This window comes from Eschrichtius robustus, chromosome 9 (assembly GCF_028021215.1).
Source record: "Eschrichtius robustus isolate mEscRob2 chromosome 9, mEscRob2.pri, whole genome shotgun sequence".
In the NCBI taxonomy this organism is placed as follows: Eukaryota; Metazoa; Chordata; class Mammalia; order Artiodactyla; family Eschrichtiidae; genus Eschrichtius; species Eschrichtius robustus.
In genome coordinates this window covers 119,625,261-120,201,976 of record NC_090832.1, presented here as the reverse complement: position 1 = coordinate 120,201,976, position 576,716 = coordinate 119,625,261, and the positions used below count along the sequence as shown (strand labels likewise).

General features: G+C 39.1%; 2 protein-coding genes and 1 non-coding gene across 6 annotated transcripts; 2 read left to right on the top strand and 1 right to left on the bottom strand.

Annotated features, from left to right (window-relative positions):
* The first annotated feature begins 151,383 nt into the window (after nt 1-151,383).
* LOC137769740 (U6 spliceosomal RNA) lies at nt 151,384-151,490 on the top strand. Its single transcript, XR_011075057.1, has one exon. It is a non-coding gene; the product is annotated as a U6 spliceosomal RNA (small nuclear RNA).
* Nucleotides 151,491-321,510: 170,020 nt separating this feature from the next.
* On the top strand, nt 321,511-422,121 carry IMPG1 (interphotoreceptor matrix proteoglycan 1). The gene is made up of 17 exons (XM_068550862.1): nt 321,511-321,583; nt 325,666-325,899; nt 331,582-331,748; nt 332,017-332,045; nt 334,459-334,523; nt 335,122-335,225; nt 337,466-337,618; nt 344,375-344,433; nt 347,563-347,583; nt 348,923-349,170; nt 350,598-350,674; nt 351,648-351,730; nt 390,677-391,205; nt 393,848-394,067; nt 412,166-412,331; nt 420,398-420,470; nt 422,044-422,121. Exons 1-17 carry the CDS (start codon nt 321,511-321,513, stop codon nt 422,119-422,121), a joined length of 2,379 nt encoding a protein of 792 aa, XP_068406963.1.
* Nucleotides 422,122-426,590: 4,469 nt separating this feature from the next.
* MYO6 (myosin VI) lies at nt 426,591-564,763 on the bottom strand. 4 transcript variants are annotated; one of them, XM_068551648.1, is made up of 36 exons: nt 564,538-564,763; nt 510,119-510,262; nt 504,828-504,897; nt 499,242-499,315; nt 495,663-495,792; nt 493,598-493,703; nt 492,355-492,410; nt 489,649-489,746; nt 489,170-489,334; nt 482,680-482,760; nt 479,515-479,695; nt 474,397-474,541; nt 473,077-473,234; nt 471,609-471,700; nt 469,022-469,094; nt 467,213-467,340; nt 465,383-465,478; nt 464,915-465,088; nt 461,456-461,494; nt 459,608-459,701; nt 454,731-454,861; nt 454,566-454,643; nt 452,630-452,759; nt 450,820-450,910; nt 449,959-450,109; nt 448,259-448,467; nt 447,515-447,593; nt 446,518-446,678; nt 444,183-444,221; nt 443,756-443,785; nt 440,974-441,012; nt 436,796-436,899; nt 435,212-435,343; nt 428,971-429,204; nt 428,196-428,440; nt 426,591-427,691 (listed from the first exon to the last, which is right to left on the bottom strand). In XM_068551648.1, the coding sequence occupies exons 2-35, from the start codon at nt 510,233-510,235 to the stop codon at nt 428,241-428,243; spliced, it is 3,885 nt and encodes a 1,294-aa protein (XP_068407749.1). In that variant the 5' UTR covers nt 510,236-510,262; nt 564,538-564,763; the 3' UTR covers nt 426,591-427,691; nt 428,196-428,240. The 4 variants fall into 4 exon arrangements, with proteins under 4 accessions (XP_068407749.1, XP_068407748.1, XP_068407750.1 ...); XM_068551647.1 differs by having other exon boundaries at nt 426,591-428,440; XM_068551649.1 differs by having other exon boundaries at nt 426,591-428,440; nt 444,183-444,209.
* Between the last annotated feature and the right edge of the window lie 11,953 nt (nt 564,764-576,716).

The following is a 576,716-nucleotide window of genomic DNA, read 5'->3' as shown; positions in this document are numbered from 1 at the left end:
TGGCTTTCTAAATCCTCCATTATCAACAGGGACTCTAGAAAGGGCAGATTCTATTTGTTTAAAGTGTCCCTTATTATATCACGCATCAAGTCTGGCATGTCTCTTAATAATAGACCCTGCTTAAATGACCTCAATAGAAGTTAGTACATGTCAGTTTCTCTATGCCTCAATTTCTTTATAACAAAAAAGGGAATTACAGTTCAATAGACATGTCACAAGTATGTTCTGAAAGCTAACAAGCAAATGTGGCTGAGTTCTTTTTTTTTTTTTAATTTTATTTATTTATTCTTTGGCTGCTTTTGGTCTTCGTTGCTGCGCGCAGGCTTTCTCTAGTTGCGGCGAGCGAGGGCTACTCTTTGTTGCGGTGTGTGGGCTTCTCATTGAGGTGACTTCTCTTGTTGTGGAGCACAGGCTTTAGGTGCACGGGCTTCAGTAGTTGTGGCACGTGGGCTCAGTAGTTTTGGCTCGCGGGCTCTAGGCGCAGGCTCAGTAGTTGTTGTGCACGGGCTTAGTTGCTCCGCGGCATGTGGGATCTTCCCAGACCAGGGCTCAAACCCGTGTCCCCTGCGTTGGCAGGCAGATTCTTAACCACTGGACCACCAGGGAAGTGAGTGGCTGAGTTCTTTAGGTAACAGGCATTGTAGATTGTAGAAATTATTATTTGATTTTGACACTCTTCCCAAGGTACTGCCTTTGTGTTTCTCTCTAAAGAAAATGCAATCTGTTCCCAGGAGGGAAGCTTCTTACCTGTTCAGTACTCAATGGTACAGGATGAATATCACAACTCTCCAAATTATATTTTCTCTCACTTCTAACAATTTATGAATTTTATAAGTCAATGTCTTAAGTAGTCTCTCAGCAGGTCTGGGTTTTGCAATTCACCAAGGTTCTATTGAAATACCTTCTCTCCCCATTATTTAATTTTTATTAAAATAAATTCTTATAATCATTTTACTAATTTGAATTTAATAAGTATGTGGAAATTACTTAACATCCACTAATATAACTTTTTGGTATTAATTTTATTCAGGACTTGACAAAATACCTGATGCAAAAATAAGCTTTGTTTTGTTTTGTTTTTCACATTTGCAGTTTGAGATAAGTGCCATATGGAGGGGAAAATGGTAAAATTAAGAAAAGCCGAGGCTAAAGGGATAAACTACAGGTTGTTCTCAATTTTGCCTTGAGTTACACTTGAAATGTAGCCAAATAACAATCTCCTCTAATACATAAAATTATGAAGAAATCGCATGCAAGAGTTGCCTCCTAGGCCTTGCTTAGAAGCATTCTTTTTCTACCTAAAATGCTTCCATGCCCAAACTCCTGTTTTGAAGGATTTCCTTTATGTTGGGACTAGAATCATTATACCTTAAAATAAAGATTTATAGGATGTATTCTTCTTGAAATTGGCCTAAAGAGAAAAATCTAGATTAATTGTGTGTTCCGTTTCATCAAACAATTAAATTTTTATTATTCATGTTTTTTTTGTTCCCCTGCTACTGTCAGAAAGTCTAACACTTAATGTACCATTAAAATAAACAAATTCCTCAAGGGCCTGCTCTATATCTTTTACCTTCCTAAATCATTTTCATATTCTTATCTAGTTTTACTGTATTTCGTTAAGTTTGAAAAGCACATTGAAGGCACGTTTTCCCATTTTAATATCTCTGAAACAAGAATGGGTCTTACACTCAAGGGCATCCTGCATATTCCCTGGTTGCACTCAACATCCATTCTCCATCCACTGGAACTTCTCTCTGGCTTGAGGTCTGGCCAGGGTGTGCTGTACCCTCTGGGTTTTCTCATCCTCTGGCTTCTGGTAGGTCCTGTGGGGGGATGCTGCAGCAGTAGATCAGAGGAAAGAAGTCAGAGAATGTGTTCCCTCAGCTCCCTATTGGCAGGCTTTGGTACAGCAACTGTGCTCCTCCACCTAAGACGGTGGCTCTTGTCCGGCTGCTACCCTCCCATGGCATGCAGCTGCAACAACAGCTTGTTCCCCCAAGCCCTTCCAAGTGAGGTTTGCCAGTCTTCCAGTTGTTGCTAGATCCTGGTTCCTTTGCAGTCCCTTATCCTTCCCACCCCCTTTAAATTGCCCTTTTGTTTAATTTCGTTTTCTTTTTGAGTGTGTCATTTCCTTCCTGATGAGATAATCCAACAATTTTTCCCAGAAGTGGCCTGAGGAAACAGCCATCACAAAGGAATTCTGGGATTTGGTAACACACGCCAATGATCACGTTTGCTGGGGGAAATAAGACACTGGTGAACTGTGGCAGGCACTGGCATCAAGATTGCTCCATGTGTCACTAGTAATGGTAGGGATGGAGAGCAAGGAGAGGCAAGGCATTGGAAGATTAAGGGGCTGATATAAGGCTGCTATGGTGACAATGGTGATTACAAGATTGCAGGGTGAGATGGCTGCTCTGATTGCCCTTAAGAAAATACACACATAAAAAAGTCGTTATTGAAAGTCATGAGTTCAAAATTATAGGTACAAGTGGAAAATCAGAAAAATGATATCAGTTTTAAAGGAATATAATATTGCCTGTAACAGCAAATCACTTATGAATGAGAATCAAGTTCAGGTATTAATAAAAAGAGTTGCAGATTTACAACCTCAATTTTCAATGCCACTTATGCTCAAAAAACATCCTTGCTAGTGAAAGAAGTCCCTCTTCCCCCATCTAAAAGAAAATCATACATTGATTTCACTCGGAGAATTTGTCTCATAAAGTCATACAAAATCTCCTCTGGAGCCTCCCTTACCACCTCCTTGCCTTTGGGTCCATAAATAGAATTAAAACACAGAATATCCCAGAAGATTGACAAGATGTGTTCTTTGAAGATACAGCTTATAGCCCAAATTGGTAGGATATTGTCAACTTGTAAGTATGGAAATTCAGAGAATGTGTAGCTCAACATATTAAAACTAGGAGGAAAAAATATACTGGCCCAAATGTATTTGAGTACATTTACCTAGGATTCAGAATTTAATGTGTTGGCTCAAGCACCTTAGACTTGGGTCAACAATCTGACGGGTTGGTTAACTGAAACCTGTACTCAAGAGCACCTACATTTGACTGAGATGCCAGAACTCCCTGGCATACTGAGAAGGAAGTTCTAGGGTCCAGGGAGCGAAGTGGAGTCATTATGTACAATCTAATCAACCATTTCTTAACCACATCTTCTAGGGGGGCCCATAGGACACTCACCTCACTAAGACATAAATTATTATTGAGGACCCACCAGCATTCTTCAAAACTTTGCAAGCTAGAGGTGAGGGGGGATGGGTGCACAGTGATAATGATTTCCCTGTTATGAACAAAAATAATAGGATCCCAGAGTGTAGGTGCAAGATAGCAACAGTCACCACCAGAATCAAAGGAGCTGATTGAGGCCACATAGGGGTTGAAAGAGCAGTGATTAGGGCAGTTTGAACGCAAGGTTCTGTGACAACGGCTACTTGATCATAGTGTCCCTAAGGAGAAAATAAATGACCAGACTAGCAAGCCTAAGACGCTTCTTGATTAAATGAGTGGAAAATTCTAGATTTAGCAGACAACAATGTAAGTTCAGATACAGTAGTAGGGATTCATGGGGTCTTCTCCAGGTCACAAGTCTGAAGCCCCTTCAATGAAAGGGAGGTCATGTCTATTTGATGAAGGACTCTGCAGTACATATTTTTGAATCTTCTCAGAAGCTTTCTCCTGAGGTACTGTCAGCTATTTGTCAAGGTGTCTGTGCATTAGAGGAAGGAAAATATCCATACTTTCTAAGGGACATTAGATATTGGCTCAGAACTCCTGCCAGGCTCCAGACACAACAAAATGCCATTATAGACAATTGGTCAAAGCGGGGCTGATGGAAGTTAGTGACAGATAGAGCTTTGGCCTTAGTTCTTCTCATAACAGGTTCAGTGGAACTACAGAACTCTCCTGTAGTTATTTCCCCAAGCCCAGAATTCATAGTAAGAATAGGTTGAGAGGTTCTATGGAATCTCTTGCAAACCCTAATGGGGACCCATGGTACAAATCCGTAAGGTCTTAGAATGAGGCTATGCGATATTCTGCCCATACTTGTTCTCCACTTAAAAAGTAGTTTTGGTGGCAACTCAGTATTTGATCCTAACACATCAGATAACTATGCCACCTAAACTCCCGTCTGGACTGCGTGTTACTGATCCATCAAATCATAGCATATAACGTGCAGGGAAGCATCCCATTGTATGGCATCTGGCCCCAGCTGCTCCAGAATGCAAAATTAAACTTCACAAGTAGTTATGGCCACCTGGGGAGTTTCCTAGAACAGAGGAAGAAAGATGCAGGCCAGGTATACAGAAGGGTCTGCAAGGTAACATGGAACCAGTTGGAAGTAAAGAGTTGCTGCATTAACTCCCCAGTTAGGGTGGCCATGGAATACAGCAATAAAATAGTATGCTCCTAGTTGGGTGAATTCCACATAGGATATTTGGTTGTTTATTTTACAGCATGGAAATTATGGCCTGAGGCAGGAAGCTACACCCATTCAGAGTCCCTAACCCATTGGTCAAGGACTTATATAGAAGAATATTTGAAGATGAGTGTGATAGCACAAAGAGTTGATGGTCAAATCAGATTTATACAAATCATAGATAATAAGATATTACTCAGTACCAACATTTGCATATAATTCAGTGGATACTCAGTAGGCACAGGCAGGGATAAAAGTTCTTCATCTATTTAACAGCCTAGTTTAAACATCGCAAGTGCCAAAACTGCCAAATGCAAAGGACACGGCTAGGTTCCCGTTATGGCATCATTCCAAGTCAAACCCACCAGACACTCTGATTGCACTGAATACCTTCCACCATGGAGAGGGTCTCAATTTGTCTTCATAGAAAGAAATACATATTTCATATTTATACTTACCTCCTCGGCCTACAAAATTTCTGAGAGCAACATCATTTTCAGATTTACATAATTGCTTGATAGACTACACTAATACTGTCTCTAACCAAAAAATTTATTTTACAGTGAAGAAGGTATACAATGGGCTTATGACTGATGTATTCACTGGTCTTATATGTATACCAACACCAGAAGCAGCTGGATTGATAGAATGATGGAATGGCCTATCGAAGTCTCAGTTATTTGTCATCCGGGGCCACACGGAGAAGTTGAGACATGGTCCAATAGAATAGGGAAAATGACTTAAGTCAGCAACCAACATATGACATTATTCCCCCAAAGCCAGAATGCATGGGTTTGGGAATCAAGGAATGGAGGTCAGAATGTCCCGTCCCACTGAAGGAATTCTTTATTCTTCTCCTCTCAGCCTTGGGCTCAGTGGATTTGGAGTACTTATTTCTCAAGAGAGAAATGCTTCCACCAAGAAGCAGAATCATGGGTCCATTAAATTGGAACTGACAGCGTATGTCGAAAATTATTTCTATTGTTGTTGTGACAAATCATCACAAGTTTAGTGTCTTAACACAAATTAATCATCTTGCAGTTCTGTAGGTTAGAAGTGCAACATGGGTCTCGTGGTACTAAAATCAAGATGCCAGCAGGGCAGCATTCCTTTGTAGAGGCTCTAAGGGAGAATTCCTGTCCTTGACTTTTACCATTTCTGGAGGCTACATATATCCCTTCACTCATGGTCCCCTTCCTCCATCTTCAAGGCCAGCAATGTGACTTCTCTCTAGCCATTCTTCTGTAGTCACATCTCCCTCTATCTCCCTTTTTCTGCCTCCCTCTTCCACGTTTAAGGACACTTGTGATTACACTGAGCTCACATAGATAATCCAGGATAATCTTCCTATTTTAGAGTCAGTTTATTCACAGTCTTAAAATGCAACCTGAATTCCCCTTCACCACGTAAGGTAACATATTCACAGATTCCAGGGATTAGGACACAGACATCTTTGGAGTGATATTATTCTGCCAATCACAATGTACTTTGGTTACTTAGGGCTCCTCATGGTGCTAAAACAATTGGCAGAAAATAATGTCACTTTACTAGAAATGGTGATTTATCCTTATTGTCAAAGGGAAATTGCACCGTAGCTATTTCTGAAGTCCAAAGGATTCACTAGGTCACCTTGTAAACTTCCATGCGCAGTGGAAAATGGAGAACTGCAGCAACCAATAAATATAGGGCTACTGAGGACTTGTGTCCTCTGGGAATAAAGTTTCCTTCATCCCACCAGATTAAAGATACAACCAGTCAACATGCCGGTGGAGGGTAAGAGAAATACAGAATGGGTCATGGAAGAGAAAAGCTATTTATCAACTTAGCTTTGAGATCAACTATATAAGAGGGGACTACAGTAGCTATGTTTCATGTAAATTAATTATGTTCCCTCTTTTTTCTTCTATCATATCTGAATGGCACAGTTGGTCCTAATATTTTAATTTAAGTAAAAGGTAATATTAAGACTATAGTGATGTTGTTTTGTAATGAGACAAACGAGTTTTCCCTTTGTTAGATAAGAATGAAAAATGATGGGCAAAAGGAGTAGATATTCCCCATTCGTTCTCTATAACCACTTTCCGCTTTCCTCCAACCTACTCTGAAAGGTGATATCTATGAGCTGCCTCATCCAGGCTCTCTGGAGTCTGGCATCTGTTTGAGTTCACACAACAAGAAAGCACCAGCAGGAGAGAAGAGGGCAGGAGGAGACACAGGACAGAGTACTTACTGCCTAATTCCTCCCTGACAAGTATAGGGCAGTGACTGCATTTCTCTCACTATGGTTACCCATTCCAATAAAACTCTGCAAACTCTCTACACGGTGTGTCTTGCTGTGGGTTCTAATAACTGCTCCTCTTGCCGCTTCAAGCACAGGGATGGGAATGGATCTCAGCTGCTGTGACTCCCTTTGTGTTTCAGCATCCCTTGTTACTTTCCTTACCCTGCCAACCCCTTTGGAAACAGCGCCTTCATTAAACTCTTTTTAGTTACTCTCGTAGCATAACATCTGTTTCCTGCCTGAACCCTAATTGAGACATATGAAAAGTACATCTTTTTAATGATGCAAGCCAACTCACATCTACCTATCCTTCTGTCTATTTTATTGCCCTTTCTCTCTTTCTTTTTCTGTTTATTGACTTTTCTTTTGCTCTAGCTCTTGTTCTCTTTCCACTATCTCCAGGTAACACAACAGAAATAATAGGTCACAAGTCTTTTGATTTTGCATAAAATATATAAAAGTAAAAATTATGCTTTATACGTAAGATGTGGAATACAGTGATTAAGAAAGGGGCTTTAGAATTATCTATACTAATATGTGTCTGAGTCCTCACTTACCATCATGAAGCAAGGTTATTTGAATTCCAGTGCTGGTCAAGAGGTAATAAATCTACCAAGGCCTGTCTCTATCAATGATTACAACTAAAACCCCTGAACAAAATGCTAAAAGCAACGAAATGAGGACTCTGAAAAATTAACAATAATGGGCAGATAGAGGAAGGGGGTAAATGTTGAAGAACAATCTATAACGGGGCTAAATCTCTGGGCTTTTTTCCTCTTTTGTCTTGGCTTTAAGCCACAGAGAGTCCCATTGCAAAACTGTGCAGTGGGGCATGAACAGCCAAAATCCTGAGAGAAACCTTGTCTTTCTGGCCAGAGGATCAGGATAGGAGGTCCCTGTGAGCTAGAGTGTATGAGGAGGAAGTCCCACTTTTTTTTTCCTTTTGCGCTGCCCCAAAGGCAATCTCATTCATGGAGTGATCCAGTGGTGGTGGTGGTGGTGGCACAGGCACCAGAACCCTGAGAGGAAATCTAGAAAAAGAGGATTTGGGGACTGAAGAATGTGGAAGGCATCTCTGTCAACTTTTTCTCTCTCTCATTTCTTTCACTGGTTTGCCCAAAAGGGACCCAGGCCGAACTGTGAGACAGCACGAGTGGCTGGATCTCTGAGAGAAGTATCATGTTCCTAGATCGATTCACCCAGAAGAAACAACAATCATAAATGGGTAGATATACCAAAAAAAAAAAAAAAATTCAACAAAATTCAACATCTATACATAATGAAAACTGTCAGTAGAATAGAAATAGATGGCAACTTCCTCAACCTAATATTCTTTCCTTTGATTCTTTGTCCTTTTTTCAGTTGACTGTAGCTATTTTCAGACCAAATATGTGCAATAATGAAAGCTACTTTTCGTTCAGCGTGTACTAGCAGAGACTGCTTAAATGCCTTATGTACATTTGTGAATTTAATTCTAAGGTAATTCATCATATGTATGCATGCAGATGTGTTTGTGTGTGGGGGTGTGAGAGTGTATATGGTGTATTTTTTTTCATTGAATTGCCTTCACACCATTGTCATTTGCATATGTTTAAACTCATCAAATTGTATATGCTAAATATGCACAGTGCATTGTATATCAATTTTACTCCATAAAGCTGTTATAAGAAAGAATAGAGAATTCAGAGTTAGCTGTCAAGGTGAATGAAGAAGGGGAAATGGTATTGAAAACAGATGTGCACAAGTCACCTCAACATTTTAACCACTTGGGGTGTGGGTGTAATGGCCTGTCTTCTTTCTGAATAAAACAGAAACAAAGGGAATCAAAGCCTCCCTACTCTCTCAGCAGAAAGCTTCTGAGAAGCCAAAAAACAAAACAAAATACACTTAAGATTGTGTGAAGTGAAGGGTTAGCTATCAGTAAGGTTATCTCAATATGCCTTGGGGAATTACCAAATTTCCAAGTATACACTAATATAATTTCCCTCATTCTTTACAGTCAACCCTGAGTAAAATTGGCAAAATCAATTTTAATGAAAAATCCTGTAACAATCCAAGACAAGTAGGATTTAAACCACTCTTTTTCACTGTCAGGGAAAAAAAAAAAAAACAGAGTCATTCTAAGCAACTGATCTGAACATAACCACCGCTCACCCTTTTGTGTTTAAGTATCAGTCCAGCCACAATCATTGTTTTCACAAATCCAGCCACATACTGGTATTCTTAAGATAAATTTTAACCTACTCCCCCGTATTTAACATAAGGGTGACAAATTTATCATTCACCTCTGCAACTTGATTACATAGCACAATGCCTGAGAGATAATAATTAGTGAATATTTATAAAATAAAGAATGAATTACGGTGTTTGCTTTGCATATCTAAAGTATTTTCCATCTATAATAATAAGAATGCTAACTGCTCAATATAGAGTGCTTACTATGAGCCAGGCACTGTTCTAAACAGTTATGTGATATTAACTCATTTAATCCTTACAATTACGCTATGACATTAACACTATTATCTCTTTTTTTTCCATATAAAAGAGTACCTGCAAATGCTTAAACAAATAGCCATTTATTTTTACTTCATCATCGAGAGTAAAGACAGAAATAGTTTATATCCCACCCACTTCTTTGGTAAGTATCCCTGAAGGACAAAAAAAAATATGGACTTGATATTTCTCCTGCAGCACCACTTTAATTCCCCGCTTCCTCTCTACTCAGTAGCTAGAGATACTATTAGACCCACAGTCCTAAGGCGGTCATCCTTTCACCAGGAATCATTTATGTAAAAGCTGTTTCCAGTGCACCAATCATAACACTGGGACATAGTAAACCAATTCGTTGTTGGAGTTGCCAAGTTCAGATATGTGTAGGGGAATGTTTAAATGGGATTTTAGAAACAAATGAGTTGTTTCCAAATCATCTATAGAAATACCGAAAGTATTAACATGCTTAATTCTCTATGCAGTATATAGATATGTTTCACATTCTTACTGCAGCCTCTCTTTTCTCACCCCAAGGACTTAAGTTTGACCTGTGATCTTGCTTCTGGTCGACTTCTCTCACTATGGCATCCTCTTCCTCTTATTCACCATTTGTTCTTTATCTAATGCAACGGCTGTTGTACTTTCAAAATCATCCCAATGTTAAAAGGCTGTGCAAGGATTTTCTATACTTAACTACAGAAAACTTCTACTGTACTCATCTGTCACACTTACATATGTTTGCATCTTTTACACTTCCTGTTTTTACATGGCACAATCTGTCCATTGCCAGAAATTTATTGACTTCTAAAAGAGAAGCAATTTCTGAACTGCTGAGATTTGGGGGTTGTTTGTTACCACAGCATAAGGCTCGTCCTTTATTGACAACTATAGAATTTACCTACAGAGGAGGATGAAAGGGTCAGAAAAATAAAATGGAGAAACTGATCTTTTGATCGGTTCTAAGATCAATTCTGATCAGTTCTTCTAAGCAACTGATCTTCAGTATGTCTCGAATCTAATAAAGCATTTGATAAAATAGTATGAAGTCTGAGATTTGCTTTAATATATTTTAGGGAAAAAAGCTTAAATAGATAAAACAAGTGTGCCAAAATATTGATAATTGTTAAAGCCAGTCGATTTTTCCCACTTTTAAATATATATGAAAAATTTTATAAAGCAAAATTTGAGGTAAATTTCCCCAAAGACATGACTAAAGTATAATTGATATGAAGGAAATTGTAATATACCTATGACGATTGGCATGAAATAATGATTCTTATAATAATGGATATAAAATACCTTGAAAAATAAGATTTTTCAGGATTATTTTGCTACTGAGAGATGTACTACAAAGCACATACAATCCCTTTGTCTTCCTACTGACCTAGATAAAATATACCTCAACATCATTTATCAATTGATTTTATAATTATTACTTTGACATCTTGATATTGTGAATGGGTAGCTATTCTAGTCACTGGTAAGGTTCATTCTATCTTTTTAAATGAATATATTGATGCAGTTTCACAGTCAATGCCCTGACTTTGAAATAAGAAAGGTTAGAATGGTCAACAAATATTTATTAAGACCCCATATGTAACCTATTTGAGATGCAACTATGAACAAGACTGAGTTATATGCCCTTAAAGAACATTCCAATGTTTTGCCTTCTGAGTTTTTCTGCAAACTTGAGGAAATTGTTTAATTTTGTTGGGGCTCAGTTTCTTGTCCAAAAAATGAGGTTAATCCTCGCTAACTTGTAGAACTGTTGTAGAAATTAAATGTGATATAGTGTATTAGTAAAGATTCTCCAGAGAAGAGATTTATCATAGGAGTTGGCCCATGGGGTAATGGAAGCTGAGAAGTCCCATGATCTGCCCTCTGCAAGCTGGAGAACCAGGAAAGCCAAAGGTGCAATTTGGTTTGAATCCAAAGGCCTGAGAATCGGGTGGAGGGGATGGGGCAATGGTGTACGTAAGTCCAGGTCTGAATCTGAAAGGTGAAGGCCAAAAGCACATTTGTCCAAGAGCAGGAAAAGTACCAGCTCAAGCAGAGAGAAAATTCACCTGTCCTCTGCCTTTCTGTTCTATTCAGTCCCTCAAAGGATTGAATGATGTCCCCTCGAAGTGGTGAGGGTGATCTTCTTTACCTTTGAATCTGTCTATTGATTCAAATTTTTTTCTAGAGACACTATCACAGATACAGCAAGAAAAATGATGTCTTACCAGCTGCCTGGCATCCCCAGTAGACATTTAAATTAACCATCACATACACTATTGTTGCTGAAACTCGGCCTCTGTTCACCGGTGCCAAACAGAAACGTGGAGACAGGGTTTTGCGTGAAGTAGAAAAGAGTAGCCTTTATTGCTTTGCCAGGCAAAGGGAGCCACAGTGGGCTATCGCCCTCAAGACCGTGTGTCCCGTCCTGGAGGGGGTAGTGAGGAGTCTTTATAGTGTTCTAGGAGCAGGGCGTGATCAGCTCGTGGACATTCTTCTGATTGGTCGGTGGTGAGGTAATCGGGAGTCATTATCACCAACCTTCTAGTTCCAACAAGTCTGGGGTCTACGTGCTTGTGGGCAGCATACAGTTAACTTCTTCCACCTGGTGAGGGTTTCAGTATCTGCAAAACAGCTCAAAGGACATGATTCAGAATATTATCTATAATCCTTAAGGAAGAACTAAAGGTCCTAGACTTTGTTTAATGGCTAAAGTATTATTATTTTGTCTTGCTTGACTGTTTTCCTTTCTTTCTGCATTTTCTCACTTCTCTGATTAAATTTATTCTTTGACTAAAGTTTGTCTACAGACAAAAGGCAGGTGGACATGGGTGGAGGTCTATTCTGGGAAGGCCTCAAAGGGTCCTGCTCGGTTACAGTATGAAGCACATAATGGAGTCTAGAACATACCGAAACTATTTTTATTTTCTGGTTTATAGATAATGGATTTGTAGGTTTTGTCAGCATGAAGAAGCATTTCAAATCTTTCTACTTTTTACTGAATTCACAAAATAAAGTTTCTGATCCAACAAAGTTGAGAAGGTATGTTGTTTTCATACAATGCCTACGTTTATGAGACTTTGCCTAAAGTAGATACATAGTTACTATTTATTAATTTTTTAAGTAAAAGTTCTAAGAGAATGCATTGTAAACATCAATTAGAATTCATCTTCATGCTCAAACATTAACATCCTGGGTTTCTGAGCAAGTAATTAGATTCTTTTGTGAATTTATCCAGTTAGAATAAGAGTGACTGTAAGCTTTACGTTAATTAAATTAGTATATTATTTAGGCTACATTCTCAGGGGAAAGTTCGCTATTTAAAAACTAGATGAATGCTTCCCTTTTCATTGGTTTGAAACTGTTGAGGAATTTATTTGGTGTTTGAATATACATACTTTTTTTTTTACTACATTATTTATTTTTTTGTTTTGAATTACATTGCCTTTTCTTTTTTTTTTAACATCTTTATTGGCGTATAATTGTTTTACAGTGGTGTGTTAGTTTCTGCTTTATAACATAGTGAATTAGCTATACATTTACATATATCCCCATATCTCCTCCCTCTTGCGTCTCTACACTTGTCTTCCTTTTACCATTCATTTCTGTTGACAGGTTCAGAATACCTTTTTCTCAAAAATGTTTCAGATGAACAGTGCCAAAAATATGGGTGAACACTAAAATAATAGCTAACCAAAGGTTTCTTTAAATGTTGTCAAATGTGTAGATATTTGGATGCATCCAAATGATTCATTAAGTCTTCAGACAGTCTCATTTAACTCATTTTAATTAAATCTCATTTTATTTTAAGTAAAGTAGCTCTATGATCTTTCTAGATTACCACAAAAAGGGTATTGTATTTTGCTGGTCAAGCCAAAGTAATCTGTTATTTATGAAATGATGGTCTGATACTGTTGTGAGTCAGGAAAGATAGGGACAAGGCCAGCGTCCTCATGCATAGGCATTAGGCAGAAAGCAGAGCCTTGTTTTGCACTTAATGAGACCATGACATACAGAGGAGTGGCATCTAACACAGAAACTCGGTAGCATCTGAACAAGAAACTCTGACCATGAAAACCACGGAGCACGGGCAATAATAATGTACAAGTTGCTGATGACCCTGTACAATCTTCCACGTGTGGCGCTGGACTAATAAGGGAAAATGTAAGGGAAAACAACTCTTAGAGCACGCGTACAGTGGCTTCAGGACCAGAAGATGATGCAACCAGGTGCAATCCAGGCCACACCTCAACCCTCCCCTCAGTGAATATTCCACCCTTAATCAAAAAGACCCCCATCCATTCAAAGGGCTAAAAATAAGATAAAAGGGGGATCGACAACCCTGCGGCACTCTCCCCACTCTCAGGGATGCCTGCACTCTTCTCTGTGTGTGTCTTTTCGCTTTTGCCTCAATGAACTGCTTCTTTGCTCTCTTTGCTCCTCAGCCTCTGTGTGTGTGTGTGTGTGTGTGTGTGTGTGTGTGTGTGTTTCCCTTTGTGTTTTGTGTTCTTCGCCCAAAGTCTGTTGGACAAGTTGAACAAGAACCTGGACTTCTGGTAAACTTTTTCTGGTAACTTTAACTGGGTTGAAACCTAAATGACATCTTTATGGTTTTCTATAGCCATAGTACAGATAGATGCACGGATCAAATTCTACTCTTTACTATGAAATTAAAAAAGAAATATGTGTTTCAATGTCTGACCATTACCTGCAGAAATAAAGTTTCAGAAATACTTGTACATTAGCACAAAGATTTATTTTAAGATACTCATTGAAGCAGTGCTAACAACTGTGGAAATTTTATAACAATCTAAATATCCCTTAGCAGGTGAGAGGTTAAATAAACTGTAATATATCCATCTTACAGAATATACATAGAAGCCTCTATTTTAACCATCTCTAAGCTAATAAATATATGCTGGTATGTATCAAACAATAGCTTCTTAACCCTACTCACCACCAAAGGATGACTTTTATTGTCCCTCACATTTGAGTTTCAGAACAAACAGATTTTCAAACCCTTCCAGATCCTTTATTGTTTATAAGCTTATATACTACATGAAATATAAGTTGTTAGAGTCATTACAAAATATGAGAAATCTGTATGTAATGCTAGGAAAACAGTGTCAACGCACAAATTTTAATGAAAATAGAAAGTTGCAGGATGATATATTATTACACAATTTATCCAAGAAAATAGTTATACACACATATGTGAATGTGTATGTAAATACACAGAAATTAACTGTAAGTATGCTTATCGAACTGCTAATCACGCTTGTCTCTAGGTGAGGTAATGGATGATTGATGAGGAGTGGGATAAGGAAAAGGGACTAGGGATGCTTTCATCTTTCTCATTATATATTGTTTTATTGTTTTAATTCATTACAATGATTACTTATATAATGAAAAGAGAGAAAGAGAGGATATGAATTTAAAAGAAACACGTGCATAACAAAACAGAACTAGAAACAGAAAAAGAGACGATGCGGTCTTGGCTGGGATCAGTAACAGGTCGGGTTAGCACACTTGTATATGGGAAATGCTTAGGAGCTATAATCTTAATTGAAATGGAAGTCTGAAGCTCTTTCGCAGAATAATGTGCAAGAGACTGAAAAATAGCCTAGGTTTCATGTGAAAAATCAGGAGACTGAAATTACGAAGAGAGCTAGAGTGAGGCTTTTTTTGAAGAGTAACAAAAATGGGGAAAGAAACGAAGAAAAGTACAGAGTAACTGAAGAGGTCTTATGTGAAGAGCCGTTACCTGGAGGCTAGGCATGGTTGAGTGACGGGAGTGTTGTTATGGAGAAGTTAGTGCAAACCATCCATTGCTATGGCTTCATTCTCCAGGTGGACCATAAAATGGGCGAGGTGGGGGGAAGAGGGCTGAGGGGTGCCTGCTTTGTTACACCCAGCTTGGTTTTAGTCTCCAGTCTATTTGCTTGTAAAGAATTGCCCGTTGGAATGTGTCGTATGGAGGAAAACTGACCCAGTGACACTTTTCTCTCAAAACCTCTTTGAGCCTCTAGTTTTCCACTTACAAAATATGGAAAACAAGACCTACCTCACAGTGTATTCTGAGTGTCACAGGATACAATGTATATGAAAGTATAGCAAGTTACAAAGTGCCACACAAAGTTTATATGTTATTTAAAGGGGAAAAAAATAAAGTTCTATGGATGTCAATATAAAATCTGGTAGAAATCTGAAAACCATGGGCTCTAAGTGCAACGTGAAGCCCTATATAAATTTCCCTCCTTAGGCTTGCAAATTAATTTTTTTTTACAATATGTGAAACAAAACCAAATAGAATAGTTGAAAACCTGTAGTAGTGATTCTGTTGGACTTAAATTAGCCCTCTCCTTTTTCATTACTGAAGATTTTCTCTTTTCAATTAGAAAAAGATATGCATAACACAAATCAATTATGGATTTACCCTTGATTATATATCCAAAAATTTTCTTCACAGCATACTCTCTTAATTTCCTTATTCTAATGCTCTTTACATTATAAGGGATTTACTAGCACTTCTTTGATATTAAATATCATAATATTTAACTAAAAACAGGATAAAAATAAGATCACTTCATTAGAGAGAATTTTTCAAAAGGAAAATCTGCTTTTTGGAAAATCCTTGTCTCATTTTTGTGCCAAGGATGATGTGAAAGATTAAAAGTGCACACACTAAAATGCCCCTCAAAATATTTTCAGTTTCAGCATCATTAAATGAAGTAAAAATCAAAGTAACAAAGTCTTCACATCAATTATTTACTCCTTTTTAAAAAAATATGATTCCAAAACATAGTTTATCAGGTATCATTTTGTCTCATAACAACATCTATCAAATGTTTACTATTCCAGGAACTGTGTTTTCTACCATCCTGTGGATTATATCATTTAATCTTTCAATGCTCCTACAAAATAAATTCTATTTTTATCCCTACTTTATAAGTTTAATAAAAACCTGTCATAAAAGGCAATTTGGCAGCATCTATAAAAATATTAAAAATGGTGTTTATCCCTTAGCCCAGAGATTCTACTAATGGCATTTTATTCTAGAAATATATATACATACTCACATATGATATTATGATATGAAGCATGTAGGGAGTTACTCATTGCAGCTCTGTTTGCAATTAGAAACAATCCAGGTTTCCATCAACAACAAAATAGTAAAATAAATCATAACTCTATTTCAATTACCTAATGCTGTTTAAAAACCTACTCCAAACTTAGTGAGTTAAAACAACAACAATCATTTATTTTTCACATGAGTCTGCAGTTTGGGTGGGGATCAGTAACCACAGGCTATCCCTACTCCGTGCAACATGGGCTGAAGTCACGTGACTGGGGGCCGGACTAGCCACTTTCACGTCGACTTATTGACAACACCTGGCAGGTAGGAGCTGCCTGTCAGCCAGGAGCTCAGGTGGGGCTGTGTGCCAGGGGTCATGATGGCGCCTCTTTACCCAGATTGCCTGTTTCCTCACAACATGGCAGCTGAGTCCAAGAACAAGCATCTCACAGGAACCAGAAGGAAGCTAAATCTTCCTTTATACCTCGCCTCCAAAGTCCACGGTATCACTTCCACCTAAGACCCTAAGACACCAATCCTCCCCAATTTAAGGGGAGGTATAATCGGTCACATTTCCTAAGATACAGTAAGAAAAAATTAGATTTTTGATTTTCTACCCTTTCGTATTGTTTTGATTCTTGAATTGTGTGAATGTATGGCATGTGTGTATGTGTACGTATGTGTGTGTATGTGTGTGTGTATGTGTTTCCAGAGACACTTAGAGAAGTTAAGTAACCTACATATGCACACCCAGGTAGCAAGTCACAGAGTTGGGAATTAAAGACTGGTATATCTAACTTTGAAATGTAAGCTCTTACCCACGTTGTGATCCTGCCTCCCTCTCTGGGATCAAATCCACTCTCGAGATCAGGGCAGCTATTCTGCACGATAAGTCCCTGACACACTGGACTACGTCCCTCCTTCCCTGTAGAGAACGATTGTGAGCTAGCTCTCAGCACATTCCTGATTCCCATATATCTGCCTGATGCCTGCACTCCTTCACACTGAATGCAACAGACTGCTTTGATAATATGACATTTTATTAGTTTAAAAAATAGAGAGAGAAAAATGATGCCTAAGAAGAAATACTTTTACATTTCCAGGATTTTCAGTAGCTAAATAAGATTTTCTTCGAAGATCACATGTAAGAAAAATGAGCAATGTCTACTTTATATATCTCATTGGGACTGTCTGAAAATCCCACAATCTGCAACAAAGTTCGTTGTCAGTATTATTTGTTTTTCAGAGAGAGCATCCCTTTATATTTAGAAACATCAAACATCAAAAATCAAAAGCAGTCTCATAAGGTAAACAAATTGCTAACCACTAATGCTTGGAATGTTGTCTCTCCACCAAATCCCACCCATTGGTGTTCTTATGGTATGAAGAAAACATGGAAGAGAATGACTTCCTGCCTTGGACAGGCCACGTTACTACCACGGACTTTGAATTTTAGAAGGTAACATGGACTAAGGCAGGAAAAAGAACGAGATGAATGGTGAAATTAACTAGCACCCTCCTCCCAGCCACCTTTCTGCCCTTCTTGGGGCTCTTTGGACCATGATGAGCTGTGTGAAACAGGTTTGCGCAGTGGTGTGATCTGGTGCATTTATTTGTGCTTCAGTGCATTGGGTCAAGCCACATGTTATAGTGTGTTGGGGGGAAATGGGGGGTGACCACTGAATTTAGAGTCAGAAGACTTGAGTTCAAGTTTTAATTATACCACTGAGAATAATAACACACTTGTCCTGCTTATTTCACCAGGTTGATATAAGGCTCAAAAGTACTTTGTAAACTGAATGACAATAAGGCTTTGTTATTATGAAATTAAGGAAAACAAGTCAAGCAGCAGCTGACTTCATGGGGTTACATGGCTTGCATCAGAACTTTACCATAGTAGGAATGAAATAACCAATGTTTCTTTTTTACAAAGGGAAAAAGAGAACAATTCAATTTCCATGATGATTGCATCTTAGATTAATCAATTTTTGCTTTAAAAACTGCTCTAAAATGGAGTCAAGTAAAAGAAATGCTAGTGATAACCATAAGGTGTCTATACACATTGTTATTATTGTTGCCATTATTAGTGTTTCCCCAAAATGGTCAATTTGGGGGAAATTGAAAACAAACAAAAGAAAAAATAAAATAAAATGGAGACACTTGTTTTTTGTGTTTTAATTATTTTATTCCTTAGTGCATGAGGTCAGCCCTCTTCTTCAAGTCTGTCTTGGATATAAACTTAGAGGAAGAGAAGGATCTAGTAGCTCTTTAAGTGAGAGAGATGACTTAGTCTTAATAAGAGAAACTGTCCATGCAACCCAAGTTTCCTGTTTCCCTAAAAAGTTGCCAAGAGACAACAATAACATAATATAACCCTAACATCCATCCAACCCTAAAAGAGAACAAAAAGGATGACCTGGAACACCCATTTTTATTATGGAGAGGTTGAGCTAACATTTTTATTTATCTCTGTGTGGGGAATAGGAGCCTTTGGACACCATTAGAATCTAAGTTAGCTTAATTTAATCTCCTAGGAAAAAAACTATAAAAACTAAGACAGTATATGTGACAGTCTTATTGAATTAATTTAAAAGATTCCAGATATCTTGGGTGCCGCATACTCATAAATCATTGACTAAGTCTTTAAACGGCATATATATTAATAAATGCACTTCAACAAGAAAAAAAGAGTGCTACTCAATTTAAAAGAAACGAAGTGAGGATTAAGCTAATGTGATTCAACACTTAGGCACTCAAATTATCAGAAAATTGCTTCAGGTTTTCCATTAAGAAATGATCAGACATTTATTCTGTTTAGCATAAATGGCCTTATCACGGCTGATATAAATCACTATTTCCATACAGTTTCTATTTGACCAAATCCACAAATGAATTGCAATTTGTTTACCAACTAATCACAGAAGTTTTCAAAATCTTGACTGGCACACCTTAAAAGGACCCTGCAGTGGAACTGCATGAGCTACTCCTAGTAGGAAACAAACAGAATTTATGATTTTACTGCCTTGGTCTACTTCAGCTGAAAATGATCCGGGGGAGGAAAGCGCAGACAGGCAAACAGTCAGAGGTTCAGACAAAAACATGAGGAAGAACGTAAGTGTAAGCAGAAGCCTTTGTTGGAAATGCCGTTGGAGTAGCTTTTATTTCTCTCTTTTCACAATGGTGTTTTATATCACATGTGGGGTATCTGTTAAGAATAATGGATCCTCCTAGTAGAATGCTGACAGCTCTTCTGAGGAGACTGCCCTCCTTGAGTGGTTGAATTTAATAAATAGAACCAAACCTATAGAGACAGCATAGGTCTCTGCAAAATAAATCTCTTGAACGGTATTATAGACATAAAAAGGGGCAATGGGGCTTCCGTGGTGGCTCAGTGGTTAAGAATCCGCCTGCCAATGCAGGGGACACGGGTTCGAGCCCTGGTCCGGGAAGATCCCACATGCCGCGGAGCAACTAAGCCCATGCGCTGCAACTACTGAGCCTGCACTCTAGGGCCCGTGAGCCACAACTACTGAAGCCCGCGTGCTGCAACTACTGAAGCCCGTGTGCCTAGAGCCCGTGCTCCACAACAGGAGAAGCCACTGCAATGAGAAGCCCGTGCACCGCAACGAAGAGTAGCCCCCGCTCTCTGCAACTAGAGAAAGCCCGCGCGCAGCAAAGAAGATCCAACGCAGCCAAAATAAATTAATTAATTAATTTAAACAAAAAAGGGGGATGAAGAGAATTATAGAGCTCAGATCCTTTTTGCATTTCCATCTTAAGGAGAAATCCCTACATATGCAGTCTATACTGGGAGACACACTGGGCCACATCCATTCATTTTAATTTGTATTATATGTTTAATGATGTAATTTCAGACTTAAATAAAGCAATATTTTTCAGTACTGAAAACAGGTATTTGTTCATAAGCCATGTAGAAAACACTCTACAAACATGTCCACTTTGAGAAAAAGACTGATATTTATAACAGGGATATGAATGTAATTTTATTTGGCAGATAGACAACAGTCATCAACCCCCTGATGTAGGGGTATCTTGCCACCTACACAACTTACTTCCTCTGAAATACTTTGTGCTGTGCTGCGAGGCAAGCGTCTTCAAGCTGAGCTCTTTAAATGACAAAGGCAGAAAATAAAGTCTTTATTTCTGATGTATTATTATGAATGCCACCATAAAATCCACAAGAACCAAAAAAGCAGCTTTTAGGGAATGTATTGTTGAAGTTTTCTTCTTTTCAACTCAAGTACTTAAAGAAACCTTCCTGAACAGATGGACGGCTACAGGCAGGAAAATAACATATATTTGAAACAGCACACCACATTGTGCATGTCAGGAGGGTTCAACAGGCTAAATTAATATATGATGGTTTTCTCTTCCCCCTCCTTGTTTAACACCTGCTGTGATGAGTTTGAAGTCTGAGTGTTTCTAGCTTTCAGTATTAGAACATGGTAAGCTTAAACAATAAATATTGGCTTCTCCCCTGCTTTACAGAGAATGTCTATGCATTTTGTTGATACCCTGCCATGGTCTCCACCAGTTGGGTACAGAGGAACCCAACCAGCCACAGCAAATGGGAGGTTTAAACTACTGTCTTGAAAAAAAAAATATTATGTTCCTAAAAGGCAAAATTATTTACTGAGGTTCTCCACCTGCCAAGTATTGAAATAGTAAATTGTAAGTATTCTCCCCAGATGCTATAAATTCAAAGCATCTTTGAAAATCACTGTTTGATATTTCCTTACACCTACAAATATAGACACTGTTGAAACCACAAGGAGAAGCTCCTCCCCATTTTGTTAATTAATTAATTTGTTTTCAAGCACAGTTGGCTTCATAACTCTGAATTTTTCAACTAACTGGTTAAATGTTTAATTTTGTAAGTAAACAGGCATATGAGATTTTCATTTTTTAAAGCCAGTTTCTATCATTGCAACTAGAATATTCAGGATCATTATGAGCACAGATATTGATCAGTGTCATGAAAAAAACCCAAAAAACTGGGACCAGTGTCCATAAACTAGAGTTGAAGTCTTAGAAAATTCACAAATTGATGTCAACTTCAATATCTGCTTTCTTCCAGTAATATCACCAAATCAGGATTGGTGATAACCACAGGATTTCTGCCCCCACCATTTCAGTGCCACTGCTCTTGTCAAGTTCACCAGTTACTTCCATGCTGCCAAACTTAGTGATAACTATACTGTCTTCATCTCAGTGCAGAAGACATCCAGCAGGGTTTACCGTTCCCGTCACCAGCCCCATCTTCTCTAGGACCACACCCTACAGGTTTTCCTCCTTCCTACTGGACATTTCTCTCTCTCTGTCTGTCTCTCTCTGTCTCTCTCTCTCTGTCTCTCTCTCTGTGTCTCTCTCTGTCTCTCTCTCTCTCTCTCTCTCTATATATATATATATATATATACTACAGCTTCTTTATCCATTCATCTGTTGATGGACACTTAGGTTGCTTCCATATCTTGGCTACTGTAGATAAAGCTGCTATGAACATTGGGGTGCATATATCTTTTCCAGTTAGTGTTTTTAGCTTTTTTGAATACATACCCAGGAGTGGAATTGCTGGGTCATGTGGTAGTTCTATTTTTAGTCTTTTTGAGAAACCTTCATACTGGTACTTTACATTACCACCAACAGTGTGCAAGGGTCCCATTTTCTCCACACCCTCTCCAGTGTTTGTTATTTGTAGACTTTTTGATGTTAGCCGTTCTGACAAGTGTGAGGTGATACCTCATTGTGATTTTAATTTGCATTTCCCTGACGATTAATGATGCTGAGACTCTTTTCATGTACCTGTTGCCCATCTGCACTTACTCTTTGGAAAAATGTCTATTCAGTTCAAATGATATGACCAATAAGGGGTTAATATCCATCATAGGTAAACAGCTCATACAACTCAACATCAAAAAAACAAATAACCCTATTAAAAAGTGAGTAGAATATGACTTTTGTTTTATCGTCTCTGTGGATGCTGTCTGAGAATAGAGACTATAGGAGAGCAAGAAAACAAGAGAGGTTGTTTAAGAGGTTACCACGTTTCTGCCTTATAGGCCTTTGTAAATATTTTTAAAAGGTAAGATGTGCACCCAGCCCATGGCAGGTCCCTTCCCTGCTCCTGTGAAGAAGCTCTGAGTTAGGCAGCATCAAAATGACGGCATGGGCATCGAAATGGTGAAAGATTCCCCAGTCCAATAATTAGCTGCAGGATACAATTTGTTTTTTAAGGAAAAGGAAAGAAGAAAAGTAAAAAGAGAGAGAGATTGATTCAGTATACTAATATTACAGGCCTGAAAGGAATTCTCAAATGAACATCTTCAAAAATGAAAAAAAAAACGCAATTTTGAATTTTTTTTTAGAAAAACAATTTACAGTATCTCAACTATGTAGACATGCACTTAAAACATTGCCACATCTAAAATGTGTGCTTAAAATAGCACCACAAAATACATTTTTGCATTGCAAATTTTACCCAACTGTATTTTGTTTACCTGAACAATATTATCATATATATTTGCCATTAAGTAAACCTAAATTTTTGCTAGTTCTTGTGAAGGGGAAGAGCACAACCTTTTAATCAGGATACACTCTCCTAAGAAAGGTATTGAAGTAAGATTTTGTAGAAGTGACTAAGCTTTACTTATTTACCAGCTTGGCACTGATGTAATCCATTTCAGGTAAGGGGCATGTTGACAAAGGGAGAAGATGGTCATTAATTTGGAAATCAGTTATCTTGAAAGCATTCAAGGAAAGGGAAACAGAAACCAATATGAAAGAACGAGAAGTGAACATAATGAAATGAGAAAAGGCTTATATATTAATTTTTCATAAAAAAAAATAACAAACACAGTGCCATAAAAGTAAGCTCCTATCATTGAATAGTCACAAAATAAGTACATTTTGGTGATCTGTTTTTAACTACCTATAGCCATGTATCTCAAATTTCTTTTTTAATTTAGAAAGCTTCTGTAACCAAAGAAGATTCCATATTCACCCTGTAAAAGGCTAAGTGGAAATACTTACAGTAATAAGTATAATAACAAAAATAAATAGAATATATTATATAAATAACATAATTAGTTAGGTTCTCACCCTCCCACTAAAACTAGAAGATAAGGGTGCTAGCTTCTTGAAGTCTCTTCTTTTTAATTTGTATTTGTCCTTACAGCAACTGAAAGCACCCTAGGCAAATTTACCTGTAGAGAAATTGTTAGTACCTGGAAATATAGGCACAAACTAGATAAAGTAGAAAATACTGTACAAACAGTAATTCAATTGAGTGTCAAACTACTATATTTTCCCTAGCTGAAGAGCTGATTGATCTTTATTAATAAATTATTTTTCTATTTCTAGCTCAAAGCTTTTCCTTTAATAGTTGAAGAATAAAAGTCTTTATTTAAAATTTATAAACATACATCTTTTCTGTCTTTCCTCTTCTACCTGTAAAATTTAGGCCAATTCAGAAAACTACCTCATCTTTGAGATCATCTTTCTAATTCTTTAAAATGGAGATTTAAAACCAAAACTTTGCCAAAACACTGTTGTTTTTCTTCTTCGGACTTGGGCATTCTGGTTAGAAGGAGGAAGAGGAGGAGGAGGAGGGAGAGGAGGGAAAGGGGGAGGAGGAGGAGGAGAGGAGAAGAATGCAGCAAATTAAGGGGAAAAAATTGAGCCAAGATCATAATTTGGTGAGCAGTTGGAAATGCCAATTGAAACTTTCTTGTCATTATGTCTGGTTGAAGCAGAATACAATCAGTGATAGAAAAAATTCTTACCCACATTCCCATTTGCCTGATCCCCATTTCTCACATCATAATTATCAGGTACCAGACCTTCCATCTCCTTCTATTCTTCTCTCAGTGTCATTATAGGGCTACTGAGGGCCTAGGTCTCTCTCTGCCTACATCCTCCCCTTTAGTTTTCTCTTTTCTCTCTCATTGCTTTCTCTCTGCAGGCTCAGTTTTAACAGAAACTCAACCCCCAGGCAGACGCAGTCAATTAGCAAGTGATAAGAAGATACCACCCTCAAAAAAAAAAAAAGAAAAGAAAAGAAAAAGAAAGACTAAATCATATTTGAAAGCATCTGAAAGCAGTGAGGAGGAGATGTATGGAAATGTAATACTTTGGTCCAGTTTTTCTCTGTGTATTTAATCATTTCAATGTCCTTACTTAACCTCTGCTATTATCCCAAGTAGATTAACCTCCATTATCTGTTCTCAGGAGCCAGGAGAGAGAGTGAATAAGGAGAGAGTTGAGTGCATCAGTGCAGCAGAGAGTGAAAGAGCTGCCCATTTCACCAGTCTTATGGTAGGACTGAGGAAGGAGACAGATAGGCCTCAGGTTAACCTGCTGCAGCCAGTTTCATACTGACCCTTTGAGATAAAATATCAACAGGAACAATACACCCTGATCAGATGGAAGATAAAGCAACCCACCACAGCCTCCTCGTTCTTGTGGTCGAGAGGATTTCCCAGCCCAACACTTGCCCAGAAGGGGTCTCAAGTCATCCTCTAGAACACTGGCCACGTTGTAATATTATTATAATACCATTAGCATTGCAGTTTTGACCACCGCCCCACCGTGGGTTTTGCTTAGGTGCCCACAGGAAAGATTCAAAAGGTGGCTGGTGGAAGCCCAAATAAGGAATTGCAGATGACATGCTTGTAGGGGAGGGGAAGGGGAGTCACCCTCATCTAAACCCCAGAAAACTAACCCCATATTAACAACCTAAGCTATCCCTATAAAGTGCAACTCACTCCACAAGTGTGCCTGTGTGTGCTCGCACCCATACTGTGCTTACAATAAACTCTGTGCCTGCTTTGCAATCTTGCTCTCTTTGTCAAATTCTTTCTTCAGAGAAAACAAGGACTGAGATCCTTTCGCTCAGAAAACAGGACCACAGCTCTCATCATCTGGGCACTTAGTCTAAAAGAATGGGATCATTCAGTTTCATGTTTATTTCATGCATCACTGATCTCTCCTCTTGTTTATAAAAAAGAGTTCAATATCATGGAAGCAACCTAAATGCCCATCGACAGACGAATGGATAAAGAAGTTGTGGTACATATATACAATGGAATATTACTCAGCCATAAAAAGGAACGAAATTGAGTCATTTGTTGAGACGTGGATGGATCTAGAGACTGTCATACAGAGTGAAGTCAGTCAGAAAGAGAAAAACAAATATCGTATATTAACACATGTATGTGGAACCTAGAAAAATGGTACAGATGAACCTGTTTGCAGGGCAGAAGTTGAGACACAGATGTAGAGAACAAACGTATGGACACCAAGGGTGGGAAACCTGGTGGGGTGGGGATGGTGGTGTGCTGAACTGGGTGATTGGAATTGACATGTATATACTGATGTGTATAAAATTGATGACTAATAAGAACCTGCAGTATAAAAAAACAAACAAACAAACAACAAAAAAAAAAACAACTAATACTAAACTTTCTTTGGGTTATTTGTATGGAAATATGTTAATATAAATATTTCAGACATTACACGATATTTCGAAAAATCTTATATGTGCTGATATAATGTTATAAGTCATAATTCTAGTTATTACTTTAAAATGTATATCTCAGAAATAACTAAATTTCCTTGTCAATTGCAAAAAAAAAAAAAAAAGAAGAGTTCAAAAGATGATGGACTTTAAGTAGCTAATATTGCTTTTTTCAATATTTTCATTAGACTGCAGGTATATCTGTATTATCTTTAAAGGCCAGGTTTCAAATTAATGCAGAGGTGTCAAACTGGTGACCCATGGGCTGCATATGGCTGTTGCACGAGTTTTCTCTGGCAGACACAGTGTTTTTATAAAAACTGAATTAAAGTCCCTTCAGGAAGTGCACACAACCATGTTCTCTCCAGCCCCCATCCTTCCCTATTATTTTGCACTCAGCCTGACTCACACATTAGTTTATCTGTCTGGCTCTTAGAGATATTTCAGATAGAACCCTCACAGTCCTTCAATGATGATTTGGATGCACCAAGAAAGGAAATTTGAAATCATAATATGTTTCTATCTGTTAAACATCAACTTATTTGCACAGACAGAACTTTTCAGGTTTCCATGTTCCATATACTTCATCTCAGTTTACCAGATGGTCAAAGAGCTAATGATTTCTGTTTCTAACTCAGTTTCATTATAATTTAACTTCTCTTTGTTTTCTACACAGAAAGGTAGCCAACTATCACTTTTTCTCTGTCTTCAAAATAAGGGATAATTATTAATGATGTCCTTTGAGATTGAAATATATATTTAAGAATTACATACACATTGATAAGTTCCTTTGACCTATTAATCAGATAGTTCAATTTGCATATTCATGGCTATCTTGTGGTATATTTTAGCAATCAGCATATAGAACTGATAAAAATATTTCCATATGGAGCTGAGAACAATGCTTGAACCTCTTTCAGGTTCTTCCGTCTGTTCACTTCACATACCTATGCCACTTCATCCCTGAACACTGTAGGGGCAGGAGAATGTTCCCTTCTTTTCTTCTAGGTCCTTTGGCTGGTCTAATAATCAAATTGGTATAAGATAGATTAACAGGAGAAAAACAGAAGTTTGATAACATGTATACTCCCTGCATACGTGGGAGTGACCCAGTAAAACTGAGTAGCTCCCCTAAATGGCACAGCCCTCACTTAATACTATCTTCAGCTAAAGACAACAGAAGATATTGGGGGTGGGGAGTCAGGTGTGGGAGGCTACCAGGAAAAGCATAGTAAAAGAGGTTAAGGTTGTTAAGCATATTTAAGTCTGTTGCCTTCTGCATTGAGAGTGTTACCGAATTGGTCAACCAGACCTACACCAGGGTCCTAGCCCAGGCAGAGACCTCTTGTCTCAGGCAAGGAGGTTCTTTTTCTGATCAGATTCACACAGCCAATAACAAAATCTCTGCTGCGACTGGCACAGCTCAAGCTTTATTAAATGGCCAAAGAACAGAGAAGCCAGAATTTAGTTTACAAATCAACTTCTCAACCCAATTTGGATGGAGACACCAAATATATAGGAGGGTCAAGGTAAAAGGGAGGGATTTGGAAAGAGTGGGAGGAATATTCATGAGTTAACCAAGAACAGGGGTGTGGTTTGGACCTGGAACTGATGCAGCTCTCCTTTTCAGTCCTTGTGTGGTTTTTTCCAGTTGTTGTTATGGCAATCATCATCTGTCATGGCGCTGGTGGGTGTGTCATTTAGCTAATGCTTTATAATGAGCGTATAATGAGTCTCACAGCCTACTGGAAGTCAGATCTTCCACCATCTTGGGCCTAGTTGGTTCTAAGTGGTTCTTGTTATATTCTCTTTGCAGCTTCCTCCTGAAACTTAGATAAGAGTAATTTCGTTTCTATTCAAGGGAGGGGCAGGGGTATGATTTTGAGGCAACAGCCTGGGTAACAATAGGATATCCTAGAGATAAGGTCATCTCCCTCTTCCTGGTACAGCGAGGGAGACACCCTTACAAATATTTTTCTTATATATGTTAAGTGTCTCATACAAAAGGGTAACTTCTGCTCAGTTTTCAGAACTTCCCCTATGTCTGCAGTTTCTTAAAAACAATCAGCCTAAAATAATCCTTATGCCAATAAACATATTTTAGGGTGGCAAAGTCTGCTCCCCTGTAAAACCCTCAAGGGTTTGGTTCTCAAAATAAACCAGTTTATTTTCATCTCCTTCATGCGTTTTTTTCATCCTCACATCCAGTGTCTTCATTCTGCCTAAAATGAATTTTATTCTCCATTTCACAAATTCATATTCTTCTATCTCAAGCGCAACTCGATTTTTTCCCTATAATGTTGTCCCTGAATAATGTTATCTTCAGGGTAATTGCTTCTTATTGTGACTTTAAGATCCTAAATTATTAAACATTTTGTATATTTTATTTTGAAACAATCCCCCAGACATTTTCTATATTTGTCATACATTCTGAATTAGATTTTAAGTTCCATGAGGACAATAGAGCTATATATCTTCTATTCTTTTATAGTGTTAAAAAAAATCAAAGTTGAACTTAGAAATTAGAAGATCTAATTGGCTTTATTAGGGTGATCCATAAATCCAGCAGCATCCTATCTAGCAGCTGGAAGGACTCTCTGAGGGGCTGTACAAACGGGAGGCTTTTATAGGAAGACTGGTGAAGCAAGGGACAAGAAGAAGCGGAAGAAAAAGACAAGGAAAAAACTAAAGAAAAGAAAGGATTATTTTTAGGCCAGGACTTCTTTTGAGGGAGTAGAGACAGGGTTTTATCATGCAGAGTGCCTCTCCTTCCTCTGGGGGATGGGCTGGTTGATTAAGATTACATTTCTGGTGATGGTCCAAAGTATAAGTAGGTTAGGTATTAAATCTAGGTTTGGCACCATGGGCACAAGTGACATCATTATGGGCCTGTGGTTTCTTCTCTTTAACAATAGCCACCTGTAGTTACTCTAATTATTAAAGTATTCTAAAAGAATTGCATATTTCATATTTTCTTTCCTCCTACCCCATAAACCATCAACATGTTCCACTTATTCCAACTTTTCAGTCTCTTAGTTTCCTAAACTGCATAATAAGGGCGTACAAAAAAAAAAAAAAAAAAAAAAGGCATACAAATCTTTTGTTCCATATTCTGATTTGTAGTTTAGAAAAGATAACTGCTACGCATCCTTAACTAAAAACCCACCGACCGTGCTGGAGTTATGCAACACTTGCTTGGTTGGATGCCAGCACATGGATGAGGTCACTTAAACTAATGGTCAAGTCACAGGGAAGAGTTAGAAACCATAAGCATTCTTTCTGAGTAGTACTTCTGTTTGGCTGGAGCCAAAAGAAGGAGTGAAGTGAGGGAGTAGAGCCAGCGTGCTCCCCCCACCTCCACTTCTCTCCATGGGGCAGATGTCATAAACTACCCCTGTTTTTCATCCTGGAACAGTTGTGGCAGATCTTGCAGACCATAACTCCTTTCCTTTCATGAAGCTGTTTGTAAGTGGTAAGATCCAGCTTCAGCTGTAACTCAGGGGGCAGGCAGAAGAATGCATTATTCTTTTGGAGGGTCATGTTTCTGTGTTCTTGCTGATTGTATTGACAGGAGAAGAATAGTTAGAACTGTAGCTAGGTATATACTCTCCAGGTCAATTGAAAAGAGTTCTTGCTATTGGAGTTTAGGACCCAAGACACTTAACAATAAGTATTACCATATATTCCTAAGCCATTATTCCTTGTAAGTTCAGCTTCCTCAGTAACCTCATTGGTATGGATAACTGTGGTGTGTGGCAGGATTTATTGATTCCTGTCTCTTTGGGCCATAATACCAACAAAAAATCCAAATTTTTATTGTCAGCATATTTAGACCAAATACAGTACTATTTGTATCACACTTACTGTATATTTATTGAAAGTTATATAACTTAATGAAGGTATATATTTTAGGGTATTTCAGAGTATATATTTGAGAGTGCAAACTTTATAAAGAGCATTAGACAAAGAATATAAGTTTATGTGATACCCCAGGGATTGTGTCTGATTAGAAAGAAAATAGAGGCACATTAATGAAAGGAGAAATTTCTAGATAATGATGGGGGAACAAAGCTATATTGTAGATTCTTTCTCTGGAAACTATTTTTTTTTAAAGCAAGAAAAATATTTACCATTTGTTAAAACAGAAATGGCAGGCCCCAAATAGAGTCATGTGTGCCAAAATCAAGACTTAATACCTAACCTAGTTGCAGTTACAACCTTACCAGGAATGTAATCCTAACCGGTCAGTGTGGAATTTTCTCATTAGTACCAATGAGGCAATGTGTCACATGGGCCCTCTCTATCCCCACTGAAGGAAGATGAGGTAACTCACCTAAAAAGACCCTTTTGTCCCCAAAGAGAGATGACCTAATCTGAAATTTTGTTTGTTTCTTTATTACTTCTTTGCCCTGCCTCTGAAAACCTTTCCCTTTCTGTAGACCTTTGCAGTTCCCCTCTACTCAATAGATGGGAAGCTGTCTGGTCCATGAATCATGCAGCAAAGGCAATTAGATCTTTAAAATTTACTCAGGTGAATTTTGTATTTTAACACCATCAACAAGCAACCGTATAAAGAGCTACAACATAATCTGAAACACATCTAGTCAAAAGATAAAGACAAAAGTTGCTATAAAACTCTGAACCCAATCCTATTCCTGAGAAGAGAGTCAACCAACTCTAAGAATTTTCACTAAATACAAAAATCTGTGGAAAAACTAAATGTTTGTCATCACTAATATGTCCAAACTCAAAGAAAAACAGAGTAAACCATGCAGTTTTTAACTTAGTCCCACTTCCAAGAATGAGTCAAACAATCCTCATTAGTGAATTCTCACTAATATGTGAAAATCTGAAGAGAAACTGAGGGGAAATAGCAATTGTTACTGGGAAAGACAAGTATATGAGGAAACTGAAGAGCTGGAGTCTGGTGTTTATATCCTCAGTTATGAACCAGCTCCAACAAAGCAGAGTAAACATATGGCAGTAAATTTAACAAATATCACATGAGAGGCAGTGTTTTTCAAAGGACTGCACAGAGTTTCCACTGAGTTCTTCTCTCCCTTCCCCCTCCCTAAGTCTTTATGAGACAGAATACTTTTTTTTTTTTTTTTTTAATGTGGGATCTTCCCGGACCAGGGCTCGAACCCGTGTCCCCTGCATTAGCAGGTGGATTCTTAACCACTGCACCACCAGGGAAGCCCAAGACAGAATACTTTTGAAACCAATAGAAATATATTGATGTTTGGACAGAGGTAACCCAGTTGACTTAAGTACATGATGAGACACATGGCAGAACAACTATGCAATAAAACCACAAGCAAAAAAAAAAAAAACAAAAATTGTTTAATTGCTTGCTAAAAACAAAGAACTCAGACCAGAAGAAGCAAAAAGCAGAGGAGATGAAACCAAAAAATGAAAAAAAAAAAGATGCGATTGTGAAAATGAAGGACACGAGTAAAATACCAGAACAATATCATTATCAGACTAAGTTAGATTTAGCTAGGCAGACCTGAAAAGCAAATTAATGACAACGAAAAGAATAGAGGGTTTTTCTGACAACCAAAGTAAATGGAGAGGAAACCATAAAAGTAAAGCAATTAGAGAAAACAATAAAGAGAACAAAGACAATATGACATAAATATAACTTTCCCTAAGATAGAAAGTCCAACAAACGATTAATTGTACTCCAACATTAAAAAATACTTTGCAGATACCTGGGAATAACTAAAACTGTTTATGAAAATATATATGATTTCCAGGAAAAATTAAGAAAAAATAATTGAAATTATAAATATTCTGGATAAGTTATTAAACTTCAAAAATAAAAAGTATTTTAAACATTCAAATTGAAAAGAGGGGAGAATAAATCAGGCTGGCTTCAAGCTTCTCCAAATTAATATCTGTTTGTAAGAGAAATTTTTTTAAATGTCTCCAAAGTCGTCAGGACATAGAATTATGACCTAATAATATTATAAGCAATCAGAGATGCCAAAGGTTCTTCACTTATAACATGATACGTTGTATTAGATCCTTATTGCTGCCATAACAAATTATCACAAACTTGATGACTTTAAACGACACAAATATATTCTCCAAAATTAGTCCGAAGTCCAAAATTAGTCTTATGCGCCTGAAATCAAGGTGTTGTGTATAGTATGATTTCAAATCTACTTGTTTATGAGAAAAAAGAAGTTGTTTTGAAGAGTGAAGTTGTTTTGATCTAAGAATGAAGTTGTTTTTATAAGTAAAGTTGTTTTGATACAAAAGGGAAATTGTGTCAGGATGTCATCACCCACATCTGTGGTTGCTGAGAAGCACTCAGTAAGCTTCTGAGAGGCACCACTTGGGGCTTACCAGTAAGAACACAATGAGAAGCAACTATGGCGAGGGGACATTTAGGGTATAAACACCCAGAGCTTGTGGGGACTGTTCAAGAGTGTTTGGTCCGGGCAAGGTGACCCTCTGCTGATCTAAATAGCTCTCCAAAGACTTTGGGGCATCAGCTCCTGCCTGGAAAGTGACTCTGTTTGGCAGTGGTGAAAACCATGCAGTGGCCTCCAGAAGATCATCTTGCATGCCCTACGTCTTCATTCCCTCGAATCGTGCTCTAGCAACAGGGAACTTTTGTTCTTATGCTGGCAGCTGGACATGAACTCATGGTTGACTAAACTGACTCTCCCATGAACCAACTGGTAGAAGGGTACACCTTGAACTAAATTTGGACTTTATTCCTTTCATCTCCCCTTGCCTGGAACAATAGTGTAATTAATCTATCATTGGTTTGGAGTAGGGTATTTCTTTACTGGGTTATTATGGAACATTATCCTGTATGCTATTGGCTTGTGAAATTAAATAAGTCCTGCAGTGAACCTGTGTTAAATAAAATATTGGCAAAAATAATCTCAGTCTCTGAGCATAATTTGCCCCAAAACAAAACACAAGGTGTCAGCCTGGATGTTCCTTTTGGAGGTTCCAAAGAAGAATTCAGTCCTTGCTTCCTTCAGCTTCTAGAGGCTTCTGGCATTCCTTGGCTGGTGGCTACATCACTTCAATCTTTTCTCTCTTCACATTATCTTCTCCTTCACTGTAATTCTACTGCCTCCCTCTTATAAGGACACTTGTGATTCCGTTGGACCCACCTAGATAATCCAGGGTAACCAAATCTCAAGATCTTTGATTTAGTCACATATGTAAATTCTCTTTTGCCATATAAGGTAACATATTGCTATAGACTGAATACTTGTGTCCCCCAAAATTCATATGTTGAAACTTAATTCCCAATATGATATTATTTGTAGGTGGGGCCTTTGGGAGATGATTAGGTCATAAGGGCAGAACACTCATGAATGGGATTAGTGCCTTTATAAAAGAGGCCCCAAAGAGCTGCATCTCCCCTTCCAACATGTGAGGTTATAGCCAGAAGATGGTCATCTATTAACCAGGAAGTGGGCTCTCACCGAATCTGCTAGTGCCTTGATCTTGGACTTCCCAACCTCTAGAAACGTGAGGAAAAAATTTCCCTTTTTCTTTTCATTTTTAAGCCACCCAGTCTACAGTATTTTGTTATAGCAGCCAGAACAGACTAAGATACATATTCATAGGTTCTAGGAATTAAGATGTAGACATATCTTAGGAGGGTCAACATTCAGCCTATCATGAATTTTCTCAACATATAAGAATTAAAATCAAGTGAATTAAAAGACTAGTCAAAATAATGTCCCCAGAACTTGAAGCTGTTTTAAAGAGATGAGCAGAAATTCATTCATTAGCAATTTAAACACAAAATTAAAACTAATCAACCATATGGTGACACAGCATTTTATAAATGTTACAAACCTTGATAAAGTTAAAAAAAAACTATAGCTATGAATTATGAGATGGTGGTAAGGAGTAGTAAAATGTTATGTTCAACTATTAGAATCTATTAATATAGTATGCAATTAAAAAGCATGATTAAAAATAATGAGACAAATCCTATGTTTAAAAATATTTTATTGACCTTAGTACTTTTAAGAAACAATATCACTCATGAAAAAAAAAACATTTATCTGTTGTCACTTTAAAATCTATGTCTGGTAAATGTGCTTTCAATATACTACAGTGATTCTCTAAAGCTGAAAAGTAGTTATATAGTTCTTGAACAACAGCAATAACAACAAAATCAATGGCGTCAAAAGAGAGTTTAGCTACATTCTTTACTAAGAAGTTTAAACAATCACAGAACAAGCAACGTAAAATACCCGTTTGTTTTTTTATCTTTGTTGCAATATGTTATTTCTTCTGCACCCTGTTTTACCCCTGCTTCTTAGATTATTTCTGGCAAGATTCAGATTTTTGCAAGTAGTCCACTAAAATGTCTGTATTATTTCTCCAATTTTGTCACCTACTGGGCAAACCCTCACAAAAATATTCCCATCTGAAAAACATGCATTTTAGAAATCTTCAAATCAAGCACTAATTTATCTCAATTTAATACAATTTATGTGATTATATATATATACATATATATAGCAATTGAGTAATATCAATTAATTTATTCAAAGTTACTTTTCTGATCACATGTATGTCTTAATTATTCAGTTGTTTTTCATACCCAAAATAATACGTAGTAGTTTTTAGTTAAAGTGTCTGTATAAATGTTTGCCATAATATTCAAATTTTGCTACAGTTCCTGCCAAATGGAAAAGTTCCCATAATCATAAAGTTGTTTGGCTAATCCATTGGTGTTAGACATTACATCACTAAGAACTGAATCGTATTCACTACCACATGGCGTTATTTTTTCTCATTTACATATAGTTTCTGTTCTGCAGCACTGATAATTATAGATTTTAAAAATCAGATTATAATTCTGAACACTTAATATTATTGTTTAATGTGCATTTCTCTTCCTTCATGTTTACCTGAAATACATGAAAAACCTGCCACTCTTTGATACATTGTTTTCTACCTCCAAAGAGTTTGAAATACAGACAAAATACAGAATCCTTTGAAATTGAATGAAGTAACCAGATTCTAGTCATTTTTCTTCCATTTGAAATATTCACATAATATTCATTTCCAAAACTTCCTACTTTTTGGAAAGTTAGAATTTCTGACTTGAGATCAATACCTTTCAAAAAGAGAGTAATTTAAGAGGCAATTTATATAGTCATATACTTAGATTTGCAAAAGCTATATTTAGTTTAATGGATTCTCTAAGATTTTTTTTTCTTGTCTTTTAGTTTTTGGTAAAAAGTATCAGTTATGCTTGATAATTATGAGTATATTTCACTGAAACTAAAGCATTTCTCTTCTTTCCCTGGCATTCTATATTTTCTTCCAAAATATTTCTATGATATAAATAATTTTCTTTTTTTTTTTTCTAATGTCTTTCCATCTTCCATTTTTCTGCTGATTATGATACTTTTATTATTTTATTATTTTCTTTCTGGAACTTTCAAAATTTGTGGCATTTAAAATAACCACATGGTAGGAATATGTCACTACATTTTAACAGCAGTTAATATATGTTAACAATAAAAGTGTCATTAAAAAAACTGCAATAGGGCTTCCCTGGTGGCGCAGTGGTTGGGAACCCGCCTGCCGGTGCAGGGGACACGGGTTCGAGCCCCGGTCCGGGAGGATCCCACATGCCGCGGAGCAACTGGCCCGTGCGCCACAACTACTGAAGCCTGTGCCCTAGATACCACAAGCCACAAGTACTGAGCCCGTGTGCCACAACCGCCGAAGCCCACGAGCCTGGAGCCTGTGCTCCACGACAGGAGAAGCCCCTGCAATGAGAAGCCTGTGCACTGCAGCCAGGAGTGGCCCCCGCTCGCCACAACTGGAGAGAGCCTGTGTGCAGCAATGGAGACCCAATGTAGCCAAAAATAAATAAATAAATAAAAATTAAAAAAAAAAACTGCAATAATGCAATCAGTAGATAATTCCATATTGCTTAGTAATCAATGAAATATCTATCTTGTGGATTATTAGTGGCAAATAGTTATTATTACATTGTTTCATAAATGCCACTTATAATATTAATAATTACCAATTGGAAACTGATTTCAATAGTTTTGGGAGTCATTTGGGATATCATCTCTAAAGACAGAATCTGTGTGAACATTTTCACTTTTCAGTATTTTCATATTTTATAAACCATATTTCCATATGCTGCTTAAGTTTCATTAGTATTCTGGATATATTCATAATTTTACTAATTTAATAGTTATTGACCATTTGTCCAACAAATATTTATTAGGCATCTACCATATGCCAGGGCACTATTCTAAGTCATATTATATTCACTACATCAGCGCCACTAATTTGAACATTATTTTATGTTAACCTTTGACTTGAGAAAATGATAAGGAACATCAAAGTTAGATCATATTAATTTCATTACTTTGCACTTTTTCTATATATCTGTAAAGATTACAAGCCTTAAAGAGAAGAGTGTTGTCTGTCAACTTTTAAATATTTTACATCCTGTCCGGCATGATGCCAGCCCACAATACAAGGATCACATCACGATGAAGGCAGGAGGGTCAGGAACAATTAGCAACATTTGCCATGTATGAGCTTTGGCCAGGTAAGGCTGCTGTAATCATCTCAGGGGTTAGAGTAACAAAGGTTTATTTCTTGCTCAGGTTACATATCAGTTGCAGCTCTGCTATGGCTGAGATTCTGTTCAATAGATCTTCTTCATTCTGAGATTTAGCCTGAAAGAAAAACCACATTCTGAAATGTGCTGAGATGTGAAAAGGAGCATGAGGGCCATTGAAGCGCACAAAGGCTGTTAAATTTTCTACTTTGGTATACAATCAATGGAGTGCAAGTACACTCCTGGCTTGGGAGACATTGTATGTCATATGGTGATGAGCAGGGAGGTATAATCCTCTTACAGGGAAGGAGTGAGCAACAAAGCATATCTACCACACTACACATTTGTCACCCCAAACTAATCAATTATTTCTTTAATAATAGTAACAACAAAAATGATCATTAGCGGGCTTCCCTGGTGGCGCAGTGGTTGAGCATCTGCCTGCTAATGCAGGGGACACGGGTTCGAGCCCTGGTCTGGGAAGATCCCACATGCCGCGGAGCAACTAGGCCCGTGAGCCACAGCTGCTGAGCCTGCGCGTCTGGAGCCTGTGCTCGGCAACGGGAGAGGCCGCGACAGTGAAAGGCCCGCGCACCGCGGTGAAGAGTGGCCCCCGCTCGCCGCAGCTGGAGAAAGCCCTCGCACAGAAACGAAGACCCAACACAGCCATAAATAAATAAATAAATAAATAAATAATAATTAAAGGTGCTAATAATTAAAAAAAAAAGATCATTATTATTACTACTACTATTACTACTGCTGCTGCTACTACTACTATAAAAACCCTGGGATCCAGATGTAAACTGCTGCCTCAAAGTACCATGCCTGATTTTAAACCTCTTGAACACAGAGTTACTATTGCTCCTTTAGATGTACCTTCTGTTTGACTTAATTATACTTGTAACAAGTTGTCAAGGCTGAACCGAAATGGACATATGGGCTTATCAGTTACCAACCTTGTGTGTAAGTGAATAGATGATGTAACCTAGAAAAGGATATTCTTGCTACTTGCAATGAACAGCATATTAGTATTGAGAGTACCTAAAGAACTCCTGCAAACCAATAAACAAAGCACTGACAACCTGACTGAAGAATAGGCAAACAAGAAGATTTCATAGAAGAGGAAACACACATAGCCAATTAATATATGAAGAGTTGTTCAACATCATTAGTGATCAGGGAATTACAAAGCAAGACTACACTTAGATGAATTTTTACACTCATTTGGCAAAAACTTTAAAAATCTGACAATATCACGAGGATGTATATACATTTGCTCTTACATCTTGTTGGTAGGAGGTTTAAATTTCTGCAATAAATTTTGCGAATGTTTTGGTAATATCTCCGAATATTAAGTACTCACATACCCTATGACACAAAAGAATCTATAAGCATATTTCCAAGAGAAAACTTTGCCAGCATACAATAGGAAACCTGTGCACAATATTGTTTGTTTGTGTCTTCTTTCTTTTCTCTCTTGATCAATAATGACAGAGGTTTGTTTCTCTATTAGATTTTTTTCAAAAAAGCATCTACTTTGTTGGCTGTGTTGAACATCTCTTTTGTATCCTCTCGTTTCTATTTTATTGATTTCTGCTCTTATTTTGTTCATTTACTTCTTTCAAATTTTTGGCCTTATGTTTTTCTCTTGCTATATTCTTATGTAAATACTTAGCTTTTTAATTAGGAGCTTTTTGTTTACTAACAAATATATTTAGAGCTCTAACTTAAAATTATACTATGGCATCTTGTAAGTTTCGCCATGTGTGTTTTCACTGGCATGCAGTTCTTGGATTATTTTATTACTTTCAATATTTTTCTTTTTTTAAAAACAGTAAAAAAAAAAAAAACAGTGTTATTTTGGCAGAGAACATATATCACACATACCTTAATTTATGGCCACAATATAAGTAGCTTAGAAGTTAATGACAGGAAAAGAATCTTAAAATGTACATTATGAGTTTGTGTGTTTGTGTGTGTGTGTGTGTGTGCACACGCGCATGCATGTGCATGAGCTGAGGGACAGAGAGAGAGAGAGAGAGGGAAAGAGAGAGGGAGAGAGATTGCGCTAACTCTGGATTATCAATTGTTTTACACTGATATGTCAATTCTTAGACCTTTTCTGTGTTTTCTCAGTGCTTTGACTGTATCTGTTACATAAGGCTGAAGACATACTGTTTACGTAAAGAGACTTGCTCTCTTTGGAAGCACTGAGAATTGCCCAGTTTACAGTCCATTACTCCTTGCATATTAGCATACACTGATTAGTCTTTATTTTTTTTCCTTAATTTTTTCTGTATAATTTTTCTTGTGTCATTAAGCAAATCTATTTGTACCAGTGAAGTGTGTGAAACTTTGAAAGTACTCAATAAACATTTGTGAAAGAAATGAATTAATCAATGAGGTATAATTGAGCCACCCATACATTATTAGTCCACTATCAATGAAAATAAATTAGTTTTTACATAGTGGTAACTTGTATTTCCCTAATTTGTTCAGTTTCTTAGCATTTTAGCACTTTATTGGTCAGCTTGCTCCTGCACTTCCAAATTGTGTCCAAATTTTGCTTTTCAGGACCACGGCAAGTACTGTTTAACCTGTAAATCCACAATATATATTCCTGAGCTCAAAATTGCATGAGGCAATTTTTTCAAAAACTAGCAATCTAAAAAATACAGCTATATTTATGAAATGATAATATGAATACAAATTTTAGTTTTAATTACTAATCTGACTGTAACTAGATAGTATTTTTAGAGAAGTCATCGGTATTAGGATAAGACTGACTGGTCTACTTTTTCAGGTTCGTTTCTTAGGCTAATGAGTTACCCTTTACTAAATTAAGTATATACAGAATGCTGCAAAGATTTTCCATCCTAAAGGAGTAAAACTAAATACTTAACCAGAAAAACTTATTTGTATAGTTTGCTTGTAGATATTGTTTGCTAAAATCAAAATAAAATTCTACTCTAAGGTAGCATATGAGACTCCTAAGTTTACTCTTATTTCTGTCATTATCAACTGAGCCAGATATGCAGGTAGCTTTGCAGTAGCAACAACAGACTTCATGAATCTAAGAACAGCTTGCCAGCCATATTTTTAATCTATGATACAGGAACAGTACTTATTTAATTTCAAATTAGGTATATATTTCCGTAAGTGCAAAACTGCATATACAAAACTGTTATAGACTAGGCATCTGAAATAATGCAGAGGGATTTGAGACATGCAAAATAGAATACCAATCTTTCTCAAAGTTTTAAAACCAGGAATTAACAATTTAAACAGTTTTCAGTCCCTAGGGTAACAGTTTTGGGTTTGAAATGTAAAAACTGAAATTATTTTAGGTACCAGACAGACCAATACAACATAAGAACCTTATTAAGAGCAGTCACAAGGAAAAATGGTCATCACCGCAGCTGCAGGACAGCAAGTTGCTTACTCATGGTTGATTAGAATGGTACTGTGATATGACAGTTTGAAAAGCCTCTCTCCTATTTCATGTTCTCCAAACTGGTCAATTGTAAGATTATTGAATCAGAAAGAAACAGCTGACAGGCAGAAAAGAAAGTTCACAAGCAAAAATAGGCATATCAATAATTTGTGATGAATTTAATGACAACATTTATATCTATCTTTCTACTTCTTTCAAACTTAATAATATGTATTGCTATACATGAATAATTAATAAGGTCAGGTCTTTATGGAGAAGGAAGATCTCATTTAATTCTTAAAAACCCTTCAAGAGATGTCAAATTAGCTCTTGCTATTCAAAATCTCACCATCCATTCACCATGATGATCTGCAAAAAATTTTACCAAAAATTCACTATCAAAATCAAAACATTCCTGAACAAAACTACATGTGCGTATCAGCAGACATCTAAATTGGGTGCTTCTTCTTATGAGAGAACTTGGATCATATTGCAGTTCTAACCCTGCTGTTCTCCTGATGCGACTATGACGTGTTTTTTAAACTTATTATCTATAGTTGCTATTGTCTTCTCTACCTTTTACTTAGAGGTTTATGCTGACATGGATTGTTACTTGTTTTTGTCAGGTAGGGGAAGGCACTACCAACAGACTTCAACTTAGTCATTTTCTTTTCTATATTTAACATATTGTTTCACTGCATGGTTGCTTTGGAGTACTAGCTCCTTGCAGTGGAAAAAGAAAACTCAGAGTCACATTGTCTACTCCAATGACTTTATTACTTTTCAAGTAATTAGATATTTTGTATTTTCAGTGCTTGATGTTATCCAGAAGTCATTTGTGGACTGTAATTTAGGTATTTAAGAATGTGGCTTGGAACCCATCATGATTTTCCCAATAAAAATAATGGAATATAGGCTCCTGCTCTCTGAAAATCTACAATAAAACACTTCTTGTAGGAATGAAAAAGATTTGGCTAATACGAGATACCTATAGTATCATTATAAAAAATTTGCAGGTAAGGAAATAGACCTCCATGTTAGTTCTTTTATTTATTGAACAAATAACTGTGTGTCAGATACTGACGATACAGTAGTGAATAAACAATTATACTTGCCCTCATTCTAAAGAATCCTAGGGAATAAAAGACAATTAGCAAAATAAGTAAATTAGGCTGTATGTTAAGAGATGACATGGAGAAAAACAAAGCAGAGAAGAGTAACAGGGAGTGAGTGGGGAGTGTATGTGGTTGGTCATGAGAGTTTTCATTGTTAAATCATTCTGAACAAAGTGCTACATTAAATGTAGACCATTTTTCTCTGATTCTTGCCAGTTCTGAAGTGCTCACTGTCTGGACAAATTGAGAGACAGTCCGTTCTAGGAAGAATAAATGGAAGCTTGAAGGTTTTTCTGAGAAATCTGAGTCAGTTGGACTTGTGGATATAACTTTAGGAAGAAGATCCAGGTTTGCCTCAGTGGGTTAATCTTAGGGGCAGTAACTGGAGCAGAATGGCCACGAATGAGCTGAATAAATCAGCCACTAGATAGAGTGACAAACAGAGATGAATAGGAATATTTAGTAAGTAAGAAATAAATCTACATCCTCTTGGACACAGAGTTCCTGAACTAGTCTGCTACATTTAGGAGCTACGGTATGCCACAAGGATAAATCTCCTAAATGAAGAGAGCACTATTAATTTCAACAATTATTATTATTATTCCTCTAATGACAAGTATTGCTCCCCACAGCATTTCTCCTCTGGCACAGGTCTTCAACTATATTTAAAAGGAAATAGCAATGCAGTCACACTGCAGCTCTCACAGGAGCTCCTGGAGCAGGAGTTTCTCTAGGGAATCTCTCAGTGACAAACACACGACTGCGTTTTGTCTTGCTGAAATGAACTGATCTGGCTGTTTTTCTCTCCTTGGGGCATGGTTGAGATGCTCTGTGGTCCATAGGCACTAGATGTACTTTGCCCATTAGGATCAGAGCTGCAGGTAGAGAGGTCATTGCAACCACTATTTGAAGGTTGGATTAAAAACACCCTACCATATGTTACAAATCTCGCCCTCCAAATTCATGTTGGATTTTCCTCTTCTCAGTTTAGTCCAATTTGTGTTGAGGCCTCTCTAATCAATTTTATGTCTGTTCTTCTGTTACATTTTTGTTTTCTTGCAAGCATGTGCATGCTCTGTCTTATTGAGAAATCCAAGCTAATGAGAAATTATGATTATCTAGTAGAAAAACATTATAGGAAAAGTTCAGTAATTGGTGGACTAGCCTTTGCTATTTCAACATATTACCTTTTTCTCCATATCCCGTCCACTTTCAGAGGTAACAGATTAATCTACCACATCAACCTTGAAATATTAAATGTGGTTAAAAATTTATAATAGCTAAAGATAAACATATGCTTATGAGTAGAGAATAAGTAATAGTTCATTCCTGTAGAGGATAAAAGTGGGAGTTGGTAGGCTCTGTAAGCTGTCCTGGATCCAAATCCCAGCAGAATTACTTTCTAACTCTGAGACAGTGTAAGTCACTTAACTTCTAGCCCTACTCTCCTACTCAGTAAAAATGCATATACACCACCTCATAAGGTTATTGTTAGGCATGAATTTAAAACTACCTGGAATGTAGTATTATGAAATGCCCATTTTTGTATGTAAAAAAAATCTTAAAATACTGGGAATTTCAAGCTAATAAACACTTAATTAGCATCTCTCTTAATTTTCAAGAAAGCTTTATAGAGCTCTTTCTTGGAAAATAAAATAAACCCTATTAAGAGTCTACAGTTGAAGAGCAATTAGCAGTATATACAAATATAAGGAGTCCAGACCCGGCCACTGACAGGAAATCCATATCTGGGCAAATGTCACACGTCTCTGAAGCCAAGGAGATCATCTCTTGGATAATGCTTAATAAGCCAGGATAAATGAACAAATGATTATAACTGAAACTGTAAATGAAGATATAGCTTTATAAGTAAATGTGATAAGTAGTCTTTGCTTCTGGACAATAGTCATGAATCATAACATAGCACTAAATAACACTAATTTACATTAACTGTTTCAATGACTTTAGTAATAGTGACATGGCAACTTTCTCACCAAAAAAAAAAAAAAAAAAAAGCTCAAGGAGGCACATCTCCACTTTCAGATCCTGGGAGGACTCTTGAGATGTACTTTTAAATTTTTTTTGAGGTATAATTGGCATATAACATTATATTAGCTTCATCTGAGATGTGCTTTTGCTGGGTCACCCATATAAAATTCAATGCATTGCAAAAATTTGGTCTGCCATTGATCTTTAGATTAAAAACAGAAAAAAATATTGAGATATACATAGTAATAGTTACAGAATACTAACAATTATAACAGTATAAAAATAAGAATGGGGCACTACAACTTGTAACTTTAAATTAAACTTGAATTTGAGAATATATGTTGTTTCTGTTACAGAAGACTATGGAACAAATTACCCCCAAATTGGGGAGCTTAAAACGACAATTTGTTATCATCTCTTGGGATTCTTTGGGTTGACCAGGTTACGCTGGTGTTCTCACTTGGCATCTCTCATGCAGTTTTACACCCTTAGAGTCTGGGGTTGGTGTTATCAGAAGGTTCACTTGGAATGTTCATCCACAATGACCTCTTCACTCACATGCCTGATGCCTCCTTAATCTTCCACGTAGCTTCCCTCTGCAGCCTGAATTTTTTATAAGGGAGCCCAGAGCTCCAAGAGGTAGGAGGCAGAAACTGCTCGTCTTCTCAGAGGTTAGGTCTGGAACTGAAGCACCATCACTATTGCAATATTCTCTTGATCAATATAGGTATGCCACATGGAGAATCCTAAAGATGCTACCAGAAAACTACTAGAGCTAATCAATGAATTTGGTAAAGTAGCAGGATACAAAATGAATGCACAGAAATCTCTTGCATTCCTATACACTAATGATGAAAAATCTGAAAGAGAAATTAAGGAAACACTCCCATTTACCACTGCAACAAAAAGAATAAAATCCTAGGAATAAACCTACCTAAGGAGACAGAAGACCTGTATGCAGAAAACTATAAGACACTGATGAAAGAAATTAAAGATCATACAAACAGATGGAGAGATATACCATGTTCTTGGATTGGAAGAATCAACATTGTGAAAATGACTATACTACCCAAAGCAGTCTATAGATTCAGTGCAATCCCTGTCAAACTACCAATGGCATTTTTCACAGAACTAGAACAAAAAATTTCACAATTTGTATGGAAACACAAAAGACCCCAAGTAGCCAAAGCAATCTTGAGAAAGAAAAACGGAGCTGGAGGAATCAGGCTCCCTGACTTCAGACTCTACTACAAAGCTACAGTAATCAAGACAATGTGGTACTGGCACAAAAACAGAAATATAGATCAATGGAACAGGATAGAAAGCCCAGAGACAAACCCATGCACATATGGTCACCTTATCTTTGATAAAGGAGGTAAGAATATACAATGGAGAAAAGACAGCCTCTTCAATAAGTGGTGCTGGGAAAACTGGACAGCTACATGTAAAAGAATGAAATTATAACATTCCCTAACACCATACACAAAAATAAACTCAAAATGGATTAAAGACCTAAATGTAAGGGCAGACGCTATAAAACTCTTAGAGGAAAACCTAGGCAGAACACTCTATGACATAAATCACAGCAAGATCCTTTTTGACCCACCTTCTAGAGAAATGGAAATAAAAACAAAAATAAACAAATGGGACCTAATGAAACTTAAAAGCTCTTTCACAGCAAAGGAAACCATAAACAAGACAAAAAGACAACTCTCAGAATGGGAAAAAATATTTGCAAACGAAGCAACTGACAAAGGATTAATCTCCAAAATATACAAGCAGCTCATGTAGCTCAATATCAAAAAAACAAACACCCCAATCCAAAAATGGGCAGAAGACTTAAACAGACATTTCTCCAAAGAAGATATACAGATTGCTAACAAACACATGAAAGGATGCTCAACATCACTAATCATTAGAGAAATGCAAATCAAGACTATAATGAAGTATCACCTCACACCAGTCAGAATGTCCATCAACAAAAAAATCTAGAAACAATAAATGCTGGAGAGGGTGTGGAGAAAAGGGAACCCTCTTGCACTGTTGGTGGAAATGTAAAATGATACGGCCACTATGGAGAACAGTATGGAGGTTCCTTAAAAAACTACAAATAGAACTACCATACGACCCAGCAATCCCACTACTGGGCATATACCCTGAGAAAACCATAATTCAAAAAGAGTCATGTACCAAAATGTTCATTGCAGCTCTATTTACAATAGCCAGGATATGGAAGCAACCTAAGCGTCCATCGACAGATGAATGGATAAAGAAGTTTTGTCACATATATACAATGGAATATTACTCAGCCATAAAAAGAAACGAAATTGAGTTATTTGTAGTGAGGTGGATGGACCTAGAGGCTGTCATGCAGAGTGAAGTAAGCCAGAAAGAAAAAACAAATACCATATGTTAACACATATATATAGAATCTAAAAAAAAAAAAAAAAAAAAAAAATGGTTCTGAAGATCCTAGGGGCAGGACAGGAGTAAAGATGCAGACATAGAGAATGGACTTGAGGACAAGGGGAGGGGGAAGGGTAAGCTGGGACAAAGTGAGAGAGCGGCATGGACATATATATACTACCAAATGTAAAACAGATAGCTAGTGGGAAGCAGCCGCATAGCACAGGGAGATCAGCTCGGTGCTTTGTGTCCACCTAGAGGGGTGGGATAGGGAGGGTGGGAGGGAGATGCAAGAGGGAGGAGATATGGGGATATATGTATACGTATAGCGGATTCACTTTGTTATACAGCAGAAACTAACACACCTTTGTAAAGCAGTTATACTCCAATAAAGATATTAAATAAATAAATAAATGGGATTATTATGTGTTCCCTGGTGGAAGCATTTTTTATCTTGAGAACTTATCCCTCTAGACCAGCAAAAGTTCAAAGTTGCAGAGATGGGAAGAAAAAGTAGTTTATTATTAAGTAGTTTATTAAGTTATTCTACAAGTAGTTTATTAAGTATAATAGTGAAAGGAGCCATTCACATTTCCACCCTGGGGAAGGAGTAAAGCAGTTGGCTTGTGATCAGTTTCTCTGTTGATTGCAGGAATCAAAAGAGGATACCTCAGGGAAAGAAAGAAGACAGGTAATGTTGTCTAATTAACTCAAAAGCAAGCTGATATCTGGTTCTTTTTAGTAAATAAATTAATGACATTGGCTAAGAAGAGAATATCTGTTGAATACTTTTAGCAGGATATCCCTGCCTCTGGTTTAGAATTGCTTATGGTACATCAAGTTATGAATTTGTGAGTCATGGCTTCCTAAAAATGACACAAAAGCCTTAGTACTATATGGGATGGAAAAAGAAGATATTACCTACCCTGTGTTAGCTGCCCTGCCAATCTCATTAGAAATATCATCTCTTTCTCTAGGCCAGAGAGAGTATGCCTGTCGCTAGAAGGAATGACCTGGGGAGCCACATGGAATATAACAGACCTCTCATGCTTCACCTGTGCCTTTTGATTGCTTGTAACCTTGAAATTCTTAGTAAAGCATTTCACTGGGTAAGATCTCTGATTAGTGTGAGTCTGATTCGATAACTCAATCCTTTTTGTTGGTTCACATCCCTTGATTCTTGAACCCATATATTATGGTCACGGGAGAAAGACCACCATAGATTGGCTACTAATTCAAAGATATCCTAAAACCAACACATAGGTCTACATAACCAAGTTTGTTTTCAGAGTGGGAAGCTATTTATAGACATTTTCTAACTGAAACAGAATTAAATTTGTAATATATTAAACTGGAAGATGGAGAACTAGTAAAACTCAATTCTCATCCTACTTCACCTGAAATTAATGTAAAAAAAAAAAAAAATAGGAGAAGCACAGCATATCTTCTGGCCAGGAAGAATAGCTGACAGCAAGTGTTATGCCCTAGAACTTGACTGCTCAAATCTTTGGGGATTATTTTATATGAAGCCTGACTAAAAATAAAGACCCCAAGATTACTGAGGCAAAACCAAATGGCAGGTATATAGATTTTGATAAATGGTCACCTGTCACCCATTGATTCTTTCCAGGAGCAATACCTGGGTTAGGTCACAGGTCTGTTGATATGTTCAAGTATCCCTCAGGGTAATATCTGCTTCTTATTAGTGAAGGGATAGCTCACTGGAGTAATGAATAAGTTGACTGATTTAGCAATCACATCATGTATGAACATGAAGAACTATAGCTTAATCAGATCCATTGATTTTTAAAAAATAATCAGTTAGATTTCCACTGAGAAATATTCATAAAAAATGTTCCTAGTATTGTATTTGGTTAATCATAGGGATATATATTGACACTGACCTCTGTTTTTCTCAGGCAGTGGCTTTCACCTACACTACACATATCTGACTGGAGAAAGCTAGAGGAAGATTGTGTTACAGGTGTAGCAGTACTCATCCTGACAGGGAGATTTGTCATACTGAAATCAATGTTGTTTGTAGATCTTGAATGATTAGCTCTCTACTAATACTCAGGGATTCAAGAGAAGAAAACAAATCAACAGTACTTATATTGTCACTGACTCTATTGTCAAATCCATGGCAGGGAAGTACAATTCTCCATCATATAAAGAAGAAAATATCCAAAGGATCTGAGTGTGTCTTAGTCAAGGTTTAGGACAAGAAACAAACCCTTATACTTTAATGCAAGAAGAGATTTAGTCAGGCAATTAGGTACCTAAACACTGAAAGGGCCTGAGGAGCAGATTCTAGGGGAGATTTCTGTTAAAACAACATGGAATTGATGCCCTAAAGTTACCACCACACAGAAATTTAAAACAAGAATACACAACATCAGCCATGAATCCCTTTTATACCCAGAAGGAAAAACTGAAACTTGAAACTAGGCTCCAGAGTTTAGAACGTAAGAGCAAGAACCCTCATCGCTACTACCATTGCTTCCTGATACACTGAAATCTAGAGATAGGCACTGTGTTGTTTTGCAAGCAGGCCACACATTTCCAGGGACTTCCAGGTAGGTGTAAGTCAAGGACATCGGGCATGTGGTCTCTACGTCACACCTGGCTTCCAAACACCATATGAATGCATCTAAATGGCAGAAATTAATGCCCAAAATAAACCTAGTTGCAGAAAAAATAAATGTGGGAAAGATAGTTTTTGCCTTTCCAAATTTTCCAACCAGTAAAACTTAGAATGGAGGTTGTATTGGACAACCCCAAGTGATCAAAAAATAGCCTAGAATGTTAGGAGTTTTATGTATAAATGATAGAATGATAAGCAGTTTTCTAAAAAAGAAAAACAATAATATTATCATGTATCTGATAACTCAAGTCACAGGTTCACAGGCAGTTATCATTTGCCTGGGTGCCTCAATAAACAGATACATAGAAAAATAAAATAAACAGAAAAAAACAGATCCAACAATTTCACCTGCCTGAATACAATTTCATCCTACTTATCTGTGAAAAATTCATCACAGCAGACTAAAAAGACTTAGCACATTTCATACTACTGCTCTACTAGCCAATGTGGTACTTTATGGGCTTCTAGCAAACTTATTATCTTTGTCATGTTTTTAATATCTGCTATTTTTATAAATATGCCTTTTTCATTAATAATACTGGGTATTCTTGTGTTTTGTTTTTTTGATTAATCTTACCAGAAGTTATTTTATTAGATTTTTTTTTTAAAGAATTAGCCTTAGCTTTATTTTCCCTAAGATTTCTTTGTTTTCTATTCATTAATTTCTTGTATTTAAAATTGCCTGCTCAAACAATCTAAATGCCCATCGACAGACGAATGGATAAAGAAGATGTGGTACATATGTACAATGGAATATTACTCAGCCATAAAAGGAACGAAATTGGGTCATTTGTAGAGACGTGGATGGGTCTAGAGACTGTCATACAGAGTGAAGTCAGAAAGAGAAAAACAAATATGGTATATCAACACATATATGTGGAATCTAGAAAAATGGTACAGATGAACTGGTTTGCAAGGCAGAAATAGAGACACAGACGTAGAGAACAAATGTATGGACACCAAGGGGGGAAAGCAGTGGGGGGGGGGATGAATTGGGAGATTGGGATTCACATATATACACTAATATGTATAAAATAGATAACTAATAAGAACTTGCTGTATAAAAAAATAAAATAAAATAAAATTGCCTGCTCATTATCTTGCTTTGGTTCATTCTATTCTTCCTTTCCTAAGTTCTTAAACTGTTGTTTTTGGCCCCATTTTTCAGTCTCAATTCCTCTTTAACAGGAAAATAATGCAATATTATTAATATGCCTTTAATTCTATAAATTGTCCCTTTATATATTTTTTTATTTAATTTTTTACTTTTGATAAGTAAATTTTTTTACTATTATTTTTCAATATGAAATATTTTCTAATTTCCTTTTTTATTTTTCTTTGACCCATAATTATCTGAATTATACCTTTTACATATTATGCCTTTTAAATATTTTAAAGGCATAATTTATGAGAATATATTTTTGTAATAGGTTTTTGTAATAGATTTTTAATGTGCATAAAACTTCATTTCTATGCCTTAAAAATGGCGATGTATTGGTGATTTAATATAGTTTAATCTATAATTGTATTTTGATGAATGTGGCTGTGTATAATACCTACATTCTTTAATTCTTTCAGATTATTTTACAGCCTAGGATGTGGTCAATTTTTCTAAAATTTTTAGAAAATCCACAAAGCTTATTTATTCTTTAGTTTTGGAGTACATGGTTTTTATATATGCCTATTAGATCAAATCTATTTGTGGAGCTGTCTGAATCTTCTTAAATCCTTCCTGTTTTATCTTCATAATTTGACCTAATTCTTTCTAAGAGAAGTGTATTACAATCTCCCACTATCATGGTAGGTCTTTCTATTACATACATTTTTGTTTTATGTATTTTAAAGTTATATCATTGGGCACATGTAAATTGAAACTCTCTTCAATTCAAAACTATCTTCAATTCAATGTACTGAATCTTTTTAAAAAAGTACAGTGCCCCTCTTCTCCCCTTTAAAGATTTCTGCCTTAAAATCTATTTTGTACAGTATTAATGTGATTACAAGAGCTTTATTAGGTTGGTTTATCCTTGATATGGGTTTTCCATTCTTTTACGTCCAGCCAGCTTTTCACTGCCCTTATGTTCTAGCCATGTCTCTTATAGAAACTATTCGTTTAATTGATTTTTGACAATCGCTTATCTTTTATTAGGAGAGTTGAAATCACTTACAATGATTACGAATTTTATATATTTCCATTCACTTCTATCACCTAATTTTGTCCCTTTTTTTTCTTTACTCTTTAACAATCCTCTTGCCTTACTTGGATTGACTTTTGCTTTCTCACATTTCATTATTCTATTTTCTGTCAGTGATCATCCAAGATATTTTTACAGACACATTTAACTCTGAATAAAGTTCAGTGATGATCAGCACCTTTGCCCTCTTCCTGAAAAAATATAAAGCAGGTTAGAATGTTCAAACTAATATAACTGCACTCTCAACTTATATGACGTTTTCTAGGATTTCAATTCTAGCTTGATTTTAACCCTACAAATTCCATATGTTTATTATTTTTATCCAAGTAGTGTTTCTTCAATTTACTCACCAATTTTCATTTTATATGTTGACATTTCCTTCTTGTACCCCAGACCTATTTCCTGCAATTATTTTCCTTTTCCCTGAAGTACACCCTGAAAGATGAAAAGTTCCTGTAGTGAGAGGAGCTTTGTGAGAGGGACGGTTGGCAATGGCATCTCTCCATATGTACTGTCTGACAATGCCTTTGTTCCAGTGTCTTTATTGAAAGGTATTCTGAATTTACATTTATGACTTATTACCATCTCTCAGCACAGAAAAATATTATTACCACTGTCTTTCAGCTTCCATTGTTTTGGGGGCATTAACAGTCAATATTTAAGTAATCAGTCTTTTTTCTCTGGTTGGGTTTAAGATCTTTCTTTTGTCTCCTGGATCCTTCCGTTTTACTACAGTTTGTCTAGGTGTGGATTTTTTTCTTTTTCATTATCCTGCTTGAGATGTGTGGGCTTTTCTGATTCTGGGCGTTTGTGTCTTTAGTAAATTCTGAGGGAAAAATTCAGCTATTGTCTCACGTAATGTAAGTCTTTACCTCTTATTGTCTCCTGGAATGCTTTGACGCTGGACGCCTCTAATCTTTATGTGTTCTAACCTCACTTTCACTTTTTCCATTTCTTTCTTTTGTAGTTTTCTTATGAATAATTTCCTCTGCACTTTGATTTCATCAATTACATCTTTAATTCTGTAATAATTTGCTTTTGTTTCCATTACTATACTATTGTGATTTCCAGAAATCCCATTAATTTAGTTTAAATCTACCAGGTGAATTTGGGGAGGCTCATTCCTTAATGATACTCTCAATTCCGTCTTTTATTCTTTCAACACAGTACCTGCATTTATTTTGTTTATCTCATCATTCCAGTACCTCTTATCTCTGTAGGGGTCTGATTCTGCAGCTGGTTATTTCTGCTGAATCTTGCTCATGGTGGATTGTTTCTTCATATAAAAATGTACCACATTTTATTTATCCTTCTCCCTTTTGATGAGCATTTAATTTGTTTACAATTCATCCCTGTTGATATCTCCTTAGGCAGACGTGCTAATCTCTGGCAGATACTCAGAATTGAAATTGCTCGTCAGAGGGTTTACACTGTTATTTTACAGCCTCTCAAATTGCTGCAGCCATTTCATCCCCACTAGCAGTGTGGGAGAACAGTTATTTTCAAAGAAACCTCATCAATACCTGATATTTTCAGAATTTTACATTTTTTATCAATCCTATGGGTTACATAGCTATTTTTCAGTTGGCACTTCTCTAAATCACAATGTTATTACACACCTTTTCAAATGGTTATGGCAAGAAATTGTTTTGTTATAACTTTTGTCGGTTTCTCTAAAAAACAAGTGTTTATTAGTTGGATAGCATATCGTTTTGTACTGCAGTTTCTAGTGAAAACTCATATTTGGCACTGTTCATTTGAAAGAGGTCTATATTCCTGTGTTCCAGGCACAGACATAGCAATGTTGAAATGTTTTTGCACACAAAACATTTATTAAGAATTTACTTGCAAAGAAACCCTCCTCTCTCAACCTTCCCTCTCCCCAAATCTCTACTCCTTATAACAACTTTGTTTCTGAAGTAGCACCTGGGAATAATATCACAGTAGGTGGCAGGAAAAATAATTTGCACACATATGCTTCTTGAGTGCCATGTGACAAACAAGACTCTACACATAATAAGATTTTATTTTTTAAAGTTATATAGTGGCTTGAGTAAAGAGAAATAGACTTTAGATGAGTTTAGTCTTTAGCTATTTTCTCTTTTTAGAAACTAAAGTTAATATCCTGAATTGTAGGCATTAAGGAACCATCTATCTTGCTGATGCCATAACAGAAGATCTGAAAGTGCAGATGTCAAAACTCAAGGTATTACTTATTTCCAGTATTACACCAGGTCTTAAAATGGATATCATGATTGCCTCAAAGATTTTGGAAACGAACAAAAAACAATCCCAAAGCAACAGTCAGCCAGCCCTACAAAAATTAACATAGCCACAAACTAATCAGCTCTACTGTGAACTGTCAGCATTATTTTCAGGTAAGATTGCTGAGAAATATCTGATTATTCCAAATGCCTGCACCTTTTCAATGATTTACATAGTCATTCTGATAGAAACGTGCTTCAGCAGAATCTAAGAACTACAAGTATTAAAAACACTAAAGAAATTATGTGAGGGCTCTCTTTGCCTAACAAACTGAAATTATATATGAGCAGAGCTATTCACTTTGACACCTAATAAAACTAAAAGCTAACATTAGGCTAAAAGCCAATTTGAACTTGTTTCCATAACCAGAATAACCATTAATAAATTTATTAATCATCAAGGGCTTGTTTATAGGTCTATTGTGAAGCATAATTATTTGCTAGCTTAAATAAAACTCTGTGCTTTGACTACTACTATTATTACGCTAATATATTTAGTAAGGCTGAATATCTCTCAGAAATATAGAAAACACAATTTTGTAGATGCCTGTGAAATTCAAGGACTTTAGGTGTGATTCGATAAGCAACAATAGTTGTCATAAACAAAGGAGACATCAGTTCAAAAAATAAATTACTACACTTGACAATTAGGTAAAATCAAATGTCTAATAAAATGTTTAAGAATTGTTAACCCATGCATGTTCCTGAGTCATGGTCATTGAATTTCCATTCATTCGATAAGCTGTAGAAATTCCACATATGTGTTCGGTGAAGGTGAATAAACTCCTAAACTGTGACATGTAGTGTGTACCTGTGTCCAGAAGCTGTGATGCTGCAGAGGGCAGTCAGGAAATGCCGTTGCTAGGGAACAGATGTCTCCTAACTGCAGCCAGCCATTTTGAAAGAGCCACTGGAAGACTATGAGAAAGTATGTCAAGAATGTAAAAAATATAACCAGTATTCAATCTTTCTACAAAAATGAAGCCATTACTTGATAACCAGCTGAATCAGATAACCAGATGAATTTTCAGTTTAAGAAGCATTTTTAAACCATCTCTGATTTGATTCTTATAACATCAGGCAACAAGACAGATATTATTATTATTCTCATTCTACAAATGAGGAAACCATGGCCCAGAGAAGCCACACACCTCTCAGGTTATAGGCACACAATGCAAACTCAGGTCTTTGGTACTGATGTCCGGTTCTTTCTTTCTATTATACATTTTCTCAAGTATATGACTTTTACCATAAGACAAGCAGATATTCCAAAATAGCAATTCCATCATGACTGGCAAGTCCAGTTTGACATGGAAGGAGATTAGGGAAAAGCATCCTAACGAGCCTCACCAGTTGTTCCTTCAAATGTAAAAAATAATGAATGGACAAGAGCCCAAAACAGAGAAATAACCACTGTAGCATAGAAGTAATTTGAATGTTTATCATACCTGCACACTCACACTAACCCTTCAACAACTCTATTTTATGAACAAATAAACTGAAGCTCATCAAAAGGAATCAGTGGTGCTCTGCCACCGGTAAGTGACAGAGCTGAGGTTCCAACTGTCTAATATCAAAGCTAATGCTCTTTTCAAAATACCACATGACATAACAGAACTTGACGCATATAATAAAATAGTCAGATCTTTCCAGATAGCAAGAGACATGTTACATGTGAACTGCAGTGATACAGCATTGAAAATCAGTACTCACACTGCGTTATCTACACAGACTTTAATTTATATCAATAGGTAGCAACTACTAATTTTGTATGACACACGTATTTACATGTACTAAAGTTAATTTTGTCCATTTTTATTTTTTGCAAATAAATATTTTCTTAGGTTCACACACGTTCAAATATTCATGTTATTCTACTAAAGTTAATAAATCTATCTTACAGTTTTGAAAGAGAATCTGGAGATTTAAGCAAAAGTGTTGACTCTAATATAACCATTTTGTGGACTTTACTATATAGTTAAATTAATACATTTGTATATAACTCAATCTTTTGCAGATCATTGTGGGATAGGAAATATGATATAAATAATGTTTTAAGAAAATAAATATTTTCTATGAATATCTGTTCCCTAATTTGTAGGCTAAATTTGAAATGTACATCCATGTTGTTTTCTTAAATAAATCACAACGTAATTTCATGTCAAGAGATTTGTTTAGTAAGAAAAAGAGATAATAATAGCTAATATTTATTAGGCACCAGACACTGTGCTAGGCATGTTACATGTACATCTTTACATTTAAATTTCAAAATGTCTCTAGGCCACTAGAACTATTATTTGTCCCATTTGACAGACTTACAAATGATAAATAATCAAGTTCACATTGCTAGTAAATGGAACAATCAGAACTTAAACTCATTCTAACTCCTGAATTATTACTTTCAACCACCATGAATCATGCTTCCCATGGAGTACCTAGAAAGATTATACAGTGAAAGAGATAATTATAAACTTTTCTATACTCCTTGCCAAGATATAATATTTCCCATAGATTTCACAAAAGGTATTATCTTTCCTAAGCTATAACTGGCATTATGAGATACGTTATTAATAAATACAATTCAATACCTATTTATTTGGCAAAAATATATATTTTTTCCTGCCACAGAACACAATTCCACTTCATTCTAACATATTTTACATTTTCTGCGGCAATACTCTAAACTGCAAGAAGTTTAAACACACAGCAGGAAACTGCTTAGGAAAGACAAAGAAATCCATTCAATATAGATTTAATTATAAAAGCATTTAGCTGCACTGGTGGCGATCATTACATGGTAGTTCACACAGCATTAAATGGAGAGCCTGTTAGGAAAGACAGATTACTCGGAACTGAAAGCCATTTACGTGTCCCTAAATTGTTAGGCATCTTACGTGTCTCACATGGTTATTTCTTAAAAGTCAAAGGCCAGGCCTGTTCAAAATCCCTCAGCCCGACCTCAAATTTTTCTTGGAAGTAAGTTGGAATAATCACATACTTCCAAATTAAATATTTTTGTTGAACTAAGTTAAATATGTTCTAGAAGAGTATAATATTCAATGATGAGGAATTAATAATGCACATTACTAAAAAATGACTACTTGCATCTCTAATAGTTAGATCATTTTATATTCTACAGCTCTCACTAATTTAATTGAAAGAAGTAATTTAAGTTATATAACTACTTTAAAAGAAAAGCCATTTAAACTTTATAATATACACACCACATCACACTATTTTAATTCCATTAGTGGTAGGATACAAGTCCTCAGGGATGTGCTTATAGAAGAAACAAGACAGTACAATCAGTGGATCAAGGTTTGTCACTGAAAATGACTTTAACACATATAAGAAATGTGATCACAAGACTTGGAGTCAAACCAAGTTTATGAGAGAGACCCAAGTGTCAAACCATGATGACCAAATATCAGCATGAAGATCAGAAATTAAGAAACAGGACAGTAAACCAAAAGTCAAGGCAAGAGTAAGAAGGAGAGAAATCTGAGAAATAAATCTGAGTTGGGGAACCTAACGTTTAGTGCTATCTCTCATTTCCTTTTCTGCTTTCACTCAAATAGCATCACAAAAATATCTTTCTATGAATATTGCAGTTTGGGAGCCATAATATGCAAATACTAGTCTTACCTCTTTCTTGTATAAATTGTCTGACATCCTTGCCAAATAACCCATGATAATATCTTTAAAATATTTACCAATCTATTTCAGGTGATAAACATGTCCCCAATAAACTGAATATTTCAATATCCGTAAATAAGCAAAAGAAAACATCTCACACATGTGACCAGTTACATTTGCACATCAATCTCAAAATAAACAATGATGAAATTAAAGTGCATGCACCCTTCATCTGGCTCAGTTTTATATAGTTACCTTGTGAGATATTTCTGAAAACTGGGTCACTTTTGAACAAATAAAACATATTCAAAATGTGAGGTGTAATAAGTGCTTAGTAAATATTTGTAGAATAAATGAATTAATGTTGCCCTCGGATTCTTCATTCTGAGGGGTGTGTGTATGTGTGTGTGTGTGTGTAAGGGAAGCTTACATAGCATTTCGCTTGTTTTCTTAACAGTAATCTTCCTTATTCGCATTTAATGTTTTTACACGTCTTTCTCTAGTAATACCACATATGCATATATGTGGTATCAAGATGTTTTGAAGTATTCAAAATACACTTATGTTTCTGCTAGGGGACAGATGCCGCTTGAGTCTATATATCCATGTAATAACTTTTATAAATTCTTCCCATTTAAACAGCCAATACTATTAATAATTTAACCTTTTCTCAGTGATTGATTTTTCACCTTTAGCAACATCAATAAATGCAAGACTTCAAGCCTCGAGGGCCTGCCTTCCAGGGTTCTCAAGTTGGGGATGACAGATTTTTTTTTTTTTTATATTAAACAACCACAGAAAAACTTTTAATGTATTTTGTCTCAATTATATGGTATTTTTTCTGTTCTCTATCCATCTGCAGAATGCTAAATATTCCAACTTTGGATTTGTCTTCATCTACACCTGGCAGCCCATTTTACCTTTCTAAACTACTGTGTCTGGTCTGCTTCAATTAGTAATTTTGTGCAAGATTAGAGTAAATAATTAGATTCTGAATGAAGGCCTAGAATTAAATATTTAGCTAATTGTACCTTCATTTTTAAAAACTACTTACTGCTGTTCTGTATTATTTGGAGTTGCCAGATAGCTGTGTGTGTGTGTGTGTGTGTGTGTGTGTGTGTGTGTGTGATATTTTACTACTTTAAGTATGGCCAAGATTGGGAAGACACATTGTCATCTTTGGGGACATGTATTATGTACAAAGTTTACTCCTCTGCTGTTTTTTTTGCCTGTTGCTCCCATTCCCACTTCGTCTGCTCTGGTGACTGGTAGGTTTGACCAGGGAATGCACTGGAAGACAGCTGAAGAAAGGGAAAGCCAGGGTATTTCTTGCAACCCCCAGCCCTGCTTTAAGTGGCATTTTTTTTTTGCAGCTGCATCTCCCTTAATATTCTAGCTTCCACTGAATATCCACTCTGTCCATGGGTCTAGCGCCTCCTAGCTTCTGGGTTCTGCAAGCACATCTCTTCTCTGCATTTCCCAGACCTAGGGGTGGTACCAGTGGTATGAGCTTCCTCTTGTTGCTAATCCCTGGGTTGCCTCACCAACCCCTTTTGGCTCTACAACCCCTCCATTACCTGGGTAATCCCCTGCATTAAACCCCTTCTAGTTGAAATGCCTGGAGTGAACACCTGCATGGACCTTCCCTGCAACAACCCATCTGCTTGCTGTGCTCATCTTCCTCAGTCCTTGAGGAAACCACCACTTAGTGCCTGTAGAATAATAATTTGCAGGGAGAAAAGACTTTTTAGAAAGTCTGGAGTTACTCACAATGAAAAGTACCAGCCTATTGTAACAATTTTAAAGTCAAGGTAAAATCTCAGCTCTTAGTGAAAAAAGTGAACGAATGACCTAAAATAGTAACTGTTGCAAAACAGGTTGTATTTTCAACAATGATTGTACTCAAAAACTAGTCTTTACAATAAATATTTTATAAAAATTAAATACCAGATATCCATGTGTTTCCATGAGTATTAAAACAAGATAGTCTTTATATTGCTCATAAACAATTATAAGCAGAATGATAATTCTTGGTACACGTTCAGGTACCATAATCAATTTCTTACCCTCTATGTCACAGCTTTTTTTTTTTTTTTTTTTTTTCATTTTTATTTTTGGCTGTGTTGGGTCTTCGTTTCTGTGCGAGGGCTTTCTCCAGTTGCGGCGAGCGGGGGCCACTCTTCATCGCGGTGCGCGGGCCTCTCACTATCGTCGCTTCTCTTGTTGCGGAGCACAGGCTCCAGACGCGCAGGCTCAGCAGTTGTGGCTCACGGGCCCAGTTGTTCCGCGGCATGTGGGATCTTCCCAGACCAGGGCTCGAACCCGTGTCCCCTGCATTGGCAGGCAGACTCTCAACCACAGCGCCACCAGGGAAGCCCCTTCAATATCTTATAAAAGGCCAGAGTCATCCTCTTAACAAGTTTGAAATCCATTTTATTCTATTTTTAATAAAAATTGCCTTTCTCGAACTGTAAAATGATTACGAGTTAATTGTAATGACTGGGGCCATAAGAAGAACACAAAGAAGAGAGTGAAACTAATCTGGACTGGACAAAGCCACGGCAGCATTTCAGTTACAGAAGTCGTAGCTGGACTGTGTCAGGAGACGTTATCTTTGAAATTGTATTGATGGAGAGAAGACAAAAAGTGGGATGAGGTTGGGGGGTGAGTGTTACCGCTGGCCCTGCCCATACGATTCAAAAGGGACCCCTTCCATGTCTCACTCTCTGGAGCTTGGGTATCCCTGCTCCATACCAAGTGGGCACCTTCGCAGGGCAGACATCACATGGCTGTGCTGGCGCTCCAGGGGCACCCCCTCGGGGGCTTCTCAGAGAAGTGGGGGACTAGAGTGTTAGAAGGTGGTGTCAAAGGTACAAGGGCGCCCTGACGTTGGAAAGTGCAAAGCATGGACAAGTTCCCGTTATGAGAGCTAAGAGAAAATGGAGGAGAAGGAGAGTAAAGCTACGGACAAAGAAGAGAAGTGGGTGTAGGTACCAGGAGGAGGAGAGGTACGACGTGCTAGAAGGAGGCACAGCCTAAGAGCTGCTTCCTTCCTCAATACTTCCCGGGACTGGAGCACAAGTCCTTAGGCAGCTGTGTGACAGCCCCGATTGTCCTTGAAGTACCTTGAGTGAGGTACTTCTTCTTGCCACAAAATGGGATTCGCAATGTTTTTACATATAGTAAAGATCATAAACCTTAAGTCTGGACCTCAATTATTAGTGACAACGTGAAAAATCCTTATAAACTTTATACAAGTCATTATACAAGTGATGCTAAATCATCAGCAGCTCCCCTGAAGCTTTCCTCCTGCCATCTCCCAGCCATTACCTCCTCCCAAGGTTAACTGATATGTCTACCAAACATGTTACTTTTGCTTGTGTGGTTCTTTGGAGCGATGGAACCATACAGTGTGTGCTCTTGTCTGTCTGACTCACTCAGGATGAATCACCCAGATTCCTCCGTGCTTTAAATGTAGCAGCACTTTGTCCTTTCTCCTTGTTGTGTAGTATTCTGTTGTGTGAATATACCACAGTGTGTGCATTCTCTCCCAATTTATTAACTATACAATCATCCCTCAGTATCCAGGTTCCAGGTCGCCCACAGATACCAAACTCCATGGATACTAGAGTCCCTTATATAAATGATACATCGATAGTATTTGTGCATGACCTATGCACATCCTCCCATATACTGTAAATCATCTCTAGATTACATATTCAGTAAGTCCCCTGCATACGAACATTCAAGTTGAGAACTTTCAAAGAAGGGAAGATGCGTTTGCATGTCCACTCACGTAAGTTAGTTCCCGTGTCTGGTGTACATTGTCACGTGCGTGCATCCTCTACAAGGGGTTGTGTTTTTGTGTACATTACTGTACAGTACTGTATAGAGTACAGTAATACTGTATCTTTATTTCCAGCCCAGGATGTCTGGAAGCAAACATAAAGGCAGTGGTGATGTAGCTGGTACTGCTAAGAAGCCTCAGGTATTGGAGGCCCAGAGAAAGGCTGAAGAGAGACAAAAGGAAGGAGTACCTGAAGAACCAAACAGATTCACGACTCAGGAAATGGCAAGGGGGTTTTCTTTATGTGAGGAGGCACCGTTAGTTTTTGAGGCACAGGACCCGAACGTGGAACGGTACACGAAGGTTGCAGCAGCCGTTCAGAATGCAATCCAGTGCTACCGTGTCATTTATGATGAGAAAAAAAGAGCTACTACCCAGACATCACTGGATCACTTTCTCAAGATGGTAGATAGAATTGAATCCAGCAAGGAACCAGAACCTGTGCCATCAGCGTCAGGCGTGAGTGAAATTGCAGCCTGCCCTCCGTCTCCTATTGCTGATAATCCTTCAGCTCTACCATCTCCCACCTCCTCTCCCTCCTCCAGTCAGTAACTCTTCTTGCCTGTTCACTCGATGCCAGCCCCTGGATGCCAGCTGTTGTACTGTACTACTGTACTTTTCAAGGTACTGTACTGCAAGGTTAAAAATGTTTTCTTTATTTTTAGTTTGTTTTTTATGTATTATTTGTGTGAAAAGTATTATAAACCTATTACAGTACAGTACTATATAGCCGATTGTGTTAGTTGGGTACCTAGGCTAACTTTGCTGGACTTACAAACAAATTGGACTGACGAACGCATTCTCAGAATGGAACTGGTTCGTATGTAGGGGACTTACTGTAATACCTAATACAATGTAAATACTACAAAAATAGTTGTACAATGTAAATGCTACGTAAATAGTTGCCAGTGCCTGGCAAATTCAAGCTTTTCTTTTTGGAAATTTCTGGAATTTTAAAAATTATTTTCAAACTGCTCTTGGTTGAATCCTCAGGTACATTACCCGCGGATACAGAAGGCCAACTCTATAAGGAGCCAAAGGCTTACGCCTGAACATTTTATGTTGCTTAGCAGCTATTCAAACCATCCTAGCAGCCAAGTTCACGTGTCCTGTCATTGCTACCCTTACTGTCACGGGTCCACAGCTGCTAAAATGGTGTAAGAAGGTCAGACAGTCCCTGCTTCCACACAGCACACCCTTCCCTTCAGACCCCACTCCTCCATGTTACAGCACCTCTCCTCTATATTGGAACCTGCCTGCAGAGCCTTTAAGAATATAGATCCAATAAAACCAGGAAAGACGCTGCAGACTATCTCTTCCATCTCCTCCTCTGCAGCTAAGCAACGCCGAAAAAAAAGAGAATCCTGGGTGGAGATTCTGGATCTCCTATGTGTTGTGATTATCAAAAGCTCTTATTCCTTCAAATGAGTTATCCAGAATTTCTTTCAGATTATTGCACATTACACAGCTCTACGAAGAAAGGGAAGTGTGTGACGATGCCTACAGTCTATACCATTGTGCTCTCATCTATACGATACTGGGGAAAAAAATGTCTCAAACTTGTAGGGGAGAGCTGGCACATCCTTTATTTTCAGAGCTGGTGAAGATGTTACCCCTATTTTTTATTACTTTTTGTTATTTTGGTGAGTTTCTAGGAGAGGGTTCAAACCTTGTTCCTCTGTCTCCATTTTTTCTGGAAGCTAAAATTTATTTTAAACTTCAATATGTAAACCAGAATCACAGTTGAGTTGGAAAATAAATAATAATAATCAAGTTATTAATAATCAAGTCACAATTTTCTTAGAACAAAGTCCACAACCCTTCAGAGGAGACTCTTAAACTGTCTCTAATTTTTATACACACAAGAAAATAACAAGATAACCAAACGTAGTTCTCCTTTGCTCACTTGACCATGAAGCCCTCGCCTCCTAATTAACACGTTTCTCCGTTTAGAGATCAAATTGAGATTACTCCTATTCTCGTACATTGAAAATAAAACATAGAAGGTCAACATTTTAAGCTAATTATTAAAGTAAATACACTGATGAATTGGGAGTTTTGATTTGTGGGGGGGAGTTGATGGAACAGATAAGCGAAAGTACTCAAAACCTGACAGGGAAATGGAGACCGGTTTTCCACGTCCACCACCATTGCCCCAAAAACTGGAATATAGGTTCAGCACGAAAGTTGGGATAAATAAAGGCAAACTTTCTTTCATGTAATTTTTTTTCCCAAAGCAAGAGTGGCTCAATGTGGCCTCTCTTTCTTTCCCAAGTCTCAATAAAAATCAAATGTAAAACCAGATTAGAATTCCAAAGAAAGAATGGTTTTATAACTCACTGGAAGGGATGTAAGATTTCCTCCTCCATAAAAGTTCTAAATTAAAGAATCTCAAAGCCATACTGCAGATAAACCTCTCACATATTTTTAATGATCCATGAAGTTATCAAATAAGTTATCGGGTAAGTAGAGTTTTTTATTAATGTGGTTAACGGACTAGATAGAAATTTTTCTTCTGTGTCATACTTTGCCTCTTCAGGATACAAATCTTAAGTCCAATTTGCCTTGCTAGATACATTTAGACCACATACATGTCTTAACTTTATAAAGTAATATAGAGAGCTTTCACACTGTTGCCTTTTTCTCCCAATTCAAAATCTTCTTATCTAAAGCTAAAAATACTCAAGGTATTTGTTCATATTTTACTGCATTCTGTACACTCCAGAAGTTTTCATTATGTAACTCTAAAATGCTGCAGTGTATATCTATCTAGGGAGCTAGAAATAATTATATATTTTGAACACAGTGTATGCAAACATAATGATAATTACAGGTCTGCACTGGCTTTCCAATGAAGCAATCTATAGTGATAGTAGACATTACAAGCAGGAAAGAGTTAAAAGGTAAAAACTCATAAATGCTTGTTTGCTTTTGTCTCAACCACAGAAGCTGTGGGAACAGCAATCTGTCATAAAACCTTAGCTTAATTTCGAAACGTTTTCTGAAGCAAGAAGAGATGGCAGTGTTTTGAAAGGGGAAAATAAAATTTTGAAAATTCCAGAAATAGAAATCCTCTATCTTCCAGAAGCTGTTTCCTTAGTAGAGTCATGGTAGAAGCAAGAGATAGACTGCTTGCCACTCCAAGAATACTATCATGAGAACATACGAATCTGCCCTCCTATCACTCAGACAAAAGCAGAGCAGATCTGAAGTAACTAGGAAGAGTCTGCAATTACTCATCTCACCTCATCTCACTTCAGTAAAGTCCAGGGGAATGATAACTTCTTTCTCTACTACAGAAAGTACAAATCCCATAGAATCTTGATTAGCTAGTTGGGTCATGTGACTCACCCTCGGCCAGGTTCCAGAGGGTTGTGTTGACCCTCTCCTTTCTAGAATCCATGGAGTAGGGGAAGAGCATTTCCCCAAAGGAAAGAGTGCTGCCATCTCCAGAAGATGGGCAAGAACTTCCGGTCAAACCAAAACCAAGTGATGCTCTCCACATATGACAAGGGAGATATGAGCACCGCTGGAAGGAAATAGAAACAAACAAGATTCGACTCACTTCTCATCTGCACTTACATATTTTAAATATTTAACAATTTTAGTGATTATTTAAATTATAAAGATAAAGAGAATAAAATGCATTTTATAACCACTTAAGGAAGTTTTCAGAAAAAAAAGAAGATGTCTTTCAGAATGCTCTTCCAGGTGAATCCAGCGTTTCTCAGCCCTGGGTGGGGAGGTTTCAAAGGACAATTATTACAGAGGGCGAGCATTGGATCCGTTATCAACGTGAATTGTCCTTGAAGACACTGCATGTAATGAGCCATAGTTTAATAACTAAAGCACTGATCAGTGAGCAGTCTGGGCATGGAATGGGTAGGATATGCAGGCCATGCAGGACCAAGCCAGAACCAAAAGGGAATTCTGCTTCGTATCACATCTACCCACTAAGCCGTACCCAGATTCTAGGGCAGCTGTTTTCAAAATATTTTGTAGCTACATGCTCTATTCACTTTTTTTTTTGTTAATGAAATTTACTCAGAAGTTCAATATACATAAATAAAAGTGAAGCTCTTTGGATCGAGTGTGGAGAGGAGGGAAGCGCTTTTCCGCTCATCCAGCCCCAACTTCCTCCTGCCACCAGCCCCAAAGCACCTGCTTGGAGCTGGGGCTTCAAGGAAGCCAGCTGGAAATCCACTGTCCCAGTGCACAGTCAGAGTCAGCTTAAAAACAGAGGAAGGAGCAGGACCTATAGACGTTAAAATCGTTGCTCTGCTCTCTGTCAACTTGCACTCTGATGATATGATTTTAAGAGTAATTTTTAAATGTGGACAATTTCAGTAGCCACAGTTCCCTCAAACACTAAACATGTCATGACAAAACAAGCAGAGAAGCAAATCAATATGGGAGACTTCAGAACAAAGCTCAGACTATCTGGAGAAATTTCCGTTGTTATCGATGGATAGGTTATTGTGGAAGATTTAGATGCGCCGAAGCTCAGTCCCTAAAACTTACTCTTTCGAGGGACCCAGCTCTCCAGTGACGTAGCCACAGTCCAGGGCCTACAGTGATTTGGAAATCTCTGCAGAGAGAATGCCAGCAAACCGTTTAAGGAGGTTAATTAAAGAACTGGAAAGCAAATTTCCCATTTGGAAGTATCTTTTAACTGAATTGATTGCAGAATAAGATTTCAAATAGCTTTCTGGGGGAAAAAAACCAACTTGTTGAATTTGAATTAAAATAGTTGGAACACACTTATCATAGTGCAATATGTCCCAGAATAACCACAGAGATTATTATGTGTACTCCTAAAAATACAGGCAGCAACTGCTTTTCTCACACGGATACGGTTAGAGAATGAAAAGTATATAGAAAAGCAGCTTTCTTAGCCATGTGTAATGCCTACGAACCATGTAAAGTCTAGTAACTTGAAAAGGGCTTTACAAAAGCTGTTACAATGCTTCAGAATATACAAGGCAGTCAATTTAATACTCTAATAACCCTAAAGCAATTGGAGATATCATCTAATCCACCCTTTCCTTTTAAAGAAAAATTTTACTGTCCCATGAAATAGTCACCTGCTCTGCTGAAAATATTACCATGAGAAAATCGAGGAATGTATGACAAAGGACTCAGATGATTTCATTCATCCATTTAGTAAACAGATATCAGGCAATGCCAGCATCTGTCCTGGGCATTAGGGATGCACAGTGAATAAGATACAATCTCCATGAAGAATGTACAGTCTAGTGGGCAAAAGAGTAAAGAGCTAACTTCAGCCTAATGTATGTATTCCGAGAAGCAGTTAAAACATATCTTTGGAAACATGAAGCTGGCACTTAATGACTCCAGAAGAGGACATTCAAGGAAGGATTTACCATCTAAACGGAGACCTGTCCACAAGTTTGCCAGGTGAGAAGGTGGTTGAAGGCTGTTCCAGTGAGAGGGGACCAAACATGCAAAACCCTAAGGACAAAAGAGGAAGTGGCTTATTAGAGGCTCAGAAGTAGTTTGGTGTGGTTCTAGTGGGGAGCAGGCTGGTGAAATAAGCAGAACCTAGATAACGAAAGGCATTGAATATTATGTTGGGGATTTAGGGCGTTATCATGCAAGCAGTGAGGAAGCAATAAGGTTTGTAAGCAGAAAATGTATTTAATCAGATCCGAGTATAAGAAAGGTTTCTCTAACTGGGAATGGAGAACAGCTTGAAGGTGGGTAACACCAGATGCAAGGAGAGCAGTGAAGGGGCTGTTGTAGTATTTTCTCAGTGACAGGATTCAGAATTCAGTTCAGAGCAAACGAAGATGGCAGTTGTGAGGACAGAGAAAACTTCCCTAATTCAATTGCTCTTTTAGAAGCAGAACAGATCCGATTTCACAACACACAGTAAATGGAGAGTCAGACGAAGGAACTGGGATGCCTGCTGGATTTTTGGTCTTGGGACTGGGTGTCCTTAGAGGGGGAACACAGAAGGAGCGAGACTGAATTAAAGATGATAAATTCCGTTTTTAATGTTGAATTTGGGGTTCCTATGACTCACTCAGTGGAGAATTTTTATTCTTATATTTATCCTGTCTTATTGAACTCAGCTACATTATATGAAGTGGGGCAGGGGGAAGGAAAGATTATATAGTGAAGGCAAACAGTGATGAAAAAAGAGGGTAATTGGAAAACAAAACACTAAACCAGAAATGGAAAAGAGACACTTCTTGGTGAAATATAATTACATAATCATAATAAGTGCTGTTATTAGTTGTCTAAATTTACAAGATCAAAGAAACAAGCAGCATCTGAATTGACCATTTGCAAAGCTTCACTGCTGGCACAGTGTACATACGAAGAAGTCAATGAATACACGGGTTCTCCAAGGACCTTTGGGAGGGGATTTTACACAGGATCATAGAAAGTGATGTCAGGCTGTTTACCGAGGATAGGATTGCTTATCTGGACATGATTGGCCTTAGTGTCTACATTCACATTCACATCTTTAGGACACAGTGTACATGAAAAGTCATCCTTAAACACATTTCGGGTTGCATATGCTAGGACTGCTTGCCTGGAGTTCTTAAGCAAAGCAAGGTACAGGCTGTGAAAGACCATGGTTATTTGCCACAAAACTCTTCCTTGGTCTAATTTTTTGCTCAACAATCAACTTATGAACAGAATGCATATAATACTAGTCTTGGGTTCAATGAACATTTTCTTCCATATAATATGTAGTATTATATGTCATAGGTAATTGTTATCAATCTTAACAAAGTAAAAATTAAAGTACAAATAGAAGCTACAATAGGGAAGTGCTGAAAGGAAGTGAGAGGTACAAATATCCATATTTTATAAACTAGGGGAAAAAAATTACTGTTTATAGTTGGCAGAACAAAACATAAGGCATGAGAATATTATTAATGTTACAAATGTAAGAATTTAGTAAAAAAAAATACAACTGTGTTGGAATGAAGGAAGATTGCTCAGTTATAAGTGGGCTAAGTCCCCATCTATCTTAACAAGAGATTAATAGAAAATATCTAAAAACTGACAATCAAGAGAGTCCATTTTATTCACATTATTTGCAGAAATGCAGGTAATCTCCAGGGGAAAGAACTGTGAGTGGTAGTGATGGGTCAGTGAGCTATTGTTTTTGTTTAAGTCCTCTGATTTGTCAACCATAGGTGAGTATCACCTTGCCAAAAGTTTAAAAATTTAAAGATATATAGAAAGGATGTATGCTATGTCACCTGAAAGATTAAAAATGACTCCCAGTTTGACTACAGCCATAACAATGGCATTAATATGTGTGAACAAAGAATGTGTCAATCAGAAAAAAAATACATGTTGAATGTGCACATGTGTGCATGTAACGATGTAAAGAGAATAGCAAGCCTCTACCAACAGACACAGGGAAGAGTGATTTGACTTAAATTAACTGCAAAACTTTCCTTAAGATCACATGCACTGTTATGGTCTGAATGTTTGTATCCCCTCAAAAATTCATATGTTAAAATCTTAACCCCCAAATTGATGGTATCAGGAGATGAGGCCTTAGGGAAGTGATTAGGACATGAGGGCAGAGCCCTCACAAATGGAATTAGTGCCCTTATCAAAAAAGCCTGAGAAAGCTTCCTTGCCCCTTCCACCATGTTAGGTTACAGTGAGAAGCCAGCTCTCTCACTGTGGGCCTCACCAGAGACCAAATCTGCCAGCGCCATGGTATTGGACCTCCCAACCTCCAGAACTGTTAGAAATAAATTGTTGTTTACAAGCCACCAAGTCTGTGGTGTTTGGCAGCCAAACAAACTAAACACACTCCATGTTCTCATTCCGTACTCAGCAAGCAACCTTGTGTTTATAATCAGACTTGTCACTGCAGCTAGCCTGTAGGGAGAGAAACCTTTTCACACCATCTCAAGTATTCCAGTCTGTGTAGAGTTTTATTTTACTATAAATTAATAATTGGGCATTCAGAATTATACCTAAGTCTCTGGAGAACCTAGTTATTCTATGTGAACGTCTTTTAGTCTGTTAAACTCTGTGAGACTAAGAAAAACCATGGCCTGGGAGACTAAAAATAAGGTTTTGGACAGCGTTTAACTCATCATGGACCTCCTGCTAGACAACCACTGGGCGTCTTCTGGGAATTCCTGGGCTTTGCAACACCTGTCTTTCTGCCTTCAATGGTTTGACTAGGCCTCCCTTTGGTTAGATCAGTACACATCTTTGCTTTCCTCCAACTTCCTTGATGTCTATAATGCTGCGAGTCATTCATTTTTTAATAGTGCACACAGAATTAGTGCTCTAAGAAACAGGCAACAGTTCTTGGGTCACAATCTCAGTCCTTTGGATTTGCTTTTAACGTTTGAGAAAAAGCTGAAGAGGAAAACATAACCAGACACAAAGTCAAGTGTGGCATATCTGAGACTGGAGAAAGCGGGCCCCTCCAGGGCAAACCTTTTACTCAGAAGGTCCTGTAATCAGAGGCAGATTTGCTGTTAAGCTAATGGAGCTTAACTTCAAGGCAGCTCACTTAGAGGAGGCCCTTGCAAGGCCCTAGGGGATTCCTTCGCAATGTGTTCATAGAATCACTGGTTTCTCTAAAACTTTCAAAAGTGAGAGACTTTAATACAACTGGTTAGGCTGCTGTCTCTTTCCTCTCGACTTCCTCTCCATCACAAATCCCCTGGAGTGAGGTGGTAATGGAGGAGCCACAGGCATTTTAGAATCTGGCGAAGGGAAAGTTGAGGTGGGGATATATTTACTTGGGTTTAATATGTTTACATTTCACAGTTTTTTCCACATATAGTTCAATTGTTGTTGATTCACCGGGCATCACTGAAATGAATGTATATATCCAGAGATCATATCGTGATACGAACAGGCCCTATGATTCCCAGCACAGGACATTTGTAAGTAGGAAAGGAGAAATAAGGTTTGAAATGTACGGAGCAAGAAGAGGATGGGGAAAATTCTTCTAATTATCAGACATGTAACTGTAAGGAGAGTTCTCATTGACACCAATCAAAATGGAAGTTCTATTCCTTCAGGAATATTCTCAATAATGCAGCATACATCATTGTCAGCACAATATAATGTTTTAGAGCAATCTCTCAAAATGAAAATGTATTAGAATTCCTATGTTTGTGGTGCACATACCAGAGCAGCAATACAAATAGTAAGTATAGCTTATTGTAATATCTCATGTTGAATGCATCCCAGCTCTCAGTTATGAAAAACAAACTTTAATCAGCGACGGTAGAAAAACAGCTTAATTATCTTCTGTAGTTGTTATAGTGAATATTACAAAATCATTTGTCAGAGAACGAGATAATGAAAGAGCTTTCAACTAAATATATGGGGAACAGTATTGTGGGGTTTGTGAGGCAGTTCATTACTAAATGTATTAGAGTAAGTTCGCTTCTAGATTTTCAAACATTCATAGGCTATGTAAGTTTTTAAAATTTTGTGGGGTTGTTTCTTATCCTATATAAATGTTCACATTCGTATCTAACTTTGTGGTTTAAACTTTTTATTCCTTTTATTAAAGAGGACCTCCCCCCTGCCCCAAATTGTATAATCCTCAGGCAAGACAAAGCTGAGCTCCAACCCTTCATGTAATATCAAACTTAAAGTAGTCTCTTAAAATACAAAGTAAAAGATAAAGGGCACTCTGTGCACAAGTTATTACCAGCCCTTACATGTCATGTGCACAGAGAAGGTTGTTTCCAGGGAATAAAAAAAATGTAGAAATATTCAGTTTAAATGTCTTGACAATTATACCAACACAAGTTTCAATCAGTTGCACCTAATTTTCCCTAACTTCCTCTTCTAGGTTACCTTTTTCAAAGACAGTTTGTTTATTAAAGGAAAGATGCCAAGAAAAAAATCTATTTGGATGTTCTCTAAAATTCCAGACACTTTTACAAGGTAAAAAATACCTTGTAAAAAAAACTTAAGGCATGTTGCTCATTTGAAGGTTGTCAGTGGTATTACAACAAAAGAAGTCCCATTTGGGAACAAGTCAGGTAGCTGTCCTAAATGATTTCCAAAATCATAAAAAATGAATGCGACCATCAAAGTAGAAATGGATAATAAGTTGCACTCCAGTTCTGCATTTATGAAAATCAGGAAAGCACAAACTGAGATAGCAAGTAATGTTTATTCTCTCCAGGTAGAAGCCCAAATTATACAATAAAATTTAATAACAAATATAACCGTCAGGACTATAATACTAAAATGTAACAATCTTTGGCATGTCTCTGTGAAGGGCTTATCATCCAAATAAAATGCAAAGAGAAAGCATATAGGCTCCTACTGGAACAAAAAGAAAGAAGGGAGAAATGAAAGCTAGTTCAGTCATAAGCAGAAAAGTAGGAAGTGATGGAGAGACAGGAGGCATGACGGAGTGAAAGAAGGAAGGAGGGCAGCTTAATGGAGGACCCGTGGGTGCCCAGCCATGAATTAAGTGTTTTATATCCTTGGACATTACTTAACAGTCACAAACCCTGAGTGGTAATTATTATAATAACCATTTTACAGAATAAAAAATTTAAGCAAAGAGAATAAAATCACTGTCTGAGAACACATAGCTGTAAGAGATGAAGCCTGAGTTCACAACCAGATCTGTCTGACTCAAGTCCACACTCTTTTCATTCTCAAGGTCCAGATGTCAAGGATGGCACTGGAAGCATAACTTCTATTTGCACATGGTTGGTTGGCTAGACTTGGCAACAACAACAAATATACTATTGCTAATGCAGCACATACATTTAGTGCTTACTATGTGTGAGACAGAATTCTAAGCACCTGACATATATTGCTTTATTTAACCTTAACAACTGTGTATGGAAAGTACAATACTATTAATTCCATTTGACCAAAGGGGACATTTTAGCATGGAATTCTGCTCCCTAGGCTTCTTCCTTACCTTACCCCCACTGGATGATCTGAACTAAATGATATTAAGGGTGCCAGTGAGATTCTTTACCTGTTGTGGCAATGATGGAGGTGAGGGAGGAGATTAAAACATATCAGAAGAAGGAAGATAAATCTCCAAGAGCCATAGAGACCCTCTTTTTATATTTTCTTCTCTTTAGCATTGTAAAATCAGTATTGATTGTAATATAAATGCAAACTCTTTGAAGTGATTAAAGAGTACATTTCCTGCCACACCCACTGTAATCCCACTTGCAAGCAGTTAGATTGATGCACATAAACATACATACTAAACTAGAGCTCATGCACTTAAGTTGGCTTCATGATACATGGTGCTATTTTATAAATAGTAGTCCATACTGTGTATGTACCATAATTCATTTAAGCAGAACTAAAAGGATTTAAATCTATTCAAGCTTCGTGTATCAACAAAAGAAACTACCCTTATGTTTCTGTAGAAACATATCACAGGGTTCCTCTAGCTCCATCACCCTTCCCTACTCTTCGTAGATGCTTAGAGCTCTACTGTGTCAGCAGATCTCTTAACGGACCTCTACAAAACTGACTCCCCAGATTAGCCAACACTCTATTTCCCCAGTGAAATATAGCCGATGATGACTGAAGTTCACTAAGTACTCAAAGCTGCCAAACTGCTTTCTATTGGGTCTCTTCTGCGTCCACCAGTTTCCAAGAGTCAGTTGTGTTTCTACCCAGATAAGTTTATGCCAGTTTTACATGCTATTCTAATTATATTCTAATTATAAATTAAAGAAATCTGAGTACAAATATAGTTGTTTATATGAAAGTGAAATTAAATTTTTTTAACTTAATAAAGGTGAGTCGCTAAAATAAAAGTGCTATGAAATTAGATACAAAAGAAAACTATAAAAATTGGTGGGAAATTTACAAAGCTCTACCAGGATTGTGCACTCAGATTGCTTTGCACATGCCTTTAAATTTTTATTTTAGGGGCTTACCTGGTGGCACAGTGGTTGAGAATCTGCCTGCCAATGCAGGGGACACGGGTTCGGGCCTTGGTCTGGGAAGATCCCACATGCCGCGGAGCAACTAGGCCCGTGAGCCACAATTACTGAGCCTGTGCTTCGCAACAAGAGAGGCCGCGATAGTGAGAGGCCCGCGCACCGCGATGAAGAGTGGCCCCCGCTTGCCGCAACTAGAGAAAGTCCTCGCACAGAAACGAAGACCCAATACAAGCCATAAATAAATAAACAAATAAATAAAAATTAAAAGAAAAAAAAAGAAAACATACATGAAAAAAGTTTTTAAAAAAATTTTTATTTTAGTACTGGAAATGCATGTACATACTACAGAAAAATATTGTCCTTGAAAGGACAAAGTTGATTTCTTCCCTAGTCACAGTAAAGAGCTAAAGAGGTGTGGGAATATTTGTCTACTCTACAAGGAATGCTTAAAAGGTGAACCTTATTTTAGAATATATATAACTGACACAATTTTAAAAGAGGAAGCATCACATTAGTTAATATGCACCTTATCTCCTTACCTCCTTACCTCCCTGCCAAAACATGTGAAAGGAAGTAAGTATTTAGGAAATATTATCCTTTTACTGAGTATATCTTGAAGAGTAATGAGAAAAAATGATAGATTTTAAGCTTTAATTGAAAAAATGGAGAAACAATTAGAAAAATAAATATAAATAAATATTCAATGCAAAGATGTAAATATATATGCTGTCAAAATGTCAGTGATGCAATTTATGTGAAATGTCTTTAAAAATGTAAAGCAACATAGAAGTATAATGTATGTAGATGATAAATGAATTCTTTTTCAGAATTGAAATAACAAGAAAGTTTCTGTGATCTTTGTTAGAAAAAGGCTACATGCATACAAAGAAATAACAGTCTTTCCAGGGAAAAACAAATGGTTTAAGAAGGTAGAACTAATACTGTAAAGGATGTTTACATCTATTTTTAAAAATTATTTGTTTATTTATTTATTTGTCTGCACAGGATCTTAGTTGCGACATGCGAGATCTTTAGTTGTGTTGCGGCCCCTTGCATTGGGAACACGGAGTCTTAACGCTGGACCACCAGGGAAGTCCCTACATCTATTTTTTTTTTAATTGGAGTATAGTTGCTTTACAATATTGTGTTGGTTTATACTGTACCGCAAAGTGAATCGGCTATATTTATTAGACAATATAGAAACAGAATAGTTTATCATGTGCAAGTGTAATTTATCCAGGAGATGTAGAGTTAGTTTAATTTTTAAAAATCAATGTAATTCTACCAAATGACCCAGGAATCCCACTCCTGGGCATATACCCGGAGAAAACCATAATTCGAAAAGATACGTGCACCCCAGTGCTCATTGCAGCACTATTTACAATAGCCAGGACATGGAAGCAACCTAAGTGTCCATCAACAGAAGAATGGATAAAGGAGATGTGGTACATGTATACAACGGAATATGACTCAGTCATAAAAAAGAACAAAATAATGTCATTTGCCGCAACTTGGATGGACCTAGAGATTGTCATACTGAGTGAACTAAGTCAGATACAGAAAGACAAATATCATATGATATCGCTTATATGTGGAATCTAAAAAAAGGGGTACAAATGAACTTATTCACAAGAACAGAAATAGAGTCACTGATGTAGAAAACAAACTTATGGTTACCAGGGGATGGGTGGAGGGAGGGATAAATTGGGAGACTGGGATTGATTTATACACACTACTGTATATGGTAGTGAAACTAATAGGTTACTAATAATAACCTGCTGTATAGCACAGGGAACTCTACTCAATACTCTGTAATGGCCTATATGGGAAAATAATTTTTTAAAAAAAGAGTGGATATATGTATATGTATAACTGATTCACTTTGCTGTTCACCTGGAACTAACACAACATTGTAAATCAACTGTACTCCAATAAAAAATTTTTAAAATCAAGAAAAGATGAAATAAAGCAAAGTGCCTATAATGTTTCCTCAATAAATTCTATTCTTTCTGCTCCAAAAAAAAAAAAAAAAATTAGGTAGAATTTTTCTAATAGCCATTCCAAGCTTTATAAATCTTAGGAAAAACTTAAACACAGACATCCATTTGTCCTAAATCAATACTACCAATAACATAGAGAATAAAACAATAAGTAGCAATCCTGAATCTTAATATAAATTGTTATTTAAAATATTTAGAAAACATTTACAAATTTCATAATAATCAACACTTAATCATTTGCTTATTAGAGAGAGACCCCTAAGTATAGAATATAAATTAAATAAGTTTACAGCCCAGTACCAGCCCAGCTCTTGTTGCATAGAACAGAAGCTATTCTTTTAATTGAAATTTTATAAAATACAAAACAACTTTAACAACCCCTGACTTTAACAACCCCTCCATATATTCATCAACATTCTGATCTTTAAAGGAGACAAAACAGGCGAGCAAATAAATTTAGTTTTTAGCAAGGCATGTTGTCTGGACAGGTAATAAATCATTTGCGAATATAAAATTTCATTAAAAATGGATCTCTGCTTAGATAAATATGCCCAATAACATTGGCTTTTCTAGTCAACCCAGTAAGACAAAGATAAGTTATCTGATGTATCACGGTATAAATACTGGAAAGAAAGAAACAATGTTATTATTTGTAGAAAATCCTGCTGGAAGAACTGATTAATGCAACATGTCGGGGTACAATTTGACAATATGGGGAAAAAACTTACCTTTGATGCAATCATTTTAGCGCAAGAAATTTACTTAAAGTAGATAACTAGAGAAGTGAGCAAATATTTGTGTGAAAGATGTTTATCATAGCTTTATTTCTTTGGTTAAGAAAAAAATAGAAACACCCTTTATGGCCCAAACCATAGAATTAGTTGAATAATACCTATAAAATGAGATGGGAGATATAATATAATCAGTTATGTGGACTTAATTCATCTGAATACAAATCGGCTGGAAAAAGTAGTTGGCCATGGGTGTTGAGCACCTTCTGGTACATCCTTTCTCAGTGAGCTCAGTTACAAGTCTAACCTCCTCTGCCCTGAGACTGTTTGGGAATCTAGACACATGGGCAGTAAAGTAGGTCAAGGCGACCACAGCATGAAACCATGAGACTGCTCAGGTGGGGCTTGTTTATTGCGTACTACAAAAGATGCTGAGCCCTTAGCCCCGGTTCCTGAGATAAGGTGCAAACTACTGTGTGTAGAGCTTGCATCCAAGCCACTGAGTCACCCCCTGAGACTTGGGGTCAGGGAAACTGGCGTTATCATGCTAAATCTCCTGCTGTTTGCTGTGCCGTGAGTAATGAACTGTCTTGTTCAGACTCACTGAGAATCTTAGTCTACCTTCGGCACCTCTGTTACGAGTGTTGAGATTTTTCCTTAACCAACTCCTTGCTTCTTCATCTGCCAATTCTGTGTCACTTCACTTCTTTGTGTTCTGCTTTCTGTTCCTCAAACATAGGGCAATAATAATGCATATTTTCTAGACATATTTGAAGATTAAGTGAGATAATACATGTAAAGCACTTAGAACAGTGCCTGGCACATAGAAGTGTCCAAAAAGTATTTAGCAATCATTATCATTATTATCAACATCATCCCCATTATCATTAGAATGATACAATATATTTACTAAATACCAGAAGCTGTGTTATATTTGCTAAATAAAACAGCAAGTTATAAAACTCTGTGCACAAATGGGGAAAATGTAAACAATTGTTGAATCTGAGTAAAGAGTATACTGAAGTTCTTTGTGCTAATCTAGCAAATTACATGTAAGTTTAAAATTAAATCAACATAAAGTTACCTAAAAATCCAGTGAGTACAATCAATACCAGTATGAATTTATCTATATATAATGCATTTATATATGTGTATGTGTGTGTGTGTGTAAACACACAGACATCCTATGCACACTTATAAACACACATAGAAAAAATAAATAAAATGTCTCATTGATCAAAAGCAATTGCCCTCCCCGATGTGATTTGGTACAACTTTCTTTTTTTGCATTATCTCATTATTTTCCAAATTTCTAAATAGACGTAAATCATGCTTAAAATAGAAAAAAAGAGCGTCTTATTAAAAAAGGAAATTAACAACTCTTTTTAAGGCAAGTTTTGCATAAATAAAGGCTTCAAAATACAACTCAGCCCCTATGTCTTTATATCAATATTTAAATGAAGAAATTTAAATGAGGTATTTCAAATAATGTTCATTATTTGAGTAAGTTGGGAAATTAGGCATTCAGAAACCCATGAAGTTAACGACTGAATAAATACATTACTGTGCATGAAGTTTTGGGTTCCAACTCAGTTTGGACTCCCAGAAAGTTTACCACACCCCCCGAGCCTTAAATAACCATAGAAGTGAAGGAGCTGGTGCCTTTGAACCAACCGCCAGACTACTTCATCAGATGAACGCATGTTCAAGTTACATAGGGCGATTCTAATTATAAATTAACACATTGATCAGAGGAAAAGATCTGGCACTGAGTGGGAAGATCAGAATATGTGAAATTCCAGTACTGCCTGCTCAAAACAAAGGAGAATGAAAGAATCATCAGGAGTGAAGAAAGAAGAATAAAGCTTGAGTTGGCAGAATCTCAACAATCAAATTTAGGTTCCAAAGGAGTCTTCGTTGCCTGGTTCAGTTTCCTGACCCACAGCACAGATCTCAAAGGGCTCCCTGGAGTGAGGAGAATAATCTCTTTGAGGAAAACTTTGCCAAAAGTTTGTTTTCTTCAAATGAGAAGGCTAATAAAGATGATTGTCATTCTCCCAAGTAATGCAGAAAGTACCAATATTCACATGTTTCTGCTGAAAAATTCATATTATTCAATAGACAATAAAAGCACACTCTAACATATGAATATATTTGACATTTTTAACCTTTGGACTTTTTTCCATATTCATCTATTCTATCTACTCTTGGATATGACAACTGAATAAATGTTTAACAGAACTTCAGAGAGTGAACTTTTCCTAAATAAAAAAGGTATTAATTATAAAAGTAATTCTGATAAACAAGAAAAAGCTTCCTACATAGAGTGACAGATGAAAAAGTAAGCACTACTTTAATTCCAAATGTCCCAAAGAGAATGCAGTATTGGGTCATAGCAAGAGAGATATATCACTACAGATGCTTTCACTACAAATAATGAAATATCAAGAGAAAAAAATGCTGCCCCAAGAAGTAAAATTCCTCGTCTCTCATAACAATAAATGCCCAAGTAGGTGGTTCCAAGGTTGGCTACTTCAGTATCTCAGTGTAGAGAGAACTCTACATGGACCCACATTAATTGCTACTTTCCCAAGCAACACAACCCCAGACAACATCCAGAGGCTGGAAGGATCAACTTACAGTCTTGGGTTCCTTTACCAGAGGCCCCCAGTATACATCCCATTACATCTCACTGACTGAGGTTTTATCCCCTTTCCACACCTAATCCAATCACTGCAAAGAGGGAAGGAATTACTGTGACTGGCTTAGACATTCAACCCCTGGGGTGCCCAATAATGAGAAAAAAATGGAGATTCTGCTGACAAAGAATACTCGTGGGAGAGGCACAGGAGAGTTCCAGACAGTGTAAGACAAAAGCCAGATTCTTTACCATAATATATGAGGCCAGCCCATCTTTTTAGCCCTTCAACTCCATTCCTCTGCAAACCCTATACTCTTCCGCTGCAGCTTTACCTGCTGTTTCCTGAAGAGGCCAAACATACTCATTTCATCTTGAAAATTTGCTCCCATCCTTATATGGCATGTCTCCTCACTTTCTTCCAATTATAATTATTTTTGTCTCCCAAAGCCTAGTTCAAAAGCAACCTCATCTTATCTCCCATAGAAGAAAGCACACCTCCTTTCTCTAGCCTTCTGTAGTTTGGAACTTCTCTATCTGGTACCTTGCCTTTCTGCTTTGCATCAATCTAACGTCGCTGACTCCACTGGAATAAAAGCCTCTTCAAAACAGAAATGGTGTCATCTTCATCTTTTACATTGACTCTGGTGCTTTCAATGTAAAAGTGATTTAATAAGCACCTGTAGAATTCATCTAAAATGTCATCTTTTTTAGAAACACTCAGTAAAATTCCTCAACAGGGCCCTGACTGTCATTCTCAATTTCTTTTAAGAATCTAGGAGATAGGTCACCTTGAAACTAATTTCAGAGTAAATTCAAACTAGATTGTTAAGATTTAATGGCATCTTTTGGTTGTCTATTTTTAGAGAAACACACTTACATTTTTAAAACATCTAGAGGATGTACAATATTACTCTACCTCACATGAATCTTCGGGATATTTCTGCTAAGAAGCATAAAAAGAGATCTTAAACAACTCATTAGATCCTGCTCTGACTCTGCCCTTTTCCATTTATCAAGTCTTATTTTTTGTCTTCTTTGTGTTTATTCTAACAATCTCTCCCCTCATTTAATAATACAACTTTCAAAATAAGGATGAATTAAATCAAATATTACAAATTCAAACAGATAATATAGAACAAACATTTACATCTCTCCAAATGAGAATCTTATTTTAAAAGATATCCGGAAAGGAGACACCATAAAAATCACCTTGGTAAGTCATGTTTAACATTTCCTAATCAGGTAACTTTTATTTTGATCTGGTCTAAATCTTTTGTCCTGCATCTTGAACCCCCCTCAAACTTACTCTGTTTGTAATAGAGATAATACTAGACTCTTTGTATCTATGTTAACCATGACTAAGGATTGTTTGGGTTTTTGTGTTGGTTTGGTCACCCAGCATCTAAATATTCTGGCTTGTCTGTGAAATTCTCAAACGTACGAATCTTAACAGAAGTAGAGTGTATCTATCTTTCCCCATAGGAGCAAAAAAAGTCAGATCCTCTTAACCTTAAACCCCTTCCAGATAGCATATAGGCTTGTAACATAGACTGGAACAGTGATTCAGCCACTAGTGATACAGGAGAGATTCCATCCTTGAATGGCAACAGTGGCACTGGGGCCATCGCTGTTACCAGTGTCCATGGGAGGTCTTGTAAGCTCTGGTGTCCAGTGTTCAGAATTACCAGCAGCAGGGTCCTGTGTCATAAGACTGGCCCTGGTGGTCTGGCCTCTTCTTCATTCCTGCCTGTTTCCCAAGACTGTTTCTCCAGTATTCTCAGAATTTGTGTGAGTTTCCCAATCTCCATTCAAACTTCTCTTATGCGTCAGTCTCTGTTACTTGCAGATAAGAACCATAGCCTGTATTTTATGTAACACTGCAAATGTCAATGCTCATATTTGTCTGGTACTTAGTCTCAAATAACTTTTTCTTTTTTAAATTTATTTATTTTTGGCTGTGTTGGGTTTTCGTTGCTGTGCGCAGGCTTTCTCTAGTTGCAGCGAGCAGGGGCTACTCTTTGTTGTGGTGCGCGGGCTTCTCATTGTGGTGGCTTCTCTTGTTGTGGAGCACAGGCTCTAGGTGCACGGGCTTCAGTAGTTGCGGCACGCGGGCTCAGTAGTTGTGTGCACAGGCTTAGTTGCTCCGCGGCATGTGGGATCTTCCCAGACCAGGGCTCGAACCCGTGTCCCCTGCATTGGCAGGTGGATTCTTAACCACTGTGCCACCAGGGAAGTCTTTAAATTACTTCTAATCATTATTTTATTTGTATGTGAAAATTCAAAAAGTTAGTGTTTTAGTTCTTCATTTTGGTCATCTTTTTATTTCTGATTTATGAGTTTAGAGGAAAAAGTTTTGAGGATGAACTTTGTGTAACTCTTTTCTACATTCCTTTAAAGTCTGAAATTCAGAAATGGATATAGAACTCGTGTGAAGTCCTGTGAATGCTACTGATATGGTAAAGTTATCACTGACCTTTAAACATTCCATAGAAACCAAGCAGGTACATGTTTTCCATGCGTGAAAGGCCAACTGATTTTCTCTTGACCAGCTTTTCAACAAGGATGGCTTTACATTTCCTGAATAATAATAAATCTCAAAAATGGGCAAGACACATTATTTTGTTCTAAATGTTCTATTAATACGTACATCTTTGCGTGCAGGAGTTTATGTTTTTGTATACCGCGTGGACAATGTGAAGTCTTTACTTTTTGACCTTCTGCCTGAAGCACCTCAAAGAGCAACAAATATCCAAGAAAATCAGTGTGTTTTGAATTCAGTGGAACCCTGGAACTTTAAAAGACCCCGGCTGCTGTCCTCAGAATAAGAACCTTTCTGAAATGGTCAGAACCAAGAATTTTGATACATCACGATTATACGCAAATTAACATTTCATTGGTCCTATCAAAATTATATGAGAAAACAAACTCATAAATTCTGATAGATAATTGTCCACCCGGGCTACCTCTCATGTCCAGGGGGCTGTCTCTCAGTGGTCATACTGCTGCTTCTCCTCTTGCCTCCCCCATCACACCCCACCCCACCTCACCCATCTCCCCTTCATTGCCTGCTCTGTGGCTTGAGAGACTGATTTCAGATGGCATCTCCTGGGCCCTCTTGCTGGCCAGCTTCATTCAGGCCAAGGGAAATGATGAGCAAATCAGAGGGCCAGAGGGGAGAGAGGCTGTGGTACTCTGCCCTGTTCTTCTCTGCTCTAGAAGCCAACCTCTTAAAATATCCCCTTTCCTCCATGACTACAGCTCCCACTGGGTCTCCTCTCCTCCATGGTTCTAGCTTTCATTGGACTCCAATAACTCCACTTTCCTTCCTTGTCCTGTTGGCACTAAGGGTGAGGCAGACGTTTCCTTTTGCTCTCTGTGGGTACCTCACCAGCCCCTGATCATTCTCTTAACTGTGACCCACACCTGGGTAAGTAGTCCCTTAATTAAGTCTCTCCACTTGAACCACCCGGGGTATAGTCTATATTCTATCAAAATCCTAACAGCTTACAGGATGTAACAGCTTACGTGATGTATTTAACATAAACCAAGGCCTTTTTTATCATCCTTTCAGCCCAAGAACCTGTCTGTTTAGCATCCTGCATCCATTCTTTAGAGAAGGACTCATGGATGCAAAGCTCAGGAAGGCATGATAAACTCAGAATGCTCATTTATTAAAATATAATAATAAATATTGTCAGGAGGGTTGGAAGCCTGCGTCTTCCTGCCAGCTTGCCTTTTTACTGTAGCATTTGCATGAAAAACCAACAGAGAGTGGGGCTTCCCTGGTGGCGCAGTGGTTAAGAATCTGCCTGCCAATGCAGGGGACACGGGTTCGAGCCCTGGTCTGGGAAGATCCCACATGCCGCGGAGCGACTAGGCCCGTGAGCCACAGCTACTGAGCCTGCGCGTCTGGAGCCTGTGCTCTGCAACAAGAGAGGCCGCGACAGTGAGAGGCCCGCGCACCGCAATGAAGGGTGGCCCCCGCTTGCCGCAACTAGAGAAAGCCCTCGCACAGAAACGAAGACCCAACACAGACAAAAATAAATAAATAAATTAATTAATTAATTAATTAAAGAAACGTTCAAAAAAAAAAAAAACCAACAGAGAGTCAAAATATTCAAAAATGGACTTGGTTAGTCTAGATTCAGACTGAGGGTAGTTAATTATATTACTCAAATATTTTATGATTTCGAACTAACACAGCCTGGGGCCTCTTCCATTGCCTTTATGACGTCTCCCGAGACACAACAGGCCAGGAGAGCAAGTTCTCTGAAGAGTGCCTCAGGCTGCACTGCTAAGGTTTATCACCCTGATTCTTTCACTGAGTTTTTAAGGCAACAAATGTGTCCCCCACCTCACCCAGACTCTTTCCACATCCACAGTTCTGATAGGTACATTTCTTCTTTAGATTTTTTTTCATTTATATAGTCAAATCATATATGATTAAGGACTATTATATCTCGATAAAATGCCTTTCATTCATTCATGCTTTTCATAAGTATATGCTGAGAGTCTTCTCTGTGTCTGAATATACCTTGAAGAATAAATGTACTCTCTCCCCCATTATGTAGTGGTTTCTTATTTTAACTGTCAGAAAATACACCCTTATCCTTCATTCCAAGTTCTTTGGGGACACCACACAGTATTCCCCAACTACTGAAAATACAATTTCCTACATAAAGATCAAAGAAGAATCTAACCAGATAGAAGGGCAATACCAAAGGAAACCGAGAAAAATTTGGCAGAACCATTTTGAGCATTCCAGATATTCTGAATTTAATGAACAACAACAAGAAGCTATATTTGCTAATAATTTTGTTAGGTAGTTAGACATTAGCAGCAAGGAGGGGACAGTGGTGAAAAAAAAACAAGAAGAAATCGAGTCACACACCCAACCATCTGGGGACCCTCCCAGACATCAGCAGCAAGGAGGTGACAGTGGCGAGAAAAACAAGAAGAAATCGAGTCACACACCCAGCCGTCTGGGGACTCTCCCCTGACTCCACCTAGAATGGGCAAAACTAGGGTCGTGGGGTGGGCAGCTTATCCTGGTAAAGAGGGGCACAGTAACACGAAGGGACTTCCCTGGGCTGCGCATGCCCAGACTAGACAGGTGTATACTCTATAGTAAACCCAAACTCATTATACCATCATTATAATAAAATCTGCATATGGTTTTTGCTTCCCCCCGGCGCCCCCCCCCCCCGCAGTGGGCGTTTCTTAGCGATTCAAGGGTGAGAGCATGCGCAGCTGTAAACTTGTTCCATACCTCGGGACTGTCAATCAAATAATGATCCCCCGTCACTCACCCCCGCCTCCCTGAAAAATGCTCCTTAAGAGCGCCCTTAAGCCTGTATAGGAGTGCTGCTTTCAATTCCCAGAAACAGCCCAGGTATCTCTCTGAGATTATACATTTGCTTCCATAAACTTTGCCTTGGGCTTACTTCACTTCACTGAAACAACCTGCTCTCAGAAACAGCCCTCTCTCTCTCTTTCTCTCTCTCTCTCTCTCTCTCTCTCTGAGAGTGTACCTATGCTTAAATAAACTTTGCTTGGTGCTTAAGCTTAACGTGGTAGTTCGCAATTCTTTGCTTACTCTCATGGAACCAAGATTGCTGGTCCAGCCTTCCGTTGACCTCCTCGGTTGAAGCTATTTTATTACAACGCACGTCCACCCAGTGACAATTTGACCAAATTAAGACATTATTTTTTTAGTTTATTTTTTTGAAGTATAGTTGATTTACAATGTTGCATTAATTTCTGCTGTACAGCAAAGTGATTCAGCTATACATGTATATACATTCTTTTACATATTCTATTCCGTTATGGTTTATCTCGGGATACTGAATATAGTTCCCTGTGCTATACAGTAGGACCTTGTTATCCATTCTATATATAATAGTTCCCATCTGCTAACCCCAAACTCTCACTCCATCTCTCCCCCATCCCCGCCCCATGGCAATCACAAGTCTGTTCTCTATGTCTGTGGGTCTGTTTCTGTTTCGTAGATAAGTTCATTTGTGTAAGACATTATTTTTTAACTTGTGGTCTCCCATTTAACTGTCAAATGTGTATGTACTGGTTGTCATTAGAAATCAGTCCACATCAAACTGTGAACTAGTAAATCTGAATTCCTCATCTCCATCTTCGTCGAACCATCTACAAAGGAACCGTCCTCCTTCAGTATGCCATGCCTCGACATCCACATACACACTCAGCCAGTACTTTTGACTATTCTCTTAAAATAGGCTTTACCAGCTTACATGCTTCTACTTTTGCTCCTCTGTAATGCTCTCCTCACTAAGCAGTAAAAATAAAAACTTTAAAATGTAAATCAGATTATGCCACTCCCTGGGTTTGAACTCCAGATCTGTCATTTTCTAGCTGTGTGACCATCAGCAACTTCCTTTACTTTTCCATGCCTCCGTTTCCGTTTCCTCATCTATAAAGTAGGGATATTCATAGTACTTCCCTCACAGGATTATTCTGAACATTAAGTGAGTGAATCCATGTGAAATATTTAGATAGATTCCTGACATTAGCAAGCTAGCCATTATTTTTGATTTACCAAAGTGGCTTTTTCCATATTTTCTATACTATCCTAACTGAGGCAGCTGCTAGGATATTTTATGCTTATTGCCTCAGGGAAAGAATGACATCAAGGAAATGAGGATTTTGAAACTCTTGGCAGAGGCATTTGTTTTGAAAAAACAAAAAGACATTTTGAGTTTCAAAGCTTTCAAGGCATAAAGTTTGTACTACTGTAAACATATAATTTGTTATGTATGTAATGTCTCAGAGAACATTGAGAGGTGGCCGCAAGCCTCGTCCCCAACTGCTAGGCTAAGTCCAGGGAGGGAAAAACACAACTCTGGGCATATTGGGGAAATCTGAGAATAATAAGGGATCCTATGTTCTTATCTCTGAACAGGGCCTGAGACAGTTGCAAGACCCCGGTTTTGTGAGCCCAGCATGGTCTAGGAGTAAGGGAGGGGAAGAGGCTGCCTCTAAACAGAAGAGAACTAGAAGATGTCCAAAAGTTCACCTGGTCCCTAGACTACCCCAAGAGAGCAACCAAATGTGTCCTGTGTCTCCAAAAAGGACACAGACTGAGCAGGGAGAGTTGGCATGTATAGAGTCCCTATGGTTGAGGTGAGGCACAAAAAGAAGCAGTCAGCATGAGTCATAACCAAGGACCAGATGGAAAAGAATGATGTTTCAACAGAGGCCAGCATGGAGAGATGGAGCTGCTCACACCAGCCCTGCTCCCAAATCCCCTTGGCGCATTATGAGAAACCCTCCCAGGATAACGGGTTACATTTAGTTGAAGGGGTCTCAAACATTCAGTGCAGCGGTAGAAATTTAAAACTATCTACATTCTTAATGCCTTTCCGTTGCAAGCTTCTTTCACCTACGAGGGCTGCATGACCAGGTTCCCGCCTCCCTCTCTAATCTTGTCTCACACCATTTTTCTCCTGTCAGAACATTCTAGCCACACTAGCCTCCCTTCTCTTTTTTTTTTTTTTTTGAAAATTTAATATTTTAATTAATCTAAAGTATACAAAAGGTTACAATTTCATCACATAATCAGTATAAAATATTTTACTTAGGTATTTTACTTTTTTCATACTAATTCTTTTTTTTAATTAATTAATTTATTTATAGTTTTATTTTTGGCTGTGTTGGGTCTTCGTTGCTGCACTTGGGCTTTCTCTAGTTGTGGCGAGTGGGGGCTACTCTCCGTTGCGGTGCGCGGGCTTCTCATTGCGGTGGCTTCTCTTGTTGCGGAGCATGGGCTCTAGGCGCGTGGGTTTCAGTAGTTGCGGCGTGTGGTCTCAGTAGTTGTGGCTCGCATAGCCTCCCTTCTCTTTTGGGAACGGGGCAAGTCCTATCCCATATTAAAGCATTTGCAGTTGGTTTTTCCCAGTGCTCTTAAAATGTCTAGGTCATTCTAAGCTTCTGGTATCACTGAAAATGTCTTCTCAGAGAAGCTTTTTCTGACTTAAAGTGGACTTCCCCTTGTGTTCTCCATATCATCAGATTAATTTCATCCATGGTACTTAACACAACCAAAATTACCTTATTTATTTACTTATTATTTATATACTTTTCTTTTTCTAATCTTTATGAGAGCTAGAACCTTTCTGTCTGGCTCTTTGCAATGTCCTCAGCATCTCGCCTAGAGTATCTATCCTAGCCTAGAACAGATGCTCAATAAATATTTGTTAAATGAGCAAGTGAATGCTTTCCTTCACCCAGTCACAGCGGGGAAGTTCACACTATAGTAATAGTGAACTTTAGAAGAGTGAATTTCTTCCCTTTTCATTTAAAAAATAGTGAATTTTTTCATTTTCATTTAAAAAGTATTTTTGAAAAGAAATTTTAAAGGATATTTTCTTTTTTTAATTTTTTTTTATTGTGGTAAAAGTCACATAATATAAAACATACTATTTTAACCATATTTAATTGTACAGTTCAGTGGCACTAACTACATTCACATTGTTGTGCAACTCTCACCGTCATCCAGCTGCCGAATTTTTCACTGAAGGATATTTTCTATCCCAAATATATAAATTGCATATGCGTCCAAGGACACCCCAAGACCATCTTCAGGTTCAGTGATTCACTAGAAGCAATCAGAGAACTCAGCAAAGCCATTATATTCATGGTTAGTTTATTCCAGAAAAAAAAAAATCCACAGATTAAAAACCATCAATGAGAAAAGGCATTTAAGGCAGGGTCCAGGAAAGATCACGTGCAAGCTTCTAATTGTCCTCTCCCAGGGGAATTATGCGACAGTGCTTAATTCTCCCAGTAAAGCTGTGTGACAGTACACAGTAACTACTGCCAACCAGGGAAGCTCACATGAGCATGCAGGGTTTTCACTGGGGGTTAGTCATGTCGGTGTGGCTAAATGCCAAAGGTCAAGCTGATACCATGTGGCTCAAGGCCCGGCCATATATCACATCCTTAGCACTGAGCGGATGGGCCATCAGCTGTGGCCCAAGGCTCCCAGATAAACAAAGACATTCTGTTTAGGTCTTTATTCCAAGAGCTTAGAAGTTTCCTCCAGGAGCCTGGCAAATACCAAGCCTTTCTTTGGAATATGCAGGAGTTGAACCTCCCATGTGTGCCAGGTTAATTCTTTACTGCATACAATAATAGATCTTTAGTCATTAAGGCAACTGGGGATACTGAGAGGTAGATAGCACAGATGAGACCCTTTTCCAAATCCCCAAAATCAAACCTAGTAAGAGAATAATAAGAAATTACTGGCTGTGTGTGTGTGTGTGTGTGTGTGTGTATGTTAGCACAGGACGTAGTGATGAACGTATCATTAGAATGACCCTGAAGGAGAAAATCTGAACCTCCCTCTGAGGAATAGAATATCTTGGAATGGCTCTAAAGTTCCTGCCAGGAAGAGAATTTCCTCCATATAGAGCAAGAAGAGCTTAGATATAGCAGTCACCTATTTGAGATTTTCCCTTGAGAAGTAAATTATCCAGAGGATTCTAGAAGGCAATTGGTTAACACAAGTTCACATCTATTATTTCAATGCAGCAAGATATCTACTGAGATGGACAGAGTCCCAGGAGAGAACAAAAGTGAAGGCAGGAGGGGAGGATCAATAAAATCAATCATCTCACATAATCTTGAAAGCCAGTGGGACTGCACACGTCCACATTCAATCAAAAAAGGAAGGCAGAAACAGGGACAACTTAGTTCAACTTCTTAGAATTGTGGTTACTTTCATTTTCCTCTTTCAAATTCCTCAGAACTTAGCAGAGAGACCTGTAAGGCAGAAATGGCTTATATATTTAGTTTTTGTGAGCTGAAAGAGAGTTCCTGAAGAAATTATGTCCTATTTGTCTGCAGTTCTTAGAAAGGAACCCCAGGAGATAATGTAGGTGGTGATAACTGCAATTAAGAGAGAAAAATAAATCGAATCTCTGAAGGCCTAAGGTTCATGGGCCCATAACTTGCAACCTTAAAGTAGTACATGCTGTTGAGGAAAAGGAATCCCTTGTGATTCCTTCCTACACACTTACATACACTGCTTTGCACCAAGAACATGTGAACACAATCCAAAATAAATCTCTGTTGCTTCAGAATTCTGTTAATTTATATTCAATCTCAGCCCAAAAGAATTTGACACAAGTTGTTTTTAATAATATGACAAATGTAGAAGATTCTAGATAAAACATCTGCATGAGGCAATGGTACAACATAGAAGACTCATTTTGAGACATGTTTCGACAGATTTCAAGAACCCTAGATGAGCATTCACTACCTCCAGTGTGGATGAATTCTGGGACTCAAGGTGATAGTGAAACAGAGCAGGACCCAGTGGGGCTCCTGGGCACAAAAGCTTTTCTGTGTCCCTCACTTCTTGATTACAGGAAACAGGCTTCACTCAGCCTCCATGACCTTCCCTGAGTTCCAACTGGGTGAGTTCAAACAGATGCTAATTAGGGAAGGGAGGGGATGGTGAGACCAGGCAGGAGCAGTCAAGAAACAATAATGCAGCCTTGGGGCTGGGTCCTGGTTCCCCCTCAAGGGATACACAGAACAGTATCTTTGAGCTGTTTTGCAGGTACTGAAACCCCCATCAGGTAGGAAAAGTTAACTGTATGCTGCCCACAAGCAAGTAGACCCCAGATCTGTTGGAACCAGAAGGTTGATGACGTTGACTCCCACTTACCTCACCATCAACCAATCAGAAAAATGTCCACGAGCTGATCATGCCCTCTTTGAACCATTACTATAAAACTCTTCACTATCCCCTCCAGGTCAGGACACACAGTTTTGAGGGCATGAGCCCACTGTAGCCCCCTTTGCCTGGCAAAGTAGTAAAGCTATTCCTTTCTACTTCACCCCAAACTCTGTCTCTGAGATTTAATTTGGTGTCGGGGTACAGAGGCTGGATTCAGCTTCACTATCTGGATACCCCTCTGTATGAATTACACGAACTAGTGGACTCACTGCAAAAACAAAAATAATCATAATGCACCAACCACATTATCCCAAAAGAGAATGTTTTATGTTGTCTATTAACAAGATATTCTATTTTTATACTGTTTATGTATTAGCAATGTATTATATTGTTTTAAAGATAAAGTAGTAAAAATTATCCCATTTATTTGGCATTTTCCTAGTAATATTCCAGATGGTCAGGTCTGAGAAGTTTACTCAGGGATTATTCTGAGCAACTGTGAATCCATGCTGTTTGGTGCACCCTCAGAAGGTAGCCAGAGAAGTAGTCAACACCTTGGTTGATAGATGTACAATCACTGGAAGATCTTTGGCCTAATCAGAGAGCTCAAATATCTCTTGATTCTTAATCTTATTAAAAATCTTCATTAAAAAGCAGACAAAAATTCATTATATTTGCATATGCAGCCTTGCATAGTGTCATGAGAAAGGAATCAATATCAGAAGCAAAATAAATTAGAAAATCATTTTAAAGCACTTACTGGTCATGGAATATAAAGCCTCGGTAGGTCATTATATTTATCACAGTTCTCTGAACAGTTTAACCACACCACAAGCCGAAAAATGAGGAGAAGATGAGTGGGCTGTCATAGATAGAAATCTTCCATAGTCTTTACTTCCAAAGAGCTCCTTAAGGGCTTGTTTTCTTAAAGAGACAAAGGCAAATGTTCTGAAGATTGTTAGTGTCACAGGTGATATGAGAAAAACTAACTTCTTTTGTTGTACTAATGTTACTGATCAAGAAAGAACAAACTTGGGCTGACCTATGATGCCCCTGCACAGATAATGGCAGAAGAACTGAGGCTAGATCTACATTAATTTGAGGGCAAAAAAGTCGTGACCTGAAATTCGACTACCAACCAAGCTGATATTGATGTTCAAAGGCAAAAGAAAGATATTCTGGGATATTCAAGACTTCAGACAGTGCACAACTCACATGCCCTTCCTACAATAAAAACCATTTCAAAATATTTCCTCGTAGAGGGTGGTTAGTCAAATAAAAGAACTCAAGTGAAGAAGCTGTTGCCCTTTTTTAAAAATTCCTAATCAAAAAGAAAAATAAGAAAAAAGAAATAAAAATTAAAAAGCAAAGTTCCCAATAGTTACATGTGAAAAGAGTGTCCTTTTAGAAAGCCCAGGATGATCAAAAAAAAATTATTTGAATAGACAGCTCACTAAAATAGCCAGTTTAAAAAACATACATAGATATTCCCACACCTTTCTTTTACAGCTGAAATAACAAATTTTAAAAATCACAGACATAAATTACCATTCCCAAAACAAGAACAGATACCTGGGAATAATAGAACAAGATCACGGGACCTATATGTAGAAAACTACCAAAGTTATCAAGAAATGTAAATGCTAACTTGAAACAGAGAACTACCCCTGTTTCTAAATGGAAAGGCTGAAGGAAATACAGATGAAGATGAAATGAGAATGAGAATGAAAAGCTATTTTAAGTGTAACACTGTAAGGAAAAAATTGCAAAGGAAAGCACTAGAACATATAATAGTATTAAAAAGTTTAATATCTGTATACCCAAAAGCAAAATAAAAGCTATGCATCAATCTGGGAATAATACTTGCAATCTATATGACAGGCAGATGGGTAATGCTCATTAATATCCAAAGAGCGCATACAATTCAATATAAAAATGCACTTTCCAATAGAATAATGGGTAAAAGCATCAACAGACCATCCACAACAAGTGAAAATAAGTGACAAATATAAAAAATTTTCAAACATATTGGTTTTGGGGGGACAAATTTTAAGTTAAAGCTCTTCTCTTTTTTGTGAGTCTCCTCATCCCTCTTTCAACAAGGATGAGGTAAATTCTAAAACTCATACTGCGTTCCCAAGGAAGGGAAGTACAGCTCCAAGAGTACCACAATCACAGGAATTGATCTTCCAAAAGGTTAAAATGTTCATCACATATGGAAACCATGTCTTTTCTACTTTCTTTCTTTTCAGTTGATGAGAGTGCCATACTACATCCACATGATAAAGAGAACCAGTACTCTCTCTCTCTCTCTCCCCTCTGTGTGTGTGTGTGTGTGTGTGTGTGTGTGTGTGTGTGTGTGTCCCAATTTGGACACACTTTATTCTCTGGCTAAAATATATATGGCTTGAGGTCCACTTCCCCAGTAGGATATAAAAATGCATGATGTTTTAGATACATATTTATTGGATAGACAGATAATGTGACATTTAGCTAAGGGAGAGGAATGCTTAGATAGCAAGATGCATAAAAAACATATGTAGATAGAATGGCTGATTGATTAAATGGTTGACATCAAAAAGTCTCAAACGGCCTACATTAAAATGCCAACAATGCCATGTTTCTGCTTGATGCTGTTATTCCTCCATCGTTCTAGTTGTGTTTCACATGTGGATCCTCTTCTACATCCCACAGTTGTTCCCGTCTCATAATTATTTCATTAAAATGATTATTTGTATGCAGAGCACGGTGTTAGTTGCATCTGCTTTTCTTAAATTGCCTTCAATATATCTAGGAAAGTCTGTAACTCTACAATAATAGCTACTGTTTATCAAACATTTACTATATTGCAATAATTAAGCCACTTGTTTTAAATAATGAACTCATTTATTTATTACAGCTACTAAGATAGGTACTGTTATTATTTTTATGCAAATGAGTGAACTGAGGCTCAGAGACATTAAACAACTCTAGGTTAGAAGAATGGAGACAGAATTTGAGTCAAGGTGTTTCTGAATCCAAAGTGTATGCAGTGTTTAACCTCCACAGTACCCTCAGTATAACCCAAATCTCTCACATCCTCAGCTTGGGGTACAAAACAAGGTCACTGACTTTTAACAATAAAATGAATATGACTTCAAGCTCCATTGGCCACTCTGAGAAAAAACTTCTTGAATTCCTGAGGCGTGACTTCCCAGGAAGTGTGTGTCTCTTTATATCCTTAGGTCCTAATTGAACTCCTGTCTTTAACACAGGCCACTGAAAGGGCTCCCTCAGCCTGTACACAGCAGGTTTCTGAGAGACTCTCAAAGCACAGCTGCCACTACCATCAAAACAATGGAGAGCCAATGGCCAAAGGGTCAGTACTGATAGCTGATGAGTCACCCCAGGGGAAACTGGAATCTTTATCTCACTCCTCTGATGCCCTTTCTCTTTCTACATCAACTCCACTATGGTTCAGTGGAGACACCCATTCCCCTCAGTGTGAAATTCAGCAATGAGCACCTCTTGCCACAAATAGCTTCAGATACCAGCATTCTGTTAGATACTGATAACCAACCATTAATCCCAATGCAGGCCACGGAGAAACCCCTGAGCAAGAGAATGGAGGAATTTAGGAATGGCTGAAGTTAAGGAAGAGCATTTGTTTTTATTTTTAATTGATGAAATTTCATTTTTGTCTCTTTTTTGAAACATTTTAAGTTCCCATAGACTTAAAACACTGTACAAAACTCCAAGGGTTTTGGCAATTGTCCCCCAGTTTTTCCAGAATATACAATTCTCTGTAATTCTCCCTGGATAAATCTGTGCTCAGAAATTTCAAAAAAAAAAAATCCTTTAGATAAAGGAGACCATAAGTATTCACAGAGCCTATGTTTGAGTAATTAGGATAATTATGTTCAGACTAGTTGTTCTTACATGTAAGGGAATATCATCTATCTCTCAAACTACAATATACTTCAAGTACCTTATTTTTTTATATTTATTATAATAAGTTTTAACTATTCTGATTATAAAAGTAAGACATGGTCCACATAAAAAATATGGAAAACAGAGAAAAGCATAAAACTTGAAAATTATTCATGCTCTTACTCCTTAAAGATTGCAACTCAAAGTTTTTATTTATTTCTATCCTGTCTGTAAGGTTACCCACCACTAATACTCAGATATTTTCAGGCTTCTTCACTAAACTGTTAGGATAAAGTAGGGTAGGGGAGTCAGGATCTTATTCCCAAGAATATTTGAAGAGCTTCTCGGGAATAACGTACCCTGAGGGAGGAGGAAACCACAACCAACTAGACCTCCCAACAGAGCCAGCAGTCAGCAGAGAGGGACACCAGGTCTGGCCTGGAGGCGGCCACTCAGGTGTGTCTTATGACCCAGCTCCAGGGGAATCTCAGGGAGCAGAATGTTACAGATGAGTTACTGAAGACTACCGTCTCCAAGACCTCAGGGAGGTACTGAGGATGCAAGGCTGTTCTCCTCTGATCACTTTCTAGCTGATGGCAATACAGTAAGGATGGGGGACATTCCCCTCACTTCAGCAAAAAACAGGTCTGGCTTTGGCATATAACTTTGGGAGTCAGGATTCCAGCTCACTGAACAGCATTCATACCTCAAAAACTCTAATATATCAGCAGCACAGGAGACTCGAGAAAGTAAAAAGGGGAGTTTGGAGTAGCAGCAGGGCTCCATTTGAGAAAAGAGGAAAGAAACAGGAAAATATAGATTGGTACTGTCAATAAGAGTCCATTTGCACTCACATGCTTGTGCAGACCGTCCAAAACACTTGATGTCTATTGATATATAGTAAGGAAAAAAAAAAGATATTTATTCTCCTTTTAGAAAGAAAGCCAATGAGCCATTTTGCTAATAGAAAGGCAGCCCCAGAGCATGCTCCTGAAGACAAAGAAATAAAACCAAACCAAGAGGAAGTTAAATTGTATTGCATTACAAAGAATCTGGAGTTTCCTAAACAAATTTGTAGGAAAAGAACGAAGGTGTCCAGAAAAGGGTAAAGATGAAGGAGGTCTAGAGAGAAGAGCTAAGAAGTTGGCAGAAGCAACTGCCCAAAGTGAAGGAACAGTCTGTGATATTGGTTCCCAGCCTTTTTGGCACCAGGGACCAGTTTCATGGAAGACAATTTTTCCATGGAAGAGGGGTGGGGAGGATGGTTTGGGGAGGATTCAAGCGCATTACATTTATTGTGCACTTTATTTCTATTATTATTACATTGTAATATATAATGAAATAATTATACAACTCACCATAATGTTGACAGGAGGCAGAGCTGAGGTGGTAATGTGAGAGATGGGGAGCGGCTGTAAATACCGATGAAACTTCGCTTGCTCGTCCACTGCTCACCTCCTGCCGGGCAGCCCAGTTCCTAACAGGCCACGGACCAGTACCAGTCCTTGGCCCAGGGGTTGGGGACCCCTGGTCTATGAGAAATGCCTCGTGGAAGAAATGGCTAAGGGACTTTGAGAAGAGGGGTGCTATCCTGCGATTTCAGGTTGAGAACTTGATGTGCTAAAGCCCTTCTCCACTGCCCTCAAACATTCAATACAAGTGGTCTGCCACACACAACTGCCCTGTGTACATGTTGCTCAGGAGAAATTAAAGTATGTTCCACATTTTGTTAGAGTGAAAGGAAGGACAGCAGGTGGCAAGGCATTAGGAGTCTGTAGAAATAGGATTTGAAGAGGAAGCAACCGTGCGAATATAAACTTTTAGGAAGTAGAAGAAAATTATAAATTACCATATGATATTATCATAAATATATATTTATATGTAAATATATAACATTGGAGAAATGCTGGGGGGTTTTTTACTTAAAGTATATCAACATGTTTTTAAGTACTCTTCTACCTTTTATTTTTAATGCTACAAAGAATTTCATAATAATAATACAAATGTGAATTTAACTGCTTTTGCTTTTGTTTGTTTATTTTTAGCTATCTCTTTTTTGTGAGATGTGGATTATTTCCTGTCGTGAAGATAAGAGAAAGTTTACTTTTTCTCTGGATGAGTCCAGCTAGCAAACACAAATGGCCTATATTCCCTTCCATCCAGCTGATAAAAACTCTCCAGAGTTTTGCTTCCAGAGCTGAGCTCAGACTGAGTTGTAGCCTCTCTCCCCTATTGCAGTGGTCTTGAAAAAAGTCTTCCGTGCCCGTTTACCTTTGTCCAGTGCAATTTTTGCTTTCACCTTCCATAAAGCCAGCCAGAAAAGCAGAATATTCATACGTGTTATAATAGTATTATTAATTGCTGTTGAAATAAACTAATTTAATTAGACAGTTTCTTAAAATTCTATTTTATTTCTTTCACCTAACATAAATTTACAAAGTACCCCCAGTGTTATGGCTTTTTAAATTTTTTTAACTTCGTAAATATCGAATTACTATAGGCCCTTACACAAAGGATGTAATTTCTCTAATTCTCTGCTTCCAAACTTGTAAAATGAGACTTGTTATATTGTTACTAAGATCCCCATAGATCTACTAGTCTGGGGTCCAATTCCTTCTTTACAAAATTCCAAATCACTAGACAATCTGTTCTACTACATCGATTAGCTCGTACGCAATTGGGAAAGAGGAATGTCAGTATAATACGGCAGTAATCTAGTTCTTATGTAATTTCTTCTAGGCAAGGGGAACCAGAAAAGCAGGAGTAGAAATAAAACCTTCAGCAGTGAAGGATAAAGCCCTCACCCCTTGTCTGTTCAGGCACAGAACTTCTTTCAGCAACGTTTTCATAAAGTTAAAATAAGACCTCCCCAGAGAGGAACACCCTAGCCTCCTATGACTTATCGCCTTGACAGTCTGCACCCCCTACAGCACACACCTTCAAAGGACCCCAATGCTTCAGATCTCTACTTTCATCTACCTGCCAGCCTCTTGCTAATTAAGGAGTTACCAGAATTTCCACTGGATTTTTTCTGTACATTTTACGATCCTCTGGGACAGCCTCTAGCTATACTGAACTGCCTGCCTGAGTAGTCTGCTGTCTCCCAAGGTATCAGTGCCAATTCGGTTAGTGCTCTTGTCACAAAGTTGTACTAGTGTGAATGGTCACCCCTCACCCTCACTCCATTTTCTCCATTAAGTCCTGTTAATTTTAGCACACAATTTTGCAAAACACCAGATTTTTGGTCTTTGGCTTTTTACCAAACACAGAACCTTTGTACTATTAAACATAATTCCTCTCAACCTACCAAAAACTGAAAAAATATGGTAATAAGGCCCCATGCATTGCTCACCTATTTATCCAAAAGTTATTGTAAGTAGCTGCAATGTGCCAGGCACCGTGCACATCTCTTTTACTGTCCTGTTTGAAACCACCTGAAGGTTTTTCATCTCCAATAATGATAGAAATATTTTTAGGTACTTTGACATTAAGATTTTCCATTCAAATATCCTTTACATGCATCAAGCCCCATTCCTAAAGATGGAGAGTGTTCTTGTTTCACAAATTCCATTTATTTTGTGACTTTGGCTGAGAGCTGTAACTCAGATGTCCTCTCACTGGTGTTTCATTATTTTCCCTACTTCACTTTCATCAGTCAGGCTCTCAGGATGGGGACTGGCCCCAACAAGACAATCTCTATCAACCCCTACCTGGCAGCTCACTTCACAGCTGCTGGCTCTCTTACCTCCACATCCTTGGGCTTTATTTCACAGCCTAGGCTTCACTCAATAAAACTAGACCACACTTGGCTTTTCATCTTCCTGGAGGTAATTTATAACAGAGCCCCTAAAACAAAGCTAACCTGAATGAAATACACATACACATACCTCACACTAATTTTATTATAAACCAAACATTTCTCTATCAATTAGGGGAAAAGGGCCCATCTGATGCAGGACTTCAAAAGCTAATATTTCAAATACGAAAGAAAAAAAATTTTTTTCAGTTCCTTCAATTTACTGAGCCTCACATAATTAATATGTGAATTTCAGACTTTCAAATATATGGCTTGCTTTTAAAAGCAATGGTTAAGACACAAATAATATTGAAAGGTAATCAAAACCTTATGCTAATTCATAGCAGGATGATAAAGGTAAATATATATTTAGAGTATGTATGTATGAAAGCACACAGAGATAGGCATTAATATATATGACAGTACAAACTGGAATACTAAAATCAACTTCCCTCCCAACCCAAACCACACACACAGAATGGGGAGAAGTACGAATCTTTGCTACAAAACAATTTTAATCAATGATTTACACATATTATTACTGCAAGCATTACTTTAATGTTTCTTTCAAGGTACTTGTGTAGCAAAGACAATGGCTTGTAGGAGGCATGTGACTCAGCTGGAACCCAAGGGGCACAATTATCAAGCAAGGGACTCAATTACTACATAATAATGTGAGCACTGATTGCGTTGTAGAGAGGCAGCCTTTCACTTTACCGTATAGTTAAGAAAATATGTTCTCCCTCCTTAAGTTTTAAAATATACTGTCTCAGGAAGTTAGAGCATGTTTTTCAGAAGTGTCTCATTTTTGTGTATCTCTGAATCTTCTGGATGAGTGAAATAATTAAGGTGTGTATACTCAACTTACCCTGAGCGGGGCTCGTAACAGCGACCGTATGGAAGGCTGCTGGACCAGAGGCGAAGCACAGGTCACTCCCCAGCCCTGGCCCACTGAACAAGACTTTGCATATCAATTGTTACTGCAGGCTGTCCCTCTAGAGCTTCACAGGATGTGAGTTTAGACCACTGGTTCTCCACCCCTGATGCACAATAAAATCACCTGGATGTTTTAAAATAAAATCATCTGGGCACATTTAGAAAATGACTGGGCCTTATCCCAAAACAGAAAAATCAGAATGCCTAGGAGTCAAGCAATTGTAAATCGATTCATTCCTACTTCAGCGAATGAACTGCCATCCGAGAAAAAAGGGTTAGGGTTAGGGTTGGGGTTGGGGTTGGGGTTGGGGTTGGGGTTGGGGTTGGGGTTGGGGTTGGGGTTGGGGTTAGGGTTAGGGTTAGGGTTAGGGCTAGGGCTAGGGCTAGGGCTAGGGCTAGGGCTAGGGTTAGGGTTAGGGTTAGGGTTAGGGCTAGGGCTACGGCTAGGGCTAGGGTTAGGGTTAGGGCTAGGGCTAGGGTTAGGGTTAGGGCTAGGGCTAGGGCTAGGGTTCGGGTTCGGGTTGGGGCTGGGGCTGGGGCTGGGGCTGGGGTTGGGGTTGGGGTTAGGGCTAGGGTTAGGGCTAGGGCTAGGGCTAGGGCTAGGGCTAGGGTTAGGGTTAGGGTTAGGGTTAGATGATGGGGATGAGGGTGAGGATAGCGAGGCCGTGAGGAGTGGTGGGAAGTGCACAGCAGAGATCAAGAACTCCTCTGCACTTTCACAGAGAGGCCCAGGCAGGAAGCAAGAAGCGTAATTAAAAAACAGGCCATTTACAAGAATCTGTTGCTTGAAGACCTCAACTCCCCTATCCTATGGCAAATATCATAGTATTTTCTATCGCTGCACAGCAAATTACCCCAAACTTAGCTGCATCCAACACCCATTCATCACCTCACAGTTATGCGGGGCAGAAGTCCAGGCACACGGTGGCTCGTGTCATGGTAGTTTCCTCAGGGTCTCCCGGGCTGAAATCAACGTACAAGGCAGGCTGCATTCCTTCCTGGATCATGGGATCCTTTTCCAAGTCGAAGTCGTTGTTGGTAGATTCAGTTTATTATCGTTGGTGGATGAAGTTCCCTATTTTCTTGCTGGTTGTCAGTCGGGGGCAACTCTCAGCTCCAAGAGTCCACTCGCTACGTCCTGCCCTGGAGCCCTCACCGCTACATTGCAGTTTGCTCCTTCCAGACCAGCGGGATCATCTCTGCTGCCTTAGATAGCTCAGACTTCTTTTCAAGGGCTCAATGGATTAGGTTAGGCCCACCCAGGGTCATTTCATTTTTTGATGAACTCAGAGTCAGCTGATGAGGACCCTCAATTATATTTGGAAAGTCTCTTCTGAGATTGAAGGTAATGTAATGACAGTGATACCCCGTCGCATTCACCAGTTCTGCTCATACTCAGGGGAACTATTACACAGGCACGTACACCAGAGAGCAGCCAACTGGACCTCGGGGCCTCTTAAAATTGCCAGAACTTTGGAAGAGTTACTAGCTTTACCTCCATCTCCTCAACTGGAAAATTGGAATAATAATAACACTTCTTTTAGGGTTGTTTTGATAATTAAGTAAGTTAGTGGATATGAAACTTTTAAAACAGAGACTGGCACATAGTAATTCACCAAATAAATAGGAGCTGTGTTTTATCCCAACCATTCAGGAAACCCTGACACTCCCACTCAGCTATGTATGGTGATGTGGATACGACAATTAAGGGACATGAGGCCAACCTATATTCACCCCTCGTTTAGCACCCACTCAGAGAAAGCAGCATTCTGCTGAGGACATTCTAACCTGAAAATGACCTCTTTCCTTGTGAATGATCAGCAATAAAATCACGAGTAGTCCGAGGTGATGCTAAAAACAGCAGAACACCAAGAATTTCCCTGGCCCAAAAGCTTCTCTCTAAACACCTAAGATTGCCCAGCACCACCATCCCATGCTACAAAGATGGCCATTCACCTCCCAGACAATGGTGTTTCACCTGTGCATTACCCAACAATATACTGCTGCATTTGGCTGTAAACACCCGGACACAATAAAAAATTTGCGTTCAAGGTATTATAAGCAGAGCAGAGTCCCAAGGAGTTCTGTGACTCTATCTTGAAGACGCAACTTACGTAAACAGAAGAAGGCAGAACACCTCATTCTGGCCATTGAACACCTGCTCACTCTATTGTTTTGTGTAAGCTGGTCATTTAAAATGACGTATTTTATCAATACTTGCAAACCCAAAACAAAAATGCAATTGGTCATCCAGGAAATCAATGCTGCACAGTCGATACAAGCAAAGCATGATAGAAAGCCAAGACAGCAAGACCATAGCATTTTATATTCTCTGCATTTTTAAATGTCTAAGTCACTTCTAAGGGAACATTCAGTGAGAAATGAGGTAAATTTTGTAGAATGCTTTTATGAAAAACAGAAATCTTTTCAATCAGCCACATTTCCCCAGTTTTAATGGGCTTCTAACATTCTCCCCCAGGACTTAACCCCTGGCTGGGGTTATATAATAGCTCATGGCTTTTCTATTTCCATTAGCTCTCAGCTAATGACACACGGATTCTTCGGTCTGGGAGTACGTTTGCTTGAAGCCTGTCATCGCCTCCTATGAGTAAGGGTATAATTAAAGGAAAGACAGTAACCCTACCTGGTATATTTGATACATGGGTGCTAGACAATTAAGCACATCAGGATTTAACATATTATAAGCTTCCAAGAGTCTAAAAACTTCAGAAATTCAAATTGTTTTGATAGAAGAAACCCAAAAGGACACACAGAAGAAATATTCTGCTCTCACCACTTTTATTATTCTGTATCTATACATTTAACACATTTGTATCAAGCCTTTACATGTACTAACTATTCTGGCCTTGAGATACAACATGACACAAAAGATAGTTTCCTTGATCTTTGTTCTATTGGAGTGAACAAGGAGGAAAGGGGGAGAAATGTGGTCAAAGAGTGGCTAGAGGCCTGAACACAGGCAAACATTGGACGATTTCAAGCAGGAAAGTTATGCGATTGGATTCTTGTTTCATTTATGAGAGTTTTGCTGGTAATTGCCAGGGTTCTCACCGGTGTGGGAGGACAGAACTGAGAGAAGATGAACACAGTAGTAATATGTGAAGCACATGATAATTCATCTTCAGAATTCTGCTAACTTTCCTCCCTGTCTAGATTGAGGCTGGAACACTGCATACTTCCTCCGGAATGTAGATGAAAACCTCAGCTCCAATCACTGACCAGTGCTTTTTTATTCTAAGTTATCTCAAGATCTGAATGGGCCATAACACCCAAATAAAGAAGGTGGCAGAAAATAATACAGGTCAAATCTCAGAGAATAGTCAAATAATTAGCTAATTAGTTTTCTGATTGGTAAAACTAAACTTCTCTTTTTCATTACAATAAGTTTGGGAGACTTCAGAGTCATTGTCATGACCTTCACCCTGTAATATTTATGGACAACAGGAGAACACGTTTTCTACTTGTTCACAATAACAGCGTGTTTTTTTGTTGCCATTGTCGTTCTTGTTCTTAACTTCAAAATGTGATACACATAAGGAAAAGAGCTTGAATTGTCCTAACTAAACACATTCATGAAACCACTGCTCAGATTACAAAGCCCCAGAGGCCCCCTCCCACTCACTACTTCAGTTGCTATCCCTGCTCCTGCCCCCACCCCCCGTAGCGGGGTAACCATTATAAATTCATTATGCCTATTTCTATATTTTATATAAATGTGACAATACAGTATGCTTCCTTCTATGCCTGGCTTCTTTCATTCGATATTATGTTTCAGATTTACCCATATTACTGTGTAGTTGTAGCCCAATCATTCTTACTTATGGTAGTTTCCCGTTGGAGCTACACTAGTTGGTGTCATTAGGTGAAAAGAAAGAAAAAAGAAATGTATTTACACATATACACACACACACACACTCTTCAGCTGGGTATATACCTAGCAGTAAAACTGCCAAGCCATAGAGTATGTGTATTTTAAGCTTTAATAGATACTACCAACTAGTTCTCCAAAGAGATTACACCAGTTTACACCAGCAGTGTGTGAGGGTTTCTGGCATTCCACACCCTGGAAAGGTCTAGTTTTGTTTTTTCATCTGGTTCTACTTTAGAGATAATGAAACAGATTATGAAATACTTTAGGAATATGTAATCAATCAAAATTCGTGTTTCACCTCTCCCATAAGTAGTGTATTTCTTTATGGAAATCATTTGTATCTTCAGTCATACATGTTACAGAAATGAGAAAGGCATGAGATGATTGTTTGGGGCTGACATCACGCTGCCACCATCACTAGTGTCCGGGGCACTTACTATGAGTGAGTCACTCTGCTCTACATGTCGTAGCTCCTGTTGTAAGGACAACAGAATGGCAACCAGAACCTAAGCACCTGATGATTTGATTCTCCGGCCGATAACAAAATCTTTTCCAGAGTATTGTTTTCATACATACTTCTTACTAAAATACTGAATTTGGTCAACTGTTACATTGCAATCAAGCCCGATTTTGTTTAAAAACCATCTCCTAACAGTTCAGAGTAGGCATGTTTTAATCAGTAAAGAAACACACCGATTACAAAATTATAGTTTGGGGGACATTTTGTCTTAAGTCATCTGGCCTATTAAAGAGTTCCATCCTTCTACAGGTTCACAAATAGATGCAACCTTAAGAGCACTTCATGAAATAATTGTATTCGATGAGTATAAGGAATAGCTTACTAAGAAAACTACACACTCACACTGAGAATTTAGCATCTAATCTATGCTGAATCATTGTGCCAGGTTTACTGGAACAGTCAGCCATTAAGAGAGGTATAGCACCAACACCAGCTCTTCCAAAATGCTCACGAGTGACTCAAAGTCATGACCTGTGGGTGGCAGCTGCTTCTCCTGTCTTGGTCAACTAGCTCAGTGATTAATATGGTATATTATTCATGTATTTGTCAAGGAAAGGTAGAATATTCAATAGGACAAAGTCAATTAACGTCATGTTTAATCATTTCCAAGTAAGGGAATTACATGTATTCACCTTCCTCCACTTACTCAATCATGCTTTATCTTCTCAATTTCTAGCTAAAAATATATTTTTCAGAACAATGCAATTGTTTAGAAAACAGAGACTGGGGTACTACAGTCCTTTATTCAAGAGAAAACACTACTAAATTTTCAATGAGATTAAGAATGGTGATACGAAAAATATGATTTTTTCTGGGAGACAGTAGGTAGCAAGCATGTGTTATTTTAATGTGTGTTGTACACATATTCCGTATTATGTATTGCAAAGAGTGCCCGAAATTTACAAAACTCTGGTACGTCACTTGGACACTTTTTGAAATGCAAGAGTCTCAATCCGTTCATTATCTTGTCTACCTCCCAGGGTTTATTACTGTGGTGGTAGTAGTCGTGGTTAGCTTAAGTCATGTAGAATATTCTGAAAATTAAATATCATAATCAGTCATTAGGGAGGAAAACATTGTACTTGGTATCTGGAGAATGCTGGAATTTCATTTGGCTCTTCAGTATTTATCATGTTTTTACTCTTCTTGTAAGATGGGTGCTTCTGTAACAAGTCAGGCAAAACAGGAGTTCCATGTGCAATTTGCACTGGCCCGTGGACTTGGTTTTCACAACTGCCAACCCTTAATTATCCCAGCACATACCTAAGGGTCTGCTCTGTACTTCCTCCACTCGTTCAGATTCTCTTTCAAAAATTGTTTAAGCCACAATGAAATAAGTATTTTAAGACTCCAGTATCGCAGTATTTAACTTAAAAGAAATTTAAGAGGGTTTTGGTTCAGTTGTCTGCTGAGAACTCACTTCCCTGATAGGACAAAGAATTAGGCAATTTAGCACTGTGGCTAAAAGCCCAGGTGTTGAGGGCAGATTCTGGGACTGAGTCCGAGCTCTCCAACTAACGAGCCTCCGGATTTGGGGCGAGCTCAGGAAGCTGGCAGAGCCGGGCTCCTCACCTCTAAAATTTGGATAACAATATTTACCTCCAGGATGTTTCATAAGTGAAGAACATGAGAAAACACGCATTTAGCCCTTAGCTGTTATCTAACCTCTCACCAAATGATAGCTATTATCGCTGTTTGTTCATCTTTAGGAAGAGTGGCACCTCAGGGGGAAAAATCTTTATTGCCAGGATCTGGAAAAAAAGATCCCTCCTCCAAAAGCAGCTGCCAGGAAACAAAACTAGTAGAACTGCACACCTCAGCCAGAAAATGGAGTTCTTAATCTTGGTGTCCCTAGCCAGCCCTCAGAAAGTGGCGATAAAATGGAAAATGGTCTTAAAAGTGATTAAATTTCTGATGTCTAGTCTGAACAGCCCACCCGAGTGGAAAGGGTACTGAAGTGAGAGAGCCTGGCAACCCAGATGGCACCACAGCCGGCTCTGCCTCTGGAAAGTTCTGCATCTTGGCCAGTCAATCACCTGCTGGGCCCCCATAGCCACCTGGGGCAAAAGAGAAAGCCAGTGACATCAGGGGTGTTCAAACTTCCGGAAGTCAGGAGAATCCTTTCTCAGCCGTTGTCTTACCGAGAATAACAAGTATAAACAGAGCTGGTCTCGGCCGTGACTGTGCCCTCCCCAGTCTGTCCTCCGCCCTCACGTGGCCCCCCCAGGGGGCTCCTCCGGGACAGTCTGAAACCACCCGACCGGACAATTAAGCTACTCCTGGCTGAAATGTTCAATTCTGATGTTGCCCTTCTTACCAGTGTAACTTGGCTCTTGGCATGGGATTTTTCTGAATCAAAATGGGAAAAGAACAGTGTTTTGGAATTAGACCCGAGTTTGAATCCCTCCAACTTTTTAGCTTTGTGACCTTGGCAAGTAACCTAACATCTTCCGAGCTTCTAGGTTCTTACCTGTAAAATGGGTCTGGGGGGAGTTAGATTAGCCCAAGACAGTCCTGGCACAAGCAGGGGACAGTGTGTGAGCGCTGGTTTCTCTTCCCTCGGCCAACCTCTCTACCCCTCTTTTCCCCTCTCCAGTCCTCTGGAAAGGATTTAGAAACCACCTGCCAGACTATGTTCTGAAAACATTCTTTAATAGGTGTTTCCTCCCAAAAGAATCTCTTCGTCACATAAGTTTGAGAATCACCAGATTAAACAAGGCTAATTGATTAAGCAAGGATTAACCTTGCTTAATCTGGCGGTCCTGAGTTATTTTATTTTGCGCTTTGAGATCTGGTATCTGGAAACACAATAGGAACCCTGCACTTGGGGCAGCACAGGTTATTGTCAGACCAGGGAGATGGAGCCCTGTCCCTGGCAAAGGGCTGCAACTTGCCCCTCAGGGAGGCTTCTGAACCACTGGCCCTTTCCTCAAACGAGGCAGCTTTCAAACTGAGGTCAGTACTTTGACGGCAGCAGGAGACCCACTGGGGCACCTGAACGCCCACCTTTCCCTCCAGCCAAAGCAGCTTAGCTTATTGTATGTCGTATCATATATTTGACTTCCTCAAAGGATGGCATTTGAACAAAGGATTCTGTGCCCCTGAAATGGAAAGCCACTGGTTGAACCGCCACGCCACCCTCAGACCTCCTCTGTCTGTGTCCTGCTGCACTTTTATCTGAGAGGTGTGAGTGCGGTTCCAAGGACAGAAGCAAACAACTGAGACATTTTTACAAGGATTGTTGTTACCCTGTACTGGAAGTTTCCTGAACAGTCAGTAGGGTGAGGATATTCCAATGCCTTCCTCCCAATATAATTGCTATATTTGTACAGTATGTTGGAAGGATTGTCACAAACATTTTTCTCATTTGCTCCTCCTCAAAAAACTATGGCAAAAATAAGAAGCTATTATAATTTCTACTAAAGCCAGGGCGAAGAGAAATTAAGTATTTCACTAGAAACAGGAAGCTGATTAGTGGAAGAAAAGAAATATAAATCTAGGAGTCCTGATTCTTTCCACTGCACCTTGACCCCTCTAGATAACTTTTTTTTTTCTTTAAACCTGGCTATCCAAAGACAATCTGAAGTTTAATTAAATAAGTGTAAGATTAAAAATCCGTCTCACTTAAACCTCTCAGAAAATTAATAATACTTACTATCTGTAGCATTTAGTGCTGTAAGCCTCTCAGGATCTTCCCTTGGCAAACATAAACTTCTGAATAAGCACTCCATGGATAGACAGTACCAGCCCTGGTGCTCTGAGAGGGAACAGCTCACTCTGAGGGAGTTCCCACCCAGCACCCCTCTCTCTGACAGGCGTTCCTGGCATCTCTTCCCCTGAGGGTGTTCCCTCTCTCTGATGGGGGTTCCCAGCATCCCTCTCTTACATCGTGTTCTCAGGATCCCTCTCTTTGTTAAATAACTTTATTTTGATGAAGGACAAAGGTCCTGGACAAAGCAGAACGAGATAAAAAATTTCCTTATATTTTTCTCACAAATAAACTTTACTATTACATTTCACCATAAATATACTTATGGATAGATAGATATCTGTATATGTACAGAAAACTTTTATCAGAGAACTGAAATTCACTTATGCATTCCACATTTTAAAAGTAATTATTTTGCTTCACCTCTTCAGAAACCTGGGTAGGAATGCTTTTAAGCACAAACAATTCAGGATCATTTTTTTTAGGCTTAATTATGAATTTTTAAATTAGGCTTCATTACTCATGACCCCTTCAGACCAGATATTCAGAAACAATTCGGGAAATATCGCTATGAGTAGGGACACAGGAACCATCTTCCTAAGTGAAAACTGTTGAAGGAAACTGAAAGTTGCCAAGAATGAACTGAGCCCTTTGGCAGGATTGCTTATTATGCTATTTCATGTACGGGATGGGCCTTTATTCCTGAGGAGAACACATTACTGTAGGCATGAATCTCTGTAGGATCTAAAGCCCATCGGCTTTTTGAAGATGCCTTGAAGAAGTCAGGGAGTGAATACTTTGGGGGACTGTACAACCTCACACACTTAGAAATAGGATGCGCCTTCAGGAGTCAAGTATCTAATTAGCAGATTCTTGGGCTCTCCCATGTGAAGTGGAAAACTTTCCCCTGAGAGTGACTACTGTCTATGGGCCCTGTAAATTGAAACAATTACTCTGCTTTTAAGATGACAAATCAACTTAATTTGCAGAAACAGAGGGATTCACACATACATTTTATAATTCTCTTCTTTTCAGGATGCTCTGAAAGCAAACATTTTACATGCTCTGTAACCTATTTTTTTTTTTTTTTGGCCACCCCACACGCCTTGCAGGATCTTAGTTCCCTGACCAGGGATAGAATCTGGGCCCGTGCAGTGAAAGCTCCGACACCTAACCACTGGACCACCAGGGAATTCCCGTCTGTAACCTATTTTTAATCTTCTTTACTTTTATCTAATCTATAAATTAGAATAACAAATAACTTTAAAATGAAGAATGAAATAAAATAGACAAGTTCTAAGTTCTATAAGCTTTTCTCTGTGGTGATTTGTCACAATGTGTAGCAGAATATGTAAAATAACAATATTATCTTATAATTTCAGTGTTTTCCCTACCTGTAACTTTCTATCTTAAAACTAAACCTCTGGGGAGCACAGCCCCAAAACGCAACTCTAAGTAGTCAAAAACGGTAACAATTTATTTCATTTATTGACACATTCATTCTTTCAATCATCAAAAATAATTATGTTTTATACTGTAGGCCATGCACTCGGCCAAGCACTGAGAATAAAATGATTAGCAAAAAGGATCTCTATTGTCATGAAGTTTATGGTCAAGTGCATAGGCTTTCCCTCTCGACCTATTTATTTTTATTTTACATACAATTCTAACAGCCCAATATATTTAAGGGCCTCACCTACATCACAATAGAAATATCACGTCACAAAGGGAAAAGGCTACCTGAAGAGGTAATGAGAGCAGGGAGAGAGGAAGAACTAGCCAGAAAGGAGAGAGGAAACTTAATAAGATTCATTCATTCAACAAATACTTATTGAGTATCTAGTATGTGCCAATACTGGTCCAGGAACTGGAGACAATCACTGAACAAAAAGTCGAAAAATCTCGCCTGGTTCTTATAGGGCTTACCTTCTAGTGGCAAGCAGACAAACATCGGAAGGCACAAGAAGCTGAGGAGATTTAGTATCAGGTAAAGATGTGCAAAAAATAATGACTGCTAACCATTTTCTAAAACCACATACCAGACACTGTTCCAAGCATTTTCCCTATAAAAATTCATTGAATCCATACAACACTCTTCTGAGATGTGAACCATTATATATACCCATTTAACAGAAGAGGAAATTGAGGCATTTCTACAGAGGTGAACTTTTGCAGAAGCGTACATACAACAAATGTGTGGTTGTCCTGGTTGAAGCAGCAGTGAGTGGCCTGTTCACCCCCACCTCCACCTCACACTCCTAGTTGCCCTTAGAGATTCTTCAAAAAATGGGACCCCTAGGCTCTGCAGAAAATAATTTGAAAATCACTGACTTCTGAAAGCTTATTTCTTGTGAGGCTGAATAGGCGATATAGCACCTGCTCATTCTATTCTAAAGAGCTAATGGGTATTTTAGAGATATCCTTTCATCTTCTCCCTTCATCTTCCTAGGAAGTGAGAAGTTGAAAGAAAGGTATACCGATTTTATAAATGGACTTAAAGAGCCACAAAGAAGTAGTGGCTAACACTGTTTTTTACCAGCTACTATGAGACTCATTGGCTCATAGAACTGGGAAAGTTCTATTCTTTCCTCCGAGTACCAACAGGACCTAAGTCCTCCATTTAGATAAAAACAGATACTCTAGAGAAGGTCATTTCACAAATATCCCAGTAATGTTTTTCACTTGGGATTTTTAACCTTTACAAGTATTTAGTGAATATTTATTATATGAACCTCTCACCAAATTAGAAGTTGAGACCACACAGAGGCCTATGGTCTGTAATATTGAGGTTAAAATATAGTTGAGGAGAAAGAATATAGATGCTATTTTTGATATATTTTATATCCAAAGCAGGGTGTCTGTGTGGAGGGGTAAATTGATGGGTCAATGGATGAATAGGTGAAAAACAGAAGGAAGGATGTACAGATGGATGCATGGAAGGATGTACAGATGGATGCATGGAAGGATGGATGCATGGAAGGATGGAAGGATGGGTGGTGGATGGTTGCATGCATGCATGGAGGGACGGATGGATAGATGCATGGGTGGATGGATGGGTAGATGCATGAAAGGATGGATAGATGGATGGGTGGAGAAGAATGGATGAGTGGATGGGTCACAGGTTGATTAATAGATGGAGTGAAGGTGAAAGGATACATATAGATAGACAAACTGACTACTAAATAAATAGTAAAGATATGAGTGCTGCTTAGGCACAAATCAGCATAGTTGTCACTGAGGCTGATTAAATAGCGTTTACTATTAAGTGTTTAAGAATGCAAAAAACAGGTTATGAACAATTTAGAAAAGTTTTTGTTTGTCTAATGCTAAAAGAATGATTTCTTAAATGTCTCTAGAATAACCATCAAAGAAAATCATTATTCATAAATCCAACTTCAATAAATAATTACTTAAGAAAGTGGGTTGAAGTTGAGTCTTTAAAACTAGATACCTTGGAAAAGTGGAAAGGAAGACATTCCCAACAGGAAGAAGGAAGTAATGCAGAGGAGGGAATATAGCATGTTCATAGGCAGGAAATAAATCCGTGTGTATGATGTGGAAGTTACGCACCGGGAACAGGTGAGAGATGAGGTTGGCAGAGAAGCAGGCACCAGAATACAGAGCACCTCACACACTGGATGCGGTGTTTATTTCTCCCCCAGATACTAAGGAGACCCTGCAGGCTTGGGGGTTTGTTTGCTTGATTTAAGTTTTAAAAGTAATATATGCCAATTGCTGTCTTGGAAAAATTACTCCATATGATAAAGACCTGATTAATGAAGGGAGAGAAAGTCTATATTTGCTAACAAAGACCACACCAGCTCTTCTGTTCAAATATCCCTTTGGAAATGTCTTCAGTGACCAAGCAACCTGAGATAGGCTCACCCCAATATGTACCCCACTAACTCGCAATCCTTTCACTTTGCTTTATTTATCTCTATAGCACTTATATTTATCTGATATGAACATCTATACTTAATTTTTACTTGTTTATTTTCTGTTTCCCACTAGAATATATGCTTCAAGAGGGCAGGAAATTGAATTTGCTCACTGATTCATTTCTAGTGTATAGGATAGTGCCTGGCATTCAGGAAACATTTGTTTCAGAAAGAATGAGTTTAACCAATAAGGAGTCATTTATCAAAAATCCACAAATCTGTATATTCAGTTATAGTGCATGTATTAATTTATAAATCATCAAATGTTCTCTTAGAAACTACACCCTTAGTTAATTATTTAGCATACCTTTGAAATATTAATATTTATGGATTGGCTCACAAAGCAACTGGATAGAATCATTAAATAGCCAACAAGTGTCTGTGGTAACAAGTTGTTGAACTGATAGAAAACTCACTTTAGCTCTTTTACTTGATACAGTGCTGCCTTAGATTCTAGAGGAAAATGTAAATTAAAACTTAAATGCAGCAACTAAAAATTGTGTTTTCAAGAAATAATTTAAAAAATGTGGAATTGTATTTATAATACAATATTGTTTATGATACAAAATGAAACAACAGACACAAGACACCTGTTTATGCAGTATGATCTCTATTTTAGTGTGAAACAAATATATATGTATGTGTCTGTGCACGTGTGTGTATGTAATAAATAGTAAGAAAAAATAACTAAAAATACATCAAACCATGATTTATCTCTGGGTATTTTATTTTGGATATTTCCTTTCTTCTTTAGAATTGTATGATTTATAAAATTTTTATAAAAACATATTGCATTAATACTACTTTTTAAATGAGACAAAACTATTTTAAGTGAGAAAAAAATTCAAAGCAAGTTAAATAATGTCATATTTTGACAAAATATACAAAGCTAAGCTAATTACAGAATATGAAATTCAGTAATTAATAATTTTAAACATCTTTGCTATAAAAAGTACTAAGAAATAACAGAGGATTATATAAATAAGCAATGACCTTTAAATCCACAAAACTCAAATCTCAGACCTGGGAAGGAAAAGAAGGATCACAGAATCTGGATTGTAAATCGGCAGAAAGCGAAAGGAAAAGAGCCACACAATGGCCTCTCTCAGAGCTAGCAAGATTTGGATGAACTTCGTATTAAATGGAAACCTGCCTCCAACTCTGCCTCATCTAGGTTTCCCACATAGAAGAACAAATTTGCTCACAGAGACAGAGGTAATAAACCAAAAAGTCCATCCAACTCATTTAAACTTAGTCTTTTGGTTCTGGTATATTATGGAAATATTCTTCCTCAAGAAGAATAATTTAAACATCTACAATAAAGGTAGCTTCATTCTTATATACATCTTTAAATATTCTGGCCACACATTCACTTTTTATTGTAGAGAAGGATCACATCAGATTTTGGCCAAATATAATACTCAGGAAGAACCAATCCTCCAAGGGGAGTGGCTTTAGGTATCAGGTTTACTCACTGGTATTAGTTTCATGACACGTTTCCTGGGGTGCCACTGCATTGATCTGGATTAGTAAACGTCAAATTCCAGACCATCTAAACTCACATTGAAATTAATGACATCCCTATGTGCATTATTTTTATCATTCTACGAGCAAACAAGTATATTTATATATATATATATAGAGAGAGAGAGAGAGAGAGAGCATAAAATACAGCAAAAAATAAAGCCATCGTAGTCCGTCAAAAATTTGAAGAACCGTTTGGCTTACCAAGGCACTGGCGCTGGCTTCCAATAACAAATCCAATTTAGCTCAGTCTCTGGTGGCTAGTCATGTAATTGAGTATAATTTGTCACAATTGGCCATTCTGACTAGAGAACCATTTAGGATTGAACTAGTATAAACACTGAAAACCTCTTGTCACGTTCCAGTTAAAAATAGAAAAGACGTCACATGGCAATCTGCCCTACCCCAAAAAGAATCTACTGAACTATAACATTTTTCCCTGTTTCCTTATTTACACTGAATGTTCCTATTGCCGAAACAGCGCTATTTGCATAAAGTTCTGACCCCTTTCCATAGAGATAATATTCACATTTAACTCTTCAGTGTCACGTGGCCTGAAATTCAGCACTTACGTAGCATCTTTCGCCTGAAGATTTTTTCCAAAGTGTTTGAAATAAAAATTTGGACAAGTTGATCGTCTCCACATTGATGCCATTTGACTACATAAATCTCTTGACTCTGACGTTTCCAAATGTACTAAACAGAATACAGTTTCCCTCGGTATCTGCAGAGGGATTGGTTCCAGACCCCTTCAGACGCCACAATCCAGGCATGCTCAAGTCCTTTATATAAAATGGTCATTTTATTTACATATCACCTATGCACACCCTCCCACATACTTTAAATCATCTTTAGATTACTTATAATACCTAATGCAATGCCAATGCTATGTAAATAGTTGCCTGCACGTGGCAAATTCAAGTTTTGCTTTTGGAACTTTCTAGAATTTTTTTTTAATATTTACCATCTGCAGTTGGTTGAATCCACAGATACAGAACCCGAGGATATGGAGGCCCGACTGTATATGAAAATGAAGGATGAAAGCACCCACGTATTTCTTGGTCAGAGAAAAAAATATATCATGATATTTACTGTAAAGGCATTATACAGCTAAGGGGGTTAACTAAAGTAAAAACAAACTTTGGACAAGGATGGTAGCTCCACATCATTGAGGGCATTGTTACAAGTCATTAAATGTTAGGAAAAAACAACAGTAAGACTTCAGACACAGTTTTTCCCAATCATCATGGCTGAGGACATCGTTAACACTGTGACATTCTGTACTGGAACAACCTCTTGGAATACATGACTTGATAATATACAAGTAACAATAACAGTAATAATAATGGTAATAATAATAATAATAACAATGTGTTAGCATTCTCTAGTTCTACCTATGTGCCAGGCCCTATCGAAAGCGCTTTGCAAACATTCAATTTATAAACAAAACCCTATCCACAACCCCACAAGGCTGGTGCTGTTATTTTTTAGTTTGATTGATGAGATTGGGGTTTAGGGAGAGCACTTGCAAGAATGCAAATCCAGGTCTCTCTGATTCGAAACCTTAAGCTCCTAAGCATTAGATATTCTATTTTAAAATGTTAAGGAATAATCATTTAGGAAATCTTTGCATGTAAATTAAAAGAATTTTAAATTATTTAAATTATAAAAGGTTTTTATGATTTTTTATCACAGTATAGTTAATTTACAATGTTGTGTTAGTTTCAAGGGTACAGCAAAGTGATTCAGTTATACATATATATATTCTCTTTCAGCTTCTTTCCCATTATATGTTATTACAAGATATTGAGTATAGTTCCCTGTACTATACAGTAGGTCCTTGTTGTTTATCTATATTATATATAGTAGTGTGTATATGTTAATCCCAAACTCCTAATTTCTCTGTCCCCCCTACCCTGATCCTCTTTGGTAACCGTAAGCTTGTTTTCTATGTCTGTGAGTCTATTTGTTTTGTAAATAAGTTAATTTGTGTCATTTTTTATATTCCACATATAAGTGATATGATACTTGTCTTTCTCTTTCTGACTTACTTCACTTAGTATGATAATTTCCAGGTACATCCATGTTGCTGCAAATGACATTATTTCATTCTTTTTTATGGCTGAGTAATATTTCATTGCATATATGTATCTTCTTCATCCATTAATCTATCAACGGACACTTAGATTGCTTCCATGTCTTGGCTATTGTAAATAGTGATATGAACATTGGGGCCCACATATCTTTCTGAATTAGAGTTTTCTCTGGATATATGCCAATGAGTGAGATTGCAGTATCATACGGTAACTCTATATTTAGTTTTTTAAGGACCCTCCATACTGTTCTCCATAGTGGCTGTGTCAATATACATACACACCAACAGTGAAGGAGGGGTCTTTTTTCTCCATCATTTATATTTGTAGACTTTTTAACGATGGCCATTCTGACTGATGTGAGGTGATGTGTCATTGTAGTTTTGATTATAAAATTACAAAAGATTTTAAATTAAATTTTCTAAGTTTTTGCATACACCCTTAACTAAAAAATTCATATTATTTTTTCAAAATGTATATACAATACTTTTTTATTTCTCTTGTTGAATGAAACTTCTAAAGTGGATTCTTCTCCTTGAGGATTTGTTCACTCCTTCCCTTGTTTACACCTGGTAGTGGAAAGAGAAGAGTGTCGAGAATGCAAAGGCTTGAGCTTTAGTCCCAACTATGCTACTAACAAGCTGTATAACTTTGGGGAAGTCACTCCACTTCCTGGAAACAGTCTTCACGTTTGTAGGAAGAGAAGGTTGGACTAAAGATCTTTTTGTTTCTTTCACATTTCTAAGATTTTATGTTTTCAAGGATATTTAGCTACTTATTTTTCACTATATTTTATTTTTGTGTGATGCTTCTTAGGTTTTTTGATTATGTGATCAATATAGAAACCTGCACTATTTTTGGACTGTTCTGTTTTAAATATGTATGAGTAGATTTATTCACTGACTCTATTCTTGCCATGGCTTTGCCTCATTGATACAGAGACCAGGGTTTGGCCAGTGTGGCAGAGAATGTTATTATGATTTTTGCTGATTTAAATAAATTATGATTCAGATTCCCGAACTTTCAGCTCACATCCATTTCAATTTCATATAATGGAAACTCCAAAATATAGTGCCTTATAGACGTTTATTCCTGTATCACATAAAAACAGGTCCACAGTTTTGCCATCCAGATATAGCAATTCCAAGTAGCACAAAGAATCCAGGCCAGACTCTTATCCAGGCTCTACCATGCTCTAATTGTGAAGATCAGAGGAAAACATTCACTCCCGAGACTTTCTACCTTCTAGAAAGAGAAGCTTTCTCATTTTGAAAAATAATGGCTTCCAGTAAACTTGTACTTAGGTCTAGAGACTTGGTTGGATTCAAGAAAAGTTTTCTGGCAAAAAAATTTCAAAGGCGATTTTGCGTATTTCATATTAAATCATATCAGGAGGCACATAATGTCAGGTTGTTCCTTATTAGTGAGGAGGAAAACAAAATATTCCAGCTATCTGATTTTTTTTATTAAAAAGCCTTAGAATCACCCAATAATTTCTATTAGCATGTAATTGGCCACCTCTAGCTATTAGGAAGATGAAAAACATGGTGTTTTACCTGAGCACATTCTTCCCTGGAAAAGTCAGGAATCTGTTACTATTTTATTTTATTATTACATATATTTTTTTAATTTATTTTGGCTGCTTTGGGTCTGTTGCTGCGTGAGGGCTTTCTCTAGTTGCGGTGAGCGGGGACTACTCTTCATTGCTGTGCGCGGGCTTCTCATTGCGGTGGCTTCTCTTGTTGCAGAGCTTGGGCTCTAGGCACGCGGGCTTCAGTAGTTGTGGCATGTGAGCTCAGTAGTTGTGGCTCACGGGCTCTAGAGTGCAGGCTCAGTAGTTGTGGCTCAGGGGCTTAGTTGCTCCACGACATGTGGGATCTTCCCGGACCAGGGCTTGAACCTGTGTTCCCTGCGTTGGCAGGCGGATTCTTAACCACTGGGCCACCAGGGAAGCCCGGGAATCTGTTACTATTTTAAAAGATGAAAATGGCCACTGAGTAGGTAACTAGAAGCCTCAAATATACTGGTAAACACTGGTGTCACAGAAAACAGAAGCACTGGTAACACTAAATGTTCAATAGTTATTCTTCCTGTTAGAATAGGAAGAATATTCAATATTCAATATTCAACAGAATATTCTTCCTGTTAGAATTCTAGTCTGTTAGAATATTTTCTGTTTTATTAGGTGCATATCACAAGCCTGATGCTTCATATCTTTCTTCAGCAAATCATTTTAAGAAACTATAAGGATAATATTCTTTTAATTCTTATTATATTTGTCACAATTAATGAGCTACTATTAACACACACAGTATATTCAAAGTACCATATATTTGATGTAAAATTTGAAATCTATCTTTCCCAAGATACAAAACACCTATATAATGACCTTAAAATGAAACAAAGAAAATATTTAGGGTGTTATTGTTTCTAGAATATAATCTGACCCGCCACTTTAATTTGGTTTAATAAATTTGTGCCTTAAGAATGAAGAAATATAATGAGAATAGAGATGGTCTTTTAAATTTTTCATTGTTATGCTAATACAATACCTTTATAAAACCTAAACGTCTTGAAACAACACATTTTAAAAAAATTGTGGTAAAATACACAAAACAGAAAATTTATCATTTCAACCATTTTAAAGTGGACAGTTCAGTGATATTACGTCAACAAATTTTTAAAACTTTCAGATGGCACCTGAATAAAATATGTGTTGTCCATTGGTGATTTTAATATATCTGGTATATAACTAAAGTCACCACAAAACTTTTTCTGGGAAATTGGCAGATCATAAACATAAAAAATTTATTTTGCTTTATATTAAAAAAAAAAAAGAAGAAATAAACCTTAAAAATCTGTAAGAAAAAACTTTTAATGAATGACCTTCCGACTGTATTTATTAGAACTGGATCAAATCAGAACTGAAAGTCCCAGATCAATCCTGTCTGCCTAATACCCCATTTGTGTGTTTGTTTCAACAAAGAGTAGAATTTGCAATAAAAATCATAGCTCTTCTTATTCATTACAGCATAAACTGGAAGAAAAGTTTCAAACCTCAGAAAATGCTCCTAATTAGGCAGGGCCAGCTTCCAACTGAAATTAGTATTCTAAGTTTTCACTTGGTACAGCTGCTTCTGGTTTAAAAATAGACCACAGATAATCTTTCACATTTTCTGTATAATCTCCAACCAACCAATGAAGAGAAAAATCAGGAACTCAGATTTATAATCATGATGTACATACATTTGCTTTCCAGACTGTGTTTTTCTCACTACATTTTAAATTCTTATCTGATAGCATTATCAGAATATTCTACAGATAGTCCATGTTTACCATGCTTTCTTTATTTCACTCCTAAAATACTAAGCAGAGAATTTAAAAACATATTTGAAGTCATCTAAATAAAAACTTTGTATATTATGTTTTTTAATTTTCAACCAAATATTTCAGCTTAATTCACCCCTAAGTGTATAGATCAAATAAAATGCTTATATTGCCTAATTATGAAAAGATTTCTTAATTAATATATATGGTGCCTTTTAATAGCACATAGTATTTATTTAAACTGAATATTAATTAAATACCTAATATCGATTTAGGACTGAGAATACACAACTATATATAATATGCAATCTCTGCGCAGTCTATTAAGGGACATAGATATGTATCAACAATTAAATACCATTTGATAGCTATATTTGATAGAATTGTTATCTAATACAAACATCCTTACTATACAGAATCTTCACCCATGAAACAAAAAGTGACCCAGAGTTTCCATCCAGTGTAAGTTGTCTTAAAAGACTTGGTTTTTGAAATTGAACTGAAAGGTATAAAGAAGTCCTGCACTATAGCAAAATGCAAGGAAATTTGTCATTTTATTGTATCTATCTTTCCAAATTACTCAATTTGAAAAGTTTATATATGTCAGTGGTCTCAAGACAATAAAGAAAACTTCTCTTTTACATTACATTCCATCAAGACAGAAAGTTATATTCTATTCTTCTAAAATGCGCTTTTACTTTAAAAGGGAAAGTGTTACATCCCTTTACAATGAACATCCAAAAAAATGTGCTTTAATAATTCTTTTTTTAAACGATTTCACCCACACTGATGCAGAACGCCATCCCAGTACACCACATCACACTGCACTTATGAGTGCAATTTTCCATAATAATGAGCATCAACTGCTGACGGCTAAGGAAGAGGACAACCAGGACTCCCCAGGCTGCAAATAAAACTTAAAACTTTCATAACGTATTTTTTTCCTTGAAAATTAAAGGATTTCTTTTAAGTCTTAAGATCAATAATGAGATGTCAATTTTCAGAGCTTCCTGGATCTAATGAGAGATAGATCAGTGTTCCTGCTAGAGTAGGTGAATTCTCATCACACCACAGCAAATTCTATGAATTGAGCTATTACAGTTTGATTCCTTCCATCTGAAGTTTAAACATCATTGGGCATGGAAACATAGTTCACACTTTGTTTTTCTGGTTGACAAAAGGGAAGATTGACTGCTATCGCGTTACACCAATAGAATTTATCAATAACTACCAACAGTGGTACTCAGGGGACCAGAGACAGGGAGCTTTCATACTTGGTTGGGGAGGGGGGAGTATGGTACCTTCTAGAAACCAGTGACCCAGCTCAGCAGGTGCCACTCAAGACTCACTCTCCTTCCGTTCACAATGCTGTTCCCTCACACATATACATGACTTTCTCATCTTCACCCTAGAGCTAACACTAACAATTTCCTTGGGAATTCTCAGGAAAGAAAAATCTACCATTTATTAAGCAATACATTTTTGGCAAACACTATGCATTAGGTCTGCATATACAGTATTTCATTGAAACTGAACAACACTACATTGAAAAATGGGGATATTGGGCTCCATTGTGACAAGCCAAGAATTCCAGCCCAAATCTGTCCAGAGCCAAAGCCTGTTCTCTGGCCATCCTCTGGCACTCAGAATGTATAAGGATACTTGAGACCACTGTCAACCACTTATAAGAGCGGTAGACACAGCAAGGGTGCTTCCCTTTTACCATCGTAGAACGGAACTGGTCATGTTAGCTGTTCTCACTGAACTTACCAGACTGTAAACTTAAAGTGATTCAAACATACCTAATCTCTCCCATACTTGGCTTAGAAACAGAAACCTGTGATGACCCTTCATTACTACAGAGCTACCAGAAGTATGTATGAAATGTTTGGATTTGAAGCACTTTTGCAAAAAAGACACAATACTTTGTCTAAGTCAGGGCTATCTAAATCCTTACCAGATGAATATACGAAAGTGTAATATATGTTATCAACTGACAAGCATAAGGGCTTTCCTGGAGCTATGTTTTGCAATAATTCTGCATTTCTCTCCTTGTAACAATGTCTTTGAGAGCCAGCAGTGGTAGAGCATAAATAATTTTGAAATGTGGGTAATGGAGGAAAATCTGCAATGCATTTCAAAGAAATACATGAGTTTGAATCTGTCAGAAAATTAATCCAACAAGCTGTAATACTATGTGAGAACAAAAAATACTCAGGTTTTATTTGTGCAAGGTGAGTTGAAGTCTATCCATGAATAACCTCATATTATACTGGTTGCACAGACTTTACTTTTGAACATATTTGGTTCTTGTGACTTTCAAGTAGTGAAAACCAATGAAAATCATCTACTCAAAGAACAAAAAATAGTTTGTCAACTACTTATAGCAAATAGAGCTCCAATGAAGAATGACCCCTTCTTCATGTGTATGTGGTCTCACTCAGCCACTTCATAGCACTTTGCACAAGATAAATTACAGGTTAAAAAAAAAAAGTTTGTCACACCATGCTCTTGAGTGGGCATTGTGGGGAAATTATTGCAAAAACTATGACAGACCATCTGCAAAAGCAGTTTGGAGCCTGTAAAATTTGCTATGAATGTTACTACCATCATTACTGTCCTAGGAACTTGGTGATAAAATATTTTGACTTCTGCCAAAGAGGTCAGAAAAGGAAAACCAGGTCCAACATCACAGAACTGTGGCCTTTGAGAAACAAATAAAAGCTGAAACTTTTATCATCCGTGCAGGGCCAAAAGAGCCGATTTTTTTTTTTACGCCAAAGCTTTGGATCAAAGCGAACATTTGAGTCAGTTTCACAAATGGGTGGGACCTAAAATAGTGGCCTCGAGTGAAAATCAGTCTCATTAGCTACGTGAAGGTGAGTCCTGTTCTCCATCCACTGCAAACCCAGGGCTCAGTGCTACAGCCAAAACCAGCCCAGCTCCCCAAACAAGGCTGTTTGTATGTCTGAAGGGCAAAGAATGAATCAGATGATGTCCATAAAAACGGATTTTGAAAAACTAATATATTGGTCTACCCTTTTTATTTCAAGGGATAAGTGCTTTAGAATGCTTTCTTTTCAAATGCATCCAGGACCCTGTACATAAATTCCTTGAGCTTCCACATAGAGACAAATTATTTCCTGGAACAATTTGTGGGCAAGTTGTTTACTGGAATTCAACCTGCGACTCATATTTCCAGCTTCATGTTCCCCTGAATGGCAGCTGAAAATATTATATTATGCTAGTGTGTGTCCATAAATGATGTATTGGGGAAGAAGTATGTGATGTTAGAAAAGGCAGAGACTGCTGAGATATTTTCAAAATCAGTGTCACAAGTATCAAAGGTTTATTGAAGGTCTTGGTTTCCTTTCTTCTGGCTGATGTTTTCTATAGGACAATAAGACAACAAAAATCCCGAGATGTGCTGAAGAATATGCAGAGAGGCATTTTCGGGAAGGGGGATACAAACAAATTGGACATTTGAAATTTACAGAGAAACGTGAACTGTTCAAGATGACACAGAACAGGGATGGCATGTAGGAAGGAAATCCTTGCTAATTATCAGTTGTGCCTCAGTTGGTGTTTTGTCTCATCATAATGATGCAAGTATTTACCAACCTCTAGAAGGTAGAAAAGCAATATATCTGGGAGCTTTCCTTACAATAAAAACAAAATGTTAACAGCTACAACAAGTTTAGTAACTAGAATGTGCCACACTGTGTCAGGCACTCAGCATATATATACCCTTAATTATTAGTCTATTCTCAAAATTACTCTGTGAGATAGGCATTTGTATTCCCATTTTACTCATGATGGATTGAGAGACAAGAATAAGTAACTTGTCAAAGATCTTGTATGAGACAGACAAGATTCAAAGCAGAATCTTTTCTCACTCAAAAACTAGGGTTATTCCATTATGCTCCATTGTCTGAAAATAAATATTTCAAGAGTTAACACCAGATGAACCTCAGCAAATACAGAAATAAGGCCAGTTTGCTGGATTGATATTTGCTAAATACCGCTTTTTATTAAAGTCTCTGTTTTTTTTTTTTTTTTGAAACTTTCAGTACTTTTGCAAGTGAGCTTTCACTAAACCCACCCCAAAACCTAGGAGAATTAATGTGTTTAAGTTGAGTCACTGTGTTAAAAGGTGTCATTATTCTGTCCTTTTCTGTCTAAATAATCCTCCTGAAGGGTTGCCCAAGGATCTCAGACACATTCCTAACAGACTCTCCTGTCCAATAGCACTGCAACACCAGGAAACCATACGGCTGTTAGGGGTAGAAAACGGGTTAGGTTAATTCCAGACCTAAGAAAGGATTACCTTCCTTGAAGCCCACCTGTGAGGGAGCCTGCTGTATTTATAGATGACATTTGTCAACATGGGCAACTGCTTCTATGAGTTACTGACTCAACTGCTGAATGAAAAGAGATATCTCCCATTTTCATGATCACTGCTGAAACTTAACATACTCACTTATTAGAGATGTAATACATCTCTTAGGCAGTCTCTGATTGCACCTTTGAAAGATAGCAAAGGAAGGCAAGAGACAGTGCTTCTCTCATACCCAGTGAGAGGGGAGTATGTGCAGGGAACTCTTGCTTACAGAAGAAAAAATATGTTCATTTTAGAAAATGTATAAATTCACTGAAATATGAAATAACTCAACAAAGGACCTATTTTGGTCCATTTCTTCACTATCATTTTGAGGCTTACCCACTTCCTTTAAAGTCTTTATTCTTTGAATATGTATTCTTTAATTAGAATCATTTGGAATGTATCTATCATGATTTTATTTTTAGGTAATACTCCACTGTGGGGATTTTAACACTTCATTAAATATTAAATATCTATGATATTACACCATGCATGTTAACATAACTCACTGAATCATTCCCTTGTTGTTAGGCATTATTTCCACTATTCAAACAGAATGATAATAAGCATTTTCATATAAATCTTTGATACATCCCTGATTATTTCCTTAGAATATGTTCTGAGGTCACAGAAGTGAAATTAATAGGTCAACGGGTGTATTATTTAAATAAGTCTGACACATATTGACAAAATGATTTCCTGAGAAGTTGTACCCAGTTATATTTATGAATTGTCATTTCATGACATCCTTATCAAATTTGGAGCCTTTTAAAGTGAAGCTTTCCCCAAGAGGTAAGGCATTCCTGGAACAAATTAATTTCTACATACTGTGCTCATTAGCTTCATGAATGAAAAAGTCACAAATATTTATGCCATCACTCAACTCAAAGGCAGGTTCTGTCTCTCTGTGTGCAGTGTTTTCCAGCACAATGCTTACCATATTGTTAAGTGTTTAATAAATATTTGTTAAAAGTAATGAATGAATGAATAATCTAATTCTCCCAACCTTGAACTTGGATATGCCAGCCAATGTGTGTTTTACAAAGCGCTCTAACCAATATGTAACTCATTAGATTGTCACAAGTACCTAGTGGGGAGATACTATGACTCCAGTTTTAGAGATGAGAAAAATGAAGGTCATTCAAGTTCCAGGATTTGCTTAAAGTCATAACTAGTAAATGACAACACTGAACACTGTCCCGGAGTGTACACTTGGTTTCTGGCGGTTTCCTCTATGCTACAGCCAAGGGTGACAGGCCAAAGGGATTCATGAATGCAAAGACTGCTCCACACCAACTAAGTGAAACCCAAACAATCACCCAATATGTTGAGTTTTCTAGAAAGCACTACTGGATAATAAGACAATTGTTTCTTCCTTTTAAATAAGTATAATGTATTTAACAAACTCAGTTTTATGTTTGTAAGAAGTGCAAATGAGTATTAAACCTAGGTATAGTCCTCAGTTTTTTATGGGAATAACAATGGTTATTGTAATGTTATTGATATAGTAAATAGATTTACTATCTATTGAGGACCAAGTAATAAACACTATGTCATTAAAGCCTGCCAAACACTATATAAGTTAAGCGTTACTCTCATTCTTGCACGGAAAGGTAAGTTATCAAGTCCATATCATACATCAGTAGTTCTCACACTCTAGTGTGTGCCAGTATCACCTGGAGGGCTTGTTAGAAAGAAGATTGCTGGATTCTGCCCTGCATGTTTCTGATTTAGGAAGTCTGGGCTGGGGCCTGAGAATGTGTGTGACTCAGGTTCCCTGGTCATGCAGCAGGTCCAGGGATGCCACTTTGAGACCCACTGGCTTTCCTCCAGTAAATGGCAGAGCTAGGAACTGAACTTGGCCTGACTTCAAAAGTCATGCATGTTACTAGCATTATCCTAAGTAGATTCTAATGTAAGACTTTGAATTAAAATGTTCTCCGTCTTAATTTGGCCTTTGAGACTTGTATATAAATTAAGAAAAGAAGGGTTAAGAAATTCACATTTGAATTCTAAGAAATAGAATTAAACTGAATTAATCAACTCTCAGTGAGAATTAAATTAGCCACCACCTGCCCACTTTACCTCTCCTATTTCATGCAACAATATTTTAAAGCTAAAAGTAACCTTAGATCTCATTTGGTTGAATTCTTTCATTCTACAGATGACTGAGTTGAAGCCCAGAAAGTTTAAGTTCTTAAGATGCTTCAGTGGTCCCTCTACTATACCGGTCAAATACACACACTTCAAGGAAGTTTAAAATATTCTCTCTTCCACTACACCGTAGAGTTTACCACTTCCTTCTCTGCTGCGATTGCTTCTTATCTTTTTAAAAAAAAATTTTTATTGAAGTATAGTTGATTTATAATATCATGTAAGTTTCAGGTATACAGCACAGTGATTCAGTTATATACATATACATGTATATATATTCTTTTTCAGATTCTTTTCCCTTATAGGTTATTACATAATACTGAGTATAGTTCCCTGTGCTGTAAAGTAGGTCCTTGTTGGTTTTTTATTTTATGTATAGTAGTATGTATATGTTAATCCCAATTGCTTCTTATCTTGTTATAAGTGCAACAGAAGTCTTTATGTGATTGATATTATCACCCATATTTTAACTTACTGGTTTATATTTTTGTCTCCTCTTCTGGACTAGAATCACCTGAAAACCAAGTATTACATTTACATACCCTCTGTAGAAAATGCTTGTTGAATTAAATAAAATTGAATGGGATATCATTTTGTTTTCCTCTTTACTGCTATAGCCATTTCTCCCATCATGCTTAGCTTGCTTCTAAAATGCAATCACTCGTAAATACTTTTTACCTTTTTTAGTGTTACTTAAAAGGTCATTAAGTAATTTCATAATAATTATTAACAAATAATAATAAAATAATAAATGAATAATAGTTAAAGTAATCAATAATTAAAGTTAATAAGTACTGATTAAATAATTTAACTAATATATGACATTAAATAATTTAAGAGCATTATTTTTAGGATGATTGTTCTCCATGATATTTAAGGTATCAAAAAGCATTTTACATACATACAATATGTGTGTGTACATATAGATGTATATGTACATATCATGAAAATCTTTTACGTCTCTTCTCTTTCAGATATGTCCATCTCCCACTTTCTAGGGAACATGATTAAAAATCAGTCCATTTGGTTAACGGAAAAAAAATAAATTATTTGGAGAAAGTACAGTGACAGAGTTATGGCAGGCATAACTTCAAGTTCTTAATTATGATCTTTGACTCCTTTAGTCTAATTCAAAAGAAATAATGACTTAGATCACGCAGATTAGACAAAGGGGTTCCACCCAACTATTGCAGTGAAATCAGCAGAAAAGAAAACCCTGTCGATGCTTCTTACTGAATTAATGCAAAAGCTAATATTAAAGCACACAGTGGGAGAGGGGAGGAATGGCTGAATCACGGGTCTCTGACATTCCTGACATCTTTTGTACAATATGGTGTCATACCTAATCCTTTCTTAAAAATGTCCGGACCAGAGGAGTTTTACAACCCATATGTTCAGTGCTATCCGAGAGTTGATATTAATAGATATATAACAACATCCCTTAGAGAAGGAGTGCATTTCAATAATAATAGAAATGCAACAACAATAATGATAGTATCAGCAACCCTTTAGAGGGCAGTTTTCACATGCCAAGCACTTTGCAAACATTTTCTAAATCCAGCCTTGGAAAAAATCCTGAAAGGCAGACATAAGCGTAACCATGTTACAAATGCAAAAAGAGGCTCAGGGAGTTGAGGTGATCCATTTGTGGTCACAGAACTGGGTGTGAGTCTAGACTGTTTGATTCCAAACCATGCTATTCATTTAAACTGTAACTTACTCCATTAGAAGTACAAAGAGACATCTATATTTCAGTGGAAAGAGGATACTTCAGAGGTACAATACCACGCACACCTCTCTTGGATATTCTTTTTTTTTTTTTTTCACATCTTTATTGAAGTATAATTGCTTTACAATGGTGTGTTAGTTTCTGCTTTATAACAAGGTGAATCAGCTATACATATACATATATCCCCACATCTCCTCCCTGTTGCGTCTCCCTCCCACCCTCCCTATCCCACCCCTCTAGGTGGTCACAAAGCACCGAGCTGATCTCCCTGTGCTATGCAGCTGCTTCCCACTAGCTATCGGTTTTACATTTGGTAGTGTATATATGTCCATGCCTCTCTCTCACTTCATCCCAGCTTACCCTTCCCCTTCCCCATGCTCAAGTCCATTCTCTACGTCTGCGTCTTTATTCCTGTCCTGCCCCTAGGATCTTCAGAACCTTTTTTTTTTTTTAGATCCCATACATATGTGTTAGCATACGGTATTTGTTTTTCTCTTTCTGACTTACTTCACTCTGTATGACAGACTCTAGGTCCATCCACCTCACTACAAATAACTCAATTTCATTTCTTTTTACGGCTGAGTAATATGCCATTGTATATATGTGCCACATCTTCTTTATCCATTCATCTGTCAATGGACACGTAGGTTGCTTCCATGTCCTGGCTATTGTAAATAGAGCTACAATGAACATTGTGGTACATGACTCTTTTTGAATTATGGTTTCTCAGGGTATATGCCCAAGAGTGGGATTGCTGGGTCGTATGGTAGTTCTATTTTTAGTTTTTTAAGGAAACTCCATACTGTTCTCCATAGTGGCTGTATCCATTTACATTCCCACCAACAGTGCAAGAGGGTTCCCTTTTCTCCACACCCTCTCCAGCATTTATTGTTTCTAGATTTTTTTAATGATGGCCATTCTGACTGGTGTGAGGTGATACCTCATTGTAGTTTTGATTTGCATTTCTCTTATACTTAGTGATGTTGAGCATCCTTTCGTGTGTTTGTTGGCAATCTGTGTATCTTCTTTGGAGAAATGTCTATTTTGGTCTTCTGCCCATTTTAAGATTGGGTTGTTTGTTTTTTTGATATTGAGCTGCATGAGCTCCTTGTATATTCTGGAGATTAATCCTTTGTCAGTTGCTTCATTTGCAAATATTTTCTCCCATTCTGAGGGCTGTCTTTTTGTCTTGTTTATGGTTTCTTTGCTGTGCAAACTTTTAAGTTTCATTAGGTCCCATTTGTTTATTTTTGGTTTTTGGTTTTTTGTTTTTTGTTTTTTAAATGTATGTCTGTATTATTTTAAATTTTTATTTATTTATTTATTTATTTTTGGCTGTGTTGGGTCTTCGTTTCTGTGCGAGGGCTTTCTCTAGTTGTGGCAAGCGGGGGTCACTCTTCATCATGGTGCGCGGGTCTCTCACTATCGTGGCCTCTCTTGTGCGGAGCACAGGCTCCAGTCACGCAGGCTCAGTAGTTGTGGCTCACGGGCCTAGTTGCTCCGTGGCATGTGGGATCCTCCCAGACCAGGGCTCGAACCCGTGTCCCCTGCATTGGCAGGCAGATTCTCAACCACTGCGCCACCAGGGAAGCCCCTAGTTTTATTTATTTCCATTTCTCTAGGAGGTGGGTCAGAAAGGATCTTGCTGTGATTTATGTCATAGAGTGTTCTGCCTGTGTTTTCCTCTACAAGTTTTATAGTGCCTGGCCTTACATTTAGGTCTTTAATCCATTTGGAGTTCATTTTTGTGTATGGTGTTAGGGAGTGTTCTAATTTCATTCTTTAATATGTAGCTGTCCAGTTTTCCCAGCACCACTTATTGAAGAGGTTGTCTTTTTCCATTATATATTCTTGCCTCTTTTATCAAAGATAAGGTGACCATATGTGTGTGGGTTTATCTCTGGGCTTTCTATCCTGTTCCATTGATCTATACGTCTGTTTTTGTGCCAGTACCATACTGTCTTGATTACTGTAGCTTTGTAGTATAGTCTGAAGTCTGGGAGCCTGATTCCTCCAGCTCCATTTTTCTTTCTTTCTTACATTGCTTTGGCTATTCGGGGTCTTATGTGTTTCCATACAAATTGTGAAATTTTCTGTTCTAGTTCTGTGAAAAATTCCAGTGGTAGTTTGATAGGGATTGCATTGAATCTGTAGATTGTTATGGGTCGTATAGTCATTTTCACAGTGAAACAAAAAACTGACAGACAGAACTCTAGGACAAATGGTAAAAGCAAAATTATACAGACAAAATCACACAAAGAAGCATACATACACACACTCACAAAAAGAGAAAAAGGAAGAAATACATATATATTTAAAAAAATAAAGGAAGAGAGCAACCAAATCAGTAAACAAATCTACCAATGATTATAAGCTCTAAATACTAAACTAAAATAAACATAAAACCAGAAACAAATTAAGTGCAGAAAGCAAACCCCAAGTCTACAGTTGCTTCCATAGTCCACTGCCTCAATTTTCGGATGATTCGTTGTCTATTCAGGTATTTTCCACAGACGCAGGGTACATCAAGTTGATTGTGGAGATTTAAGCCACTGCTCCTGAGGCTGCTGGGAGAGATTTCCCTTTCTCTTCTTTGTTCGCACAGCTCCCTGGGTTCAGCTTTAGATTTGGCCCTGCCTCTGTGTGTAGGTCTCCTGAGAGCATCTGTTCCCGCCCAGACAGGACGGGGTTAAAGCAGCGACTGATTAGGGGGCTCTGGCTCACTCAGGCCAGGGGGAGGGAGGGGTATGGAATGCGGGGCGAGCCTGCAGCGGCAGAGGTTGGTGTGACGTTGCAACAGCCTGAGGCGCGCCGTGTGTTCTCCCGGGGAAGTTGTCCCTGGATCACAGGACTCTGGCAGTGGCGGGCTGCACAGGCTCCCAGGAGGGGAGGTGTGGATAGTGACCTGTGCTTGCACACAGGCCTCTTGGCTGCAGCAGCAGCCTTAGCATTTCATGCCCATCTGTGGTGTCCACACTGATAGCCGCGGCTCACGCCCATCTCTGGAGCTCATTTAGGCGGCGCTCTGAATCCCCTCTCCTCACGTACCCTGAAACAGTGGTCTCTTCCCTCTTAAGCCGGTCCAGACTTTTTCCTGGACTCCCCCACCCCCCCCCCACCGCTAGCTGTGGCACGCTAGCCCCTTCCTGCTGTGTTCACGCCGCCAACCCCAGTCCTCTCCCTGGGATCCGACCTCCGAAGCCCAAGCCTCAGCTCCCAGCCCCGCCCGCCCCGGCAGGTGAGCAGACAAGCCTCTGGGGCTGGTGAGTGCTGCTCGGCACCGAGCCTCTGTGCAGGAGTCTCTCCACTTTGCCCTCCGCACCCCTGTTGCTGCGCTCTCCTCCGTGGCTCCGAAGCTTCCCCCCTCTGCCACCCACAGTCTCTGCCCGCGAAGGGCCTTCCTAGTGTGTGGAAACCTTTCCTCCTTCACAGCTCCCTCCCAGAGGTGCAGGTCCCGTCCCTTTTCTTTTGTCTCTGTTTTTTGTTTTTTCTATTGCCCTACCCAGGTACGTGGGGAGTTTCTTGCCTTTTGGGAGGTCTGCATTACGTATGTGTTCTGTAGGAGTTGTTCCACATGTAGATGTATTTTTTATGTATTTGTGGGGAGGAAGGTGATCTCCATATCTTACTCCTCTGCCATCTTGAAGGTCCCTCTTCTTATTAGCTTTTGTAAGCTGTTTTTTTCTAGGTTATCCATTTCATCAAAATACATTGTCACTAAGTTGTTCACAGTATCCTCTTATCATTTTACTGTGTGTTGGATCTGTAGCAATGAGCATTCCTAACAGTTATTTGTGCATTCTTTATTTTTTCTGACCAAGTCTCTCAGAGAATTTATTAACTATAGTTGGTGCTCTTTATTGTTTATATGTTTTCTATATCCATAATTTCTGCTCCTAAATCTAATTTTCTTCTTTCTATTCTCTTTGGAGTCTTGTCATGGATGCTATGCTCATTGATTTTTTTCTAGCTTTTAAAAAACTTCTAATATATGCATTTAAGGCCATAAATTTTCCTCTAAGTGCAGCTTTACTGGTATCCCACAAATTTTTATATAAAGTGGTTTCATTATCATTCAGGTCAAAGTATTTCTAATCCCCACTGTATTTTTTCTTTGATCCATGGGTTGTTTATACATGTATCTCTTATTTCAAAGCACATGGTGATATTATAGTTATCTTTTTTGCTATTAACTTCTAATATAGATGCATTATGGTAAAACATCATATTCTGTGTGTCTTCAATCCTTTCAAATGTGTTGAGACTTACCTTATGGCACAAAATATGATCAATTTTTGTCACTCTTCCATGTGTACTTGTAAAGAATGCACATTCTGCAGTTTGAGAGGAGCACTGTTATACATATATTTATTAGGTCAAGGTTGCTAATGGTGTTGTTCAAGTCTTCTCTACCCAATCACTGTGCCCTAGCCCATGAGACTCTTGAAAGCTCCACTCTCAGCCAGCCAGTCAGAGCTGACAAATGCCCCCATCAAGGAGGGAGTGGTTGAGGGGAGCAAAGTTAAACAGTAAGTTCACTGCCCGAAGTCCATGTTTTCCTCCATCCTGGCCCCATAATCCTTCACTCTCTTGTTAGCACTCTGATAACTTCCAGTACATTTTTTGTGTGTCCAGATGTTTTAGCTAAATTCAGTGAGATATTTTATTTGAAATGCTAGTCTGCCCTCACCAAGAACACAGCCTATTTGTTCTCTCTCTTCCCCTGGAATGTGAGGTCTATAAGACCAATGACTGTATCACTATTGTGACTCCAGTGCTTAGAAGAATGCATAGAGTAGGTGCCTAATAAGTATATGTTGAATGAAAGATTAAATACATACTTCCACTACAACACTACAAATGATTCTTCTTGGTTCAGCAACTTTCCAAACACTTTTTTCCAGAAAGAAAGCCTTTCAGAGGCCCAACTTTTTGGCTGGCTACTGCAGATCTTTAAGCTCTACATCTAGAATAATTGGATAGTTACCCTTTCTAATCATGTCTGTAAAAGCCCCAGGAGTGTTTAATTCATTGACCATTATAAAATGTTTTATCATCTTCAAATTTAAGGTTAGAAAGTACCAAGTGATATGCTTAATTAAAAGAACTTTTTAATTCCACATGGGCTTAAGATTAATGTGACTGCACAAAAAGTAGAAGCAATAGGGACTCTCCACGTGAGAAAATGACATTAATTATTGTGTTTGGGTTGACAAGTCTTTCATCTGATAAATTCTGTGAGTGCGAAGACATTTGAAATGTCTGTTTATTCCCAGTTATTTCCCCAGGGAGTTTCAAAAGATTTCTCCACGCAAGATAACTTTTGCCTTCATTTAAAACACAGTTCAGGTATTAATATACAATTTATACAAAGAAAAAAACACAGATGGCATAAACTTATTCAAGGTCATAAAAGTAAGTCATTAACTTTTGAACCCATGGCCCTATCTCTCGACTGGGTTCTGGGCCATTATATAAATGGTCGAGTTTTAAATTGTTAGAAGGACATTTGAAAGACCAATAAAAATCAAAGAAGATTCTAACTTTGAAAAACAAGTGAAATAAGATTTGTAGGTAAGTGGGTATCAACCTCCTGGGAAATCTCCTAGAAATGAATCATCTCAAAATTTTTTCACACTTGTTCAAGCCTTGTTCTTCTATTGCTTTCCTTCTATCCCTTTCTAGGAGTTAAAAGGACAGGCTAAGGGGTGAGGGGCATCTACTCTGCTCTCTGTGGACAGCCCCACTGCTGACTGACCTAGTGCCATGGAAGCCCTTCATCTCGGCCAGTGATTAGTGGTTTGAGGATCCCTAAAATTGGATGTCTACAGTTGGGTATTCAAAGATGGCAAGGCATTTTACATGTCCAATGAATTACAAACTTCACTGGCTTTAATTAGATCAGAAAAGGTTAACTGTCCAGAAATCCTAGATGAAGAGCTAAAAGAGGTGAAGTAGCCAGCCAAAAAGTGTAGTCTTCAAGGATCTAGGTCCCCAAAGCTAGATCTCATGCAGGCTGCTCAGCTGAGCTAACTTAAGAGGGTGGATATATTCTATTCACTGTGAACCTCCTGGACCTAGGCTGACCCTGGCACATATTAGGAGTATCACACTGGCAAGTGGCAAGTTGTAGAAAGCCTGGATCATTTAACCCAAATAATTAAAGTATATTGGTGCCTGGTAACAATCAGTGGACTTTGTTATTAGTATTATCATTGTGAACGCAAGAATTCTGTGTATTTGATACTTTTCAATCCATTGCAGTCATTAATGCTTTTTCAATTTAAAATGCCATCATGATGGACCTGGAGATTATCATACTAAGCAGAGTAAGTCAGAAACAGAAAGACAAATAGCATATGATATCACTTATATGTGGAATCTAAAATATGACACAAATGAACTTATCTATGAAACAGAAACTGACTCATAGACATAGAGAACAGACTTGTGGTTGCCAAGGTGGGGGGTCAGGTACTCAAGTCTGGGACTAGCAGATACAAACTATTATATATAGGATGGATAAACAACAAGGTCTTAGTGTATAGCACGGGGAACTATATTCAATATCTTGTAATAAACCATAATGGAAAAGATTATGAAAAAGAATATATATATGTGTGTGTGTGTATAACTGAACCACTCTGCTATACGCCAGAAACTAACACAACATTGTAAATCCTGCTTACTCCACATACTTGCCAACATGTGACACTTGAAACTTTGACAGTATTCTTTATCTTCTTAATTTTAGCTATTCTGTGAGGTGTTCAGCGGGAATTTACTGGAGTTTTAATTTGCATTTTCCTGCTAACTAATGAAGTTGGGCACATTTTCCTATGTTCGTTTCCCATTTAGATATCATCTTTTCTTACATTTGCTAGTTAAGTGAATTCATTGCAGGGAGGGCCTTTGGGTTAGCATTCATACGGGGTACAACATTCTCACATCCTGGGTCCACTTTGAGAGGTCTATCTATCTCTTCCCCAAACCTCCTTATTCCTCTCCTTCAATTGTGTGTCTTTTAACTTCCGGACCATTCAGCTAACCTAATTGCCACATCCTGTGAATTGGGACCGATGCCTCCAGGTGTCTCTCTTTCTAGAAAACATGGAGAAAGTTTGAGTTTCTACCTACTAGGAATTGTTGCTTCTCCACTGTCCTGCAGACCACACCTGAGGGGATGCAATGCTTCGCCAGGGCACCTTGGACTGATTCACCTCAAACAACCTCACGCAGCCAAAGCTGTGGGCTACAGAAGTAGGCACACTAGGAGTGTGAGTCAACTCTGCATGTATCTTGTTTATGCCTCAAGATCTGCTCAGATCTAACGCCATATTTCTGCTCAATCTGATAAAGGGATCCTACTGGGCATGCTCCAACTTTATAGCTTGATATATATCAACCTATGGGCAACTTTTGTTGCATGATCACCCAGTGAACAGTAAGACTTTTGGTCTCTCCCAGAGCCTAGTAGCAAAGCAAGAGCTCTTTCTCAAAAGGAGAGGAGCTGCTTGCTGAAGAGGATCTGATTTTTCTCTGAAGTCCTAGAGACTACTGCTATTATTTTTCTAATTGGAATTTAGCACAGCTACATAAAATTCTGATTTTCCCAGACACTTCAGACACCATTGGGTCTTAAGGGCTGACCAACCAACTAAAAACCCACAGAAAGGATCCAGTGAAAGGCCTACAGCCATAAGTCTTGACAATAAACTCAACATCTTATACCTCTGACAAGACTGACAGAGGGCAGTACTCTTACAACTACAGTCACTATTGTGTCTAGATAATAGATTTGGTTAGTGGTACCTAACAAAATCTATTTCTGGTTGTGGGTGTGTCTCTGACACCCACACCCAGAATGGACTCTGCACAGGCCCTGCTTCTTCACATCACTAGCTTTGGACCTAAAGTTCTGCGGCAGGGGTCTTGATTGGCAGAGCCTAGACCCAATGTCCAAGCCGTAGCTGAGAGGGAGACTGAGAAAGCAAATACCTAGCTTTTTTCAGACATTTCTGAACATAAGAAGGGGATTCAAACTCTGAGCAGTCAAAATGAAAATAAAAGTCCTCTTCATTAAGCATTGAATAGATGTTTGTTGATCTGAATTAAACTAACCCCGCTCCTATCCTTTCACATCACGGTAAAATGAGAGAAAGCGCGAGCCAACGTTTAACAGCTGGTCCCACAGCACAGAGACGCCTGGGAATTTGACCCTGAATTTACTCCTTGCAACACTGCTCTCCAGAATATAGTGAGTTAAGATAAATATATGATTTAACTGTATGCCATTCTCTAATAAACAGATTGCACCTTGTTAAGAAAATAAATCATAGGTTCCTTAAAAAACTAAAAATAGAACTACCATATGATTCTACAATCTCACTCCTGGGCATATTTCTGAAGAAAACTCTAATTTGAGAAGATACATGCACCCCAATGTTCACTGCAGCACTATTTACAATAGCCAGGACATGGAAGCAACCTAAGTGTCCATCAACAGATGAATGGATAAAGAAGATGTGGTATATATACACAATGGAATACTACCCAGCCATAAAAAAGAATGAAGTAATGCCATGTGCAGCAACATGGATGGATTTAGAGATTGTCATACTGCAAGAAGTAAGTCAGACGGAGAAAGACAAGTATCAGATGATATCACTTATGTGTGAATCTAAAAAAATGATACAAGTGAACTTATTCACAAAACAGAAATAGACTCACAGACATAGAAAACATACTTAAGGTTACCAAAAGGGAAAGAGGAGGGAGGGATAAATTAGGAGTTTGGGATTAATAGATACACACTACTATATATAAAATAGATAAACAACAAGGACTTAATTTATAACACAGGGAACTATAACACAGGGTTATTAATATCTTATAATAACCTATAATGGAAAAGAATCTGAAAAAGAATATATATATGTAAATACATATATACATATATATATAACTGAATCACTCTACTGTACACCTGAAACTAACACAACATTGTAAATCAACTATACGTCAATAAAAAAAAATAAATTATCTCTTTGAATAGATGATTGAACTTCCTGTTACAAAAATCTTGGAATTCTGTATCAGTTAGTGCTATTTATGTTGTAAAATATCAAAAATCAAATGAGCTTAATAAAGTGAATCTATAACCAGAAGTAGTTCTTAGTTCAGGCAGATTGATTGTCCAGTTCAAAAAAACGTTGCCTAGGATCCAATTTATCTTTATTTCTGTGCACTGCCTTCTACAGTCTCAGTTTCCTGTACGGGCATTACACATACCCACCGACCCCTCCCACCAACACACACACACACACACACACACACACACACACACACAGACTCTATCTGTAGTGGTAGCCAAATAGATGTCTTAGTTATAAACCTGAGAGACTCACACGCATATTTTAGTAAATGTTGTAGAAGAAAGTGGAAGCTTCTCTTTTCCAGAAAAACTTAGCAAATATCTCCTCACATCTTAAAGCTTTTGATTGGTTTATGTGTCCATCTCTGAACCCAGTATTATGACTGGGAAACTGGGATGACCAGCTTAATTTAAGATTATCAAAACCCAACCTTGAAACCAGGAATAGGTAAATCAACCCCCCCCCCCCAAAACTAACGGAGAATGAAAAAGAATGGTTCCATCAAAAGAAACATCTTAGAAAGGCAGGGAACTGTAGGTATAAAAAGAAGGAAATAGGTATGAGAAGACACATAATAAAAGCCCAACATGGATTGGTTTGAATTTTCTGTGTAATTGCAGCTACCCCCTTTTTGGAGTGACTAAGAACTATGCAGTCCATTAAACACTATTACTACTATGCCGTTTTTAAAGGATTAAATGTTTTTTCAGTGATGGAATCCATTCATTGTTCCTAAGTGATCATCTTTCTCAAATGTTCATATGCTAACTGTTGTATGTCAATCCAGAAACTCAAGAGTGGATGTTTCTATTTGACTCTGCACTGATGATATTAAACACTGCTGTTAGGGACACCAGGGAGTGTCATATACAGACTCACAAGCTTTACCTGTGTCTTTAGGCACCATGCCCTTTGACTATTCTTTAGATCAGAATTCCTCAAGATGTTTCCAGTGCTAAGAATGATCTCCAAAATTATTGTGAAAATCATCTCTCTAGTTCAAACATCCCAAATTGAGGGCCCTGAAAATCATGATCACTTGGGGACTTCTGTCTCTAAAAATGTCTTGAACTTGTGGATTTTCACGTCCCAATAAGTGACACCACCTTGTGCAGTGTATCTGCTTCTTTCTTTCTCCAAGAGTTCCCTTGAAACATCAAAATCAACCCCTGAACTGTCACAGCAGCTTAAGAAGTCTGTCCTTCTACAGTACAATTATATTTCATGAAAAACCAATAGTATGCTAAACTATTTTTAAAACACAACTAAATTTTGCAGCACCAGTTGACACTGACTTATTGTAGCTAAGCTCACTGTCTCTGGCCCCCAACTAAGTAACTGGGAATAATGCATTTTTTATCTACCGGTGACAACCTTTGAATTGGAGGCAGCCTAGGAAGGAGGGGAAGGAGACAGGTACGTCACTTGGTGCAGAAGCAGGCAGCAGGACATTTGGCTTCCTCTGTACCTGGGCTCTAAAAGAACACCAGGCAAGCTGCCAACTTTCATTCTGACGCCCCGGAGGCAAAATACATGCTGGGATCGCACTGCCACTTCCAAGAGAGCCATTTTTGCCTTTGTGGACGCCCTATCTGGAAGTCCACGGCTTAGAGTTGCTGGCTTTCTTCACTGCCCATCTTACTCAGCAAACCCGGGAGGAGAGAGTGCTAGGAAAGCATTTTCATGTATTCACTTTTCACATCCTGTCATTTGCCATGACCTCAGGGAGAGAGTACGTGGCATCTGTCAAAGCAGCAGAGACAACCTGTCTGGGGACCTTTTATTCAGGTTGCTTTCTAATTTGGGATGGCAGCAATCTGTAGGAATAGCTCTGGCAAGTGTGGAGGAGAAGAAAACCAGAGGCTCTCTGCCTTTGTAGCCATGTTATTTCTGATGATGCTGAATTATATTGAGAATTAATACTTTGAAGTTGAACCATACTTGTCTAATTGTATCGCCCCCTGAGAAGTAAATGTCTTTTGTAAAGTAGCAAAATAGACCAAGTGTTTCCTTTAAAAGTCTTCCCTTTTATATATCTAGTTGTTTACCAAACCACAGAGATTCTTATATTTTTACATTACTATTCATCATTAGAACATTAGAGAAAATATTTGTATCACTTCCAAACCTCAAAATAACTTTTATTATCCCATACATTTTGGCCTTTCACAATGTGTTAACAGAATTTACATCATAATCATGGTGTAAATCACTGTAATCTTAGAGTAAATAATATTTTATGTTCTCCCTGATTCCATAGAACATTATTTAATAAACATTATCCCAACTTGTCTGTACGTAATAGAAATCATTTTATATTATTCCATTGAATTGGTGAACAATATTTCATTAAACAATTCTTCTATTGTTGGACATTTAAGTTGTTCCAAATTATACTATAAATAAAGCTGCAATTAACATCTTGTGGCAGGGAAATTTGGGGGGAAAAAAAGACTTGTTTTTCTAATTACAAAAGCAACATGTGTTGCTCATTGCCTAAAACATGGAAAACAAAGTAAAACCTAAAAACCAAAAAAATTATCTGTAGACTCACTACCCAGAAATAACTATTTTCACTTCGGTGCTGTCTTTCCAGCTTTTTTCCTCCACGCATTTAAGGAATTTTTTCAATGTGATATTATATATAGTACTTTGTATCCTTTCCCTTCACAGTAAATCATGTGTATTTCTCTATGTAATTACATATTCATAAAGTCTGATAGGCTTCAGCTTTATAAACAGTCATATGTGAGTCTGAATCAAATTTCCATAATTTACCAGATATGTCGCTTTCAGGTGTTGTATAATACCTCCAGGCATTAGGTTGTTATGAAATTTTGAAGTATATTTAAGTGCATTAAGTGGTACGTATTAAATACAGGAGTCCCCTCTTACCTGGGGGTATATGGTCCAAGACCCCCCAGTGATGTCAGAAACTGCAGATAGCACTGAACCCCAACTATACTATGCTATTTTCTACACATACCTACACCTGTGATAAAGTTTAATTTACATATTAAACAGTAAAGGAGTAATGACAATAGCTAGTAATAAAATAGAACAATTATAACAATATGCTATAATAAAAGATATGTGAATGTGGTCTCTTTCTCTCTCTCGAAATATCTTATTGAACAAATTTAATACCTTCTCCGTCTTAACAAAGCACAAATCACGCACCGTGGCCATAACTTTTGCAGTTTGAGGTGCAACAACAAAACTAGCACTAATTTCTTTTTCCTTCTTCACAATTTCAAGAATAGAAGACTTATTCTTACCGCAGATCTTAGCAACCTGAGCATAAAATTGTTTTTCTTGCCTTATTAAGTGGAGAACTTTTACCTTTTCACTTAAAGGAAGCCCTATATGGTTTCTCTTTGGCTTATCCGAAATGCCAGCATCGTTACTCTTGCGAGTTGGGGTCACTATTTAGTAAAATCAGGGTCACTTAAACACAAGCACTGTGATACCACAACAGTGGATCTGATAACTGAGATGGCTATTAAGTGACTAACATATGGACAAAGGGATGATTCACGTCCCGGGAGGGGTGGCGCAGGATGGTGCGAGAGTTCATCCTGCTTCTCAGAATGGTATGCAATTTAAACTTAGGAATTATTTCTGGAATCTTCCATTTAATGTTACAATTATTATTACTATTAGTATTATCCATGATTTTAATTGCTCCATCTAATTTTATTGTATAGAGAGCATAATTAACTCATCCCTAATTATTGAATATTTAAGTAATTCCCACTTTTTCAGTGTTATAAAGAAAAAGACCATAAACATCTTCGTATGACTAACGATGCATGTATCCCTCTCATTCCTTAGCATAAATACATAGGAACATAATTGCTGTGTCAAAGGATACAATTGTTTTTGGATTGTTTAATGCATGTGGCAAAATCAGTCCAGAAAATTTGCACTAATTTATACTCCTGCACACAACTCACTGCCCTTCCAATTTGTTTGCAAGAAAAACTGATTGATATAAGGAAAGATAAAAATATATGAGCCAAGTTTTCACAAAAAACCTCTGTATAACTGAGGATGGAACTGATATAATTTGATAAGTGCAACCAATGATGTACTTCTTTCATTCAAATTTTCGTGTGCTATTACTGCCACTAAATTGAGTTTGAAAATCAACTGTCTTAGAAGAAGGTCTTCAAATCACAGCATCCAGAGTGTCAAGCTAGGGCTTTTAAGAAGTAATGAAGCATATTCCAATCACATTACTTTAAAAATGTATTACTAACACTTTTGTAAGAACAAATGTTTGAGCACATAACAAACCAAGACTCAAGAAGGTAACAAATATTCCTGATAATATGGTTGCTGATATTAAAGACAACCCATCTCACATTTCAAGAATCTATATTGTAATTTAATAATGTAAGATATTATATTGCTTCTCAAATATTCACATATCACAGGATAGATATTTGACACTTTTTACTTAAATGCACAAAACCAACAGCCTAACAAATTCCCAAATGTCTCATTATACAAAAGCTATACTATATCATTCAATAGAATAAAAGAGTTGCATTCAATTCCTTACATTTCTGAATATCATTATTGGGTCTCTGTCATCGCAAAAGCTTACACTGTACAGGAAATGTTTTAGTATCTTTTATTAAGAGATTCCTTCATGAAAACTTTAAAAAAGGAAACTTGAGATTAGGTAGTCTACAGAGATTACTCAAACAGCCCCAAATTAAGACACTTGATTGATTTTATAAATATTGGGTTGAAACTTACCATAAAGTCCCTGAATGAACAAAACGCTTTGACTGCCAGACACTTACAGAGTCCATGAACTGTCAGACAAGTGTATCTCCTGAACTCTCAAGGAGAAAATCCTTCTCCTAATGACCAATGGCTAATGACATTAAAAAGATAGCACCTGTCTTAGCAAACTATGCAGTCATTTAAAATGAATTAGTAAAGTCCCATAAAGATTTTAAGCCTTGATATCTGGAAGGGTGATCTTTCTACAGTTCAGGCTAAGACAGTAATGACATCACCCTGCAACCCTCTACTCTCTGCAGGCTGCCACCTTGCAGATGTGAATCCATCTGTTGCAAAGTGAATTAGAAAAGAGTGTGGTTGAATCAGCAAAAATTTATCACCCCCCTTCAGAAAAGTGAACTGTTTTGCCGGACTGGACTGTTCTGCTGTTTTAGTTTTCATTTTATGACATACTCAAATTCTCAGATTTGCTTTCATATCTGTGTCCCTACTTAGGATACAAAATGATAAGTTAAACATTCTCTGCTCTCTACTATCTGTGTTATCTTGAATAAGTTTCTCAATCTCTCTGCACCTTAGTTTTCTCATTTGTAAAATAGGAATCAGAATACATTTCTTGTAGCATTGCTTTAGAGATTTCTAAAGATCTAGATCAAAGTTATAGCACAGTATCTGGCACATAATACACCGCTCAGTAAATCATAACCATTATCATTAATTTCAGTGTTTTATAACTGATATTGATCGTTAGATTGTAATAATACACGCTTAAGATTTTTTTCTAACAGACGTTAGGTGCACCAAGCAATTGGTGAGCAAATAAGATGTTGGCTTAACAAAAATAGTGCCATTGTTAAATAATACTTTATGCAGTTCAGATGAAAAAAATATCTATTTAAAACTAACTCAGTTCTAGACATGCATGCACAGCAAGTAGTAAAAAAAAAAAAAAAAAATCTAAGAAACATGCTGTTTCTGAGTTGCCTAAGTGGCAACCCCGCAGTAGTCAATTTCACATCAACAGAAGCTAATAGTCCAAGGCAGAGATGGGTTCAAGCCCATTTGCGTTCCGTGGACCACCACCCCGCACTGTAGGTCACGCTGTTTGAAAGCTGACCTTGATGGCAAGCAGAGTGTCACCAGAGCTTACAGCCTACTCTGCTCTTTGTATTAAACGCTCACTAAACTCAAGCCTCATGCACTCAACAAGATGAAATGCAAGGTTTAAAAAAATCAAAACCAAATAAGGTATGCAAAAGTTGATGGCAAACACTGAAAATGACCAAAAAACAACAGAACACATAAATTAAAAGCCTCTAATAATCAAAAATAATGTTTTACATATTGAGGTAAAATTTCTACCCCACTAACTGCTCAAAAAACTACTGGGTATTCAATTTTAACTCCTTTTTTTTCTACCTTTTTTCTCTCTCCTCTGACCTATTCTACACACCATGTCCAAGCTTACCAAACATTAGTTAACATATCAATTAAAAGTTGTCAGTGATTTTTCCATAATTCACAGGATGAAGTCTTCAATTCTCAGTCTGACCCCTCCCTAACTCTGTGATTTCACGTCCTGCCCACCTCTGCCTGCGCTTACCCTGTATTTAAGCTTGACTGCTTCTTGTACGTCAAATATCTGCCATATCCTCTCTCTCCTTTGCCTGCCTTACCGCTTTCCGTTCTTTTCCATTATTGTCTAAATATCTTACCTTTCCCTCCAGATTCAATCCAAAATCAAACCTCAGAGCTCAGCTGTTAATGGTAAATGAGTAGATTCAGAAATAAATGAGGGTTGCAAGACTATGGGACTAGGGTTGCCCTTTGATTCTTCAAGAGAACTCCAGGTTTTCATGGGAAAGCTCGTGCTCACTTGATTTTAATGTGCAAGGAGATAATGCTCTGACAAACGAACTGCTGTGCTTTGCATTCTCAGTAATTTCTGACAGAATGGCTTCACTCTGCCCATCCTTCCATCACTGCCCACGGCCCCACCCCCATGCAGGTGCCCACAGAAAAGGTGCTCCTCTCATACCCACACCCCCCTTTTACACTCTAGAAGCACCAACTGATGGAGGGAAGAAGCAAAACCCAAACTGACCGAGATGAAACATCCACTAATCCGAAGACTACAAGCTCAAAATATAAATGACATCCGGTTACTGAAAAGTTAAGCTTATTGCTCAGCTGAGTTTTGCGTCTGTGGATGTACCTGTCCCACGTATGCAAATGAGACCAGCACGGCGTGATCTTCCCAACAATCCTACTGCCCCATGATTCCTCTTTCCTCCAAAATAACTGAGAGTGTGTTGTTGTGAGCAGTTACTGAAGGCAATTTCTGCTTTTATCTCTTTGGGGGCCTCTTCCTCTATAAGACCATTCCTCAAGTTTCTGGAGGGGCCACATCTCTGTTCCACCATCCAGCCCCAATGCAGAACACTCCAGAGTTAAGTCCTTTGTATTCTGCTGAGAATTATAATTAGGGAAAAGGACTAACGGCATGAGAGGGAAGCAGGGAGCGTAGGTAGGTACACTGTTGCCAAGGTTGAACTAAATACTCATTTTGAACAAGGGGCCGTAACTTTCATCATATTCTTAGAGGAATCTAAACCACTCAGCACCCGTGAAGACCCTAGAGTCACGGCCCAAGGCTCTCCCCCCACTGCCTGCCAGGGTATATGGAAAATGCTTCCTTGGAAATTAAGTTCCTGCTGCGTGAGTGTAACATAGCCCTTTTGCAGAACATCAGCAGGTTTAGCCTAAATCAAGGAATTTTGCAGCCCAGGGATTCATTGATAAATTCCATGGGAGTACAGTTCTATTAGGAAAGGTTTTATATTTGCAACAAAAAACCTAGGATATGAAGATGGGAAGAAAGGTTTGTCTTTCCATAGGCTAACTTCTGTCCTGTTTCCTGCCAACACTTAATTGTGAAGGAATGAATCCCATCATAAGAGTCCCTCCCACACTATGGTGTTACATTCCCAGCTGTCTCCCTAGAGCTTAGGAATTCCATTTTTTAAAAACACCTCTCTTCCCTGGAGTGATGATCTGTGCTGTGTTCTGTATGCTAGTGTGATGCCTTGCATCACCTATTCCTTTATTTTTGTGTTTATCATCTAATACATAAGACAGAGTGGGACGTCAGGCTTGGGGTCATGCTGAGAAGTCCCACTGTGAAAGGGGACTTTCATCCACTAGCATTCAAAGCGTTGTTTTTTGGTGTTGACACAAGGCAGCCCTGGTGTTCATAGGTCCAGGGGGCTTTGATAAATGGCTTCACATAAATCTGCTACTTCCATTTAAAGAAATAGTGCATTTTTTAATCTTCAGAAAAAGGAACTGTTCCCTGTGATGTGTCATTCAAATAGCCAGAGGCGTCTGGAGTTTCTAACAGCCGGAACACAAAGGAAAGTGCACCCCCCCACCATGATGCCACTGACACATTTTAACTCAAGCCAGAAGTTCCCTGTGGTTTGCTGAAAAGTAACCTAGTACCACCCAACAACACTTAGTAATTAACAAAACATTGTAAATAAACTATACTTCAACTAAAAATTTTTTTTAATTTTAAAAAAAGAAAAAAAAGGCAATAAATAAAACAGATTTTAATAAAATCCGTCAACCAAAAAGAAAGAGAGAGAAAGGGAGGGAGGGAGGGAAGGAAGGAAGGAAGGAAGGAAGGAAGGAAGGAAGGAAGGAAGGAAGGAAGGAAGGAAGGAAGGAAGGAAGGGAGGAAGGAAGGGAGAAAGAAGGGAAGAAAGAAAGGAAGAAAAAAAGGAAGGCAGCCCTCCAGGGTCAGTTAATGTCATGAACCAACCACAGATGAGTTGCCAAGTTTTTCTGTATTCTCCTAATATTTTTCTACCCTCTTTTTAGCCTTTCCTATAAACAGATAGATCGTGTTAAGCGAACCTGTATTTTTTAATTCTGGGGCAACCATAATTGCTACTTTAATGTCTCAGTGCCACACTCCTTATTAAGACATGTGATGGCTTAATGCAGTGTTTTATTTCTGCATTTCAATATTCTTTACCTTAACTGTTAATCATCAAAATTTGAAAACAGACGAAAAGAAACAATCTCCAGACCATCCTGTATCATGACTTAAGTCTAACTTTGGCTATTTTTAACTTTCAAAAAATGGGTGTTCACAGAGAAAATGATAAGGAACGCATTTCTGAGGTGACGGCAGTGCAGACGCTCTTGGTACCAGGCTCACGGCTTCCCATGCTTTACTGAATTTATCCTTCACAACACCCCTGAGTCAGGTGCTATTACTATTCCAGTTTTAAAGCAGAAGAGAACTGAAGCTCTGGAGAGATTAATGACTGTGACCAATGTCACACAGCTAGAAAGATGAAGCAGGGATTTGGCCCCAGCTACAGGGTGTCAGAGTCCACAGCTGGATCACCACACAGAACTGCCTTACAACGTGCCACCACTGAAGAGGGACACCCAGTAAACCCTGCTCCTAGACTGAAGAAGCCCAAAACTGCTGATTAAGGAAGGGAATTTGATTCCCTAAGTTAATGTTGTCAAGATTGAGTTCTTATTCCCCAGACCATGTACTCCAAAGACCTAACTTCAATGAAGAGATAAAACTGGGCAAGCCAATGTCCTAGCTTTCATATATCTCACTTAATCTTCAAAATGAAATTTCAGGTGGATTTTGTTATCTACATTGTCATAAAAGAAAAAAAAAAAAAGAGACTCAGGTAAGTTACGCAACTTACCCCTGGACTCACAGATAATAGAGAATAGAGCTAGCTCCAAAGATCATTCTATCAGATGGACCCACATTGGTTTGGGGCCAATTAGAAGCAGCGGAAACCATGGTAATCAGATAGATTCTTGTTCTAGGATTCTATCCAGTTCCAGTGCTGTAACAGCCCAAACGGCAGAGAATGGTGGTGGGTTACAAGTTCTGATGATCCCCTGCAATGGGATCCTCATCCAACACACTTCCCACCCCATTCCTAGTGGTTTACGCTATTATGAGTTCCATTATACACACGCGCGCACACACACACACACACACACACACATCCTTCCAGAGATTTTTCCTTTTTTATGCTCATACAAGCACTACAGGATTTGCTGAGAATTTTGGCATGTAACCAAACTGGGTTCTTGCCACAAACATTAAGAACAATTACTTATGGCCACAGAAAACAATTGGAAGCTGGCAACTAAAGTGAAGTAAAACACGACAAACTCTTTTTGTGTCCCTAGAAGAAATTGCACATTTTAAATGATTCACTTATCTAACTTTGCATTCCACATGGATAATATCAGCGCCAGCCTAAGACCAAAACCTTTATGGATTAAAATTTTTTGGTAGTGATATAAAAGTTGTTCAATATCTCAACTGGTAGTGAAAACCTTCAAAGGTCATCCTTACCACTTTGTACATCTCACCAATTTGCACACATCAAAAACCTAGTGGGCATCTTTGATAGCTCCTTACCCTTTGTCCTTATACAAGTCCTTGCCCACGTGAAACCCTGCATTTAGAAACTTCACATTGATGGGGAGGGGGAAGGGTAAGCTGGGACGAAGTGAGAGAGTGGCATGGACTTATATATACTACCAAGTGTAAAATCGATAGCTAGTGGGAAGCAGCCGCATAGCACAGGGAGATCAGCTCATGCTTTGTGACCACCTAGAGGGGTGAGATAGGGAGGGTGGGAGGGAGACGCAAGAGGAAGGAGATATGGGGATATATGTATATGTATAGCTGATTCACCTTGTTATGAAGCAGAAACTAACACACCATTGTAAAGCAACTGTACTCCAATAAAGATGTTAAAAAAAAAAAGAAACTTCACATTGAAAACAGAGAACATACCAACTAAAAAGGACCTTTATAATAGTTCCAAAAATTGTTCGTATATTATATGCAAAGAAACCCACAAAAATTCCAAAAATTATAACCAATACAAACTCTATTCTCTGATCACAATGCACTAACTCCACAAATGAAAGAAAAAAACAGGTAAAAAAAAAAAACCTGTCAGGATAAGTGAAAGCTCTATCTTCCTAACTCTTTAGTTTAAGAAAAAAATTGCAAGAACTAAAAATAACAATGATGAAAATATCACATATTTGAGCCTATAGAACACAGCAAAATTTGTAATGCTCAGTATCAAATAAGAGTGAACATAAGTGAATTAACCATTTCATCTCAAGAAGCTAGAAAAAAATTAAAAATAACTTAAGGAAAGCAGAAAGAAGAAATTGATAAAAAACATCAGAAATTTATAAATTATAAATCAGGAAACCAGTAGAACTAATAAATAGTTGTTTCTTAAAAATAAAATAATGAACTAAAATAAATAAGCCACTTGCATAATTAATTGAAAAAAAGAGACAGGGACAGAGAAATCACAAATATACAAAAATTAAAAATATAATGGGGAAAAGTATAAACAGGAAATTAATCATTAAAAAACAAACTATATCTAGCATAACATACACTGTTCTAGCAGAACTTAATAGTCATTAATGAAATATTAATATGTTCTAGTCATTCAAGTGTATAATTATCACTGCAAATTAAAGATTCTGTTTCTTAGATACAATTCCTAATGAATCTAATAAATGAACTCCTGAAAGACCAACATATAGGTGCTTATGAATAATAAGCATTTCAGAAGGAATAAGATTTTCTCATAAATCTATCCCTGAGAAAAAGTCAGAAGCTCATACAATTTCCATAAAGTATCTTATGTTCTGCATTAAGTTCAGTTAGATGTCAAGAACTGTGAAGAGTCTGAGATTTTTCCAGCTTATAAGCTAACAAGTTAGCCTGCTGCAGTTTCCTTGATGATGGCAGAAGACATGAGATTCCCAGGTCAGAGACAAAGGACTGTATTCCTCATGGCACCCAGGCAGCATGAGCTCCATGTTTGCACTGTTTCTCCTCAGCCTCTAACTCCCAAGGCGGCAGGAGTTAGAGGGGGAGTCCAAATGCATGCTGCTCACCCCAGGGGTCTGAGTCACAGCTGAGAAACTCTGAGCTTAGTCAAACCTACCTAATCTTTGTCTCAGAGGAAGACATTATCTTTATTGTCCTGGACAGACAGCAAATCCGCCTCTGCCCCAGAGGGAGATACTATCTCTATCCTCCAAGACTGTTCACTATAAAAACATCTTTGAAAAGTTAGCCCAGAATAAAAGTTTTCAATGCTTCTGCTCATAAGACATGTAGAAATGTGAGAGACCCATAGCAAATTATCTCCCAACAGACAGCACATGCAATGCATAAAGTACTAATTTCAATAAGGTCAAGTACAAACGCAGAAATGCATGTAATTCTTATAACCAGGCAATACCCTACAGCTAGAATGTCAACATTCATAAATTGTCAGGTATGGTTCTCACATGTGTATCAGTTAACTCATTCCGAGTAAAAATTCAGCCCAAAACTCAGTGGCTAAACACAGTGGTTTATTATCCCTCATAAGTCCCTAGGTTGCCTAAATGGTTCTTCTGCATGTTTTACCTGGTTCACTCACAGGGCTGCATTCGGCTGGAGGTCTGATTCTGCTGGAATGTCCAAGATGGCCTCACTCATATCTAGCAGTTAGGTAGGTATCTGCTGGCTGCTAGGTAGGACATGTCTATTTTCCTTCTTTTGGCCACTTACCTCTAATAGGCAAGATAAGCTTCCTTCTATAAAAGTCTGTGGGCAGCATTCCAAGAGGGAGCAAGGCCTTGCACAGTGTCATTTTAGCCACATTTCGTCAGTAAGGGCAAGTCACAAAGTCAGCCTAGATTTAAGGAGTGAGAAAATAGTTTTGTCCTCATGATAAAGGAGCTGTAAAGAATCTGTGACCATATTTTTAATCTACCACAACATGACTCCTAGATATTTGGGATTTATTGACTGGAGTAATCATGCAAAACAATGCCCAGCTGAACACTGAAGAAATGTAATACAACCAGGCTCTGATGAACCAAGAAGTTTCACACTAAAAACTACAACATTAAAACCTTAACTCCACATAATATTAATCAGAAAGAAAAGTCAGCATAATAAAAAGTTTGGGCCATTCTGGTTAAATATAATTAAACCATTTCCTCTACGGAAGAAGTTTTCAATCTTAATTAAGCAGAGAACCCTTATTTGTTGTTGAAATCTCTCACTGGCACAGTGTTCCAAAAACACGCACTGGGAAAGCTGATATAATGACAAATGTGAACTTCAGAGTCTAACAGACCTGGTTTGGAATTGAAGCATCACCACAACAAGCTTTTGACTTAGAAGAAGTTGCTTAACTTCTCTGAACTTTAGGTTCCCAAAGCAAAAATTCAAGGTTCATTGTACAGACTGAATGTAATCATGTATGTATTAGAACAACCTGTGAAACAGGTAGTGGATAATACTGAAAAAATACTACTTCTTTTTTGCTACTTTAAAATTGGCTCATTTATTCATCTATGTCCCAGTATCTAGATATAGAGGAATTTATTATTCTACTTAGTGATAAAAGATATAAATTTGGGTTACCAATCTAGGGGCATTAGTAAATTACTATCTGCCTTTGTATATTATACATAAGAATTCTCATCTCTCCTAAATAATGGGTCTGTCATTCTGCTATGTGCATATATAAACTATTCCCTAAAATTGGCAGAAGAAAATGATAGAACTATCCTTAAAAGGTCCCTCATAGCTTACAATGCTAGCTGTTATCTTTTTAAACTTAATATTATCTATTGGAGTATATTACATGAGTTTGAAAAAAAAAAAAACTTGGAAAGCAAAGGAGAAGAGAAAGATCTAAGGAGACAGAGGATGAATCTCTGAGGATGAGAAAAACGATGGAGACATCTGGGAAGGGGCAGAAAAATAAATAATAAATAAAATGATTTGAGAGCAGGTAATTTTCCTGCCCAACATTCTGGCAGAGCAGACAGCGTGATACAATTGAGAACCCGAAAGCAGCCACTGAGGGCCCTTGGGGAGCCCTGACAGTGGTGATGATGGTGGATTACAGTGCAAGTTGACAAAAGACTGGAGAGGAGAGCAGGAGGGAAGGGTGGCTCCCCATGGACAGGAGGGAAAGGGCTTCCTGTCAGGCAGCAAGATTGGGGGCACTGCTGTTTGAAAGGACTAGCTCTAATCCTTGTTTGCCCCATCTTGATAAACTGCCCCCAGTGCGCCCCCTGGAGAGAACCAAAGTCAGCACAGAGGTGAATTCTGCACAGCTGGAAAAGTGCAAGGTCTGAAATACAAGGTCTCCGGCAGGTAAGAATGGGCATTCAAAGCTGACAGTTACCCAAGGATTTGCGATGCCTATTCTTTTCACTGAAATTTTAATAAGTGAGTTATATGACATTAATTCTCTCAAAATACATTCACGGCAAGAAAAGCTACCGATTCCATGTTATAAATCTTCCAATGCATTCTAGAATATCCCTTATTTGAAATGATCCACACAAAGAAATTATCTGAGAATTTACTTTTTAAAATGCATTGGTTTAAGAATTAAGGAAGTTATTTAGATATAAAATTTTAAAATAGCTCAGAAAATAGCATAGTTAATCTTTGATAAATTTTTATTTTTTTAAATCTTTCCTTCATGCTTTTATATCCATTTGAAGAAAGAGTTATATCTGTGTCCTTTATACTTAGATATATTCTGGAAATAAGTTTTAAAAGTTTCTCCAAAGTTCATTTTTTTCACTTTAGAAACCCTTCCATTAACACATTAGAGAACAAATAAAATGAGAAAGTCAGCTGAGCAGCAAATTCTGTATTTATAACATACCACATAATTTTCATTAAATACTTATTATAAGAGCAACATGAGAATATAATATGTTTGATGATGGAATCTAGGTATTTTTGTTATGAGATCCTGTGTGGTTATAAGTATATCTATGTCCTCCATTAGTGATCAGATAATTCAAAAACTGATGCAGAAGTGAGAAATTCTGAGGAGTAATTGAAAGGTTGATTAAATCAATATTTAAAGAATAAACCAACTGAAGGGACAATTCATCCTCAAGGATTATGTTCCTGACACATCACCACCAACAGAGTATGAATCTTGGTCCTACTTGTGGCCAGAAAGTTCCAGATGGAGGGATGCAGCCTTTGGACACATTGTCCCATTTCACAATGAAATCTCAGGCCTCATGAGAAAAGAGTGTAACCACCTGAAGTGACCAGGCACAGCTCACAACTAAGCTTCAAGCTACTCATTATTTGGAGTAATTATATCATACCATTATTATATAAACAAGATGATCATGTAGCCTGTGGCTTTGACTGTAAGAATGAGGAATATAGCAAATAAGGGGGGAAATGACATCATGATTTGAATAATATGAAATAGATCTCCTAAAACTCATCCAGTAGACTATGACTCATACAGGGAGGGAGAAAGTAGAAAGCTTTAAATATTGGCAATTTTAATATGTAAGTCTCAATCATATATTCCTGAATCTTGGGTATTAATCTATTTGACACCCAAATTAGATTTCATTCTATAATTACCTTAGACATACCCACCAGTTCTATCTCCAACTCCTCATCCTCCAAACCATCGGAACCTTTCAGCCCCTCACCATTCAGGTAAGGAAAATCTAACTGGTCATCCTAAGGAAAAGTGGGCTCCTCACTGGGGCGGAGTGTCCAGTACTACTGAGAGGTACCCAGGAAACTTTGCCATGAAGCCATCCAGAGTAAGACCTCAAGACTGTTTCAGGATCCATTTAGTTGGTTATTGTTCCATCTCACATAACCTGCATTTAGGAAAGACTCTCTCTCATTCTTATTTTGGAAAATTCCCTCTGTCCCCAATGTCCCTCCTCCTGCCTTTACATTTCCAGACAAAGTAACTGCAGCACTTCCGGTCACCATTTCCACCCTTATTTCTCTCTGGCAGGCTAATAATCCCAGGAGTTTGTTAAAAAATAAACCAAAGAATATGGAAAAAACAGAATGGTTATATATCATAAATGGAAATGAGTCCTTAAATATCACATGAAACTGTGTGACACCTTTCAAAGTGTTGAAAAAGTTGCTAAAACCCCAAGCACTAGAAACAATGTCTTCACTAATTTTGTTCCATCATATTACCCTTTACTTAAATTGATTCAGTCAGTTACTGTGTACCGGTCAGGCACACGGCTGAGTGTTGCAAGATGTGGCAGGTAGAAAGAAGAAGAACCTATAAAACATACTGTGCAGTTGATAGGACCTGTACATTACTATCCATATCTCAAGGAAGAATATAAATTCCAAATCCACTGGACACAGAGGGCCTTTGCTGGGTACTTGGGTGAGCGGGTGCTGGGATGCAGAAGAAACATAAGATATAGTGATATAATACTATACAAGCCCTCTGACACACCACAATCTACTTAAGGATGTGAAATATTTTGAGGAACATATAATTTAAAAGAAACGGTAAAACAACAAAAGCTATATGGTTATGTGCTTCCTTCTTCCCAGCGCAAACTTGCCCTGCTCCTCCCCCTCTAAACCCATCTGGAGCCCCTTTTCCATGGTTAACAAACTGCCTCTCTCCTTACATTCTGCACGTACACACTTCAGGCTTCCCCCAAACCTCTGAACTGGAGGCCAGTTATTCCCCCAGGCCCTTCAAAGCCAGGAAGTGAGGTAGACATTGCCCTTGAAATCTATGTTATTTATAAACTGTACAAGGCGGGTTTCCATGCTTTCCCCGTCCAGCATCAACTGGAACTGAAATACACTGAGAATCTTGAGAGTTAGTCGTGGGGACTTGACATGAGACGTCCTTGGACTCAAGGGTGGGTTGACACTGGGTATCATGTACAGACAAATGGTAGGATGAGGAAAACCAGAGAGAAAGCAGAGACAGACACAGAAAAAAATGAGAGGAACCTTTAATGTATCCTTGGAAAGATGGACACAAAGAAGCTCAGCTCCTGAGAAGCCATCTACATCCCCCAATGGCCCTACTTTGTTTCTAGTGTCTGAACATTAAACAGCCACATATCAAACTAGTTTAAACTGTATTGCTTGTTTTCTCCGAAGGGTCATAGCCGGAACATAGACCATTACCTCACTGCATTTATAAAAATCCTGTCTATTTTGAGCCTCACTAGTCAATGCCTGCTCCCAACATTGATTTCTTCTAAAAACCTGATTACTCCTGCTAACGCATAGAGACTTTGACATGTCACCCTGACCTTCCCCCAGTACTGCAACCATCCTAGGTAACTTCAATATCCATGTTGATAACTGTGATGGTTAAGTTTTATACATCGACTTGACTGGGCTAAGGGATGTCCAGAGAGTTGGTAAAACATGATTTCTGGGTGTGTCTGAGGGTGTTTTCAGAAGAGATTAGCATTTGAATCAGTAGACTGAGTAAAGGAGATCCACTCTCATCAATTTGGGCATCATCCAATTCTTTGAGGGCAGCCAAGGAAGGGTGAGCCCTCTCCTTCTCTCTCTCTCTCTCAGTCTCCATCCCTCCCCGCCCACTCTCCTTGAGCTGGACACCATCTTCTCCTGCTCTCAGACATTGGAGCTCCTCCTTTTTCTCAGGCCTTCAGGCTCCAGGACTTACACCAGCAGCCCTAACCCCACATTTCCCTCCCATCTCAGGAATTATACAACCAGCTTTCCTGGTTCTGCAGCTTGCAGATAAGACATGGTGGGACTTCTCACAGCCTCCATAATCATGTGAACCTATTCCCATAACACATCTCCTCTTATATTGATTGTTTCTCTGGAGAACCCTGACTAATACAGTAGCCCATCCCACAGTCTAACTGCTTACGCATTTGTTCTCCTTCATTCCCATAACTCAGCCACCCTCATCGTGACCGCATCCCAGCATGGCCACCACTGGAATCTGCTCTAAATCCACCTTTCCCTGTCTGCACAGTCCTCTCTGGGAAAAACTCCATTCACGACAAATTCAGTGGGCACCTTTCCGCCCATGTCTCACTTGGCCTTGCTACACAAGTGGCATCACTGGCCACCTTTAATTCCTTGACGTACTTCTGTCTCCAAGCTTCTCTGACACTGTGACTTCTTGAGCTTCCTCTTCCTTCTCTGGCTGATTTTTTTCTGAGTCACGTTTATGGCTTGGCTTCCTCTTCATGTTCTACCCCTACCTGTGTATGCTCCTCAGGGCTCTGTCCTCTGCCTGGGAAGAATGTGCAGAGAAAGGAGAGAAGCAGGCTATCCCATTTAATGCGCTTACTATCTTTATGACAATGACTCCCCAAATCTGTAGCCCAGATCCATATGTTTAATAGACATTTCTGCTCTATGTCCTTAGAGAGCTCAAATTCGATGCATTCAAAACCAAACTCATCTTACTTCCACATCTGCTTTTTCTCTTTCAGTTACTTCAGTCAGAAACATGGCATCCTTCTTAAATTTTCCTTCTCTCTTCCCTGCTGCGTCCAATCCATCACTGACCCCGGCTCTTCCTAGCTCCTAAGTATCTCTGGACTGAACTTCTTCATGCTTTCCATTCTCTCTGCCACCTCTGTAGTTCAGATGAAGCCAAACACAACAAGAATTAAACAAATCTGAAGCTGATGTAATGTCCTTTATTTTTATTTAAACATATATATGCAGTGATATTAAAATAATCAGTGCTCGCTTCGGCAGCAGATATACTAAAATTGGAACGATACAGAGAATATTAGCATGGCCCCTGCGCAAGGATGACACGCAAATTCGTGAAGCGTTCCATATTTTAAAAAAAAAAAATCAAATAATATATTTAGATTCAAAATGTTTGTTTCCAAGGATCTTGAAAAAAGACTTGATATTTCAATTTAAACATGACCTCATTCCATTTGTGTGAATTGCATTGTTAGAAGATAGTCAAGCACACTCTTAAATAGTTGTATAAGCTATATTTCACCACTGTATGCATGTTATAGAATAAAGCTATTATACACCTCTAAAATGATAGACTGCTTTGGAAAAAGAGTGCAGCTATACTGCAAAAGCACTCAAGCTCTCTCAAATAATATGTTATCACAATTTCTTAAGGAAATAATGCCAGAGAGACAAGAGGCTCCAGCTCCTCAGATTGCATGGCCCCATGCAAACATATAAATCCCAAACCTTACATGGTCAGGACTACTTTCTTCACTATTTTCCATTTTAACTTCTAAGCCTGATGTAAAGGCTGATTCTAAATATTTCTAAAATATCAATCATACTAGAAACCTAAAAGAATGAGTGTATGAAAGAAAATAAATTATTTGTTAAAAAATTCTTTGAATTTTAGAATTCTTTTGTAGGACAACTGAGATAACAAGACTTTTTCTTCATAGTCATGGCATTAAAGACTTGGTATTGACTATATACCATCACTATCATGTTTGATTCTTACACCTATAAGAAGGAAGCTGGGCTTGCTCTTCCCACATTAAATGAGAAAATTGGAACACCTGGCGTATTCTGCCTTTAGAGTTCCTAGGAAGGTTGATGTGCCCTTGCCCTGTAGCTAGATAACTACTGACTCCAACATCAATTTAGTCCAATGAGCTCTACACTGTTATTTGCTGCAGTTTTATGCATTATGACTAATTTCACCAGTATATATTCCAAAAATTTCACTCATTCTGTGAAGCAGAATTTCTACCAGAAGGCCTTGGGGAAGCACATTCACCACAGCTCCAAAGCATTCCTGCAAACTGCTTAACCATTGACCAGTGACTGCAAAGTGCACAGCTGCAGAGAACATATTGTTTTACATGAAGGCACCAGGGATTTCACAATAAATGCCAAGTTTAATTTGAATACTGGAAACAAGAAGTTCATGGCTAACCTAAGACATGATCTGACAGTCAGATCTGTCCATCAACCTATAGGATACCTCCTAAAGACACGCAAGGGCCAACTTACATTACCTGGCCCAAAGCTAGGAATTTTCTCAATGAAAAACAATGGCTTTAGCAAATACTTCAAGCCCTTGCTTCTTTGCTTATACAAATCAATCTTACTCTGTGTATGATTTAAATAATTCTTTGGTCCTGGACTTCTATAATCTTGACTTGATTAATACACATACAAATATACTGAGTCCCACTCAGTCAAATTAAATTAATGCTATGAAATTAATGCTACGAAATCACAGCAAAGTCTGGCATCTATGTCTAGGTGCCTAGAACTCTCACTTTCCCTCTTCAATAAATATTTTTGGATAGGAATATTGATTCCAGAACCAACATCTACTTGGTTTCAGTATGCCCATGGCTTAGACCTGCCACCATATAACGTTATGTTATATGCCTTTCTTGAAAAACCACCTTGTCAAATACATTTCAAAAATGCCTGACATGTGGCCCTGGCAAATTCTAGGTGTCACATGACATTCTGTGTCTGAGTGATAGGGCATAATTCACAATATGTCTCTTACTCATTTCCAAGTCAGTTCTGTTGAATGATGGGGAAAAGAGTGTTATATGTTTTAGATAGTATTTTTCTTCCTTAAAACTATCACAGAAGCTTCTCTCAGAGCAAACAAGGGCCAAGTGTCACTGAGAACCAGTGTCTATTAACAAGCGTGTAAAAGTTGATCAGTCCTAGCTCTTCTCGTTAAGAGCCAGCAAGTCACAAAACTGTTCATTTAACATGTGTCCACCTCCAGAACCATTAAGTTTGCCTCAAACATCTAACTTCCCCTCTATTTCACGTGGCTCAAAAGCAAAATCGGCACAAAATCTCTCATTCACCACTGGAGATTAACTTCCAACAGTGTCGTTTGAGTACATATACGCATATGAATGGTTTGCCGTTGTTTCAGAAAATGAAGAAGGGAAGACTGGAAGAGAAATTGGTTCCAAATACTTAGAATGAGCCTGAAAATTGCATTCCTGAAAGCCTTTTTTCAATTTAAAGAGAAATAACGAAACAAGCATTTACAGAGAAAATAGCACAAAGAACCATTAGCAAAAGAAGCAAGCTCTTTCAGGGAATAAATCAGGGAATAAATCAGACCAAGCTGATAGCTTTTCAGTGAAATTATAACACTGATGAATAAAGAAAGAAGTTATCTTATATGCTGTGGATATATGTAAGAAAAGAATGATTCTCTACTGCTCAAGTATTCTAACCACATAAACAATGGAACAATAACAAGCAATTCAGTCTTTTGATCGACAAGGTCAATATCGGTCAATGAAATCCTCCTAAAGTTTTGGGGTGTTTTTAATTAATTCTTATTGGAGAATAGTTGCTTTACAATATTGTGTTAGTTTCTGCTGTACAGCAAAGTGAATCAGTTATACATATACTATATCCACTCTTTTTTAGGTTCCCTTCCTATTTAGGTCACTACAGAGCACTGAGTACAGTTCCCTGTGCTATACAGTAGGCTGTCATTAGTTATCTATTTTATATATAGCTGTGTATATATGTCAATCCCAACTCCCAATTCATACCACCCCCCCTTCCCCCCTTGGTAACCATAAGTTTTTTTTCTACATCTGTGGCTCTTTTCTGCTTTGCAAATAAGTTCATCTGTACCATTTTTCTAGATTCCACATATAAGCAATATTATACGATATTTGTTTTCTCTTTCTGACTTACACTCTGTATGACAATCTCTAGGTCCATCCATGTTGCTGCAAATGGCATTATTTCGTTCCTTTTTTTTTTTCCCCCAAGGGAGTTGAAACCTTTATTTTTTTCTCTCAAAAAAATTTTATCAATTACCAAACATGAGCCATGCCTCCTATTCCCATGAAGTGCAGAGAACAGGAAGGGAAAAAAAGTCATCGACAGATGGGGTGTCAATTAGTGAGGGATGAGACCAGCCATTGCCCTTTCAAAAATACATTTTCTTCTTGGCTGTAAATTCTACAGTGCAAGACCAGGCACTGGGATGAGGGCTGTCTCTTAATTAATTCTTTATAGAGCCAAATTAATCTTCCTCTAAAACATGAAATGAGAACAAGAGGAAATATATGTATATTGTATATATGTATCACATCTTCTTTATTCATTCCTCTGTCAATGGACATTTAGGTTGCTTCCATGTCCTGGCTATTGTAAACAGTGCTGCAATGAACATCCTAAAGTTTTAACAAGGAAGCACTGGTACTAGTAATTTCTTAATTCAAGTAAACATTACTATTTCTAGTCTGAAAATGAGAGTATACCACATACTGAGATATTTCTAATTCACTATTTAGGAAACCTATCTATAATATTCCCAAAAGCAGAATATAGTAATGCATTCATTTAGTTGTAAGATACTTATACAATTTAACAAAATAATAGCTTAGAAAGCCATAACTTATCATTGGAAGACAGGTTTAGAGTGAGAAAAAACTGTTTTCAACATTAATAAGAATGAGAAGATACTAGAAAGTGTTAGCACTATAGTCTTAGTAAACAGCAATCAACAATTTATTTATGGTATATGAAGTTACTTAAAATAAGTTACTTCAGAAAAAAATTTGACAATATTCAACATCCATTTATGATGAAACCTCTCAACAAAGTGGGTATAGAGGGAACATATCTAAACATAATAAAAGCCATATATGACAAGCCCACAGCTAACATCACATTCAACAGTGAAAAGCTGAAAGCGTTTCCTCTAAGATCAGTAACAAGACAAGGATGTCCATTCTCACCACTTTTATTGAACATGGTATTGGAAGTCCTAGCCACAGCAATTAGGTAAGAAAAAGAAATAAGTCATCCAAATTGGAAAGGAAGAGGTGAAACTGTCACTTGTCATGTCACAGAAGAAATTATATACATATATACATAAAACCCTAAAGATACCACCAAAACCTGTTAGAACTAATAAATGAATTCAGTAAAGTTGCAGGATACAAAAATCAGTACGCAAAAGTCTGCTGCTATTCTATACACTGATAATTAACTATAACAAAGAGAAACTAAGAAAATCATCCCATTTAAAACTGCAAAAAGAACAAAATACCAAGGAATAAATTTAACCAAGGAGATGAAAGACCTGTACACTGAAAACTATAACACTGATGAAAGAAATTGAAAAAGACACAAATAAATGAATGGAAAAATATTACCTGCTCATGGATTGGAAGAATTAATATTTTTTAAATGTCCATAACACCCAAAGCAATCTACAGATTCAATGCAATCCCTATTGTTGGGGCCCAGGGCAGGCCACCCCCAAAATATGCCTCAATGGCATATTGATTATTTCGAATTAAAGTTATTTAAGAAACAACTGATGCAAGAAGGACACATCAATCCCTCCTTTCTGTCTTCCTGAAAGCAGGAAATAAATTTCCCATGCGAAAGGTGCCCTCTAGTGACAAAGAAAGACATCTTTGTCACCAGAGATAAGGAATTCAGGGCCAAGAAGCCTGTATAAACAAACCTTGTTACTTCTTTACTAATTCAGTACCCAAGCCCAAACTTTGCTTAAATTCCTTACTAATTAAGCGCCCAAACCTAAGTTTCTTTGTCCTGTCAAATCCTCACAAATTTATTATTTCTCTGTGTAAAAAGGTATAAATGTTGCCTGCTTGTGGTTGTACTCTGAGCATCATTTTCTGGTCTTCTGTGCACACAAAATTAAATTGGCTTTTTTCCTATTAATCTGATGTGTCAATTTTATTAGTAGTCCAGGCACAAGAACTAAAGAGGGGTAGAGGAAGAAATTTCCCCCTCCCCAACACTATCAAAATTCCAAAGGCACTTTTCACAGAAATTGAACAAGCAGTCTTAAAATAGCCAAAACAACCTTGAGAAAAAAGAACACAGCTGGAGACATCATGCTCCTGATTTCAAACTATAATACAAAGCTACAGTAATCAAAATGGTATGGTAATGGCATAAAAACAGACACAGAGATCGATGGAACAGAATAAACAGCCCAGAAATAAACCCACCCATGTATGGTCAATTAATTTACAACAAAGAAGCCAAGAATATACAATGGGGAAAGGACAGTCTCTTCAGCAAACAGTGTTGGGAAAACTAGACAGCTACATGCAAAAGAATGAAAGAGAACCATTATTTTATACACAAAAATTTAAATTAAGATGAATTAAAGACTTGAATGTAAGACCCAAAACCATACAATTCCTAGAAGAAAACATAAGTGGTAAGTTTTGAATTTGACACCAAAAACAAAGGCAACAGAAGCAAAAATCAACAAGAGGAACTATATCAAACTAAAAAGCTTCTGCATAGCAAAGGAAACCATCAACAAAATGAAAAAGCAACCACCTGAATGAAAGATAATATTTGCAAATCATACATCTGATAAGGGGTTAATATCCAAAATATATAAAGAATGCATAAAACTCAATAAGAATAAAAAACAAATAAATCAATTAAAAATGGGCAGAAGATCTGAATAGACATTTTTCCAAAGAAGACCTACCGATGGCCAACAGGTACATGAAAAGGTATACAACATCACTAATCATCAGGGGAATGCAAATCAAAAACACTATGAGATATCACTTCACTCCTGTTAGAATGACTATGATCTAAAAGATAAGAAATAAGTTTTGGCAAAGATGTGAAAAGGGAAAGCTTGTGCACTGTTGGTAGGAATGTAATTGGTGCAATTGGGAATGTAATTGTGGAAAACACTACGGAAGTTCCTCAAGAAATTAAAAATAGAAGTACCATATGATCCAGCAATTCCACTTCTTGGTATTTATTTGAAGGAAATGAAAACACTAACTCAGAAAGATATATGAACCCCCATGTTTACTGCAGCATTATTTACAATAGCCAAGATATGGAAACAACCTAAATTTCCATGGATGGATGAATGGATAAAGAAGTTGCGACGTATACAGAAATATTCACCCACAAAATAGAAGGAAATCTTGCCGTTTGCGACAAGATGAATGGATCTTGAGGGCATAATGCTAAGTGAAATAAGTCAGCCAGAGAAAGAGAAATGCCATACGATGGTTGCCAGAGGCATGGTGGGGGGGCGGGGGTAAAATGGATGAAGGGGGTCAAAAGGTACAAACTTCCAGTCATAAAATAAATGTCATGGGAATGTAATAAAAAGCATGGTGACTGTAGTTAATAACAGTGTACTGTATATTTGAAAGTTGCTAAGAGAGTAGATCTTTAAAGTTCTCATCACCAGGAAAAAAGTGTACAACTACTTGTGGTGATGGATGTTAACTAGACTTATTGTTGTAATCATTTTACAATATATACAAATATCAAATCATTATAGTTACCAAAAGGGAAAGGGGGGAGGGACAAATTAGGAGTCTGGCATTAAAATATACACACTATTATACATAAAGTAGATAACCAATAAGGACCTATTGTATAGCACAGGGAGCTATACTCAACTTGTAATAACCTATAATGGAAAAGAATACAAAAAAAAGAATATATATACATATATATATATATATATATATATATATATATATATATATATATATCTGAATCACTTTGTACACCTGAAACTAACACATTGTGAATCAACTATATTTCAATACAAATTTAAAAAAATTTTAAATATCAAATCATTATGTTGTACATCTGAAAATAATATATGTCAATTATAGCTCAATTTTTTAAAAAGAGAAAAAAAAAAATTTAGAATCCTTGTCTTTCAAGTGATAACATTAAAGTGACAGACAGCACCAAAAAAAAAAAAAGAAAAAAGATAAGAAGCTTTCAGAAGATATGCCAAAAGGAAACATGTACCAGAATATTTGTGAAACTTCTTGAATTGCAAATGAAAACTGGAGATAAACTAAATGTATATGAAGAGGGGAATCTCATATTAAAATGTGGTATAGTCAGTGAAATACCATACAGATAAATAAAGAGGATTAAACAAATCCACATGAGTACATCTTAAGAAAAGCAAATTGTTGGACTGTTGAATTAAAAAACAAACACCCAGTTGCAAGGTGATATAAGATGATTCCTTTAAAAAACACACACACAGAGTTAACCATATATTTTTCATGGGTGCATTCATACTTACATAGTAGGGTAAAACATGCCACATGAGAAGTTCAGAACACATTTACCTAAGAGTTCAGTGATTCTTAGAGGAGGACAGCTTGAGTGCAAGGACTACTACGCTCCAGATAGCTGGGATGGGGGAGGGGAGTGCTGCCACACGCGGAAGCCATGAACCTGGGCTGGGGGGAGGCCAGCTTGTAGGAGCATGGGGTCATTAGTCTGCCTGTTGACAGGTGGGAACACAGGGAAATGAGGATTGCAAAGGGAGATCTGTGAACTGACTGTGGGAGACCTTCATCAGATCAGGCAGTCTTACCTCACCTACAGACAACTGGGAACAATTGACATTGTTCAGGGAGGTACCGACACAGTTTGAGTCATTTTGGGAAGACTGGCCTGGGAACTGTGTGCATGATGGATTAAGATAAGAAATTTTAGAGGCAAGTGCCATTAAAAAGCTGTTGCAACAGCCCATGTATTAAATAATAAGGGTCCTGAATTCAAATGTTCTTAATCAGAGTGGAAAGGAAGGTACAGGTGAAAGCATTATCACAAAGAAAGACTTGGCAAAACTTAGTGACTGAGAAGAAGAGGGAGGCTGAATGTTTGTGTTCCCCCAAAATTCATATGTTGGAGCTCTAATCCTCAAAACCCCCTCATATTTGGAGATGGGGGTCTTTGGAAGGTAATTAGGGTAAGATGAGATCATGAGGGTAGGGCTGTCATGATGGCATCAGTGCCCTTATAATGAGAGGTCTTTCTCTCTCTCCCCCTGCACACAAAAAGAAGTCCTGTGAACATACAGCAAGATGGCTGGTAGCCACCTATAAGCCAAGAGAAGAAGCCTCATAATGAAACCTGCCTTGCCAGGACCTTGATCTTGGATTTCCCAGCCTCCAGAACTGTGAGAAATAAAAATCTGTTGTTTAAATCACCCAGTCTTGATATTTTTTATGGCAGCCTGAGCTGAGTAAGACAGGAGAGGTCAAAGATAAAACTCAGATTTTCAATCTGTATTCATGGGGATAATGACTGATAAACAGGAAGGTAAGAAGAGGACCTAGTTTGGGGAGAGACCAATCTAAATCCACAAAATTTAGGTCAACTTCAGCTGCCCCTATGATATGTAGATCAAATGGAGCTATAGGTCTCGTACATAATAAAAACAAATATAATTAAGAATAAAACGATAGCGCATGGGTATGTCTCTGTAGGATGATCACACAATGTTTTTACTTTTGAGACAACAGGATTAACAAAGCTGTAAGAATGTAAAAAATCATTTGAAACTCTCTGCTACTGGTTTATGTTTGAGTATGTGATTCTATTTATTCTTCTCTAATGACGTTGGTAATAGGTTTGCCAAACAATTTTACTGCCAGGGTTTGAAATATTATATTCAAGTTGTTTTGATTTTTATTATGTCTTATTATGATGTGACAGTGGCACATAAGAGGAAAACCATTTAATACCCATTCCGACCAAGAATAAGGTTTTTCCACTACCAAACTTAAAATTATAAAACAATCATAGGAGGTTTTTTTTTTAAGTAATCACCCATGTATCAATCTGATATAACACCAAATCTTCCGGACTGATTTTTTTTTTCTCTTGCTGGGTTTGTGTTGTTTAGGCTGGTTCCCAAATGATGGATGGACGGTTACCCAATAGTGGTCCATGTAAAAATTAGCCTCCTAGTATCAACAAGACCACACCTGCGCATGAGCTTTAATAATTTAGAATTAAGAATTTGGAATAAATAATTAATTTTCTCTTGTTGGCTTTCATTGGGGTTTTATCAAAATCAACACCATTTTCTCCATTCAGTCCGATGAGGATATTAGTAGAGATAAGCTGAAACAAATCATTTTTTTTTTCTCCTCAAAAAAAAAGTTCAAAGAACAAAAATTCATGTCATCAAAATCAACAAGAGGCTGAAATAGTCTTTTTTTAAGTTAAAAGAAAAAGGAAAAAAAGGACAAACCAACTTGTATAGATTTCATGAAACATTCAGTGGAATGTGATTCAGCATAAATCAGTAGAAAGCCTGCTATGTAACTAGGCTGCCGTCATCCAAAGCAGCCGCAGGTAATTAAAAATTCCAGTATTTCAAGAGCACAGTATTAATTTGGGTAACTCCAGAAGCTGACTCTGAGACAAGTGCAAGCATTTCATTTGGAAGGCGATTCTAGGTGCCAGGTGAAGTGAGACAAGGGCATCGGAATCATGTGGCAGGCTTGTTGAAGTACAGATGACTGTGTCCCAGCCCCAGAGCTTCCCATGCAGTAGGTCTGGGTTAGCTCTGAAAGTCTGCATTACTAAGGAATTCCCAGGTGATGCTGTTATAGATACAGCGACCACACTTTGATAACAACAGCTTTAAAACAGTCTGGGCAGCAACTCTTAGGAGAAGCCTTCTCTGATGCCCTGTATTTTCCCCTGTATTTCACTCTGGTAGTACCTTGCATTTCTCTCCATCTTAGCGCACTTACCACTCTGTATTATAACATTCTCTTTCCTGTTCCGTCTCCCTGAATAAACAGGGAGATTGAGATTCTTGAGTGCAATAAAAAACAAAAAAACTGTCTTTCATCTCTGTTATTCAGAGATTAGCATAAAATAGGCATTCCACAAATACTGGATAAGGAAAGGAAAGGAAAGTCACAGGCAAGTGGGAGAGGAGAAAAGAGTGGGAAAAGAGAAGGAAAGAGAGGTGGGGAGAATAGAAACCACGCTAAGGGCTTTAAATCCTTGATTAGCTCACTGTCTTAAGTTCTTCAGAAACCAGCCACTGAGTCGAGGACTGAATGCATCGAGTTTATTTGGGAGGGGCAAGGAAACCCACATTGACTGGAGCGGGTACAGGAAGGAAAGGGAAGGCAAACAATTACGGATGCATTATTAAGGCGGCAAGCACCATGGGTGAGGAGAAGCTATTGGAAACTGTGTAAAGTGCATGCCTCACAGCCAAGGCTGGGGGAACTAAAGTGAATTTACCCTCACATCCTTCAGTAATTGGATGCTCACAAGAGTACAGGAATTCCCAGCACCTTCAGTTGGCTGTGCAAAGGTCCTGGATTTTGGAAGTCAGGCTGGCATGCGCAGAAACGGTAAAGGGATCCCAGGAGATATGAGTGAAAAAACTGACAGCATCTGCTACACTCAGAGACCAAAGAGAAATTTCCATTATGGTACATCCATCCAAGAAAAAAAAAGAAGCTGGGTTGGAATGTGGAAACTTGGCATGTTCTGGTGCATCAATTAACAAATTTTAGGCATTTCTATTAGAAGAACTTATTTTACAATGGCAGGAAGCAATCCAAGGCAAATTTAAGGAGAGACACCATCATTAAAAAAAAATCTATACCTAAGCCTCACCAATATCAAGCTTTCTTAGAGACAATTTCCTGACTCAATTATCCTGAGGGAAATGAGTGTGTAAAACAGACAAAAGAGGAATCTCTGTTAAATGGCTCATGGAGAGGTCTGGAGAGGCCAAGATTCTTTCTGATTCCTTGTGGTCCTTAGCTAGTAACTGATAAGCAAAAAAAAAAAAGCAACCCCCTGCAGTATCCTCTCTCAAAGAATGGCTAATCAAGGTGACTGTAAAGAAATCTATGAAAGTATTCACCTGGCACTTATTAAGCAAAAATATGTCCTTATAAACTCTTGACACAAGCCATACTGTTGTAGGAAAATGGGGCAGGAGAGGATGGTTACATCCCAGGTCTCAGGTGAGTTCCTAGGACAGGCTGCCAAGTGAAGTTCCTTGGCTTCTTGCAGGAAAGAATTTAAGAGCGAGCCATAGTAAAGTGAAAGCAGGTATACTGAAAGAGATACACATTCCATATGCAGAATGCAGTCTGCCTCAAAAGGCAAGAGCAGCCCTGAAATATGGGGTGGTTGGTTTTTACGGGCTGGGTAATTTCATAGGCTAATGAGTGAGAGGATTATTCCAACTACTTTGCAGAAGGGGCAGAGATTTCCAGGAACTGGGCCATCACCCACTTTTTGGCCTTTTATGGTTGGCCTTGAAACTGTCATGGTACCTGCGGGTGTGTCATTTAGCATATGCTAATGTATTATAATGAGGCTCAAGGTCCACTGGAAGTCGAATTGCCCGCCATCTTGGACCTAGTTGGTTCTAACCAGTTTTTGTCATATCCTCAATGGCTATGTCATTCTTTTAAAGGTTGTGCCCTGCCTCCTTCCCTCCTGTCTCAATATGAGTATACCGTTGTTGGTAAAGCTACATTTTCTCCTAAATTGAAAGCACATAAATCCAAAATAATTACCTATGTATCCATGTACACTTTTTTCATTTCAGACTATTTGCAGTCATTTCTAAACCTAGTTAATAAAATCACCTTCACGTGGAGTTTAACTTACGATTCATTAAGCACTCAGTAAATGCCATTATGAGCGAAGCCCAGGGCTAAGCTTTGTGACACAAAGAAGGAAACACAGTCCTTGTTCTCAAGAAATGTATGATCTAGTAGAAAAATTAAGATTGCTAAGTGCCATCACAGAAAATAAGCTGTGGAAAGTCAAAGAGGGGAAAGCTTACTTCACGTGACAGAAGATAGGACCTCCTGAAGCAGGTGGCATTTGAACAAAGCTGTAAACACTTGCAGGATTGGAAAATGTGGAGGGGAAATAGCATTCCACGGATACAAAACAGCACAGAGACATGGTGGTAACATAACCCAGATGATTTATAGACATGAACATAGAGTTCAACTTGGATGGAGCATGTTGTGTATACAGAGGAAAGAAAATTAGAGACAGAAACAGGTTTGTAGTAAGCAGTGAAAAGTCTAGAGCTTTGCCGTCTAATGGGGTAGCCATTACCCACACATAGCATTGAGCCCTTGAAATGCAGCTCAGATCACATTTCAAAGACTTAGTAGAAAAACGGAATGTAAAATATTAATAATTTTGTACTGATGACATGTTGAAACAGTAATTTAATAAAATATTGGGTTAAAAATATATCACTTTCTTTTAACTTTTTTAATGGAACTAGGACAAAGTTTTAAGTTATGCGGTGCAAATTGTATTCTATTGGAAAATGCTGTTCTAGAGCAATAGCTAGAATGCTTGTACTTTTTTCCATAAGAAGTTGGGGACCTTAGGACAAAAAGTGAATGACTGGGTGATGTAATTAGATGTCTGCTTCAAAATGATCTGAAGAGAGCAGATATCCCTTGATTTAAAAGGGAAGGACTAGGGCAGAAAGAAGAAAGAAAAACCAAGACACGAGATGCAACGAAGTAAGTGGTAGGTGGGTGTGCAGAGAAGGAGATGGGGTAAGTGATGCTGGGAAGGTAGCGTTGGCAGTATTTGGCCGCGGTCAGAAAATGCGTGCAGGAAAGTGTAGAAGTCAAGCACCACGCCAAATTACTGGAAGAAGTAGTTGGAATAAGTGTGATGATGTTAACAGCGAGGGGGAATTGATTAAAAGAAAAAAGGATGGGTTCAGCTTGAGACATAATGAGATTTAGGTCCACGGGACATACATTGTGTCCACGGTGGAGTACCCGAGCAGACAGTTAGAAATGTGTGAGAACAGATTCTCCTACAACTTGGGAGATTTTCAAAAACCATAAAAAAGAAGGGAAAAAACACTATCAAAACCACTATAAGATTGTCATATGTCACCAGGCAATGGTGTCTTTACAAGTTCAAACTACAGAGAAGCATAAAATAAGGAAAAACGTGTCCTTCATTTAGCCACTATTTATTGAGCTCCATTAAGGGTGAGACATTGCACAGCACGTGAAGAGGTGGACATGTCCTGAGAGCATTCACGGTCACAGAGCTTTTTTTCTCAGGGAAATCGAAAATGTCACGAAATGATGAAGCTGGTATGAAAACGTGTTAAACATTTTAGCCATAAAGATTACCACCTCAAATAGAAACAAAGCCTGAGGCAGAGTGGGATAAAGAATAGTACTATTTTCCTTTCATTGTGCAACTGGTTTTAGTACGAAACAAGACTAGCCTTAACACTTTTGTGCATTCTGCATCGTTAAACATCTATTGTTTTTAATGTTGATATTCAGGAACCACTTCTTTCCAGTGGAAACAAAATCTGCTCTGTGCTCTATGTGAGGTCACGTCTCTAATTTTAAAATATCGTTTCCATGATCAAAGATACCTAAAGGATTCTCCTTACAGCTGAGAAGACTACACCTTGCAAACTGGAAGCAATATATATCCATTTACTAGTGAGACAAATGAAAACACCACATCAGATTCTCAAAGCATCAGCTGGAATTGCATCATGAGCCAGATGCAGTTGCACGGGGCTTGGTCAGAGGCACTCTAACACCCATAAACAGGACATTTTGGTACATTTGGGGGCAGGGAAATAAGAACACTGAAGCCTTAAGAAATCATTACTTTATCCTCAAAGTCTGACCCCTGAGTTAAGGGAATAGAGAACACACACATTTTTCAAACAGAGAGGTGGCAGAGAGCGGCCACAGTTTAAGAAACCGAATGGCTATAAACAGAAACTGTAATCACATCTGACAGAGCAAGTAGGGTCTGCACAATATCAGCATTGAGCTCCATCACTTTCATCAACTGAGGGTGAACCCACAGTTTTTCCAGATCTGTACTGGTGGTTCTGGCAGAGCACGATGTAAAATTCCTTAGGAAAAGAAGACACAAGTCTAAAAAAGTCCAAGTGTGATGATTTCTGACTACTGACAAATTATATAATCTCCTTAACTCACTTCCTTCCAAAAACAGAATAGAAAAGATAGATGTAGGCCCAAGATCCTGCTTTGTCAGAATCCCGATGAAAGGTTCTAGGATATAGTCATGGCATTGGGGAGAGAAGCTGATGGCAGTTCTTTAAGCTTATAATTAACCCTAAAAGAACAAAATATGATTGAATGATCATTCTAATAACAGAAGAATAAATGATGATACAGTGACAGATCAGACAAAGGAGTTCTTTCTCAGAGGAAAAATATTACAGTAATTTCCATTTTAATTTGAGCTGAACTATTATTTGATAAAACCCTATAGAACCTTAAAGAATATTAATTCAAATCTTTTAAACTGTCAGTGAAATACACTATAACTTTTTTTTCCTCCTCATTACTTCAGAAGTCCTAACAGTAGAATAAAGATGTAGCCCCCATTACTGGAAATAACATTTTGTGTGACCCTAATAGTGATTATGGAAAATCAAGGCCTTGATCTTCTTCTCATTCCTCGTTTAAATGATGGCATGGTCAATCCCATTTCCCACTGTAACATTTGTTTAAGTTTAATTACTGTACAATTAGAAAGCCATCTTTTTACATTAAATGCAAGACATTAATTTAAAAAGAAATAAAATGTCTATATCCCATGCTCCCTACATACCAGCTAGGTGAAAGTCCCATAGAATGAAGAGAATTTAATCTTGATATTAAAATAGGCTTTTTTTGGAGGGAGATAGCTAACCTTTACTGATCTGGTACTGAATGCCAAGCACTGGCTGAAGTGCTATACATAGATTATGTCATTTAATTCTCACTCTACCTTATGAGATCCTAGAACAGGCATGTCAGGGATGGAAATGTGGAGACCCAAGAGAAGTCTACTCGCCACCACAGACCCCGACTTCCCAACCCACCTATGCACGCCCCCCAGGTTGTTGTTCCTCCACCTTTGAGGGTTGCTTGGCTGGCTGCTACGACATAGGCTACTATTGCCCTGACATCCTGGCAGAAGAGAGAATACAGGCTTAAGGGGCAACAGTAAACATGTATCATAGAGACTCCCCCGGAGAGGAAAGTACACTCTATATGTGCTGCTTCTGTATTTATTTCACTCGAGTAAAAAACATTTTTAGGGATTTTTCTTTCCTGTTGCTCATCATTTTCCCTATGAAAAATAAGCAGAAAATGGTAAGAATGTAGCAGAAATGTTTTACAAGGATAGCAGGGCAGAGCAAATGCTGTGGTTAATTGCAAAGTCAGAGGCAACAAGGAATAGAGTCTAGGAAAGCTGAACCAGAAATGATTACAAGTAACAGAAACCAAGTTGAAGGAGTTTAAGCAGACAAGGGAGTAGGAGATTGCTGGAGATTCTTAGGAAATACAAGAACAAGTGGAACATACTGACCTTGGAAAGGTCAGAATTAGAAAAACTCTGATTACAGGAGTTCCTTTAGAAATCTGTTAGTGATGGCACATGAAAAACTCGTGAAAAGAGCTAACATCACTAATTATTAGGGAAATGCAAAATCAAAACCCCAAAGAGATACCACTTCACACCCAGCAGGATGATGACTATTTTTTCTAAAAGAAAAGAACTAGTGTTGGTGAGGACGTGGAGAAATGGGAGCCCTCTGCATTACTGGTGGGAATGTAAAGGTTCAGCTGCTGTGGAAAACAGTAAGTATGTCAATCCCTCAAAAACTTAAGACAGAATTACCATATGATCTAGCAATTCCTCTTCTGGGTACATACCCACAAAATTGAAAGCAGAGACATGTTCACAGCGTCACTATTCACAATCGCCAAAAGGTAGAAACAACTCAAATGTTCACACATGGGTGAGTGGATAAACAAAATATGGTATATACGTATAATGCAATACTATCCAGCCTTAAAAAGAAAGAAAATCTTGACACATGCTACAACATGCATGAACCTCGAAGACATTATGCTAAGTGAAATAAGCCAAAAAGAGTGTATAAAAAAGTACAATATATTGTATGCAGTACTGGAGTAGTCAGATTCATAGGGACAGAAAGTAGAAGAATGGTTGCCAGGGTCTGGGGGAGGGGCAGTGGGGAGTTATGGTCAATGGGGACAATTTCAGTTTGGGAAGATGAAAAAGTTCTGGAGATGCATAGTGGTCATGGCTGAACAATAATGGGAACGTGAGACAGGCTGGGACCTGGGACCTGCGACCCTTTGCTGCAGAGCTGCAGTGCTTGCACCCGGACACACCTCACCTCAAGCAACAAAATACGAAGAAACTAGAAGGGACTAAAAATAACTGCGTGCATGCGCAGTTGGGGCAAATTAGGAACAAGATACACAAAGACCAAAAACCCAACTGCCACTTCTGAGGTGTCGGGAGCCAAAACAGGTACTGCGCATGGCCCCCTGCACACAGCACCATCAAAGGGGTGGGCAAAACACCCAAGCCACCCCTCCAGCCCGACCCCTGGACCTGCCCCTACCCTCACCCCATAAAAGGGACCAGCTTGCCGCCCCCCTCAGAGAGTGAGCAAGGGCACCTGTTCCTTGTTTCTGCTCCCTCCTGGGGCAGCACGAGTCCCAGTAAAGCCTTGCCCGAATTTCTTGCCTGGCGTCTCATCAATTTCTATTGATTAAGGAGGCCAAGAACCCTGGTCAGTAACATACGTACTTAATGCCATTAAACTGCACATCCTAAAATGTTTTTTATTTTAAAAAAGATCACTAGATCTGGATCTGGAGCTGATCACTGAAGTGTTATCAGTTGCCAAAAGAGCGATTTCAGCAGAGATGCAAGATGAAAGCCAGGCTGCGAAGACCTAGGGTTCCGACAAGGGTGAGCAGGGGGGTGGTGAACAAGTGTGCTCACAGAGGGCAGGTAGGGCCCTGGGCCGTGGTGGTCAGATGGGAGAATAAACTGGAAATAAATGACTGAATGAAAGTGAAGTTTCTGCCTTCAGATTAACAAAACGAACCCTGCAGCTAAGGTCCAACAACTGATGTTTTGTGTTCAGCAAATAGTGAGTATGTAAACTACTTAAGAGCAGCTCATATACCTGTTGTATCCAGGGTATTCCATCCTGACCTTCTAATTGTCTCAGGAGGAAAACACTTCATGGGATTAAACAAGTCAATTAGGGGCCATTCAGCCATGTCTTTTATTGTGGTTTCTGTGGTTTTATTCCTAGAGATAATTGTCGGTTTGGCTAAGCGAGACTACTAAGAGAAGGCATAGAACATTATCATCTAAAATTCTAAAGTAAAAAAACAAAATGAGACAAAGTAGAGGAAAAAAAGGAGAAACAAACATTCAGGTATTTACATTTTGGCAGTCTTTTGACAGGTAACAGCTAATAAATGATATTTAATCTGTTCCAGATTTAATAATTTCCTTTTGAAACTAATTGTGCTTTTATTTCGTCTTTCTGGAAAAGTAAAAAATTAAGAGAAGTGCAGCTACTTGTTATATCACTGCACAGAAATTTCTCTATAAAAGAACGCCTTTTTTATTGAAGTATAGTTGATTTACAATGTTGTGTTAGTTTCAGGTGTACAGCAAAGTGAGTCAGTTATACATACATATATATCTGTATTTTTTTTCAGATTCTTTTCCCTTATAGGTTATTACAAAATATTGAGTATAATTCCCTGTGCTATACAGCAGGTCCTGGTTTATTATCTATTTTGCATATAGTAGCGTGTATATGTTAATCCCAAACTCCTAACTTATCCCTCCCTGCCCTTTCCCCTTTGGCAACCATAAGTTGCCAAACTTATCAGTAGGGAGAGTATCATGTTACTTCATTCTCAACGTTGTTCATCCCGCCAGGGGTGCTACAGTGTAGGAGTTAATCACTCAGGCTTCACAGCCACACTCTGTGGGTTTGGAACCCACCTGTGACAGTACCTGCCACTTAACCTCCCGGTGCAAACTACGAACAATGACGACGAGGATGATGATGGTAATGGTGGTGATGACGATAAACCTACCTTACAAGTTTGTTGTCAAGATTAGACACCATAAGGTATATAAAGTGTTTATAATGGTGCCTGGCACATGGAAAGTGGTATAAAATTGTTACCATTGTATCTTCTTGTGACTGCACGTTCTGAAATCTGAAAATAATGTTAGCAGGTAGGAGAGAAAATGGTACCTTTTTATTACCTCCTGCTGAGACCAGTTTTTCTTGCGTCACATGGCTGTCTTTGGAAACACGCACGCCAACTGTTCTCCCAAAGAGTAGTCTCACGCCAGCCCAGCAACCCTCCCCTCCCTGTCTTGCCAGCCTGCTTCATTTGATAGATGCGGGATTCTCTCTGCTGCTTCTGATAGCATTCAGCAGCGTCTTTAATTATTGTACAACTATATACATGAATGAACACACAGATATGCTAGAATGACATGACCATGTGAGTAAACCCAGAGAAATTAAATAATTGCATATAGCAAATAAAATCACTGCTGCCAAAATGAACTACTTATGTCAAAAAGAAGAGGAGAATCGAAGCAGGAATTCTTATAAAAATTACATTGTTCAGCACTAAAATATTTATTATACATTGTTTATTGATAGACATATAGTAAAAAGTGAGTAGATGAATATACGCCAAACTCATGCTAGTGGTTGCTTCTGAGATAAGGGTAAGAGAAATGTGATTGGAGCATGTGGTCAAAAGAAACTTCACCTGTATCTGGCACTCTTTTTCTAACTGTAAAGTGTGTATAATAATAGTATGTACCTCATAAGATCATTGTATTAAATGAACTAACATAGTAAAGTGTTATAGTAATACATATATTTTCAATACCCAGGTATTTTCCAATAAAATGTGTATTATAATGTTACCTTGAAATAAAATTCTCTGCTTGTATAATTTGTAATGAATAAATGAAAGGCATTTATTTGAAATATTATTTCTAAATACACTATTTCACTCTTCCAACCTCTCATATTTTAACTATATTTGCTCAGTTTTATGTTTATAACAGATATATTGATTAGAAGTAGATGAAAATATATATTCTAAAGAAGCTTATTTCAGTGTTGTAATAATTTAGAATCCTAGTCTATCAGTAAATATATGAAAATATTATTTGCATTTCTTAGTTATAATTTAGACATGTGTTTAATCAAATGAAGGCATTTTTTTTCAGGTTAATTTTTAAGCTTAAATTTAAGCCTAATCAAGCAATGGTATAAATAAAATGAAAAAAAATAAAATAAAATATTTTTTAATGTAAAGTATGTTTAAAATATTAATATTCTACTAATGTGTTAGCTATTAGGCACTGATCACTCATATTTTGTGCATTTTTAAAATTATATTTATTATTTTTGTGGTCAATGTTTTCATGTATCCTAAATGTCAATGTCCTTATAACTTTTAAACAAGGAATCATCAAAACATAAAATGAAAATAATTTTTTAATTTATTTTGTTGAAATATAGTTTATTTACAGTGTTGTGCTAATTTTTGCTGTACAGCAAAGTGATTCAGTTATACATATATACACATTCTTTTTCATATTCTTCTCCATTATGGTTTATCAGAGGATATTGAATATATTTCCTTGTGCTATACAGTAGGACCTTGTTGTTATCCATTCTATATATAATAGTTTGTTTCTGCTAATCCCAAACTCCCAGGCCATCCCTCCCCCTTGGCCACCACAAGTCTGTTCTCTATGTCTGTGAGTCTGTTTCTGTTTTGTAAATAAGTTCATTTGTATCATATTTTAGATTCTACATATAAGTGATATCATATGGTATTTGTCTTTCTCTGTCTGACTTACTCCCCTTAGTATGATAATCTCTAGGTCCATCCATGTTGCTGCAAATGGCATTATTAAAATGAAAATAATTTAATGATACACTGGAAGAGAACAACCTTGTTTGGAAACTAGCATAAAAAAATCAGTGAGTCATTAGGTAGAAAGAACCACACAGCAAACCTCAGAGGGTGGGTCTACTCATTGCTGTATCCCCACTGTCAAGAGCAGTGGCTGGCATACAGTGGGCATTTAATAAATAGTTGCCTGCGTTTTGAATGAATGAAAGAATTATTAACCTCTAAAGCTATTATCAAGAAGAAAGCTCTGGGGCTTCCCTGGTGGCGCAGTGGTTGAGAATCTGCCTGTCAATGCAGGGGACACGGGTTTGAGCCCTGGTCTGGGAAGATCCCACATGCCGCAGAGCAACTAGGCCCGTGAGCCACAACTACTGAGCTTGCGCGTCTGGAGCCTGTGCTCCGCGACAAGAGAGGCCGTGACAGTGAGAGGCCCCCGCACCGCGATGAAGAGTGGCCCCCACTTGCCGCAACTAGAGAAAGCCCTCGCACAGAAACGAAGACCCAACACAGCCAAAAATAAATGGATAAATAAATAAATAATAAAAATAAGGAATTCCTTTTAAAAAAAAAAAAAGAAGAAAGCTCTGGATTTTGTAAAAGAGGTCAACAGTCTGAGAAGGGTTCTCAACTCGGGGAGGAGCAACCTACTTACAGGTATTTGGAAATATGGTATGCGGTTGGCTTGTCAGGATGACCGTGCTATGGACAGTTAGTAGCTGGGGGCCAGGGATGCAAAATTCTCTGCAATGTGGAGAGAGGTGGAGAGGACACCAGCAGGACAGTCCAGCACAATAAAGAGCTTTTCCACCCAAAATGCAGGCAGCAGTCCATCAAGAATTACTGGAAGCAGAACTGGGGTGGAAGGGATAAAAGAAGCAGAAACAAACAAACCAGAAGACCAGAAGGTAGGAGCAGGACTTGGGCATCTTTTATAGTGCTCAGGATTTCTCTGCTAAGAGTGGGGAAGGAACTGTTTTGAAAACTAAGCTGGCCTAAAAATGCCTAAAAATATTTAAACCAGAGCTTCTGGGATACAGGCACTAGCCATAGAAGCTACACCAAGCATTTACTTTTTATAATAAGTAAAAGAATATGGAATAATTATAAGGTAGAATGCAAATTTACTTTAAATTAAGATAAGAGATTCAAAGCAATTTCATGTTTGTGGCAAGCATCTGGGGCATGTTCCCAGAGCTCGATATACACCCACCTCCACACCATCAGTGGGTGGTACTTTGGTGGAAACTCTACCTCAGGCCCTGAGTGGTGAACAGTTCATCAGAGACAAATATCAGTACTAAGTATGGAACGCTATGGGGGAAGAACCAGGAGACGAGCAAGCAGAAAAACAGCATCTAAAGGAAGGTGAAGATGTTCAGGAGAATACAACAAAGACACGTTTCAAGGTATAAAATACACAAAGTACGTAAAACAACATTAAGGCCATGTTTATTTCACTTATTAAGTACTTATTGAACATTTCCATGTGCATCAGGCATCGTGTTGGGCCCTAGGGATAGAGATGAACAAAAGACATGGCCTGGCCCTCATGAAGCTTATAGCTTCCAGAAGAGGAAGACATTAAACAAATAAACAATAATTGAAACTCACAGAGCACTTAGAGAGAAGATAGCAAAGGGATCTATTTTAGACAGAAATGTGAAGAAGGACTTCCCTAAAGAAGATATCTTCTGTAGTTCTGAACAATGATCAAGAATGAGGTGATCTATGCAGACATGCATTCAGGGAGAGAGCTCATCCTATATCCAGGCTCATGGCAGAACAGTTTCTCACATTCCTGGAGCAGCAACAAGGGAAACGTGGGTGCTGTCTTGGTGAGCTGGGAGGAGAGACATGATATAAGGTTGAGGACAGGCTGGGGACAGACTCCTTCAGCCTCCTATAGGAATTTGGGTTTCACTGTAATCAAACTAGGAAACCCCTGGAGGGCTTTCATCAGACATGAGTCAAGTTTCGTCTTAAGAAGATCACTGCCTACAATATGAGGAAGAATTAGAGAGGGGACAAGACAAGTGGTGGGGAGACCATTGAGGAAGCTAGTGCAAGGGTCGAGGTGAGGGATGATGGTGGCTTGGTCAAGAGTGACAGCAACAGAAATAGGAGATACAGATGGATATGAAACACAGAGTTGGTCATGAATTGGATGCAGAGTGAGCAATTGCAAGGGTGACAGAAGCTGCCATCTTCCAAGTGGGCAGGTTGGAGGAAGAAGAATTTCAGGAGAGGTTGATCAAAGACTCAGTTTTGGGCTTGTTCACCAGCAGTATCTGAGAGCCATCCTAATGGAGATGTCTGATAATCAAATCTCTAACTCTGAAGTGAGCTCTGGATCAGGGTGTGAGTTTGAGAGTTCCAGGCACACATATAGAGTCTATAAAGACATGGCATTCGTTAGGATCACCTAGGAAAAGTGTGTTTGTCTCAGTCCATGGAAAACACACTATTATGATCCCATGGGAGAATAATTTCATTTTCAATACTTTTTCCATTATATTTCTCTTGGTAACCATTTTTTCTGGTCTTTGTTCTGATAGACTAAAGTGTAAAAAAAACCCAAACAAACAGAAGAGACTAAATGTTGTGGCTCTGTGTGCTTCACATTTTAATGACTGATTCCATCTCAAAATGTAGTAATAATTGCTTTTTGTTCATGTGCTTCCTGTATTATTTGTGAGTTGAGTAAAGTAGTCACTAACAAATGTTTTTCAGAAGCTCACTGTGAATCTATAACATACAGTACGTTAGTGTGGGAAGCATTTGCAGTCTACTTGCACGTCTATGTTTCCATAATTCAAACCCTGCCGGCCCCAGCATAACCTACGAGGTAAAATCTAAACCCCAGTCTGCATATTCTTCCAATCCTTCCCTTGCCAAACCCACCTAACAGGGCATGATTTAGCAGTAAGTTCTTATACTGCTTCCCACTGCTCTGCCTTTGCCCATGCTTTCCCTATGCCTAGGCAAAATGAAAATGCATTGCTCCTTGTTCAAAAATTAGGACTTTCAAGACAGTGACAACATGGTATTGAACCAAGTGCAGGGTCCCTCTGAAGCCCTGTGAAATTGCACAGATTTGCAGGCCCATGAAGCCAGCCCTGGCCTGTTTCCTGCCCTGGGAATAATAATAGTATCTGCCTCATAAGGTTGGTATGGGGATTAAATGAGGCAATACATGAACAATTAAAGAGTAGCTGGTACATAGGAAACATGATGTAAGTGTGAGCTATATAGATATATTCAACAACAAAAGATACTCCAAGGGACTCTCATGTCATTTTTGAGTTAGAAAGAGTCATGTCTTCCAAATCTTAATTTTATAACATAAGTATAATTTAAAAAAAGAATGCAAGAAAAGTTTTCATGCTGCGCATCTTTTATTCTTTACTCTCCTTGCATTGAAACCTTCTCCTGGTACAACTCAGCACTCAACACTTCCAGGTCATTCCCTCTTTGGTAACTCAAGGGAAGGGAAAGGTGTAAAGGTAGCATCTATATTTCAACTTCTTCAGGAACTCCTGGAGTACCTAAAATTCACTGGTCAAACCTTGTTCCTGGAAAGAGGTTTGGCAAAAAGAGGTCTTTGAGAAAAGACTAATGGAAAGCAACCCAGACCCAATAAAATGGAATCTTCTCATCTCTGTCAAACTTGGAGGAGAGGAATCAAAGGAGGAAAAATCTGCAACACTGAGCTATGGCCCCAAGGCCATTTTTGTCCCTGGTCTGCCTTTTTTGTGGAGTAAAAAGTACTCGAAATTGGAATACAATATTGGAATTCATCATGTCCAAGTTGATTTTTAAAAATATCTTCTGTTTAGATGTGACACTTAACTACATTGGGAAAATTTTAGGATTAAAACAGAACAACCAATTTGCTAAAGAAAGAAGGTGGCTGGAGTCTTATCACTCAAAGTCCTTAATTTCTTAGAAGCAGAAAAATGATTTCAAGTATTCTGTCAATGGATCTTTACAAAGGAACAGCATTTCTTGCTGAATTTACATGAAAAATAGTGTAGGCATTTCCCCTTTCCCAGACATCTTCTTTATATCCTAAAAAGGAAAAAATGACCAAAAATAGTAGCAATCATCATAATCATAGTAATAGTGATTTTCTTCCAAGAAGCTTAAAATACTTCTTAAACAGCATTTCATAATGAAAAGAAAGTAAATGGACTATTCAGCTACTGGCATTACCACCATTATTTGGACAAGGTAATAACATCTGTAGTGAATTTTAAAATAGCTGAGTCAGACATCTAAGAAATATAAAATGGCACAGGCATTTCTTTTATTTTGAACTCTGAACTTCATTTTCTCTATAAAAACACCTGTGTGATTGAGTTATGATAGCTCATAATGTCAATTACACCAGCATGAGCTTAAGACAATATAACAATTTATAAAATGAGTGGCCAAATGGGAAATGTCACATCAATCCATCAGTCTGGTTCATGACTCATATATGAAGCAGATATTTCAATATTGGCATCCATGACAAGCCCCATAGCAGTTCTCCACGCAAATTAGATTATTTGGGAGTAAACATTTAGGCAGTAGCGTAGGTTTTATTAGTCAGTTCTTACTAGTGAATTTAGTCCATCACTATGGATGTTGAAGGCCTTTCCCTTTCGTGTATAGGTAGGAATGATGTCATCTGCCTGAGGTTCTATTAGCACGTTGTCACATTGTCACTAATCCCTGTCAACTAAGTATTTGTTCCTCAAATGTAGAATTTTCGTACAATTATTTGAAAGTTCTCTTTTGCTGCATAATAAATTACCTTAAAAGGTAGCAACTTAAAATAGCAAGCACAGAACTTCTGAAGATGAGAAATATGGGAGCAGGTCTCCATGAGGTTGCAACCAAGCTACTATCCAGGGCCACAGTCATCTCAGAAGTCTGTTGTTACTGAAGGATTCACTCCCAAGCTTGCTCCTGTGGTTGTTGGCGGGTCCCGGTTCCGCCTTAGTAATTGACTGGAGGCGTCAGTTCTTCTCCATAGGACTTCTCACTCCATGGCAGCTGGCTTCCCCTCTTCCCGACTTTGCGGCCCGCCCTCCTCACACAGTGAGATATCCAAAGGAGAGAAGGCACAAGCAAGAGAAGACTTTCAAGATGGAAGTTGCAGAATTTTTTAACCTAATATCATAAGTGACATACCATCACTTCTTCCATATGGGTCACATAGACCAACCCTGGTACAATGTGGGAGGGAACCACACAAGTAAGTGAACATCAGGAAGGAGGGACCATTAGGAGGCTGGCCAGGAGAGGGGGCAAACTGTGACTTCAATAAAGGTCAGGTTGACATTGAGGGGTCTCTAAGATATTTAAGGGGACATGTCAAGGAAACAGTTGGGGTGGGGGGCAGTTCTAACAAATGAGAACAGGTCAAGAAAACATCCTAATTTAAGTGTGCTTCAATGATAATCACAGCTCATGATTCATATTTATTATCAACAACACTGAGATTAAAGTTGATCTACCTTCACTTCATTTTACACTACCAATATTATTTCTTTTTTCATTGAAGTATAGTTGATTTGCAATGTTGTGTTAGTTTCAGGTGTGCAGCAAAGTGATTCAGTTATACATATTATGTATATATATATTTTTTCATATAATCTTGTTCTGATGTATGCATTTTGAAGACTGTATATACTTATTAAAATTTAGGAAAATCTTCCACTCTATAACTAATAATTAAGACTAATCTATATAATTAAATGAACTATTAATTCATTCTGGTAACAACACTTTACTTAGTGGATTAAGGAATATTTATAAAGGATAAAATCAGAACACATAAAATTCATTTTCCATTTATCCTACACCACTGTGAAGTTTGAGATCATCAGGCAAAAACAACCCAACATTCCCCTACCTGACTCAAATCTTCTCTATTACCTTCCATTTCAGAGGGAAAAAAAAAAGGATAATCCCTCCAATCGTGCCGTGTATGCCACCTGGCCCAACCTTCTCTAAGAACTTGCCCTTGAAGGATTTTCCCACCTCTCACTTCTCAGATCACATCCTCTCAAAGGACTCGTCCCGCAGTTTATAAATACATGCACATGCCCTCTTCTTAAACAACAACCTTTCCATATTTTTGCTACTTTTTTCTTCAAGTACAATCTTATCTGCTTCCTTCCTTTTTCTGCCAAACTTTCCAAAAACATACACTAGCAAATTCCTATATTTTTCATTTACCGAAATCCAATATATATTCTCATCTGCTGTACTAAAACTGTTCTCCCAAAGCCATCAGTGACCTCATAGCCATCAACTCCACTGTCTTCTTCTCACTTTCAACTTTCTCTGCAGCACTCAATTGTGTCAACAGTCTGCTTGCATCAAAACTCCCACTTTTGGTTCACTATAGGCATTTCTGCTCCCATGCCCCCTCTCTCTTCTTTGTGGATACTCCGTCTCCTAACACCAACTGACTCCTTTGTCAGTTTCATCCAGGCTCATGATTTCAATACCAGCTGGATGTTGATAATTCCTATCTATGCATAGCTCTTATTTATCTCTCAAGGTCAGTCCCACTGCTTCAACTACAACCCCACATTTTTTACTGAACTAAATACGTTTCCTTCGTGGGGACACCATCCTCCTGAGCCCTAGGCTGAAAACATTTTCACAGCCTTAACACCTCACTCTCCCTCGATTGCCCACATGTAATCAATATTCATTCTGCCTTCATAACAGCTTTAATATCCATTCCGTCCTCCTTTTTCTCACCACCACTATCTTACTTTAGGCCCCTGTGAGTCCTCATTTGGAACACTGGTGAAGGCTCCAAATTGTCTCTATTTCTCTCCCTCCACATTCTGTTTTATACACGCTGCCAGAATCTTCTAGCACCCTAGAAAGCCTTCAATGACCCCCTATTATGAAATGAAGTCCAAACTCCTTATTCTGACATTTTATTCTCTCCATTAACTTATATGTACTTAGATGCCACGTTGTTTACCAGTCTTACAAAAATCAACCTTCTTGATTTGGTTTCTGCTTTTGCTTAAACTCAGTGATTCAAGGTTCATTATCAATAAAGTAGCAGTTTGGCCTCTGATTAATGATCAAATAGTTCATCTGTTAAAGAAAAAAATTCATGACACTTGTTAAAGACCAGTGAGGCAGACTTTATTCAGGGGGACTATCGTGATAGATATAGGGACAGAGGAGTTTTGCAGCAGGGAAGAGAGATTGGACTCAACCCCAAATACAATAAGGAAACGTGGGAATTAATAGCCAGGAACTATAAAGGAGCAGGGTGGCAGTCAGTGGATGGAAAATTACTATTGGGAAACATGGCGGTTGGCGGGGATTCTGGCTAAACCAACCTAGCAGGATTCTTGCTGAAGGCAGGCCTGGGCTATCACACAGCACCTGGGGGTGGTGGAGAATGAGGAACTTGAGCAGATATTGAGAGTGATTGGATACCAAGGGTGGGGGACCCTGGCTACACTGACAAAGCAGGATTGTTCTTAAAATTAACAAGGCAGAAACAGACATGGAAGCCCAAAGTCAGGGCCTGATTGAGAAGAGTTCAGAAGAGTCTGAGAAGAGTTTGGTCAAGGAGAAGGTCTCGGTCAGTCTTAGCTGAGTCAAATACTAACAACCTTCAAAAATGATCCCCATGTCTTGTTTTTCGAAGATCAAGAAATGTTTTCAATTAAAGCTCTTCCATTGGCAAGTTTAATTATTCTTTCCTGCAAGAGAACTGGCCTCTTATCACACACTCGAGTGCAAAGCTTTGCTCTGTGTCTTTGTCTAGTTGGAAGGGTAATAATTCAACCATGTACCTAATTTGAAATGCACCATTTTCCTAGTTTTCTAATGAAAATAAAATCTTAACTGATATGAAAAACTGTGCCATTGAGACATACTTCTGTGCTCACAAAGACAATTAGCTAATAACAAAATATTGCTTATTTATTTGGTAATAATATTTCCTGATTTAATCTATGAACTTAGAGGTAAAATTATTGATAATTAAAGTACCAATGTTTATAAGCCAGAAATCCACCAAAAATATATAAATTCTAATTCTCCAGAATGTTGGCTAATTCCAAATGAGTCAGTATCAGATACCATACTGAAATTTAAAAACATTGTAAACAGCAAATTTGACAAGAACACAAATCACTCCAAGGAAAATGTTCTCCTTTTCTGCCTGATATTAGACTAAAACAGAGGAAGGTGAGTGAACTGAACCATCGGTCTCACAGACCACTTTCTCACACTCCACGGGACGATTCTTTCAGGCTCTCCAGAGTATTTTCAGCTCCACCAGCCCTGTCTTGGTCCTCACATTCCTGGCTCTAAGCCTGAGCCTAGCAGTGGTGGGTACAGAGCTGCTTTCTTAGTACAGCTGTTCCTAATATGATTCAGTTGGGCATGGAGGAAACACTTTGCCTTCGTAACCAAAAGAAGTCTTTCTTTGACCCCAATTCTTAACACTGAGCAATTTTTTTGCTTCCTAATATTTGTAAACTTTACAAATCACATGTAGTATGTGGACCTGAAAAGAAATATTTTACCATTACACTTTGACAAGCATTGGTGGGTCACCCAGTAAGGGTCTGTCGAGAAAACACTGACCGTGGAGCCGGAAGACCCAGCGTGAATCCCGGCGCTGCCACTTTTCAGCTCAGTGACCAGCATGTCACATGCCTTCTTTGATCTTCAGTTTCCTCAGGTGTAAAACAGAGGCAACCACTCTCTCAGGCAAGAGCTCTGATGCCAGTAAAAAGTGAGACACTACATGAGACAACCTTTTTGTGAAAACCGTAAAGCAATACACAAATGTAAGGCATATTTTTTTCGGAGGTCTCAGAAAATCTCTCCGTATCAAACCAGGCTCCTCACGTCACATTCACATCTTCTGGAAACTCATACTTCTCAGGTTGAAAAAACATCTAGCTCTGTGTGTCTCTGTACAAAACTGAAAAGCAAATGCACTTTGATTGACTAATAGCTGTATAACTTTGAAGAAAACTGAGCTAAGGTAGGACTTAGGTAATATTAAGGTGAAACTGAGCGATATTAGAAGCAAGAAGTTCTGCTAGGTTTCAGCTTAAGGAGACAAAAATACGAAATAAAAATACATATTTCTCTCAAAATCCCTACAGAAGTTACATTTATTGGTGTCAGCAGACACGTCTAAAACTCATAGATCACTTAAGGACCAGCTATAATCTTCTTGGAGAAAAAGAAAACTTTCATTTCTTTCTCTCCAAATCATCTCTTCTCTCATATGGCAACATCCTTCCTGAATTAGAAAGCCAATGGTGCATTCCTTTTTTGCCTATAATTAATATACCTCTCTCTATATTTTTCTTAAATCCAACCACATCCACTTATAGTGATGTGGCTAAGTTTGCAGACGAGAGAGATCTAGTTTATATTTACATATCCATCATAAATAGAAAGCATGGCACATGCATATGTCTGATTAATTGAAGCTAATCAAATATCTAGTCATTCGATACAGGAATACACCGGAAAGCACTGGTTGGCAATAACGGCTAAAATCTTAACACTTGAAGGAAAGGACTCACTGTTGGACTATCATTACAGAAGACGTTAGAAGCAGGACTAATCTTAACGAAAAGATGAAATTAAACTTTCCCTCCAGCTCTTCCACTTTTATGTCTTTCTTCCCCTACAGCAGTTTCATACTATTCTCTGTCCAGATAATATAGTAACACACAAACACACACACACACACACACACACACACTTAAAAACACACTCCCCTATCATGACCCTTGTTAAATGCCATAAAAATTTGTCCACCTCCTTTCAAACACAGCTGCTTTAACACCACTTAACTAACTGCTGCTTATTGCAATGCCCACACAAGTATAAAAGGTAAATATAATATTAATATCATTAACATTTTAAACATTTACGCATATATAAATTAAATATATTAAATAACTTTTATATTTTTATAATTAAATATATTAATTATATATTAAATAACTTTTAAATCTAAAATGTCAACTCTCTGGTAGTGGCTTTTATGGATTGTGAGAGTCTAAGTGCAAAAGAGATATATAATGATAAAAAGATAGACAGACAGACAGACAGATACAGACTGCTGGACAGATGACAGCCAAGCAGCCAGAAATTAACTGCATATATGTCTGTGTATGTTTCTACATATATCTGTTCCTATTTGGAGGAGGAAACCCTCTGTATCACACTACTTTAGAATTTTATTTTATTTATATTTTTTTATACAGCAGGTTCTTATTGGTTATCCATTTTATACATATTAGTGTATATATGCCAATCCCAATCTCCCAATTCATCCCACCACCACCACCCATTCCCTGCCCCACTTTCCCCCCCTTGGTGTCCATACGTTTGTTCTCTACATCTGTGTCTCTATTTCTGCCTTGCAAACCAGTTCACCTGTACCATTTTTCTAGATTCCACATATATGCGTTAATATACGATATTTTTTTTCTCTGTCTGACTTACTTCACTCAGTATGACAGTCTTTAGGTCCATCCACATTTCTACAAATGAACCAATTTCATTCCTTTTTATGGCTCAGTAATATTCCATTGTATATATGTACCACATCTTCTTTATCCATTCATCTGTCAATGGGCATTGAGGTTGCTTCCATGACCTGGCTATTGTAAATAGTGCTGCAATGAACATGGGGGTGCAGGTGTCTTTTTGAATTATGGTTTTCTCTGGGTATATGTCCAGGTCATGGGATTGCTGGGTCATATGGTAATTCTATTTTTAGTTTTTTAAGGAACCTCCATACTGCTCTCCATAGTGGCTGTATCAATGTACATTCCCACCAACAGTGCAAGAGGGTTCCCTTTTCTCCACACCCTCTCCAGCATTTGTTGTTTGTAGATTTTTTGGTGATGCCCGTCCTAACCAGTGTGAGGTGATACCTCATTGTAGTTTTGATTTGCATTTCTCTAATAATTAGTGATGTTGGGCAGCTTTTCATGTGCCTCTTGGCCATCTGTATGTCTTCTTTGGAGAAATGCCTATTTAGGTCTTCTGCCCATTTTTAGATTGGGTTGTTTGTTTTTTTAATATTGAGCTGCATGAGCTGTTTATATATTTTGGAGGTTAACCCTTTGCCCACTGATTAGTTTGCAAACATTTTCTCCCATTTTGAGTGTTGTCTTTTCATGTTTATAGTTTCCTTTGCAGTGCAAAAGCTTTTAAGTTTCATTAGGCCCCATTTGTTTATTTTTGGTTTTATTTCCATTTCTCTAGGCGGTGGGTCAAAAAAGATCTTGCGGTGATTTATGTCAAAGAGTGTTCTTCCTATGCTTTCCTCTAAGAGTTTTATAGTGTCCGGTCTTACATTTAGGTCTTTAATCCATTTTGAGTTTATTTTTGTGTATGGTGTTAGGGAGTGTTCTAATTTCATTTTTTTACATGTAGCTGTCCAGTTTTCCCAGCACCACTTATTGAAGAGGCTGCCTTTTCTCCACTGTATATCCTTGCCTCCTTTGTCATAGATCAGTTGACCATAGGTATGTGGGTTTATCTCTGGGCTTTCTATCCTGTTCCATTGATCTATATTTTGTGCCAGTACCATACTGTCTTGATTACTGTAGCTTTGTAGTACAGTCTGAAGTCAGGGAGCCTGATTCCTCCAGCTCCGTTTTTCTTTCTCAAGATTGCTTTGGCTAATGGGGTTTTTTGTGTTTCCATACAAATCTTAAGATTTTTTGTTCTAGTTCTATAAAAAATACCATTGGCAATATAATAGGAATTGCATTGAATCTGTAGATTGCTTTGGGTATAACAGTCATTTTCATAATATTGATTCTTCCAATTCAAGAACATGGTATATCTCTCCATCTGTTTGTGTCATCTTTGATGTCTTTCATCAGTGTCCTATAGTTTTCTGAGTATGGGTCTTTTACCTCCTTAGGTAGGTTTATTCCTATTATTTTATTCTTTTTGTTGCGATGGTGAATGGGATTGTTTCCTTAATTTCTCTCTCTGATCTTTCATTGTTAGTGTATAGGAATGCAAGAGATTTCTGTGCATTAATTTTGTATCCTGCAACTTTACCAAATTCATTGATTAGCTCTAGTAGTTTTCTGGTGGCATCTTTAGGATTTTCTATGTATAGTATCATGTCATCTGCAAACAGTGACAGTTTTACTTCTTCTTTTCCAATTTGGATTGCTTTTATTTCTTTTTCTCCTCTGATTGCCGTAGCTAGGACTTCCAAAACTATGTTGAATAATAGTGGCGAGGGTGGACATCCTTGTCTTGTTCCTGATCTTAGAGGAAATGCTTTCAGTTTTTCACCATTGAGAATGATGTTTGCTATGGGTTTGTCATATATGGCCTTTATTATGTTGAGGTAAGTTCCCTCTATGCCCACTTTCTGGAGAGTTTTTATCATAAATCAATGTTGAATTTTGTCAAAAGCTTTTTCTGCATCTATTGAGATGATCATATGGTTTTTCTTCTTTAATTTGTTAATATGGTGTATCACATTGATTGATTTGCATATATTGAAGAATCCTTGCATCCCTGGGATAAATCCCACTTGACCATGATGTAGGATCCTTTTAATGTGTTGTTGGATTCTGTTTGCTAGTATTTTGTTGAGGAATTTTGCATCTATATTCATCAGTGATATTGGTCTGTAATTTTCTTTTTTTGTAGTATCTTTTTCTGATTTTGGTATCAGGGCAATGGTGGCCTTGTAGAATGAGTTTTCGAGTATTCCTTCCTCTGCAAATTTTTGGAAGAGTTTTAGAAGGATGGGTGTTATCTCTTCTCTAAATGTTTGATAGAATTAACCTGTGAAGCCCTCTGATCCTGGACTTTTGTTTGTTGGAAGATTTTTAATCAGTTTCAATTTCAGTACTTGTGACTGGTCTGCTCATATTTTCTATTTCTTCCTGGTTCAGTCTTGGAAGATTATACCTTTCTAAGAATTTGTCCATTTCTTTCAGGTTGTCCATTTTATTGGCATAGAATTGCTTGCAGTAGTCTCTTATGATGCTTTGCATTTCTGCGGTGTCCATTGTAAATTCTCCTTTTTTAATTTCTAATTTTATTGATTTGAGTCCTCTCCCTCTTTTTCTTGATGAGTCTGGCTAAAGGTTTCTCAATTTTGTTTATCTTCTCAAAGAACCAGCTTTTAGTGTTATTGATCTTTCCTATTGTTTTCTTTGTTTCTATTTCATTTATTTCTGCTCTGATCTTTATGATTTCTTTCCTTCTGCTAACTTTGGGTTTTGTTTGTTCTTCTTTCTCTAGTTCCTTTAGGTGTAAGGTTAGGTTGTTTATTTGAGATTTTTCTTGTTTCTTGAGGTAGGATTGTATTGCTATAAACTTCCATCTGAGAGATGCTTTTGCTGCATCCCATAGGTTTTGGATCATCGTGTTTTCATTGTCATTTGTCTCTAGGTATTTTCTGATTTCCTCTGTGATTTCTTCAGTGATCTCTTGGTTATTTAGTAAGATATTGTTTAGTCTCCACGTGTGTGCTTTTTACATTATTTCCCTCTAATTGATTTCTAATCTCATAGCGTTGTGGTCAGAAAAGACGCTTGATATGACTTCAATTTTCTTAAATTTACCGAGGCTTGATTTGTCACCCAAGACATGATCTATCCTGGAGAATGTTCCGTGTGCACTTGAGAAGAAAGTGTAATCTGCTGTTTTCGGATGGCATGTCCTATAAATATCAATTAAGTCTATCTGGTCAATTGTGTCATTTAAAGCTTCTGTTTCCTTATTAATTTTCTGTTTGGATGATCTGTCCATTGGTGTAAGTGAGGTGTTAAAGTCTCCCACTATTATTGTGTTACTACTGTCAATTTCCTCTTTTAGAGCTGTTAGCATTTGCCTTATATATTGAGGTGCTCCTATGTTGGGTGCATATATATTTATAATTATTATATCTTCTTCTTGGATTGATCCTTGATCATTATGTAGTGTCCTTCCTTGTCTCTTGTAACAGTCTTTATTTTAAAGTCTATTTTATCTGATATGAGTATTGCTACTCCAGCTTTCTTGTGATTTCCATTTGCATGGAATATCTTTCCACCCCCTCACCTTCAGTCTGTATGTGTCCCTAGGTCTGAAGTGAGTCTCCTGTAGACAGTATATATATGTGTCTTGGTTTTGTATCCATTCAGCAAGCCTGTGTCTTTTGGTTGGAGCATTTAATCCATTCACATTTAAGGTAGTTATCGATATGTATGTTCCAATTACCATTTTCTTAATTGTTTTGGGTTTGTTTTTGTAGGTCCTTTTCTTCTGTTGTGTTTCCCACTTAGAGGAGTTCCTTTAGCATTTGTTGTGGAGCTGGTTTGGTGGTGCTGAATTCTCTTAGCTTTTGTTTGTCTGTAAAGTTTTTGATTTCTCCGTCAAATCTGAATGAGATCCTTGCCGGGTACGGTAATCTTGGTTGTAGGTTCTTCCCTTTCATCACTTTAAATATATCATGCCACTCCCTTCTGGCTTGTAGAGTTTCTGCTGAGAAATCAGCTGGTAGCCTTATGGGGGTTCCCTTGTATGTTATTTGTCGTTTTCCCTTGTTGCTTTTAATAATTTTTCTTTGTCTTTAATTTTTGTCAATTTGATTATTATTGTGTCTCAGGGTGTTTCTCCTTGGGTTTATCCTGCCTGGGACTCTCTGCACTTCCTGGACTTGGGTCACTATTTCCTTTCCCATGTTAGGGAAGTTTTTGACTATAATCTCTTCAAATATTTTCTTGGGTCCTTTCTCTCTCTCTTCTCCTCCTGGGATCCCTATAATGCAAATGTTCATGTGTTTAATGTTTTCCAGAGGTCTTTTAGGCTGTCTTCCTTTCTTTTCATTCTTTTTTCTTTATTCTTTTCTGTGGCCGTGAATTCCACCATTCTGTCTTTCAGGTCACTTATCCATTCTTCTGCCTCAGTTATTCTGCTATTGACTCCTTCTAGTGTATTTTTCATTTCAGTTATTGTATTGTTCATCTCTGTTTGTTCTTTAATTCTTCTAGGTGTTTGTTCTTTAATTCTTCTAGGTCTTTGTTAAACATTTCTTGCATCTTCTCGACCTTTGCTTCCATTCTTTTTCTGAGGTCCTGGATCATCTTCATTCTCATTATTCTGAATTCTTTTTCTGGAAGGTTGCCTATCTCCACTTCATTTAGTTGTTTTTCTGGGGTTTTATCTCGTTCCTTCATCTGGTACATAGTCCTTTGCCTTTTCATTTTGTCTATCTTTCTGTGAATGTGGTTTTCGTTCCACAGGCTGCAGGACTGTAGCTCTTCTTTCTTCTTCTGTCTGCCCTCTGGTGGATGAGGCTATCTAAGAGGCTTGTGCAAGCTTCCTGATGGGAGGGACTGGTGGTGGGTAGAGCTGGGTGTTGCTCTGGTGGGCAGAGCTCAGTAACACTTTAATCCACTTGTCTGCTGATGGGTGGGGCTGAGTTTCCTCCCTGTTGGTTGTTTGGCCTGAGGCGACCCAGCACTGGCGCCTACAAGCCCTTTGGTGGGGCTAATGGCAGACTCCAGGAGGGCTCATGCCAAGGAGTACTTCCCAGAACTTCTGCTGCCAGTGTCCTTGTCCTCCCAGTGAGCCACCACTGCCCCCCGCTTCTGCAGGAGACCCTCCAATGCTAGCAGATAGGTCTGATTCAGTCTCCTATGGGGTCACTGCTCCTTCCCCCTGGGTCCTGATGCGCACACTACTTTGTGTGCGCCCTCCAAGAGTGGAGTCTCTGTTTCCCCCAGACCTGTCAAAGTGCTGCAGTCAAATCCCGCTAGCTTTCAAAGTCTGATTCTCTGGGAATTCCTCCTCTCATTGCCAGACCCCCAGGTTGGGAAGCCTAACGTGGGGCTCAGAACCTTCACTCCAGTGGGTGGACTTCTGTGGTATAATTGTTCTCCAGTTTGTGAGTCACCCACCCAGCAGTTATGGGATTTGATTTTATTGTGATTGCGCCCCTCCTACCATCTCATTGTGTCTTCTCCTTTGTCTTTGGATGTGGGGTATCTCTTTTTGGTGAGTTCCAGTGTCTTCCTGTCAATGATTGTTCAGCAGTTAGTTGTGATTCTGGTGCTCTCGCAAGAGGGAGTGAGCACACGTCCTTCTACTTCACCACCTTGAACCCTATCACGCTACTTTAGATGACGTTCTAGTTTGCTGTATGTGAGGTCAGCCATGAGATGAAACAATCATTTTCTCCCTGAACCAAATAAAACATCAAACAATGGACAAGACCTTTGCAAAATGCTTCTTACCTTGCAAACTGGTGTCTTTTTTAATCTTAGGTAAAAACGATTTCTAAAATTGGTTTTGGATCCTCAAATTGCTCATGATTGTAGCACTCCTTATTGTGAAGCCTCTTTCTGAGGTCTTTGTATCTATGACAGTTTTTCAAAAAAACCTATTCTTTCCATTTTCTGAAAAAAGTTACTTGCTTCAAGAAACTCTCCTTTAGGGTTCTCTTTCAAAGATTATTCAATTGAGAAAACAGCTATAATATTGAGACCTACGTATAGAGAATTACATTACTACATTTGTGTTAATCCTGTATTTATGTTTTATGCAATCCTTGAAATCAAGGAAGTAAGTATAATCCCAGTTCTATGATGAAGGAAAGCATATGTACAACTTAAACTGTCAGAGCTAAATATAATGTACGACTAACAGACCACTCATAGAAGCATCTGACACACACAGTTAGGAATCACGAGTCCTTTTTTCCACTCCTCCCTGTTACTTAGCAAAACAACCATTCTGGATGTCAATTTCCTCCTAGCGATACTAATATTTGCCCTGCCTTTCTCAGAGGGCCATGTTCAGAATCAAATGAGATAATATATTTTAAAACACTGTATTGCTTTATTATTACTATTTAGGCAAAGAGCACTATAAGTTGTTTTTGGCTTTTCAGGAAAACAAGCTCCCAGACTTTATCATTAACTTCCAGAACTAAATATTTTTTTATAACTTAAGTTGTTTTACTATCTGGTAGAAATGCCAAATCACTGATTTGGGGCATAAAGACCTTGGTAAGGATAGGATTGGTTAAGTAATGGCTTCAGATCCTGTAAGTTTTAAGGCACAGATTTTAGGGACAGTGGAGGACTGTAGGTGGTTGAAGACCATCAGATGAAGTCCAGGAAGCTTAGGCAGCCCTAAGAGGTCAGCACAATATGGCTTCACCTCTCCACTCCCTCATCATCTCTTAACACCCTAACGGCACGTATGCAGGTAAATACTCATGTCCACTCCCTCCCCAACCCCAAATGCAATTCTTTCTCTACCGATTCAAGTTCTACCCAAGGTCACTCTAAAGATCTCTGCCTTCCTTGACAACTTCTATAGCTATTCCAAACCAATGCCCCTGAACAACACTTGAAGTACTTTTTTGCATCCCTCCCTCATTTTTGCTTTTGTTGCTGATTGTTTGATGAATACATGTCTAGTTTCCACCTTTAAAGTATAAGGTCCTGATAAAGGGATAAACTTGAAAGTATGGACAACCTTCAGAACAACTGTAGGAAAAAGCAATTAATAGCATAACCAACAAAAGATGGAGGTAAACATAAGAGTTTATACTGCCATCCTCATAGACCCTCAAAATTTTCATAGTGTTGTTTTATTAGAGTGGATGACAATTTTGTTCTATTTGCTATGGAGGACACACCTTACAGTGAGATTGAGTTTCCATTCTCCAATGCTATACTTAGACAATTTAGTCTCTACTTTCTTGAAAATGCAACAAGTCTCAGAACAGAAAGACCAATTGTTCCCATTAAGACTGTCACCAAGGCATATATCCACATCATTAAAGACAAAAAAGCAGGTTTGAGACTATTATAGCTTAATTTATACCAAGTGTAGGTGTTGATAATATTTCTGAATATCTTTAGCTATTAGTCATTCACTTCTTCCACTTGAAATCTTCATCTTTTGAAAGTCAAGGAGAAATGAGGAAAATAAGTAGAAAGTTTCACCAAATGTTAACCATTCCTCCCAACTTCATCACAATTCCAGGGCTGGTCAAATTTTAGAAGGTTGTGAAGAGACCACTAACAAATACAGACCTTTGACTTACAAGAAAAAAAAAAAATATGCACAGAGATTGATCATGTTTCTCAATTGTACTTCCTAAGTCTTTTTGAAGAAAAGTATTATGAAATGAAATTAAATACAATACAAAATCAAGATATAAATACTCTGTGTCTATGTATATCACTTAAAAGGCATTTTATATTTTATAGATTTTATAATTTTCCACAATTTAATATATTTTAGTTCTTATCTGTTGGAGCAGACTAAAGGTAAACTAGAACTCTGGTAAAAAGTGCCAAGGAGAAGTGCCAGGAGGCTAAACTTTGTAATATTGAGAAATAATTACAATACTTTATAGAAACTGCTGTGATATACCCGGTGTTGAGGCCAAGTTGAGTGTTTTAGAAATTGTGAAAGTAGGCTTGACTTTATTTGGACTGACAATTACCATCCCCCTAAGAAAGTTCTCTGAGGGCCTTCAACTGAGATTGCACCACCCACAATACTCCAACTTCATCTGACACAAATATGCTTGTGTACAAGTTTCCTCACCTGACTCCCTCCTCCACCTGACCTAAATTCCCTCTTGGCCTCAGATTCTTATGTTCATGCTTATTCAGGTTTGGAGATTCAGCTAATAGCTTTTCTTCCTCGTTGAGCTTCTCCAAGTCTGCTTTCGTGACCTACATCTACCCTTTATCTGACCTGTGTTCAGCTCCTCCCATTTTAGCATGAACATCTCATAGGAGACACACTCTACTACCCACCTCATGTTATGGCAATAGCCCAGTTTTATCACCATGAGAATCAGTGTTATGAAAGAATGATGTACTAGCATGCCTTGAAAAAAGAAGGAACAACTGTATTGTGCAACATAAGACCACAAGTTTTGAAGGGTTTTGAATTCTAACTAATTGAAAAATGTCCAAAAAATTTGAAGATTCAAGATAGCTTCCTTAAGAACAAACATTCTTTTTTTTTTTTTTTTTTTAATTTGCTGCAATTTATGTCAAAGAGTTTTTTTTTTTTTTTTATGGCTGTGTTGGGTCTTCGTTTCTGTGCGAGGGCTTTCTCTAGTTGTGGCAAGCGGGGGCCACTCTTCATCGCGGTGCACGGGCCTCTCACTATCGCGGCCTCTCTTGTTGTGGAGCACAGGCTCCAGACGCGCAGGCTCAGTAATTATGGCTCACGGGCCCAGTTGCTTCGAGGCATGTGAGATCTTCCCAGACCAGGGCTCAAACCCGTGTCCCCTGCATTGGCAGGCAGACTCTCAACCACTGCACCACCAGGGAAGCCCAGAACAAACATTCTTGACCCAACAGAATCCTAAGACTTCCCTTCTGCTCATGCATTCCCTCCAAGAACTGCCCTCAACTTATTTGACTTGGCCTTATGAGTAGAACACATGTAACTTCCTTAAGCAATCCAATTTTATAATACTTTTTGTAAATGTAAATGTCAATTTCCCTTCTGTTTCTATTTTCTCACCAGAATCATAATTTTGGTATCACATGAGTTCAATATACCTTTACCTTTTCTCTCCCTCTATCACCCAGCTATTTGAACATAGTGAATGCCAAAATAAGTTCTGAAAGATAACAGAATATACCATCATCTAATACCATATGAAATGTAATCTGAAAAAAATTTTACTTTTTAGGCTTCCAATTGTTATAAGTAAATTGGTCTTCACTCTACCAATGTAACACTTCAGATAATATATGTATTAGACGATTCATAGCTCCTCATTTCTTGTAACTCTCTTCCCTCAGCCAAGAAATTCCTCCATCTCATGATTACATTAAATCCTGTGTATTCTTCAAACTTCAGCAAAAGAGTGATCCCCCAAAAGGAGCCTTCCCAACACCACCAAACTTCCCTGGTCTCCTGTTCTCTCTCAGGGTCTTTGTTCCTTCATGTTGTCTTCTGTTCATCATAACAAAACCCACCCTCACCCCCAGACCTCACCCCTACAAAAACATACCTGTTCTGCAATGCACTCCCTCAAAACTCTGCCAGGTAACTGAAGATAATATAATGAAATCAGATGTTTTATCTAGAACAGAGTCAACTCAATCACTAATAGGCTTTATCATTGTGAAGTTAGATTGAGTGAGCTCAACAGCAGTCTGCGTTGCTTTCAACTACAAATGGATTAATCATGGGAAATTTTTAGACACAACGCATGAAATTTTTAAGCACAAGATGCACAGGAGGATATTTTAGGGTAAAAGGGGACTTTGTAACTCCTTAAGTGAGCCATTCATAGATGTTATCAATGCCAACACTATCTTTCCAGCAACTTGTAGCCAACAAAAGCTAGGCTCTGAAATCTAAATCCAAACAGGAATCAAGATAAACATAGAATTCAGAAAATCTATTCTAACTCTTGAAGATCCTCTTTTGAATCTTCAACATATTTTTCAACTTATTACTACTATTTATCAGTCCTTAGAAAGAATATTAGCTTTATTACACCTCAACTAATTGAATCAGTCTAAGCTTACTCTTATAGGTGGGGTGCTTTTAAGAATGTTACATAAGCCCCGTAAGTATTAAAAGCTCTTTCTTCATTTCCTTTATACCTGAACATAATCTGGGTTCATCTCCTTCCACACAGTACCTCCTGAAATAAGTCTGATCCCTGCCATTTCAGTTAGCTTCGCAAAGATAAAAAGTTTATGTGTGCTGAAAACTGTAAGACATTGATGAAAGAAATTGAAGAAGACACAAATAAATGGAAAGATACTGCATGTTCATAGATTGGAAGAATTAATTGTTCAAATGTCCATACTACCCAAAGCCATCTATAGACTCAAAGCAATCCTTATCAAAATTCCAATGCCATTTTTCACAGAAATAGAAAAAAATCCTTGAAAATTTTTGGAACCACAAAAGATCCCAAATAGCCAAAGCAATACTGAGAAAGAGCTGTAGACATCACACTTCCTGATTTCAAGCTATACTACAACACTATAGTAATCAAAACAGTATGGTACTCTCTGCTCTGGGTACCCCCTCCTCAGGGTCAAAGGGTAAGGGTGAGTTGATATAAAACTCAATAGAAATTTTAACTGCTTAAGGGAGGTGTGTTAGCCAGGCTTCTCCAGAGAAACAGAGCCAACAGAATGTGTATATATACAGAGAGATTTATTTCAAGGAATTGGCTCATGCAATTGTTGAGGTCTGGGGAGTCCAAAATCTGCTGCAGTAGGCTAGCAGGCTGGAGACTCAGGGAAGAGTTGCAATTTGAATCCAAAGACAGTCTGCTGGCAAAATTCCTATGTGCTCAGGGTAGGTCAGTCTTCGTTCTATTAAGGCCTTCAACTGATTGGATAGGCCCATCCACATTATGGAGGGCAATCTGCATTATTCAAATTCCACCAATTTAAATGTTAATCTCAGCCAAAAAGCACCTTCACATCCAGAATAATGTTTGAACAGATATCTGAGCACTGTGGCCCAGCTAAATTGACATATAATTTTAACCATCTCTGGTGGAATTTGAGAGTCACAGAGATTTGCCTCACTTTCAATCTGGAGCGCTAGCAAAAAACATCCTCACCTGAGAATATACAAGTTGGTGGGTAAACTCTGGGGAGACAGTGGAAGAGATGAGAAAGCTGAAACTAAACAAGAAGTACTGAGTTACATTAACTTGGAAGATTTGTGTTATTCATGTTTAAATACAGATCCACAGAAGTTAATTTCAATTATAAGTAATAATATTTTTTAAGTTTACCAGAAAACAAAGTATATAGAAACACACACATAGACCAATGGAACAGAATCCAGAGCCCAGAAATAAATCCACACATACATGGTCAACTAACATTTGACAAAGAATACTCAATGAGGAAAGGATAATCTCCTCAATAAATGGTGTCAGAAAAACTGGATATCCACATGCAAAAGAATGAAAATGGACCCTTATCTTACATCACTCACAAAAATTAACTCAAAGTCGATTAAAGACTTCAATGTAGGAGCTGAAACTATAAAACTCCTAGGAGAAAACATAGGGAAAAAGACCTTGACATTGATCTTGGCAACAATTTTTTGGACATGACACCAAAAGCACAGGCAAGAAAAGCAAGAATAAACAATTGGGACTACATCAAACCAAAAAGCTTCTGCACAGCAAAAGAAGCAATCAACAAAATAGAAAGGGAAAAAACATTTTCAAATCATGTATCTTGTAACAGGTTAATATTCAAAATATACAAGGAACTCATACAACTTAATAGCAAAACTACAAACAGTCTGACTTTTAAATGGCAAAGTACCTGAATAGAGACTTTTCCAAAGAAGACATACAAATGGTCAACAGGTACATGAAAAGTTGCTTAACATGACTAACCATAAGGGAAATGCAAATCAAAACCACAATGAGGGGCTTCACTGGTGGCACAGTGGTTAAGAATCCGCCTGCTAATGCAGGGCACACTGGTTCGAGCCCTGGTCCAGGAAGATCCCACATGCCGCGGAGCAACTAAGCCCATGTGCCACAACTACTGAGCCTGTGTGACGCAACTACTGAAGCTCACGTGCCTAGAGCCTGCGCTCCGCAACAAGAGAAGCCACCGCAATGAGAAGCCCACCCACCACAAGGAAGAGTAGCCCCCGCTCGCCGCAACTAGAGAAAGCCCGGGCGCAGCAAAAAAGAGCCAACGCAGCCAAAAATAAATAAGTAAATAAGATAAATTAAAAAAAAAAAAAACCACAATGAGTTATCATCTCACACCTGTCAGAATGGCCATCAGCAAAAAGACAAGAGATAAGTGTCGGTGAGGATGCGGAGCTTTTCAACAGTGAACACTTTTGCGCTGTTGGTAGGAATGTAAACTGGTGCATCCACTATGGCAAATGTTATGGAGGTTACTAAAAGAATTAAAAATAGAACTACTATATGATCCAGCACTCCCACCTCTGGGAATAATCTGAAGGAAATAAAATCAGTATCTTGGAGAGATAACTGCACTCCCATATTCACTGCATCATTATTTACAATAGACAAGACATGGAGACAACCTAAGTGTCTGTCAATGAATGAATGAAGAAAATGTGGTATATATATATATATGTATATATATGTGTGCGTGTGTGTATATATATATATATACACACATACTGGAATTATATACATATATATATATATATATACACACACACACTGGTATTTTATATATATATACACACTGGAATATTATTCATCCCTAGAAAGGAAGGATATCCTGCCATTTGTGACAAGATGGATGAACCTCAAGGGCACTATGCTAAGTGAAATAAGTCAGCCAGAGAAAGACAAATACTATATGATCTCACTTATATCTAGAATCTAAAACCTAAACTCAGAAACGGAGTGGTTGCCAGAGGTGGGGAGGTGGGAGAAGTGGATGAAGGTGGTCAAAAGGTACAAATTTCCAGTTACCAGATGTATAAATTCTGGGGACTGATGTACAGCATGATGATTATGGTCAACAATACTATTTTGTATACTTGAAAGCTACTGAGAGAGCATGTCTTAAAAGTTCTCACCCCACTCACACCAGAAAAAGGTAGTGTGAGTGATGGATGTGTTAACTAACCTTAGTGTGGTAATCATTTTGCAATATATAGAACATTCAATTACCTTGTTGGACATATTAAAATTACCCAGTGTAATATGTCAATTACAGCTCAATAAGGCTGTGTGTGTGTGTGTGTATGTGTATGTGTGTGAATTCTCCAGCCGTAGGCATTTCTCCTACAAAAACACATAATTTGCAAAAAGCCAACCAGGTAATAGTATAGTATATAAAACATAGCAAAAAAACTAGGAAATGGCCATCCCAGCTATCTTTGTAGACACATGACAGAATAAATGATAATATTTTGCACTATGGTTAATCTTGCAGACTGCCTCAAACCCTCTCTGAGGTTTAAATCCTAAATAACAGTGCAGTATGATTTTCACTAAATAAAATAAAAATTAAAATATTTGGCTTTTTGTGATGATCCCATTATCAACCTAGGAATTAGAAATTAGATAGTCATACATAATGAATATTAGAGAAGCATAAATAAATTGGCATGGCCTACCATAAATGTGAAATTGTTTAAACCTTCCTAAAGCTATTCCTAACTAGCAACAGCGTTTTGCATGAGTGACATCTAGGGGCTTAAAAGGATTAACAGCAAAACGGTCTTCACCTAAACTCCTTAAATTTTCCCATTTGCATCTGAGTAATTGACATATACACAGTTCAACACCTAGTATAGAATCTATACCACTTAAAAATTAATGTCCTGTTATCTAAAATGCCATTACCTAACACCACGTTTTTTTTAAACTATTGCAATATTGTATGAGTTCCACTGATTGAAGACTTAAGAACCAAAGAATGAATACTAGAGATAAAAGTTTCCGTTTTCTTAAAATTAGCAAACTTCAAGAAAAGAATATAGGCCTCCCTGTTCTTTAATCTCCTCCCATTGTCCTCAATAGATTTCATTCTATAATCCCTTCATAGAAATGTTAGAATCCTTTTTTCTTACCTTAATTCTCTGGTAAAGCTTTTGTTGTAGCTCTATGATCTAGGAACAATGCATCAGATATTAGAGGAAAGTAAGTTTCCACCTGAGGTAGTTGGATGGAAAAAGAGGTTAAGGGCTATATTATCTCCCTATACCTACACGGCACTCATGTGATGTGCAGCAGTTCCCCCTTATCTTTGAGGGATACTTTCTAAGACCCCCCAGTGGATGCCTGAAATCTCAGATAGTACCTAACCCTTATATACTATCCTTGTCCCTATGCATACATACCTATGATAAAGTTTAATTTGTAACTTAGACCCATCTTAACTAAGTGTGTATCATGCACTGTAGCCATAACTTTTGCAGTTTGAGGTGCAACAGCAAAACTAACAGGAATTTCTTTTTCCTTGTTCACAATTTCACAGGTAGAAGATTCATTCTTACCCTAGATCTTAGCAACTTCAGCAATTTTTTTTCTTTCCTCATTAAGTCAAGAACTGTCACCCTTCACTTAAAGGAAGCACTTTACAGCTTCCCTTTGGCAGATCCGAATTGCCAACATCACTCCTCTTGGGCTTTGCGGCCATTATTCAGTAAAATAAGGGTTACTTGAACAAAAGTACTGCGATAACTCACAGACCATTTGATAACTGAGAAAGCTACTGAGGGACTAAAAGGCAGAATACGCTGGACAAAGGGATGGTTCATATCCTGGAGAGTTGGAGTGGGACAGCGTGAGATTCCAATTACGCTACTCAGAATGGCGCGCAAGTTAAAACTTATGAATTGCTTATCTCTGGAATTTTCCATTTAATATTTTCAGACCGTGGTTGACCACAGGTAACTGAAACCAGTTTTGAAAGCAAACCTGCAGATGGGGTGGGGAGACTACCGTATTTATTTGTTGAAAGTGTTTAGAGTAGTTTGAGATTGTAAAAACCCACTCGTACATTAAATGTGTTTCATTCAAGCGTATTTATATAATTTTCTATATCCAAGTGTTGAAATCTACTTTTAGAATTTTGACGACTTCATAAAACAATACTTTTAGACTTCTTGCTGCTTGTATTTTTATATTTGGTTATTAACTAAATGGTAAATAAAACTATTTCAGAATGTTTTATTAGCTTTGATATTATGTAAAATAAAGCCTTTGGTATTCTCCTTGCCCTTCCTTACTATGAATTAAATAGGATATTCCAGGTATCTCAAAAAATAACGCTACCTTTTTCTTTTCTTAAACACAAACCCCAGAAGCTTTTTTTAAAATTCACTGTCAAGATTGCTCTTTATATTGCAAGAAGACACTGGGGTTTTTTCTAATTATTTAATTAAAGGTCTTGGCCTCCCCTCAATTGTCAGTACCACATACACCATACCTTGAGTTTGGATGCACATTTACCTAGAAAATGGCTGTCCAAGGCCATGTTCCCCTTCAGAGACTCAATCTATTTGGAAGGGAAATTTCTAGGTCAGGAGTAAGTGTGTATGAAGGAAAGTTGATATCAGAAACTTTAATCACCTAGTCCTGTAGGATTGCTATAACCCTACCAGAAACTAGCCCCCTAAATATTCAGATAGCTCTTCTTCATTTTCCTTTACCCCTGGACATAGTTTGGATCCATCTCCTTCCACAGAGTTTCCGGTTATCTTCTAGTCAAGTCCTAACGACATGACTCTCCGGAGGAACCACTGTACTGAGAGAACGCACCTCAAGGCTGCAGCAGCCGCACAGCAGGGATAGAAAATCCAATTCTTATGATCAAAGTACGAACCAACACATTGTAAGGAGGTGGGGTAGAGTCATTTGCTAAATCATCAATTTTACATTATTTGTACAATTCACATTAAAACAAGTTAAATACGACAAAGTGTGGAAATATGGGAGACTTGGATCTGGCGCGTGGTAGGGTTACAATAATTACTTGTTGAATGAGTAAATGAAACGTAAAGCAACGTAGTCACCGAAGAGGGTTCTACATACAACACAAAACAAGAAAGAGCGGGAGATGTCCACTCTCTCCATCCCACTAGCAAGTCAAACCCCCCTCCACGTATCGCCTTATTTTCCTACCCTCCCTTACGACCAATTTTATTGAGCTGTCTACACTCGTTGTCACTGCTTCACCGCCTCCCATTCATTTTATACCTTCTTTTTTAGTCTGAGGCCGTCTTCCTCTAGGCCCCAGACTGACACGAGATGACCACAGGGGAACAGAAATGGCGGCAGGGCAGCTGTGGGGCGATAGGGCCTGGAACATGACAAACATACCTGGAGTCTCTCTCCACCTTCCCGAGACGGCTCCAAGGACAACCCGCCCCGCTGAGCGGAGGCGTGGCCTGCCGCAGACCATGTGAGCTTCTCTAATTGGCGGCTGAATAAGACTGACAGCAAGATCTCAGGCCGATCCGCAAGCGAAAGCCAATGGGAAGGAACCACTGTGCGCTCTCAGTGCTGAGAAAACAAACCTCGGTTCAGCAGGTGCACTAGGACCCAGATCCAGGGCGGGAAGAGGAGGGGACGCGCACGCCCGGCACCTGAGACCCCTCACTGGAGGCCAGCAAGGGCCGGAGGGCAGCAGGCTCCGCCCCTAATGCTTCGAGGTTAAATCGCGCTGTGATATTGGTAATCAGGGGCCCTCCTGCCCCCAGATACAGCAGGGAGGAGAGAAGGAAAAAGAGAAGCAGAGAAACCCTGAAAGCTTGAGTGTTTACTCAAAAGAGGCTGATGTAACCCGGACAGAACTGAGGAAACCAGGACCATTATCTTTATAAAGCAAGACTGGTCACTTTCGCCACACAAAACAGGGCTCGGGAACAGGCTGAGTTCACTCGCAGAGAAATACAGTTATAAGTCTGCATATCTGAGTTGTAACTGTGAATTTAAAACTTATTACATTTGAAAATGGAGAGACGAGAACCCAGAGAAATCTATATTTAGCACCTTCCCCTGCCAGATGGATCTCCGCAGAGACTGAGCAATTTAAGCTCATGTGGCCGACAACAATTTCCCCTCCACAAATGACAAACAGATGTGACACCATTTCCTAATTCTGCAGAAGGGAAATTGAAATGCAAAAAAAGTTTAATGATTAACCTATCTAAATTCTGTGGTCCTAAATACCCAATTTATCAGTCACAGAAATACAATCTCGACTTTTTTTTCCGACTAGTACCAGTCTAGGGGGGGCTAGGAAACAGAGGGTGAGGGCCTGAGCGCTTGGTCCATGAAAGTTAAGGTCAGGGAAAGAAGACAGCTAGGCCTTCAGTGAGAGCACAATTGAAATTACTGTTTTGAATCTGAGTTTTATGTTGCTTTTATTAAATTAGGAGCACTCGCTCTCTCTCTCTCTCTCTCTCTCTCTCTCTCTGATAATTGTTTTAATCACTCAAGAGGTATTTATTGAGGACCTATTTCTGATCAATTCAGTTTACTCCAATTAAGTGTTGGCTGGGAATTAGCCATGTAGCTGCCATTGCGCTAAATTCTGGAGACATTGTGAGCTGGACCAACACTGTCCCCACCTCCCTGGCCTAAGGCAGTGGGGAGGAGGCTTTAAAGAGGTTATGATGGCTGTGATAAGTGTTAGACAACATAAAGTATAAGGTGCCATGGGGAGCACAAAATAAGAGAGTCTAATCTGGACTAGCCTTACCCTAGTAAGGGTCTTCATAGGCTTTTACTTACAGAAAATAGATACAAATTCATTTTTATTTGAGGTTAAAACTAGAATGCCAGTTTTTTCAAGGATGACATTTTAAAATCAGACAGCATAGAGAACTGAAGTAATTTATAAAAAGTATAGATTGGGATTTGAACATTCGTTGAACACTACCCCTTGTTCAACATTTGAATTCCCTCATTAGTATTGTTTCCTGAAGCATTATTTTTATATACATAATATTATACATATACACCATATTTTATATCCCACCAATCACTCTTTGAAAGACAGTGAATCCAAAGCCACTTTATTATATAAACAACATAAATTAATTTTGTACATTGTATATTATGACAGGCACAGTATTATTATGTTTTCATTTGTAATGAGTTTTAAGACCTAAAACTACAACATGGATTGTGCCAATGTTGAGAATGAATTCACTGAAGAAAATTTTACTCTATTTTTAAAACCCTAAAATCTACCTAGTCTAGAACTCTTAGCCACAGAATTTGGCTACATGATGGCTACTTCAATTATTGGGAATTATAAAAATTATTTGGCACTAATAAATACTTTAGTTTTGCAATAAATGAGAGCGCATGTGATATTACTGACATCATAAGATTATTCTCACTCATTTGCATTCTGGTATGCTTTCATGAGAAAGATAAAGAGCTGACGTTATGACTAGCATATTGGTAATGGCACTGGGAGTGGCCCCATGGGAGTGTCAGACATGGGGATAGCAAGCGTGTCCTACAGATTAAAATGTTGAGGACCTCTGTTCTAACTACTATTGGGCCTCCCTGTCAAGGACTCTAGCCCCTGACCTCGGATATTTCCAGGAACAGAAAACATCTCTACCATGAGTCTGTTTTACTGAAGGTTCTCGTTCTGTAGGTGAACCGAAGTTCCACAAGGCAGACCAATCCCAGGAGCGGTGCACCACTAGCGAGATGAAGCCTTAACATGCAGTGTAAAGGAGGAAAAACAGCAGTTCCATCCTTGTGTATGTGTTGGGAAGGAGTAGGGAAGCTTTAGGAAAATGTCACTCTAAGATTTTCTTTCTAAGGTGAGTTAAAATAAGCCTGTGAGACAGTCACAGAGAATTAAATTCCGTTTATGCAGGTTGTAATGCACTCAGGCATTGCTAAAACATGGGGCTAAATATATAGTTCTGTATAGTTCTGAAATGGTCATGTTTATAATTACTAAGAATTTTAATTATTAAACCTTATTATCTAATAACCTTATTATTAAACCTTTATCTATTATAGGTTTAATTATTAAACCTATAATAGATAAAAGAATAAACATTATGAAATTAATATAATCAAGTCTATCAATTGGACCTTTTAATATCATTTTAATTATGACATTCTTTAGCCAACCAATGTTATACTGAAATTCTTATTTTCTTTTCTTAGATTTCCATTAGTTGCAGTGAAGGCTAAGCTACTTCACTAACACTAACAAAGAAAGACAAAAATGCAATGGCTCAACCAAGATAGAAGGTTCTTTCTTCTTCCTGTAGTAATTAAGCACAGAAAGGCGGACTCTGCTACAGATGGGCTCAAACAAGTGGAGTGGCCCCTCCATCCTATGAATTCTAAGAGTCCATTTACTTCCCATTCCATTGGTGATAACTTAGCCACCTGAGCATTCATACCTACAAGGGGGGCTCATCTCTGTTACCTCTTGCTCGGCAGCCATGTGCCCAGCCAGCCACAATTGGTAGCCTACACCACAATACTTTTGGGTCAATTTCTTTATTATTTTAGAATTTTAAGACCCTCTTCCTTCATCGTTATCTGGTCCTCTGGATATACAATGACACAGGATGTAAAGGTAGTGACACTGACATGGCTGTTTAATCCATGCAAACAGTTTAGGGACATTGTACCTGGTCTACAGTAGAGTTCGTAAAGAAAGAATCAAGGAGTGCTACTCTAAATTTACTCTATGCATCTGCCTTTTTTATTGATAAATATTCTGGAATTTTGTCAAGAATGACTATACTTGTAAAGGTATTGGTTAATAACTGGAATAGCAGCTAGGTACACTTTATTCAGCAAACATGTCAGGAAACAAGTCAACTAATTAAAGCTATGCTCATGTAATGGATTTTTTTTTTTAAGATTTTCTTAATGTGGACCATTTTTAAAGTCTTTATTGAATTTGTTACAATATTGTTTCTGTGTTATGTTCTGGTTTTTCGGCCGTGAGGCAAGTGGGATCTTAGCCCCTCAACCGAGGATCAAACCCGCACCCCCTGCATTGGAAGGCGAAGTCTTAACCGCTGGACCGCCTGGGAAGTCCCCATGTAATGGATTTTAGATCTGATTTTAACTGAGATTTGGGATCTAATTTGCAGAAACCCAAGTAACATTATGAAGGCTGCATGGACTTAAAGATATTACCCAATTAAACAGTTAAAATAAAGGTCTGGCATATACTTCCTGACTACTTTTAATGGTAGATTTGATTGGATTTGATTAATTGGGAAATTTGAGATTTCTGATATCCTTAACTGGTTATTTTTATCTTTTGAGGATTTGGAGGACTGATAAATGAGATAAAAATTAGACCACATGGGCCACTGATGAAAATAAAATTGGGTTTTAAATTATTGATGGACCTCCAAAATGTAATTGTTGTAGCAAAGTCTATTTTATATGGTCATGTGTGTTGTGCTGTGTATCCAAGTCAGTCTAAAGAAATAAAACTCTATATCAGAGACCCTCAAGTGTTTGGTCTTAAGACCCTTTTAAACTCTTAAAAATTAAAGATCCCAGAGAGTTTTTGTTTATGTGGATTCTGTCTAATGATATTTACTGTCTCAGAAAGTAAAACTGAGAAATTTTCAAATATTTATTTATTTATTTATTATTAAACATTTTTACTTAATTCAATTATTTATTTTAATATTATATAAAGAATTATTAAATGTTTACTTATTTTAAATAACAATAAATATTAAAATAGCCATATTTTCCAAAACAAAAAAAATTATGAGAAGAATGACATTGTTGTATATTTTTTCAAAACTTTTTAACGGGGGCTTCCCTGGTGGCACAGTGGTTGAGAATCTGCCTGCCAGTGCAGGGGACACGGGTTCCAGCCCCGGTCTGGGAAGATCCCACATGCCACGGAGCGACTAGGCCCGTGAGCCACAGCTGCTGAGCCTGCGCGTCTGGAGCCTGCGCTCCGCAACAAGAGAGGCCGCGATAGTGAGAGGCCTGCGCACTGCGATGAAGAGTGGCCCCCGCTTGCCACAACTAGAGAAAGCCCTCGCACAGAAACGAAGACCCAACACAGCCATAAATTAATTAATTAATTAATTAATTTTTAAAAAAAACCTTTTAATGTCTTAACAGAAGGCAACTGAACTCTCAGGTCAGCTTCCGCATTCGATCTGTTGTTGAAGGTTGTTACTTGCATTGACGTGGATGAAGAAAATTCAGCCTTGCAGAGATAGGTAGGTGGAAAAGGAAGAGTCGTATGGACCTCCTGAAAGGATCTCAGTGACTCCCAGGGGTCCTTCAACCACCCTTTGAGAACCACTGCTCTACACAGCACCTGGCCTGGGATCTAGATCTTTACACCCATCTCTTTAAAGGAACCCAAGATTCCCTTGACCAGGAAAGAGCAGTCCTGAATCCTCTGTGAGGGAAGAGGCCAAGCCTCAACCATACTGGGGCCCTTCTCTCTAGCTTGAAAAGGAGTTTTTAAATGGCTGCTAGAGAATACTCTGAGACTGTTCTAAAGCAAAAAGAAAGTACTGAAGGATGAGCAATAGGACAAAATAAAGGGAAATCAGAAAAGAAGAAGTGGGTGACTTCCCTGGTGGTGCAGTGGTTAAGAATACGCCTGCCAATGCAGAGGACACGGGTTCGAGCCCTGGTCCGTGAAGATTCTACATGCCATGGAGCAACTAAGCCCACGTGCCACAACTACTGAAGCCAGCGCTCCTAGAGCCCATGCTCCACAACAAAGAGAAGCCACTGCAATGAGAAGCCCGTGCAACGCAACAAAGAGCAGCCCCCGCTCGCCACAACTAGAGAAAGCCCGCGCGCAGCAACGAAGACCCAACACAGCCAAAAATAATAAATAAATAAATTTTAAAATAAAAAAAAAAAGTGCGAAAACTTAAGGTTAAACATGAGTGGAGTTTGTTGAATGAATATGGTAGTTTAAGGATAAGAGAATGAGAGAGATAACAAGTAAAATCTGTCATTCACATGTGTCCCAAATTTTCTGAACAATTCTTCACATTTGAAAATATGTATATATACTTCCTCCAAACATAAATATCCCAAGAAAAAATTTTCCATCCCCTCTTGCTGCTTAAGTCATGATAGGTGTTTAAATCCCACCATCAGATGTACCTGTGCATGACTTTAATTCAGCACTAAATTACAGGAAGGGATGGGAACAGAGCTTGCCATGGATGTGGATTACAGGCACGTCAGTGGTGTTCTGAAGTCCCTGGCCATGGAAGAAGCCCTGATTCAGCATCTTACTGAGCATGACAGGCATGGCATGCTTCTGGAACTGGCAAGTAGAGTGGTACGTTCATAACTGGAAGCTCTGGTCTTTGCAGGGCTAGAAGATGGTGCTGTCAGTCTCAGAAACTCAATCTGTATCAAGCAGGCTTCCAACAGGAAACAGTCGATATGCTCAGAAACGTTTAACTGAAGAGATTAATGAAATGACTGATACAGAGGCATGAGAGAATTTAAAGGAACAAAATAAGATGTTTAAGCAGCCAGGGAGTAACCACCATTAGGTTTGAAGGGACAAAAAAGGTAATGGTAAAGGAGCCTGGGAAAGGTATGGCCAGGGAGGAGGGGCCACCTGACAGAAGATACAGCCTTAAAGAAATGCAGCCGCTGCCAGAACACAGCACGGCAGAGAAAAATAAGGAGGAATAAATGCCTAACTTCTCTCTTCCTCTGAACTCTGATCTTCTGCTTGATGCTCCTATTGGCCGGACCCAACCAGAAGCCAGGGTGCAAAAAGGCCAGCTAATGCAATCCATGGAGGTCCGTGTCCTAGGGTACAGCAGGGCAAAGAATGCAGAAGGGGTAGGGCCAGGTAGACAGCTAGCAGGGAATAACCATCACATAGCCTCTAGTCTATTTATTCATCTTGAGCTTTTTGTGTTCCTTAATAAATCTACTTAAATTACTAGAGTGGATTCTGTTGTCTACAACTTAAAAACCAGGTCTGTATGTCGTTTGTATTTGAAGGTGAAAGACCCTTAAGGAAATGAGATGGATTGTCTTACCTAGTTGGGTTTGAAGGCAATAAAGATGAAGCTAACATTAGAGGAAATGGTACACCACTAATCCTTGGCATGGGGTGCAGTAGCAAATATTACCTAAAGTAGCACTGAGGTAACTTGCGATAGAGTCACTTGCCTTCCGGCAAGTATTTGGCAGATGAAATGGCTTCTCTGAAAACTCATTAAGAGGGGCACAAAAAAACACAGGAGCTAGAAATCAGACTAATTGCTTCTAAATGCACAGAACTTTGAAAAAATTAAGTAATAAGTTGAAGGTTTTAAATTCTCAACTCCAAGCCTGGTCAAAGATTCAAATACTTTTTGAAATATGTAGATAAAGAAAAGCACTGGTTATCTCTGAGAAATGCAGTAGTACCTGTCCTTCGTAGGCCAAGGAGAAGGATGAAACACGCTGCCTTTGAAACTGGCTCCTTGATCTCAACAAATAGAATGGGATACTGGCAGAGGCCAAAAAAGAGCCCCAAAGCCACTGGAACAAGATGCATGTGGTTAGTGTGACAGTCAACAGGACTGGTGTGCAATACACATAGTTTATCCTATAGAAATCTTTGGTATTATCATAATAATTATAAGGTCTCTGGAAGCAAAATAAATGGGTAGTTAATATCCTACTTGATTGTTATTATTAAAAAGGTTAAATCTGATGAATTATGCCAGATTTGAGTCACCACAATAAACAGCCTAACCCATTTCCTAGATCTGAATCAGTTTCCAGAGCCACTTGATTACAGAGAAGAATGGGTGACTTGATGAAGGACCCCATGACAGCATCACAGTAGTTCCTAAGGATGAGATTTTTAAAAGTGATTCAACTTTATTAAAATGTGGAGAAAGTATTATTCTTCTAGCAGTTGGAACAAGAAATTCCCTTAAGCAGAAATTCACTTTTGTGGAGAAAAGTCTTTAAATCATAGGGTGAGAATCTCTGCAAAGCCTGGCTATCTGCTGATGCAAAGATTTGGGACAAAGAGGAATTTGTCCAAAAGAAAGAAGGAAAGAAAAAATGATGGAAGTGGCAAAGAGAGGTAAAGAGAGAGCCAAAGAGTTGGTGAGAGGCTTCTTTGTGGAAAGTGGTAAAGATTGATACCCAGTTTGATGTGGAATAAAATAGGCAACATGTAACAAAAAAAATCTTTCAGAGGTGGAGAGGACAGACCATATGGGTAAAACCTAGGAAGTTTCTGGCATTTTGGAAGGCCTGGGCCCTCCACAAGCCATGGTATTAATAGTTCAAGTCAACTTTATGCATCTTGAGTCAGAGAGGTCACAGCTGGCAACTGGCTTATCAACAAGAATGCATAACTAATAACCATTATGCCTGAATATTGCAAAGGAAAACCAAATCCTGTAAAAGATCACTCTTTAACCCTCTATCCGTAACACTTAGTGATTAGAGGGATAACTAGATTTCCTGTTCCAGTTCCTATTTCTTGGACCTATTTGTCATGATCCCACCCCTCCTTCTCCAGGAATTCTGCTCAGTGTTTTCTTGGGCGCCTCCAGAACCCACCTTTTAATTGCCCTCTGTCTCATGCCTTTGATGTCAGCCATGCTTTCGAGGAAGGGGTTGGAATGGTCAAAGTAATCACCTCCACTCCCATAGCACCACCACTGTTTTCTTCTTTCTCCAATTCTAAAACTCACCAGCTTCCTTCTCTTTCTGGAGTTTCAGTCACGAAGTCCTAGATGGAATTTAGCCAAGATTTAATGTCCCATGGTACTTGGCTATTCCATGAATGGAGATCCCAGAGTCTGGGGACTGACAAGTCCCCAGGGACAACTACAAGACCTGAAACTGAGGGTAGCATTGAGTGTGGAGGGCCCACAATGAGGGAGAAGTCAAATGATGAAAGAATGAGGGGATGGAGAGTTCCAGGGGACTATCTAGGAAAAAGAATCACAGAAGGGAGCCCAAGGATAACAGATACAGCACTCTTCACGTTTTACAGAGACTAAGGCCAATTATAACTAAAGGAACCATGTTTCCTTTTCTTCTCTATGATGTTCATGGTAAAAATTCTGCAGAAATTAAAAGATGTTTGAGTTTTCATTTTAAAAGCAAGGAAAATCTAGAAAACCTGTGTTATGTCCATAGTGGCTCTTGACACAAATTAATCACAGTGGTGGCTTAAAAGAAATCAAAATGGGTTACATGCCTGGGGAGCTGTGAGAAGGAAAGGAGGGGAGAAAAAGGAGGTGACGGACAGTCAATTTAGGAAATCAACTGACCCTAAGATCTTAATGGGCAGAAAACCCTGTGATCTTAGCTTTCGATGCCCTGTGCCGTTAAGAGGCACCTGTCGATTCATAAATATGGCCATGGCCAACAATTGTAGGACATGGATCCAAGCACCTAGCTCTGCTACTTGGGGCTCACGGCGAGTTACACAAGCATAACTAGTTTTAGTTTTCTTGTTCAAAAAATAAAAATAACAATACCTACCTCCCAGAATCTAATGAAATAACTTGTGTAAAAGAGCCTTGTCAACCCCATTAACTTACACCTGTATAGTACTTCCCGGCTAGAGGGCAGCCTGCTCCAGTGGGCAGCGCTGGCATTTGCAGTCATCCCCATGTGGATTTGCCATTATTAGCTGTGCGATCTGTCATAGACTGCTTTGCTTCTCCCAACATTGAGTTCCTCCTGTCTGCAGCTAGGATTTCACAGCCTTCGTCAACATAGAGTTGTGGGTCAGAACCATTAGTACTTACAATAGTATCTAGCACCTAGATACTCAGTTAGTTCCCTTCCCTAGACCGGATGAATGGCCTTGAAAACATCCCAGTAAATGACCTGAGGGAGCCTGCAACTGGCTTTTTCTACCTTGCATAGAGCCCTGGACATCATAAATATTTTTCCCCTGTGAATTACCACATCTGAGTTAAAATACGTGATGCATTAGTTAAAATAACTCATCTTGCATTAGAATTCACATGCAGTTTGAAGTTCAGGGTCAGGATATTGTATTATAATCCACACACAGCTTTGCTCTTGAATTTAATGGCAAAAAAGAATGAAAATGTAGACCAAAACATGATGCTGTAGGAAAAAAAATAATTTTTGAAAAGGGTTTAATAATAGGCTCCCAGTTTCTTTCTCTGTGTTACTTTCCTGTTACTTAACTACAGCTATATATGCAAGAATTACAGACAGGCAGACTCCCCAAAATCACATTTAAATTACCCTAGATTCTTTGCTTTTTTATTCTTGAATCCCTCTCACCTCTTTTTTCAGAGACGCTGCCTTTCTTTCCTGTGGCAGAACCTCTTGCTTCAAAGGAAACTCATTTGCCATGGCTGTGGACAGCCCCATGAAAGCAATGACTCTTTCCTTCTTCTGCAATCCTCCATTTCCTCAGCTCACACTGAGACCTGCACCAAGTTATGGAAAGTGATCTTTCCCAGGGGAGTTCAACCTGAATTCATCTCGAAGTCCTGACTGTGTGCTGGCTGTTGGATGCTGTACATTTCTAATTTTCATCTTCCTTCTTTAAAACTGAAGATTCTTTGCATTATTACAGAGATAAGGAAGTTGAAACAGGAAGCATGTAATGCAGGTGAGACACTGAGATCTCTGGCTCAGTTCTGGTTTCCTCTATGCGTCATATGTGTCTTTGGGACAAATGCCTGGACACAGAATTTTTTCTTCCTAAAGACTCTCTAAACAGTTCTGCTATTAATCACCAGTCGGTTTCTTAAAATAACTTGGCATAGCTAAAAGTAGCAGAGTAAGGAAGTTTTAACATATGGTGAAGTTCTCCAACAGCAATTGTGGGATTACAGTTTAACAGCCACAAATCTGTGTGCACATCTATTAAATGTGTCTTGAGACGTGAGGGGGAGGAAAGCCCCAAACACTGCTGATGGCAACCACGCCCAAATTCCCATTCCAGGGATCTGCAGAATGTGAGTGTTTAACACAGGCTTGTGAAGGATGATTAAAATAGTTTCTGATGCTGTGCCTGCAAGAATATAGACTAAGCTTTTTTCTCTAATAGCAATTTAATTCCATATCCCTACCTTTTCTCCTAAGCTGACCTAGGAAGAAAGGCCTGTCAGAAAGTCAATTCCAGGACTTACAAGAAACTGGGTGGGTTTTTTTAAAATTTTCTCTCTAGAATATTTAAGGGCATCTCATCAAGCCACAAAATGTAAAAGAAATTAATTCTCTAACCTATCGTTACTGCTAAAAAGAAAGAGACAAGAGGAAAATTCAACTATAATGAAAGTTTCAATTATTTCAATTACAGTACATCTCTTTTCAAAATGAACATTCTTTTACATCAGACATCTGCAACTTAGTGCTAATTTGCTCCCCAAAATAGCATAAATTATAATACTTTAACCAAAAAAAAGGTAAAATACATTCACAAATTATTTAATGGTATTTATAAGTGTAAGAATTATAAACATACCTGATTGGTAAAGTTTTGTCTTTATAGTTTATTCAGTTATTGCCAAGGACAGCATGTAATTATACATATATATTCTATATATGTAGTGCGTGTGTGCATGTGTATATCTGTACTGTCCACATATGCAGATAAATTGCTCTCTCCTCACAGTCATAAATACCCAAAGAAAAACATTTTATTTATTATCATGTCTTTGCCTTCTGAATCTCCATGAATGTCCACAAGCATGGAAGATCCAAAGAAGTAATTCACTGACTTTTTCTCTTACTTCGGTCCATCTAGTCTGTATCTAAGCATATGTAATTCCAGTAAGGGAAATAGTAATTCTTTCCATGGACCTTACATTTGGCGAGAAGGATTAAATCTGCTTCTCAAATCAAGACAAGTTACCGCACAGTAAGCCTGTCTTACTGTCCCCAGGCAGTGTGGGTGTAACTAGTTTTCAATGACAGACAGGAATGGGCTCGTGAAAGTGATCTTCAAGAAATCCGAAATGGGATGAGCAGAATGGAACTTGGGCAGTGCAGGAGCTCGCTCCTACTGGAGACCTGACTGGTAAATACTTAGGACTTAGGAATTAATACTTAATTTCCTAGAACAAAAGTATTTTTAATTAAAATGCAAAAGAGTCATGATATTTTACCTCCACATACAAAGATTCATTAAACTATCACTAACAAAATAGTAATCATTACTATTACTGTTGAGTACCTGTTATAAGGTACTTTTTAGCACATTGCTACTCTACCCTATGAGTCAGAAATTATTACCATTTTACAGCAGCAAAACTGAGAGGCCTAGGGAGTTTAACGTACCTAAAGTTTCAGAACTTGTAAGATCCCAAGCTTGGATTAGAACCCTCTCTCTGACTCCAAAGTTCATTCGGTGAACCACTGATATTTTACTGCCTCTTGTGCATTCACGGGTCCCATGCACTCACAAATATAACCGTTTCTTTTTACCAGCTTAAAACCTTCAGAACTGTGTGCTGAGCTAATCGCAATAATTATTGACAGGCTGTTTAAATTGATGGCCTTTGAGAGTTTATGCTAAATTGAGTTGTTGGTTTTAATTCATCCATCAACTAAATATTTGTATCAAAATTGCCACGATAGTCAATATCTGCAAACTCCTTCCTTATATAGTGATACTATGGTCCAGAATCTTCCCTGCCTTTCACATCTCCTCAACATTCTGCAATGAAATTTCAGTTTAGTACCAATTGCTGCACATACTTTAAAAATTCCTTTTAAGTGTTACCTTTGATCCAAAATAATAGAGCAAGTCACAAAACCCACACTTTCCTGTTGGTTTCTATATCTAAAAATTGAATTCTATGATTGAATGTGGAAAATAAATCTGATCCTACAATCCATACATCAATTTTGTCCCCATCTTTATCAGTAAGAGTAATATTTAGAATGAAAACAAAATGTTCTTAGAAATAATGCCAAGACATAGCGGATAGAATTCCACAACAGCAATTGATAGGAAAATATCATTTACTTTCTGAATCTGGCAAATCAAATAGTGCCTGGCATGTTGAAGATGTCTTACAAATGTTAGAGAAGGAAAAGCTTAAACCTTGGGGAAGTCACCGGAAGTTCAACCTTATAATAATCACATTGTGAGAAGAGAGATGCCCCAGGATTTCAGGGATGTTCTTAAGCCGTGGGCAGACGTCCTATTGGTTCACAAACTATTTGTTAGCAGTTCGCCTAAATCCTGAGTTCTCTTGAAATTGAGAGACCCTTACCCTGCCCACTTATTTTCAAGTAATTCCAATAGGAGTATGTTATTAGATGATTTTTAAGGATGAATAAGAGAGTTTCCAGGGCGATCAGCAACTACTCTTTAGCTCAGAGTCATTCCTTATACCTTCAAGAATAACGTAATTTAGCTCAACTTCATTTTTGGTGAGAAATAATTAGTTATCTCACATATGCAAGAAAAAATTGCATTAAAAACTCAATTACTTTGCTCAATTGAGATTACCTCTTTAGGTGGAACGGGTCATTACCATAAAAATGCGTACTCCACACAGAAGCTTCTCAGATATTATGAGAAAATATATTTATTTCATTAATAAGGAGGTGAATTTGAAACCTTATGATGTCTACTTAGATTACCCTGCATTTCTCCTGATCCCAATGTAAGTTTCCACTGTTCACTGATTTCCCACAAGAAATTACACATGCAGTTTGCTGAGGAATAGTGCTTTTTTTTTTTTTTTTTTTTTTTTGTACATTAGAACACGTTAACAGTTTATACTAGATTATTTCTAAGGTCCCTTCCAGGGCTAAGTTTTAATGACCTTATGCTTATATTCCATGCATTTTTATATTTATACCAAATTAGTGCACAAAAAAGCTCTGTACATCATGTCATTTATTTATGCTTTCTTCTAAAATTTCCATATCTCATATGATGGCAATATTCCATTTTGTCCTTTTTCCAACCAGTGTGACAATGAGTCTTATGTTAATGACACCTGTTCTTAAATAATTATCCTCATAAACAATGGTCTTATCTTCCTGCTCAGCAAATGCACTGCTACATCTGTGAAATCGCAACTGTTGCCATGACAACAGAGGTGGCCAACAAGGAGAAGAGGCAAAGCTTTTGTGTAACATCAAGTAGAAACAGCATGTAATTTCTTAAAGTTGTTAGTCAAATTAGCGTTCGTGATCCGTTTCTAAAAAAGAGAAAGAAACGCGTAACTTTCCCAATTTTGTTCTCTCTTATAGGTTAAATGGCTCTAGGAAAATATCTCTGCGTAAGATAAAATAATTCCAGTCAAATTCAATTTTTGTAAGCTTAATTGGCCTAAGTCACCTGGCCTGACCGTATGTATAAAATAGAATTGATGCAACACTGGTGCTATTGCTTAGTAAAACCAGACCAACCCAAATTACCCTCTGTTAACCAGGGCCTAGTTTCACCCACTTTGTTAACATTTCTGGGGTGGTAGGAAGGGAGGATTTGATGTAGGCGTGTTTTTCTATCTGTCAGCACGTACTGCCCTCCGAATTAGAGCACAGCGCGGCTGCAGGGAGAACTGAAAAGATTGATGCAGAGGCCTCGCACGGCACACAGACAAGGGCCCTTGGCTGTGCAGCTGAAGTAGCTTTTCTGCAGTTGCTTTTTCCTCACGCTGCCTCTTAGATCCCCAAGGATTTCAGAGCCTCTGATAAGAAAACAGATAAGACTCAAGGCCAGAGTCTATGTAAAACTGACAACAAGCTCTCTGAAGGAATGTGGGCTGACACAAATGAATAAATCTAAAATACAAATCAAAGCCAGGGACGTGTCATTGAACACTGGCATCCCTCCAGGATGAATTGTGAGAAGCAGCAGAAATGTTTGACACACTTGAAGTCAGTGTGTTAAGAGAAAAGACGCGAGAGGGAGGGGATATGGGGATATACGTGTACATGAAGCTGATTCACTTTGTTGTACAGCAGAAACTAACACAACACTGTAAAGCAATTATACTCCAATAAAGATGTGAAAAAAAAAAGAGTAAACACAACAGCGCGTGCCAAACTGAGTAACGTAATTTGGGAAGAGACAGGAGTGAAGGAAACTCATAGGTTACACAACTCAGGGCCTTCCCAGAATACAAGTAATTTTCGCCAGACACAAACAATCCCAAAGTCCCAACGCCGAAGTTATAAGGATTACCACGGGTAAACATTGGTTTTCCTCGCCCTGGGGATAGTAGGAACGAGGCAGTTAGTGTCGGGCGCTATTGTTGCTCCTGCAGACCTGTTGTCCCACCATGATTAACTAGCTTTTATTTCTCTGCGGACATCCTGTGTTTTTTTTGTGCTCAGATTTACAGTTGGATTGCACCCAAGGTCCCACCCTGAGCCCTAACAAGCCAGAGAGAAACATACAACCTTGCAGCCGTACGGAGTCCCCTGGGAGTGAACCTATCTCAGGAGAGAAAAACTGCCCCAGGTGCAAAGATCCCAGGTCATAGGAAAGGAGGTAAGTTCTGAAGACATTCTGGAGTCTGTCACTCTAATCGGCCTCCAGATTCCCGGGAACTCCTGTCTACTCTGCTAAGCTCCTCCTCCTCACTAGGCTGGGCTCTGAGGATACAGAGCAGGATGAAACTGTGGGTGAACAATTAAAACTGAACCTGTAGCACAGAAACCAGGAATTAGAGAGCAAGCTACTACAAGTAGGCTCAGTGTGTGAGGAGCTACGGGACTCTGTAAGAGCACTGCACAGGCAGATCTACCCTCGGGGAGGCAAGGGAAGCTTCTCTGGGGAAGAGACAATTAAACTGAGATGTAATCAGGCAGGAGCCAGGGGCCAAGGATGGGAAGATGAAATTGTGCCAAGGCCCTGAAAGGTTCCATGTGATGCACTCAACTCCAGTAAATCCAAAATGGGGGTCGACAGGCATTGCACTGTGTGGCTCTTCTATCTTGTTTTTAAGGATATAGACTAGTATATCCTAAGGGTAATGAAGCCATCGAAAAGTTTTAAGCAGAGGAGATAAATGGTCCGAGACGTAAATGAAAATGGAAACAATGCAGCTCTATTTACAATAGCCAGGACATGGAAGCAACCTAAGTGTCCATCATAGGATGAATGGATAAAGAAGATGTGGCACATATATACAATGGAATATTACTCAGCCATAAAAAGAAACAAAATTCAGTTATGTGTAGTGAGGTGGATGGACCTAGAGTCTGTCATACAGAGTGAAGTAAGCCAGAAAGAGAAAAACAAATACCGTATGCTAACACATATATATGGAATCTAAGGAAAAAAAAAAAAAAGTCATGAAGAACCTAGTGGCAAGACGGGAATAAAGACACAGACCTACTAGAGAATGGACTTGAGGATATGGGGAGGGGGAAGGGTAAGATGTGACAAAGTGAGAGAGTGGCATGGACATATATACACTACCAAACGTAAAATAGATAGCTAGTGGGAAGCAACCGCATAGCACAGGGAGATCAGCTCGGTGCTTTGTGACCACCTAGAGGGGTGGGATAGGGAGGGTGGGAGGGAGGGGGATGCAAGAGGGAAGAGATATGGGAACATATGTATATGTACAACTGATTCACTTTGTTATAAAGCAGAAACTAACACACCATTGTAAAGCAATTATACTCCAATAAAGATGTTTAAAAAAAAAAAAAAGTCTTAAACAAAAAAAAATGGAAAAAACTGTTTTTGGTAAACCCTGCAACATACCACTACACAAGCAAGGTGGTTTGGGTAACTCCCCAACAGGTTAGGACACAAGAGGGGAAGGGTTGTCTTTTTCCTGCTTTGCGATCCACAGGGTCCGTGCAGCCTGGGGTCCCGGAGGACTCAGCGCATCCCCACCTCGCGGGGCGGGGGGAGTGTGGGAGCGTGCGAGACGCTGATGCCAGAAGAACAAGGGCTGGGCAGACTGCACCGCCTTGTCAGATGGGGCTGCTCGTCTCTTTCCCCCGGTTTGTCTCAACCAAATACAACCCCAAATCTTGTTCAGGCAGCATTTGCAAACATTGTTAAGTTTGATGGAAATTTGGGGGCAACATAGACGCCACGCATAAAACAGCATAAAACAGTAAACATCCCTTTTCTTCAAAGCCCTCTAGCGCCCTCACCCCTGGGGAAAAAAAAAAAAAAAACGCTCAGGCTTCAGCCTCCTGCCCTTTAGAATATTCACTCCACTGGGGATTTTTATCTGATGACCAATGAATCTCCAGTACCTAGTGCCCGCCCATGTCAGGCAAGCAAATATTTGTCCATTCAAGCAATGAGCCTCCAGGCTCCTGTTTCCTGGATTCCCTTCCAAAAACTCCACTTTCTCACTTCCTTATGCAGAATAATTTACATTCCACCTCCTACTCTTTTCCAGAGCTGCCCTTACACACCCAAAGATTCATTAATGTGCTCTGACAGAGGTTCTCACGCCCCGCCCCTCACTGCAGGGGGGAGCTGGCAAAGCCTGGGTTCCAGGCGTCTCTACCCCTAAGTCTCTGCAAAATAGTCCACCTGGGATTAAAATAGCCTGCTTTCCAACCAGCTACCCACAGGTTATAGAAAAAAAAAAGTTTTCTCTTTAGAGTAGTTAGAATAACCTGTGTGGAAATTATACTTCCTAATTTCACTTACATGAAATAATATTAATGAAAATATCCAAACTGAAAATGAAATTCATTAAAATGAAAGTTCATTTTAAAAAACTTCAGTTTTGCGTTACATTAAGTTTTTAAAAGAAGTATACTGCCTATTTTATAAAATAACATGACATAGTGATTAGACCTTGTCCAAGGAGACTCCTTTTTTTCTACATATTTATTTTGTGTTCTTTTTTCCATTTTCCTCTGAATACACATGCTCGTTGTAGAACACTATATATACACACGTTATACACACACACATATATATACACACAAAAATTAAATCAATCATTATTCTTTCCTAAAATTCCTTTTTTATGCATTTTCTATCCATTGTTGAAATGATACTATGTACACAAAACTGTGTCCTGATGCCTTGAGCCTCTTGCATGCTAGGAGTCTACTAACTAAAAAATATTTACAATACATTAAATCAAGTGCCAAGATTATGATACAAATAATGTGGGTTGTAGAGTGAAGAAAACAAAGAAATCACTGGGATAGTTTTTCAAAAGAGCTGTGACTTCGACATGAAGGAGAAGGGAAGGACATTTAGAGAGAGGGAAACTTGAGCAGGAAGTGGTTCTCTGAAAATGAGGAGGGCAGGCATCTGGGCGAAGCAAGCGATTCATACTGAAGAGAAGGGTAAGGGTCACGTGAGAAGGATGTTGGAGATACGGTCTGGGTAGCTCTAGGACAAGGCATGCTGAAGAGCAGCCAGGTCTAGATGTATCAGCAATTTCACTTGTGGAATAGGAAGAAATATTGTCTTCTTGGAGGAATCAAAAGAAGTCTGTGTGGTTGAAGAGCTGTGAGCAAGGGGAAAGGTGGTCCAGGATGAACTGGAGAGATGGGCCAGGTACAGACTAGGCAGTGCCTTGAGGCCCATAATAAGGAGTTTGAATTCCAAGTTTGGTTTGGAGATCTTTGGTAACTATGGACAAAGTAAGCCGCTCCACAGACAGAGAATTTGTCTGTGTTATTTTATGCAGAAAAGTGGTCTCACTTAGTAGATATTTGTGTATCTGTACTGGTTTAGGACACTCTGTCTTTTTTGATCAAGATTATTTTCTAAAGCTCATCGGAAATAAACAACAAATGCAGTGGCTTTGCCTCTAGAAGCACTCTTGAGATACCCAGTGCCCACCCATGAGCAAATTCTCTCTGAGTTAAGACCTAAGAACATGAGGAGGTAATTTATAAGACAGACGTGTTGGAGGTATCAAAATGAGTAGGAAAGCCAAATCTTAAAAATCCTCTATTTAACATTTCTATCTAGAAACAACAATGCCAGTAGAAACTTTTGAAGGCTCTTACCTTGAAAATAGTAACAAGTCCTAGACAAAAAAATTTTTATACTGTATTACTTCATAAAATGTTAGCCCATATCCAACTTGCATTGTTACTTTGTTTTTAAAGCTAAGCTATTGGGGAGGGGACGTTACTGTGTAGTTAATAAAGGACCATAATATGATCAAAAGATATCAGTAAGAGAGTCAAAAGGCAAGCCACAGAGTGGGAGATAGTCATAATATATGCATCTACCAAAAGACTGATACCCAAAATATGGAAAAAATGCTACAAAGCAATAAAGAAAAAGACAATCTAATTTTTAAATGAGCAGAGTTGAACAGGCATTTCAAAAACTATATTCCGCTGGCCAATAAGCTAATTTTAAAATGGTCGACATCATTATTTATCAGGGAAAAGAAAATTGAGACCAAAGCCTTATCAGAATGGCTAAGATTAAAGAGGCTGACAATTCCAAGAATTGAGCAGGATAAGGAAAACTGGAACTCTTGTTACTGCTGGAGGGAGTGTAAATTTGTGCAGCCACTTTGGAAAGCTGGCAGAATTTACTAAAGCCAAACAGAGACCCGCTCTATCACACAGCAATTCTATTTCCAGGTGTATATTCTAGGGTGATAAATTCACGCATTTACCAAAAGACGTGTACAAGCAAAGAGGCTAACCATGGTGTTCCCTTTCCCAAAATAACTTGCTCGTTGAGAACAGTTACATTTATACACCACGGGGATTAAATCAAACCTCAACAGAGCAAAGATGTCACCCCAGCAGCACTTCTGGGTGTATATCCAGATGAAATCAGTATCTCAAAAAAACGTCTTTACTCCCATGCTCACTGCAGAATTATTCACAGTAGTCAAAATATGAGAACAGTGGAAGGGTCCATCAAAGGATGAATGGATAAAGAAAATGTGGTATATAGATTCAACAGAACAGTATTCGGCCATAAGAAATTAAGGAAATTCTTCCATTTACAACAACGTGGATGAAACTTGAAGGCATTATGCTAAGTGAAATAAGTTCTGCAGAGAAAGACACATCCTGCGTAATCTCACAGGTGCAATATGAAAAAAAAAATTTGAACAAAGAGCCAAATGCTGTTGCCAGGGGCTGGGTGGTGGTGGAAATGGGCAGACGTTGCTCAAAGGGTACAAACTTTAATTTGTAAGACGGATCAGTTCTGAAGATCTAACGTACAGCTAGGTGACTATAGTTAATAATATTGTATTGTATACTTGAAACTTGCTAAGAGAATAGATCTTAAGTGTGTTCACCATATACACACACAAAAATGGTAACTGTGTGAGGTGATAGATGATTTCATTAACTTGATTATGGTAATCATTTCACATTATATACACATATCAAATCATTTAAATACATACCATTTTATTGATCACCTATAACTGAATAAAGCTGGGGAAAATAAACATTTTTAATTTAAAAAGATATTAAAGGATTAAAAATCACAAAAATAACCATTATTTCTGAGTGGTAGGATTTTGGGTGATTTTTATTTTCATTAAGCTTTCTGTATTTTTTCAAAATTTCTTCAGTGAACATACATCATTGTAATAAAGTACTTTTTCACTATCAAAGCATGTCATTAAAATGCATACTATTTACTTGTTGTTTCTGTTCTTTGTATTCTGACTGAAAAAAAAAACCTATGAATCCTTTACAAGAATTATATGTGAGACCTTTTTATCATATGTACACAGATTATTTCTCAGGTAAATTATTGCTTAAATATTAGCTATTTCACCAAAATCTTGCCCCAGCAGATAATGAGCATCCCAGCTGAGAAAAGCATATAACACTTCTTCACAGCTTTAGTCATTACCTTAATTAATTATCAACAATGCTCAGTTGCAATACTAATGCTTTCTTAAAGTAATCCAGTTTCAAGAAGAAACCACTACCATTTACATCACTATATGATCGTTAATAATCCAGTGCTTTGTAAAAATTTTAATGTGTTATAAATTAGGAAACGTGAATTCATTAAATGTCCCAGATTCCCATGGACCAATAAAATTAGCATGCCATTTTTGTCCATCCAGGAGACCAATGCAGAAAAGCACTACAAGAGACAGCAAGGCAGTATTACAAACCAAAGTGCTAATCCCATCAGTAAAGTTTAATCTTTATGTTTTCATTCATATGGGTTTATGACAATGTTACTTTTGTTCACGGTGTCTCTTCAATATAGTGCAGAGAAGAGATAGGAATTTTTGTTTGTTTGCGTTCTGCTTTGCTTTATCTGGTTTGTTGGTTCCCACTTTACATCACATGCAATGAAGTGGAAGCCAGTCTGTGGTCCCACCGCCTTCACCTGAAGACGGCTGTTGCATGGTGATTATTAAGGGGTAAAATTGGTCCTAGGGAAAAGTTCACCGTTCCCTTAACTATTGCTTTCTTAAGCTCAATTACAGCTGGTACTAAGCAACACAATGTGTACCAGAATAGACTTTTCTGGCCCTAAGAGGCTGTTGTTCAGGCTGTCCACAAGCCCCTGATTGACTGGTTCACAGTCCTGACTGGAATACTCATCATGCTGCCCAGGACTCAGCAGGGAAGGAAGGGGAGGCAAGGAAATTAGCTCAGAACTTTTAACAAGTCTCAAGAAATGGGAAGACTGCATTACAACTTAGAGGAGATTTAAGCCATAAACAGAAAAGCTTTGAAAATCGCACACAAAAATGCAGCACAACTATGATCTATATAAATGTCTTGTGCTCTGTCCCGTCTGAACTCTTGCACAGAAGTGGACACGGCAGACAGATATAGTTGGAAAAAATCCCAAAGGGCTACTCAATACCTTATGTTGAAAGAAGTATACTATCACTAGTGGATTAAAGACTAAGACTCAAACCCAGAATGGGTCAGAGACTGACCTTGGGTCAACCCAAGCAGTCTCTCAAGCCTTGCCTTCTGTCCATGACCTCTCCTCTCTGGCTCTGGTATGAGTCCCACATTCACATTTCTGCGAGCGGAGTCTCTTTTTTTTTTGACATATTCACAAAATCTTTATAGAAAGTATTAATACTCAAAAAAAGAAAAAAGACAGGAGCTAAATACAGAGATGAAATGTACAAAACAAATGGGCAAGCAAACTAAAAGTTCTGGAAAGTATTTTTACTTCAGATTAAAAAATGAACAGTTCCCACACTGTTCATTGCCAGATACCCGATATTCATGAATACAATGCTGGTCATTTGAGGAAATGTACACACCTCAATTTCTCCTTCATGCTTTTTCTTTTAGAAAGATACTGTTTACCAAAAAGAAACTTCAGCAGTACATGAAAAATGATTTTCCCAATAAATTTATAAAAATTTAAGATTCCCAATGGAATCGAGGTCATCTTCTTCCACCATCACTTTAATATAATCACATGCTTATTGGAACACACAACTCTGTACCCTAAAAGTTCATTTACTTTCAACTATGAGTGTGACTCCCAAAAAAAAAAAAAGATTGGGATTGATTTATACACACTAATATGTATAAAATAGATAACTAATAAGAACCTGCTGTATAAAAAATAAATTACATAAAATTCAAAAATTCAAGAAAAATTAAAAATAGTATTTGCACATTCATAAAAAAAAACCCTGCAGTGTGGTAAATGCAACATGGATTTCTGCAAGTGTTAAGTGTCTGAAATAGGCAGCTAATACTGGATTTAATATTATTTTATAAATAATTGTCCCACAGCAGTAAACATAAATCTACACATTCACAGTAGTCCTAGAAAAGAAATACTGTGATTAGGCACAATATGTTATGACAAACTAGTTTCAAAAAACAAAAACTCAAGGGACTTCCCTGGTGACGCAGTGGTTAAGAATCCGCCTGCCAATGCAGGGGACGCAGGTTCAAGCCCTGGTCTGGGAAGATCCCACATGCCACAGAGCAACTAAGCCCGCGAGCCACAACTACTGAGCCCACACGCCTAGAGCCCATGCTCCGCAACAAAGAGAAGCCACCGCAATGAGAAGCCCACGCACTGCATGGAAGAGCAGCCCCCGCTCACTGCAACTAGAGAAAGCCCGCGCGCAGCAACAAAGACCCAACACAGCCAAAAATAAATTAAATAAATAAATAAAACAAAAACTCAATATCTTGATTAAAAAATGTGACTATAAAATATTGCCCAAAAAAATCACATTTAAAATCTTCCACAGTTTACACAAATATTATGAATTTCCAGTTTTGGAAAAAATTTTTCCATTGTGAATTAAAATATCTATACAAACATATTGAAAGCTATTAATTTCAATGATGATATCAGTTTTGGTTTTAGTTTAGCATTATTTTCTTTATAAAAAAGTTGCAGTAAGTGTACATTAATGGTCTGATTGGCTTCAATATTTCATAAATGTATATAAAAGAAATTCTTAAAAGTCAACATGCTTAACTACTGTGGGAGACAATAATTATAAACAGCTTTAATTAAATCATACTTATGCAAAACTATTTTCTTATACTCCACTTTGTGCTTTTGGTATTGTTGATCTTTAAAAATTAAATGGTCTTTGACAATGGATCTATTTTGTATTGCTTGTTAAGACAAAATATTTCTTATATTTCTTCTCCTTTCATGGGATTGTTATCTTTAATTAAAACTTTTTTAAACATGGGCTTGTTTCAATCATACTGTGAATTTTGGTTGTGGTCAGCTTTGAGTGCAAGTGAGATGTATAATTCTGTTATTCATCACATGTTGAGTTTGAAACTCAGTTGGAAATATTGAATAGAATGTGACATCTCTGAAAATGCTTTCTCTCAAGGTGAATGCTCTTAAGCTTAGCATCAGTGTGTGCAACTCTGTTAATTATGGCCATTTCTGGGATGATTCTTTCATATATATACATATGAGACCAGAGCCTCTTGAACCCAACTCTCCCAGTCAATCTCAGCTCCATCAGTGACTCATCGTGTGGCCTCCAGTAAATTATTTAATCTCTGTGAGCCTCAGTTTCCTCACGTGTGAACTGAAAACAATAATTGTACCTCCCTCTTAGGGTTCTTGGGAGGATTAAGTGTGCACACAGGATGGTACACAGTAAACAGTCATTAAATACAGTGTAGGTGATACTACTCATTCCACCCCTACCTCTACATAAGCTAAACGCCTGAGAAAGGAACTGGAGATGTTTGCTTGACCTTCTTTGCCCTAGTAAAATTCAGACTGAAATATGACTGAATGTCAAATACAAATGAAAGTGTGCAGGAATGTAACCTTATTTTATTTTAGCTAAAAATCCCTTCAAATCAGTCTTTTTCAGGTACATACTTAAATCAATGAAAGTTCAAAGTGTCTTTCAGTTCTGTTTCTCCCCACCAGCCTCCATACATAATTTGGTGATTGCCTCTACATGTTGGAGACAAAACAGTTCTCTTTACTCCTTATGGGTTCCTCTTGTGATATAATTTTTCAAATCCTACCCATCTTTAGCAGTCCATCCTGAACAGAACTTCTGTCATCAATCTTTTCTGGCTACAACAGTCAACTTTGCACCTTGAGTTTCCTCAACTTCTATGGCACTTATATAGTCTGAATGTCACTTGATTCTACTGTCTCAGATTGTTGCATATTTTAAAATTTAAAACAGTTACATTTTAAAACAAAAACTGAAATTAAGTCACTTGGGAATTGTATCAGTACTTTTAATTATGTTACTTAAACCATGGGGAAAACACTCAGAAATATATTCTGATTTCCTCAAATCCCACAGGTATAAGTTGTTGTAAAATTTTAGCTCTTAAATAAGAGTTAAATAATTCACTAAATAGTGAATGCATTCTATGTGCCATACTATAGACTAAGTGCTTTTCATATCTTGTTTAATTCAAACCCCATGGGTTTGGGTAGTGGAGAGGTAGATTAAGAAAGATGGTAAAATAGATAGCTAGTGGGAAGCAGCCGCATAGCACAGGGAGATCAGCTCGGTGCTTTGTGACCACCTAGAGGGGTGGGATAGGGAGGGTGGGAGGGAGACGCAAGAGGGAGGATATATGGGGATATATGTATACGTATAGCTGATCCACTTTGTTATAAAGCAGAAACTAACACACCATTGTAAAGCAATTATACTCTAATAAAGATGTTTAAAAAAAAAAAAAAGATGAGAAAGGGAATTATCATTTGTGGAGCCAAACATTATGGGTTTTGTTCATGTTATTAACTGAATTCTCCTAACAACCTTTGATGGAGACACTAAATTCTCCCCTTTATAGATGTGAAAACTGAAGGTAAATGGGTTTAAACAACAGATCCAAGGTCATGTAATTAGCAAATGTCAAGCCCAAAGTCGGAATCCAATGATTTCTGACTCAAGCACCTGTGGACTAAGCCCTGCTTCATTCTCTGACTGGCTTGTGACCTTGGGAAAGCGAGTGAAACCTGCCAGACCTCACTGGAAAGGAACTACTAAAACCACAAGCTAACACTTATTGAACATGTACTTTGTTCATGAGCTGTGGTAAGTGATTGATGGGAATTATTTCACTTTCTCCTCAGAACAAATCCACAAGGCACTTATTATTATCCCTGCTTTACAGATAAGGAAAGAGAGGCAAAGTGAGTGATGGAACTTGCCCAGACCACACAGCTAGTGTGGTTGAACTGGACTTCTCATCCCACTTTCCTCTCCACCAGGTACTACACTGCCTCCAGGGACTGGAAAGATCTGTCGTAAACACTGAACCTGGTATTAGAAGCACCAGGTGAAAGAACATAAATGAAATGCCTAGCACAAAAATGTCAGCTTTGCTTACAAAATCGTAGGTAATACCAACTAATGTACTAAAGGACAAAACTCAGCTCTAAAAAATCCTTGACAGGCTATAAGTGTTGGCCAAATTAACATGATGAAATTTTACAGGATAACAGCCTGGCCTATAATTAAATTTTAAAAATCAAATGTACCGGTTCTGAAGGGAGCAGGTCTGGTTAGCAGCTGGTACATAGAAGGATTTTAGTAGATTTCAAGCTCCAGTATAAGACAATACCGTAATATAGCAAATCCCCCCAAAAAAGTCAAAGTAATCTTAGGCTACATTAATAGAAATTCAGTGTCCAAACAAGGTAGACCATAGCAGGACTGAATTTGTACTGTTTGAATCACGTCCAGAGCACCGGGGTTCACTCAGGGAGTCACATTTTAGAGAAAATGATGACAGAAGGGAGAAGAGAACTCAGAAATCTGCCACATTGGACCCTGAAGTTATGACACTGTACCATAAAACTCACACTAATGATCATTAAATATTTGAGAGATTTATATTCTAGATGGCCCTTTAAAGCAAAATAAGAATCATGGTTGGAAGATACAGGGAAGAATGGTCCAGTTCAGTATAAGGACAATTATAAGAAACAAAGATACGTAAAATTGTACGAACTTTCTTATGAATGTGAGTGTTCCCTGTCATTGCAGGTGTCCAAGCAAAAGGTCAACCATCACTTGTCAGAAATATTACGCCGGCGATCCAGGCAAGAGACAAGGGCTCAGAATACATGGACTTGATACACCCCTTCCGGTTTTGTAATACCATGTGTGCACAGGAGTAGGGAGAGGATTTTAATCTGACAAAAGGTACACACTCTGCTTGCTTAAATTATTTTAGACAGCACATTAATTGCATAGTGCTATCTATACTCAAAAGTGGCTTAAAACTCAAAACGTTTTCTACACATCAAAATAATGTGTTTTCTAATAAGTTAAGTTTAAAATGCAGTTTAAATCCATCCTACAAGTTTAACACTTTTATAGGTTATACAATCTACTAAGTAATTTACCATTTTGTGTGGCAAACCATATATAGGCTTCCTTTCGTTCTCACTCTACATTTTTTTTAGGGGATTGAGCTGACAAACTCCCCTCCCCACAAGATTTGAAATAACAACTATTACTAGCCCAGACCACTTTTCTGAGCTCCATATCTGTATCATCCTATAGATATTTCCATTTAAAGGGCCAACAGGTATCTCAAAAAATTATTCTACAACTAAGCTCTTAATGGCTAGATCCCACCCACAGTCAATCTAGTCTTCCTCCAATTTTCCAAGTCTCAGTAAACCGTACTATCGTCCCCAAATTTGTTTATGCCAGAAAGCTTGGAGCCTTCCAGGAAAGTTCCTTTTCCCTATGTCCCATAACTTGCCTATAACCAAGTAGTAACTATTCTCAAAAGCATTCCTCCTCCACTTCTCTCCATGGCTTCTGCCCACATTCCAGGCATTCCAGCCTCATTTCACACCTGAACTACTGCAAACCCTCAGAACTAGGGTTTGCCTTAACTGTTGTATCCTAATTGTACTGTCACTGTTACAATAGCTTGTCTTCTGATTATTTTCCATTTCTATGTAGTCAATCATTGAATACAATGTGATAGATATTTGTCAGTGGTCTTTTAACATCTGAAGGTGGAGGGGCAGGATTTCATACATGGAAAGAAATTCTCTCTGCTATTTTCTATATTTTGATTAATATTTAATTTATTAAATTTATATATTTTTAAACATTGCTTTACTTAACACCATAAGATAAATTGAAAGATTTTATTTCTGAACTTTTAGCTAAAAATAGAAACCTCAATTTCACTTGTTCTTTGAATCATGCACAATAATTTATAAGTTTAACAAATTAAATCCTTTTAAAACATTTAATACCACTTACATACATAATTAATCAAACCCTCTTAGACAATTCAAATCATAATTACCCACTCAATATACCTGACTCTCTAAAATGTATTAAACACAAAAAGGCAGACTTACAAACTGAACAAAAAACATTTTCTTAGAACATCACTTTTGTAAGTCTAAGTCAGACATTGTTTTAATAGATCAAATTTTATTACACATTTCAAAAATCTTAAAAAACCAAACTAGAATCTTTTGGGTTAAAAATGTGAAAACATACATCTATGTGTCCTCTCTCCTGAAACACTACTAAAACCCAGAGTAAAAGGCACTTTTTAAACAAAGAAATACACCTCATCTCAGACTTCCAACCTCCAGAAATACGAGAAATCAATTTCAGTTGTTTCTAAGCCACCTAGTCTATGGTATTTTGTTACAGCAGCCTATAAACTAGGACAACAGCCACAAGTATACTACAGAGCACAGCAACAGAATTCTGGAAGTTAAAAAGCCTGAAGTCAAGAAAGGTAGATACCAAGTCAGTAATAAGGAAAAAGCTAAGAATCAACCCAATTAACAGCAGAGACCCTCCAAACGTTTCAGGAAGAGGCAGACCCAGGCACTTCTGGTAGAGGGGGCTTCATGGTGGAGGTGGAGGTAGAGGGCTAAAATAAGGAAGATTGTTTGAAAGGACATGTATATTTTTAAATCTCCTGCCCCCATCCTAATCCAGATAGAAAGTTTATTTTTGGAGAAAGAAAACAGAAGGCCTCTGGACTGCTGAAGAGTGGAAACAGTTGAGGGCTTAGTTATTATATCTACACAGGGGAAAATAATGAACCAGGCACACCAATATAAATGCAGAGATTCCCAACAGCCTTGCCCCACTGAGCTCTCAGAAGTCTGACAGCCACACCTTTACCCTCCAAACAAGTGATTAGAAGGTTCTTTCCTGGGAATCTGACCAGCCCAAGAGGAGCTGAGGATTCTAGGGAACTTTTCTAAGAAGCAGCCTACACTAAAGCAGTAGTGTACAACTGGCAGCAATTGCTCCACCCCCAGGGGAAATGTAGCATTATCTGGGCACATGTTTATGGCACAACAAGAGGGACTGTTATTAGCATCTAGCAGGTAGAGGTCAGGGAGGCTGCTATATGTCCTACAAGGCTCAGGATAGCCCCACCCCTTAGGATAAAAAGACAGCTATCCCTAATTGTAAGTAGTGCTGAGGTTGAGAAATCCCACCCTAGAGAGAAGTTCAAAGTTCACAAGTACTGACAATGCATCAAAGTTACCACTAAGATTTTTGTTCCCCATTCTTAACTGTGAGAAGGGAACCAAGAATGATCAGACATCTGAGGAAGACTTATAGCTTGGAAGATAAGAAAACAGCATCAAAACAAAAGAAATTGAGACCATGGAGGGAGGATAAAACTTCAAAAATATATTATTCATCTTGAAGAAATGAGAGAAAATACTGACTCTATAAAAATGTAGAGAATACAATAAAACAGTCTTTGGAAACAAAATTCATTACAGTAAAAATTTTAAAATATCAGTGAAGGATTACAAGATAAAATTGCACAAATCTCCCAGAAAGTAAGCAACAAGACAAAGAAATGGAAACCAGAAAGAAAATAAAACAGAAGAGAATTAGTTCATGAAATGCAACACCCATATAATACATGCTCAAAAGAGAGAGAAGAGAAAGTAGAAGGAAGAAAATTATTTAAGAAATATTACAAGGAATTTCAGCAGAAAAAAAGAACGTGAGTTTCCAGATTGAAAGGTTATACCAAATGCCCAGCTTACCGGTTTTAAACAGCAACTATGGAAGCTAGAATTTGGTGGGATGATGCCTTTAAATTATAAAAAGAAACTTCTCTACCCAGCCAAAATATTAGCTAGTTTTGATGGTATTTTTAAAGATATTTAAGACATAAAATGTATTTTAAAGTGTACATCACCACAGACATATATACCAATGAAATAGAATGGGAAGGCCACAAATAAAACCTCACATACACAGTCAAATAATTTTTGACAAGGATGCCAAGATCATTCAACAAAGGACACTTTTTTCAACAAGTGCTGTTGGGGAAAATGTATAACTACATGAGGAAAAAAACGAAGTTGCACTCTTACCTTACATAATATGAAAAATTAACTCAAAATGGATCAAAAACCTACAATAAAACATAAACCTATAAAACTCTTAGAAGAGAATATGGGGGAAAGATTTATGACATTGCATATGACAGTGATTTCTTAGATATGACACCAAAAGTATAGGGAACGAAAGTAAAAATAGATAAATTGGACTAAATAAAATTTAAACTTCTGTGCCTCAAAGCGTGCAATTAACAGAGTGAAAAGGCAACCTAAAATATTAGAAAATATTTGCAAATCACTGATCCAATAAGGGGTTAATATACAGAATATACAAAGAACTCCTATAACTCAACAATAGCAAAAGAAACAAGCCTACTTTAAAATGGGCAAAGGACATGAATACATATTTCTCCAAAGAAGATATACAAATGGCCAACTAGCCTATGAAAAGATGTTCAACATCACTAATCATTAGGGATATCAAAACCACAATGAGATACCACCTCATATCCATTAGGATGGCTACAGCAACAGCAACAAAATCCAGAAAACGCCAGTAAAATGGACAACCTAGGATAAGTATAAATTCCTACAAATCTCCCAGACTGAATCAAGAAGAAATACAAAATATGAACAGACCTATTACCGGCAATGAAATATAATCAGTATTTTTAAAAACTCCCAGCAAACAAAATTCCAACACCAGATGGGTTACCAAGCAGTTAAAAACGAGTTAACACCTATCTTTCTCAAATTATTCCAAAATATTGAACAGAAAGGAATGCTTCTGAACTCATGCTGAGCCCAGCAATACCCTGATACTAAAAGCAGACAAAGACACCACAAAAAAAGAAAATTGCTGGCCAATATCACTGATGAACATAGATTCAAATATCCTCAACAAAATACTAGCAAACCAAATTCAACAGTACATTAAAAGGATCATACAACATGATCACGGGGGATTTATCCCAGGGATACAAGAAAGGTTCAATATCTGCAAATCAATCCACATGATACATATGTTAACAAATTAAAGAATAAAAATTACATTATCATCTCAATAGATGCAGAAAAACCTTTTGACAAAATTCAACATCATTTTTGCTAAAACTCTCAGCAAAGTGGGTATAGAGGGAACACACCTCACCATAATAAAGGCCATATACGACAAACCTACAGCCAACATCATACTCAACTTTGAAAAGCTGAAAGCATTTTCTCTAAGATCAGGAACAAGAAAAGGATGCCCACCCTCACCAATTTTATTCAATATAGTATTGGAAGTATTATTATAAAATGCTTATAATATGTAATATAATATAAAATACATAATAAAATACTATATATATGATATATAATGGTATTATTAATATCTATAACTTATATATAATATTTTATATATAATATTATATATTATTTATTATATACTATATATATTACATTATATGTATTATATTTAATATATAATATATGTATATATAATAATATTAATAATATTATATATTATAATGTTATTATATATTGTGTTATAATACATATAATGTATAATATATTTTATATATGTTATATGTTTATATTTTATATAAAATATATTATATAATATTTTATAGAAAATATGTAATATATGCTATAATTATACAATTTATTATATAATTATATAAGTAATTAATGTTATCTATAATATAATTAATCATAATAATGTGATAAAACATTATATATTGTATTAATACCTATATTCCATATAATATTAATGTATAATATTTTATATATTATTTAGAATTATATATAATGCATTATATGTACTATATATTATGTCATTATATAATATATATTAAATACTATCTGATATGTATTATATAATATATATCATATATAATATGGTATATGTTATAAAATATGTACTATGTAATATAACATATATTATATAGTACATTATGTTTATATGTTATATGTAACAGGATATATTTTATAATATATTATACAGGATACGAACTATATCATATATATGATATATAATATATGATTTAACATATGATATATATGATATAATATATAATAATATATAATATAAGATATATTTAATAACTTATAATGCATATTATATAATATAATTAACTATTAATTATTAATAGTTAATATTATTAATGAGTCATTAATTTTACTAATTATTAATACTCTGTAATTATTAATTAGTATTATATAATTCTATGTAGATAATATATAATAATTTATATATCGCTATATATGTACCTATATATATATAATGGCTCATTACTCAGCCATAAAAAATGAAATCTTGCCATTTATGACAACATGGATGGACCTGGAGGGTAATATGCTAAGGGACATAAGTCAGACAGAGGAAGACAAATACCTATGTTTTAACTTATATGTGTATTCTAAAATACAAAACAAATGAACAAATAGAACAGAAACAGACTTCTAGATATAGACTAGTTACAGGTGGTTTCCAGAGGGGAGGGGGATGGAAGGATGAGTGAAATAGTTAAGAAGTACAAATTTGCAGTTACAAAATACATGAGTCACAAGGATGAAATGTATGGTGTGGATAATATATCAATAATAATGTAATATCTCTGTATGGTGACAAAGATGGTCAATAGGTACAAACAATAAGTACAATACGATTAATATAATTAACACTGTTGTATGTTATAAATGCATATTAAGAATTCTGAACACACTCAAAAGTATTTGTTCTTTTTCCTTTATTTTCTATCTATACGAGATGATCGACGTTCACTAAACTTATTGTGATCATCATTTCATGATGTATGTGAGTCCTCATTATGCTGTACCCTTTAAACTTCTACAATGCTGTATGTCAATTATATCTCAATAAAAACAGAAGAAAAAAAAGAAAAAAGCTATACGAATATTTTGAAACAATTAGGGAAATTTGATTATGCACTTGATATTACATAGTATTAATATACCAATTTTAAATTTGGGGTGTATGATAATGGTATTTTGGTTATGTAAGAAATTATTGTGTTCTTAGGAGATACTGCTGATGCTATTAGAATTAAAGTGTCATGATAACTGCAACTTTTAAATTATTTTAAAAGAATATCTAATACACAGATATAGCAAATGTGTAACAATGTTATCCAAAAAAATTAAATAAATTAAATTTGAAATGTACTTCCCTTTCCGTATTTCTTAAAAGGCTCTTCTTCCCTTTACTTGGAAATCATCCAAGGGGCCAAGCAGGAGACAGGGATGAGGAAGCACCCAATTTGTACCCTGGAGCAGAAAGGAAATAAAGACACTGTTAGAACAGCTGCCAAAATTTGAATGAGGTATGTGGATTCGATACTACTTATGTGTCAACAGTGATTTCCTTGTTTGAATGGTTATATTGAAAGTTACATAGGAGGATACCCTTGTTTTTTTGGAAAAACATACCAAATGATTTGAAGATCATAGGGCATCATATCTGCAATTGGTCTCAAATGGTCCAGAAAAACATAATGATTTTGGGGCTTCCCTGGTGGTGCAGTGGTTGAGAATCTGCCTGCCAATGCAGGGGACACGGGTTCCAGACCTGGTCTGGGAAGATCCCACATGCCGCGAAGCGACTGGGCCCGTGAGCCACAACTACTGAGCCTGCGCGTCTGGAGCCTGTGCTCCGCAACGAGAGGGGCCGCGATAGTGAGAGGCCCGCGCACTGCGATGAAGAGTGGCCCCCACTTGCCGCAACTAGAGAAAGCCCTCGCACAGAAATGAAGACCCAACACAGTCATAAATAAATAAAATTAAAAATAATAATAATAATAATGATTTTGGTTATATTTACCTTCTTTGATGAAGTGTCTGTTCATTTTGCCTATTTTTTGTACTGGGATGATTGCTTTCCTATGGAGTTTGGGGAGTTCATAATATATTCAGCATACAAGTGTTTATCGGAAAGGTGATATGTAAATATTTTCCCTCTGTGACTTGTATTTTCACCCTCTTGACAGTATCTTTAAAGAAGCAAAGGTCTTAATTTTAATGAAGTCCAACTTGGCAATTTTTTCTAAAAAAAAGAGATTATGTTTTTGATTCTGTACCTAAAAGTATTTGGCCTAATCCAAGGCACAAAGGTTTTCCCTTATGTTTTATAGTTCTAGGTTTTACAATTTATCATCCATTTTGAAATAATTTTATTTATTTTTATTTTGTATCCCTCCCCCTCAACCAGCTTTCCCCCCTGGTAACCATAAATGTCCTACATCTGTGACTCTATTTCTGTTTTGTATATAAATTCATTTGAGAGGCATGGATCAAAGTCCTTTTTTGGTATATAGAGATATACAATAATTCCAGTAACATTTGTTTAAAAGACAATCCTTTCTCTACTGAATTAGCTTTGAACCTTTGTCAAAAATCAATTATCTGTATGTATGGGTCTAATTCTGGGCACTCTATTCCATTTCATTGACCTACTTGTTTATCTTTATACTGGTACCACAGGGTCTTGATTGTTATAGCTTTATAACAACTCTAGAAATCAGGTAGTCATCCAAGTTTGTCCTTCTTTTTGAAAATCGACTTGGCTATTCTAGATCCCTTTCATTTCCATATGAATTTTAAAATCAGTTTATCAATTTCCACAGGGGAAAAAACAAACTCTGCCAGGATTTTTATAGGGATGGCATTGAATCTAGAGGGCAATTCAGGGAAATCTGACATCTTCACACTATTTGAATGTTCTGCTCAGTATATCTATTTAGTTACTCAGTTTCACTCAGCAATGTTTGTAGTTGTACTACAGCTATTGTACAAATTTCTCAGATTTATTCCTTTTTATATTTTACATTATTATAGATGACATTTTTCATTTAAACTTCCAATTGTTCATTTTAGCATTTTTTTTAACAAATGTTTTATTTTTTTTTTAATTAATTAATTTATTTATTTTTGGCTGTGTTGGGTCTTTGTTTCTGTGCGAGGGCTTTCTCCAGTTGCGGCGAGTGCGGGCCACTCTTCATCGCGGTGCACGGGCCTCTCACTATCGCGGCCTCTCTTGTTGCGGAGCACAGGCTCCAGACGCGCAGGCTCAGTAGTTGTGGCTCACGGGCCCAGCTGCTCCGCGGCATGTGGGATCTTCCCGGACCAGGGCTCGAACCCGTGTCCCCTGCATTGGCAGGCAGATTCTCAACCACTGTGCCACCAGGGAAGCCCCATTTTAGCATTTATTAAATATGATTAACTTTTACATGTTTACTATGTATTCTGCATACTTGCTAAACTCACATATTAGTCCTGGTAGCTTTTTTTGTAGATATCTTAGGATTTTCTTCTCAAGTTATCCTGTTGTCTATGCATAGAGACAGTATTTTCCCTTTCAAATCTGTATGCCTTTTCTTTCTTTTATTTCCCTAGCTAAAACCTCTAGCAGACTGTTGAATGGAATGGTAAAAATGGATATTCTTATCTTATTCTTGTTTTTTAGGGGTAGAGTATTCAGTCTGTCACCATTAGTGTGATATTAAGCTTTAGGTTTTTCATAAATGCCCTTTATCTGGTTAAGTTCCCTTTTATTTCAACTTTACTGAAAATTTGATTAGGAATGAATGTTATATATTATCAAATGCCTTTTCGGCATGTATTCAGATGATCATATGATTTTTTTTCTATTTATATGGTGGATTACATCTATTAACTTTCAAATGTTAAACTAACCTTGCATTTTCAGGATAAATCCTGCTTGGTCATGATTTATCATCCTTTTCCTATTTGTTGTATTATATTTACTAAAAAAATCAAAACTTTTATGTCTAAGTTCATGATAGATATTGGTCTACAGTTTTCTGTTTTTGTAATGCCTTTGTCTAGTTTTGGTATCAGGGTAATGCTGGCCTCATAAAATGAGTTGGAAGTATTCCCTTCTTTTCAACTTTCTGAAAGAGCTTTATAGAATTGGCATTAGTTCTTCATGAAATATTTGGTAGAGTTTATCAGTAAAGCCATTTTTGTGACTGTAATGTGTGTGGGTGTGAGTGTGTGTAAGATTTTAACGACAAATTCAATTTCTTTAATAGACATAGAGGGCTTTTAAAATCATCTATTTCTTCTGGAGTGAGCTTTGATGGTTTGCATTTTTCAAGGAATTTGTCCATTTCATCTAAGTTAATTCAGTAGAATAAAGTTGTTCATAATATTCCCTTTTAACCTTGCAATAGCTACAGAATCTATAGTAATGTTCTTTTTCTTATTCCTGACATTAGTGACCGTGTCTTTTCTCTTTTTTTCCTGGTCACTCAGCAAAAGGTTTGTCAGTTTTATTAATCATCTCAAATATTTAGTTTTTTTATTTACGAATTTTATCTACTAATTTTGTTTCTATTTTATTGATTTCCATTCTGAACTTCATCATTTCTTGATCATTTTCTTTATTGTGCTTAGCTTTTGGTTCCATTTTCTCTTCTTTTTCTAGGTTCTTAAGGTGGAAACTGAAGTCATTGATTTATGACCTTTCTTCTTCAACAACTGAGTTTTTAGTGCTATCAATTTCCTTTTAAGTACTGTGTTAGCTGCATCTGACAAATTTTGATATATATTATTTTTATTTAGTTAAAAAATGTTCATTTTTCTATTTATTATTTGCCTCATAGATTATTTAGGAGTGTGTATTTTACTTTCCTAATATGTTAGGAACTTTCCAGATATATTTCAGTTAATAATTTCTTATTTATTTCCATTATTGAACATCTCTCAAGGCAATAAACTGAGGCAATTTTAGGGTTCACCTTGTTTCTTGTCACTCAGGGACCACTCTCTTTCATTGTGCAATGTACAATACCTTGAAAAATGTTGATTTCCATATTATATTTAGGTTAGTTGTTATAAGCAAGAGAGTAAATTCTGTCCATGTAACTCCATGTTACCAGAGCAAAAGTTTCCCCAGTATACACCTGAGCTCATATTTTTAAAAGACTGGATTAGCTGTTAATGGACTTTCATTCTTCCAAACACATTCTAGAATTTACTGGGTTATTTTTTTTTAAGAAGTATGACTCAGATATCAATTGAGATTGTATTGAATTATATATTAATTTTAAGAAAATTGATACTTTTGTAATATTAGGTAATCTTATGAAAGATCATGGATTTACATTTATTCCGATTCTCTTCCATGTCTATGATCTATGCATTTAAGATGCATTTTAATATTTTCTCCATGGAAGTCTTGGTCAGATTAATTCACAAGCATTTTATAGTTTCTATTATTGAGAATGGATATTGCTGGTGCGAGAAATGCTACTGATTTTTGCAGACTGATCATACATCCAGCAAACTTTCTGACCTTTTTTAATAATTCTAGGAGTTTATTGATTTGGTTGGTTCTTCTGGGTAGATGATTATATAATCTACATATTATAATTATACCTTCCTTTCTAATGCTTATATCCCTTATTTTCTATGGTAACATTCAAGATTTTGGGGCTAAAATAAATGCATGTAGGTGCATGCATCCTTTGAAATTATGGTTTTCTCTGGATATATGCCTAGGAGTGGTATTGCTGGGTCATATGGTAGCTCTGTTTTTAAGAGGGACCTCCATACTGTTCTCCATAGATGCTGTACCAAATTACATTCCCACCAACAGTGTAGGAGGGTTTCCTTTTCTCCACACCCTCTCCAGCATTTATTGTTTGTAGAGTTTTTGATGATGGCCATTCTGATCAGTGTGAGGTGATACCTCACTGTAGTTTTGATTTGCATTTCTCTAATGATTAGTGATGTTGAGCATCTCGATGTTCATTGCAGCACTATTTACAATAGCCAGAACACGGAAGCAACTTAAATGTCCACTGACAGAGGAATGGATAAAGAAGATGTGGTACATATATACAATGAAATAACAGCCATAAAAAAGGAATGAAATAGTGCTATTTGCAGAGACATGGATGGACCCAGAGATTGTCATACAGAGTGAGGTAAGTCAGAAAGAGAAAAATATTGTATAATATCGCTTGTATGTGGAATCTAGAAAAATGGTACAGATGAATTTATTTGCAAAGCAGAAGTAGAGTCACAGATGTAGAGAACAAACTTATGGTTACCAAGGGGGGAAGGGAGGGGTGGGATGAATTGGGAGATTGGGACTGACATATATACACTACTATGTATAAATAGATAACTAATGAGAACCTACTGTATAGCACAGGGAACTCTACTCAATGCTCTGTGGTGACCTAAATGGGAAGGAAATCCAAAAAAGAGTGGATATATGTATACATATGACTGATTCACTTTGCTGTACAGCAATAAACTAACAACACTGTAAAGCAACTATACTCCAATAAAAATTAATTTTAAAAAGATTATATTCATAAAAGTCTGTTAATAGATTACTATGAAGTGGGTGAGATGCTCAGGACAGGGCAGTTTAGCTCTTGTATCATGATATTTTGTATATTCTGTTTTCATAAAATTAAACTGAGACTTTACAATGTGAAAAAAAAGAAAACAAAAGAAAGTAAAGTTTCCCCTAAATATAATGTTTGTATCAAGTCCTTACCAAGTAAAGAAGTTCTTTTCTAGTCTTCATTTGCTAAGAGATTTTATAACAAATATGAATTGAATCTAATCAAACGGTTTTACACCAATTGAGATAATCCTATCATTTTTCTTCTTTAGTTCAATAATTATAAATTTTATAGCAGACTTCTTGTGTTGAGCCATCCTTGCCTTTATGGGATAAACCTCACTTAAAACTGATATACTACTTTTCATAATACACTAGTGGATTTGGTTAGGTAATATTTTATGTAAGATTTTTGCAACTACATTCATAAGTTAATATTTTTTTGTCTTGCCCACATCTGGTTTTGCTGTCAAGATTACACTGGCTCCAAATAGTAAGATGTGAAGATTTTACTCTTTACTATATTCTGGTATAACTTCTGAACAATAAAACAGAAATCAATCATCAAAATTTGATGCAAACTCACCTGTAACGCTGTCTGGGATAAATTTTGAAGAGGAAGAAATGCATATACTTGAATTAACACTTAAGTAAATGGATGGCAGATGGTGGAGCCAAGTTTCTCACTGTTGGAGTGGGAGGTTACAACCAAGCAAGGGAAGAAGTCTAGCATGATTCATGTAGTAAAATAAATATCAATGAGTCCATACTACTATAAATAAATGATTCAATTAATTAAGAGAAAGAATCAAATATCCTGTGCAGAATTCCAAATAATTTATGTAAATACTCCACCCCTCAAGGAGGTAGAGCGTAACTCTCAATGACATAAGTGTGGACAGTGCATAGTGACTTACTTCCAAAGGGTACAGAATGGAAAGGAAAGGGAAAAGAGTAATACACAGTGAGAAAACCTGAAAGAAAACTACTTCAGCCAGGTGACCAAGGTCAACACCAACACTGAAGTCATATTGATAGTATGCACCTGAATGATGAAATGAGAATGGTACTTTACCTCTGCGGTCTTCCTTCCCAAAACCTATAACCACACTCTAATCGTGAGGAAAATATCAGGCAAATACTTACTGAGGGACTAAAGAACTAAATGATCTTTAATCTTTAGTCTTGAGCCCACATGTCTGTTTTTTACCTTTTCTTTATGGGTCATATTTTTACCTTCTACAAAACACCTGACCAGCACTCCTCAAAACTGTTAAGGCTGTCAAAAACAAGGAAAGGCTTAGAAATTCTGACAACTAAAAGATGTCTAAGGAGGTATAGCATCTAAAATGTAATGTGGTATATTGAATGGGATCCTGGACTAGAAAAAGGACATTAGGTAAAAGATAAAGTAATCTGCATAAACTATGGACTTCAGTCAACATAAATAAATCAATACTGGTTCACTAGTTGGAATAAATGCACCATATTAATGTACTGTACTGTAATATACACACTAATATGTTTCCCAATAGGGAAAACTGGGTGTGGCATATATGGGAACTCTCTGCACTCTCTTTGCAACTTTTCCGCAAATCTAAAATTATTCTGATAACCTAAAATCTAAAAAATAAAAATTTATTAATAATAAAACAAAACGACTAGAAACACACAGTTAAAGACACTCAGAAGCATGCAGTGCGAATACTGAAATGACTGTTCATATTGAATGGCCAGGTAAATGCTAAGAGTTGCAATAATAGATAGAGCCATAAGAAATCACTCCATTCATTCCTTTTCTCTAAGACAGTATCAAATGTTGTTATCGCCTATATTTTAAAGAACTCAATAGAAGACCCAAAGCTTTCATCAGTTGATCATTACAATTTTTAAGTTCCTTTACTGTTCCTCCCAAAATTCTTCCTTACAATCTAATTAAATTCATTATACTACAATTTCAGCTCATCTTCCTTTTGATTTTTCTTGGTAAAGATATAAATGTGGAGTACCATACTTCGAGTAAATGCTATACAAGTACTTAAAGACAATTATGAAAATGACCTTTAGTCTTGAGGTCAAGTAACTTCTGTACTTTTACCTTTTCCCTCACAGGTCATATTTTCTGTCTTTAATAATCTTTATGATTTTTTTAACCTCTTTTATTAGAAAGTCTCAACAGTGAAAAAGAACACACTATTTAGCAAACTTTCAGTGTTATAATGGCATTACTAAATTTCATCATTCAGATTTGCCCTTTTCTTAAGCTAGACTCAGACTTCTGCAGTTGAAAAAATGCCAAAATTTGCCCTAAGTAACAGGAATTATATTATTGAAATAATATCTTTCTCCAAAATAATACTGTGCAAACTGAAACATCACTATAAGTTTTCCAAAACCAAGTATATAGCATTCAAAATGCATATTTTGACCTACCTTAGTACATGGTCCATAATTAGGTTATTACAGGCAATGCAGACTTCAATAAATAATAAAGAAACTAACCTCATAAAATAATTACTTTTCAAAAATTCTGGCCTGTTCCTTTCTACAAGTAGACTCAATGACCTCTCCTTTTTATAACTGCTTATGTTAGGCAAGATATGTCTGACAATGAATTATAATATTATAAGAGTCAATCCAGATAAACTGATCTGAAAAAAGAATCATTTTATCTTCCTAAAACTACCTATTATTTTTTTATCTTCACCTCATGAAGTTAATTTGACTTATTTATCTGTAAAACTACCAGAGTCCTACCAATGCTCAGGAAGAAAATGCCAATATGCTAATTTCTTGCATGGCTTCATCTATCCCAATTTCTACATCTTTTACATTTAAATTTTCATAACTTTTTTGTAGCTAATGTGTTCCTCCATTAAACTCATCATACCTGTTACAAACCGAGAATATAATAAAATTCATAAAAATATGACCTATAAATCAATTCATATGTTTTATTTTAACTGTGTTACACGGGTTAATCCCAGTGTGGAAGCACCAGATCCATAGTTTCAGCTGGTCACACTTTCTCATCAGTTCCTCACCATCTCAAATACACTATGATTCCTCATTTACATGGGACTAATCTAAGTAGCAAGAAGATGAAAATCCTTGCTCACATCTGATGAAAGTCCCTGTTTCTTTCCAGTTTTCATATCTTCTTTCCCATTTTCTACCTATGCTCTGGAAATTCTCTTCTCCCATAAGATTCCCTCTGTAACAGACGTATTCTGCCTGATTCATATTCCTCAGCTTTTGTCATTCTCACTTCCTCGCAAGCCCCCCGTAACTCTGCCTGAGGAATGTCTCTGTCTGCAGAAGCTTGTCTCGATGGGAAGGACAGAAATGCCGGGAAGTTAATGCCTTCAAGAGCAGCCCTTCATCAGTGATGGACAGCAGTTAGTGAGTAAATACCCCAGGCTTGTTTGTCACTCTGGTGGACAACGCAGATATGTTCCACACGGTGTTTAAGAGGTCTACACTGGCATTGAGCTCTAGGTGCCCACAGCAGCAATCTGCTTATTAATGCACTTATTGGTTTCTTCCTTTTCTAAGCGTGTTCCCTGGGATCACCTCTCAAGTAAAACTATTTATACTCAAATCCTTGTTTCAAGGTCCAATCTGAAAAGACATGATCTCTAGGTAAATATTTATTTTTCTTTTCCATTCTCACACCAAATACAGAGAAGTTGAATCCCCTTATTGACAGTTTTAACTACGTTTGAATTAAAACTTAAATTATAATCATGTAACTAAAAAGCTTTGCTTGATTTCCATAAGATGTATACATTTAAAATTATTGTAGAACTATGTTATCAGATTCAAAATAGTTTGAGCTAAACTTTGCAATCATGTTACTAACTCCTATCATCAGACATGAGTTTTCGGATTTCATAAACATACACAGTAATACTTTCCTATTCAAAGCATGAAATATCTTTTAAAGTATGTGTTCATTCTTTACCACATGGGACATGATGTCACGTGTAACCATTTCATGGCTTCTGTGATATCTAGTCTGACCTTCATGAACCGGTATGCTAATTTTCTCCATTGCCAACAAAATGGACAGTCATTAGAACTGCAAGTAGTCTGATAAAATACTAAAGTTTAGTGAAATATTTTAAATTAAAGACGAGCTTTCTTTAAACAATTTTGAATACACATATGGTAATGTGACCGTCCATGTGTGCTCTTGCTTTGGGACTGACAAATGTTAGGAGGGACAGAATAGGGATGGTCAAGATTCTCAGTTCAGGAGGCCCCTACCAGCTTCCATGCCCACAAAAAGAAAGTCAAAGCTGACACCAAGGAACCGGCAAAATTGTATTTTTATGAGAGAATTTAGGTGGAGACTGGAGAAAAGTCTCTCTTTCATTTACTCTAGGCCTTTGATGTTTTTCCAAATAATTGGTATAGTTTTGAGCAATAAGAGTTCATCCTCATTTAATAGCCAAAGGTATCCAGTAAGACGAATTGCTGCTTCTCGCCACTCACACTGAGAGATTACTCTCTGGGATAATTTACAAGTACACTCATAGCACCAACCAGAGCTTCTAGAGAAATATTAAGGGAAGTGGTGTTTGCTCCCTATTAAATTTCTAAAAGAATGAGGAGAGAGGGAACTGTCATTTGGAGAAAAGACAAATAGTGATGTTCTCGCCATCAACTTCTTTTCTACGTGAGTTATGCTTAATAAAATAGCTTTTTAAAAATATTAGCATTCTTAGGGACAGAAATATAAAAATGCAGAGGGTTAGAATGTTCCTCTTAGGAAGGGCCCTAACACAGCAGAGTACTGACACTTCAAAGTGCCGAAGAAGCAGAAGAGACAATGGGTCCTGAGCAAGCCACTCTATGAACCAGCCATCAATCACCTAGGACTTTCTCCTCTCTCTCCCTGAATGGCATCTCCATGCAGATCTAGGTGCCGTCACACATTCTAAATTAGCCCCCTGCAATGCAACACCATTGCAAAGCGAACTTAGAAATCAGGTTGCAAGGAGTACTTACATGTCAACATGTGGTTATACAGAAAACTGGTCACAGAGCTTTTTAATCTCATTAAGACAAGAGTAAACACTGAGGCTAGGTTGGCTTAAAAATGTAATTTGTATTACCATACACTTGGCAATTAGCAGCCACAAGCATAATTTAACCACAATAGCCCAAAGAGGTCAAACTGGGAAAGAGAAACCCTAGCTAATCGGAGCAGAAGAGAAGCTATCCACAGAAATATAGACCGGTACAAATTGTGCCTCTGTAGCAGAGAACAAACCTGACTCCGTATTGAATCTATTCCTTTAGCTCTAACCCTTGTGCTCTGCTGCCTGTGCTTAGTCATGCTGGCTCTGCGCCTTTGTGAAGGAATGTTGCCTATAATCTGAAATATACAGGCCCATTCTCAAGGCTCTGACCTTTAAAGGTATAACACTTTTCCATGCATACAGTGATAAAAAGTTGCAGAGCAGAGAAGAACATTTGTCTTGTTGGAGGTTTACAGGAACATTGTAACCAGACCTACTTGGACAGCTGCAAGAACAAAGGATTCCAGCACCAGGAAGTTTGTAACAACAAGCCACACCCCCTCCCCTTTTAGTGTAAAAGAAGCCTGAATTCTAACCCTGGTAAGATGGTTCTTTGGGACACTAGTCCCCCATCTTCTTGGTCCGCTGGCTTTACGAATAAAGTTGACATTCCTTGACCCAACAATTCATCTGTCAATTTGTCTGTGGGAAGCAGTACGAGCTCCACTCAGTAACACCTCCTCAGGCCCATTCTGAAGCTGGCACGACCATTCTTTTTCCAAGTCTACTGTCTATTTTCTTCACGTAAAATGCATCAGGAGAAATCTTTTTATTTTTTTTCACAACTTTATTGGAGTATAATTGCTTTACAATGGTGTGTTAGTTTCTGCTTTATAACAAAGTGAATCGGCTATACATATACATATATCCCCATTTCTTCTCCCTCTTGCGTCTCCCTCCCTCCCACCCTCCCTATCCCACCCCTCTAGGTGGTCACAAAGCACCGAGCTGATCTCCCTGTGCTATGCGGCTGCTTCCCACTAGCTATCTATTTTACGTTTGGTAGTGTATATATGTCCATGCCATTCTCTCACCTCGTCCCAGCTTACCCTTCCCTCTCCCCGTGTCCTCAAGTCCATTCTCTACGTCTGCGTCTGTATTTGCATCAGGAGAAATCTTGATCAATGAATGATTTATTACATTAATAGAACATTATAAAATACACGTTAACACAGTTTACAGCTGGAACATGACTATAATATTAAAATTAGTGTCCACCTATGATTTCCATTATGTGTAAGAGACAAGAAACTAACTCAGGGGAAAAAGAAAAAATTTGATCCTGAGCTCAATGAACTCTTTCTAATTTCAATTTCACATAGTAAATGACCATGACAGCAACTAACCCTCTTCCTCTAGGCTACCCTGAATGTCTTGTGACAGGAGAGGGGAAAAAAAATCAATTAGTATTGTTATCATTTAAATGATGATTTATGATGTATTACAATATTCATGAAGGAAAATCATGCTTCGAAAATCGTTTGAGGTACCCAAAGTATGGGTGATGCAAGTCTGTCTTCTGCCTTTCAGTGAATGTATTGACTACAAATGATATTTACCTAGACTAAGACACCAAGTATCCAGTGAACTTTAATTTCTCCAACAGAATGTACACCGGCTAAAAATTTAATCAAACATGTGTGATGCACTGTGATGAGAGAGGTAAATGTCTCCTATCATTTTCCCTATGCCAGGTCCCCACATCTTGCCTGATATTATCTTTAGGTTCCTTTATTCCCTCAGGAAAGCATATCCTGACTCCCAAGTCTGCATGAAGTATCCCTACATGTGATTCCGTCATATAAAAAAACCTGCACTTATATTACAGCTCGTATCTCCATGCACCCTAAATTCCTGTTTACTGTCTAGAATCCCCACTGGCCAGCGCACTTTGGGAATTTGGGGACCATGTCAAGCTCATTGCCTTCTCTATCCTCGGCATCTCCCAAAGTGCCTGGCACTCAGTAGGTATTGCACAAATGTTCAAGCAAAATCTGTCTCAGTGGATCCATAGTCACATTTTAATTATTAACCTTTGATTATCCACCAAGTCATTTTTGTTGGATCAAATTTGTTAAAAGTTAACAGTCAGTCATATATACCAGCATGTGTTTGGGTCACTTCTTTACACCATTATTTATTGTCATTAGGATAGTCATGGTAAGTTTAATTTAAGACAAATCACAAATGATGAGGAAAATAAAATCTACTGCCAGAAGAAAACTCGTAACTAGCCCCCATCCTACCTGGACCCCAGTTTTTGCATTGCTCCAACTCAAGTCCTTCAATTCTAGTAGTGCAGGAGTCTCTGGTATGCAGTTCAGCCTAATTAGCTTCTACAGTGTCCTGTGGGATAACCCCACCATCACCAAAGGCCAGAGTGATTACAGCCCTCAGATTTCTCACAGCCTGAAACAGAACATATAAATAGATCATTGAAATGCAATATGACATTGTAAATGAGTTTTTAAAAGGAGGCACAGTATATACAAAAGACAGAAGTAGAGAGCCAGAAGTGATTACATCTGCCTATGGCAGTGAGGAAGGCTTCTGAAAAGAAATAACACTTAAGCAGTGTTTTTAATTAAATGAAAATTTTGTTGATGTTTAACCTATGTGTGCATATGTGTATATATGAATATAAATATATATAGTATATATATATGTATATACGTTGAGTATATATACATTGAATATGTACGTATACATAGAACATATATGTGTGTGTGTGTATGTGTGTGTGTGTGTGTATATATATATATATATATATATATATATATTCAACAGGAAAAGAAGAGGGAAATGGCATAGCATCCAGAGAGACAAGGGTATTCAGAACTGCCATGACATATAACAGGTTGCTGCAAGTAGTTTAGGATCTCAGAGGATAACGTGTGGGAGAGGATCCCAAGAGATGTGCCCAGGGAAGCAGCCAAGGCTTGAGATGCTGTCCTAAGTGCTGATACTTATGTGTTGTAAGCAGAAAAGTAAAACAATTCAGCAGTATTTATCCCCTTAGAAACAGCACTCTAGCTGACAAACCTAGAGAATGAATTTGAGTGTTGTGAGAAGAGAGGCGGGGGACCAGCTAAGACGCTGCTGCAAAAAAGCAGGCAGTGCTGATGGACCAAGATGGTACTTTTGTGTCATTGCTCTCCTCTAATCAGTAACAATCGTTAGAAGGTACCCATATTACATGTTTCTCTAAGCCAAACTACAACTGCTAACCCTAGGGAAATGCAGAGGTGGACTCCTGTTCCAAGGGGCGGGGGAGGGGAGCACCAGGGGAGGGAAGAACAGGACATTTTTTTCTCCTACAGAATTCTTTTTCCCCTTAGAGGTACCATTTGACATTAACTATAAGATGTCACTCTATGGTACTGAGTGTCTTTGTTCAAGGTAAGCTTGTGAGACTCCCTCCATCTCAACACCTCCTTCCCTAGAGCACCTCTATAGTACAGAGGACCAAATGAGATGCTGTTTTAATTAAACTGTTTCAATTAAAAGATCAAAAACTTGTTCAATCACTGCAGACAATTCAACAAGGACTGATTTAAAAAGGGAAACCCAGTAAGGATTTTCATAATCTGCCTTGTACTGCATGAGAATGAGAATCCTGTTTTGGAACAATCTGAAGTGACTTGCACACAACATTTGTTCATTAAGATGATGATAAATTAAAATAAACTGTAAGAACTAATTTAGAATCCTCATATCTCACTCTCTAAGAAAATCAACTGACTCACACAAATACAGTCACCTGATCTTTGACAAAGGAGTAAAGGCAATGCAATGGAGAAAATATTGTCCTCTTAACAAATGGTGCTGAAACAGCTGTAAAAAATGAACCTAGACACAGAACTTACACCCCTCACAAAAATTAATTCAAAATGGGTCACAGACCTAAATGTAAAACACAAAACAATAAAACTCCTAGAGGATAACACAGGAAAAAACCTAGATTGCATATGGCAATGACTTTTTAGATACAACACCAAAGGATACCTACCACAGAAGAGAAAGATCAACAAACTGCACTTTGTGAAAATTAAAAATTCTGTACGTCAAAAGCCAATCTACTAAGAGAATGAAAAGACAAGCTACAGATGGGGAGAAATATTTGCAAAAGACTATTATCCAAAATACACAAAGGACTCTTTAAAACTCAACAGTAAGAAAAACAAACAACCAGATTAAGAGATGGGTCAAAAACCTTAACAGACACCTCACCAAAGAAGATATACAGATGGCAGATAAACATATGAACAGATGGTCCACATCATATGTCAGCAAGGAAACGCAAATTAAAACAACAGTGAGATGCCACTACACACCTCTTAGAACGGCCAAAATCTACAACACTGACAACACCAAGTGCCGGTGAAGATGTGAAGCAACAGGAACGCTCATTCATTACTTATGGGAAGGCAAAGTGGTACAGCCACTTCGGAAGGCAGATTTGCAGTTTCTTATAAAACTACACATATTCTTACCATACTATCCAGCAATCCCACTCCTTGGTATTTACCCAAAGGAGTTGAAAACTTATGTTCGCAAAAAAATCTGCACACGGATGTTTATAGCAGCCTTATTTTTCATAATTTGCCAAAACTTGGAAGAAATCAAAATGTCCTTCCGTAGGTGAATGGTTAAATAAACTGTACTGCATCCAGACAACAGAATGTAATTCAGTGCAAAAAAGAAATGAGCTATCAAGTCATGAAAAGACATGGAAGAAATTTAAATGCATATTACTAAGTGAAAGGAAGCAATCTGAAAAGGATACGTACTGCATGAGTCCAACTATAGGACATTCTGGAAAGCGCAAAACTATAGACAGTAAAAAGATCAGTGATTGCCATGGGCTGGAAGAAAGGATGGATAAATAGGTGAAGCATAGAGGATCTGGGGGGCAGTGAAATCAACACTGCTTGACACTGTAGTGATGGATACATGTCCTTATATTTTTGTCCAAACCCATAGAATATACAACACCAAGCATGAACCCTAATGTAAACTATTATGCTGGGTGATGTTAATGTGTCAATGTAAGTTCATCAGTTGTACCACTCTGGTAGAGGATGTTGATAATGGGGGAGTTTATGAATGTGTGAGGACAAGGGATATGGGGGGGAAATCTCTGTTCCTTCACCACAATTTTGCTGTCAACCTAAAACTGCTCTGAAAAGTAAAGCCTATTAAAAAAAAAAAAAACCTAAAGACTTCCTAATAAGCCAGATCCACACAGAAACTACTATACACTCCAGTCTCGTTTCTGTTCTATTTTATCATATACTGTGTTTATTCAATGGAATTATGATACAATTAAAATATCATTATCTATTTTAAAAAATGCTACTGAGAATTTACATGTTATTTCACCAAGTTGTTAACCATTTCAAAGTTGACTTGTTCGAAATTATTTTGCTTTCTTATATTTGAGTTGCAGCTTTAAGGACAACCACCCTAATTTTCAATTAATCAACAATTATTAAGTACTACAGGGCACAACACTAGGAAATGTGGGGTCTCAAAGAGCAATAAGACCTAGTTCTTGTCCTGGATAGCTGATGAGATATTTGGCAAACAAAGAAAGCCAACATGACAGTCCACCAATGTTTCTTGAATATTAATCTAAACTGAAAATGAGTTAAGAAACAACCAATGATGGGCTACAATGTAGTAAATGATTAATTTCCACATGGTTGAATTAGACAACAATTGTGTTCAGAGAGTGTGAGCAATAGGGATGGAGTGATTCATCCATAAGCATTGGTGTATAATAGAAAACTCTGATTTGTCACTTTTATAACCCCAAGTCATATGCAATGCTTCTTTAAAATATACAAATACAATTCTAATTTCTATTTTCTGCTTAAGAGACCAGTACTTGTTTGCAGTTTAGTATTTGTGGCTCACATGTAGTCTGTGTCCTCTCCAGACTGTATGGTCCCCACCCCACAAGAGGCAGTCTGGGAGGTGAGCCTTCAACTAGAGCCCACCCTCTTGGCCACATAGGGCCTTGGGCCATGCTCACAGTCTGACCATCTGCCCACTTCCTCTTTCCATCTGGCTTCCTTTGATTCCCCATACAGCAATGCTTGGGGGAAAAAAAAAAGCATTGATTGATCTAAGTATACCAATTCTAATCTCCAGAGCTAAAAGCAATTTTAGTTAAAGCAATACGACCAAATGTCCCTAGAAGAAATACCAACCCAAAGGAATTGCAGGCCTAGCAAAACCCTTTTCTAGCCCTGGTTGACAGATCTCACCAATTAAGCAACACTCCCTACCATAAAAGTACTACATAAATATAGGAACTGCACATTAACTGCCATAGAATATGAGTCATGTTCTCGTCTTGAGGTCTTTTCTCCAGTTTGTACTACCACACTGTTTTGTTTGTTTGTTTAATTTATGTTATTGAAGTATTGATTTATAACATGTTAATTTCTGCTGTATGTATACTACCACGTTGTTAACTCACATGTAAGCTCCATAACTCCACTGCTTGCTATTTTCTTCCTCTTGGTTCTATCAGTTTTACAATTTTAATTACCTTGTATGGCCTCTCTTTCATTCTTTCACTCTTCAATATATAACTTCTATGCCTCAAAATGATAAGTAAATATCTTAATCCTCAAGGACATCCAACAATAAAAAATCACTCAAGTGTGTACAGTCTTTGTACCATTGGGTAATATAAGGTTATGTATACATAATTATCTTGCCTTCTGCAAATTTTCAACACAATTTTCAAAGTTCTTGAATAGACTCAACTGTAATTGCACCTGTATGTTCCCTAAATATATGGAAACACTTTTTCCAAGGTGTTCAATATATTGAAATCAAAATCCATGGCTCAGCAGTAACAATCATCCGTTCGAGCACTAAACTAGGGATTTTATATATATTATCTCTTTTAATCTATGTAACAACCCTGGGAAGTAACCATTCTTATTTCTATGTTACCAAATTAAAAATGAAGCATCAGGAAGTTTATGTTCCCCCTTCCCCCAAGGTCTCGTGCAAAAATTTGGTTGGTTCTGGGTCCACCACAGGTCTCTCTGCCCCCAAGCATACATCCTTCTCACTCTTCTACTGCTAGGCTTCTCTCCCTCCGGCAAGGCGACGGTGTGCCATCACACTGGCATATCAACCTGGCAATAAACTTTGGATTTTCCATGATATTCTAGAATTTTTCCTCAGAAAAATGTACTTAAGAAATGCATATAATTGGGCAAGTCTAACAGAAACTGATGGAAAATGAAACAACCTCTCAAAATGAATATTTGCAAGTTTCTGAAAATTCATCGATTTTGATCTAACTTTTGGTTCCTTTAGGATTTATGGAAGGCAGACTGCACAGTGTTTAGGGAAATCAAGTTACAGTCAGCTGTACCATCTGGGTCTCCATTCAAGCTCACCCACTCCCAGTGTGTATACCCCAAGCAAGAAACAACTATTCAGAGCTTATTTTCGAGGCTGTAAAATGACTAGTGCTGCCTTGAGGGTTACATAAAATAACAATGCCTGAGACATAGCAAGTACACAATAAAAAAAAGTCCCTGCTGATGATTATCATGATTCCTGCAGCATAGAAATGCATCTTTGTAAGTAGAAACTTCATCATTTCACTCAGCTACCTAAATCTTTGAAGGTGAAGTTCTAATTTCGTAGTGTGTCAGGTAAGACCTGTCAGAATATAGCCACTGCTTCCTCATCAGTGCCATCTCTCGGCTTTCCACGCTCTTGTGTATTTTGTGCCAAATGTGGGCTATGGTCACAAGTTCCTTCTTATCTCTTATGCATTCTGCTTGGACCCTACACATCCTTCAGCCCTCGGGTCAAGCATTAACCCCTCCAGTATGGTTTTCTTAGCCCGTGTTCCACCTACACCCCACTCAATTCAGATTTGCTTTCCCTCCTCTTCTCCCATCATACCCCATGCAAGCCTGCAGCATGGTAATGATTCCCTGGGGTTATAAGTGCTGTTGACTTGAGTACCTCCTCCATTAAAATTAAAAGTTCAATGTTGACTGATTACAAAGTGCACTCTTCATCCTATAGGCAATTCCCCCCTGAAATTGAGACTGATTATCACCAATTTTGCTTACACTTTGGCTACTAAATAGACATTAGATTGTAAATACATTTAAAATGCAGTAATTGCTTTCATTCTTTTAAAAAACACAACTTCAGGGGACTTCCCCAGCGGTCCAGTGGTTAAGAGTCTGTCTTCTAATGCAGGGGGCGTGGGCTCGATCTGTGGTTGGGGAACTAAGATCCCACATGCCGCACCGTGCGGCCAAAAATTTTTTAAAAAACATGAATAAATAAGTAAAATAGAGTAAATAACAAGAAAAACGTATCCATTATATAAACAAATAAATAAATAAAATTTAAAAAAAAAACTTCAGACATTAGAAAGAAAGGAACCAAGAAAAAAGCTTTACATGAATATTATCAAAAAAGTTTTCACTATTTTGTTTTCAATGTTAAGTGTGGAAAACTTCTAAAACTTTTTTATCAAAATGGAAAATGAGCATGGGACACCAGAACTAGCTCTAATTACATAAATGTTAAGAAATCTGTTTTATTCTCTAAAGCACAGTTTCACTTATTCATTTTTCTATTAACTGCTGTGCATAGGATACATTGTTCTTTCTCAAAATAGTTGCTGGCAATTTCCAAAGACATAATTTCTTGTAGAGTGATGAACTAAGTAGTATAGAGGTGGTATAATATTGGGCTCTAAGTTTTTTCCTCAAGGACATTATTTTTTTAATGTCCACTATCAGGTGAAATGGAAATTTTTAGAATATTTGATGGAATGGCTTAAATTCCACAGAAAAATCTATAATTAACTGTTCCATTCAATTACTTTCATTAATAACAAAAACAATTGACCACTAAAGTTTGGGCAGTGAAAGGTATAAAGATCCATCAGTGAAGCAAATCATTAAACTTGAGTAGAAGGGAAATGATATATCTGTTAATTTTAGCATCTTCTCTTAAATACTCCAGGATATTTTTCTGGTAACAATAGAACAAACACTGAGTAAGAGATCTTCTTCTTGTGATATGAATTTCCATGGAGCCTGTTGGAGAATTTTCCCATACTAAGCATTAACAGGCTTTTCCAGAAAAGAAAACAAAAGAAAAAACAAACAAAAAAATAGTTCAAGCAACTCGGAAATGTATGATAATGATGATATTGATTTTTTTCAATCTGTCACTATATCCATTTCTATTTCCACCCTAAAGCTAACTGTCATCACAGCTTGCCTGTTGAAACTACCTTCTCCGATAGATTGCACACTACAGCCCAACTGACCTTTTCACTATGCAGCGCCTCCCCACTCCAACTTCATCCTCAAAAAACTCTCAGTGGCTTTTCATCACTGTGAATAAAGACCAAAATTCTTAACTTAACCTGTCATTGTATTGTTTACCCCTGCTGCTCTTTCTCCAAGTTCATCTGACAGTTACTCCCCACACTTTACATCCTCCAGCCAAACTGGCCTTTTTGTAGTCTTTCCAAATTCTCTTGGCTCTCTCCCAGCACCAATTCCAAGTGGTCATGAAACTGCCACATTGGATCAGATGTGCTGTGTATGACTGGTGGAGATGAGAGAAGGAGGAGGGGAGCTGAATCTTAATGATCATAATGAATATGAGGAGCCATCACTGTAGATTAGATTGAGAGAAATCAGTCATTGTGAGCTGAACGGGGAATTCTAAAGGTAACCACTAGACGATGTTAGATTTAAGAAATGTATGCCAGCTGGCTGCAGCAGCCCCATGTGACTGCTACAGTCCCAAGTGTCTTCCAAACCACCAGGCTCCTGGTGGGCCCCCAAGAACCCAGGCTCCCAGCATATCCCAGCACCTGCCAGCTGCCATGTCCCCAGGTGGTTTCTGTGGAACCAGGATCCCTGTCCACCCCATCACTGGCCAACATTCAAGACCCTGGCCCCCAGCGGTCTCCCACAAACCCAGGCTCCGAGCCCACTCTGTTGCTGAATGCTTCCATGGCACCAGACTCCTGGCAGGCTACCCCAAACCCAGGCTATGCGAACCCCCTGAATCCCAATTCTGGCTAGCTCCTGCAGACCAAGCCATCTCCTGTGGTCTCAGGCTTTCGGTAAGCCTTCAAGAACTCAAGCTCCAGGTGGGCGACTATGAACCCAGGCTCCTGGCCAGAGTAACTACTGCAGGAAACCAAAAGAGAGCAGCAATAGCTATACTTATACCAGAAGAAAAAAAGGTCTTTAAGTCAGAAACTGTAACAAGAGACAAATAACATCATTATATAATGGTAAAGGGATCCATTCATCAGGAGGATATAACAATAGTCAATACATATGCCCCCAACATCAGAGTACCTAAATATATTAAGTCGATACTAACAGATCTAAAGAGATAAATAGACAAAATACAATAATAGTAGGGAACTTTAATGCCCCACTTTCAACAAAAACTTCACAAAAAGAAAAGCCCAGGCACAGATGGTTTCACTGATGAATTCCACCAAATATTTAAGGAAGAATTAATGCCAATCCTTCTCAAACTCTTCCAAAGAGGGAACACTCCCAAGCTCATTTTATGAGGTCAGAATTACCCTATTACCAAAGCCAGATAAGGCACTATAAGAAAAGAAACTACAGGCCAATAACTCTGATGAACATAGATCTCAACAAAATACTAGCAAACTGAATTCAACAGCACATTAAAAGGATCATATACCATGGTCAAGTGGGATTTATCCTTGGGGTGCAAGGATGGTTCAACAAATGCAAATCAATAAATGCAGTAAGCCACATTAATAGAATGATTAAAATCATATGATCATATCAAAAGATGCAGAAAAAGTGTGTAAGTTCAACATCCTTTCATGATTAAAAACTCTCAACAAATTGTGTATAAAGAAAATATACCTCAACATCATAGAGACCATGTACGGCAAACCCACAACTAACATCACACTCAATGATGAAAGGTTAAAAGCTTTTCTGCTAAGATAAAGAACAAGACCAGTACCCACTCACCACTCCTATTCAACACAGTACTGGAAGTCTTAGCCGGAGCAATCAGGCAAGAGAAAAAAAAAGGGCATTCAAATTGGAAAGGAAGAAGTAAGATTGTCTCTGTTTGCAGATGATATCATCTTGTAAAATTTTAAAGACTTCCCCAAAAAAATTGTTGGAACTAATAAATTTAGTAAAGTTGCAGGACAAAATAAATCAACATATGAAAATCAGTAAAATTTGTATATACTAAAAATTATTTGAAACAGAAATAAAGAAAACAATCAAAAATAATAAAATGCTTAAGAATAAATTTAACTAAGGAGGTAAAAATCTGTACACTGAAAACTACTAGACATTGATGAAAGAAACTGAAGAAGACACAAATAAATGGAAAGATATCCCATATTAATGGATCAGAAGAATTAATATTGTTAAAATGACCACACTACCCAAAGTGATCTATAGATTCAATGTAATCTCTATCAAGATTCTAGTGGAATTTTCACAGAAATAGAAAAACAATCATAAATTTGTATGGAAACACAAAAAAAAACCCTGAATAGTCAAAGCAGTGCTAAGAAATAAGAACCAAGTTGGAGCCATCACACTTCCTGATTTCAAACTTTTATTACAAAGCTACAGTAATCAAAATCATAGTATTGGCATAAAACAGACACATAAATTAGTAGAACAAAATCAAGAGCCCAGAAATAAACCTACTCACATACAGTCAAATAATATTTGGCAAGTTAGCCAAGAATGCTCAGTGGGGAAAGAATAGTCTCTTCAAATAATGGTATTGGGATAAACATTTTAAAAAATAAACACGCACAAAAAAAAATACTGGTACTGGAAAAATTGGATATTCACATGCAAAATAATTAAACTGGGCCCCTATCTTACAATACTTACAGAAATTAACTCAAAATGGATTAAAAACTTAAATGTAAGACCTGAAAATAAAAATACTAGAAGAAAACACAGCAGAAAAGCTCCTTGATATTTGTCTTGGCAATGATTTTTTTGGATATGACACCAAAAGTGCAAGCAACAAAAGCAAAAATTAGTAAGTGGGACTACATTAAACTGAAAAGTTTCTGTACAGCAAAAGAAATAATCAAATAGAAAAGGCATCCTGCCAAATGGGAGAAAATATTTGCAAACCATGTATCTGATATGGAGCTAATATCCAAAATATATTAGGAACTCACATTTCAATAGTAGAAAAACAAACAATCCAATTTAGAAATGGCCAGAGGACTTGAATAGCCATAATTCAAAGGAAGACACACAAATGGCCAATAGGTACATGAAAAAAGTTATTCAACAACACTAATCATCAGAGAAATGGAAATCAAACAGCAATGAGATATCACCACATCTGTTTAAAATGGCATTATCAAAAGACAAGAGATAACAAGTGTTGAGGATGTGAAGAAGAGGGAACCCTTGTGCACTGTTAGTGGGAGTGTAAATCTATATAGCCACTATGGAAAATATTATGGAGTTTCCACAAATAATTAAAAATATAACTACCATATGATCCAGCAATCTTATTCTGGATATGTATCTGAAGGAAATGAAATCACTATCTCAAATAGCTATCTGCATCCCCTTGTTCATTACAGCATTATTCACAATTTCCAAGACATGAAAACAATGTGTCCATCTACAGATGAATGGATAAAGAAGATGTGGTATGTACAATACCTATCTATCTATCTATATATATATATAGAGAGAGAGAGAGAGACATAGATATAATGGAATATCATTCCATTATTATTCCATAAAAAAGAAGGAAATCCTGCCATTTGCAACAACATAGATAGACTTAAGGGCATAATGCTAAGGGATATAAGTCAGACAAAGAGAGACAAATACTGCATGATCGCACTTATACATGGAATCTAAAAACTCCAAACTCATAAAAATAGAAAGTAGAATGGTGGTTGCTAGGGCTGGGGTTTGGGGAAATGAGGAGATGTTGGCTGAAGTACAGAAACTTCCAGCTATAAGATTAATCCATTCTGAGGCTCTAAGGTACAGTGTGTTGACTATAATTAACAATAATGCATTAAATACTTGAAAGTTGTTAAGAGAGTAGATCTTAAATATCACTACACACTCACACACATACAAAAAGGTAATTGTGTAAGGAGATGGAGGTGTTAACTAACCGTATTGTTGTAATCATTTCACAATATATATATATATATGTGTATGTGTGTGTATCAAATCACACATTGTCATATGACATATAACTCACATGTTACATGTCCATAATATCTCAATAAACCTGAGGAAAAACATGTATCCTCCCTGACATCACCTGTCATGGCTTATAGTTTAAAAGTCAGAATGGGATCTAAAGCACATTGATTCACTCTGCCCCATGCGCCCTAACCCAACGTGAGCATAGCAGGATCACTGTCAGAAAATAAGAAAATATGTCATAAAGTCCATGTAGGGCCAATACAACAAGGGATGGGGTGAAGTCGTTCAGAGTGGAATTCGAGCTGCTGAGAATATTACTGCATTTCCCAGGAGGAGTACTTGGCAAATTTCACAGCAGATGATGTGGTGTCTGTGGATCTAACCGAGAGTGAAAAATGTTCAACACAGACCCAGCCCCGGAAGTCACTCTTCCTGCCAAAAGGAATTGAACTCCTGGGGCTCCTTTCATCAAGACAGGAGGAGAGCAGAGAGCTCCAGAGCAGAAAGCAGTCGGAGAGGAGGCCAAGGTATGTTTCTAAGCACTTGCTTATCAACTGAGGTTTGTTTTTTTTTTTAATTTATCTTTATTTATTTATGGCTGTGTTGGGTCTTCGTTTCTGTGTGAGGGCTTTCTCTAGTTGCGGCGAGCAGGGGCCAGTCTTCATCACGGTGCGCAGGCCTCTCACTATCGTGGCCTCTCTTGTTGCGGGGCACAGGCTCCAGACGCGCAGGCTCAGTAGTTGTGGCTTACGGGCCTAGTCGCTCCGCGGCATGTGGGATCTTCCCAGACCAGGGCTCGAACCCGTGTCCCCTGCATCAGCAGGCAGACTCTGAACCACTGTGCCACCAGGGAAGTCCCTCAACTGAGGTTTTTGATGTAAAAGGTCATTAGATCAATTTTGTAAGTACAAGCCATATTTCTTAATGAAATAGATGAGACAAGAATAGAAAAATGAGTGAGTGCATTGTGCATCACAATGATGAAAATACTTTCTCATGAACTCACTTTTGTTTCATTAATATATGTACATATATTTGTGTAACGGATCACAATGTAAAATGTGTTTCTTAGTGTGAATCACAATGAGAACTGTTGGAAAAATACTGTTCTGGCAAACAAAGAGAGAACAAAGGCCATTAGTAATTATTAGCACACATTTTAGAAAATGCTTCCTTACAAAAACCTCTTATAGGGACTTCCCTGGTGGCGCAGTGGTTAACAATCCTCCTGCCAATGCAGGGGACACAGGTTTGATCCCTGGTCCAGGAAGATGTCACATGCCGCGGAGCAACTAACCCCGTGCGCCACAACTACTGAGCCTGAGCTCTAGAGTCTGCGAGCCACAACTACTGAGCCCGTGTGCCATAACTACTGAAGCCTGCGCGCCTAGAGCCTGTGCTCCACAGCAAGAGAAGACACCGCAATAAGAAGCCCGCACACTGCAAAGAAGAGTAGCCCCTGCTTGCTGCAACTAGAGAAAGCCCGCGTGCAGCAACAAAGACCCAATGCAGCCAAAAATAAATAAATTTATTTTTTAAAAAACTCATATAAAGACGAAGTATTTAAAGTAAACTTGAGAGCCTGAGTCCTGGTCAAACTTTTATTTACTATGTTAATAAAAAAGCACCTGAATTTTTAATACAGGGTCTAAGAGCTGGTGTTATTACTATCACTGTGGTTGAGGCAAGAGCAATCATCTCTGGAATCACTGTGCTGTTTTTTCCAGAAAGATGAGAATGGCAAAGTATGGGAAAGCTGAGATAAAGGAGGTGGGTAAATTGCATATGGAACTCAATGCATAACCACTGTAATTTGAAGAGTAACTACAAGAAGGGAAATTAGCACATGGACTCAGATTACAAATGCGTCAACGTAGGACAAAGCAAAGATTTCTGAGGATTACTGTTTCATTAGTTAACATCATATATTTGTAATGGTGAACATGTACTCAAAATATAAGTAGCTTGAAATTGGCTTTACCAATCTTAAAATTTGACCGCAAGTGTCCCACATATGCAGATTTAATTTTTTAAATCCAGAACTTGGACTGCATCATTAAAATATTTATACATAATATTGAAGAGTATACATTAAAAATGCTTCCACAGTAATGGCTGAATTACTACTGTCCCATTCATCATGATTGAAAGCTTCCTACCTATTTACTTTGTGTCTTATACACATAAACTTTTTAGTGAAATATGAAAGAAAGCATTTTTAAACAGAAAAAAAAGCAAAAGTGAGAAAGACAGAAAGAGAGAAAGAAAGAAAGAAAGAAAGAAAGAAAGAAAGAAAGAAAGAAAGAAAGAAAGAAAGAAAGAAAGAAGAGAGAGAGAGAGAGAGAGAGAGAAAGAAAGAAAGAAAGAAAGAAAGAAAGAAAGAAAGAAAGAAAGAAAGAAAGAAAGAAAGAAAGAAAGAAAGAAAGAAAGAAAGAAAGAAAGAAAGAAAGAGAAAGAAAGAGAGAAAGAGAGAAAGAGAAAGAAAGAAAGAGAAAGAAAGGAAGAAGAAAGGAAGAAAGAAATGGAAGGAAGGAAGGGAGGAAGGAAGGAAGGAAGGAAGGAAGGAAGGGTGGGAGGGAGGAAAATAGAAAGAAAGAAAGAAGAAACCATAAGCAATTACGTACTAGGAACTGATTATTTTTCCCAATTTCCCTGAAAGGGCTCTGATACAGCAAAGCGGCAACTTGGTTCAAAAATGGCACATGTTAGAAACTGTATGGAATATAGGAAGAATTCAGAACATCTTGGTGGTGCAAGAAAAAAATAATCAAAAATGGACTTGAATAGGCTAAAAGCTGGGGTACTGGGTTTAACGTTTCCTTAGGAAAGGGGGCTTGGAATCACACTGCAATGGAAAAGCTGTGCTTAAATCAACTACATAAACACAGTTCTCACTGTTAATTCAAGCATCCTCCACTCGGCTTTCCTATCGTCTCCATAAACTCCTCAGTTAAAAACATCCCTCCAAATATAGCCATAGTTCAAGAGCTAAAGTGAAAAGATCCATCCTGACTCTCACAGTCAAAATCCAGATACACCATCAGAGTCGACAAACCAGGCACTGAGCCGAAGTTACAGAAACTCTGCCTAGCCAGGCATATTTGGGCATAGGTGTGCTACCCAAGTCACACATGCAAGAAAACGCAAGCAAATTTGGTTATCCACCAGAAAATTCAAGCCATAAGCCACAGAAAGTCAGGAAAATAGCTCAGAAAATTGAAGCCATAAGCCACAGAAAGTCAGGAAAATAAGTAATATGCCTGTGTTTTATCACCATCATTTCAGATGTCACACACAATCATTCACACATCTTCAAAAGTGAAGTTTTGAAGTTTTAGAACTTTATGCAGTTCCCAAAACATCTCCTATTAGAGTTCTGCCTTTATGTTCCTTCTGATCATAATTTGAGTGAATTGGGTTATCACTTTGCAGAGGGACTTGAATTCTCACAGATAAGGCCCATAAAACACCTTGGATTTTCACATAAATTAGAACATCTGCATCTGCTGCCCTCTATTCTAGGCAAGAATTTTTCTTTTCACTGTGTTCTATACTTTCAACCTATTTAAAAATCAAACTATTTTCTTATCTTCCTATTTTGCAACAGATTTTGTCTACATGAAGCCAAAAATGACTGAAATTCTGAGCCTCCACCAAGATTTTACCAAAGTTTCATCTGTAGATGACCTACAAACACACACTTCCTACTCAGGAGTGGGTCAGACTTCTACACAATTAGGAAATTCAATGAAAAAAAAAAAACAAAACAGAGGACAACTGGCGATTTAGCTTCGTACAAAAAAAATTAAGCCGCCTTTTTCAACACTTGATTCTTGTGGTGTCCTACAAATGAAAGTTTTATCTGATACTGATCGTATTCTTTGTATCTCACTGATAAAAATGCTTCTTCCTTTTCAATTTTATGTCATTCCTTCCTCAATAAAGTTCACATTTCTAGAACTGTCTAGCTCAAAAACAATTTTTCGCTTTTCTTATTATCATATTTCCTTAACAGATTCTCTTCCTATACTATCTATACCTGGAAAACTAATAATGAACTGGAAGTTTCTTGAGTAAAAGATTATTTTTATTTTTGTATAGCCTAAATAGCATCCAACCCCACATAGTAGACACTCAGAAAATATTGGATGCAAGAATAAATTAATTAATTGAAACTAACACTTTGGATTTGATAAAATATGACTTCATATTCCTATAAACTCCTAAACACTCTGTAGGAAAATTTTCAGGTTTTTTTCTCTAAAATCCATTGGATCATCTCACATGGATTTAGATTTACCCGACTCCCCATTATTCTGTCTCCCTTGTTTAGGAATGATGCTCATGATTATAGTAAACTTTCTATTATCTGTTCCAATGAAGCAATGCAAAGGTATGAATATAACCAGAATACAAGTTCTGATTTTGAAAAGATTCACTTTTCTGAATTGCCTCCCTTGGGCTAATATTAAAATGTACTTGCATTAATTTGAAAAAGACTGTTAAGGTAAGTTTCAAAGAAGTGTGCTGGATTTTAGGGGAGAGGTCAATCCAGGATGAAAATTTACTGGTACTTCTCAAAGTGAGAGAAAAAATTCACATAACTACATATGGAATGTATAAATACCAAATATCACCTGCATGTTCACCTTCAAAAACTCACCCATTGGGCTTCCCTGGTGGCACAGTGGTTGAGAATCTGCCTGCCAATGCGGGGGACACGGGTCCGAGCCCTGGTCTGGGAGGATCCCACATGCCGCGGAGCAACTGGGCCCTTGAGCCACAACTGCTGAGCCTGCGCGTCTGGAGCCTGCGCTCCGCAACAAGAGAGGCCGCGATAGTGAGAGGCCCGTGCACCGCGATGAAGAGTGGCCCCCGCTCGCCGCAACTAGAGAAAGCCCTCGCACAGAAACGAAGACCCAACACAGCCAAAAATAAGTAAATAAATAAACAACAACAACAAAAAAACCAAAATGGGTCTTTTAAAAAAAAAAAAAACTCACCCATTAATAGAGTCAGCAAGTTTGTATTTTTGCTGCAAATTAGCTGTCGGTAAATGTTGAAACATTCTTGGACACGTATTTGCACTGGGGCTACATGTCGTGAACAGATTAGTGGTTCCTATCAGATGGTCCAGGCTTCAAAAGGCTTTGTTTCTTTACTCTGTTTCCCTGTGGCATCGCTGAGATAAACGGTCTACGTGATTATTCACGGTTAGAAGAATCCGCTTGTTCAGTGAGGTTTGTAGATGAAGCAACGGAGCCAATCTTTTACTAGATTTTCATGTGCCATCTATTTCTCTTCATCAGATGTTTATTTTATACTGTTATATGCAAGTTTATAGCCTCCATTAAACAGCTTTTATTTCAAAACCTTGGGTGAGAAACTTCAAAACATGCATAGTGGATATCTGCCTTTTTGATTGCACAAAACTAGCAAAGAAAGTATTGTTAATTTCATCTATTACCCTGAAATTATAAAAATGTCAATGGACATTGAAAAAGAAATACAATCAAACTTCATTATGCTGCTGGAAATGGGAAAGCACAATAGATGTCTCTATTTACAATTGAAATCAATAAAGTCCAGAAATTTTTAAGTGACCATGAGCAATTTAGTAGCTACCTAGAAAAATAGACCCAAAATACAGAATAAGCACTCTAATTCCTAATTTCCTTTTATAGAAAACCACCACCAATTACAGTTTTTATCAAAAATGTAACTTTATCTTGAAAATTTTTTATCGAAGACCCACAGTGTGTAAGAACCTTTTGAGTTGCCACTTATTTATACTAAATGCAATTGAAAATTATGACTGTTTTTAAATTTTTATATCCTCTCAGAGACTGTATATAGCCTGTGGATATTGTTATATACAGTCTATACAAAAATAAAAATAATCCATCATTCGAGAACCTTGACAAATAATTATTATCATTCAGAATGCAAAACGAGTTAATATGCCAAATTTTTTAAGGATTAAGTTAAGTAGTGTGCTTTTTGTTATTTGATGGCCCTGAGCTCTGGGCAGATTTTCTGTGATAAAAGAAAATATGGCTTCAAAACTCTTCTTCTTAATGAGTTAGTTAAGTAACTGATTAATTAATCTAGCTTTTGAAAGACCTTTGTGCTATTGTTTTTGTTTTGTGTTATTGGACCTAAGATAAAAAGTTTGATTTGCCTTGAGCAAATCAGGTTTGTATCTGATACACGGACAGTACCTAAACAAAAGTAGGGACTTAGAAAATACTGTTGCTCTGTGTAGAATTTCTACAAATTCTAGGAATATTGTTATAATTATCTTAGCTTGGGAAAAAGGAAAATGAGAGTCTTCGCAAATATTCTGACTTTCAATAGTTTGTTTTCAGATTCTAATTTACTAAACATTTTCTCCCGTCACACAATGATACCACTGAGCCAATAATATTTAGACTTCACTTTTCTGAATGAGTGCAAAGAATAATAAGCTGGTGATAAATAATCAACTACTTCTAATAGATCAATCTTAGGGGAGATGAAACAATGAGGAGGAGATCTGCTTCTGACGAACAGGAGGAAACACTATCACAGGACAGAGCCCAGGGGAAAGAATAACCTTACTTGATTGACATGTCCTTCCTGTTCAGACAACAGCCTGAGACCTGAGCCCAGTCACGATTCAAGAGGAGCCACATCCATCTCAAGAAAGCAGCCATAAGGGGCTTCCCTGGTGGCGCAGTGGTTGAGAGTCCGCCTGCCAACGCAGGGGACACGGGTTCGAGCCCTGGTCTGGGAAGATCCCACATGCTGCGGAGCAACTGGGCCCGGGAGCCACAACTACTGAGCCTGCGCGTCTGGAGGCTGTGCTCCACAACAAGAGAGGCCGCGACGGTGAGAGGCCCGCGCACCGCGATGAAGAGTGGCCCCCACTCGCCGCAACTGGAGAAATCCCTCGCACAGAAACGAAGACCCAACACACCCAAAAATAAATTTTTTTAAATAATTAATTAATTAATTTAAAAAAACTATATATATATATATAGTAATCAGAAAGCTCATTTTGACAACTACCTGTAGGTGATTTTGGAGAAGAGTAAAATAGACCACTTTCTCCTTCTTTAGTTATCTAGTTAATTGAGAAGCCATCTAGAGCAACCTTCTAGGGAAATGAATATTTTAAATGAGAAATCAAGTCAAATCCAGTATAATTACTAAGAAAACAACTCAAAGTGGGTGCCCCACTTGCAGATTCATGGTTAATTATACTCTTAAGAATTAAATGACTTAATCCACATAGAGTACTTAGAGAAATGAGTGCATAATAAATGTGTGCAGTTAGTATTAATAATACTGGTTAACATTTCTGTCCCATATTATAGGATACCCTCAAGCTTATCAGCTCATTCAATCTTTACAGTAACCTTAAGAGATAACTAATACTTTTTACATTTTATGGGTTAAAAAAAAGTCTTATCAAATTAAGTAACATAAATCCCACCATGTCACTCCCCAGCACACACGTTAAATTGTTTCATCTTTCATCTTTGGGATAAAGTTCAGTCCCTTTAGCATGGCGCAAAAGGCATTTCATGATCTGACCCCTTGATTTCCCCAGGGTAACTCCTGATGTGGTCCTGCACAGACCCTTCACCAAGCCTTTTCCTCCAATATATCAGCTCCATTCATTTGCATCGGAATGAAACACCTTCCCTCTAGGCTAACTCATGTCCACCTGGCCAACTTCTACTCATTTATCAAGACTCAGCTCAAGCACTGTGTGTCCTAAAAGGAGCCATCCTTGATTGTTCCTTCCCCACCTTCTCTAGAGACAGGTTGCTTCCTTCTGTGCTCATCTTGTCACAAATGTATCACATGACTTTAAGCCTGGCCTGCCCCCTAACGCTCCATATATCTAGTTCTTATTTACCTCTATATTCCCAGCATTTTGAACACCATCTGACACAAGATAGGTGCTCTCTCTACGGAGGTAGAATGAAAGGGAAAAAAAAAAGAATGAGTAAATGAAAGAATGTGCGCAAGTCATAAGCAGTAGACCGACACTGAAACCCGAGATTTCTGAATCTAAGTTCTTTACGAAACAGACATTTGTACAGTATCCCTACTATTTTCTAAGTTTGCCACTAAACACTAGAGATACAGAGTTGAAAAGGGCATGATTCACACCCTGAAAAGCAAATATACACATGCTATCGTGCCTTAAGAAGGCCAATTATTATAAAGCTATTAGACATCTCATTTGAAATATTATCTTCCTGGATCTATGAAATTGCTCAGAGTTCCTTGCACACAGGAGGAGGAGACAAAGGAGCTGGGCTTTGTCCTTCTGTCTTAGGCGTCAAGCTGCACACCTGATGGTGACATCCTGAACTTTTCTTCAGCTTAGCAAAACCATTAGACGGGAAAAGATACACAAAAGAAAATTGCAGTTTTTACAGAATACATAATTAACCATAATTATTTCCAAGCTCCTTTGATTCTGTAGAACTTGATTGTGCAGGCAAAGGTTCTGAATGATCCTGGATCTAAATTTTAAAAAGTGCCGTTTAGATGGTCATCATATAATAGAACAGTGTATGAAGTCACAGAAATTGATTGTGATTTGCAGCGATGTTCTTTATGTCATCAGTCTAATCCAGCAACTGTTTAAATTTTTTGCATAATGAAAAATATATTTTATTTGAAGTCATTTATGAATTAAACATAAAATACTGGAACTAAAAGCTATTGAAAGAGAGCAAAACCGAACACACAATCTTTCTTCTTGCTGAGGGTCAGTTTCAAAATTACGATTAATTCTGACAGAAGCTCCACTCTGCGATTGGAAGCGTGATTGAGTTAGAAGGGATCGTTTATGTCGAGGAGTGCAGTATTTGCATATTCATAGGGAACATGCCTCCTGGGAGTAAAGAGAAAGATGCCATCAGGGCTGTCAGCTGAAAAATACCTCCTCAAAGGCTGGCATGACAGTGCCTTCCCCCAGGTCTGAAATAACTCACCACTACAGTTTACCTTTCAAACGCAGGGACAGGCCCTTTGGAAGATGGTTGTCAAATGCACTTGGGTTAATTGAAGAGAACTCCCTGGTGTTCTCTTATATAAAAGGGAATAAAAAGTTTGGAGAAATACAAGAAAGGGTTCAGTAAGAAAGATAACAAAAAGAGAAAGCAATTTCAATTTTATTTAAGATCTGCCCTGCCACTAAAAAGAATGCCACCTTTCTCGGGCTTCCCTGGTGGCGCAGTGGTTGAGAATCTGCCTGCCACTTCAGGGGATACGGGTTCGAGCCCTGGTCTGGGAAGATCCCACATGCCGCGGAGCAGGTGGGCCCGTGAGCCACAACTACTGAGCCTGCGCGTCTGGAGCCTGTGCTCCGCAACAAGAGAGGCCGCGATAGTGAGAGGCCCGCGCACCGCGATGAAGAGTGGCCCCCGCTTGCCGCAACTAGAGAAAGCCCTCGCACAGAAACGAAGACCCAACACAGCCATAAATAAATAAATAAGTAAAAAATTTAAAAAAAAAAATGCCACCTTTCTCAATCTTCTATTTTAAGTGCCTCTAGAAATGGAGAATAAATCTTCCATTATGAGCTTATTTTATATGTCTTTTTCTAGTTATAATAAAAGTTTTCTTCTACTCAGTCTATACAAGGGGTCCCCAACCCCCGGGCCACAGCCGGTTAGGAACCGGGCCACACAGCAGGTGAACGGCGAGCAAGCAAAGCTTCACCTGCCGTTCCCCATCGCTCGCATTATGGCCTGAACCATCCTCCCCCCACCTGTCAGTGGACAATTGTCTTCCAGGAAACCGGTCCCTGGTGCCAAAAAGGTTGGGGACAACTGGTGTACACTACATCATAAGAATATTGCACTTCTCCACATGTTGCCGTGAAAGTGCTTCAAGCTCATTTTAAGGATTTATATTAGTCCAGGAACCATGTCTAATTTTAATTAACATTAAGTGCCTGCTATATATACAAGGCACTGTCTGCTAGGAGCAGTGAAAAATATAAAGATCAACAATGGGAGGGAGAGATTAAGAGAAGGAAGAAGAGGAAGAAAGAACATTCAATGTGGGCTTGGGATGTGTATTAAGATAATGCTGAATTCAGTGGCTTAATCCAATTAAAATGTATTTCTCACTTACAGAAGTCTAGTGTGTGTGTGTTCCTGGTCTGCCAAAAGCTTTCCTCCATGGGATGATTCAGTGATCCAGGCACTTTCCATCTTTGGCTCTACCATCCCCTAGTGCCAGACAGAAAAGAAAAGGTAGAGAAAGCAAACTCACTTCTCAGCTGCATTACATCAAAAGCAACACACATCACTTCCACTTACCTTCCATTGGTAAGAGCTTATATATAAGCTTCATATAGTTGATTCTACTTTAGATGGAAGACGGACTGAGAAATGGAATCCCAGCCTAGGCAGCCGCTTCCTGCTGATACTAGAAGCAGGAATCCTTGGTGAGGCAGCTAAACATCCCTGTCTCAGAAGGGATATAGCATCAAGGGTTCAAATTTCAACATTCACGTTAATTTTTTTTTAATTCTATGTAAATAAAGTGGTTAAAAATATGGGTCCTGATCTGAAGGCAGGACAGTAGGTTAGACACAGAGCCACATCCTCAGTGGGCGCTTAGACAGTTTTTCCTGAGTCATCTGATTATTTTTAAAAAAACAAACATTTCATACAGTACCCCAAACAAGAGTTGCTGGAAAATACGCATCTGTCTCCGTGTGTATATTTATCACTAAATAAGGTCTAGAGTAGAATGACCTATAACAAGATATTAACATAGTCATATCCAGGTACTAGAGTTAGGATATTTTATTCTTTTCTTTTTAGGCTTGTGTATTTTTAAATCTATCTACAGTGAAAATGTGTTACATTCTCAATGAAGAATAAATTTTAAATACTTTCAAAGTAAACACGAATCAATGTTTTGATATTCAGGGATTTGAAGAAGTGGTTTTTAATTTTTTCTTTTTTCAAAACCATACAAGTTTATTCACATCAGTGTTGTCTATTAGATCACAGAAGTAAATTGCTTTTTACGTTAATCGAATTTTTATCATTTGTTCAGACTGATTTCCGGTTCTCTCTTGGACCCATCATACAGCTCCCTCCCATAGGACACTACCCACTATCCCCACCAATTGCACAGAATAATAATAATAACAACAACAATATTGGGCATTTATGATATGCCAGACACTTAATCACTTTACATGTGATATCCCACTTAGTACCTCCCATCTGGTGAAATAAGTGCTATTGTTACCCCATTTATACATAGGCAAAATTGGTCTTGGAGAAGTATACTACTCACCCAACCTCTCACAGCTGGTCAGTAGCTAAAGTGACTATGAACCCAGGCAGAGCCCATGCATTCAAACACTATATTACTCTCCCTTCAGAAAAAACTGTATGTTATCTAATAAAAACTTATATGTGCAAATTAGTTTATTATAATATTCAGGGCACCTTTACAAACATTATTGCATTAGCCCTTTACAATGGCATGGGAATTCTCACCATCATTTTCCAGGTAAGGTGACTGAAAGTCAAATGCTAAAGTGTCCAAAGCTAAAGAAGGTTGCATCAGTATGTATCCATCCAGAGAAACAGCAAACATGCTCATTATTTCAATTGAAGGTGATTTGGTACAAGGAATTGATTACCGAAGTGTTAAAAGGGCTAGAGGAGAAAAAGGGAGAAGATGTTTAGTAATGGCAGGGAACCACTACCATCACTAGAGCTGAAAAAAACAGAAAAGAAAGTGCTGTTATCATGAGCCAATAGGCGCTGCACTGCAGGGCAGAAGTGCAGGACCCCACCTGACTCCTGACAGCTCTGCCGAAGCTTCTGGACTGGTTGCTTTTGCTGGTAAGTTCCACAGTCTCTTGCTACTGCTTCTGCAGCTGCTGAAGCCAGAAGCAGAAAAAAATACGGCTTCTCTCTTTCTCCCGTCTTAAGATCTTATACAAGTTGTTCCATTGGCTAAGTTTAAGGGCCTCAAGGACATGGTTTTTAGACTTCCAGCCATGTGCAATACAGAGAATACAAAATGGCAAGTGTGAAGCTGAGAGCCAAGAGGTAGATAACTGACACAGTGGCAGAAACAGAACTGAACTCAGACCTTCTGACTTAGAATCAGTTATTTTCATTCAATGTATATTTATGCAACTACTCTTGAGTCAGGCACTGTGACAGCTACCAGAAGTTACCATTGCAAACTAGGTCATGGCCTCGTGGGGATTACAGTGTTATAGAAATGAACATGGGAACTCTTTCCAGTACATTCCATCCTCTGGTCAGAGCTGAGGCCTCTTTTACAGGTGCAAGAGTTTGCTGGATTTTTGCTGTGTCAACTTGATTAATCTGGGAACCATGTTTAACAGTGTTTCCTAATATGTATATTTCTGAGTTCGAGTTGGATAAAAGAGGAACTTGCACGAGATTGGGAGGCAGAAGCAAAACAGAACTGTTACTGTCAGAAGTCTTTGTGGTAAGATACTATTAAGGACAGATGAAGTGCCTGGTGGGTCTCAACTCTCCTCCACTCTACGGCCTTCCCAATCATTGGTTCTACCACCACCTAACATCTGGCTGCGTGGAAGCAGTTAATTATGCAGCAGCTGACTCCCATGGGTCATTCCCTGAACTGCCCCTTCACCCCATTTCAGCAGCTGGATGTGCTTGCTTCGCAGACTTCCCTGCATGCCCCAGTTTGTCCACTCATGCTGGTCAATCAGGCAGATGAGTTAGTGACTCTTCCTCTAACCCTGGGACTTTCACTTCCCAGTCCCCCAACAGCCGTGCATGGTCTAATGTTAAAGAAATCTCTTATCTCATAAACTCAAAGTGGCCCTACTATCTCAACTGATAACATAGAGTCCCTTTGGTATTTTCAAAAACAAGCTGTCTTTCAAAATCCTGGAAAGAACTGCTACATGCTACCTACTAAATCATTTCTTATGCATGGTTCATGATGATTTGTCTGAGACCTATCTACATCTCCACAAATTCCTCTCCCAATCATTAGCTTAATATTCTGATCTGGCTATAAAATTCAAAGTCTAATTATATCACTGACATTAAATTAATAAATAATTCAGCAAAATGCTTCTGACAGGTCTCCTAGGAGTACCAAGTGGCTGACCAAAAAGATAACCAAACGATGATCTGAAATGCCTCTTTCTGTAAAACAAGTTTCTTTCCCTTATTGCTTATGGGAGTTGGATTTTTCTCCCTTCCCTGGTATAATGCTTAATACCCTGCACTAAAATGCTAACATCACAAGTCTTCTCAACTTCCTTACAAGTAATTAACTGTCCTGTTGACTGTGTATTGGAAACAGAGTATCAACTACCTTTTCTTCTGGTGCCATAATAATTGCCAAAGAAGATAACATAGATTCAGCAAAAGCCAACTAATCAATAAAAATCAGGGGCTGACTTCCTGATCTTCAAGAAAAAGGGAATAAGGGGTTTGGAAAAATAATCATGTGTTCTCTTCTGTGAGTCACTAAACCCTTGTGTCATTTTCTTCTACGATTTCAGTGACACTGATAGAAAATGTCATCATCCAAACTATTTGAAGTGTTGACCAATGGAGATAGAGCTAATAGAAAGAGTTTTTGACAACAGCGCAAGAAAAGTTTTGAAATCCCACATCAGCTTATACTCACATTTAGTTAATTGTAGTGAATACATTAACATAAAATACAAACCCAGGATGAACTAGGAGCTCTGGGGGATTTGGATAGCCAGAAGCAAGGACTCAAGTCAGAATCCCAGAGAGTGAGCTGCAAAGATAAACTACAGGGATGGTTGTCTCATTGAAATCTCTATGCAGTTGTTGGTTTGAAACTTCAGGAGCTTCCCAAGTGAAATCTGAAACTGGCCCCCATACGTGGAGGGCAAGGAGAGACCAAAGAAAGAGGCAGACCACACCAGATTGGTACATGGCAAGTTTAGTAAGGAAGGGAACTTACATAGGAGGCTTGTCTTGGGCATTTGAAAGACAAACAGATCTCCACACCTGCTTGTCAGAATCTTAAAAGTTTACATAGAGGCCTTAACGGGGTTCAGTCACGCATACCACCCAGATAGTCTCAATAACACATTGTTCTCTCAAGGCTGCCTGGGGGTGGCTTCCACTGTGGGAACAGTGTGCAGAACACACATTTCAAGGACAGGGGAAGGGGTGAAGAGCTTCTGACTGCCTGAGTCCAGCTAATGGGTCAACTGATGGCCACGTCCTCTCGATGACCTCCTGCAACAATAACACTGGGCAAGCAAGGCAACATGTGGGGGTGGACCGTGGCAGAATGAGTTGGGGAATAGGGGAAGAGAGGGAAAGAGAGTCTGCCCATGTTGGTTGGCAGAGTGCGTTTGTTCAAGGTAGCCTTGGTGCTGGTTAGTGTGCCACAAGCAGGAAGCAAGAGCAGCAAGGTGATGCCTTCAAGCGGCTCTGAAGAGAAATACGAAAAAGAAGCCAGAGGAAGAAAAACAACAGAAGACATAAGGACCTAAGAGCACATGCCCAACATTTTTAAAGATAAGAGAGACCATACTTTGTTCCCCGTGGAGACTATATCGGAGAAGTGAATTAGAATAACTGATATTGCAAGAATTCGAACGCTTAGCAAGAAAACAGTTTCGAGAGCGCGTACATAAAATGTTCTCTGGACATGTCATTCGTCTTTCTGTTAGCCAACTAGGGTTGAAAACCAGAATCCTCTGTGGAGCTTTTCAAGCTACAATTACCAGGGCCCCATCTCCAGAAAATGCCTGGGTCCCGAGGACCGAGCTTAGGATGGCATCACCCACCAATCAGTCAGCCACTTTTGAGCGAGAAATAAAACTTCCAGCATGTCTGAGTATAACATTTGGAAGTTACTCGCTAAGTAGCTAGTTACTTAACCATACACATGACCGAGGAATATATAGTTAGAAGGAAACTAAGAGTCCAATTTTAGGAACTCTCTGACCCGCAGGCCTCTTATCCCTCCTTAGAATATTCATCCTCTGCCACTGACCCATAGCCCCGCCACCATCTAGGACGCGTCAGCCGCTGGGGAGGCTTGTCGTACGTTCTCCCCTAGTTGACAGGGCCAAAGAGCCATCAGCTGATACAGGCAACCCTACACATCATCATATTCAGCTCATTTTACACTTTTTACTTTGACAGTCTGTTCAGAGGGCTTTAACATCTGGGCTCATCCCAGCCTCGGCAGGCGTCTGATCCAGCTTCAGCAATGCAAAGCAGCCCATCTAGTCATCTAGCAGGCACTGTCCCCCTACCAACAACTTCATTAGAAAGCCCTATAATCTCTACGAGGAACCACATTATAAAAATCCAAGGGCCAAATCTGATGGTCTCACACACACACACACGCTTTTCTGATGTGAGGCTGTGCTTAATTTGGGGGCAGGTAAAAAAAATGAAGACGTGTCAGAGAAAAAGCATCCATAGCAAATCACAGTCTTTTCCTTGGACTGTAAAACGACGGCTGACAGAACAAAAGACCTTCTCTCTGTGCTTCCTGACCCTCCCTGTCACGCTATTCTATGCTGCACACTGCAGATCCAGAGAATCTGAATACCGAGGAGGGGTGTATTGGGATTAAAGAAGAAGCAGTCACTTTCAACCAGTGATCAAGAGTGTCCATATAACAGGGCTTCCCTGGTGGCGCAGTGGTTGAGAATCTGCCTGCCAATGCAGGGGACACGGGTTTGAGCCCTGGTCTGGGAAGATCCCACTTGCCGCGGAGCAGCTGGGCCCGTGAGCCACAACTACTGAGCCTGCGCGTCTGGAGCCTGTGCTCTGCAACAAGAGAGGCTGCGATAGTGAGAGGCCCGCGCACCGCGATGAAGAGTGGCCCCCGCTCGCCGCAACTAGAGAAAGCCCTCGCATAGAAACGAAGACCCAACACAGCTAAAAAAAATAATAAATAAATAAATAAATAAATTTATTTAAAAAAAAAAAAAAAAGAGTGTCCATATAACAAATAACTAATAATATGGATCCCCTCCATTATCTGATGGAAAAAAAATCATGGAGAAGACACCTGAGGTCTTGAACAGAAAATAAGTTATTCTTCAAAATTTAGGTCACTTGTAGGCAGAGCACGTCAACCTCCCTGGAAAGAAGTAGGTACTGGGGATTTCAGAAGAGCACCCTGCCAAATTTCAAGATAACAGTTTTTTTTTTTTCTTTCTGGAAACATTCAGAGCTGACAGGATCAAGGACCATGCAGCTGTTTGCCTTTTATAAATTCACATTGAATGTGTCTCCAGTTTCTGATTTGTTAACTCTGACAGGGTTTGACAAGCCTGGTGAATACGGCGCAGCTGACCAATTTCTTGAGATGGGAGAATTTAGAGGCTATTTCCGTTAACATGCCCAAGAAAAAGGGCTGCTGGGAGAAGTCAGCCAGCTCTGTGGGCCGAGAGCACATAGGAGTTGATGAGAATGAAATTGGATGGGCGTGGGACTAAACACTGGACGCCAGGAATAGAAAACGGAAGCTTGTAAAGAGATCACATTCAGGTAAATAAAAAAACTTTTAAAAAATGGGCAGCGTGGCAGATGTGAGGGGAGTCAACTGAATGAGTTTCTCAGTTATGGGGGGGAACAGGGTCACTATGTATTAGAACCCAAGTGAACTGCACAAATGAATTCAAGCCGAGGAAGGTGGGAAATTAAGACAGTGGAAAGGTTGTTAATAAAGTGATTTCCTGCTAGGATGTGGGTCCCAGCATTACACACTGTGCTCTATGGGATCTCAAGCCTCACCCAAGACGCTGTTCAATTTTTCTCCAGGTAAACAAGGGAGGTTTGCAATAGGACTTCTACCAGTTTGAGGATTTTCTTTTTTTCCAGTAAGGCTGCATTTTTCTGGAGTGAGGGAGTAAATTAGGTTCCCTGATCTCAAGGCATTTTGGATCCTAGGACTGGGGTGCAGAGCCCCCAGTGCTGAAACTCCAGATAGAGATAACTCCAGCTCTAACTAGTTAGTATCTTTTTATTACTTCATGTTTTCCAGGACATACCAATCCAGGGAAAAGCCCAAGGGGAGAGCAATAGGCAGAGAGAAAAAGAGCCATCGGAACTCACAATCCCCCATCCCCAGAGCCGACCTGCTGGTACCCCGCTCCCGTCAAATTCTCCACCCACATGTCTGAGCAGCCCCAGCGGCATCAAACGGGTATCAAAGGGTCTCTCATGGGAGAGGGCGGCGTATCCTCTCGGCCGTCCGCGGCATCTTCCATTTCCTCTTCTCTTAATCCATGCTGCCTGCCCCAGAATCGTGTTATTGGAGGCACCTCTGCTGCTCTGCTCACCAAAAGCAGGGTCACAGCTGTGGGTGCCCTCGCACCCATGCACATGCTACCTGCCCAGGTGCTGACAGCGTGAACCTGCTGACTGTGTTGTCACCAGGTCTGCCATCCCTGCCAGGGCTAGCTGCTCCCACTGTAAATGCCCTGTAACTAGTGTCGACGCAGCTGATATTTTATTTATAGTTCCTGTAGTTTTCACTTGAGCATAATTGGAGCTCTCTCAGGCCAGAGCTCAAGCCAAGGAGGCTGCAGTCAGGGTACAACCTGAATGGTAACATTCACCGTCATCAAAATCCCTCCTCCTTTCAGACACTAGTGGACAGTCCTTTTGGCAAAGTTTATGTCTTGATATTCTCTTTCCTTAGATTGAGTTCTCTCCAAAGAGGTTTCTCCTTTCCTATAGTGAATGAGGTAGACCTGTCCCTCCAGACCTGTAGACATGCGTCGTCCTGTCTGAATCCAGGGCACTGCTGGGTCACCACAATTCATTCACTTATTCATTCAACAAACATTCTTGAGCACCTGTCTACCAGAGACTCTACGAAATGCTAGGGATGCAGTGGTGAAAAAGACCAATACAACCCCTGTCTTCATAAAGCTCTCATTGTAGGAGGGAAAATAAAACAAACTAATCATAAAATAAACTGGGATGAGTATGATATAATTGCAAAAGAGCTGGCTATATAAAAACATGAGGAAATTTTTGAATCTATGTTCAGATCTATTTGAAGAGAAGAAAATCAATTTGCTCAAGTTTATCCTGGAAGTAGGTCAACATAATAAAAGGTTCCAAAGATTATGACCTTCTCAAAAAAATTTTGGAGGAACATTCAAAACTACCTGGATGTTTGTCCAGCACAGTCGTAGGAAATTGAATTAGAGATCCCTCCCTAGGTGGAGTTTCACAATTATTTCCTTCCCTGTCTGTGATACAGGGCACTCAGGATAACTGTGGATTTCAGAGCACAAATGGCCTGCAGAGGTTCCGAATTGTCTTAGAAATAAGATAACAGCATTGGTCCATCTCATTCGGAATTGTCTTTGAGGTTGGTCTTGTAGTTCCCCCATAGAGTTAATTTGGCCAGTGGCTCTCCTAAATTTCCTGTGTAGAAAAATCGCAAAGACAAGGGCATCTAAAGATGTCCATGAAACCACTGCAGTTTCCACTTTTACTGCCATCTACATGGTCACCTCCACTTTCAAATTGATGTTCCAGGGCGGGTGGCCTCTGAGAGATGAAGGGCAGGGCAGTAGATGGGAAGGTAGAGGATCCTCCGTGCTCCCTGGTCAATGAAGTGCCGAGAATCTTAAAAAATAATAATAAGGATTTTTAAAAGGAAAAAAAAAAAAAAAACCTAGTGCTTCACAGGCCCTAACAATTCCAACTACCTGCAAGGGTGAAACAGAGCAAACAATAGTCCCAGGCCTTGTTAGGCCGGAGCAGGTCCTCATCCCCACCGCCCTGGCCCAAGTGCACAAAACTATTTGCAGCATCTCAGGCACAGCTGCCGTGGTCCAGTGCCCAGGCTGGCGAAAGGTCCGGAACCAGGCATAACGGCAGCGGTGATGACCAGATATGTCAGCCACAAGAGTGGAAACTGCAGTGAGAGCCGTATTGTTACGTCCCGTGAGGGAAGTATTGCCAGGGGAGCAGCAGGGTCCAGGCGCAAGCAGCAGAAAAGTAGCCAAGCAAAGGCGATGCTTCACCTCCAAGACAGTGTGGGTGTCCTTTCACGATCTTTTTTTTGAGAGCAGAAAGTACTGATGGAGAACGGGGCTTCCAGAAAGCTGGTGCGGTTGACCTAGTATTGTGACTCTATCGAACCTTGGTGCTGGAGAGACACTCGTGATGCTTGTAGAGATTAAGATGAGGATATCAGTCTTCAGAGCCAGCAAGGAGTTCTGGGATGGATGAATAGGAATAAAAGCACCCTCCACATGTATATTCTTTGAGACAAGTGAGCTCATCCTATCTGTGCCCTTCACACGCCAATTTCTCATTCCCCGTCCATAAATAAACGAGTGGCAGCATGATGCTGTTACCACAGAGCCTCCAGCCTTGTCCTCCTGAGATCCCTCACCCCCTTGGGCTAACGAACGCTCCAAGCCCCTGGCCTCCGATCCTGAATCCCACCTCTCTCAGCCGTCACCCCAGACGCCTACCTGGCTTGTACCTCCCGCGCCCCCCCCTGCCCTTTATCCCTCAGTTGGGGTGGCTTCTTTCAGTCGAAAGTTTTTAATAGCTACTCAGTATCTCCAGCTGATTTCCTCTAGAAGCCCCTGGCCTACGGTGTGGAGCCCAGAAAGACACTCAAGACTGTTGCTCCTCCACAAATATTCATTTTGCCTCATCATGTGAAAGGTCAAGCTTGCTATTAGAGTTTCAGTGATACAGTCCATTTGATGTCTGCCCTCTAAGACTTTATGATATCTCACAATCACCTACGGAGTTTAAAATTCTCATATCACAAGTTGTCCAGTAGCTTAGTTATGGGTTTAGGAACTTAACAAAATAAATATGTTTAATGTATGCCTTGAGTTGGAGCTTCTAACCGTGAGAAAGATAAAGTCCACTGATAAGGCATGAACTAGTCAAATATATTCTGATCTGAGAGGGGGGGCAACTTCATGGACCTGTGACCAGTGCAGCTCATAGGGCCTTGTGCTTGCTTTAATGCTCTGGTATCACTGCCTTGAAATTCTTAATAATTTTTGAACAAGGGCCCCTGCATTTTCATTTTGCCCTGAGCTCCACGAGTTAAGTAGTTGGTCCTGCTTGAGAGGGTCATGGTCATGTAGCCCTCACATTCACGGAAATTCCAATTCAGCAGAATTGGCAGGAAGCTTCCAAACAGAATTCAAATAAAATCACAGAGAAGACAAGAATCAATTCACATCAACGATTGAATTATCCTAAGAGATTCGAAACAAGAAGAAAATCAGCCATCCAATGTATCTCACAGGCAGGGCAAAGTCTTCTCTGCTATAAGCCCTTTCATCTGTTCTTACTTTATGCTTTTAATCTCTCAGCTAAGGAAACTCTCAGAGTTTCCACAAAAGGAGGTCTAGAGTAGTCGGGGGAATACCAAGGAAGAGTTAGATTTTGACATCCTCTTTGTTTACATGGGTGAATGTGGCGTTTATAGAGAGAATATGTTGATTTGGAGAATAAAGAAGTTTTTCCAAGCAAGAGAGCCAGAGTTGGCAGGGCACGTGCTAAGGTCAAGTGCAGTGCAAGGGTGTGTTTGGGGTAGCACCAAGAATGTGGTTGGATGGCGACTGAATGAAAGAGGAAACTTCCAGGGATATTTGAAAGCAGGACTTCAAAGGGTGGGTAACAGAAAACCTAGGTAGATTCTCGAGCAAGAGAATAAAGTAACATGGGTGGTTTTCTCTGAAGACTTGTTGGACATATTTTTGCCTTTTGGTCTGGGGTGGGAAAATATGAAGAGAAACAGCCAACTGGGAGAATGCTTCAATCATTCACAAAAATGGCGGTAAGCAGTGAAATTAAAGGAAGAAAATAAGATGTGTTTTCTAAAAAAAATACAAAATTGTCACCAGAATTTTGGTGATCAGTGGGGAATCCAGATTAAAATAGAAAAAGAGAAGCTAGCACAAAGCCCTGGGCAGGGTTTGCATTCAGCACCTGTGGAAAGTATTGAAACCAGGAAACACGTACAAGAAGAACGGTGACAGACAGAAGAACCAAGAGGTGGAAAATGTCTAGAACATTCTATTTTGACAGATGTTTTTAGGATATTCAGTAAGTAGAAAGATAACTAAGTCAAGATAACTAAGTCAAGGTAATATGTGATTTTAAAACTGTCCCAGATTTAATACATTAATTTTTAAGGGTACCATAGCAGTTTATTTTTATTTTATAGTTTTACATTTTATTCCATGATGTAAAGCTCATGAGGGCTGAGACAAGAATTCTTCTCACCATTATACTCCCAGCACCTAGCATAATGTGGTGAGAAATCAACCCCCTTCATAATAAAAGAAGCTCATATCATATCTTCCGAAAGTAAAGATCTCAAAGAACAAGAAAATTTCTTGTCTTACTCCTCTTGACAAATGCTATAACCTCTTTAAAGATCCTAGATATCTTACTGGACAAACGCTAGTGACCTTTTCCAATGTTGCCATCAAATGCTGTCAAAGAGCCTTTTTGAAGCACCATGGGACTACAAGGTCCACTTAGCATTCCTCCCCCCGCCCGCTAAGCATCTTGATATATCATCTTACCTACTTAAGGGCCATGAAGATGGCATCTCCCCTGCTGACCATAAAGCAAAATCGTGGAGGCGATATTGGCTATCTTCAGGTACCGAAGAAACAGGGACATTTTTTCATGTTAAGGAACTAGGTGTGATGGGCTTCTTCCTGCAACAGATGTATCAACAAGGAAGACTTGTTTATGATTTTGGGGACAAGTGCTGTGGGATATAAAAAAAGAAAATTTTGAAGAGTGAATGACGGTGATTCACCCTCTACATTATGACACCTGGATAGTCATCCATCCACGAATATCATTGGCATTGACTTTGCTCTGTCTAAAGCATGAGAAGAAATGGGCTTGTCTATAGTTGGGCTACAGATATTCTGACTGCTAAAATCATAATAATGAAAGGGCAGAGCAAGAAGATAAAATAAAACCTAAAGTATGTGATTTTAACTTTAAAAAAAGAAACATAAAAACATCCCATAAAACACACTTTATGGGGGCTTCCCTGGTGGTGCAGTGGTTGAGAATCTGTCTGCTAATGCAGGGGACACGGGTTCGAGCCCTGGTCTGGGAGGATCCCACATGCCGCGGAGCAACTAGGCCCGTGAGCCACAATTACTGTGCCTGCGCGTCTGGAGCCTGTGCTCCGCCACAACAGAGGCCACGATAGTGAGAGGCCCGCGCACCGCGATGAAGAGTGGCCCCCGCTTGCCTCAACTAGAGAAAGCCCTCGCACAGAAACGAAGACCCAACACAGCCAAAAATAAATTAATTAATTTAAAAAAAAAAAAAAACACACTTTATGAGTTGAAAATTATGGGAAAGGCAAAGAGAATCAAGGATATGGGAATGATTGAAATTATTAGAAGGAAGCAAATTATATTTTAAAAAAGACTGCAGAGAAGGGGAAATCTTCAGAGGAAATAACCAAAGAAAGCCAGAATAAAAGTGCTCATCCAGAAAACTGCCACATTTTTCTTGTGTTTCATTTCCAAAAATGTTCATAGCTAAAAAGTCAATTAAACAATACCTCTGGAGCCTTTGTGAGCACTGGCTAAACCAGTACGATGTGCATAGGTCACTGGAGTGCATGTAGCATGCAAGTGAAGAAGAACACCACAGGCAGGAAAACAGATGCAAAATACAAAAGACCCAAGAACATCTCTCCAAGGTACAATGAGGGGAGAAAAACTCATAAACTCTCCTGCAGATACAGGGGGGAAAGCAATGAACTGTACATAGACGAGGATGTGATTTAAATTATGTGGTGTCATGCTGGATAAACTGATAAAGGACCTTCATCTCCGCAACAAAAGCCCAAGGTTAACAGCGACAAACTCCCCCAACTGTTGCCCAGCAATAATGTGAAAAAAAAAAGATGACTTTGGACAGAAGCTGTTCAGAGGCTACTCTCTGCACCTGGAGAAATTCAATAGAACCAGGTGAAAGAAATCAGATACAAATCTGTCCAAAGGAGAGGGGAAAAGCTCTTAGACAGACAGATGGTATTTTTTAAATTATGATGAAACCAGCTTCAGGGAAAATCGTTGACAGGGAAGTGAGGCAAGAAAATAAGCATCCATTAACATGATGGGCCTCAGAGCCCAGGTACAATGTAATGAGTCCAGAATGTACAGTAGATTTCCAAGGAGCCACTAATATACCCCCAACCCCCCAAAAAGTCTGGCCTCCCAGAGTTGCCAAGAAAAATAAAAGAGATCATCATTCATCTGCTTCCAAATGACTTCTTCAAGCCTAGAAATTTCCCTGGAAAACTTACAACCAGGAAAGCAATCTCAATGGGCAAAGAGAACGTGCCCTCTGCCTAGACCTCAACTTTGGCAGAGAAATTGCCCCAGGCAGACTCAGGTTGGAAAAAGAGAAAACGTGGCATGAAATCTGCCTTTGATTCTCAAAGCACACTGACTTTAAGAGGAAAATAATATCTGATATTTATGTTACAACCACCAAGAAGTGCACAGATATGACAGAGATTAAGGAATATGCAATGTCCCGGTTTGAGTCTGAGAGTTTTTTCATAATCTATGTATAAACTGTAGAGACGTCCTACTCCCACTAAGCACAGCCTTCTTCTCCTAAAGCAACTCTGTACCCTCTGCATCCGTTGTGTGTGTGTATTATTGTGTGGGGTTGGGGGAGAGACAGAGAGGCAGGAAGAGAGACAAAGAGACAGAAAGATCAACAGAGAGACAGATAGAGAGAGAAAGTCAGAGAGACAGAATGAGAAGCAGCATACAGAATGAGGGAAGGGCATAAGGAGAGTATCTCCTAAATGGGTACCCTTTCCCCAAGGTCGCATCATTTCCTTTACATCCCAAATCAGCCAGTACCAATCACCTTGCCCACAGGAGTTCTGGTTAATAGAGGTCTGTGCTGGAACTCTAGGTCTGAGTAGAGACAGTCAACCCAATTAGCTGGAAAGGACAGAACAAAAGAGTAGCCTTTTTCAGGTGCCTATTGTCAACTTAAAGAAAAACACACAACGTATGAGTTGTGAGTCTGTTTTATTCAGGGTCTTACTGAGGACTAGTGCCCAGGAGACAGCGCCTCAGCCCTGAGGAATTGCTCCAAAGAGGTAGGGGAGAGGCCAGTTTATATATGAAATTTTTTTGGCTGGGAAATACATGCAGTCAAACAGACATCTTGGAAAAATGCTAATCACAAAGAACAAATACGTCCAGTTAACAATTTTAGTGCTTTTCTACTTATGGGAAGATACAAGAATCTAGGGTCATTGACATTCTTCCTGAGATATGCGTCTAACTATGTAAGGGCCTGTTTATCCAAAGCAGAGGGCCTCAGCCTGTTTTTCATCCTGAATTTCTCTAGGTTGCACTGTGGGTGGGCAACTGCAGTGGGTTGTGACTTAACCCTTGCAGAACGGGGTGGTGAGCAGAGCTATTTTGTTCTTCTTTGTTTATACCACCTTTCAATATCATTCTGATGCTTCCTATAGTAATAACAAAGAGAGCAAGTTTGAAAGACAATTCTTCCTTGAGTTCACTGCCAATTCTATTTCTACTGTGAATGAAAAATATTTCCTGACATATCCATAAACAAAGGTTGTTGCAGCCATCAAGCCATCACATTACAGCCGCCCTGACGGTGAGCCCTGAGGGAACTCAGGGTGGAGGCAGAATGCCCCCCCCCATTTAGCAGTCAGCTGCTGCAGGCACCCCAACGGTGCACCCTGAGGAGACTCAGGATGAGAAAGCACAGGATACTGGCCCCAGACAGCTGAGATGCATATCAAAGGAATGATTTCAGTGAGCCCAGACTCTTGTATCTTCCCGTATACAGAAAAGCTCTAAATTCCTCAACTTGAGATGTCTGGTTTTCTTTTATTAATAGTAATCTTTTGATGTTCCAACTAGCTGGCCTTTGTTGCAAAAACTCCTGTGCATCCTGGCTCCCCCCTTTGCCTCTTCAGAGCAGTCTCTCAGAGTTATCTGAGGTGCTGTGTCCCAGGCCCAAGTCCTCATTTTTGTCCACCAAATAAAACACAACTCTCAACTTTTACGTTGTGCATTTTTTTCAGTCGACGCTACTTAACTTTCATATGATTAATAAATAAGCCCATCATTTTCACAAACCACATGCCCCGCCACTGCTCCCTTTCCTCCCCGTCTAGCCACTCTTCGTCTTCCTTCTTCTTTGCCCCGCCACAGTTCTTTCATCCTTGCTTCTCTTTATCCCATGTTCTTTCTGCTCATTATTTTTTCTAATTTTCCTCTTCTCTCTCTCCATCTATCTTTCCCTACTTTGAACTCCTTTTGCCAAGTTCCTTCCTTCATTCCATCCTACCTTAACCTCCTTTCTCCTTTCCCTTCAACTCATCATATTGATTCTCCGGAAAGCTGCTGACATTTGGATTCAAGGTTTTTTAATACAGTAAAATCTCTGTAATTCATCATAATTGGGAGTTTATTTAACTTAACGGAAACTTTGAGGAAGAGAACTTTTCTTAAAGAAACTAAGTTTCAAAATACTCCAGGACAAAGCAATGAAAGCGCTGTCACAGGAAGGCAAGCTCTGAAAGCACTTTAACCGATAACATATTTATAATTAGCACATCCATTGTTTGAATACAAATGTTTCAGCTGAAGGCCTTCACTCTCAATCAACATAAGATTCCCCTTGTTTACTCTATTAATTTACTTAGCAACCCCCTTTTCAGAGATGCAGGTTAAACGAAGCTTCCAACAAAGCTATATGTCCCAGCAGATGGCCTGTAGAAACAGCCTTGTTGGTCTAGTCAAAACAAATTTTGCACAACAAACACTTGAGGTTCCATGGCCCTGTCATAATCATACACCATGTCAGAGTCATTCTCCCTGGAGGAAAAATATTTAATTGGGTATTATTTGCTGTTTGCTTTCGAAGCAGGCAGAGCTGGCCTCAGATATAAATATGAAAATAGTCTAATTTTGTCAGCTAGGTCCTACTTGCTCCTCTTCTCCCCCTCTCCCTTCTTCTATCCCACCATAAGCAAGTGGTCTATTTCCCTGCCTGCCATGGAAGTGCCTCCTTCTTCCAAGGATCAGTCCCCATTCCACTGGAAAATGTTATCGCACTAACGAAGCTATTAAAAGGAAGAGTGTTGCCTATCAAGGATCCTTTCATTATTTTAGTAGTCAACACTGTTATCTGTAAAATTTGACTTACTTTAAAAATATCTGCTTTGGACTTCCCTGGTGGTGCAGTGGTTAAGAATCCACCTGCCAGTACACGGGACAGCGATTCGAGCCCTGGCCCGGGAAGATCCCACGTGCCGCGGAGCAACTAAGCCTGTGCGCCACAACTACTGAGCCTGCGCTCTAGAGCCCACATGCCGCAACTACTGAAGCCTGCGTGCCTAGAGCCTGTGCTCCGCAACAAGAGAAGCCAACGCAACAAGAAGCCTGCGCACCGCAACGAACAGTAGCCCCCGCTCGCCACAACTAGAGAAAGCCTGCACGCAGCAACGAAGACCCAACACAGCCAAAAATAATAAATAAATTTTAAAAAATATATATCTGCTGAATTTTTAAGAATTTTATATCCTTTTTCGGATCAAAAGACACATATAGCTTTGAATCAGATCAACTTGAGGTCTCAAAGCACTTACATTGTCAATATTCCTTTCTATGAAATCAGCCCCTACCCACAACCCAGCCTGGAGCCCCTTTCCAGAGGGTGCACCTCCCAGCTCCCGGTGAGAGGCTTTCTTTAGCTCTGTCGACTTTTAAACAGCCAACAGATTTCCTTGGCCACTGCTGATTGTGAAAGCGAGGGCCAACCTGGTTAGGCTCCCCAAACCTACCCTACCTCAACTAAACTCTTCCTAGCCTTTTTAGAAGTAACATCTCTGATGTATGGGTGACTAGAGTCACAGTGGCTTAAACTGTTTTTCAGGAACTTGGAGCTAGTTCTCGCCCAGTTCAGACCGGTTGAGATCACTGACCACTCAACTGGGCCTGCATGAGTGGATGGATGACCATATGACATCAGAGGGCCAAAAATTTCACCCTCAGAACGTCCTAACGCCACCATTTTCTGAACATGCATCCTCTAAAGAGCCATGTAGCTTGACTATGCTTTTGCAGACCACTGATTACCTCACTTTTCTTACCTCCCATCACCGTTCCCCATGCCTCAAACCACCCCGCCTATTAATCCCATAACTATCCCTAAATCCTATCTTTGGGGCAAGTGGATTTGAGGTTTGGTCTCCTGTCTCCTCTCTTGGCTGCCTTGTGAATAAACTTTTCTCTGCTGCAGACCTCAGGGTCTCAGCATTTGCCCTGCTGCATGTCAGTCAAACAAACCTGGTTCAGCAACAATTGGGCCAGGACACCTTACCCAAACTGAGCCAATCTATTCTCTTTCCAGAGAAACTGGAAGTGGAACTGAGAGATTCCAGTCATCTGGAATCCAAAGGCCTATATGCTTATGTAGACCTAAAGGCTGAGACAGGATCAGTGTTGGAGTAATGATAATACGTCTTCACTGCGAACGGACCTAAAATAAGTTGGCCATTTGTAACTAGTAGGTTCTTTCACTGAAGGCAGAGGCAAGAACATTTTAGCATCAGGTGAGCTAAATTTCTCACCACAACCAGACAACAGAATCCAGAAACAGAACCAAACTGAGTCTTAAGACAAAAAAAAAAAGAAATGCCTCTCAAAAAATGTAACCTTACACCCATGCATATAAAGAAAACGTACACATATAATGCTTCTAACCAATCCCTATATCTTGAACATCACACTCATGCAAAGTCATTTGCATGCATTTTCACTCATGCAAAGTCATTTCTAATGCCCTGTGTGCTAATTTTAAAACTGTCTAGAGCTAAGTTGAGGTAAATATATTTGAAACTTGAGAGACAGGAGAAGATGGCAGAAGAGTAAGACGTGGAGATCACCTTCCTCCCCACAGATACATCAGAAATACATCTACACGTGGAACTGCTCCTACAGAACACCCACTGAACGCTGGCAGAAGACCTCAGACCTCCCAAAAGGCAAGAAACTCCCCACGTACTTGGGTAGGGCAAAAGAAAAAAGAAACAACAGAGACAAAGAATAGGGACGGGACCTGCACCAGTGGGAGGGAGCCGTGAAGGAGGAAAGGTGTCCACACACTAGGAGCCCCTTCGCGGGCGGAGACTGCGGGTGGCGGAGGGGGGAGCTTCGAGGCCGCGGAGGAGAGCGCAGCCACAGGGGTGCGGAGGGCAAAGCGGAGAGATTCCCGCACAGAGGATCGGCGCCGACCAGCACTCAGCAGCCCGAGAGGCTTGTCTGCTCCCCCGCCGGGGCGGGCGGGGCTGGGAGCTGAGGCTCGGGCTTCGGTCGGATCGCAGGGAGAGGACTGGGGTTGGCGGCGTGAACACAGCCTGAAGGGACTAGTGCGACACGGCTAGCCGGGAGGGAGTCCGGGAAAAAGTCTGCAGCTGCCGAACAGGCAAGAGACCATTGTTTCGGGGTGCACGAGGAGAGGGGATTCAGAGCGCCGCCTAAACGAGCTCCAGAGACGGGCGCGAGCCGCGGCGATAAGCGCGGACCCCAGAGACGGGCGTGAGACGCTACGGCTGCTGCTGCCGCCACCAAGAAGCCTGTGTGTGAGCACAGGTCACTCTCCACACCACCCCTCCTGGGAGCCTGTGCAGCCCGCCACTGCCAGGGTCCCGTGATGCGGGGACAACTGCCCCGGGAGAACGCACGGCGCGCCTCGGGCTGCTGCAACGTCACGCCGGCCTCTGCTGCTGCAGGCTCGCCCCGCCTCCTCCGTACCCCTCCCTCCCCACGGCCTGAGTGAGCCAGCGCCCCCGAAGCAGCTGCTCCTTTAACCCCGTCCTGTCTGGGCGGGGAACAGACGCCCTCAGGTGACCTACACGCAGAGGCGGGTCCAAATCCAAAGCTGATCCCCAGGAGCTGTGCGAACAGAGAAGAGAAGGGGAAATCTCTCCCAGCAGCCTCAGGAGCAGCGGATTAAAGCTCCACAAACAACTGGATGTACCTACATCTGTGGAATACCTGAATAAACAACAAATCATCCCAAATTGAGGAGGTGGACTTTGGGAGCAAGATATATTATTTTTTCCCCTTTTCCTCTTTTTGTGAGTGTGTATGTGTATGCTTCTGTGTGAGATTTTGTCTGTATAGCTTTGCTTTCACCATTTGTCCTAGGGTTCTGTCCGTCCGTTTTTTGTTTTTTTTTTTACTTTAAAAAAATTTTTTTGTTAATAATTATTTTTTATTTTTTATTTTAATAACTTTATTTTATTTTATCATACTTTATTTTATTTTATCCTCTTTCTTTCTTTCTTTCTTTCTATTTTTTCTCCCTTTTATTCTGAGCCATGTGGATGAAAGGCTCTTGGTGCTCCAGCCAGGCATCAGGGCTGTGCCTCTGAGGTGGGAGAGCCAATCTCAGGACACTGGTCCGCAAGAGACCTCCCAGCTCCACGTAATACCAAACGGCGAAAATCTCTCAGAGATCTCCATCTCAACATCAAGACCCAGCTTCACTCAACGACCAGCAAGCTACAGTGCTGGACACCCTATGCCAAACAACTAGCAAGACAGGAACACAGCCCCATCCATTAGCAGAGAGGCTGCCTAAAATCATAATAAGGCCACAGACACCCCAAAATACACCACCAGACGTGGACGTGCCCACCAGAAAGACAAGATCCAGACTCATCCACCAGAACTCAGGCACTAGTTCCCTCCACCAGGAAGCCTACACAACCCACTGAACCAACCTTAGCCACTGGGGACAGATACCAAAAACAACAGGAACTACGAACCTGCAGCCTGTGAAAAAGAGACCCCAAACACAGTAAGATAAGCAAAATGAGACGACAGAAAAACACACAGCAGATGAAGGAGCAGGGTCAAAACACGCCAGATTTAACAAATGAAGAGGAAATAGGTAGTCTACCTGAAAAAGAATTCAGAATAATGAGAGTAAATATGATCCAAAATCTTGGAAACAGAATAGACAAAATGCAAGAAACATTTAACAAGGACGTAGAAGAACTAAAGAGGAACCAAGCAATGATGAAAAACACAATAAATGAAATTAAAAATACTCTAGATGGGATCAATAGCAGAATAACTGAGGCAGAAGAAAGGATAAGTGACCTGGAAGATAAAATGGTGGAAATAACTACTGCAGAGCAGGATAAAGAAAAAAGAATGAAAAGAACTGAGGACAGTCTCAGAGACCTCTGGGACAACATTAAACACACCAACATTCAAATTATAAGGGTCCCAGAAGAAGAAGAGAAAAAGAAAGGGACTGAGAAAATATTTGAAGAGATTATAGTTGAAAACTTCCCTAATATGGGAAAGGAAATAGTTAATCAAGTCCTGGAAGCACAGAGAGTCCCATACAGGATAAACCCAAGGAGAAACACACCAAGACACATATTAATCAAACTGTCAAAAATTAAATATAAGGAAAACATATTAAAGGCAGCAAGGGAAAAACAGCAAATAACACACAAGGGAATCCCCATAAGGTTAACAGCTGATCTTTCAGCAGAAACTCTGCAAGCCAGAAGGGAGTGGCAGGATAAACTTAAAGTGATGAAGGAGAAAAACCTACAACCAAGATTACTCTACCCAGCAAGGATCTCATTCAGATTTGATGGAGAAATTAAAACCTTTACAGACAAGCAAAAGCTGAGAGAGTTTAGCACCACCAAAGCAGCTTTACAACAAATGCTAAAGGAACTTCTCTAGGCAAGAAACACAAGAGAAGGAAAACACCTACAATAACAAACCCAAAACATTTAAGAAAATGGGAATAGGAACATACATATCGATAATTACCTTAAATGTAAATGGATTAAATGCTCCCACCAAAAGGCACAGACTGGCTGAATGGATACAAAAACAAGACCCATATATATGCTGTCTACAAGAGACCCACTTCAGATCTAGGGACACATACAGACTGAAAGTGAGGAGATGGAAAAAGATATTCCATGCAAATGGAAATCAAAAGAAAGCTGGAGTAGCAATTCTCATCAGACAAAATAGAGTTTAAAATAAAGACTATTACAAGAGACAAAGAAGGGCACTGTATAATGATCAAGGGATCGATCCAAGAAGAAGGTATAACAATTGTAAATATTTATGCACCCAACATAGGAGCACCTCAATACACAAGGCAAATACTAACAGCCATAAAAGGGGAAATCGACAGTAACACAATCATAGTAGGGGACTTTAACACCCCACTTTCACCAATGGACAGATCATCCAAAACGAAAATAAATAAGGAAACACAAGCTTTAAATGATACATTAAATAAGATGGACTTAATTGATATTTATAGGACATTCCACCCAAAAACAACAGAATACACATTTTTCTCAAGTGCTCATGGAACATTCTCCAGGATAGATCATATCTTGGTTCAAAAATCAAGCCTTGGTAAATTTAAGAAAATTGAAATCGTATCAAGTATCTTTTCCGACCACAACGCTATGAGACTAGGTATCAATTACAGGAAAAGACCTGTAAAAAATACAAACACATGGAGGCTACACAATACACTACTTAATAACGAAGTGATCACTGAAGAAATCAAAGGGGAAATCAAAAACTACCTAGAAACAAATGACAATGGAGACACGACGACCCAAAACCTATGGGATGCAGCAAAAGCAGTTCTAAGAGGGAAGTTTATAGCAATACAAGCCTACCTCAAGAAACAGGAAACATCTCGAATAAACAACCTAACCTTGCACCTAAAGCAATTAGAGAAAGAAGAACAAAAAAACCCCAAAGCCAGCAGAAGGAAAGGAATCATAAAGATCAGATCAGAAATAAATGAAAAAGAAATGAAGAAGACAATAGCAAAGATCAATAAAACTAAAAGCTGGTTCTTTGAGAAGATAAACAAAATTGATAAACCATTAGCCAGACCCATCAAGAGAAAAAGGGAGAAGACTCAAATCAATAGAATTAGAAATGAAAAAGGAGAAGTAACCACTGACACTGCAGAAATACAAACGATCATGAGAGATTACTACAAGCAACTCTATGCCTATAAAATGGTCAACCTGGAAAAAATGGACAGATTCTTAGAAAGACACAAGCTGCCGAGACTGAACCAGGAAGAAATAGAAAATATAAACAGACCAATCACAAGCACTGAAGTTGAAACTGTGATTAAAAATCTTCCAACAAACAAAAGCCCAGGACCAGATGGCTTCACAGGCGAATTCTATCAAACATTTAGAGAAGAGCTAACACCTATCCTTCTCAAACTCTTCCAAAATATTGCAGAGGGAGGAACACTCCCCAGCTCATTCTACGAGGCCACCATCACCCTGATACCAAAAGAAAACAAAGATGTCACAAAGAAAGAAAACTACAGGCCAATATCACTGATAAACATAGATGCAAAAATCCTCAACAAAATACTAGCAAACAGAATCCAACAGCACATTAAAAGGATCATACACCATGATCAAGTGGGGTTTATTCCAGGAATGCAAGGATTCTTCAATATATGCAAATCAATCAATGTGATACACCATATTAACAAATTGAAGGAGAAAAACCATATGATCATCTCAATAGATGCAGAGAAAGCTTTCGACAAAATTCAACACCCATTTATGATAAAAGCCCTGCAGAAAGTAGGAATAGAGGGAACTTTCCTCAACATAATAAAGGCCATATATGACAAACCCACAGCCAACTTTGTCCTCAGTGGTGAAAAACTGAAACCATTTCCACTAAGATCAGGAACAAGACAAGGTTGCCCACTCTCACCACTATTATTCAACATAGTTTTGGAAGTGTTAGCCACAGCAATCAGAGAAGACAAAGAAATAAAAGGAATCCAAATCGGAAAAGAAGAAGTAAAGCTGTCACTGTTTGCAGATGACATGATACTATACATAGAGAATCCTAAAGATGCTACCAGAAAACTCCTAGAGCTAATCAATGAATTTGGTAAAGTAGCAGGATACAAAATTAGAAGGGACAGAAGTCTCTTGCATTCCTATACACTAATGATGAAAAATCTGAAAGTGAAATTAAGAAAACACTCCCATTTACCACTGCAACAAAAAATCTAGGAATAAACCTACCTAAGGAGACAAAAGACGTGTATGCAGAAAAGTATAAGACACTGATAAAGAAATTAAAGATGATACAAATAGATGGAGAGATATACCATGCTCTTGGATTGGAAGAATCAACATTGTGAAAATGACTCTACTACCCAAAGCAATCTACAGATTCAATGCAATCCTTATCAATCTACCACTGGCATTTTTCACACAACTAGAACAAAAAATTTCACAATTTGTATGGAAACACAAAAGACCCCAAATAGCAATCTTGAGAACGAAAAATGGAGCTGGAGGAATCAGGCTCCCTGACTTCAGACTCTACTACAAAGCTACAGTAATCAAGACAGTATGGTACTGGCACAAAAACAGAAATATGGATCAATGGAACATGATAGAAAGCCCAGAGGTAAACCCACGCACATATGGTCACCTTATCTTTGATAAAGGAGGCAAGCATATACAGTGGAGAAAAGACAGCCTCTTCAATAAGTGGTGCTGGGAAAACTGGAGAGGTACATGTAAAAGTATGAAATTAGAACACTCCCTAAAACCATACACAAAAATAAACTCAAAATGGATTAAAGACCTAAATGTAAGGCCAGACACTATCAAACTCTTAGAGGAAAACATAGGCAGAACACTCTATGACATAAATCACAGCAAGATCCTTTTTGACCCACCTCCTAGAGAAATGGAAATAAAAACAAAAATAAACAAATGGGACCTAATGAAACTTAAAAGCTTTTGCACAGCAAAGGAAACCATAAACAAGACCAAAAGACAACCCTCAGAACGGGAGAAAATATTTGCAAATGAAGCAACAGGCAAAGGATTAATCTCCAAGATTTACAAGCAGCTCATGCAGCTCAATAACAAAAAAACAAACAACCCAATCCAAAAATGGGCAGAAGACCTAAATAGACATTTCTCCAAAGAAGATTTATAGATTGCCAACAAACACGTGAAAGAATGCTCAACATCATTAATCACTAGAGAAATGCAAATCAAAACTACAATGAGATATCATCTCACACCAGTCAGAATGGCCATCATCAAAAAATCTAGAAACAATAAATGCTGGAGAGGGTGTGGAGAAAAGGGAACACTCTTGCACTGTTGGTGGGAATGTAAATTGATACAGCCACTATGGAGAACAGTATGGAGGTTCCTTAAAAAACTAAAAATAGAACTACCATATGACCCAGCAATCCCACTACTGGGCATATACTCTGAGAAAACCGTAATTCAAGAAGAGTCATGTACCAAAATGTTCATTGCAGCTCTATTTACAATAGCCAGGACATGGAAGCAACCTAAGTGTCCACCATCGGATGAATGGATAAAGAAGATGTGGCACATATATACAATGGAATATTACTCAGCCATAAAAAGAAACGAAATGGAGTTATTTGTAGTGAGGTGGATGGAGTTAGAGTCTGTCATACAGAGTGAAGTAAGTCAGAAAGAGAAAAACAAATACAGTATGCTAACACATATATATGGAATCTAAGGGAAAAAAAAAAAAAGGTCATGAAGAACCTAGTGGTAAGATGGGAATAAAGACACAGACCTACTAGAGAATGGACTTGAGGATATGGGGAGGGGGAAGGGTAAGCTGTGACAAAGTGGGAGAGTGGCATGGGCATATGTACACTACCAAACGTGAAGTGGATAGCTAGCGGGAAGCAGCCGCATAGCACAGGGAGATCAGCTCGGTGCTTTGTGACCACCTAGAGGGGTGGGATGGGGAGGGTGGGAGGGAGGGAGATGCAAGAGGGAGGAGATATGGGGATATGTATGTATGTATAGCTGTTTCACTTTGTTATAAAGCAGAAACTAACACACCATTGTAAAGCAATTATACTCCAATAAAGATGTTAAAAAAAAAAAAAGGTGAGGAATCGTTTTTTTAAGGGTGGGAAAGGAAATTTATAGAGGAAACTCATAAAAATAAATGTCTAACTGAACTAAGCCGATTTGGTTAAATACAAATAGGTTCATTTTAGTAGATAATAGTGGGCACTGGTAGCTGAAAGTGGGTGTAACTCCCCTATAACCTTATTACCAGGTTTCAGCAAAAGAAAGAATCAGATAAATATCTTCCATATATAGCCCATTATCAAACTAACATATATGGGTAAGCAGACCTCACACAGGCCACATAGCCTGTTCTATAAGCCCAGTGAAATCTCTTTTGGTGCTCCAGGCACACCTGGAATGAAAGGCTCCTTTGGGGCAGATGTGATAACATTCTAGAGGCAGGATTCAGTTAGCTTTACGGTCGTCATTAGTCAGTCAGAACCCTCCACCGAGATGGCTGGACACAGGACTAGGGTATCAGGCTTCCAATTTCATTCTCATGGTGAAGGGTGACCTACCAGACCCATATCAAGGCAGGGAGCATTTCTAAAACATTTTAGTCAATTCACAAATTTTAACTATTACTAATCTCATTAATGAATGCCCACTTTCAACGTCCCTATCTATTTTTTTTAATTGGAGTATAGTTGCTTTACACTGCTATGTCAGTTTCTGCTGTACAGCAAAGTGAATCATCCACGCATACACATATATTCCCTCTTTTTTAGATTTCCTTCTCATTTAGGTCACCACAGAGCACTGAGTAGAGTTTCCTGTGCTATACAGTAGATTCTCATTTGTTAGCTATTTTATACATAGTACTGTATATATGTCAATCCCAATCTCCCATTTCATCCCACCCCCCCTCCATTTCCCCCTTGGCATCCATACGTTTGTTCTCTACGTCTGTGTCTCTATTTCTGCTTTGCAAATAAGATCATCTATACCATTTTTCTAGATTCTACATATATGAGTTAATATATGATATTTGTTTTTCTCTTTCTGACTTACTTCACTCTGTGTGACAGTCTGTAGGTCCATCCACGTCTCTGCAAATGACACAGTTTCATTCCTTTTTATGGCTGAGTAATATTCCATTGCATATATTCACCACATCTTCTTCAACCATTCCTCTTCAGCATCCACTATCTATTAAACAAGCCACAAATTTCACCAATGAATACCCATCTCTATCGTTCATTACGTTAATATGTAAAAATATGGTGTTAAATGGAACTAAAGATGATTGAAGATTATCATTTATCTGCATTTACCTCTGGAGCGTGGCCTTTTTTATTAAATGTTGACCATCCTCTCCCTCCTCCTAGAGTATGTATTGAGACCAGGTATTGGCCATAAGTAGAGTGTAGCTCAGACTCACACAGGCAAACACACATACGTGTGCACATATGTGCACATATGTGCACCTGTGCCAAAATATTTTAAAGTAAGATACATTATCCTACATAAAGTAACATACATTATCCTACATAAAGTAACATGCATTATTCTACATAAAGTAACATACGTTATCCTACATAAAGTGACATACACGATCCTACGTAAAGCGACATAGATTATCCTACGTAAACGTTATATCCTACGTTATCCTACGTAAAGCGACATAGCCTACATAAAGCGACATAGATTATCCTAGAGTAACATGTTATCCTACATAAAGTAACATACATTATTCTACATAAAGTAACATACATTATGCTACATAAAGTAACATACATTATCCTACATAAAGTAACATACGTTATTCTACATAAAGTAACATACATTATGCTACATAAAGTAACATACATTATCCTACATAAAGTGACATACACTATCCTACGTAAAGTGACATACAGTATCCTACAAAAAGTGACATACACTATCCTACATAAAGTAACATACATTATCCTACATAAAGCAACATACGTTATCCTACATAGAGTAACATACGTTATCCTACGTAAAGTAAGATACATTATCTCTGTCTCTGTCTCTGTCTCCCTCCCCCCTTTGAACTCTGTTACAAATGCACATCTTTCATATGCTTTCTGCTCTGCCTATAAACAATCCTTTAAAAAAATTGTACTTTGGCCCAGCTAGCTCGTCAGACCAATTCTCTCCCCTCTTTCACTGCTGGACTATACAAAGAGAAGTCTCACTCACTGTCTCCTTCCCGCCACCCAATTACTCTGTAATACACTGCAAACGGACTCCATCTCCGCTATGCTGCTGACATGCTCCCGGAGGCGGTGGGTTCCTCCCTATCCCAGGTCCTCAGCGCTTTCTCAGCCTCATCTTCCCTATTCTCTTTGCAGCTCCTGACCCTGCTGACTATCTGCTCTTCCTTGCTGTGTGTCAGGCAACGAGCACTGGAGGAATTCAGACCTGTAAGATCTTTCAATAGCATCGTTTAAACTGGGTTTAATGTCTATAAAATTCAAGTCACTGATGAAAGTGCCTTTGCTCTCAGAATATGCAACATTTATCATGACCGTATATTGAAGTGAATATATGTAACTTGCTGACACCAAACATACCTTATTGATTCTCTTAGTAGACATGCCTAATAATTATTTTGAAAACACTGTATTATAAAATACATGCAGGTTCCTTTTCTCCCCAGAGGCCAAGGGGCCCCCATGAAGCGGGAGGATGGCGCTGCAGCACCCGGCGCAGCAGGCAGAGGATGCTACCCGAGGTCCCTGGATGCCTCTCCGGAGCACGAACGCCCAATACAACTGCTTCTCCAGGGGACCCACCAACCTTCCCGTCCCAGACTTCGCCATCAGGACCAGCATGGAAGTGACCTTCAGGCCGCCTTTTTGGCTGTCACCACCATCACGAAAGCCAGATGGGACCGCCGCGCACCAACAGCACTGCAGTATGCCCTCCTCACCTCCGGCCACTCCCTGCACTCTGAGACCTGCCTGTCCCAATGCCCCACGCTCTTGCTAACCGAGGACAAACAGCGGAGCCGGTGGCGTTTGCTGGGCAGCCTCGGTGAAACTCTGTTGCCAGCTCTGCCGCAGTGTGCTCCGTCGAAGGTGAGCCTTGAAGTCAGAGAAGTGTCCCGAGGACGACACCAAACTGACGTGGTGTGAGCAACTCTGCAGCACTGAGCATGCCCGGGAGCTCTTCATCCACTGCTGCACTGCTGTCAGGGGGTGGGGGTGGGGGCTGGGGGGCGGGGCCCAGGGTCTTTGCTGCAGAACCTTGAGGGTCCCCCTTCACCATCGAGTTCGGTGCCTGGCAGGACCACAAAGGCAGCTGTGACTTCAGGGCCCAGGTAGTGACCCCCAAACCCCAGCTGCTCCTCCCTCCTAAGGCTGAACCTGGGGGCCCACATCAAGCGGTGTGAGCAGGTCAGATCTCCCCACTCTAAGTACAGGTGCACGTTCATGGAAGACCAGGATACACATGAGGCACATCTGGCCAGGAGCCGCTAGGAGGGCCTGAAGGAGCTCCTGCAGCACACGGCCAAGAGCTTGCACAAGAATTACCTGGCGCTGGCCCAGGAGGACCAAGAGATGGCTTTCCTGTGCTCCTCACTGGGCAACCCCTCAGAGAAGACAGACCAGCTGGAGAAGAACCTAAACTCAAGTTTGATTGTCCTGGAGTAAAGCCAGAGCACACTCGGCAAGGACCTCATGGAGTTCTGGAGGGAGATGTTCATACAGGTGTGTCCTGCATCAGTGCAGGGCAGAACACGGGCAACCTAGGATCCTCTGACCCTTGGAAGATCTTCAAGTGGACACTCAACTGCATCCACGACCTGCAGACATCGGCAGAGGGGTCTGCTCTGTCACCATGATGAATCACCGCGGTGTCTGCGGTACCAGGAGAACCTATCCACAGGTGCGACATGAAGTCTAAGTAGCAGGTGCGGATCCTGGAGGGCCATGTGGGCAAGCTGTGTATGCCCTGGCAGTCATCTTGACGCCAGACCAGATCAAAGTCTCCAGCACGTCCTATGCTGGTCCCTCAGGGGCAGCACGATCTGCACGCAGACCCTGCTGTGTCACCAGGGCGCTGTGACTGGGCTGGCTGTATCCCAGGTGTGAGCTCTTCTCAGGGGCTGCAGACAGCAATGGGGAGGTTTGGACTTGCTAACGGAGAATCCAGGCAGGCTCTTGGCTTCACGTGGCCCCGCCCTAGGCCTGCCTGAGTCGGGCTGGCCACACGAGTAGCCTCAGGGTCTGTGCCTACCCTGTGGGACAGGTGGACAGTTTCGGCCAGCCGGGCAGCTCCCTCCCACTCTGTACCCCACAAGCCTCCCTCTGCTTGGTCCGGTCATCATTTGCCCCCAGGACAATCCCCAGCACCCTCTCTCCGGTACCAGGAAAAACACTGGCCCAGCTGTCCCCACCCCAGATGGACTGCAGTCCTTTTCACTGACTTCTTCTAGACTGTCTAGAGCTTTGATCACTTCCTGATTGAAATAAAAGCTGCACAGCCTGTGAAAAAAATATTAAATAAAATGCATGCAAATTGACACCTTTAAGATATTTTTTAAAGTTACCTGCTTTTCTAGTGTTCAGCTTGTAACTATTTTTCCCAAGGAGAGACTGGTTCCATTTATTCTGCGTTACTCTAATTATTACCAAGGACTTGGAAGGGGCAAGGAGGAGAGACAGGGAAGAGCTCCGTGCTGGGAGCCCCGGGGGAAAGGCTGGGCTGCTCGGTCTCCACGAGAGCACGGGGTCATCCTAGTCCTCCCACCCCAGAATTCATCGTCAGGCCTCTGAGAATATAATGAAGGTGGATGAGGATTCAGGGCCACCATCCCTGGGCTGCTATCATTCATGTCCTCGTTCAAACTGTCATCCCGCAGCCCTGCAATTTCCTCCCTGCATCCCTGCCCCGGTGCAGCTTTTGTCAGATTCCATGTGCTGCGCCTTCCCTCGTTATGCCCGAGGCTGCCCTTTTGTTTAATCCCGATGGCCAACGTGAGATGATCGGAGGATAAATGCAAAAGATAGGCGCCCCCACACCCCTTAGATGACATTCCCATCAGTGTTCCCCTCGTGTTTCCAGGCGTTTTATCCCTCCTCCCAAACATATGGGTGATAATGCGGGGGAAACTCTCGGAGCTGCACAGGGTGAATCCTGTATTAACAAGAAAAACACTTGGGCTTTCCCGGTGGCGCTGTGGTTGGGAATCCGCCTGCCGATGCAGGGGACACGGGTTCAAGCCCTGGTCTGGGAAGATCCCACATGCCGCGGAGCAGCTGGGCCCGTGAGCCACAACTACTGAGCCTGTGCGTCTGGAGCCTGTGCTCCGCAACGAGAGAGGCCGCGACAGTGAGAGGCCCGCGCACCGCGATGAAGAGTGGCCCCCGCTCGCCGCAACTAGAGAAAGCCCTCGCACAGAAACGAAGACACAACACAGCCAAAAATAAATAAATAAATTTATTAAAAAAAAGAAAAACACTTATTCAAGACACCCAGCAGTGCAGAGGAGGACCCTGGGTTTTTATCAGAGGTCACAGAACCTGTTCTCCCCACATCATGGATTTAATACCCACGGCACTGCCTACCTGTCCCTCCTGGTGATACCGGGAAAGCTTTATCAGAACTCCAGGCTCTTGTTCAACTCATCCAAAAGAATTTGGGCGAGGAACACAAAACAAAGAAACACACACACACACACACACAGACACACACACACACACACACACACACTGAGGAGCAAAGAGAACAAAGAAGCAGGTTATCTAGGGCAGAAACAGAATTACACACACAGAGAAGAAGAGCGCGGGTGTCCCCGGGAGTGAGGGGCTCACGGCAGGGCTGTTGATCCCACTTTTATTTTACTTTTAGCCCTTTGAGTGGGCGGGGGTCTTTTGATTAAGGGTGGAATACTCACTGGGGAGCGGGTTGAGGTGAGGCCTGGATTGCACCCGGCGGCGTCAGCCCCCGCTCTTGCCCATTTGTCTCCTACAGCCACCGTTCACTGGCTCAAAGAGCTGTTTTCCCTTACATTTCCCTTACTAGTCCCGCGCCACACGTGGAAGGTCATACAGCGGTCACCAGCAACCCGTGCATCTTTACTGGGCATGCTCCATGGTGCTCCTGGTCAGAGTTTCTTGTTCAGATGCTACAAAGTTTCTATTTTAGATGCTATTCCTCTGTGCGTCATGGCCTCATTAAGTGCAAAACAAGGAGGTGGCTTTGCCCTCTGCCTTATGCCTATGCATGAGGAGGCTGGCCTTGGGCCTGACCCTGTCTTTCCGGCCTCACTAGGACTGGTCCCTTCTTGGAGTGGTTCAGCCACTCCTGGTTAGTTACTCATCTTGATGGTGATGGAACTACCTCAAGAATCCCCTTTGCCTGCCTGAATTGCAGAGACAAAGCAACAACGTGAGCAGAAAGAAACCTAGAATGCTAAGTGAACGGTAGTCCCCCTCTACCGAAGAAAAGAGGTACCAGATTCCAGAGATGGAAACTGCCCAGATTCCTAGGATGCCATCTTATCCACGATGTCCAAATTAGGAGATGCAATGTGAAGGAAAAGACAAATGCAAACAGTGAACTTTGGATGTGACCCTGCATTTTCATCTTCTCTTCTCATGCGATGTTGTGGTGGTATTGTGATGATAATAAGAAATATATACTTGGTCTTCCTCCCTGTTTCTGTCACAGAGCTCCTAAAACCTTGTGGAATTTCCTAAGTGAGGAGAGTGAGAAAGGTGTCTTTTGTTATGTTAATGAGATGACTTAGGACCCTAGTGAGGCTGGGGACTGGTTGCCATGGAGCCAACCTCGAGATTAGAGGGTTAGAACTTTCAGTCCCACCCTCCCTGACCTCTAGGGAGGGGAGAAGGCTGAATTCAATCACCAGTGGCCAGTGATTTAATCAATCACACCTATATAATGAATGAAGCCTCCATTTGATTGTTCAAGCCCAAAAGGACAAGGTTCAGAGAGCTTCTGGGTTAAGTGAACACGCAGAGATTTTGGGAGAGTGGTACACTCAGGGCAAGGAGGCTTTCTGCACCCTTTCCCCAGACCTTGCCCTACGCATCTCTTCCATCTGGCTGCTCCTGAGTTATATCCTATCATGATAAAGCAGTAGTCTAGTAAGTAAAATGCTTCTGAGTTGTGTGAGCCACTCAGCAAATTTGTGGAACCCAAGGAGAGTACCATTGCAGCCTCCAATCAGAAGCCCAGGTGACAATCTGGACTTTCGATTGGTGTCTCAGGTGCGGCAGGGCTGAGCCCTTAACCTGTGGGATCTGACAGTATCTCCAGGTAGATAGTATCAGAATTGAGGTGAATTAAAGGACACCCAGCTTGTAGGTGTCCAAGAATTGCTTGTTGATGTGAGGGGAAAATATCCCCACACCCACACACATACAGACGCTGGAATGGGTGATCAGAACCTATTAGTCGCTAATTTGTCTGATGCGTATCACTTACTTGCTTAGCATCTGTTTTCCCTCTAGAGGGACCCCAATGAGGACCAATAAAGAGAACACAGGCTTTGGAATTAGAACCAAGATGAAAACCCTGCTTCACCTCTACTAGTTATGCTGTCTGAGCGTCAGTTTCCTCATCTGTAAAGCAGAAATAAAAGTAGCACTTACCTCATAGAGGTGCTGGGAAGATGTCATCTATGCATATAAAGCACCTAATTGAGAACTTAGGACTTAGTAGGCACTCAAAAAATTATATTGATTGATTAACAAATGGAATAGTTTCTGTATGACACTGAATGATTCATTTTTGGCAACCATTTCTCATTTCTACTGATTTCAGATGAAGGAATACATATACCCTACCTTGTACATTTTAAATGGACCACTGATATTCTGCCAGAAAATAAAGGGGAATGCTCACTTCTTTAAGAATATATAATTATTGTTGACAGTCAACCACCTTGAAGAAGTACTTCTGGATTAATTAATAGTGACCTACAATTAAAAACAACAGTACTTAGAGAAAGACCTGATGGTCCCAGAAAGCATCATTTCAGGAATAGAGTGTTTATCATTCTTGCTTGCTTCCTAAGTGGCAGTTATCAACATTAGTTACCAAGATTTTTAATTAAAAATGGGAAAAAATTAATAAGGTACTGCTGTCAAGAGAAACTTTTAAATATTTGTCATCTTAATATAAATTCTATGCCTTCATGATCACATGTATTGAAACTGAGCAGGACCCTGCGACACCTTCCCCAGGGACAGACCCCCACCACCACACACACACACACACACACACACACACACACACACACACACATACACTGTGTCCCCCGCCTCTTGTTTGTAGAAAAGCTTTAGCCTCCTAAGCCTCCCCTGAGTTCCAACGAGCAAATTTAATCAGAGAAGTGAAAATGCAGAAACAAAGGAAAGCAGTCAAACAAGACAAAATAATAATAGTTTAGCTAAAACAAAGTCAAGGACCTTTAGTTCCTCTTCAAGGACTATAGATGATATTCTGAGCCACATCCTTGAGTTGTTCTGCAGATACTGAAGCCCCCACCAGGTGGAAGAAGTCAACTGCATGCTGACCACCAGCACATGGACCCAGAGAGGTTGGAGCCAGAAAACTGATAATTGAGATTCCCAAAACATCACCTTTTTACCTCCCCATCAACCAGTCAAAGAATTATGCACGAGCTGATCCTGTAACCCACACTCCTAACCTAGCCTTCAAAATCCTTTCCCTGAAAGCCATCAGGGACTTTGGTTCATTAAATGTAACAAATATAATAATAGAAGATATTAATGCTAGGGGAAACTGAGTTGCCATAGGGGTATATGGGAACGCTCTAATATCTTCACAAGTTTTCTGTAAGTCTAAATTTATTATAATTTAAAAAGTTTATTAAAAATACAAAAAATAATTTTATAGAAAGATTTTGAAGTCTAGGATATTTCCTTCCAGAGAGAATTTTCCTTTGCTTCTTCTAAGCACTGGGGATTACTAACAATCCAAGATCCGTTTAATAAAATTTTTGATTTGGAGATTTTCTAGACTACACAGGAGCTGGGCTGTATTTGGTGGAGGCCTGGATTAACTTGTGTTCACCTTTGCTCCTAGGATGCAGCCCTTCAGAACTTTGGAGACTTTGGGTCTTTTGAGCATCAGCTGACAGTTCTCTTTGGTTGTCCATGTTGGATGCGTTGTAATAAATACTGTACTTTCCTTCATCACAACCCCGTGTCAGTAGACTGGCTTTACCGCAGGTGGGGGAGCAGACCCAAGTTTGCTTCAGTAGCAATATCATACAAGATATTTTTAAGAACATGAAGTAGTATATACCACATTCTCCTTTAAACAACATGTTTTATTAAGGAGGCTATTACGTAGAAATTATTTTCATACCTTAAAATTGTGCTTTTTCTCCTAGAAAAAGAGCACTGGTGTTTCACAACAGGGTTATAAACTAAGTATAACACAGGAATATACAGCAACAAAGAGAGAAAGTATTTTGTTAGCTTTTGTTAGCTACCAGCTGACAAAAATGTATAAAATGTATATCAGAAATATTTATATAAAATATTTATATAAAAATGTATATCAGAAATATTTATATAAATATTGATATATGAGTATGTATCTATTCTAAATCCTCATATCATTTTTCCTAGATGTGGTTATTTAAAGGTAGGTTCATCTTTCACCTAGTTCATTTCTCATTTTCAGATGCACTGTTCTGGGTAAGATTCTATACCAATTTGATGATTCTAATTTTCTTTAGATATCACCAAAATAATCTGTAGTTAAAGATGAGAGCTGAAAACTTATTACCCTTGCTACCCTCTGGATACCCCCCAAAAATAATATTCAAAGGTATTTTTTAAGTATGAAGCCACAACAATAAACAGAATGAGAAAGGAGACGATAGTAATAAAATTATAAAATTTCTGCAGCGAGTAAAGCAATTAGGTCATTTGAACCAGTCCTCCTGCTGAAGAAATGTAGAAAAGCTGGATGAAATATAAAATCATCTAATAGAAGTGAGCAGAGAGCTAACAAATAATGAAGCAGAATAGAGATTTACAAGAGGTCAGAATCAAAACAAGCGAGCCTAGCTCTGGGGGTTACATTTGCCCCAAAGCATTTGCTGATCTGTAAGAAACACAGAGGCTGAGCAGGGCTTTTGAAAATTTCCTGGTAGGAAGTGGACAAAAATTGGAGTCCAGGCCATAGCAGAACCCTGGTAAACTCTGAAGGGCCGCATCCTAGGAACAAAAGTGAACACAAGGTTATCCAGGCCTCCACCAAATACAGCCCAGCTCCTGTGTAGTCTAGAAAATCTCCAACTCAAAAATTTTATTAAACTGATCTTGGGTTGTTAGTAACCCCCAGAGCTTAGAAGAAGCAAAGGAAAATTCTCTCTGGAAGGAAATATCCTAGACTTCAAATTCTTTCTATAAAATTATTTTTTGTATTTTTAATAAACTTTTTATATTATAATAAATTTAGACTTACAGAAAACTTGTGAAGATATTAGAGAGTTCCCATATACCCCTATGGCAACTCAGTTTCCCCTAGCATTAATATCTTCTATTATTATATTTGTTACATTTAATGAATCAATATTGATACCTGAACCTATTAAGTGAAGCCCATACTTTATTCGGATTTTTCCTAGGTTTTTTTTTTTTTTTTGACTTTAATATAATATCCTTTCCCTGTTCCAGGATCCCATCCAGGACTCCATATTACATTTAGTTGCTATTTCTCCTTAGCCAAGTCCTAGCTGTGACAGTTTCTTAGAATTTCCCTGTTTCTGATGATCGTGACAGTTTCGAGGAGAATCAGTCAGGCACTTTGCAGAATGTCCCTCAATTGGGATTTGTCTGATGTTTTTCTTATGATTGGACTGGGGTTATGGGTTTTCTGGAGGAAGACCACAGAGGTAAAGTGCCATTCCTATCACACCGTATGAAGGAAGCATGCTGTCAACATGACGACGTTGTTGACGTTGACCTTAATCAAAGGTGATGTGCGTCAGGATTCCCCACGGTAGCGTTTGTCTTTTCTTCCCCTTTTCTATATTGAACTTTTAGAAGGAAGTCACAGGTCACACTTAAGGAGTGGCAGTTATACTCCATTTCCTGAAGAGTGGTGTTACCTACATAAATTATTTGGAATTGTTCTACATGGAATATTTGTCTATTCTCCCCTGTTTATTTATTTATTCAATAATTCATCTGTATCAATATGGACTTGTGGATATTTATCTTACACTTTATGTTATCATCCAATACTACTTTATTCCTCAAATTGCTTCAGTTTGGGCCACTGGGAGCCCTTTCGGTTAGCGCCTGTGTCTCTTTGACATATCCCACCAGTGTGCAGTTTTTTGGTTTTGGGTTTTTGTTTTGTCTTGTTTGAGCACTTGCTCACTTTCTGGCACTACAGGATGCTCCAGGTTCGTCTTGTATACCTCCTGCCACAGTTTTAGAATGAACCATTTCTCCAAGGAGTCCTGGTTTATTTTATTGAAGAACAGGAGGTAAGAACCAAGGTCTGCGTGCTAAGTGTGCTCATTGCTACTGGGATGTCATTGCTTCTAGGCTCTCTCAGCTGCTGGAGAAAAGAAATATGTGTATACTATCCAGTACATATACACGGGTCTATAAATATATAAATATATATAACATGTATATTAATTAATGAATATATATTTATATGGTATATATTAATATATCCATCTCTATGTAAAACTAAACATGGGTGTATACTCATGTCTCCAACTCTACTCCATTACCATATGCATTATTTTTGCCTCTTCCCCTTGCTTGTCTGTAACCTCCACTCCAATAGTGAGAAACCTAGCCTCACCATCTGCCATCCATTTACTTAACTGTTCAGTTCCAGCATGCATGCTATAGTTGTTTCAGAATTGTTAACTCACACCCCTGTGGGAAACAATTTTTTTCAACTAGAGTACACTGCTTATGTACAGTTCCTTTTGCCATTAGTCTGACAGACATTTCCAAAGTTATTTAGGTCAGTTTTTCCTCCACCCACTTCAGTGACTATTTCAGACATTTTTAATAAAATTAGATTCTTTAGTCACAGCCTGCACTGTCACAATTAGCATTGTTAGGTGCTACCTGAAGGATTTGTTTTTAATTTACATGCCTTTAGATTCATTCCTCTGTTCTATGGGTTTCAAAAAACGCATAAAGTCATGCATGACAGTATTATACAAAAGTTTCATGCCCTAATACTCTATGCTCATCTATTCAAAGTGCACACACCCCAAAATGCCTACAACCGTTTCACCTGTTTGTCCCTTCCAGAGTGTCATATAAATGGAATGACATAGTATGTTGTCTTTTCAGACTGGCTTCCTTAACCTAACAATGTGCATTTAAGATTCATCCGTGTCTTTGCATGGCATAGTTCATACCTTCTTATTACTAACAGTATTCTCTTGGGTACACACAGTTTGTTTATTAATTCACCTACCAAAGAACATCTTGTTGCTTCTGGGTTTTGGCGATTATGAACAAAGCTGCTATAGATAGTCAAGTGCAGGTTTTTACACGGACATACATTTTCAGTTCAGCTGGGTAAATACCTGAGAGTGTGATTGCTGGATTGTATGGTAAGACTATGCTTAGCTTTGCAAAAACTTACCAAACTGTCTTCTGAAGTGCCTGTGCCAATTTGCATTCCCACCAGTAATGAATGAGAGTTCCTGTTGCTCCACATCTTTGCCAGCAGTTGGTAGTGTCAATTTTTTTTTTTAATTTTTGTTATCCTAATAACTATGTAGTGGTATCTCATTGATGTTTCAATTTGCATTTATTGTACTAATGACAAATGATGTTGAACAACTTTTCATGTGCTTATTTGTCATCTGTATATCTTCTTTGGTGAGGCATCTTGTTGAGATCTTTGGCTCATTTTTAACTGAGTTGTTAGGTTTTCTTATCGTTGAGTTTTAAGCTTCCTTTGTATGTTTTGGATACATGTCTTTTATCAGAAATGTATTTTGCAAAAATTTTCTCCCAGTTTGTGGCTTACCTTTTTTAAAAAATTTATTTATTTATTTATTTATTTATTGGCTGCCCTGGGTCTTTGTTGCTGTGTGCGGGCTTTCTCTCTAGTTGCGGTGAGCAGGGGCTACTCTTCGTTGTGGTGCACGGGCTTCTCATTGTGGTGGCTTCTCTTGTTGTGGAGCACGGGCTCTAGGCGTGCGGGCTTCAGTAGTTGTGACTTGCAGGCTCTAGAGCACAGGCTCAGTAGTTGTGGTGCACAGGCTCAGTTGCTCTGCAGCATGTGGGATCTTCCCGGACCAGGGATCAAACCTACGTCCCCTGCACTGGCAGGCGGTTTCCCAACCACTGTGCCACCAAGGAAGTCCCTGTGGCTTATCTTTTAATTTTGTTTACTGTCTCTTTAGCAGAGCAGAAAATTTTCATTTTAATAAAATCCAACTTACCATTTTTTTTGTTTCATGGATTGTGCTTTTATCTTGTACCTAAAATCTTATCACCAAGCCTAAGGCCAAGATTTTCTTCTATACTTTTTTATAGAATTTTTATATGCATTTTTCATTTATGTGTATTATTCATTTTTACTTCATTTCTGTGTAAGGTGTAATGTTTGTGTCTAGGTTCCTTTTTTTGTTTGTTTTTTATAGGAGTTTTTGGTGGCAGGTTCATATGGCACCATTTGTTGAAAAGGCAATCCTTTATCCATTGAATTGTTTTTGCACCTTTGTCCAAAATCAATCAACTGTATTTGTGTGGGCCCTCTGGGCTCTTTATTCTGTTGCATTAACCTTTTGGTCTATTCTTTCACCAATACCATAATGTCTTGCTCACTGCACTACAACTCTTAAAATATAATGTCTAGCATACAAAAAGAAAAAATAACCACTTGTACGAGGAGATAAGATAATAACAAATAAAAAAATAAGAAAAGCAAGACAACAGAAATAACACCCAGAGCTCCAGAATTTGGAGTTATCAAACTATTCTTTCTATATTTAATTAGATAAAACACAAGGTTAAAAATTTTAACCCAGAAGCGTAAACTATTTTTTAAAAATGATGAAGCAGACTTGAAGAAGAACCAAATGAAAATCCCAGAACTGAAAAATACAGTAACTAAAATTAAGAACAATAAATTATATCCAGCTGAAGAAAAAATAGTGAAATAAAAGATGTCAATATAATGAAAGCAGGAGGGAGGTAAAGGGTGGCAAAAATGAGTATATGAGACACACAGATTTTATGACAAAGGTGGAAATTCAGAACAGTATGGAAAATGATGATCTTTTCAATAAATGGTGGTGGGACAAGCAAAAGTAAGCAACGGTGCTTACAAATGTGTAGTTAAGCAGCAAAAAAAAAATTAAGAAAAGCAAAGGTGGTTACCATAGAAATCAGAATTAGTGATTATATTTCATGGAGAAGAAATGTTTGTGTTTGTGAGTAAGACCATGGATCCTTCTGGTGTGCTATTAATATTCTCTGGTTTTACTTGTATGTTACCAGGGTGTTCACTTCATAATAATTTTATTAAGCTGAACATGTAGGTTTAAGCCAAGTTTTAAAACATGGATAAATGGTAGCAGACTTAGAAATACAAATTTTAAACTGACAGCAGAGAAAGCTCAGAAACAATCTAATTTACATAAATATATTTAAAGACATACCGGGTACTTCTGAAAATGGAGGTAACTTAATAGAAGGATTGGGTTAAAAATAGAAGAATAAATTGAAATATCTAATAATCACTTAGGGTTCCAACTCCCCTCCCCCATTCCATTCATTTGTGTAACTGCCTTTTTGCCACCCAACAGAAGGCTGAAGTTTTATTTTCTGGACAGTGTAAAACATTCTCTGGACTATTAAATATTTGGCAGATTTGGGAATAAGGGTACTTCTCTGAAAACAAGAAAATTAAATTAAAATATCATGAGACTATTAAGACTCAAGCCCCAGACCGTTTTCTCCACTTGTGTACTTATATATTGGGAGCTAGGCTATATCCTAAATTCAAGAGATGAGCAGTCTTTTCTGGAAGATCTGACCACCTGGAGAGGAAATACTTAAAGATGCTGACTTCAGATGTTCTGGAGAAAGGGTTGCCAGATGTAGCAAATAAAAATATAGAATGCCCAGTTAAATTTGGATCTTAGATAAACAAATAATTTTATAGTATGTCGCACATAATACTTGTGACATATTTATACTAAAAAAATTATTTTTTTATCTTAAGTTTAACTGAGTATCCTGTATTTTGTCAGGCAACACTGAAAAGGAAGTATCCCAGCCAGATAAATCTATACTGAAGACCACAGTTCACAAGTTCCAATCTTATGCACAGAACTTTCAGTCAGCTATTTACAGACTTGCAAATAAGTGAGTGGTCAGCCAAGGATTACCAGATATTTGAGAAAAGCTTCAAATAAAAAAGATAAAAAAGCAAAAAGAAAAAAATTTAAAATTCAGCTTGGATGAAACAGAGGCTACAAAAGGAAAAAATAATTTCTGAAACTGTTATTAATATCTTTAAAGAAATAAAAGAAATTGTATCCCCGAAATCCTGAAACAGTATCTTATTAAAATGTTTAAAAAAGAAAAAAAATTTAAGACAAAAACCACCAAAAGCAATTCCCCAGAAATCACAAATTACAGTAAAAATTTAAAAACCAAATTAGGGTTAAAAGATTAAGTTGAGGGCTTCCCTGGTGGCACAGTGGTTGAGAATCTGCCTGCCAATGCAGGGGACATGGGTTCGAGCCCTGGTCTGGGAGGATCCCACATGCCGCGGAGCAACTGGGCCCGTGAGCCACAACTACTGAGCCTGCGCATCTGGAGCCTGTGCTCCGCAACAAGAGAGACCACGATAGTGAGAGGCCCACGCACCGCGATGAAGAGTGGACCCCACTTGCCGCAACTGGAGAGAGCCCTAGCACAGAAACGAAGAACCAACATAGCAATCAATCAATCAATCAATCAATCAATAAATCTTAAAAAAAAAAAAAGATTAAGTTGAGAAAATGGGCTAGAAACGGGAGTATAAAGAGTAAGAGGAAAATAAAAGAAAGCATGAATTTTTAAAGTTAAAGAACCAGTTCAAGAATGCCACCATCCAAATAATATGGATTCCAGAAAGAGAAAATACAGAAATTAAAATATGGAAATCAGATCCCTAAAAGAAGTTTTCAATAACTAAAGGACATGAATACCTAGATTAAAGGTCCTCTAAGTGCCCCATACAATGGATTAAAAGAGACCCACAACCAGACAGATTACCATGCAATATCAGAACACTGGAGACAAAGAAAAGATTCTAGAAGTTTCTGGAGGGGAAAAGATCCCATAAGAAGAATCAAGAGCAATTCAGACTTCAGATTTTAGTAGCACAGGAAGCTAGAAGATGACGGATTAATTAATGTCTTCAATATTCTAAGTAGATGCTATTTCCAACCTAGAATTCTATATCCAGTTGTCTTAGTTCTTTTGGGCTGCTATAACAGAGTACTATAGACTGAGTGTCTTATAAACAACAGAAATTTATTTCTGACAGTTCTGGAGGCTGGGAAGTCCAAGGTCAAGGGGCAGACATATTCAGTGTCTGATGAGAGCCTGCTTGCTGGTGCACAGAAAGCGGTCTTGCTGCTGTGTCCTCACATGGTAGAAGGAGCAAGGGGGCTCTCTGGGGTCTCTTTTCTAGGGCACTAATCCCATTCATGAGGGCTTCACCTTCTGACCCAATCATCTCCCAAAGGCCCCACTTCCAAATACCATCACATTGGGGTTAGTTTTCAGCACATGAATTTTGGGAGGACACAAACATTTCGTCTATAGCACTGGCCAAACTATTAGTCAAGTATCAGGATAGATGGAAGCCATGTTCAAACATATAAGACCTCAAATTTATCTACTGTGAACTTTCTTTCAGTAATCTACCAGAGCACGTGCTCTGCAAAAACAAGAGATTAGGTTAAGAAAGAAGGCAACCTGGGGTTCGGAAAACAAGAGAGGTGAAGGAATCCCCAGGATGCTTGTGAAAGGAGAACCCCAGATTACTGCTGTGAACAATAGCAAGAAATAGAACACTACAGCCTGGAGGAGGATAGAAAGCTCTAGGAAACATGGACACTCTGAGGTGATTGACCATATGAGGAGGAAATTTACACATCTGGGGTGACATTTGGGATTAACTGATTGTTTGGTATGTAGGAAATTTAGGGAAAAAATGAGATAATTGCAAAAGTCATTAGAGGTTACTGGTTAAGAGCATAGGCTCCTGGGTTCAAAACCTGGCTCTGCCACATATACCTTGGTTTCCTCAAATATAAAACAGAGACAATAGTACTTACCTCATAATGGTGTACTGAGAAATATATGGGTAATCTACAGAAATCTCTAGAACAGTGTCTATCACATCGTAAGAGTTCAATGCATGTTAGTAATTACAGTATATTCCACACTCAGCTATATGTAGCGTGTATACAGTCACAATAGTATAAGATTGAATTTTCGATAAACTGAAAATACAATAAAACTGAGGCAGATGGAAGGATGGGACTAGTACATGTTTATGAGTGTGGGGAGGGTTTGTGTGGGGTAGGGGGAGAAGATATTCTTAATATTCATTATTTGATAACGCCTGAAAGTGAAAAACAAAAAAATACTAATAGAAGCGTACTATTTAGAGGTGCAAATGAGGCTACTAGAAGAATTAGCTTAAAGAACTAAAAGTGGTTGCCTTTGAACGGAGGGAGGTATGGCACCATTATCTTTCACAAATCTTGCAGAACTATGTGACTCTATACACTCTGTGCATGAATAACAAATTTTAAAAATGTAAACCAGACTTAAACCAGAAAGGTCATCTGTGTGTAATGCCGGAAAGAAAGCAATTTACAAAGCAGGCCATTTCTATGAGAATGGAGACAGATTTGCTACCTCTGGAGACAGACATATCGACTAACCACATACTTCCAGGGCTGGCAATTAAGCTCTTTCAGTGGATGTTCCTTGCGCATGTCATTTTGGAAAATATTTGACCCTAACTGTCAGCCTTCTTCTGCATTTGGCCGGACTTCCCCTGGCTCTCTGTGTCCCTGTAACAGGTGAATAACTAAGGAAGAAAAGCATTCCTTCTGTCTGTGGACACTTGTTTATAATGGCATTCAGGGTCCCCTAGCTGGGCTGACAGATGCTTCTCCAGAAGGTTAATGAGATAAAGTTTCCTCCAGCTGGTCCTTAAGCAGAGATTACACCTAAGGGGAAGATAAGGAGATTATTCCAGAAGCAGGCACTGGCTCATGTTCTTCATAAATTAGCACCCTCATAAAGGTAAACCAAGAAGGTTATCCTCACTCAGCTAATATCAATATTTCACTATTTTTCATATTTCTGTCATTTTATTTTTTTAATGAGACTTGGGACCGTTCTGTGATTGTTACCAGAAGTACCAATGCACAAAAGCCAGAATGTATTTGGAAACTGGAAGGGCTATTTTTGTTCTTTGGATTTTTCTCCAAGTTCAAGGAATCAAAGGTAAGTTATTTAAATATTTGTTTATTTTTTAATTGCTTATATACAAAATCTATTTACAGAGTTGAACATTCAAAATCAAGAAAGTCACCACTGTATCTCAGAGGGCTCGTATATGGTAGGCCTTGAAAAAATATTGATTGATTGATTGAACGATTGTCAGAAATGGTTTTCACTTGTTGAATATTTATTTTATATTTGCATAATATATGTATTTTTATATATATTTTATATTTGCATCTTAAGTGCAATTTATGTTAACAAAATAGGAGAGATGAATGCATCCTATTTACTCTTATAAAACATTGAATACAAATACATAACATTAATGTCAATAAAATTAGTAGGTCCATGAAAAAAATGAAATTAATACTTTGTCAATTATGATCAAACAAAAAATGTATTCCTTACCGTCTCATAGTTAAATCATTAGTTATTTTCCCTTAGAAAATAGCAAGTGTGCTTCATCTTCAGAGTCCGTGATGAGGACCAACTCAGAAACTCAGTTGCTTGTAAAGTTGTATGCGTAAAAGAACAAGCACTGCAAGTTTTTACAGCAAATCTTCAAGGGAACCTAAAATTAAAGCAAGCCACAAAACAGGCGTATTTAAGAAAAATAATGTACTAAAAATAACTTGTTGAAGAAAGCTTCACTTTTTTTTAAGTATAAGGCTGACCATTATAACATAATGTTTTAAGACATTCGAAATCAATAACGTTCAGTTCTTCTTTAAGGATGACTAGCTTTGGACAATCAACCTTTTAATTGAAGCATTGGTCTTAAAGTGCCCATAGAAAAGTAAAACACATAGTTGGTTGCATTTTTTAAGTCACAAAAATAACAGACCTGTCAGTTATAAGTAACATTTTAGTGGTTGCATCTGGAGAGAGAAGACAATTTCTGGAAAAGATTATATGAAAATTCCCTTTATGTTTTGCTACCTATAAATGATAATGGTCGGAGAAAAAGTTTACTTACTTGCCTTTCAATTTGTCAATTATATATTAATGTTTACATTTATAAAAACATTTTAATTATAAACAAATGATGGGATTCCAGTATATTCTGAGCTTAGTCTGCTGAAGCACACCAATTTGTCAGTTTCAGAAACTTGACCAGTCAAATCAGCTTTGGTTTTGTTTGTTTAATTAATTATGTTAACTAATTTAGCTATTTTCTCTATTTTCATATATTATGTATCAGCTATTACAATTACAAATAGCATAATTACATATAGATAGTTAAATGAAAGAAGCTCACCAAAAAACTACAATTTGTTATATGCCTATATCTTTGAAACAAACTATTATAACTGCATAATAAAAAATCTTTACATGGTTACTTGTTTGGGGCTTTTTATTCCATAAGAACCTCAGATCTGTGAATTGCTGTTAATCTTTAATTAGTGAGGTCCAAGGATAATTAGAGTTTATGTACTTCAGCCAGACCGGTTTCCCATTTTTGACTACCATTATGAGTGTATTTACATAGAAAATGCTTTTGGAAAAGAGAAGAGTTTAACTCAATACAACTAGCTGTTGACCATAAAAACTGGGTATTTAAAGTCAAGAATTTCTTTTTAAAAAGTTATAGATTATTTGAAAAATCAAAAGATATGGAAAATTACCCATAGTACACCTATCCAAACACAACCTATGCTGGCATCTTCATATGTTCCCTCAGTCTTTTTTCTATGCTTATTCAATCTTCACATGATTGCAGTCTACTGCACACACAATTTTATATGAGGCTTTTTGCACATCTTTTGCATCAGATGAATGGTCTACATTGCTATCTTGCTTTGACAAGCATCATTTTATTGGCTGCATAATGTTCCTTTCAGTTGATATCATGATTTGCTTTATCTAAATACTTAACGAAAGAGAAAGAATTGTTTCTAATTATATTGTTATTATGATATTAAGATATTCATTGCAATGAATATCTTTGTGCATAAGCTCTCTCAGTATTTAAGATTCCTAGCATAAATTCACTAAAGTAAAATTATTGGGTCAAAGCAATATAAACAGTTTCATGGTACTTGATTCATATTGCCAAATTTCTTCTCAAAAGGTTTCCTATGTCGCTGGGTAATTTTTCCCACTTTCATTCCACAAGTGGAGTGTTTGCTATGTACCCAACACAGAATATTAACAGATTCAGAGATATGCCAATATTTCAAAAGGTTTCCTTTAAGCTTGGCAGATTTCAAATGTAGTTTTTCCATTGCTACATAAAAATGAAATGGTTTCGATTTCAAAACATTCATTAAATAAATCGTTTAGTGCAACAAAAGGCAGCCCAATAGTTTCAAAGAACAATTACTTCATCAAGATACCAAGCGCCTCTCTTCGGTTTTCATAATGCGGATGCCAGCTATATCCTATGTGTACTGCACTGCTTTATTCGCTTACCTTTCCATTTCACATAAACAATTTCATCTAATTGCTTGTGACATTCTGAGGTGTGGGAGAAAGAGAAGAGAGAAAAGCCACCCTTAGCAAACCCTAAAATGGAAAGGGTGTTTATCAGAGTATGGGCTTTTTGCATTATATTTGGTTATACTAAATGAAACCTTAACTAAGTTATTATTAGCTCACCAAGGTAGGGTAATTTATTTTAGTAACTGTGAAATGTCAGGAAATTTGCATTTGAAGACACTCCAGTTCTTGCTAATTCTTTACTACTGGGATATGTTCTCGTTTCATAAAATTACCCAGGAAGTTATTTTTCCTCATTGCGACTCCATGAACGGAGAACAAAGCTTCATTTATATACCTGAGATAGCTGCCCAACGACAGTCACATTAACTTTGCAGCTCCTATATTTTATCATCTCTGCTACAGTCTCAGAACAGTGTAATTCAAAAGGTTGAAGGCAGATATTTTTCTTCAATTATACCTGAAAAGATGTCCTTAAAATCAGTCATGGAAATTGGAGACACTTTGTGTCCAATTGAACAAACCATGGCAGCACACCTCACTCAGACCATTTATTAGATTATATGCTTTAAAAAGAAAAGGCGATTGCTGCCTTGTGACCCTTCCAGGCTTATTTTGCTGATCACACTGAAGGACTATTATATGTGTGAGCTAACTAGGCAGCGTTGACAGGACCTATTGCTTTCGTGGCCATTTCCATCAATCATGAGCGAGCCACCACCTTAAATATCAACCATATTTGCATGCTAATCCTGTATGCAAATTCAGATCCCGTATACCTTTGGTGCCTCAGCCATGTTCACAGATCTTATGCTGTTTTAAAATAATCCATTTGAGGCAAACCAAGAAACCAGTTTGTTTTTCACAATAGTCTCTAGGTTTATATTATAATTCAGTAGGTATTTGGAAATGACCATAGTAAAAGTCTGGTTTTCAGCAGCCATTGGGTCTGAGCTCCCTGTCTGAGACTGAGACACAGTCTCACTGGGATTTTAGCTTCACTAATCAAGAGCACCACGTCAGATGGAACCATTTTAATAAGGGAGGGAGTGTACTTTTTGCTCTGGATCCAAGGCAATCTGCATGCTGAAGCTTATCCTACAGAGGGTTGATATGGTTGACTGGCAGAACCGTGGTAATGAGAATTCATATATGGAAATGCCACTGTCAGATCTGACCTACAGCGTGCATCGTTATGATTATTTATTGAGAATGTACTCCCACTGCTGCCTCTCTCTTCTGGCCACAGTGAATGTGGGAAGAATATGAAAGAGCTACAGAACCATGATAAATACTTCTAAGCATATGGTTGCATTCAGTAGATAAATATTCTCCCATTTACATTCAGCCATTCTTGAGGAAACTGTGTCTTTCTGCGTGCCTTTATAAAGGCATCTTCTTTCATTCCAGCTTGGGTTTCTCCATCCAGCCATCTTTAGACCCCCTCACTCACCTCCGCCCACATCTATTTTCATAACTGCTCCCTTAGGAAAAGGGCTAAGGGAAACTAAGCCAAGGAAAGAGAACTTCCAAAGTCTCCCCGATGCCTTCAGAATCAAGTCCAATCATTTCATTTGAGGGTCCTTACAATCCGCCCCTACCTTCCTTTCCAGCCTTACTTGTAGAGCCTGCATGAGTCCGTGCCATGGCTAGACACATTGCTTTCTGCAGATCTCCTTACTTGGGTAATATACACCAAGAGTGTACAAAACATATATGTGGTATTTAGAGAAAAATAATAACATGCTCGCTTCCCAGGTTAAATAATAAAACATTAATAGTATCTTAGAAGTCCCCTGTCTGCTCTGCCAGGATCTTGTCCCCTTTACTGTCATGAATCTTGTGTTAATCATGTCATTGCTTGCCATTAGTGTTTCCACCTATAGATGTATTCTCTAAATAGTATATTAATATTTCTTCATTTTGTTTGTGTATTTATATAAGTAATCTATCTCATGTTGTGTGTGTTCTCCTATGACTTAGTTCTTTGGCTCAACATTATATTTTTAAGAGTCATTCACACTGCTGCATACATCAGACCCTGAGGCAAGAGCTTACCTGCTACTCTTCATTAGGGAGTGCATTTTCAGGGAACCAGGAGGAGAAGAAAATGAGGGATGAAGCAGTGAAAGAGGGAAAACCAACATAAAGATGCCTCACCAAACTGGCCAGCACTTGGTGTCAAGTGCGACCAATGGCTGATTTCAAGGGACCATCTTTAGAGACTACAGGGTCTCCAGATTGTCCATGAGGTTGGGAACCTAGGGGTAAATGGAAAAAATTCATAAGAGATCTCCTCAAAAGTTCACCTCAAAGGACATTAAGTTCCCTGCACTTCCAGTGTACCCGTCCATGGACCACGAGTGGGTCTTGGTGCTTCTCACACCTCAGCAGCAACAGAAAATCCTGGGGCAGGAGAAACAGACACCATGACACAGCAAGAGGCAAGGAACCGTGGGCTTGTGTCTCCCATAATGGGTCAGAGCTTATGAAGAGCTGCTCTGAGAGACAGGTGAGGCTAAGAGGGCCTGAGATGACGCTTGAGAGTTGTCTGGGACATACTGCTGCCTGGCATGGATACACCGTGTATTCATTCTTCTGTTGATGGACTTTGCATTACTTACAACACTGGTACAGACATTCCCAATTGTCCCCTGGTGCTCTCCAGGAATCTCTCCAGCGTCTAGCTCTCTCTTTCTCTCTCTCTCTCTCTCTTCTGAGTAGGAGAGAAATCACTGTGTCATGAGGAATGCATGTTTTCAGTTTTACCAGGTGATACCGAACTGTCTCCCTAAGTGTTTGTGCCATTTGGAGTGTGAATCCCTTTGGTTCCAAATCTTCATCCACACTTGTTTTTGCCTGACTTTTTATTTTTTGTCACTCTGCATTGGGGGTGAAATAGTATCTCAGTGTGGTTTTAATTTGCATTTCTCTGATTACTAATGAAGTTCAGTATCTTTTCCTGTATTTTGGGGTCTTTTGTGCTTCCTCTTCTAGAAACTCCTTGAACAAGTATTTTGACCAATTTTTTCACTGAGATGTATGTCTTCTCTTACTGATTTGGAGCAGTTCCTTTTAAGTTGCAGACGCCAACCCTTTTGCAATGATGTTCCCTTTCAAAAACCTTCTGTCACTTTGTAGCCTTGCCTTCTTACTCTCTTAATGGTATAGCCTTTGATGAACACACATTCTTAATTTCAGTGTTGTTGAATTAGCCTTAGTAACTTCATATTCTCCTATATTGTCTTATAAAAGACGTTTTGTTTTTCATACTTAATCCACGACAATTTACTGTGTGCGTATGTGTGTGTGAAGCAGGAAAACAATTTCTTTTTTTTTTTAAATACTGATAATCAATTGTTTTAGCACCACTCAGTGGATAGTTTCTCCTTTTCTCTCTGCTCCGTGATGCCTCTTCTGCCTTGGGCATGGGTTTGTTCATCATTTTATCCCTGAGCTAATACCACATTGCTTCAATTATTACGAATTTATAATAATCTTGAAATCTTGTAACCATGTTTCCCTGGCTTAGTTCTCTTTCTACAGGAGGGTCTAAGCTATTCTTCACTCTCCACTCTTCCCGAATACATTCTAAAATTAGCTCACCAAGTTCCACAAAAATCCTTATGGAGGTTGAACTGGAATTGTGTTGGATTCATAGATGAATTCGGGGGAAACTGATACCTTTAGGGTGTTAAGTCTTTCTACCAAGAACATGGACTATCTCTCCTTTTATTAGTACCTGACAATTAAGTTGCATAATGACTTTTTAAAGGGCTCCACATCATGGACTTATCCCTAGCCACTTGATATTAATTGTGATCATGTAAATGGCATCCTTGGTACATTTTTTTAGCATCTTTATTGTAGTTGCTTTACAATGTTGTGTTACTTTCTGCTGTATAACAAAGTGAATCCGCTATACATTACATATATCCCCATATCTCCTCCCTCTTGCATCTCCCTCCCACCCTCCCTATCTCACCCCTCTAGGTGGTCACAAAGCACCGAGCTGATCTCCCTGTGCTATGCGGCTGCTTCCCACTAGCTATCTATTTTACATTTGGTAGTGTATATATGTCAATGCTACTCTCTCACTTCGTCTCAGCTTACCCTTCCCCCTCCCTGTGTCCTCAAGTCCATTCTCTACATCTGTGTCTTTATTCCTGTCCTGCCACTAGGTTCATCAGAACCATTTTTTTCTTTTTTTTTAGATTCCATATATATGTGTTAGCATATGGAATTTGTTCTTCTCTTTCTGACTTACTTCACTCTGTATGACCGACTCTAGGTCCATCCACCTCACTACAAATAACTCAATTTCGTTTCCTTTTATGACTGAGTAATATTCCATTGTATATATGTACCACATCTTCTTTATCCATTCATCTGTTGATGGACACTTAGGTTGCTTCCATGTCCTGGCTATTGTAAATAGTGCTACAATGAATATTGTGGTACATGACTTTTTTGAATTATGGTTTTCTCAGGGTATATGGGATACCTGTAGTAGTGGGATTGCTGGGTTGTATGGCAGTTCTATTTTTAGTTTTTTAAGGAATGTCCATACTGTTCTCCATAGTGGCTGTATCAATTTACATTCCCACCAAGAGTGCAAGAGGGTTCCCTTTTCTCCACACCCTCTCCAGCGTTTATTGTTTGTAAATCTTTTGATGATGGCCATTCTGACCGTGTGAGGTGATACCTCATTGTAGTTTTGATTTGCATTTCTCTAATGAATAGTGATGTTGAGCATCCTTTCATGTGATTGTTAGCAATCTGTATATCTTCTATGGAGAAATGTCTGTTTAGGTCTTCGGCCCATTTTTGCACTGGGTTATTTGATTTTTTGATATTGAGCTGCATGAGCTGCTTGCAAATTTTGGAGAATAATCCTTTGTCAGTTGCTTCATTTGCAAATGTTTTCTCCCATTATGACGGTTGTCTTTTCATCTTGTTTATGGTTTGCTTTTAAGTTTCATTAGGTCCCATTTGTTTATTTTTGTTTTTATTTCGATTTCTCTAGGAGGTGGGTCAAAAAGGATCTTGCTGTGATTTATGTCATAGAGTGTTCTGCCTATGTCTTCCTCTAAGAGTTTTATAGTGTCTGGCCTTACCTTATTACAGTCCTATGTAAAAAAGTAATTGGTTTTATATTCCAGAGCTTTGCTGAACAATCTTTATTCTGAAAATTCACTAGCAATTCTTTGGAGTTTTCTCCATTATATCATTTGTGAATAAAGAAAATTTGAGTTCTTTCTATTCAGTCTTTGTATCATTTCTTTCTCTATATTTTCTTACTGCCCTTCACAGGCCACCCAGTATAATGTTAAAGAGAAATGCTGATTGCATGCATCCTTTCTTTGTTACTGATCTTGAAGAGAATTCTTTCATAGTTCACCATTAAGTATGATGTTTGTTTTAGATTTTGTGTTTGTTTTGTTTTTGAAAATTCCCTATATTAGGTTGTAAAAAAAGTTCCTCGCTATTCCTAAGAGTTTTAATCATGGATAAATATAGAAATGTATTGTGTACTTCTTCTATTTCTGTTGAGATTACCAAATGGTTTTTCTCTTTTAATTCATTAATGTGAAAAATTACCTTAATAAATTCTCAAATATTAAACCAACCCTACATTCCTGAGATAAGTCCAACTTGGTCATGACCTTTTTTCACACACTGCTGGATTCTATTTGCTAATATTTTATTTCAAATTGTTACATTAATATTCATAAGCAAGATTGGACTATGATTTTTTTCACATAGTTTCCTTGTCAGGTTTTGTACGAGTTTGTATGAAAATAAAGTTATTTTTCCCATGAATTTTTTTTTTAAGTTTTTTGGTTTTTTTTTTTAATTAATTAATTTATTTATTTATTTATTTTTGGCTGTGTTGGGTCTTCGTTTCTGCGCGAGGGCTTTCTCCAGTTGCGGTGAGCGGGGGCCACTCTTCATTGCGGTGCGCGGGCCTCTTACCGTCGCGGCCTCTCCCGTTGCGGAGCACAGGCTCCAGACGCGCAGGCTCAGTAGCTGTGACTCATGGGCTTAGTTGCTCCGTGGCGTGTGGGATCCTCCCAGACCAGGGCTCGAACCCGTGTCCCCTGCATTGGCAGGCAAATTCTTAACCACTGCACCACCAGGGAAGCCCTTCCATGAATATTTGATAGAACTCTCTGATGAAGCTAAAGAGTTATATTTATGAAAGGATATTTGACTACTGAGTCAATTTTTTAAAGGTGATAATAATTAGGTTTCCTGTCCCTTCTTATATTCATTTTGGTAAGTTGTATATTTCTAGAATTTATCCATTTCATATAAAATTTCAAATTTATTGACAAAACATTATTCATACCCTCTTGTTAAGCTTTTCATGTCTATAGAAAATATAATGATGTCCCCCTTTTCAATCCTGATAGTAATTAATTGTATCTTCTCCTTCTTATGTTTTTTGTTTCTGTTATTAGTATTTTCAAAGGAAAAGTTTTTTGGCTTTTATATGTCTTTTTTCTTGTCTTTTATGTTATCTTCTCTTTTATATTTTATTAATCTCTACTCATCTTCTTTTCTTGTATTTTCTTTTATTTTTTTTCTTTTGTTAACCTCTTGAGATAGATGCTTAGCTCATTAATATTTAGCTTTTCTCTTTTTCTAAAATAGGCATTTTAATGAGATAAATTTACCTTTCAAGTACCGATTTAGCTATATCCCACAAGTTTTATTATGTAACAGTTTATCATTTGATAAAGATATTTCCAATAACCAGCATGATTTCTTCATTGACTTATGGGTTATTTATAAGTGTTTTTTTTTTCGATTTCCAAACATATAGGGAATTTTCCAGTTGTTTTTTAAAACTGATTTTTAGCTTACTTCTTTGTTGGTCTGAGAACATAATGTACGTGCATTATAGTCCAATATACAGTCAATACTTGTATGTTCTCCCTGTGCTTGAAAATAAAGTATATTTTATATATAATATAAATATATACTATATTATATTTTTGTTTTATAATGTTCTATATATGTTCATTAAGTCAATTTTAGTTATGTTTTCAATCCTCTGTATCTTTATCGATTTTTTTCTGCTTGTTCTATCAGTTACCCAGAAAGATCTCTTAAAATCCACCTGCTATTATTGTTGATTTTACTTTCTTTATTGTTCTGTCAACGTTTGCTTTATATATTTTAAGGTAATATTATTAAGTACATAAAATTATAACTTGTTACATCTTTCTGATGACTTTAAAATTTTTGCCATTATGATGTGACTATCATCATCTTTGTAATGCTTTCAGCCAAATAAGGAAATGTGTCCACTGATGTGTTGGAACTGGCACATACTGACTTACAGGAGCCAATTGCTCACATCTCTTCCCAACTCTGTGTTCAATAATAGCACATCGATGGCTTGAAATCAGCCATGGGAGAGTTATAACACAGAAAAATTGGCAAATGTTGCAAATCAGGCCTTCTCATCCAACCCTAAGAGCTGGTTATGGAACATTTAACAGCAGACCTCTGACCTCATTAGATATTAATATAGCTATACCAACTTTCCTTTGATTAGTGTTTGCATAATATAACTTTTTTCCATCCTTTTAATTTCAACTTCCCTATGTCCTTTCATTAAATGTGTCTGTTAAAACAGCATATAGTAGAATTTTTTAAATGTAGTCTGACAATCTTTCTCTTTTAACAGAAACATTTTGTCCATTTATATTTAATGTGCCCCAAATATTGCATGGGACATACTTATACTAAAAATTTTAAAATTTACATAGTTGTTTATTGGAAATTCAGGTTTGACTGGGTGTCCTATATTTTATTTGCTAAATCAGGCAATCCTATTCCTATCTTATTCCTAGCCCTAAACCTCAAAATAAAATGGTACCACATCATAATAAGAGCTAACAATGTGCCAGGCCTTCTGCAAAATCGTGACAACTATTTTCTCATTTAATCTTCAAAACAAAACAGAACTATATAACATGCAAACATTAATCCAAATCTATGGTGTTGGAATTATCGTTATACCCTTTGTAGGTTAGAAAGTTGAAGCACATCGAGATTATTTGCCCAAGTTCAGGAAGTGGCTCAGGAAGGCAGAGCTATCTTACTGTAACTTCAGCCCCACAGGTACTCAAGATGAAGTTCATCTTTCTTCTCTGCAAGAACTGTGATAGTTTATCACGCATAAGAAAGGCAGAGATGTATAGCTGTTTAACCTGTCTGATCTGTTCCAATTCTGCTCTCTTTGAGTAGCTACAATATCATTCTTTTGTTGCAATATATGCAAGAACACTGTGCATGCAATTCTCTTTAGTCAGAATTCCCAACACACTCCAAGACCAGGTTTACATGAGAGCGCTAAAACTTAAAAGTAGCTGTTTGATAGTTTGTAATATTAGAATTGTCAGCAACAAAGAGATTCAGAAAACAAAGATGCTGGGCTAAATTAGCTGATTCTGATACGAGTACTTCAGACATGGTTAGAATCTAATGAGATAAATATGCCCCAAATATGTAGCACCCCTAGGAATCACAGGGAGAAAGACACCAGCACAGCTGGAACCAGAGGAAAGTGGCTAATGTGTCCCATAAGCAAATCTATCTTCCTGCCCCCTGCTACCTCCTCAGTGCACTCCCAGCTTCTGAAGTTAGCTTCTTCCTAATTTGGGGGATTTTTTTATAGGCTCTTGGTAGGTCTTTGTGATTTCCTGCTACTTGTCTTCCCCACCCACTTCCAAGCAGATGGTGGACAGACTCTGCCTCCAGCTTGTGAATGACCTGGTACTGTTGTTCCAGCAAAACCCTTTAGTTTCCATATCATTCAAACTTTCTGTCAAGCCAGGCTAGAAAAATGCTCTGAAAACTATCACATCACATACATTTGTGAGATACAACTCATCATCCGCAGATCTCAGATTAACTTGTAAAATTCCATTCTGATTCTCTTATTCGTAACCTGTGTATTTATTTAAACTCCACATTCTTTTTTTTTTCTTTTTTTTGATTATTTATTTATTTATTTATTTATGGCTGTGTTGGGTCTTCGTTTCTGTGCAAGGGCTTTCTCTAGTTGCGGCAAGCAGGGGCCACTCTTCATCGCGGTGTGCGGGCCTCTCACTGTCGCAGCCTCTCTTGTTGCAGAGCACAAGCTCCAGACGCGCAGGCTCAGTAGTTGTGGCTCATGGGCCTAGTTGCTCCGTGGCATGTGAGATCTTCCCAGACCAGGGCTCGAACCCATGTCCCCTGCATTGGCAGGCAGATTCTCAACCACTGCACCACCAGGGAAGCCCTAAACTCCACATTCTGAAACCAGTGGAGATGGTGCCCCCAAAATTTACATGACGGGTTAAAAGTTGGGAAGCAGAAAAAGGTTAGTAGAAGTTAAGTTAATGTAAGGAAGAGATGAGTAAAAGTGGCTTAGCAGGGTTGGTCCTACATGGATACGGAGAAGGTATCTGCCTATCCAGGGTGATTTGAGGGGTACTAAAACATCCAGCTGCTGGGGAAAACACTGTTTCTCTCTGTCAACTCCTGAAAACAAGCCTTAGCTAGGCTAGCCAGCAACTTCAACGTAATTGTTCTCACCTCAGTTTCACATCCTGTTTACTTGAACCTGACCTCAGCACTAAACCAACTCCACTCACCGTTTTCCAAAGAAATATACTTTACAGTTAGTCACAGCTTATAGAAATATCCTACTCTTCTGACTTTCAAGACTGGCTTATTTGGGGGAGAAAGGATTTTGCTGATTTTGCTTATGTATTCATGTGAAAATCATTTACAATCCTTCACATTTTAAACTTCGCCGCTAAAATGCTCAGGTAAATTTAGCACCGCATGAAGAAGCTAAGTGTTGATACTGTGGTTTCTCACAACCTCTGACACACGAATGCAGACCTTGAGGGCACTTGAGAGTCAAGGGCATCCCATGGTCCTGAATTGCAGCAGGAACAGTGCCTCTGGAACCGGCAGGTGCCTGTGAACCGGCCTTGGCCAAGAGGCTTATTGTGAAGGGTTCCTCGCCTTAGATGAAGGCAGGCTATGAGCCCTTCAAGCTACCCCAGGACAAGTGCCTCAGTTGCGTTGCTCTCCTTTCTGAGGACACAGACGGCAGGTCTCTTTGCAGTATGCTCCTCCCCCTTCTCAACATCCTCCTCTGTCTCCCCACAAAGGGGTGGGAAGCAAGCACCCATTTTTGTTCTGGGTCCAAGACCCTGCCCAGCTGGACCCCTGCCTCTCCACTCCCTGACACCTACCAGACGTGAAGAGCTCAGGACCCCACCTGCTCACAGGTCATCCCCCGGGGGCACAGAAGAGACCACCCCCTTTCTCCTTCCTTTTTTGGAAATCTGTAATTAACATTTTCATAGATCTTTGTAGATTTTTCCATGTATATGAACAGATAATTATTTTATAAAAATTGGATCAACAAAATATATTTTCATACCATTATTTTTAATGCTTGTCCAGAGTTCTAATGAACTCTTTTTTTTTTAACTTGGTAGGTATTTTTATTTTTTTTGTTTATTTATTTTTCATTGAAGTATAGTTGATTTGCAATGTTGTGTTAATTTCTGCTGTACAGCAAAGTGACTCAGTTATACATCTATACACATTCTTTTTCATATTCTTTTCCATTATGGTTTATCCCAGGATATTGAACATAGTTCCCTGTGCTCTACAGTAGGACCCTATTGTTCCCCTTTCTCTTTTCTACTTCTCCCTCAACTTCCATTCGGTCCCTGCCCTCTTCACCAAGCCGCATATGCCCTCAGCAAAATTTCTCGGCATCTCACCTACAGATTTGGTTCTTCCTCTTTTTTTTAGTGCGGTGAGATGGACTTATCAATACATATGCATCCATGCAAATACATAATAGAATAGAAGATAGCAAGCTTTACTTCTTACAATGGTTTTCCAGGGTCCTAACCCTTTCCTTCTGACGTAGCAAATGCAATGGCCAAACCTATTTTTGCAATGTGAAGAAAACCAGTGCAATCGCTCTAATGCTTTGAGAGAAGAGGGCACTGATTTTCACCCTCAGCAGCGGGTAGTGGTGTGGAGACAAGGAAGGCTGCCGTGGCACCCAAGTGTCCAAAGCTTCAGGGAGGGCAATGGTGTGGCATCCACCCCGCATCACCGATAATCAGTCTGTAGGCTGACTATCGTGAGACTGCACTGGCTTCGTATCTCATTACAGAAAATCACTGAAATTTTCCCTAATTTCTATGGTCCTCTTTTCCACCATTTACTCGCTTGCAGCAGGCTTGTCAGGATGGAATTTCACTGGGAGCTACACGTAGGAAGATAGAGGAGAAAGCAAGACGTAGGAGCTCTTGTCATCTCCACTTGATCATGCAGAAGACAGTGTGCTTAAAATCCATGCAATTTTCTGGAACAGCATTAAGCAAGCGTTCGGTACATCCGCGTAATTTTTGAGGCGTGTTCGGGTATGTGAAGCACAATGTACGTTTAGTTCCCTTGCTCTTTGGAAGAAAAAAATTTCAGGTGGGTAATTGAGCACTTCCACTAACAGAGGGGCCGGATTGGGATGTAACAGATCACAAGCAAGCTGAGCGTTTGCAAAAAGGCCAGAACTGCTTACTCTTTTTTAGTAAGGTCTGGAAAGCATATGCAAGATTAAATTTTTATTTTTTAGGACTTCCAGTTATTGATTTGGTCCTGGAGTGTTACCCACTTTCTCTCTGTGGAGTTCTGTTCTTCAAATGGAGATTTTTATTCTGGAGGAATTCCAGTAACTTCTGTCTCCACTCCTGTTAATTCATTCATTAGGACATCGCAGCCTTTTCCTTTAGGAAAACATAATGGGTTCACTAAGTGCTTTTACCAGTGGCTGTCACTCTCATAACAATACTGCCGCGAACGCCCCATTCTCCTTTTTCCGTTGTCTGTTACTGTCACTATATGTGTACAGTAATCCTAGGTTGTAAGCCTGCAGGGTTAGATGCAGAGAAAACATTCCTCTAGAGGAGAGAGTCTGGTGAGAACTGGTCCAAACAGGCTGGTAAGGATCCACTTGAATACGTAACCAAGAACGAGGCTGCCTGGTGGGCAAGGTTGAGCCCTGAAATGGAAACTTTGTAAGCAATCTATGGTTGGAGGCCAACTTTGGTACAGGAAGGAAAAAAAGAAACTCTTCAGTGATGTAATAGGGTGGTGGTTTCCAGGATGCCAGTCAACATCAAGGCCCTACCAGCCTAGAACCTAGAGTGGAAAAGATACTTTTGACTGAAGGGCTTACCTTCACGTGAACTAGTGGACATGTTTAGGCAATGCGTAGACAATCTAATTTTAACACAATAAATGAAGGGGCAAAAGCCCAGTATTTCAGAGCTGCCTCTCCACCCCAGCGAGATCTGACTTTTTCTTAGGATAATGTAATGTTTGAATTCAGTGTTTGAATCAAATGGTTGTTCATTAATTTCCCTTTCTGTACATTTGGACATTTCCAGACTTGTCACAGCTACCCTGGGTGGCGGGATCTGGGTCAGCTCCAGGATTGAGCTGTTACAGAAATTTAATTTAAACCCCAGTTTAAACCTTCGGTGTTGACCACCTTCCCCGGTCTGCTGGAAGTTGCCTGCCTGTGGACCTGCGGTCCTCTTCCCGCCGCCTAAATACTGATATTTCCCATCTGCCAGGCCTTTCAGGAGAACCTCCCAGCTCAGTGGGAGTCCGTCCCACCATGCTACGTCTCAGCCCTTCCCCAAATGGTTTGTTTTGCTGCAAAATCACAACCTTCACCACCACCCTCATCAACAAATGTCAGTACTGAACACGCACAATCCCAAAGTCAAAGAACTGATTATTGGGGTTCCGTTTTCCAACCTTCAGCTCTCATTATATAACGTGTTCGATAGCGACACCTTCTGGTGAAGTGTTACAATAGCATATTGAATACACCGGGCTCTACGAGCACACTGCAAACATCAAAATAAATAAATAAAAATAAATAAATAAATGAAAAGAAGGAAGGAAAAAAGAGGAGGGAATGAAGAGAGGAAATGTTGATAGCTTTGCATGTGGTGTCAGGGGAATCCTCCCTCGCTCATATAGGACCTTGCTTTGTTTCAGGAAACGAAGTAAAAACAGATCTTTCAAAGAGTTTTGCTCTAAGTGCAAATAGAAAAATGGGTCAGTGGCTGGAGGGAAAGTGATATCAAGAAAGAATCTTTTAGGTAGAAGGAGAAAATAATAGAATGTTTGCAGGCTGATAGGAATGATCCAGTAGAAAGAGAGAAAAATGATTCAGTAGGTGAATGAAAGGAGGGCTTCTGGAAGAACGTCCTTGTGAGGTGAAAAGGCTGGGATCCAGTGCATGTAAAGGAATTGGGCTTAGACAGGAGCACGGACCAGTCATCAGATAGTCACAGGAGGGAAAGCAGAGTATTTGAGCACAGATGCAGCCAGTGAGTGGACACAGGGCTGGAAATCCGAAAAGTTATCTTCTGGGTCCTCCTGTTCTCAATAAAATGTGAAGCAAGGTCATTAGCTGAGAGTGAGAATTGGCAGGAAGTGCAGGAAATCTGAGAAAAGTTGTGTGTAGTTCTCCAAGAGAGAGGGAGAGAAATTCAACGGACCAGAGAAATGTAGTGTGATATTACTGAAGGATCATAAATTTAAAGTGAGTCCTAATGATTGTTTTTCTCCAACCTTGTTCAGCTACTAGGGTGCCCGTGAGGAGAAGGCAAAGAGTGGTATTTAACCCTGGTTATGGTTTTGCCTGTCAGGTACAATAATGGAGGCAAGAGAGTGGAGAACTCGTCCTCCTAAAGAACCAGGCAATATTAATACTCTTTCCTATTGATACCTATGTTTGTAATTGGCTCCATTTAGTATTTGTTCGTTTGTTTACTCTTGGATAAATTGAAAGATTCTGGGGATGCAGATTTTACTAAATCATACTTTGTGTATAAACCGTCTCCTTTCTGTTCTTTTGGTTTTCATTCACAAAGGAACTTGGAGAGCCTTCTTTAACAAAATGGGAACTTAAATCTCTGTAAGCCACGTGCTGGTGGTCTCCAGGGGCCAGGGTGAGTGGTCCCAACTGTTCATCAGTAATTCCTTTCTTAAACGGTAGAATGGCTGAAAGGAAAGAGATGGAGTGGAGAGGGGGAGTGGAGATCTGACCACACTGTTAACGTGCTCTGACACCCCTAGGCCTCAGTACCTGACCGAGCGGCAAACTGAGAAAAAGGGTATCTGTTTCGTCTATACACTAGAGCTTTTCTGAGAGTGATATGAAATAATACCGATGGAAAAAATTCAAAATAAAATAGTACTCAGTGAATGTAAGTTATTTTTATAAGAGGTCTACAAAGCTAAAAATGAAATCCAGACCTAACCCTACCAGACACCTCAGTGCCAGCAGGATGAATGGCTCCGGGAGTTTAATCCTCTGCCAACGCCCTCTCTTTGACCTCCCCTCCATCCCTTCTCTCACCATCTCACATAAAATATCAAGCTTGCTCTGTAAATGAAACTCTAAGGCCCCAAATCACTTTCAACCAGATTGCCACCCACGGAGCCCTGCCCTCAGAGAAATCCTAGGGCTGCTGCTAATAGGCAGGGAGGTTGTTTTGTTGCATTTTTTCCCCTAGGTTTTTAGAAGCACTCCACTTCCTCATCAAGAGTACACCTCTGGGTACCACAATGCTATATCATTCCGCACTTGAATTATAATGTCTATCTAAAGAGGCATCTCTCGGGAGGCTTGAGTGCTAAGTGGGGAGTGATTTTAGGAGAGATGTGTGGGAAAAGGTTTCAATATTTGGCAGTGCCTAAAGGCAAGATGATTCGAAATGTTGTTTTTGTTTTTGTTTTTTTTAAATACGCTTGATCAGCCCATTATGCTATTCCCTGATTTCTGAAAATGCCTTGTCACTGGAATATCACATTCGGCACTTGCAGCAAGATAGAACCTCCATAACCCTCAGGATCACATTTTTAGTTTTTTCCATCCATTTATTATATGTTTCACTTACAGCACACAAATGTATGTATTCATCAGGAAATCAATTTTTTTTAATTGAAATATAGTTGATTTACCATGTTTTAGGTGTACAGGAAAGTGATTCAGTTATACATGTATATATTCTTTTTCAGATTTTTTCCACTATAGGTTATTACAAGATAGTGAATATAGCTCCCTGTGCTATACAGTAGGTCCTTGTTGTTTATTTTATATACAGAACTGTGTATCTGTTAATCCCAAATTTCTAATTTATCCTTCCCCGCTCCTTTCCCCTTTGATAACCATAAGTTTATTTTCTATGTCTGTGAGTCTGTTTCTGTTTTGTAAATAGGCTCACTTGTATCATATTTTTAGCTTCCACACCTAAGTGATATCATGATATTTGTCTTTCTCTGTCTGACTTACTTCACTTAGTCTGATAATCTCTAGGTCCATCCATGTTGCTGCAAATGGCATTATTCCATTCTTTTTTATGGCTGAGTAGTATTACCAGGAAATCAATCTTTCTTTTACAGATCTCTCCATTAAAATATACGGTTCTGAAATTAAAGACATAGACAATGCTGCAAGAATTGAAACAACCGAAGATACCGGAAAAATTTACAAAGTGTCCACAATGAGACGAATATTCGATTTGGCAAAACATCGAACCAAAAGATCAGCATTTTTCCCAACTGGGCTTAAAGTCTGTCCACAGGAATCCATGAAACAGATTTTAGCAAGTCTTCAAGCGTATTATAGATTGAGAGGTAAGGAAAGAGGTGCAGCCTGTTTGGACTTTCCCTCTCTTCATCCCTTCCCTTTCATCCATCCCAAGGTTGTGTTCAGCCCAGAGCTTCTCATTCAGTCACAGGAGTTATAAAAATCAGCCAACTGACCTGAGAGTTATGAAAAATAAGCCTTCGAAACTATGGCAGATCTGTGCTTGCATGTTTTAAAACCATGTCCTGTGCAACACAGAACCATGAGAGCATTTAACAAGCCACGAGGAAGCCTTGGCCTCTGGGTTTTACCTCTTTGTTTTATTTTTGCCAAAGCCCACTATTAAATCCTAATGTTGTACGAAGCACAGGATGATTGCAATGTCAGGAATCTGTGCAAGTTGATTGATGACTTAAGATTTCACTTTTCAAAAACCACATTACAATCCCAATCCTCCCTCCCTTCTTGGTAAGTTTCAGTTGTTTATTGCTGATCCAGTAAAAATGCCTGAAGCTGGGAAACCTGGAGGCACAAATTAGCAGTGGTTACCAATATATAATGCAGGGGTGTTAACGGGATTTACAGCACAATTACTGTGGTTTCCATCAGAGCTACAGTGTAGTTTTTACCCCAAGACAGCATTACAGGACTCTTACAGCATTCCCAGAAATCATGATGGAGTTCAATCACACCACGGCCATCAGTAGCTGTCCTTGTCATTCACTTACCGTGGATGAAAAAAAAAAAAATCCCATGGCTTCTTCTTTAAATGAAAGAAAAGAATCTTTGGTAACTGCTATTAAATTCCCCAGGTAGCTTGTCTGGCTGCATCCTAAACGCAAGTCACCTTACATGTGAAAACTGAGGAGGTTTACTGATTTCCACCTTGATCATAATAGATGTTTGCTTCCACTCCAAAAAGCACAGTCACCCTGCTCTATTTCAAGCCTATTGACTAGAGCGAGCTGGTTCAATTCTAGCCTGTGATGTGTTGCACATTCTGACAACTGAAAACTATGTCATCAACTAACATCCCACCAACTTCTTAAGTATTTACATCTATAAGATGTGCAAAAGTTGAATTAATCTGGGTGTTCTTATTGGGTTTGGGAAGCATAATTAACTAACAGTATCACAAATATCAAGCCCTGGGCTTCCCTGGTGGCAGTGCAGTGGTTAGGAATCTGCCTGCCAATACAAGGGACACAGGTTCAAGCCCTGGCCCGGAAAGATCCCACATGCCACAGAGCAACTAAGCCCGTGCGCCACAACTACAGAGCCTGACCTCTAGAGCCCGCAAACCACAACTACTGAGCCCACGTTCCACAACTACTGAAGCCTGCGCGCCTAGAGCCCTTGCTCCGCAACAAGAGAAACCACTGCAATAAGAAGCCCACGCAAGGCAACGAAGAGTAGCCCCCACTCACGGCATCTAGAGAAAGCCCGCGCACAGCAACGAAGACCCAACACAGCCAAAAATAAATTAAATAAATTAAAAAAAAAAAAAATCAAGCCCTATGTTCCTCATATGTCTCATTTTATGTGGAAGTAAAAAGATACTTGCTTTCTGACAGAAGGCACACCCGCAGAGAAATGACAGCTACTGGGTCAGAGTCAGAGGGAGGACTCTAATTATAGAATATCAAGTGCACGATATTAAAATTCTGAGGTCCTAGCACAGCACCTCTGCATATGGATGCAGAAGCAAAGAGGTCATTGGGAACGCAAAGAAAAGACAGTGCCATATGTAAAGCATTCGTTTTGGAGGTACCTACACATTGATCGGACAATGACGTTGGTAAATTTCATGTTATTTGTTAATGGATAGAAGCATAAATACATGGGATATGCATCACATTGACCATGAACACAGCTGTTGCTAACTATTTTCACATAACTTCTAATCCTTTACGACGTTCACAAGTAAGATTCATCACAGGTATTTGTAGAATAGACTATTGCTGCAACCAAATTTTTAGCTCTGAATTTTATTCTTAGCTCTTTATTCTTGATTAGGTTTGCCTCTTTCATTCTTGCTTCCCTGGATGAAACAAACCATTGTTTTTCTCCCCACAGCAATGACAGCCTATTATCTTCATGGCTGCCCCTGGGTGATATGAAATTTTACTGTTCACCAGCATGGGTTTCTTAAGTCTAACAAATTGGTTCACAAAGAAACTAGAAATAAGACCCAGCTCTAAAGCAGTGTTTCTTTGACAGAGTAACCCAGTTATCGTTCTCATAGCTGCTTTTACAAAATTATCTGTCGATGTTTTTCAAACTTAGAGGAGACAGCGCCCACATTCCTCAAATCAAATGGAATACCGAGCTATTTCTCTTCCCAGTGCTTAAAGCAACACAAGGGAAAATGTTCTGAGCTTCCTGATAGAATCGCAAAGATTTCCTCAGAAAGCGCAGACGCAAGGGTCAAGGTCGGTTCTGGTAGTTTCCCAGGCAGAACCTCTGCTCCCACCACGCAGACTCTCTCCTCTGTGACTGCCTCCCTTCAAAGTCCTCTGTGACTGCCTCCCTTCAAAGTCCTCTGTGAGTCCTTTGTGATTTCACCCCTCCCCATGTCTCTCCCTCTCTCTCCCTCCCTCCCTTCCTTTATCTCTCTCCACTCTCTCTTTCTCCCAACCCCAATATTAAAAGCTAGATCTTTCTTTCACGTTAATGTGTGACTCGGAGAAAGTTAAAGGTGAAGGGAATCCTAGTTCTTGCTACTCAAACCGCTGTCCCCAGACCAGCAGCATCACGTCACCTGGGAGCTTGTAAGAAACGCAGGTGTTCATTCAGATGGCTCCCCAGACCTACTTCATAATCTGCATTCTCATATTGAGAAGATGCCCAGGTAATCTTGCTCCTTCACCTGCGGCCCTTTCTCCCACCTCAGGGACACAGAAAGCCCTCGTCCCTACTAAAACCTACTTTTCCCAAAGGCTCTGAGAGAACATTCTCCCTGAAGCACCAACGCCTGCAGCTGCTTGAAGAATTATTTCCCTGGGGCACTGTCGTTTACAGTGATCAAAATGTCGGGATGAAACAGGGACCAGTATCTTTTCTTTAGACGATTTTTGAGGGGCAGGATTTTGGTGACTCCTCCGATGTCATTTTTCTGGCATCCTGGAAGCTCAGCACAAATCAGGAGGCACAGAATCCTTCTGTGATCAAGAGAACAGGAGCACCAGCCCATGACTCACTGGCAGAGTCACCCATCCTTGCTAAGGGAGCCTCAAATAAAAACCTTGGAAGTTGAGGCATCGAAGGATCTCAGGGCTGGGAGGAGTCTGAAAACCTCTGAGAAGTTGGATTTTTCTAACCTCTTGGTTTACCTTTCTGCACCATCTTTGTCTGGCTCTATTGGGAAGGATTGCCACAAGGATTTTGGAGAAAGCCGGAGCCTTGCCTCCCCAGTATCCCCACAGTTGCTTGAGATCTGACCACAGAACCTCAGCCTTTCTGCTGAATGTCTCAGCCTAGGCTGTTTGATGATGTAGGAAAAACCCTAGGCAACACACACCTCAAATGTGGAAAACTGGATGGCACTTTTGAGGTGGTGGGCACTGCAAACCATCCCCCCCCCGGGTCTGTGGGTTCTGGTCAGGTTGCCGCTAGTAAATGACCTGAGTTTCTGTTGGTCTGGAATTCCCTTTGCCTCTTAAAACAGAAAGTTAAGAGAAACCCAGATGTGGACCAAGTGGGGAGTGAGGGAAGGTAAAGCACTGGAGTAAGAGTCTCCAGACTGGGCTTCTCATACCTTGTTCCTCCCCATAACCCATAACCCCTTTTCTCTGCATGGCAGTCAGAGGGTTTCTTTAGAAAGTCAGATGATGTCAGCTTCTACTCCGAAGCACCCCCTTGCTCCTCATCCCTCCAGAGTTAAAGATCAACATATTACTATTGCTTATGACCAAAGTCTTCTATCTTTTTTCCCTAACTTAATCCCCTAAAATAATTTTTAAATTAGGTGCCCTCTTGAGAGCTTTTCTGTTGACATCTAAAGTTTTTCATCATAAGCTTAAATAATTGGATAAGATGTAACTTTTGGTGAGCTGTAAATATTGATATTGAAAATAAGATAGGAATTAAAGCATTCTCGTATATACAGTGGAATCTATCATAGATACTCAATACTTACCATCAAGTACTCTACAAATGCATGAACAAACCCTTCCAAACAGCAGGCAATGTCACGTGGTCCCTTTTCCTCCACACACCCACATTTCCATCCCACCTCTCACTGCAGAGTCTTATCTTAATGTAATTTAGGTCATACTTAAAAGTCTGTTATGGGTTGCTCTAAAATACTTCTCAGTAACAAAAATGTACATAATTTGAAATTACATTTTTTACTTATTTCCTAAGTAAATAACTTATTTTACTTACTTCCAGAAAGTTCTTCTGGATTCAGTTGCATTTATAATTATTTTTAATATATAATTGATTAAAGGAAGTAGATATAAGTTTGACAAAAGTTTTTAATTTTTTATTGATGGATATAAGCTCAGATATTGGTTTGGGGTAACTAATGTTTATAGATACAAAATTAGGAACAAAGCTTTGGAAGGGGCCAATTTAAATGAAGGGCCAATAGCTTAAGTTCCACTAGCTTCTGCCTCTGGATAGATGGGGTTGCTTTGGCGCTGTCCCTCTATTAGTTCATGTGCCATTATTTATTATTCCTATTATGTATTGCTAACATTAGGCAGGATTTAACGTCCATTTTATCCCTATTCTTTTCCTTAGTTTCACTTAAATGCTGAGAAAACGTGTTACATAAATAAATAGACGGGAACAGATGGAGTTTTGTTACAGTAGCAGCCTTATTCTTAAGTTCCCCTGGCATTTTATGCTAACAATGACATCGTGATCTGCCATCATTATTTTTAATGATCTATCGGCTGTTGACTTCATTAGGACTTTTTCTAATGTGTTGAAGGCAAAGCATCAGAAACTGCCCTACTTGCAAAAACTGTGTGTTTGCCCTTGACTAAGTTCACTGCCTGTCTTAATCTCAAACACAGTTATTTCAAATACCCTTTGTGTGGCAACCTTGGGGCACTGTGCCGTCACAGGAAGACTATGGATGGGGAGATGGGGGAAGGATGACGGCCAAAGGGAAAGTGAGGAAGGAAAGATGTGTTGTTAGGCAAACCAATTTAGGAAGGCACGATAGGGAAGTTGAGATCTAGAAATTGAGTCCCTTTAAATGTCTGTGTGCCTGTTGACCCCTTGGAAAGTCTGCAGATACAGCGGGGTACCTGTGCCCCAGTTGAAGATGACTGCTGCAAGACCTGCACCATCTCTGTGCCTCTCACCACATCCTTCCGTGTTCATCCTCTATGACTCTCAGCCTTGCTCTGGCCACAGTGACCTTTTTACTGTTTCTTCAACGTGCCCAGCGTTCTCCAGCCTTGGGGCCTCTTCCCAAGCTGTTCAAAAGTCACCTTGATCATGAGGCCTTCCTCAACCACGCTATTATAAATAGCAGTCTTACACACACACACACACACACCTGTATTTCTATCTCCCTTCTTTTATTTTTCTCCATGGTGCATATAGGGGCTCAATAAATATTGGTTAAATGAATTAATCTCTATGGGCTATAGGCTACTGTATCAGCATAAGCCATGACAGAGCTTGCCATGTTTAAGATTGGACTTGGGTTGGGAGAAGGGCGTCTTCTCAGGATTTGGCCGTTTCTCACTCCTCATGGCGCTGCCTTGCAGTGTGCCAGGAAGCAGTGTGGGAAGCGTATCGGATCTTTCTGGATCGCATCCCTGACCCAGGGGAATACCAGGACTGGGTCAGCATCTGCCAGCAGGAGACTTTCTGCCTCTTTGACATCGGGAGAAATTTCAGCAACTCCCAGGAACACCTGGATCTTCTTCAGCAGGTGAGTTTAAACACGGAGTGTTGGGAACCCGGTCCAAATAGCTCCCAGGCCTCCAGACCCTGCCCCTTTTGAACTGGTTCCCCCAGCGTAAGGGTTGGCTGAAGAAATGCTTAGAGAGATCTGAGAAGGCCAACAGGAATTTTATTCCCGCAAAATAACATTTTACAGGCAGATTGAAGTGAAGTTAAAGGGAAAAGGGAATGAAAATAGACTTTGGCTCTTCAGTTGGCATTGTCTCTTAATAAAATTACTTTTTATCTTCCTACAGAGGATAAAACAGAGAAACTTCCTTGAGAGGTGAGTACCTAAAATACAGTGCAGCATGCTCTTGACTTTTGAAAGATCACATGATGGAGTGAGACTGAGCTATTGTGCCTTTATATTATTTCAGCTACTGAGATCGGAGTAGGTTATTCTGACAGACACTTTATGCATATATTTTGCTGAAGATAAATGAGTATATAAAAGGGAAATGGATAGACCTTATAGATCGAGATAGATGTTTGCACTATATTTGCAGATTAAATGGATGCAATACTGTGTGATAATTATCTAACATGTTTTTTACTTATTAGATACAGAGCAATTAAAATAGTTTAATTTTTAGAACTGATGAAAAATATTAGTTACATCAGGAACATGTTGAATGCAATCAGAGAGCAACCTGAATTTTGAACTCTCATTTGGTATTCTGTAAAGTGTTAGTATTTCTCAAACTAAACTGAAGCACTGAGCTGTGCCTTCTACAAGAACCGAATATCAAATAAGAAAATCGAAATGCAAAGAAAAAGCAAAGTACATCCGATAAAATGATTAAAGAAGAGACGTGCTGTTGCCAAACTCTAAACTCACAAATTACACTCATAATAGTTAGAAATCTAAATCTGAAGATAATAATACTGCAGAGAGAGACACAAATTGGGCTGTATGAATTACAATTCTTTATAATGCTTTCCACATTCGTTCCTTGGTTTCTGTTCCCTTTGTCACAACCTGGCCCAGGACCTTATTAATTTACACTGTGCAAAACGTCAAATCCTTACCTCTAACCTCTTCCCCTCCTTAACTTGCATAACTGTTCCTGGGTTAATACATCGGAGATATTCCTTTTTTTACACTGAGGCTTGTTCAAAGGCCTTTCAAAAATACTCCCGCATCTTCCCCTCGCCCTTCTGAATATCCACTCCCACCCTTCTCCACGTGCTCTGTGGGCAGAGGGCTGAGAGGGAGGGACTGACTCACTGGCCTCCCTTGGCCTCTGACTTCTGGGAAGGACCAGCCAATGTGGATCAGGAAATCAGAGGGAGAAGCAGGGTGAGGTGAGCGAATTTATCACCTCCCCACGGCCCCAACGTGCAGAGTCTTCCAGGGCTACGGACCTCTTTCAGCAGCAGCTCAGCTCCTGTCAGGCAGCCCTCTCTTTCCACAGAGCCTGCTCTGTCTCTGCTTCGTGGTAACTGCTGCATCATCTCACCCCTCGTGGAGAGGGGAGCTTTGAGTACCTCGCTGTTATCACCCAAGGGTTCTGCACTCGCCCTTGTGGTTGCTCATATAGTCTTCCCGTGACTTAGTAAGTAAGGCCTTTAGTAGACTTTGCTCAAATTACCCAACTCTGAGTGAGCCATCTCTTCCCTCTCAGGACCTCCACTGAGGCAGAGGCCAAACTAATTCATCAAGGCCTTCGCCCCCTGACCTTTCCAGCTTTGCCCTCCATGAGCCAGGATCCCACCACTGCCACCATGACACTTCCTCACCACGTCCAGACCACACCCTGCTCATCCTGGGCTCTGACCACAGCCTTCCCCTCTGCCTGAAGAACTCATCTTCTCCACCCCACCCACCAAAATCTTGCTCTCCTTTCAAGCTCCCTAGTCCCCTACAACAACAGAGGACCTAGCCATTCCCTCTGGTCTTCCATCAGCGTGAGCCACTATTTAGATCAAACAGTCAACCATGACTGTATTGTACAAACACAGACACAATCCTTTGAGACCTAATAGCTTATAATAAGAAATCTTTCAGTGAGTTTCAATAGCTATCACTACTGCTACTCCTTTCTAAATAAAGCTTGCTAGAATGGGCTAATGTGATATGCAGACAGCTCTATAACCATGACCTTGGATGACACTCCCTGGCACTGCAAACCTACCCACAACTCCCCGGCAGGTTACCACTGCAGGCAATGATTATGTCCAGAATAGGGATTCAAGACACCTGCATTATCCAGAAATCTCTCTCTCTCATTATCGTAACCACAAGACTTACTTTATCAGATAAACTGAATGACTCTCTGAATTTACAGGTTTGAGGGTCTGAGATTTTAGCAAGAATATTTCAGTCATAGATCATGTGATCAATTATCTTTGATGTCAAGGACACAGTTGAAGCACAATGGGGACTGTAAAACATCAGACCCCCAGAACCATCTTTGCCTGCTATGAAAATGCTCCCCAGAACGGCAAAAAGCCAAGATGCTTATGGAAAACCCCTGGAGTCAAACGTAATTATTTGGGGGTTGTTTGAATTTTTCTTCAAAGAAAATATATTAGAAGATTATTTCTGTAATGAAAATATAGGTAAACCTAGTTTTAAAATATACTTTCTCTCTAATTTTTAGGTCTATTCAGTATAAGCAAATTTAAATGCATTTCCTCTATTGTCATCAAGCTGCTTTTCACCATCTCTTTTTTATTTCTTATTGTGCTAATAGAAAAGATGAAATATCCACAAAGGAGACATTAGGAGAGCCTGGTGAAACCCCTGTGTTTTCAACAGGTAAGCTTAGAACTCCTCGTTTCATCTGCTACTGAACCTTAATTCAAACCATCATGAAAGCATGTTATTTGAAAAGCAATGGTTAATTGAAGTTGGCACAGTGTATAATGCACTTTCTCAAAACTAACTTGTATTTCTAACCTTACAAAATAATTTAAATTCATAGCATACGTCTTGGAAAATACAGAAAAGAATAAAAACAAAACCAAATCACCCATTATCCTACAACTTGGAGGCAGTCATCGATATTTTCCAACAAACAAATTCAAGATAATGTATTCATGTGTCCTTTACATAGCCGCAAAAAGAAAAAGTAACCAGATCTCATTAGGCAAAACCAGTTAACTGTAACACATCTAGGGGAGCTCCAAACTTGCGTTCTGGAAAGGAATAATGAGGAATTTAAGTGGGATCAAGAGTCTGAGTTATATTTTGCTCAAGAACATATTTGTGTGATCTTAAAAGAAAATGAGTTCAGAATGCACCTAACATCTGTAATTTCCAGAGTGACAGGAAAAGCATGTGTCATGGTGACCTCATTCTAATTTAAACTCCTCCAGCCTCATTTTCGTGCCTGTACTTTTTAAAATTTCCACAGACGTTGCCAGTGTCTCACCCGGGTCCCTGCCTCCCCCTCCTGATGACACACCCTTCAACGAAATCCTCAACAACACCCTCCCGGACACCAAGATGCCTACAATAGTAAGAAGTTCTCAATCTAGCCCTTCACATGTCTGTTTGGTTTCATTAGTAAAACAGGGAAAGACAAGGGATGGACTGGCCATTCACTGTTATTAGTGCTGCATTTTTATCACCCCAAGTAAGAGTCGGTGACTTCCTTTTATTCACTGTTCTCACTTCTTCCAAGGGAGGCACTGAAAGGAAAAGAAATAGATTGGTAACTAGGATAAAGTGAGAGAAGTTGCAACTTAATTTTTAACTCCAGGAGGGCAGGGGCCCTTCTTCCCTCAGTGCCCAACAGAACGTTATGTACAGCAGGTGCTCACCAAGCGTTAGAGTGAATAAATGATGGGTGAATGAATGAATGAATACATCAGTCAACCCATCAATGAAGTCCTTTCTCCACTGAAGTGTAATCACACACTGACAGCAAGGGCAGAGGTCTTCTTCCCATTCATGTGCAGCACGAATAGACCAGATAAATATCCAAATGACCGAAATCCTGCATGTCAAGCTGGGGAAAAATAAAAACAGTGTTTTCTAGCAAAAAGCAACACTGGTCACCACTCTGAGTGAAAGGGCATGCAGGATTGTTAGGGAATTGAATGTTGGTTATCACTAAGGGGGGACTTTTTAATTGAAGTATAGTTGATTTACAATATTTTACTAGTTTCAGGTGTACAGCAAAGTGGTTCAATGGTTTTATATACTCCATTTAAAGTTATGACAAAATAATGGCTATATTCCCCATGCTGTACAATAGATCCTTGTTGTTTATTTATTTGCTACACGGTAGTTTGCACCTCCTAATCAAAAGGGAGACATGCTTAACCTCTCCAAAAGCTTTGAGCCCAGACTCTCAGTGCGGAAGCAGGCAAACACCGCTCCGTTTCCTCCAGTGATAGAGTTGTGGCAGCACAAGGCAGGCAGCAGACCCAGAAGAGGGCAGTAATATAAGGAAGGGACCCCAGATCAGAAGCTGGATCTTATGCTGCCACTGCCACAGGCCTACCATTCCCTGTGGTCTGTGAGGCTTCTCTGGCCCTTTCCTCTTCCTGTGACCCTCCTTCCAAGGCACAGATCAAAGCCAGAAGGTGAAGGCAGGAAGTTCAGTCTCACCATCTCTACATGGAAATTCAGAGATGAGGACCCTGCTGGCCATTCTCTCTGGGCTTTAGGCTGGATGACTGTAGATTTGATGGAACTACTGCTATGAACAAAGAATTTAAATGTTCTGTTTTTCTCAAAAATACTGTTTCAACAACAGTGAAAACTGCTGTTGGAAAAAATTACTGAGATTAAACATATTCACTGCAAAATTTCTAAGACAACTCCAGTCTGCCTTCTCTCTTTTCTCACATTACCTGTGTCCCATCTCCTTCAAAGTCTGATATAGGTCCCTCCTTCTCCTGTAAATATCCCCTGAATATTTTATTTCACATTCATCATATCCTCCCTTTAACATCCTTTTCGCCACCTACATCTATATTTATTCTCTCATTCAGCAAACATTGGGCCATGCACTAAAGATACTAAGATGAGCAAGCCTCAGTCCGGTCCTTCAAGGAATTTGTAGTGCAGATAAGGGCAACAAAATAGCCTAAGTGCTATGACTGAAGACGGCAGATGTATAGACAAAATAATGGGCTAAGACAGGTTGCTGAGGTTGTGACCCGCCTCGTTACGGATATTCACTGAGAGTTTCGTGCAGAAATGGTCTCATGTTTTTTGCTTTGAGGGACTCAGTGAAGTGTGGGAATCACACTGGATTCAAGGAGATTTTATGTGGGGTGACAAGATTACCACATTAAAAAAAAAAACTTCTATGTGAGTGTATCAGAGGTACCAAATGAGCAATTCAGATGTCATTTGCTAGTGCAAAGGTTCAGAGAAGGCAAAGATTTCTACCCTAGATGGTAGAGGAGATGTTTTTTAGATGAACCAAAGGATATTGGTAAAAAGTAAATAAGTGTGTGTGTGTCTAAATGCTTCCATGAAGAGCACACAGTCATAAAATGATGGAGTTCTCAGGGATTCTACATAATTAACTCATTGGAGCTTTGATACTTTGTCTCTCCGTGAGATTCAGAGGCCACTGCTAGTTAATAGGCCTTCTATTCTAGAAGCACTTAAGGCTTCATAACCCACTTCCTGAGACAGTATCAACATATATTATACAATGTAACCATTTGCTCGTGGTTTATGTGAACAGAATCCCTTCTCTTTTTTTTTTTTTTTTTTTTTTTTTAACTCTAACCCAGGAAAGAGAAGTAGAATCCACTAATGCTGCTGAGGATGCCCTAGAACAGAAGGTGGAAATAAGCGTCTCCCTGGCAAAGCACAAGTTCAAGGAAGAGCTCGCCGACTCCCAGTCCCCATATTACCAGGAGGTTGCAGCCAAGTCTCAGCTTCAGGTGAGTGAACCCACCTCATACAACCAGAGCCCAGGGCGGGACTCAGATCTGGGAGCCAACAGCACAGAAATCCTCTTGGTTCATCTTCCTGAGACCAGGAATTCTTTTCATTTATTTATTTATTTATTTATTTTTATTTTTATTTTTTTTTTACCTTTTGACCCCTTCACCCATTTCTCCTACCTTCCACCCATCTCTACCTCTGACAATCACCGATCTATTTTTTGTATCTATGAGCTTGGTTTCGGGGGGGGTGTTGTGGTTTGTTTTTAGGTTCCACATATACGTGAGATCGTTCAGTATTTGTCTTTCTCTCTCTAACTTATTTCACCTAGCGTAATGCCCTCGAGATCCATCCATGTTGTCAGAAGTGGCAAGATTTCATTCCCTTTATGGCTGGATAATATTGCATTGCGTATGATGTATTCCATCTTCTTTATCAGTTCATCCATTGGTGGACACTCGGGTTGTCTCCATATCCTGGTTATTGTAAATAATGCTACAATGACCACGAATCTTTTCAAATAATGCTACAATGACCATGAATCTTTTCAGATTAGTGCTTTCATTTTCTTCAGATAAACCCCCAGAACTGGAATGAAGTGGAATTGCTGGATGATATGATAGTTCTATTTTTAATTTTTTGAAGAATCTCTGCACTGTTTCGATAGTAGCCGCACCATTTACATTCCCGCCAACAGTGCACAAGGGCTCCCTTCTCTCCACACCCTCTCCAGCACTTGTTATTTTTAAAAGGCCTGGCATTCTTCATGGGTGACAAGTGGAAGAAGTTATGTGGTCCACATCATCTGTCACTAAATCAAGACACTATCCCAAGATGGCTCTTCCATCTCTGACCATCATCGCAGCTGCCTGTTCCTGGTTAATTTAAAAAGCTCTTCATTCTCTGCAGGATAAATCCAAACTGTCATGCTGAACTTGGCATTTATGTGCCATGATAAGACTCCTGCCTTCCTTTCCAGCCTCCTCTTATCACCAGTTCCTTACCATCCCCCTCTTTACACTCTACTTTCCAGAAATGCGAACTGCTTGCAAATCTTTTCTTACCTTTAGTCTTTACATGGGCTGCCTTCTCTGTCTGGAATGCCCTTCCCTGAGTTACATTTTACAAACTTCGTCATGAAATGTTCTCTCTACGCATCCTGGGTTCGGTGCCTCTCCTGTGGGCTAACACCCTGTGCCCACTGTTGTCACAGCACTTATCACCTTGTCTTGAGATTGTTTGTTTACACGTCTATGGCTTTCGTTGTCTCCACTCCCCTCTGCTCTCCGGCCACACTCACTGCCATGAGGGCATGAGCTTCTTCTTGAGGGCAGGAACTGCTTCTTTCATCTCTGCTGCTTACCTCTTAATTCAGAGCTTGGGATGCAGTTAACTACTCAGTAACTGTTTGTAGAAATGCAACTGAAATTAGAAGCATCCATGAGATGATGTAACCATGAACTACATTTATGAACAGCCTGGGTGCCCAAGCATCTTAGCGTGGCCAGGGAACAACGGGTGCCTAGCTCTCATACTTGGAAAATTCAACGCTTTCCTCCTCTCAGCTGAAGAGGAGATGAATAACAGAAACATTCTCGACCTCCAACCTCTCCCTGCATCAGCATTCAGTCAATAAAATGTAAAGAATCTTTTCTATGAACTTCAAAGAGAAAGCATCAGCGTGGGATATTTATGAACCAGAGAAGTACTTAGACATGGATTAGTAGATAAATGATTTAAAGAATTGTCTGTTAACTTTTCTATTTGTTCTTTGAAATATTCTTTTCAACAGATCCTTAGGCTAGTCAGATTATCTTAAAATTGGATAATTGGCCATAGACGGTCTTCACTGACCTGTTGTTAATTTTCTAAGCACCTAAAACAACCTGATGTAAAAGAATGCAGAGAAATCATGATTTTTTAAAATCTGAGTTTTAGTTTTGTTTCTGCCCAAGAATTAGCCATGAGAATTTGGGGATCACTTCCCTGACCTTGATTCCTCATTTAGAAACTAAAGATGACCTCGAAGTGCCTTTCCAAGTCTAAAATGCTCTGTATCGAAATAGTAGCACTGTTCTTAACGTTTTATATATATTAACGGGATTTTTTATAGGATTCTATACTTAAAGTAAAATCATTTCTCTTTTTGACAAGTGAGGATACTGAGATGCAGGGAGATTAATTAATACACCCAACAATGTCACACCTATTAACTGGCAGAGCCAAGATTCAGACCCAGGCAGCCTGGCACCAGAACCCCTGCTCTTAACCACTATGCTATACTTTCTATTTTTCCCAAATAAATATGCATGGGGAAAGGATTTTTGTATCAGCAAATGAACATGCCTCTGAAAAATTTATCAACCAAAGAAGAGTATGTCTTGCTGGATCTTGTTCCAGAGACCATCACATCAGTCTTGCTGGTTCCATTTACATGGTCACTGGAGCCGCTCTTCTCAGCACATCTGTTCCCCTTCCAGGCACCTGAGCAGTCCGACCGCCCAGCAGCTGCCAGGAGATAACCAGCGAGCCTCACCACAGCCCAACACTTGCATTAGCTCAGCCATTCAGGCCTAATCAGGAATTAATGGCCAGTGCTTTGCAGTAATTTAATTTCCACAATAAACTTAATGACCAATTTAACACAAGTGTCAAAAGGAATGCTTAGTTGTTGTCTGAATGCTTTCTCTTGTGCAAACATCCAGGAGAACTCAACACGGCTGCCTTTTTTTTTAACATATATTCCAGCAGAATCAGGAAGGCCTCTGTGCATTTCACATTATTAATAAGGTTAACTGGGCACTTAATTAGCAATTTAGTGGTTAGCCGCTCCATGATCAGAAGTTCTCCGGAAGATAAGTTAGCAGAATTAACCGAAGGCCTTTGTCATCGCCTCCTTAGATGCCTTCTGCACCCTCCTAATCAAAGCTGATTCTTAATCAGTCACAACCAGGTTCACAGAGAGGGCACGGACATGAGCAATCAATCCCGTCCACAGGAGCCGGGGCTTAGGGGCTGATCTCCCCACAAGGCTCCCTGCTGCGCACGTCGCAGCTGGGGCTTCTCCGGAAGCAGTTCTGTGTGTGACGGATCGTTTTCAGATGTGTAACGGCATCGCTGGTATCCTGGACCAGAAAGATGGACAAGTCAGGGTCTGAACCTTGAGCTCCAGAACCTGCAGCTTACACTTAAAACAGTCCACGCCAGGGGCTGTCACTGGAATGGCATTTGGGGGCACAAACGCCTTGTGCCCCCAGAGCCATTTGTCACAGGGCATCCACTGAGCTTTCCCACCTGCCCCCGTAATAAAGATCAGCTCTGCGGAACCTGGCCTCCTCTCTCACCTCTATGAAGCCCACCGTGAGGTGGGAGTGGAGGCACGGGAACTTATTACCCAGACCCCCTGCCCTTGACCTCTATGAGGACCTTCATCCTGTCCTTCCCCCGTGAAGTCTGTCAAAAACAACTGACTGAAGGCTTGCTCTGCCTTGCCAGCCTCCATGCTATGTGCCCACTGAGGAAGTAAAAGTAAATCGAGCTTTAAGGAACTGGGAATCCAGTAGAGGAGGCAAAGACTAAGTAAATAAATAAAACAATATTACCAGCTCTCTGCTCATCGTGTCAGGCACTCACTAGTTATTCCTTATGACAACCTTACGATATACGTATTGTTATCCCATTTTGGCTAAGGAGACCAAGATTCAGAGAGATTAAGTGATAAACTCAAGGTCTTGCAGCTAGAAGGTAGCAGAACCGATATTTAAACTCAGGTGTGTACAGCCATCTCCACATCACCCAAAAGCTGAGCTACCTTCATCACTGCAGTTGTTACACACTCAGGGAACAAAACTACTTTTAATACTGGTACAATAAAATATAATTTAGATGGTAAATCAGTCTGCTGGAAAAAAAAAAATCCACGATGCACTCCAAAGCCCAACGTAAGTGATTTGGGGATTATCTGTGCATTACCGCTCTAGTCTTTGGCATAGATCATGTAGACTCAGCAGTAATTTTAGATACAGTGACAAGGCAGTGGCATATTGATGAGTTTAGAGAAAGAAAAGATGTTCTCAAGTCGATTAAGCAAAGTTTGCTGGGTCCCTACTACATGGATGACGATCTGCTAGGGACTGGGAGGAAAGGAGATAAAGAAGAATAAATAGGACACAATCCCTGAGCCCGGGAAGCATAATCTCAATGAAGAGACGGCATACCCCTCATGGACTGTTTTACAGGACGTATGGCAATAAGTTCTAGAACAGTAGGGAGAAGAAATAATGGAGCCTGACTTGGGGGAGCTACAAATGCTTTTCAATAGAGAAGATGCTTGAGCTGCCTTTGAATGATGGCATGAGGGAGGCAGTCAATGAGGAGAAGGTAGGAGAAGTTGCATTTGGGGCTAAAGGGGAAAAAAAAGGTCACAGAAGTCCGGAGGAAGTACGTGTCATATTTGGGGAGACACAGGAGTTCGTTTAGTGTGACCAGAGGACACGATATTGGCCGAGGGGGTAAGGATGGCAGGAAATGCAAATGGAAAGGTACTTGGAGGGGCAGATTGTGGAGGGTTTTAAATATCATTCTAAAGAATTGGACCTTATTCAGTAGGCACTGCAGCCCATCACAGGATTTTTAGTGAAAAGCAACAGATAGGGAATGATTAACTTGGGAAGAAAGTGTAGTCAAGGGGACATCTTCCTTCGCCCGCCCCAGCACACCCCCAAAACCCATTTCCCTTCCCTCCCCCTACACACATCCAGAAAACCATTCAGCAGTGTCAGAGGGGAGACAGTGAGGGTGTGCCTGCCATGGGGATAAGAAGAACATGGTGGAAACAGAAGTCATGTGGAATTCAGACTAGCAGGCATTGGTGACTGGACAGCAGGAGCACAGAGGGAAGGTGTGTAGGGTTGCTGGGCTCTCTGGATGGAAGACCATGGGTGCTCGTGACCCTGACCGAGATAGGGAGCCCGGGAGGAAAGGCAGATCTGGAAGGAAGAGATTCACTCTGGTTTGGGCGCATTTCGTTGGTGGCAAAGTTGGGATTTTCAGGTGAAGAACTCCAAGCTGCATCTCAGGCGGTTGTGGAAGCCGTGGGAGAAAACCAGATCCCCCAACGAGAGGTAGAGGGGAGTGGGTGCAGGGAAAGGGGGGCAAGGTGGGCCCTCCCTTCAGCACTTTATTACTAACTGCTATCACTTCCTCGTGGTCTCTCTTGCCTCCCTGCCTCCCACGAGTCAACTGGATGGGGAAGAGCCCATTTCCATGGTGATGTGTCCTGAGAGCCTAGCACAGAACCCACAGCAGAGCTTCCTGCATACATGGGAGCGTGTGTGCGATGGGGGGCTGAGAATGCAGACCTGCAGAATCCTTACAGCTGAGGGAGAGGGTGAAGTCAGAAAGAGGATGGAGTGAAGGAGACTGAGAAAGTGGCCAGAGAGATGGAAAAAGAACCCGAGAAAAGCAGGGACTCCGTGGAAAAGGAGTGGAAAGTGCCCCTGGGTTTGGAGAGGACCATCCTTGCTGGGGGAACCCAGAGACAGAAGCCAGGCTGCCGTGGATCTGGGAGCCATTGAGTACTGCAATTGTAAGCTGTTCTGATTATGCACCTCATGAGCAAGATGAAATCAAGAAAATGTAAAGTCCACATAAATCTAAGAGCAAAACTAATGAGATTAGAGTTTGCTTCTACTATTTTTTTTACTCATTCTTTTTTTTTCAATTGAAATACAGTTGCTGTACAATATGGTATGTTACAGGTGTACAATATGGTATGTTACAGGTGTACAATACAGTGATTCACAATTTTTAAAGGTTTTACTCCATTTATAGTTATTATAAAATATTGGCTATATTCCCTGTGTTGTACAATAGATCCTTGTAGCTTTTTTTTTTTTTTTTAATATCTATTCATGGCTGTACTGGGTCTTCGTTTCTGTGCGAGGGCTTTCTCTAGTTGCGGCGAGCTGGGGCCACTCCTCATCGCGGTGCGTGGGCCTCTCACTGTCGCGGCCTCTCTTGTTGCGGAGCACAGGCTCCAGATGCGCAGGCTCAGTAATTGTGGCTCACGGGCCCAGTTGCTTCGCGGCATGTGGGATCTTCCCAGACCAGGGCCCGAACCCGTGTGCCCTGCATTAGCAGGCAGATTCTCAACCACTGCGCCACCAGGGAAGCCCCTTGTAGCTTATTTTATACCTAATAGTTTGTACTTAACCCCTTACCCCTACCTTGCCCCTCCCCCCTTCCCTCTCCCCACTGGTAACCACTAGCTTGTTCTATCTGTGAGTCTGCTTCTTTTTTGTTGTATTCACTAGTTTGATGTATGCTTCTACCATGTTATTTAGGTACAGCAGCCAGTTTGACTTTAATAATCCCTTTAACATTACAGATATTTTCCAAATCATATAATTCAATTCAGAAAATATGATGATTACTCTGTGTGTATAAATAAAAATACTGTAGCCAAAAAAGTTTCTTCCAAATACCACCTTAAAATTATTTCATATTTTATGTAAAGTAACCAGTAAAGCAGGTCAGAACTACCCAATTACAGCTTTTAAATAAATAGCAAAACACTTTCCTCTGGGTTTCAGAAATAAATGAGAACAAAAAGTTTGGCCTCAATCGTTACTTCAATTTTCCATTTTCACTGTTTTCCCCTAACTCATCAAAAGTGTTTAGGCTTTTTCAATTAGGTAAGATGTGACCCAGTAGAACCAAAGTGTATTTCATAAATTTCTTTCTCTCTGCAGATGCAAAAGGTATTTAAGAAACTTCCAGGATTCAAAGAAATCCATGTGTCAGGATTTAGGTAAGAGAATCGGACTCTTCTCAATTTTTAACTTACTTTCTCGCTATCCCCTTTTAAAAGCAGTGTCATGAGGATTTTAAGGTCACTTTTACCCCAATTGTTTAGCTCCACCAAATCCTGAAATCTGAATACATCTCAGATGAAGGAGTTGTCTAATTAGAACGTGACTCTAGGTGATTTTTAAGGAGTAACACAGGAGCCGTCCTCCTTCCTTCCTCCGGAGTCAGAAACACAGCTTTCTGCAGAGAGCTCATCGCTGTCTTTGGCAATGTCATTTACCGAACCTCTTAGGAAAATCCCTCAGCAGAGACAGGTACAGAAAAGCAGCAATTAGTTACCTTGATGTCAATTGCCTGGTTTCCTATCCAATGCTAAATACCGTCATCGTTTAAGCAAATCATGCTGATCCTAGGGAGACGGGAAACTAATCAAAAGTGGTACCTATACGGGTAAGAGAATTGGGTAGACAGGGATGGGGATGGAACGATTAATACCTGTTTTATCACGTTGATGTCTGACCGTACTTTTATACCATTCTGATGTCTGGTCCATAGTAATGTATTACCATGCAAAATTTATAAAATTGAATATTTAAATAGAAGACATGAAATAAAGTAGTGCCACGCTAAAGCAGGGTTCCATCATGTTCCCACAGATTTCCCATAAGCAGGCCTATATCCATTAGCATCTCAATATTCCAATGTGGGTTCAGGAGTTTTGGCAAGACTTTTGCATCTTTCTTTTAAGTTCCCACCATTCAAAACATCTACAAGGGGGATCATAATGTGGTATTTTTTTAACTGTGCCACAGGGCATACATACATCAGCCCTGGCGTGAGCAGAGGAAGTCCATCCTCTGCTAAGTCCATTCTAAGTCCATCCCTTGCACTGAGGGGGATTTGTAAAACAGGAGGACAGGCCTCTCTCGAAGTTCTTCCTGGCCTGTCCCCATCTGTTGTCTTAAAGCAAGAAGGTCCACAGGGTGGGTCCCACATGCTCACAAAGAACAGCCGTGTAGGTGGGGGGCTCCACCCATTTATTTCTCTGGAAGCTATCAGGCCCCTCTGATGTGTGTAACTCCAGAGGAAGGACATGTTGAACCATGAAAGTAACAACAGATGAAACCCTTAACATTTACCAAAGCAGACTCATTTTTCTTTATTTCAAGATGCTGGTCTACAGTATTCCATGTGAAATCAGATGCATTAGAGAGAAATAAAAGGTGATAGGAGAATACTCTGCATAGATGCAAGGTCTTCTGGATAGACCACTGCAGTTAAAGAACAAATTTTTAATTTAAACCTGAAGGAAATGATAGGAACAGTTCTCTTGGTGAATGTTCAAATGCTCATTATCTCCTCCCTTCAAATAAATGAAAAACTAATAATTAAAAAAAAAATCTGTTTCAGAAGAAAATCAAAATGTTAGGTGATGAAATTTTGCAAGGTAAATATTTTAAAGTTATTATATCCTCTGAAACTGCATCTTTCCCGTGTGTTTTTCTCTGTAAGAGTTTATCCTTCTTTCTGTCAAGGATGCTTATAAAGTATATTTGATCACATCTTCCCAGTGATTTCCATTATGTTATGTAGACTTAGTCTCCCAGAAAACATTTTGACCCCCGAATACAATAAATAATATGCTTATGAGTGTGGCAAACTTTTAATCATGAAAAGCAATGCTCAGAATATTGTAAAGTAAACTTGTTATGAAGGAAATTGCTTTCTCATGGAGCCAGATTCTCCCACAGAAGACCTAAAATCCCAGGAGCCTCAAGGTACCCTCTTTCTGTGAGCTCACTCTTATAAAACCTGATCTACAATTAAACAAGTACTTTTATATTAGTGACCTCATTTGATTCCTTTGACACAACTGGGAAGAAGTTAGAACATCTATTATTAACACAGTTATAAGGAGGAACATTAAAAGTTCCACTTTAAATGTTGCTTTATCTCTTAAAGCAAATATGAGAAACTATTAACAATCATTCAATCTAGTCGGAGGGTATATTCCTTCAAAAACGTGTACACAGATATCCACAGCAGCTTAATTTGTATTAGCCAAGAACTGGAAACAACCCAAATGGCCATCAGCAGAGTCATAGATAAACAAATTGTGGTATATTCTTACCATAGACTGCTACTCAGCAAAAGAATGAACTACTGGAATGCACAACAGCATAAATCCATCTCAGAATAATTATGTTGAGTGAAAGATGCCCAAAAAAGGAAGTATGATATGATTCCATTTGCATTTAACTCTCGATAATGCAAACTAGTCTACAGTGAGTGAAGACAGATGAGCTTCTAAACTAAATTCACGTTATATACCCAGAGAAGTCCAAACTGTTGTCGTCAGTCTGATGACCAAATGGCCTTTTTTTCTGGCACAAACAGGTGGTGGCGTGGCAAAATGAGCCCAGGCTTATGGTCTTCCAGGCCAGGGTTGGAATCTCGGCTCTGCTACTTTCCCACTGACAGCTTTCCCTCTCTCTGCATCTTCCCTTATCTATAAAATGGTGATCGTGTTGTTGAAAAGATTAAGTGAAGAAGCATGTAAACTGCCTGCAACAGACCACCCACTCGGTAAACAGGTGTTTGCTTTTCCTGCAACCTGTTGCATGGTGAATTGTTCCATCCCCTCAAGACTTACTGATTAAAGGAATTCAAAACACAGTCAACAAAACTCCAGTTTCAGCGTCTGGTCTCAGATAAATTACCTTCAGGAATAAACTAAGGGAATGAGAAACCCATTTATAAAATACTTTTTAAAACAACTTCCTGGCACCAGCACCCCACTGAAAACCTAAGATGTATAGGATATATGTGAAGCCTCTGTAGAAGGAATATAAGGAAATCAAAGAGTTTAAGAACCTAAAATCTTTGAACTAAGGCTCAAATCCTAATAAGAAACATCATAGAATAATGTTTACTTCCTGAGATTCATATGGTTCTCAAAACTTCTATCCAAAGTCTGAGGGCAGTTTATATGTTTCCTTCAAAGCTCTGAACCAACATGGGAGACAATGAAACTTTTTTTTTGTATGTGATTGATTCATCGAATGTCTCAATAAATTTCATGAAAATTCTTTCTCCCTTGCATGTTCCCGTTGTGTATGATGAAATGAAGACCAAAGAAAGAAAGAGATGGGTAATTTGAACTTTTTTTTTAATGTTTTGAAATATAGTACATTTCCCCACACACACACATTTATGTGCTAAACTCTTACAGATTACTTTTACATATAAAGTCTGGGATAAGCCAGTGTCTTTTTATTGGTGTCTTATTTAAATGGGAGTATTTGATCAATTGCTCAGTAGTAGAAAAGAACCCTCAAATCAAAATCACTATGTGGAGAAGCAGGTAAACAGTGACTTGATCAGCGGAAGTGTGTTCTATAAAACTCAAAAGCTTTTCAAAAGAAAAACATAAAAACACATATCTGTGATGCAAGTATGTTTCAACAATTTCTTAAATGTCATTTGTGATGGGAAGTTGTCAGTCTGGATGCACACTTGTGCATGCAAGCCGCCTAAGTCTGTAATAAAGCAGAGGAACTAATTTGCCACTTGGTTCCCAGGTCAGTGTGAATGGGGAAAGGGCCCACTATATCCAGCTTGGCTCCTGTAATTGGGGAAATAACCAACTGTAGACACTGACTGATCATGTGACCTGAAGAACTGCCGAGAATACACATTATCGGTTCCTGTGGCCTTTAAAACATTTTTGTATCCCTCTGTGTGGATTTATGGCATAAACTAAGAGGTAAAACCTGGTCCTAGAGGACAGAGCTAGAGAGGATCCTATTTCATGTTTACATGAGTAATGATGCTGATTCAATAAATATGATAACAAATACAGTTAATCATGAACTACTTCCCTTTCTCTTTTCTCACATCTTCCTTCTAAGATGTTATTTTAAAAGCAACTTGAGGGAAGAAGAGATTATGTTTAATATAGTGTTGTATTTTTTAATTAAAAAATACTTCTTCAAAAAAGTAGAAAAGAAATAGCCTTGAGAACTGAAGCTTTGACTTGGCTAAACACGTACATATTGTTGTCCCCCTGCTATATCCTACAGGAGGCTACTTGTAGGAAAAAAAAAAAAAAGACAGTTCATGCTTCTTGCTGATTGGCACTTATAAGACCACGAAAACACTGATCAATACCAGCAACTCTTGACAATTAACTTTTTCACAAAGACCTGAAGTGAAAATTTATGGTCACTTGATCCAGTTAATAGTCTCTCTTCAAGCTGGATTTCAGTCCCATCATACACTCTATTTCAGAGCTGAAATAGATGTCAATTCTTTTTCTACCTTTCAAATTTCTGACAAACACTGAAATTAGTTTCAAGTGTGTGATATTCGTTAAAAGCCCGTCAGGAAAGAGGTTGAAGCTGTCCTGAAGCTTTGTAGCAACATAGTGATTCTCTCTACAAGGCATGTAACAATGGCTATGGATGTGATGTGTCCTCTGCGATCTACAGGTCAAGCTCTACAGAGATGCAACTTACAGCCATCTTTCAGAGAGACAAGGCAGAAGCAAAAACCCCTGCGGGTGACCTCCTGTCTTTTGATTCCAACAAAATTGAAAGTGAAGGAGACCTTCATGGGACGATGGAGGAAGACAAGCAAATGGAAATCTACCCCACAGCTTTAGACCTCAGAAAGCTGATCAGCAAAGCTCTGGAGGAAGACCCGTCCTTGGATATGGGGTCAATTCAGTTCACTGATGGTCAGTGGGTGACTTCATAGTTCTGAGTTTATCCTCTTCCTGACAGAGAGATGAGGAAGTGTGACTGTCTCCTGGTCACTGTCATTTTAACTTGGGTCCTGTAGAGTCAGTCATTTCGGGACAGGCAAATCATGGATGCTTATCATTTCTGTCTTCCCTCACTGCCCCCTGGGTCTCATTCAATGAGCCTTTCGTGACCACTTCACACCAAAGATAGCTCTAGGGAAGCCAAGAGGCTCAGCTCAGTCCGGCTCAACCACAGTCACCCAGTGGAGCCCAGGTAGGGAGAAGAACCCGAGGAAAGTTTTGTTCCCCTGGCATAGCCCAGGTTCCCTCATCTAGTAAATGGGTCAGTTCCAGATGGCACATTTGAATTAGGATAATTTGAAAGGAGTTTGATAAAGGGACTATTTATAAAGGTTTCCCTAATGCCCAGAGGACTAGGACAGTTCCCTGGGGCTAGAAGCACCAAGGCTCCACTACTACCTCCAGGCCTGAAGGGCTGCCTAATGATCTAAGCCATCCCAAAGACAGGGAGCAAGGAACCACTGACATGGTCCATATAAGTCAACCTCGCAGGGCAGGAAGTAGTGGGGAGAGAAGATAGTGGATCTAAAGAAATCAACAGATAATCAGGCTCACTCAGGGTCCTCAGAGGGGGCCTGGAGGGACCCAGGAGCCTGGAACTCTTCACCCAGTACTCTTGGCATAATAGATGGGCACTAGAAATGCCATCTTAATGTGACATGGCACAAAACTGGCATTCTCTGTCAGTTTTGTTTCTGTAGTTTAGATAGTCAAACTCAACTCTGGAAAACTTTACAAAGATCCCTTGGGATGAGATGTAGGGTATGTCACTAAAGTTGTCAGTAAACATTAAAATCCTCTTGGTTCACTTTTGAATTTCTAGGCGAGGCAAGTTCAGTGAAAACTTCAGACTCCTCTCTGAGAGCATCTGGTACTCTGGGTTGGTCTCTTGGTTGAACCCTTTGGGATAATCTGAGAATTGGGCTTCAGGGTAGAAGTAGGACTCGCGAGGACTCACATTCGGTCCTTGGTTCCAGTATTTATTCTAGCCATTTCTTTCTTTGTCAACTTAGTTATATTTTTGTCCCCACTGGCCTAGCCAATCAGTTGGCCTGCTTGGTCCAAATGTGTACAACAAAACTAAACACCCTGAAAATCCACCTTAATAACTGTTCTCATCCCATAGACTTGCAAGATGCACCCCTTGCATCCATCCTGCAGCAGATCACTCAGACCAATGACCACGAGTGCATCTGATGCTGATTTCTTGAGGATTTGTTGTACCACTCCTTAAGAACTGATTATCGCCACATTTCCGCACCTTCACTGTTTTACTGCTCCAACCACAAAAGAAAAAAAAGAAAAAGAAACACTCACACCTTGTGATTTTTCACCCACAGAAATTGTTGGGTCTTTGCCAGCTCTTGATCCTGACACCCAATCGGTGCTGCCCACTCTCCTCGCTGATATCACAAAGGTGAGTCTGTTGTCCTTCTGTTCTTCAAAGAGGAACAAAGCCTCGAAATCTTCCATCAGAAAAAATCAGCTTAAGGACTGAACAGAGCAAGATTCCCTCTGCAATGCTAAATATAATTCTTTTCCGGATCTAAAAAAGAATGAATATACGTATGTGTATAACTGATTCACTTTGCTGTACACCTGAAACTGACACAACATTGTAAATCAACTACACTCAAGAAATAAATAAATAAATAAATAAATAAAATTATTTTCTGCTTTTTACAGGCAGTACTTGCTTACCCACTTCCACTATCTGTATTAATAAAATATAATACAACTTGCATTTCAAATATCCTTAAATTCAAAGTTTCCTTCAACATAGTTAGAGCTCTGTTTCAATTAGAGTCAGGAATTGCCATTTTTGATAAAACAAATACATGTTCGTGAACTGAAAAAATACTTAAAGCAGAATATATTATTTAACTTTGACTTTCTGAACTAAGTCTTAAGGTCTTATCTATATATTTATTTATGGGGGTTTGTAAGGATAAATTAATATCTTAGGAAGTAAAAAATAATGAATTCAGTAATAACTTTTGTATTTCATTTAAAGCTGTGTCCATTTAATTTATGCCAAAAGTTGTCACTACGGTGTTCATAAATGTAATCGCTAAGCTTTATTCCCTTTTTAAATAAAAAAATTCATAAGTTCAAACATGATTGACACATGTTTCAAAGTACTTTGGGTATCAGTTAACCCTATACAGGCAGACTCAGCCAAGAGATCGTATTTTACTACTGTATCAATGCATGTTTTCCTTTCAGGACATGTTTCTGTATCAGAACCTATAGCAGAATCCACAATAGATTCAAGTCAACTACAAAATGATTTGCTTCAATTTAAATGAAAAGAAAAAATACAGAGTATAACCCTTCTCGTATACAGAGAAATGTCCCTTGTCAACATCTGTCCTAAATTCCTTCTTCAGGTTGCTACTCTGAGTCCAGAACTTCCTCTTGGTCAACCCATGCTGGGGACAGTGGACAGAGCAGGACAGAGTCTACCCGGTGAGTTACTCCCCACAGAGTCTGTGTTAGATGACAACATCCTCTTTGAGGAATCCATCTATGACACTATCTCAAAGACCAGTGATAAAGTCATCCTTCACCCAGGAGAAGGTTGGGTCCCACCACTGTTTCCAACAGAAGAGCTGTCCACTGAACCACCTTCTTCTAAAGAGGTGGTCACCCTCAGCATCCTTTCCTCAGCTCTCATCCCCAGTCCCACAGAGAGCACTGACAGCCCTTTCCTGACGGATCTGGTGAAAGAAGCTGAAACCAAAGCAGCCCCAACCGCTGCCCACCCAGAACAGCCATCTCAACTGGGCTTCAAACCTGAGAGTCTGTCAGGACAAGGTAGGTCCTAAGGCCCACGTCCATGACAAGGGACTATGGCGACAGAGGATTGGGCTCTTACAATCAGTGTTTGTATTCCTATTCGCCATACACAGGCTGACCCCAGATACTGTCTGTTCTGCTATGTGTGTTTCTTTAGTGCCAATTAGCACCTCTGTAATTGGTCAGTAAAGATGTCAGTAAACATTGAAATCCTCCTAGTTTACCTTTTTATTTTTTATTTTTTACTTTTTAATTAATTAACTTATTTTTTTAAATTGATGTATAGTTGATTTACAATGTTGTGTTAATTTCTGCTGTGCAGCAAAGTGATTCAGTTATACATATATATACATTCTTTCTCATATTCTTTTCCATTATGGTTTATCACAGGATATTGAATATAGTTCTCTGTGCTCTATAGTAGGACCTTGTTTTTTATCCATTCTATATATACTAGTTTGCATCTGCTAACCCCAAACTCCCAATCCATCCCTCCCTGACCCCCCTCTCCCTTGGCAACCACAAGTCTGTTCTCTCTATCTGTGAGCCCATTTCTGTTTCATAGGTAGTTTCATTTGTGTCATATTTTAGATACCACATATAAGTGATATCATATATTTGTCTTTCTCTGTCTGACTTACTTCACTTAGTACGATAATCTCTAAGTCCATCCATGTTGCTGCAAATGGCATTACTTCATTCTTTTTTATGGCTGAGTTGTATTCCATTGTGTACATATACCACGTTTTCTTTATTCATTCATCTGTCGATGGACATTTAGGTTGTTTCCATGTCTTGGCTATTGTGAACAGTGCTGCTATGAACATAGGGGTAGATGTATCTTTTTGAATTATAGCTTTGTCTGGATATATATATTAATAATATTAATAATATAATTATAATTATATTATAATTATAATATTATATTATATAATTATATTATATAATTATAATTATATTATAATTATATAATATTATAATTATAATAATTATATTATATTATGTAATTATATTATATATTATATATTATATAATTATAATAATTATATAATATATATTATATAATTATTATATTATATAATTATATTATATAATATATATTATATATTATTATACTTATATTATTATACTTATATTATTATAATTATATTATAATTATTGTAATTAATTATATTATATATTAATAATATTAATAATATAATAATATATATATTTTTTTTTGAGGTTCCTGGTTCACTTCTGAATTTTCAAGAATGTTTACTTTTGAGGCAATAGGGTCAAACTTTCTCACAGCTAAAGAGGAATTCTTTATCAATATATGAAGACCTTACGGGGAAAAAAAAGCAAATATTCTGCAGAAGAGTCTTTTTTCAGTGCAAGAAGTAATGGATATAGTGGCTTTAGGAACCTCTGTGCTTCCCACTTTATACAGCTCCCTGGTGAAACTATAAGTAAAAATGTCTTTAAGGAAGCATGAACCCCAGGATATAAGGCTGATAAGGATGTTCTGTGATTCTCAGTGCAAATGCCAGGGAAGATTTTTTGTGGCTGATATTTTTAATAGAATTGTTTCTGTTTTAGTTAGGGCTCTTTACAAAATTCTACGGGGTTTGGTGGTCTACCTCATTCCTATTTTCCTCGTAAACCTTGTGTGAAATTAGTATGCAATTTTACTGAGTGCAAGGTTTTTCACAAAAACATGTACGGCATGATAGCAGAACCACCTATACAGATTATATTTGGTTTACATGATTACCAGTGACTAAATACTAACCGCATGATACAGTTATCTATTTCTGCATTACAAATCACCCTTAAAGCTAGTGCCTTAAAACAACAATCACTTATTTTGCCCATAAATCTGAAATTCGGACAGGGAGCAGTAGGGACAGCTCTTCTCTGCCCCATGTTGTGACAACCAGAGTGTCTCAACTGGTGTCGAAGATCTTTTTTCAAGAGGGCTCACTCACACAGCTGACAAATCGGTGGTCAGGCAGAGCTGTTGGCTGGAGGCCTTATTTCTCCACTGTGTAGCCTCTCTGAGGGGCTGCTTGAGCTTCCTCTCAACATGGCGGCTGGGTTCAAGGAGTCATTATCACAAGAGAAAAAAGTGGAAGGCTCCAATCTCCTCAGGGCCCAGAAACAGTGTCACTTCCTCACATACTAATGGTTAGGCAGCCATAGCGTCCATCTTGATTAAAGAGGAGGGAACATAGACCTTATCTCTTTTTTTTTTTTTAAAGATTTATTGATTGATTGATTGATTGATTGATTGCTATGTTGGGTCTTCGTTTCTGTGCTAGGGCTTTCTCTAGTTGCAGCAAGCGGGGGCCACTCTTTATTGCGGCGCGCGGGCCTCTCACTATCGCGGCCTCTCTTGTTGCGGAGCACAGGCTCCAGACGCGCAGGCTCAGTAGTTGTGACTCACGGGCCTAGTTGCTCCGTGGCATGTGGGATCCTCCCAGACCAGGGCTTGAACCCACGTCCCCTGCATTAGCAGGCAGATTCTCAACCACTGCGCCACCAGGGAAGCCCAGACCTTATCTCTTGATGGAGGAAGTAGCAAAGCATTTATGGCCATTGATAATCAACCACAATTCACAACAACCACTATTTTGACTTTTAAATCACTTAAAAGTTGGTTGGATAAGACAGACCACCTTTTGGTGACATGAATGATATTAAATGTTCACTGGATTCCTTTCCTTCATTATGATATCAAAAAACCTTATTATAAGATCAGCATTTTGGGTATATTAGTAAAAATGATAGTATATCTATGAAGAAAGTATTATTGTATTTTCAAGTTTGTATTTTCAAGTATTGTATTTCAAGTCCAAGTTTACTGCTTTCATTTTTTGTATACATTCCTTCCATTCATGAATATACCATAGAACACTAAAGCTGGAAGCACTCTTAGACATACTCTAGTTAAGCTGTATGTTTCACAGGTAAGAAAACCAAGGCTAGAGATGGGAAGTGCCTTGCTCAAGGTCACACCGTGTAGCTGGTGGCAGAGCCAGGACCATCATTCAAGTTTCTTCCACCTATTACACTATGTTTGGCTTAGTAGCCCCATCATTTTAAAAAATATATATTGCCCCAAATTTGTTTGCCCTCAACCCACGGCCTCTTCTTTCTCTATTTCACTACCTTGTCATTTTTTTTAATAGTCTAGCCTTCTGAGTCTTCACAATCTCACCTCCTAATCACCACAGTTTTCACAAGGTTTCACACGTTACAGGGACACAATTTTCACAAAAATCACAGATCTTTTTTCAGTTTAGCAGCCTCATTTCCATCTTTATTTTACTACACTGCTGACGCAGGGCTCCTATTGGCACTCCCTTCTTTACACTCCTTCATTTAGCTTCCGCAAGATGAGTCATTCTTGGTTCTTAGGTTTTTTAAATTAATTTGTTTATTAAAATCCTGCCTCATTCCCCAAAAAAGGTGATGATGGTTTACAGACTTGTGTGAAATACAATAAGATTTTATTTTAAAGAACTGAAAGAAAAATGGAAGAAAAGATGAAACAAAGATAGGTCAGATGACTCTTGGAGTAATGAAAATGTTTGGGAACTAGACAGAGGTGGTGGTTACACAACGTTGTGAATTTTCCTAACACAATTACTGAATCATTCACTTTTTTTGAGGTCATCAGATGTTTATAACTAATAAATAATTTTAGAATAACAGAATTAAGGTAATATTGAACTGAATAGTGCCATCACTCCTTTTTTATATTTGGCATTTTACAATTTAAACCATTCACTTTAAAATGTCTAATTTTATGTTATGTTTCACCGTAATAATATTTTTTAAAAAATCAAATGACTCCATACGGAAAATTGTTTAGAAAGTAAACATCAGAAAGTTCTTTGTTTGCTTTAGGTGGTTCATGAATTTGTCTCTGAGCTTCTCAGCAGAGTGTGCAGTGTGGACAATGCAATGTGTCCATAATTTGGAATCTGCATGCTTAGAGCATGGTAATTGCTTAGGAGAAAAAAATTTCTCCTATGAGTCCTCCTAAGAAGAAGCATCTGGGTTACGGTGAACCACGTTCTGTCTGCCTCAGCCTCCCTACAGCATAAACTCGGTGTCAGTTGTTTCCTAGAAGGCCCTCCCTGGAGACGCATGACGAATGCCTGAACCCAGTTCATTACAGTGGTTCCATGAGGGACACGTGCTGACCGTCTGCCTTAACTCAAGGATTGATTTTAGAGTATCCAGAGGAATGACTATGCTGGATAACCTTCAGTCAATGCCCCATAAATAAAAATTACACTCATAACTGAGCTTTTGATTAGTACTGACCAAGAAGCACTATATTTGTTGGCCTGGGTTTACACAGCAAGTATGCTATGTTGCCAATGAAAGGCAGATCCATACGTTTTCGTAATCAGCCCAACCAGGGATAGAAAGGACATATCTCAATGACCAATGAAGACCCCAACTAGGAAACATCCCTGATAAAAAGGCATCCCACTCATATATGTAGAAAGGGGAAGGAAAACACAGAACAGCTCTAGGCAGAACCAAGGCTTCCCTCCCTCATAAAATTCTGGGTCTCTCCGCAGCACAGGTAGATGACAGCCAGGACTCCAAAGCTCTGCACCTTGGCATCACTGAGATAGTTCTAGCCTGGAAAGTTTTTAAGGTTAGTGTCACCAAACGCCCACTAAGCCATTAAAATCTCAGTCAAGTACTCATAGAAATCTCTCAGCTTAAGTAGTCTAATGTAGTGGTTAATCCCCTGAGATAAAGTACTTGCAAAATGTGCCTCTAGAACACTAAATGAATTGGTGTCTATCTGGTCTCGAATTCTGAGGTCTTCTATTTTTATTTTTTTAGGTTAGTTGATCCCATTCTTTCTTGCAGAGCCAGTTATCTGTTAAGATTATTCCTATTTCATAGAAATGAGTCATAAACCTATAGGATAAACTCAACATTCTGTTCTCCACATAACATGCATACAACTCGTTCAAAAGTGGTATCATATCATTAGGATAGAAATTTTGTGTGGTTTGGTTTGGTTTACATGTGCGTAGGCAGCAATACATTTTCCTTTCGTTCATTAGAATGATGATCTGACCCATCAAAAAAGAAGCTCTTTAGTGTTCTCCCTCCCAAATTACAGTTTTTCACTTGCTAGACATTCCATTTAAGATGTAAGCCAGATCTCTCAATAAATTGCAATATCTTAAACGGTGAAAAAGCAAACTTTAGGCAGAGCTATTCTGCTATTGGACGTTTTTTGCCTTTAATTCCCTGCATTAATCTGGATTCTCCAGAGAAACAGAACCAACAGGAGATTAGAGATAGAGATTAGAGATAGAGATTAGAGATGATAGAGGTAGAGATAGAGATAGAGATGATAGAGATCGAGATTGAGATCGAGATCGAGATAGAGATAGATTCACTATAAGGAATTGGCTCCCATGCTTATGGAGGCTGAGACATCCCAGATCTGCAGTCAGCAAGCTGGAGACCCAGGAACATCAATGGTGTAAGTCCCAATCTGAGTCCAAGTCCAAAAGCAAAAGAAGTCCAGTGTTCCAGCTCAAAGACAGGCAGAGAGAGTGAATTCCACCTTACTTCGCCTTTTGTCTTATTCAGGCTTCCAACAGATTGGATGAGGCCCACCCACGTTAGGGAGGAACCTGCTTTACTCAGTCTACCAATTCAAATCTTAATCTCATCCTGAAACACCCTCACAGACACACCCAGGATAGTGTTTACCCAAATATCTGGGCACCCCATGGCCCAGTCAAATTAGCCGTCACATCCCCCACCTGGGTAATAGGTTAAAACACCACACGTTTCTGACTTTTCTTAATCTGGCCTCAGCCTTTGACTCCATTGAAAGGAATCAGTGAGATGAGATAAACTGAATGAACCCATTAGAGAACCCAGGTGCTCATATTCCAAGAGGTCAAGGACTCGGTCTGTCTCTATTCATTGCAGCATCTTCAGTGTCAAGTCAGATGCGTGGAACATCTAGACAGGCAATTAATATATATTAAATGAGTTGAAGGAGTAAATGAATGAATGTATAGCATAATACCTCCATGAAAGTAAGAGTTGATGGGTTAATTTGATTATTTCCCTTTTGGCTCTACCTAAAAAAGCAGCTCAGAGAGAGCCAATTCAGTGGTACAGAAACGGTGGTCAGCTATCTATTCTGGTCGTTCCGCTCCCCATTGCCATAATATGTCATCCATAGTCACGCCTTTGTGGCTTTGCACAAATTATTTTCTCTTGTGTTTATAATACCCATCCATCCTTCTAGCCTGATGACCTGCTACTCATACATTAAGTTCCAGCCAACATGCCACCTCCTCTGTGAAGCCTTTCCCAACTGCTACCTGAAAAGACACATAATTACCATTTTTTCCCTGACTCTAAAACAAAAAAGTATGTATACCTCCATCAAACATTTACCTCTCAGTATTGAAACGATTGGTATGCATCTCTGGGGTCCCTCCAAGACTGACTTCCTGAAGTGAAAGAATGTGTTCTTATCCCTTTTTTTAAAAAATTCCTGCACTGAGCAGTGTCTGGCACATCCTTGGGGGTTCATAACTATTTGTTAGTGTTGTCAACTTTATTGGGTCCATCAGTGTTTCTGGTGTCAGACGGTAAACTCCTGGAGGATATACCTCTCTGTGTATCGGTCCTCATGCATCTCCAGAGACAGCCTCACATGAAAGGTGATATTCCTCATTGGTAAATACTTTTGTCAAAATGAGAGTGCTGAACAACTTTAATTAGTTCCACACCTTGGGATGTATTAATACAATACCACACGGATTCATGTGGAGGCATGAAGTGGAGGAAATACGCAATAAGCCCCTCTCCCAGCCAAAACATTTTACTTCCTAACTCTCAACCAGAAGGGCCTGGCCAAGATGTTATTTAATTTGCTCCACTTCAAGATGAAAAGATAATAATTAAGATTTGGAAAGATTTGTAAGAAAAACTCAGCTGAACTTTACACCACTAAGGTCAACATGTTTGCCTCTTCTTCCTTGTTTTTCTAAATTGAGGACCAAACAGTAAATTTTCCCATCAGGAATATGCCACTTATAAAAAGAGTTCAAAGGTCCATGGGGAAAATCTCATCTCAAAGAAGGAAGGGACGGCCATTCAACAGGGGCTTGCAATTACACTCCATCCCTAGATACCATCTTCACAATGCCCAGAGAAAACTGAAAAGTGAAGGCCTTCCAACTCTCAAATTGGATCAAAGCTGAGATAGCACTGTCCTCCAAATTTTATATTTGGGAAATTCAATGCCCTGCCCCAAATAGTGGCAATTCCCAAGAAAATGTGTTTTCTGACTTTCTGCCCCCAGTTGAAGTGATCTGACGCCCTCTCCCTGCTGCAGTGCTATTCAGCCCTCATTCTCTCAAAGCTCTCCTCCATGACCACCCTTTTTCCAGCTCTTCCCAATTCCGTCCTCAAGTTATGATCTAATTTTTTATGCAGAGTAGTGGTCCCTTTAATCTCTTTTCAACATTTTAATGAACAGAAACATCGAGTTTTATGAGCCCTGTTAAGAACATTGAAAGGGTCTTAAGCTTGGGAATGACACAGCAAATCTGCGTTTAAATAGATCTTCTGACTGCATTGTGAGGAATTGGCTGGAGGTGGGCAAAAGCAAGCAATCAGTTAGAAGAGTGTTAACAGCAATGCATGCTGGAAATGTTGATGGCCTGGACTTGGGTGATAGAAGGGGAGTTGGACAAAAATGAACTGATCTGAGTGGTAGTTAAGAGGTAAAACCATTATGAAGAATTCTGAAGCCATGAATGGCTTCAGCAAGAAAGCTTGGCCTGATTAATGAGCAGCGTCTGTCACGGGCTCAATAGTGGGTGGTGGTGATCTCTGTGTCTGCAGTGTCTGTACTCTATGCAAGTGAGCTGGTCTGGGTCACACTCCCAGATGTCCAAATATTGTCTTCCTGTTGCCACTTTATGGCCATACGACCAGTGAGCACATCCCAGGAGATGCCAGCCTTAGCTTGTTCGCAGACGACCCTTGACATGGTCACTTTCATCCATTTTTGTTGGTTCATATTTACATAATGAGGAAGATTGATAAGTATCCATTATTAGCAATGCTTTCGATTGATCTGTCGAGTATTTTACAGTGAGGAGAAAAGAAGAGGTTGATAAATACAAAAAACTGTGACACATAAATAGGTCAACATAATGATTTTAAGGACTTGACCCATGCAACTGTGAAGGCTAGCAAGTTCAAAATCTGCAAGGTAGGCTGGCAGGCCAGAGACCCAGGGAGGAGACTGCTGACAGAATTTCCATTTCCTCTGGGGAGGTCAGGTTTCTTTTTTTTTTTAATTGAGGCCTTCAACTGATGAGGCCCTCCCACACTACAGAAGGTAATTTGTTTTACACAAAGTCAACTGATTTAAATGTTATTTTCATCTAAAAAAATACTTTCACAGAAGCAGCTAGAATAATGTTTGACCAAATATCTGGGTATCATAGACTAACTAACATAAAATTAACCATCATAGTAGGTCTTGAATGAGCTCAGCATAGGTAAAAAACAGAGAGTGCTTTATACATTAGGTCAGCAGGAAAAGATTCTAGCCAGGACTAGAATCAGGTCATAATTGGACAATTCATCTGGTGCAGAGAGAAAGCAGCGTTGCCTGATGGAATGCCCTTAGTCATAACGTGAAGGTGTGTTTGTCATCAGTGATAATAGGTGGTCAGTATTTGTGGAGTTGCAAGGATCCCACGGTAGAAAAGGGGGCAGGAAATACACAGTAGACAGAGCATTGTGCAGAAGAAAGCCACGGAGAGAGAGGCACCAGGGTGACATGGGCGAGGCAGTCAAAGTGACACCTAGCCAATCCCATAGTCACCCGTTCCCACCTGTATCACTTCTCGAGCGACTGGGACACGGTGTATTCATAGCTACAGGATTGCTGTCTCGTGTCCCCTTATCTTGACCGACACGAGGTGACATCACAATTAGGGTGGGAAGGCAAATATTTCTGACTCTCTTTTACCCATTTTTACAGACAGTATAAGGCACCAGTTGTGCAAATGGTCTGAGGCCAGTGAGCCATCAGGAGCTGACAAGGTCATCTCTGAGACTGTGGGGAAGGAAGGTCACCTTGGGTCCTGCTGTGAAGAATCGGGAGTTTACAATGCGATCGGCATTGTAATCAAAGAAGCAACTCTTGCGTTGAGGGAAAGTGACATTTTAGCAGTCCTTAAGGTAGAAATGGCAAGAGCATTTACAAGGGAATTCTATCCATTTACATGGACAGAAACTCCCATGAATTCCTTTAGTTTTTAAGTTTTAAGAAGATGAAACTGCATTCCTAAAGGCATCAGGAAATACCAAGTTGCATGCAGTGGTCAGTTTCTAGAAGGAAGTCTGCACAGGCAACTGAGCAAACCAGTCATTGTCATACACTTCTGCTCAAAGAGACAAGTCACATCATTCACCTGACCTTAAAAATGTAAATGTCAGGAAAATGGGAACTTTGTCTTTAGATCCTATAATCTCAGAGAAAATTTAATGTCTTTTGACCACTGAGTAAACCAAAAGATAAGACGATTTTCAATTTCTTCTATCTCTATTTTTTTTTTTTTTGCTTGGCAATGAATGAGATGGAAAAATAACAACTCTCCCATGCTACTTGGCAAGTTCTCTGTATTGTCAAGTTAGGTAAAATCCTTGCCAGAGCATGTGTATTAGCTTTATTCTATTTGGAATGTTGAAACAAGTGCTAATCCACAGAATTTTAATAAAATGTTCACAAAATGTCATCCAAAGACAGCATTTACAAAACTTACAAAACTTCATTTATAGATGGAACAAATGAAAGCATTTGAAGACAGGTAGATGAATACCTCTATTTGTATTTGTTTGCTTTGACTGAGCATGTTTAGAATTTAGGAAAATGTATCTCTTTAGATTCTCTATCCAAACCTTCATTCTGCAGGATGACAAACTCCCCATTGATTTGAGTCTTTCCATGGGAGTTTGCAATCATTTTAGTCAGGCCCTTCAGCTGTTTATTTGTGACATTCTTGAATGATCTTCCAGTAAATTTCTTCAACTTTGAAAGCTGGAGTGACTCAGGGTACTACATAAATGAGGTACACCACTTTTTGCTGTATCTTTTGTATAAGAAATTTAAGTACAGGTAGTTGGACAGGAAACTGAGAAGAAATATTCAAGAAACAGAGCAAGCGTGACTTCCCTGGTGGTCCCATGGTTAAGACTCCGTGCTTCCACTGGAGGGGGCATGGGTTTGGTCCCTGGTCAGGGAACTAAGATCCCACACGCCACATGAAGAAAAAAAAAAGAAGAAGTAAAAGAAACAGAGTAAGAAATATTACAGCTGGGAGAACTGGGCAGTAGAGAGGAGGAGGGAGGCCAGAAGAAGGAAAATGAGATAGAAAGAATACAACCAAAAATAGCTTAAAGGGCCTTTTAATTGCGGGAAATATTTGTTTTAACCACGGGATCTGGAGAGCAGCCAAAGAGAAGCTGCACGAGGATAGAGACCTTGGAAATAGGACAGTGGCGAGAGGTGTTGGGCAAGACGGGGGTCGCATCAGTGCTGGGGGGCAGGGGCTTCTCCCTTCTGGAAAGGGAGCTGGGGCTGCTTCTGTAGCAGATGGTTCCCAGGAGAACCCATTTAAAAGAGTAACTGCTGATCAAGGCCCAGGGGAAGGAAGGAGCACCTATTCCCTCAGGAAAGGAGAAAAGTTGAACCGATTCAAGGATGCAGAGTCACCTTGTAAGCTGGACAAAGCCACACTGCTACTGGGCTGTGCACCTGCAATTTGCTAACTTTCTTATAAACTTTACTCATGATCCCTGCATGGCTCTAAGGAGCTGAATATGTTGAATGACCGCCCAGGCAAATGAGAGTGAGAATACTCAGCAAGACTTTAATGTCAGACCGAAATCCAGAAAGAGGACCTCCGCATCCTCCTGGGGGATGAAGGATGGGGGAAGACCTGTGGGAGGCTCTCACTCTCTGCTCTGCTTCAGCCCAGGTGAACCCTTTCGCCAACGCTCCTCCCAAGGAAGCTTCTTCTAAGGCAAGGAGGAAGTTAAGCGTCAGCAAAGAAAAAGAGGAAACGAGCGCTGCAGTACTGGGCCCCAACTGCCTTAATATTCACTGTGGAAAATGGAAGCTGCCGCTTTGCATGACTGGTTGATGGGTGCCCTTAATTCCTGGCTAAAAAAGAAAAAAAAAAATGACTTCGAGAAAACTTTCCTGAGACCAAATACTACGTTAGAAGGCTCGTTACTGGAGCAATTTAATTCATTGTTCCATCATATACGAAAGATATGAAACTCCTCCTGTTTCCATGAGACTGATCTCTGAGGCTTTGTTGGTTTGTAGGCTTGCTTTGTTCGTTTCGTGTTTGTTTTTTAAGTTTGCAGCCTTCAGACCCAAATTAATGGATTTCTCAATTCATTTCTCCCCAGGGCAGTCTCCTTTTCTCTCCTCATTGCAAACATTTCCTCTTATGAAGCACAGGAGGGGCCAGAGATCCACTTTGACATGTTATGCAGTTTATAGCAATAACCCTGAAATGGTATCTTTCAGTCCTCTTTATGGATATCTACTATGCTTGATCAGGACAAGTTATATTACAGGTGTCATTCTTTTCTACTCTAAGGCCATTTTCCCAATTTCAAGTTTTCTTGGCAAACCCATGATCTACAATAAAGTAGCTTTATGCTGATTCCCATCTGGATCTGTGTCTTCAAGGGCCTCACCACCAATTCAAAGCCGATTTGCCCAGGATTCAGTGGACCTTGCTTTTTTCCCCCTCAGACTTTATCATAATAATTCTTAAGACCACGAGTCCACTTTGGGATATTTTCTCTCAATTCCGTAACATCCTCCTTTCATGAATTCCTGCATAGACAGCCTGGCCCTTTTCTCTTTCTTCTTTCTTCCTCTCAACCTAATCTCAGCACACCCTCTGTGCATGTGTGACAGGTAGCACCCCAGCAGGGCCAGGTTTAGGGTGTAGTGAGTGAGGCACAGATTGAAGGGCAATCCAACAAACTCAGTCATCAAGATAATATTGAAATGTAAGATTTCAAAAGATCAAAATTAATGCAAAAACTCAGGAGGAAAAAAATATCAAAATTTTAAATGAAGATAGATAGCTGTTGTTTGTTTTACAACCCTGCATTACCGTATGACAGGGACACTCATTTCCAATCTCCACAGCCCTGGTCTCCCCCTTCAGGCAGGTTTTTGAGCGTTGACATCAATGCAAATGACTGGATAATGTGAGGCTTCATAACACAGAGTTATGATTTGGTTTTGTTTTTTGGTTATTTTTCTAGTGCCTTTGCTAACTTTTTCTATTTGGTTCAAAACATGGGGGGATATTTTGCTAAGTGCACAAAGGGACGCACATTTTTCCTTTTGCCTCAGGACCCAATAGGCTCAATGCCAACAGAACTAAGTCTTGCTAAGGTTGTGTTCTATGAGCAGAAATGCTCTCCAAGCCTTACCCAGCAGCCTGGTGCCAGATCATGGAGTAGTAGGGTTGCAATAGTCCAGATAACAACCAACATAAACAGTACAGGCAGGGGTAGGTATTTATAAGGATGGCAAAAGGGATTATTGTAAATCACTAAAGCATTATTTTGGATGAGAAATGTATTAATTTTTCCATGCATTCATTGAAATATAAATACTTTTCAGAAGGGTTCCGGAATCAACTTTCTACTTTTCTTCCCTAATGACCCAGCCAGTCTATGTAGGACTATCGTCTCTGCTTTGGTCCCACCTGGAAAATGCTGGTGATTCTGCCGCCGTCTGCCTCTTCCCCATCCCAGTACTGTGTCCTGGGCCCCTGTTCTCTCTGCCCACTGCATCCCCTCTGCCAGGGCCAGCATTTTAAAGTCCCTTTTTGGTGGGAAGGATTCCTTCCTTAGTTGACCTGTAACAGTCAGAATTTCACCAAAAAACAAAAAACCAGAAACTACTTCAGGCATTAGGTTACCATTTTTATAAGTCAAAACAGTCAAACATGAGCAGTGCATAATGGTTCAAACTATTATTTACAAGAAAGAGAATTTAATGCAAGGAATGTGTTAGGTGGCAGAGGAGCTGAGAAGCCACACAGGAAAGAGAGGCTGCCCACAGATTAAGAAGAGCAAGTGCTTCTACCCCGAGCACACCCCAGGCTAGAGGACCAAAAGTTGGAGGTGGTATTACTGGGATCCAGAGGCCAGCTTACCTGAGGGAAGCTGGAATCCTGGGGCACCTATCCAGGGGGAGCACCTATGAGGGGGAGGTGGAGACCCAGAAGAGAGAGAGAGTTGCCAGAGCAGTGACCTGTGGCACACAGGGAGGAGGAGAAATAGTCCCACCTTTCCCTACCCCTGCCTGCCAATGCCCTCATTGGCCAAAACCAGCCAGAAACCAGATGGTGCAGAGGTCTTTGAAATGCGACCCAAGGGTTCAGCATCCCACCCCCACCTCCCTGAAACAGAGCTGAGGGAAGAGCAAGGAATTACTGAGGGATCAGCCCAGAGTCCAGATCATAAGGGGTGCCATCATCGAGTAGCAATACGGCGCTTGCAATAACATCGTGAAACATTGCTTATCCACACCCAACCAAGAGGTCTTACTATCCAATCGCTTTATTTCCAGGATTGTGGGACTATACATGTCATTGCCCTTCAAAACTGTCCCCTTATTATTTGCACTTAATTAAGAACAGGAGGCTGTCTCCCTGTGTGTTAAGTAATTTTTTTCTTTTAATTTAATTTTTTTAGATTGGGGTATATTTGATTTACAATGTTGTGTTAGTTTCAGGTGTACAGTAAAGTGGTTCAGTTATACATATACATCTATCCATTCTTTTTCAGATTCTTTTCCCATTTAGGTTATTACAGAGTATTGAGTAGAGTTCCCTGTGCTCTACAGTAGGTCCTTGTTGGTTATCTATTTTGTATACAGTAGTGTGTATATGTTCATCCCAAGCTCCTGATTTATCCCTCCCCCCCAACCTTTCCCGTTTGTTTTCGAAGTCTGTGAGTCTGTTTCTGTTTGTACTAAGTAATTTTAAAATTGCAACAGAACTGCTTATCTTCCCAGAGAAATATCTCCTTGTGTACCCAAACCCATCAGCTTCTATAAAGTAATACACAGCATAATCACCTGGGATAGTCGTCATTGTTACTGACATCTTCCTGATGTAGTTACCCATCTTAGCTGCCCTTGAATCGAAGCAATCTCACTCCGTCTTTTGACACCAACTCTTACCATTATCTTGTTTTCCTCTCCAGGGGCACTCTCTGGATGAATGGATGGATAAAGGGAAGGAGGGGTGGGTGATGGAAGATGGACGGATGTTAATGGTAATGATGATGTCCCTGGATTTTAAATAAAGGGATGCTCCCAGCCTTTCTTTTAGTGGCTGCAGGTTGATCCACATACAAGTGCCAAGGTCGATGCAGGGTCATAGATGCAAAATGTGAACCTCGTCAATGTAACGCTTTATCTTCAAACCACAGTTGAATGTTAAATTAAAGGTAGAAAGAGATGATTTTCTCAGAAAGATATCAATGATTCAGGCATTCCTCACTGCGGGTGAGGAGAGTTTGAATGTATTTTCTTAATTCAGATGATAAATAATAAACTGTTGCCTGAATTATTCAGATTCTCTTCTTAATGTTCACATTCCCTATGCATTCAGCCTTTGCAGGATGCTATAAATCTTCTTCTCACCCCACCACCTACAATGTCCTATGAAGTTGAATTTTTATTATTTAATGTTAATATATGATTAGGCTATGATTTCTTCAAATACAGTTCATTACTGTTAATAAATCTTGCAAATTGTTCAAAATCCATTGTAAATTAAAAGCAGATGAAATATCGTATTTTAGGTAAAATTGTCAATACCAAGGGCATGAAATTAACCAGGCATCTAACGCACTTGAGGCAGTTTAAGTGCCCTTTGTAGATCACTTGAGGATGAATCATGCTTAGAAATCTGAGTTTAAAATAGCCCTACTGGAACTATTAAGTTAGCCCCCCAAAAGTTCTTGCTTCTAAACTACCTTTTAAAAACAGAAATTTAGAACCAGACTCTTGCATTCTTCCCTCCTTTGCACATAATGATTCCCTGTAGCTGACAAAATGTGATGTTCTCTAGTAATATCTTCAAAATATGTACTTACAAAACCAACTTACAGAATGCAGTGAGGCAGGAAGTGATGGTTTTAAGTGGCTGAGATACAAATATCTTCTGCAACCGTAACTCGGCAAAAACCACTAAAAACTATTATACCGGCTTTCTTCGTACAGGGAATTTGTATTCCATTAAGAAGTAAGCAGAGAAAGATGTTAACCAGCTTGAATTAACAACATCCTGGGAATTCAAACACACGTTTTAACATGTATTTGCTTTTTAACAAGCTCTATAGATATATGGCAGAAAATGTCCATTTTTTCCCAAAATGACATTCATGGACAGAAAAAGCATTTTAAATGTCAAATGGAAGAACGCTTCTGAAGGGACTTCAGTGTGATCGTATTATGGATTTCTTACTCTTCAGAGTACAAAGCTACTGTCTAAAGTTGAATTTCCTTTTCTTTAATAAACAGTCTAAAGAAGAGTTCCCTTTGGGGGGACTTCACAGATCTTGGTATTAAACATAAATGTTCATGTACCTCTTCTTGACCCAAGTCTTTACCACTGAACTACAATACAATAAAGGGGCACCTGTGGATGAAGGAGGGACTCCAAGGACTGAGGACAGAAGAACGGTGTTGTTTTACATCCTCCTCAGGGGCAGACCCGGTCTGGGCTGCATCACCGTGCTTCGGTCACTGTACATTTTCCGTAATAAATTGTGGAAGCTTTCCTCCTCCAGTGTTCTGAAACTTTTCCATGAATCGGAATCCCTGCAGGGCTTGTTAAAACACAGATTGCTGGGCCCTTCCCCCAGAACTTCTGATTCAGTGTGTGTGAAGTGGGGCAAATTTGCGTTTCTAACACACGCCCAGGGGCTCAGGTGCTGCTGGGAGCCCCGGACACACTGAGAGAAGCCCTGTTCCACAGGAAGAGCTGTAACTTACACTGGGCTCCATTTAACATTTTCAAAGCTCTTTCAATGCCTTTGTATTGAAGTAATGGATGGATAAACTTTGCCATAGAGGCACAGAATAGCTCTTCTCCTCTCCATTGTAGACTGTAAATGAGAAGCACTGAGGCTACCCCCCCCCACCCCCGTATTCCCTGTCTCAGTGACTACAGGCAACATCAATGAAAGCGCCCGAGCTGGAAACCTGGAGGTCACTCCAGGCGCTTCCCTCTCTCTGCACTCACATCCAGCTGCGTGCAAGTCATGCTGCCCTCACTCCCCATCTTCTGGGTGTCCTGCTCCCTTCCACTTCTGTGCCTCTGCACATATTGTTTTCTCTTCCTGATAAACTGTGATGTAAGAAAAATGCACAACCTAAAAGCTGAGAGTTATGTGTTATTCCGTGGACAAAACTGAGGACTTAAGCCCGGGACACAGCATCTCAGGTAGCTCTGAGGGACGGCTCTGAAGAGGCAGGTGTCGGGTGAAGGGGGAGCCAGGATACGTAGGAGTTTTTCCAACAAAGACCAGGTAGTCGGAACATCAAAAGACTTCTGGGGTTTTTTTTAAATTAATTAATTATTTATTTATTTATGGCTGCATTGGGTCTTTGTTGCTGCACGCAGGCTTTCTCTAGTTGCGGCGAGCGGGGGTTACTCTTTGTTGTGGTGCACGGGCTTCTCATTGTGGTGGCTTCTCTTGTTGCGGAGCACAGGCTCTAGGCATGCGGGCTTCAGTAGTTGTGGCACGCGGGCTCAGTAGTTGTGGCTCACGGGCTTAGTTGCTCCGCGGCACGTGGGATCTTCCCCGACCAGGGCTCGAACCCGTGTCCCCTGCATTGGCAGGTGGATTCTTAACCACTGTACCACCAGGGAAGCCCAAGATTACTGTTAATTAAGGAAAACCAGACATCTGAAGTTAAGGAATTTAGCACTTTTCTATGTATGGGAAGATGCAAGAGTCTAGGGTCTCTGAAATCATTCCTTTGATATGCATCTCAGCTGTCTGCGGCCAATATCCTGTGCTTTCTCATCCTGAGTCTCCTCAGGGTGCACTGTTGGGGTGCCTGCAGCAGCTGACTGCTAGATGAGGGGGCATCCTGCCTCCACCCTGAGTTCCCTCAGGGCTCACCATCAGGGCGGCTGTAGTGTGTTGGCTTGATGGCTGCAACATCCTTTGCTTACGGATATGGCAGGCAACATTTTTTATTCACAGTACCTTGATACTCATGCTTATATTTTTTTTTTTTTAAAAGTGATCTTTCTCTGTTTCTTCCCAAGAGTTATCACTTTTTTTTTTTTAATTAATAGCTACTTTATTTTATTTATTTATTTATTTATTTAGCTGTGTTGGGTCTTCGTTTCTGTGCGAGGGCTTTCTCCAGTTGCGGCAAGCGGGGGCCACTCTTCATCACGGTGCGCGGGCCTCTCACTATCGCGGCCTCTCTTGTTGCGGGGCACAGGCTCCAGACGCGCAGGCTCAGCAGCTGTGGCTCACGGACCCAGTTGCTCCGCGGCATGTGGGATCTTCCCAGACCAGGGCTCGAACCCGTGTCCCCTGCATTGGCAGGCAGATTCTCAACCGCTGCGCCACCAGGGAAGCCCCACTCATGCTTACATTTTTCAGGAAAAAATGTTTCTTAAGGTTTGATATATAACATTGAAACAGGGTGAGTTAACCTTTGATACAGATCTAATATTTTGTCCCCTTTTTAGTATTCATAAGCTCAATTTCTCCTTCAAATTTGCTAATTCTGGGGTACATCTTTTTCAAAGTTCATCATTCCCTAGGTGTGTGATTGTGTCTGAACAATCTAGCTTGAAACAGGCGAGGCAAGTTTGGTAAGACCCCTTCTTCAGGTGGGAACTTGAGTAGCTAATCCCCCAATACCCTGTGGCATCCAAGTCCCATTTCTCAGGCTTGATTCAAGCTGCTTTTGCCCCTCACAAGTGCTCTGACTCCTGGGTCTTCCCGTTTTTCCATTCGGCTCATTACGTTCAGCACGAGCCTCAAGGCCTGGGGTTGAGCAGGGTGGGCTGCTCTCCTGAGAAAAAGTGTATTGCTAATAAATACAATTACTCTTCTACTGTGAAGTTTTATGAGGAATATAAACAAGAATGCTGCTAAATTGTCAGACTCACAATTGTTCAAATGTAGCTGATGTAATTTTCCTTAACTTGAAATTTCTAAAGCCTGTGTTTTCACTGAAAGAAGGTCTCTCTGGACTCCTTGCTTAATAATTACTCAAATCTCAGCTTCTGGACTCCCCCCTGACCAAAATGGGAAGGGCTGGTGGACAGTACTGTCAGTAGCCCTGCCTGTCCCAGCACTTGCAGACAGTTAAACCAAGAATAATAAGATTTAAGCAGTTTAGAGATTCATGACTGAAAAGTAAAGAGCTGAGCTTTTGTTTTATATCAGTCAGGTGTCAGTAAACCCGCGAACCCCTGATTGGCAGGGTGATTGTTCTCCGCTGTGAGTAGCACGTAATTCACAAAGATTCAGCAGAGCCACTTCACTGGGTGTCCCCACTCCCACTCCCACCCCTTTTCCATCCAACTCCTCATGACATATTTTAGATCCAGCACCTTGTTGTTCCTACCAGTTGTTCCTGCACAACGTGAGAGTTGTGAGCTTTTATTTGGGGCAAAAGGAGGATGACAGCCCGGGAGACAGCACCTCAGATAGCTCTGACAAGATGCTCCAAAGGGGTAGGGGGGAAGGACAGTATATATGTGACTTTGGTGAAGGGGGAGCACATGCAATCGAGCACATATTTTTTGCAGAAGGTTTCTGCTAGTCTCGTGAAGGTTACTGCTAGTCGCTAGGAGCAGACATCACCATGAAGGATTTTAGTGGTTTTCTAGACATGAGGAGGTACGAGAATTGGGCTCATAAAATCATCTCCTGAGAATATCTAACTATCTGAAGACCTGTTCTGCCAGTTTTTCCCAGAGCACAGAGTGCCTCATTCCTGATCTCCACCCTGAACTCCTTTCAGGGGGTGTTGAAGGTCAGCAGCCGCAACGGCTTGATCCTTGTAAAGGTAGATGGCAAGTGCTAATCTGTAGGTGGCATATCCATCACTGATTCTATTAAGAACTCATTCATCTGTCTATGCCTCAGTTTCTTTATCTGCACAGTGGAGGTGATAGCACCTTATAACTTGGATGTGACCTTTAGATACAATAACATACGTAGATAGGAGATGCTCAATAAGTTGGAGCTATTGCCATATTTTCAGCTACTATAAGCACTGAGGCAGTGAATGTATTTATCTTGTTCATTGCTGCTGCCCCAGTGCCGTGTAAGTACCTAGCACTTGGTAGATACTGAGTAGTTTTCATTGAATGAATGCAAGCATGCATACACAAATGAAAGAATGAAGCCCCGGCAGAGAGGAAAACATCAACAACTTTGGTGGGGGGGGAGGGGCGGTTCGGTGGAAATAAAATGGATATGTTAGGATAATTGAACTTTAGTGCTGAGTCTGTCATAAGTTAATTTTGAGTAGGACTTGAAGTTTTCTCAGAGTCTTTATCATTAAGTGAGATAACAATGTGTACCTTGCCTTTCTCAAAGGGGGTTAATAGACATAAATGAAATAAAGAATGAGCATAGAGAAAAGAAAGCAATAACAAAATATGCCAGCAATAAAAGAGTATATTGGGACTCACTAAAAGGAAAGAACACCAAAATGCACGATCTTGACTGCAGCCCGCGAGGTGAAACTCGTGAATGTCAGAGAGTCAGGAGAGAAGGAAACAGATTCCAATGACACACAAAGAGCAGGAGGGAGAACCAAGACAAAAGGCCAAAGAGAGCTTGTATTTAGTGAGTATTTGAGTAACTGATGTTGAATCAATAAATGGGAAGAGTTTCGGTTTCACATGGAAAATAAATTACAAATTTTATGCAATGTAATTAACTTTTATAATATTTATTAAAACTTTTGAGGACCATTTTGCATAAAATATGTAGAAATACTTTGCAAGCTATAAAAATTCAGATAAGTATAAAATTACTTGGTATTTCAGAGCTAAGCCATCACAATTAGTGAGTACACCATGAAGTCACTCAAAACTTTGAGATTTGGAAAATTTAGAGTTCCTGCTTAAAAAAAGACTCTCCAAGTTTTCCTATCCAGAAAACTAAGAACACTGTAAGATGGGGTGGAAAATCACAATGCTTCACAGGTTGTTTTAGGTCTTTAGTCTTCCTTGAATCCCTTATGGAATGAAGTGAGGTTTCAATAATTAAAAATGTTTGAGCCTTTGGCAATAATCTTAATTTGCCAATTTCCAAACAGAAAAACCTTAAGAGATTAATTAAATCAATCCATAATTTTATAATCTTCTGTTCCATATAATTGGATCTTTCTATTATACTTTAAACAAAAAGAATATTATACGTTATTAATATCACAGGAGTTCTATCTATTATTTATTGTATGCTGTATATCTTAAAATAACAGCTTGTCTTTGCTATATCAAGTAATTTTTTTAAATGCCACTTCCTCAAATGTACCAGTTCTCCATCCTGACTGCATTTTAGAATCACCTGGAAAGCTTTTCAAACATACCAATGCAGGGCCCTCTCCCGAGGATCTAATTATCAAACTCAGTTCCTTTGCAGAAGGGCCCAGATATTGATACAGTTCTGAAAACTTGCCAGGATTCTAATATTCACTCAAGACACAGTCTCTCAGCCTTTTGATTCATGGTCTCCAAATACCTCAATTGAATTCCATTAAATTGCCTTTGGCAAACGGTAAAGAATAATTCTCTAAAGGGGTGAAATCATGACTCTCGTTCAAATATAATATGAACACGTGTCAAAGATTTTATTTAACTCATTAGTTAATGAGGGAGCAAATAAGGTGTTACAATTGATTCAAAAGAGAATTCAAAGACAGGCAAAATATAAGCCAGGGATCGACAACTGAAAGCCCTGTGGGCCAAATCCAGCCCACCACTGGTTTCCCAACAGCCTGCAAGTTAAGTATGGTTTTTACATCTCTAAATGCCTGAAAAAAATCAAAAGAATTATAATGTTTTATGACATGTGAAAATAACATGAAATTCAATTTCAGCACTGATAAATAAGTTTTACTGGAACACAGTCAAGCCCCTTGACCTGCTATGGCTATTTTAGAGCTACAATAGCATAGCTGGGTGATTGCAGTAGAGACCAGATGAGCTATACAGCCTAAAACATCAATATTTACTATTTGGCCCTTCTCAGGAAAAGTTTGCCAACCCCTGATATAGGCAGTCAAGAATGCTGGCACAGATTTGCAAATTGACGCAAAACTGGTCAAAATCTACCCAGCAGTAAAATATAATGTTTGGAATCATCTCTTCCAGAGGGGGGGAAATCAATGGCCTCCCCATCAGACAAACTTAACTTGCATTTCTGTGGACTACAATTATTGCATTACCTTTAGTTCCCTATAGCTTATGGAGCTGTAAAATAGCCCAAAGACAATGAAAAGCACAAAACTCTCTAAAATTAGATAACCTCCCACAATCTGCCCACTGATGCTCATAATTCCTTTGAAGAGACACCCGGTAATCTTTTACACCCATATCACAGTCTTTCACAATTTTTTCTGACACAAACTAAACTACATTCACTTTTTTAAAAATATTTATTGAAGTAGAGTTGATTTACAATGTGTTAGTTTCAGGTGTACAGCAAAGTGAATCAGTTAGACATATACATACATCCACTCTTTTTTAGATTTTTTTCCCATATAGGCCATTACAGAGTACTGAGTAGAGTTCCCTGTGCTATACAGTAGCTATCTATTTTATTTATGATAGTGTGGATATGTCAATCCCAATTTATCCCTCCCCTACCTTACAACTGGTAACCAGGTTTGTTTTCTATATCTGTAACTCTATTCTGTTTTGTAGATAAGTTCATTTGTACCATTTTTTTAGATTCCACATATAAGCGATATCATATGTATTTGTCTTTCTCTGACTAATTTCCTTCACTCAATATGACAGTCTCTAGGTCCATCCATGTTTCTGCAAATGACATTATTTCCTTCTTTTTATGGCTGAGTAATATTCCATTGTATATATGTACCACATCTTCTTTAACCATTCCTCTGCTGATGGGCATTTAGGTTGCTTCCATGTCTTGGCTATTGTGAATAGTGCTGCAGAGAATATTGGGGTGCATGTGTCTTTTCGAATTATGGTTTTCTCCGGATATATGCCCAGTAGTGGGATTGCTGGATCATATGGTAGTTCTATGTTTAGTTTTTTAAGGAATCGCCATACTATTCTCCATAATGGTTGTACCAATTTACATTCCCACCAACAGTGGAGGAGGGTTTCCTTTTCTCCACACCCTCTCCAGCATTTATTGTTTGTAGACTTTTTGATGATGGCCATTCTGACCAGTGTGAGGTGATACCTGACTGTAGTTTTGATTTGCGTTTCTCTAATAATTAGTGATGTCGAGCATCTTTTCATGTGCTTTTTCAAGACATCAGAGTTATACTCTGAAGAGAACTCGTATTTCAGATGTGCTTAGGACATGGCCAGACCCCATATTATAACCCATATTCTCTGCCTGCTCTAGGAGCTGGGTGCACGCCAGGGACTGACCGCCACTAACTGAGCCCTGACTGTCAGCTTCTCATTCACAGACCAAACATGAGTCCTTATTTGGCTTGTGCAGAGTCCTCTGGGCAAGGAGCTCCCTTTAACGAAGGCCTGGGCTCTGCCCTGAGGGAGCAGGTGTCCCTGGCACACACATTTCCAAGCCAATAGAGATGTTCCATTTTAGATCTGATGCCCCTGTGATTTTACAGCTTCCCACTTTCCCCAAAGAAAAGGCAGCGTTCCTCTAAAATTCTTATCCAGACTGCATTTCTTCCATTTACTGGTAGAAAAATGTCTGCATAAAAATCAATATTCTCTGATATTCTCTGATCATCCTTCAAAATGCATGTTTGACTTTTCAATCAACTTTATTTTCATTTAAACTGTTGAATATTTATTGCAATTAAGAAAATCCTCATTAAACCTACCTTCAGTGTTCTGATGATATTCTTATGAAAACTTTTTGTGAGGTAAACAATTTTCCAAATCCACACTAAAATCTTTGCGTTATTTTTAAAAGATATCTCTTGCTTTGATTTTATTAGTTCACAGTCAAAATTGCTTAAGGCCATTCTCTGAAGACACTCTCTCCTAAAGCCAGACTTGCATCTCCAGGGTACACCAGCTTGGTTTCTACAAACGATAACCGTTTGTGGCTCAAAGAATTGCACTTGCTGAATTTTGCTTTCTTGTGTTTGGCTTTGCTTCTCACCACATCCCTAAAGCCAGCAGGGCTTACCAGTCTTATCAGTCTTCTTTCACAAACACAGACCCACCAGCTAATGAGAGTTAGGCCTCCCTTTTATGTCTCCCAAAGCACGCCAGGTGTCCTCTTTCACAGCACTTGGCACGTTTGTGATTGTATAGTTACTGCTTGAAGACGGAAAGTTCCCTGAAGACAAGCGCTGGGTCTGTCATATTCACCACTCTCATGTCAGCAGTGCAGTGAGGAGGGTTCTGGAGTCTGATATGTGCATCCAAACCCCAGCTAACTACTTGCAGCCTTGGGCGAGTGCCTCAGTTTTCCATCTGTGAAATGGTCATAACAGTACTTATTTCATGGGGTTCTTGTGAAGATTTAGTTAGTATGTACAATGCTTAGAATTGTGCCTGGGGGGAGGAATGGACTAGGAGTTTGGGGTTAGTAGATGCAAACTATTACATATAGAATGGATAAACAATAGGTCCTACTGTATAGCACAGGGAACTATATTCAATCTCCTGGGATAACCATAACGAAAAAGAATATAAAAAAGAATGTATACATGCGTATAACTAAGTCACTTTGCTGTACAGCAGCAATTACCGCAACACTGTAAATCAACCATACTTCAATTAAAAAAAATAAGTTTAAAAAATCTAAAAAGAAGAACTGTGCCTGGTACATACAATGTAACCAAAAAATAACAGCATGCCTGGCACAGCTCAATATGCAATAAATATTCATTAAATGAATGAATGATTGAAGTAAAAGCAGAATTGAACCAAATATTCAAATATTCCAAGTCTAATGCTTTTTTACTCTTCTTGCATGCTTTCTTGAATATACAGAAAGCTTGATTTTAGGGAAAAAGCAGGATTCCAGCAAACTTTTAAACAATGATTCCACTGGTTCTCTATAAAAATGACCATTGGATTAACTGAAAAATTACTTCTCTCTGGGTTGGCTGTTCTAGTCCTTGACCTTAAACCAACATGCTTTAAAAATAGCCATAAATTCATCTCTAGCAATTGACTTAAATTACCATTTTATACTGGTACCTAGTATGTGTTCAATAAATGTGAGGGATGATTGTTTTAAGGAACGGATGAAGAATTCATATGTACACGTCATTTGGTAAAATTAGAGCTTAGAGCAGCGTGTAATACAAAATATACCAGACAATTAAGGACACACTTTCATTCAGACTATTACAGTAGGGGGAACATTCATTAATGAGGAATGTGTCAAACAGAAAAAGTGGGCTGAAGTTTCATAGAGGCTGAGTCTTATGGGAGTCAGCAGAAAGAGTGAGTCTCATCCAAGTTACACGAGGAAGGGGGATTCTTTGCAGTTAACCCTTTCCCAGAACAAAAAAGGGTGGGGAGATTTCAGAAAGCAAAAGGGTTGAGGTGAGTGGGAGTTCTTAACCATAGCTATTTTTTGGTAAAGCTCGAGTCAAGTTCAACGTTGTCAAGAGTAATTTTCAATGGGGCAATACAGCCCTGCAGGATGTGTCTTGAGAATGTGAGTGACAGAGACACTTCTTAGTTGCCTCAGTAATGGGAGGGCACTGCTAATACTTCGTGGGAAGAGAAATTCTCTAATATGCAGGACAATACTACACAACAAAGAAGTTATCTGCTTCCACTAATACTTTTGTATATCTTGCTAGATATTCATGTATATGGGGGGGGGCGGAAAACTGTAAATTTCTAAGCCTGGAGCTTAACTCCTGTTAAAGTAAAACTTTATTAAAAGGTAAAATCATTACTCTCATACAAATATAAAATGAACATGAGCCAAAGATTATATTTAACAAATTACTAATGAGGAAACAAGTAAGACGTTATGACCAGTTTGAAGGAGAATTCAAACAACACAATCAGCAATTAAAAATGAGGAAAAACATTTACAAGTTTATGCAAAACTGGCCAATAGCCACAGAAAAATAGTCAATTATATTCCACCTGATGAATGGATTCCTTTGTCTTTCATGGACAAGAATAATTTGCATTGCTCTAAGCATACTACAACTAAAAGATTGCAAAAACGATAAAAGGCACAGACCCCTATAGATCAGAAAACCCAGAAAGTGCACTAGGTAAGACACTTAAGTCCTTTACATTCTTTCCTGACACTTCTTTTTTTATATAAGTAGAATTTGCAAAATGTATTTTGCAAAATTTAATTTAACCTGAGCTTTCTGCAAATTCAACCAATGTGTATAATGAACTTTACGAAGTGTTAGCCAACAATTCAGGAAATCACTACTTCTCTTATGACAGTGGTGATCATTGCGTTTATGTGGCCAATACAACATCTGAGTCTGTCTGCCATTGTAGCTGTGGAATCCACAATGATGTTTATAGATGTTTACATATAAGTACATATAGGAATCTTACTGCTTTATTATGTCTTATGGTGCTATAATGCCTTTTGAATTACATATTGTGCTATTATAAATTATTTTCCTTTTATTTCTCCTTTATATTACAGTTTTTTTAACTTTTTATTTTATATTGGAGTATAGTTGATTAACAACGTTGTGTTAGTTTCAGGTGTACAGCGAAGTGATTCAGTTTTACATATACATGTATCTATTCTTTTTTAAATTCTTTTCCCATTTAGGTTGTTACATAATATTGAGCAGAGCTCCCTGTGCTGTACAGTAGGTCCTTGTTGGTTATCCATTTTAAATATAGCAGTGTGTACATGTCAATCCCAAACTCCCAATCTATCCCTCCCCCCAACCCTTCCCCCCTGTTTATGTTACAGTTTGAACAATGCATTGACTTTTTTGAAAGTGTGTATTTGCTTGGTTACATTCTTGATGAAGCTCATTCAGGATCATAAGGGGGCATTACCAAATATTTGTTAGAAAAAGGGTACTGAACTGGTTGGGTTGGGGACACCTAGCATGGAAGTCGCCTACGGCAACCTAGATTAGGTAAACACAATTCAGAGCGGCAACACTGAGGATAGAAACCACGTTCCTAAATGCACAAGCTATGTCTGTCTCTCAGTCCTTCCGTCTACTCACTCCTCCCCTTCTTCCCACCATAAACACAAACACGCACCCTGTTCTAAAAGCTTCCCTGTAAATAGACTGGCATCTTATGTCCCCATTGCAGATTAGAATACCGATATTATATATATATATATATATATACAAACACATACACACACACACACACACACACACACAATGGAATATTACTCAGCCATAAAAAAAAAGGAAATAATGCCATTTGCAGTAACATGGATGGACCTAGAGATTATCATACTAAGTGAAGTAAGTCAGACAAAGACAAATATCATATGATATCGCTTATATGTGGAATCTAAAAAAAAAAAATACAAATGAATGTATTTACAAAACAAAAGTAGACCCACAGACATAGAAAACAAACTTATGGTTACCAAAGGGGAAGAGGCAGGAGGGATAAATTAGGAGTTTGGGATTAACATATACACACTACTATATATAAAATAGATAACCAACAAGGATCTACTGTATAGCACAGGGAACTATACTCAATATTTTGTAATAACCTATGAAGGAAAAGAATCTGAAAAAGAATATATATAAGAATTTATATATTTATATATATACACACACACATATATATATAACTGAATCACTTTGCTGTACACGTGAAACTAACACAACATTGTAAATCAGCTATACTTCAATAGGGAATTCCCTGGTGGTCCAGTGGTTAGGACTTGGCACTTTCCCTGCTGAGGCCCAGGTTCAATCCCTGGTTGGGGAACTAAGATCCCACAAGCCACACAGCGTGGCAAAAAAAAACAAAAAACAAAACAAAACTATACCTCAATTTAAAAGAATTTTTCTTTAATTTTTATTTTTTATTTTTTTAAAATTTATTTATTTATTTATTTACTTTTGGCTGTGTTGGGTCTTCGTTTCTGTGCAAGGGCTTTCTCTAGTTGCAGCAAGCAGGGGCCACTCTTCATCGCGGTGTGTGGGCCTCTCACTGTCGCGGCCTCTCTTGTTGCGGAGCACAGGCTCCAGACGCGCAGGCTCAGTAGTTGTGGCTCACGGGCCCAGTTGCTCCGCGGCATGTGGGATCCTCCCAGACCAGGGCTCGAACCCGTGTCCCCTGCATTGGCAGGCGGATTCTCAACCACTGTGCCACCAGGGAAGCCCCAAAATTTTTTTTTAATTTTTAATAAAAAAAAAGAATATCCTAAACCAAAGCCAGATCCTTTGTGGTATTCTGATAAAAGCCAGAGTTAGAGACTGGGAGACTTAAATCCTGCGATGCCAGGTCTTTAAGGGGTTCTATGTGGATTGGTTATCTGTCGCTGCATATAAAATGGCTCTACAACTTGGTGACTGACAGCAACAATAAACATTTATCATCTCTCCCAGTTTCTGCAGGTTGGAAATCTATGTAAAAGTTTAGCTGGTTGGTTCAGGCTCAGAGTCGCACATGAGGTTGCAGTCAAGATGTCAACTGAGGCTATAATCTTAAGACTTGACAGGGGCTGGTGGATTTTCTTCCAATATGACTCACACATCTTGCAAACTGGCCTCAAGAAGGCCTCCGTTCTTCCTCATACAAGCATCTCCACATGGCTGCTTGAGTGTCCTCACAACATGGCAACTGATTCCCTCCAGAGCAATTGATTCAAGGAAACGAGGTGGAAGAAGTAATATGTTGTATGACCTAACCTCAGAATCATGCATCAACATTTGTATAGCATGCTATGGAAGTCAGCCTCTGCAGTGTGGGAGGGGACACTACAGGGATATTAAAAACAGAAAGTAAGGCTCACCAGTGACCCCATTAGAGGCTACAATACCATGTAATGTGTTGTGGGTCTTCCACAGTCCCAAATGCACACTATATGTAATATTAATCTTTATCATTCTCTCAGGTACATATGAAATTATTAGTAGAGAGAAAAATATATTGATTATTTTACTTTGCAAGTCAAAGCTGGAAAATCACAGCCTTTTCCATAATCTTGGAATAAATGATTCAGAAACCATTCAGAACTGAAATATAACCATGCTATTAAAAACTACAACATCACTGCATGTCAAATTCATGTCACTGTTACTTCATTTGTCCCAATAAGTTTTGGTTTATTTTGTTTTCATTGTCATTTGTTTCTAGGTATTTTTTGATTTCCTCTTTGATTTCTTCAGTGATCTCTTAGTTATTTAGGAACATATTGTTTAGTCTCCATGTGTTTGTATTTTCTACAGTTTTTTTCCTGAAATTGATGTCTAGTCTCATAGCGTTGTGGTTGGAAAAGATGCTTGATATGATTTCAATTTTCTTAAATTTACCGAGGCTTGATTTGTGACCCAAGATATGATCTATCCTGGAGAATGTTCCATGAGCACTTGAGAAGAAAGTGTATTCTGTTGTTTTTGGGTGGAATGTCCTATAAATATCAATTAAGTCCATCTGGTCTAATAAGTCATTTAAAGCTTGTGTTTCCTTATTTATTTTCATTTTGGATGAACTGTCCGTTGGTGAAAGTAGGGTGTTAAAGTCCTCTACTTTTATTGTGGTACTGTCGATTTCCCCTTTTATGGCTGTTAGTATTTGCCTTATGTATTGAGGTGCTCCTATGTTGGGAGCATATATATTTACAATTGTTATATCTTCTTCTTGGATTGATCCCTTGATCATTATGTAGTGTCCTTCTTTGTCTCTTGTAATAGTCTATTTTAAAGACTATTTTGTCTGATATGAGTATTGCTACTCCAGCTTTCTTTTGATTTCCATTTGCATGGAATATCTTTTTCCATCCCCTCACTTTCAGTTTCTTTGTGTCCCTTAGTCTGAAGTGGATCTCTTGTAGACAGCATATATACAGGTTTTTTTTTTTTTATCCATTCAGCCAGTCTGTATCTTTTGGTTGGAGCATTTAATCCATTTACATTCAAGGTATTTATCGATATGTATGTTCCTATTACCACTTTCTCAGTTGATTTGGGTTTGTTTTTGTAGGTCTTTTTCTTCTCTTGTGTTTCCTGCCAGAGAAGTTCCTTTAGGATTTGTTGTAAAGCTGGTTTGGTGGTGCTGAATTCTCTTAACTTTTGCTTGTCTGTAAAGGTTTTAATTTCTCTGCCCAATCTGAATGAGATCTTTGCTGGATAGAGTAATCTTGGTTGTAGGTTTTTCCCTTTCATCACTTTAAATATGTCCTCCACTCCCTTCTGACTTGCAGAGTTTCTGCTGAAAGATCAGCTCTTAACCTTATGGCGATTCCCTTGTACGTTATTTGTTGTTTTTCCCTTGCTGCTTTTAATATTTTTTTCTTTATATTTAATTTTTGATAGTTTGATTAATATGTGTCTTGGCATGTTTCTCCTTGGATTTGTCCTGTATGGGACTCTCTGCGCTTCCTGGACTTGATTGACTATTTCCTTTCCCATGTTAGGGAAGCTTTTGACTATAATCACTTCAAATATTTTTCAGACCCTTTCCTTTTCTCTTCTTCTTCTGAGACCCCTATAATTCGAATGTTGGTGAGTTTAGTGTTGTCCCAGAGGTCTCTGAGACTGTCCTCAATTCTTTTTATTCTTTTTTCTTTATTCTGCTCTGTGATAGTTATTTCTACTATTTTATCTTCCAGGTCATTTATCCTTTCTTCTGCCTCAGTTATTCTGCTATTGATTCCTTCTAGAGAATTTTTAATTTCATTTATTGTGTTGTTCATCATTGTTTGTTTGCTCTTTAGTTCTTCTAGGTCCTTGTTAAATGTTTCTTGTTTTCTCCATTCTGTTTACAAGATTTTAGATCATCTTTACTATCATTACTCTGAATTCTTTTTCATATAGACTGCCTATTTCCTCTTCATTTGTTTGGTCTGGTGGGTTTTTAGCTTGCTCCTTCATCTGCTGCATATTTCTCTGTCTTCTCATTTTGTTTAACCTACTGTGTCTGGGGTCTCCTTTTCGCAGGCTGGAAGTTCGTAGTTCCCGTTATTTTTGGTGTCTGCCCCCAGTGGGTGAGGTTGGTTCAGTGGCTTGTGTAGGCTTCCTGGTGGAGGGGACTGGTGCCTGTGTTCTGGTGGGTGGGGCTGGATCTTGTCTTTCCGGTGGGCAGGGTCACGTCCAGTGGTGTGTTTTGGGGTGTCTGTGGCCTTATTATGATTTTAGGCAGCCTCTCTGCTAATGCGTGGGGTTGTGTCCCTGTCTTGCTAGTTGTTTGGCATGGGGCGTCAAGGACTGGAGCTTGCTGGCCATTGGGTGGAGCTGGGTCTTAGTGTTGAGACGGAGATCTCTGGGAGAGCTCTCGCTGATTGATATTACGTGGGGCCGGAAGGTCTCTGGTGGTCCAATATCCTGGACTTGGTTCTTCCACCTTGGAGGCTCAGGCCCAACACCCAGCCGGATCACCAAGACCCTTCCAACCACATGGCTCAGAAGAAAAGGAAAAAATGGAGGAAGAAAATAAAAAAGGACAGATAGAACGCCAAACCAAATGGTAAAAGCAATACTAAACAGACAAAATCGCACAAAGAAACATACGCACACGCACTCATAAAAAGAAAAAACAAACAAACAAACAAAACCAGACAGAACCCTAGGAGAGATAATAAAAGCAAACCTAAACAGACAAAATCACACAAAGAAACATACACATACACACTCACAAAAAGGGAAAAAAGAAAAAATAATAATAAAATTACAAAAATAAATAAATAAGAAAAAAATTTTTAAAAAGGAAGAGAGCAACCAAACAAATCCCCCAATGATAACAAGCACTAAAAACTAAACTAAGATAAACATAAAACCAAAAACAAATCAGACACAGAAAGCAAAGCCCAAGTCTACAGTTGCTCCTAAAATCCACTGCCTCAATTTTGGGAACATTCATTGTCTATTCAGGTATCCCACAGATGCAGGGTTTATCAAGTTGATTGTGGGGATTTAATCTGCTCCTCCTGAGGCTGCAGAGAGAAATTTTCGTTTCTCTTCTTTGTTCGCACAGTTCCTGGGGTTCAGCTTTGGTTTTGGCCCTGCCTCCGTGTGTAGGCCGCCTTCAGGTGTCTGTTCCCCACCAAGACAGGAGGGGGTTAAAGCAATAGCTGATCAGGGCTGTCTTGCTCACTCAGGCCAGGGAAAGGGAGGGGTACGGTAGTCATAACTGGAATGCAGGGCAAGCCTGCGGTGACACAGGCCCGTTTGACATTGCAACAGCCTGAGGTGTGCTGTGTGTTCTCCTGGGGAAGTTGTCCCTGGATCATGGGACCCTGGCCGTGGCGGGCTTACAGGCTCCTGGGGGGGGGGTGTGGGTAGTGACCTGTGCTTGCACACAGGATTCTTGGTGGCAGCAGCAACAGCGTTAGCAGTTCATGCCCATCTCTGGGGTCCCAGCTGATAGCCGCAGCTCACACCCATCTCTGGAGCTTGCTTAGGTGGTGCTCTGCCTTCTGTGGGCACACAGAGCAGGAATCCCCTCTCCTCTCGCACCACGAAACAATGGTCTCTTGCCTCTCCGACAGGTCCAGACTTTTTCCCAGACTCCCTCCCAGCTAGCTAGCTAGCCAGTGACACACTAGCTGTCTTCACGCAGCCAACCCCAGTCCTCATCCTGGGGTCTGACCTCTGGAGCCTGAGCCTCAGCTCCCAGCCCCCGCCCGCCCTGGCGGGGGAGCAGACAAGCCTCTCGGGCTGGTGAGTGCTTGTTGGCACCAATCCTCCAGGCGGGAATCTCTCTGCTTTGCCCTCCGCACCCCTGTGGCTGCGCTCTCCTCCCTGGCTCCAAAGCTTCCCTCCTGCCCAGCCCCCATCCCTGCCAGTGAAGGGGCTTCTAGTGTGTGGAAACTTTTCCTCCTTCACAGCTCCTTCCCAGAGGTGCAGGTCCCGTCCCTATTCTTTTGTCTCCATTTTTTCTTTTTTCTTTTGCCCTACCCAGGTGTGTGGGGATTTTCTTGCCTTTTGGGAAGTCTGAGGTCTTCTGCCAGCATTCAGTAGGTGTTCTGTAGGAGTTGTTCCACGTGTAGATGTATTTTTGGTGTATTTGTGGGGAGAGAGATGATCTTCACGTCTTACTCCTCCGCCATCTTGAAGGTCTCCCTCTTCCTTACTTTATGAGATACTCATTCTTAAAAGATCCCTAAAGGCTAAGAAAAAAGATTACGTAAAATATTAATTTGGAGTCATTATCATTTACACTGTACATACCACCATTAGGCAGCATTTTTGATGTACTGTCATAAAAGGTAAGATTATCAGAACACTCCAGAACATAGTCCAGCCGTCTTCACTCCCCCACGTCCCAAGTTTTGATAATTAGACGAGTATATTACATTGTCAAGGTTTATCAATTTAAAATTGATTCTGCAGCCACAACTCCCAACTCCCATGGCTTGCTGGACAGATTTCCATATTTAAATGGATTTAAGGCTCAATCTCAAACCTTCTATCATAGCTTCTGTATTCCTGAGTTCTCTGTTTTGATGGATCTTTTAGTTGGCTGGACTGTATCATCAGATAATTGCTTCAGGAAGGGTATCAAAGCTCCTGAGGGTTTGGCTGCTAAAAGAAGAGCTACTTCTCTATTCACAGCACTTCTAATATCAAATGTGTAGGGGGTTTTCCTACATCAACCAATTCTCAACTCTCCAGACATCAACTGTGTGTCCTACAACTCAATTATGACACTAAACACCTGGAGTTGATGCAGAGCCCACAGATAAAGAGCTCAGATCCACAAGACTGCCCCCTACTGTAGATACCAAAGTCCCAGATGTCACTTGTACTTCTGATCAACCAGCTAAAAATTGGGGCTTCCCAACTTTTATGGCTGCCATCAAAGGGACTGGCTCCCAAATCACCCAGCTCTGGCAGCCAGTGGAGCTCAGCATCCACAGTTCCCCAGAACCACAGAAAACAAAAGAGGCAATTTTAAATGGGTACCAAGCACTTCCTGTGGCCATCCCCTGGGGTTCAGCACAGAGGGAGCCGGCAAACACACACAGCTCCCAATTTCTCCCTGGAACGGGTTTGACTGCATACTTTTCCAGCTGCCGCTCAAGGTTCAGAAATTTAGGAGCTCTGTGTCAGGAACTGGAGGCCCAGGCAAATATATACTTCTTATTGTATCCCAGCTACTTACTACCTGTAACTTTCAAATGTGAAGGACAACTTGATTTTTGGAGTTTCTTCTTCTGCCATTTTCACTGATGCCCTTCTCTACTATTCTTAGAACTGCATTTGAATATTCAGTTGTCTCAAAATAAAACGTTTAATATTTCTAAAGCCAAATCATTGAAGTATTCTGACAAATACAGCATTTTGCTATCTCACACTTCCCCACTGTGCAGTCCCACTTACCAAAAGGACTCCCTTTTAAGTCAGCTATTTCTTCTGGCATTTATTCTTGCCGTATTTTTAAATAATATACATCTTTTGACTCATCTGTTTTATACATTATTTACTGACTTCCTATTATTGCAAATAAGGATTTAAGTTTCTTACAACACCCTTCCCTATCAATATGGTAATAACTATTATTGAATCAATATTCGGTGTTTCCATTATGTATTTACAGCTGAACTATTTTCTCTAAATATGTTTACTTTCTGTTTTCCGGGAATTAATGTTTTCTTTGATTTTTTTTTTGCTTAATGTTCTTTGTACTTATTGCCAATTCTTTTCAAATTATGCATTGAAATTTCCAGTATTATTTTCCACATCAGGTAACTTATCACTTCCAATTTTCAAAGACCTTCTCTTTCTCCTGCACTACTACTCTCCAGGCCTTTTGGACAGCTGTCACCTGGGATTTCCATTTTCTGTCATCCTTAAAATTTCCTTGGCCTTTCTCCTGAGTTGGATTCCCTGATCCCTAGATCTCAAGCACCTCTGAGTTCACTCTCTTGTTTTATGGAGCACATCCATTAGTAGTTTTCTCAAGTTAAAAAAAAAAAAAAAAGGTACAATGGCAGAGGGCTTGGTGATATAAGCGTCACATGTACTTAGTTTCCTTTTACACCTCGAGTACCCATCTCTCTGAGAGACCCCTTCACCTTCTTCCTGGGGATTTCCCTAACTTTTCTTCAGTACCCCATGTCTTCCTATTTCTTGGTTTGCCCTATCATTTTAGGTAAACACATCCTAAGAAAGGGTGCCTGGGAGGAATTTTTTGAGACTTTATGTGTTTAAAAATATCTTTAGTCACCCTCACACTCAACTGGTAGTATAGAACTTTATTCTGGCTATGCTACCCTCACAGCTAGCTGTTCCTGGAGCAATACAGACACCCTTCTTTCTCTGGCTTTCTCATTTGCATTTGCTGCATGGCTAAACTCTCTCACCTCCTTCAGGTCTTGCTCAAATATTGCACTCTCAATGACCACCGTATAAAATTGCAAACCCAGCATTCCCACCTTCTTTCCTGCTTCATGTTACTTCATTAGCTCTTATCACCGCCTGGTATAGAATATATTTCCCTTTGTTTATTTTGTTTATTTTCTGTCTTCCTCCACTAGATAGTAACCTTCTTGGGGCCAGAAACTTTTATCTGTTTTGTTCACTGATGTATCCCTGCACCTGGAACAGTGTCTGGCACATAGTAGGTCATCAATATCTATTTGCTGAATGAATGAATAGTAAACACATATGTTCTATCTCTATAATATGCCAAAAAGAAGATGACTTTTTTGTTGTGATAAATAAGAATGGATTTGTTTGATAGAGAATTAAGAACGTGCTGGTCATGTCACTTGAAGATCTAAAGGAGACTGTGGAATCTTTGTTTTTAGATTTTTAAACATAAACCAGATGACCTCTGGATGTTTATGATAAGTGGGTACATGCAGGTGTGTGACCCTTTCCGGCAGCATTTAGAATGATCTTTCATCTGCACTTGCCTCACACGTCTACTAGTGGGGCTTCCGGCTGCCCCCACTGAGCCCATCCTCACCTGTTACCGGCTTATCTCACTTTGGGCTTCAGCTGGACCTGAGTTCATCCACTTTGGTTTGGAGCATTTCATCTGTGGCCTTTGTTTGTGGGAAGATCTCCTGCCCAGAAAGTGACCAAAGTAGCCTTTTCCTTTACACCCAGCAGCTGGGCTTCTACCAGCGCCCCCGCACCCACCCCCCCGCCAGCACACATACATATAAACATACCTCATGCCCTCATGAGAACTCTACACATGCTCTAACATGACAGCTAAAAAGTCAAGTTATTTTGAGCCTGTTTTGCATACCTCATGATGAAATAAATGGCCTTGGCTTTTCGTGCTTGCCTTCTCCATTGCAGTGTAAAAACTTAAGGTTAGGATGGCCTTTGTTGCTGGCATGTCTTTTGCATAAGAGTCTGATGAATAATTATTTTAAATACATTTATAAGTGGTGGTAATGTCTGGATGATATTTTGTTTCAAAAGAATTGACTATAGCCTTACTAGTTCCAATATCAAGCTGAGAGACTGTGAGGAGTCCGTTAAAATCACACTTAAATAGGGCTGCTAGATTCAGCAAAGAAAAATACAAGATAACCAGTTAAACTTGAATTTCAGATAAACAACAAATAATGTTTTAGTGTAAGTATGTTCCAGTGGGAATCCTGTATTTTATCTAACAATGTACATTTAAATAGCCAACGGTTCTATCAGTGAAATAACTTGGTTGGGTTTATTGTGAATGTGAATGATTAATGTTAAGATGCCACAGGGACTTCCCTGGTGGTCCAGTGGTAAAGAATCTGCCTTCCAATGCGGGGGACACAGATTCAATCCCTGGTCGGGGAGCTAAGTGCCCCCCACATACTGTGGGGCAACTAAGCCCGCGCACCACAACTACTGAGCTCGTGAGCCTCAAGGAGAGATCCCGCATGCCGCAACTAAGACCTGACACAGCCAAAAAATAAAAAAAATTTTTTTTAAAGATGCCACAAAGGTTAAGAGTCAGAAATGCTTGTTTGCTTGTTGATGACATAATGCAACAGACTGTTTTAATCTGACTAAAATCTCTGTACTGAGAAAGGTATGAGTAATGAGATGCTGGCCCGGAGCAGAAAGAAGACACCTGTCACTGTGCTTCCTCCCTGACCCTGACCATCTGGAAGAGCACAGAGGAGCTCAGATTCAAGTGCATTTCCCCCCAGCACAAAGTCAAATCAAACCACTGATAGTACTTGAAGCCTTCAATTTACTTATCCCAGATCTTTCCAAGGATGTCTTAGTCAGCTTGGGCTGCTATAACAGAACATCATAGACTGGGTGGCTTAAATGACAGAAATTTCTTCCTCACAGTTCTGGAGGCTGGGAAGCCCAAGGTCAAATTGCAGGCTGATTCAGTTCCTGGTGAGGGCCTTTTTTCTGGTTAGCACACAGATGCCTTCTTTCTGTATCCTCACATGGCAGAGAGAGAGAGAGATCATCTCTGTTATGTCTCTTTTTATTTATAAAGGCACTAATCCTATTCATGAGGGCTCCACCCTCCTGACCTAATTACCTCCCAAAGACCCTACCTCCAAATACTGTCACATTGGAGATGAGGATTTCAACATACAAATTTTGGGAGAATGCAAACATTCAGTCCGTGGCAATAGAGATTTGAATAAAACTACGAGTGTATATCTGGAAAGATCTTGGCTGTTACAAAACATCATTTCTGATAGTTGAGTGAATTATGGGTAGACACACCCAGGCATCCTCCCCAGGTGGAAGAAAAGGGGGTGCTTCTCTGAAATCTGGTTAGATTCTCCACAGACAGGTTTTATTTTAAGAAACTAATAAAAGTAATATGATTCTACCTTTCAGAGCTGTTTATCACTTGGATTTTCAGTTTGGGTGATTGCACTCTAGTAAATTAGCTGACTGAGAGGCCAAAGATTATATCTGTATCCAGACAGTCCATTCATCATGCTTAGCATTTGGACTTTAACACAGCTTTCCCACATATTTGCCAAAATGACACCGAAGTATTCACAGAAAGCTCCCTGTTTTGATCTACCTAATGCCTTAAATATTATCTGTCAGTGGCTCTAGATTTAGGTTTATTGGAATATTTTAATAACCCACCAATATCTTTATCTGAAAGCTTCATATAACCACTTTCTTAGTTCGTAAATACTTATGGATTTTAATGTTGCACCAAAAAGGGAATGGACTTCAGTAGTTCAATATGTACTTACTCAAGAAAGCAATGCAAAGTGGTGGTAGTATCAAGGTATAATCATGTAGGAATGAAAAAAACCTTTAAATATTACCAAATATTTAGTTGTATGGCCAATACAAAGTTCAAATTATATGTGTAACCCACATCTTCACGCTCTCCATATCATTTTGCAAATAGGCAAGTTATTCAGTCAGATTATCCAATTCTGGAAAAGCATAATTTAAATTTTAATTGATGAAACTACCAAAATGTGATAACTGAGATCCCCCCCAAAAATCCAATTACATAAAATTCAGGTTTGCATGATTGGAAGGTGAATAAAACTCTGGGCCAAAAGAGCACAGCTAATTGTCTGGGAGGTCCAGATGGGGATGTGGGATCCAAGTCTACCCCAAAGCCATCTGTGGTGTGCCACCACCTGCTGACCTAGTCCTTTTTTACCACCTGGTCCCTAGATGTGCTGTGTCTCACTGGGCAGTAAGTAATTCCTGTAATTCTAGGCAATTGGTGCTCTTTTAGTCTCGCATATCCAGAAGTATTGGGCCTGAATAAAATGGTTATAGAGACCCACCCTCTGTCTCCCTAGGTGTGGACACAGGGCTGCCTGCCCTTTCAGTACCAATTTGTCTTTTTTGTTTTCTGGCCACGCCATGTGGCTTGCAGGATCTTAGTTCCCTGACCAGGAATTGAACCTGTGCCCTCAGCAGTGAAAGCACGGGGTCCTAACCACTGGACCGCCAGGGAATTACCACCAATTTGCTTTTTAAAATATGATACTAAATATGGTAATTATTTCACTACATAAGTAGGTCAAAACAGGCTGTACATCTTAAATTTATGCAGAGAGGTATGTCAATTATATCTCAATAAAACTGGAATAAAATCAAAGAAATTTAAAAATAAATAAAATAAAATATGACATTAAGATAGTCAAATGCTATTTTTCCAAAATTAATTTTAACTTTGGATTTTCTTTTTTGCTTTCTATTCTTTGCGGGGATGCTTGGACATAATGAATTGGTCTCAGGAGCTTCCTCCATGGACAGTTCTTGGTCTCCACCTGCTGTGGCCTCTACCTCCCTATCAGAAACTCTACCTTTTTTCACTGCATCGAGCATCTTTTCTCAGACTGATCAAAGTGCCACAGACATAATGTCCCTTGACCAGACAGTACTAATCCCACAGCTAACCATACCCACTGATGATTATTCTGCCATCAGCCAATTGGCTCAGGAAATTTCACGTTCACCTGCATCTTCAGAAGACAGCAGGTTGAGTATCAGCAGTCAAGATACAGTCGGAGACTTAGACGGAACGGATCTCGCCAGCACTCACGCATCCTCTGAGGTACTGGGATTCAGTGGGTATGCTTCCACCCTGGATCATTCCTTGGAGAACATCACTCCTGGCCCAGCTTTGCAGTACATCACCACCAGCGCCATGACCGTCGCCGCCAGGGGCCGAGAGCTGGTGGTGTTCTTCAGTCTGCGTGTGGCCAACATGCCTTTCTCCACTGACCTGTTCAACAAGAGCTCGCTGGAGTACCAAGCTCTGGAGCAGCGATTCACACAGCTGGTGAGTGGACACCACGCACAGCTATCTGTGTGTCTCCTTTCTTTTTTTTTTTTTGCTGTTATTTTATAATATAATCCCTGGCTGTCTTGAGCAATGCAAGGTGGAAGAGACAAGCCTCTGAGATAGCTGTTGCCGACAGCATTCAGCTAGAGCGTTGAGATGGATTCAGATCCAATGGGCCACTGCCGCCCAGCTTCCTGGGAACAAACTTATTTTTAAGACCTTTTCATTATAGTTCCTCCCGATTTAGTTTTCCCAGGAGGAATACATAGCCACTCACGGACTGAACTTGGAATTTATAAACAATATGAGCAGAATTTTCCTAAGTTATAATGCCACATGCTGTTTTCCAGCCATCTGACTAAAGGGTTGAAGGCTAGAAAAGTCCAACACAAATGAGGCCGAGAGTTCAAGTGTAAGAATTCTTTTTTTTTTTTTTAGTTCCCCTTAAATTCTCATAAAACTAAAAAAAAAAAAAAAAAAAAAACTGACTAAATGGCTTAGCATCCCAAGCCCTAACAAAGAAAGTGAGAAGACAATCATGGTGGCATATAACCCTGATTTATGAAACACCCCCCAAACTCACATGTACTCTTGTAGAAATACATACACAATGAAAACTGCTGAACTATGAACCTCTACACAGTCACGGCTAGTGAAATTCAAGTACACAATGCATAGCACAAAGGTTACAGAATTTCTGAAAATAAGAGGAAAAATATTTGTAAGCTTCATATAAGTTAACTCATTATGTAAATTAAAACCACATAAACACCAATGCTTCAGGTGAACTTTAAAGTAAAGACTTTGTGCTATTCCCCCCTCCCCCAAATGAGGTGAGTAGATATTGGGACAATCTCAAGGAACAGAGTCCCAGGGCACTGAACCCAGGTGTATTAACTAGGGTACATGCTGGGCTGCCATAATGAAGAGATCAAGAATACTGTAACTTAAATAGAGTACAAGTGTATTTCTCTTTCACTGGGTGGGTGGGACGGCTCTGCTCTATAACGTCATCCGGGGACTCACAATCCCTTCATCTTATAACTTTGCCAACCCCAAGGGTGTTTCCTCACTCATGCAGCCAAAGCTAGGTCACCAGTTCATCCCTGTTTCCACTGTGAGAAGGGGAAAGAGAGGAAGCCCAGGGCAAGCAATTTCCTAAGCAAGTGATGCCAAAGTCGCTCACATCTCTTACACTCCTATTCCATTGGTGGGAACTGGTCACGTGGCCACAGCTTGCTGCAAGGGAGGCTGGGAAATGTGGTCTCTACCTGGGCAGCCTCTTTCCCGTGAAGAAGAGGAGAATGATTTGGGAGAAGGGAGCAGCTAGTTGTCTGCACACTAGCTGAGGACAGGGAATTCCCACCAGAGGCCAAAGCAATGTTAAGACATAGAGAATGAGCCTAGTCAAAGTAGGTGGGAGAAAACAGGAGAGAGCGGTTCCACACTTTGTATAAAATTTCATTTTATTTTCACAATGACCTTGTGCGGGGGGGGCGGTTACTGGAAGGGGTACCAACATGTGGGTCTGGGTCAGAGTCAAAATTCTGGTGGGGTGGGGACAGGGGCAAAGGAAGAGCAGGTCTGGGCCAAGCCTGGGAGATTGTAGTTTGCATCTGTGCCCTCTCTGGGTTCGTGGGTGTTGGTTCATGAAGGAGAGGGCTCACTTTTAAGGCCAGAAACAAAGCAGACATCGCTGAGTTTCAGACATTTCTGAAAAGTGATCTCAAGGATGGTCGTGGGGACCTCCCTGGTGGTCCAGTGGTTAAGACTCCGTGCTTTCACTTCAGGGGGGCACAGGTTCCCTGGTCGGGGAACTAAGATTCCACATGCCATGCAGTGCAGCCAAAAAAAAAAAAAAAAAAAAAAAAGGATGGATGTTGGATGTGGCTTATAAGAGACAGGTGTGGGAAAGTGAAGCACAATTCTCTGGGGCATCATTTTGAGATTCTTAAATTATAACTTGGGAAAGGTCCTTAGGGATCAACTCTTCTTCTCCCTCACAATTCAGGTGAGAGCGCTGAGGTACAGCAGTAGTTAAGTGGCTTGATGGGGTCACACCGCTGGCTAGCGACAGTCACAGGACTGACACCTAGTCTCCTGACAGCCAAGTTCTCTGCTCTTTCCACTTCACCACATTTGTGTTGATATGAAACATCCTGCACAGACAGACGAGGTGATGTTTCAGCTGTTGTTTATTTCAATAGGTCATTTCAAATTGGTTGCTTCCAAATGGATGTCCTATTTACCAGGCATAGGTCAGTCTGCTCCTGGGCTCAGTTTGGAACACGTTTTTATTTACTTGGATTTTTTTTTTTTTTTAATAACTGAACCTGGCATCCCTGCTTGGCTGATAGCATTGACCTGGATTTTTTGTTCAATCCTCTGTTCTCACAATTCATCATGAAGAAAATCACTGCCCATCCATCTCAATACCCAGGAAAGTGGAAATATGGGACATAATCACTGCAAATAGATCATTAAATAGTGGTGTTCTGGTCTCATGTTCAATCCAAACACCAACATAAAAAAGGAACTGAAATTTATGCCTCAGATAATGAAATGTGAGTATAAATGGAATTAGCAACAGCTGAGCACTTAGAACACCGTTAAGAGTAAACCATCTTTTATTTTTGCAGCTGGTTCCATATCTACGATCCAATCTTACGGGTTTTAAGCAACTTGAAATACTTAACTTCAGAAATGGAAGTGTGATTGTGAACAGCAAGATGAAGTTTGCTAAATCTGTGCCGTATAACCTCACCAAGGCTGTGCGAGGGGTCTTGGAGGATTTTCGTTCTGCGGCAGCACAACAGCTTGATCTGGAAATAGATAGCTACTCTCTCGATGTTGAACCAGGTAAAAGAATCCAACCCAGAAATCTGTGGGAGTGTTTTGGTTTTGTTTGTTTGCCTAAGCATGCAGTTCAACTTTGAGGCCACAACAATCAGTTTAAAACCGCACTTGACAGAATAACTTTTCGGAAGCTATGAATCAACGTAGTAGAAAGGTAGGGTCCTAAGACACGCAGGTTAAAGTTTTCCTACATCAAAAAAGCAAAGAGCAAGTATAGCTCTTGCTTCACAATCTGGGCTCTTTAGTTTCCCCACAGAACAAAACTTCTGCTGTGCTTAAGAGATTTTTGTTTTTAACATAACCCACAGCCAAGCTAATGTACATCTTGCCGGAAGTCAAAAGCACTTTCTCAGAGAACTGCAACTACCTAAGAAACCTTCCAGTTTCCTTCGTAGCACAATTCGGGATGAAACTGAGACAGTTTCCCGAGGAAAGAAAAATAATCATTAGACCAAAACTCAAACTTGGAAGAAAGCCACTTCACCATCACCCAAGAGGAAAATCATGTCCTTTCCCATTTGTATACCCTAGATCAGCTTCCACTTGTGCAGAGTAAAACAAAGTAGTTAAATGTGAAAAAAAAACTTAAAGATACAGGGGCTGAGCCCGAAGCTACAAAACAGAAAGCAAACATTTGTTCTGATAATAAAGCATAGTGTATGTACCAATATAACCAGCTATGCCCAAATTGGGAACTGTTTCCACCATTAGCTTCAAAATTCTGTTTTCTAACCAATTAAAGAAAATTTTTTAATTCCCTGGAGCGCAAGGGGGGCAAGGCTCCAAATCTACTGGAAAAGCGACCTTCGAGTCATGTCAGAACAAACTTCCTAATTGGCTATGAATTAGTGAGGTGGATCTTTAACATCCTCTCTGGCTTCCTGGGGACTAACAAGGAAGGCAGAGGGAAAGGCCTTGGGCAAAATGCAAACAAAAAGGCTCAGTAGGGAGACACTTATCTTTGATGGAGCAGAGCCTTGAGCAACTTTAAGAAAATTGCCTCCTACCTCGGTAAACAGGATTATTAGAAAGACAGAGAGCCCGAAGGCACTGAGCCTGGAGTGCTTACCTTTGAACATACAAGCAGCTAAGCAAGCCCTCTGGACCCCTAAGAAATCAAAGACCTCCTAAATGCTAGTAAGATACTGCCTCTTCCCCTGAAAACTACCAGGGGACCCCTGCCAGTTAAAATCAGAAGACCAATTCTTTTCAGTCAATTGAAAACAGGAACATATATAGGGAGAACTTAGCATAAGAGAGACAAGGGCCCGACCCCCTCCCTTTTTTCCTCCCCAGGGAGCTGACAGGCTACTTAGAGACCCATCCAACAATAGGAGAAGGTAAAGTAAGGAGCCAAGTTGAGGCAGGGGAAAACTGGACGCCTCTTAGATAGAGGGCAGGAAGCTGGTCATGTATTTGCCAGGGATGTGTAAGGGACCCTGGGGACGCTGGAAGGAAGCACAGCAGAAAACCATGACCTTGGAGGGCTATGGTCCTGAACATGAATCCTGCGTTCTAATGATGCCAAAAACTCTGCCTCTGTGCACCAGTGCGGAATCGAATCTCAGAGACAGGGCTTTGGGTGAAGCAGAAAAGAATAGTTTTATTGCTTTGCCAGGCAAAGGGGGACACAGCAGGCTCGTGCCTCTCAAAACTGTGTGGCCCAACCTGGGCGGGGGGTGGGGGGGGATTTGGTGAGGAGTTTTATAGCAATGGTTCAAGGGCAGGGCTGCTGATAAGGATTGGGGTGTGTGCAGGGCCTGCATTCCTTTAATCTGGCCTCAGGTGGTCTCTTGATGAGCTTCTGGAGGTTATCAAATGTGATCTTCCCCAGAAGGAAGAATGCTAACATCTTCCGATTGTTGGGGGTTTCAGTTCTGCAGAAGAGCTGAAAGATATTGTTATGTGTATCCCTTGAGGCGGAACCAGGACCCTGCCCCAAGGCTGCACTATTGTTTCTTGACTGTTCTTCCCTTGTCTCACCATCCCCTCCCTTCCCTGATTAGCGTCTGTTTGAACCTGCCCTTTGGAACTCGGGGAAGGTCATGGAGGCTGGAGTGTATTCCCTACAAACAAGAAACAGGGACACAGAAAGGCTTCCGTGCCCAGGAGCCCTACAGGGTCCTGTTCAGTTTCACTAACAGCAGCACTCCATCTCCACAACTGGAAAATGGAAATAGTAACAGTTGTGAGGGTTAGTCAACACTTAGCATAACGTTCAACACACTGTAGTTGACTAATAAAAGTTAGTGGTTAATACTGTAACATCGTCATTAGCAACTTGACTAATAATCTGTGATCTGAGGAGGGTACCAGTGGGAACAATGACAAGTACCATGACAAGGTATTTGTGCGGAGGTTCAACTGAAATTATTTCGCTAATTTCTCACAACCAGTTTGGCTCTGTAGCTTTTCCTCTAAGAAGCCAATAGCAATAGAAATGAGGTGGTACTAACATGGGTTTCAGTGCCTACTGGAGCCAAATTTACACTGATTGATGGTAGAGCAAGAGGGGGGGCCAGAGAGCACTGGGCAACCTGGGACATTACCTTACTCTACTTCTTCCTTGATACTTGGAGAATTCAGAAAAATCTGAATTTTTAATACGCTGGAACTCATAGAATTATTGGATGACTGGATGGATGGATGGATGGATGGATGGATAGATGGACGAGGTCTGCCAAGAATGGCTGTCGTGAGCCAGCCAGGACATGAGTAATGCCTAAACGAAAGGGTTGGAGGACAGCAGAATTAGAAAGCCAAATATGGATTTTATACAAGTTAAAAATAAATAGCAAAAAACTTTATGGATTCCTCTATATAAATCAAAATGGATAAATCTAATATCCAAAAGGGCTCCTAGTCATAGTGAGAAGACACTGTGCCATCTTCCGATGGGCAGGGAGCTGGAGAAGGTGGGAAGAGGCAAGGCTTCCTCCCTCGCAGCTGGTTTAGTTATTTCACAAAAGGCAAAGGGAAGATTCACCCATGTAGCCAGCAAGTGGCTGATGATTTTTTTTTCTTTTTTTTAAATAAGACCTTTATTTATTTATTTATTTATTTTTGGCTGTGTTGGGCCTTCGTTTCTGTGCGAGGGCTTTCTCTAGTTGCGGCAAGCGGGGGCCACTCTTCATCGCGGTGCGCGGGCCTCTCACTATCACGGCCTCTCTTGTTGCAGAGCACAGGCTCCAGACGCGCAGGCTCAGTAGTTGTGGGTCACGGGCCCAGTTGCTCCGCGGCATGTGGGATCTTCCCAGACCAGGGCTCGAACCCGTGTCCCCTGCATTGGCAGGCGGATTCTTAACCACTGCGCCACCAGGGAAGCCCATGGCTGATGATTGATTGAACCTTACCATCTTCTACGTGTGTAACCCAAGAGAGTCAGCATTCATCCACCATGGTAATAACCGGCGAACCTATGAAAGTCCCTGCCCACAGGAACTTGCCCTGTGGCCAAGGGTGGTCACCTTACAATGATGCTGGGATCAAAGCTGTGCCTTTTTCCTTCAAAGACCTTCTAATGAGCACTTTCTGATATGCTACTCTTAGTTGCAAATTTCTGTGAGTTTGGGAATCACCAGGGAGGGATCCCATAAAGAAGAAAGCACTGAGTTTTCCTTGAAATCCCGTTTCATTGAAGCCTGAGGCCTGAATAGTACAGAGAAAGTATGGGGATAGAGATGGATGTAGAGAATTCTGGTCCCCCTGGCTGGTCTCAGGCAGTGAGGAGGCCTGTGGTAGGGTTGGTGGTATGAGGGCTGGGCTGCTGCAGCCCCCATGAAGACAGCCAGCATCGTTAAAGAAACAATTACTCAGTCACATTTGTTAAAGATGCCAAGGGAGACTTTATTCCGGGGGCCCATCTCGATGGATGTAGGGACCACGGCAATGGAGTCTCACAGTGGAGGAGAGAGATTGGACCCAGCTCTGGGCACAGCACACGCAAGTGGGAATTTATAGCCAAGGAGCAGAATGGGTCAGTGGATGGAATATTACTAAGAAGGAACATCAGGGGTCAGAGGGGATTCTGGCTAAAGTGACCTAAAAGGATTCTTGCTGAAGGCAGGCCAGGTGGTCACACACCACCTGGGAGAGAGCAGAGGATGAGGAGCCTGATGATCATTTATATGGAGGCTGGGAGATTCTGGCCAAACCTACTTAACAGCTTTCACGCTAAAATTGGACAACAAAGAGACAAACACAGAAGTCCAAGAGTTGAGGCCGAGTTGAAAATTTTAGGGGAGCCTGAGTTAGGGTCTGGTCAAGGAGAAAATCTTTGTCGGCACCAGAGCCGGAGAGGCAGGACACCAGCCACAAAAGTCTTGGTGGCAGTGGCCCAAGCTACCTTTGGAGGGTGGTCGCTGCTGAAGAGAGGGAAGTGGCCACCCAAGACGGAGAGGTGCTCAGGGACCCACCCAGACACAGACTCACGAATGCTCCCACCTTCGTTCTCACACTATTCACAGCCCTTCCCTGTTCACAGCCTGCTCCGATCCAGGCGGAGACAGCCCCAAACTCAAAACACTCACAACCATTGCTTCTGCACAGAGTTCATTAATTTCTTACTTCTATGAGTCTGCACATCTTATAAAACTTCTTGAAACGTAAAATGCCAATCACAAAAAAAAAAAAAAAAAAAAAAGACACCTGTATACTCAGAGTATAGTCAAGTGTTTCTAGCCTCAGTTCTCCTGTACAATTTTAGTTTGGGGAAATATGTACAAAACTAGTATTTTGATTATAGAAGAAATGGGTGTCTGGATTTTAAAACAAATTAAGGGAGAATATGCATATGATTTTCAGTAGTTTTCTTCTTAATGCTTTAATCTAGAAGATGGCAGCTACTTTGCTTCTAGTTTTTCAGCATGTCTGGCAGGTCCAGATTTTCTCCTCATGGTGGTGTATTTAAGTGTAAGCTGTCATGGTGATTGACAGGCAAGCTGATTAAAACATCCTCCTACTACATTCAACCAGTGCACCCAACTGCTCAGGCTGCCTCTCAGGTCCCCGGACCCCAAGTGATGATAATTACTTCAGCTTCCTAGAGAACAAGGACTCAAATTCCAATACACGCGACCTCTGGCTCTGTTGCCGACATGGTCTTTTCTAGTGTCTAAGGCTCGGCTGACACTCAGCAGTGCCCATCCCCCAGCACGTAGCAAGAGAGGTCACAGTGTCAGGGCACTGACCATCAAAATCCCAGATAACACCCGAAGGCCATTTTAGCCAATACAAGAAGCCTCGCTGATTCGGGTTTGTTCATGCAAGCATTTGCTTGAACTTACTGGAGAAAACTCTCCTTGAAAGAGGATCAGAAAGGGAACTCTTGAGAGAGAAAAAGGGCAGCTCTGGAAATACTGTACATCTGGAATAAATACCTAGCTTGTCTACGGGAGAGAAGCCCAAGAATCTTTCCTTGGAAAATGGGGAACGTGTCCTATCATTTCAACCTTTTCCCAACAAGGATGGCCAAACATGGCAAAACTAAGTTACGGGGTGTCTTACCTCTTTGCGATTTTCTTACCACTTTCTTGGAAGAAACAGACTAAAACTAGGGCTACACAACACTGGAGGGTCTCCCGCCTCAGATGCACTGTCCCCCAGCCCGGGAGCCGCCAGCCTGCCTCCTCCAAACCCCAAAATGTGAAAAGCATGAATGTCATACGAATAGATAGTGAGCATATGCCACAGTCTTATTTGACTCATTAATAAGGAAATTGTTAGATGACAAATCTGATTTAAAGAGGACATGGAAACAGGGATCTTACATAAACAGAGAACAAGAGCAAATGATGAAATCTAAATACAAAACAGAAAATACAATCATTATATCTTATCCACTTTCTCTACGATAGCTTCTAACTTTATAGAGTTGTAAAATGCCATAATCAATAGTAAAGGGTAGGTCAAACCAAGTTACCTCCTTCTAGGAGTCAGCAAAGTGTTTCTTAAAAGGCCAGACAGTGAATATTTTAGGCCTTACGAGACAAAAGGCAAAATTGAGGATATTATGTTGGTGCGTATATAACCATGTGAAAATGTAAAAATCCAGCTGGCCGGCTGCAAAAAATGCAGGCAGCTAGCCGGGTGGGCCCACAATGATCCCTGTTTACCAGGCAACTTGTCAACAAGTTTTCTCCTTATTTCCAAATGTTGGGGGATTTTTCTTAAACCATCAAAGGTTTCCCAGCCTCTTGCTCTCTCCGGCCTTTCTCTTTGCCGTTACAGAAAAGTCGGACAAGTAAATGGCAATGCAAAAACGATGTGGGACTCCTCTGTTCATTCATCCCTTCAGGAAGCACTTAGGGACCGTCTGCCTAGAGCCAGGCGCTATTCTAGACACCGGACCCAAAGGTGGATGGAGCCCATCTCTGCCCCAGGGAGCAAAAGGCCTAGCAAGAGAGACAGAAGCATGTACAAAAAAAGTCAGAGACTCTCTAAACACTATAGTCAGGATATGAACAGAAATGTTAAGAAGCACAGAGCAGGGAGCAATTCACTCTCCCCAGGTGAGAGAATGTCACCGCAGGCTCCCTAGACAGACAGCCATAGGGGCTGGGCCTTGTAGAGTGGTGGTGGGCCCAGGCAAGGGAGGGTAAGGAGGGGCTATTCCAGAAAGGGCAGGAGGAAAACGCAGACATTTCTGGGAGTGGCGGGGTACTTCTTCCACTGTGAGAGCAGCTTTGGGTACTAAGTAAGGAGTAAAGATGCTCAGAATGGAGGAAAGGGAAAGCCAGGCTGAGGCAGTGTTACCCGAAAACTGGGTTCCCCTCTTGATGGGTGTCGAACCAAAAGACACACGCAAGCCAAAGAGCAGGAGAAGGAAGGATTTATTACTTGCAGCAGGTAAGGAGAACCCCAGGGGTCTTTCCCAACTCATGGTCTCCCTGAACAGCAAAATTGGGGAAGTTTTAAGCTAAGGGTACATGCATATTCATGAAGGGGATTGGGTGGTGGACAGATCCAAGCTTTAGTTGATGGGCATACAAGGGTCAGAAAAGGTCAACGTTATCCTCCCTTAGGTTCCAGTTGATCTTGTGGTTGAGCCTTCAGGCTAATCTTTACTGCTGAAACAGAACTGGGAGTCTTTACAACAATGTTATCTTTGCTGTTGTTACTTCTCTTGCCCGATAACAGTCCTTTGTTCCTGCATTCTTTTGTTCCCTTAAGATCATTAATTACTGAGACCTGTTCAAGGGCAAGCAGCGTGGCCAGGCTTAGATCACAAAATGGCTTAGGCCAAAAATGGCTTCTCTTATGTCAAGAAAGCCTTGCCTGGTTCTCTTTCTCCAGGGACCCCCATCCTACCTGTTCACTCATGTAAAGCCACTTAATTAACTGTTGCTCATTTAAAGCCAGGTTGTCTAAGAGCCCCTGTTCAATCTATTTGCATCTGCTTTAGGGTCCTACTTTTCTTTTCTTTTTCCTTTTCTTTTCTTTTTCATGACTTATGGTCTTTTAAAGTTAAACTTTAATAGAATTTTATAAAACTCACAAAGTCTTCAGACTAAGTACTTAAAGCATTCCCAAGATTATAAAATAAAAACATAGAGTTTATCATTCATAAAATACTGAAAATTTAGAAAATACTTAGTAAAAATATATACATAGTTACAAAGGGCACATAAACTAAGTCATTTTTAAAAGTTTAAGGGCAAAAGTTAATAAAATATCTTCAGGATATACTCCAAAAAATATTTTTGGGGAAACCAGTTTTACGGAAATGGATATTAGGTGAATTGACTTCTAGCCTATGAAGTAGGTGTCTGGAGGCTGGGGGGAAAGGCCAGTGCTGAAAGGATGCATTTGGGTGAGTAAACAGGAGATGGAAGTCATTTAAGTTGACGGTTCAGAGGTCATTAGAACCCTTTGCAAAAGCAATCTAGTGGCATAGCAAGAGCAAGGCCACATTTCCATGAGTTTGGGATGATACTGAAAATGAGAAAGTCAACATGCCCTGGCCACCTCCTGCCTTACAACTTGGAGCAAGGCTCCAACCCTTCCACAGAGCCTGGGAGGTACGAGGTGCTACCTTCCCCGATGATTACATTTTAAAGACGTGTCTCCCAGGTCCTGGAGAAATTCGGAAGTCAGGAGTCATAATTCTGGCAAGAACCTCTAAATAGATTTACATCTCAAAGGGGCAGAGGAAGAATTTACAAGTTTTCTAAACTAGCTGCTCTTAATGCCGAAAACTCAGCCTCTGTGCACCGGTGCCGAATCAAATCTCAGAGTTTTAGGTGAAGTAGAAAAGAATGGCTTTATTGCTTCACCAGGAAAAGGGGGTCACAGTGGGCTCATGCCCCTCAAAACTGTGTCCCAACCCTCGAGGATTTGGTGAGGCGTTTTATAGCAATAGTTCAAGGGCAGGGTTGCTGATAAGATTAGAGTGTGTGTTCGGGGCCTGCATTCCTTTAATCTGGTCTCATGTAGTCTCTCCATAAACTTCTCTTGTTCCTTTAATCTGGCCTCAGGTGGCCTTCTTTGGAATGAAAAATGCTAGCATCTTCCATTTGTTGGGGGTTTTAGTTTTGTAAAGAGCTCAAAGATATTGTTATGTGTATCCCTTGAGGTGGAACCAGGACCCTGCCCCAAGGCTGTGCTATTGTTTCTTTTTTTTTTTTAAACAGGCTTCAAATTCAGGACACTCCAGCGGTTTTTTAATTAATTAATTAATTTATTTTTGGCTGTGTTGGGTCCTCGTTTCTGTGCGAGGGCTTTCTCTAGTTGTGGCAAGCGGGGGCCACTCCTCATCGCGGTGCGCGGGCCTCTCACTGTCGCGGCCTCTCCTGTTGCAGAACACAGGCTTCAGACGCGCAGGCTCAGTAGTTGTGGCTCACGGGCCCAGCCGCTCCGTGGAATGTGGGATCCTCCCAGACCAGGGCTCGAACCCGTGTCCGCTGCATTGACAGGCGGACCCTCAACCACTGCGCCACCAGGGAAGCCGCATGTAGAGCATAAATGCCAGTTAGGTGTGCAGGTTGAAGATTTCAAAACTGCAAAACTACATATAACTTATTCTGACTTATTCTCTCCTGAATTCCTAAAAATCCTCCTCAAAAACAGGCAGACCTCAAGGCTGGTAAATGGTAAATGTTGAAATTAACTACAGTCTGCCGTCCTAGATGCTTCCAGCGAGAATGTGGAGGAACAAACTCATTTTCTCTGGAAAGTGCATAATTTGTAAGATTCGCACTTAGTCACCAGCTCTGAGAAGATGGTAGATGTCACTCATCACAATAATGACAATAAAAATGGTAACAGCTACTGTTGATTGACACTGTTTTTTAATCTTAATAAGTAACTACCCAAAGTTATTATTTCCCCCCATTACACAGTTGGAGAAACTGTTTCCTAAAACTGTAAGTAACTTACCTTTTACTGGTCACAGAGTCACCAAGGGCTGGAGCTGGAATTCAAAGGCAGCTTTGTGTGCTTCCTTCAACTCTACCTACTGCCTCTTTATAAAAAGGAGTCTTATCAACCCTCCTACTGGGTATGTATACAGAGGCTGCTTAATCTACTTAGAAAAAGTGACAACACACTTCAGTCTAATTAATCCTACATGAACTGTTAGGTTCTACATTTCACCGAGTGAAATTTCCTACAGTATTTTGTCATATTCTAGAATGCCAAAAAAACCAAAAAATCGTTCTCTCAGAAACGGAAGTCCCAAACTTGCAAGTGTCCCCTTTCCGTGTACTGTTTATTGGCTCTGCTAGGAGTGTCCCTTCCGACCTGGGGCAGCCACATGAATCCTCTTTCCTGGAGGCTCTCCCCAGCTCCCCCATCCCGTCTCCTAGGTCTCTGGCCCGTCTCCTGGGGTTACACTGCTGCTGCACCGTGCCTCCCGGGGTGCCACCACGGGGATTTTCTGTTAATGTCTGCTTCCGTCACCAGCTGGACTGCCACATACCTTTCACCCCTCTCCAGAGTTTCAACCTGTGCCCTCATCTCACACCCGAACCACCCCATGGAGCTTCCTTAGGACGCTCCCAGAGCCCTTCACCCAACCCCTTCATGCAAACCCTCCACACAAGCCTGGGACTCAGGCCAGCTGCAGGGTCACCTCCCACAGCCCCTGCTGTCAGGCGTCCCCCGCCACATCCTGGGACACTCAGGCCCTAAGATCAGTGCACCCAGGACACCTCAGTTTAGCTGATACAAAAATGACTGAGCGAGAATTCTTCAACCCTCTGTCCAGGGTAAGACATGTGTGTTTACCCTGGAAATGTTACTGAGAGCCTCCTATAAAGAGTTTGTGGTGGTTTTCTTGAGAATGGTGGAGAATTGAAATGAAACCCTAAGTTTCTTCATTGCATGCACCTCCAAGCCAGAAAGAAGTCCCATTAATGACTTACTCAATTCCACAAACGTGTGTTAAGCTGCAACCACGTGCATAGTACTATGCTGTGCGTTACGTATCATTGAATAGTTATTCTCACTCTAAACCTACCCTTTGGCAATAAGTCATAAGCAAAATATTTTTGGCCAGTAATAAAATAACAATAAAACAATAAACATGAACTTAAATGTAGATTTTTTTTTTAAGTTCTTTTAATCACTGAATTGCACCACAGTTCTGGAGCCCGGCTAAAGCTCCGGATGCCTTTGTTCCAGTAGGACACCTGGAATGGGAGATTTCTATTTGAGCTGGAGGAACGTTAGTGATCACCTGCTTTCATTACCCCTTTTTATAGAAGGGAGAAATGAGACACAAAGATGTTAACCTGCATTCCCAAGGCCACAGATAATTGCCGGGAACCAGCTCTTCTCGCGCGGGGTGCCTTCCTGGCGGCCTCAGCATTGACAGCAGGGATGAACAGCTTCACTCCGCGGCAGGGGCAGCCAAGCCCAGAATGTTCTCAGGACTTGGGAAAACAAGCCCGATGGGCCTGTGTGGAAGGTGAGGTTCCCCGCACGAACCCCCAGAAGGGCGCCACATTTATTCAATGACTAAGCACTCAGCACCAAGCACTGAATTTAAATGATATTCACGCCTTAAGAAGGGAGCAGTCAGACGACCAGCGATGCATTAGGATTTCCTGGGCTCTAGATCCTTTGCCTTCATGAATATTAATTTTAAACATTAATATTAATAGAGATCTTTAAAATTATAGTTTATGTCTGCGGTGGTGTAGAGACAAATATAATGCAGATTGGATTATATTAATTTTTTTCTTCTGATTTTAAAGAATTTAAAACACGTTCGCGAGCCCCTAAAAGTACGGTGGGCTAGTGCATCCCGTGCCCTGCAGATTACCATTGATCGGGATGTGTGGGGTTGTCATTCCCTGATGCCCCCAAGGAAAGGAATGACACGCCCTCCTCCCCACCAACAAAGCCGGGACCGCAAAGCCTAGGTCGTTCGGGGGTTAGGGGGCGCCAGCTCCCCACTTCTCTCAGACGTGAGGCTGGGTCGCGGCCTCCTCGGAACTCCGGGGCCCTGTCTCTGCCTTTTTGAAATGGGGAAAAGATGACCCAGGAGTTTGCACCACATGCCCCAGCCGGCCAGGCCCGATCTGCCGCGGTGATCACGGCGTCCTAAGGGCTCCATCAGCCATTAGGTCCCCCGAAGCTGCTTCTGCCACCGCGCCAATTCCTGGCGGACCTCGCCTCCCTCCACCGGTGCGCTCCGCACAGCGGCTTTTAAGGAGACAAAAATCATTTCGGGCTCTTATCATTTCATCCCCTGAATCTATTCTTACTTCTTTTGCTATTGAGCGCCATCTAGCGATCACTAGGTTTCATCGCATTAAAGTGTTAAAAAAACAAACAGGGAAAAAAAAAAAAAAAAAAAAAGTCCACAGCAAAGTCCTCACAGGCCCTCAGCCCCGGCCAGACCAAACGAAGCCTGAGTTCCAGCCATACTGAACTGAAATCCTGCCCTAGGACGGGACCCGATTCAAGGAGATGCCTCACTTCCGGTCTAGCACGTGAGTGTTAGGACCGCGCAAGGGAAGGGGATAATGAAATGGTAAAGAATGATGAAGAACAGGGCAGAAAGGCAATCAATACTCAGCCCCAAGGATGCGGGACAAGTGACAGGACGATCTGGGGGGGAGGGGTGGGTGCAATGAACCGGAGTTAGTGACAGGTGAGCCTGAGACCCTCAGAGGGCTGGCGGGAAACAAGAGTCTATTTTCAGGCATGAGTGCACGTGGGACCAGACACAGAGGGTTGGGAAAAAGACAGTCTTGGACCATCAGGAACCTATGGATTTGTAAGCTGCTTGATGACCTGGATCGTAATCTTTTTAGCTATAACTGTAAAGTGCTTTCAAGTGTCCTCTGCAGGCAGGGGATATTCATTTAAATGCGTTTTGATCACATGAGGTAGGGCTGAGAGACCACCTTCCTCAGTCAGCAGCTGGGAATACTTTTCAAGACCTTTGAAATGCACACCAAAGACATGATAGAAGCCAATCCAGGGGAGAAACTGATACATAAAATGTGCTTGCCCTGGAAATCTCAAAATGATCCAAGCCCCACATGGCAGCTCCATTACTGCAAGTCATGTTCATTGCTGTCACATTTGAACAACAGAAAGAAATGTGGAGCCACCGTCTGTCAGACTGTGCTTTCTATAGGGAAGCTTTCTGCCTCATGAAGGAGCAGTGGCAGACGAGGGTTTTGAGCTTGCTTTAGTTAGGAGATTATGGTTCAGAGGAAAGCGTTCCTGGATGTCTGATTTGTAAACCAATGAGACCGGAGATGCTGGCGAGTTTCGCCTCCCCACCGCTCTCTCCCTCATCCTATTCACCCCGCCAAGCCCTGAAGGGACTCCTGGAAACCCCATATTTGAAACCACTAAAATGATGTCAAAAGCTGAACATCGTAGCATACGGATGTTAATCTCGGGTCATACTTACTACCTAAAATGGGCTTCAATTTCCTTACCTGGGAAAATGAGGTCAGCACTGTCTCCTTTGGAAGATTATTGTGAATATTCATGAAGACACATGTTCAAAGTGGCCAGAAGAGTGCTGAACAAACAGTAACGCTCAGTATATGTGCGCACCCTGTTCATATAAATAATTGCCATTGTGCTCCTGGCGAAGCTGGAGGTTCAGGATCATGATTTCTGGGGCCAAGTCAGGGACAAGGCCTGAAATGAAATGACACCAGTGCTCTGACTATGGTGGGAAACCACGTGGGAAGCCAAGGACCAAGTGCCAGGATGAACCTGGACTTTTCCCACCTGCTGCAAACGAGGAGCTACTAACACGGTCAACTCACTGAGTGCCCTGGGCTGCCTCTACAGAGAGATTGTCAAACTTGCTCTGCAGAAGAGCTAGCCACATGGATTAAGGATAGAATATTAAGTCATTTTGCTAGCAAGCAATTATGATAAGCCCAGAGGATGTCCCAAGTCATACTAGGTGTTTGCTGGGTGTGGTACAGGTTCATGGAGAAACCTCTTGGGAGTACGTACCATCAAAACAATCTATTCAAAGGGGATTTAAGTAAACCCAGGTAGCTAAGGCATCATGAGGCCCTCACTTCCTCAAATCCACACACAACCTGATAGTGACTTGAAAATATTCTTCTAGAAAATGGCAGCTAATTGTTCTCTTCCTGATCGGCTGTTGATCTCAAGTCTTGCCCTCCCTTTTTTCCATGCCACACACCACATTCAGAACAGAGCATTTTAGGTTGTTGCTGCATAATGTTTAGATTATTAATCTTGACCAAATCAAGAGCAAAGTGCAGGAAGTTCAGACCAAGTTGTTCTGCGCACGTCCCGGGGAGTTATGTTTAGGAAGAGGCAAATAGTTGCGTGGTCCACCCGTGAATGAGTCCATCATTCTAAGGAGAATGTCCTTGGGATATGAAAAAGAAAGAAAATAACAACGTAGGGAAAGCTTTGCTTAAGAAACTTCTACTAGTTAAACTTGCATTCATCGTAGAGCCACCTCTCCTCTTCTATGGCTCTGCCTCTGCAGAATCAGCCTAAAGCCTAAAGCCCAAAGTTGTAGGTGTCCCTCAAAGAATGATATGTAAGTAAAGAGGGTCATTTTTCCTTATGAAAAAAACTTTTCATAAATTTTTAAGGTAATAGGAGGGGACGCAGTAAGAGTTGCCTCACAAATTAATGTAAATATTCGTCTCTTCTGTTGCGATTCTAATTAACTGAGATTGCCTTTACAAGCCATGGCCAACAGCTCCCCCTGGGACTCTTTCCTGCCCTGGAACCTGTCCTCACACAGTCCACAAGATGGGGGGGGCCGGGGGGAAGGGGGAGGACTTAGCGCAAACAGCCTTGATCTTGGCAACGTTCAACCTCACTGAGTCTTGGCTTCCTCATCTGCAAAGTGAGCAAATTAGTGGAGAAGGTCTCCAAAATACCTGCTAGCTCTAAAATTCTGCCTCAAATGTAAGGTTTTAAATATGGATAAAATAGAAATCTAAAGCAATTAGCTGGACTGGAATTCTTAATACTAAAGAGTTTGAAGGGTCACTTTGGTATTTGTTGAATGACTGAGTGTCTTAGGACCCAGGAAGGCGTACACAGCAAACCAAAACTGAACTAGGTGACGTGAAGACTTGTATTGTTCTAGTAGGCTGGTCCCAAATAAATGACATGGGAGCAGCATAGACATAGACTACACCTGGCTGGGCTGAAGGCAATATTGGTAAAACAGAAACATTTTCTTAAACAGGAAACTCACGTGGTTATCACACATTTCCTATTACTCTTCAGAGGGGTAGACTCGGTGCCTTCAGTCTGCTTTCCCAGTGAAATCTATTTCTCCACTGCAGAAAGAGGGCAGTGGAGGTGCTGACTATTCCTTCCTGGCCTCTGCTTTCAGGACTGCAGGCCTGCCTGTCAAGTTGCTGACAGCTGTTAGTTATTAAACCAGGCCCTGGACATGAAACACCTGGGTTGTCAGGGTAACTCTGAGTCATTTTCTGAACAGTGACAAGGATCCCTTTGCAGGGCCAGCTTTAGGAACTGTGAGGCAGGGAAACCCATTCGCATTAGCCGGGCCTGGCTGTCCATATGGACCCTCAAGTTGCAGAGAAATACAACTTTACGTAAAAACTTAGCAGGTCTAGGGCTTCCCTGGTGGTGCAGTGGTTGAGAATCTGCCTGCTAATGCAGGGGACACGGGTTCGAGCCCTGGTCTGGGAAGATCCCACATGCCGCGGAGCAACTTGGCCCGTGAGCCACAACCACTGAGCCTGCGCGTCTGGAGCCTGTGCTCCGCAACAGGAGAGGCCGGGACGGTGAGAGGCCCGCGCACCGCGATGAAGAGCGGCCCCCGCTGGCCGCAACTAGAGAAAGCCCTCGCACAGAAACAAAGACCCAACACAACCAAAAAAAAATAAATTAATTAATTAATTAATTAAAAAAAAAAAGAATAGCTCTTTAAAAAAAAAAAAAGAATCAAGCATTATGGGGGAATATAATTAACATAATTAATTAAAAAAAAAAACTTAGCAGGTCTACTTTGCTGGGAGACCCCAAAGTATGTTTTCAAGGACCTGCCCTTGCCCTCCCTCCGCGTGGGCTGGTCTCGCTAACCCCCTCGCTCTCCTCTTCCACCACAAGGAGGCGCTAGATCGGGACAGCGAACACGAGGGTCAGCGGAATCCTCGCCCGACAAGCTGCCCGCTACCCACCTGCAGGGCTTCTGTGGTCAGTAAACGTGGCAAAGCGGCTGACTACGGCCTTCACTCGAAGATGGCGCAATAGATATTCGCTTATTAGTGACCCTAAGAGGTTTAAAAGTAAAAAAGAGAAGGGGTGCAGCTGGAGGGAGAGAGAGTCCAGGGGAAAGAGAGAGAAACCTGTTATGTTTATTTCATGCAGCATTAAAAAAAAAAAAAAAAACTTATTTAGCCACCAAACCTATTTTTAACATAAAACTTATTAAATCCTGCTCAATTCGAGTTCTGCAAATGTTCCCGCTTGGGAAATACTACACTAGACGATCACTGAAGCAATCCTAATTCTGAAACTTCTAAGATCTATTTACATATTTTCTAAAGCACAAGTCTGATCACAGCCCTGCCCTGCCCCCAAATCCTCCATGGCTCCCACCTGCCTGTAAGGTCCACATTCCTCAGCACGACATTCAAGACCCACCGGAGCTTGGCCTGAACGTACCTCTCCAGTCTCAATTCCCTTCCTCCTGTGCACGAGTCTCTGCTCTCCCCCATGCTGGGCTTCCCCTGCCCCCTCTTCACATGGCTGTTGCTTTCCCGCCTCTGTGCCTCTGTTCATGCTGGAGCCAGTCAGAGCGCCTTTCCTAGTCGTTGCACATCAGATGCAACCCACTTTGCACACACAGTTCAACAGTCCCCTCCCAGATAGCTCTTCTCTAACATACCCTCATAGTTAGAGCCCTTATACTAGACAAGATACTGGGCTTCTTGTGTAGAAACATCTGTGTATATGTCTTATTGTCCCCTAGGGTTCTTGAAAGAGTGGCTTCACACCCTCTAGCTCCTAACACATAATAGGTGCTTATTGAAATAATCTGAAGGGTAAATGGCTGATGTGATTCAAAAGGAAACCTTCCGGGCAGAAAAGAACAGTGGTCTGGGGACCAGAGGCCTGTTCTGGTTCTGCCATCAGCATGTGGGGACGTAGGCCTTTTGCTTCTCCGCCCGAGAGCTTGGTATGCTCAGCTCTAGAAAGACAGGAAAGGGGCTGGCAGGGGCCACAGGCCTTCCAGAGCTAAACTGTCTGAGATTCTCTTGATTTATACTCCACCTTACAAAGAACTTGAGGCAATCCTACAGAATTAAGAATAGAGTGAAAGAGAACAATTGATGACACAAAAAGAGCAGAGACCTGAGGTCTATTTGAATTTTCCAAAGGAAAGAACCTCTAACATTAGGGCCTGAGGGATCACAAGAGACTGAGAAAAAGAGATTTTTTTAAATCAAGAAATCATCCTGAGTTCTCAAAACTGTCCATAAAAATGACTATTTTATTACTTCTAAGGTATCCCTCATCTTAAATATGTAAGATCACCAATTCACCTCTGCAGAAAATGCTTGCCTTTAAAAAAACCTAATGAACAAAAAACATTTTTCTGAAGTATATTTGATTTACCATGTTTTCAGGGGTACAGCAAAGTGATTCAGTTATATATATATATTTTTTTTTCAGATTCTTTTCCATTACAGGTTATTACAAGATACTGAATATAGTTCCCTGTGCTATATAGTAGGACCTTGTTGTTTATCTATTTTATATATAGTAGTGTGTATCTATTAATCCCAATTCCCAGTTCATCCCTCCCCACTCCTTTCCCCTTTGGTAACCGTAGTTTATTTTCTATGGCTGTGAGTCTATTTCTGTTTTGTAAATAAATTCATTTGTATCATTTTTTTTCGATTCCGCATATAAGTGATATCATATGATATTTGTCTTTCTCTGTCTGACTTACTTCACTCAGTATGATAATCTCTAAGTCCATCCCTGTTGCTGCAGATGGAATTATTGCATTATTTTTATGGCTGAGTAGTATTCCATTGTATATACATACCACATCTTCTTTAACCATTCATCTGTTGATGGACATTTAGGTTGCTTCCATGTCTTGGCTATTGTACATAGTGCTGCAATGAACATTGGGGTGCAAGTATCTTTTTGCATTAGAGTTTTCGTCTTTTCCAGATGTATGCCCAGGAAAAAAATTTAATTCTCTAATACAGTGGTTATCAAAATGTGCTCCCCAGGTCAGATACATCAACATCATCTGCATTAGAGAATTTTTTTAATGTTCCTTTTGTTAGTGCCTTAGAAATACAAATTCTCTGTCCTCAAACTTCCTGCATCAGAAACTGTGAGGGGTGGGGGGGGGCCCGGGAGTCTGTTTTAACAAGGCCTCTAGATGATTCTGATGTACACCAGTTTGTGCATAATTATGTTTGGAGCTAAATATGTTATCACGTGTGTCTATAAACTCATTTATCAAAGATACAGAAATGTGTGGTTCCCTTTTCTCTCCACTCTTCTCACTCTTGTACAACTCACTCCAAAGTGGGGTGATGGCAAATCTATGTGGTCCCTCGTCTCTGACTTCTGCAGGATCCACTGCTCAGGCATCCCTGCACCAATAAAATCTGCCCTGTTTTTTACAGCTGATCAAGCAGACCCCTGCAAATTCCTGGCCTGTGGCGAATTTGCCCAGTGTGTGAGGAATGAGTGGACCGAGGAAGCCGAGTGCCGCTGCCGAGCGGGGTACCCTGGGCCCTGTGGCCCCAGAGAGGACTGTGAGGACACCCTGGGGAAGGGAGCGCTGTGCAGGTGGGTCTAGCACCGCGACACTCAGGCCCAAGAATTAGTCACTCAGGCTTCTGAGACACCCATCGTTAGCATGAATTCATGCAATCCCGTAAACCCATGGTTCTCAAACTTCGGTGAACACCGGAATCTCTCAGAGAACTTGTGAAAGCACACATGGCTGGGCCCTGTGAGGCTGTCTGTGATTCGGTAGGTCTGTGCGGGGCCCAGGTACGGCTGCTGCTACTGCTGGTCCCAGGACCACACTTTGAGAACCACTGGCCCTAAGCCTTTCTGCAGGATTTCATTAAGGCCAATAAGGGAAGAAAAAAGAGCCTGCATCAGCTTTAAGACAGAACACCACGTGACCTACTACCTTAATCGGCGTCTATGTGTCTAATATTTGAGTTTTTCCCTGGTTGCAAACACATTAGCTGTCATCATAAGAAAGCTGAAAAATATAGAAAATTATGAGAAGGAAGATTAAAAGCCTGTATAATTCATCACGTTAATTGATGTACTTCTTTTACATAGAATTTTCCAAAGCAAAGTGGAATTAGACTGGCTTCTTATTTTAGAGTCAGCTTTTTTTACTTAGAACATTCTCCCATGTCATTAAATATTTTCTGTAGCATCATTTTGTTTTAATTTATTTATTTTATTTATTTATTTTTGGCTGTGTTGGGTCTTCATTGCTGTTCGTGGGCTTTCTCTAGTTTCAGTGAGCAGGGGCTACTCTGTGTTGCAGTGCGTGGGCTTCTCATCCCGGTGGCTTCTCTTGTTGCAGAGCACAGGCTCTAGGCACGCAGGCTTCAGTAGTTGCGGCACACAGGCTCAGCAGTTGTGGCTCACGGGCTTAGTTGCTCCGCGGCATGTGGGATCTTCCCGGACCAGGGCTCAAACCCATGTCCCCTGCATTGGCAGGCGGATTCTTAACCACTGCGCCACCAGGGAAGTCCCTGTAGCATCATTTTTAATGATTACATGGTAAGCCATTCTCTAGATATGTTATACGTTGAATCAGTCCTTCATTTCTGAAGCTCTTTAGAAGGAGGAAAAGGAAGTAAGATATAATTGGCCTTCTATTCACAAACTAGACTTTAGGGAGTAGGTTGCCTTATGAACAAGCAGGGAACCCGATGGGTCCTAATTCTTCTCCAAGTCCTGTGTCACCCAGTGAAGCTCTGTCTGGGGGACCTTTGTCCTCAGAAGTCTTCTCCAGAGCCTGTCCCGAGCTTCCCCAGTCCTGAGCTTCCAATCACACACTCTTGAACGTTTCCTCCGCGAGGATCACCTTGACCCATGCCTTTATTAGATCATCCTGTTTTTGTAACTGTCCTCTTATTCATTCTCGTGGCCGCTGTCCCTAATTTCCCACCAGGGGAACTTGTGGCCAGCTGCTTCCACAATCGACAAGAAACAAGAGAGACTGAGCCCTTTTCTTGATGAAACATACCCTGTTCCTTTAAAGTATTAACATTTTAAATACCTTTATCCAAAAAGAGTTAAGAAGCAATATTCTGGAGTCAGACAAATTGTGATTAAAATGTTGGCTTAGCAATTTACTAATCAGGTGACTTTCAACAAATTTCCTAACTTCTCTAAACCTCCATTTTTTTCACTGGATAGTGAGACCGATAAAAAACCCCTGTTGGGTTGCTGCAGGGGGTATAGGAAATTACATTTATAAAGCTTCTTAACAAATAACATAAAACACAGAGTATCCATTCAGGTAAGGGAAGATTATGATGATGCTGTCAGTTTTCTCTGAGTTAATCTCAATCCTGACAGAATTCTTTATGGAATTTGACATTCTGGTTCTAAAGTTCCCCTGGAAATAAAAATGTACAAGAGAAAATCTTGAAGTACAATGGTGGGGAGGCTGCTCTATAAGATAGAAATACATAAAATAATAATATTTAAAGCACTAAGATAGACACAGACCTAGACGATAGATCAACAGAACATATATAAGCCCCAAACAAAGCCCTATATGTCAAAGAATTTATTTTAACAAGCATTTCAAATCAGTAGGGAAAGTATAGACTTGTCAATAATGATTAGAGCACAACTGGCCTTCCATTTACAAAAATAAAATATTAGTTTCTTACCACACACAAGCCAATTCAAATCAAAGATTCAAACCTAAGATTGAAACTATGAAAATACGAAGAATTTTTTTTATATTTCTATAAATTAGGCTAAAAAAAGGCTTCCCTAATAAGACCTCAATCCAAGAAGACATTTTCCCCATAGGGGAAAAGACACCATAAATAAAATTAACAGATAAACAACAAGGTGGGAGAAAAATATTCACAACTTATAGACAAAGGATGAACATCCATACTAATAAGAGCTCCTACACGTCAATAAAAGGCAAACATACTAATATTAAAATGAGTAAAGAATATAGAGGCAAGTTCATAGAAGAAATCCAAATGACCCATGAAACATAGGAAAAGGTATTCAATCTCACAGTAATTAGGGAAATCTAAAAACAATGAGGATATATCATTAGTTACTCATGAGTTTGGCAAGAGAAGGTCAAAAATATCCAGTGTGGGTAACATCAGGGAAAACTAGTTCTATCAGGCATTGCTGTTGGGTGTATAAATTGGAAAAACATTTTTTCAAGAGAAATTTGTCAATATCTATAAAATTTTAAATTTGACTCAGATACTCTACTGTGTAAATAATTGTTGAGACAATTATTCCCACAAAAATCATTGCACTTTGCAATGTTCACCGTATCATTGCTTTGAATCGTGAAATAATTGCACAGCCCATCAATAGGGGAACACTTAAGTACATAGTGTGGTGTATTATTCACTGTGGAACATGGCAGTTAAAAGCGGTAATATAGTCTACTGGAACTGCCATAGGAAAAGACCAGGACATTTCATTAAATGAGAAAAGTAAATTTCAGGATAATAGATCCCGTTTACATAATACATCAATAACAAAAATATGTACTTATAAGTATATTAGGTTCAACCGTACGGCATTGCCATTTTGCCAGTTAGAAATCATCAAATATTGACAATGTTGTATGATGCAGTCTAATATGTAATTAAAAGCATAGCAAATATATGGAATAATAAGTACATTTAGCTATCATTCCAGTTAACAATGGAAAGGAGCGGATTTGGGGTCCAAATTTTTTAAAATGAGAATATGTCATGTATCACATACGTAACTTAAAAGAAAGGGGGGAGGGAAGGAAGAAAGGATCAATGAGTAAGACCCTAATAAGATGAAAAGGCAGAGGAACTGGTCTCAGTTGAAAAGGCAAGAGAAAAACCCATGAAAAAATAATGAAACAGAAATAAACAATTTATCAGATAAAGAATTCAAAACATTGGTAATAAAAATGTTAACTGAATTAGGAAATAGATGAACACAGTGAGAGTTTTAAGAAGGAACTAGAAAATATTAAAAAAGACCCAATCAGAAATGAAAGATTCAATAACTGAAATAAAAAACACTCTAGAAGGAATGAATAGCAGACTAAGTGATACAGAAGAGCACATAAGTGACCTGGAAGATGGAATAGTAGAAATCAGAACAGCAAAAAGAAAACCAAATTTAAAAAATGAGAACAGTTTAAGCAATCTCTCGGATAACATTAAGTGTACCAACATTCGCAATTTAGTGGTCCCAGAAGGAGAAGAGAGAGAGAAGGAAATCAAAAATATATTTGAGGAAATTATGGTATAAAAATTCCCAAACTTGAAGAAGAAAACAGATATTCAGATACAGGAAGCACAGAGGGTCCCAAACAAGATGAACCCAAACAGCTCCACACAAGGATGTGGAAAAAAGGGAACCATCGTGCACTGTTGGTGGGAATGTAAATCGGTGCAACAACTATAGAAAACAGTATGGAGGTTCCTTAAAAAATTAAAAATTAAACTGCCATTTGATCCAGGAATTCCACTCCTGGGTATTTATTTGAAGAAAATGAAAACACTAATTACAGAAGATATATACACCCTGATGTTCATAGCAGCATTATGCACAGTAGCCAAGATATGGAAGCAACCTAAGTGCCCATCAATAGATGAATGGATAAAGATGTGATACATGTATACAACAGAACATTACTCAGCCATAAAAAAAGAATGAAATCCTGCCATTTGCAGCAACATGGATGGACTTGGAAGGTATTACGCTAAGTGAAATAATTCAGACAGAGAAAGATAAATACTTTATGATTTTACTTATATGTGGGATCTAAAAAAACAGAACAGGGACTTCCCTGGTGGCACAGTGGTTAAGAATCCTTCTGCCAATGCAGGGGACACGGGTTCAAGCCCTGGTCCAGGAAGATCCCACATGCCGCAGAGCAACTAAGCCTGTGCACCACAACTACTGAAGCCGGTGCGCCTAGAGCCCGTGCTCCGCAACAAGAGAAGCCACCGCAATGAGAAGCCCGCGCACCGCAATGAAGAGTAGCCCCTGCTCGCCGCAACTAGAGAAAGCCCGCACGCAGCAACGAAGACCCAACGCAGCCAAAATAAATAAATAAATAAGCTAATTAATTTTTTTAATAAAAGAAAATGGTAGTGATGGATCAAGTACTTTTTAAAAAAATAATAAAAATAAAATAAAATAAAAAAACATAACAAATGAACAAACATAATATAACAGAAACAGAGTCATAGATACAGAGAACAAATGGGTGGTTGCCAGAGGGGAGGGGATTGGGGGGAAGGAATGAAATAGGTGAGAGAGATTAAGAGGTATAAATTTCCAGTTGCAAAATAGATGAGCCACAGTTATGAAATGTGCATTGTGAGGAATATAGTCAATAACTGTGTAATATCTTTGTATGGTGACATACCATAGCTAGACTTATGTTGATCATTTTGAAATGTATAGAAATATTGAATCACTGTTGTGTAATAGGAAATAATGTAGTGTTATAGGTCAATTATACTTCAAAAACAAACAAACAAATCATAGAAAGATAAGATATGCGGTTACTGGAGGTGGGGTGGGGGAGGGAGAATTGGATGCAGGCAGTCAAAAGGTACAAGCTTCCAGTTATAAGATAGATAAGTACCATGGATGTAATGTACCACATGATAAATAGAATCACCACTGCTGTTCGGTATACATGAAAGCTGTGAAGAGCGTAAACCCTAAGAGCTCTCACCACAAGGAAACAAAACTTTTTTTCTATGTCTTTAACTTTGCATCTATATGAGGTGATGGATGGTCACTAAACTTATCGTGGTCATCATTTCGTGATGTATGTAAGTCAAATCATTATGCTGTACACCTTAAACTTACACAGTGCTGTGTGTCAATTATATCTCAATGAAACTGGAAGGAAAAAAAAGATTAGAGGCTTCAAAGTTAGTCCCAAGTTCCAACTTGAGTTCTCCCCCAAACTAGTTGTAACCTTAAGCTACATTTCCCCCCCCTTTAAGCCTCAAATTCTCATCTATACAATGGGGATAACAGGAATAAATTTAGGTAAGAAATACATAGATGTTCCTTGGTGTCACCTGCTCAGCTGCTAGCATTATTACAGCTGTGTGACAATTGTAAACAAAAGGCAGCCCTGTAAGGAAAAACTGATTCCCTACCTGGCACTTAAAACTAAACTCAGAAGGGAATCAGTTGAGGACATTCAAAAAGCAGCACTCTCGGGCTTCCCTGGTGGCGCAGTGGTCGAGAGTCTGCCTGCCAATGCAGGGGACCCGGGTTCGAGCCCTGGTCTGGGAAGATCCCACGTGCCGCGGAGCAGCTGGGCCCGTGAGCCACAACTGCTGAGCCTGCGCGTCTGGAGCCTGCGCCCCGCAACAAGAGAGGCCGCGACGGTGAGAGGCCCGCGCACCGCGATGAAGAGTGGGCCCCGCTCGCCGCAACTGGAGAAAGCCCTCGCGCAGAAACGAAGACCCAACACAGCCAAAAAAAAAGCAGCACTCTCTAATGAATTACTAACTTGGTTGCATTTCTGTTATTCCACCTGAAAGTGAAGGAAGAGATGGGGAAGGTACCCTGAGGGCAAGTGCCCTACTGAGAAGATGAGGCCATTGACACACAGTGGGCATTTGCAGCTGGTTCAGTTCTTCATTCTGGGGCCACGCCATTGTCATTCACAACATTTTCACCTTTATTTTTCCTTCTATTCTTTTCCTCCACTCAATATTTATGAACATACACCATACATTTTTCATTTCCCTCAATTTTCGATGTTCTATACATAGAATCAGTTGCACTAGGAACTTACTTGGCAAAATTCTCCCAAGAATGAACAAAATTTCCATTTTCAAAGGCCTCGGTTTAGGCTTGATGAGTTTGACTTTTATTAATCACAATTACCATTATAAATACACAGAAAATGCAAGTCTACATCTAACAGAGTGAATTATTCACAATTTTTCCTCTTCAGAACTAAAACTTTTCACTTTGTCCTTTAACTTAATAGGGCTAATGTGTTCTCTGTGACACTATTTATAATAATGAAAATCATTTCAAATATAGGGGCCAGATTAAGTAAATGATGATAAAAAGTGACATTTATAAGGAGGTTTTAGTAATATGGAAGTACTTGTTTTAACTACAGCAAGATCACAAGTTTGCTCACATGCTACACCTCAGATGGGGCAGGGTAGGGGGAGGTCCATTTTTTTTGCCTCGAGAATCTATTCCTATTTCCCTTTTTGAGCCCTTTCTCCACTGGACAGTGGGGGAGGGGAAATAAGAGAGGGAGAGGTTGGAGTTTAATATAATCCAATCCAGTTTTTAAGAACTCCAACTGATTAATAGTTCAAGCAATCACTTTAGGCAACTCAATTCCCTTGGGATATTTAGGCTCAAAGGTCCTCTCCCATTCCCCTCTCTTCTCCAAGGTGGTATCTGGATGTATGGCAGAGCGGGGGTTGGCTCTCTTTGTCTTACAAGATCCTTTGAAAAGTTTCTATTTCCATTGTCCCCTCACCTGTGATCTCTTAGTCCCGACTCCAGGTTTTTTTTTTGTTTTTTTTTTTATTTATTTTTTTTTTTGGCTGCATTGGGTCTTCGTTGCTGCACGGGCTTTCTCTAGTTGCAGCGTGCAGGAGCTACTCTCCGTTGCGGAGCGCGGGCTTCTCATTGCGGTGGCTTCTCTTGTCGTGGAGCACGGGCTCTAGGCGCACGGGCTCAGTAGCTGTGGCTCAGGGACTTTGTTGCTCCTCGGCATGTGGGATCTTCCCGGACCAGGAATTGAACCGTGTGCCCTGCATTGGCAGGCAGATTCTTAACCACCGCGCCACCAGGGAAGTCCCGACCCCTGGTATTCTTAGAGCCTCCAATTTGCCCAATCAGGGCAAGTAGGAACCCAAAATGCTACCTTAGCTGGTGGTAGGAAGAACAAGGAACTTGTTACTCAACCTCTTCAAACCACATGTCTCTTCTCACTCTTCTGCCTTCTTCCTATCAAGCACTAGGACCGGACGGGGTTTCCCTCCTTCCTACAATGATACCCTCCTTCCCCCTTTCCTTGATATTATAATGGACAGAATGTTGAGAGAAAGAAAAGAGTTTGCTGAGTTTACTGATAAGGGAACATATATCATAAAATATCTCACAAATATTACACCCATTTTATAATGTAAAGAGTGAAAAAGCAAGGTGCAAAATGTTTATACAGTATCGTCAGAAATTACATGTATATAGAAAAGTCTGGAATTATATACATCAAATTTTAAAATAAACTTTTTAAAAAGTTTTTTTTAAACTGTATGAACAAAATATTATTACAGAGTTATTTTTCAGCAACCATAACTCAGAATTTGACTTTAAAAATAACTCTACTTCTTGCAAGATAAAGTTATCACTCACCTTTCCCGTGAGCTTTGTTCAATCCTCCTGAGACCACTGCCTGTGAAACAGTAAGCCAACAGGAAGGCAAAACTCGGGGCAGGGGTGGGCTGGTGCACAAAGCATATCTCCTCCAACTCTAATGGAAGGCACCTGCAAAAATATGCTATTTTCATTTGTCATAATAATTTTAGAACTAAAATAGTAGAAAGCCGTAGTTGCTCTTAATGTTGATAAGCCCAGGAAACAGGATATCTTGTTTTTGCTTTCTTTTGCAGGTCACCAGATCAATCTAAAAACCAAGTGTATGAAACTCGTGTTAAAAAGTTCCAAAATCAGCAAAATAACAAGGTAAAATCCTATTTTTATATGTTGGTTTATATATATATATATATATATATATATATATATATATATATATATATATATATATATATAATATATATATATAATATATAAATATATATATTTTAATTACTGAATATAAATTTTGAAGGAAATTAAAAACATTTCTGGGCCTGACTCTTAAATAGAGGTAAGAAAAAGCAGTTTTCCTTTATTTGCCAAGCTTTTTTATTTAGTATTTTAAGAGGGAGAAAGGCATTTCCTGGTACAAAATGTATAGAGACAGGGGCTGGCACTAACTGAAATGTGTAGACAAAACAATAAAATAACGGAAAAAAATCCAAGTATTTTATAATATTCCTAACCTTTTCTTTAAAAATATACATGCAATTTATCAAATGCATTTCAACAACACTGAATTTCTCATAATGATTTATATTCCTGGAACTGAGTAATTATATATATATTATATATATATATATATATTATATATATGTATATGTAATTATCTATGTACATGTATATATATTATATATATACATGTATATGTATATTATGTATGTATATATGTATATATTCTTATAAAGTGTTTTTATTTCAAATAATCAGCTAAAGCAAAAATACGAAGAAACATGATTTGTGAACAATGAGTAACCTCAAAAATTCCTAAAAGTTCACCCTCAGATAAATGTTCCTTCCAGTGTCCTAGATGTCTCTTTCAAAATACTCATCCATTCAATCAACTTTTTTGACTAAATTTTATTTTACAAAGGGGAATAACTTATCTAATAAGCAGGTTAGATATAGCCTACATAGCGCTTTTTAAATAACTTTTGGAAAAATACCTTCGACAATTTTTAGCCTAAAGTTACCTAGTTTCAAAAATTATAGCTAGTCTTTGATGGTAAAAAAGAGTGATAATCAGCCAGTGTCCACTCTACCTGAGGTCTCTCTCTATATATAGTGCTAGATGGAAACAAACATGGCAAAGTTTGCAATTGAAACTAGTCATTACCGTCAACATACACTCCAGAAGGATACTGAGGCCATTACACCAAACGCTAATCATAAGTTCATGTGTCCAAGTGCACACAAGGAATAATGTGTGCCATTTTGACTTCCTGAAACAAAGAAAATTGAGAAGACAGAAAAGGTTCAGACTTGGGCCATAAAATGACAATAGGACACAGGATCTGATATTAATAAAATGCCCAGGATGAAGTATACACCAACTGAATCTGGAAGTACCAGGTAGAATTAGGAACCGCATTTCAAATGAGGAAGCAGCTTAGAGTAACGATGTCTGCTATGGTTGGAAGGGAACATGTTGACTTTGATTCACAAATTATTTGCCATCCCTGCTTCAAGAGATTGATTCGGTCTGAGAAGATTTAAGAAGAATAGTAGGTTTAAGAATCCTTAGTAGGTTGTAAAGTTAGGAATCTTTCCCACCTTCCAAAGAATATATCCTAAATGGCAAGCATATTATCTCATCTACCAGCAGAGGTAATATTGGAATGAACCATTGGTTTGACCTTGGGTGACATTTTTTAATCTCTTAAAACTATTTCTCTTCCAGGTAACCAGGAAAAGAAATTCTGAACTACTAACTGTAGGATATGAAGAATTTAACCATCAAGATTGGGAAGGAAATTAAAAACTGAAAATGTACAAATTATCATTTAATCTATCGCAAGAGAGATGGCTTGCTTTTCTCAAGGAAAATTATATCCACTCTGTCAAAATTCTGAAAACATAGGCAGGCATATCCACTGGTCATCGATATCCAGGCGTGTAGTCAACACTGAGAACCAGGACACATCACATTTCAAATACAGAAGAGTCATGTACTTGAAGACCAATAAATTCTGAAAAAAGAAGCAGCTTATTATCAAAACCAAAAACACCACCAGTAAAATGTATTTTGGCTATTCCTCAGTGATAATCAAGGTGATAGCAAACTAGCTCTGTGTCCAGCTGCCCTTAAAATATTGTTCACAGGTCATTTACAGCAAGTGCAACTTATTATTTGGGGGCAGGGGGGTGGGGATATACTGGGAAATAAAGCTCTTCATATGTTAGAATGCACATAAAAGATGATTATGTATGCAAGGAGGTGCAGGATGAATGCATATAGTATGTAAATTGTGGTGAGTTTACAGATGCACCACACTTCAGCGTCTGTAACTCACGTGCCCCTTCAGTTCTTAGGCCCACTGGTTTTATACGAAATTCCTGCTTACATGGTGGATAATTTTGTTGCCAATAATTTCTAAGTTGTTCCTTTAAAGAAAAGAACTGGGATATACATACCATGGAAAATCTTACTCTTTCTTGTTACGGCATAAAGCTATTTTAAAGAAAGATACTATATTGGGGGGAAAAAAGTGAGGTTGTACTTTGTGACATAACCAGTTCCTGTTTCCCACCACGGATGAACTATGTCTTCTTCCAATTTGATAGCTTCCTTGAATACTCCTTGACACTCACTGTGGTGTGTACATAGATAGACTGGCATCAAGGTATTCCAGTTCAGCCAGCTTTTACTGTGCTATTTAATGAAAAACAAATTCCTCCATCTCTCTTTCAAATGCTAGACTATCAAATATACCTTAATTTCAATAAAATACGACAAGCACTATATCTATATAGATTTATAATGTGCGTGTGTTTACTAGATATCCCCTGCATTTGCTTTATAGATTATGATAAATGATTCTAAACGAAAAAATCACTTATGTTGGCCTCCCAAATGCACAGCTTTCATCCCTATTCCCATCCCAATTGTCCCCAGAGTGAGGAGCTATGATATGGGACAAGGGCTTTGTGTATGGTGATAAAGTGCCACAAAGCAAAGAAGGGTGGCAAGAGGTGCACCTGCTCACTTCCGTATCCTTGGGACTCCCCAGAGGAAAACACTCTTGTTAGAGGCATGACAGGCCAGCCAGAAGCATATGAGAAAAATTCCATTGAGAGAAAATGAAAATCGAATGCTCTCACCTCCCCAGAATGCGCCCTCCGTCGCCTACATTTCAGTTGCGCTCTAACTGCTGCAGAGAATGTAGCTTTTGATGAGGAGAGAGAAGGAGGCAAACACTTCATCTTCCGTGGGGAAGGTCCCGTTTGGAAGCAAGTGTCTCTCACTCTTTGGACCACCCACTTTTTGGATTGGTCTTTTCCAACCAACCAGAGAAAAGCTGTTGAGGTTAAGATGGCCCGCATCTGCCTGCACCCAGAAGACCCATCTGGATCATGGTTAAGTTCCACACGAAGTAGCCTCTATACACCAGCTGTGTTTGAAGCCCTAGGGACAAGGACTCTTCTTTGGGTCCCCAGTTTTTACATCCTATGTCACCTCACAAACAAACTGGTAAGGGCCTGAGGAAAGGAAGCCACAATTTGGATTTTCTCTCATCTAGGCAAAGTGGCTCCTGCTTTTTCCCTGGATGGAAAACCTGTAGGAGTTTGGGGGTCAAAGCTCAAGGATGCTTCAATCACCCAGGTTCCTTGCCTGTTCCTCCGCCACCTGGCACAGGGTTTCCAGGTCTGGTGACTGGACGAACTTCAGGATTCCAGCTTCTCCAATTTATTCCATTGGAAACAGGAGACAACAAGTGTAACATTTACAACTTTTTTGTTTGTAATACCCCGTAACTGTATTAAAAGCACAAGAAGCAAGTTCTACACAGAAGCATTTATAATTTGTATTTCTAGTACATCAGTATTTTAGGAAAGTATCAGATACACATTTTTAGGGAATGAGGAAAAATTAAGTAACAGATGCAATTAGATGAATTTTCAAAAGTGAAAAGAAAATGGCCAATTAATAAACCTATTTGGGGTTTGAAGGTAAGAGTCTGCACAGGTATAAATTAGGATTAAAGATTTTCTTTTCGGTGTGCATTTTTTCCTGATTATCTCTTGAAAAACTTTTTGAAAAGTATATGACAACCAAACTTACTTCATGTATTAGGTTAGTCATGGGGCAGGAAGAATACATTGATTTGACGTGAACTTCACTGTACTCAAAGATCTGGTCCCGGCACGGGTAGGCTCGACCTCATAAAGTATCACCACTTCATCCCTCCACAGCGCCTGTGCACAGAATGTCTCCTGGCCTTCTCCAGCGTGGCAGTGTCATATCTGTATGCTAAGAATTTATACACCAGGCCTATCTTGGTCCAAGTTTAATAGGTCCATGGGTTTTGGTCTTACGTTACATACAATTCATTCTACAACTTAGCAAAGATCTAGGAGTGCTTGGTCACCTAAAACGCCGCACTGTTTTCAGCCTGGGGTGTAGCGCCTTCAGGGGTGCACCCCTTTTCTTTCTCTTCCGTCCACCCTTCTCTTTCCTTATGGTTACAACCTTCCCCCTTATCTGTCCTTATTCTAATTTTTAGATATCCTCTGTTCTCCCCTCCCTTTTAGTTTATATTCTGGAAGAAATAAAAATGCTCAGTAATTGTTACTGCTGGTAACGCTAAATAGACAAAGGCCATCACATCTTCTGAAGATGGAGAGTGACAGGAGAGCAACCCTTCATCAACCCCCAGGGGCTACTCAAAGAAGTCTGCTTGTTTTGACTCTCTGTGCTCCGCATGAGTAGAGCAAAGGCATTTCTATCTCGTTCACGGTCTAGAATTAAATTACTTGAGCTCTCTGGATCTCTGTTTACCTCTTCTGTAAAAGGAGTTAGGTCTACCGCTAACACTGAAGCAATTCACTGATTCGTTCAATAATATTTATTCTACTGATTCAGGTACTCTTAGGGTAGTTTAGGTGAAGAAACCAAAGATCTACCTGTTTGGATCCCCTGAGAACCACCGGAATAACCTGTGAATGAAAATATCTTTTTAAAAATCCAATGAATAAAACTACAAAATCCTCATTATTCCTCGTGCCTGTGAGTTTCTACTCTCTAAGTTTCCACAAATACCACCTGCGTTCCACTTTTAAGATGATCTTTTCTTTTGTGATCTGATATGATCTTTTGTTTTGTTGTTTGCAGAACAAAAGGGTTCACTATGTTACTGGAAAGAATGACCTATAAAAAGTCACTGTAGGGAAGCAGAATGTGAGTTACAATAGAATGTCTTTTGTGTGGGCTTGTGCTCCTAAAGTGCACTATTTTACTTCTTCCTCATATAAATCCTTTGAGAAGGTGCCATCTACTCAACCTTACAACTAAGGAAACTCACTGTTCTCTTAATATATGTACGTATTAGAGAAATTTTCTCTCAGTGCCTACCCCTAGCTCACAATACGTATCTCAGATGTGTTAATGCGATTAGGAATTACATCATAATTGAACGTGAAAACATTCTGTTCTCTCAGTTTTAATATTTTAGGTACCTCTACCTTTGCAAAGCATACACTAAGGAAGGAACTGGTATTGAGTGAGACAAGCATTGAGAAGAATTAGCTCTTAATGTACAGAATGCTCGCTTTAACTTCTAATTTTACATCTCAATTAAAATGACTGATTAAAATATAAAAACTGACGTTTGATTCATACCGTTTTCACCTAGTGTTTCTGGGTTTGATTGTGAACGTTGTAAAGAAGCTGCGTCTACATTTTTCACAACACTCTCCCTGCTATTTCCCTTAAAGGATGATGGAGGTCCTAAGCTTCTCCAGCAAAGGGGCTTCTGTGTGTGCAGAGCTGTCATATGTAGGTGACTGTAAGTCTGTCTGAATTGGGGCAAGTCTCCTGGAGCCACAATTAACTCAGGAGACTACTTAAAATAGATACATTCTAGGACAGCTGTGTGACATAATTAGCAACAAAATGGCTTAAGACTGACTATAATTTTATCAGCTATTAAAGTAAAAAATTAAAGACCTGTAACAATGCCTTGCTGTGATATATTTCTCACAAATTCTTCAAAACTTTAAGTTCTCTCATTACGATAACTTAACCTGTGTGATTAGTTTTCCATCAAGTGCCTGCATGTATCTAGGACACACGTAAAACTGTTTCTGGAAACAGCGCTAAGGGCACAAGTCATTAAGAATCTATTTGGTTACTAAATTTTCTTCCAGGACTCTACTTGTTACCAGTTAAGAAAAAAGCTTATCATTCACTATCCCGTACAAATAAAAACACCAGTTGAAGGCGAGTGATAAGAAGAGGGAGAACAGGACATTTATTTTCAGTAACCAGACCGTCTGTCACCAAATCCCAGGGACCAAATGACCCAAGGGTGCGTGAGTCTATGCAGTAATACAGCCTTAAAAAGATAATCACATTCACATTCTCAACAGTACAGACAGGACCATTTACTTTCTCTAACAGAAGACGATCGTTTGCACAGTATCATAATAAATAAATATCTCTATACTAAAACATATAATGAGAGAAGCAATTCTGAAAACAGTGCCCAGCTCACAAGCACTAATCCAATCAGCTGGGAAATACTTTTCCTAACTGAGGTACTCTTTCTAGGGAAAAAAAAAAAAAAAAAAAAAAAAAAAATCACTGGAAATTCATTTCAAAGGTTAGGGTCTTTAAACATCAGGGGAAAAAAAGTACAGAGAGTAATTTTATTTTCTAATTTTATTCTAAAATACAAACAAGGCTCCTTAGGATTATGTCAACGTAACTCCTTGATGTATGTTTGTTTCCAAATTCCTAATATGAAAGTCATAAATATTAGGCTTGAAACTGCTGACATTTGATCAAAACTAAACAGCACACAAAACCTTTTTTTTAATTATCAGTTACATGAAACAAGCAATTCCTCAGTGCAGGGTTTTTGAATTACAAGGCTTATAAAAGAGCTCTACAATTACCAAAATCTCGAAGGCCAAAAAAGACAATAGGAATTTTTTTTTAAAAAAACAAAGGTGTTTTGAAGCAGAATGCTAGTTTAAATCACATGAAACAACATGGACAAGATTCTGACACAAAATCACAACTGAGATGAAATTGAAAGGATATTTGAATTCAGTCCAGTTAAGCCAAACTGCCACCTAAAACCTATTTCCTTTTCTAAATGAAACAAAGTTATCTCAGAACTTTCAAGCATTTAAATGATCTGAATTTCCTTTATTTGTCCATGGAATGTAAGCACATGTCCTTACAGCAACACTATGTGATAGAAAAGCAAAACAAATCTGTGCAGGATACTATGTACCTTCTTTATCACAGATTGCATCAAATACATCAAGGCTCTCTGCAGAACTCCAGAACTTCAGGTAAATTGCTTTACTCAAACTAAGACACTGCAAAAGAGGGGGGAAAAAATAAAAATTTCCACCTTTGATGGAAATTTCCATGAATTTCGGAAAAAGTTAGTAAAGAAAGTACACAGCTTTCAGATCAAAATATCAGTGCCTTGATCGTTTTAAGTGCCTTAATTTTTGTATGAAAATTAAAGCTAAGTTTTCTTTATTCCAGTTATACGGTACTGTGCCATGCTTAAAAAGCAAGAATTCTGCATTTTTTAAAAACTTCTTTTCCTAAAGAACAACTACGATGGATTTAAGGTAGTCTGTTGGCAAAGAAGGAGAAATGTCAAGAGTCTGTCCGAGTGTAACAAGTATTACAATAATGAGAGGTCTAACAGTTACAGCTGGATACAGGAAAACAATTTTTAGGTCCCAAATTCACTACCATTAATTAACCTTAAATTAACAAAAAACCATGATTAATAAAATCTGTTCACTTTGTATAAGTAATTCTAACTTGATCGTGGAATGGTTAAATCTCTGGGACACACTCCCTACCTAGTGCCATGGCAAGGGCTCCCAGCTGCGAGGCCGGTGCAATTTCTACTTTAACAGATTCTGCAGCATGGCCGTGGCATAGGTGGGCCTGGCCTGTCTGCTCTCAATTGCTTTCTGAAGATACTGGATGCCTCCACAGCGTTCCCAAATTTCTTCGAACCGTCTTGGCAGAATCTCAGCACCGCACTTTCGAGTCAGGCCTGTCTCTTCAAGATTCAGCTCACACATCTCCATGTCATCCTTACCTGCACGGATGAGACGTCAGAGAATTACTATACCTCCTTTCAGAACCACTGACTGCAAACTTTATTCCTGAAATGTCTACCGATTCTCATAGATGTGAGGACTTGTACAACCAGTTCCTTCCTCTAAGACTGAAATCTGCTTCATCAATTCACCAGAAGCAAATGTGTCCTCCACCAAGTTCCATTTCAAAAGGTATTAAGGACGCAGCTGACCAAACAAGTTCCCAGGGTTCGTAAAAGTGCCACATTTCCTTAAATGACCGTTACAAAGCACGTGATATAATCAGACACCAACGAAAAGGTTCCTAGGACACAGACAAGTTTCTGTGTGCTCTACAAGGGACATAGTTAATCCAAGCGACTCCCTATTGTAAAGAAGTCATCCTCAACTGATGTGACTTCAGTGCCAAACTCCGCGCCTCAACCCCGAAATTTAGTGAATTACTACGCTGTACGTCACGCCGTTTCATCCAGAGGGTACACAAGCCTTTTCTGCCTTATACGTTTTTTTTCAGGTGCACCGTACACACCGGCCACGAGGAGGATGGGTGGCTTGTCCGGGTGAAGCTCCAGCTGCCGGGCAATCCACGGTCCATCAAAGTGGGCATACCACCAGCCCTTTTTCTTAGTCTGCGGGTCCTTGTACTGGTCCGCAGGGCGGATGAACGGGATGCGGAAGAAGCGCTGCTGCTGCTGCTGCTGCCGGTTCACCTCGATCCCCTGCTGCCCGGCGGGGAGCTGCTGAGCTGCCGGGTTCTGCTGAGCTGTCACAGAGAACAAGCAGAGTCATACGCCGGCAGCCCAAGGGATATGGAAAGCAGCCTTTAATCCTAAAGTGCACCACGGAGTTTTAGGGAAGCAAAAAGAGGGGTTCCTAACGGTGAATCTGAAACAAAACGTCGATGTGAACTGCCTACAGATGAACACAATTCAAAGGGTGATCTCTTAGACGTTTCTTCCCCTGAAGACGTTCCTGGGCATCGTAAACACACACACACACACACACACAATCACACACACACACACACACACAATCACAATCAGCCGCAGCAGCAATAACAACAAAAAGCCCCTAGCAGATTCCCACAAATGACTGCATCTGCACACAAAACCCACTCACTCAGCAGGAAAGCAAACGAGTATGATTTACTAGATGTATAGTTTTCCCTCCAAAGGGTTCAAATGAAGGCTGCAGGATAACTTTTGCAGGGCTATTTACGATGAAACAAATAAACAGTAATTTCACAAATCTGAGGGGTTCTAGATATTTGTCGATTTGGTCACAGTTTCTCAAAAAAGTGAAAGACATAAAAGTTTTCTCCTTTGCCAACTGATTCTGGGATTTAAAATGGCCAAGATAACACAGATACTTTAACTAATAAGATTTAGGCAACTTCGTGACAACAACAACGAAACTGTAACAGTAAGCATGAACTTGCACTCAGATTTACTTCCTCTGAAACCAGACTTCTCTTGGAATAAAATCCACTGCAATAAGTGGAACGTGTATAATATTTGGTTTCCTTTGCCAATAGGAAAGAGAAATCCTTGCTTTTCTGCTAACACTGGGCACTGAGCTCATATCATCTCTTTTCCCTTGCTCAATTTCCATGACTAAATGGTTGAGTTTTGCTTTTTTTTTTCCTGAAAATATACACTTCTCTGAGGCAATGACTTTACATCTTCAGGAGCATAATTCTGGTAAATCTGTTTAATATGCTCTACACTCACAACTTTAAAGGTGGACCAATCATTTACTGCAACTCAACTAAGAATCTCACTGAAAAGCTAAGCACGTCAATGAAAAATTATATAATATGTACAAGTCAAGGACAGTCACATGGCTTTTGTAAGACTTTCCAAGTACTGAAAGGATGAAATTACTCTTATTCTACTTTTTGCACCAATAGCAAAAAGCTTTATAGCAGCTCAATTTATTTCTGTGCAAACAAGAGAAAGCAAAAAGCAGTTAGCAAAGCTGTATATGCCTATGGAAGAAAGAAATAGACCCAGTTTTGTTAGTGACTTTAAAAAGCCGTTATCACCTTTAGCATGTTACCAGAGATGAGCTTATTTATTCTCTCGTTCCTGTTCCCTCAAAACAACTTACAGGTCAGTGTTTCCATTTCGAGTTTTAAAAACTACCTACTTCGCAGAAAATACACTAACTCAAAACTAAGACATTTTATAAAAAGGATTAAGAAAAAAAACCCTTCCCTCCATCTTAAGCAGTGAATTAGAACTCAGTGTCCTGTTGACAGAAACTTACTATGATACTGATGGCCACCCATTAGCATAACCTGCTTTTTTTCTTTCAAAATAACAATCCCCTGTAACTTAATATATTGGGTAAAATTTAGAAACCCAACGGAAAGTCTTGGATGGCTTCTTCTACTAATGTGAGAAATGAAATTGTATTTGGGAAGCCTGGAAATGAATATTCATCTGGAAAAGTACAAAGATACAGACGTTAAAAGCTTGAAACTAATCTTCTAAACAACTATTTCTTTCACATCCAATTGTTATCTTCAACAGTGTGAATAAGTTTCAAATTTTTAAGTCTGTAAATTACTGGAAGCACTAAAAAAAATCATGTCCAACCAGCTGGCAAATAAATAGGGCCTTATATTCAAATCATTACTGCTCAACTGATTCTAGAAGAAATTCACTCTACACTAAGATGACTCAGAGCTTTTAGATGATCAAAACCTGTGCATCATAGGAAGCTGTAAAAGTAACCGAATAATCTCCTCTTCCTATTAAGAGGTATTCTATTAAGCTTGTGTACATTATCATACAAAACTCAAATCTCTTCGGACAGAAATGCTTATACCATCACAGTATTTGAAACCAGCACCTAAAGTTAGTCTTTACTCTAAAAGATCAGCTGCTTATTAAGATAGAGTTTTGCTACAATAAGAACTGAGTATACTCAGTTTAAAATGCTAGTTTTTTTAAAAAAGGAAGTAATTTGATGAAATAACAGATTAATTAAATTTTGTTCTGCATGTATATTTTGGAGTGATCCAAATGAAAGTACCATCTCAAATGAGGTATCTTAGTACAGATAAACCAACATTAATGTACTACAGTTCACCTTAAAATTGCAGCAAAACAATGTTTAGAAGAAGTTAGTACTTTATAAAGTATTTTTAACCCATCTTCCAGTTAGCTCATGAGTTACCACCCATTGACTTACGTGAATTGTTCAAAAATGGCGCAAAATCTGTGAACAAATATTTTATGTTGAAGAAAAGATAAAAATGCCAAAACTGTTAAATGAGCATTCTTCTAATTTATCATGTCTTCCCATCAATGGAGGTGGTGACTAACAAAAAAATACCCTATCCATAGCCAAATACTCCCAGAACTACCTACAAGTAGATGCTGCTTTCCAATTTTTTTTTAAAGCTATTTTGATTATGTTTTTAGGACCTCCTGCTTGATGGACATACAAAGAGGACCAAAATTTTAATTTTCAAACACAGTAATATCCAAACAAAAATCCAAAACAGTGACTTAATGATCAAGATGAAAGTACCTTTAAAGCACTACTAGAATTTTTGTAGGGAAAACAAAAGAGAATAACTCATAAGTTCATTAAAAAAAGCTTTTTATACAGAGAGAAGAAGCATTGCCACACTTCCATATACTCAGCATGTTTTAATTTCTTCACATTGTCTTAAATCTTAAACTCACAACATTTTTATTTAGGAACTATGAAATAAAACTACTCTCCAAAGTCATTGTTTTAAGCAAGTAAATGTAAATCTTTACTGGGTAATTTGCCACTGCCCCCAAAAATTATTTCTGAAAGCCCCTTTCCGGGGTAAATGTAATGACGGTGTGCTCACCCAGTACAGCACACAGGAAAGGGACCTAAGCCTCCCGACTCCTCTAACTCTTGAGAATTTACCATACTTTGTCAATGGCTTACTCTTAAAGGCAATAATACCAGGTTATATTTTTGTTAATCATAAGCTGTCATCATTTTATTTTCTCAAATTAATGAATTCTAATCCTTCTAAATTTTAAACTACAGAGCAGTTCCTTTCAAAGGTCAAGCAGCTGCACCACTAGGAAACCACCTAAAGTACAGAATTTTCTCAGGTGAGCCGTTAAGCATCTTGGTGCCCTTCGCCTTTCCTTTTACTGCACTCCTGCGTCAGAGTGAATTTTACACGACAGAAAAATAGAGAGAAAAATAAAAAAGTACTTTTCAGGGCAGAAGTTACATTTTATGCTGAAAATGACCCACATTCAAATTCTCTGAAGGCGACCTATATGCGGGAGCATGCTCCTACACAACTGCTAATTTTGTTCATCCACCTGGATGGGACCCTTGAGAAACTTTCTTAATCTACTCTGTTGTTCTTCCAAAAAGTACTTTAGGAATGGAAACAGTATAGGAACCCGTAAGGTAAGCCGCATGCTATTTGCTCCTTTCGGGGCAAAGTTGGATGAGCAAGGTACCAAAGTTTGGTTTGCTACAATAATGCATGAAATATTTATATATTCATTAAAAATGTGTCTACCGGGGACTTCCCTGGCGGTCCAGCGGTTAAGAATCCACCTTCCAATGCAGGGGACACGGGTTCAATCTCTGGTGAAGGAACTAAGATCCCACATGCCACGGGGCAACTAAGCCCAAGCCCGCGTGCTACAACTACAGAGCCCACGTGCTCTGGAGCCCGCACACCACAACTGGAGAGAAGCCTGCACGCCACAATGGAGAGCCCACGCACTGCAACGAAAGACCCCACATGTCACAACTAAGACCTGACGCAGCCAAAAATTAATTAATTAATTAATTTTAAAAAAATGTGTGTGCCAAATATTACAACATTAATTTCTTTTTTTTTAAAAAAAATTATTTATTTATTTTTGGCTGCATTGGGTCTTCGTTGCTGTGTGAGGGCTTCTCATTGCAGTGGCTTCTCTTGTTGCGGAGCACGGGCTCTAGGCGCGCGGGCTTCAGCAGTTGTGGCTCGCAGGCTCTAGAGCGCAGGCTCGGTAGCTGTGGCGCACGGGCTTAGTTGCTCCGCGGCACGTGGGATCTTCCTGGACCAGGGATCAAACCCGTGTCCCCTGCATTGGCAGACGGATTCTCAACCACTGCACCACCAGGGAAGTCCTCTTTTTAAGAAGTGCAATCATGGAGATGTATAAATTCTGAAATAGAACATCATGAAACCCAATCAGTTCAAGGTCATGATTGGAACATTACAGCTAAAGATTATAGCTAAAAAGAATAGCCCTTTGCCATTTTTACAAAACAAAGCAACTGTGGTAGAAACTTGGTGCAGACAGTGAACAGGTAATGGAATCATCCTGTCATCTTCATTTCCCAGAGATAAATTTTTAAACTGGAGAAGACAGTGGTGGTCACAGAAGATCAGTGTTGAGAGGGCCCTCCTCCTGCCATTTCTTAGCTGCAGGCAAGCTCACTGCTCTTGCAAGAGAGTTATATTCTGACTGAGGACACAGTCACTACTACTAATAACACTTCCCTTCCTCAATCTAATCTTTGCAACATCTTAGAAACACTAAAATTTCACCACTTAATTGACTTTCATCAAACACTGTTTTATTTGCTAGGAAGGCGGTAGGGGAGGCAAAATATAACCGTGGGCTCCTCTTCTAAGTGAGCTGGGGCCGCGCGTGGCTAAGCTTTACCACCAACTGTCGGGAACATACCTCGTTCTAAAAAAAGATATTAAATATGCTGTCACCTTGACATTAGCCAGAATTAACCAAACAAATTGTGCCAGTAGCAAGTTGAATAAATGAAATTCCAATTATTGCTTTTAAGACTGAAATTACAACTCATATCACAGGTATTCTTTTTTTTTTTTTTTTAAGTATTTGTTTATTTATTTATTTATGGCTGCGTTGGGTCTTCGTTTCTGTGCGAGGGCTTTCTCTAGTTGCGGCGAGCGGGGGCCACTCTTCATCGCGGTGCGCGGGCCTCTCGCTATCGCGGCCTCTCTTGTTGCGGAGCACAGGCTCCAGACGCGCAGGCTCAGTAGTTGTGGCTCACGGGCCCAGTTGCTCCACGGCATGTGGGATCTTCCCAGGCCAGGGCTCGAACCCGGGTCCCCTGCATTGGTAGGCAGATTCTCAACCACTGCGCCACCAGGGAAGCCCCACAGGTATTCTTAATTAATGTTAAAGCTAGTACTTGCTTTTATTAGGTTATGTCTATTCTGCTCTATTTTCCAATTTCAGGTATACAGCTTTGTCTTTTGCGTAACAAAGTAACAAAATTCATTTTTAGAATCTCAGTCAAAAAAGCAAATTCTGGCCTAGGTAAAACTCTGGTCTAAACCAAGGTATTATTTCTCACTTATATTTTCACAGTTTTATAATATTTGCAGTAAATATTTTTTCATAGTAATCTTTACATTTCCACACATAAGCTTTACATATGTGTATATATGTGTATGTGGAAAGAATACGTATTTACAGCATTATCATACAACTTCCTCAGTATAGACAAGATTATTCTTACCTCTAGAATTTATCTTAACAAGTAAATTCAATACTTTTAAACAAATATGACTTTAAAGATGTATCTAACAGAAATAATACTTTGAAAGATAAGCCATCATGGTTGTGTTAGATTCAGTGGACCCATAGTTCTAAAGTAAGAGAAAATTTATATTGGACAATTTTACTCAAATACCTTATGTATAGTTACATGTAATTATATACATATACTTTTTATATACATATACTTTGGAACATCCAAAAGTACAGATTTGTTTTTACCATAATCAGTAACAGACTTTGGAGCACGTTGTTCTGTTTCAGTATTTCTCTTCTTGTTCTTGGATTTCCAAGCATGATACACTTTTAGTCTCCTATGAAATTCTTCTCTGCAAGCTGCCAGGAGCTCAATATCTATCAATTACACAGAGAGAGTAAACAAACAAACCAAAAAAAAGGCAATTAACATCCTAATTTCGTTGTCTAGCATAATTATCCTGTGGCATAAACATGTATTTTTTTAACATCTTTATTGGAGTATAACTGCCTTACAATGTTGTGTTAATTTCTGCTGTATAACAAAGTGAATCAGCTATATGTATACATATATCCCCATATCCCCTCCCTCTTGCGTCTCCCTCCCACCCTCCCTATCCCACCTCTCTAGGTGGTCACAAAACACCGAGCTGATCTCTCCCTGTGATATGCGGCTGCTTCCCACTAGCTATCTGTTTTACATTTGGTAGTGTATATATGTCCATGCCACTCTCTCACTTCGTCCCAGCTTACCCTTCCCCCTCCCCGTGTCCTCAAGTTCATTCTCTACATCTGCATCTTTATTCTTGTCCTGCCCGTAGGTTCGTCAGAACCTTTTTTTGTTTTGTTTTTTTTGATTCCACATATATGTGTTAGCATACGGTATTTGTTTTTCTCTTTCTGACTTACTTCACTCTGTATGACAGACTCTAGGTCCATCCACCTCAAAGAACTCAATTTCGTTTCTTTTTAACATATATATTTTTAAATGAAGATTTCATTTTTAAATTAACAGTACAGAATCAAAAGTAAACTAATTATCGACAAAGATGAGCACTTCATTGTAATACTATCTTTTACACTTACAGAGCATTTTCTTAAACATTATTACTACCTTCTTCTATCTTTCCTCCACGCAAGAACCCTGGACTAGATAGGTCTTTTATAGATGAAGAACTTGGAAAAGGAAGGTTAAGTCACGTGTCCAAGGTCACAGACCACGACAATAGAATAAGAAGTCACTGTGTTCAAACACAAGCTAGATTTACATGCACCACATTTTTTACACGTGTAATTATGCAGATAAACTCAGTGAAGAGGGAAAGAACATAGTGAGGCGTCCTGTACGATTATGACACTTGAAGTCCCAGTTACTGTGTCCTGAATTCAAACACTGTGATTTATACGTGAACACAACTGTGTGGGATTCTCTGGACACAGCCTTTTACTCTGTTCTGTTGGAAGAAAAATAGCTTTAAAAGGGAAGGACTCCATTGCCATTTCATAGACCAAAAGAGTCTGATATATAGGTATTTAACTATTATGAATAACGTTGGGAGGGTCAGTCATTAATATAGCCCAAACCATAATTCCTCTATGCTTTTCCTCTCTGGCCTATGCAAGAGATGGGCAAAATGAATTTAGCTTAATAAGTATGTCTTTCTTTTAGCTTTGTGAATAAACTAGGTCTTCATTTCAAGGCGAGAGTAACAAAGAGAATGACTTAAACTAATTTATATGAAAAAAATTCCCATCCCAATCTAGGTATTTAGTTTATATTACCTGACAGCGATAGAGCCTTCCCACTTTTCATCCTCCCCATACACTTACCGCAAGAAGTATTGATGGTATCACGTAGTTCTGCATATTTCCATTTACTAAGATCATATTTCTTGGTACCAGCAGCCGCCTTGGTGGCTTGTACAGCAGGGCCTCTGTAATTATTACACATTTTTGCATATTTAAACTTAGAAACACGAATGAAATGTTGACTAAACAGGCAAGAAAGTGAACATAAGTTTGAGAACTGGAAGTCATTACTGCAAAAACATATAATAGTTTTTGTATCTTTGACAGACGAGATTAAGAATGGTGTACTACGGGATGCCCAGGTGAATTAAAATTTTCCAGCGCATCATTCAACAGCCATATTAGATGTTCAATCAGAACTTCAGATTCCAATATTCTAGTACCATGGACTTCCCCCAGGCTTCAGTTTAAATCTTCTAACTCATGGATATATGAACATCAGGACAATACATTTACATTTATTTCTCAAAATCAAAGCTACAATGAGCTATCACCTCACACAAGTCAGAATGGCCATCATCAAAAAGTCTACAAATAATAAATGCTGCAGAGGGTGTGGAGAAAAGGGAACCCTCTTGCACTGTTGGTGGGAATGTAAATTGGTGCAGCCACCATGGAGAACAGTATGGAGGTTCCTTAAAAAACTAAAAATAGAGCTACCATATGATCCTGCAATCCCACCCCCGGGCATATATTCAGAGAAAACCATAATTTGAAAAGATACATGCACCCCAATGTTCATTGCAGCGCTATTTACAATAGCCAAGACAAGGAAGCAACCTAAGTGTCCATCAAGAGATGAATGGAAAAAGAAGATGTGGTCCATATATACAATGGAATATTACTCAGCCATAAAAAAGAAGGAAATAATGCCATTTGCAGCAACATGGATGGACCTAAAGATTATAATACGAAGTGAAGTAAGTCAGACAGAGAAAGACAAATATCATATGATATCACTTATATGTGGAATCTAAAAGAAATAAAAAGATACAAATGACCTTACTTCCAAAACAGAAAGAGATCACAGACACCGAAAACAAACTTATGGTTACCAAAGGGGAAAGGGGGTGGGGGAGGGATAAATTGGGAGGGTGGAATTAACATATACACAGTACTAGGTATAGACTAGATAACCAACAATGACCTACTATACAGCACAGGAACTAAACTCAATATTATGTAATAAGGGAAAAGAATGAGAAAAAGTATGTGTGTGTGTATGTATGTGTGTGTGTGTGTGTGTGTGTGTGTGTGTGTGTACACATAACTGAATCACTGTGCTGTACACCTGAAACTTACATGATATTGTAAATCAACTATACTTCAATTGAAATTTTTTTTAAATCAAAAGAGAACTCCTCAACATACTTTAAGATCATTAGAGGCACACGAAGGGTCTGTTTATGAGCCACTCACCTGCAGACTACTGGAACCTGCAGATGGCCAAGCCCCGCCACTCCTAATGGCTCAGACTCTCCCTGGGCATCTGGATGTTTAAAGGTCCCCAGGGGAGTAGCCAAACTACCACCCTCTGCCCGAGTCTTTAGAGACATGCTAAAAGAGCTGCTGGAGCCTGGAAACTCCCGTGACTTTTGAGCTTTTGTGTTAAAAATACTTAGCTAAGTTCTGTAAGCAGATTAAAACCACGCCCTCGTATTTAGTGAGTAATAATATGACAACTAGTAAATTAAAGCAAAAGGTTGCAGGTCGTGAGACAGATAACAGAGATTTCAAAGGGCACAAGTGCTTTATCTTGCCCCATGTAGGAGGAACATTTGAGTGGGAAAAGAGGAAAGAAATAAAAAATAAAATACATATATTTAAAATATAAAAAGTAAAATAAATAATTTTAAAATTAAATGGGATAAGCTTTTTCATAGCAGTGCTACTGGGCGCTTAAGATTTGTTTCCATATACATAATTAAAAATGATTATTCTAAAAATACAGGAAAAATTTTTTTTCTGTAAAAATGAACATTATTTTTCAGCAAAAGATTACACTTGCCACATAGCAGACACTCGGAATAAGCTGCAAGTGAACTTTTAAGCTCAATGTAACAAAGGAAGAATTTAAATACATCATATTTCAAGACATGAAAAGAAGATGGCACAACATTAAAAGAACTAAATATTAAAGAACTAAAATATTGCTTCTCAGGTATCACACAAAGCATTTCCCCTTTGTGATCTACTACTTGGAAAACCTTCCTCTTAAAGAGGGATGATCATGGTATAATACTGAAAATGAGCTCGTATTTTCTCAGCATTCTACATTTTGAAAGACAACAGCGACCTTGGCAAACAATCAAGACACAGACACTTGAGACTGATGTTATTTAAAAGTGATGCTTGCGGGCTTCCCTGGTGGCGCAGTGGTTGAGAGTCTGCCTGCCAACGCAGGGGACACGGGTTCGAGCCCTGGTCTGGGAAGATCCCACATGCCGCGGGAGCAGCTGGGCCCGTGAGCCACAACTACTGAGCCTGCGCGTCTGGAGCCTGGGCTCCGCAACAAGAGAGGCCGCGATAGCGAGAGGCCCGCGCACCGCGATGAAGAGTGGCCCCCGCTCGCCGCAACTAGAGAAAAGCCCTCGCACAGAAACGGAGACCCAACACAGCCAAAAAAATAAGTTAATTAATTAATGAATTAAAAAAAAAAAAAGAGTGAGGGAGAAACTAAGACATTTTTTTTAAAAAAAAAAAAGTGATGCTTGAAAATATGTACCCTCCTTCCTGAAATAAGGAAAATTATTCCTTCAGCGTTAAGCTTAACAATGAAACAAATAAGGTACTTTTGCCTCTTTAAAAGGCCTATTTACGCTTTCCTTTTAGAGAATAAAAATAGCATACTTCACCCTACGTACTTAAAAGCTGTTAGACATGATGATTTTTAGTCACTTACAAGCCTGGCTAAAGAATAATGTGTGCCCATTTAGTCCTTCCTGCATTTTCATGGTTAAAATCTGTTTCAAGTTTATTGCAGAACCTCTTCTTTTCATAAGCTGTGTGACTGGCCATTCTCCATGGAGCTTTTTCTTAATTGCTTTGCTCAAAAAGAGCCAGCTGTGTGTCAGCAAGGTTTCTCTATAACGCTTAACAATAAGTTATGCTTCTAACATTATTCAAATATTCTCTTTTTTTCCTACATCCTGAAACCACCATTCAATAAACTAACAAAAAAAATTATTTTTTCTTCCTAGCCCTTCTACCAGTCTTTTCTAGAAGAGCAGCTGAAATTATGGGGTTTTGTTGTTGTTTTCTTTCCTCCTGAAAGAGAAAGTGAATCTGCACAATATGGTTTTATAGACTCAGAATATATACGAGATGTTGATATACATAAGGTGTTTTGATACTTTTAAAAATCACACTGAATTCAAACTATTTTTGCTTAAAATATGTCTTTACTATTACTAACTTTTCATTCATACTACGTCAAACAAAAATACACCTGCTAAAAAATAGCATATTCAGCATCCTAAGTACACAAATCAAATTCATTTAAATGCTCCCCCCCCAATCTTTGGAGTTATTAAAATAGTAAAATGAAGGTACACCTTCATTTACTGATTAGTTAGACTTGTGATAAAGACAATCATGTGAAATACAGAGTAAGGTAGTAGCAAAACTGACTTTTGATTTTAAAAAATATATTAATTTTAACACTTTCTATTAACTCTGCAACTTCAGAGTTGAAAGTTAAAATGTGATTGATTCATAGCCACTTGATAATGGACCAGATCCTGCTGGGAAGATATATTCCTTGGTGGCTCAACTTCTACACCAGTGGCGTTCCACCCCTGTGCTGTGGAGGACAGGGGCTGCCTGAGCCCCACTCTTGCTCACGTCTCCTGCAACCAGGCGCAGTGGGCCCAAGGACGGGAAGGGCTCCCCTACTGAGACTGAACTGGTCGGGGCTCATGGTAAGTCCCACAGTACTACCAACAAGGAATAGCCTCAACCAAAATGCCAGTGGTATCCCCACTGAAAAATGCCAATTTAGAGGAACACTGTTTTTTTTTTTTTTTTTACCTTTTTCTATGTCAGTGCGGCCTGAGGGCAGAGTCACATTTCTTGTACCGAAAATTTACACGGAAAGGACAGGCTACTCATATAACAGGTTCTGGTCCAAATAACGAAAAGTAATTTAAAAAATATGATTTTGAGGTGACGCTTACTTCCCCAAATTACACTGCACTAACCTACTCAAAATTTCTGACATTTCTTTCGCCATTTGTTCCCTATAAGAGAAATGATAATACAACATAATTAGATAAAAGACAACTATACAAATTACTTAAAAGATCTAAAAGTATAATTAAAATTTATATTTTCAACAGGATTATTTGCTTCATTAACCATACACTACTATTTTACTTCGTAAAAGTCGATAATATACTTTGCAATATATATAGCCATACAATACAGCAAAGTTTTTGTTTAAACCCAGTTAAAGTTACTTGAACTTCACTTTTGCAGAAACTTTTACATAAAATCTCATGAGAGCCATGCTTCTGTGATACTTTTATGGATAGAATATAATCAGCATGTTCTAAATGCATCTAAATGTAACTTGGCAGGATACAGATTCTATACAAGGATTTTTGCACCGGGGTTGCTTAGTAAATATTAATTAGACAAGGTATAATAGTGGTAAACCAAACTGATCTATTTTACAGTGCCAGAGTTTAAATAAGAGTCTGATATACTCAAAGCTCTAAAATTCTGAATCAAAGCATGCCTAAGAAAATTCAAATGCATCAAGCACTTGCTAAAGATCTGAAGTGTTCTGACCTTTCAAGGATAAACATTTCCCAATGGCAAAAACTTGCTTTTCTTTTATTACCCAGAAGAGTGTAACTTTTCTCAAAATTTGCTTAATTCTGTGAAATGGAATGTTCACGTCATCATGTTCATCAACTTCATTAGTATTTTATTTTCCTGTCCTTTGTGCCCTTCCTTTATAATTAATCATTTTCTCATTCATTCTATTCATCAGACTCTGGTAACCTCAAAATCTTGTAAGTCAGCAAAAATCAAAAGAAAAGAAGGTGGCTATGTTTGCCTCAGGGCTCAGTTTTCCGGATGCCGGCCAAGAGCTGGGACCCTGATTATAAAGGAGCAGAGGACCCTCTCTGTCCTTGTGAGGAACACTGGCTAAGGTTCGGTGCTGACAGAGGTCTAGCCAAGCAAGCACAGTCAGAGAAAAACTAATCTTTCAAAACTGATGATCAAGGGCAACAAACGCAAAGTAAAAAAACACAAATTATCATCAAATAAAATCAAACTAATAAGAATTTTCTAACTTCACATTTCTTTTCCCACAGCAGATTTCAAGGGAATGCATGGCCTTTCAAAGCTCTTTACTCCAAAGTCTGTTCATCATGTGGAGATTTCATACGCAGATGCCCTCACACCACCCACGCTGGACGGGCAACCTCTACTGATTTCAGCATCCCACCTGGGCATGTTACTGCTCTAGGAGCTGCACCATATATACTGGATAGAAACGGCTCCTGCATCCAGGCGTTTTTTTTCCTTCTGACTTTTCCAACCTATATGCAAATGCTCACAGTTTCACCTCAGACATCAGTTGGTTGCTAGGCTTATTTAATTCCAGCTCAAATGGTAACTGTGAAGCAGTGGATGCAACGGCACCCACTCAGAGATAAGTTTCAAAATCTGAGGTGCGTTGTGGGAACAATGATGCTATGAGAGTCCACTGCTGGCATCTGATGAGGTGAGGGGTCAGGGATGTCAAATGTCCTGTACAAGAAGAACTGCCCCATGTCCCACGTGACTTTAACATGTCCACCAGACATATAGAGGTGAAACGCACATATACATATAGTTACATGTAAACTATAGACACATAGTTATACATAAAGTTCTACACGTAAAACAACCCTCTTTTTGCATGGTTTTAATATTCACAGAATTTCTCTAGGAATTTCTCCACTATTGTATAATGGAGAGGACACTGTATTTAACTCTGTTCAGAGCTTTACAAAGGACTGTTCACAATTTCGTGGCTTTTAAAAGACTGATACAACAGTCTTATATCAATTTGCATTTGTAGCTGCTGCACTCATGATGATTCTATGTATATGTGAAAACATCTGAGTACCTGACCACGTTTTCCGGTAGTTGTAAGCAAGCACTTTCATAGTAAAGTAAGTATAATAAAATAAATAATTATAAATTACTGTCCTTTTATTTCTCTTTTACATGTATTGTTTAGAGAGAATTATTAATGTAGGTTGCATCGTTCATAAAGCATCTGTTATTGGTACTGGGGTCTATAACAGAGTTAAGAACCATCACTATAAGGGGTACAGGTGGAGTCCTAAAAGCTATTAAAATTCAGATTTTAAATACATTTCAAAATTATATACATATAGCACATATGTAAAAATATACGCAAAAATATATTTTATGCATATAAAGTATAATTTATATGTATATCCCTATTGCTACTTAGATTCTCTCTCTGTGGGGAGATTTTCATAACAAAAAGATACACGAGCACCAAAATTAGCATTACGTATATAACTTTAGATCATCAGCTATTTTAGATATTAGCAGAACGAACTATTATATATATGGAAAACTAAGCTATCTGCCATGACTCAAATACTTTAAGTATTTTATTTATTCTTATTTATATCTCTACTTCTACTTTTATAACGACATAAGTAAGGGATAATTAAAAACACATAAAACAAGATGGGTATTAAAGTTTAAACAAAGTGAGCAAACACGAAGAAAGAAACCAAATCATAAACTACTGTGACTGAGCACCGAACAGGAGCATTAAACATTTTTCCTGGGCAAAATAATAATGATGATGATAATGATAATGATGTAAAATTTACTTCAATGAGGAAACTGTTTCTCCTACAAAGTATCCACAACCTAATGAAGAAGAAGAAGAAGAAAAAAAGCTTATATGATTAAATCAGTTTTAAAAGGGAAATGACATACGGTGTTATTTTGGGTCCCGCTCCATTAATCCTGTGAAAAAAATACGTATATTTTAGTCAATACCGTGACCAATTCTGAACTGTGAAAATCTGGATTGTGCCAAATCTGTAATTCAGTGACTTTGCAAATTGATTTAAAAAACTGCACTATCTCTATTTAATCTATGTATGAGAACACTCAGAATTTTAACGCTTTTAAGTCTTCATTACAAATGATCAGAAAAAAATAAACTAAAGGCATTCTGTGAAAATTAAAGAGTGAATATATTACATCTAGATTAAAAAGGTTTGTGTGCTTGTTTTTAATAGAATCTAGATATTACTTTATAATTTAAGGTAGTGTGAAATCATTACTTTGCATCAGGATCGTATGTGTAATTGATTGAAATATTTTAAAATACATTACGTATGCAGGAAACAATTCTTACTTAGAAGTTACTGGATGGGAATCCAAGCTGGAAAAGTAACTTGAAATTGTTTTTTAATGTATCACAGAACCCAAGAACATTTTCATGCCATATAATAAGAACCAGAGTTTAAGTAACTCTGGTTCTTAATCATATGAGAGGTTCTTAATCATATGAGAGGTTCTTACTCATAAATGTGTTAGAAAGAATTCAGTGCTAACAAAGGTAACATAAAACATTCAAAAACATTTAGATGTAGCCCATGGAGTAAGATAAAATGATCAAACACGGAAAATCTACAGACAACATCATATCCACAATGAAGTGCTAATGCTTTTAGTACAGTGTATAAAATAACCCGGCAGTTCAGTAGGGAAGGAGTTCATGGGGACCTGAGGGTCAGCTCTCTTCCTGGAAGAGAGCTGGCAGACAGGACCTGAAGGGACAGTCCAGGGAGGGACACCATTCCTAAGGCTGTCCCACAGGAGAACTAAACTAACTCTTCTGTGGTTCTCATAACTGCTTGAGTCTCCTAATTACTTGGTAGTGGACCCATTACCAAGTTAATTCTGTTTAACTTAAATCATAGGTAACTCCTCCCTTAAGTTAAAGGTCCTAAATGGTCCACTCCTTCTCTGAGACCACTCACGTTGGAAGAAGTGCATCTTTTTGAGGATGAGAAGGAGCCCACATATGAGCCAGCATCTTACTCATATTACCTGGAATGACACTGGATAGAGCTAAATATTTCAAATGCTTAAACATAGAGTTAAGCCACAAATACCAACAATGGCTCCATTAATGAGTCTCTCACTAACAAGCTTCAACCATAATAAAGTCAGCTCTGTCAAGTGCAGGACTTCCTCACACATATCAGGGCCACTGCTCGGTTCATTAGGAGCCTGGCCTAGGCCACTAGTCAGTTATCCACAAAGGCTCCGCCAAGCCACCCAAACACAGGTGGAAGGAACCGAACAGCAGCTGAGCTAAGTCTGCAGTTACAAAAGCCACAGGCGAGCAAAAATATCTTAATTATAGTGAAATGTTAATAAAGAACCCAAACAGTGGACCCAAACCAAAGAGCTTAACAATTATTATAACACATAGGCATATTCAGTTTACTTAAATATAACTTTTATACGCAATTCAGACTCCAGAGCTCCCCGATATAATCATTTACTAGAAAAAGTGTGAAGGCAACTTAACGTACTCTTTTCCTTCCCTATCTCTGTTTCCAGCTAAATAAAATCTAATCACCACCTTGCAATGTGGTGGACCAAGTTTTTTTTTCCTTTCACAAGGAAATAGCAACATCTAGTGGTCGTATTTTAATTATTTTGTCATGAACAGTGCTCTGACATTCCGACAAGCATGGTTACACCCATCTATGTGCCTCTCAATATATATACAATATAGATACCTACACATAAAGGAACCCTACAAACTAGTTTGCTTTGTTTTTACAAATAAATAACAATAACTAACGTTTCTACATTCTGTATTTCTAAAAAATGAATCTGTTATAGTAAAACCTTCCTGCAACTTTTAATAAGAACTTCCGTATTCCTCCACACTCCACACTATTTAGAGACAACTCAGAAATGTGAGGAGCCAAGATATTTCAATGTGATTAAGCTTTCTTCTTGGAAAGGGAGATCTATTTATTCTAAATCATGGGGAAGCTGGGGGGAGGGTGTGTGTATGCGTAAAATTTCTAAAGTGCTAGGGTATATGACATATTTTTAAAATTTGCATTAGGAAAGTAATGAATTCCAACCTCAAAAATTATTAAACTGGATTATAACATATTCACTGATTTTTATGCCAGTGTTTTAACAGCAGATACTTAGAAATTATTTGTCTACCCTTTATACAATACTCTTTGATAATTTCAGAGTAAAACTTAAGATATTCTCTTAAACTACTCAAGAACTGAAATATCAGCTTTAACTTTCAATAGTTTAACAGTTTGATGAAGCCAATAGCTTCATTCACTTGGGTGGTGTAAAAGTGAATATAAATAATTTTTAAACGGCAACTATACCAGGACCTAAGGAATAGGACTTCCGCCGACCCTAACGCTGGAAAGAGGCAGGCAGGGAGGTCAAGCGGCAAAGCCCCGCCCCGTCCGCCGCCGCCGCAGGAAAGCCCCGCCCCCTCCACCACCCCGCAAGAAAGCCCCGCCCCCTCCACCTCCCCACCCCCTATCCCCCCCCCCGCAGGAAAGCCCCGCCCCGTCCACCCCCGCAGGAAAGCCCCGCCCCCTCCACCACCCCACCACACACACACACACACACCCCCCTCCCCCCGTAGGAGAGCCCCGCCCCCTCCACCCCCGCATCGCCCCGCGCGGTACCTGCGCAGCGCCGGGTCCACCTGCGCCTCGTCGCTGATGAGCTCCGACTCGCTCTGCGCGATCCGCAGCGCCAGCTCCCGGTCTCGGCGCTCCTGCTCCAGGACCGCCTGCTGCTGGGACTCCTCCTCCCGCTGCCGGGCCAGCTGCGCCTCCACCTCCGCCTGCCAGCACAGAAGGCCATGGCAGCCGGGCCTCTCCACTTGTTTACCTGATCATTCCCCTCACTACGTAAAACTGTTCCATACACTTTTTTTTTTTTACTAAGAAGTACCTACTGTTTAACCAGAAGTCTCTTCTATATTATGATTAATGCTACCTCGTTCCCCAAACCAAGAGTCCACCATTCTATCACTAGAGTATGAGTCTCCCAAACATCACATGAGTAGCCTAGGTATCACCTTCACACCAACACCTACACAGCAGAGGTCAGGAATTTAAAGTGTTGGCTGTGCTCAGGATGAATCAGAAAGCTGAGCCAGACAGACACTCAAATAGGGAATCAATTATTCTCAGACATGGACTTTTTAAAAAATGGGCGTAGGGGGACTATCTTAATCCTAACCTATTAACGTCAGTGTCTACAAAGTTATAAAACAACATTTTTAAAACATTATATAATGTAACTGAATATTGATCTGACTTTCCCCCTATGAATAATAACAACCTAATACTTATTGAACAAGGCACTGTTCTAAATGCCTTAACACGTGTTAACTCATTTAATGCTCACAGTCACTATTTATCTCCATTCCAGAGAGAGGAAACTGTGGCCCACATCGTGACTTGTGCAATGTCACAGTTTCTGTCAGTGAGGGGCTGGATTTGAACTCACTTCCCTAGCTCCAAAGTCCCGTCCCATAACCACTTGAGAAACTGCCTTCCGCCTCTAGAATAAAACAATGACAATTTATACCCAGTAAATCAAGATCTTCTGTTTTGTAATTTTGTAGATTTCATTTTGATAGAAATTCAGTCTGATTGCCTACTGAGTACAGACCTGAATACGTTTTTCATCATCTTCCCTTTTCTTTCTCTCTTCTTCTTCTTGCTTTCTCTTTGCTTCCATCTCAAGTTTCCTAAAAAAAACAGAATACTCTTCAAAAATTTAATATAAAACCAGAAATCCTTCAGAAGAAAATTTAACTATTAGTAAACAAAGGTTACAAAATGGGAAGTCAAATTAACCTCCTGGCTATAGACATTATCAACTTATTTTGAAAAATAAAATAAAATCTAACTCTACTGACAGCAGTTCTTCAGAAACAAAACAAATACAATGGTATTCCATAACCTTTAACATCTTTGGATTAACTTGGTCACCAAGCTACTTGTAAGGTCCTTATCACAATGCTTCTCTCTACTCCTTCTCCAATTAGACAATCTTATATTCCTTCCGCCTGCCCTACTATGGCAAGCTTCCAAAGTGCCATCAGTTTTTAAACTGCAGAAAAGAAGTACCTTCTTCCTAGATTATAAAATAATACGAAAATCATAGTTTTAAAAAGAACTCAAGAAATCCTCAGGTGTAAGAGTTTAACCAAAATTCAGATTACAGTTAGAATCATTTTATGTTATGATTGTAAAACGAGCTTACTTTCTCCATTTTCAAACTTATTCTAAAACTAGTATTTAAAAATAAGAATATGACTTTTAAAAATAAGAATATTCATTGACCACCATCAACACGAAGAATTCACTGTCCTGTCAGCTTCTAATTCAAGGCGACAACATAAACCCTTACATCCGCCTTTCCTCCTCCTCCTTTCTTCGACGTTGTTCATCTTCTTCACGTCTTTTCCTTTCTTTTTCCATTTCTTCTTGGATACGCCTCAGCCTTTCTGCTTCCTCTTCCTGCTGCTTTTTTCTCTGTAATGCACTGAGGAGGACCTCTGAGCTTTTAACTAGCGCATCATATTCTTTTTGTATTTGTTCCCTTGTCATCATGGTGGACTTAAACAAAACAATGGACATGTACTTAAAAAGTTATCTCTTCTGATACACAACGATATGAATATACTAAACACTACTGAATTGTACATTTAACAAATGGTTAAGATGGTTAAGTTTAGTGGTATGTGTTTCTACCACAATGAAAAGAAACCCAACGTGCACATATACAAAGACTGGAAAAGCTGGTAAGCAGTAAGCCCATTATCTTTTCATACTGTTTAAATATTAAATATTCAAAAAAATTTTTTAAGTTATCTCTCTGCACAAATATTTGAGTCTATTTCCTATCAATCAAGTAATCAAATATCTAAGGGTGTACTGTGCACAGACCAATACACTGTAGTTCAAAGTTATTTTTTAAGGAATGATCAGCTAATTTTGCTAGAGTTTACTACTCTTTAACAATAATGTTCAAATAATACCTCAGGGATACTTAAGAAATTATCAACTACACCCAAAACTGATGGATGATTTTCTTAAATGTGGCTGGGTTGATTTTAATTGATTTAATACCACATAAAGGGGATGGCTCTTGACAGATTTGCAAAATCAGCTAAGGCTATCCAAAGCGTTTTCATTATTCTCTTGACTTCTTTCTCCACTCTTCCTCCAAGATTCATCATTGTCTACATAAAATATCTGTAGAAAACATCGTAAAAGCCTCGGTCTGAGGTATTATATCCCACATAATTGCACTGAATTATGAAAGTAGATGAGAAAAACATTAAGACCCTGAAGTACAACAGAAAAAGATATGAACAGACAGAGGGAATATAACTAACGAACAAGCACATAGAAAAAATTTTCAGCCCCGCTAGTAATCAAATGAAAACCAACACCGAAAAAAAAGAGGCCCCCTTTTTTTTGCTACAAAATATGGAGGAAAACTGTTATTTCGTAACAGTTAAGTAATTTATGATATAGCCTATATGAAGCTAACGGAACAACAGGAACGAGGCACTAACATAGTGATAGGGATACAAAATTAAATGTACATGATAAGAACTATGCAAAAATATGTACATATAAACTAAGATTGAGAGGAATATGCAACAGTATAATAGTTGAATGTGTTAGTGTCGGGGGTAAGGATTTGGGGGTGATTTTCTCCAGATTTTCAATAATATTACATTACTTTTATAATTTAAAAATTAGTTTCTGAAAGTAGAAAAACATGAAACAAAATTAATATGCATTAATCCTCTCTCAGTAATGATTTTGCAAAAGCTTACCAACAGAGTATAGTGTTTTAGTTAGTATTTTGGAAAAATCTTTCCTAGCAACAGATGAACTGCACAAAAATTGTCTTCTTTTTAATATTTTTACAATGAAAATTTTCAAATACAGAGTAAATAATATGTTGGGCATCACTTATCACTGAGACTCAACGTCTGTAACGTTTTGTATCTTTAAAAAAAGGACACTACCAATAACAAAAGGTATTAAAAATTATTTTTAAAGGTCAAAGTCATTTGGATTAAAATTACATACCTTAATTTTGGCCATTAAAGCATCAATAGAGATTTCAAGGTCCTTGACCTGTTTATTCATCTCTGGTTTTCCATCTTTCAGTGCGCTTACTACTTCGTTAAATTTATCAAGCCGTTTTTTCAGTGTGCCCACCTTAACCAGGCCGTCAATGCTGTAAAGATAACAACACTTCATCAGAGTTTAATTTCACCATTTAATGCTGCAGACAGATTTTTCATTTTCATAAAATACCAAACATATTGTTAAACAGAAGATTTCACTTCTGTTTTCATGGTCTTCAATAGTCTCTTTTTTTATGATCTTTTGTTGAGGGTAAAAGAAATCATCAAATATGGATGTGAATGACATTAATATGTGTCAGTAAGATTTAAGCCTTCTATACTTACACTGAAAAATTTGAGGATTCAAATTATAGAAAAACTTAAAAGAGTAGAATCAAATAAGAAATAAAGACTAAACTGACAGTGAGACAATATTAATTCCTACAGGTAATCTTGAAAATTATGGTCAAAATATTAATGAGATGTTTTTAAAAACAATGTCAATTTGACATTTATCAATAAACTCAAGTCACTAAAATCATCAGAATAAAACAGCTTCTTTCAACCTTTTACAGTGTTTACATTTTTCTAAGCTACTTCAAATCCTTTTATAGAATGAGGCAAGTAATGAATTAATGAAGCAATTAATTAACTAATGTCCAATAAATAACATGAATAACAGACTAATACATCTTTTACAAAGAACATGAGAAAAAAGGAAACTCTGTGAGTATGCAAACTGCTCTTCATTATGACTTTATGCCATTTTATATTAGGGTAAATAGGTTTTTTTGGATTCTTTAGGCTCTATTCATCTTACCGAGGTTTGTGTCGTCTTTTGCAAAGCCACATTCGAACAGTTTTCTGCATTTTAATGCAGGCTTCAGCTCGATATTTTATTTTGTTTTTCACTATGTGTAAGAGGAAAACATAATGACAGAAAATTACTTAGTTTAAATCAGACATACAGGATTTTTAAAAACCATTCATTTCCACAAAGCAATTCTCAAGAAACACAAAATCTTGATGAACATATTACATCAGACATCAAAACTGGCAAGTTTAACATTTCTTTAGTTCTTTAAACTTCTTAAAATAAAAAGCATATCATGTATATGGCTAGGTGTACATTTTAAATATATTATCTCCTTGTTATGCTACATTAATGCGTCCCAAATTGTCCTAGGTAATATCGGTCTAGGAAATGGTAACAGGCGGTGTCTTGAAAAAAGGATTCACCTGTCAAATGAACTCAGGAAAAGCTATGCGCTACACCTCCTTCTGGAGATTCACAATGAACATACTGAGTGAGGTCTCTAAGAATGCTACAATAAAGGACTCTACTTAACTTCAGTTACTCGATACCCTAGACTGATCTGACCTGGAGACATTTTTTTCAGAGGTCCCCCATTAACATGCTGCAAAGATCCTGTCTACTTACTGACTTGACCACTGCACAACACCGTCCACAAACGAACAGCACAGTAGAAATAATTTTAATATAATATGTTTTCCATCATAATGCAATGTTTAAAGCTGAAGGCGTTTAACTATAGGGACAAGTATGTTCATATTTCACTTGGAAAGTGATGGGAAAAGAGCTTCTGTTGTCTTTTTATTATTATAGTTTTGTTTTTATTTATATCGCAGTTGACTAACAAAAGACCTCATGATCGCATGCACGTTGCTTGCGTGATTCCTTATCATTAGGTCAAAGGAATTCTTTTTTATTAATAAGCAGCAATGCACTGAATCCTCTTCATGTGCCTAGCACTGTTCCAGGTACTGTGGAGGGTATGGCTGGGGCGGGGGATTATAAATTTAATCAAGTTACTAACAATACTCCCTACAACTAAAGGTTTGCTATAGACCATCAGGTAACCCAAAATTACTCTGTCCCTCATCCTTGTTTTGGGTCAGAGATAAGTAGTTGCTACAATATTTTAAGACTTTAGACCTTGCCCTTTATTAAAGGAAGCTGTAATCAAAGGCTTTTAGTTAGAGACTCTGGGCAGATAAGTCTGGGAAGCCAGGAAAACCAGTTTGGGAGCCACTGAAGCTACTATGCAAGCTGGGGAGAAGGGCTCCAGTAAGGCAGTGGCAATAAAGAGCGGAGAATGTACAGTGTCTGGAAGGGGGAATCCACAGAGCTTGCTGACTGGCATGATTTCAGGGACCAGAAGAGGCAATTACGACTGTGACACTTTTAGCGTGTGTATTCTGGTGATGCCATGGGGGTGGAAAGAAAAGTTCTGGCTTCAGTCTGAGAGACTGGGGTACGGTGTGGGGAGCAGGGGAGAAAGGGAGAGGAAAGGAGGGTGGGTGGAAGAATCAAGATAGTGAGTTCTGGTTTTTTTTTTTTAGGTCGTGATGAAATTAATTATCATATAATGCATGCGATTAAAGAAGATAAGTATCATACACTCACAAAACTTAAAAAAGAAAGTCCACAGGTACGAATTTATTACATACTACATGTAAGGCGTTAGGGGAGGAACCAGGGACATAGCATGAATAAGAGACACAGTCCCTGCTGTCGAGCGCTCACCACCGAGGCAAATGTATAACATTCCACAAACCAGTTCATTTCCAGAATAACTGCGTATCTCGGAGTGGAAGGAAACACCTACGTTTGATGACAGACAGTGAGCACCACTGAACCTTCTTCCAGCGGCTGCAGATGAGCCAGTGATGGACCCTCTTGACCAGCTCTGCTAAGTGGTCAGGGTCGGACTTCATAATCTGATCAAATTCTGCAAACTAGGAGATAAAAATCATTGGCTAACAGTATCAAAAGACAGATGTGTTTAAACACACTGAGAGATACAACATAACTGGAACTCAAATCCAAAATCTAGCTTTCTGGAAGTGGTCACAAGCCCATTACACAGACACGTCTCAGTGGAGTACACAGCAAACCCAAGCACACTTGGCTGAATCTGGCTGCCTTTCTCTTCCTTCCTCCAGGATCTTTTTTGCAGTGGTTGGGCTGGGGGGTTACTCACTGCTAGTTCGCAGGCTCAATAGGAAAAGTAGAAAAAGAATCTTAAATGACCACTGCAGATGGTTAGCAAAAAGGTTTTATGGACAAAAGAATGAAAACAGGTCTACTATCTCTCTGAGCTGGCTCAGCCATATTCTCAGATCACTGGAGAAGTGAAGGTCAGCTCTATCAAATCAGGTACCACCAAAACTACTGTCTCTCTCCCGATCCCCATCCTTATTTTGGTCAGAGGTAAGAAACTGCTACTAAGAGACACACAACACAAATAAAACACCTACTAGGTTATTAAATAAGAAAATGCATTATTTCCACAATTTACCACCAAATTACATACTGATTTCCATCCTTTACCAAATATCCCACTACAATATATTGAAGATGTCACACACCTATCAAAATAACAGCTTCTTATAATCGAAATTAAATTAAAGGTAATATAATGAGATTAAAGATCTTTCAGAATCTGCCTTGCGCTTTCACTGTATCCTTCTGACTGATTAATTTTTCTGGAGGCAAATAAGACCAAGTGCTTTCTCTACCAAGCTCTTAATTCTAAAATAATTACTACAGTCCTGAAATGAGAAATGTTGAGTTTATGATAAATATGTGTGATTACAGCTAAGCCAACTATGAATACTTACATTCTTAACATTTTTTCTTTTATAAGAGATCATATAACTTCTCTGCAGTAAAAATATTCACAGGAAAGTGCATACATTGGTAATGCATTACACAGATTTAATTTCATGCCCCAAGATGTGAAATCAGATTTATTTATTATGATTAATTTAGCCTTCAAGGAACTAGAGATATTTATTAATGCTTTTGCTAAGTCAAACAAGTATAGTTGTCTATTATATAATAACAATTGTGTTTAAAATTATGAGAATGCAATATTCAATCAATATTAAAGAAGTCAGGAATGGTGAAAATATTATGAACAGATTGTGAAGAGCATTTAAGTATTTCTGTATTGTATATATTTAGTTATGAAATATTCTATAACTCAATTTTGTATCCTAGTACAGGACTAGTACAAGAATCTGTAAATACTAAAACTAGGGGTAGCCTAAGAAAATTATGTTACATACAAAAGTATTTATACAGTCATTCCTTCCACGATTTGACAGAAGTCAGCACAGACTCCAGTCCAATTTTCTGTATGTTACACATCTATCAAGCTCTAATAGATCTCATTCTCACAGTGAAGACTCAAAAGTACTGTGAATTTTTTAATTATTGAAGACGGAATATGTTTTAGAAAAGCTTTCAACTTGTTTAAAACAGAAGTATCTCAGGTTAACCCTTATTTAAGTAAAAAATCCAACTAAACAATCCTCTGATTCCAATACCTCCAAAGCTTGGAAAAAAAAAAAAAAAAAAACCTGTACAGAGTACTATACATTGTAAACTTCTCACCAGAGGGAAAATTGCGTGTATGTGTGTCACACACATATGCATGCTCTTTAAGAATAATATAAATCACTGAACACTTAAAAATATTCACTGACTCCGACTCTCCATATTAATTATGTTAAAGTTTAAAATAAAAATGTATTTACCTTGCCAGGTCTAAAAAATACTTTTGTTAACCCAAACTTGTAGTCGATTTCATTTAAGCCCAAAGCTTTAAAAAGAGCCTGAAAAATAAAATTTAAATGCCAATTAGGGATTAATAAGAAAGATAGTTTATAGCTAAGATATCTCAATTTAGGTAGTATTTGTACCTTACAAAATAGTCTTGGATCTAATCTTGCGAGTTTATCTGGCATGTACTTTTTATACATGTTGTAGAGTTCGTGAAATGAAGCCCGCGATGGGAAACCGCCCTGCATCAAGTCCAAAACAGACACCATACCTACATTCATAAACAAACAGAAGTTTTACTGCCAATCACCGTGCAGAAGTCCAAGGATAACTTGCAAATGATCAAAGAATTTTATAAATTAAAAGGGGTAATTTACAGAAATTATCAGCAATGAAATATTACATAGAAAATATCATACTTATACTCAGTATGTCCCAGCTTATCCACCACCTAAAAACTACTGTAGCCAAATTTCATCTAAAACTAGCTTGACTAACTATTTTCTAGAGACAAACGACTGGTCTCTAAAAAATTCAAATGTAGTTTGTGTCTTTTTTTTCTGCTGGAAGCCTTCGTGTAACAGTCACGGTATACGAGGCAAAGATCTGCATTAGGCTATTTTCCAAGTCCTGAGGTTGCTTTTGGAACAAGATTCCTGGTAAGAGTCTCCAAGACAAAGTCAAACACATTCCCCGATTCTCACCAGCGCTTCAAGCAAACGGAAAAGATAGGAGAGCACACTTTCTCACTATAAAGACCCCCTTTCACTCACCTCTCAAAGGAATTAGTCTACTGGGGTAAAGAGTCTATAGGATGACTATCTATATTCAGTATAACTCTACTAAGTGATTAATTTGAGCCTTGAGTCAGTGTGAGCTCTTCATGTCAGGAAAAGCATAAAATAGGGAAAGGCTCAACTACTATAGATAATGCCAGGACTTTTGTTTATAGAAAGACCTGGATTTCAGTCTACAGGACTATTTAAATCAATAAAGAAAATAAGATAATTCAATAAAAAGTGTTAGGGGCAAATGGCTAGACATTTAGAAAACAAAAATAACATCAGATCCTTACCTCACTCCTTATACCAAAATAAATTTCTGCTGGTCAAAAAGTTAAATTAGCAAAATAAAATTATAAAATATTTTAAAATGAGTGGATTTTTATTTTAAAATAATCTCATTGGAAAGATAGCCTCTCTAGGCAATCAGATTGAATCTTAACCTATCTGATTGGCAAAGATGTAAAACCCCAATAGTACCTGGGGATGATGACGGTGTAGGAAAACACACACATACATTCTTTGTGGGAGAGTAAACCAGTGCAACAATTTTAGATGGCAGTTTGGAATATTTATTTATATTATTAAATTAATATTAAGTGTTAATAATAGATATCTATCCCTTTGACTATTTTCCACTTTGATGAATCTATCCTACAACTTGTCACGTATGTGGGCAAAGATATGCACAGAGAAGGTCTACATGTTCACTGGGTCACTGTTGGTAATAGAAAACACAGAAATCACTTAAATATTAATTGAATTATAACCGTATGATAGAATATGATGTATTTATTAAAAATAACAGGGCAGAGGTTTAACAAGTATGAAAAATATGTCCAAGACACAGAGTTAAGTGGTCACCCCTGAGAAGTGAGACTTCTTTTTACTTATATTATTCTGTACCATTTCATTTTTGTTACAGTGAACATATACAGCTACTATAACTTAAATATAATAAATATATATTATATGCAATATATAATTTATATATAATACTATAATGTATAACATTATGTACTATAATTAAACAAAGTTTAGTATTAAATTAAACATAACCTTAAATTAAATTTAATATAATATAATGGAACATATAAACGCAATTATTCCTATGGAGAGTTCAGATCTAGATTTAGTTTTTGGCTCTGCTTGGAGAAATAAAAGTAAGGTTTGGTTGATACTGTTGGCCATTTTATTTATATCAAACAAACAAGTACCCTCAGAAATGTGTGCATCCCAACCTCTGAGTCCCTTGGCTTGCCCTGTAGCTAGCTGCAGACAACTAGGCTCACAGAAGTACATTAAGAATTTCATGGGGCTTCCCTGGTGGCGCAGTGGTTGAGAATCCGCCTGCCAATGAAGGGGACACGGGTTCGAGCCCTGGTCTGGGAAGATCCCACATGCCGTGGAGCAACTGGGCCCGTGAGCCACAACTACTGACCCTGCGCGTCTGGAGCCTGTGCTCCGCAACGAGAGAGGCCGCGATAGTGAGAGGCCCGCGCACCGCGATGAGGAGTGGCCCCCACTTGCCGCAGCTAGAGAAAACCCTCGCACAGAAACGAAGACCCAGCGCAGCCAAAAATAAATAAATAAATAAAAATTAAAAAAAAAAATTAAGAGCTTTGAGATATAATTAACAAAAAAAAAAAAAATGTTCTCACAACAAGCAAGCAATGGTAATTATATTGCCTGATGGGACTCTTAGCTAACACTACGGTGGCAATCCTTTCACAATATGTTAGTGTATCAAATCAACACATTGCACAACTTGAACCTACGCAATGTTATATGTCAATTATATCTCAGTAAATCTGGAGGAGTAAAAGACACACTCTTTAGGTCATATCAAAAGGCCTTGGGGAGACTTAGATTGAGACTATGTAGCTGGGTTGTCCAGTGTGACAGTTGCTAGGCACATGCTCTGTAGCTGCACTAGCCACATGTGACTATATTTAAATTTTTTAAAATTAAAATTAAATACAAATTAAAAATTCAGTACCTAAGTCATACTAGTCACATTTCAAGAACTCAGTAGCCACAAGTATCTAGTGGCTACCATACTGGACAACACAGGCATAGAATATGTCCACCTCCATGGCAAGTTATACCGAACAGCACTGATCAAGAGTGAGAAGGGGAACAGGCCTAACCCAGAGCTTAAAAAACTCTAAGAAATAATATCTAGGTAGAGGAGCCTGCAGAGGAGGCAGGAATGGCCAGAGAATTCAAAGGAGAGGCAGGGACACACGCTGTTTTAGGCGCTGAGGAAAGGCTATGTTATGGGGATGGGGCAGAGGCAAATGCTGCCGGACTCCACTGAGATGAGGTCTGAGGAAACATGTGGTTCAGGATCAAGGGGATCACCGGAAACCTTATCAAGAATTATTTTGTTGGACACTGAATTCCCTCGGGTTAAAGAGCGAGTGGAAGGCAGGAAACTGAGAAAGCAAGAGGAGAATATTCTTGGAGAGAAAAGCAAAAACTGGAGAAAAGAAAGTGAGGCCAGAGATAGGGAGGCAGCTGGAAGGCAATGTCGGTGAGAGGGAGTGAAGATGAGGTTTCGGTGGGAGAAACCATCTCAGAGCTTCAATACAGATCATCAATACTGAAGATTAATGAAAAGGCAGGAAGGGATGGATCCAAAGAACTACAGTCTCAATGAGGAAGAGAGGCACTTCCTACTTTCTACCAGGAGGGCAGTTGTGCAGGCAGAAGAAGTGTTTGGTAGCACACAGGTAAGGCTTTCAGCTTGTTAGTAAAAAGAGGTGAGGCTGTCTGTTAGCAGAGGCTCAGAGACTTGAGGAGAGCAGGGTGGGTCTGACTGGTCTGGGGAGAAACAGAACCTGCTGGCCAGGGAAACTTGGTGGGGCGGGTAATGAGGGCCCTTTGAAGGTTAGTGGTCATGAGTCTGTAACAGTGCCAATCTATCTTGCCCACTTTCTCTGTGCAGATGAGGACAAAGGACACAATTAGATTCACAAACAGCTAAGGTTTTGTGAGAAGGGCCAAGGGTAGACGTAGCTTTGGGGAGCCCGAAGCTTATATAAGTAGGGGAGGGCACTTTAAGAAAAAAAGTATGAAATTACAAATTACAAAAGCATACAAAATCAGGTTCGAGTTTTGATAGGAGCTCATTTAAATAAGGCACCCTGAAGCTAAAGCGACCTTAGCTTTCTAATAAATCCGCCTCTAAGAGTAGCAAGATAAGGAGTCAGGGAGGCAAGAGAGTTTCAGGAAGTGTCCCAGGCCTGAATCAGCAGGAGAGGAGAGGCCTCACCCGTGGGAGAGGCAGGGGTGGTGTGGGAGGGATGGAGGATGGGCACGGAGGAAGGAAAACAGGGAGCCCAGGGCCCAAGACTTGTGCGACTAAGCACAGGCAGAATGTGGCCGGGTGAGGGGTAGAAAGTGGTAGTTTAACCAAGTGCAGAAAAGTTCCACAGAAGCCGAGGGTATTGTGTTGTTTTCTTTCTTTTTTTTTTTTTTTTTACAAGTAGTAGAGTGGGAAGCAAGGACACCAAAACCCACCGCCTGACCCAGTTACGTGGGGAACGAACCGCTGCAGGACTGAGAAGGCCACGGAAAGCACCCACGAAGGGAGACCTGGGTTCTCAGCTGAAGAGTTTTTATAAATTTTACTTCAATGATGTCAAACATCGTAATTGTGAAATAAAACTATAACCCAGTATTGCTCAAATAATTTGTTAGCCCTTCTTTTCTTATAAAGAAAGGAAATATAAAAGTCTTACTGCACTTAAAAATAATCAAGATAGGGCTTCCCTGGTGGCGCAGTGGTTGAGAGTCTGCCTGCCAATGCAGGGGACACGGGTTCGAGCCCTGGTCCGGGAAGATCCCACATGCCGCGGAGCAACTGGGCCCGTGAGCCACAACTACTGAGCCTGCGCGTCTGGAGCCTGTGCTCCGCAACAAGAGAGGCCGCGATAGTGAGAGGCCCGCGCACCGGGATGAAGAGTGGCCCCCACTTGCCGCAACTAGAGAAAGCCCTCGCACAGAAACGAAGACCCAACACAGCCATAAATAAATAAATAAATAAATAAAAATTAAAAAAAAAAAAATGAACTCTGATCTCTGATCTAATCAGAGATCAGAAGGTTTAAAAAAATAAAAAAAATAATCAAGATAGTTGTGAATTATTTGAAAACACTGCATATATTAAATTTTATTTGAACTAAGACACTCGACACACCCCGATATAGATTACAAAAACAGAGAAATACCTGAACATTGAAGTTGAGACAAAATTTGAGCTCCTTCAAAGTCGTGGCTTGCCATCCTTAAATTAGGCTTGATACAACGAATAAAGCTTGCTCCCTAGAATAATAAAGGTACTTTTAAAAATGATACATATAGCATTCTCATTTTTCTATTTCTATGAATACCAGCTACTTTCAGAGCATATTATCATTAACTTCTGAACCTCTGTTAAAATAATCACTAAGGAACTTAAGACCATTAGCATACTTTTATAATGTAAAGCATTTATATACTAATATTAGAAAAATACATTTTAGATTTGAGTGCCAAAAAATTGTGTTATTGTAAAAAGAAAAGTCTCTCCTAGTAAAATATTTCAACATATTTAAACAATACATTTCACAGCATGACATACATGTGATTTTATTCTACATTTAAGTATATTTATATGCTGTGTTTCTGTGATAAGAAAATTGCCCTATGACAAGATGGCATAAAATTATGCCTCTTAAAATTTAGGCCAAAGTGCTAAAAAAAAAAAAAAAAAAAAAGTCAACCTTTCTCATCATTCTATTTTAAAAACATATAGTAGGTCCCTGAGCCGCACCACTGCACATTTTAAAGTTTTGTTTGTTAACCGATATGTATTTTAAAAAGCTTAAAGGCATTCATTTACAATCCGTTATCAGATTTTTGCTGAATGAGGCAGAGAAAATATTGCTATGTACACAGTGAAACTGTTGGGAACTGAAGCTAATACACTAAACATCCAAATAACAGCTTCTCTTCCAAGTAGCCACCTTGCAAAACTGAATAGTTAATGTCAACAATGACGCTCACTGCAAACACTTTTTAGAAATGCCTTTTTAAAAAATCACAAGTATAATCTAATCATTTTACAGTAGCATTACATTTGGGTGATAAAAATAAAATACCTCCTCATCAGACTTGGTTTTTAAAGAAGGTCTGTCCTTAAGAGATAAATATTTGCAAACCATGAGGATAGTCAAAAGAATTTCTTAATGGCTTCAAAAGCAAATCTAACAATAAGTTAAGCAATAATAGCACAGAGGGAATAAATATTTGGCTTTCAAATGACTACATGAAAAGGAAGATTAATCAGTTAAGTTCTGTGGATTTGCTTAAAAAATAAGTCTTGTCATGAAATCATGCCTCATTTATATAACCCACGTATCAAATTTCTTTCTATGGTGAATTTTTCTTTAAAAAACAGAGAGAATTAAAATGTCTAGTTAAAAAAAAGGCTCCTAGGAAATACTGCCACTATAATAGGGCATAAAAATATTATGTCCGTTTTTTCCATATCAGCACTGTCATGTTAGAGAATGTTACCGCCAGAGTAATAAAATGAAAATGAATTATATGCATTATCTTTAATCCTAAAAAATACATTTTCCTTCCCTATGATAACTAATTATTTTCACTTTCCTGAAGCTATAGGATAATCTTAATAACATTCAGAGAATTCTATAAATTTATAAAACAATTTGACTGCACATATATATTTGACCCTTCTTCAGAAAAAACTTAACCAAAATGAAAACCATTTTAAAAACTGATTTTTTTTTCTAATGATGAAATTTGGTTTTAAATGAATTTCTAATTATTCCAGGTTTACTGTGCTTATTTGAGTAATTACTAATAATAGTTTAAGAGGACCATTTAAAAACCCTGTTTTTGAAGACTTCCCTGGCAGTCCAGTGGTTAAGACTTGGCACTTCCAGTGCAGGGGGCACAGGTTCAATCCCTGGTCGGGGAACTGAGATCCCATGTGCCTTGCGGCGCAGCCGAAAACGACAACAACAACAAACAAACAAAAAACCCTGTGGCTTTTTTTTAAGTGTACTCACAGTACTTCGAAGTTTATCCAGAAGCAAATTTAACTGTGTCTGTAGAAGAAAGGAAATCACTTCATTATTTCAAAGAGCAGAAGTACAGAATACCATAAGTAAATATTAGCTTTTCAACATCAGAATAAAATAACATGCAATAAGACTGATATATATAACACATTACAATTCAACAGCTTCTGGTACACAATCTCTTTAACAGATAGTAACATGCAGAAATGTATGACGAATATATGATGCCAAGGACAGTAACTTATTTTACTTACACAGAACTTATACAATTAAAAGCCTGAAAATGAGCAATACTAGAAAACACACATGCACACTTGCAGGTGGGGTGAATGAGGAAAAAGTATACAGGCAATGCCAGAAGTTAATGAAACTGCCGGGGATGCATCATTCAATAAGGGATCAACGGAGCCGTATGTGAACTCGTGGCAAGCTGGGTGTAGCTTGTGTCACGCTCCCTTAAGAATGAAAATGTGTTTAAAATAATACACTAATGCTATGTATTAGGACTATTTTATGTAACATCTTTCATAAATGAAACTGACCTGCCTACCTGTAGAAACCCTATTATTTTAAAACTTCACATTTCAATTATTTTTAAAGGCTAGGACAATTTTCTCAAGAAAAAATTTCTCTACTAGAAACCCTCTCTACTATTTTAAATCTTCACATTTCAATTATTTTTAAAGCCTAGGACAATTTTCTCAAGAAAAAGTTTCACAATGGACAGTACAGGTAGTTACTGCCCTTTCCTTTTCTTAATAATATTAAGTGATTTTAATGTACTCTGGTTCAGTACATTAAAATCATGCATTTGCTTTACTTCTCTGCAAAGTAAATTACTTAAACTGTTATATTGATTTTATACTGGGATGCTTATTGTACTACTTAACAAAAGATAAATTAAGATGTTAATTCTTCAATTAACATATTTATTCCATCACAGCTATACTTAATAATAATAATAGGTATACTTTACTGAATGCTTTCCATGAGTCAGACACTGCTCAAAGCTTTTCACGGGCATTATCATGTTTAATCCGCACCACAACTCTAATGAAGGATATATTAGTAGCCTCATTTTACAGGTGAAAACATTGAGGCCCAGAGAGATAAATCACTTGCCAAGATCAGGGGGCTAGTAATGGCAAATCCAAGATTCCAACAAGGACCTAACACCAAGGCTCATTCTCTTAAGCGTGATGCTGCAGAACACTTCAGACATGATAGGCTTAAGTTATAAAAACGGAGTGAATTTCTCACTGGTTTAAAAAAATACAGTCATACCCCACTGATGTGCTTGACAAGAGTTCTAACAACCTTAACCAGTCTAGACCAGCACACAAATGAAAAGCAAGTGTAAGAGCCACTAATTTGGAAAGAAAACAACTGTGACAAAGCCCATGCTTCCTAATCCATAGCACAGTATTCTCCCAAAAAATGGAGATAAAGTTAAGTCAGTAGAAGCAGCAAAAATAAACTATAGCATCTGAGAGAAGAGGGAAGAACGTCAATTACCAAAGAACAGCGGTGAAAGACCAAAAGGCATAATAAATAGCCTTATGCAACGCATGCTTTACTTGTATTTTATTTTTATTTTAAAGAGTACAATTATTCATGTATATAATAAAAGAATATGATTTTCATCAAAAAGAATTACTTTTTCTAACACACTAATAGTAAAAGAGTTCTATTTCAATAACCTGAAAATGTCACTTCACAGTGGAAAACTTCTGATTCTCGGTCATGTTCGATAACTGAAGTTATTACTGTAAATGCTAGCCTGTTTTGTTTTATTGCCTCCCATAACTTGAATTTGAATTTGAATTTAATGAGCTATTCTACTATATTTAAAAATAAGAATTACTACTAATATTTCATTTCAAAGTATCTCAATAAAAACATTTTGAAATTTTATTATTAACAATGTTACATCTTTTAGTTACAGTTTTCAAGCAGTTTGATGTGCAAAATACATTGTATTGCATATAAGCAATTTTAAGGCACTTAAAGTCTCAATATAAAATACCTTAGTCCAAAGAATTTTAAGAATGTTTTTTATTTTATTTATATTGTCTAAAATTTCAAGTATGTTCTTGCTAGGAATACAACGATATCACAGTAGGAAAACAATTAATAAATGATATCCATTTCATACAGGCTAATGTACTATTTTAAACCAATCTGTTATCATTATGTCTATTTAAGAATCTAAGAATATCCAAATAAGAGAAAGAATATTGTCAAGAGAAGAAGAAATTCATAATTAATGAATATAACTTACAATAAAGTTTAAGACTTTTTATTCAGTTAACTGAAAAAATGTGTCATAAGCGGAATTCTCCTATATCTGTGTTTCAGCTTTTGTTTTATAAACATGATTTTATCAAGTTAGTTACTTAGAGCCCATTTCAATCCACACGGGATTTCAGGAAGCTTACACTGTTAGTATCCTAGTATTCTGAGTCCTAAATATTGTTCCTAATTACATCATTTTTAATATTTGAAGTACACATAATGAAAGGCATATGTAGTTTTCTTGTAAACAGAACAAAAAGACTTTGTGGAAATGTATAAGAGAGAAACTAATTCTATTTCTTTGATCTATTTATTATAATTTTTTATTCATTAAACGTGACACAAAGTTTTTAAATTGTCTTTTTCTATGCAAAATACTCAGCAATTAGAACCAAATAGCAGTGTTGCATTTCTAAGGCACATCATGTGACAATTCCTTATCAGACCTCAAAGAATAAATTCCTGATCCAAAATTAATGAAACAAATGAAGTGTTCTTCAATGTCAAATAAGCAATTTGAAGGGTTTGCCACACAAAGCATTTATCTGTTACAGAAGTTATTAAAAGCTTTCATCAAATTTTAGTGTAATATGCACACCCAAAATGCACTATGAGAGAAAACACGTTAAAAATGAATTACAAAATGAAATCATTAACTCGAGCTGGGCTCTTTTTAACACGGCAGCCACTCTGTAAGTAGGAGTCCACGAAGGTGATCATTTACCTGAAGCCCCTGGCAGTGCCTGCTTTTCCTCTCTCAACTCAACTAGTCCTCTCTAGCCATCTGGAGCTGGACTACTCCAGCTAAAACAAAACTGCTGAATGAGGAAGGAAACAGAAAAACACATGGGAAAGAGAAGGTTTGAAGGTCAACCAGACAGTAAGCAGAAGCAAGAACATTAGGAGAAGCAATCAGACATGTTAAAGCACCAAGAAGGAACACATTCGTAAAATTACAAGGTTTCCGTATGGTCAATTACTATGCCTATTGTATGTTATTTTGCATACAAACATCAACAGTTCAGGGTCTGCTCCTGAATCTCACTCGTGGGATTTCTCAGAGTGATCTACACTATCCACTGTAGAGTATAAAACAATTACAATTTTAATGCAGGAAGAAAAAAATTCAAGTAATACATTGAGCCCAAATACCTTAAACTTGTTTCCCACGCTGATGAAGCTAAGTTTTCCTGCTTTTTGTTTAGTATCTTTGTTGTTATTTGTGGATGATTCAAATAATTCCCGGACAAATTTATCCCTGGATTCACATATTAAGGACTCAAGAGACATATGTAAAGCATCATTATTTTTTTCCACAAATTGAGTCTGAAACATAAAGCAAACAGGAATGATTCGGTCCATCTTGTGATAACATTCCTTAACATGGTGCTGCCCAGTAGAACTTTTCTGAGGTGGCGGAAATGTTCTGGAGCTGTGCTGTCCAATATCGCCACCACCTGGCAGTGGGGATATCGAGCACATGAAATGTGGCCGGTGTACTGAGGAACCGAATTTTAAATTTTATCTAACTTTAAATAGCCAGATGTGGCTAGATGTTACCATATTGCACAGCACAGCTTAAACATCACACGGTTTCCTCCCGGTAAAAGTTATACTCACTGTTTCATAGCACACTGCCCCTGCGAAATGCCTGATGATGAAACCTTCGTCATCTCTGATGTTCCTGTGAACTGCCAGCTTAGACTTTCTGGGAATCTGAAAAATAATACATGCACCAGTGATTAAATTATCAAAAATATACTACACAACTTCCTTTAGAAAACATCTGGCATGTGAAATACTTAAAATTATAAAGGGGGTTTTCATACTTTATATAATTATACTGCTTTTTATTTTTATTTATTTATTTTTGGGTTTTTTTTTAAATTAATTAATTTATTATTTATTTTTGGTTTCATTGGGTCTTCATGGCTGCACGCGGGCTTTCTCTAGCTGTGGCAAGCGGGGGCCACTTTTCGCTGCGGTGCGCGGGCCTCTAATTGCAGTGGCCTCTCTTGTTGTGGAGCACGGGCTCTAGGCGCATGGGCTTCAGCAGTTGTGGCTCACGGGCTCCAGGTGCGCGGGCTTCAGTAGTTGTGGCACACGGGCCTAGTTGCTCCACGGCGTGTGGGATCCTCCCGGACCAGGGCTCGAACCCGTGTCCCCCGCATTGACAGGCGGATTCCCAACCACCGCGCCACCAGGGAAGCCCCACGCATACTGCTTTTTTCTATCTCCACTGAACAGAGAGAGGCAGTCTCCACATCATGAGACTTATTTAAGGATACAGAAGAACTCCAAGTCCATGGAGCAGGTAGTTGTGAGATGCAGTCCCCAGAGAAGGTTATCATAATTATAATCAGCTTTTTAATGCCTTCAACCTATTCATGTTCTTGATTTAGTTAATGATGTATGGAAACAAGAATATTTGCTTTCATTCACTTAAACTCCTGGACCCATCAAAGCAGCGAGTGTTATACTACGCTACAGTCTCAAAACAATAAACAGTACAGGAGGCAGCTGCCACTCTAAGCAGCTTTTCTCTCCTTCCTTCCTTCCTTTCTTTGTTGTTCTAAGATGAGGCAGCACCTACCTTCGTGGGTGAAATTAACATCTACATTTCTCTGTGCTAGTCAGCTCTTTCTGGGTGCAAGGATGGAGTTGTGCTTGCATTACCGCAGGTGATGGGGGTTGAGTGTAAAGATAAACCCAGAGCTAGGTGAACATGGAAAACACCTCAACAGCTGCACACTCCAGCCTTATGGAGAACGGCCCTACCGTTCACTGCCGCAGCAGGTAGTCAAGCACAGTAGTTTACGGAACCAGGTCTTCTGACCCTTTCAGAAGTGTACTTCTCATTTATTTCTACTGCCTTCTGTATCTGTTTTTCCCTTTAGCTAATTCTTCTATTGCTGCAGCTTCTATGACCCTCTCTGAGTACATTTTTCCATTCAAAACTCCCAAGGAAAGAGCATCAAAATCAATTTACTGATCACTAAATGAATTGCTTCCACCAGTCAGACTCTTAGCCACAAGCTTTGCTGGTCTTACAAATTTGCAGACAGGTAGCTGCTTGTGACTCGAGGTGCTAACCCCTGGAAAGCGATCAAGGTCACATGATACAAAACAGAGCAACTGATGGCCACTTAACTCAGAAGGGAGAACATAAAAACAGGTAAACTTTTTTGTACGTTTTAGATAGGTGAAATGTAGTTTATATCCAGCTAAAGTCGCCTTGATTAGATAGATCAGCAGCAGCAAAAATATATAGATACAAATTAAATGGTCATCTATAGAAGATACTGTGCTGGATTAATTACAGAAGACGTTTATAGCTGTTCAAAGCCTTACATAACTTATGATTCTAATTACCTAACATCTTATGTCTAGTACATCTTTCTAAAAGTTTTTCTTCCCACCAGAGGCTCAATTTTGAAGTAGCTAACTCACAGAGAGTCGGAAATGGTCTTTGTGCTTCTGGTGAACTTCAGACGTAAAGTGCTGATCACTTGGCTGGGGAAGGCGATTTTCTTCATCCAAAATATCCAGTATTCCCGCTAATTTTGCTTCAATTAAATCTATTTCAAAAAAATCAGAATATGACAGGATAAAAAACATAACATTTTAAATTTACTGATCACAAATTTTGAGGACTGGTCAGAAACAATGTAACGTGATTCTGTAAGTATTGTATTCTCTCACAAGCTACAGAGAGCAGATGAATTTTATTTCACATCTGCAATTTATTAGAAAATAACATCATATATTTAATATAGGTTTTAGAAAAACCACTCCATAAAGAAAGCAACTAACATAATAACCATTCTCTCTGTAAGCTAGGACAGAGGCTAAAGAGCCAGAAATCCCTCCACTCCCACATGACATCTATATTCAAATTGAAGTAAAACTACACAAGTTTTTGCAGGCTTACCTTTTTAAAACTGTTTATAGATATGGATTCAAAAACTTTCCAGCAAAACGTCAGTAACAGCACATATTTATGCTCCATCCATTCATGTTTTTGAATTTCCTGCATGTCTAAAATAACTATAAAATGTAAGCTGCTTAAATACATAAGCAGTGCTAAATGGGACAGACTCTAAAAGCCGCAGGGCATAGGAAGGGAAATCCAGAAGTGCTAAATGGGACAGACTCTAAAAGCCGCAGGACATAGGAAGGGAAATCCAGAAGTGCTAAATGGAACAGACTCTAAAAGCCGCAGGACATAGGAAGAGAAATCCAGAAGTGCTAAATGGGACAGACTCTAAAAGCCGCAGGGCATAGGAAGAGAAATCCAGAAGTGCTAAATGGGACAGACTCTAAAAGCCGCAGGACATAGGAAGAGAAGTCAAGATTCTGACTGCACTGGTCAGAGCATGATGCTTCTTGGGCAATTAATGGAGGTGGAAGGGTACGTGCTAACTGAGCTATAAATGAGAGTATTCTGATAGATGCACGACTGAAGTGGGCTGAAGGAGAAGTGGAAGGGGAGGAGTTCCAGCCAAGATACCTCTGAGAAAGGATACGGTGTGTGAAGGGACATGCTGAATGGACCAGGTAGGATGTGAAAGTGCTTTGAGAAGAAACACGAATGTAAAGTACTGTTATTATTGTTGTTATTACTATTACACTATCTTGTCCAAATCTAGCACATGAGTCACTGACTCAACTGTCAGACTCCATTTTCAAAGCAAGGCTTGCCCAACAGCTGATTTCAGAGATGGGTGGGAAAGAAAAAGGCAGACTGAGCACTCCCTGGGTGGGACAGGGAAAGGCTTCTTTACTGATAAAAACAGACGAGGAAAACAGAGACCCTGTTCTACTGCTGCACAGTGCTATCTGGATGGGACACGTGGAACTTGTGATGCCAGAGGGTGCAGCCGATGCAGAGAACAGAAACAAAGAACTGCAGACGGCAAAGCCAAATCCTGGCAGACGCCTCGGGCTTCCCCACACGAGATAAGAAATCCCTTCACTGCTTAAGCAATTTTTTCCTCCTTAACTTATTCACGTTAACCGTTTAAGAAAGAAAATATCCCTCACAGTAGATAGAAGGAATTTTACGAAAACTTTCAGTATAGCTGAATTCGATGCCTTCATAGGAAAAATAACTTCCTAGCAGTACTAGAGAAGTAAAACCTCTCTCAAGTACCACAATTTCAACTCCCATCACCAGCAGAGCACAGAAAAATTACTAGTGAAATCATTCACTGTATCTTCCCATATTTCCCAAAACTAGAGCAAAAAAAAAATACATACCTATACAGTCCTGGTTATCCACGTAATGTACTTCATTCACACCTAAACCTTCCTTTTGATAGAGTTCTTGTTCCTAAAATGAAATAATCATAATCATAGATATGGAGCTACCGTGTGATAGGAAATGGATTCACTGTGCCATATCCGATCGTTAACAGTTATTGATTAGTCAGTGTACAAGGTTCACACCAGCTGATTCGGGGACTTACAAGCCTTACCAAGCATTAGGGAAGAAAAATCCTTGCCCCTAAAGCAAGGCGAAATCAAAACTTACATGGCCAACATAACATGATTTACATTATGTGGAAATGTTCCCTCCTGCAGATGAGCACGCTTTTCCTGAAATACGCTGGGCAGCCAGGCACAAACACAGGGATCTGTTTGTAACCATTCAAACCCAAGACAAGACCAGGGCTTTGAAACATTTTTAGCAATTCTAAAGTCAAACTTCCCAGTAGAATAGACCAGGGATCGGCAAACTTTTCTGGAAGGGCCAGATAGTAAATATTTTCAGCTGTGGGCCATACTGTCTTTGTCACAACTGTGCAATTATGCCACTGCAGGGCGAAAGCAGCCACAGATAACAGTAAATGAAGAAGCATGGCTGGCTTCCAATAAATTTCATTGGTAAAATTAGGCGGCATGCTGTATTTGTCCTGAAGGCCATAGTTTACCCCTGGAATACACAGAGGAACATAACTTGCTTTGATAATTTTAAAAAACTTAAAAAACCGCTAAACAAACAAGCTCCCTGCTGACATGAAATTTGTCTCTCCTATTATATATCCTCAATAGCCCTCAATCATCGTCTAAAGACAGGTAGAGCAGATTTATAACATTTATAGACAAACACTAACATCAAGGAAAGAGCAATTAACTGCAAATGGGCTCTAATATCTACACAGTGATATAAATGAGGAGTATATCATTGGGGAAAATAAACATAATTTAGAAGAATAATTTACAAATCAAAGTTAAGTTCCTGGATGTAATTCTGGTATCATCTTAAAATTAAAAAAAAAAAAAAAAAAAAAAGAGGAGGGAGGGATTTTATCACAGATGGGTGAGCAACGCAATGAGCTTAGGGTGATGTATATTTCAACCTTTTTTTCCCCTGAACGTCTAAATATTTCCTCCCACGAGACGTACTACTTAGAAAAGGTTTCTGTCATTCTAGAAGGCACTGTCTACTTGAACTCAACCTGAATTTGAACTTCACACATTTACTTTAAAGAATCATTATAAAAATAAACATGGATCAAGGCACTGTCTCCTCTTCATGTAGTTTCTACATAAAGCTTGCTGGGCTGGTGTGGAAGGGAAGAACGAAGGCTGATTAAGTGAGAAGCATACGTGCAAAACTTCACACAGTAATGAAAGGACTAAGGCTGCCAGATGAAACTTTTCAGAGGAACTATCCTAACTGATAGGTACTTGTTTTAACCTGTCTTACTTATGCCAGAATTGGTATAATATATAAGATATTATAAGATAAGGTATAAAAGTTGGAATGTACTAGGAAACCCATAAAGACAAAACACGATAAAAATGGGGGAAAGATGAATGGGATGGGAACAGGAAAGAAAATATTTCACATTTCAAGTCCAGAAACAGTGGGGAACTCAGAACACAGCAGTGCTAATACGAAGGGAACAGTGCTGTGAGCCGGCAGCCGGAAAGGAGGGTTCAGACCTGCAGAGGTCACTGAACTTCTGCAGTTTCTTCATCTGTAAAACAAAGGGCTGCACGAGATTAACAGATTAATTCTGAGTTCCCTTTAACTCTACTTTCTTCATTCAGTAAGACATATCTCAAACGGCTCAAAGGAAGGAAAGACAAGGGTTATCAGTAGGTGGAGAATTCCAAATACAAGGTAAAAAATGGTGAGTCTAATCACAAACCCACTGATCCAAAGCTACTTTTACTCACTGTGCGCTCTGAGGTGTGACAAAGGAACCTTCCTAGACTTGAGACTGTGAGTGTAGGCCACCAGTCATCTACTACGAGCAGGGGCAGGAAGTCCTTACTGGACCGGAGATGGTGTCCAGCCAAAAGCACCCCGCTGACAGGCCACTGGCAGTGCACAAGGTATCCTGGCAGGGAAAGAGCTGCCCGGAGGTGGGCCAGGCCAGCGGCCCCAGGGAATCTCCTGGCCTGGTGGCTTTCCTGCCATACGGAGAGAGGGCGAGCAGACAGCGGAGTGGACAGAAGCAGAGACACAGAGGAACAGGGGGAGATGCCCAGGTCAGGGCTGAGAGCAGACTATTGTTTGGCCGTGGCAGGAGTAGAGACAACAGAATCAGGAAAAGAAACAAGCAGAATTTCAAGTCTAGTAAAAGTCACTAGTAAGAAGCAAGAGACATTCACTTCCGAGGAGGTGCCTATTAAGAGTTTTTACTGGATCCCTAAGCCTCAGCTGTACCATTAACACTTCTGATGGGCCACTGGGGCCCACACTGGGCATCCCTGATTCCCTGGGCCACCTTACATCACACCCCATCCATCGGGCTATCTGCAGTATGTCTCTGTACCTTGAAATTTAAAACAGCTTAATGCAGTTCTTAAATCTAAATTGTATGGCAATTACCTCCTTCAGAATCCTTTCATTAAAAAATTGTTGAAGTTTTTCATTGCAGTAGTTGATGCAAAATTGTTCAAAACTGTTACGTTCAAAGTACTCTGAAAACAAAACCAGAATCAAGAGTCGTCATCAGATCAACTTCACATTAATAAATTTAACTTAGGATAAAATTTTGTTGTATCAGTGTTTAATTTAACATTAGGTTAAAAAATATACATATAATTGTTCCATACTCCCCAAATGCTCTTATTTCAAGACTTAAAATTTGATATGCATTAAAATTAAGTATTAAAAATACCTTCGCTTGACAAAAAGGTGTTTGGCAGATAAGATAAATGTCATATAGTAAAAGATGTAAAATATACGTCACTTGTAAAGATTTTTAAAGCACAGGTGCTAAAGCAATCTAAATCAAAGAAGAGAAATGACTTAAAATGTAAGTACTTTATATTTTTCTGTATAATCTGTAAAACAGTTAGAAAAAATATTATGGATACTAATGCATTTCTAAAATTAAGGGATTGTGTTACATTATTTCTAAGATCCCTGTAGCTCTAAAATGTCATGACTCTGTGTATGTGAGTGTTATACTAAAACGGTGCAGACCAGGAAACAAATGTCTGAAGATTACGAAATCTTAAGTCAGTGACACGTGTTTCTCTACCTTTGATCATAAGGTAATGCTTTATTGTAAATTTTAAAATATGTATTACATCGAAAACAAAACTCTGCCCCTCCCAAATGTAAACACTCATATCTTCCCTTGACAAAGGCAAACAAATCACGGAGGACACCACTTTTGCACAGAGGGAATGCTCACACTGATAAAGCCCCATATAAAAACGGTCAGACTTACTTTGAGATTTTTACAACACGGCAATTCCGAACAAAGCAGCATTCAGGTATCAGTGACTCGTTTCATTTCTGGTTATACACCTCCACAGTTGTTCTCAAATATCTATCTTGACAGCGTACTCATTTGGTGGAAATTAATTGGAAATAGCTATCTGTTGACAACTAACACTAATGATGAATTTTTTACACACAGTCATGAGTCTGGCCTGTGTGCTAGGTCAACCTGTACCCAGGTCTACGCTGGAGCCAATGGTTTTAATGACTTAATTCTCTTTATCAGCAGCACTCAAGACTTCACCTTTATCAGCTGTACTCATTTAAGAGTACAGAGACATCTCTACCTATAGTAGTTTCAATCAACATGTTTTAAGCATTAGTGTGACCAAAATCCATGAGTCTTTCCTTTCCTTTTTTTTTTGAAGCATTAGCTTCCTACTTAAATCGTATTATGAAATGAAATGGTGGTATGGACATATAACTGGAAGTGAATACCAGTTCCCTTGTAATACCTTTCATCAAGTGAAAGGTATTACGAGGGAAAAAATGTTTTTAAAATTTTATTTTAAATATGTGCGAAAATACCAAACAGCTACAAACTCACAAACAAAACTATACTTACCAAATCCAGCAATATCTAGGACTCCGATAAAATAGGATGATGTTTCAAAAGGAAAACACTGATTTACCCTGTTGACCACGTGATCGAAAAGATGGCTATAGACAGTCTTTGCCAAGGCATCCCGGGCGTTGTTTGCTTGCTCCACTTTCAGGGGTACCCTGTAAAAGAAGACCGTACCAACAGGAATTCTTCATAGTAATGTGTTGTAGAAATAATGCCATATTCCCAAGAACTAAGTACATATTCACTGTGAAGAACAAAATAAATAGTTACAAAATGTCATTCGTGAACAGAGACAGGTAAACGGGGCTAAGTAGAATACTTCAAGAGAATTATCTACAAGATAATTAGATTAAAAATCGATCACTGGGTAAAAGAACATTAGGCTCAAAAAATCTTTTTAACCTTAATTTATACCTCACTGTACGTGTTGAATATATAAAAAAATTATTCAGAGGAATAATCTTCCATATGACTTTCTTAAATGCAAAAGAAATTGTGTTTAATTCAAGACCACTTTAAATGTCAGAAACTTGGTTAACACTGTTTAGGAAAAAAATGTTTACATCTTAAAATCCAAACTGTCCAACTCTACTCTTTCATATAAATAACTACACGGTATAACAGTGTTGGACGCTGCAGATACAGATAGACAGTCCGATGAAGAGAGGCTGCCACAGGAAAGAATTTCCAAACACTGTGCTAAATGCTGTCATAAAGCGTGAGGCCCTGTGGCAATACCAGAAAAAATTATCAAAATTTGGAAGTAACCTTAAAAGTCATTCAGGTCAGACCAATACTTGAATCCCTTCTAAACAGTGATTTTCCAACTTACATTTCTTGTAACAGAACCCTTTCCTAAAGGGACTCTTATGTGGACACGCCATACTTAAGACACAAAAAAGAACGGCTTTGGAACACAGGGGAAACGGAGGACATGATTGCTGAGAGGACCACCCACCCACCTGTGCTTTTACCAGCCTTCCCTTGGGTTCCAGAAATCTCTCCAAGGAACCATGCAACTGTAGGGCACTATTATACATCCTCCTCGCTGAGATTTTCTTCATAATAATAATCTGCAGTTGGCTTAGCAAAGAATCAGGCTAAGCATACCTTGCTAATATTTCCCAAAGTAAGAGTTACTGAATTCTCTGAGTGGCTAAAAGATCTTTTTTATCCTTATTTTTTTTACTTTGTTGAAAATTTTTTGAAATATGTCACTAGAAACTCACTGTCTGCCTTATTCAGCAAGCGATAGAGGACCTGGCTTTTTTCCCCACAAGGCAGGATTTTTACAGAGCAATGAGTGAGGGAACTTACTTTATCACGGTTCCTTTGGTGCCCCCTGCTGTTGTTAGCATGACTCTTGTAGTTAAACTTACACGAAGATCATCTTGATCCAAACCCAGTAATTCAGCACAATACTCCAATGACTGAGTAGATTTATTCTTCAGATTACAGCCACCTAATGAACACATATTTCAATTCGAAATTAATAAACATTATGTAAACCAGATTTTCAAGATGCATTTCTTAGAAGTACACTTCACTTACATAAAACTATGGACTAGACAAGGCTTAGTTGTGACTTTTAATTTCACCTCGCTTGTTCCCCGCCCTTGTCAGACACTCACACTGCCAAGGTCATTGGGAGACCCTCACTCAGGGCAGCCCATGATACAATCCGTTCAGCCCATCAATTTTAGCCTGTCACAGTTTCATTTTTTAATGACCCTGCAAGCAAAATATACTAATGATAGATTATAATCCTTGTTAATATATTAAAATAAATCTCTGGAATAACAGAGTGCCTTATCACTAAAATCATACAACTGCAGAAAACATCAAGGAGTAATTTCAGTGGTAAATGTTGTGAGGCACCGGAGTAGGTCAGTGTGGGTGTGGACGTTTGTCTATGTGTGTGGGGGGGTGTGTGTGCACATGCGTGTGCTCGTGAGGCTCGGGGACAAAGGAAGAGGGTGAGGAGGGCACGGCTATCTCCTGTACATCGTATCTATAGATTTCTATTTATGGAGCTTGTATTAAAAAGTTTTTTCTAGAAGGACAGAATACGACAGTGCTTAGACTCGGGGCTGTTCTGGCTCTACAACTTACTAGTTGTGTGACCTTGAACGAGTTACTTATTCTTTCTGTACTCAGTTTCCTCACCCATATAATGAGAATACTAACTGTACTAGCCTAATAAGGTTGTTATGAAGATTAATAAGGTTATATACGTGAAGTGCCTGGAATAGTGTCTGGTACCTAATAAGCACTATATGAAGGTACCTATAATTATTATCTTATTACTACTAATATTAAAAATAATAAACATTTTATTAACATTTTTATGGTTTAGTGCTTATAAATGATTCATTTTAAGACTAATTTCAAAATTACAAAGAATGTATGAAACCATAATGAGAATTTTATCATGACAAATTAATACACTATTTAACAGACTGCTCTCAGGAGAGATAAACCATGAGATCTTACATGAATAAGGGGTTGTCAAGACAATCCATTGGGGGAAAGAACAGCTTTTCAAACAAATGGCACTGGACAACTGGACATCCACATGTAAAAGAATGAAGTTGGACCCCTACTTCACACCATACACAGAAATTAACTCAAAATCAATCAAAGACCTAAAGGTAAGAGTAACACTATTAGACTCTTAGAAGAATACAGACATAAATCCTTGTGATCTTGGACGAGGTAATGGCTTCCTAGATATGGCACCATAAGCAACAAAAGAAAAACAGACAAACTGGATTTCATCAAAATGAAAAACTTTTGTGCTTCAAAGAACATTATCCAAAAATGAAAAACACAACCCGCAGTTTGAGAGAAAATATTTGCAAATTATATATCTGATAAGGAACTTCTATTTAGAACATATTAAAAAACTCTTACAACTCAATAATAAAAAGGCAATCCAATTAATAAGTGAGTAAAGAACATAAGTAGTCCTTTCTCAAAAAAAGATATACAAATGGCCAATACAGTTGAAAATATGCTCAACATCATGAGCCATCAGGAAAATGCAAATAAAAACCACAATGAGGTAGCACCTCGCAGGCACTAGGGTGCTAAGAATGTAAAACCCTTCAGTTACTTTGAAAGTCAATTCCTCATAAGGTTAAATATAGAATTACCCTATGACTCAGCAATTCTACTCCTAGGCATACACCCAAGAGAAATGAAAACATGTGTCCACACAAAAACTTGCACACAAATGTTTATAGCAGCATAATTCATAACAGCCAAAGGTGGAAGCAACCTAAAAGTTCATCAAATAACAAATGGATAAACAAATGTGGTATATCTATACAATGGAATATTACTCAGCAATAAAAAGAAATGATGCACTGACACATGTTAAAACATGGATGAACCTTGGAAACATTATGCTAACTGAAAGAAGCCAGTCACAAAGAGCACACATTGTATGATTCCATGTATATGAAATGCCCATGAGAGGCAAATTGATAGAGACAAAGTAGAACAGTGGTTGCCTAAAGGCTAGGGATTTGGGAGGAAATGGGGCGGGGTGGGGGGGAAATGACGAAGGGTATAGGGTTTGTATCTGGAGTGATGAAAATATTCTAAAACTGAATACAGTGATTGTTGCACAACTCAATATGAATTATACTTCAATAAAGCTGAAAAAAAGAATAAGGGGAGAGGAATACTTAGAAGATATATTAAACCTTTAATTCTTTGAAAGTAAGATTACTACTAATTTCTAGTTTATACACACATACACATTATCTAAAATTACATAACTCAAAAAGTTGACCAACAATAATTGATTAATTCATTTAAATACTTCTTTTTCTTTTTTTTACTATTCTGCAGTTTCTTACACACTTCCAGGAATTATGTAAGGCTAGCATAGAAAAAAATTTATTTTAAAAGTTTCAAAAGGGCAAAATACTGTGAAATAACGCAAGGCTTTTCATGTCACTCCCTTTCCAAAAAAGAACTTCTTTGAACACATTTTACATTAGTTGTTATAATAATGTATGTTTTTGTTATGTGGAATTTTAAAAACATAGGAAGTGCCTAGAGGTATTCTTTGCATTTCCATCATGAAAAAACTTTTAAATAGCAGTGGGAGCTGTCTAAACATTTACTGAAGAATAAAATTTCTGATAAAATAATTACGAATATCCAGAGCTTTTTCAAATTGCAAGGTCATGCCAAATTTGAGCTCTCTAGGGCAGGAAAAATCAATTCTGATTAGAAAGAAACCATCAGAATCTATAGGAAAGATCATAGGAAGGATGAAGATTAATATAATAAAATCTTAGCTATTAAAATAAAAATAGCCTAGTTGATTAATTCTCTGGATTCATTGCTTCATTCCAATCTGCTCTGCTTTCTGCTCATTTTCCCTTCAACAGAAGGAAGTTTGAGAAGAAAAATAAAAGATTATGTGAATATCTGCTATGTGCCTTTGGACCATTTAAGTGCTTTTCAACTAACCAGATCATGCCACATTTATGATCCTCTGTGTACATCTGCATGTTTACCACACGGTAATAACATGAGGTGCGTGAAAATGCCACCTATCACTTCTAACAACACGTCCAAAGTGTGCATTAATTTTTCTAAACTTTTTTGGATATCACTTAGAACTCCTACACGCTCCCTTGGTATAACAATGCTACAGAGCAAACGAAAATGTATTCTAACATTCATTACATTTTCAAATCCCTCAAAAAAAACTAATAACAATTTTAATGCATACTAAGAACATACCTGATTTTGCTTGGTTTTTCTTTTTGTTTCTTTTATTTTAATCTGGGAGTAATCTGCATTTTTATTTTACTTATTCATTAAAAAACACTTAAGAGTGATTACTACATGCCAGATGAAAGTATTCACAACATTCTACAAATATTTAACTCATTTATTCCTCTCTATAACATGAGGTAAGGCCTGTTATTTATTATTCCTAGTTTACAGGTGAGGAAACCGAGACACAGAGAGGTTAAGTTCCTGGCCCAAGGTCACACAGGCAGGTAACATACGGTGAAAAGCCTGGCCCAAGACCACGTGCTCTTACGCACCACACTCTGTCACACCTGATGTTGATGTCACAGCACCGCGGACACTCAGTCTGAAAGCCACTCAGACTGTCAACTTCCATCTGCTCAGAAGGTTCAGTGACAGGGGGCAATGAGGGGCAGTTATCACACGTACTGGAGTTAGTCAGACGTGGGTAGAACCGGCTCTCACACCTACAACTTCACTAATGACCATATTACTTAAACTTCTGCACAGGTCCTACTTCTGTAAAATGGAGATAATATCCTCTACCTCATTATCTTTATTAAGTTCAGATTATGATTATGATGTTTATGACGAAACACAGTATATGAAGGGTCTTGCACGTAGCAGACACATTTTTTTTAATGTTCTTTTTCCTTCCTCTTGTGCCCTTTTCCTTATATGCAAACTACTGCTAGGAAAAAACACTTCTCATGGATTATTTCTTCATTATTTTACGAATGAAAAATCCAAGGCTTAGAGAGCTTCTGGGATCTGCCACTAAAGCCCATGTTATTGACTACTATATTATAAATGGTGCTTTCGATTTTTTTAAAACTCTTTTAAACAATGTATTTATGCAGGAGTCAACAATCTTCTTCTCTAAAGAGTGAGGTTTTAGGCTTTGCCGGCCATCCAGTCTCTGTCACAACCCCAACTCTGCCACTACGAAAGCTGGCATAGGCAAGACATAAATAAATGTGTGTGGCTGTGTTCTAACAATACTTTATTTACAAAAACAGGCAGCTAGTCAGATTTGACCATGAGTCATATAGCCTGCCAACTCCCGCATTCATGGATCAAACTTAAGATCATATAAAAAGCCTTACTATTTACGTAGAGACTGAAACAATACAGTTGAAAAGTTACTGCAGTGCAGGCATTTAAATGATCTGTTCAATCTGCATCAAGCTTAACCTGCTTTCATTTCCCAGTAACAATGTATATGGGCTTTCATGTATTCAATTATCCTAATTAACCATTCCAAGTTTAGATCAATGAACCAGAGAAATGTCAAAATACCTTAAAAGATGGTAGAGAGAATTATTATGTTCACTTATTGGAAAAGATTAATATCACCTGAATTCAACATTTAACCAAATATGACCCTGGTAGTCAGGATTATTTATCCTTCACAGAACGAGTTTATTCCTCATCCGTATCACTGATTTATTCAACAAGAGCTCATAATAACTAATAATGCAGCATCCTACAGTTGCAAGATTTATCACATAATACAATATATTCTAGAAATGTAGGGTGTTAACAAACCTGCACACAGAGTAAATTTTCATAGGACAATTAAATGACAGAACTTCTAATTGTACTCCTTTTTAAAATAAAGCAAAACAAAAAGACCACAGGAAAACAGAAAAAAACCTGAAGTGCTGCCGGCTTCCTCAAAATCAATATTTCCAAGGTGCAGGACACCAGCTACTACCCGGAACAGATCAAGCTTTTCTTCATCATCCAAACCAATCTTTTTCATGGCTGTGCACATTCTAATAAAATCTCCATGGTCATCTAACAAAGGATCTTTCAAGGAGCCTGCCTTAAGATACTACAAAACAAGAAGACATCAATTAACTGTGGTTTACATTATTTAAGTATACTAACACAACTACACAACGTCTATTCACTATATAACATGCAAAAATAAAAAGTGTCAATCATAAAACTTTAGTGTTCCAACACATTCAAAAACTGAATGACTGGGCAAAGTGTGCCCAGGATTTATGTATTATTTCTTTCAATGACATGTGAAATCTACAACTATCTCAATAAAAATTTCAGTCAAAAATGGAATGAGATGTTTTCCAATTTAATTACAATTTTAACTCTAAAACTAGGATATTATATAAAAATATAAACTGAATGAAAGTGAAGGGAATATCAGTGCTTGGAATGAATCAACATGAAACCATAGGTCAAAAAGAACTGAGGTTTTAAAAAACTGTAATAAAAATTTACATCTGAAACTTAGCATTACACTCCTTCAGGTTAACTGCCATCAACTGCACCAATATTCAACAGCAGTAACGACTGGACAGGCTAACAACAATGTTCATGGCCTGGGAATTAATTTTTAAACCTTTCCGTATTAGTATATATGAGGTAAAGTGTATTAGTAAGCATTACGCTTATGCTAAGAATTTGTGCAATGACTGAAAACATTTCCAAAAAAATGAAGAGAAAATTTGCTTTCTCTCCTAAAAGAACGTGCATCTAAAGTATTCATTTACTAGAACCTATAACAAACTCAGAAAAAGGAAGAAGAAAAGTCAGCCCTGCAGAAACTAGAAGGAGGAAAAAAAAATTACTGGACACAGAAAGACTGGACTAGCAATTTTCCAGAACTTGAGAATGAATAAGTAAAATTAAACATTAGGTAACAGCATCAGAATTAACTGGTCATTAAAGACGCCCCTAGGAGATGTTTTTTTTTCCTCCAGGTTGCCAATCGCTTCCCGGCTAAATTTGTAATTTCCTTTCCACACAAGTCTTTAAAATGTTTAATTATGCATGTGTAAAATTTCTGGAAAATGTCTAGACAAAGAAATTTAATTTTATTCTTAAAGAAAACAATCACATGCAGCCAAATTTAGAACAAAGCACACATCGTGCAGAATTTTTAGTCTTGCAATTGAACGGTTACTTCATTTAAAAACTGTTTCTAATCAGATGTCAATGAATATATTGCTATCACAGCAGACTAAAAATACTGCATTCTCCTGAAACTAATACACAGCTTAAAGACATGCCAATGGAACTAGGCAAAAGATTCTAAATAGTCAAAATGATCACCTCATCCTCCTGATAAAGAAGACAATAAAAAGCAATTTAAACATATTAAATCCATTATTCACTTATATATTTTTATATATAAACCCAGTAATATGAATAAGATTCCTAACAAACTATGTTGACTCTAGAATCAGGAAGTGTACATTTTCTTCCTAAGAGAGCACAAAGACTGCTACTCTTTGGAGAGTAAAATCCAGTTTTCTTTCCTCTCCACCCAGTTTTTTTTTTAAGGTAAAGCTACTTTCATTTTTTATTTATTTATTTATTTATGGCTGTGTTGGGTCTTCGTTTCTGTGAGAGGGCTTTCTCCAGTTGCGGCGAGCGGGGGCCACTCTTCATCGCGGTGCGTGGGCCTCTCACTATCGCGGCCTCTCTTGTTGCGGAGCACAGGCTCCAGACGCTCAGGCTCAGCAGTTGTGGCTCACGGGCCTAGTTGCTCCGTGGCATGTGGGATCCTCCCAGACCAGGGCTCGAACCCGTGTCCCCTGCATTAGCAGGTGGATTCTCAACCACTGCGCCACCAGGGAAGCCCTCCACTCAGTTTTTTCCATGGTAAAAGATCAAATTTATATATGCATATATTTTTTCCTTTGGGATAGCTACAGTATCCCAACAGGAAATATCCCTATTATCTTAGTGGAAAAAATACAATTTCTATATTTCAATGATGCCAAATAAAAATATAGGTTATCATAACAAAGGAAGATACCATAATAAATATTAATGTCACTTCTTAATGTTCCAACCATGGATGTAATATAAAGTTTACATACATCTGTGTCTAAAATGATAAATAAAATGTCAACTTAAAAATTAACTGCAGACACATCTGCTTAGAATTCAAATTAATGGGAATTTGTAGTTGCTTTCTGTTCTTTTCTATGAATATATTAAAGATATAATTCACCTCACCATTTTGAAAGTAGTCAAAAACATCTGACTCACAAATGCAGGGGCATTAAAAACCGAGAATAAAACCTTGTTCACTTAAATATAAATCTTTTAATAAAATAAAGACAATATGAACTAGTCCCTATAATTAATCCTGACTTAGGATTTCATAATTTAAGCTCCCTGAGTAGATGCCACTTAATCCCACTTATTACTTAAACACTGCATATTAAAATTTATAAAAGTTGCAGTAGATTTTTAGATTAAGGATTTAATGTTTTTAAAATAATACTTAATGGTATAATTATATCTACTTACTCTTAGAAATACAATGATTTAGTAAGACCTATACACAAAACTTTTCATAATATATTACAGAAACATGATGTTTTAAAGAGAAATATTAAATAATACATAAGCATTAGTTCACAAGAATGCTCACTCTACTTATTGTCTACATCAAAGCTTACTTCGGCCTTGACATAGACAATAAATTATGAAGGACATACTTTATACTTAATCACAAATGGGTAATATGAGAGTAAGTTTCAAAAATGTCAGCAAAGGATGATTCTTAGGCAATCTGATGCCCTCATGCCGGGAAAATAACAAGAGGAGAGCAGTGCACTGAGGTCCCACCAAGAAGACCCAGAACCTGTGGCTTCTGCAGATACCAAAAGAGGTGTAAAGTACTTCTCGGCGAGAGGTGTGGATGAGTATTTAGGTTTTATACGCATAAGCCTCAAAGTAAGAGATCTTACTTGGTTTCCAAAATAAAAAATAGAATACATCTTTCAGCACAATTTTTTTGTATTAAAGATTATAATTTTTTTTAAAAGGCTACTTTACCTCAGGACTTTTTCGGTTCTGTAAAATGTGTTTGTCAGTTTCCTTGTTAGCAAAGTATCTAGTGCAGCCTCGGTTTAAATACTATGACAAAGAAATTTAAAATATAATTAACAAATATGATCCACAGGAAAACAATACAAAGGAAAACACAACTTATCAAATAGTGCTAACTCTAAAGAATTTCTAAACATAACCTGAGTATCATTTAATCTCTCAATTAAAATCAATACTTCTATATATCATAAACATTTCATTCTTACTAATCACAGCAGAGATGGTGAAAATCCTAACCTGACAATAGATTACATTACATGATTAACATAAAAACCAATACCATAAAGCTTTCCTATTTTTCAAAGGCAGCAATTTTTTAAAAATATATATCTCCAGTTTATTCATTTTAAACATCTTTATTGGAGTATAATTGCTTTACAGCATTGTGTTAGTTTCTGCTGTATAACAAAGTGAATCAGCTATATGCATACGTATATCCCCATATCCCATCCCTCTTGCGCCTCCCTCCCACCCTCCCTATCCCACCCCTCTAAGTGGTCACAAAGCACGGAGCTGATCTCCCTGTGCTACGCAGCTGCTTCCCACTAGCTATCTATCTTACACTTGGTAAGCATATGTATGTCCATGCCACTCTCTCACTTCATCCCAGTTTACCCTTCCCCCCACCCCATGTCCTCAAGTCCATTCTCTATGTCTGCGTCTTTATTCCTGTCATGCCCTTAGGTTCATCAGAACCATTTTTTTTTAAGATTCCATATAGATGTCTTAGCATTCGATATTTGCTTTTCTCTTTCTGACTTACTTCACTCTGCATGACAGACTCTAGGTCCATCCACCTCACTACAAAATAACTCAATTTCGTTTCTTTTTATGGCTGAGTAATATTCCATTGTATGTATGTGCCACATCTTCTTTACCCATTCATCTGTCGACGGACACTTAGGTTGCTTCTATGTCCTGGCTATTATAAATACTGCTGCAATGAACATCCCTTGATCATCACGCAGTGTCCTTCCTTCTCTCTTGTAACATTCTTTATTTTAAAGTCTATTTTATCCGATATGGCTATTGCTACTCCAGCTTTCTTGTGATTTCCATTTGCATGGAATATCTTTTTCCAACCCCTCACTTTCAGTCTGTATGTGTCCCTAGGTCTGAAGCGGGTCTCTTGTAGACAGCATATGTACGTGTCTTGTTTTTGTATCCATTCAGCCAGTCTATGTCTTTTGGTTGGAGCATTTAATCCATTTATATTTAAGGTAATTATCGATATGTATGTTCCTATTACCATTTTCTTAATCATTCTGGGTTTGTTTTTATAGGTCTTTTCCTTCTCTTTTGTTTCCTGCCTAGAGAGGTTCCTTTAGCATTTTTTGTAAAGCTGGTTTGGTGGTGCTGAATTCTCTTAACTTTTGCTTATCTGTAAAGTTTTTATTTTCTTCATCGAATCTGAATGAGATCCTTGCCAGGTACAATAATCTTGGTTGTAGGTTTTTCCCTTGCCTCACTTCTAATATGTCCTGCCACTCCCTTCAGGCTTGCAGAGTTTGTACTGAAAGATCAGGTGTTAACCTTATGGGGATTCCCTTGTATGTTATTTGTTGCTTTTCCCTTGCTGCTTTTAATATTTTTTCTTTATACTTAATTTTTCATAGTTTGATTAATATGTCCTGGCGTGTTTCTCCTTGGATTTATCCTCTATGGGACTCTCTGTGCTTCCTGGACTTGACTGACTGTTTCCTTTCCCATGTTAGGGAAGTTTTTGACTATAACCTCTTCAAATATTTTCTCAGACCCTTTTTTTTTCTCTTCTTCTGCGATCCCTATAATTCGAATGTTGGTGTGTTTAATGTTGTCCCAGAGTTCTCTGAGACTGTCCTCAATGCTTTTCTTTCTTTTTTCTTTATTCTGCTCCCTGGCCGTTATTTCCACCATTTTATCTTCTAGCTCACTTATCCGTTCTTCTGCCTCAGTTACTCTGTTGATTCCTTCTGGAGTATTTTTAATTTCAGTAATTGTGTTGTTCATACGTGTTTGTTCGGTCTTTAGTTCTTCTAGATCCTTGTTAAATGTTTTCTGTATTTTCTCCATTCTGTTTCCGAGATTTTGGATCATCTTTACTATCATTACTCTGAATTCTTTTTCAGGTAGGTTGCCTATTGCGTCTTCATTTATTTGGTCTTGTAGGTTTTTACCTTGCTCTTTCATCTGTGACATCTTTTTTTGGCGTTTCACTTTTTTTTTGATGGGTGGTGCTGTATTCTTGTCTTACTGGTTGTTTGGCCTGAGACATCCAGCACTGGAGTTTGCAGGCAGTTGGATACAGCTGGGTCTTGATGCTGAGATGAGGACCTCCAGGAGGCCACACTCCGATTGATATTCCCTGGCGTCTGAGTTTCTCTGTTAGTCCAGCAGTTTGGACTCGGAGCTCCCACCACAGGAGCTCAGGCCCGACCTCTGGCCTGGGAACCAAGATCCTGCAAGCATGTGGCAGGCGAAGTCATGGTCCTCCAAAGACACGGACATCCAAATCCCTGGAACCACTTGGCTGGGGCGCGGTGATGGGGACCTGGAGTCACCGGAGGGGCAGGGTGGTGGCCTGAGGCACACAGGGCGGCCTGGTGTCCTCGGGGTCAGAACCGGGCCACGTACGCCGCCCATGCCGCCCAGCGCACCAGGGACTCCGCCTGGGCTTGACAGGCGTCTGCACCCCGGATTCACATCTGAGCCCCAGATTTACGGCAGTGACCCCAGTTTTACGTCTGAGGCCCCAAATTTACATCTCAAAGGTAGCAATTTTAAATCTTCTCAGGGTTAAATCTTATTGAAAATACAGTTCATAAGATATGAACTAAATATGTAAAAAGTCTCAAATAAGGGCCCACACTGTGGGTTTGATATTTTGAGTAATATTTTAAACTCTGAATAATTAACAAATAATATTCTTGAGTTTCTTAATTTTTGATTTTTACAATCAGTCCTTCAAAACATGCCTTTCATACTGACTGACAGTTAACACTAATTGTACATAAATTACAACACTTGCTTTATGAACCTTCACAGGTATTCAAAGAACAATTTCAGCTTTTATCTCAATGATTTACTTTCCTGCCCAGAAGCCTTTAAAGGCTAAGTGCTTTGAAAACACAGAATAAGGGAAGCAGCTGAGAAGAAAATAATATACAGGTCTTGAAGAGAATCTTTTACCCACACTTAAGGGGTGGGGGTCATTCAGGAAGGACATGCACAGGGAACAGGAAGAGAAAATTTTTTAAACATCAGCTTTTCTTAAATCAGGTCGCTAGGATTCCACTGTCCCATGGCATGAATTCCAAGGTTAACTATATCGATAACATATTATATACCAAGAAAAAATTTACAGTAAATTTTGAAAGATTTAGGGATAAATTAATACTTTAGATGATCAATGCATTTATCTCCCCCATTACAGTGAAATATTAAAATACAGTTAAAACCAGAAAATAATATGCAATGAATTTTTCTTTGTAGCCTAGAATCTTGGGGGAAAGAATAAAATAGAAGGGAGAGGGGATAATACTGATGAGCATTTTCAATTGACCGTTTCAAAACAGAGCTCTTTTATTTAGTAGAATAATAGTAGCTTAACTATATAGAGCCAAAACAAATGTTTTCTTTGCTAGCAAGAGTTTTATCCACCCGCCCCAACTGTTTTATCAAATACTTGGCTTTTGGACAGATGGACTTAATATTAAAACCTAAGAAAAATACTTGTTTCTTCTAACTTTTCTGTAACTAGAAAGCTATAGCTATTCTTGTCACCCATTCTCATTCTATCCAAGCTTTATTTATATTCAAGGATTCTTGCATGACTATAACGAATGCTTCCATGGAACATGTGCAAAAATATTTCAAATTTTTGAATAATGCAAGCATTTTAAACCTTTTATTTTCTAAAGTGCATGTGGAGTTAATATGGGTGTTTTCAAACAGATGTATCTCTACAATTCTTTACATACTAATTTGGATAGAATAGTGACCAAAAAAACGGGGGGGGGGGGGAAAGCGTTCACCCTGCTGTAGGGTTTCTCCTTTGTCTTTACAACTTTACCCCTGAGTTATAACTGGAGGCCTAAACTAAACCCGAGGAAAACCTGTTGAAATGACCAACACACTTTTAAGTCACTCTAAGGCAGAATCATTTGGGGGAAGGAATACAGAGGTGTGTGTACACCTGCCTGAGAGGAATATCCAAGATGGCAGGTGTTTTTGGATGAAAGGTAATGCTGTTCCACGAGTTTCCTCTTACCAGCAAGAGGACTCTCCCAGTTCATGCCACAGAGACAAGAAACTCTCTGACCTGATAAAGCATTTCAGTGGCTGCCCCCTTAGGATGGCTGTCCTTGTGCCAGGGAAGACTGTACATTCTGAGACACAGAAACTATGTTCCCAAGCCCCCAAGTAGAAAGAAATGCTATATTAAGACAAGAATAGTCACATCACTTTATCATTAACTCAGTGTTGACAAAGCCACATCATCATTATTAAATTTTATATGATTCATATTAATTTATATTCCTGTTCTCAAAATCATTGTAGAGAAATGCCTCTTCTACTGTCATGAAGATAATGTGGGCAACTAACTTCAAATTCCAATTAATTTGGTGAGTTCTAGAGAAGGTTAAACATTTCAGAATTATATAAATAGATGCAGTTATAAAGCCTTTTAAAACAACAGAGTTTTTACATTTCCAAATATACATGAAAAGAAATTGATCGACGTAATAAAAGAAGAAGCCGGGTTGCAAATACACACACACACTCAGACACTGAACAATAATTAAGCATAAACGTGTGCCGTGATTCTCAAATGGAGGACTTCTGGCCAGAGAGGACTATGAGAATCCCCTGGAGAGCTTCACACAAACTGCATTCCCTCCCCGCACCCCGTGACTCCCGTGTCCCACACAGGGACACTACCTTCTAGCTGAGAATCTGGCACGCTAGCCACCCCCCAGTCACCACTTCCTGAAACTCAGTATTGACTGGTGATCCTTGGCACTCCTGATTTCCTTGTACTTCCCTCACAACTCCACCTGTGCTTTCTTTCTGGGGCAACTCTTCATCTGCTCATCCTCTTCAACTCCAGAGTTTGGATCCTGGCACATGCTTTTCTACATTGTGCAATCTCTCTGGACAGCCTCAACTACTCACTGTCACAGTTGCAACTACCACCAGGGTACGGACGTCTCCCAAACCTGTCCCTGCAGCACTGACCTGACCTTAGTTCACCCAAGAGTCCTCCAAACAGCTCCACTCTGATGACCCACAGGCTCCAAAACTGGACTCATCCTACACGCCATACATCTTCCATCTGGCCCCAATGTGGTACCTACAGCCACCCAGTGACCCTAATCGTATTTTGGAAAATCATTCTAGACTCCTCCTTCTCCTTATCTACTTCAGTCTCCAAGTCCTGCCAATTTTACCTCCTCCTATTTCACACATCCCCTCCTCAGTAACCCTGCCATCGCTAAAACAAATTCAGGCACTGAGTAACTGCTGCGTCACCTAAAGCCACAGGTTCCCAACCCATTTACCCACGGCTGCAATTTCTATCCATCCCCTCCCCTACCCTCTTAAAGCTATCTTCCATATTAAACCCAGAGGTAAGTACAGACCTGATATCCAACTTTCTACTTAACGCCCTTCGATCAGCTCCTTACTCACCACAGAAGTAAGACCAAACTCTCTAGCCTCACCTCCCACCCCTTCCTGTCCTACCATTTAAGCTATTTCCTGCCTTTCTTTGTTCATCTTTTTGCATCTACCAGGAACACCTCTGCATGTTTCTTCCTCTAGTTATAGTTAACACTTGAAAAGCCTTCAGGATTCTGATCCAGCATCAACTGTTCCAGTAAAGTTTTTCCAAAATCACCAGCACCCTATGCATCTCTCTCACTTATCATTTGACATATCAGTCAGACTGTGTGTGTGTGTGTGTGTGTGTGCGTGTGTGTGTGTGTTTCCCACCAATTTAAGTTACTCAGAAGCAGGAACTGTGCCTCATTTATCTTTTTAACTCTGGCACAATGCCTGGTACCCAATGGGTAAGGAATAAATATTTGTTGAACTGAATTAAGGAAGACAAGTAGGGGTCCTTTATTAATTCAGTGGTCAAACTATTTTTTTACAAATAAGTCAAAGGTAACGTTAAAGCTAGCATTACGGAACTATTATAAACTTCTTATTGAGTTTAAGGGGTTTAGCATCTATCCTTTTACCTATCCCATTATGTACCTCCTCATACAGTGTTATAAACTCAGCAGTAAATGTCAATACAGATCTACTTAGTACAAAAGTCATTCTATCCTATTACACTGAATTTAATGTAAGTTATATGCAACTAGACATCAAAATCCACTGAAATAAGTTTTAGAATAGAAGGCAACTCAATTTGCAAAAACTGTATGAAATTTCTTTTCATCCAACCTACCCGAAAATTATCTGGGGAGCTCAAATGAAGTCTTTCCCTAGTATCTTCAGAAGCACCAGCACACAACCTATAAAAGATATGATAATTCCTTTCCTCTTTGCCTTGAACACAGATCCTAGATTTCTCTAGAAGATAATGCGAAACAAATCCTCCAACAACTGAACTCTAAAAAACAAAACAGAGAAATTACGTTTTTGCATTTAAAGTCTTAAAGTATAACCTACCAATGTTAAATTATCTTTTCTACCAAAGAGGTTGTAATTTATGAAATAAAGGGGAAAAAAACAGATAACTAAATGTAAGTTTACAGTATTTACAGAGATCACAGTGAACATATATATTATCCCAACTGTTTAAAAGAGGAAAATTTAAATATATTTGCCATGAGTTCAAGTACAGCACCAACTCTATCAAGACCCTCCCTGTATTTTCCAAAAACACTCCCCAAACATATTACCCCGAAACTCACTCTCACTTACCTTTTCATTGAAATGTATTTCTACAAATTTCCCAAATCGACTGCTATTATTGTTGCGAACAGTCTTTGCATTTCCAAAGGCTTCTAAGAGTGGGTTAGCTATTGAAAAAGAAATGAAAATACGCCATCAGAAAGTTAGCATGAAGGACAATTACAAAGCAACATGCATAGTGTGTTTCCATTTATTAATAAACTAAATAACTAGAAAAGTATTCTCAGAAACTTGTAATGTCAAAGTACAATACATTACAAGTATTCTCACTTGTAACGTCAAATCCCACAAATATTTATTGACTACCACTATGTGCGGGCCCTATTAAAGTGCAAGAGATGGAAAAGTTACTCAAAATTTATTTTAAAAAAAAAAAAAGTAAGTGTTATGAGAAAGACTAAATTTTCAAAAGTCACTAGGTTGCAAAATTTATAACTCAACTTTAAAAATTACTCCCTAAAAATTTTATGGTTTTCACATCAGCCCTACAAGAGCAGTGATGATAGTAAAGAAAACAGCAAGCTTCCTGTGATGAAATACAGGCAAGAAGTTATTAGTTGACTTACATTTAAAAATATACATTAATAAAACCTCCAGATTTAACATTTTTACATGCACATCCAACAAGATCTAACAAATAAGCATTTACAGAATTACCTACGAAAGGTTCTCAGAACAATAGTTCTTGAAATCCCAATGAACAAATGTAAAATTTTAACTGTCTTCATCATATAATTTCACACGTTCTCTCTCTCTCTCGCTCTCTCTCTACCTGACTGGAAAAGAGCTCCCAGAGTCTATTCTGGTACTCACCAGTCTTAACTATAAGCATACCAGATTAGTGTCAATCTTACTCACATATTCCTTCAATAACCTCATAAACTGCTTCATATGTTTACTGCTAGAATATTTCTCATGAAATCTTTTAAAGTCCATTTCTCTTATTCTATCCACAGTAGAAAGCTTAACTAGTCACTAAACCCTTTTAAAGATCACTCCCACGTTGCTTCACTTGCTAAAATAAGAAAGTATTAAAACTAAAAGAAATATTAGCATGTATTCCTCACCTAAAGATTTCTATGGCCCTGACAGTTAACACAAACTATTCTCCAGTAAGGGGCTGTAGAGACATTTGGAATAACACTTTCCAACTGTCCTCAACCAGAGCACGTTACACATTGCACAGTACGTTCTCATGGAAGAAACCAGGCTTATCTGGTTTCAAAGCAAATATGTACCTCAAGTAAACAAGTCCGAATATTAATTAGTATTTTATTAAATTAACCCATTATTTGTTTTTTATTTATTTATTCAGTTTTAAAGGGCCATTCCCTCACTAAAGGCACTTTACTGTGACTATACCTAGGTGTGTCACAGTACCACAGTGAGAACTGTAGATAAAAATTAGAAAATTATTTATATCAAGAAATAGGAAAAACCTTACTGATGCAAACTTTAAAAATGTTTAGTAGAGTCAAATTTATATTCATTTACATGTATATTTTACATAACTGTGAAAAAAATGTATGTAACATTTGCCTGCCATGATATAGTGAAATGCATGAACATAAAAGGCCCCTGATAAATTTTTGTTCAACTGGAATTTTTCTTTAAAATGTCAAGAATATTAAAATATGCACCTAGTAGAGCATATAGTTAAGATGCCTGGGTTTATGTCCCATTTCCACAACTGATGAGCTTACTTACTCTTCAGAAAGTTACTTAAACTCTTTCTACCTTAGCTTCTCATCTGTGAAGCAGGGATAAAATAGTACTTACCTCGTATTCTACGGAGATTTAAGTTAGGTAACAGATTTTAAGCAAATCAGACAATGCCTAACACATCCCACACATGTCAGTATCATCATCATTATTAAATACTTACTGAAGGGGTGAGAAGAGTGTCCAGAGAGGCGTGAAACACCTCAGAGAACTAAAAGGAGATCAATGTGACGAAAGCATAAGGCTGCAGAGGAACAACGACTCAATCAGACCAGAGGAGGTGGGGCAGGCCACACAGAGCACTGGAGGTGATGATATGAATTTGGGGTTTTAGCTTGAGAGAAATACGAAGCCAATAAAGGGCTCGAGCAAAAGAGGTCATTCCAACTTCCACACAGGGAATAGGTTAAAGGGCAGCGAGACCATAAGAGGGGAGACCAGACAGGAACCTGTGCTGCAGGAGGTTGCTGCAGACTCAGCGTGACGGCGGCGGAGACCAAACAGGATCCGAGAAGGCTCTAAGGGGTGGGTGAGCAAGCCCTGACAGCCCGAGGAAGTCAATTTACAGACTCCTGCCTTCCAAGTGTACTCTTTCGTCAAAATGATTTCCCCCAGCACCTCATTTCCAAATAACCCTCTCCCTTTCTCCTTTACAAAAACAAGGTCAACGAAATAAACAGGAGGCAGGAGGGCTTCCTATATTCCTCTCATTCATCCGACAGATACTTGTGGAGCATATACTATGTATCAGGCACTATTCCAGGAGTTTGGAATATATAAAATCCCTGCCCTCTCAGCACGTACATGGGGTCGGGGCGGAAGACAACAGACAGTAAGTAAATGAGAAGATAACGTCTGAGCAAAGATTTGTAGAAGATGGGAGAGTCTTTTGGATCTCTTGGAGAACACTCCAGACCACTGAGAGGATTCTTCTAAGTTAATTTCAGTACATATCTAACAATGGAAAATAAGAATTTTAAAAATTAACAATACCTTCGACAATTCTATCATCAATGTCTTGACCGGTTCCATACGATTCAGTCAGATATCTGTATAAAATACAGGATTAAAAAAATGCTGGATGAGAATGATATTGCCTGCATTATCTTTCTAATTTTAATATTATTTAATACATCTAAAATTTAAACCTGGATCATGCACTGGAATGGCTTATTTAAAATTTTATATTTAAATGCAACTACTATTCTGTTATAGCTTTTTAAACGTTTAAAATTCTATTTGGATGGCCTTTAACATCTAAATCAGCATTATTTTTAAAACTTTTTGGGAATATTCTGATTTTAACCAACTATTTAGTTGTAAATATGCCACACATTGCACACAGAAATATTCATCTTTGACACTGGGAGGAGGGTTGTGGGGAGGTAGAAATAAGAAGGCCAATCATCATAAACTTAATGTAAAAAATGGTTTCAACCACTCTAATGGCAGGACTATTGAAAAAAGAACACAAAGGCTGGATTTTGAAGGAACATTCCAAGATTTCCCTTTTGCTAACCAGCACTGGTCTTCTCCAGGATCCTCATGAGAATAGCATGTCAGAGCTAGATTTCAACAGTCTGCAGCTTAGCTCCCACATGTCTGTTTTTGTAAAAGGGATAGAGCCCACCATTTCAAACTATGTCACAAAGCATGCAAGAGTATTCAAAGTCAACGGGTTCAAATCTCAAGGAGATCTTTGTAACTCTTTGCTCATAACATGCTCATGGCAACACTATTCACAAGAGCCAAGAGATGGAAGCAACCCAAGTGCCCACTGAGGAATGAATGGGTAAACGAAATGTGATACATACACACGAGGGAATATTACTCAGCCTTAAAAAGGAAGAAAATTCTGACACAGGCCACAACATGGATGAACCTCAAGGACATCATGCTATGGGGGATAAGCCAACCACAGAAAAACAAAAAGTATATGATCCACTTATATAAGGTATCTAGAGTAGTCAAAATCATAGAGGCAGGAAGTAGAATGGTGGTTGCCAGGGGCTGGGGTCAGGGGAAACGGGGAGTTGTTTAACGGGTACAGAGTTTTAGTTTCTCAAGATGAAAGGTTCTGGAGACTGGCTGAACAACAATGTGAATATACTTAGCACTAGAACTGTACACTCAGAAGTCGTTAAAGATGGTAAATTTTATGTTATATATTTTTTTTACCACAATTAAGAAAAATCAACCCGCTCAAAATATTCTAGGTCAGATAAATACTCCTCACCTTAGAACAAATTTTGTATTCTCCGTTTTGCCAGCTCCTGATTCTCCAGATACAATGACAGACTGACTCATCTTGAGCACCTTCATGTCTCGAAAAGCCTTATCAGCTGGGGTCAAAATAATACATTAGCGATGAACAGTGTATTAAATACAAAATTTTCCAAATGATAGAAAGTCCATTTACTATCAAAAAGCACTTGCTCCTAAAGAAATTATAATGTGTGTTTACAGTTACCAAAATTTTTAAATAGAATCATTGAAAAGTGTTCAAAACATCTCTAAAGGTATATATGTTAAATGTTCTCTCTAATTATCCTGACAGCTAAGTAATATGAAATCAAATAAACAACTCTTATGTTTGTACTTGAATGTCTCAACATTATGAGCTGTGGCTCAGCTTTTCCTAATACTAGAGCAGACCTGCAGAGAGATGAAAAATGCTCACTATGCATAACTAATGACATCCCCGGAGAAAAAAGCAAGAAGTAAATAACGAGCTACCAATCAAGAAATCTGGCAGCCAAAATTTCTGCTGGAGAAAAAAAAAACACATAACTGCATAATAAATCTGTGGGTTTTTTCCTGTAATACTACTATTAAATTTAAACATCGTGTAGAATTTTTCAGCATTTCAAAAATAGGCAAAATTAACTGCTTTAAATTTTTTAGATTTGTGATTATTTATATATACAATTTTTAACTATCTGCATTATACTCCAACAATTTAGACTATAAAATGTCTTTAAGACTCCACAGACAAGATGAGTACAATTCAGTTCTATTAAAGTGGGCTCAAATTAAAACAATTTTGATTAAAAATTAGGCCCTGACAAACTTAGCCCTATAAGGCAACTATTTCTCGCCTCAGACATGTGCTACCCATACCAGTGAAGAAAGCTCTATTAATGGCTTTTACTCTAAGGGCCAAATGCAAACTACACACAAGAGTATTCACATCCCTTTGACCAATTTATCAGCAATCTGTTCCACCCACTTTTGTGGAATCGTTGTAAAAACTTTTTTAGCAGTAAACAACTAAAAACAAAAGCCGGTTTATTTACATTTTAAACATGTAACTTGCTCACACTGAGGTTCTAAGGATTTTGCACCATTTAGCCAGCTGACAGAACACACACCCATGCCCATCAGAGCATCAGAGAACCAGAAGTCAATGTGCAGCTGCACTGGACTTGGTGTACACATTCACTCTTGCCTAGTAGCACACAGTACACGGTCAGCCAAATCTAGAGGTGAAGCCCGGTTAGGCCATAATACGGGTACAAAGAGAAAGCCCAAAGAGAAACTAATTGCACTAAGAACCAGAACCAAAACGGTTCTGGTTGCACTAAGAACCAGAACCAAAACGGTTCTGGTTGCACTAAGAACCAGAACCAGCTATGTCTGAATCCCAAGGCTTAGCTAACATCTCTGTACCTGCAGCCACCAGCTACGGGGGACGCCTGTCAAATAACTCCCTCTCTGCTCCTCAGAGCTAAAGTGCTTTGAGATGAGACAGCGCCTGAGAAAGGCAGAGACAGATGTTGCCGCCTTCCCACACGGACCCCCCCCAGAGATAGGAAGCGTGTATCACTATCGATCCTTTACAGTTTACAGAGCCCTGATGCGGGGCAAAGCATGGAAGACGTCTGCTCTCACAGCTCCTTTCTAGCCCAGGTAACGCGCTCACTAGTGATGACCTGGGTAACAGCAGACAGCCCGCGCCTCCTTCCTAGTTGTGGAAGGAGGACACTTTTCAGGTGGAGTCAGAAGAAAACAATAGGTCAGCTTTTATCATGACCTACTTTCAACTGGGTGGACACGCTTAAGACGACACGGGCCTTTAACAAAGGTAATGAGGTACAACCGCCCCGTGAGTTGGCCGCAAAAGTATCTTCCCCACCCTGTGTGAACACATGCCCCTGACATGGTGATACATTCAGAAGGCACACAAGCCCTCCGAAATACGTATTCGATTCATGGTGTCTCTTATTAATCCAAAAGAAAAACTGAGTAAATTTGTACAATTTAAAGAAAATTAAATCTTAAGATACAATTAAATTACTTACCAATTGCAAAGACATGAGGTGGCATTGTCCCAAGAGATTTTCCTTGGTACGACTTTATTGTTTCTGAAGAATATATTTTAGGTATGTCGAAGTATGGGTTCACTGCAATCAGAATGTTGGCCACATATGTCTAAGTGGGAAAGACATAAACATAAAATTTTCCAATTACTGTTTCCATTTAAAACCAAACAAGGGTCACAGGAGAAAGAACAGACAGCAAATAGACACCCCCAGTTCTCTCTATAAGTAGAACTCCTAAATCTGCATTTCTGGACCTAAATATTCCCTGATCTCTATAGGACCCATATTTCTCTAACTCTTAATAAATATTTACATCTTCTTAACCCATAGCCATCTAAAGCTCAGCACATCCAAAATCAAAATCATCTCTCTTGACCTCCCTTTGCCTCAAAGGAAACATGCGCCTCCCACCCCCCCCTCCCAGGTTCATCACTACCAGGTCTGCATGGGCAGAGCTGAGTCTACACCTCCATCTCAGACACCTTCTGTTGACTCCACTTATGACATCTACTCTATGCCTACAGCCTGAGTTTTGCTTATTTGTATTCCTCGCCTAGACTACTTTCTTCACCCTGCTACTAAACAGTTTAACGTAGCTCACAGGACCCTCTAGGCCCTGAAGAGTTTAACATAGCTCACAGGACCCTCTAGGCCTATGCCCATCACTGAAAGCCAAGGACTGATTTAGCTCGGTGGTGACCACTTGGTCCCAGATTTTTGCAAAACAGCATATGCGCTAACCATTGCCTAGAATACTGACGGGCTAAATGTTTAATGAGCAAGTGAAGCTTGCTTTTAAATCTGAAATTTAACTGTGGCTTCAAAAGACCAGAAAGATGCCACCAATAGGATTTATAAAATTCCTCGTGGGGAGAAAGAGAGTTGTGGTTTAGCAATTAGTTGTGGTCTACTGGCCGAACCAGGGCACACAAGACCATGTTTTTCTCTTTTCTGCTTCCAGCTGTGGAACGGAAATGATACAGAAACCCTGAACTCTCAGCCTACTCATCTAAAATTCCGTGAATGTTCCCAACGATGTTTCCTGGAGTTGGGTAAAAAATAAGAAATTCCCGATAATAATGTTTCTATGGGAAACAAAAGGAAAGTAACAGAGACTTTAGTAACCAAGGGAAATGTTAAACGTGAGGTAGCTATTGTTCTACTCAACTCTAAGGGAGAATGGTGGCAACTCTGGTTGGTGAGACGTATAAAAATATCCAATTTAAACTATTCTGAACTGCTCCCCTCTCTTGCATATATTATGATAATAATAACTCTATTTGTGTATTGCTGATATTTAATGGTTTTATAACTAAAAGGCATAACTGGCTAGGCAAAAACCCACCAGTCACGGCTTTCATTAACTTTGAAAATACTGGTTTTCCAAACAGGATCTGATGATCCTAAACAGCCACTATCTAACACTATCTAACAACCGCATACACATCTTAGGAAAAGAAGGCAATAACAGCTAGGAATAACCTTAAAATTCTCCAGAGTGATGCAGACATTATACATGAGAAACAAAAACTTAAATTTCACAAATAGGTAATTATTTCTATCAAGCATGTGATTTAGCAAAGACTTGCAGGTCAACTAAACATAATGTGAAAAAAAGAAAACTAATTTTTTTGAAAGTACAATGAATTCTGCACGTAAACCTTCAGCTATCAATGGTCACAGTGAGCAAACGTAGCACCACTGCAGCACAGGAAGCCTTAAAAGACCAACGAAAATCCCATGGGTGTGAAGCTTTCCTATAAACATCCCAAATAAAAACAAAGTATCTCAATTTCTTTGAATAAGATCATTCTGTAAAGGTAATTTAAAATTTGTAAACTTCAAGGAAAAGAATTAAAACAATTAAAATTTGCTCAAATAAGTAAGATTGCTCCACTACCACCAAGTGATGTTAGACATGTAAAGAAAAAATAGCGGCCAGTTCTACTTGAAAGATGGTTACATCTAAATCAACTTTTACTGACTTAGTACAAGTTAAGCTGCTTTAACAAACGAATTTTTAAAATTTTTATTATTTTAGTACCTAAAACAACATTTAGCACACATCAGATACTCAATATTAGTATGCTGATTAAGTGAATTTTGCTTCTAAATATAGTTTTAAATAAGAATAGCCATATAACCAAAAAAAAAAAAAAAGAATAGCCATATATATGTGTGTGTGTGTGTGTGTGTGTGTGTGTATATTAACCGAAATACACTATTTAGTTGATTTTGAGAAAAATCAAGGAGGAAAGGAAAGACTTAATAACTATGTATAACCGAAAGACAGCAAGTAAACTCTTCTGGAAAAGACTAGATTAGTTCTATTTCCCAGCTGTCATTACTTGGACAGATGGCAAAGACTAAAGGTAATTTAGTCAGAATTAAGTAAGTACAATTAGCCAAATTGATAGCGATATAAAAGATTAAGAATGTCATTTGATCTAGGAAGTGTCAAAGAAGCCATGTGTTTTCTTCGTTCAAAAATAATGAAGAGTCCCATCTTTATAACAGGAGGCCTACAGTGCGGTAATTCACCTCCAGCCAACAAAGGGATATATAGAACTCATATGTGCCCAATGAATCATTATAATTAAAACAGACTAGTTAAGTATCCATCTGAATGATTTGGTACAAACCCTATTTCCATTAAAAGCATTGTCTTTCATTTTTAAGTATCCTGGGTTTTTAGGGTAAGTTACCTGTTTGGAATGAAATATTGCAACTATTCAGGCTCTGTGATCAGCATTTCAGTGTTCCTGATATTTCCTCACGTACTGCCTTCTATTCTAATTCACACTGCTTTGTCTTCCAAGTTTTTAATTTCAATACGTATGCCTTATAGTCTGCCTTAAACGTTTTGCAGAACAATGTGGAAACTGCATCAATTAAAAAGATCTACAGGGGCTTCCCTGGTGGCGCAGTGGTTGAGAATCTGCCTGCCAATGCAGGCGACACGGGTTCGAGCCCTGGTCTGGGACGATCTCACATGCCGCGGAGCAGCTAGGCCCATGAGCCACAACTACTGAGCCTGCGCGTCTGGAGCCTGTGCTCCGCAACAAGAGAGGCCGCGATAGTGAGAGGCCCGCGCACCGCGATGAAGAGTGGCCCCCACTCGCCGCAACTAGAGAAAGCCCTCGCACACAGACGAAGACCCAACACAGCCAAAAATTAAAAAAAAAAAAAAAAAAAAAAAGATCTACAGATATATGCCAAAAGTTAAAAAATCAAAACTCAAAATAATTAGTGTTTTTTTTTTTAAATATCCAAATTGGATAGTTTTAAGTCTGAATGATATTAGATGATGCTCTGCATTCATCATTTCATTCTGCAAATATTTATTAAGTGCCTACTATGTACCATGTGTGGTCTAAGCCCTGGTGTTAGAGCAATAAATCAGAAAAGAATCCTTATCCTCACCGAGCTCACCCTCCGTTCAGCAGGCTCAGATCAAGTATGATTTCCTGTTAGAAAATCTCAAGCTCAACAGAATCAAACAGTAGCACGCAAAATAATTATTCGCACAAAAACTTAACGTACAGGTAAAATACTTACATAAATTCTGTCCTTACTGTATCGAACTTTGATATTGTGGAGCAGTGTGGCTTCATTCAAATACATTAATGAACCTGAGGCGGAAAATTTGTAAATCATTAGATATTTGAAGAAAGAAAGTAAAATAAAACAATGCCATCTTAATCTGAATCACTCTGATCCAAGCTAAAATTCACCTGTTACGTTAGATTTAATTCCATTTTTTTTCCTGGTACATGTAAACCCCAGAGGCTGATTTAAAATGTATCTAGTTTACATATGTGTGACAGTGATATTTTTAAGCAATAAATTTCCAGCGAGGTGAGTACCTCTAGTTAGTACCAGGTGAGTACAAAAAACCGAGGACAATTCAAGCGGGAAAAAAAGAACTACTTTAGATAGTGCTGATTTTAATACATTTTGACACAAAAAAAGATTAGTAGACGACACTAATCCCATCTGATGCTCAGAATTTTACAGGAAAAACACAAAAGATAAAATTTTAGAATGGGAAGGGATCGTGTCATTCAGGCAGTGCCTCACGACTGACAGACTAAACAAGAATCCTGAAGAAATCTGTACGTCTTAAACCAGGATATGCAGCTAACTGACAGCAGCATCAGGGTAGAAATCTTGTTTTTCTAACGTCTGTCCTCCTAACGCTCTGACACATCCTGTTCTCCCAGCCTGATCTACTGCCCCGGCCCTCAGTCCCCTGAGCTCCATTTCCACGTTGCCACCACGCACTTGAGCAGACAAGCCCACTCTTCCCCCAGCCACTCTGCTTCCATTATCAGCACCACCGTTTCTCACTCATCTATTCTGCAAGCCTTAGTCAATACTAGGACCATCCTCTCTCCCCCTCCTTGCTCTAAGCCCATTTCCAAGTCTTTATACATGTAATAAAGTATAGCACAGCGCCAGCTTCATGGTAGGCACTCAAAATTAGCACAATCTGAGTCTCTGAAATGTCCCTCCTTTCTTTCCATTTCCACAGCCCCAATCCCAGTTTAGGTGTCGTCACCTCGTCTGTAATCACAGCAGCCTCTCACTTGTCTACTGCCGCAATCTCTCTCCTCTCTAACCCAGATTGCTCAGTGCATTAATCTAACCACACTAGAGCCCTGACTAGATCTCTCTCTTCCTCAAAACTCATCAGTGGGTCTCCATCAACTACCAAATCCATGTTCAAGTCTGATATTCAAGGCCCTTAGTAAACCTGCATTCAACTGACCTTTTCATATAATTTTCCATAACTCCCTTTAATATGGTCTAACCTGCAGGCAGACTAAACCATTTACCAAACTCAACTACCATGCATGCATTGGGCTGCACCTCTATATTTCTAGGTATCAAAAATCTACCTATCCAAAAAAAAAATCTACCTATCCTTTAAGGTCAGTTCAAAGACTATCCCTCAAATGACACCTCCCCATTCTCACTACCCCACCACCACTAGGACTACTTGCTCCTCTGTACTTTCGTTATGGTGCTTACCACAGGATGCCAGTCTTGTGATGACAGCTTTGTATATCTGGTTTTGGCTTCTATACCGGATCCCTGAGGGCAGGGCCCTGCCTGATTCATTTGCTTGTTTGCTTGATCCCTCACTGAAGTTGTATATATGCCTACACTGTATGTATATATAAAACCTACAATGCAACACCCGACCAATTCTGTCAAACAAGAGCCCGTTGCTCTACCTGCCTCAACAGACTGCCCGTGCGTCTACACTCACACGATGCAGCCAGTTCACACCGCAAGGACACGGGCCTCACTGTTTTCTAATGCCACTTACAGCAGAAAAATACAGAGTAAGAAGTGGGTGGAGGCCCCTAACAGTTGAAGTGCAGCCCTCCTTTCAGTTGAGGAAAGATGTGGAGAAGGCAGGCAGCAGGGGGCATCTCGTGTGGGCTCAGTCCCCTGCTTTCTATACCCCTGAACTCTTCCACCCCCGTCCCCAGGAGCTTGATCTACAAGCTGCCTTTCCTTACGCAAAGCACAACAGCGAACCGCTCGCCCATCGCTCAGCTTCCTCTGAAACTGCCTGGCTGCATGATGCTACTCTCTCTGCTTCCTGTAAGTAAGAATGCCTAATGCCACGATACGGCTCCCCTAGAAAAGCTAATCATATGAACCTACATGGCATGCGGATGGCTGCTTGCCCTTCTTTCTCTACCTCCTCCCATACTCACCACCAGCCTTCTCAGGGATATCTGGTAATCCAACTAAATAAATCCCTCACTGTTGTCCACAGACAGATGGATGGATAAAGAAGATGTGGCACATATATACAATGGAATATTACTCAGCCATAAAAAGAAATGAAATTGAGTTATTTGTAGTGAGGTGGATGGACTTAGAGTCTGTCATACAGAGTGAAGTAAGTCAGAAAGAGAAAAACAAATACCGTATGCTAACACATATATATGGAATCTAAAAAAAAAATGGTTCTTAAGACCCTAGGGGCAGGACAGAAATGAAGACGCAGACGTAGAAAATGGACCTGAGGACATAGGGAGGGGGAAGGGTAAGCTGGGACGAAGTGAGAGAGTGGCATGGACATATATACACTACCACACGTAAAATAGATAGCTAGTGGGAAGCAGCCGCATAGCACAGGGAGATCAGCTCTGTGCTTTGTGACCACCTAGAGGGGTGGGATAAGGAGGGTGGGAGGGAGACGCAAGAGGGAGGGGATATGGGGATATATGTAAATGTATAGCTGATTCACTATGTTATAAAGCAGAAACTAACACACTATTGTAAAGCAATTATACTCCAATATAGACGTTAAAAAAAAAAAAATCCCTCACTGCTGAAATATCTGCCAATGACAATAAAAATTTGGACCAGAGGGTCTTCCTCTTAAATTATGCCACTCAGACTACTCCATTTAAATAAAGACACAGAAAAGGAAAGACAGAAGGGAACATGTATGACCCTCAGCTTGCCAGAATGGGAAACGCTAAGTCTCAGTGGCCTTTGCATCCCTGAAGGCACGACCTAGGGATGCTCAGAGGGTCTTGGAAATCACCTCCTGCTCCACCAAATTCCCTCCTCCCCTCCTCTCGTAGTGGCCACCCCAGGACTACTTGGTGGGGCTACTGACATGCAATACTTTAGGTGAACTGTTCGCCTTTTATGCCTAATTATTCATTGATTTAACTGTACACTCGATATTAAAAATTTTTAAATAAGACATAATAAAAGAATGAACGTCTTTGTTTCTTTATAAACTCCGTAAGAAGAATTTTGGTATAATTAATATATACTGAGCACACCAAAAGTTTCTAATGAAGACTGGATATCACTCAATTATTAAATTTAGGAATCTGACTAGGGAGTTACCTAAGCATTTAAGATTCTACTTATTTGTTACAGTTCTGGTTCACTGAGAGAAAAAAAAGAACCCACAAACAACTTCGACACAGTAGAAGTCAATCAATTCTATCGTTACACTGCTGTAGAAGTCATTCCATTACTGAAAAAGAGACTGAAACAGGCAACTTTGGGGATTCTTTCCAATATTATAGTTTATACTTTATTATTCTCGACTTCTAACAGGGATCATTCATGAAGATTATTATATGCCATGTAAGTAACAGTAGCTTAAAAATTAGCACAAAAAATTGCTTATTTTAATTACCAACCTCACATCCCTGAACTACTTTCCTATTCTGGCATTAATCCCTCAAGAGTCAAGTAAAAAGGCAAAGTTAACATACTAAACTCCACACATAAAACCCTTCACATAGAAAACCTGGAGCTAAAACTAAAGGTAATAAATTCTGCTATATTATGAGGGCACTACCAGAAGTCAACTCGTGGGTCTGTTTCAACAGAACCTTTATCACATAGTTCAGGATGTTCTACTATAGACATCAAGCTTTTAAACATTACATTATTACCGTGATGCAGAGAAGAGGAAAGGATTTTAGAAATACGCACGTGAGACCCAAACAAACAACGCCATGCGTCACTTGGCGGAGGACAGTGGTGTAGTGGGCAACCAAGCCTCAGGCAAAAGGACTAAACTACTAAATGATGGAACCACTTTCGCTGGAAAACCTGCATTCTAAACTCAACCGTTAGAGCTGCGTTCGTGATGTGGTTTCAGAAAGGGGACATCAAGTAGGGCTGGACTGTGTGGTGAGGACAGGTACATCCTCAGCAACATTCCTGCCGTCTGGCATCACCAAAGTCAACACCTGCAAGAAGCAGCACATCTCCACTAAGACCAGGGAAACTGCACGGTGAGACAAGTCCACCACCACGAAACAATCAGAGGGAGACTGCTTTAAAATATTTAAGAGATGGATTAAAAGTAATTCAACATCATTTATTATGTTTAGCTCTATGTGGATACATAAACCAGAAAACATTATTTTGATATATGAAAAGGATTGATTCCAATTCCGAATACCCTAGCAAGTTTTAACAGAAAAGAATTTTCTCTTATTTTACATACGACAGAATCTCGTTCCTTTCTGTTGTTGTTCTGATTGCTGTTCAGAAAAATATTATCCCATCAGACAAACTCTATAGCAATTTTGGAAAGGAAGGGAGCGCCCCATTTTTTTTCCCAGTCTCTTACACCTAATAACAACAGATACCATCTGTTGAGAGGCTGCGAGAGGTCAGGCACTGCACCGAGCATTTTAAATGTATCATCTCGAAGCACGAAACATAAAAATCATTACTCCTGTTTTCCAGACGAGAAGCTCAAAGGGGAGAGAGAAACTGCCTACGGGCACACAGCTTCCTAATGGCACAGTCAGAATCTGAACTCGGGGCTCCCCCATTACTCCTGCATTCCACGTCACATAGGGGGATCTTACAGGCTTACTCAAATGCGAACTCCAGAGAAAACCAATAAGGACAAAACATATTCCTTTCTCCTACCTCTCTTATTTAATTGCAGAGTTTTTAATGCCAGATACATTTAACGAAACCCATGACAACTGGACATGATTCTTAAATATCGCCACATAAAAAATGAAACATGATTACCGCTTTATCTTGAAAACGTAGAAGAATAAACATGGCCTATTGCTCTGGATACAGTACTTTTTCACCAAAAATTCTAAGATAGCTGTAAGTCGAATTAATGTTGCACTTTAATCCAATGTTCTGAAATCAATTTTCAATTAGTACTTATTACGTAGTATTTTTTTTAATGTCTGTTTCCTTCAAAGGGTGACACTAAATGGGTCCTCTTGACTCAACTTCCAAATTACTGAACCACATATACAACTATAAAAAATCATCTGATTCCAGATGATTCAGAGGTTCAAAAAAAAAAAAAAAAAAAATCATAAAACCAAGAGATCTTTAGTTCAGGCTTCATAGTTAGTAAATGATTACCATTCCCTGTATTTACACAACTGAGATAACACTAAAAAGATATTCAGGAGACCCCTTCACCAAAGTGCAAATGTGAGAGAACAATGCATCTAGGACTGTGGGGCCCCTGAACCTTCAGGTCAAAAGGCAACATTTCTTCTGAACAAGGACAGTGTGCCCTGTAATATAATCACTCACGTACTTTTTGAAGGAACAGTTCCCTTTTCTATGATGAGAACTAGTTTTTAAATTGATACTTACAGTTATCTTCCACATCTTTTTTACTGTCCTCTTCTGCAGGGAACACTTGGTTTATGAGAGCCAGAAATGTCTAAAAAACAAAACAAGAGCTCATTAAACGAGAAGCTTACAAATAGTAAGAAAGATAAAGGAGCTTAACTGACGGCATACATTGAAATAACGGCAATAATATGCTCTTCATTAAAATGTAATACAAGATCCTACTACTAAACAAGTCATTACTCACATATATTATCCATTATTACTATGAACATGAAATCAATAATGGAAATCAATAAAACAAAAACAAAACCTGTGCTGTAACACCTAGAGTGGGACAAAAAAAGAAGTATATTAATAAGTTTACATAGGTATGCTATTGAACAACTTTTTAAAAAAATAAAAATTTTAATGTTTATGTATACAGCAATTTTATTGTTTTAAAAAAGGAAAAAAGTAACATCCAATCAATCAGATAACACCAACAGACCATAATTTACTTAATGTTATTGTCTGAGTAAAACACATTAGACACAAATTCCTGTACAGGAATGTGTCAAAAATATAAACAGTATCCAAAACTATTAGGTCCATAACATTACAGATATCCATGAATAAGTTGGTGCTTATTATATCATTTAAATACTATGGTAGAAACTCTAGAATTAAGGTAGTATCTTGTAAGAGAGAAGAAATGATCTCAAATTACATCTAAAGGGAATTAAATTTTCTCCATGCCATTCTAATAGTTACCTATACATTTCCATTTCTCAAACAATTACAATTACTCCTGTGGCTGAAGCTTCCATCCATATCAAACCAATGTCTAAGGAAAACCTGTTCAATTATTTTAGAATATTTGTAGGTCTGTATATGTATATACATGCAAGAGTATAAGACAAGGCTACTGCTATAGTTTACAGAGGGAAATCCAGGCTGCTAGTGTTACCTCAATTCAAAGTCATACCCAAATTAGAAAACTGTTATGCCCTGAAAACTCTAGCAGTTAATTATTTGGAACCCACTACACATGTTCTTAATGGTATAAATGAGGAAAGGTTTAAAGGATAAATCACAAATTCAGAACTAATCCATAATGTACATTGAGTATATTATGGTACTATAAAACAATCCACAATTTATAACAATGATTCTACAGGAAAAACACGTTCAGAAATAACTGCTAATGTCACAGATCTACGTGCCACTTTCACAGCCTCAGCAATGGGGCTAAAGCCTCCCCAGACTCCAGGTGTTGGCTCCATAAATGGGGTGCAGGACACAGAGTTCCTAGAATGGGAAGGTTAATAATCTTGGGGCTGAAAGGCCTGTAATGAGTCTAAAAAATAGTTTCTCTCGATCCTTTTTCACCCCCCAAATGATCACCAGCCCCCCGTCTTCTTCTCCCCTTTACTACCTACTCAGTGAGAAGGAGGAAACTTGTTTCATTAAGGCAATTGTTTTCTCTTAGAGGAAGGAGGCTTTTTCTCCTATCAAGAGATCACAGTAAACACCTACCACCCAGCAAACACAGTGCATCCAGCTTCATGACAACATGGACAAAGAAAACAGCCCCTGCACTCGAGAGGATTACAGTCTAGCAGGGAGGGGGAGAAATGTAAACAAATGTCTCCAATAGCGTTATGGGAGGCTAAGAAGGGATACCACTCCTCAAAGGAAAGAGTAATCAACAGTCAACTCCACTGCATGGGAGGAGGAGGAAGAGACAGGGCGTCTGTGGAAAAATTTCATAAAGGAGGTGACCTCAGTCACTCCTGAGAGATGAGTTAGTATTTGCTAAATAAGCACAGAGCTGCGGAGAGCGGCAGTCCAGGCTCTGTGTGTCGCTGTGAGTAGCGACACACAGAGCCCAGCACCACCTGACTCCCTGAGGACCTGATAAACCCTGGGAGGAAGGCTGGAAGAGGAGGAGAAAGACACGTAAGACTAAGCAGAAGGGCAAGAGAATGAGGGGGAGACTGCTGGTTGACAAAAGACAAGACTAGCAACATAGACAGGGAAAAGGAAATGTAGACCCTTAAATGCCATGTGCTTAGGGCTTTAGCCTGCAGGCCAGTCCGCTGCAAATATGGAACATGAAATCAATTGAGAGGCTCAAGATGGCATTTTTAACACAATAAAAGATATTAGAAAATATCAGAATGCATCACATACGGTAAGGATGTTGCATTTGAATAACACACACACACACACGATACATATACTTGTTGACATGTAAAATCTATCTGTCGTCAATACACACGTACACACACATGAATAATACATATACCTAATGCGATTTCAAATCTATTTCTTACGACGGGCCACGGCTGAAAAACTTTAAAAGGCACTGCTATCAACAAAGACAGGTTCCCCACTAGAGCTCATCACTCCCTCTTCTACGCTTCCACTGTATCAGCAAACAGATGTACTTGACTTGTCCGCTGCTTTACGCACTTCCTTCATTTTTAAATGCTGATGATCTCTACTCCATGAATCATCTACGCAAAAGACTGCTTCTCTTACGGATCTTTTTAACCACACGGTTGTTATGACACTTTACAATTTATTAAGACCCTGATCAGAAAGTGGGGGCAGGGAGGGGATTAAGATGAAAAGAAATCCCTGAGAATTTGTTAACTTTCAAAAAGATTTTGTGAAAAGAAGCTTCAACTTTAGTTTATAAATAATCTATGACCCATAAAGTTTTCATGACTCCACAACTTGAATTTTAAGTGTTTTTATTGGTTCTATGTGTGCACCTGATTAATACTAATAAGGCACAGCTGAAAGCACAAAATACTTAAAACTATAAAAAAAGCATATACCCGTAAATAAAGTTTCTTCTATCCCTGAACTGAATTATTTTGTTACTTATGGATATAACAGAATACATATAACGAAATATAAGTAGGAAACATACTTTTCATTTCATTTGGGGCTTTTGATTTGCTGTGCTTATAAGATATGTTAAAGAAAAATGAAAAACAGACTTTGAAAGATAATGAAAGGCTCACTGAATTTCTGTCACCCCAAAACATGCTACTTTGGCATACTGATTATCTTGAGTTAAAGGCACTTGACAAACAACAGATGTAAGAAGGGCACTCTGACCCTTTTTATTCCTGAGAGCAGGAGATAAAACTCCCACGTGTGAGGTGCCCTCGCTCTACCAGGAGGAAAGAAGACATTCTTATCACCAGCGGAGGGAATGGAGACCAAGAGAAATCTGTGCAAACAAACCTTGCCTTGTCAGACTAACCCTTACCTTCCTAACCACCTCTCCACCATTTACCACCCCTAGCCCAGACCCCTTTGTCTTATCAATTCTTCACAAATGTATTGTTTCTTTGTCTAAAAGATATAAAAGCTTCCTGCTCTGGTCACTTCTTCAATTCTTCATTCTCTTGTGAAGGCTGCTATGTACATGTAAAAATCTGATAAAAGTTGTATGCTTTCCTACTGTGAATGTGTCTTATGTCAATTTAATTTTCAGGCCCAGCCAGAGACCCAAAAGGGTACAGGAAAATTTTTCCTCCCCTACAACTTCAAATATATAAAAATAATGAGTTTTTTTTTTTTTTAATTCTTTCTTTTTTTAGAACATGTACTGCATTGTTAAGTACAAATAGGTACTTGTTAATAAGAGGAAAAACTAGAAACACTTTGTCTTTTCTTTCCTGAGGGTATCTTTAATTGGCCGCCGCTAACATGGCACATTATATATTATGCATTTAGGTTCCTGGGTTGTTTACAGTAACAGAATAGTTTTCTCTGTGAACGGACCTCATGAGAGATCCACCTTGTTTTTCTAAGGTTCCCAGAGGGATGGCAGTCATATGGCATTAGTTAACCATGTATCAGTAGAACACAAATTATTCATGAACACTGGCAGAGTCTAAAGTAAACAGAAACGACATCAACAAATTTAATTTAGTCAGAGGTTCTGTTTAACGGGAACATTTATTAGACTGAAAAGTGTTAAGCTCTCCCACAAAACAGGCCCTACAGTCCCCAGGAAGGCTGAAAAGACTCCAAGTCACTTTTCCCCCATACTTTCATTTTGTTATGTTGTCTAGTCTATGTCTAAGCCTAAAAGGAAATAGATACCATGTATACAAAATTAAAGTATGCTTTTATGTTTTAAAAAGTACCATTACAACAAAAATCATAACAGACAGTTATGTTTAAGACTTAAATATCTTTATTTAATAGAAATATTTTTACTACAATCACATGATAATAAATTTAAGTAAATAAAAAGCTTTTTAAAAAATAATTAACAGCAGATGTAAGCTATTATATATAGAATGGATAAACAACAAGGTCCGGGCTTCCCTGGTGGTGTAGTGGTTAAGAATCCGCCTGCCAATGCAGGGGACATGGGTTGGATCCCTGGTCCGCGAAGATCCCAAATGCCACGGAGCAACTGAGCCCATGCGCCACAGCTACTGAGCCCACGCGCCACAACTACTGAGCCTGCTCTCTAGAGCCCGCGAGCCACAACTACTGAAGCCTGCGTGCCACAACTACTGAAGCCCGTGCACCTAGAGCCCGTGCTCTGCAACAAGAGAAGCCACTGCAATGAGAAGCCCACGCACCGCAACGAAGAGTAGCCCCCGCTCGCCTCAACTAGAGAAAGCCCGCGCGCAGCAACGAAGACCCAACACAGCCAAAACTAAAATAAATAAAATAAATAAACTTTAAAATAAATAAATAAATAAGGTCCTATTGTATATAGCACAGAGAACTATATTCAATATCCTGTGATAAACCATAATGGAAAAGAATATTTTAAAAAAGTGTGTTTATGTGTATACCTGAATCACTTTGCTGTACAGCAGAAATTAACACAACATTGTAAATCAACTATACTTCAATAAAAAAGATTAAAAAAAGAATTATCCGGGAGCTAAAGCAAAAAGCAAAATTTCATAACATAATCCCATTCACTTTTTATATTTTTACTTGGTAACATGTTGAATACAGCACAGATATATTCATAACTTTAGTTATATGGCTTCAGGAATAAAAAATGTTATTGTTTATATTTTGTTATATAGCTATTTCTTCTTAAGAATATGCTAATGACAGGCTCACTAAATTACTGTCTGATTTTACGACGGGACACCATTTTCCCCCTAGGGTATGCACTTCTGATTTAATCACACAACTCAGGAGAAAACTAGGATTCACTGACCAGAAAACTGCTTTCCCCTATACTGTGCTAAAAAAAACACCTACTTCATTGAAAAAGGGAGATACCTACAGACACAAATCAAATTTTGAAATCTTTCTGAGAAACTTCTTACCTTGCCTTTTTGGTTCAAGGGTTCAATCGTTAAGCTGTCAGGGCCAATATCCACGATATTGCCCATCTGAAATCCATCCGTAGGGTGCGGCGCCCAAACGGGCTTCCCGTCCTCCATTTCTGAAGGGAGCTTATCCACTATCTCCTGTTTCAAAGGAACGAACAAAGCAACGTGAGTAACTCTGGAAATGAAAAAAGATAACAATCTTTTTTTCAGTTAACATGTAAATCGCGACTCTTAGAAACACACGAGCACCCCTGCACGGGTAATCCCCGCCCCCTGCCATCCCGCTGCACCCACCCCCCTGTACCGCCTGTACAGAGGGACCAAGCAGAGGCTGCTCTGCCCGCCGGGAACACCTGCTTTGCCACCGTCTTCCTTCGGTGGCAACCGCAGTGAGAACCAGCTACACTCTGAGCAGCGCAGAAAGAGAGAGCAACGGTCACAGTTTTTACCTCTTGCCCACTGTAATTTACACTAGCGCTCCTTTTTACTGCCTGAAGTCTTCCAGACTGCACAATAAATTAAACAGTCATCCGAAGAAGAGATGTTATGGTGTGGAGTTAGCTAAGACTTGAACAATAAGTCTATCTTAGACCTAAGGGATAAAAATGAGACACAGGAGAGGTTACTTCCTCTGGGAGACTTTCCCTGACAGGCTGAGGCTACAGGCCCCACCCCTGTGCTCCCTAGAGGGATGCCCACAGAACCACTGAGCTTACTGCTTTGTTGTCTTATTTTTTTTTCTGCAGTAAAAACTTACATACAGTGAAATGTACAAATTCTAAGGATACAAGTTGATGAGTTTCCACACGCGGACATAGCCGTTCAACAAACACCCCAAATCAACAGACAGAACATTTCCATCTCACCAGAAAGTTCCCCTGTGCCTCCTTCTGGTCAATCCCTACCTCCACAAGCACCCACTGTTCAGCACGCATGCTTCTGTGTACGGCTTCTTTCATCCAACAAAATGTCCTGATGTTCAGCCAAGCTGCTGTGTACACTAACCCACTGAATCACATGCCACAGTTGTCTACCTGCTGTCCTGGACATGAACGTTTAGATTGTTTCCAGGTTTTGCCTAGTTTGAATTCCAGGCTAGTTTTTCAAGTGTTCCTAGAAAGCTTCTTTCATGCTTGGCATTCTCAGACCTAACATTTACAATTCTGTCTTTTGAGAGTATCCCAAAGGGTCCACGACATATAAAATATTTAATTTTAATGAGCTTGGATTCTGTGAGACTAACGTGTTATAATGAATCACCTAGTGAGTGATCCCAGACGTCCTAGTTTCAGCACCTCAGCGGGAACTTACTTTTCCTTATCTACACTTGAAGAAGACGCATGCGCCGTAACTCGCCTCTTGTGTGGCGTTCTCAGATCTGGGATTTCCCACATGGGTGTTCCCATCAGGCCTAGTCTCTCACGGAAGACAAGGATGTCTGGTATATAGTTCAATCTAAAAACTGCTAACTATTGGCAAGTCTGCAACGTGCTTGCTAGTTAATGTCTTCCATGCCATGGCTACATGATGGCTTCTGCTGTCCCCACGCAGTCAATGCGACTAGGTTTAAGTGCCATTCAGTGTTAAGAAGTTAACTGAGGGTTCTCCACAGAAGTGAATGAGTAACACTGCTTCAGATCTGCATTGCCGCACCTTCACACACCTACATCCACACACCTTCCCTAAATAATCGTATCTAGTCCCATGCTTTAAATGGAATCTATATGTAAGTGATGCCCAAATTGACTTCTCCAGCCTACACAGCACCACTGAGTTCCCAGGTGTTTAACTTGCATACTGGACACCTCCTCATGGAGCTATCTAACAGATGTAACATTGTTATTATTATATTATTACTCTGTTCCACCACGTTCATTATATCCCTAAAGGCACCAACAACATTCATTTCAAATCAAACCCAGAGTCATCCTCAATTCTTCCAGCTCCTTCCAAACCCCTATCACCCGCCTCATCCTGTCGGCTCCACCTCCAATAGGGTATCTCAAATCCACCCACTTCTCTGGATCTGCTCTGCCTTCCTGGTCAAAACCAACATGGCCTTTTACCAGGACTCCTGTAACTAACTTAGCCACCTGTTCCTACTCTTGCCAGTATGCACAGATCACCAGAAATCCTACTGAAAGTAAGTCTGATCATGACATTCCTGTTGTATCAGGGCATGGCCTAGCCCTCATGTGTCACCAAGGCCCAGCACGGAGCAGGCAACCCAACCTTCACCGAGTGACTGAATGAACTGTGCACACAGTTTGGGAGGAGTAGAAGGAGATGCTATCCTAGAAAGACTTGAAAGGTCTTAAAACCTAGACTTGAAACTAAGCTCCACCACTGTCTGACTAGCTCTTAAGTAAGTTACTTAATCTCTCTGATCAATATCTTTATCCTTACCCATACGTGACAATATCGCTTACCTTACAGAATTGCTATGAGGATTAAGTGACGTAAAGTTGAGATCCCCATTCTAACGGCACCCAACAGGTGCCAGTGACACCTCTTCCCTTACAGTCCCCCGTATCCCTTCTTCGAAGCCGCCACTAAATTTCAAGTAAATGGTCTTGTGATAGTTCTAAATACAAAGGGAAATTATAGAATAGTCATGAGGGATCATTTAGGAATCATGAGGTATCTGAAAAAATATCACAGGGAAGCAAAACCCACAAAGTCAAAAAAGAATGTCAAAATTTCCTTGAACTATTTAAATTGTTTTCCCGTTTTGAACCATTTGCTGCAGCTTCCCAGTTAAGATAACAGATTTAAAGCTACACATCCAACGCCGCTCCTTCCTCAAACCCCTAAATCTACAGTAAAAAGAGTCTTTAAATTAAAGACATCAGTGCACAAGGAGGGGGAGAGCCCAAGAGGAGACGACAGCAACGCCATTCTGGAAGCTGGGAAGCGAGCGGCCGGTGTGCTAACTGACTTAGCAAACCTAAGAGCCAAACCCCAAATCTGGGATGGGGAAAGATAACCCAGTTACACCACCGAAGCAAGGGTGAAAAGAGGGGTCTAGCATCAGGGAGGCTAGGGGAAAGCTGTTTGAGAAAAAGACTTCCTAACGCCAGCCGTACACACGGCACACAGCTGGGCAAACGCCACCTCCCTCCCACCATCACCCCAAGAGAAGCCTAGAGGTTATTCTCTGAAGGAGACAGAGGGTCTCCGGAAGGAGAAACACCAGGAACGACTGAGGCTGTGCATACCGAAACTGCCACATGCTGACAAAACGCTCTTCCTGACCAAGCTTCAGTTAGGCGGCTCTGAGCCCTCTTCTTGACGAGGCCTCCGCTAGGCCTTCGAGTCTGTCCCCTCCTTGTCCGGCCGACAGAGGCCAGTTTTAGCAAGAATCCTGCTAAGCCGGTTTAGAGAAATCCTCTCACCCTTGATATCTTATCAAGTTCCTCATCCCCTACCTCTGACATATAAATCCTTAATCTGCCTTCAAAGCCAGTTGAGCAAGAATCCCCTACCTGTGCTGTTTCCACTTCGGTTTTTTTCATCCACTGACCCCTGCACTCTGCTCACTGCCTATAAATCCCCAGCTGTCTTTGCTGTATTCAAAGTGGAGCCCAACTGTTCTCCCTACTGTAATACCCCTTGTTATAGGCTGAGTGTATGTGTCTGCTATGGACTGAATTGTGTCCCCCCAAATATTCATATGTTGAAGCTGTAATCGCCCATGTGACTGTATTTGGAGACAGCAGGTAATCACGGCTAATGACATCATAAGGGTGGGGTCGTAACCCAATAGGATTGGTAGCCTTACCAAAAGAGGAAGAGAGACATCTCTCCACCTCAGTGCACACACTATAGGGAAAGGCCGCGTGAGCGGCCGCAGAACCCAGGACGAGAGTCCTTACCAGAATCCAACCACGCTGGCACCTGATGTCAGACTTCCAGCCCCCAGAACTGTGAGAAAATAAATGTCTGCTGTTTAAGCCACCCAGTCTATGGTATTTTATTATGGCAGCCCAAGCAGGCTAATACACTCCTGTTGCAACAGTCATGAATAAAGTCATCTTTGTCATTTTAACAAGTGTCAGAATAATTTTTCTTTAAGAACCTAATAGCAGAAATGAAATATTCACTAGAAGGTACAGAAAATAAAGTTGGACAATAAAGTTGGACAATCAAGATACCAGGAAAAACAGACACCCTGCTCCCTTCAAAACGCAGAGGGGAGAAAGCTTTCCAATATCCAAAGAAAATTCACCAGAACTGAAAGGCATGATTTTCTAGAGTCTAGCCAAAAATGTCAATGAAGTCCTCAACACAATAACTGGAAAAAGACAGACGAAAGGACAACACGTCACATTTCAGAAAACCAGAAATAGAAGATGTTGCACATTTTCAGAGAAATGAGAGAAAAAGGGGGGAAAAAACATGCGTCATATCCAAAGGATCATGAATCAAAATGGCTTCAGCAACACTGGAAGCAGGAAATCGATAAAGCAACGCCTTTAAAATTCTGAAGGAAAATGATCTCCAACCTAGAACTCGGTACTTAGGCAAATTACCAGTTCAAACTGGAGCAGTTATGACCCCAGAAGAGCCACTGTGAGCACCATTATCAAACACACCCACTGCCTCTGGACCAGGCCAGTCTGGCCCAGATTCTGATCTGAACGTATCTTTCTGTAACTCTGAGTCGGTGATGTAACTTGTACCTGGAGGAGCGGTAGACACTCACTCCCCCCTCTATTAAATTAAAGATCATTTTCTACTGAGTGCAAGGCTTTCACTAAAATAAAACCTCTTTTAAAATAAGGCTTCATTTAATTAGTTTTGGAATGCTAATTATATTTATAACATAAATTACCCTTCATTAATGAAATCTGATTTATTCATTCCACAAAAGAAAATTCTTTTGACATATTACTATTTGTCCCCATAAAAGCATTCAGAAAACCCATACAAGCAACACTCATACATATGAAGCATGTCTGCACAGGAGGAGCAGTTAAACAGGTGCTACTGCACTAGAAACCATAAACACATTAACAGCTGACTACATATGCACTGCAGGAATACCAAAGAAAAAATAAGAAGCACTGGGGCTGGCTATGCAAATTTAAAATTCTTGAAATTTCTTAAGTTATTCAGGAAGAGAGGGAACGCTCTATAATACGCTATCATCAACTGAAAATTATCTCATTTTTAGCACTTAATTGACAGCTGGTATTTTTAAAGTAAGCGCTATAGCAATCGATAGAAACGCAATCTGTAGCCTGTCAGAGGTACTGTGCTAACTTTCATTTAGGCTTTGTTGAAAAGTGAAAAGCAGATCACCAAGAGGCTCCCTGGAGAGCAAACATACTGGAGGCCAGCGTGACAAATACATACGCATCCATATTCTTTTTTCTCGGCAACTCCAGTGATGATCCCAATAGGGACCACGTGCCCGGAGCCGAACATGTAGACCCAGCCCACCAAATAGGAGCCATCACCCGCTATGCCGCCATCACCTCCAAAGATTTACCCTTTTCAAATTGTGATTGTGATATATGACAATGCCTTGTTTTTATTAGCTAGGGTATTAGAAATTGAGTACCAGCTAAAGTTAATTTAGAATTGAGCTGAAACAGCTGGCATAAGATACCAAAAAGGAAGGAAGAAGCATTAAACAGGGAAAGAAGAACCCTTATAAGACTGCCTTCCACAGTCATTCATTCTGTAAACTATTATTTATTTGACCACCTAGAATATAACACATACTGCTAGCTGCTAAAAATATAATGATAGGCCAAAAAAAAAAAAAAAATACATGGGCTGGCCTCATGGAGCCTTCCAACAGGAAAACAATCACTTGGAATAGAGCAGTAAACCAAACTGGCAAAAATCCCTGCCCTCCAGGATCTTAAATTCTAACTGGGGGTAAGGGAGCTACGTAGATGTATCAAATTTGCCTTTCAACAGGACTACTCTTTCATCTGGCCAGGCCCCGGCCCTGCTGATCAAAAGAATGTCATGCGCACCTTTGGCGCACAAGCTTGAAACTGGCAACTTCTCTCACCTGTATCAGTGTACCCTGAAGGCTATTAGCTTCCCTGGTGTCCAGACACTGTGAGAAAACTGGGCACCGGGTAACCGTTGGCCAGTGGCTGGTGCATTTTCTGTGTACCCAGCACAATCTTCCACTGAGCGTTTCAGTTCCCTAAGAACTTACTTGTACACCAAAATTCTCAAAAATATTTCAGCAGGTTTCCCTTTAGTCACTAAATTACCTTTTAAAAGGCCTTCCTAGAAAACACTTCCCAGTTTACCTTGTTCAGCTAGTAATAAAGTACGGGAATTACTTAATTGCCATAATACGGTATTATGCATTCACTACAACACATTCATATTAAAATTGATGGTGAATGTCTTGATTTTATCAGCAATAAATATTCATTAACATCGGGTAGAAAATACCTACCGCTAAATACAAACTCCTGACAAAGAAATAAAATAAGAAAACATCTAAAGATAAGTTCTAAAACTTGACTACCTGAATTCAATTAAGAAGTAATTTTGGGGGCTTCCCTGGTGGCGCAGTGATTGAGAATCTGCCTGCTAATGCAGGGGACGCGGGTTCGAGCCCTGGTCTGGGAAGATCCCACATGCCGCGGAGCAGCTGGGCCCGTGAGCCACAACTACTGAGCCTGCGCGTCTGGAGCCTGCGCTCCGCAACAAGAGAGGCCGCGATGGTGAGAGGCCCGCGCACCGCGATGAAGAGTGGCCCCCGCTCGCCGCAACTAGAGAAAACCCTCGCACAGAAACGAAGACCCAACACAGCCAAAATATAAATAAATAAACAAATGTGGGGTTTAAAAAAAAAATGTAAACCAGAATACATAAGGAAAAAAAAAAAAAGAAGTAATTTTGGTATTCACTCACTTTTTCAATGTGTATTCACTGAGTACCTTCTAAGTGCTAGCTACTGTTTTTTAGGCTTAGATATCGACAAGAAAATACAGAGCTCTAATGTTTTTTAGTGTAAGACATAAAAAAGGAGCAATGTCTAGACCAGCTATGACATTCCTTCAGATTTCAGTAGTACTAGGTCCAGTTCATCACAGCATAATGAGTGACCTAATCACAGCCTAGTGAGTGATCCTAATGAGTGACCGTTTTTACAAAGGTTATACAGTACTTCCAAATATAACTTCAGAAAGCCCAATGTATCCACTGGTGTTTCAAGCTAAGCCCATTACCACTTGACTCTTCGAAACAGCCTCGAACACCAAGGTTAACTAGCTTAACTGGTATAGCTAAGATGAACTAGCTAACAAAAAAAGAGGATAAAAAATAAGGCAAATATTTTATTAATAAGTTTATTATATGGTTATTACATATTTAAGATATTTTATAAGATGATCCGAAAACTGATACAATCAGGCAAATTACTCCAAATACATATAATCTGAATTATGAGAACTGGTTATATGATTTTCTTATAGATTTTACAGAAAAGAAATCATAACTATATTTAAGCTATAAACTCCTACATAAATTACTATCACAAAACAGATTTGAATTTAGACATAATTCAACTAATACATGCAGACAACCTATACCAAGATAACCTGGCCACAGCTTAGATCATTCTAAAGAAAGTTCTGTATTATTCAGAGACTAAACATCCCAGTTTACTTCAGAAGCTCAAAATTTCTTTTACAGATGTTAAAATACCAGAATATAACAGCAAGATATTAACTTATGCCAGGTGATTTAAATTTTCCATATCCTGTGACTAATAATAAGATTTTATTTATCGTCCAATGATTACATCCAGACCTTCCCTGGATAATTAGTGCTAGATTTAAAAGTTACTTCTTAAAAGTTTGTTGGTCTTTCAAAAGAGGAGTCTGTAAAAGACTGAAGACTTCTTCATTTTCTCTACCAAGGGACGTCAGCCTCCCAATAAGTGGCTAATGAAAAGAGCAATCAAATTTCGAGAAACCACGTTGGTCTTCAAGCCAAAGAAAGGCCTTTTCTCTAGGACGACCCTGTATGTGTAAAATGGCCCTACTCTGCTCAAACTGAAACATTCTGCAGCTTAAACTGCAGGCCCCAGTTCAATGTCACTCAAATTTGTCAGGAACCAAAGGTCTGTGTGTGATCAAAACCACAGTCTAGACTGTACACTATCTTCAATCAAGGTGATAAGAAGTCTAAACAATCCTTAGGCCTTTAAACACATCTGTGACATCTCTGGCATTTGAACTCTCCTAAAATGTCCCAAAACAGGAGTTGAGTATTTTCACCTTTGAGCAGCAGGGTCGTTTTAAGAGGTGGTCACAAGTCCAATCCAATTCAGGCCACACAGTTCTCCTGAGGTAGGAACTCGTTAAACAAACCAACCAACAAACTTCTCAAATGCTATGATTAGGAGGAATAAACCAGGAGAGACACACAAATTAAAAAGGAAGGGTAGAAGGTGCTGCCCCGCTGTCATTTCTATCATTCTTTCATAAATGAGCCAATATAATCCAGGATATTCAATGAAGTTCTCATGTAATGTATAAGACTAAGGTTTTGTTTTGTTTTGTTTTTTAACTCTACTGACTTGGGTTGTGTGTGTGGGTGTGTGCACACACGTATCACTCAAAACAGGAACTGAAGACACAGTGACTTTTCTTCTCACAGCTGGGATGGAGTTCACTCAAGTGGTCAAAGGAAACCACAGATTCACAACATTTCACAGACCTTCACTATGTACAGGCGTCGCACTAAAACACACCGACACGTTGCCTCCGTTCATGTTTACAGCTCCGGGAGGCAGCTACCGTCCCCGTTTTGAAAGTGAGGTTTGGAAGTTTGGGGAAGTTGCCCAAACAGAGACGACTGAGAATTGAGTGTAGAGGCGAGATATGAATCCTGTGTGACCCCAAGTCCGAACTCATAATCACTGCACTGCACAGCTTTCCTTCGAGCTTCTTGTACACACAGTGGTTTGTATTTGTCACCAGATCTGGAAAAACCGCCAGCTGTATAATACTCTGCTGTCCTAACCTATGTTTTAGTGGCGTAAGAAATAAATGAAGGTTGAAAGATATGTAAAGGCTTTATGAAAACCCTCTTGCCCCTTCTTTCATAAACATTAAAATGTTTATTACTTCTTATTTGTAAAGTCTTAACTTGGATTTAAATTCTTTCATGGGCAGATTACAGGGAAGCACAAACTAGAACTTTCTGGCTTGGGCGCTCTGTGCTGCAAGGTAAACATGATAATACATGGGGGGTAATTTTGTCTTCCAGTTAATACTGCATTTAAATGACCAGCTGAGGATCAGGGATAAGGAAAGGGAATTGGAGGCTGTTGTTGGAATTTTTCACTTTATTGATGCAGTTATGAAATATTTTTGTATTGTTGTTTCTTTCTGAACTGACCTATCAATAAAAATATGCCGTAAGAATGTTCAGATATTCTACAAAATGAGAAACAAACTGTCTTTTCAAATTTAATTTATTCACCCCCACTCTACAACGTGTTTTGATGACAGTGTCGACCGAACTATCTGTATCTACCAAACTGTCTACCAAACTATCTGTAAAAATTCAAATTTTCTCACTTTTTAAAATAACCAAATACTCCTCGAGCTTTCATCACCACATCAACTTACCAGTCTGTCTGTGTGTCCATATATTCTGCTTTCCTGTTTACTACTGAGGCCAAACGAGCCTTCCTCATACCTAAGGCCAATCCTTCTATGTACCCACCAGATCCCACGCCCTCGGGCCCCGCAAAGACAGCGCTTCGGCGACGTCTATCTCTGCTTCTCCCTCTCCCTGTCTCCCTCTCCTCGCCCACTTCCCCTCTTCACTAGTGGACTACTTTCCCATTCACTATCTACGCTCACTGCCTGTTTCCTCCCTTCTCATCCTCTCTTGAACCCATGCCTACGGCACCTGCATCCCCACCCTTCAGGGTCTCCGGCGACCTCCTCCCCACTGCTAGGTCACGTGAGCAGGTCTCAGTCTCCGTGTTCCTCAAGTAAGCGGTGTCAGCTGACAGAGCTGAGGCCTCTGCCCTGAAGCAGCTCCTTCACAGGCCTCAGGATCCCTCACTCCTCCGGTTTGCTCCCTGGGTTGCGCCAGCTCCTCTGGCTGGATTCTCCTTATCTTATCAGAAACTCCTGGGGAGTCAATCAATCCGTGGGCCTTCTCTCCACCTACCCTCACCCCCCCCCCCCCCCCCCCCCGCCTAGGCTTGTCGCATCTAGTCCTATTACCCAGCATCTAGTCCTATTACCCACATGCTGATACCGCCCAGGTTTCTAGCTCAGCTGACTCCTCTACCCTGCGCTCCAGGCGCCTCGAGCTCAGAGCTGCCTCCACTCCACGCTTCAGGAGACAGCGGCCACCTCCGGCTTCACCCTACAGCGGCCTCCACTCTCCCCTTTCAGTGCCTGCCTCGCTTGGCCCTCCTCTTGTCACCAAATGACCATGTCATCCTCATGCTTGTACGTGCCGAAACCTGTGAGGTCACCGTCAGCTCTCCTCTCCCTCTCCCGTTCTGCATCCAATGCTTCAGCAAATCCTCCTGGCGCCATCTTCGAGTTCTATCCAGAACCTGAATAGGTCTGACCAGGGCACCCAACCCTCGTCCGCGTCGCCCCTCACTAAGAAACCCGCAGTAGCTTCTGGCTGCTCTCCCTTCCTCCGCCTCGGCCCACACAGAGTCAGGGCTGGTACAGCAGTCAATCTGACCCTTTTATAACCTAAGCCATTGCCGATCTCTGCTCCACTCTCTCCGAATACCGCCCTCCTCACTCACGTAAAAGCCCAAGTCTTCCCGGTGGCCCACAGACCCTTCCCAGAGGCTCTCCCCTGCCCAACCCCTCTGACGCCGCCCCACCGGTGCCCCCTCGCTTTACTTCATTCGCGATGGTCTCCGTGCTGTTCTTTAGACACACTAGGCACGCCTGTGTTTCAGGCCTCTGGTATTTACTGATGCAATCCCTCTGCCTGAAAGACCGTTTTCTCCGTACCTTCTTCGGGACTTGGCTTCACTGTCACCTTCTCAGGGAGGCTTCCTTCATCATCTTCCTGAAGACAGAAACCCCGCCCATCCCCCCGAAACCAGCACAACTTCATGCTCTCCCCAACCTTGCCACTCCTATAGTACTTCACATCTGGCAAACTTACTATGTGTTTTAGTTATTTAGAATATAAGCGTCTTCAGTCCAGGGACTTTATTTTATTCACTGCTATGAATCTAGATGCCCAGAACAACGCTTGGCACAAAACAGGTATTTGTTAAATTGACTAATTCTACAGTCCTGCCACCTATAAAACTGGCTAGTGTTACTGCAGTGAGATGAGAAACCAAAAACAAAGAAACGGGACGCTTCAGTGAGCCCTACTCCAGTTCCATCACAGCAAATATAAACCTGCCACCAGGCTTCCTGAAATACTGAAGACAGACTAAGGAGAGCCACTTGTGCCTGAGGGCCCTTGAGACGGGAACCTCAGCACTTTCTCAGCAGCTCCCAGCTCCCGCCTCCTCCTGATTCATCAGGGACCACACCTCATGTGACGTGTTTCTGAACGGTGTGTTGACCTGTTCACATCTTGTTCAGTCTCACGCTAATTCTCAATTTTCTTTGGTTAAAGTTAAGGGCTGATGTCACGCGTCTCATGTGACTCAACAGAAAGCAAACAAGAACCCAGGAAGAAGGTGGTTAATGTCACTGCGTGCAAGGCACTCCCGCTGCACAGGACACGGGAATATGAAGCATCATGTGACGCAGGTGAGCTCGTTACTGACTGAGCTGAGTCACAACAGAACGTTCCTAATGACCACAAAGGCTTACAGAAAGCAGTTTTTCAACAGGGCAGGAATTCTGTTTTTAACTTTTAATTAAAGTCATAGAGTAAATACACCTTAGACACTTGAGTTTAAAAAAAAAAAAAAAAAAGCAAGCAAGCAAGTGTAAGAGAATCAGTAAATCTTTTTCACAAACTTAGTCCTCAACCAAGTATCCTAGGATTTCTAGGTGTAAGCCTATGAGTCAACCATACTGTTCGATAATATCTTCTAACAAGAATCTCACCAGCTTTGGAAGGACAAACTGGAAACCATTTACGGACTTCAGGAACCACTTCTCTTTCTTGACTACCAACCACTAGTAGGACAGGCAACCATCAGAGCACTAAGATGTTATTAAGTCTCTGACAAATCCATGCCGAAACAGCTCCCAGAGAAAACACTTGAGTGGCTCACCTAACTCCACTTTGTCTCACTTTTATAACGGGCAGAACCATACTTACCCTAAATGTTAACTATTCAAGGTAGCCACAGGATGATGAAACTGTATAAATACTTTAAAAACATGTCTTCCTACAGAATGTCATCTCTTCAGCACATAACATCACACAGCTCTTGAGTGAGTCTGAAGGGGCCTTTGAATCATGAAGTGGCCTGATTACAAACACATTCTACTGAATTTCCTGAATTCCTATTATGTGTTAGGCATAGCACCAAAAAAAAAAAAAAACTGTAGTTCTCATCCTAAACAAAAAACAAAAGCACATTTTTTTCCTAAAAACAAAACACAGGTAGAAATAAGATCCTAAAAACTCCAAAAAATTACAAAGTTATCTCCCATTGCCATTTAAAGAATTCAAACTAATTATTTCACGGCAGGGTCAGGGGAGAATCACTAAAGTGATAATATCCAAGGCATCCAAATGCGGAGGCGGGGAAGGGTGGTCAGAAAACCAGCACCGCGACACTGCCCCTTAGTGCAATAAAGTAGGTAAGGTTGGTCTACACCACCTTCTCTTTCCTCACCTTTTCCCCATCTGAGGACACTAACGTAGGTCCCCAAAACAGCCAAAAATCAAAACGTAGTGGCTACCGTAATTCCTCGAGATGAAGATTCAAACCCCAAGCTACACAAACCTTACGTGTTAGTAAGTAAATTAGGGGAATAAACCAAAGCAAGGATTTTCTTGCTTTATAAACAAGTCTACATTTGCCTGCCTTATTAACTGCCTAGGGCTCAGACTTTTTTGAAATATTCATTTGAACATTTCAAGCACTGATTACATTCATGATGTTCACGCTGCTTCCCCTGGATCCATCATCTTTGTCCCTCTCCCATCTACAAACACCTTTGTTCTTCCCTTGCCATGCTGTCCTCCACAAATCAGAGACCAAAGTGAAATACTCTTATATGGCAGCATTAAGACAGGATGACTCTGGCTGCCTGACTGATGTCAACCCAAGGGGGCGCCTCGACTTTGGAGAGAGAAAGTGATGTAAGCTGGGTCTCGAAGGTCCAAAGATTTCAACAAATAGAGAATCAGGGAAGAGCATTCCAGACCAATGAAAGAACAAAAGGAGAAATTCAAAAATGCAAAACTGAAGCTGGAGCGTTTACAGAAAAGGAGAAGAAGGGAAAAGAAGCTGGAAAGGCAGATCCATGCCAAAGCATAAAGGGCCTTAACTCTGATTCTTTATTCCACAGGCAATGGAGAGCCGTCTGATTAGATTTGCATATTAGAAAGATCACGGTGTTCTGGTAGAAAAGACTGTGTGTAAGAATCCAACATGGTGAGGAAAAAACCATCCAATTAGGGCAGTATCAGAGAGAATGACAAAATGGGACAGAAACCAGATAGCAGTAAATAATTAGCGAATGCATGAACAGACAGACAGACAGACGGAACAGGGTTAGTAACCAACTGGGTGTTTCAAACAAAATTAAATGAAAACTGATTGTCACAATCTGTTGGACTGTACATACCCCTCCAATCCGATATATTCATTGCTGGCCATCCAACTTAGCATTTCCCACAAATGTGCTGGATAAATAAAATTAAGGAAATAGGGTAACATAACAGATTCTCAAAACATGGATAAAAACACAAAGATTTACCAGTTGGCAAAGTTTAGGTGAAAGTTAGTTTTTGTTTTTTTAGAGGTAGATTTTGATTTTAAAAAAGTATAAGTGGCCAAATAAATCAAACACTGTAACTGCGATTTCTCTGAGTGGAAAAATCTACCTGGACTTTTGATTTTTCAGAGCAAGACTTGAGACAAACACAATTTATATGTTACTGTGAGCCCTTATACAAAGTGTGTTAAGAAACTGCAATGGTTTTGTCGAGGCACTTAAAAAGTTAATCAAATAGTTAACTTTTCACAAACAAAAATAATCACTCTAAAATGTAAAATAAGTGATTATATGAACCAAAGATTCGTGCAGCTTCCCAGCTCATAAAACATGACATCATCTCAAAGAAATGCTACTTACAGGGTTAAAGGGCTTCAGTTTTCCTAAAGAGAGTTAAAAGTAAGCAAGCTGTTTTGTTTTTTCATTAGATCTCCCAGTGAAAACCCTCTCCTCCACTGCACTTTGGGCACTTTGCCTTTACTCCAACATAGCTATGAATGGTTTCCTTTAAAGCTGCTGCTTTCCACCTACACCAAAATTCAATCTTGAGTTTTTACAGCATCAACTTGATTTGTAAAGTCCCTAGTTACTGAGGTCAACTGAGTCCAAAAACCTGAAGTCAGAGTAGTTCTTGAACTCAGTTACTATTTTTATAATCGCATGCATCTTGTGGACATAATTACACAGTAATTATTCAACAATTAAAATTCAACTCAGCTACAGTTTAGTCTCAGTTCACAAGAATTACTGTCCTAGAATAGAATCCATTAGAACTACTGAGTACTCTTCATGAGGAAAGAATTGCTTCTCACCCTGATTTCACTCTGCTTTTTTTCCTTCCATTTAGTTGTTCACTTAAAGTTGTGTGAATTACAGTCTCACAGTCCTATTCAATACTGACAGCACTTCATGAAGATGCACTTTATATTAACTTTTTTATTAAAGTGATAAAAGAACGGGGGTTTTTTTTAAGCCGAATATACTATTTTAAAAGGCTTACATAACCATCACAGGGCCCTGCCCTCCCGTCTCCCCCGTGCCCTGCTGCCCTCTGGACCCACTGCCCAGCATCATCGTGGGCTCCCTTCACCCTCCCTCCTGGGTACACACTGGAGTCCTTTCACGTCCACCTTCGTACCTAGTGATAAGACAATGCGTGCGCGCGCGCGCGCACACACACACACACACACACACACACACTGAATTCCAGGATGAAAGTCATTTTTCTTCAGGATTTTAAAGGTGTAACCATTAGCATCCAGGACTGTTCTGCCTTTCAGATGCCCCATCCCTTTATCTCCTCCTTCTTCTCCCCTCTGAACTGCAAGTGTCAAGGATCTAAACTTCCCCAAGGACACATTCGGTGTGCGGTGCTTGGATTCACTGAGCTGTGCACCCTGAGAGCACGGTGACTCTGGAGGCACGAGGCACGTAAAGCTGACAAGCGTTCTGATGTTATTTCTTTAAAACGCCTTCCCGTTTTTTGTCATCCTGCCAGCTCTGTAATTGGACGCTGCCCCTCTCTGAGTTTGCTTGCACCCTCCTCGTTTCTAACATGCATCCCTTTACCTCCTTATTCCACCTGCTTGGAAATGTCCCCACTCGACTTTCTAATCCCCCTGTTGAAATTTCCACTTCTACAATCACATTTCTAATTCCCCTCCACTGTTTCTGTTTCCTTCTTGTTGTTGTTTTTTTCTATTGTTTCTGCTCTTTCTCTTTCATGGAAAGGCTTTCCTCAACACATTTGTTTTCCATTCACACTTACAAGGCACGTAAAAGCTGACCAGGAGTTCTGTAGAGCGAGACCATCACTTGGTAGGCAGTCTTCATTCTCAAGTACCCGGGCAGCACTCAGCCTTTCTTTGGGCGTGTTCCCACTGGTCGTATCTGTACATCTTACTCTGGTAAAGGGCCATTTTCCAGAGAACAAGGCCTCTCTGGTCTCTGGCAAAAACAGTTACGGAACCGGGGGCCTCACCTCTTCACACACAGCCTTTCAGTCAAGCCCCCCGGTTTTCTGCCAAGTCTTCACCCTCACCTTCTGTACTAACTGAAACCCCCAAACCCGAAGGCTTGCAGGGAGCCTTCAGTTCGATCTGATCTGCTGGTGTTGGTTTTCTTCTCTGCAAGAACTTAGAATATAGATTCCCCTAGTTAACTAAGTCAGATAATATTCCTTTATCCCAATTTGCTGAAATTCCTCATGTGCTACTACCTTCTTCTAATCTCTTTGCCACAGACTTCTACCTTTTTTTTATTTCTGTGCTATCATTTTAATGAAGTCTCAGGAGAGAAAGAAGAGATAAACGTATGCAAACAAGAAATTCATGTTTAACAAACAAAAAAATATTTTTATAGAATAATCACTGCTAATTATTTTCATCATTGCAATCGGGAATGTTTAACAAATCCTATTAATCTGACAATTTCACAACATCTGAAATTTTAATCATTGTTTTTTTAAAAGCCCCAATACTTTATTAACAAAATTATTCATTATTTAAGAGTTTAACTTAATTTTTTAAAGTTTGCCATTAAATGCATTTCAGGTAAGTGAACTGTGGTCTTGCTGACTTGTATTCTCACTGTCATTATAAAACTGGGAATGTGTTCCCTAAGGGGAGAGAGGCTTAATTCCAGGGTAGAGTAAAATCATACAGTATCTTTTCAATTTTAAAATCATGAAAAGAAAATAAGTTTCACAGAAATGTTAACAGAAATACTCAAATGTATACAATAAATGAAAAAGCACAATAAAGGAAAAATATAAGTACCCAAAGCTAGCAGAACTCCCGCCCATCATTCTTCACTTACTGTACCCACCACATGGTTCCAATCCCATAAAAGTCCTACAACTTTTGCATTTTTGCTTTATTTCAGTATTCTCAAGTGCTACATTCTAAGATTCAACAGCTGGATAAAACAGATGTAGAAAGATTCAGGAAGCTTCAGAGAAGCTCTACCACTCTGAATAAGCTTGAGAGAAAACACTGTAGTTATTTTTTGGCATGACAAAAATTCACGTTTGGGATCTTAATTTCTCTGGCACAAATTCTCCTTTTTTAACTCTGTAATAATAATTATATAGTCCAACCTATCTTCTAGAGAATAATCTACTCTTACCTTGTTAACAAGATACTGATAGCCCATATCATCATCCAAGGTACCCCATTAATAGCAATGGAGCAAAATCATTTAAAACATGCTAGATTGGATCAAGCCATGAAATAAATTCATCTTAACCCAAAGCTAAAAACTAAGAACCAAATAACCATAGTGACTGGTGGACCAACTCTTCAGCAGAATATCAGAACTTAACTGTTTCTACAATATGAACAATCAATGACCTGTGTTACTGTGTTAATTTCCAAATACAAAAACAAAGACAGAGAGAAGTTAAGTGACTCATCCATAGCCACGTAACAAAGAGCACTGCACAAGGCTCCTCTGTGTCCATCCATTTGCTTCCCATTAAACTGTGCCAACCCTTCAACTTTCTTTCAATGATCTATTTCTATCAGAGCCCACTGACAGAAATATTATGCCACCAGAAAAGTCTGCAATTTAATATATATTGCTTAATCATCAATTTTTTGTTCCCTAAAATGGATTCAAGTATGCACTTCAATATAGATTGCTGAAAGCCATTTAGAAATAGCAGGTAGCGGTGGCTCAAGAGAAATCTTTTTAAATATTCAACCCAAATGCTTCTACTTCACAAGTATTCAAACAGATCCTTATAAAAGATCAAGGTGAAAAACATTTTTTTTCATTCTTACATCAGCTGAAAAATCAGTCTCCTTGATGAAGTACTTTTACTAATGGAATAAAATCAAGAGGAAAAGATTTTAACAGAATCTTTGTGTTATTACTTAAGTGCCCAAAATTTTTTTACCACCTAGTATAGCACATCCTGTTACATTTTAAACATATACCATTACAATTTAAAATTTTTTCAGAGACTTAATCAGGTTTCACAGCAATTACAATTTTATCCCACCGTTAACAGGATCATAAACACTATACATATTAAGTTCATTAATTCTTCTAAATATGAAATCTTACCTAGAAAAATTCACAATTGAGCCACAGATCAAAATAAGAAATTCAACAGGACTCCAAAAATTTCCTAACTACATCAATTATTTTTTAAAATTAAAAATCTGGCTATTATGCTACTGCAGGGAAAAAATAAATCTAGTAATTAAAAATGTCATGATGGCTGCATAATTACATCTGTACTTTATTTATAATTTACTTATAACAAAAAAATTCCAGAAACTTACACATCAATGATAAACTCCTATAAAAATTAACGTGAACAAGTCTCCAATCTAATAATCCAAAACATGCAAATGAAAATGAGATACCATTCTTGCCTACAGAATTAGAAAAAAAGTTTATCGTAATAACCAACGCTAAAGAAGTTATGGTGGAACTTACATCTTCAAGTATTGTTGTGAAAAATATAAACTGGTATTACAGTTTTGAAAAGCAGCATGGCTATATGCATATATTAAGAGTCTTAAGAATGTTTAGACTTCTCTTATTTCTAGCCATCTATACTTAAGATAATCAGAAGCTTAGCTATAGAGATATTCTCTGAAGTGGTACTTAAAAAAAAGAGGAAAGCAAGACCAGGAAGAGAAAAAGAAAACAGAAAAAGAAAAATCTTAGAAATAAGCTAAATGTTTAATAATAAAGGGCAATTAACTAAATTATAGTAATGTGTAATTCAGCATTTGAGGAGTCAAAACCACAGGTTTGAATACCCAATAACAGCTACTCTGAAAAACCATGACATAGTGATTTATAAGGGGGTGATACCTACCAACACTGTTATTGTGAGGATTAAATGAAATACCACATATCTCCGCAATTACAATATGTACCTTTTTCACGTGCTAACATGTTTAGAACTAAGATGCATTTAGCAATCAATGGTGTGTCATGACTTAATTGGCAGTGTTATTTTTTCTCTTTCAGAAGTACATAAAATAATTGTGTGCCTTAGAATTGACGGTTATTAGGATAGAATTTAGATTCAGTGAAACCTGGCAATGGACTGCAGAGCCTGGCACAAATTTGAAAGGCACAGCACACAGGGAGACTGGCGACCTGAACCAGTCGTCTGGATAGCAAGTGAGCCTGCAGACATTCCTGCATCTTCCCTCAGCTCACCAGCTGTACCTCGCATAACATACAGATGAACTCTCGTTATTGTTTTCAGTTAAAGTATACACTGCATATGAAGGACTATCACATTACCTTAATTGTTTTCATTTGTTTAATAGCATGGCAAATGCTTATTTCTTTGGGTAACTACTTCCTCTCATCTCCTTCCTCCAGCCATTTTCAACCCAAGTACTCCAGGCTGAGCCGATCCCCAAGCCTTTGCTCAAATGGCTTCCTCTGACAAAATCATTCCATAACCAAAGCTCTGGCATCACCTTTCTCTGAAGCTTCTCCTGCCTCAGCCCAATCTCCTCCCACCACTCTTTCTCATCTTTGGTCCCACTTCATCCCGCATGCAATTTTCCAAATAGAGCATGAGAAAATGTTATTGCTAGTGTTTACTTAAGCTCTTCCCCCTAAACTGAAGTAACTGACGATGGGGGAGTTTGATTGTGTATCCTCAAGCCCTCAAGCCAAGGACACAATAAACCTTCTATAAATGTTGCATACACAGAGGAGTTTAGAGTGCACCATACATAACTTGCAGAACTAACTGTACCCTGGATACTCCAGAAATATTTAAATTGGCATCAGAAGCAAATTTTTAGTCCTACATGTTTATGCGACAAAACATGAACACAGTTCAACTTTTCTTATATACTTTACCCAATATTTTCTCAAAAGAAAATAGTCAAGGAATTAAACTGACGCATATTTTATACAGCCGTCCTGCAAAGAATTCCACAATTCATCCTGAGGGTAGAGTAACCTTGATAATAAAATGTACAAACATAGATACAAAAATCCTAAACAAATATCAGCAAACCAAATCTAGTAATAAGTAAAAAGTACAATATATCGCAACCATATTTGGTTTATTCCAAGAATGCAACTTTGTTTTAACATTTAAAAAATCAATCTATGAAAAGATACTCAAAATTATAATGGATGGCAAAGAAGCACAGGAAATAATGTTCAACACTGTAATCATCAGAGAAATGCACCTTAAAACTCCAATAAGATACTACTACACATCTACTAGAAAGGCTAAAATTTTAAAAACTGACACTACCAAATGTTAGCAAGGATGCAGAACAATTGACACTCTCATATATTGTTTACCATACTATCTGAAATCCTACTATCCTAGGAATTTGCCCAAAAGAGATATCCACACAAAAAATTATATCCAAATATTTACAGCAGCTTTTTTTTTTTTTGGTAACTGCCCCAAACGGGAAACAATTACAACTTCCATCAACAGATGAGCACATAAACAAAAATCCATATAATGGAAAACTACTCACCAGTAAATAGGACTGAGGTGCTGATAGACACAACAACATGAATTATGCTAAGTGAAAGACACAAGACACCAGGAATATATAGTGTAAGATGCCACTTACATGAAATGCCAGAACAGGCAAAACTAATCTAAAATAACAGAAATCAGATTGGGGAGGGGGTCAGGAGCTGAGGAGGGGCAACGGGACTGACAAAAAAGGGAAATGAAGGACCTGAGGCGGGAAACGAACTATTCTAAATCTCCAACTGTACTCCTAAAAACGTGAATTTTATTGTATGTAAACTATACCTCCATAAACTTGAATTTTTTTTTTAAATCAATTATTAGGATTCATTAACACTACAAACATTCAGTAAAATTCAACAGCCAGTTGTCATTTTTTTAAAAAAGACCCTCAGAAAACTCAGAAAAAAAAGGTAAATTCCTTAATTTGATCTAACAATCTACGAAAAAAGAAAAATGATACTTACGGGTTAAGCACAGAAAGCTTCTCCTTTAAAAACAGACACTATGTAAGGAAACCTGCTACCACCACTTCTGTTCAGCATTTCAGCTGAGGTCTTAGTAGGTTCAGTAAGGCAAGGAAAAGCAAAAGATAGCAGGATTGGAAAGGAAGCAATAAAACTCTTATTTACAGACCTGACTGTATACAAAGAAAATATTTTTCAAATCTACAGATAAATTACAATAAGTGAGTTTAGTAAACATGTGGAATATAAGATCAATGTACTGAATGAATTACATTTTTATACACTGTAATAGTTTAAAAATAAAAATTTTTTAAAGATATCATTTACAGTAGCGCCAAACAATATCAAATACCTAAGAATAAATCTAATTTAAAAATATATGCATCTCCCCCAAAGATACTTAATTACAAAGCAGAAAACAGTAACTTTACATGTAAAGTGGCAGACACCACCTTAACCAAATGACCAAAGTTCTGCTCAGTACATCATACCCCTTCTGTGGTACTTCTGCCGAAAATGTACATACAGCTTAAATCTCACCATGAGGAAACATTAGACAAACTCAAGTTGAGAACCTTTATACAAAATAACTAGCTTGAATTATTCAAAAATTTCAAGGTCATGAAACAAAGAAAGATGAGAAACTGTCACAGGTGACAGGAGACTAAAGCAGCTTGACAACCAAACATAATGCATGATCTGGGATTTACTTTTGCTATTCATGAGCTCTGATTATGATCTGCAAATTTTAAATAACATCTGGTTATTAGGAAACACACACTGGAGTGTTTAGGGGTAAAGGAACAGGTGTAAGTCTGTAAGCATGATGAGGGCAATAAGGAAAATGTGGTAATGTGTTCATGTAGGGAATCCCGGTAGAGGGTATGCAGGAGTTTTTGTAGAGTACTGTTCTTAAAACTTTTCTGACAGTCTGAGATTAGAGCAAAGTTAAAGTTAAAAAAAAAAAACATATAAGTAAGACTATGACATAGAAAACTCTAAAATATCATTATGAGAAATTAACAGAGACCTAAATAAATTAAGCAACCCACCACGATCCCAGATGAGAAGACTCAATACAGTAGATGTCAGTTCTCTTCAAAGTGACCTGCAGGTTCAATGCATCCGAATTAAAATTCCAACAGATCGTTTTTTTTAGAACTCTACAAGCTGAGGGACTGCCCTGGTGGCGCAGTAGTTAAGAATCCACCTGCCAATGCAGGAGACACGGATTCGAGCCCTGGTCGGGGAAGAGCCCACATGCCGCAGGAGCAACGAAGCCCGTGGGCCACAACTACTGAGCCTGTGCTCTAGAGCCCGCGAGCCACAACTACTGAGCCCGCGTACCACAACTACTGAAGCCCGCGCGCCTAGACCCCGTGCTCCGCAACAAGAGAAGCCACCGCAGTGAGAAGCCCACGCACCACAACGAAGAGTAGCCCCCGCTCGGTGCAACTAGAGAAAGCCCGCGCACAGCAATGAAGACCCAACGCAGCCAAACTTTCTTTCTTTCTTCCTTTCTTCCTTTCTTCCTTCCTTCCTTTCTTTCTCTTTCTTTCTTTCTTTATTTATTTATTTTAAAAAACTCTACAAGCTGATGCTAGAATTTATACAGAAATGTGAAGGCCAAGAACAGCCAAGATATCCTCAAAGAAGAACTAGATGGAAAGGTAAGATTTACTATAAAGCTACAATGAGACAGTGTGATAATGGTACATGAACAGACAAATTGACCAATGGAACATAACAAAGACTCATACACATATGAAGTATAATGAATACCTGCTTAACAACAAAAGTAGCAATACAGAGTAAGAGTAGCAATGCAGGGGAAAGATTAACTTTTCAATAAATGCTACTAGAAAAACTGGAATCCATTCGGGAGAAAATGAAATCTGAGACTTACATCATACACAAAAATTATACACAGGTGAATTATAAATCCACATGTGCAAAGCAAGCAATAAAGCTTCTGGAAGTTTATACAGGAGATTATCTTCATGACCCCAGAACAGGGAAGAACTTTAAATAGGGGAAAAAATTAACCACAAAGAAAAAGATGCATAAATCTGACAAATTAAGAATTTGTGATCTTAATTACTATACTATACTATTTTCCCCCAAAGAAGGTACTTTAGCAGAACTTCCAGTATTTCTTATGGCTGTATACGTTGCTATGACTTTCTTCTTCAATATGAGAAAGGTTTCAAATGATTAACTTGGAAAAACCACATGGTTGGCCCTGAAAAAAATAGTCATTGGGTAAACTACTAGATAAATAAACGAAAATTTACGTTTACTTAATGAAAAATGTTATACATACGACAAACGCATATTTGGAGAACAGAAGTATGCACTGAGTACTCACACGTAATGAATTACAAAGAGACTCCTACATAGTTACACTTGTGCCTCTTCTACCAGTTCCAAGGATTAGCAAATTAAACAGCAAGTGGCTTTCACTTTTTCTATAATGGTTTCAAACCAAAGAAGCACTCTTCCATCTCAACCAGGCTGGTACTTTATTCCTCTGCTCCATCCTCTTCTTTTTCTTTGCCTCCTTAAAGAACAAACTTCTCTTTCACTCTGCTCTGTTCCTTACTGCCACACCCTGTGGTCTGTCGGTTTTCCCCAGCCTGATTTTATTACACTCCTAATTCTGGCTTTCAACTTCACCTACATTCTCTGTGCCCAACACTAGTTATTTCAAACCTCCCTCCCAACCCTTCAAATAAAGTCGCCCCTTCAGGATCTCTTAATCCATCTGTACAAAAGGTCCTTCCACCAGGGTCCTACTGAAGGCAAACTGTGATGAACAAGAACCATATTCTAACTTCTCCTGCCCAGCCCTTCACCTTACGGCAGAAATCTGACTCCGCCCTTAAACACAGCCTGCCTTTTTGCTCTCCCCCACTTAGAAGATTCACAAATGTAAGTAAAGTTCATGTAACTGTGCTCCAATCTAGATGATTTCTAACTCTCTCAAAACCGCTAGCGAACACTAAATGATAATAAAAATGACCACAGGTGGGTGGATCCTAGACATTGGTAGAGGAACCTTGCTGTTGTCGTCAAAATAATTGATTTATTGACCTCTTGACATAGCCCAAAGCCTCTTCTGACTACGGCATGTGCCAGTACTACTGAGGCAAAGAGGATGGCTACAATGGCAAGAGCAAAAGAGATACCAAATGCCATCTCAGAGGTGGAAACTACCCCCTCTGTAAAATCTTTCATTATTAAAGCAAAGACCTAGGCAGAACACTCTATGACATAAATCACAGCAAGATCCCTTTTGACTCACTTCCTAGAGAAATGGAAATAAAAACAAAAATAAACAAATGGGACCTAATGAAACTTAAAAGCTTTTGCACAGCAAAGGAAACCATAAACAAGATGAAAAGACAACCCTCAGAATGGGAGAAAATATTTGCAAATGAAGCAACTGACAAAGGATTAATCTCCAAAGTATACAAGCAGCTCATGCAGCTCAATATCAAAAAAACAAGCAACCCAATCCAAAAATGGGCAGAAGACCTAAATAGACATTTCTCCAAAGAAGATAATACAGATGGCCAACAAACACATGAAAAGTTGCTCAACATCACTAATCATTAGAGAAATGCAAATCAAAACTACAATGAGGTATCACCTCACACCAGTCAGAATGGCCATCATCAAAAAATCTAGAAACAGTAAATGCTGGAGAGGGTGTGGAGAAAAGGGAACCCTCTTGCACTGTTGGTGGGAATGTAAATTGATACAGCCACTATGGAGAACAGTATGGAGGTTCTTAAAAAAACGAAAAATAGAACTACCATATGACCCAGCAATCCCATTAGTGGGCATGTACCCTGAGAAAACCGTAATTCAAAAAGAGTCATGTACCACAATGTTCATTGCAGCTCTGTTTACAATAGCCAGGACATGGAAGCAGCCTAAGTGTCCATCGACAGATGAATGGATAAAGAAGATGTGGCACATATATACAATGGATTATTACTCCACCATAAAAAGAAACGAAATTGAGTCATTTGGAGTGAGGTGGATGGACCTAGAGTCTGTCATACAGAGTGAAGTAAGTCAGAAAGAGAAAAAGAAATACCGTATGCTAACACATATATATGGAATCTAAAAAAAAAAATGGTTCTGAGGAACCTAGGGGCAGGACAGGAATAAAGACACAGATGTAGAGAGTGGACTTGAGGATACGGGGAGGGGGAAGGGTAAGCTGGGACGAGGTGAGAGAGTGGCATGGACATATATAAACTACCAAATGTAAAACAGCTAGTGGGAAGCAGCCGCATAGCACAGGGAGATCAGCTTGGTGCTTTGCGACCACCTAGAGGGGTGGGATAGGGAGGGTGGGAGGGAGATGCAAGAGGGAGGGGTTGATTCACTTTGTTATACAGCAGAAACTAACACAACATTATAAAGCAATTATACTCCAATAAAGGTGTTAAAGAAAAAAAAAAAAAACAAAGAGCTCCACCAAAATACAGGAAGAGACAGAGGGAGGAGTGCTGAAAGCCCCATTTACCGAGGCTATTTAGATGTCCTAATTTCACAGGTGGGGTTACCGGTTCAGGGCACCCAATCATGTAATCCATGAAGTATCTCTCATCTGAAATCAAAACAAGACCTTATGACAGTGGGCAAAACTAAAGCGTTGGGAGAAAACTAGAGGCACTTTCAGGAAAGAGAGACTAAAAAGTCCTCGGAAGATATCAAAGACACTACGGCTCGTCCTTCTGTGAAAAGCTAAATTTGCAGCAAGTACACTTCGGGAGAGTTTCACGAAGACAGCCAGAACCCCTGGTCAGACAAATAGAGAATCTGTTTTCAGCTTAAGAGATAGTTAGCACAGAAATAATAGATATAGGGCAAGGAAACAAGGACAGATGGAAAACAGGCTGAAAAGGGAAAAAGGAAAGAAGAGAAAGGAAACATGAATCTAGGGATGGGGTATCAGAGCAAGGATGAAAGGTAACCACCAGGGCAACACGCTGGTCAGGAAAACAGCAACTCAGCACGCCAGACTCAATGAACGGCAGGCAAGGGGACATTAGAGATTTGTAATCATCACCATATGTAAATGATAAATCACAAGTCATCTTTCCACTTTTCTTTTTAACCAGCTACAGAGAAAAGATCAACAACAAGCTTTTGTGCAAGAAGCAGCAGTATCAAGAGGGAGGAGACATGGGAACATATGTATATGTATAACTGATTCACTTTGTTATAAAGCAGAAACTGACACACCATTGTAAAGCAATTATACTCCAGTAAAGATGTTTAAAAAAAAAAAAAAAAAAAAAAGCAGCAGCAGTAAGATACCATCATCTTGAACATAAGGGTAAGGAAGAGACAGAAACCAAAATAAAACCACAGCATAAAGCTATTTTAAACTGATACGAATTAAGGTAATTAATGAATATTAATTGTATTTCAACCTGTCTCTAACTTCCAGCAAAATGCCCAGCACAAACTCAGCTCTCAAGGCAAAGGAAATGTACTTATGAAAATTCCCTTAAAGCCGGAGAACTGTGAAACCCACTACGAAGGGATCTCCATCATCCGCCCTGCACTTTGTAAGGCTCGCCTCCCTTTGATATTTGGAGTAAGGTTACTCGGAATAATTAGTCTCGCTCTGAACTCCAGCACAGCTGCTCATCTGTTCCTCTTCGGTTTCGGTGACGTCCCCACCCTCCCAAGCCTTTGTCTTATCTTATCTCGAAGAGAAGCAGTTTCTCCAAGCGACACGAGAAGAAGCACATGCAGACCTGCACACCTGGGAAGCTGACTTATCGCCCAGCACAGTTCGATGTGCCAGACTCCATTCTGGAGACGAAGGCGCCCGGGTGGTCTCCCTCCCACCAGCCGGACGGGGTCAATTTCTCCCCGAGCAGCTTCTGCACGTCGCATATATTCTGTGCCCCAAACACCCTGAAAAAGTCGCCCTTGCAGGCACACGATTTGCACTCCTCCTGCCAGAAAGACCTCTCCCCTATCCTTCACTTACTGCATTTCTACTCACTGCTTCAAAAATCAAGCAAATCTCTCCTCCCTGAAGGCTTCCACCATAATCCTCAGAATTAGGTATTCCTTCCTCTAGACCTGCTTTCAACTTTATAGAGAATAGCATTAGTTCCTGTTTTGCTCTGTACTTTGTTGTTAAATTTTAATCTCTCTGTAGAGTTCTCTCTCCATGTCCTGCCTATTCATATACTGCCAGCCCTTAATACAGTATATCGTATATAGGGAATTATTAAATATTTGTTGATCGAAGAGATATGTAGCCAATGCCCTCTTCAATCCAAATGACTCAACAAGGCTACATGTTAGGTTAGAATCTGTACAAACAATAGTGTCAGATGCTAAGATTAAAGTTTCCAAGGAAGCAGATGTGTACAATTACTAGTTCATCTCTACAGAACTGCAAATCTAGCACATACGCTACCTTGGTAAAGAGCAAAGAAGTGGTCATGTGCTTAAGTAGAATTTTAACATCACATATTTTAAGTATCTTACTTTAAAAATGATTTTTGCCATTACCCAGAAATGTTGACAAACACAACATATAGTTCCTGAAGTAAAACTGACACATTACAATAAAGTATCACAAATGGAAGGCAACTTCGTGAATTAAAACATTTAAACATACTGTCTTTAAAAGTGTTTCTCTTTTTTAAAAAGCATTTTTGATAAGAATTTAATTAACAAAGTTACTGCTGTACACCTGAAACTAACACAACTAAATCAACTATACTCCAATATAAAATAAAAATTAAATTAAAAAAAGAATTTAATTAACAAAGTTAAACGGCTGTAAAAATAGTTAGGGGAGTGATTACCTTATATTCTGATTCACTTTTAAAGCATTTTTTTTCGTACCAGGAAATAAGAAAAGTGTAGGCAGAGCTTTCCTGTAACTTATTTTCATTAAATCAATATAAGACATATAAAACTACCTTCAAAATAATTAAACAAAACAATTCATTTCTGCTCAATTCTCAAGAAACCATAAGATACAGAAGAAAATATATTATATTGTACAATATTTGTAAGGTGCTTTAGACTTTGACCACAATAAGTAACTTAATCGAAATGGAGATAGAAAAGCACTAACAAAAGTGAAATTTATGTCAGAGGGAACTATTTACAAACTTAGCTGGGTAGTTTATGATCAGGTCCTTTTAATACCATATTCATATTTGTTTCAGTTAACTTATCATATAGATCATGCCAGTACTAACCAAAAATCAATGATACACGTACAAAATACTTAAATTTAACACTGCAAATGCTACACTCTTGAGTACAATATTTGAATTCTAATAATAATCCATTACTTGCCACTTTTCCAAACTACTAAAGTGTATTCTTATTTCTCCATTCCTCTACATCAGAATATAATACGGTATCTTGGTTCCATATTTTATTAAACAAGCTGCATTTTGTCAAGTTTGCGAATGTTTCCCAAGGTCTTAGACTTTAAAAAATCTGATTCTAGAAATTGAAAAGCAAAGAATACTTTTTTCCCTGTGTTACAGCTTGAGTGAAATGAAAACTGAGCTAACTAAAATGAATTGGGGGGAGGGATTAAGCGCTTCTTTATACACAATCACAAATTCAAAACAATATTTTTTACTTTTTAAACACAGTCTCTATTTCAAACATGCCTCTGTAAAGGTTTATACCAGAAAACCATATTTTTTTCCATCTTTATCATTACATTCTGATATTTCCCCTTAAGAAAAATATTATTATATATAATTAAACAACGAGATACTTCTTTCACTCATCACAGTGATTAAAAATTAAAATCCAATAACATCGAGTTGTTCTGTTAGTGAGACTACAGAGCGGTAAATTCTCTGAACCAGCACTTCTTAGGACACACCAAGGCTATTTATTGTAGCACTTGTAAATAAGAGGGAAAAACTGCAAACAATCTAAGTGTCTAGCAAGAAAGAAAATGGTTGGACAGCTATGCAATATCTGGACTACGGAAAACCATGCACAATCAAAAGCAGTAAAGTGGATCTTAACCTTTCAACATGGCCACCTAAGGCCTATCGTTACATGAAAAAACGAAGCTGCGGGACATTTTGCAGAGTATTCGTAGGTCAAGACACACATACAAAACGACATACTTCTATAAGCCTAAAGCTGTAAATAACAGTAAAAGATACAAATGTATACACACCAAAATGAAAACAATGCTTAGTTTCCAGATGGAGACCAGGTAGTGTCCAGGGGAATATGGACTCCAGCTGTACTGTTTTGACCTGTTGTGGCAGATCACTTATTAGTTGATTAAAATGAACACAGTGTACAAGATATTACTCAAAAAAATTTTATGAGGCTCTAATAAAGAATATGGAGGAACTGGGACTTCCCTGATGGTCCAGTGGTTAAGACTCCAAGCTTGCACTCTGGGGGGCACGGGCTCGATCCCTGGTTGAGGAACTAAGATCCCGCATGCCGCATAGCGTGGCAAAAAAAAGGAATGTGGAGGAATTAAAAAATAAAATGTCCCTAATAACGATCCAAAAGATCAGATTTTTCTTAGTGATAAAAAGAAAGATGATTAAATATTACAATTTTAAAATAATTTTTCAACCATGCTCCAAAATAAATTCCAGATAAATTACAGTTAATTAGGAAAAAAGAAAGTAGAGCAGAACACTTCTCTGATTTCACAATAAGAATTTAATTAATAATGTTTTTAAAATATATATATTAAAATAGGAATACTTACTGTTTCTAAGTGATGGCATTATAAATGATTTTTCTTTTCTCCTTTACACATTTCACATTTTTCAAATTTTCTGAAGGACAGCTACCACTTTTATAATCAGAAAAAAAGTTATCTTTAAAGTAACTTTCATCCAAAAATATCATAAATTATATGAAAACTCTAGTTGGTGCTACAAGTGTGTATGTGTTAACAAGTTTAACAGTCTTTCTTACACGGTTGGACTTGTTCAGGCTGGGAAAAGTAGTACACAAAACTTCAGGATGGAGGTCAAAAAGGGGAATACACACAAATAACTAAATTTAGCTTTCCAATTTTTCAAAATGATTGGTCGAACCCTAACAGTTATGCAAACAAGCAGATCTTGTCTCCCCAGTATATCCCGTATCACATCACCCTCTCTAATTATTAAAGAAAGGGTTCTTTCAGCTCTAGTTTCATCTTCCTTAAAAAGTCCTTTATTACCATTGCTACTAGTTTCAGGGCTTTTTTGTAAGCAATATTCTAGGTACCTGGGCTCATTAACCCCTTGACTATCCTAATCTCAACTCCTCTGAGAGGTTTTATGTTGACGAGATGACCCAGAATTTATATTTGGAGAAAAAACTTTTTAAAAGAAGCAGACAAGATATTCACAGTTCAAATTTGTGATGCAATTATTCACTGAATAGACAGTTATTGAACATCTATATTACAACAGGGCCAAGTACTAGGCCCTAAACACACAAGAATAAAATCAGAGTGTTCACAGCCTACCGAAGGAGAAAGACAGGTAAACTGTGCTGTAGAGAAACACGAAGTGCTCTAAGAATTGCCAGGGGTGGGGACCGGGTGGGGAAGGGACAGTGAAGGACAAGGACCAGGACAAAGGAGACCCATTTTGAAGAGAGCATTAAAAGATGAGCAGAATGAAATCTTAAAGCAGTGAGGTGCTGCACATTCCAGGAAAATAAAACAAAACTCCAACGCGCTCTGCATGTCAGGATTCAAACTACTCGTAAGTATCACTAATTACTGTTCCCAGGAATGCATGAGTTAACTCCGTTAAAAAGCCACTTTCCACAGGTCTATACGGGTAGCACTACGCATTTCTGACACAAGCCATATTCCCTCAAACAAACGTATAGCTAAACATCAAAACTGTTAACCAATAACAAAATAACATTAACAAATAACAACCGAATAAAGCTCAAGCCTTGAACAGCCTAACTGGAAAAGGAGAGGACCCTTTTTCAGGTCACACGCACCTCCTGACCTGTATTTGGCAAAGCTGCTCCCAGACTGTCCGCAGATAAGCCACACAGCTCTCAAGGCAGGAGACCGAGCTCGGGCAGAGCCAGGCGTCCACTGGGGGCTGCTATCCCCACACTGCCCGCAGATGAGCCAAGGTAGGCCTGGAACCTGAGAAGGTATATTTCCAATCTGGACAGCTGCCAACGTGTCTCATTCAAAGTATCCAGGGACAAACGCCAGCCCAGCCCCCGACGCCAGGAGCCAAGGCAGCACCTTCTGTTCCCACTCCCAACCCGGAGCTGACCTGCAGGCATTCCTCCGTGCCTGCTAATAGCCAGACAGGAATTTGCTCAGTCCAGTAACTGTGCAGCCTCTAGCCTGACCCCTGGCAACCCAGCAACCACAAACTCCAAGTCCTAGAAGGATCATATTTACTGGAAAGAGCGCGCTGGTCTCTTGGGACAGAACTAAGGACTGCAAAAACAGCACCTTTTTTACAATGCGCAAGTGATAATATCAAAGCATAATCTTGCACACTTTACAGCTAAATCATCCCCCAAGGTTTTAAGCCCCACCTCACAAAAGTCAGGGAAGGGGTGATATTAAAAGCTAAGGGGAGGGCTTCCCTGGTGGCGCAGTGGTTGAGAATCTGCCTGCCAATGCAGGGGACACGGATTCGAACCATGGTCTGGGAGGATCCCACGTGCCGCGGAGCAACTAGGCCCGTGAGCCACAACTACTGAGCCTGCGCTCTAGAGCCCACGAGTCACAACTACTGAGTCCACGGCCACAACTACTGAAGCCTGCGTGCCTAGAGCCCGTGCTCCGCAACGAGAGAAGCCACCACAATGACAAGCCCGTACACTGCAACAAAGAGTAGCCCCCGCTTGCTGCAACTAGAGAAAGCCCGCGCGCAGCAACGAAGACCCAACGCAGCCAAAAATTATATATATATAGGCACACACATACACACACACAAAAAAACTAAAATATCATCCACCAAAATGCCAACAATAGTGATTGTCTCTACATGGTAGAAAGATCAAAGATTCTTCTTCACTTCATTTTGGTTATGCGGATTCTGCACAATGAACCAATGATGAGTTAATTTCCTAGGAGGAGGGGGCTTAAAAGAGGACTGACTAGTCCACAAAGGTATTCTACAACCATCCTAATGTCTCAGCACCACCTTACACCGTTCTTCCTCCCCATCAAGTGCTCTCACAGCACCCACAGCGCTGGTCCATTCAAGCCCAGCCAGCCATAGGATAAACAGTTGTTTAACGTCTGTCTCCCTGCTAGAACACAAGCTTAATGATTGTAAGATCGTGTCTATGTTGATGAGAAACGCATCTCTAGAACTTGGCATAATGCCTCTACATAGTAGGCAGGAAAGTGACTTTAAATAAATCAATGAACAAACTGGTCTAAATCCCTCATAATGCAACTAAAGATCAAGCTTTCCTCTGTCTTCACTAAAAAATGCTGATTGATAAGTGATCACTGTCTTCTGTCTTTGAAAACATATCTGAATCACCTCAGTTTTTTTCAATTTAATCAATTCCAGTCCCCTAAAATTTTCTCCAAATATGCGGCTCTTATTCTGAACCCTAGTTCTCCACAATGGTTCAGTTGTGAAGTTTAGGGTTAATAAGTCAAACATTTCAATTCTTATTTACTGCTTATTATAATTGGAGGAACAGGCATAACTTTATTCAATCAAGTGTTTGTAAGACCCTCCATATGTAAGCATCCTCCTCTCCCAGAATATGAAATTTCAAGTTGCTAAGACTCTCTTTCATTCTCCCCTTTCACCACCATCACTAGCATAGTATTTGCACCAACGGTCTTACTTTACTTTTTACAGATTCTACGTCATAATTATGACTAATATTTAGTCTGTTTTTAAGAGACACATATACACAAATGTAGAGTCACTTTCTAACCTCACAGAATCAATTTAAATGTTTTCTGCAAAGTCAAGTAAATATAATGAAAATCCAAATCTCTGAACAAGGTAATTGAACAATCTGCTTTACTTACCTGTATGTTTACCAAAATTACAAGATCACTGACACAGTTCACATACCATCTGCAAACTTTAGCGTTTCAATAAGGCCCCAGTATCACCTCCACCCTGTAAAAACTTGTGATGACCTAATGTCTCCCTGTTTTATGCAATAAGGCGTAAAATCCCTCAATACTCTGCCTCTCCAGCCGAAAATACACCTGTAACGTCATCCACACCTGAAACACGTCCCCACTCCTCTCAGAGCTGATTCCTCCACACGTGCTCGTGATGCTGTGTGCTCCCAGCCCTTCCAGAATCTGGGGGCTCCACACTGTTTCGGAACTGGTTTTAGTCACTTCCGCACCATTGCCTTCTCTTTATCAGCAAGATTAGTAAAAACAATGATTTCTAGGGTAAAATGTTTCCTTTACATTAAAACCTAAAATAGCAGTCAAAATGGAGAATTTTCTAATTGGCATGGAGAAACTTTACCTAACTTAGGCTATTTAGACTAAAAAAACAGTAGTATCAGTCTTCAAGTATATGAATAAGGATTAAAAATGTGTTTATGTAGGTGTGTCTGTACACACACACACACCAACAATCAAATGGCCTACATCTCCAGAAGGTAAAATATAAAAATACAGCAATTTAGGTTAGACATGAAGAACCTTCACGAAGAATCAGAGACAAAAAGAGGTGACGGAAACTTCATCTCAGGAGCTCTTTAAGATAAAGATAAAACCGTGAATGACCTGTTTAGAGTGGTTTAAATATGGTCTGCCAGGTAACAAAATACTAGATTCGAAAGAATTAACTTCTACTTCCAAATTCTGTAATGACTAACAAGTATACCATTTTAATAATTTTCAGTAATTCTTAAGTCTCAACAAAGAATGTGCTCTATTTTTTAAGTCCTCCATGAGACACTGAACATTTTATTAATTAGTGTATAAAAACTGAATTTTTAAAACACTTCGGTCACCAAGAGTTTCTTCAGTTTTTGACAGGAAGTTTTATTTACACAGATTCAACATAAAAAAGAGAAACAACTGAACGGCACATTGCAGTCACCGGGGACCTTTGGAAAAGTACTGACACCTAGGTCTCACCCTCCGGGATCTGGGATTTAATGGGGTGAGGCTGTGGCCCAGGCATCAGGATTTTGAGAACAACCATACAACTTATTCTTTCATTTCTAACAGAAACAAATGGAAATTCAATCACTTTCATGTTGATACAATAATTATTTGGAAATTCACCCCCAATTCTCATTTATATTGCAGAGAGGAATAAGGGGAAATGTTCATATTGTCTTATACAAGTTGGGGGAATTTTTAATGTTCAGGTTGTAGCTCTGATTGATTTTTTTTCCCCTTAAATTTTATTCACAGAGAAAACATTTAGCATCTGGTGTCCAAATGTAAATACTGGAGCTTTGATGAGGAACAATTACAGATAAATGTATCTTGAATTAAAACATACATTCATTCATTTCTTTCCCTTTTGTTCATTAATCAGTTTCTTGGAATATATACACACCTTAGCCGAGGCCAGTAAAAGGGCACTTTGCAGAATCCTTTTTCAAAGAAAACTTTTGTAAGGAAAAGCATTGCTAACTTATATGCGTATCTTGTAAGTCTATATTTCTATACATTTCTTGGGCAAAACCATCTACACTACCATTGTTTACAACACTAAGATTCTTTATATTTTTATCTGTCAAGGTTCAGCTAAACTGTCAATTTGACATCAAAAAAATCAGGAACGATAAATCAATTAAAACACGTCTAGCTTTCAATTACACAAATAGTAGTCATCAGAAAATGTCTATGAAACTAAGCGTATATAAAAAGGAGTAGTTTAGAAGTTTAAATACTAATATTAGAGCACAACAGATACTTAACTCTATAATAATAAACAACATGATAAAATTATTTCTGGCCATCTTTTCAAATAGGTATCTCTTTATGTATCTTTATGACAATCTCTCTCTCTAGTATCTCTTTACGGCAAAATAATTAACATATTTTATGGCAATAATTTACTTCTAACCTTTGTTCATTCTCAGACTCACAATCCCCTTGAAGGTAAAAGAAAAAAATAGATCATCTACATCTGGGGCAAATCTCTCTTGTAAAACAAAGAAAAATTCTTGTATTTAAATTCAGATCCAAAACAGAGCAGATTATTGGCACCTTAATATTCTAAAAGTATATATAAAAAGTTATTTATGCATTTTGCAACAGATACGGCCTTTTAAAAAGTCCCCAATAAATTCATTATTAAGTGCAATGAACTGCTATTAATTTGAGTGGAATCTGTGAATCATGTGCTATTTTTAAAAAGAACTACACGGACTTCCCTGGTGGTCCAGTGGTTAAGAATCCGCCTTCCAACGCAGGGGATGCAGGTTCGATCCCTGGTCGGGGAACTAAGATCCCACATGCCGCAGGGGATCTAAGCCCGTGCACCGCGACTGGAGAGCCCACATGCTGCAACGAAGAGCCCGTGCTCTCTGGAGCCCACGCACTACAACTAGGAAGAAGCCCAAAAACACTGCAACTAGAGAAGCCCGCATGCCACAACGAAGATCCCACGTGCCACAACTAAGACCCGACGCAGCCAAATAAATTAAAAAAATTTTTTTTTAATTATAAATCTGAAAGATGGAAGAAGCAGGCTCAAGGAAGGAAGGAAGGAAGAAAGGAAGGACTACATATATACTATTTACAACTATCATATTTTCTAATTTACATCAGAATGTTTTTATTATTTCGCTAATTATTTGTATTTTCTACTCAATTTAGAAGTTTCAGTGTCTCACTTGAAGACAGTTATATATCATTCAAGAATGAATTAAAGAAGATGATCCAATAAAATTAATGCAGCCAAAGCAAGTGTCTAAAAGGACAGTTCAAACTGATATGGCTCCTGTGGAAAGGGTATAAAGAGCTTTTTACATTTTACACTTCAAATTATTCTGATGCCATTAATGATATATAGAAGGCAAAATACATAGCAAACTTAGAGAAGATAGTAGAGCCCAGAATCAAATCTAAAATATTTTTGCACTGTTTTAATATATACGGAGTTTTCCAGAAATAAAATATCACATAAATTGAGAGAAGACTGTCTTTTATTTGGGTCCTTACCAAAAGATGTTTATTATTTCAGAGAAAATCATGTTACAGAGCAATGCTGATTGTGGTATTTGAGTTACCAATATAACATACCTCTACATTGGTCTAATCTGCAGTAGCTGCATGCATGACTATTTTACATATGGATGCTAGAGACTGATTACTTTGTTCTGACTTACAGTATAAGAGCATCTAAGCTTTCACATACTGAAATACGTGCATTAATACCTAATTAATATAAATACATATTTAAGTTATATGTATATTATATTGTTTATTAATATAAATATTACATTTGTGATAAATACAAATAATAATTACTTCTCTATATTAATTCTTTTTTTTTTTTTTTTTTTTTTTTTTTTTTCAGGCAGTTGAGGCTTATATGCCATCCTGAGCTAAGGGGTGGGATAGGGGCCTGGGCCTTCAGAACGGAGGAGGGTAATTCACTGGACAATAAGAAGAAGAGATGTTTGAAAACAGAAATAGACCCACAGACATAGAAAACAAACTTATGGTGACCAAAGGGGAAAAGTGTAGGGGAAGTATAAATTAGGAGTTTGGGATTAACATATACACACTACTATATGTAAAACAGATAACCAACAAGGACCTATTGTATAGCACAGGGAACTCTACTCAAGATTTTATAATAACCTATAAGGGAAAAGAATCTGAAAAACAATATATATATGTATGTATGTATAACTGAATCACTGTGCTGTACACCTGAAACTAACACAACATTGCAAATCAACTATACTCCAATAAAAAAAAAAAAGAACAGATGTTTGGTAATTAGATATGTGTCCACTCATACAGATAGATCATTCAGACAAAAGTTAACTCTAGTAATAGTTCTCTCTGATCCAGGCCCCCTATCTAAATTCTTTTAGGTAGTCAAGGGGGAGGTAAAAAGCTCCTCCTGAGTCTTTTGGACCCCGACTGCTTCAGGTCAAAACAATCCACATGCCAAAGTGGCACATTTTGGGGAGACATGTTCTGAACCCCTTTGATATCATCTTCCTTCTATGTGAAGGGGAGCAAAATATGTCACCCCAAAATATGCCTCTTTGACATAATATCTTGAACTGGTTATTTTTAAGAAATAGCAGAGAGAGGAGAAGCTCTGAAAACCAAGCAGAAGTTACCCTTTTGTAAGAGAGATTTACATTTATAAGGGAGGCCTCCATTTGTAAGGGTGTCTCCCCCTCTGTAGCAAGAAGAGAATGACTAAATTTCTAGAAACATCAATGGCGAAGGCATGGACTTAAACCTGCATAATAACCATACCCTTGTTCACTGTGCTCTTCCTGGTCACCTCTCATGACTGATTCCCCCACCACCCCCAACATCTTCTTTTCTCTTTAGCTGGAGATGGTATTTAAGGTGATGGCTTGGGCCATTTGGGAGAGTTGCTTAGTTTTCCTGGGTATCTCTCATGCATACAGGAAGTATACATGTTACTAAACTTCTGTTTCTTTTTCTCCTGTTACACAGGGTCTCAGCCAAGAACCAAAAAGGATAAAGGGAAAATTACTTTTCCTCCCCTACGTATGCATCTCTATATTAATTCTTAATTATACATGTATATAGGTATGCATACACATGCATGTGTAGATTGCTTAATTTCAGTGTAGTAAATGGGGTATTACAAAACAACTGTTTTGAAAAAGGGGTCCCAAGTCTGAAAGAATAGAGAATCACTAGTATAAGTAAAAGAGAACAGGACTGAGGCCAGAAACCTGACATTTTAAAGGAAGAACAGGGAAGAAAGGAACAATGGGGAAAAGTAGACAGAAAGGTAGCAAGCACCTTGGAAGAGAGTACTCTACCAAAGGAGAAAGAAGTCTGAACAAGAGAAGGTTGTCAGCACCATCAGATGGTTCAGAAGAGGCTGATAATTGAAAATAAGCTGCGCTGCCCTGGTGGCGCAGTGGTTGAGAATCCGCCTGCCCATGCAGGGCACACGGGTTCGAGCCCTGGTCTGGGAAGATCCCACGTGCCGCGGAGCGACTGGGCCCGTGAGCCACAACTACTGAGCCTGCACGTCTGGAGTCTGTGCTCGGCAACAAAGAGAGGCCGCGACGGTGAGAGGCCCGCGCACCGCGATGAAGAGTGGCCCCCGCTCGCCGCAACTGGAGAAAGCCCTCGCGCAGAAACGAAGACCCAACACAGCCAAAAATAAATAAATAAGCTAATGGATTTGAAAATGGGAAGGGCACTGGTAATATCGGAGCAGTTTCAGTATACAGTGGTTGAAGCAGAAATGATACTGCAGTGAATAAAAGAGTGAACAGAGGAAGAACAGAAACAGCTGGTAGAAATTTTTATAGTAAGGGAAAGAGAAATAAGGCAAAAGAACAAGGAGATGCCAGGGTGTAAACAGGAGGTGTTTGTTTCTGGCTTTGTTGGTTAGGCTAGAAAAGACCTCTGAGAGGTTAATTCAAACTTATTTTAGATACCAAGCCCCCTAATTACAAGTTTTAGGAAGTACTCTCTCCTACGAACTGACATGCTTATAGATGATGAATTAAATGATATCTGGAATTTGATTCAAAATAATGCAGGGGGAGGGGGCATCATTAGATTTTTTTTAAAAGAGTAAAATAAGATTAGCCATGAGTTGCTAACTGCTGAATCTGGGTGATGGTACATAGTGGCTCACATGCTCTTCTTTTCTGAATACGCTTAAAACTTTCCACAATAAAATGACTTTTAAAAGAAATACTCTCCAAGGAGGCGGAGTCAAGATGGCGGTGTGGGAAGACGCGGAGTTAGCGCCTCCCCACAACTAGGGCGCCTGCCAGCCGCTGGTAGGGGACTCCGATGCCCAAGGAGACGGGGAGGAACCCCAGAGTGAACCAGCGGCTTGCAGGAACTTGGTTCACGAGCCCGGGGTCGGGCCTGAAGCTCCTGCGGTGAGAGCTCCGAGTCTGAACCACTGGACTCATAACAGAGAACCTCAGGCTCCAGGGAATATTCATCGGAGTGAGGTCTCACGCAGTTCCTCATCTCGGCACCGAGACCCAGCTCTACCCAGTAGCCTAGGAACTCCAGTGTAGCATCGACATATATACACTACCGAATGTAAAATAGACAGCTGGTGGGAAGCGGCCGCAGAGCACAGGGAGATCGGCTCGGTGCTCTGTGTCCACCTAGAGGGGTGGGATAGGGAGGGTGGGCGGGAGGCTCAAGAGGGAGGGGATATGGGGACACGTGTATGCATATGGCTGATTCGCTTTGTCGTGCAACAGAAACTAACACAGTACTGTGAAGCAATTATCCTCCAATAAAGATCTATTAAAAAATAAAAAATAAAATACTCTCCAAAAGATGCTCAATTACTTTTCAATTTTCTATATAATCATATCCTGCGCTCTCAAATGTCAAACTGATGATATTGATTTTTACCACGGTAAATACTGAGTTTTTTCTTACGAATGATTATACACTCATCGCTGAATTATCTCAATTTCTCACTTAATCTTCCGTCTGATCACAGCAAGCAATTTCATAGTCAACTAGATGAAAAAAAGAGGTGAGGGGGCTTCCCTGGTGGTGCAGTGGTTGAGAGTCCGCCTGCCAATGCAGGGGACACGGGTTCGAGCCCTGGTCTGGGAAGATCCCACATGCCGCGGAGCAACTGGGCCCGTGAGCCACAACTACTGAGCCTGCGCGTCTGGAGCCTGTGCCCCGCAACAAGAGAGGCCGCGATAGTGAGAGGCCCGCGCACTGTGATGAAGAGTGGCCCCCGCTTGCCACAACTAGAGAAAGCCCTCACACGGAAACGAAGACCCAGCACAGCCATAAATAAATTTAAAAAATTAAAAAAAAAAAAAAGAGCTTAAAAAAAAAAAAAAAAAAAAAACTGAGTTGGACATCTTTAAAAAAAAAAAAAAAAAAAAAGAGGTGAAAAAAATAGATGCAATCTGATCCCAGAGTTCTGGGTCACAAAGTTCAAAAATCTATCCCCTAAGAATTCTACTGGACAGTATCCACACTATAGCTTAAAAAGAAATGCTTACTTTCTAGCCATAGCTTTATATAAAATATCTCTGAAATTACCTCTAAATTTTTAAACTGCACAATACTGACAGAAAAAATGAATTCTGAATTAAGAGGTATTCCTCAATTAAGAGGAATTATCTTTTCAGTTCTGCCACTAATTTGGCTGTATGACCTTAGCAAGTCTCTTAACCTCTCAAAACCTCAGCTTCCTCAACTTCTTGATAAGGAATTGGAATTAAATTAACTGGGGGGTAATGTCTAATTCTAACTGTCCAGGCTCTAGGTCTGGTCTACAGAAAACCTGAACGCACAACTCCAGTGGACGATGATCTAGACCAGCGGTTCTCCAAGTGTGGCCAATGAACCCCTGGAGATCCCTGAGACCCTGGCAGAGAGTCAACAAGGTCAAAACTATTTTTAAAGTAATACTAAGACATTTGCCCTAATAATGCAGAACCAATGATGGGTAAAACTTCTACCACTTTAGCTAAAATCAAGGCAGGGGCACCAAATTGTAGCAGTGGTCACTGCTGCCACAGTAAAAAGGATGCCGCCTCACGTTAAGAATGCCTCTGATGTGCAACTAGAGATGATCATGCTTAGTGAAGTCAGACAGAGAAAGACAAATACCGTATGATATCACTTATATGCGGAATCTAAAATATGACGCAAATGAACTTATCGATGAAACAGAATCATGTACATAGAGAACAGACTGGTGGTTGCCAAGGGGAAGGGGGGCGGGGGAGGGATGGACGGGGAGCGTGGGATGAGCAGATGCAAACGATTATATGTGGGATGGATAAACAAGGTCCTACCGTCGAGCACAGGGAACGCTATTCAATACCCTCTGATAAACCGTAATGGAAAAGAGTATTAAAAAAAGACTGTGTGTATATAATATGTGTAACTGAATCACTTCGCTGTACAGCAGTAATTAACACAGCATTGTAAGTCAACTACACTTCAATAAGAAACACGATACCTCTGATGAAGCGGTAAAATGTCTTGGTTTTATTACATTTTGATCCTCAAATACACATCTTTTTAATACTCTATATGACAAAACGGGGATTGTGAATAAACTACTTCCACTGTAAAACAAGGTATGATGTTGTCCCAAGGAAAATATTTCCGCGAGTGTTTGAGCTGTAACCTTCAGGAACTGACTCTTTTTCATGAAACACTATTTTCACTGCAAAGAATGACTAACAAACCTTGGTTATTCAAGCTTGAGTTTTTGGCAAACGAGGTTTTGTTTGTTTTTTGAGTGAAGCCTGCCACATCAAGGAAAGCAACTGACAGTACTTGTTGACGATGATAAGATTCAAGTGAAAGCAGAATCTGGGAAAACCCGCATCTGCCACCTTGGACATAAAACAGCTTATACTGTTTAAGCTTAAATACTTAAAAGACTTTTCTGATGAGATCAAAATATATTACATATATTTGGGAGATCTGCCTAACTCAGTGGAACAGTATGTTCCAAATGACCATTACACCATATTGTAAAATCACATATGGGTAAAAGATCCATTCAAAGTGCAAAACTGAACAGTGGATTTTAATGTAACAGGGTACAGAAAATTCACGGATATGGCTTAAAATTCCACTTTGGAACTTTAAGAAATTACCATTTGGTTAGTGGTGGCGAAGGATCGAAGAATATACACACAATTAACTGAAAAGGTCAAGTTAATATTTTCTTTCCCAATGAGGAAATCTATGTGAGGGAAGATTTTCTTCATACACAGTTCAACCAAAAAAAAATAATGCAACAAACTCAATTCATGAGCAGATATGACAGCCCAGCTATCTTCTATTAAGTCAGACATGAAGGAGTTTTACAAAAGTGTAAAATAGTGGCACTCTTTTCACTAATTGTTGTTTTGGAAAATAACTATTTTCCATAAAATATGTCATTTCTGTTAAAATGCATATATTATTATTTTTAAATAGACTAGATATTTTTAAACTTTCTAATACAGTAAATATCAATAGGTATAACCAAGTAGAAAAGCAAAATCTTTACAGAGTCCTCAATAATTAAGAGTGTAAAGAAGTCCAAAGACGTGAGATCTCCTGATCTACGTAAGACCTCACCAAATCATTTACTGGCAATGCATACTCTCCAGTCATTCACGATCTAGGATGAGTAGTGGAGAATGAAAGAAGATACACATATATTACATAACTGGTGATGAATACTACAATACAGGTGTACTTCCAAAGTGTAAACTGGGGAAAGCTACTTTGAAAGATTTAATTCAAGCAGGTCCTGAGAGATGGGTAAGCCTGACTAAAGGAAAGTATTCCAGACAAAGGCCTGTTTGAACAAGAGTAAGGAGGTGGGAGAACGGGGACATGTCTGCAGAACAGGTCAATGGGGCCAGAGCTCAGGACAATGGCGGAAGTGTGACGAGTACTGAGGTGGAAATGTGGGCCAAGAGATCAGGCCTCAAAGGGTTTCAAATCCCACGATGAAAGTCTGCACTCTCCAATGTATTAATAAAGGGCTAACAGGGATTCTTATTGAGCAAGGGATGATTACAATCAGATTTCTACTTTGAAACAGAACTCTAACGGCAACGCACAGGACAGACTGTACACTGAGGGAAAGGGCCAAACATAGGGAGCTATGTATGAGCGAAAAAGGAGCGAGGCCTGCAGCTCGGTCAGAGGGGGAGGAAAGGGACGGCCAACCTTCCAGAAGCGGAACAGGGTTTGGCAACTGACAGAATATGACAAGTGAAGCGGGAAAAGGCGCGTAAAAGTTCTGAGCATGAACAATTAGGGTAATGAGGGTATCATAAGGGAAACAGGAGGAGAAGCAGTTTCTGCGAGGAGGGCTCTGAAGGAAACACATGAAATTTTAAGATGTCTATGCTGCATCAATTTGGAAATGCTGGTCAAGATTATACAGAAAGAAATTTGGGGCAACTGGGCTTCCTTGATGGCGCAGTGATTAAGAATCCGCCTGCCAATGCAGGGGACACGGGGTCGAGCCCTGGTCCGGGAAGATCCCACATGCCGCGAAGCAACTAAGCCCGTGCGCCGCAACTACTGAAGCCTGCGCTCTAGAGCCCGCCAGCCGCAACTACCGAGCCCACGCACCACAACTACTGAAGCCCGCGCGCCTAGAGCCCATGGTCTGCAACAAGAGAAGCCACCTCAATGAGAAGCCCGCGCACCGCAACGAAGAGTAGCCCCCGCTCGCCGCAACTAGAGAAAGCCCGCGTGCAGCCACGAAGACCCAACGCAGCCGAAAATAAATTAATTTAAAAAAAAAAAAGAAATCTGGGGGGAATCCTGCATAAGAATCAGAACCATGGAGCTGATATAATTATCAAAAATAAGAACAGAGCAAGTAGAGCAAAGTGCCACGCACAGGATTTTATGAGACATGAACAGTAAAGACATGGGCCGACAAAATCACGCAGTAAAAACCAAATAGGAAAACTTGGAGACCTGGGAAGTGCATGACCACAGGCGCTCAGAAGAAATAATTCAAGGAAGATTAGTTGCTCAGTAGCCGACGAGGTTGGAAAAGAATAATGATCTAAATGAGGCCACTGGATCTATTAATTAGGAGGTTACAGAGTAGTCTCTGTTGAGTGTTCAGGGACAGAACACAGATTACAGTGGAACTGGGTTCACAGCCTCATTAGCAAGGTATTAGGTACAGGAAATAAATATTTCACCCAGGGCTACATGAAAATTATGTTTTCCAAACAACAGCTTGTCTGCCTTTCAACCACAACAATTTTTTTAAAAAACTCTCACACTAAACTTTATCTGTACTTTTCAGAGAATGTATTTCAGACTCACGTAAAACACCAATTTTAGCATTTAAACAGAACATTAACATTTACCTAATAAATTTTATGACACAAAAAGAATTTACTGTTGTGCTATATATTGAACCTCAATCTACTGCTTAAAAGAACATTATTCTTAGTCGAGATAAGGCTACTATAGTACATTTTAGTACAAATTCAACAAATAGCATTTGTTTAAAAAAAAAGAAAACCATTATCCAATCCCTCTTTATTAACAGTATCAAGCACAATATGAAGTCACACTTAATTTAGGCATATTTATATGAAATGTGTGTTCAGCCAAACCCATGTTTATGCAAAGGTAATATGTGAAACATCCATACTTGTTAGTATAATCTAGAAAACAATCATTTGTTTTACAAAAAGATTCTTCCCTTTACAAAAGAAGTCACTATCCAGATCCTTTAAACAAGCAGCTTTCCAAGGATAATAAAAATATATATAATTTAGTTATTTATTTAATTTACACAAAACTTTACAGCAATACATTTGTTTAAAGCAAATTAATGATGTAAGTAAAAGGGGTAGTTGTTCAGGGGTTGAAAACGCATCCAGAATGGCTTAGACTCTACGTGTCCACAAAGTCCCCCTCTCATCAGTCCCAGGAGAGGCTGGAGCCCTCTGAACAACAAGAACCAGCGGGTGGGGACACCCAAGGGTGTTGCAGAGGACCTATTCGCCCTGAACTTGAAATCAAGCAACTGCTGCCCGAGTGTCAGGGTGTTACCACCCTTATGTAGACAGAGAAGGAAGAACAGCTTAATCTTGAAGGGTTCTTTGACTCTTTAAAAGAACACACAGAAAAAGGTAACCTAAAATTCTGAATCGGGCAAAGGCTCTGGATCCAGACCACCTGAACTTCCTCAGCCCTGCCCCTCACTGCTTGTGTCACCTCAGCAAGTTACTTAGACCTCAGTTCTCTCAGCTGCAAAATGGGGTTAAGAAGAGCCACCTCACGGGTCAACATTAGAACTACATGAGACAAGGACTGTGAAGTACCCAAAGTGGGGGCATATCACTGGCCCTCAGGAACTATTAGAACTGCACTGTTCTAGGGTCATTTGGGGCCACTCCTTCAAAACATCGGCATAATACATGGCCACCTTCCGCTGTTCAAGCTTGCTGATGTACTCAGGTGTCCGTATGTCCCGAAAGTAATCTAGGTCAATGTTGCTGCCAAACGGTAGAACCGTAGAGAACAGGACCAAAGTGCGTGAGATTCCGGACCAGTTCCAGAAGCACACTTTTAATAAATAACAGACCACCTTCTGACACACTAGCATTCTTGTATGCAGCCGTCAGACTATCTCCATTTTTGCTAATAACTCATTAAAATCACCAAACTAAACTAGTTTATAAATTCCTAATTTATGCTGCACCCCCCCCCCTTCAAAAAAGCAAACGTATCAGTAGAATCTATCTCTAGAAAATACAAAATTCTGACTGAAATTTTTTTCTCTGGCTTCTAAAACATCTGAAGTGAATCTGGTCACATGTTCAGATTCATTCAGTTCTCCTCCTCCCCTCCCCTCAAGCACAACAGATACATAAACTGTCTTGCTGTTCTCATCTTCAACTCAACAATGATAGACCAGAAAAAGCAGAGAAACTAATTCATTCCTCTTCAAAACACATACACATGTATACTTTGTTCTTCCGCAAAATACCAAAAGGATAACAGACAGCAAATCTTGCCCACAAACCAAAACACAGCTGTTTCATCTAATTTTAGAAAACAAATAACAAGGAACCAGAGAAAAGTTCCCTCTGGAATAACTCAATCCTCAAATCAGGGAAATTCAAAGAGTATAACAAGGAAAAACCAACAGCCTCAATTCTTTCCTGCGGGGTACTAATTCTATCAGCATGAAATCAAAATAAACAATATGTTTTTAGAAGATTCCACAAAAGTTTAAACTCTCCCCTTTTACAGAAAGAAAAAGGCCCACTTACAGAAAAATAAAATCTAAATGTATGATTTCCAAGCGTAGGTGCTATTTTGCTTACTCCAAACCTGTTTCTGTTTTCCACCATACTCTTTTAAAGACAAGCTGAGAAACTTATTTGTTCCAAACAAAACAAAACAAACCCCAAGATAACATTTACATGTAGCCTTTATTTGTATGGTCAAGTCTCATAGCCAGGTGCTGGTTATTGATTAATTTGCTCTCCTTTCCTGGAAACTGTGAACAAGACCCAGTCTAGCTGCCGCTTAATCCGAGTAAAATCTTGGACTCTTGTTTCCCCGGAACGCTCAAGAGAAGACATATAAACTATTCTAATTGTTTTGGGGGGAGTAATGCTCACACACTAGGGACCTTCATACCATCTCTTTAAGGAGAGAAATGTTTTTCTTTAGTAATCCTCAGGAATCTATCCAAAATGAAGAGCACGGATTTAGACTTTTAGCCAGAAATCAGATTAACTAGGTAAAACTGGCATTAGCGGAAGACAGCTGAACAACAGCAAAGTGCGACAGATTTATACAGAAATTTAATGTGTCTTTAAAAGGACCTGGGGAGGAAGAACAATTATGTCCTCAGAGTCTAACTTCTATGATCTGGGTCCTGGTGTTCTGCGCGCTCAAGAGTCCAGGTGAACGGGAAGTATAATTTCCAGAAGGCAAGGGACTTTTCTTGCCAGAATATTTTAAACTTAATTATTAAAAGATTTTTTTAATGAAAAGCGTTTATTCTATCAAACCAAGACTACCTGATGAAGAAAATTTCAGAAAACCTCATTAAGGCATAACAACATATTAACAAAAGTGCTTTACGTTAACCGACCTAGATTAGGTTCCTCATCGGGTTACACGGATCATCAGATTTCCTGAAAAAACCGTTTGATTAAATGAGAAAGTGAGTAAACTATCTTCTAAACGCACGTATAAGACAGGTAGCCTCAAGCACTTTGCGGATATAATCCCAATGCTACAAGCGATTTAAAATGCACCAAGGCAACGCTACAAATTCCCAAAGGTTCCAACCGATGCCCGAGTTACCCTCCACTTGCTCCACTGCGCCTCCATCCCGGTTCTGCTCTGCCCCTGCCCTGGGAGGAAGAGCCGGCACAGAGCCAGGCTAACCCAGGCTCCCCAGCTGCCTTCCAGCAAAGTCACCAGCCAAGACCCAAAAGACAGAGGGAGCCGAGAGGTCAGGGAACTTCCCCCCTCCCCGCCGGGCCCGCCTCAGAGCCTCAGCCCCAACCCCGCCTCCTCCTCAAGGCCAGCTCTCTGCTTCCGCGACGACCTCCGGAGAATTAAGGGCTTCTCACCATTGCTATTCCCTGGGTGCTTCACCACCCCGTGCTTGCTCCCTGCCCCTGCAGGCTCTTCATCTGCACCATCCGGGATGAAATCTCTTTCCTGCTGGGACCTTGCCTGCTGTGGCTAACAAGACCAAGTCTGGTTATTCAAAACACTACATTATCTAAAGAAATCCAATTAAAAAGTTTAAAAAGGGGACTTCCCTGGTGGCACAGTGGATAAGACTCTGCACTCCCAATGCAGGGGGCCCGGGTTCTATCCCTGGTCGGGGAACTAGATCCCCCATGCATGCCACAACCAAGAGTTCGCATGCCACAACTGAGGAGTCTGTGTGCCACAACTAAGGAGCCCGCTTGCCACAACTAAGACCCAGTGCAAGCAAACAGTTCAAAAAGGTCTTAAGATCTAAACGAGCATTACTTATATATTACTGTTATCTGTATAGTCGTTTAAAAATTAAATATAAGTAGCTCACTTCCAAATGAAGCTGGTTAATAAGCTGAAATACTCACTACAATTAAATTTAGGTGTGAAATTTAACACTGCATTGTCATCTCAAGATAAATGCTATGAGCTCCAAATAAGCTTAAAAGAAGAAAGAAAATCAATGAAGAGATTCTGGTAACCGATATTTCACTCCCTTTTACCATATGCTGCCTGGTTAATCCGAGCAATTTTTTGTTGTTATTGCCGACACCCTCCCAAAGCAGAGGATGAAGAAAAGGTTTCAACCAGTGGTTCTCCAGTGTTGGTACACAAATAAATCAACTGAGAAGCTTGTTAAAATGCTACAGCCCATGCCCCACCCACACCTCTCTGGCGCGTATTTACTAGTTCCCCCAGATAATTCTTGGTACACACCTGAATTTCAGAACTACTTAAACCTGGTCAACTTCAAGATTTCACCCAAATCTCCAATACACAGCTTTTTTCCTTTTGGATGAACATTCCACATTAAACATGGAAAAGAAAAAACAACCAACACAGTAACAATAATAATGCACACTAGCTATGTGCCAGTGTGATATGTGCTTTCCATGTATTAGTGTCTAATGCAGTCCTCACAAGAACCACACCAGGTAAGTAATACTGTAGCCCCCATTTTACTAACTGAAGCCCAGAGAAACTAAGTAATCTGACCCAGGTAGTAAGTGGCAAAACCAGGATCCCCTCACCTCTGCTGTCCTCTTACCCTGGAGGCGGACAAGCAAGCACTTATGCACAGATGCAACTCTGGAACCTGGGGGCCAGAATACAGAGGCTAAGCCTGAGGGGCCAGCAGTTAGGCAAGCAATAACGCCCCATCCCCCCAACTCCCACCGCTCACGCAACAAGCTCTCGTGACTCTCCGCACCCATCCCTCACTCACCAAGCCCTTCCACCTACATGGTGTGCCGTGACATACTGGTGGCACGCCGCAAGTCTACCTGCACTCTTTCCACATGAGTATCTACAACCACATGCTAAGGACGACAAGGGATCCAATCCCAGCTCCACCAAGTACTGGCTGGGAGCTTGAGCGAGTTTAACATCCCTGTGCCTCTCTCTCCTAAGACACGAGAGTCTTAATGCCAAGTGCACTGAAGTGACATAGTGATTTTTTTTTTTAATGTCTTCTATTTATTTATTTTTGGCTGCGTTGGGTCTTCGTTGCTGCACGCGGGCTACTCTTCGTTGCGGTGCACAGGCTTCTCATTGCAGTGGCTTCTCTAGTTGCGGGCTCTAGGTGCGCCGGCTTCAGTAGTTGTGGCTTGCGGACTCTAGAGCACAGGCTCAGTAGTTGTGGCGCATGGGCTTAGTTGCTCCGTGGCATGTGGGATCTTCCCTGACCAGGGCTCGAACCCGTGCCCCCTGCATTGGCAGGCGGATTCTTAACCACTGTGCCACAAGGGAAGTCCGACATAGTGATTAACTGAGCTAATGTACATAAAGTACTTGCTTGACATAGTACCTGACACACAGCAAGAGCTCAATAAACAACAGCGGCTACTAAAATTATACTTTGCCAACCCACTCTCTTACGAAAGCCAACATATCAGTCCTGGGTCCCATTTATTTTCTCTCAGCCCTAGTTCCTGAAAGTGTGATAAAAGGTGGAACATATTCTTATTTATCAGGAAGCAACTGGTAACAGTGCTGTAACCCAGTGGACTAAAGGCCAGGAGTAGAATATTTTAGAGCAAATGAGGCTTTTAGTGGCCCTCAAATTGTACCACTTTGACAACTATTTCCCAACTTTACGGTCAGCCCTGTTAATCACATACTAGAATGATGAGTCTATAATTAACTTAATTCAAAACAACAATAAAATGTCACTCAGTACAAGGACTTGGTTTTATCACCATATCGTCGGCACTCAGGACAGTGCCTGGCCCAGGACAGACACTCAAATATTTGTGAAATGAATGAAGGCATAGAGGTACCAACAGAGACACGCCTTAGGTCATTAGCGAGTCTTTACAAAAGCAAGCATAATAATCAGATCAATATCAATGTGCCAAATAATAAAACTTATTTTCAAAATTCCTCCAGAATATTTTTCTCCTTTTTTAAAACTAATTGTTGGGCTTCCCTGGTGGCGCAGTGGTTGAGAATCTGCCTGCCAATGCAGGGGACACGGGTTCGGGCCCTGGTCTGGGAAGAACCCACATGCCGCGGAGCAGCTGGGCCCGTGAGCCACAACTACTGAGCCTGCGCGTCTGGAGCTTGTGTTCCGTGACAAGAGAGGCCCGCGCACCGCGATAAAGAGTGGCCCCCGCTCGCCGCAACTAGAGAAAGCCCTCGCACAGAAACAAAGACCCAACACAGCCATAAAATAAATAAATAAATAAAAACTAAAAACAAAAAAAAACTTGCACGTGGATGTTTAAAAAAAAACTAATTGTTGGCTTTCCCTTAAAAACACTGCTACTAGAAAAGTGAATTACCAACCTCTACTCCATTAATCTATTAAAAATGTTAAAGTAGTTCCATAATACTACATCATGCTCATCTTCTACCTTACATTAAAAAAAAAGAAGAAAAAAAAAGTGTAACTACATATTTAATAATTATCACTTCAGTTATCCTGACTATTCAGAATTTCCTGAACCATCTGAATTAAATCCAGAAAATGAAATAAGTCACTGCTGAGAGGTTAACCCTTACTAAATCTAGGAGTTAGAGACCTGGGGGAGGGAGGGATCTATGGGAACACACAGATAGCAGTTCCATTCTCAGTGACGCTTCTAAAGCAGCCTCACATGTGACCTTGAACAAAGTACTTATTTTTTTGTCTCCATTTTCTCATGTGCAGAATAAGAACAGATTTACCACAACTACTTCATCAAGTTGTTCTAGGACCAAATGTACATAAAATGATTTCCAAAAGAGTAAAGTGTCATACATGTAGGGTGTTAACTTCTGACATAAACAGCTTCAGGTTTTAAGTGGATGTTTCTGTGTATCTTTCTTTTCACATCTGTCCCACTCTTCCTATTTCCTAGATCCAAAGATCTGCCAGAACAGGGAAGAACCAGTTCCCATCAACAGCTATATTTTAAACACAATGAACCATCAATAAATATTTGCTGAGAAAGATGCTCATCCACATATAATAGAAATTTTTTTAATTCTGTGATATGTAATACCTTACCTTGTAAAGGTTAAGCAGCAGGTTACCTTCAAATAAAATAACAAGTGACATAAGGTACATAAAAGATGCCTGAGGTTTTGCCAGGAGCACCGCCTTGCTTTGTGCACATTACTCAGCAGGCATGTGAATATCACCTAAGGAATGTGTTTCAGTATTTTGGTCTCACTGGAAGAGACACTCTTTAGAAATAGAAAAGGACTTCCCCTCTCTTCAACACTAGCAAGGTTTCTAAAGATGCCATATCTGTTCTTCTGGTTTTACTTCCCATACTTCAGTACTCAAAGGGAGAACTTTTGCTGGACTTGTGGTCATTTCTCAAACCACTGTGTCATTCTTACACTACTCAATGAGAAAAAAAAGCCTATTTTTGAAAACCGTAAGTAGGACGATATATTTATATTTTAAGATTATTAACAGTCCACTAAATCTGTCAAATAAAAGCATAACTGTTTTAAATGTAGAACATCCTGGTTCCTCTGAACATTATACAATGCCTCAAAAACAGAATTAAGCTTATTTAACTTTAGTTAGTTCTTGATTATCTATACACACACACACACACACACACACACACACACACACGAAAGCAGATGTGTTACAGATCACCCATTAATAATTTACATTAAGCCCTTGGATGATGGTTTTGTATTTACAGTTGAATATGAGTATCCTTCAGATGCAAAATTCCTAATAGTTCAAAACAAAGACACACCCGTAACAGAAGTCACCCAACTCAGCCTTCCTACCATTTTTCTGTTCATCTACCCAACTACATTCTACTGCTGAAATGACTCCTCATTTGCTACAAAAGATGGACTTTGTGTGCTCACTTTGTTCTTTAAGTCTGTTACAGCTCAAGGGACATTCCTGAAATAAACACAGGACATAAAAAAAAAAAAAAAACAAAAAACTGTCCTGATCGAACAGCTCACAATTTAATCATAATCTGAAAACCATTTTTCCCCTTAGTATTACACAGTTAATTATGTAATATTTAAAAGGCAGCTACTGCATTTATAGGCAATAACCTATCTCATTTTTAAGTTCTACCCTAACCAGGAACATTATATTATTCACTTTAGCTACAATGAAAACCAGTGTTACATTACAGCCTAATTCTAGTTCCTACAGCCCATCAAAATTAAAAGTGCACAATATGTATAATATTCTGGAATTTACCCCAGAAATGATAAAGCAACATCATATCACTGTTCAAGGTTGTCTACTTAAGAATGAAGAAACAGACACAGAATTCAAAATTAGTTCCGAGCCCCATTCCTGGCCTTTCTTAATGTCACTCCTCTGTACCTTGTTCAAACCTCCAGTTACATTCTTTAACACAATACCAGCTCTGCAGGTTTACCAGAACAGTCTACCAATTGCACTGAGATCAAGGCAACCTGCTCTGGTGGAAAGCACTGAGGTTTTATGGTCAGAAGACCTGGGTGTGAATCCCGACTCTCCCTGGAGCTACATGACCTCATGACCTTGAGCAAATATTCAATTCTCTGAGCCTAAATTTCCTCATGTGTAAAAAGGACAAGACCACCAACCTTGAAAATTATTTTGTAGATCAAGTTCCTCAGTTAGTGTTCAGATTATGAACACTGCCAGATTATGGCAGATGCCTAATAAATGGGTGACGATCTTATCCTACTAAAGGGCCAGTCACATTACTACCAAATATATCATTGTAAGGATCAAAATTAAACTGTATGAGATTTATTACACTTGTCATACTTTTTTCAATCTTTTACTTGAAATATTTTAATATATAAAAATAAAAATTTCACAAAGGTTAAACATCTTTATAAAACTGACATTTTACATAACAGACATGGAGGTTCAATTATTAGCAGACTGAAAATCAGTTTTTGTTTTTTTTTAATGTCTGGGGTGCTTATATTTATTCAAACCTCACATAGTCAAATTTTTTTTAAATTTTAGTTGTATTTTTAGAACCCTGAGACAGTCCGTTGTCTAAACAATGGGCTGCATAATACACCACAGTCTCCAGGCAAAGTCACAACAGGATGAAAAAAGAGCCTTCAGCTTCTCTCAGATTTCCTGGCCACTGTTATTTTAAAACTTGATCACACAAACATAAACAGAGAAAAAAATCCATTTCAGATGAGTTCCATGGGTTACGATTTATGATATTTTTAAGATCTTGCATGAATTTACATTAAATACTGCAATAGCTTATTACATTTTTCTTGTCCATGTTTCCAGGCACTAATGAAGAATATATGTATATTATATATACTTTTAAATATTACATACATAGAGAGTTTTTAATCATAATCTTTTCTTAAAGTTGCCTACCACTTCCATTACTCCCTTTTAAAATCAGTTTTTGAAAACTAAAATGTAACTTAAAAAGCCAACAATTAAATAGCATGTCACACAGAACATACAAATGCAACAGGCAAACCTGAATAACACTAAAATAACTTCTGTTTACCACTATGGAAGTAATTCTGCACAACTGAAAATACTCTAAATGAGATGGATATTTAAAAGTCAATGAGTTATTTTAAAAGGCTGCTTTGTTTCAAGCTCTGGCTATAGACCAATTTGTGGTGTTTCTAAAATTAATAGTAAAAGACACCAAGGTAGTTTTTTCACTAAACAATTTCCAATGCAAACCACAACCCAAGACATCTAAGTTTAGTTAATTTGTACAGAAATGTCCTTTTGCTGCCAACCTTTGTACCATGACCACTACCAGCCCAAGTTGAAGATTCACATTTTATGGGGTGAACGGTGCTCAGCTAAATCCTAAGAATATTAATCTTTTAAACTCTCAAACCCTGACGACATTTAGCTATATTGCATCTACACCGCCAGAGCATAACAAGGAAAACTTTTATCTACCATGTACAGCAGCCTATTAAATTGGGGCAGTGTTCCTAGCTCCTTAGATCTGTAGATTAGGATTTAAGCATTCCTCCACTACAAACTTCACCCCAGATAAAATGTAACACGTTTTCTAAACCTGTATGGAAATATTTCTGACACGGATGTTCTAGTAATAACCCTATCAAACTATTTTCTTATCCCAGAGTTTGAGCATTTTAATCGTTTTAAAGCGTTTTGTAAATTAAAAAATGTAAAAATCTCTTGTTCAGTAGCAGATATATATACTAACGTACCCAAAGTACTAGACCAACTAAAGACTAAAAATACAGCTTTATACAGTCCCAACCTGGGCTCCTACAAGATTAAACTAATAGGCACGGCAGCTGATCCTCACATCCCAGAACAAAAAGCACTATTCCTGCACTGAATTTTAAGCCTGTTTACGAAAGAGAAAACTATCACGGGGCGTCCAGGTCAGAATTGGACACCTGAGGGCTCAGCTTCTACCTGGGAGCCAGAGAAGATACACGAAGGTATCCTGGTGATAACAGACCCTTGAAACGAGACTCTCATTGTCCTGTGGAAATGAGACCCACCCCTGCGCTACCGGGAGCCGCCGCCGCCCGGGCCCACTCATCACCTGCTTCACCCCCGGCGTCCCCGGGAGATGAACCGAGCCGGCTCGTCTGCCCCGGGCGGCGGGAGGAGGCCCCGAAGCAAGGCCAGGGTGGGGGAGCGAGGCTCCGGGAAGCGAGGCCCCGGCGCCGACGCCCCACCGCGGGCGTCCCGGGGCACTCACCTGTGCGGACGCGAGGGCAGGTGTGCGGCGGCAGGGCTACCTGTCGCCGGTGAGGCGGGAGGGGAGGTGGGGGTGGTGCGGAGGGCGAGGAGAGAAGGCGACGACGCGGACCGACACCGGAACGGGGCGGCGGCGGTGACCGGTCGCCGGCTCGCTTCCTGCTCGGACGGATCCCGGGTCCGTCTCCGCCCGCCGGCCGGCACCCCGCCGAGTCCCCGGCCCCACCGCGCGCACGTCACGGCTACGGAGCGCCCGAGGGGGCGGGGGCGCCGTAGGCCGGCGGGCGGGGCGCGGGCGCGGGCGCGCCGGGAGGGGGCGCTCGGCGCGGGGCCGCCCCGCCCGTCCTCGCGCTGACCCGCGGCGCCGAGCCTCCCGGACCGGGAGGGCGCGCGGCGGCGTGGGGACGGGCCGCCCCGGGCCTGTCCCACAGCCCTCGTTCCGGGCGCCCCCGCGAAACGGCCTCCTTCGCGGGGGTTATTGCTCCCGGCGCCTGCAGCGCACCCCGGTGGACTGCGTGCGGGCAGCGCGGGAATCCGTTCCGGGAGGGGGAGTGTTGTTCGGGCAGGGGGCGAGGACCCCGAGAGGTGGGGAGGGAGGGCGGGCGGAACGAGGCGGCGTCGTTGCGGAGGGAGGGCGCAGGCGACTTCGCCTGCAGCCCCGGTCGCCCCGGGCTTGGCTGCCCTAGGAGGGTAGTAACGTCCCCGTGCAGCAAACTTGCTGTTCCGCTTTTGGGAGCGGGGCTGGCGGGGGGGGGGGGGGGGGGGGTGGTGAGGGGGGCGCTGGGCGGGTCTGAGAGGGAAATTTGGCATTTCTTCGGCCCTCCCGCCGCCGCCGTATATTCTGATTAGAGCCCAGATCTTCTCTGGTCATTTAAGTTTTACTGTTTTTATAAGGGACATACCTGTGAGTCATATTTGAAAGTGAAATATGATGAAAACATATACTGCCTTTACGACAAAAAGAAGCTTCTCTTAAGAAAATGAAATGGTGATTGACTAAAAATGCTGAAAAAAGCTAGTCGCACCTACACAGGAGAATTACCCTGAGAACATTACCCCGGAAACATTCCAAGCAGCAACGGGAAAACTTCAGGAAATCTACAAGATTCTGATAGGGGACGAGTTTCAGTTATTCAATGTTCCACAGTTCTCTCGGAGGAAAAGCTAAGTTATGATGAAGTATTTTAGCAGACAGTTAAAACAATAAAATATTAAGAATAAAGTAGGGAAGTAAAAAAGAGGAAGAGAAACCAAGAAGGAAATAATTTACAGCAATCTCAGAAATGTAATTCCAGATTACCGGGAGGTAAATTTTAAGTATATAAAACTAGATTTCAAAACGGATCGCAAAAAAAGAAAAATAAGAACGAGGAGAGGATTTCAATTCACTGCTTTGACTTCATTTTGGATTTAAGATTAAACGGCTTGGTCAGACCAATAGAAGCCCATACAGCTGATTGTGAGCAACGACTTGTGATTTTTTTTTTTTCTCTCTCTCTCTCTCTCTCCTTCCTCCTCCACTTCCAATTCATTACTGAGACTCTGCTTCTAGCTCCCAATCTGTCTGATGTATCCAGTTCTTCATAGCAAATACTGTCTTGCTTCAGGCCACCATCATTTCATGTCTCGCATACCGCTATAGCCGCCTAGCCAATTTCCCAGGCTGCAATCTTGTCCCCTCCTAATCCAGTGTCTACAATACCATCAGATTTATATTTTATAAAATGAAAGCCTGATTATATACTCCTCTCTTTAAACTCTTACAGTGGCACTCAACTATCCTTAGTATAAAGTCCAAACTCCTTAAGAGGTCTTATATGATCCTTCAGCTGTTTTTGTTTGGCTAGCACAGTGGAGATCTCTTTTGTTTTTTTCTTTTCATTGAATTTGAATGCCTTTTCATTGTTCCCCAGTTCATCACCATTCTAAACTCCATAAAGCTGTCCTAAACCAGGCTTCCTCACATAGTGTTACCTCTCCTGGGAATCACTGGCGTTTTAGACCACTGGTCTTAGCCCTGCTTACCTGTCCAATTTCACTTCCACCCACTGCCGTTTTCCATTTCTTGTACTTTACATTCAAGCCATTCTGAAGTGCTTGCTCTCCAGAACAGACAGCTAGGCTATTTATTACATTGGAGTGTTGCCAGGCTAAATCCAATTAATCCTTCAGAACAAAGCCTATTGGTCCCCTCCAAGAAGTTTTCCCTAACCCCCTTATTCCAAACCTTAGGTGCAATTTGGTGCTCTTTCCCATCTCTCTCTTAGCACCCATTGCACGTATGTCTTCCAACACTTATCTCACTATCTCTATTTCAGTGTACTTACAAGTACCTCCCATCTGGACCGTAAGCTCCTTGAGGGCAGGGTAGGGGACTTGTTTGTCTTTGTGTCCCTAGTGCCAAGCATGGTGGCTTTCACATCTCATTTGAACAGTGCCTCCCATTATTGTTATTATTGAATAAATGGTATAGATGGATGAACAAACAGCAAGAGAACAGACAACTCTAGGAAACTGCATACATGTCATTAAGCATGGTGGATATAACTGTATCATATCTGCTGCCAAAACTCATCTTAACAATTTATTCCGTATTTATGTTTGTAAGCTTTTCAACTTTGCTCTCAACCACTAAATATTTGTAAGACTCTTCCCCCAGTCTCCTTGTGCTAGCCCATGGATTCCTAAACTGAGATCCACGGACCTCCTATCATAGATGGGGGCTCCAAGAACTCCCTCAGAAATCATATGCAAAATTTCGTGATCTGGTTCCTTCATTTTTACAGGAGTCAATATCGTGGGTATTTAAAGTCTCTCTCCACCTTCCCTGGCTGATACCCATTTTAATAGCTTCAGCTTGCATCTTTGTTGCCAGCTCCTAAAGTAAGGCAGGCTGAAACCCACACAGGAACTCATTCTCTTTCCTCTCCCAGCTACTTCAAATGATTCCCTTGCCAATCGAGTCTATTACAATCGTGGCATTACCATCCACTCATCTCAAAAAGTTGTGGTCTTTTAAGTCACCCAGGACTCCTTCCCTTCCTCACCCCTACTGGTGGAGGCACTGAATGCAGTTCATTCTATGTCATACATTGTTTCTAAGCTGTTGTCTTACTCTCCATCTTCCCTGAGAACAGGCCATCATCTTCCCTTATCTGAACTTTTTTTTTTTTTTTATCGTTAAGCTTACTCCCTTACTTCAGAGTTAGAGCTTTTTTTATATATATATATAAATTTATTTATTTATTTTTGGCTGCGTTGGGTCTTCGTTTCTGTGCGAGGGCTTTCTCTAGTTGCGGCAAGCGGGGGCCACCCTTCATCGCGGTGCGCGGGCCTCTCACTATCGCGGCCTCTCTTGTTGCGGAGCACAGGCTCCAGACGCGCAGGCTCAGTAGTTGTGGCTCACGGACCCAGTTGCTCCGCGGCATATGGGATCTTCCCAGACCAGGGCTCGAACCCGTGTCGCCTGCATTGGCAGGCAGATCCTCAACCACTGCGCCACCAGGGAAGCCCCCCTTATCTGAACTCTTGACATTGTCTCTGCTCACTCTCGTCCTTCTCTCATCACGCCTAAAGAGTTACCCCACCCCCAGATCTGACTATGTCATCCCCTTCACCAAGTCCTGGTGACTTTCAGATCAGTTAAAGCTCATTTAGATGGTATACAGAATCCTTCACAATCCTGAGCCCACCCTGCTCATAGGAATTCAAACATGCCAAGCCCTTTCATGATTCTCCTCTCAATATTCAGAACTCAGTCTGACTACTTTCTCTGTCCTGACTCGGGCAGAATTGGTTTTTCTTTCCCCTGTTTTCCAGAGCACCCACTTCATAGGTACCTATACTGTAGCACTTATTAACTGGTATTATAATTATGTTTTTATATTTGTTTCTCACTGTAACAGCTCTCCAGAATGTTGAGCTTTTTGATTAGAAATTGTGCCCTATTACTTTTCTATCCCTAGAGATTAGCACATTGCCCGCCTCATTGGATTAATAATAATAATAATGCCGAAACTGATCGAGTGCCTCCTGCGTGCCAGCACTGTGCCACGGGTCATCCCACTAAACCTTCACAGCCCTGTGAGGTCATACGATGAGCACTGGCTTTTTGCCTGCCTAATTTCTGACCTCCCATCCTATTTGTGGAGAATCCTTAATTTTGAGTCTTGGTGGGAACAAGGCCCACTTCACAGTTTGGCCAAAGTCCTTCTCCCCACTCTCTGGCAACTAGGGTGTAGTCATGGCATGGGACCCAGGTTAAGTCAATTGGATGCCCTCACCTGAAACTTGGAATCTGCACAAAGCGATGCAAAGATGCAGAGATAATCCCCAGTGGTGTGGATCATTGTGGTGACCAGGTTCTGGTTGTGGCAGTGCCAACACTGATAGGCCTGCCCATTTTACACACTGAGTTCACCATCCCTGGGGATTCTGTGAGCTACGTGATTTTCTTCCAGTACATTCTTTTTCTGGATAAGTTAGCCAAAGTTTATTTCTATTGCCTTCAACAAAGAACCCTGATTGATACAGAATGTTCTGTCATTATCCCCATCTTACAAAAGAGGAATGAGTAGGTGTTCAAGTGTTTATTTAATGAATAAATGAGATATTTACATTGTAGCTTCTAAAAGAAGTTTTGATCATTTCTTTAGTTATTAGTAAGTTTGCACTAATGGTAATCATCTGGAATTTATAGGGAAATAAAGTACAGAGAATAAGCAGGTCCCTGAAAAGATAGTCTTATGATTTTTTTCCTTAGGGTATATTTTAGCCCATCCTCAGACACCATCAACGTCCGTATCTCCCATACTTTATCAGGAAAAACTAATGCTTAATGTAATCACTATAAAAGCATAGGCCATTTCTTTAAAAAAATTAAATGATGTTTTAAACATCATTCCTGAACTTACTCTCTAGAAAGAAAGTAGGCTAATATATTTTAGAAATATTTTCTATATAAAGGGCAAAAAGTAAAGCTGAAATGTCATTTATCAATAGATGCTTTTAAAAAAAAATTCCTTAACCAGATCAACACACATTTCATCGTTCTAGCTCCCGGAAATTTCTGTAACTATAGTTTTTCTCTCATTTAAACTTCCAGCTAGTTTTTCCTGAATTGTCATAGTGGCATTATAATTAAAACTGAAACCATAGCGCAAGTCTAACCAAAGATCATCACCTCAAACACTTTAATGAACTGTCAAATGTCTTAAAAATAATATTTCATCTAATTTGCCATATTCTGTGATCTCCAGCTTGAGTGGGGTAATTTGAAGAAAGGCAGAGGAGAGTCGATTTTTTTTTTTTCCAGACTTCATTGGGTCAAATGTAACCTAACCAACTTGTAGAAATTTTTTGTTTTTTAATGAGTGAAGGCCATTCCGGAGGTGCAGTATTATATTAAAACTTACTTAACACGAGGTGGATAACGTGAAGAGGAGCCAGGGTCCAGGCCTGTGACCTGTAAAGACAGTTAATCTTACTGAGACTCAATTTACTCATCAATAAAACAGCAATGATAATGATACGTCCTCCTCAGGGAAAGGACTAAATAAGATAATACAAAAACGAAAGCATTTTGCAAACTAAAAGGTTTGCAAACAGCATAATACCAATCCGAAGTATAGATCATGTAAACAATAATAAATGTAAGAATACAGTCCCATATAATCTTGAACTTGTTACATGCTAGAAAAGTTTGAAATATATTTGAGCAAGAAAAACGTAAATCTTTAAAAATAAAACCAATGCTAAAATTTATTTGAAATTAGCTTTGTATTAAATTTAGAAATTAATATAAGTCAGTTATGGAATTTCTTTTAGGTACAGTTTTGCTGAAATCTGAATGTTAAAAAAATCCATAAAAATGTATATAAAACAGATAACTTCTAAAAATTTTCCCATTCTAGAGAAGTCTTCCTGCTATAGCTATACAACTTCCAGGAATATAATGAGAAAAGTAGTTGATTTATCTATTTTTGTTGCATATTATGAATAAATGATTACAGTTGGATTTATGGATATTATTTAATTAAAAAAACAAAATGTACAGTTTAAAGAAGGTTTGAGAAAATATAAAAACAAGCTTGAATTAAATTTTGAGAAAGGAAACCGTAAATATATATTTGTTAAAGTATTCAGTGACACAATTCAGAAAGGTCAGTTCTCCACAGCCTACATAAATAGTCCAGAAAAATACACCAAAAAATTAACGGTGTTTAAAATCTTCAAGATTGTATTTTTACATATTAATCCCAATTTGATTACAAGTTAATCATTTTCAGTGACTTATTGATCCTTCTTTAGCTGTTAATATCATAAATATGTTTCAGCCCTCAGGTTGAATTTAATGCCCACTGGAATATCCTGGGCAGATCTCCACATTAGCACACTTCCTAATAATATAGGATGTTTTATTTACAAGTCTGTGAGATCACAGAGCTGCTACCTGTCTTTGGACATCTAGAGCTGGCTGGGACATAAAAGGCACGCACTGAGGAAATGTTTGTGGAATGGAGCTGAGCTGAATGCACTTGAGCTTTGGTCCATAGCCTTGACAGTAGAAATCCTTCAGAAATGAATATTTTAAAAACATTTTAGAACTTTGTTCTAGGAGAGGAGCGTTATAGTACTTGAAACTTAAACCACCATTCCACACATAATTCAATATTTATTGAGTTGTAACAATACTTATTTTTATTTTTACCAACTCTCCTTCAAATTCAGATGGTTAAACATCGTGTTGCTATCTTACAAAAAAATATAAAAATGAAAATAAATTGTATCTTCTTTCAAGGTTACAAATAAAATATTCAAAGTTGATACTATGTAATACAAAAATTGCTATGTATATAATATTTTTAAAAAAGACTGGGTGTGGGAGTGCTATTTAGACAAATCAGTGATACACAGTATTATTCTGCAAACAATGTTTGTTTTTTTTTAAATGAAAGCTTCTTTATTTATTTATTTTTGGCTGTGTTGGGTCTTCGTTTCTGTGCGAGGGCTTTCTCTAGTTGCGGCGAGCGGGGGCCACTCTTCATCACAGTGCGCGGGCCTCTCACTATCGCGGCCTCTCGTTGCAGAGCACAGGCTCCAGACGCTCAAGCTCAGTAATTGTGGCTCGCGGGCCTAGTCGCTCCGCGGCATGTGGGATCTTCCCAGACCAGGGCTCGAACCCGTGTCCCCTGCATTGGCAGGCAGATTCTCAACCACTGCACCACCAGGGAAGCCCGCAATGTTTGTTAAACAAATGAAAAGATTGGTAGTGGCTGGTTTTCTTGCCTTAAAAATAGTAGTATCTTGAAACAGATCAAGGAAGTATCAAGTAATCTCTGACCAGGAAGTATCTAATTAAATATGTGTCAGAGTTAAATATTATCCTACAGTTAATAATAAACGTAAGTTTGAAGTGAACACAGCCTTAAATGGATTCACAGAGTAATAACCTGTGTTCATTCACTTATGCTTTTTTGAGTTTAACAAATGATAATTATATCAGTCAGCCTTTGCTGTGTAACCAATAAAATCTTAATGGCATATAACAAAAAGCATTCATTTTTCTCTCTGGCAAGTATGTGGGTCCCCTGGGACAATTCTAATTCAGGCTGCTAGTATATTCAGGTCTGTTCTATGTGTCTCATTCTGGGGGTCAAGATGAAAGGACAGTGGCTACCTGGAGGGACGTTCTCCATGTGTCAGAAGTCAGAAACCTGCTATATTTCCTAAAGCCTAGGTTAAGAATTGGCACACTGCTACTTCTGCCCCGGTTCCATTAGATGAAGAAGATCAGATGACCAAGTCTAGCATCAGTGGGGTAGGATGAATGGTCTTAACATGGATGTGTAGGTAGTGAATGTTTGCTGAACAATCATCTAATAATCTAAATAACCTAATCTATTGTACTTATTAGTTATTCAAAATGATACATTAAAAAGGGTCGGTAGTTTAAGAAGAGGCGTGTGGAACACTTCTGCGATGCTGGTAATGTTCTGTTTTTTACCTGGGTGGGTGGTGTTTGCACAGGTGTGTTCACTGGGTGATAATTCTTTGAGTTATACATTCATTCATTCATTCATGATCTGTGTACTTTTTCTGTAAGTTTGTAATACTTAAAATGGAGCTTATATCTTTTAAAAAGAAAAAATACTCTGAGACATTTTCAGTATTAGTTTAGTTCTCTGAATTTTTACTTTCTCTTAGAAGAGTCAGATTGAAATAAGTGGCATGATTCTTGAATAGGAGTCTTTTTTAAAAAATGCTGTGAGAAAACTTATGTCTTTCCAAAGAAATAATATGTATTCCTGAGATGAAATATATATTATATTTGCATATTTATTAATAATGTGAAGATAGCCAGGCTAAGTTAATTAACTCAAGCAAATTCATGAAAAATGTCTAAGGTCATTTCTGGGTACAATCAAAATTTTAAATTTTGCTTTCAGATATTTTAAAATAAACATCTGTACCTTGTGTATCCCTCTGCAATCACAACTTCCACTTTCCCCCCAAGAGGCTTCTACTAACCTGGATTTCTAGTTTAGTATTTTCTGACTTCTATGTTTTTATATGTTTTCATGTGTATGCATCCCTACACAATACAATTTTTAGCTTGAATGTTCTTGAACATGAAATCAATAGTATCTTACACTATAAATTCTTCTGATACTTGTTTTCAGCTCACAATATTGTTTTTAAGATTCACCCATGTTGTTACACGTGGATGGAATTCATTTTCACTGTTGTGTAAAATAACTTTGTATGAATGAACCATAATTTATTTATCCATTCCACTGTCAATGGACATTTGGGCTTTTCCCTGTCTACGCTATTATGAATATTGCTGTTACAAATATTGTTTACATGTTTCCAAGTCCATTTTTATATAAAATTTTTTCTAGAGTGTAAATCTGGGAGCAGAATTGCTGCTTCCTAGATTATGTAAATATTCAGGTTTCCTAGAAAATGCAAAATTGTTTACCCAAGTGGTTGTTTTAATATATACTCATACAAGAAAGACATAAGGATTCCTTTTTTCTGTATCACTGCCAGAAATATGTCAGACTGATCTGCCAATATCATTGTGGTTTAAATTTGTATTCTCTGATTACTAATAAGGTTGAAAATCTTTTCATGTTTGTCATTCACATTTTTTTTAAAGATTCATTTATTTATTTGTTTGTTTGTTTGTTTTGGCTTTGTTGGGTTTTCCTTGCTGTGCGCGGGCTTTCTCTAGTTGCGGTGAGCGGGAACTACTCTTCGTTGCAGTGTGAGGGCTTCTCACTGCGGTGGCTTCTCTTGTTGTGGAGCACGGGCTCTAGGCACATGGGCTTCAGTAGTTGCAGCACACAGACTCAGTAGTTGTGGCGCACAGGCTTAGTTGCTCTGCGGCATGTGGGATCTTCCTGGACCAGGGATCAAACCCGTGTCCCCTGCGTTGACAGGCAGACTCCTAACCACTGCACCGCCAGGAAAGTCCCTGTCATTCACATTTTATTAAATTCCTTGCATGTTTTGCCCATTCAAAAAATAAAAAGTCTGTAGAGAAATGTATTGGTCATGCCAAAATAATATGATCATGCCAATAACAATTATAATAAAAAGAATTAGAAAACAGTCTGCCTCAATATATACCCACCAAATTCCAAAGTTCAATATCATCTTCAAATAAGTGATACATTTTTTAAACCAAAAGTTGAGAATTTAAAATTAGTTTTCATAATTTATGCAATGAGGATATATCTAGTTGTCACTAGACAAAATTTTACTCTTGTGTATTTAAATCTTTTGAAGCACATAAGGTTAAAACCTTGGTGTTATTCAAACTGTTGATGATAATATCAATGTAGGGGCTTTTAAGGAGCGTTTTTGAAAAGCATAAAACAGAAATTATCAGAATGCATCTCTTTAAAAAGTGTAAGAATTGTTTCCAGGACTTCCCTGGTGGCGCAGTGGTTAAGAATCCGCCTGCCAACGCAGGGCACACGGGTTCGAGCCCTGGTCCGGGAAGATCCCACGTGCCGCGGAGCAACTAAGCCCGTGGGCCACAACTACTGAGCCTTCGCTCTAGAGCCCGCGAGCCACAGCTACTGAAGCCCGTGCACCTAGAGCCCGTGCTCCACAACAAGGGAAGCCACCGCAATGAGAAGCCCGCGCACCACAACTAGAGAAAGCCCGCGCATAGCAATGAAGACCCAAAGCAGCCAAAAATAAATAAATAAATAAAAAGAATGGTTTCCTCCTGAAACTTTTCAGTTGTGTATGTGTGAGAAAGGCAGGCGGCGGGCCAAGGGGAGAGCGGAGGGAGTGTGTACAGAACTGGGAAAAATCTAGAATACGTTTATCAGTGATGTCAATGACAAAAAGCCTGGCAAAGAAAGGAAAGGTCTGACAGCCATTGCCTGTCCCAGAAGGGATGGAGTCTCTCTTCCATGAATCTAGTCTTACCCTGGGCTTTGTAGGTTACTTGGCAACTTGAAGAAATCATGACTAGTGCTGTGTCTAGAGAACGATTTCTCCCCAGGAGTCCTGTGGTTATCCTATTTATAGCCAAGCCTCTATTGATTTAAGGGTAAAAACAACTAAAGGACCGTTATTATAATATGCCAATTAGCACTTCCAACACTGCTGATGACAGCAGCAGTTTATTCTAAAGCCCACAACCTAAATGAACAGCAGGTAGAGGGGTGACAACAATGAACAATTGGATGACTGGCTCACTTCAGTATTTGCCACGTTCTTTTCACCCTTTGTGTGTTGTTGGTGTTTCTCTCCCTTTTTTTTTTTTAACATTGTGTAAGTTTAAAGTGTACGATGTGATGATTTGAGACACATATATGTATTTTAAAAATTTTTATTGGAGTATAGTTGATTTACAATGTTGTGTTACTTTCAGGTGGGTACAGCAAAGTGAATCAGTTATATTACATATACATATGTCCACCTTTTCCCATATAGACCATTACAGAGTATTGAGTAGAGTTCCCTGTGCTGTACAGTAGGCCCTTATTACTTACTTATTTTATATATAGTAGTGTGTATATGTCAATCCCAATCTCCCAATTTGTCCCTCCCCTCTTTCCCCACTGGTAACCATAAGTTTGTTTCCTATATCTGTGAGCCTATTTCTGTTTTGCAGGTAAGTTCATTTGTACCCTTTTTTTAGGTTCTACATATAAGCAATATCGTTAAGATATTTGTCTTTCTCTGTCTGACTTACTTCACTCAGTATGACAATCTCTTTTGCAGATAGTCTCTTCTGTCTTCCTCTGCTTCAGTCTGTTTCTCTGAACACAACTCATTTTATTCTATCTTCCTCCCCAGATTCCATATTACATTTTTCATAGTGACATTGTCATACATTCTGAAACCTCTTTTCCTGGCTTCTCTCAGGCATTTTTCCTTTTATATAAGCTTTGAGATTTTAAGTCTAAAACAACACTACTGGTATTATATAAAATTGAATTATAATTATACTCTATTAGGAGAGAATTGACTTTTTTACAGTATTATGCCTTCCCGTCTGAGAACATGATTATCTGTGTTTTCCATTCCTGCAGCTCTTATTCAATGGCCATTGATGGAATTGTGTAGTTTTCTCATTCAGGTCATATGCTTTTCTTCTTAAATTTATTCCTAAGTATTTTATAGTTCTTGGTCATAACTGTGAATAATTTTCCCCCAAATTTCTTTTCTAGGTTCTTATTGTGTATTTATCCAGGCAATGTACCAGATTTTCTTTTTTTAAATAGGTTTCCTAAATTTCCCAGTTACATAATCACCTACTCAACAAAAAATATTCGTCTCTTATTTCCAAGATTTATACCACTTATTTCATTTTCTTGTCTTCGTATATCTGTTTTAAGTGCAAAAATAACGTTGAAAAGTGTAAGAGCCTATCTAGGTCTCAATATCAATTTAATTGGTTTTAAATGTTTCACCATTTAATATATCATTTGTTACTAGGAATTTATAGCCTATATTTTAACAGATTTCTCCATTCTCATGTAAAGATTGTGTTATGAATGACTGAATTTTTAATATAATCATATAAATTTCCCCCTTTAATCTTTGACATAACAATTAAGTTGATATATTTTCTGATATTGAACATCCTTGAACTTGGTCACAGGGCATCGCTTGTTTGTTATTAATGGATTCTGATGACCAATATTTTAT

Coding starts and splice junctions, on each gene's coding strand:
- IMPG1 (XM_068550862.1), top strand. CDS start 321,511: ATGCAGAAGACAGTGTGCTTAAAATCCATGCAATTTTCTGGAACAGCA. Junction 351,731..390,676: donor GGACAGAGTCTACCCGGTGA/GTTACTCCCCAC, acceptor CTCCATGGACAG/TTCTTGGTCTCCACCTGCTG. Junction 420,471..422,043: donor AAAATCAGCAAAATAACAAG/GTAAAATCCTAT, acceptor TTTCTCTTCCAG/GTAACCAGGAAAAGAAATTC.
- MYO6 (XM_068551647.1), bottom strand. CDS start 510,235: ATGGAGGACGGGAAGCCCGTTTGGGCGCCGCACCCTACGGATGGATTT. Junction 473,235..474,396: donor ACCAAAGGAACCGTGATAAA/GTAAGTTCCCTC, acceptor CTTCTTTTACAG/GGTACCCCTGAAAGTGGAGC. Junction 452,760..454,565: donor TATTTTTTAGACCTGGCAAG/GTAAATACATTT, acceptor TTTATCTCCTAG/TTTGCAGAATTTGATCAGAT.